Source organism: Xyrauchen texanus, chromosome 18 (assembly GCF_025860055.1).
Source record: "Xyrauchen texanus isolate HMW12.3.18 chromosome 18, RBS_HiC_50CHRs, whole genome shotgun sequence".
In the NCBI taxonomy this organism is placed as follows: Eukaryota; Metazoa; Chordata; class Actinopteri; order Cypriniformes; family Catostomidae; genus Xyrauchen; species Xyrauchen texanus.
The window spans coordinates 32,177,187-32,753,902 of record NC_068293.1 but is presented as its reverse complement, the minus strand read 5'-3'; the positions used below and the strand labels follow the sequence as shown (position 1 = coordinate 32,753,902).

Genomic DNA, 576,716 nt, shown 5'->3' with positions numbered 1-576,716 from the left:
ATTACCAGTTTGTAACCTAAAATTTTTTCCTCGTAAACCACATAAACATGCCCACACACACACACACACACATTCATACTCAAATGAACACTTTCTGACTTTTGTTGCTGTACCCTAATATAGTAATGTTGATTTCATAGATGTTCCCATGCATGAAACACATTTTTAATTTACTTTTTTTTTGTTTTTACCGCTTAATCCATTTTACAGAATAACACCAGATAAAATTATACTACAGATTATGAATTTACTGTTTATATGAACTTTTCTTATTTGCACACACACACGCACACACACACACACACCCATACTCAAATGAACACCATACCACTCTCTTTGCAATTTTTGCACAGGTGTTTCTTAAATGCTGTTAAAACACTGTAAACAAATATTGTATTGACCATCTGGATTATTTTATTTTTATTTTTTTTGCTAACTAGCATGTTATTTTTATATTTTACAGCCTTTATTATTATATTGTAATACCTTTGCACTTTATTCCACACCAGACCTGTGTATTGGTTGGCGCAGTACTGTCCTTTACTGTACCTATTGCCCTGTTTTAGTAATTATTGTGCTGTCTTGTGCTGTTTGCACATGTGCACTTTATGTAGTCTTGTGTAGTGCTGTGTAGTCTCATGAAGATATGTGTTGTTTTTATGTAGCACCATGGACCTGGAGGAAAGTTGCTTTGTTTCACTGTGTACTATACCTGCTGTAAATGGTTGAAATGACAATAAAGCCACGTGACTTGACACTTAATTAACAATTAAATAAAAAAATAGGCATAAGATATTGATTTGAGTAGAAATTATTTTATTATATGAGAAGAAGACCAGAGTCAGTGATAGCCTACATAGCCTACAACAGACATAAGATTAGCACAGATAGAAAATTACTTTTCCAGGACAACATACGATTTTAGAGTGTAGAGGTCATTGTAGAAAAATATTTAACAGCAGAATGCCACAATTGACCAAACAGAAGAATAATATTGGCTTCTATTTCCAGATAGGCTATCAGTAAGATACGTGTAAAATACTATAAAGACCAGGGGCTTCCCTAGTGAAAAAAAAGTATACTTTATTGTATTTGAAATATATTCTATTTTTCCAATTGTATATTGCACATATACTAACCAAAATTGTTCTTTAAATATATTTTAAGTATATTAGCATCATGCTTTTAGCAGTTATCACAATACAACTTTTAACAGACTTTAAAATAATTGTAGCCTACTTTAGTATATTATCTAAAAATATGAAGTGAAAATTCTGTTTAATTTTTGAAAGTGTATTTGTTTGCACTTACTTAAAAAATATATTTTAGGCGAGTGGCCATCAGGCGCAAGTGTACAATGATCATTTCAGCAAGAAAAAAATAACAATGCGTAGTTTGTGTGTGGCCACTGTTCCAATTAGGCCTATTTGTTTTCTTTCTTTCAGCGTTCTTTTAAAGGGTACCCTGATTAGTGCAGCATGTTGGCCTTATAAGATTAAATTGGGCGTCAGCTATAAAAAGGTGATACAAAAAAACTCCAAATGTTTTTGTTTTTATTAAAAAAAGCCGAAAATCTGTTCACTCGTAGGCCGCCATATTTATATACGTCTCAATGCATTCTGGGTAGTGACGTGTATAGGTTGTTGCCTGGTTGTAGCCTAGCCGCTCTAGCAGCTTCGGTTATTCGTTTTCCAACGTACCGGCTAGCTAGCTACGTTTTGACAGGTAGCGAGATGAACACGTCTGCCGTTCAGCCTTTTCAGTTTGAACCCGAGCACACCGTAGGCTTAAATCAGGAGAATAACGCGGAAGACGATAGGCCCACTCAAGATTATCATAGAGTTGAGGAAGCGAGAGTAGGGCAAAACAGATGGTGTCTGTGCGGCTACTGCTTGCCCATGCCAAGCGAGAACGAGAGCGTTTGCTGTAAAGAGCTCCACTTTTTGCCAGCAGCTGTCCTGGGTAGGCTAAGTATAGAGCAGACGATCGTACTATCGGTATAAATAATTTAATAAGTCATCTACCGCCATCGTTTGCTTTATTTTCACCAAGCAGTCACTACGCACAGAAATACCCCCGCCCCCCGAACCAAGTCAACACTGTTCTGCTCATCTACCTCTACATTTTTAATCTTACAATTACAAAATTGTTATTAATAATGAACTGCAGTTATTCATTAATAATTGAATTGCCTTGAACTACATATTTAAAATCTTAAATCTCAGATAATTCTGATTTGCACTATTTTTTCCCTCTCCAATTGTTAGTGTATATTTCTGGTTAACATCCGTCTGCGTTGCTGCATCAACCATACTAGGAGAACACTGTAGGCCTAACGTTACAGTGGATTCATTAACAGCATCTGGTGGATTGTCGGTTACATCCATGATCGGCGTAGTGTCCGATGATTCGTCTTCCGCGACTGCAGGAGCGGGTTGTTTACATCCTAGCAGTAGAGTGTCCAGAGTTGCTTGCCTTTGTCGTTTGTTAGCGCAGCTTTCACTCGCTATGCGCGGACGCTTGCTATGCTTCTTGTGGGGGAAAATTGAAGGCACGGCATTTGGTTTTAGTATTCGCTTGTAACTAGCTGCACCTGTGAGCTCTTTTAGCCGACTAAATGCCTCAAACGCATCAGGGCTGAAGTGACGGAAACACAGCCGTGGGTCTTTAGGGAGTTGTACTCGTCCGCAAGCAACTTCCCACTCTTTTCTTATTTTCTTCTCCTTTGGAAAGGAGTGGAGGCTTACATCACTCTGGAAATTACAACCAAACGCTGCACAATGTGGCATTATATTCACTTTTCGGATGTAGCTACAGTTAAACTTAGCGCCATTAGCTCACCTCTCTCTGTTTTGAACACAACCAACACAACCAATATGCGTCATCGACCCAGAATGCATTGCGCGCGCAAAAATAATGGCTGCCTTCGTAGTTCAAATTCTGTAAACACTTTGAGGATTTTTTAAATAACGAAAATATTTTATGTATTTCTAACTATATATTTTTGTAGGAGAGAACAGTTGTAGCATATTTAGGGCTTTGTGTCTTAATAATCGGGGTTCCTTTTAATTCAAAAGCATGGTTGTTGTAACTGCCTCCCATCAGCAGTTTAAATTATAGCTGTTTATCCTGCTATTTTTGGTATACTATTTTGGAGGCGGAACTATTCTTTGCGGCGCTAGTGTTCAGTGTTGCCAGATTGGGCGGTTTCCCGCCCAATTGGGCGGTTTTGCATTTGATTGTGCGGGTAAAAATTGGTTTGGGCGGGTGGACAAAATTTGGGCGGGTTTGGGATCAGTTTGGCGGTTTTCAAAAAAATGATAGGCTAATTATTTAACACAACTAACACAACCCAAGTGTGCATGTACTCCATCCAATCAGTCATTGTAATGTAACTAAACACACCCACTGCATACTCGGCTGTGTTGGTGATGTTGACAGTTGACGGGCGGCTTGACGCCAACGTTACGAGTCACAACTCAAGAGCCAATCGAATGATAGCAGAAGCTGTGTCAGGACTCAGTCAGCACTGATGTGACATCCTCACATTTTCACCCCTCACATTGACTCAGCAGCACTCAGCGGGAAATACAAATTAAAAAGATGTCGAAGTGGGCAAAATATAAAAAAAGTACCGAAAGGAGTGGGAGAGTGATTCGGACCTAAAGCAATGGATAACGCAGTCTAAATCGGATGATAGCAAAGCTCACTGCAAATTCTGCAACACCGACATAAGGGCTCACTTTAAGGATTTGAAGGACCATGCCGAAACCAAGAAGCACAAGATGCGGTGCCTGCCCACAATTAAGGCTTTCACAGTGAGTAAAGCTAGTTTAAGTAACTCGGCGGCCATCTGTGATGACCAGAAGCGCCGTGAACTGCGGATAGCAACATACGTTGCTTGCCACACGTCAGTTAATGCCGTGGACGACTTATCGGACATACTGGATGAGATCGGAGCATTCCAGATGCACAGAACCAAATGTACGGCTGTCATTAAGTCAGTTCTTGCGCCATATTTTAGACAACAACTTCGACAGGACATTGGTGACTCGCCTTACTCTCTTTACTTGGACGAAACAACCGACATTACCGTAAACAAGTTACTTTGCATATGTGTAAAATATCGTTCTAAGACACTCAATCGGTTTGTGAGCACTTACCTGGGACTTGTCGAACTTTTGGACGCTGGTGCTAATGGGATTGTGGATGCTATCATCTGCTTTCTGCAAGCTAACGCACTGGATGTAGCAAACATGGTTGGCATAGCAACAGATGGAGCAAGCGTAATGGTGGGGAGACATTTAAAGAAAACTGTTCTGCATTTAAAGGTAAGATATCTCGCTCTCTCTTTCACACACACATACACCCGTTTATCAGGAGTAAAATGTAGTAGTACTACTACTAATAATAATTTAAATATATAATATAATTTAAATACATAGCCTATATAATTTATTAAATATAACAAAATAAACATTGGGTATTTAAATTATCGCAAAACATTTTAAATCTACACTGTGAAAGTGCATTGTGTGTGTGGTCGCATTTTAGTCATATTTGCTAATTCTCCTTAATTATTGCCCTGTTTTGATCCGTTTAACCTGGGAAATTTATTTATTTTATATTTTATTTTTTGTTTTTTGTTTTAAGGAGATCTAAATGGTGCTTATCAACCTTGAATGACATGGCAATACAATTATATCACATTATTTTGGCAGTAAAATTTTGGGCGGTTTTTTCTTGGAGTGGGCGGGTTTTGGTGAGCTTTTGGGCTGGAAATCACCATCCCAATCTGGCAACACTGCTAGTGTTCCGCCCGTAACTAATTAAGAAAACACCTGTTGAGCGAAGCGCCATAAAAGACGACAGAAAATAAATCAGCGATAGCTACACGAAGTAATAAACACGTAAGCAGACAAACCTAGAAGAAATAATACGAGGAGAAAAATAAAGGCCCCTCATAAGAGACAGGCAGCCTACGAGGTCTTTTAACCATGACCTCGTGCCTAATGTCTGTCATTGGAGGGAGCTACAGTTGGTATATTTTGTTATGTTTTACAATTATAAAACCATGTGAGATTTAAATAAACACTGTCTGTTATTGAAGTTATATGTTATTTATTGTAATGGCCTTGAAAACAAGTGCATTCAGCATTGGGTAAAAAAGTCCCCTAAGAAATTCAGCCTTCAGTATGTAACACATTTAAAATACTTGTGTAAGACATGTAATGTTAAAAGTATATTGTACAAAGTATAGCTAAGTAATATCAGGTTGTTATTGAAGACAAAGTGTGCAATTTGTAGTATTTGGAATAAGCCAAAGGTGTTACTGAGCTTATACTTTTTACTCAAATATAATACACATGCTATATTGCTTTTATGTTTCGAAGACACTCTCAATTCATTTGTAATATACTTGTAACACAAATAAAGTACACTTTAATATCACTAATCAAGCATGTCATTACCCTACACAGGCATATAAGTATACTATATTTTGAAGTTGTTCCAATTTAGCACACAAAAGTACACTAAATACACTTAAAGTTATGCTTTACTACAATTTAATTACAACTAAAATATACTTAGTACAAAATTAGTTCTTCCAAAATAGCACACTTCAAGTTAACTAATCATTAACACCCTTGAAGCATACTGATAATTAGTCTGGCTTCAAGTATACTATACTTTGCATTTATTTATTTTTTCACCAGGGTTCTTCTGTATTACAACATACTGTGAATCACTACTTAGCAACAGTGGGCATTTTCTACACATGACCTCTCCTAAAGTGAGCTGTGCAACTGCTCTACTAATTCTTGCAAGTGCAGTGAATTATGGTGAATGAATTTGTGATGATACACTCAAAAAATTATTTTAAGGTTTATGCATTTCAATTTCATAGCACAATTCCATAAAATTGAATTGTATAATATTTCAAAATATATATGTATTATTTTATTGTTTTAATGATTAGATAGGCAATTGAAATATGAATATTTTAAATTATTTTATTCAACACAATTCACTGCACGTTCATGAACTGGTAGGCCCTTGCACAGTCCAGGTAATGTGAAGACAGTATGGAAAAGTACTGTATGGTGTCATTTTTATATGGCCAGAACTTGAATTTAAAAACCCTCTGAATCCATTATCTTGAAAAAAAGACTGGGTGTAATTTGATGTTACTTCTGAAAAGTTTTTCTGTTAATTTTAAATATTTGAAAATATTTTGTGTGTATTCACTTCCAAAAAATTCAGGTTGTGAAATTCAAGTTTTTATTGTTCAAGTTGTGGATTTCTGGTCGTAAAATTCAGGTTTCAATATTCAGGTTGTTGAACACGAGTTGAAAAATTCAGATTGTACTCCATCATTCTCTTGGACAATTGTCAAACAATGGAAACAGTTCAAAATTAATTGACAATTGTGACAATAACATTGTGAAAAAAACTAAAAGGTATACTTTAGGGATACTTCTAATGTTTCATTAATGTGTTTTGAAGAAAAGATCAACTTAATAATAAAATTGGATCCTTCACCTAACAGCAAGTTTAATCAAGAACTTTATTTCATAATCATATGGGCAAAGGACATTTATCCATGGAAACTAATAATCAAGCTACCTCATTTTAACTGCAAGTCTGATTTGCAAGTATTTTGATTACTGAAGAGATTACTTTGCATTGTATTGTAATTTTTTTAATCGAATATTTAGTCCTTTCAGATGGAAAACATTTATACATTTAAATGATGCGATCCAAAGTGCATTTGAACAGCGGTGAAACGTTTTCTTATGATGTGTTACATTCATACGACGAAGTAAATTTAAATTAAATTTGGGGCACAAGAAATAGAAATAAACCTTGTGTAAATTGTCAGCTTTACACTAAGCAAAAATGCAATTTCTAACCATTTTACATGCGCATGTTACCAGACACAATCATATTTTGTTATCAAGAAAATTCACATTGGACATAATATCTTTTTCTAGGAAGACCTTTGATATTAGGGCAAAAATCTTATTCTTGATAATAATGTTTGTTTTGTTTTCCTGTAAAATATCAAAAAATTCTTAAAACAAGATACATTTGATTGATCTTGTTTTAGAAACAACACTGCATAAGATATTTACGTTTTTCAGAGAATGTATTTTCAACATGTGTATTTTGTCTTACTGTACTGGCAGAGTTTTTATAGTCAAAACAAGTTAAAAATTTACCAGTGCTGAAGAAGTAATCCAAAGTATTTAGAATACTTTACAGGCCTTGAGTAATCTAACAGAATCCATTTCAAATTACATTTTACAGCATGTAATCTGTAATCTGTAGTGGAATACGTTTCAAAAATAACCCTCCCAACCCTATATATATAATATATATTCTCTTTGCCTTCAGAGAACAACAGAGTGTTTAATCATTACATCCAAGGAAATTTTAATCGGGTAGATATCTACCTCTAGTTGTTACTGTAAATAAGTGAAATAATACTGACCTATGGCTGACACAAAACATACTGATAATAATACAGAGGCCTTTAAAATATTCATTTTCTGTTGCTATTATTAATCAGGTATTATTAATTACATTTCCTATACACTCAATTCCTGCATATACCGTACCAAAAATGATTCACGCTAATGCGTGAGCATATTGACCTGTTACGTGTGACATTACTGTATGATTATGCTGCATTTGTGACCAAAAATCCATTTACTTTCAGACAATGTGCTGCGCATATGTGACAAAAGCCTGCACATTTTTGTTTCTATTTATAAATCTTGATAAAGTGATACTGCTGTTTACCTACCAGAGCCAACATTTAATTTTTCTTTCATTAAAGTTTTATCTTTCAGGGTTTCATTTCACCCAAGTCAAGCAGCGATGAAGGAGGAGAGTAGAGATATAACACTTGTATGTTTCTGTTTATTTAGACATTTCAGTTTTCTTTGTTTCAAATACAGGACATATGTTTATTCATGTATATAAGTTTATTGTCATATATTCCCTGTCTTTTGTCTAGACTTTTATGTTGAAATTCTTGTTTAGTTCCCACTTTCCTGTTTTCTGTTTGTTTTGTAGTCCTTTTGTAGTTTTATTTAATTATTGGTTCTCCCTTATTGTTTCCCCAGGTATTCCTCATTCCCTGATTGTTTCCCCTGGTGTTCCTTGTTTTCCCTGGTGTAATTTAAGCCCTTGTTTTCCCTAGTTGTGTGTCAGTCTTTGCATGTTCTGTCTATGCTCTGTGCATGGTTCCCTGTGTTTTGTGTTTCTTTTAATTGAGTTAGCCTGTTCATTTTTTCAGTTAAATAAAGCTGCATTTAGATCCTCTTTCCTCGCCTGCCTCGTCACAGAAAGCTGTTAGAATTCTCCTCCTCAAGCAAGGGGACCGTCCAGTCCAATTTAGTGCACTACCCAGAGTACTCGTTGGTGGTTTTCTTCAGGGCGGGTCTCAGTAGTGCACTAAAGGAGCTATTGCTTCCAGCGGCTCCTCACTGGATGCTCCTCGAGTTCGTGGAGGAGGCTCTGCAAGTTAGCGGCTCGCCTTTCACTGTGGGTGTGGAGGAAGAGGGCTTTAAAACTCCTCCCACAATGGTTGCCCCCCAGCCTTCCATGACTCGTCCCTCCACGCCTGCCATGGCCAATGCCCACGCCTTCCGCGGCTCCGACCCCAGAGTCTTCCACGGCTCCGCCTTCTGCGGCTCCCACCCCAGAGTCTTCCGCTGCTCCGCCCCCCTCCCCCAGAGACTGCTCCTTCAGCGGTTCCGTTCACCTTACTAGTGACTCCTCCTAAAGCGGCTCCACCGCCTGACCCAGTCACTGTCCTGTGGCTGCCTCCCAAGCCTCCTGACCCAGTCCCTGTCCTACAGCCGCCTCCAAGGACTCACGACCATCTCTCAGCCCTGCGGCCACTTTCCAGGCTGTCTGATACAGTCCCTGTCTTATGGCCACCTCCCAGGCCGCCTGACCCAGTCCCTGTCCTACGGCATCCTCACAGGCCTCCTGACCCGGTCTCAACCCTGCGGGCGCCTCCCAGACCTCCTGATCCAGTCACCACCTTGAGGTCATCCCCTTGGTCTCCTGGCCGTCAGCCGGATTTGCTCAGGTCCCCTAGGTCTGCTGGCCCTCCGCCTGATATGTTCAGGTCCCCTTGGTCTCCTAGACCTCTGCCTGATCTGCTTTGGTCTCCTGGCCGTCCCTCGGATCTGCTCTGGTCTCTTGGCCGCCCGCCTGATCTGCTCTGGTCCCCTTGGTCTACTGGCCCTCTGCCTGATCTGCTTTGGTTGCCTTGGTCTCCTGGCATATATTCCCTGTCTTTTGTCTAGACGTTTATGTTGAAATTCTTGTTTAGTTCCCACTTTCCTGTTTGTTTTGTAGTCCTTTTGTAGTTTTATTTAATGATTGGTTCTCTGTTATTGTTTCCCCAGGTGTTCCTCATTCCCTGATTGTTTCCACATGTGTTCTTTGTTTTCCCTGGTGTATTTAAGCCCTTGTTTTCCCTGGTTGTGTGTCAGTCTTTGCATGTTTTGTCTATGCTCTGTGCTTGGTTCCCTGTGTTTTTCTTTTCTTTTCTTTTCTTTTCTTTTTATTCTGAGTTAGCTTGTTAATTTTTTTTCAGTTAAATAAAGCTGCATTTATATCCTACTGCCTCGTCACATTCATAACACCCAGACTGTGGTACGTCATGATTGTAACACATTATAATAATAGTAACAAAAGCACTATAATGTCAATTTACAGTATATTTTTATGTGTATATACTAACGTTGGTCAATAAACACATAAGATTATGATGCACAGACTTTATTCACACTGCCAGACTACAATGTAAACATTAGTCATAAACACTGCCCTGGTTGCTTTTGCTTTTTGTGTGTTCTTCATGAGTTAAAATCAACTCTTACATTCATACAAACGTGATCACTGACATTTTGTATTTAATCAGACCACAAAACAATACAAAAGTATTTTAAATTCTGAATGAGATGTTTATGTTTGTTTATGTTTATTTAATTTATTTCCCGCCATACAACTCAAAAAGACATGTAAATTAATAAATAAACATAGGTTTATGCAAACTGACCAAATTGATTTTGGAAAAAGTTGTAGGCTGAAGCCTTAGATTATTACACCTACCCTTTATACATTTATTATTTTATGCAGATCTATTTAGAGATATACACATTATAAACATGTATATTTATTTACCCAATAAAATCCAAGAACAAAAATGTACTTGCACACTAGTATTCTTACCACGGTTTTATATTTGTTAATCATCTTGTCTAATCAACATGTTTACGGTGATGTACCACTGGGATTGGCCGGTGTTATGGATCAACTGTGGATGCTGTGTTATCTGATCATGTATGCGTGCACGTTAATACTTTTAATGGCCTTTTCAGAAGATTTGTATAATGTGAATTGCCAAGGAGAAAAGAAAAGATGTTTTGCAAATTATTAAAAATGTAGGCTATATATATTCACTGCTATAAATATATAATATAATGTATATATTCATTAATTCATTTAAAATGACTTTTGCGCTGTTTCCATCGCTTTGCCCAGAGGATGATGGAGTACATTGATACTTGTTTGCTATTCCTTGCATTTCCGGATATCATCCTCGAATTTTGAGGCCTGAATTTCACAAACTGAATTTATTTAGGTGAATTCCCAGTAAACGTTTTCGATAACATCAAATTACACCCAGTCCTTTTTCAAGATCATTAATTCTAAGGATTTTTCTAATTCAAGTTCTGGTGATATGAAAATAACACCATAGCACTGTTTCAATCAGTTCTGCAGACTCTCCATTAACACATATTAACCTTCGGCAGACAATGGTGGAGAGAAGGTGAGCTAAATTCATCCAGATCTTTCTAACTATTAGGGTAGATGTAGACCAATACCAAGTAATTAACAACGTCTTTATCATGCAATAGACCTTATTCTGAGGAGAGCCATGTTTTATATTTGACAGAAATGAAAATTATCCTGTGAGGGATAGACTTACAGTATCTTCTGACAATACTTATCAATCTAAATAACTAGCCTACAAAATAGGGTATTCAGCTTCCATAGCACTTATACATGCAATTAGGGTAGGTTCTGGTTGTGGTTGATGAAGTAACTAAATAATTAATGAATTAGGCAGAATCCAATGGAACAATTCTTATCTTTTACAGAAATAAATCACTCAACAGAGAAGGTTTTTAGAGATGTGTCCTGAACAGTTATGTTGAGGACGTAAACAATAATAATAAAAAAATATTATGAATTTTAGAGGACAGGCTATTTACATCCTGTAATAAGGCTGTTGAGATTTGTCACCATCTACAGGACAATCTCACCCTTTTCGCTCTTCGCAATGAAAACAGAAGTCTACATTTCCCAGCGTACTGTACGATGCATAACAATAAACCCAAGTTCAAAACGTGTCATTTATAACACAAAGACATGTTGCCCTATGTTTAATCTGGACTGGAAAAAATATTAGCTATCAGTAAGGTATGTTCTTGTTATATATTATTTGTATTGTATTTATGATTATTGACCAAAGATGTCTATGGTTGTTATGTAGTCCTGTGCATAAGCACTGATGCTACAACACAATAACACTGGGATATTTTGTATTATCAATATATACATATGGCTCTTGTAATCTAATAACATTACAGCCCACAATGGCACTATCATTGTTGACATAGCTTTGTGAGCTCTGACCTAGCAAGAAGCTAATGGAAACTGGTTCATTGTCGTGTCATAACTCTATATTAGGGGCTTTCATTTGAATTAGAAAGTTCTTATTTATCACTTTTTTTTTAACAGTTATGCTTTCGAAAATTATTTAGACCAGATAGATAGATAGATAGATAGATAGATAGATAGATAGATAGATAGATAGATAGATAGATAGATAGATAGATAGATAGATAGATAGATAGATAGATAGATAGATAGATAGATAAGATAGATACCTACCTACCTTGTGGAGTATGCACTGAGTAGTCAGTGTATTCATCACATCCTATACAATTCTACACCAAGATATGTATTACACATAGATTTATTTCACACCAAAATGAGTATAATTAATTGCACACAATATGCTGTTAGAGGTTGTTAAAGACCAAAAGAAAAGTTGCTAAGTGTTGCACTTGGAATTCCACTGTGTTCTGGTCCTGTTTGTGTGGAAGCACAATGAGCTGTTCATGGTTGTTACGGTTACACCGCAGGGACCTCCGCAGAGCTCTCCTGCCTCTGTTCTGTTTCCCCACCCTGCAAGCTCTCAGCTCTGTTTCAGTCAGCTGCAGCTTGAGGGAGAGCTACCATATCCTGCAGCTGCCTGATGGTGGAGCCAGCAGCCTGGCAGGAGGCTTACCTGCACATGGCCATGCTCAATTATCCATGTTCTGAAGCTCCCATCCTAGACGCAGTTTTATTCTACCACCTAGAGTGGGCCAATTGGGCTGTGCTAGCCCATCTTGCTCTGCAAAGATTGCCTCACAGTACACTCAAACCCAGGAGGAAGAAGTGGAAGGTAAGTTTGAAGGTCATGCCCCTCAACACAGACACTACCTCAGTTTCGAAAGCGTGTGAACAGGCACTCCCAGCCAGCAGCTTCGGCAATACCGGAAGTTCCGCGTAGAACGCACCACCGACAAGGTCCTGGAGTATGGACATAAGGAGATGGAGCTGGCAGCAGCGGAGAGGGAACCATGGTTATCCGGGATGCACTATTGCTTAGTAAGCAGATTAAAATCACCGTCCAAAGGAAGGTGCATTGTGCTGTATTTGCAGATGAACTAGGAAAAGAAAGTGGACAGTTTAAACCTGATTGTGCCTCTGATGAGCAGGCAGATGGTGCATTGTAGCCTGAAAAGAGAGGTGGAGAAATTACAAAAAACTGATAAGCTCATCAGTCAGGAGTAAGAAAGAGAGAATCAAAGAAAGCAAAAAGAGGAGATGGAGACATCAAGAACATCTCAGCACACCAGACACGGTCTTATCACATGGATGCAGAATCTTCTTAAATTAGAGGGTATTGATCTAAAAAATGTGTTGGTAGTTGTGATATTGTACATCAAACCCAAAAGAAAGCAATACATTAAATTAGATAACTTAAGCCCTGTTTTAATACTATTAAGTTTTTTTTTCTGTATTGTGACATTATTTTGACAATTAAGCACATACAGTCAATTTTTGTTATAATTGTTTTTGTAAATCATCCTAAATTAAATGTACTACAATAAATAATACCATGATATACTTTAGAGTAAAGAATTAAAAAAAAAAAAAATATATATATATATATATACACTCACCTAAAGGATTATTAGGAACACCTGTTCTCATTAATGCAATTATCTAATCAACCAATCACATGGCAGTTGCTTCAATGCATTTAGGGGTGTGGTTCTGGTCAAGACAATCTCCTGAACTCCAAACTGAATGTCAGAATGGGAAAGAAAGGTGATTTAAGCAATTTTGAGCGTGGCATGGTTGTTGGTGCCAGATGGGCCAGTCTGAGTATTTCACAATCTGCTCAGTTACTAGGATTTTCACGCACAACTAATTCTAGGGTTTACAAAGAATGGTGTGAAAAGGGAAAAACATCCAGTATGCGGCAGTCCTGTGGGCGACAATGCCTTGTTGATGCTAGAGGTCAGAGGAGAATGGGCTGACTGATTCAAGCTGATAGAAGAGCAACTTTGCCTGAAATAACCACTCGTTACAACCGAGGTATGCAGAAAAGCATTTGTGAAGCCACAACACGCACAACCTTGAGGCGGATGGGCTACAACAGCAGAAGACCCCACCGGGTACCACTCATCTCCACTACAAATAGGAAAAAGAGGCTACAATTTGCAAGAGCTCACCAAAATTGGACAGTTGAAGACTGGAAAAATGTTGCCTGGTCTGATGAGTCTCGATTTCTGTTGAGACATTCAGATGGTAGAGTCAGAATTTGGCATAAACAGAATGAGAACATGGATCCATCATGCCTTGTTACCACTGTGCAGGCTGGTGGTGGTGGTGTAATGGTGTGGGGGATGTTTTCTTGGCAAACTTTAGGCCCCTTAGTGCCAATTGGGCATCGTTTAAATGCCACGGCCTACCTGAGCATTGTTTCTGACCATGTCCATCACTTTATGTCCACCATGTACCCATCCTCTGATGGCTACTTCCAGCAGGATAATGCACCATGTCACAAAGCTCGAATCATTTCAGACTGGTTTCTTGAACATGACAATGAGTTCACTGTACTAAAATGGCCCCAACAGTCACCAGATCTTAACCCAATAGAGCATCTTTGGGATGTGGTGGAATGGGAGCTTTGTGCCCTGGATGTGCATCCCACAAATCTCCATCAACTGCAAGATGCTATCCTATCAATATGGGCCAACATTTCTAAAGAATGCTTTCAGCACCTTGTTGAATCAATGCCACGTAGACTTAAGGCAGTTCTGAAGGCGAAAGGGGTCAAACACAGTATTAGTATGGTGTTCCTAATAATCCTTTAGGTGAGTGTATATATATATATATATATATATATATATATATATATATATATATATATATATATATACACACACACACACATGTACTGAATTGTATTTTAAGACCTACCTTCAAACTCATTGCCTATTTGCTTGACATCATAGAAAAATCAAAAGAAATCAGCCAAGACCTTAGAAAAAAAATCTCCACAAGTTTAAACACCTGAAGGTACCACGTTCATCTGTACAAACAAAATTACTCAAGTATAAACTCCATGTGACCACCATCATACCACTCAGGAAGGAGATGCATTCTGTTTCCTAGAGATAAACATAGTTTGGTCGAAAAGTGCAAAACAATAACAGAACAGCAGCAAATGACCTTGTGAAGATGCTGGAGGAAACATGTAGACAAGTATCTATATCCACAGTAAAACAAGTCATATATCGACATAACCTGAAAGGCTGCTCAGCATGGAAGAAGTCACTGCTCCAAAACCGCCTTAAAAAAGCCAGACTACAGTTTGCAAGTGTAGATGGGGACAACGATCTTGGTGTCCAAGAAAAAGAGAAATGTCCTCTGGTCTAATGAAATAAAGATTGGGGTGCTTTGCGTCAGGAGGGACTGGTGCACTTCGCAAAATAGATGGTATCATGAGGAAGGAAAATGATATGGATATATTGAAGCAATATCTCAAGACATCAGCCAGGAAGTTAATCCTCGGTCACAAATGGGTCTTTCAAATGGACAATGACCCCAAGCACATCTCCAAATTTGTGGCAAAATGGCTTAAAAACAAACTTAAAGAAAATTTGTGGGCACAACTACAAAAGCATGTGCAAGCAAGGAGGCCTTCAAATCTGACTCAGTTACACTAGTTAGGTCTGGAGGAATGTGCCAAAATTCCAGCAACTTATTTTCAGAAGCTTGTAGAAGGCTACCCAAAATGTTTGACCCAAGTTTAACAATTTAAAGACAATTCTACCAAATACTTACAAAGTGTATGTAAACGTCTGACCCACTGGGAATGTGATGAAAGAAAATAAAAGCTGAAATCAATTATTCTCTCTACTATTATATTCTGACATTAAAAATCCTTAAAATAAAGTAGTGATCCTAACTGACCTAAGGCAGGAAAATTTTCTACGATTAAATGTCAGGAATTGTGAAAAACTGAGTTTAATTGTATTTGGCTAATGTGTATGTAAACTTCTGACTTCAACTGTGTGTATATATATTTATACACAAACAACAGTTAGTTCCGGTCCTCAAATCTGATTGGACGAGAGACGTTCCGAGACACCATCAGCACTTGGACGCTTCACTGTGTGTGTGTGTTTGTGTGTGTGAGTATATCACTCTGCTTGGGTTCCTGCCATTATAAACTGAAGTGTAAGAGTAGTGCAAATGTGTTAAGAGTTACTGTATGAGTGTATTTTACATGTATTTGTTTTTATTTGACATAACATATGTTAGCCAGCAGGTGGTGGCAAAAGATAATTTTTGTGTGTAATATGAGCAGTTGGTGTGAAGTGAACCCCTCAGTCATTGTTTACATACAATAGCTCATATTACTACTACTTCACAACTACAGTTAGAAAATAGTTTTAAATTGCTGTAAACGAACAACTTCAGCATTATGGCTCATCACAGCTGAGAGACACAACAGACATATAGATATATCTATGATAAAAGTAATCTATCCGAATCCAGTATAATAATGAATGTCTTTTGAAGCGAAACACAAGGTGTAAGAAATAGATCAATATTTATAACTAAAATATTTTAATAAAAACGTTTGCCTCCGTCCAGCCTGAAGGATAAGCACACACAAGCTGCATTTAGAAAAAGAAACCGATACAAATGAAATCTATAGCAAAACCAATTCAGCTTCTGTATAACATTTCTGATGATAAAAGTAATCTATCCGAATCCAGTAAAATAATGAATGTCTTTTGAAGCGAAACACAAGGTGTAAGAAATAGATCAATATTTAAAACTTTTTTTTACTAAAAACGTTTGCTTCCGTCCTGCAAATGCAAATGCAAATCTATAGCAAAACCAATTCAGCTTCTGTATAACATTTCTCGTCCTCTGTTGTAAACAACATTTGCGCCTCCATATTTTTCGTATTTCATGTATCAGTTCTCATGTAAACTTGCCAGTGGGCTTACGTCATGTGAGAGGCTGCATGACCTCGACCCTCAGCTGACTGGAAGTGAACATTTTTAGTACAAAAAGTTTTTTAAATCTATTTCTTACACCTAGTATTTCACTTTAGAAGACATTAATTAATAAACTGGAGTCATATGGATTACTTGTATGTCGCCACCATCACAGTGGAGTGGTGGTGGCGTAGTGGACTAAAGCACATAACTGGTAATCAGAAGGTAGCTGGTTTGATCCCCACAGCCACCACCATTGTGTCCTTGAGCAAGACACTTAACTCCAGGTTGTTCCAGGGGGATTGTCCATGTAATAAGTGCATTGGATAAAAGCGTCTGCCAAATGCATAAATGTAAATGTTGTATGATGGCTATATGTTATTTTTGGGGCAAAATTTTGGCTTTCATTGTAATGGATCTACAGAGCTGAAATATTCTTCCAAAAATATTCATTTGTGTTCAGCAGAAGAAAGAAAGTCATACGCATCTGGGATGGCATGATGGTGAGTTCATGATGAGAGAATTTTCATTTTTGGGTGAACTATTCCTTTAATAGTTCTAAAAATATGTTTCTTGACAGACATTGTGAGATTCACACTGGCTTGTTCACTTCCTAATGATTTGTCAGTTTATCATGGATTTAGTATAATGGAGGCTTGGCATTTCTGACACTATAATTATATACCTAATATGCCTTAAATCCCTGTGAATAAACATTTATTTTACTGAAATTAAAGTTAACAAATTCTTTTTTTTTTTTATTTTACTTATGCCACAATTGACCACACACTTTCGTTTTCTAGGGAATGCTGGGATGCTTCCTTAATTGAAATGGCAACAGTTTAGGAGTCATAAATCAGTCTATGTCTTGGTTTGTTGGGAAATTATACCAAACTTCTCAAGCTCAAGCCAGTCAAATTCCAATTGAACATGTTCAGTCAGAGAATACAAAGAGTTAAGACTCTGATCCAGAAAACTCAGTTGAGACAAAACTGTAGCATTTACCATACAGACTGTATAGGTGTTCAATAATTTATAATTTATTTTGAACAAGAAAGGCTAATTGCATTATGTGAGTGACAGTTACATTTTAATAATCATCTAACGATTTAATGTAACACAGAAATCATTTATAAACTTAACATAATTGAAATTGAAATTAATGCACTATGTAGAGGTCACTGACAGTAACATTTAGTCTCACTCCTGGTCTTTTCCACTGCACTGTGGAAGGTGTCCAAGAGCAGATGGATTGCTGGTGACTACAGCATATGCTACACTGGCTCAGTCTTTAGATATATACTGATGATATGGATCCTGTGAGTTCTCCACCTTCTTTGAGCGAATGTAGCTGAACATGATGCCAAAGATGCAGAAACTATACAGTCCTACCATCAGACAGATGTAGATCATGCTGTAAACTTTATCTTGGACCGGAGATCCACTCAAATGCACAGGTAGCTGGTGCGGTGACGTATAAGGTGCTGTCCGACTGCCCATGTCTCGTTAAAGTAGTGCTGCAACCAGGATACCAACAGTGCATGCACATTTGTGAAGTTCTGGTCGAGCATTCTTCCCACTGTTGATAAAGAAATGTAACTCTGTATATAAATACAGATACGTGATATATCGTGTTTTACATATACCTTATAGCATATTTGCTTATATAGTCTACATGATGAGTACTTCATTTGTACAGCCAAATACTTCGGTGGCCATGTACTGCAAAACAAAACAACAAATCTAAAAACAAAATGGCAAATTCAAAGACAAAATAACAATTTTTCCTCAGGACTGGTTCTCTGCCCATTTGAGCGATTATTTCAAAATTCACTCCAAATGCTCAATTACGGAAAATTGTGAGTGGTTCGTCAAAACAGTAATTGGACACTTTATAAAACAGAGTGTCTTATATCCCCTGTCTTTTGTCTAGACTTTTATGTTGAAATTCTTTCTAGTTTAGTTCCCAGTTTCCTGTTTGTTTTGTAGTCCTTTTGTAGTTTTATTTCATGATTGGTTCTCCCTTATTGTTTCCCCAAGTGTTCCTCAGTCCCTGATTGTGTCCCCAGGTGTTCCTTGTTTCCCCTGGTGTATTTAATCCCTTGTTTCCCCATGTTATGTCTTTGCATGCTTTGTCTATGCTTGGTTTCCAGTGTTTTGCATTTCTTTTTAATCTGAATTAGTGTGTTTATTTTTCAGTTTAATAAAGCTGCGTTTAGATCCTCATTCCTTGCCTGCCTTGTCACAGAAAACAATAAGGGAGAACCAATCATGAAATAAATCTACAAAAGGACTACAAAACAAACAGGAAACTGGGAACTAAACAAGAATTTCAACTTAAAAGTGTACATAAAAGACAGGGAATATATGACACAGAGAACAAAAACATCAAGAGGGAAAAGATAGTTTAAGGTACTATGTTCATTACCATCTAAAGATTCCAGAAACTGCAATAAAATGCCATTGTCCAAGTGTTCATTCAATTGACTTACATGTATGAACTTAATTTATTATTTAAAAAAAAAAGAATTTTCACATTCTTAAGGTTGCAGTAGACTCACTTTCTACACTTGAAGCCAGCCTGTCCATTTATGAGTACAGTGTTCAATTATTTTAGAAGAACAACATCCTGAAATTTTACAAATATATTATATTCATATTGTAAAGGTTGTAGAAGGCTGCTATTAGATATGCTGACTGACATTGGGTGAGATTTTCCCAAAATGTGGAATTATACATACAACATACATTATTCAATTATTAAAAAACAACAACAAAACAATGTGAGTTAGTCATTCATATCACTGGCAGACCGCTACAACCTTTGTGTAAAAATGACATCTTAATGAATTTTACTGGTGTTTTTTCTAAAATACTTGAAATCTGTATCCATATAATTGCATATATTGGAAAATCTGTCCATTGGCAGCAACCGGAACCCTTATAAAAAAAAAAATAATAATAATTTTTTTAAACAACAGTGTTTTTTTAAGTTAGAACATGCAAGTTGAATGAATGCAGTTTGTGGACTTTAAGATGGTTTCTTACTTACTAGATGAAACATGAGCCCATACAGGTGCGGACTGGCCATTGGGAAGTTCGGGAATTTTCCCGGTGGGCCGACCGCGAAACAGGGCCGAATGGGTCGCAATAAGCTGAAATGGGCCGCCATATTATGACAGCGACCTCCCCCGCTCAACAACTTTTGGGCCGGTTTCTATGTAAAATCCCGGGCCGATTTCTCTTCCCAGTCCACCACTTCAAAAATGTTCCTGTTACTGTTTACCCAAGAGAGAAAACACTCCAAATTATTTAGTTTTTCAGTCAGTGACCTTTTAGTATAGATTTCTATATAATCATTGAACCAATCCTGAAGAAAGGACTAGGACTCATTCACAAACCATCAGCCAACAAGCCCCCAGTTGTGTTACTTCATAGTTTTGGTATTTTAAAATATGTAATAGTAATAAATAATGAGTGGGTGTAAACAAACAATTGACTGGTAGGACAGTAGTAGATCTCTGAATCAGGGTTTGGGGAGTAACAGAATACATGTAACGGGATTACGTATTTAAAATACAAAATATAAGTAACTGTATTCCACTACAGTTACAATTTAAATCATTGGTAATTAGAATACAGTTACATTCAAAAAGCAGTTTGATTACTGAATTTGTATCATTTAATATTTAGTCCTTTCAGATGGAAAACATGATATGTATGCGATCAGATGGATCGCATATAAATGATGCGATACAATGTCCATTTGAACAGCAGTGAAACACTTTCTTATGATGTGTTATATTCATATGAGCAGACATAGAAGTAAGTTTGAAGTAAGTTTGGCGCAGAAGAAATAGAAATAAACCTTGTGTAAATTGTCATTTCTAGCCATTTTACATGCACGTCACCTGGCATGATCATATTTTGTTATCAAGAAAACTCACGTTGGATCATAATTTCTTTATTCTTGTAAGACATTTGATATTAGGGCAAAAATCATATTCTTGATAATTTTTGTATTGTTTTCCTGTAAAAATATAAACATTTCCTTAGAAAAGATACATTTGATTTATCTTGCTTTAGAAACAACACTGCATAAGATATTTAGGTTTTTACCAGTGCTGAAGAAGTGATCCAAAGTATTTAGAATATGTTTCTGGCCTTGAGTAATCTAACAGAATACATTACAAATGATATTTTACAGCATGTATTCTGTAATGGAATACATTTCAAAAGTAACCCTCCCCACCCTACTCTGCATCTAAGTCCAGCTGCTATACAAATGTATATATTTAAGAGCAAGTGATATATAACATAAAATGGACATACCTCAGAGTCTTTGGTGGTAATGGAAACTTTCTTATGACTAGAAATAAATGTCGTTTTAAGGAGGACAGTCCCTCTCGTAGTTCCACCCCGTTATGACCACAGAGACATACTTAACCACAAGGATCCCACCCTATCAAGATGTCAACAGCTTTAATGAATCTTAAACAAGTCAAGGCCATCAGCATCTACAGAGTGAAATGCCTAGCAGCCAGGCAGTCATATGTTTGGTCAGATACGGTTCCAATCACCAACAAAATGTCCGTGTCACAGAATAATTTGAAAGAAAAGAACCTCCATGTATAACATTGAATTAAGGATTGGACAGAATGCTTTTATTATCATGTTATTTACATCGTCACATTGGATGGAATGTTTTCAGTTGTATCTTTTTGACTTCAATGAGCTAGTTTAAAGATGTTATGTTGGCGGAGGTGAGCATGAGTCAAGAGTATCAACAGACTGTATATATTTCTATCCCCTCTGTCAACTTGACCTTGATTGTGAATTACTCCACACTCATGAGGGAACTATGAAGTACATTGAGATCACCTTGAAAAGTCTGCGACTTGCGTCATGATTGCGATACCAGTGTGCTGGATGAACACTGAGTCATCTTTTGAAAATGGCTAAAAGCATAGAACTCAAGAGGCATGTGGGCTAGAAGTCAGAACACTCACAAAAATGACACATCACAACTTTGTGAGAAAAACCTTCAGTTTTAATGTCTAGTTATGGCAGTTATTTATGATTTATTTACAACAGGGTAAACACCCAAGCCATGTCAGTGACATTTTCGAAACCAAAAAAAAAAAAAAAAAAAAGAATATATCATATATAAAGACAAACAATAAAAGGCATCAGAAATACATTATTAAGCTGCATGTAACAAAATTAATTGGTGCTCGTCCTGGTACAGAGTGTAACAGTTCTTCATCAAGACTGACAGGTGTATTACAGTGTTATGGTCCTACATGATGAAAATAACTGAAGTTGATGAATGTGGAGGTCATGCCATCCAGTTAAAAGCATAGAAATTACTTCAAGGGCCAAGATGTCAAATTGATGTTTAAGGCTTTTTTAAATATAGTCCATTTTGTTAAAAACATTGCAATATTGAACACTCATTACCCTAAGAAAACCTTCCCCCAGAAAAATGTAAAATCACAAGCATTTTGACAAAGAAAAGATAGTTGGGAAAAAAAAAATGTAATTCAAAGTTCTGTCAGTCTTATTGTAGCACTTAACTATGATCTGTAATATAGGAACGAGTTGAGGCACCTGGTGGAACAAGACTTACGGTGTATGTCAAAAAGATATTCCCCTCGACATTTACTCTCATTCTCAATTCAATAATCTTGGATTGCTCATGAGTACATAAGAGGGTTGTATTAACAAGTGTCTGAAAGTGTCAAGGAAATGTAAAGGAAATAAAAAATCATATTAAAAACACATCCACTGACTGGGAGACAGCATGCTTCCCAAGATACAAAACACTCTACACAATAGGAGACTCATGTTCCCCTTGGCAACAGATACCAATGAAAGCACTCTCAAAAAAAAAAAGACATTTTACTAGAGATGAGTCACTCTACCAGCGAATGCATGCAATGAACCCCATAGCCATGTGAGATGGTGCTTGATATACACAATATCTCTCTCCACAGAGCTAGCTTCTGTCTTAAGGCATCCTCTAGTGGTGTGGAGGACCAACAGCATGCCATGGCATATCCCCCAGAGGGCCCTGTTATGATAACAAATTATACCACAATGAGTGGTTCCAAAGGCTCACTGCATGACAGAGGAAGTGTATTCTGGTCGACGGGTCTGGATGATTTTTGGACGGGGATGTTGGCCTCCCTCCATATCCTCCTCATTTCCTGCGATGTCTTGGTCACTCTCGCAAACATGTACTACCACACTGGGAGTGGTGGGGGTACCTGGTTGGAGTTCATACTTTTCACCTGCAGAAGAGATAGAATTTAATACTAAAATAAAGTCAATCCTTCATTCTTGTCAAAGCAATGCAGTCAAAAATGTGTAAGTCCTTATGTAACAACTTAAGGGGGCCGTTCACACAGAATGCGTTTTTGTGTCCATTTATGCAGTTTTTCATAATTGTTTTCAATGCATACGTACTTGCAGGCCATATTTGACCATTGCACCATAGTGCACATTTGTAGTGTCGTGTGCAGGAGCCCCATTTTAAGATGCTAGGCAAAGTTAAAAAGAACTTGAGCTTTTAAAAACACACCTTGAGACACCTGCATTTTGTTTAAGTTTTTTGTGCTGTATCAAGCTTTTTTTTTTTTTTACATTCACTCTGAATGTTCCTTATATTTTACAACAGACAGCAGATGTATAACCTTGTGATTTATGTTGTAGAACAAAGCAGGACAGTCCCTTTAAGTAATGTTAACCACAGACCTTATTTTACTTACAAATCAAAAAGCTATTTTAAAAACCCATTGGAAATTCCTAAGGGAACCCATGGTGAATTAGTGACAGCTCTACTTATGTGTGCTTCACAGTTTTTTTAATGATCTTACTTGACTGCAGAAAACTAAGAACTGATTAACAGTCAGTGGGAATGTGAGATGCAAGTTGTGCAGCTACCTGGCCCAAGTCTTGCGATGGCACAGAGAAGGTCATAGTTAATGACAGGTGTGGCATCCTTGGACTGCTCCCAACCCACAGGAGGTGATGGAGGAGGGGAAAGGAGGAACTGCTTATCTGGTTTAGGAGGTTCCAGGTGTGGACTGCCAATGTGCACATACTAGAAAAAAAGCAAGTTGGGAAAAGAAAGACAAGTTGATATGCTTGAAATGAATCATAATTATGCTTAAAGGCTGACTAATACAATTAGGAATTTTATGCTGCACTCGTTCTTCTAACCAGGAGTGACACGATAAATGGTTGAAATAAATAAACAAATAATGGTTGATATTTCCGGTTTGTCAGGTTATGTATCCTTTCCCACAGGGCACTCTAATTGGTCTACCAGCGTGCTCCACACAACTGTATATTGATCATCAACTTTGTTTTTATTAGTTTTTGATTCACTTTCTGTGAAGACTTGACAATTTAATTTGTTATGTCACATCTGCTTATGATATGGTGTTGTATTACAGATGACTAAGTAAGAGCTAATGTACAGTCAGCAGGTCATTAACACAAGTTAAAGGAAGATCTGGACCTGGACACAAAGCAGACAAATATTAATTTCAGTTTAAATTATTGTTTAATCATAATTAATTAAAAGGAAGTTACAATGGAGAGTGATAAAACAAGACCAAGCTCAGCTATTTAGGAATACACTTGAGTGCACGCACGCACGCACGCACGCACGCACACACGCACACACGCACACACACACACACACACACGCTAGGTGACATACCTGGGCAAAATAGAGTCGCACCTCCCTGCCGTTAAAGTCACTTTTGTGAAGTTTTGCTCTTGCCTCCGCAGCTGCCAGAGCATCGGTAAAATTAATCCTCACCCGACGGAAACTCTTAAAAAACTGGAAGGTGACGTTGCTGTCAAAGGCACGAAACAGCTCCTCAAAACTTGCCTGCAGATTAGAAGAAACCATCCCAATTTAATACATTTGGCTATGTACTGTACAGAAATGCAGATATATTTTGCAGGTGACTCAAAGAAAAAAAAAAAAAAGAGTACACCAAGGAGCATTCTCAGACTGGCATCCATTTTAAGTCTAAATAACTAGGCCAATCAGGCATTATTATGCTGAATTAAATTAGCTTGTTTTTCGAGATACTGATAGATTGATATTCAGTAAATGTTTCTATATTAAACCGTACTGACGCACACTGTACTAATCTAATAAACATCCTGAAATGACCACGTCTGTCAGTGCTTGGCAAGATATTGGTTTCCAAGGTAACAGAGAGACTTACTTCAAAATGTGAACACAGACAGATATGACAAAAGGAGTCCTGATGGACTATTTCAGGCTACACAGACTAGTTCAGTAGACACTGCTGTGTCTATTTTTACGGAAGTATATGCAATTCTGTGGAAGAGCTTACGTCAGAGTTGAAAATCCAAAATTGTCCAGCCACATAACTTATTTAGCCCACCCGAAACTCAGTCAATGTTTCCACAGCCTCCTCTTCCATTCTCAAACCTCTAACTATAACCAAACAAGCTAGCTCATTAGATAAATAGGTCACACTTTATTTTATAGTTCCTGTTAATATGTATTTACATAAGCTACTGAGTAATACTAATGAACTACATGTACATGCGCCATACTGTGTAGTAATTTGGAGGGAACCACTTATAATTGCTCATTGTTATGCGAACTATAGAAACATGTATTATGTGCAACAAGAACACTGCAATAACGTACTAATATTCAAATACCAAAGTAGGTCATTAATTCAATGACAAAACAAAGAGAAAGCACAATTCTAATTGCAGTTATCAGAGGTCATATGAGGCTATCAAACACATTACCACACGTCCACAGTAGCTGCCTAATGTCTTTCTATCATCTGTTCATCATTTGTGTTTGACCATTTACTGCATTTGCAGCTGTTCCAAGCATGCCATATTTTTTTAAAGGCTAAAATTAATTAGAGGTTGTGAGGGACCAAATCATAAGATTTAAACAGAGCACTGCATCCATGAAGCCTTACCCTCTCCACAGAGCTGTTAAACATATCTGGATCCTCTAAGGAAGCGATAAGGCAGAAAGGGTTGCACTTCATGGTTTTCAGATGCATGACTGATACCCGTTGACGGATCCTCTGGAGGACTTGAGAGGTTAGAGAATGTAAAGGGCAGGAGGGGCTGAGACGCGTCCGTTTTGCCTTCCCCAGCGTGAGGGCACGAATGAAGCCTGTTTCAGGAAAGAAATGCTTGGAATTCCCCTTCCTGACTGCTAATTTTCTCCCCGTCTCCCTGTACTTTTCAGATTGTCTCAAGCCAAGACTGTGCCAGCAGAGATCCTTGTGCGTTTTCAGGCAGGAAATGGATCAAAGCCAAACTGAGCAATGCAAACGACTGTTGATGAAGGTAAAGTGTCCTCGTATTGTGGTTATGTGATGCTGTTTGGTTGAGAGTGAATAATCTGGAAGCGACTGCACTCCTACAGTACTGATCAAATGTCCTCAAGGCTTTGTAAGACTGCAGCTCACTCTCCCATAGCCTTTTTATATGAAAGCCTCTCTCAATAGCATAGTAGGCTCCGCCCACTTTGGGGGAGGGGGGACTCAGCTAGCAGACTCTGCCCCACTTTCCTCATTCTGGGCCGAAACGGCTGCCTCTGCTGACTAATCACACACTCACACACATACACACACCCTGAGAGTGCAAGTGCCTGGAAAATATGTGCCACTGCTTTTCCATGCAGCTCAGAACCAGTTCGGCCAATCTCTGGTCAATTCTGCCACACCATTTCAAGACATGTACAGTGGTTAAACAATGATCTGTATCACTCATCTCATGGTATGTTCTTTTTCATGCTGCCCCTCCCATCTTGATGGAAAATCTAAATCAGCTGAGCTGGGCAAAAGGGCAGCTGTGTTATCAAAAGTTCCATGCAGCATACTTTCCATGGGTGTTAATTCCCAGTCATCTCTCCCTCTTTCACCATGTCAGTTTTCTCCTTTCTGACTTGAGGGCTAGTGATTTGTATCTTCATTATTATAGAGCAGCTTTTTTTTGCTATCTGTTTAAGTGGCATTCAGTGATAACGTCAGGCTTATTTTGACTCCAGTCTGGATGACATAATTCTCTCCAAGCCTGGCAAGTATTACAAACACTATCTATATTCACAAAGACATGCACAATTATGCTAGATGCAGAAGCTGACAGCTGTACTCCTGATGAATAGAGATACATTGTAATCCTCCATTAAGATAAATATATCTGCTCTGTGCTCTTTCAAAATTTTTAAATGTATAGAGTTGACAACAAAAAAAACCAGTGGCTTTAGACTGCTTGTTTGCAACACTAAAATGGGTCAATGGTTTAATCTAATAGGGTCGTTGGATGCAGGAAAAAAAAACAATGCTAAATGCAAGTGATAAAATAAATATATAAAAAAGTGCAAATATTAAAACTTGACATTTTGAGCAAAATGAAGCCACATCAACAAGTTTCCTATTAATATTATGTGGTTACATTTTTACAAAATTGTCAATTAAGCCTTCTTGTGCAGTCTTTGTCAGGTTAATAAACCCTGATCTCATGACAATTATGTGACTGTGGCCAGAAGTGGGTAGTAACGTGATTCATTTCCTCCGTTACATTTACTTGAGTAACTTTTTTTTGGTAAAAATGTACTTTTATGAGTATGTTTTTTGGTTTGTACTTTTCACACTTAAGTAAATTTCTGATGAATTTTTTTACTTTTACTTCATTACAATTGGTAGTATTCCTGTCATTAAACATAAATGTGTAATTTATTGAGATTTTTGAATAGGAATCTTACGACAGTGGAACTTCACAGTTGCACGCTGTTACTCGATTCGTGTTCAACACTACAGAAGCGCACAATTGCATTGCAGCTCCAACTAAAGAAAACATGGTGAGGTATGTTTTAGAGATTGTGACAATGCGGGCTTGTCTGTGTCATGGTGATACTCATTCATTTACTGTGTGAATCTGTAACTGTGGGCTCTTATGACCTCAGTTTCTAATAGTGATGCACCGAAATGAAAATTCTGGGCCGAAACCGAAAATTCAGGATGCACTTGGCCCAAAACCAAAAATTACTTCTTTTTTTTTTTTTAAATACCTATTTTAAAATATATATTTTTAAATATATTTGTATTAATATTATACTTTTTAATTAATTTCTGGAATTTAATGAATCTGAATTGAAAAACTACAAATCAATAAAATGATCACACTTTTATTGAAAGTAACACACCAAAATTGGACAGAAAATATATTATAACAATATGAAATATATTATTCTTTATTCAGTTCTTTAACAATCAAATTTAACAGATATTTTTCTTTTTACCAATTATCCAATAAATGTAAGGTTCTAGAAAATTATAATGATATGCAAAACAGCAGTCAAGTAATGAACTTAGCAGCTCTAGGCTAGCATCTTTCAAATACAAAAAGTTTAAATATGCTACACAATCATTTTAATGAAAACAACAGGCAGAACACAGAACGGCAGAGGGCCTCTATTCTGTTTATGTAAACGTATTTCCACTTTAATATAAAATGATGTGCAAGGTTGACAGATGCGTGCGGCTTTGTCTTATGGAAAACAAGCTTCCAAACCCAGAGATAAGGTGCAATTTACACTTAGTGCACAGAACTAATTATCTAAATTCTACACTGAAAATGCTGGACTGTCACTGAACTAAATTCACGCTGGATGTAAAAAGCTGTGAAGGAATGAATAAAGGGAATGAACAAAGCATAATTTTGCTGCAGTGTATAATTAAACATTATATATAACTTGGGACTGTGACATTGTTCACGTTTTTCACTGTAATTATTACTAGAAAAACATTTCTAAAATTCTCTTCTTATTGATAGAACTGTCCAAATCTGAGAAGCATCCTTAAAGTGATAGTTCAGCCATTAATTAATATTATATAATCATTTCCCCACCCTCATGTTCCTTCCTACCCCGTGAAACTTTCTGTATTCTGTGGAACACACAAAATGTTAGACCAAATGACAGTCTCAGTCACCATTCCCTTTCAAAATATGGAGGGGGGGGAAAAAAACATGCAGTGAAAAGTACATTTTGATTAAGGTTAGCACACTCTCTAATATCTCCTTATAGGAATAAGTTTTCCAAAATGTTAAATTGCCATTCCAGATGTGTGTCCAGATGGAAAAACAAGATTGTAAAATGTTGCGAGGCAGATTCGAACTTGCATCGCTCAAAAAATGTAGACCTCATCATACTAGATCAAGTGCATTAACCGCTAGGCCACAGCTTCAAATGGCATTTTAACACACTGAACAGGACAGAATTGAGCAACTCTGGGTATTCACATCATAGTCACAGTCACATATATCTATATTAGTTGACAAACGATTTACTCAAATCAAAGTGACACATTTTGAAGTGAATATACAGTACATGATAGCAATTCTTCCTATATCATTCACTCAAACTTTTCACCTCTCTATCTGGTAAAAGCTTTCATGTCTGTGATAAGCACAGAGATGTGTACTCTAGCCATAAGCACCTGTCACTTATGTGTGCAAATGTTTTAGTCCATAAGCTGGGTACAGTGGAACCATGAGGGAATGGAAAAGAAAGAAACATGGAAGGAATCCAGGGTGGAAAATGGTGAGCAGAGCAGCATTATGTTGTGTTGTGGTACTATACGGGTGGAAAGCGTCTGACAGGTATTATTATACATATAACAAACACTCAGTTACTCAGTTCAGTATGTAGTGTACACATAAACATTCAATTTAGTTGAGTTCAGCTGCATTAAATAGTTAGCCAAGGACCCGAATATATAGGTCACAGAACATTATGACTATCAAAGTAACAACAAATTAATTAATCCATTTCAGATCTGACACATCACACCAGGCCACTAGGTGTGAACACAGTGACTATAGGCTGTTTATGGTAAATTCTATATTAATATGCAACTTGGTACATTCAAATAAATATCAACTGATATGTGGTCACAGGTTTGTATATTGGCTATTCTACGACAGCTTAAAATGTGGCTCATACAATCATATTTATAACGTATTACTATTTTCGTAATAATGTGAAGTAGCTATTTTTTTAAATAATCCGATCTTTATTTTTTGGAAGTTCCATTTGAAAAAAAATATATATATAAAATGAGACAAAGTACCTTTTAATTTCTAAATAATTTTATACAAATAGGAACTGTTCCATGGTTATGTAAAACAAAAAATGTTGGGGTGGATTTCCAGCTAAAATATCTTTATTGTGATACAGTTACAGTGATATAAAATTTCTCATACTGTCAGATTTTGGTCATACCGCCTACCCCTAGGTTGATATCACCCACTTGTTCATTGAGTACAAGTGGCACACTTCAAGTTCTGAAGCACCAATTGAGAAAGTGGGTTCCAAGAAAGTTTCTAAATGAGTACAAGTGTTTTGTTTTTAAGACCCTGGCTGCAGTTGTGATATCAGAATGAGCTTGAACAGGGAATTGATTCACTGGACTCATTTAAGAGAACAACTTAAATGTTCCACTGACTAGACACCAAGCTGGGTTTATGACAGTATGAGGGGCTGTGTCGCAAAGTGCAAGTGTCAAAACACCTTCCAGACTTTCCACAGAAAGCAGCAACCTGTGGATTCTTTTATAGACAATCAGCTGACTGAATTAAATCTTTAAAACAAAAGAAGCTCTGAAACATTAAAATCCTCGCATCTAAAAAGATATTAGGCTGTATGCAAAGTTGAATAAAGCATTGGGTATTGGGCTCAGCCTAGACACACTTCAGCCTAAAGCTGAAGTGTGTCTTTTCTGGTATTAAACTACTTTCTCTTAACCCAGCCAAAAAGACAACTATATGTAAACCATTTGTCAGTCTCAAAAAGGATTTTGATGCTCTTTTACTTGCTTATTGATGCTTTTATCAAAAATGGCATATTTTCTCATAGAACATCAAACATTTACCTGAAGTGACTTATCCAGACGTGTTGTTGATACTGCGCATTACGCGAGGGAGGTGATGAAAGTATTTCATAGTTTAGATGCTCACAATTATTTCCTCAACAGAGATCAGATTATTAGATTGTAATCTTTTTGTGTTCCTAATTTGTAAGTCGTTTTGGATAAAAGTGTCTCCTAAATGACAATGTAATCACAAATAACTTGCACACCTTCATTCATTACAATGATTGCAACCTATAGTCACTTTTAGAGCTCTACCTACCTATTAGTTGGCATACATTTTGTTCACCGGTTCCAAGAGATAAGATGTGTGCTACAGTTTTTAGTACTGTACATATCCAGCTTCTTGCTTTACTGCTGCGTTTAATGCGTCCATTTGTTGTGGCTTTTTCAGAGATTTAACACTATAATTTCCTTTATTTCCAGGCATCCATGGAGCATTCAGTCACCGAACAACCTGGTCCACATTTTAACAATGACATTTTATGACAATCGTGTTAATGTTATTAATGTTAACTGTGTTAAAATCAATATGAATAAAGTGTATCCCGCTGTTGTTTTGAACGAGTATAAAAACTAGTAAATGTTCAAGGAACAAAGATGCCACTCCCTTAAACTGAGGCCTAATCCTTAAAATGGTCTATACTTGTGTTATTTGTGTCAATGATGGTATATGTGCAATTACCAATAAGTATTTTGGTGCACATGTACTATATATGCAGTTAGCAAGCAAATAATATTAAATACAAGCAAAAATAGGGCTGCAACTAACGATTATTTTGATAATCGATTAATCTAATGATTATTATCTATTTATTAACTATTATTATATATCTCAGTAACAGACACTTTATCTCTTGGATTAAAATAATCATAGATGATTGTGAATAATGATTTTCTACAATGGTGTCTTCACTACTATCTACTGCATTTGAATGATGCTTCATCCATGCTCTAGGTGTCAATGTTAAGTCCAAGATGATGTGAGCACTCCAAATGAACTCAGACCACACCGTTTCACAGCAAGGACTGCACTCAGAGCAGCTCCTGAAGATTATGTAATGTACATGTGCCACCTGTGGTTCAGCTGAAGTTTAGATATGGATTTTGGTAGTAAACACAAAGTGCTCCATTTCACTTAAATTTAAAATTTGTGTAAGGGCAAATGTCCTTCGTCATTGTGTTAATGACACAAGGTGACATTAGCCGGTTTTCCACTATCGGCCAAGGTCCATAAAATGTTCAGCCGGCGTCAATAGTTGGACCACGAGCCGAAATAATATAATTAAGTGATATATGATAATATGCCACCCTGGTGAAAACATCACACACCCCGCCCATTTCACAAACCAAAACAAGCATGCATGTTATCTAGTTATCTTTCTTGTATGGAAACATTAGCTAGCAAGCAAGATAATTTAATGTTGACAACTCACCGACTTTAACTGCCATGGTGTCCCAAATGATTTCTCCACAAACAGCAGGACAATGTCCCAGCACACGTCCATGATCTCAAACCATGGAAAGTTCTTCCTTTGGGCACCGCTTTGTTGTGCATCTTAAAGGATTTGTAATGTGTCTGCAATTTTATTTTCACTGAGATGCACGTCACGACGTGTGACGTCACACAAATATCTCGGCAACCAGATATCTACAATATTAGTGATAACTTTTATAAAATGACATCAATCAGTGAGTCAAAGTTCCTACATTACAAGATATCACAGCTTGTTTAACAAATGTTTGCAGAGACGGGTGTACAAAACACGGTATATTAAACTTTCTTTTGATGATCTAGCGAAGCGGTATTGTTAATCATTTGGGTTGCTAGGAAACAGTCAAACCCTTGTTAATGGGAGTGTTGCAGTTTTGGTTGTTTAAACGTCATGTTCCAAGTATCTGGCAATGGAATTATTTTATGGTTGTAGTTTGGAGAATTCAAGTAGGAATATCCCACATCCGACTTGAATAAAATGCACCACGAGTGTCTCGTTATACTCCACCTTTGACTGCAACTCAATCCCCAGTTGGCCTTCTTTGGCCTAAGGGTAATCGGTGGGCCAAAGGCCATTGGGCCCGAAAAAGCCAAGAGGAGGCACGATTAAGCCTGGGAAGTGACAGTGGGAATGCAACTGGCCTTGGCACACACAAGCACGCCTTCATTTTGCCCAACAGTGGAAATGCGGCTATTGAGGGGATCCTCTGTTACGGTGGAGAATGGCGGCTGTGCAATTGGATATGGCTCGACTGTGTAAAGCTTTTCAAGCATGTGTTTAACCATTGCCAAACATGGAATAAAGCAATCAGATTACCTCAGGTGGACAATTATGCAGAAAAATTGATGAAATTACACAAAACTACATGCTACCATAAATAATGACAGAAAAAGACTTCAGTAGGAATAAAACAGTAATTCTTCTTTTTAAAATAGCATGTAAACACTTTAGTCTGACTCTAATCATACCAGTCCGATTTCTGCAAAGCCGGTCTAACAGACTTAGATAATGAAATTACAGCACTGCTTCATCCAGCATGTACACGCGTTATTTGGACCACAAATCACCTCAATGTTTTGTGCATGCTCTGAAAGATAGAGGTGACACGTGGTGTGAATTTAAGATTTTCTCAGCTGATGATTGTAACAGTTCAAGGACGGGCAAGGAGGAGGTGGGAACCGGCTGAACGAACAGTGAACGTAAAGTTTAATCAGAAATGTAACTTAAAACAAACATAAACAAACACAGACAAACATGCACCAAGGCCGAGTCTCTCTCTCAAATCGGCATCTCCGGCCGCCCCTTTATCTCACTCTCCTGATGAGAAGCTGATTAAGCGCCGACCATGTTCCATCACGGCCTGGCGACACGCTCCTCCTCGTCACAACGATTTTTCTTGAAATATTTGGTTACGTGACATTTATACAAAACTGCACTGTACTGAAAACTGTCTCTTAACTATGCTAAAACTGTCTATAGCTTGATTATAACTGTGAATGTACATGTAATGAATGTCTATGGTGGTTACAGCTGGAACTATATGTATTGTAATATGTGTCCTAGAGCTTGCTTCCTGTTTCCACATTGCAAAACAATGGAACAGATTTTCCTTTTCTCCATTCTCAACAGCTGACTATTTTCCTATCACTTTTTTGCTCTCATCCCATTTTCAGCTAACTCAAGGTTTCTGCCCTACTTCACAACTTGTTGTCCGACCTCATATGTAACTAACTTGGGCTAATACAAACTTCTTATTTTTGGGTATCAGTGCTTAATTGTGCATGATGCCATCTCATACAGTATGTTTTGCTAACACATACTAATTTATATACATATAGAAGTAGTTTTAGCATGCAGACATCGTCACTAACAAAATCTGAATTGTCCATCACTGTTGTAAATCAATCTCAAGGCTACACTGTATAAAAAATGCAGTTGAAACAACAGGACATTGCTCTACACTGTAATAACAATGTCTACAACTTGACTTAAGGTTGTCTGATGGAGAGGATTTGTTTAACAGCTCAACAAAAGTGACGTCAAGTGGAAAATTTCTTCAGCGATGACAAACACTCCCATTCACCAGTCTGCAATGTCATGATAAACTTGTAGGAAAATGGTACAAACAAATGAGTGCAATATGCTTTGTTCTTTATTGCTTTGTTTGTTCACTCACTCGGTTGCCTCACTTCTATAGCCTTCCAATACTTTGAGCTAATCTTAAGAGACACAGCAAGTATATAATTAAGTTTTCATTTCCTGAAAGCACTTATTCCTACTTTTAAACATCATAAGCTGTCATCATTAAGCAAATTATTATGGATGCATCTGTGATCAGAGGACTTCTTAACCCTAAATGGTTTAAATGTTCTATTTTGTCTAAAGGTTTTTTTAAGACTTTACAGAACTAAAACTAAACATAAACCCTGTATTGAGTCAGACACTTTTACAATGAGAACATTCTTTCCAAGTTCCTGTTTTACATGCTAAATAAAAATAAGAAAGAAATAAGCTGCCATGAAAGTTTCCATTAAAGTTCCAAAAAACTCCATTAGTCAAAAAGTTTATTAGTTGTGACACTTTAATGATTTTAACCAGAACTTAAACAGATAAAACAGCCTGTGATAAAACACACACACACACACACACACACCACTGCGATTAAACAAAATATACAGGTAACAGACATTCATTTCCATCACATTTTTTAAAGATATTGACCAGCCCATGTGGTCTCTAATGAATATCAAAGTTTTACCAGTCACAGCTTGCCATTTCTCTATTGTATAATCATAAAAACGAGCGTTTGCATCATATCATTTGGCAAAGGAAGATATCTGCATTTCAGGCTAATGGCTCTTTAAATATGATTACTGTAAAGATTTTTCTGTAAACCTATCTAATGAACCATTAGCCCATGAAGTAGATTTAGCCTAAATATGAATCTCTGAACAATATTGTAACATGGTTAAGGATGGGAAAGGATGAGGTGGGAACTGGCCGAACAGTCAAAATAATATTTAATTTAAACAAAAAGACACACAACACAAACACACATGGCAGCTGCATGTGGCTCTCTCTCTCTCTCGAACTGCTGTGTTCAGCTGCACTTATCCCTTTCCTTGTCTGATTATCCCATTAGGGGGCCGGGCGTGCATAGTCATGGCCCGGCCCCGTCCTCCTTGTCAAAAAAAGAAGAGAGGGAAAGGGCAAGGCAGTGTGACAGTGAGAGAGAGAGAGAAACTTGATTGCTGGTTTCCCAGACACGCCGTCGCCTCGTCCTCAATCACTCCTCCACCATCTGGCGGACGACAGCCACTCCTCCCCGGGTGGACCGGAGTCAGTCCTCTGACCCCTGGCAGATGGAACGCCCCTCCACATTTTGGCGGCCGGTAGGGAACTCCTCCACCCCTGGCAGTGGCTCCACCACTCCAGGCGGCCGGCAGCGAGCTCCTCCTCCCCTCGAGGAAGGAGCGGCTGCTCCTTTGGGTGGATGGCAGTGGCGAGGACTCCACAAGAGCGCATCCCTCCTCCTTCCTGGGCTTCGGCACCAATGTAACAAAGGTTAAGGATGGGAAAGGAGGAGGCGGGAACAGGCTGAACATAACACAAACACACATGGCAACTGCATGTGCCCCTCTCTCTCCCGAACTGATGCGTTCCGCTGCATTTATCCCTCTCCTCAGCTGATTAGCCCAATTGGGGGCCGGCGTGTGTAGTAATGGCCCGGCCCCGCCCTCCTCCTCGTCACAAATATCTATTTATATGATCTTTATATGCATATACAATATATAGTCTATGTATCCCATACAAAGAATATACACATGTATATTGTAAACATATGCATATACTGTATAAATAGTGTATACATGCGTGTGGTCTTCATATCAATATATAATGACAGTGTGTGTATTTTTATTGATCAGAGGTGAATAGCAAGACTGGTTCAACGTGACAGGAAAGTGATGGTAACTAAAATGACCCTGGATTACAACAGTGCTGTGCAGAAGAGCACTTTGAATGCCCAACATGCCAAACCTTGACACGGATGGGTTATTACAGCAGCAATCACAAAAATTCCATTTATTTTAGCTAAGAACAGGAAACTGAGACTAGACTGGGCACAGGATCACCAAAACTATACAGCAAAATATTGGAAAAACGTGTTCTGTGTAAATCTTGGTTTCTGAAGCTAAATGCAGATGTCAGAGGCAGAATTTACCATAAAAAAAAATGAATCAATGGATAAATTCTACCATGTGTCAATGGTTCAGGGGTGGTGGTGTTATGGTGTGGGGAATGTTTTCTTGGCACATGCTAGGTCCAATTAAGCATCGCTGAAATGCCACAGTAACAGGATTGGGAAGCACTGCAATAGAGCACCTTTTGAATGTTGTGGAATGGCAGATTGCCTGACTGAGCATGACGAATGAGTAGTTGGACAGTCACACTGCATTGAACAGCATTGGATACAAATTATCAAACTAAATGTAATTTGCAAAAATTATAAATAAATTATTATTATTAATAATAATAAAAGCCAGACCATTTTACAGAACTAACTTAAATTTGACTAGCCAATTTTGAATCTTCTTTTAACCAATTGGTCCCAGGTCATTTTTAGGGGATGTATGAACTCAGTTCACCACAAGTTCACACAGGTGTCCTAGCAGAGTAACCACCCGAGTAGTTTTCACATTTATTGACATGTTTCATTAGGTTTTAACAACAACTAGAAACTGCCCAAATCCTGCATTTCTTATATTTTAACAACAGTTTCTTAATTTAAAGCTAAAAAACTTAGATTTTGCTTGAAAACTGTCTATGTATTTGTCCCATCCTGATTTCTTCTGTTTTTGTGTATATCTCATATTAATTTTTTTCAGAAATTCAAAGAAAATCTAACATAAAACTAAGGCAATCTCAGTAAACACAAAATACAGTTTTTAAACAATAATGTTATTTTTTGAAGCAGAAAAGTTATCCAATATCAACTGGGCCTATATATACACACACACACACACACACACACACACACACACACACACACATGTTGTGTTTCCATGTTTTATGGGGACTTTCCATAGACATAATGGTTTTTATACTGTACAAACTTTATATTCTATCCCTAAACCTAACCCTAACCCTAAACCTAACCCTCACAGAAAACTTTCTGCATTTTTACATTTTCAAAAAACATAATTTAGTATGATTTATAAGCTGTTTTCCTCATGGGGACCAACAAAATGTCCCCACAAGGTCAAAAATTTCGGGTTTTACTATCCTTATGGGGACTATCCCCTATTTGGTCCCCACAAAGTGATAAATACACGCTCACACACACACACACAAACACACACACACATATGGTGTCATTTTTATATCACCAGAACATGAATTTGAAAAAGCCTCCAAATTCATGATCTTGAAAATGACCGGTTGTAATTTGATGTTATCGAAAAATATTGCTGTTAATTTGTAATATTTTAAAATATTTTGTGTGAATTCACCCAAAAAAATTAAGGTTGTGAAACTCAAGTTTTTATTTTTCAAGTGGTGGATTTCAAGTCGTGAAATTCAGGTCTCAATATTCAGGTTGTTGAATACGAGTTGAGAAATTCAGGTAGCTAAATTCGAGGATGACATCCGGGAATGCAAGGAAGAGCAAACGAACGTCTATGTAATCCATCTCTATCTTGGACAATCACAAAGCGATGGAAACCGCTCAAAAAAAAGTAATTTTAAATGAATTAATGAATATATACAGTATACATACAGTATATAGTAGTAAATATATAAAGCCTACATTTTTAATAATGTGCAAAAAGTATTTTCTTTGCTACTTGGCAAATCATATTGAACGAATCTGCTGAAAAAGCCATTAAAATTATTCACGTGCATGCATACATGACCAGATAACCCGATCCCCAGTTGATCCATAACACTGACCAATCTCAGCGGTTCATCACAGTAAACATCTCTCATTCAGAAGTTTCAAATGTTTTTGTGGTCTGATTATAATTACAAAACGTTTGTAATCAAACACAAAAAGCAAAAGCAACCAAGGCAGTGTTTATGACTAATGATTACATTGTAGTCTGGCAGGGTGAATAAAGTGTATGCATCATAATATTATGTGTTGTTTATTGACCAACATTAGTATATACACATAAAAATATGTAAACTGTAAATTAACAACTTTTTTTATTGTTAATAAAATGTGTTACAATCATGACATACCATAGTCTGGGTGTTATGAACTTATATATATGAATGAACATGAACATATGTCCTGTATTTGAAACACAGAAAACTGAAACGTCTAAATAAACAGAAACATACAAGTGTTATATCTCTGCTCTCCTCCATTGCTGCTTGACTCGGGTGAAATTAAGCTTGACAGATAAAACTTCTATTAAAAAAAAATTATAATTGTTGGCTCTGGTAAGTAAACAGCAGTAAACTTTCAAGATTTATAAATAGAAACATAATATCTGCTGTGTGCTGCACTGCATCCCACAGTGCAGCACACTATCTGAAATCAAATGGAATTTTGTTTCATCACATACAGTGATGTTACATGTAACAGGTCAAAATGCTCATGCATTACTGAGAATTTTCTTCTTTTTTTTTGGTATATGCACAAATTGCATGTATAGGAAATTAATATAATAATACCTGATTATTAATAGCTACAGGAAATGACAGAATACTTTATAGGCCTCTGTATTATTATTTGTGTGTGTGTGTGTGTGTGTGTGTTAATACTTAAAAGAAAATGTGCGGAAGAAAAAATAAATTTAAGGTTAAATGACTCTTGATCTTTCACGCATGCATTACATGCAAAACAAAAGGAACTATAACGGAATACTGCTGTCTAATTTTAGTAAGGGGTACAATGCAAATGCACATATTACAGAACACTTCTGTAAAGTATAAAGATGGAGCCCAGATTTGTATTATCATGATGGTACGTGGTCTGCCTGAAAATAAACATAATATAGAAGACACTATCAAATCATCAGTAGTCTACATATGTAATACATATGAGGTTAGACTATCCAGAATTTTGATTAAAAATGAATGCACACAAAAAATGTATTTTGCCACCACCTGCTGGCTAACATATGAGAGAGAGAGAGAGAGAGAGAGAGAGAGAGAGAGAGAGAGAGAGAGAGAGAGAGAGAGAGAGAGAGAGAGAGAGAGAGAGAGATTACATCGACGCTCGTTTTATTTTCCATTCCCGGAAATCATCCACAAATTTTGACACCTGAAATTGTCAACCCCTATTCAACAACCTGACTAACACAAACTGAGCTTTTTTTTTTTTTTTTAAGTGAATTCACACAAAATATTTTCAAATATCACAAATTCACAGCAACATTTTTCTTTTTTCAAGATCAATGATATGGAGGATTTTACATTCAAGTTCTGGTGATTTGACAAAAATACGCCATACTAATGTAATAACATTCACACATTTGTGTCAGAAATATTTTTGGGTCCACTGCATCTATTATGGTTTATATATCTATGATCTGAATCTCAGACTTTTGGTTCACTAAATAAGAAAACAATACACAGAGTATGAATAACCATATATGGTCTAAAAATTCAACTTTGGTTTATATACATTTATTATATGCATCAAGCCAATGGACCATTACATAAGAATAATGCGTGGGATACAATCATGGAAATGTAATATTACTCACTCGTAACAGGTTTTCAGAGGCAAAAATATCCACAGGAACTTTGCAGGCCACCAGGGATTCAGGCAGGTCGCTGACGTGCACGTTCACGGTGGCCTCACTGTCCACATTGTTCGACTGTTGCATGATGTAAATATGAAGAAAGTGTAGGAAGCCACTATCCAGTCCGCAAAACGAAATGCTGAGTCGAGTAAAATACGTATAATTCCAACGGAATAATCGTAAGGGTCTAGATCATGTAGTGTGTGATAAACTGATCTTATATGTATGAGAATTTCGCCACCATTGAACTAATCCCACTCACTTAGTGAACGAATATATGTGTCAGCATTGACATGATAGTTCTTCTCATTTTAACTGTAAATTAAGCTTTATATTGGGGTTTTAAGACGGTTGTTACACGAATAAATAAGTTCGACTAAACCTTGCCTTTGCGGAAAAAGAAGACAGCAGCTAAGCTGCATCGACGTAACCGATAACTTCCCGTTTCCTTTTAGAACATATTTAGTGATTACAGCAGGGGGTGCTACAACATCCCCTTTTAATGACACAGTATATAGCATATATATATATATATATATATATATATATATATATATATATATATATTATTAGTTAGCTAGCAGTTTATTACATGTCTCTCAATTGGACCTGCAAAGCAAAAAATTATAAAATGTACAATATAAATATATTTTTTCATGAACTGGTTGAGCTGCATTCAAATCAAGGGACGTTCTTTTGTCTTATTGGTTAAGTTAGTATGTTAAAAAGAGTAATCTTTTAAAGCATACACATGTGACGAATGGCAATTGTCATACAAGTTAAATTACACCCCAGAAATATATAAAATTATTAAACAAAATGGCTTATCCATAATTGCACATCATTGTGATTGGTCTTTCCCAACCAGCGCTGACAAAAGTAACAGATACCACGTCACAGTACTGTCTCCACCCTTCCGCAATAGCGAGTCTGGACAATAACTTAAACCACAATGACATTACACATTTTTTAACAGACATTGAATAATGACACTAAAATTATTTCGATTCTCCCCTTTATTTTTCAATGTTGCATTTTATACAAAGCGTGTGACATTCTATTTCACAATGTGATGGAAAGGATTTAAAAAAAAACAAAAAAAAAACTTTGCATTAAATGCAAGGAATGTGATGCTAGGCTTGTTTCTTAGATGCAAAATAACTTTTTCCATAACAACCTCAAAGTATCCTAAATGGCAATACTCATTCCCACGATAACATCAGTTGTCTAATTAAGGGAACAAAAACAGATGAAAATGAGACTTGATAATACGGTTTTAGTAATACACATCTGCTTCACATTACCATTTGGAAACCTGTTGAAAATATTGATCGAATACCAATTACAGTGCTTCAGTATAATCTGTTTAATTCTGGATTTCATAAAGTGTGGATGTTACAATGCCAAACCTAAGGCAAATATAGTGTGGCACACCCCTTCACATTGAAATGTTCTCTTAAACTGTGTCTACCTCAGAGTGAAAACATTTCTAAAGAGATTTGCAGGAGCCATGTTTTCATCACATTTTTCTTAGATAAATTATGAAAATAATCTCCACACAGTACCACAACAGATGAAGCTAAAAGGACTGACAAAATGCACACATACACATTATACAGTACACCTTACGGTAAATGTGTCTAAATAATAACCTATGTAATGTAAATCTTATGCATTGTAATCACTCCTGTGGCAGAATTTTCTCACTACTCAAAATACAGCAAACCACCCTTCAGTGCTGGGTCAAAAAAAAAAAAATTCATCAATTCATTTTGCAAGATAGAATAGCGTTGTATACCACATAACTGCATTGTGGTCTGTAGAGTAGAAAGGTGTATATTTTATGATTCTCATTGACTGAAAATAAAATAAAAATCCCTCAATGAATGGTATCTTCTGTGATTTATAGATAAAGCGAGACCACAATGTCAGTCACCAGCAAGCAACATGGGAAGGTTCAACCAAATGTATTTAAAAGAAAATCTGTGGTCAGAAATCTTACAACACACAATGCAAACATCATCCATTAAGTCTAGCACTTAAGTACAATTCTGAACCTCAACATTTAATTGCTAAAGTTCACAAACATGTTAAGGAACAAATAACAGAATTCTACTTATCAATGTACTTAAACATGTGATTAACACTTAATGATTTTTAAAAGACAGGCAAAAAATACTCCTAAAACTCACACCACATTAACATAAATTTTAAAGTGTGGTTGAACCAACAGCTCTGACCTGTGATCTCAGATTCACCACAACATCTGTATTTCCTTTTAAAGACATATCTATAATTTGGAGTTAAATCTACCAGACATCCTTCAAGGTATGAAGATGCACCAGATGTAGTGAAGGTGAGAACAATCCTGAAAACTAAACATTTCACTGTTAGCATGTCTGTTTTGAACTTTAACCCCTTTGTTCCACCTTTTGACATACTACTGAACGGTCGAAGGTCCTGTAGCTAGCAGTTGTTGCAACAACTGACAATTTAAAGATAATAGTTGAAATAAACCTTTGAAATCAATGTTTCAAGATGCTCAAGTGTCCAATCCTCTTAGCAAACGAAAGCTTCATTTATATGACAAAAAGCCTCTGGCATAATTCATCCTTTCTCCCAAAAGTGAGCCACAGGTGTCCATTATTAGGATTGTGTACAGAATACAGGAGGACAGAGGGTTACTGCAACACAGTTAATAAAACATAACATAAACAAGAGGTAAATACAAGCAAGGAAGATTGTATTCAAATCTGACAAAAACGTTTTACCATTCCAACATGTTTTAGAAAATAAACTGTACAGTAAGCTTGACCTGAAATGTGATATGCACATATATTTTACATAAATCAAAAGAAATACTTGGATAACCACTCACCCGATTCTCATCATCTTCATCATCAGAAACATGTGGGCGTGCAATACTCATCTCCTCTTTACTCTCTGCAATCTGTTTACACTTCTAAAAAACAAATGATTGGCAAAAATGAGAACTGACAATAAAAGATGTGCGGTTCAAACATTTAGAAATGGATTATTACAGCACGGTATAGATATTCCTCAAACATTTGATTCGCCACAATATTGTAACATACAGATTTCATCATTCAAAATCTAATTAACAATTTTAATATTTTATATTGTATTATTGTCAGCTTCTATTAATTTGCATACTGAATTGTGATAGGTCTAGCATCCGTTTAACCATACAGCAGCAATTACACTGAGGCAGTGTCTCTATGTGTTGATTCTTAATCACAGTTGCAGTAAACAAGAAATGTGCCGAGTGTCATGACAACAAAGCAGCTAGGGTGATGGATTACATTTATACAGAACCAAAGCCTAAAACCTAAGCTTATCCTTAAACAACACCACTATTTTTGTGCTGTCTTGCAAGCACAGGAATGTCCTCCAGCAAATGAAAATCTAGCATAATCCAAGCAACTTGGATCTTAAATCTTGGATGTATACATGTATATAACTAAATTTCACCTCTGTGAACTCTTTGATGCTCATGCTGTTAGCCTGTTGAGCCACTTTCCTCTTCACCTCCTCAATGTTTGCCAGATTAGGTGTGGGTGCGGGAGGTGGCTTGTTCGTAATAGTGGGAAGGGGAGGCATTGCAGGCATAGCTGCCAGGGCACCCATATTAGAGAGGGCAGCGGTCATGGTTGCTGCAGTCATACTTGCCATGGCAGCATTCATTGTCATGTTTGGCATTGCAGGCATGCCTGGTATACCCATGGGCAGATTCATAGGTAAATTGGGCACAGGCAGTGGTAGAGGCAGAGATAAGGGGGTTGGAGCTGGTGTTGGCAGGGGTAGCTGTAGGATTGCCTTCGGCTTGAGACTTTCAGGTATGGGCATTCCAGCTTTTGCACACATTGCAGCGGCATTAGCCTTTGCAATCTCCAACAGTTGATCTTTATCTGAGAGGGAAGGAAATTAAAGAAATAAAGATGTGATATGGACAGATATTTCTTGTTATCAGTTTGAAGTTAAATGACCTTTAACTAACAATTGTATACTTAAAGGAGATGAGTAAGGGCACATTTACCTAGGTCAGTCAGGCGTGGTGGTGTCTTGCTAGAACTGCGCCGAGATCTTGAGGTAGACCTCCTTTTACGGAGAATCAGAATTGGTGAGTGGCTTGGTTCACGTTTCCACCTATCACGTCTATCAAAAGACCTTCCCTGAAATGCTGGTCTCCTCCGGCGTGACACAGAGCGCGATCTTCTGGATCGCGACTGACGAGTTCTTGACCATGATCGAGATCTTCTCTTTCTAGCAGGAGAACGAGACCTGGATCTCTTTTTCCGGGCTGGTGACCTAGACTTTGACCGTTTCCGCTTAGGGGATTTTGAACGTTTGGTCCTTGTGTGAGATTTAGACCTTGACTTCGCCCTACGATTGGTTGATCTTGAACGTGATCTCCTTTTCCGAACAGGTGACCGTGATTTTGTTCTCCTTTTACAACTATGTGAGGGAGACCTGGATTTGCGTTTTCTTGTGGGAGACTTTAACCTCCTCTTTGGGCTGAAAGATTTAGATTTAGATCGCCTCTTCTGGGTGGACGAAGCCGATCTGGAGCGTTTTCTTAAAACAGGAGATTTTCTATTGAAGGATTTTGATTCTTTTTTTGTTGTAATTGGTGAAGGTGATCGTGAACTGTCTGAGCAATCATCTGAACATACAGTACCACGCTGAGGCACTGGTTCTGAGGAGGAGGACCTGGATCGATTTTGTCTTCCTTCACATTCGGAGGGATCTTCAGACTCGTCCTTAATAGATTTACTTTGTAGGTCACATTCTGATGATTTTAAATCCTCATTTGATGTCTTTTGTTCAGATGCACATTCAGTAGACACAGGTTTCCATCCACTTGACCCAGCATTTCCTTTTACATCTAAACTTTCCACACTAGCATCAAGAACATGCGATTTAGTCTCAGATTCCTTTGAAGTCTTATCCCTTACAGAATTTTTTTCTTTAGGAGGAGTAGGAGATTTAGAGGGTGCTTTCTTGACAGGCGACAAACTTACGGATGACTGTCGTTCCCTGGAAATGGATCTTGATGTGTCTCTCTGTGAAACTGATCTTGACCGTATATCTTTTTGCTTTTTAGTTTTTCTTAATTTAGGGGATTCAGACTTTGAATTATGCGAAAACGATCTTGACTTAGATCTTTTGCGTCGCTGCGGAGATACCGATTCTGACTTTGTGCTATGAGGGCTCCTGGACATAGACCTCCTTTTACAGACGGCAGGAGATCTCGATTGAGAGGGTCTGGAGCGTTGAGGGGACCGAGACTTACTTCGACGTCTTGGGCTTCTCGAACTTGATTGATTCCTACCCAAGGATCTTGATCTAGATCTTTTGTTTTTCCTCAAGCGTGATTTTGATTGCGTTGGAATCACAATGGATCTTGAGCGTGTTCGCCTTGCTCTTCTGAGAGATCTGGACCTGGACCGTCTTGTACGAGATACAGGCATCCTTTTGTGGGAGCGAGACCTTGAGCGTCTTCCTCTCCGTATAGATCTGGATCGTGATCTTGAGCGCAGATTCTTCCGCAGAGAAATTGATTGTTTTGATCTCGAGCATGAACGCTTTTGTCTTCCAGCTGACCTAGACCTTGACCTGTGAGCACGCCATGGGGACCTGGTCCTGGATCTTCTATTTCTTGTACGAGATCTTGAGTCAGAGCGATACCCTCTTTTTCCAGAGAGTGACCTAGATCTGCGCCCAGGTTTCCTTATTGCTTTGGATGGTTTACTTCCTGATGGAGATCTTGAGCCTCTTGTTTTTGCTTGATTTTTCCTACCAGAGGCAGACACAGACCTCTCCCTTGAAGAGGATCTGTCATTACGATGTCCTGATTTACCAGATGACTGCTTTGGAGTTCTGGAGCGACTATGTTTAGGTTTTGTACGTTTGGTGTATGAGAGTGATCGTGACCTTGACCTGGAGAGGTTCCCGTTTGCTTCGTTTGAGATATCCTTCTGCCCAGCTTGCTCTTTGTGAACATTCTCTAGTTTAGGGATAATATCAGGAAGCTCTTGAGCTTTACCAAAATTTTCATTTTTGCCAATAGATTCTACCCTCTCACGATCCGTCCCATTATCGGCAATTGGTGCATGTGCACTCTCAGGAGAAACATTTTTTCTCCCTCCAGGTTTCAAGCTTTCTGCTTCACTGTGATCAGGTGACACATTTCTCTTTTTATCTTCCAGTTGGGGTATGCAGTCTTTAAATTTGTCATTAGCTGCAGTGATGGGTGACTTCCTGTCCAACTTTAAGGACTCCACTTTCAACTTTTGTGATTGTTTGAACTCCGGTTCCGATTCTGACCCTGATACTGAAGTACTCTCTGATCTTGAGCGAGATGAAGATTTTTTCCCTTGCTTTTCATCCTCTTTCCGTCTTCTTTTTTTCTTCTTCTTCCCAATGCGATGTTTCTGTTTTTTTACCTTAGCATCACCTTCCCCATCACTAAGATCTGGCAAGAAAAATATCTTTTATGGTTTTTAACATATTAAATCTTCAGATTATGCATTTCATTTACTTATTACATTCAAACAAATGGTATACTAGGGAGGGTAGAGTAACACGAGGTAACCTCCTAGTGGTCGCGACTAAGTGTTTCCCTCTCACAATGAGGCGCGTGGTAAGTTGTGCGTGGATCGCGGAGAGTAGCATGATCCTCCACATGCTGCGAGTCTCCGCGGTGTCATGCACAGCAAGCCACGTGATAAAATGCACAGATTGACAGTCTCAGAAGCGGAGGTAACTGAGACTTGTCCTCCGCCACCCAGATTGAGGTGAATAACCGCACCACTGCGAGGACCTAGAAAGTAATGGGAATCAGGCATTCCAAAATTGTGAGAAAAGGGGATACAAAAATATATATAATTGTGCATCCATGTGTAATAGCAATGTGCCGGGTGACTGAACTGTTAAGCTTTGAAACATTGAGAAATTAAATAAATGTACCTTCTGTACAGTTTTTTGTAGCATTTGCACGATCATCTGCCTCAATGTTTGATGAGCCATCTTTTTTTATGCTGCAATACAAAAGCATACATTTTAAATGAAAATAAATACAGCATCAAAAAATACATGAGTCACAAACTGTTGCTAAGCAACCAAACAAACTCTCACCTAGTTCTTGTTCGAGAATTTCCATCCGACTCTACTCCAGATTCAGAGCTACTCTCTTTTTCACCCTTTCGCTTCTTTCGTTTCTTCTTACTTTTGTGTTTCTTATGTTTCTTAATTTTTTTTCTTGGGGTCTCACTGCCATCCTTAACAGTAATGCCTTCATATGGAACAGCAGTATCAGATGGGTCATCATCTGTGGAGCAATCACACACTTTACAAACATTTAGATGAACAAACACTGCCTACAGTGTGAAGCAACTGTGGTCTACCATTAAAGTTAAGAAATTACAATGAAGACTTCATCTCCTCAAAGGAAATACAACAGGAACATTTGTTCTTAAAGTTTTAAACTTATGTCTGAAATAACATGGCGGTAACATCAATACAGTCATCTGTGAAAGCAATTTGGAACACTCAAACAAGCTACAGGGCAGGTCCATCAATGATTATCTTTTGTGAAAATTAACAATTTGCCCATATTAAGGCATGTTAAACTCCTAGCATTCTTTTCATCACTGTGATTTGTCATAAGCAACCTTCCACATCATTTCTTGATAAAGCACACTGCTAATCATGATTGCATAAAGAGGGAAGCATTACACTGTAACTTACCAGGACCGGTGTTCATGGCACATTCCATTTCAAAAACTGGTACAACCGATTCCCAAACGTAGTTTCAGGTATAAAATTCTGCTGTCCTTGCTCTGCAAATTGGGAGACACAAAATGTGTTGACCCTCAGTTTTCACTCTGTAAAGAAAAACATAAATAAACTTTACTAATCCAATGTATTATAAAATTAACTAATACTTCATCCCATATTCTGAAGGCAAATGAAGTACTGGGAGCCTCTCAAAGTTTGTACAACTTCAACAAGGTTCAATTAAATGCAAAAAAAAAAAAAAACAACGCACAAATAAAGTGTTTTGGGCAGGTTGATGTGACTTTTTGCCCTATAGGGCCCATGCTGCGTTATTGCACTGTTCATTATATCCATTCACTTTCATTTTAAGGATCTGAGCTAAATTATTTTTCTTTTAATGTGTTCTGGTGAAGAAAGAAAGTCATACACACCTGGGATAACATGAGGGTGAGTAAATAATGAGAATTTATATTTTTGTGTGAACTATTCCCTTTATTTATTGTTGTTGTTGTTGTGAATGCTGCTTAGTTAAATAGGTCACAAAGGTAAAAGCTATACATCTATCTGGCTAACATAGATGAGGTTCTGTCAAAAGTAATAATTTGTGAGAGACTGAGGCATCAGTGAGAATGCAGAGCTCGATATTAAAGCTTGTCCCCGGACAAGTAGATTTTTGAATCAAATCACTTTGTCACGCTACCATGTACACAAGTGCAACAGTAGGTGATATTCTTGTGTGCAGTTCCGAGCAACATAGCAGTCATGACAGTGACGAGACATTTACCAATTACAGTAAACAACATACTTCCACAACACAATAATTATATACAATGTACAGTAAATACACACAATATATAGAATACACAATATACAATACAATAAGTAAAGAGTATATGAAATTATATATATATATATATTGTTGGAGAATATGTTGACAGTCCAGTGTGAGATTATAGATTAATAAAGTGCAGTGCTAATTATTGATCAAGTGTTCAACAGTCTGACTGCTTGGGGGAAGAAGCTGTCATGTATTCGGCTGGTGCGGGTCCTGATGCTGCGATACCGCCTGCCTGATGGTAGCAGTGAGAACAGACCATGACTCGGGTGGCTGAAGTCTCTGATGATCCTCCGAGCTTTTTTCACACACCGCCTTGTATATATGTCCTGGAGGGAGGGTAGCTCACCTCCGATGATGTTTCTGGCAGTTCCCACCACCCTTTGTAGGGCTTTGCAGTTGTGGGCGGTGCAATTGCCGTAAAAAAAAGAGATCATTTTACTTGCCCGACCAGACAAGCAGACTGATTAAAATGCCAAAAACAAAACAAAAATAACCAGCCATAATTGTGATAGCCTAGGCCTGTGTCACTTATTAGAAAGTTCATATTCTTATTCTTGCTGTTGAAAGTAATCCAGAGTAGTGTTGTCAAAAATACAAGTACTCCGGTACCAAGTCAGTACACAAACAATTTTTTGTTTTTTTTCGACAAGCAAAGCTGCTGCGGAGTCTCAACTGAATCTTGTTGAAAAGAAAAGTGGAAAACCCCAGGTTTGGAAATTCTTTGTATTTGAGAATGATGAAAAGGGAAACATCATGGATCAGCAAAACCCTATTTGTAAACGGTGCTTTCACAATTTTCTGACGAAGGGAGGAAACACAAACTTAATAAAGCTCCTGAAAGACAGACACCCAGATTTATTCAAGCAAAAAAAACAGTTGAGTTTAAAAGCATATTATCATTTGCATTAGAGCTGAAACGATTAGTCGACAACGTCGAAATAAAACATTTACAAGAAAAATCTTTGTTGTCGAATAGTCATTTGATCTCATTTAACGTAAAATTAAATCATATTAAACTGTAATTATGACGCGAGAGAGCAGCACTGCAGTTCGCGCCTGACTGAGGAGAGAAAGAATTACACAGATCACAGTCCAGATGCACTCTAAACATTCACAGCTTCATTTTATGTAGATCCCAAAGTATTAGGGAATTATAAAAAGAAAGTAAATTCAGAAGCAGTCTCGTTGTGGAATAAGCAGAGCCAGAGCTCTTTAAAGGAAACATCCCGGCGTTACAAATAGTTATATTTAATGTGTTAAAGCTTTATTAAATTTCAAATAATACAGAAGCAGATCATGTTAATAACTATAAACTCAGAAACTGGCATTTCTCTGTGTGGTAAGCACCTCTTCTAGGAGTTGTGCGAATGTCCCAATCTAAGGGGGAGAGATTGAAACTACACCCGGCTGAGAGAGACTCTGCCTCTGGGATGCCGATCCCTCGAGCGTTCACGCTTAATGCAGCTAGATTAGAACGCGATGGCTCGCGACTTATTTAATCATAATATTTGTCACTGTGCATTTCTTATCGTGAAGAAAAATGGCAAATGGCATTCTATTGTATGCTTGTTTATTTGCTTAAAGGGTAACTAAACCCTAAACCAACTTTTTTTAGTTAATGATCTGTAAGCATGGGGCTTTATTAGTACTGGTCATTGATTCAAGTAATTTATTTGACATTTGTGTATAAAGTGTTTTAATTCTACAATATATGGTGTAAAAACGTCTGAGTGCTGCCCTCTTCAGGTTGAACGGTGGCTACTGCAGTTGAATTTTCCTATTGGCTGTTGCGGTACTTCATGACGTAAGCGGTGACAGCTGACGTAAGCAGGTTCCAGCTCACCACGCCAGATTCATGTACATGTCGTCTTGCGACCGTGTGAGGAATAATAATAACATAGAGTCTGACAGCAGCTGTCAATTAATCCGTCACTACGAGTCTAAAGAGAACATAAACAGTCTGTCTAGTGTGTCATTACAATAATTAAACCACCATAACAAGAACACTTGCTGCTCTTGACTTCAGGATTTCTGAACCCTCTGTCCTCAACTATGGAGAACAGCTGGTCATCCAGGGTCATGAATTCCATAATTTTTCTCGTGCTTTAGCTGCTTTAACCTTTTTAGCTTCTTTTTTAAAATGGGCCTTTTCAGCTGGGTGATGTTGTTTTAAATGTCTAATTAGGTTTGTTGTTCCGAAAGTTATTGTGGTGGTTCCCCCGCGGTTTACTTTGGCATTACAATTATTACACATTTCGAACTTTATGTATTCTTCACTCACAGTGAAGATCTTCCACGCCAATGACATGTTTACATGCAGCTGTGACGTTATTGCCTGCGCCGCTGGCAACAAAACGGACCGGCTTGGAATCGGAAAGACGTGAGGCTGACCGGCCGGTCAACGATCCGGCCGAGCATGCGGAAAACCGGCTAATTCCGGTCCCTGGCCGGTCGATCGGTGCATCTCTAATATATATCTCATGATAATTCTGACCAACTCCTCTGTTCTTTATCACATCAGCCTTCGCTTGTCTGTCTAATGAGAAGTCTTTGAAGCTTTTTTACATATTAAATGTACAGTTTTGCCAGGATTGAAAAGTGTATTTTTTTTTTGATAAAAACAAAAAAACAACAAAAACCTGCATGCAGTAAAACATGAGGATAACACTGCATTTTGGTTATAATGGTAAAATACCCATAAGCCTTTGCACTTGAATAAGTATGCATGCTTTGGGAATGCATTGGGGCTACAAACAAACCAAAAAAACATGTACAAATGTTTTTATTCAGACTTAACAGAAGTCTTAGTTGAATTATTATTGTTGTTTTGTTATCAAGTTGTGTTTTGTTTGAAGTCACCATTATGGTGATTAGTGTTCTCGAGCTGGCACCTCAGACCTTCTTTATTATTATATTATGTTCTTCCGGCCAGTCAATTTGTGTTTGAGTAAAACACGAGTTGATGCACTGTGCTAGTTGGAAGACAAAACCTAAGGTCAGACTGAATATCTGATCCTACCAAGCAAATTGCACTAAACGTGTCAATAGTGATGCATTACACATAAAAACATAAACGCAAAAACAGTAAACATATTTCAGCAAATTAAATCAGCAAAATGAGTGTTTGATGTTTTTTTTATGAACTTACAGAATAACAGAAGTTAAGAACAAGACAGACACAGATATCAACTCTGGGCATACAAATCGCAACAATGGTGACAATTAACAAACAAAATTTTACATAAAGTAAAAGCTGAACAATAAAATACAAGTATCCTAGACTGCAAAAAAAAACTATCAAAATAAACCAGCAAATAGTAAAAATGAAAGCAAATTCTTCAATTCTTCAAATTCTCAGTGCATGCTGGGAACAAAGCTATTAATTTCAACAACAGTAGACAGTAAGTAATTTAACAGCAATATGCTGCTAAATTGCAGTTGTTTACTGTAGCTTTCAAAAACAGTATCTTGCTGTTAATTTCAAGAACGGTAACAAACCATATTTTTACAGTATAATGCTGGCAACCACAGCTGCCAGTAGTTTACTGTTTTTTTTTTTACAGGATTTTTTTTTTACAGTGTAGGTACACTATTAGGTTGGGCATCGGTCATAATTTTAGAAGAATATACAACATTTTTTTGACATGTTACTTGAGCATGTAACTTTTTTTCTCTGGAAAAGTAACTTTTTTTTACTCAGACAAGAGAATGAGCAATTTAATTTTCCAGAGGACAAGCACATGACAATGCTTAATGTCAAGCCCTGGAATGGGTTAAAAATTATCACATTACAAAACGCATAAAGCAAAAGCATTTATGACCATTATAACCATATCATTTCCATCTATTTCAGAAAATTAGAAAACTGATTATGAAAAAAACACAGACTAACTCTTTCAAAAATGTACCATGGTAATTACAGTCTGCCCCAAAATGCAATTGCTACAGTGAAATCATAAATCTGGGATCTTGTGAGGCTCTTCCTGCATCTGTTATGAATGAAGAATGACTGTGGTAACAATGCTATTTTGGAGGAAACTATCGTCAACATGGTACATGTGTTCAACCGAAATATGTATGACAATTGTGTTACTACTCTAAGCTGGATATAAACTATCTAGATCAGATATTTAAAAAAATAAATAAATAAATAAATAAAAACACACAAAAATGGAGCCATCACTGACTGAGCCATGCAACTGCCAGTACTGTATAATTGCAAGTACGTAGGAACAACGTACTTACATAACCACGAAAATAACCAGCGTTTTTTTTTTTTTATTATTATTATTATTTGACAAACGACTACCCAGGCACTAACATATAACCCACAAATATTATAATAAACACTAGTACATATTGCAGTAAGCAATAACAGCCAAACCGATTAGCATGATGAAGAGTACGCATGAAACAAAACGCGTGGCCACAAAGCTACCAAATAAGCTCAATAATACACGGTATAATTGTGAGCGCATTTTAATAGACTTCTAACAAAAGTAACTGCGATATAATCCGTGTTCTTGCGTGATTGTTTATACGTTTTTTCATTCAAAATTTAGGAGACGGGCCACGCGCGCGGCTAACTCAACACGCGCATGCTACAAAGGCTAATTCTGCAAGCGTGCCCATCACTTGTGCTGACTACATGCACTTCAGGTACAGTACACTTAATCTGGCCGGTTGGGTTATATTATATAATGTGTGCGTAAAAATAGCAATGCATCGAAAAACACGGTTTGCTGAGTGGTTTCGTGTATCACGCGGACAAAGACTCGATAGCTTATGTTAGCTTAGCAAACCGTTCGCCACATCTTTAAACACAAACAAAACCTCCAGCTCAACTCTTACTAAACTAATTAATAACTTAAGTTTTACTGTTCTTGATAAATATTGTTTTCACATCTCCTGACCTGTGTCCTTGATTCCTGGCTGGAATCAGTTACGAAACCTCGGGAAATTTGCTCGCCGTTGGTCGCCATGACATTCAGACCACAGTCAGTCAGCCAGTCGTATCCCAGAAACACATGGGACCGCAAGATTTCTTCGTTTATCTCTAACAAATACTACAAAGCATATTAGCCGCATCTATTTGGAGGCCCAAACCTGCATAAATAATAAACAAATAAATAAATGTAATAATAAAAATATAAAGGAATAAATGTCTTTATAAAACAAATATAAGTTTTTAATTACATTTATTCCTGAATGTATTATTGTATGACTTTATTCCTTTATTATTTTCTATATTTAATTTTAACTTTATTTTTATTATTTTTAACTTTTAATTATTTATTCATTTATTTTGCATATTTTTTTTTTATTTATGTGTTAATTTATTTTTTATATTTATTTATTTCCATATTTATAATATCCCCATGTATATTTATTTATTTATACATGTATTTATTTTTACTTTTCTGTGTTCAACATGGAAATGAGGGAGGCGGTCCTTGCGTAGCTCCAGTGCATCATTGGTTAAGAGTACATAGAAGCAGATGGACCTCCCACCTTGACTCGCACATATTTTGAATATGCAGGTAATGTTTTGCAGAGAGTTTAACAATCCAGGATGTGTGAATGTGTGAATATGCGACATTCATACCAGCATACAGCTCTCCTAAAACATCAATAAGCACCTCTATTCTAAATGAAACATAGTCATTTGATGCGTGGTTATCGACTTCATGCGCAAGTTGCGCAACTCTCTAGATATATGTGAAGCGTCAGCTATAGATTTTTTTATTTTTATTATAGAACTTATATATCCAGACATACATAAACGATCATAACAACAGAAATCAATAGTATGGATTTGCGGACATCAAAATATGGAGTTATATACACAGAAAAAAAAAAGAAAAGCATAAGGTTAAATCATATAATTTATGAAACTTGCTCATTTTGTGGTTTTGTTGAAGAAACAGCTCCCCATTTATTTTGTGATTGTAGTATAACCAATACATCTTGGATTGACTTAAACTCTTATGTTTTTAGCCCCACAAATAGCAATATTTTACATGATATGGCTATGACCTAACGTCACATCAAAACAAGTCAAGAGTAATCGAGCACATGCTTCAATCTACAATAAGCCAATGGTAAGCAGGACCCGCCCACATCATTATCATACAAGAGACAGAAATGTAAGAATAAATACAAAAATAAATAAATGTGGGAATATTTAAATATAGAAATAAATACATGTGGGAATAAATAAATATAAAAATAAATGAATGCATAAATAAATAATAATAAAACAAAAACAAATGAAAGAATAAAAAAAGTTTTAAAGAATAAAAATAAAAAGAGAAAATAATAAATAAAAAGAAAAAAAATAAATAAAGGGGAAAAAGTCATACAAAAATAAATTCAGGAATAACTTTAATTAAAAACGAATTATATTTGTTTTATCAAGACATTTATTCCTTTATTTATTTTCTTATTATTACATTTATTTATTTATGTATTTATTTATTATATTTGCATGTTTTGTCCTCCATACATCTAGTGTCATCCTAATGAATGCACATTCACAATTTCCCTGGAGAAGAAGCTTTATTGCCTAGTATGGAATGTGTCATGGTGACAGAATCTTCCAGTGCAAAGAAAATGCAACCATAAACATACATACAAACAAAATATACATTTAAACGTAATACATATAGTGACATAAAAATGTAAAAAATTAAGATATACCATCAATAAAAAGAGAAATATACAATAGAGCAATAATATTGTTCGAATATTTTATATACAGTTATGTGCAGGTGATGTAATATATTGAAGATGAGGTAGTATATGTTAAAAAATATAAATTAACTATAGATATAAGTAGGGAAGGATGGATTGATTGAATATTGCAAAATGTTGTGTTGACAAAAAGGAAAGTATTTGTGGGCACTTTAAACTGTTCATGAGGTGGATGGCCTAAGTGGAAAAAAACTGTTCCTGTGCCTGGATGTTCTGGTGCTCAGTGCTCTGTAGTGCCAGAAGACAACAGTTCGAAAAGAAAGTGTGCTGGGTGAATGGCAGAGGCATTTCCAGCATTGAAGGACATCCGGGGCTTAGCCGAGACCATTTTATTTTCACACTAGCAACCACTTCTCTGTAGTCCAAAGCTGGTGAGAGGGTATTCTTTGAGTTCTGCTCTTGCTGGGCCTGTTTCTACAGTTCCTAAATCTTCCACTCTAGTATATCCTCGACTAACTCATTCTCTCTCCTCCCTGAATCATCTGTGATGCAAAAGAACAGATACAGCACATAACGTATTGCAAATCAGCTTCAAACAACTAATTCATCAAGTGCTACATATGTCAAATTGTAGACCAATACCATTGAAGAAAATGTATTGGGAAGAGCAGATCAGTTGGATTGCCCTAAGATCTATCATGATTCTTGAATTTTCATGTGCATTACCATAAAGTCATCACAAAAGAGTTATATTATAGTAAGTAAAGTGAGGTAAAAAAAATATTTAATATAAATAATTTATATTTTTTTACATAAATAGTCAAAATGATGTATAAGATCCTAAGTTAAAGCAATACATGAATTACTTTAGTCTAAGTTCATTGACACACTATGGCATCGAACTGTATATAATTCTCAATGTTCATCTGTCAAAATCCATTCATTAGGATCATTAGGAGCATTGGGATAAACAATGTTTCACTTTTAACTTTCTCTAAAGTAAAGTGACTGATTAATTGTTACCAGTTCCCATGCCTGATTCTGGCACAGCTGCTACTCCTCAGTCTGTAGCTCATCTTTCCTACCCTCTACAAAACCATTTAATCAAATCAAAGTGTATATTCACTTCAAACTAATATCACAAAACAAGTCACACATACATTTTATGTTAATGCTTATTGGTTATCCTTAGAGAAAACAACACCTGATAAACAGTGTTACAATAAATGCAAACTTTAATACAGTGAAAAAGACACTTTATTGTGCAATTAGCACAACATAACATGTAACATGTATATAAATAAATAACAATTTCCTACATTCTTTTGAATGTCCATGTACTAAAATAAAATATTTGATGCCATGAGTGTACCTTCATTTACTATTACTATTATTTTGAATGGCCATGGAAAATGAAGCAATGTGATAATTTTACCTGGTCAGAAAAAGAAGTCCGTTAATTTACCTGATGAACTTTCACCTTTTGCTGACCCTTTATGCTTCGCAGAGCTATAATGTGTGCTTCTAAATCACTTGCACCTTTATTAGCAACTGACACATAAGTGCCATCTTTTCATGTCATACATTCTGCTTCCCACTGATATCCGCCTGGAGGAAAGCATGGGAATTTTTGTGCAAATCTTCTTTAAATTTGCACTTTTCTTTGGGCATTGTTTCCACTCAGCTGTCATTTGCTGCTACTGTCAAGCAACTGTTTAATGCCGAACACAACAGCACTTTGTGCGTTCACGGAGAGATTGACAGGCAGGAATTTGGCCAATAGTTGCTGCAAGCCTCTTATTGGTGGACCAATTGGTGTGCGAGAAGGCGGGACTTACAAAGAGGTGTTACAGCAATGCAAATATGCGCACACTCAAAATAAAATATTAGACCAGATACACATCATAATGCAACTACAGCCGAATCCTGGACATTTTCGCAAATTTAGAAATCCCGGCCGGACGCATTTTTAAGGTCCGAAAAAGAGGACATGTCCGGGAAAAAGAGGATGTATGGTCACCCAACTACTGTGGGTGAAAGCCAGCCAGATGATGATCAGATGATGAAAAATTTTAATTCTTACCCACTGACTTCGGAAAAATCCCCAAAGCCTCATTTGTTTCATTTTTGCTGTCTTTCCTGCTAACTGCTGTTAACTCGCCACTAAGTAACGTTAGTTGATGTAAGCCCCTCCCCTACCTGCTGCATATTCAACAGAGAGGAAGAAACGGAGTAGCCCATAGGCTACCGACATCAAAGAAACTTATTCTATTGGCTAGATTATTTTTAAGACCTATGTCTATTTTTACAGGCTGTATGCAGTATGTGCAAAGCCAAAGCACAGTGAAATAAGGGAACTTATGATTTCGAGGGTTTACATAGGCTATTGTACGGTTTTCATCCGGTTGTCAGTCAACATTTCAAAATACATTCGGGGCTGAAGCCCCGTCAAATTCGACTGACGCCGCGTCTGGTGAATGGGGTCAAGAGTGTTTTTACCAGTGCCGATTTCTGAGGGCCAGCAAAACATTCTCTGCTGGCCTAATATGCCAAATAAATAAATATTTTTCATCCTTTCATTCTCAATCACCTTTTTGCCTATGTATTTTTAATCAATTTCCACTCTTAATTAATCTACAAACAAATATGAAGATGGCGTTCTCATCAGCGTAAGACGTCGTGCAAATCGACCCCCGCTACCCAGTATACTACTGGCAAATGTTCAGTCTCTGGACAACAAGCTCTGAGAGCCCGGATCTTTTTCCAACGAGAGACGAGGGACAGTTGCGTTATCTGCCTTACGGAAACCTGGATGTCTGCGGAGATTCCAGACTCGGTCATCGAACCCGCGGGTTTCTCCGAGGATAGAGCGAAAGACCTCTCAGGTAAAAGCAGAGGTGGTGGTGTATGTTTTATGATCAACAAATCACGGTGTGATCAGAGGAACGCACATTTTATCAAGTCCATTTGCTCTCCTGATCTGGAATTACTCATGCTTCTGTGTCGACCATTCTGGCTACCAAGGGAATTCACAGCGGTCATTATCACTGCAGTGTACATCCCCCCACAAGCCGACACAGACCGGCACTCAAGGAACTGTATGGGAGTGTAAGTGAGCAGGAAACCGTGCACTTTGAGGCCGCGTTCATTGTTACCGGGGACTGTAACAAAGCCAATTTTTAAACAATCGCACTAAATTACCACCAACACATCAGCTTCAACACATGAGGGGACTGTTTTGGATCATTGCTATTCTCCTTTCCGGGATGGCTACAAATCCCTCCCCTGCCCACCATTTGGCAAATCAGACCACTCTTCCGTTCTGCTTCTGCCCGCTTGCAGGCAGAAACTGAAACAGGAAGCACCCACCCTCAGAACGATCCAGTGCTGGTCGGACCAATCAGATTATACTACTAGACTGTTTTGATCATGCAGACTGGGAGATGTTCCGGTATGCCAAATAAATAAATATTTATTTGTTACGAGGAAAATAACACTGCCCTCGCGGAGAAAGCACTTGTGGCCGACGCTACAGAGGATGGTCCACTCTCCGTCTCTTTTGCAGATGTAACGCAATAATGCCTTCTGACGGGTGAACATCCGTAAAGCCGCGGGTCCAGAGGGCATTCCGGGCCACGTCATCAGAGCGTGTGCGAACCAACTGGCTGGTGTTTTTACTGACATTTTCAACCTGTCCCTCTCCCTGTCTGTAGTCCCCACATGCTTCAAAACGTCCACCATTGTACCTGTAATCAAAAATCACTTGTTTAAATGACTGGTGTCCTGTTGCTCGGACCCCCATCATCAGCAAATGCTTTGAGAGGCTAATCAGAGATTACATCTGCCCTGTGCTGCCCACCTCTTTGGACCCATTGCAGTTTGACTACCACAACAACCACTCCACTAGATGCCATTGCATCTACAATACACACTGCTCTCTCCCATCTGGAAAAAAGGAACACATAAGTGTATGTGAGAATGCTGTTTGTAGATTACAGCTCAGAATTCAACACCATAGTGCCCTCCAAGCTTGATGTGAAACTCCAGGCTCTGGGCTTAAACAGCTCGCTGTGCAGCTGGATCCTGGACTTCCTGTCAGGTAGACATCAGGTGGGCAACAACATTTCCTCATCACTGACCCTCAACACTGGAGCCCCGCAGGGCTATGTTCTCAGCCCACTCCTGTATTCCCTATACACACATGACTGTGTGGCAACACACAGCTCCAATGCCATCAAGTTTGCTGACGATGCGACGGTGGTAGGTCTGATCACTGACAATGATGAAACAGCCTACAGAGAGGAGGTGCACACTCTGACACGCTGGTGTCAGAAGCACAACCTCTCCTCAACGTCAGTAAGACCAAGGAGCTTGTAGTGGACTTTAGGAGGAAAGACAGAGAACACAGCCCCATCAACATTAATGGAGCACCAGTGGAGAGAGTCGGCAGCTTCAAGTTCCTCGGTGTCCACATCACTGAGGAACTCACGTGGTCCGTCCACACTGAGGCTGTTGAGAAGAAGGCTCACCAGCGGCTCTTCTTCCTGAGACGGCTGAAGAAGTTTGGAATGAACCACCACATCCACACATGGTCCTAGACCAGCACTGTAGAGAGCATCCTGACTGGCTGCATCACCGCCTGGTACGGCAATAGCACCGCCCACAACCGCAAAGACCTGCAAAGGGTGGTGTGAACTGCCAGAAACATCATTGGCGGTGATCTTCCCTCCCTCCAGGACATATAACAGGCGGTGTGTGAAAAAAGCTCAGAGGATCATCAGAGACTCCAGCCACCAGAGTCATGGGCTGCGCTCACTGCTACCATCAGGCAGGCGGTATCGCAGAATCAGGACCCGCACCAGCCGAATACATGACAGCTTCTTCCCCCAAGCAATCAGACTTCTGAACACTTGATCTCTCATGATCAATATACACCAGCACTGTACTTTATTAATCTTATTATCTCACACTGGACTGTCATAATTATATTTTCCACAATACAACTACAGTATATATATATATATATATATATATATTATATTTTTTTTTTTTCTATTGTGTGTTCATTCTATATTGTGTGTATTGTTTACTGTACATTGTATATTATTATTGTGTTGTGTAATTATGTGTACATTTGATATGTAAATTGTGTTGTGTAAATATGTTGTTTATAGTAAATTGGTATGTGTCTCGTCACTGTCATGACTGCTATGTTGCTCGGAACTGCACACAGTAGGTAAGACTTTCACCTACTCTTGCACTTGTGTATATGGTCGCGTGACAATAAAGTGATTTGATTTGATTTGAAATAGACAAAAACAAAAAGTTTATCCAGTCAGATTTTAATTCCTTGATGCTTACAAGCAAAATGTGACAGCTGTTTCACAAATCCACCCCATCAAGCCTTCATAATTACTACAGAATCCCTAAAGAATGCAAATGAATGGGCAACTATGGTCAGATTGTCAAATTCATCAGCCAATCAGATTGATTTATTTGTTCATGGTGGGTGTGATCTTTAGTATATGTCCCGGTTGAGGCCTTCTAGCTGGCTTTGAGTGATGTAATCAAGTGTTAATTTGAAAGCGAAGAGCGCGACATTGCCATAACAGCTGCTATCACCACTGAGAAAAGAGATCCTTTTGGATTTAAAAACAGGAGATGTTCTGCATGACCGTGTGATTGCTTAATTTAACAGGAAAGGAGGACTGTAAATTAAGTAAATTGATAAGTGCTTTTTGCATTGTTATAGCATAGAGTTTTCTAAATATAAATTAGTCTGCTGAAGCATTCAGTGTCAGATCAAGCTGCTTGATAATGCCATCCTATAATGCTGGGGTGTTCCTCCTAAAGTCCACTATCATCTCCACTGTTTTGTTTTTGTTCAGCTCCAGGTTGTTTTGACTGCACCAGACGGCCAGCTGTTCAACCTTCCTTCTGAATGTATCTTGGCTGGGTCTTGGCAGTGTAGTCATGTGTGTAGAGAGAGAAGAGTAGTGGGGAGAGTACACATCCCTGGTTGGTCCCTCTTTATTAACAGTGAGCCTTTCTACTCGCCGCGGGAGTTTTCCTCGTTTATTCTGGTGTGTGTTTACATTGCTCCAAATGCGTCTGGGAACATAGCGCTACAACAGCTGGCTGATCAAATCACAGATACCGAACAACAATACCCGGCCTCAGTTATTATTATTTTTGGGGATTTGAACAAAGAAAATCTCACACGTGAAAAGCCCAAATACAAACAGCACATTACATGCCCCACCAGAGACAGGAACTGGATCTCTGTTACACAACAATAAAGGATGCATATTGCTCTGTCCCGATGAGTCTGCATACAGAAAGGAGGTTGAACGGCTGGCTCACTGGTGCAATCTTAACAACCTGGAGCTGAACACGCTCAAAACGGTGGAGATGATTGTGGACTTTAGGAGGAACACCCCAACACTGACCCCCTTCACCATTCTAAACAGCACTGTGGCAGCAGTGGAGTCATTCAGGTTCCTGGGCACTACCATCTCACAGAACCTGAAGTGGGAGACACACTTTGACTCCATTGTGAAAAAGGCCCATCAGAGGTTGTACTTCCTTCGCCAGCTGAGGAAGCTCAACCAGCCACAGGCACTGTAGATACAGTTCTACTCAGCAGTCATTCCTCTGCACTTCAATAACTGTCTGGTTTGGTGCAGCTACGAAATCAGACATCAGAAGACTACAAAGGACAGTTTGGACTGCTGAGCGGATTATTGGTTGCCCCCTGCTCCCCATTCAAGAACTATACACTTCCAGAGTGAGGAAAAAGGCTGTAAAAATCACTCTGGATCCCACTCACCCTGCCCATTACCTTTTTGAACTGTTGCCTTCTGGACGGCGCTTCAGAGCTCTGAGCACCAGAACCATCAGGCACAGGAACAGTTTTTTCCCTCAGGGTATCCATCTCATAAACAGTTAAAGCCGCCCCATTGAGCAATAATTATGTGCAATACACAGTTTAAGTCTATTCATATAATCTAACATATCCTCTTCTGCCATTACATACAAGAAAAAAAAAAAGTTTTGTACTGTACATAACATACTGTATTTTTGTACTTTATGTAACGGATTGTTTTTAGATTTGCACTACGTATGTGTGTGTATGTATGAAGGTGTGTGTCTGTGTGCATGTACGTATAAGTATAATTATATATATATTTTTATTTTTTATTATCTATGTCTTGATGCTGTTTTTGTATTGTTGTGCACTGGAAGCTCCTTTCACCAAGACAAATTACTTGTATGTGAAAGCATACTTGGCAATAAAGCTGATTCTGTTTCATACATACTGTCTCTGATTACATGCATTTAAAATATTTTAAATTAAAGATGTATTTTTCTAAAATAAAATGATCTCTGATTACATCTAAATATTCTTTTCAAAAATACATATTTTATGGAAGTGCATACTTGTCCAGTTAAATAATGTCCCTAGTCCCCAAGTACACTCAAGACATCTCAGCTATGAACATATTTTCAAGGTATGAGCATATTTCTTTCAGTTAAAAAAAAAAAAAACAGTTTATAATGTGTTATCTGCAGATTACAGTTAGTCAATTAGCAGATGCTTTTGTCCAAAGCAGCTCTTAGTGTCTTCTATGTATATATTTTATTAGCATGCATACTCCCATTGTAATCAAACCCATACCACCATGGAATTGTTAGCATCAAGTTCTATCAGATAAGCTACTGGAAATATTTTGTGGAGATATTGTGGCAATTTTGTAAATTTAGACAAGAAATGCATGTCTCATTTGTGCTTTGTTGCCTTCTTTATTGATAAACAATATATTTTAATTTATCTTAATCTGTAGGTAAATAAACCTTTATTGGACTTGTAAAAGTAAATGAAATTATGTTTATGCTTTGTAAAAGATTATAAAGAAAAATAAGAAAATCGTAGCAGGTGGAAGAACATCAGACTGTTTTTATATGTTTGATGTTCTTTCCTCAGGACACTTTGAAAGTTTTCTGATATCACAGCATTTGTTGGGTGTATCACTGAAGATAATGAGAGTGACTATAGGGGCTGATCAAGATCTTTGTGGACTGGTGCCATCTGAACTGCCTCCAGCTTAATGCAAGTAAGACTAATGAAATCGTAGTTATTTCTGAAGGAAGACACAACAAACAGTGCTGATAAACATCCAGGGGGTGGACACTGAGATGGTGAAATCATACAAAAACCTGGGTGTCTACTTAAATAATAAACTTGACAGGTCTGATATTATTATTACAGATAATTTGTACAAGAAGGATCAAAGTCATATCCACCTCCTGAGACAATTGAGATCCTTTGGTGTGTATTGTGTATTGCTAAAGTATTTTTTATGATATTGTGGTTGTATCTGTCATTTTGCATGCTGTGGTGTGTTGGGGTGGAAGGATTTTGGAGAGAGACAAAAAGACTGAATAATTGATCAGAAAGTCTAGTTCTATCCTGGGGTGTCATCTGCCCTTCATTGATGAAATAGGACAGATAAGGATGGTCAAGAAGTTGTCTTTTATCATAAATAATAACTCTCACCCCCTACATGAGACAGTGCAGCCTCTGGTCAGCATGTTCAGTGAAAGGGTTATTCATCCACACTGCCCAAAAGAGTGTTATAGAATGTATTTTCTTCCTTCTGCCACAAGACTGTATAATCAATATCACACATGATTGTCTTGACTATTGTGCAATGTTTTTTTATGGTATAGTGCTTAGGTTGGTGCACTATTGTTTGATGGTTTAGTTCTTTTTATATTTGTATCACTTAGGATGTGCTGCTGTAACGTGTGAATTTTCCCTTAAGGGGATCAATAAAGTCAAATCAAGAAAAAACAATTAGCATTTATACACGTGAACGTGTATATGTAGGATTTGTGGAGGAGAATAGGCCTAGTTTTAAATGTACAGTACATACAGTAGGATGTACTAGGATAGTGAGATGTTTTCTATAAATCTCCTGCAGAGGGCAGTCTAGGACCACAAAGATTAAGCAAAGCTAAGTTTACTCACCGTGATGTCAAGTCCATTGATATTTTTATTTATTTTATTTATTCTTTTTTTTAAGAATCTTCACACAGCTCTTTTCCAAGCAATGAAAGTTCATAATAATTATGGCTGTCAAGCTCCAAAAAACAGCATAAAAGAACAGTAGTCCTTGTACGTGTGCTATATTCAAAATCTTCTGAAGCCATATAATAGCTTTGTGTGAGGAACAGACCAAAATGTAGGTTATTATTCACTGATAATCTTCCCCACCACTGCAACTCTCAAATCTAATTTTCCATCCTGCATAGTCAAACTGGCACATTGCAGCCATTTACAACAAATACGAGAACCAGTGGTGTTTTGGTGTCAATGGCATCAAATCTGGCACAGCATGTCGACACTATTTTTTTAATCTAGATGCAATTGCATAAGAGATTTCAGAGCTTCGTTGGAGGGGAAGATTATATAACAACTTTTTTTTTCTTCTTGGAAGTTTGTGAAAGAATTTCATATAATAGACAATCAACAGTGGCATTTTTTCTCATTAGCAGTGGGAATAAATGATACCAATAGGACCTAGTGGTGTAATGGTTCACTCATCTCAAGATTCGGTTCTGTTAATGATACTGAGTTCATGATTCGGTTCAGTTTACAATTCATTCAACTAAGCCTGAATCAAGAAATGTTAAGATTGAAAGTGTATTATTATAATTATAATTATTGCTTTAAAGACATATGCAAAACATTTACAATTTAGAACTTTTATTAAAAGTGCTATATCATCCATCAGAAATACACTGGGATTAATAGTCAGCCTAGAACAGGGCAATGGTGACACCAAATTAGCTAATAATATCTTTGCCGAAAATATATGGAATAATATTAGATGCATGCTGCTTCATTAATTACATGAATTTAAAATATTTTAAATTAAAGCTGTATTTTTCTAAAACATATTCAGCATTATATATAGTAGACTAATACTAATATCATTAAACCTTATGACAACCGCATTGCATTCTATGACCGAACTGACACCCACAAATATTCAGGCCTCAACAACTGAACCGTACTGGACAGCTAGTTGTCATTTACGTCATTTAATGTGAGAGAGCTGCATTGCACATGCATGTTTCTTGTGTGTTTGTAGGGTTTCGATAACACAGAGACGGAGACGTTACACTCAATAATCATGCACTACATGGATGGATTGCACACCTTCTCTGTTTACATCAGCGTCTCCTGCTGAATGAGTGAGTTTTCATGTACTCCTTCCCATTGTTGCCAACTTAGCGACTTTGTCGCTATTTTTAGCGACTTTTCAGACCCCTTTAGCGACATTTTTTCAAAAAAGCGACTAGCGACAAATCTAGCGACTTTTTGGACAAACCTTAGCAACTTTCCAAATTCCAAATATCGCCAGTACTGCAAGCGTGAGGTCTTACTTCCCCGCTGCGTCTGCTCTGTTCAGTGAGCGGCTGAGAGGAGCAGCACATTCCGTTGACTGCACGCCTGCGGACATAGACATGAATGAGCTGCGCATGTGCACGCTGTGTTAGCAGGAACCAATCAGTGATCACATAGCAGTTGCCTTCTCCTTTGTTTTAATTCAAAACATTTAATTTGACCATTTTTTCTTGGCATGCGCTTATATTCACTACTAATCAGAGTTTTAGTTCATTCCGGTTCGGTTTCTGAACGTTCCGACTTCAGATCGTATATTTACAGACTCTATACATTTTACTTATCCAAACACAACAATAAACCCTCTTCAAACTCATAAACATGTAACGTTAACTAAGTTCCTTTCCGTTCCGTTGTCTAACAGAAAATATGTAATTGAGAACCGTTTTACTGGACATTCGGCTATATACTTATATAAAAACAGTATGAGCACGGTTTAGGGGAGATAACCGTTATTATAAACTGAAGTAGGCTACAGTACTGACAAATTAGGCAGAATGCAAATACGACGCGATGACGTCATTAATATGCTAATGACGCATGACGTCATCTGGCGACATTTAGCTACTTTTCGAGCAGGCTTTAGCTACTTTCCATTGAAAATAGTTGGCAACACTGCTCCTTCCTGAGAACGTTGATGGGGGAGAATACGGTGGAGGATGCCGCGGATGGGCCGCGGAGTTCGGGCTCGGGCCCTCCTGCTGCCGTGGGCTTAAAGCCCGGTTAGCCCATGTGTGTATACGGCCTTGAATACAGTTGTCAATCCCAAACACTGACTGTTTGAGTGTAGCCTAATTTTCTCTCCCGCAACCTATATTGTTATAGTCTTTGGTATTACATTTGCTTACATGGTTTCACTTTATGTTCTCGCAGATTCAACTAGTAATCGCAATTTTAGAGCTCGTTATGTGCATCGAAGCGTTTTCTATGTGTATGCCATCATTGCGTAGGCATAGGACGTTGCACGTATTGAATACAGAGGCTTGTAAAATAATAGTAGGCCTAATAATACTAATAAAAACCGTCCAATCTCCACAATGCCTATCTTCAAATTTTTTTAACGATGTATCGTGCCAAGATACACGATACACCCCTAATAGGAACATATCGGTCTGCAAATCAAAAACCATAAATAAAGTGTTGATAAAGTGTATTCAAATCAGAGCAATAAAATAAAGTAATTTTGTTTTTCACAATGAAGCATAACAAAATCATACCGAACTCTCAAGGTAGAGACATGTTCTTATCTTAAAACGAATCTGATAAATATCCCAATTACAGTTATTTATTATACAAATTGTATTAGGCTATAGTAAAAAATGAAAAATGACCTTTTGTTATGTCGGGCTTCAAATATTGCTGTATGGTAATCTGTGAAATTCAATATATTTATTTCTCTCTTTAGAAATTGTCAAATGTTTTTTTCATTTAATTAACTGTGCACAAAGCCCAATTTGTTGAATGTGCAAGGACATCATATTCTTCCAATCAACTGAGGGAGCAGTTGCATCGTGCTGCAACATTAGTTCTTCTCTGAATAAAAACAGCAAGACCACTAGCAGTTATGAGTTTACTGACAAAACTAATCAGAACATAGCTTTTCATTTCTACGATTATTTCAGCAATGAGAAGCCAAGGACAGAGGTTTAGATGGTCAGATGAGTTGTGATGTTAATGGGTTTCACTGAATGGTTAAGGTTGCTGACGTTATCTTATCTCTAAATATTGCAGCAGTTGCCTTGGAAACAGTTTGTGTTTTTCCAATAAGCCCAGGCAAATATTGTAAATGTCTTGGGGATGAAAAATTAAATGCCCCTTTGAATGTCCCATAGCTGAGAAGTGGCAAACAGGTAAAGACCAAATTTACGTTGTCACAGACAGTCATCCATGTAAACTTAACTGCCCAGTGATTTCTGTAAGGACAGTACATGCAGTGGTTGTGATTAATTTTCACACTGTGATTTTGCCAAAATGATTTTAGTCAAGAACTGGTATGTAATAGCTGAATAAATGTTTTCTTCTTGTATGGATGCTCTGTTTTAAAAAAAGATGGATTTCATTGAGGCTTGTATCTGACCTTCATTCAGTAATATTTAATTTAACAGAAGAATGGGGAATCTGATCTTTTACATAGCTTACTGGTTTCTTCAAAATATTATTGAAATAGACACACAGGGTCATGCTGTTATTAAAAGTGACCAGCAGAGAGCATTGGTGATGAATTGTCGGAGATCTAAAAGCAACGTGATCGCTGTGAACTGTTTCATCCAGTTTGTAAAAGGTTGCCCATGTAAAATTCTTATTCTTTGTGCTCATACTCCATTAACACAGCAAATTTAAGATGCATACCATCATGCACCATCAGAAAACTTTAAAAAAAAAATGTAAGAGAAAAACAGTAAAGTCTCCACAAAGCACCTTATTTAAAGTTGTGTACATGCCTCAGAATGAGTATTGAACAAAAGACTAATACCTGGAAGGATTAACTGATGTAATTTCAGTAGCCATCATTGTCCACTTAGTTGATTTTACAGCATTATAAAAGCTTGCAAGAGCTAAATCTGATTCCATTTAGAAATTTTATGTTGTTTTCTACTCAAATAGCATATTAATGAATTGCTTTCAGGACTTCAACACAACATGGAGTCAATTAGAAACTGAACTGAAACTGTTTGTACTGAGTCATATATGCCCTGCACATGGGTTTAATCCAACTGTACTGCAGAGGACTGTCAGTCTGTTCAGTTTAAGCAACTCTCACAGTGCAAATTTGAGTGCAAACTAAAAAACAAACAAACAAACAAACATAAACCTCCCAAATAAACATTACCTCCCAAAACAACTTTGTCTTTTGATTGGTATAAAGCAGTCAATGGAAAAGAGGAGGCGAGAACCGGCTTGACAATATAAATAATAGTTTAATGAGAAACATAAAAGACAAACACACACATGACGGACATGTCCGTAAACTATCTCTCTCTCCCGCACAATCCTCCGCAGTCGGCCCTTATCCTTCTCGGAGGCTTGATTAGCCTGATAAGGGGCCGGGTGTGTATGATCAAGACCCGGCCCCGCCCTCCACCCTACCACATTCCTCCCTCGTTCTCTCAGGCAGGGGAGCCCCCGGCATGACGTACACCCCCCCCGCTTTCCTTGGGGAGGGGCGTGGCTTTTTCCCCCGTCTGCCGGCAGGGCATACCTGTCTACCTGGATAAGGGAGGGGACAAGGGGAGGGAAACAGAAATAATTAAATAGGGGGGGTACTTCCTGTAACAGTGTAGTACCCCCCCAAAAAACACTGTAAAATTTAAACGAGAGGGAAAAGGCCAACGCGGAGCGGCAGTGAGAGTGGGAGAGAGAGAGAGAGAAAAAAAAACGTACTCGCCAGTTCTCCGATACGCCATAGCTTGTTCCTCAGCCACTCCTCCACCCTCTAACAGATGACAGCCACGCCTCTCTGGGCGGATCGGAGGCAGACCTCCAGCTCCTGGCGGACGAAACGCCCCTCCACGTTCTTGGGGAACAGAAGGGGTCTCCCCCGCCCCTGGCAGCGGTTCTCCCGCTCCAGGCGGTCGGCAGCGAGAACCTCCCCGCTCGCGGTCTCAGACCCCGGCGCGTTTCAGCGGCCGGTAGGTGACTCCTCCGCCCCTGGCAGCGGCCCTGACTGCTCAAGGTGGTCGGTTAGGAGCCCCTTCTCCCCTCACGGTCCGCAGCCGTCGTCCGCTTCCAGGTGGCTGGGCTCCTCGTCCCCCGGCAGATGGCCACGGCTGCTCCATTGGGGTGGACGGTAGTGGCGAGAACTCTACTACGGCGTATCCCTCCTCCTTCCTGGATTTCGGGACCTGTGTAAAGCAGTCAATGGAAAGGAGGAGGCGAGAACTGGCTTGACAATATAAATAATAGTTTAATGAGAAACTTAAAAGACAAACACACACATGATGGACATGTCCGTAAACTATCTCTCTCTCCCATACAATCCTCCGCAGTCGGCCTTTATCCCTCTCGGAGGCTTGATTAGCCTGATAAGGGACCGGGTGTGTATGATCACGACCCGGCCCCGCCCTCCGCCCTGCCATAATTGGCCATTGGTTTACGTTGCATTTGTATGTAACATCACAACTGTGTGTTGGACTCTTCATACCTGTGTAGGGGGAAACTACATGTGGATTTTTATACCCAATATGGATATTGAGGTTTAAAAACCCAGAGCCAGGTTTGTAATCAATTGAGTGTTTACTGATTGTTCTCTGGATTTCCAATACGCATCACAAGTCAATGGGATCCAGTAGTTCAGAAAGACACAAAGAGAAAAAGAAGTACACATTTAAAAAAAAAAAAACAATCACAAACAATTATAGTCATATGCAGAGGTTAAATTGGGCCGGAGCGCACCGGAGCGCAGCCGGAGCGCAGCTCCGCCTCCTCAGGTCCACAACACACTCTGACGGAGCTCAGCTCCGTCTCCTTCAGCACCAAATATTGTTATTCCACTTGAATTATTTTTCATCTCCTGACTCCTGGCAAATACATGGCATATGAGACTGAATAATTAGCAAGACTACACAGAGACACCCAGGCTACATGGAATTATCAGACGTCATAAATGCATTAATCGCTGATTCAGCACCCCGCCCACAGCCATCAAGGGAAAACTGTCACAATTCTAAGCGTAACAGCGACGTTACCATGGAAACCCGCTAACGGCTAGAGCGATCGAATATACAGCTCCTGTCTGTAACTTTAACTCAGTGCTTCTCAACTGGTTTTGCTTCAGGACAGATTTTACATCGGAAATCAAGTGTCGACCTGCCATAGATTAAACATAACCTGTATTTAATGTATCCTGGGTTGCATTTCCTTTTATGTTGCATAGATTTGTTCATGGTTTTCCAGTACAAGGACATGTATCAAGTGAAATAAATTTTGTTGTTGATGTCAAAATCTACAGAAACTGTACTTATATGGGCCCATTATTATCTCATTTATTACATAATATTACATATTTATACACATATTACACAGAAGGAAAGGCTCCTCATTACCATGGTTAGGTCAGTGTGCTAGTCTTAAATAATAGTAATAATAATAATAAATTAATGTATTTATGAAAAATAAATACTAGCTGAAACACATCTTGAAACTTTAAACGGCCACTGTTGATGTCTAATAATAATTCTAATAATTCTACCTTTAGATTATTTAATATGAAACTGAAACATTTTACTTTTACTCTTGTAAAATCCTGAAACAAATTTGTAAAGGTGATGTGTGTAATTATTAAGATTTGTAACTATTTTGGTAAAGTGGCCACATCGGGCTTTAAGTAGTGCATGGGGGGCCACAATGTTACTTTTGAGATACAATGTTCTGCATTGATTTGGTTTTTGTAACTTTTAAGGCCAGAAATAGTTGTGTATTAAATTTTCTGAAGTGTATCTGTGACTAATGGGAGTATTCTGCAATTGCCTAAAGTATTTTATTGCTCTCAAAGATTCAAGATAAAAATTATAATAAAATAAGTGAATTGTAAAGTATTTGTCTTTGTTTGAATAACTACTCATCCCTACCTTACACATTAATACTGGAAAAAGAGCCCCTTTGGTGTAAAAACACATTAAGTCATTTTACGGCGGGATTTTGAATGATGACCATTCACCGTAAATAAGGGCTCCCCATCCCTAAAAAAGCCACTTTAACCACTGGTCATATGCAAATTGAATTAGAGGTGTCATGGTACAACACTTTCTGATATGTCACTTCAAACATTTAAGCACTTTACAAATATGATTTGTTTCCATCTTCATGCAAACAACAATTAATTAGCCATAATATTAAACAAGCTCCCATCATTGGTTTTACAGAACGTATGTGCAGATGTCATGGGTTAGCTATCAGTTATGACTACTCTTTCTCTACAATTAAGATCCTTTGAGGTTTTTGACTATGACAAAGTCACATGTTAGAGGGCAACAAGAACAATCCAAACACTGAATGATTTAGACATTGCAACTGGTAGGTGTTATCTCCTTCCCAGGACTGGAGGCTTTCTCCCTAACATTTTTGGAATGCAGGGCTTCACCATCTGTAGAAAATTAGAACAGAGCACATAGAAAGACAAAGAGTACACACAAGGCCTAATACAGCACATAGTCTCCTAATATGACAAAAAAATAAATAATCTATGAATACATGATAGAATCAAATGGTTATAGAATAGTTGATTAATTATGTAATAATTATAACAGATGCATTTTTGTGAATAAATGCAAATTCTCTGGGAGCCGGGCTAAATTAATAATCACTGTTACTTCATTCCTGGCATGGGCCAGACCCTCATTCACCCCTCAGATGACATACATGTTACTTGCACCTTATTGTAAAAGGAGCATAGAACATTGATTAATAGAATAAGAATAAATGAGGATGATAAAAATATGATGTATAACTAGTAAGAGTGAAAGGGAATTAAATATTCTCCCCTTCACCTGAAAAGTAATATGTCATTTCGACTCAGTAAATAGAGACATAAGACACAGTTTCACTGTTTGTTGGCAGAAAATTCATATTATTGTGGTACATGGCACTTATTAGTGCCTTAAATGGTGCTTTTAAACCTCCTCGTATTAAACTGCCAACACTAATAATGTAAAGTGGGACCCTACTCTCAACTGCTGAACAGAGAGTAGAGGTAATGGCTCTGGGAGCTCAGTTCTGAAGACAGTACACCTTGTTGCTTGAGGGAACAGATACACAGGGTAGGCAATTAAAGTTTGAATTACATGCTCACATCATACCATATGAGTCTACTCTCAAAGAGTCAAACTCACTTTCATGATCAGTCATCACTGCCTGCCTGCTAACCTCTTGCCTCTATTTTCAGACACCTCTCAGCAGGACTTTGAAAAAGGGAAAGATATTCATTTGTCAAGGAAAGTTAAATTAATGTTATTGGCATCTTTTGCTTTGCCGTTCTATTTCTAGTGCATATACAGCTAGTTACAGTCAATTACAAACCAACTCAGTGTGTTGAATAACATAAAGTTCTTTGATGTCTAGCATAATACAGTACCAATATCCTTCTCATGATATGGGTGATTGACACTTCCAGTCAAATGTTTGGACACTATTACTCATTATTTGCCATTACTATTTTTCACATTTTAGAATAAATCATCAGCTTATTATTGGAATTATGTAGTGAAATTAAATCTTCTTCAATGTAGCCCCCTTTTGCCTTGGTAACCCCTCAAGTCATTCTGCAACTTCATAAGATGTTGAACCCATGCTTTTTAAACAGAATTGAAGGAGTTCTTATGCATGCTGGGCACTTGCTGACGGTTTTAGCTTTACTATCTGGCCCAACCCATCCAATTCTTTTAAACCAAAATTTGTGAAGAATTCATATGCAGGCACAATTTATATTTGTATACAAAAATTATTTCAAGCATGTAAGCATAATCCTTTAGATAGAATGGTTGTTTTTAAGGTCATAAGAAACATTAATTCAGTAAAATGTATCAAAAACTATGGCTGGCAGATTCATTGTTTATGAGGATCAGACGAGGACAGGTTGACTGTTAATATAGTTGATTCTGTGGTGGTGCAAGCACACTTTAAAGTGTCTCACAGTGGTTTATATTAACTTTTATGGGACACTAACACCCACAAATGGAGACTAATAATGATGAAAATATTTAAATCATTTTGACATCCAATTCAGTGCTTTCTCATTAGAACTTTGTATGTTTTATTGTTGATTTAATTTGATTATACAGTAATACAGGCAGCTGGTGAAAACAAGCGATGCGGCAGTAATTAATTTCAGTTGGACCTTTAAATGGAATATTAGATCTGTTTTCATGTTTAATTTCTTATATTATCTATAACACTAATATTTCATCACTACAATTTCCTTGACTGTGACAGAACACATTTTATCTTGTTTATCATTTTATTACTAGAATAGTTTGTGACCACAAAACATGGTTTGTGATAAACTGCAGCAGTTTGATGGACATTTAATCCAGACGGGTCCAGTGTGAGAACATGACTTTATATTGAATTACACACATCCTCTATGGGCGAGATGCAATTAAGCTATGTAAAAAGAGAGCATGTGTGGTCTTTAGAGGAAGGTCAAGGGGGTTAGTGGTGTATCATTTCTAATCACCGTAATGATGACACCATTTCAGACAATCCCAGCTCCAGTTAGAACTGACAAATCAGACATTATATCAAACAAGCAGCCATTATTGCCATCTGTTTTTTGATGTAAAGCAGTTAATGTTTCGTATATATTAAGAGGCAATTTTTTCTTTCCTCTCTCACATGCATGTACTCTGGACAGAATGTTTCATATTTTGTTGTTTGTTCAGGACAGCAGAGCATGGATGTTATTAAAAATACAATTATGTGTGTTTTTTGGGAACAGGCTCAGTAAAAAAACTATTTGTTGAGTCAACTTAAAAAAACTGTTACCACACTGCCTTAAAAGTTTGAATTAACTTTATGATAAAATTCTTCTTGAATTAACTTACCCTTGAAGTGCTGTCAACATAATAAAAAAAAGGGGGGGGGTGTTCACTGTCCGTTTCTGCATATCGCGGTGCTGTTTTGTGGTCCATTCTGCATAACACAGTGGCTCATTGTTGCTTATCGTGGCCCATTCCGCACGTTTCGTGGACGAACCACTGGCCCGCTCGGTTCTCCTGATGGACATTCCACCCCTGATCGGCCCAAAAGTGACTCGCCCCACCGGGAAAATGTCCGGTATGTCAGATTACCAGTCCAGCCCTGATTGTGTTAACTTAATGATTAAGATGAGAATTGTATTATTTTCTTTCCCATTTTGATTCATTTTGCCAACATTCATCAATCTGCTTTTATATTTACAGAATACAAACATCAAATGTGAAAGGAGGAACCTGTCAAAAGTCCTAAAAAGACACTCAATTTAACATTTGACAATTTGTAAAATAAATCCACAATTGTTTAGAGAAGATAAATCCATGTAACATTCTGTGTCTCCAAATACTTACATTTCCATTCATCACCATGTATCAAATCAAAATCTAAATTTCAATCCTCAATTTGACAAGGATATCAGAACTTTCGATAACTATTAATGCTGCAAAGGTTCCCAAACAGTCCCTATGCCACAATATTTACAATTCTGCCAGTCTTAAAATAAGAATATTTCTCGGGAATGCCTTGGGAGTGAGAACGTGTTGTTTTCACTATACATAACATTTTGACAGACTCTATGGTACGATCATGTTTTGAAGCTCAATTACACTTCTTTCACTTAACTCATGTACATAAGCACTTCGAAGTGCTTGACTCAAGTGCAAAGCATGTGTACAGTGCTATCAAACGTCTAAACATGATCACACCATAGAGACTGCAAAATGTCAAGGTTTATAGTGAAAAAGGAGTTACTTCTTAGTCTCGCCCAAAATCGTATCGCTCAGAAGTCATGGATTAAACCACTCAAATCGTATGGATTACCTTTATGCTGCCTTTATGTCCTTTTTTAAGCCTGAAAGTGTTGGAACCCACTGACTGACATTGTATGGATAATGAAACATCATATCTCCATGGCATTGTATGGATAATTAAACATCATATCTCCATAAAATATCTTTGCTTGAAAAGGACCTAAGGGAGATGAGAGAATCATAATTTTTGGGTAAATTATTTATTTAAGACAACTTTGCACAAACACAAAGCCCAGACGTGCTACTTTTTGTGAAGCAACTTGTTGTGGAGCCCATGAACCTGTGAAGAACAGCTGCTCCAACCAATGTTCATGATGACTTTTTGTAGAACTTCGAAGGTGTATTTCATATGCATGGGGTAGTCAATGTTGACTCTGTACAGGTTCCTCATCCTCCCTGACCTTGCACAGCACCCGTGCAAGTAGGCTCACTGGGAATCTGGGGAAATGCAGATTCCTGTAAAATCAGTTGTCATGGAGTTGGCCCTTATTGAATTTCACCACTTAAATTTTTTACAAGACTCTAAGTTGTCCTAATATTATTATTGGAGGTCACAATGAGCAACCTAGTTTCAATATATTGAAAGTATTAGCATAGAAGTTTGAATCTTCAAAAACATAAATCTTATTAACTCAGAGCTTTTGGATGTTTGTATTTAACCTCCTCTTGTCACAGTTCCTCATGTTCTTCAAGACTCTTATTTTGAAGTTTTCCTCCGGACTACATCTCCAATAGTGCACTGCCCTTATCACTTACATATGATCCTCATCATCCTCACCTGTATTCCATTCCCCCATTTAGCTCCTTGTGTGTATACTCTCTAGTTTTGTTCATTCAATGGTCAGTCCTTGAAGTGTTACGTGATGTTAAGTTTGCATGTTGAGCTTTATTGTTCGTTTATACTCCAGTGATAGTTATTAAAAGTAGTCTCCTCTCTTCCACTCCAAGAACCCAACGTTACACTTCTGCAAGCCATGAAAGTATTTTTAAACACACCTCAAGTGTGTCGGAGGAATTCTTCTGAAGGAAGTGAGACATGTTGAGTAAGACAACATTTCGCTTGTTCTGGTTGGAGTCCTGAAATGGCAATGTGCACACACAAGCATAAAGAGCACTTAGACAATATCGAAATGTAGTATTTTTATGGGTCCAGAAAAAACTAAACATCCTCACAAAATAAAGATAACACTTACATTAGCATCAAGCCTGGATCTTTACAATGTGAGGATATGAATGTCTTCTGTGGAATACAAAAAAATATATTTTGATGGAGATATGACATCTGTTTGTCTGTACAAAGCAAGTTAATTGGGTCCAAAACTCTCAAGCTCCAAAAACGACAAAGGCAGTATAAAGGTAATTCATAAGCCACTAGCAGTTTAACAAATTTCTTCTAAAGCAATATGACATATATCCATCAAAATAATATCTTAATTTGTGTTCCATAGAAAACTCATATGAGTTTGAGATGGCATGAGAGTGATTATAAGAGAGAATGATTTTTAGGTGAACTATTGCTCAACAAATACATTTCATTTTGTGTATGAAAGCATGTTCAAAAAACATGCAGACTACCTGTCTCTGTGAATAATGCTGGTCATCTGGACTGAATATTGTTCATATGGGGCTCATTCTCACTGATCTCTTTTCTCCTCAATGCGTAGGTGCTTGCCATGGCAGCATCAACGAATTTGTTATTAGTGTTCTTTTTTTTCTCATTTCCACCAACAGAGCCTTCCTTTCTTCTTCATGGGAGCTGGTGGTTACCCAATTGGCATATCAGGCAATAAATTAGTTTCCAGTCAACGTAAAGTTTAATTGTATAAATTAACTTAAAACAACATAGAACATAAAACATATGATGAACACATATGCCACTGATTAGCTGATATGGCACCGGCCATGCACCATCATGGCCTGTCCACACCCTCCTCCTCCTCACAATATAAAAAAAAATATATTCTACTAATATAATTTTAGTTTAGCAATAAGCAAAAATAAATAATCACTAAGTCTTTCATTGTGACAGGTAGCCGTTGTGACGGAAACCAAATTACCAATCATGACAAGAAGTAATCTCAGTAGTGACCAATTTACAATGTCCATTTCCTCCAATCCGTTTGTTAACACGTGACGTATTAACCGTCCGATAATACAGTTTCCGTGTCCAAGCCTCTACTGCCGTTGGCTGAGGCTCTCGTCTTTTCAACATGCCGCACTACTGTGTCCCTTGTTGTTTGAACAAATCTGAGTACAAAACAACTATTAAATTGTCATTTTACCACTTTCCTTGCAATGAGAAAGAGAAGAGGAAATGGCCGCAGTTCATAAGGTAAGTTACAATTCTTAAACTGATGAAGAAGAACAAAGTTTGGTGCCAGAGGGTGCTAACATTAGTCAAACCGGCCCTTTGTGGATACCACTGATATAGGCTATGGGTTTTATAGTATTTGTTCTAGCCAAGCAAGAGCACAGCTGATACTACTCTCTACATCCTGTTCTTACCAGTTCTCAATATGCATATACATTAGTGCACAACCTGTCTACATTACAGTTTATCATTATTGTACACATGCTACTATATAATCTTACCACTGTATTATATTATGTTTTTAATATTTTATGCACTATTTTATGTCTTATGATTCTTATTTTTACTTTAACTTGCCTGTTTCTCTTTCCTATACATATCATTTGAGCATTGTTGGAGGGAGCCTGAGATTTGAATTGCCAATGACTGCTTCAAGGTTATTGTTGCGCACATAACTAATAAAGAACTTGAGTAATGATGATATTTATTTATTTATTTTTACAGGCACGAAAACTTCACCCCACACTGCAACTCTTGGGTAGATGGTATTTCCCCAATGGTAAAGCTGCTGGGCCATCATGATTTGCATGGAATGAGGGGAAGATTTGCCTTCGTCAGTTACCTATATGGTGGGAATGCCTCAGACAAGGCAATAACAGCTGACTGTGGACTTCTACATCTACAACCAAGTGATATAGTTATGGCAGACAAGGGCTGCGTTCCATCTCAAAATTTGTATCCCTTTCCCTCGCAAACCTCTCAAGGACTGCTTGCGTTGCATGAACGTCCACTACTGGCGGAAGACGTGCAATGGGTTTAACTGGAACACTCTTAACCCTCGATCACTTGGAGCATGTTGAAGACTGATGTCAATTTGTGGGATTATTTTGTGATTTTGGCTCCTGAGAAAATGATGTTTTTGGAGATCAATTTCAGAGGCTTATGTATAAATCTCATATGTTTATTTTTTTCTCATTAGAATGAATTGAGGGTCTGTCAATAGAAACTTCCCTTGGCTCACTGAACAAAGTGGGATGAACTTCCAAAATGGCGGCGGGAAGTGCTTAGGGGAGTTATTGAGTAGATGTTAAAAGTGAAATGGAATGCAGACAAGGGCTTCACAATATACCTTTTTCACAGACTGTGATGACACCTTTCTGCCTTCATTAACAGCATATATCTCACAATTTTAAATATTGATTATAACATTATGGTTTGTTACCCTGGAATTAGTAAAAAAATAAAATAAAATGACCACAGCTGCAAGGTTGTTTCTATTACAGCTGTTGAGAGAATGACCATAAATTTGGCATCTTCTCTGTCTTAATCCATCGCTCTGGTTTTTTTTTTCTGGAAAGTCAAATGTAATAGTGGGTTTTTACTTTTGGTCTTGGAGCAAATGGGTAAGTGAAAATAATATTTGCTGTGATCTCCCATTCACTTCTGTCAAAGTTTAACCTTCAAACTTTTACTTCGGCTTTCCAAAACCTGGAGTGTGAAAAAGGTCTATTTGGGACATTTGCCAGTGGGATTTTTTGTTGAACATCCAGTCTTTACTTGTCAATGGACAGCTCACACAGGAGGAAGTGAACAATAACAGACTAAACTCCTGTGCTAGGATTCACATGAAGCATTCCAATCAGAGGCTGAAATTGTTTTGCATTTTGGACCACATCCCATACCAGTTCAGAAAAAACATCAACAAGATACTCAAAGTATGTGTGTGTCTTACAAATTTACAAACACCCATTCTTCGTGAAATGTAATTAACTGATTGTCAGTGTGTGTTGAACAACACTGAATTATGCCTTTTTGTTTTGCAGAAAACTTTTATTAAAAATTTAATACCAGATAATTTCTTTTTACCATTTTATTTCCAGAATAATTTTTGTTTGTGTCATAAAACTTTGTGTGAAGTGCCAAAACATCCTTTATTATAACTGTCACAATTAATTCAAAGGACATTAATACAGATCATGAATGCAGTGAAATTACACATGCAGATATTAACTTACAACTATGACAGAATGATTGGTAGGAAATCTTTATAAAATGTTTCCAGAATGTCAGTGTCAACAGCCCATGTTTAGTCTTTGAGCACTGTCAGCATGACAAGATCAAGAGGAGTCCATACAAGTAGGTGACAACTGTTAGCTCTGTACAGGGGTCGGTTACATATACATAGCATTAACTTAAGACTTTGTCTAACAATTAGTCTGATTAGCTAATGACACCATAGAAACCCTGTTGCATAAAACAAGCTCACTGTTGTCTTTAGTAAGACAGTCTAATTGCCACTGAACAGCTTAAATAAAATGGCTGACGTTGGGCACTCAACACAATTGTGTATTAGAAGAATGCAATGCTTCAAAATCAATTGTAATGAAAACATTTTACTTTCCATGGCAACATGGAATGTAAATAAAAGTTACCCTAAGGGTCTGCAGTCTTACATTTTTGTCTTAAATTAGACCTGTTGGATTATACATGCAGAAGAATTGAAACGACATGATTTGAATCTAGAATTTACCCAATCTTAATCCTGGAATTCCACAACGTCACAAATGGAAAAACTTCAGGTCACAGTAAGTCTCACATCTGGCCAATAAAACTAACAAGAGACTTGTCTAGATCCCATATGACTTGAAAAATTATCTGCAAAGAGGCCCTAAGTTCAAAGGTTGAAGCAATAAAAGACAACACACACTCTTAGAGTTCCCTAGAGACTCAGGACACACAAGATTCTGTCCTCCGATATAAACCAGTTTGCTACACCTTGGCTCATCAGATCGCGTGACATCCAACCTCATCATTCCTACAGACAATAACTACCGATCTTACAGAGGTTCAAAACATTGACGGAACAAACTTTCAACCAAGAACCAAGCAACACAAAGAACACAAGGAAACACTACCACACGCAAGAACATCTTCAATATTGTGCTCAAAGTGCTGGTGTATTTACTAAATATTTTGGGTAATCCAATAGCAAATCGATGTAGACTCAAAGAAGGATAAATGGTTTTTAAGGCATTGTCAACAGACTCCATAAAGTTCATTTTCACTGTATCGATCATTTATTTCACATTCTGTCACTCTTTTCACCAACCTGTCTCATGTAGTTATGTGTTAGATTAGATTTATGTTTAGAATAGCAATAAAGTTTGTCTGTAGTCAAAAATGAATGACTGTGGTATATTTTGATAAATAATCTCATCCCTGTTTCTAAAAGATTTCATTCAAAGCTGTACCTAAATACGTGTGATATTATTTTCAATAAGCCATGAAAATAAAATCACTCCAATACGTGAATGAATCATAATTCACTTAAAGCTAATTCCTTTCAGTAGAAATTGTGAGCAGATACGTTGTATTGCGATTTTAATGGTGGAGAATTTATTCAGACAAATAATCTAGTTATTTGTCATTCATCTAATTTATAACGGTTGTCGAACGTGACTAATTCCATTATAAATTTCATTACCTAGTAATGTAGAATCAGGACAGTTTAATTTAGTTCATAGCTCACATATTTCGAGACCGTAAATTCCCTTCTAAATTTAGCATACCAAATACCCTTACATATAATGGTGTGAGAAAGAGGGCACTTTAAAGTTCCTGTCTAAATGTTGCATATCACATATCCTACAGACCGATCTAAGTTTTTATGCAACTGATTGAAAATGTTAAGACCAAATTGCTTGTAAGACTAGTCTAAAATGCAATTGGCCCCTGTGTAGATTACTCAGGATCTGATGCCAGTAGATATGAGTTTGTTGGGGGAACAACGAGTCAGGGAACCAGCCACATCAAACTTAATAAAAAAATGTCCCTACTCTCTGCTGCCTGCAGGATAGTCTTGATTCTGTCTGACAACAGACATTTCACCTCATCAATCCAATCATCAGATACTGTCCCATCTGGAGATCCACAGAGCAGGCCGCTGTCAGACAGGAACATTCCCCTTTCTTGGATAATGACACCAGTGTGCACTGTGTATTGCTGCTTTGCCCTCAGCTTGGGCATAAGCCGTTATAGTCACCAGCCCATCAAACATCCTGATAGGGAAAGTTCAGATTGTACAAAATGATTGTGTGTGGAATGACTTTAAATTAGTGACATTTCATCAAAAATGTATGTAACGTAGTTTAATTGTGATGTTTCTGGTAACATGGGCACATCAAAGTACAAAAGACAGAAGTCTTACCTGAGGTGTTTCTGGACTCAAAATCCACCCCATCCCAGTAAAACACATAAGATGTGACAAGGATGCCAGTGCCCGTTCCTTGTCCTCCTGGGTGACAGGTCTTTTGATTCCAACTGAAATAATAGTATACATTCTGTAATAAAATGAGTAATAGTAATTGAAAAGTGAGAATACTATATCAACTTAACAGCCTTTTATTAGCACTATTCATCTATAGCACATCTTTAATCTAAGCTTTTAAAAACTCTCAGTGTACAATACAGCCTCCAGGCTCACGGTGTCCCAGACACCAATATTTTAATGCTTCAGAAAAGATGAATCACTGTCTGGCCATCTAAGATTTCTGTATGGAGATAAAGCTTAGCATCATGATTTTTCGGTAGTACTACAGCACACTGTGAGTGTATGTTAGCACCGTTTGATAAATACGATTCATCTTCACATAATACAATGGCTTTAAACCAAATAATGTAAGAAATAATTCAAACCATGCAACATCAATTTCAAAATTAATTACTAACCTCATGTTGTTGATGATGTCATCTCAGGCATCATCTTGGCTGCAATTTCATCCGTTTTCATTGTCTGCGCCCTCTTCCACATGCATTCCACCTTGGTGTGGGCAGTGTTAGAATACATATAACAGGATTATGTATTTAAAATACAAAATATAATTAACTGTATTCCATTACTGTTACAATTTCAAACATTGTTAATTAGAATGCAGTTACATTCAAAAGGTATTTTGATTACTGAAGAGATTACTTTGCATTTTATTGTCATTGGTTTAATTTAATATTTAGTCCTTTCAGATGGAAAACATTTATACATATAAATGATGCAATCCAAAGAGCATTTGAACAGAGGTGAAACAATTTCTTATGATGTGTTAAATTCATACAAGCAGACAGAGCAGTAAGTTTGAAATAAGTTTGGATCAGAAGAAATAGAAATAAACCTTGTGTACATTTTTAGCTTTATTGCTAATCTAAAATGTTAATTCTAGCCATTTTACATGCATGTTACCAGTCAAGATAATATGTTTTATCAAGAAAATTAATGTTGGATCATAGTCTCTATTTTTCTTGTATGACCTTTGATACTAGGGCAAAAATCATATTCTTGATAATCATTTTTGTATTGATATCCTGTAAAAATATCAAAAAATCCTTGATCAATTTGATTTATCTTGCTTTAGAAACAACACCGCATAAGATATTTCAGTTTTTCAGAGAATACATTTTTAACATGTGTATTTTGTCTTACAGTACTGGCAGAGTTTATAGTCAAAACAAGTGAAAAAAAAAAAAAAAAAATCTACCAGTGCTGAAGAAGTGATCCAAAGTATTTAAAATACGTTACGGACCTTGAGTAACCTAACGGAATACATTACAAATTACATTTTACAGCATGTATTCAGTAATCTGTAGTGGAATACGTTTAAAAAAAATAACCCTCCCAACCCTGGGTGCGAGACACATTCTAAAATAGCTCACTGATAACTTCAAACTCACCTCAACCTCCTTAATCATCTTTTTCATGGAAGCGTGGACTCTACCTGTTATGAATCAGACGAGGGAAGACAAGGAGTGAGGATCTAAATGCAGCATTTTTAATGAAGGAGCAAAAGGTGAACAAGATAACTAAAAATAACTAAACAACACAGCGAACAAACCAAACATCCACGAGGGGATAACAAAATATAAACATGAGAAACATCGACGAAGGGCACGGCAGGAACACAGTCAAGGACAACCATAACATTCAACGACCGACAACGAATGAACAAACAACAGGGCTTAAATACACAGGGATGATGATTAAATTACAAACAGGTGAGAACAATGACACTGGCAGTGATGAGGGCAGGGGATTATGGGAAGTGTAGTTCAGGACAGGTGACAGGGGAGAAACACAGAGCAGACAACAGGGAATCGTGACATAACCCCCCCTCAAAGGAGCGGATTCTAGACGCTCCTAAAAAAAATGAAAAAACCCACAAAAACAAAAACAAAATCGTCCAAGGAGTGAAGGGGGGGGTCGGGGGGAGCAGGCAGACCAAGGAGGGCACAAGGGTCAAACAGACAGTCCAAAGGGGGCACAAAGGGCAAACAGGCAGTCCAAGGGGGCCACAAGACGGGGACTGTGTCAGGAGGTCTGGGAGGTGGCCACAGGACAGGGACTGGATCAGGAGGCCTGGGAGGTGGCCACAGGACAGGGACTGAGTCAGGAGGCCTAGAAGGTGGCCACAGGACAGGGACTGAGTCAGGAGGACTGGGAGGTGGCCACAGGACAGGGACTGGATCAGGAGGCCTGGGAGGTGGCCACAGGACAGGGACTGAGTCAGGGGGCCTGGGAGGTGGCCACAGGATCGGGACTGGATCAGAGGCCCTGGGAGGTGGCCACAGGACAGGGACTGAGTAAGGAGGCCTGGAAGGTGGCCACAGGACAGGGACTGAGTCAGGAGGTCCGGGAGGTGGCCACAGGGCCACAGCCATGGAGAACTCCGAGGGCGGAGCCGTGGAAGGCGGAGCAATGGAAGATTCAGGTGGCGGAGCTGTGGAAGACTCAGGTGGCAGAGCCATGGAAGGCTCAGGAGGCAGAACCATAGAAGGTTCCGGAGACAGGGCCGTGGTAGGCGGTAGGGGAATCGTGACACTACCCTTGATTATACCACCCAGGAGAACAGCTATACTAATCACTATTAAAATAATTTAGACCATTTTTAACCCACAATGGTGCCTCACTAAAGCTTCCGGCATTGTTGTTTGCTTTTGAGATCTGAATGAAGGAGCGTTTGGACCCGGTAATGCTAATACTAACTGTATTATAACAGTTCTGTCATATGTCGCATGACGTCAGACTTAACAGCCAGATAGTCCCTTTTACTTTAAATGTTTTTGGTATTTTCTGGGTTATGTTGGTCTTATAGTGTCAGAAACTTGTAGGGAAAGTTTTGGATTGCACAGTTCAAATCATCTTATGTGAAATAGCCTCTTTCAATCAAATCAGAAAGATAATCTGAGCTCTGCTGGGACAATTCCCTCAACATCATGCAGAACATCAGGGAGAAAACCAGTCAATTAATGAAAATTGCTCCAGTCTATTTAAAACACAGCTGGCATTTACACCCTCAACATCTCTACTATGACACAAAACATTTCTGTGATCATAAAGTTTAGTTCTGAGTATGAATGATCCACTCTTAACTTCAAAAGTTTGAATGTCCTATTGTCCTTTTGCAAGACAAAACCTACAAATTTGTCAACACTGAAGGACTCTTGGAAACCGGCAAGTGAATGTGCTGCGAGGTTATCTTCCGATACAAAAAGCAACTGTTCCCTGAACGTGTACTCCAAGTCTTTCTATGTATAAACCTTGACTTTCAAGATGTTCAGTGTCTCAAAGAAGTGGTTCTAGAACAGCCGCAAATCCATATGTTTTTAAGTCACTACTGTAACATAACAGTGCAAGATTAATAGATGATAATGATGTCCTATATTTAAGTGTCAGATTATCCAGAACATTACAGACCACAAATCTTGTGTTTTTTCCTTGAAGTGCCTAAAGTGTTACAAATTTCAAAGTCATCTATCTATAACCCCACTGAAATGCACAACACCTTTGCTGAGAAAAACTTTCTCTGTAATACTCCTCATCACGAAATGTATGATAAAATCCAGAGTTTGACCTAGAAACATTTTCCTTATTTAAAACGTTGTCAAGGATATCATCTCTATTTAACAACTCTGTTAAACTTTGCTGGATCCAAAATGTATTCAATAGGCTCGATAACCTTAAAAATTCCCTGAAAAAGGAAGACCTCTTGTGGTCAGTGCCCAATGGACCAGTCCTTGACAAGAATGAAAGAGTAACTGTTTTGTCTAATGTTTCTGCTATCTGTTATGTTCCCTGTTGTCTTTTGTTTTTTGTACTGTTATTGTGAAGTTTTGTTTAGTTCCTGTTTTGGTCTTTGCAGTCCTTTTGTAGTTTCTCTTATGCTGTCATGTTCTCTGTTGTCTTTTGCTTCTGTGCTTTATGTTGAAATTTAGTTTAGTTCCTGTTTCCTGTTTGGTTTTTGTAGTCCATTGTAGTTCTTTTTATGATTGGTTTTCCACTGATTGTTTCTCCTTCCCTGATTGTTCCCCAGGTGTCCCTCATTCCCTTGCTTGTTCCTGTCTGTATTTAAACCCTGGTTCTTTGTTCAGTCTTTGTCAATCGTTAATGTTTGCTCACGTTGAATGTTGAATGTTGAATGTTGAATGTTGAATGTTGAATGTTGAATGTTGAATGTTGAATGTTGAATGTTGAATGTTGAATGTTGAATGTTGAATGTTGAATGTTGAATGTTGAATGTTGAATGTTGAATGTTGAATGTTGAATGTTCTGACCATTTTGTATGTTTCCCCTGCCCGTTGTGGATGTTCCCTGCCTGTTCACTCTTATTTTGTTTGCCCGTCGTGGATGTTCCCTGCCTGTTCACTCTTATTTTGTTTGCCTGTCGTGGATGTTCCCTGCCTGTTCACTCATTTTGTTATCTCGTGTTTAGTTCCTTTTTCCCATCGTGGATCTTTCTTTTGTTCCCAGTTTCTGTTTTCACGTTGTTATTAATAAAACCTGCATTTGGATCCGCACCTCCTGTCTGCATTCCTGCATTCGTTACACTATCAATGTAAATTTTGACAGCTCTACATTAACATTGTGTAATGAAAGAACTCATTTTATCGACTTCTTGCTTAGTTCTCCAGTGAGGACACTGACCTCATAAAACCCATGAATTATTTCTTGAATGGCTGACTTGGAAACATGCAAAAGTGTTTGCATTCACAAAAAAAAAAGGATGCCAGTTTTCGCTGCAAACAAACCTCATCATTATCTTCAACATCAGAAACAGACTCATCCAATTCAACCAAATGTATACTACCTTAAGCTTCTTCCTCATTCAAATTTGGATGGTTCCAACAAATCAATCCTGGTTTTAGGTCCCTTATGCTACCTGAACTATGATAATGACGTTATGTGCTGTAAAAGTGGAGTATACGTTAGAACAGAATAAACATTGCTGATAAGGGCATTTCACAGTTTCCTTATTTGGCTGTTTAAATGTAGCCTCAACAAATAATTTTTCAGGTCAGTTTGCTTTTTGAACGTATAAAGACAATTACTATACAAACAGGGTAAGGGAAAAACCTGGTGTAGTGTCCGTGCCTTAGTGTATAATGTTTTGTTATTGTCCATTGACTCGACATACTAAATGGGCAAATCTTGCAAGTCCACTTCATTAAAATTATGTCACCATACAGTCTGTTGTCTGCGAAAAATATAAACAACATAAATGAACCTTTAAGAAAAACGAAAATCAAGGCACACTTCTAGATCAATAATATAGTAAAATCCGTTATTGTCAATGGCTATAACAATAGTTAAAAACAGTGGAAAAGAGGTCTGATTATGAATGCAGGGAAATTAATAATAATGAACCTATATTTGAAATTTAAAAGTAATCTGCTGCCTAAATAGGCAACAGTAATTTAGGCAATCACACACACATGAGTTTTTACCTAATATTCCAACAAATATGACAGAATATTACAGGGAGGGCAATGTGAACGTATAAAGCTAGTAATACTAAATGAAGATAAACTGTGCAGTTTAAAATTCTCAGTGCACACTGTCAGCTGTTTACAATACAAATAATCTTATAAATCGTTATCTAAACACCAATTTGTAAAAACAACATTCCAATCAAAGTACACAAAAGTGGTTTAACTGAACTTTATTCATTTAGCTGATGTGTTTATCCAATGGGATTTAAAAATTAGGAAAGCACATCAAACAAGTTCATCCAGCACGATTTACTAGCTATCTTGCTGGTCTAGTTTACTAGCACTAAATCTAAAATCTGAAACAGTGAATCACAATGGTCAGTCACTTACTCAAAGAGTAGTTAACAAGTGAACCAGAGTAACAGCTGACTAACATCAGTGGTGGACACATCCTGTACTTGAGCAAAAGTAGGCTATAGATACCCTGATGACGTATTAGTCCAGTAAATGTAAAAATACTTTTAAATGTTATTAGAGTAACAAGTATGTACTTTTTGGCATATAATTCAGTATTAAATGTGCTGGTCTATTAGGACTACCGTTTATTATTTTTGTAATCTGATATTTAATTAAATGACCATTTGTATTTCACCCTTGTAAAATACAGATGTCCTTCTGAACGGAGTTTAAAATACAGTATGTCCTTTCTGTCAACCACAAGCACAAGTTAATTAAGCTAATTTAAAATGTATTACCCTTGGGTTAATAGTGAGTTAAGAAATGTAATTAATCTAATACCACAGTTACTCAGATACAAACTGAAAACTTGGGCTGTGAATTGGCACCATTTTTTTTTAAGCAACAGAAATGCGGCTACCATCTAAAAAATGCAGCCATTTTATTAATTATGATAAATCAAAGAGATTAATTAATATTGCCATTAATAATAGTCATTAAACACTTATTAATTAAAATTGACTTTATGTAGAGATGGCGGAGGATGTCTAGTCATCACCAAGAGGGTGGGAATCAGTCAAGGAGAGACGGTTAATCTTTCAGCCTGCTTCAACCTCACTTGCAGATATCACTATACAAGGAGAAAAATCTAGTGCCTTTGTTTTAACATGCTTACTTTATTTGAGTATAATACAACTATTATACTTGTTTTTTCAAATTACTGGCTAGTAATGAAACTTTAACATTTTAGTAGTCTGGACATTTATAATTCTAAAATTATAATTATGTCTATACAAAAAATAAGCGAAAATAACGAAACCATAAAATATATTTTTTTTACCGTGAGATGTGCTCCGATGTTTAAGGTCATTGTGCCATTGTCTTCTATCACGTTCATCAGACATGGTTCTCCAGACATTTATTTATACAACAAAGCTTCTGACATCCACTATCATTCAAACATTAATTTAAGGAATTTTGTCCACTGAAAGATGACAATCTATAAAAAATGGGTGAATACAAAGAAAACAAATATTATTAGAAAACCACACAGCAGAATAAAAGTGAACCAAGTGACCTCCTGAGATTTGATGTTTGAGTTTGGTTCACATTTAAGGAGTGTTCACATATTGTCAAAATTTATGCAAACAACTCTTAGAGTCCTGAAACAAACTTGGAGTTATACATAATACTTTATTTTCCAGCTACATATAATTATACTATGCATGGAATGTTCCATATTTAAATTCACAGCTGTTCCAACAAAATACAAATGAGTCATCTCATCTATATGTTTTATTACTCTGATAGTTTCACCAGGTTCCCGGTGGAGACCCATGCGATAAGCACCTGCCAATAAGTTTCTCACATCACCTGCAGGTTGTCTCTCTCATACTTGTTTATATGCAATGCTGTAGGCTGTGTATGAAGTCATAAACCTGAGCTTCACTCTACTTCTGAGATCATTGGCAGTGGCAGATGGGCCTGTGTTTATGGCTTCATAAAAACACATCCATTGAGTGCTGACTCTCCCTGTGCTGTCAAAGAGGTGTCTGCCTCATGTTCTCATATAGCACTGCTTATGTTTAGTAGGACACTACTAACACTACTAGATGAAGATATACATAGAGGAAATGACAGAGATTTGTGAACTTGAAAAGTTTGAGCCTTTTTTGGCGTGTAAAAAACTTTAGTTGTGCTAATTCCATTGTATGGAAAGAACTGAATTGAATTGAACTAAACTAAACTGGAGTAGCTAAAATCAGGTCAACTCAGTCCAGCACTGCCCTTTTCCTCGCCTTCAAGGAACTTGAATTACTCTTATGTAGTGCAACTAGTATGCATATTAATCACACAAACATTTAGTTTTTTAGCACAATTTGTGGATTGATGTTTATGGGGCAGCTAAATGTTATGTAAATTGGTCAATTAATTATGCATGCTGAAAGAAAATAGCAACAATCTCACCCATGACCCTTGAGGGTTTATGGAACATTAGGATCTGTTGCAGGACTGGGAAAGTGAGAATTATAAACACTGATAGCTACATGAATATGTAATACAAATAAACATTTTGGTCCAATTTGGGAACCCAGAGGCAATTAATTCATGGTGACAAGGAGGGCAGTTCATTTTGTTTATCAGTACAACACATAACCCTTAACCCTTAGACACTGAAACACACTGCTGAGGGCTTATATCTGATGTTGATAGTTTAATTTTGTGGTCTATGTACAGCCATGTGTGTGTGTGTGTGATTGCATGCATGCATGCGTGCGTGTGTGTGTCTGATTTAGTTTGTATGATTTTTTTTTTAAACAAAATTTTATTCTGTGGACAATTCTGCAGACATGGTAATACTTTACAAAAAGGTGAATTGTATTTTTTTTTTATTAGTGAACAGAATTAATATGAACTAATGTTAATGTATGCATACAACCTTACTGGAATGTGCTAAAACATTTAAGATTCTTTTTACAGAACAAACTTTATCCTCGCTCAGTTTTTGTGTTTTTTATGATTACAGTATTTGTTCTTTAAATATTTACATTTAAACAAATAAAATAAATCAAATAATATAATGTATTTGTCATTTTTTTTTTTTAAGGATACATTCTTTTTTCATATTTTATTCCCATGGCCACTGCAGGAGTGTCTGCTTTCTTTGATGTGCTCACCAGCAATGCCCAGACTTGAAGCTGTGCTCAAGTATCTGAGTTCATGCTGCAGTGACAAGAATAATCAGCAGCTGTATTGGTCCCTTCCAGACTCAGATCTACACTTTATTGATCTGTGATAGGAGATATACAAGAGAAGGATGGAATCAATGAATATCCATGATCGTCATTTATTTTTGTGCAATATCACTGATATATTAAGATCTGTTCTAAATTGTTTCTCTTTGGTATTTAGGAAATGGTCAAGCCTTATCAAAACAGCCTTAAGTTATTTTTTGTACTAAAAGGATAATCCCAAACAAGCTCACATCTGTCTAATTTTCACCATGCCCTTCGTTCTTTTTCCTTTCTGGTTTTTTTCTGACTTATAAGATTGGAAGACCCCCTCTGATTCTATCATAGCAGAATCAACTTATTTTATAAGAGCTTAATCCTCTTTGAAGTCCACAAGAACCCCACAGAGTTCAGAAAACTGCTGAAGTTCACAGCCTTACCCAATTGTAACAATTCTCAAATCGCATTTATAAGATAAATCATCCTATCCATGTTTATTTTTTATTTCAGAGACACTGTCAATATGATAAAAGCATTATCTGATAAAGTAAAGTCTGAGAATATATATAAGTTAATTCTGATACCTCAGAAAGGTGCCTTTTTTTGCCTTCTGGCATCTGTTGCTCCTAATGCCTTGGCACTAAACAAGAGATCTACACCTTTTCAAGGATTTGTCTCATTTTCTTTTAAAGAACTGGTACTGTGTTTGTTACAAACGCAAACAATGTGGTATTGATTAATTGATACAATTTTTTAATTCTGTTTCAAAGTGAGGCATTGCAAGCTTTTAAGAAGGTTGTAATAGTTTTTTTTTTATTTTTATGAATTAGATGTCTTTTTGTATTGTCATCAGTTATCAGTAATCATAACATTGTTCCAAGAACAGCTTCAGTCATTTCCTCTGAGTTCATGAAATATTTAACTAAAATATAGATTTAAAATTCAAGATAAAATTAAAAATGTTAAAATGACTGTTTGTTTATGCCTTTTTCATTGGAGTTTTTGACAGCAGCATATAAACAAGAACTAAGCACCACAGTTTCAATCATCAGAAGTTTGCTTATATTCTGAATTGAACTGAAATGAACTTTGAGTATTGAGTGACTGAAGTTGCACTTTTTAGACAGTTTGGCAACAAGTTTAGCTTCAAAGCTTCAAAAAAGGAAAAGCTTAGAGCATAAGATATGAAGCAAATGGTAATGACATATTTGGTGCAGAGAATCATTAGTTAATGAGGGTCTAATTGTATAACGATTGGACGACTGTAATAAATGTGCGGGGTGACACACAAAAACCAGAGACAAAGGGAGTCTGTAATCATAAATAATTAAGCTAATTTACTGTATAAAACTGGAATATTTGGCATGCCACATACGCCATGGACAATGAGCTAATCATTCACTGTTGTATTGGTATTTAATTAGAAGAATGCAAGGGATGATAAAATATGGTGCTGTGTGTGCATGGATGTCTGGTAATCTGGACAAGTCTAATAGCTCAAATGATTCATTTATTTTCCCACATTGATTAAAGTACTTTTATGTATACTGAATGTCTCAGTTGCAGTGGCTAGTGTCTCTAGTCCCTGGATCTGTTCCAAAGCCTATGTATGCAGCATTTTAAGGCATCATAGGTGCACTCGTAATGCGAAGGCTGTACCAAAAAGTGAGCAGCATGATTGTAAGATACCTTCTTTTTTGTGGATCAATTACGTTTTGAGTGGCACAAATATGTCACAATATAACTTTAAATATACTAAACAAAAAATGAAATAAAGGATTGAAAGAAAACTGAACAGGATTGTAATAGCTTGGACTGCACATTGGAAAGATACAGTATTCATGATAAACAAGACAAATATGTGTTAAGGGATTTAATACGTTATGCAGTTATCAAAGTATACAAACCATGAGTAAAAAGGCCATTGATGTCCTTTGCCAGACAAATGAAACAATGTTGCTGCACAAAAGGCAAATACTGCCAAGGTGTGACACTCACAGTTAGTTCAAGAGCTCTTAATGCTAATCCACCAACCTATGTACAAAGATACATCCAAAACAAAATAGTAGATGGTCCTTTTTCAACTTTAACAAGGGCTATCCATGTTAGCATTGATACCAAGGCTATTAGGTTTAAATAAATTGTGTAGCTTTTCCCAGATTAATTTCAAGTCTCACAATGGTGTGGCTTTTGACTTGCTGAGGTCATAAAATTATTTACTTCTGCCTCTTTGCTTTCTTCCGATATTTTTAATTTGTTTTTGCCCCATATTTTGTTTCATAGAGCACATTCACACAAGATATTTTAGTCAAGAACTGAGATGTTTGGATGTCAGAGTTCAGTTTTTTTGGTTGGAACATATTGATGTTGTATAATCTGAATCTTTGCACGTCACACTTTTTTTACAGCACAATGCATTTCTCAATCTGAATACATTGCATTTTGAGAGCAGCTTGAATTCTTTGCGTTATTTGCAAAGATGGACACAAGTGCTATCTGTGAGTGCAGTTTTTAGTGATTTATCCAAAGTGACAAATCCTTAAACTTCAGAGATACTAATTCTGGTCCTGCAGAAACCAAGAAATGATTATGTTTAACTAATCAGCAATAAGTGCAATCCGGAGGATGCACATTGCAAGGATTACATTTTTTCTCCACAGATTTCTCCATCAGGTTTAGGTTTGGGGATGGTTTATGGTTAATAAAATATGCATTCCTGTTTACTGCATAACATTATTTACAACTAAAACAACACACTTTACAACTATTTTTTTTGGCACCATGCTGTGGTCATTTCAAGTCAAGTCAAGTGGTTTTTATTGTCGTTTCAACCATATACAGTTAGTACAGTACACAGCAAAACGAGACAACGTTCCTCCAGGACCATGGTGCTACATAAAAACAACAAAGGACCAACACAGGACCACATGAGACAACACAACGAAATAAAATACCTATCTAAAATACCTATATATACCTATATAAAGTGCACATTCAAACATGTGCAAAAAGTACGGGACAGTACAACAAATCTCTGACAATGAACAGGACAATAGACAGTGCAGCGCCGACCAGTACAAAGTAGTGCAAAAAGATGACAGTTTCTAAAAACGTAAACATAACATACTATAAGATAGTGTTCCATGCACATAGCAGTTATTTAGGTAGCAGACAGTTATAAAGTGACAGTAATTAAAGTGCAACTCAGGACACGTGTGTGTGTGTGTGTGTCAAACCAGTCTCTGAGTATTGAGGAGTCTGATGGCTTGGGGAAAAAGGCCATTGATGTCCTTTGCCAGACAAATGAAACAATGTTGCTGCACAAAAGGCAAATACTGCCAAGGTGTGACACTCACCTGGAAACTAGAGTTCACGCATTCCCATAAGTTCAACAACACTTCTAGCTTCGGCCACTGGGGCAGTGGTTCAAATATCGGTAAGTACAGACCGATTTCAGCTGAAAATCATTTGACCTTTCATTGCTGAATTCCCAGTGAGATCAGTCTGGGTTAAAAACTGCCACTAGTATGCATGGTGGTATTGGTGGCTGTGGTTCTGACCCTAATAATACATTATAAAAATAGACGTGTGTGGGTAGGTTTATGATTGTGAAATTTAACTCATGTTTGGACCAAGCTTTGGAGCCAAGTTTGAAAACTTTTTTCAAGTAAAATGTTATTTAACACAAAATAGCCTCCATGTGTCCATTGCAGGTATACACCTGCCATCACAGAAAGGAAAACCACTGACTTGCAGCACTACTATAATATATTTATTTATTTGTTGGTGTGTACGTGACACCTTTGCGATGACTTTGCCTGAGGACAGTCCCATTAAGCTGGTGCCATTACCGGCCTCCTGCTTGGGTGCTGCCTGCTGGCCCTGTCACTGGCAATCCCAGCAGGACAAGTCTTGTGACATCTCTAAAGCAGGAGTCTGACCTGACATCCCATCACAGCTCCCCATTACTGCAGCTCATCCTGGTAGTTATGACCAAATTCCTCCACATGGACAAAGAGTAGAAAGGTTTTCCTTTTTCATTGAACCCATCAGATCATGCAGGATGACAACAGAAGGACAGACTGTTCTATCTTTCTTTCGCCACTCAAATAGCCAAAGAGCATCCGTTAGATTACTCAGTCTAAGCCCCTGTCTTGCGCTCCAAGGCCTCAAAGCTATTCTTTCTCCCTTTCTCTTTCTTTCCCTGTTCATTTATTGATCCATGTTCTCCTATGGGCCTGTGAAAAGAGGCTCTCATCTTCAATGCTGCCTGGTTTAGGAATATACTGTGAGGATGCCCTGCTGTATATTGTGATAAAACCTCTCACATTTTCTGAATAAAACTAACATACAGGAATATTGTGCCATGACCCTGAAATCATTATGTCCCCAATAATATGTTTACAAAGGATGGCACATTTTTTAATGGCGTAACACATTCACACATCGCTGCAAAAGGAGAACTGAGACTTGTCTTGCCCTTACAAAAGGGTAATGTGGCTCTAGCATGGTACATTGATGATAACCCCATGGTATTTGGGGTATACAATGTTACTTAATGATCACCATATGCGTAAAACATGGTATTTTGGTAGTTCACCCTTTTTTTTTAAACGCAAACACTCAACATTTACATTTACATTTATGCATTTGGCAGACACTTTTATCCAAAGCGACTTACAGATCCCTTATTACAGGGACAATCCCCCCAGAGCAACCTGGAGTTAAGTGCCTTGCTCAAGGACACAATGGTGGTGGCTGTGTGGATCGAACCAGCAACCATTCCATGTAGTAAAAAATAGTAAAATGCTGTTTGGAAACGCTTTAGATGCAGTGTAAAGCATGTCACACCACAGGACGTCACCTTTGCTAAATAATTTCATGTCAGCCACCCAAGGTACTGAAAAGAATACCATGGTAGCTACTACCATGCCCAAAAACCATGGTTACTTTAAAAGATAATTTTTTTTTTATTAAAATCAAGCAAAGTAATGAACTCCCAAGTTTTTCGATCAAATGATGCAGCCTAAAAACACTATGGTTATTCTAAAAAGAAAGAACAGGAGAAGAATTGAACTATATATATGTTAAGTTTCATAGAAACGGCTGTCTTGAGTAGGTATATATAAACAGCCACATTGCCCAACCAACAATACAGTGGAGAAAAGCAAGTGAAACGGTGTGGGCGGGAATAAATTGTTTTGAAGATTTACATTGGAAGTGTCGGATTCTGAGCCCACTCATTGCTTCAGGACTGCTCTTGTGGTCTTGACCAATATCTTAGCAGAGAACTAAGCATCACAGATTAAATCAATGATCTTATACCATGATCCAGCATTAGATCACATTCTCACAGCTCTGCTGTAACCCTGCAGTAAGAAAGACCCTGAGAGCAACACATTCTTTCACAGATAATAGAGATAACAGATGCTGATTTCCCAGTGTTTACCCAGCAACACCTAGAGTGAAGCAGCATCATAATGTTGTGCTTCTGTTTCACCTAGTGTTCAAAGATTTGATAATCTCCCAATTCATGTGGGAGGCAAATGCTGCTTTTACCTTTACTAGGCCAGATTTGACTGCAAATAGCTGCCAATATTTTTTCATATAATTTCACAAAATGTAGAAATATCATCTCTGTTTCCTCACTACTTTTTCCTTTTGTCTCTTCCCCATATTTCTCTCCTCACCACTGTCCCTTACACAATCATTGATATTCTGAGAAATAGTCTCTTGAGGGAAGCACACATTGTATTTGCTGTAATGCAATCTGGAATTATGCGGATACAATTTTCAATCTTATTTGTGCACAAGCTCATAAGAAAGGCTCTGGCTGGAATCCAATCTCTCTCTTGCAAACCGGAAAATACAGGGTATTAGAGAAGCTATTGGAGTGTGTAGACGCATATGTTGACACACAGGCAAAGGATGTATGTGTGTGCGCGCTGCCTCTTATTGTCGTGATAGATCTCCAAGGTTTGGTAAATCACAATCATTCAGGCACTAGCTTGGATTTATCTACTCAAAGGACCAGCGGTCAGTCCAACACCGGGCTTGCTGTGTGTCAGGCTGACCAATGTTATAATAATAAAGTCCAGAGAGGCAAAATCACTGTACAGGTGTGTTGCTTTTTCACACAGTATTCTGGGTATAAAAACCTGCATCTTATTCCTTAACCATCCACAGTCAAGCTTGTATGTGCACAGAAAAAGCACTGTGCATGAAAATTGTAATGAATGTAGCTTAATAGCACATGTACATTTATGCATTAATAATTTGTGATTTCACCTATATATAGGTATATATACCTGATAATATTTGGATTTCCTTTTCCTCTGTCTCTGCCATGTAGATTTGGGGAGTTTGTACACTTTGCTTCTTCCCAGTATGCATGAGTTTCTCAGCGGTAGGGCACAAGAGTTTGAGTTGTGATTAACTTAGTTATATTTTTCACGTAACTGATTAATTTCCTTTATATTGATTGAGTCTTATTGTGATGTACATACTGTATAATCATTTGTAGATTATTTTTCATTCTTAAATCTGTTTTTTTTTACAATTGTTATTCAATTATGTCTTTACCTTTCTCAGCACCATGCATTGCTGCTGCATGCTGTGCAATTGCTACTAAGAGTCCTCAATTATATATTTATTTTTACCAGATTCAGAAACGAGGACGTGATGGCAACGATTTCAGAGTTTCAGAGAGATACTGGTACAGCTTCTCTGCCTTACACATGTCTTTTTAAAATGTCTTAGGCCTTATTATTCTTAATAGAAGTGAAAAACAAGAATGGTGAGACAGTTTTTTTAACAAGCAATGTTGTCACTAATCCTGCCAGCATGCTTTTAACACTGCAGCATGATTAAAGAGCAAATCAATCCGTCTCTGCACCTCCCTCTCTTAGCTGCCTCTACTTTAATGGACTTTCATGGAAATTCTGAATTTTGTAGTGCTCAAGCTTTTCAGAAAAGCAGCAGGCAGTGCTCAGTTTACTATGCATGGACATATTTTTAATTATTATACTAAATAGCAATTGCATGAATATATTTTGAATTGTTATTACAAACAGCAATTGCCAATGTTGCGCCTCTTCAGTGATGAAACTGACTATTTGAAAATCACATAACGTGCCATGTAAGCCAGCATGCCTGGTATGATCTCTACAGCGTAAATACTATGTGGGCAAATTGCACACAAAGTTAGGAATGTTCATGGAGTGTGTGGGCAGATGTGATGAAACAAAATATGGTGACTTCTAATTGACAATATGAAGTGCTTGTGTATCCATACTGCTGACAAATCTCATTCTAATGCTAATGCACTGATCCATTTGAGCTCTTTCAAAAGCACTCTAGATCACAATGGATGGAGTGATTGAGGAAATAAACACAGCTGCCTTATAGCTGTCACTTTGCCCTTTAAGCTACTAATATAAACCAGTTAAGCAGTTAGGTTGAGATCAGTGGTGTTCAGCCCACACTGAAAAATCTGGGATTCAAAATCTAAATTTAAACATAGACATCATTTCTTATGATTCTGAAAAATTTAAATAAAGAAAAGTTATGTATAAGAATATATAATAAATATAAAAGATTCTGCTAAATTTTTATTTAAAATAAGCAAATTTTTGTCATTGGCCATGACAACTACCTTGTTCACAGAGGTTTTATTGCTTTGCTTCCATTGATGCACACATGATGAATTGTACCAAATACAAAAATTCTGTAAATCATAATATTTTGTATTAAATTTGAAAAAATGCAGGGGTGGGGCCAGGAGTTTTCCAAAAGTGTGGCCATCAGTGGGGGTCATTGTGCCAAAAAAATTACTAAAACCGCAATTGCAAGTGGGCAGGCCAATGGGGTGGCCCCTAGCTCCGCCACTAAAACACAGAGGCGTTCTATTTCTATTTCCCACTGTATCTCTCAGATTATATAATTTTGGGGACATTATGGTAACAGTAACTACACAGCATTTGAACAGACTTACTGTAAATACAACCAAATTAACTTGAAGTGAACAGCAGAATTTAACTAACAGCTGTCACTCTGAGTTAAATTTGTTAAGTTGGTAGTGTCTCTACTTTTAGTTTTGAGCAGTCTTTTTCTCTTTGGTTGATTTGAATTTCAAGGAAAGACTGTATTTGTTCTGTGAGTGTCTTTATTGAGTAGAGCTGGACATTTTGAAATGGAAGCCTTTTAGATGGATGAAAGCTGATGGTACAATGAACTTCTAATGGAAACCAAGTATCCATAATGCCACTGACCTAGCCAGTTTTCAGTCTCCACACCAATAGAGAAGGAGAGACAGAGCCGAGTCAATACTTATGTTTACAGCAGTTTGGGGTCATTAGATTAAAAATGATGGACTGGTGCCTCTCTCTCTCTGTGTTGATAGATGAGTTTGTCTCTATGCACATTTTTGATTGATAGATGTGCTAAACGCTCAATGCCAGTCATACAGTCACTGGGGTGTTTGAGCCAGTGCAGAAATGAACCTCTAAACCAGGACGCAGATTGAGGCATGCTCAACTCCAGCTGTGACAGATTGTTTAAGGGGTTATTTTTGAAGAGAGTTCCTTAGGAGAGCACATTCTCCACTCATTCAAATGTACAGCACACATCCTTGGAGAGCTGGGCCCAGGTGACTCAGGTAGGAGGTCACCTTCTCAGTGTAGGTATTGATCAGTTCCATCTCTCTTAGGACAAGGTCATCTTATTTGGAGCTACAATCAATCACTATGATTGTTTTTGAAAAGATAGAAGGACTAAATCTGTTTAGCCTATGTATGACGACTTCTCTGCTAATTTTACTCTAATAAAATTCAGTTCAGAGAGGAGGTTGAATATCATTTTAGACAATAGTGGGTCAGAATTTTAAAGTTTCAAAGCTTTGATCATATTTTTAAAAGCAGCCTGCAGCAATGTCTGGAGAAGACATCTTAACATTCAGATTTCTGTTTGAGTTTTGGTGGATTCATTGTTGAGGTCCTTTAGGCACTGAGATTTGCAAAAGTAATTGTCAGACCAGCTCTGAAATCAAACTGTTGCAGATGAAATGACAAATTCAGAAGTGATCCTTCAGCCCAGCGTCTGAGAGAAGAGTAATAATTTGGTCCCCTTATTCATATTGCCTGTGGCCAAATGATGTGCATTTGATGAAAACAAAACCACTCCTGTGAAATGAGAATATACAGAACATGAAATGCTGAACCTAATAGACAGACAACTATTTTTGCTCAGAAGTCCACATTACTTCTGTCAATGACTTCAGTGGTCATATGATGCTTTTCCAGATCAGATTCAGATGTGCCTGAGGAGCACAATGGAACTCTAATTTTCCTACGTTAAATGGGTCATATCATGAGAAACCAAATTGTCCGTGATCTTTTGAGATGAAAGGGTTCATTGTGCTTCAAAAACGTATTAGTAGTTTCAAAAATCAAAACACCTCCCTAGTCCAACAAGATCATCTCTTGAAAGTAAGCTGCAAAAACGGCTTGTTCTAAAATATATTTGTTTTTCAGCAGTCTTGCGACAACTCATAATAATTTGTAAAAGAAGTTGAAATCGTAAGATATTGAAAAAATTTGCTTGTAGAAAAAGACAACAACTTTTACAACTTTTCATCACAAAGAGCCACTTAATCACATGGAATGTCAACATGTTATTTCCAACTGTAGATCAGCCACTTTATGCCAACTCAACAACAAGCACAATCTCCCATCAGACATTTTTGCATCTGCTCCAGTGTGTTTACCTTCCCCCTGTGGAGCGATTTGAAGTGCCCATATGCCAAGCAGCACTTACCACTTTGGCCACTGGAGACAGTGTTTCACATTTCCGTAAGTGCAGACCAATTTTAGAAAGTCAACCTACTGTTTCCTATTTCAACAAACTTGAATTTCAAATGAATATAAAACAGGCATTATGTTTTAGCTAGCCTCCTATTCTACTATTTTCAGAAAGGAAACGTCTGTGAACAAATTTGGTCACTAATCCATTTTTATTTATACAGTAAAATTAACTGATGTTTGTCAATAACTTGTAATATGCTTTCCTCATCTAATTTCTAACCCTGATGTTTTCTTTGTTCTGTGCTAAACAAAAGTTATTTTTCTTTTGAAATAATGGGTTTAGGATTTGGATAAGGGGTTAGATTTGATGGGTTGATTTCTGTTAGTGTTTAAACTTAGGAAAAATCGTAATAACTTTGTACGTTTCATCCAGAGCCGGACTTAAGCTGGTGGGCGGGTGGTTCATGGGGATTTACCCGGCAAAACTGAGCCTGTTGTCATCCCCAAGTCGCCTTCATCGCCAGCCGGGTCGTCCTCAAGCCCGTGGGAAGAAGTGGCGTTCACCTTAAAAAAGGAGACGCTGCCATGGTCATGAGTACATGAGCCATCCACAAACGCTGCCACAGTGTGATCGCTGACCAGGCACACGTGGCAGCGTCTGTGACTGTCGGTCTTGGAGAGATATCCAGGAATTACACAGAGGCGAAAAGGCATCTTTGAAAATATTTGTCCTGAAAAGGACGTTCAACTCCTGCTCGTGTATTGCTCTTTTATGAGTGAAAATAAACTCTTTTAGAGAAATCAAAACTCTTTTAGGAGGGCAAACACTCTTTTAGACAGAGAAAGCGCTCTTGAAGTGCCCAGGGGCATGAACTGCACAGCGAGCAGAGAGAGAACGCCGCTGGAAACGTGCCATAGGATCCAACAACATTGCTTCTTGCCAACAGAGGTGAGTGGAACAGTGGTGAAACTTCAGCTTGCTGCTGCACGACCGCTCGCAGTTGAAGACACACGCCTGCTTTCCTTTATACCTGTAAGTCCAGGGGCGGGACATGCAAATTCTGTCTGCCAATTTCTCATTGGCCTTTTCTCATGTTCAGAGGTACATGAGGCTCTCAGAGCTACAAAGGTCACAGCGTGGGCACTCTGGCAGGCGATGGCCACCCTCGTGGTCCAGGAATGCCACCTCTGGCTGAACATGTTTGAGATGCACGAAGTTGACAAGGCATGCTTCCTCAACGCCCCCGTCTTCAAGCTTGGCCTCTTCGGTGACACTGTCGATGACTTCACCCAGCAGTTTTTGGCGGTAAAGAGGCAGATGGAGGTGATATCCCACATCATGCCGTGGCGCCTATCGTCCCGTTAGTGCCCCTTGCACAAAGTCTAAATGCGTGGCTTTCGCTGTCCAAACCGTCGCGCTGGTTGGCCAGGACCATCCAACTCGTCTACACGATTCAATTCTTCAACAATGGCTTCAGACTCGAGTCCCGAGATGGGCATGGCGCTGCGGCACATACCGTGTGTTATTCACCACCTCCTTCTCTCAGTCTTTCAACCCTTGGACAGAACGGAGTCCCCCTACAGCAGGTGCCAGACGTGTCGTGGTTTCTCCCGCTGATTCGGGGCAAGCACGTCTTGATCCATTCAGACAGCACTGCGACAGTACCGTACATAAATCACCAAGGCGGCGTGCGCTCTTGGCATGTGTCACAACTCACTCGCTCGCCACCGAGCCACTCCCATGTGTGGCCTGACAACCCACGTGGTGTATTGACCACATATCACCTCCCCCTAGTATGGGCAGGATGTGGCCTCTGCAGGGTCTTTTCCCCCTGAAAGGATCGGGAAAGGCCGCCTTCTCTGACGCATTTCATAGTGTTAAGATAGCACCAGCCGCTTTACATTCTATGCCAGAATCATAGAGAGAGAAAAGACCGTGGCTGCCAGGCTTGCTCCCATGCTGGTCATGTAGCACCTGTTCCCCCCTCAGGGGTGAAGGGAACCTAAGGTCTGTATATGACACCTTTTATGGGGCCGTTGGGGAGGGTTATGTGTGGCCGATACAGTTGCTTCAAGCACGCAGCAGCCTGCTTGCACCTGTGTCAGCAGTTCAAGTAACATGGTCTAGTGCATGACTCTTTTGAACGGGACCCCTTGTGTCACTTCATTCGACACAACGTCGAGTGAGTGACAGAAGGGGAACTTCACGGTTACTGTTGTAACCTCCGTTCCCTAAGGGAGGGAACGAGACGTTGTGTCCTTTCTGCCACGACACTGGACCTACCACTGTAAATGGCCGTACCTTATTCTTGTCTCCTCAGTGCAAAAATCTGACTGACAGACACACCCCTGCTTCCCTTTATACCCGTATGTCCGGAGGCGGGACATGCAAATTCTGTCTGCCAATTTCTCATTGGCCTTTTCTCAAGTTCAGAGGTACATGAGGCTCCCAAGGAAGACCCATTGTGTCACTTAATTCGACACAACGTCTCGTTCACTCCCTCAGGGAATGCAGGTTACAACAGTAACCGTGACGTTTTTAAAAGGTCCCTAAATATTCCCGTGTTACTTCAGCCACAATGGGTCAGACTGATGTTGGAAAATAGTTATAATTATTAGTTAAAGCTACACTATGTAACTTTTGGCCCTCTAGCGGTAAAAAATAAAACTGCATGCGTCTTGCGGATGAACGTTGTATTATTAATGTCACAAGTTGTGCTTCGGCTCTGCTGCTCTGCAAGGATGAATGTGGTTTGAGGCACCGGTGTACACATGGATACAGGACAGCTTATCAGAGCGAATGGACAAAAAAAATAGCAAATTACAGGAAAAGGATATTCAAAAACATGTCATCTGAGCAGATAAGTGCCATATCTTATGGTGTTGTTTTAACTTATTGGAAACATTGATGTTTTGAAATAAATGACGTTAAAAAAGTTAGACAATGTTTGTTAACATATGCAGGATATTCTTGCCAAATAGACCACGTTAGTTACTAATTTATAGATTGTCATTGTAACGAATGAGTGTTCAACATCATTTCAAGATTATGACTAAAGGATTTATTTATATAAATAATTTTTCTATTATAAATAAAAATACACATGTTCTGCACAAATTACAGAATAATTATTGTATTTCACTATACATTTACTATACATAAATCAAATCAATAAAATATCTTACCTGTTGTGTAAGAAAAAAGACAAAAAAGACTCTGTCGCTGTTCGGGGTTTCTTTGTTCTTACAAGGTTTGCCATTTTGAATGATCCATGGTCATTTTTCTCATTTGTTTTGAAAACAAACTTTCAGCTTTATGCTACTCCCACACAATACACACCCTATAGTAGCTGAAGCTTATTTTCTCTTTGTCCAGGTATGACGTGACACGCACTGGCGAATGACGTATGTATTCAATTTCCTGTAAAATCCATCCCAACAGCTCTAAAATATAAATCATTATTATAGGTTTATCAAAGTGTATTTGGGTAAAGACATGGTTTGGAAGATGGATTATTGTTGCACTCTCTCATTAAAAACATTTTGTTATTTTTCACAAAAACTAAAAAAAGTTACTTAGTGTAGCTTTAAAAAAAGTATATAGAAATTATTAATAATTATTATTATTAAAGAAATTATATATTATGGTTCTTTGGCACAAAAAAAGCTTTGCTAACATTATGTGGACCACAGGGGAAAAAAAATAAATGAAAAATGTATTATATGAACCATTTGACATTTCAATCTGTCATATCACTAATTCATCAGAGGGTCAAGCTTAAAGAAATTAGTTTTTCTTGCTTTCTTCCTGCTGTGGTATTCAGTTTGGTCCACAGTCACCCTTTTGAAGCATCTGTCTAGGAGCCCATTCAAAAAGTCTTTGTAGTCTGTGTTTACAGGCAGGGGCTGACTTATGAGCCACAGAAATGTCCCTGATGCACTTCCAATGAGAGAGGGCATTAAAATAACATCTTGCTCTGAGTTTTAGACTCAGCACAGCATAAACTTGTGTTGACATGGAATGTCTTTTTCAAGATCTGTATTCTTAAAGCCAGAGATTTATTCAGATGACACATGGGCTGTCAATGTTAGCTGACAGAGTCATCTGGCCTTGTGGTCAACACACACACACACACACACACACACACACACACACACACACACACACACACACACACACACACACACACACCTAGACATAGGATAGCAGAATTGCTGATAAAAGGGGTTTTCTCCAGATATCATGCAGTGGAGATTTAGGAATGGGCCGGTGTTATTTGGGAGATGGATGAGGCTGCATTTACAGGTGAGAAAAGTGTCCACCACTCAAGGCATGTAGAAGTCTCAGTCTTACCAGCGCCTCACATCCTTCACCACCTCTATCAGGCACTTCAGTAGCAGGGATGGATGGATTCCTTGGTCTAATTGGAATTTTTTTATTATAGAATTTTTTAAAAAATTATTAGTATTATTATAGGAAAGTAAAGAGAGCAAAAAAGGGAGAGCAAGACTAGGAAAAAAATCGGATTCAAGTGACCCACATATGAGCACCACAATTTGCCTGGAGAAAAAAAAGCATCTTCAAATTGCCAGTTTGCTGGTCTGGAAAGGTTTGTCAAGCTGGTCTTTCAGCCTTGCCGAGCTGGTGCTCAGCTGGTTTAGAAATTTACCTAAAACCAAGACCTAAGCTGATTGTTATATTATTATTATTATACAGGTGAAACTCGAAAAATTAAAATATCGTGCAAAAGTTCATTAATTTCAGTAATTCAACTTAAAAGGTGAACCTAATATATTATATAGACCCATTACAAGCAAAGTAAGATATTTCAAGCTTTTATTTGATATAATTTTGATGATTATGGCTTACAGCTTATGAAAACCCCAAATTCAGAATCTCAGAAAATTTGAATATTACATGAAATCAATAAAAAAAAAAGGATTTTAAATACAGAAATGTCGGCCCTCTGAAAAGTATAATCATGCATATGTACTCAGTACTTGGTTTGGGCCCCTTTTGCATTAATTACTGCCTCAATGCGGCGTGGCATGGATGCTATCAGCCTGTGGCACTGCTGAGGTGTTATGGAAGACCAAGATGCTTCAATAGCGGCCTTCAGCTCTTCTGCATTGTTTGGTCTCATGTCTCTCATCTTTCTCTTAGCAATGCCCCATAGATTCTCTATGGGGTTCAGGTCAAGCGAGTTTGCTGGCCAATCAAGCACAGTAATACCATGGTCATTGAACCAGGTTTTGGTACTTTTGGCAGTGTGGGCAGGTGCCAAGTCCTGCTGGAAAATGAAGTCAGCATCTCCATAAAGCTTGTCTGCTGAAGGAAGCATGAAGTGCTCTAAAATGTCCCGGTAGACGGCTGCGTTGACTCTGGACTTAATAAAGCACAGTGGACCAACACCAGCCGATGACATGGCTCCCCAAACCAACACAGACTGTGGAAACTTCACACTGGACTTCAAGCATCTTGGATTGTGTGCCTCTCCATTCTTCCTCCAGACTCTGGGACCTTGGTTTCCAAATGAGATGCAAAATTTGCTCTCATCAGAAAAGAGGACTTTGGACCACTGAGCAACAGACCAGTTCTTTTTTTCTTTAGCCCAGGTAAGACGTTTGACATTTGAAGCCCAAGTCCAGGACCCGTCTGTGTGTGGTGGCTCTTGATGCAGTAACTCCAGCCTCAGTCCACTCCTTGTGAAGCTCCCCCACACATTTGAATGGCCTTTTCCTGACAATCCTCTCCAGGCTACGGTCATCCCTGCTGCTTGTGCACCTTTTTCTTCCGCACTTTTCCCCTCCACTTAACTTTCTATTAATGTGCTTTGATACAGCACTTTAAGAACTTCCAACTTCTTTTGCAATTACCTTTTGAGGCTTTCCCTCCTTGTGGAGGGTGTCAATGATGGTTTTCTGCACAACTGTCAGGTCAGCAGTCTTCCCCATGATTGTGAATTCAACTGAACAAGACTGAGAGACCATTTAAAGGCTCAGGAACCCTTTGCAGGTGTATAGCTGATTAGAGTGTGACACTTTGAGCCAACAATACTGAACCTTTTCACAATATTCTAATTTTCTGAGATTCTGAATTTGGGGTTTTCATAAGCTGTAAGCCATAATCATCAAAATTATATCAAATAAAGGCTTGAAATATCTTACTTTGCTTGTAATGAGTCTATATAATATATTAGTTTCACCTTTTAAGTTGAATTACTGAAATTAATGAACTTTTGCACGATATTCTAATTTTTCGATTTTCACCTGTATGTTGTTGTTGTTTTCTTTTCTTTCAGCAGAGGTCTACTGCATTCCATCCAAAGTCGGATGTGAGATATTCCTGCATAATACCTCTGAAATCTGAATATATAGGCATTCATTGCTCTATGTTAAGAAGATGACGCATTCATCTCACACCAAATGCACTAATTGATAGAGTAAGTTATTCAAAGATATGTATATTTCACAGAATTATGAATGCAGTGTAAAACAGAAGTAATGAGTATGCAAAACCATCATTTTGAGTAATTTGGTGTCTGCATCTGAGAATGATCAAAGCTATGTGGTGTTAAATTGTGGTAATAATCATAATTTAAGTTAATGAGGCACCAACCTGAAAGCCTAATTTCTAACAGGTTACAAGTATAAACACGTATTCAGATCATTATGAATTTGCATTTCAGAACCTCTAATAAGTCTACCCACATTCATCAAAGTAATGGATGATAAATTCAAGTGGATAAATAAGGAAAAAGAGTAGAGTGTGCCAAATCTTTGAAAATATGCAAACACACACTTAGAACATATATAATCATCCTTACAGAGCCAAATCAGATCAGTGTCCTTGGTCGGCAAACCTCTGACATATTATACTTCATACATATTAGTTCACTTCTTTACGATGAATAGGGTTATACAGACCCATACAGTATTGTAGGGTGCACAGATTGTTTAGATCAGTTTTACAATCAGATATAATTAATAATTGCTTTTGACCAATGACATTTGAGATTGAGTCCATGAGCGGGACTTCCCGTTCGGCTGTGAAGCATTCTGGGAAACCGAGTTCAATATCTCCCCTTCGATCATAGAACAAAGTGCCATGCTGTCTCTGCTGCCATTTTTAGTGGGGCAAGGCCCTACAGTGTATAGTGTTACAAACATAAATATATAATTGGAGTAAGTGTTATATATTCAATCATTCCCGAGGAAGTCAACATACTTGTATGCTTTGTATATGAGCCACTTTTGGCACAAATTTCTGCTCATGAAATTTATCAGCCAAGCCTTTCTGCATCGCTTGAAAAATTAAATAAAAAAATGTCCCCCACATTTTCAATGGGTGCATCCAACGTTTCTGGAAATGTGATTGGCTGCTAATTTAATTGAAGTGTGTTTAAGGTGAGATGCCGCAGCTGTCATTCTCACTTTGCTCAGAGCACAGTGTTTCAGTGTTTGTTCTCTCCGTACAGCCACCCAAGGAAAAAATAGGCTGGGAGGGAGATTGCAACTGAGAGAGAGTGTAAGCTACTGCCTGTACCTTAGACTAGAGGTTTAAAATTCCATTCACATTCCAAACGAAATTGCAAAATAATGACAAATGTTTCCCAATCACTCCCCCCATCTGCCATTGGTATGTCAGACATATAGTCCCACCTAAAACTCTTACCATTGGAAGAACAACTGTTGCTCTGTAGGGGCTGGTCAAGATGCTCAAACAAACAGAGCAATGTTTTGAACCACAGAGTTTATACTCTTCGGTTCTTGCAGTTATTTTTTGCTGGAGTCTAACTATTTTAGACTCCAGCAACTATTTTAACGTTGCAAAAATTGCACACTTTAAATTATGTGCCCTTTAATTAAGCCATTAGTAATGAAGAAGATATTTGAGATATTTAAGATATTTGGCTATTTACTGTAATACAAGGCCGTAACCACAATATGCTTTGAGGGGGGACAAGTCCCCCCCAATAATCAGATATGGTGAGATTGTCATTGATATCCTTAATTGATATCCAATAATTGCTATCCTTGTTGCTGTTCTGCTGCACCGCTCGTCAATGTCATAAGAGATAGTGTGGCAGGCTGGAGGGCTGGGCCGGGTCATGATTCTACACACCCGGTCCCTTATCAGGCTAATCAAGCCTCCGAAAGGGATAAAGGCTGACTGCGGATGATGGTGCGGGAGAGAGAGATCGTTTACGGACATGTCCATCATGTGTGTTTGTGTCTTTTGTTTAAGTTTATCATTAAAACTATTATTTATATCGTCAAGGCGGTTCTCGCCTCCTCCTTGCCTGTTGATATCCCGTTACAGATAGCTAATCAAATCGATGAAGGTGGGACTCAAGTTTAAGCTGCTAAGTGGGAACCTCGTGGATTATCCCAGCTAAGAGTCTACTTTTATAAGAGACCTTTTGTTTGAGTATGTCTTGTCAGGTTTGTGCTCAAAAAAACAAGCCACCAGTTAAAGGAGTAGTTGGAAAATATACATTTACTCACCCTTATGTTGCTGAGTTTTTTCCTGAAACATAAAAATAGATATTTAAAGCAGCTCTATTCCATAGAATAACAGTTTAAGGTGAGCAGGAGCTATCAAGCTAAATGAAGGAAAAATACTATAAAGCACTATTAAAGGTTCAGTATAAAGACATCATAACAGTGGTCCATATGAAAAGTGCACTATATTCCAAGCTTCCTGGGGTCATACAACAACTGTGTGTTGTATGGACTACTTTTATGGTATATTTTATAATTATAATTTTTTCTCTTTGGACCTTGACAGCAGAGGTCAGTATTAACTGTTTTGGTAGGGAAAAGAGCAGCATTTGAAGAAAATATTGTATTAAGATTCTACTGGGAGGAAAAAAACAAACTTGAGGGCAGTAAATAATTTTGTGTCTTTTCTTTTTGCTAGCCAGATGACTCGGTCAAGTAATTTTACAGATACATCAGTGATGAAAAGAAATTCCACCCCCCACACCCAAAATGGTTTGGTCCCCCCAAGACATGGTTATGCCCTTGGTAATATACATAGCTTTTTTTCTTAATAGAGTGCGAATTTCCATATAAACATAAAGAAAATATATTTATTTTGCTAAAAATTGCTATGAGGTAAATTGTGCCAAAGGAAGCAACATTACATTCAAATAAACAAGTCTACATTTTAAAAAGACGAAATATACAACAACCATCTGTGAAGAGGAGCTAGAAGGGAAGAGGGAAGAGGACATATAGCCTCCCTGTCTTTTTTCTGGAATTACCATGATATGGAACAGAAAGTTGAGGGATTTTGCTGACTGATCAGAGCCAATGGAAATTGGTACAGCTCAAAGTCCCAAAACATCAACAAGTCATAGCTAAGCTGCCACCAAATTAAAGTCAGATCTGCTCAGCTTACAAGTGCTTGGGGCTTCAAGATGTACAATCTCATTGCAATAAGAGCAGGTAATGAATATTACAAAATACATTTGTGAAAGCAGCTCAAAGTATATTAGAGCCTTAAGTAGCAGTTTTTTATGGGTATCTTGGGTGAGGCCATTCAGGCAGGTCTGTTATGATCAATAAAGCTGACATGAAATGCTACTGAGGTTTTGAAGATATTTAAAGTTTATATTGTAGTACTACTGTATGGGTGCCCATTCACTCAGCGACAATGACTCTACTTTTAACAGGCACATAATAGTTGTGAGACCACCATCCATTTTGAGGAAGGACTTTGGCTACTTGCTATTATTAAATTACTTGCTGTAGAATGCAGGATTATAACAACATTTGTGAATATAGTCAAGGCATATGATATGTGAATATGATTCTGACATTCATTCTGCCAATTTGCAGAGTGTCTTTTAAATATTTGTTATAATTTGTATGGCTTCTCACAGCTAGTCTAATGTACCTATATAAAGCACAGGGGGCCCAAGATTGAAATTAACTGTAACCCGCTCACACACACACACAAGACGAGACAGTCACAATGTAAATCAAAACTGCTTTTTATTTTAAAGAGCAGGCGAAGGTACAGTGGGGAAAATCCAGAGGGAGAATGGTCGAGATAAGCGTAGGGTCGAGAGTCGGGGAATCAGGATATAAGAATGACGAGACTAGTGGGAGCAAAAGACAGGGGAACAAGGGGAGCTGGCAAGCTAAGAGGAAGACAAGAGGAGTTCAAAACTAGATGAGACTAGCGGGGGGAAAGACACGGGAAACTAAATACAATAACCAACAAGCGGGAGACGAACGTGCTGTGATATTTATAGAGACGAGTGCAGGTGTAAACAATGACAGGTGATAGGGACGAGTGCAGGTGTATACAATGAACAGGAGTGCAGATGACACGAGTGCAGGTGTACATAATGTTCTGTCGATAGAAGTGGGCATGTGAGCCCGAGGGGGGGAGATAGTGTACGAGCATGTGAGCTCGTAGGAGTAAAACGAGCGTGCAAGCTCGAGCGAGCAAAACGAGCGTAGAAGCTTGAGGGGGCAGAGCGAGGGAGCGGGAAGCGAGCGAGTACGCTCGCGGAGTGCATGTGTGTGCTTGGTGAAGCCGAGCGTGCGCGTGAGCTGGATGAAGGGGAGCGCATGTGCGTGCTCGAGGAAGCGGGGATGGGGCAGAGGAGCGGGGTTCGTGACAGTACTCCCCCCTCTATAACGGACGGCTCCTGACGGCCGCGCTCGGTTGTGAGGAGCGCGACCTCTGGGAAGTGGTGCTGGACGATCCCAACAAACAAAAAACCCTGAACAGACAACCCACAAAACACACAAACAAAATTGAGGGCAGTCCAAGGGGCACAGAGGGAAATGAGACAGTCCATGGGGTCAATAGCCAGTTTCAAGGCAAGGTCAGGGTGAACATAGCGGACAGGTCGGGAGATCTAGGGGGCAGCCATAGGGCAGAGACTGGGTCAGGGGGTCTGGAAGGCGACTGGAGGACAGGGACTGGGTCCGGGGGTCTGGAAGGTGACCACCAGACAGGAATAGGGTCCGGAGGCCAGGGAAGAGGCCACCGGACAGGGAGAGTGTCAGGAGGCCACCGGACGGGGTCAGGAAGTCCGGGCTGAGCCGTGAAAGGCGGTGCCGTCAGAGGCAGCACTGTAGGCGGCTCTGGAGGTGGGGTTCTGGAAGGCTCTGGAGGTGGAGCCGAAGGAGGCGTTAGGGGCGAAGGCCTGAAAGGCTCTGGAGGTGGAGCCAATGACGGTGGCGCCGTGGAAGGCTCTAGAGGCGGAGGCCTGAAAGGCTCTGGAGGTGGAGCCGAAGGAGGCTTTAGGGGCGAAGGCCTGGAAGGCTCTGGAGGTGGAGCCGAAGGAGGCTTTAGGGGGGAAGGCCTGGAAGGCTCAGGAGGTGGAGCCAATGGAGGTGGCGCCATGGGAGGTCCCCGAGGCGATGACCTGGCAGGCTCTGTAGTCTCGGGGGGTAGAGCCGTAGGAGGCCCGAGAGGCGGAGCCATAGAAAGCTCGGGAGGCGGAGCCATAGGAGGCTCGGGAGGCAGAGCCCTAGGAAGCTCTGGAGTCTCTGGGATTAGAGCCGTGAGAGGCTCGGGGAAAAAGGTCGTGGAAGACTCGAGAGGCTCTAGAGGTGGGGCCCTGGAAGGCTCGAGAGGCTCGAGGGGGGGAGCCATGAAAGACTCAAGAGACGGAGCCCCGAGAGGCTCGGGAGGAAGAGGAGCCCTGGAAGACTCGAGAGACGAAGCCCCGAGAGGCCGGAGGGGAGGAGGAGCCCTGAGAGACTCGAGGGACGGAACCCTGAGAGGCTCGAGGGGAGGAGGAGCCCTGAAAGACTCGAGAGGAGAAGCCCTGAGAGGCTTGGAAGGAGGTGGAGCCCTGAAAGACTCGAGAGGAGAAGCCCTGAGAGGCTTGAGGGGAGGAGGAGCCCTGAGAGACTCGAGAGTGGAAGCCCTGACAGGCTTGAGAGGGGGAGGAGCCCTGAGAGACTCGAGAGGCGAAGCCGTGAGAGGCTTGAGGGGTGGAGCCATGAAAGACTCGAGGGACGGAGCCCTGAGAGGCTCGAGGGGAGGAGGAGCCTTGAAAGACTCGAGAGGAGAAGCCCTGAGAGGCTTGAGAGGGGGTGGAGCCCTGAGAGACTCGAGAGACGAAGCCCTGAGAGGCTTGGGGGGAGGAGGAGCCCTGAAAGACTCGAGAGGAGAAGCCCTGAGAGGCTTGGAAGGAGGGGGAGCCCTGAAAGACTCGAGAGGAGGAGCCCTGGGAGGCTTGAGAGGCGGAGCCCGGGGGGCTCGAGGGGTAGATCTCTGGGAGGCTCGAGCAACAGAGCCCTGGGAGGCTCCAGAGGAGGAGCCCTGGGAGGCTCGAGAGACTTGAAAGGCAGAGCCCTGGGGGGCTTGGGAGGTAGAGCTCTGGGAGGCTCGAGAAACGGAGCCCTGGGAGGCTCGAGAGGAGGAGCCCTGGGAGGCTCGAGAGGAGGAGCCCTGGGAGGCTTGTGAGGCGGAGGCCGCGAGGGCTCTGAGGGGCGAGCAGAGGCTGGCAGAGCCGTGGAAGACTCTGAGAGCGGAGCAGAGGCTGGCAGAGTCATGGAAGACTCTGAGGGCGGAGCAGAACCCGGCAGAGCCGTGGAAGACTCTGAGGGCAGAGCAGAACCCGGCAGAGCCGTGGAAGACTCTGAGGGCAGAGCAGAACCCGGCAGAGCCGTGGAAGACTCTGAGGGCGGAGCAGAACCCGGCAGAGCCGTGGAAGACTCTGAGGGCAGAGCAGAACCCGGCAGAGCCGTGGAAGACTCTGAGGGCGGAGCAGAACCCGGCAGAGCCGTGGAAGACTCTGAGGGCGGAGCAGAACCCGGCAGAGCCGTGGAAGACTCTGAGGGAACCTCTGCGGTCTTGAGCACAAGACGAGACTGGGGAGAAGGGGCCCTCTTCCTTCTCTTACGTCTTCGGCCAACAGGGGACGTGGCCATGGGGACGGTCGAGGCTACAGGCGCTGGCTCTGGGGCGGTCGAGGCTACAGGCGCTGGCTCGCTGACCGTGGCAGACATGGGCGCTGGCTCGCCGGCCGCGGCAGGCATGGGCGCTGGCTCGTTGGCCGTGGCGGGCATGGGCGCTGGCTCGTTGGCCGTGGCGGGCATGGGCGCTGGCTCTCTGGCCGTGGCAGGCATGGGCGTTGACTCGCTGGCCGTGCCAGGCTTCGAGACTGGGGCTGTGACAGGCTTCGGGACTGGGGCCGTGTCAGGCTTCGGGACTAGGGCCGTGTCAGGCTTCGGGACTGGGGCCGTGACAGGCTTCGGGACTGGGGCCGTGACAGGCATCGGGACTGGGGCCGTGACAGGCCTTGGGACTGGGGCCGTGACAGGCCTCGGGACTGGGGCCATGTCAGGCTTCGGGACTAGGGCCGTGTAAGGCTTCGGGGCTAGGGCCGTGTCAGGCTTCGGGGCTAGGGCCGTCTAAGGCTTCGGGACTAGGGCCGTGTCAGGCTTTGGGACTAGGGCCATGTAAGGCTTCAGGACTAGGGCCTTGGTAGACTTCAAGACGGGGGCCATGGTAGGCTTCAAGACGGGGGCCATGGTAGGCTTCGAGACGGGGGCCGTGGTAGGCTTCGAGACGGGGGCCGTGGTAGGCTTCGAGACTGGGGCCGTGGTGTGGAACGCTGGTTCAGTTTCTGCCTCCCCCACAGTAAACGAGGAACCAGCGTACAGTAGGGCGAGGTCAATAAACTGAGCCAGGTTGAGAGAGCAGCGACCACCAGGCATGAATGATGAGGCTGGCTCATTCAGTCCATATTGAAAAATGTCTTTCAGAGCCACCTCATCAAAAGTCACCTGGTTAGCCAGGGCACAAAAATCCACAACATAAGCCTCCAAGGGTTGGCTCCCCTGGCGCAAAACCAAGAGTCGGGCTGCTGGCTCCATAATGTCAAGGGCGGGGTTATGAGTTACACAACCGCTGCCTTGCATGAAAAACCCTTGGTTAGCGTCAGAAGAGCCATAAAACCTCTCCGGGGATGGAGAGCATACGGCGCTCGCAGATGCATGGAGAGCATCAACAGGCTCAGGGGCAGACACAGGTGAAACAGGGTGAAATAAATCAGACATAGCACATACCTGCTGCCCCTGGGCCGCGAGCGCTTGGTCAAGTGTCCAAACAGTAGCTCCTCGCGCTGAATGTGACGTGTACCTCCGCTCTAGTGAGCTGCGTGAATCCTCAGCGCGGGGCATTGTGACTGTCTATGGTGAGGTTGGTTATTCTGTAACCCGCTCACACACACACAAGACGAGACAGTTACAATGTAAATCAAAACTGCTTTTTATTTTAAAGAGCAGGCGAAGGTACAGTGGGGAAAATCCAGAGGGAGAATGGTCGAGGTAAGCATAGGGTCGAGAGCCGGGGAATCAGGATATAAGAATGACGAGACTAGTGGGAGCAAAAGACAGGGGAACAAGGGGAGCTGGCAAGCTAAGAGGAAGACAAGAGGAGTTCAAAACTAGACGAGACTAGCGGGGGGCAAAGACACGGGAAACTAAATACAATAACCAACAAGCGGGAGACGAATGTGCTGTGATATTTATAGAGACGAGTGCAGGTGTAAACAATGACAGGTGATAGGGACGAGTGCAGGTGTATACAATGAACAGGAGTGCAGATGACGCGAGTGCAGGTGTACATAATGTTCTGTGTGTGCTCGGTGAAGCCGAGCGTGCGCGTGAGCTGGACGAAGGGGAGCGCGTGTGCGTGCTCGAGGAAGCGGGGATGGGGCAGAGGAGCGGGGTTCGTGACATTAACAGCTAGAAACTAATGAATTCTATGAAATCATTTGATTCGCAATAAGTGAAAATAGTCACCTCATGCTATTCACAGTTTGTGCAAATAGCACTTTGCTGTTTTTACTCTGAATAGTCATGAGTGACTGCTATTATGAACTCCAAGATGTGGTCCATATGCTATGCACTGACTCTTTAGGACACCAGAACCTTTCTTTGTTAGAATCTGAGTGTACTTTCACTTTGCCTCCATGGACTTTTTTTGTTTTTTTTATGAATTTTGACCTGTTGATTTAAGTTATTTCAGGCTAATAAATTAGAATGACTTGAATTAGTGCCATAAAGTATCTCAGATATGTATAATGTGTGTGTACATATATATAATCAAAACTAACAGTCAGTATCTGGTGTGGCCACCAGCTGCATTAAGTACTGCAGTGCATCTCCTCCTCAAGGACTGCACCAGATTTGCCAGCTCTTGCTGTGAGATGTTAACCCACTCTTCCAACAAGGCAACAATTCCCAGACATTTCTGGGGGAAAGGCCCTAGCCCTCACCCTCCGATCCAACAGGTCTCAGACGTGCTCAATGGGATTGAGATCCAGTATCTTTGCTGGCTATGGCAGAACACTGACATTCCTGTCTTGGAGGAAATTATGAACAGAACGAGCAGTATGGCTGGTGGCATTGTCATGCTGGAGGGTCATGTCAGGATGAGCCTGCAGGAAGGGTACCACATGAGGGAGGAGGATGTCTTCCCTGTAACGCACAGTATTGAGATTCCCTGCTGTGACTATCATACCGGTGATATCTTGTAAGGACCTGCCTTACAACCGGCCTACAAGCCCTCAGTCCAGACTCTCTCAGCCTATTTAGGACATTCTGAGCACTGATGGAGGGATTGTGCATTCCTGATGTACACGTGGTCTGCCACTGCGACGATGATCAGCTTTTCGTCCTGTCTCCTTGTAGTGCTGTCTTGCAATTTATTGCCCTTGCCACATCTGCAGTCCTCATGCCTCCATGCAACATGCCTAGGCACATTCATGCAGATTAGCAGGGACCCTGGGCATCTTTCATTTGTTGTTTTTTAGAGTCAGAAGAAAGGTCTCTTTAGTGTCCTAAGTTTTTATAACTGTGACCTTAATTGCCTACCGTCTGTAAGCTGTTAGTGTCTCAATGACCGTTCCACAGGTGCATGTTCATTAATTGTTTCTGGTTCATTGATCAAGCATGGAAAACATTGTTTAAACCCCAAATTATCTTTAATATACACTGTCCTGAAAAAGGGATTTCTTTTTTTTGCTGATTATATATATATATATATATATATATATATATGTGGCAACAGCAACTGCCAGACTTATTTCTGGTATGCACAATCCCTCCATCACTGCTCAGAATGTCCAAAATAGGCTGAGAGAGGCTGGATTGAGGGCTTGTAAGCCTGGCATGTTTATTTTCACACTAAGCTAAAATGCTATTTGTAGCCATTTTATATGCAATTGTTACCAGGCACGATCATATTTTGTTATCAAGAAAATTCAGGATGGATCATAATTTCTTTATTCTAGTAAGACCAATGATATTAGGGCTAAAAAATCATATTCTTGATAATAATATTTGATTCATCTTGTTTTAGAAACAACACTGCATACGATATTTAGGTTTTTCAGAGAATGTATGATCAACAAGTGTATGTTGTCTTACTGTTCTGGCAGAGTTTTTATAGTTAAACAAGTGAAAAAATCTACCAGTGCTGAAGAAGTATATAAGTATATAGCATACATTACTGACCTTGGATAATTTAAAGGAATGTGTTACAAATTACATTTTACTTTTGCACAATACTGTATATATATATATATATATATATATATATATATATATATATATATATATATATGCAAATTGACTTCATCACACTACCACATTTCACGAGACGGTCAACTCATAAGTCAACATCATTATTCAGAATTCATTTATTGAGTATTTGGACAAAAGCAGTAGGCCTCAGAGGTTGAATCATACAAGAGATCATTATCTCCAGAAACACTGAGCATATAGTAATTTTTTTCCGGAACAGGGCCTTAAGACATACATACAGTATAGACATACAATATGTCAGTTCTTATTCGGAACAGGGCCTTAAGACATACATATAGACATACAATATTTTCCCATTCAAATATTTTTTTTAACAACTACAAATGTGTATTTCAAAAAACCACAATGGTGACTGCCAGCAAATTCTGGTTGTAGATCAAATCACACAAAAGATAACCAGGCTGGAGTGGTGAATAAAGAGTAAGGAGGTGTGAATGAACATTGAGGACGGTAATGAAGGAGAGAGAGAGAGAGAGAGAGAGAGAGAGGGAGAATGGGAGAAAAGACAGAGATTAGATCAGGTGTATTACTGTGCAGGAGAGTCTGCTCTTAGGCTTCATTATGCTAGGAGCTGAAAATCCATTGGGGGAGTTAATTCAGTTTGAAGCACCATATAAAAGCATCATTTACTGCAGCCTTAGCATCCACTGCTACTGGTCGATAGAGCTCTGGTACCTCAGACAGATCTGCAAGAACTGGTTGAAAAGAAAACTATGGCATATTACAGAAAAGTGGATACAGTACTTGAAACTTATTCGTACATGCCACTTATAAGGATGCTTTCTAAAGTTTTTATGTAGACCCAATTTCTTTTGACTGTGAATTCGGTGACAAGTGGTCGAAAGTTATTCTGCTGAAATTGGTTTGTGCTTACCGAATTTCAAAGTACTGCCACCAAGTGGCTGAAGCTGGATGTGTTGTTGAATGTATGGGCACGTGTGAGCTCCAGTGTTTGAAGTTGTACAGGCATGCATAAATCTGAACCCTAACCCAAAGCACATGCCTGAACCTAACTGTTTCTGGAGTTAAATTATAATTTGAGTGAAAATTCAACCTCTAAATCATGAATTTTTTCTTTTTTGGGGGGGAATATGGTTATTTGTTGATTCCCATGGGAGCAGAACCACGTCAGTAGATCTAGAATGATAGGTAATCGCATCTGAATTGATGCAAAAAAAATGTCATGGTGCTTGTCAGTGATTTGGTAGAACTGGTTAATCTCATTGGTGTTTTCATTTAAAGGAATAGTTCACCCAAAAATGAAAATTTTCTCACCCTTATGCCATCCCAGATGTGTATGACTTTCTTTCATCTGCTGAACTCAAATTAAGATTTTTTGAATTTCTCAGCTCTTTTGATCCATAAAATGCAAGAGAATGAGTGCCAAAATGTGTAAGCTCCAAAAATCACACAAGTCAGTAATAAAGTAATTCATTAGACTCCAGTGGTTAAATCCATATCTACAGAAGTGATATGATAACTGTGAGTGAGAAACAGATCAATATTTAAGTCCTTTTTTAACTCATCCCTGCTCAGTCAATCGACACCTTAACTTTCAATTTCACATTCTTCTTTTTGTGTTTTTGTTTATTCACATTCCTCATGCTTATCACCCCCTACTGGGCAGGGAGAATGAATTCTAGCATAAAAGGACTTAAATATTGATTTGTTTCTCACCCACACCTATCACATCACTTCTGAAAATATGAATTAAAACACTGTCATATGGATTACTTTTCGTATGGATTACTTTGATGATGCCTTTATGTTTCAAAAACTTTGGCATCAATTCCAATGTTTTTTATGGACCTACAGAGCTGAAATATTCTTCTAAAAATCACCATTTGTGTTCTGCAGAAGAAAGAAAGACATACACATCTGGGATGGGATGAGGGTAAGTAAATAATTCGAGAATTTGAACTATCGCTTTAAACTCTGTAATGGTTCGTAGTTGGTATGAAAGAATCTGTAATAACTTGCGAAAGTGAACTTCCATTGTTGAAATATAATGTGCAACTTTGCATGCTCCCTTCACAATCACTATACTTTAACAATTTCTCGTTGCTGTTGTCTTAGAATAAATTGAATTTGGAGACCAGTCTGCATTTTCAGGATTTCGACATTCAACACGTCACTCAAAAACAGTAGGCGTCACCTTTCAAAATAGGATGTCCTTTTCCATAATGACCTTCTCTCACAGAATCAACACCTAAGGCAGGGTGGAGGGCGAGGCCGGGCCGTGATGCTGCACACCCGGTGCCTAATCAGGCTGATCTAGCACATGAGGGATAAAGGCAACCAGAGGTGGCAGTTCGTGAGAGAGAACTACAGGGAGCTGCCCTATATATGTTTGTGTTTGTGTATATGTTTGTGCCTTTTTGTTTAAGTTAATCATTAAATATTATTTATATTGTTAAGCCGGTTCTTGCCTCCTCCTTTCCAAACTTTTATTTTTGTACAATGGTGCCGAAACCTGGGAAGGAGGAGGGATGTGCTGTAATTGAGTCCTCACCTCTACCATCCACCCCAATGGAGCAGCCACGGCTATCTGCCGGGGGATGGAGGAGCCCAGCTGCCTGAAAGCGGAGGAACTGCCGCCTCCGGTCGCCTTTATCCATCTTGAGCTTGATCAGCCTGATTAGGGGCCGGATGTGCAGTATCACGGCCCGGCCCGGCCCTCCACCGTGCCACACAATGTTAAGGTAATTTACAGCATTTAATTCAGCCATCATTTCCCTTACATTCTCTAAAGTTAAAAGTAAGTGACTGTAAAGTTAACATTTTGGTTAGCAACTAAATCTGCAAATCTCTTATTGTACCAAGCTCAGCAATAGTTGCAGTGTAAAAAAAACCATGGCTAAACTCACTTACCAGAAAGTCCAAAGAATTGATGTTAAATGGTCAAATTGTTGTTGACTGACATGCTGATAGCACTAACCCTGAAAATGAAAATGAAAAGAGCTCATGCTTAAATGAATAATCATGAAAAGATTTTTTTCAATTTCCTTAATTATTTAATTAAATTTCACCAACAGACGCTATAAATTTCCTTAATTATTTAAATATGTATTTAATTGTTTCATTTTGAGTAATTTTCCCCTTCATAATTCAGGGTGTGAAAGTTTTAGTGTTACACCTAATGGGACAAAAACATGTATAAGTCTGTGTAGCTGGCCTCTTTTCATCCTGAGGCATAATAGCTACAGTGGTAAACAACTCCCTCTTGTACACATGGTATTACTCATATTAATAATCTCAAACTTACTTAGGTTCATACCCAAAACTACTGTACATGTGAAATGAGACCTGCAAAGGCATAAGGAAGAGAATAGAAAATAAATCGGGTTCAGGTTAAGCAATCAAACTGTATGTGTGAAAACAGATTATGTCTTGCTGTTAAGTTGAGTAAAGAAATCCATTTATTTGTGTATAATGTGAATAAGCTGTTCAACATTAAGATTGAATTGGATTATTAATGCAGGCAGTGCAACAATTTTGTTTTACTTGAGATCACAAGATGATTGCAAGACATATACCAGTTAGAATATTGGTCACAATATTACAAATAAATTAAAAACCTTCTATCTGATTGCTTGGAAGCAGTATGGAGAGCAAATAGTATGGAGAGCACACAGGGTCACCTTGACCGAAACTCTAGCTACAGTCTCTCAGAAGACAGCAAACCCCTGCTGAGTTTGCAGACTTCAGAATGTGTTTGTTTCCTTATTTCCTCTTAACATGGTCACTGACCGTTTTCCAGCCAAACTAGATCTGGCGATCAGAGGATTTAAAAACTCCATTAAATTCAGTGCCTCAATGATTAAATCAAAACATCTCTCTCTCTTTTTTGTGTGTGGCTGTGTCAGGGATGGAGGTAAAATTGGATGTGTCCTTAATCATCTTTGTGGGTCTGTAGAATCTGCTTCTTAGTTTAACACAATCCGGTACCCCAACACATGCAGAGAGTAGGATTATCGGAATACTTCCATGAGGAGTGTGGTACTCATCAGGGCACGAGGTCAGGATTAAGTGGTGAAGGACAGAGGGTAGAGTGTGACAGGCTAACACACCAAATAAAAAGACTACCTTAGAGTGGCATGAATTTTCATGCTGATCCAGGAAGAGTTAGTACTGGTTGGGGGCTGGTCTAGCTGGTAGACAAACGTCTCGGGTTACTTTGCTGTAACTTGTTCCCTGAAAAAGGGGAACAAGATGCTGCGCTTATTCAGCGCTTTGGGAACGTCTTTTAGGAGTGACCAGCTGTGAATATGTGTGCAACACGTCAATAAAATTGACTAGAATTTATAGCCTAAAGAACCTTAGGCAATTAGTCAGGAAGAAGTATACAATATTGCTTTCGGCATCCCTGGGGCAAAGTCTAAGCAGGATGGCAAGAAGCACAGAGCCTGCAAATCCCTAATTCTTTTAAAAGAAGTAATAGCCATGAGAAAAAAAAACATATTTAGAGTCAGGAACTTGTCACACACCGACTCTAGAGGTTCAAAAGGGGTCTCAACCAGACCCCCAAGGACTATAGCTAAGTCCTATGAAGGGATCCTGGTCCTAATGGGAGGCCTCAGTTGCAAAGCTACATGACCAAAGCGAGTAGGCAAAGGATGTTTCCCTAGTGGCACTCCGTCGATCAAGGCATGGCAAGCCAATAGGGCGGACATATAAATCCTGAGAGTGGCGGGGCATGTGCCTGCTGGTAATTTTTCCTGCAGAAAGTGCAGAGCTGAAGCAATCTGTCAGTTAAACAGATCTGCATTATGTGCAGTACACCACCTTTCAAAGACACCGCATTTATTGGCATAAGTTCTTCTAGCACTCAGAATGGTCTCAATAACTTCAGCTGAAAACCCAGTGTACCTCAGTTGGTACCCTTCAGGGGCCAAACACGAATGTTCCACAACTCAGGCCGGGGATGAAATATTGTCCCCTGCGCTTGAGACAGCAGGTCCCTCCTTACCAGTATCACCCAAGGCGGACGGTCAAGTAGAGCTATTATCTCCGAGAACCATACTCTGTTTGGTGAACGCTGTGCCATCAGTAGGAGGCAAGACCCTTGTTGACAAACTCTTGCTAGAACTCCCGGGAGCAGAGAAATCGGAGTGAATCATACAAGCGCATTTTGGGCCATGTATGTGCCATTGCGTCCAGACCCAGGGGTGGCTGGATGACTCAGAGAGAAGTAGATGGGACATTGCGCTGTCTGTTAGGAGGTGAAGAGGTCTACTTCTGCTTCATAAAATCTTAGCTAGATTTGTTTCACTACCTCGGGGTGGAGTTTCCATTCTCCCATCGGTTTGTTTCACTACCTCGGGGTGGAGTTTCCATTCTCCCATCGGTTTGTTTCACTACCTCGGGGTGGAGTTTCCATTCTCCCATCTGTATTTTTTTGTCTGGACAATAAGTCCACTCCCACATTCAGGCATCCAGGGATATATACTGCTCCGAGTGACAGGAGCTTTCCCTGGGCCCAAAGGAGAATATGTAATGTCAGTCTGTTTAACTGGCATGACCGTAGACCTCCTTGATGGTTTATGTAAGAGAACTGCCGCTGTGGGGGTATGTAAGGGTATTGGGTAAAGGGTATGTAGCTTGTGGTGCGTAACCCTTATCTGCCTTCAGGGATTGGCCCTTAGGTGAAATCCTCTGGCTTTGACCCACATCTGAAAGGGACGCATATGCAGATGGCCCATAGGAATCACCAAAAACGCAGCCAGTCGTCTATATAATTCAAAATGCAGATGCCCCGGAGTCATAATGGAACCTGTACTACATCCATGTACTTTGTGAACGTGCGAGGTGATAAGGCTAGGCCAAATGGAAGAACCCAATATTGGAAAGCTTTGCCCCCAAAAGCGAACCTCAGGAACTTCCTGTGTTGTGGCAAAATGAAAATGTGTCTATGAGATCGATCGTGACTAACCAATCGCGATGTTGTATTTGTGACACGACTGTTCTGACAGTTAACATCTTGAACTTGAGTTCCTTGACCAAACAGTTCAAGCCTCGAAGATCTAAGATTGGACGCAATCCCTCATCCTTCTTGGGAACCAGGAAGTATCTGCTGTAGTAACCTGAATCTCTCACTAGAAGGGGAACATGTTCTATGGCCCCTCAGACTAGAGGATATTGCAGCTCTTGTGACAGTAAATGTGTTTGTTCCGGTTTCACGGTAATAGGAACCATGCCATTGAAATGCAATGGACGTCAAACAAATAGAATTCTTTAGGACCCACGTAGAAAAACACGGCAGCAGCTTCCAAGCTGCCAGGTTCTCTGAAATGGGTGCTAATTTTGATACTTGTGGAATGTTGGATGTTCCGCGTCCTGGGTGACAACAGGAAGCAACGGAACACCAAACATTTAGCTGGAAACCTCTAGCTCCAGAAACACTGGAGGTGGCGGGAATAGAGAGGTTCCTTGGGGGTGTTGGGTAGGTGCCAGCATATGTTTTGCGCACCGTGCTAACCAATGCAGCCATTGAACGGCCGATTGTGCGAGCCGTCTTCTTGGTGCATGGAGAGATAAATCTGTGGCTCGACGAAACTCTGAAACCACTTCCTTGTCGATAGTACTCCCCGCACTCAGGTTCTTCAATAGATCAGCCTGGTACGCTTGTAAAACCGCCATGGTGTGTAGATTGGCACCAGCCTGACCTGCAGCTTGATAAGCCTTGCCCACAAGCGTTGAGGTGGTCCTACGCGGCTTTGTGGGGAGAGTTGGTCCTTTTAACGATGATGCTGTACCAGGCGAGAGATAGCCCACAAGCGTCTCTTCTACCCGTGGCATCGTCGTATACCCCCAAGCCTTAGCACCCACGATAATGTAATATGTCGCCGTTGAGGGCACAAAGACACGGGAAGTATAAGGTGTCTTCCTTGAATGAGTAAACTCGTCATGGAGATCATCAAAGAAGGGGAGAGACTGACTTTGAGTTCCCTCTTTCCGGCCACCAGACAGAAATCTATCATCTAATTTTGTTTGTTTGGGGGTCTCTTGTTCATGCGGCCAGTCTAACAATAGTCTGGGCACTGCACGAGTTACTACCTCAAGCAATTCCTTAACTGCTTTATTATTATGCAAGGAATGCACAGAGATTGGCAACTCAAATTCCGCAATCGCAAGAGACTCATCATCCCTCTAATGAACTGAAGAGGCACCAATAGGGATAAACCCATCTCTCACTCCTTAGCCAGATCCATACGTGAGCCCCACGACGAAATGGTGGGGGCTGGCTCTTGGCAATAAGCGAGACCATTGCACAGCATCTTCACTGTGAGCAGCTCACAATGCTCACACCTGCCTCGCTCTAATGAAAGAACAGCATGCTCTTCCCCCAAACAAACAAAACAAAACTGGTGATTCAGCCATATGGTGTAAACAGGGAAAACACACACCGTTTGCTCTGTTTATGACTCATTTTCTCTTTGTCTTTCACACTTAAGTGATAGAACAAAGAAGAAAAATATTTCTGTACACTGCCTGACAAATCTAATTCCTAACAGAGGATAATACAGAGTTTGAGAGGCTTAAGAATCACCACACATCACAGAGAGGTAGACCAAAGTCCTGACTATGCACCTGTGGCACATCTATTTATAGCCCTGCTACTGGTGCATTCTGATGATGTCACCAACAGACGCTATAAATTCTAGTCAATGTTTTTGACGTGTTGCACACATATTCAAAGCTGGTCACTCCTAAAAGACGTTCCCAAAGAGCTGAATCAGCGCAGCATTAAGTGCAGCTTTTGATAAGGGAACATGGTCATGCTGTTGGGCAGCAAATCTTATTTGATGAAGGTGATTAACAAACATGGACTTTTTGGTGAAGCTATTTTAACAAGGTAATTTTGCTGGTTAAGTTAGTTCATTACACATCATAGCAGTCTGGTCTCATGGACAGTCCATAACTGTGGTAACATCTGTGAAAAACTCAATTACATACCTTATTAAATGTTTGGCTGCAGTTTCCCTGTGAAATGTCAAGTGGGGGGCACCAAAAGAGAGAGAAATGTTCAGACAAGTTTTTTAAGGTGATTATTAGATGTTTTAAAGAGCCAAAAGTACCTCCCTAACTTAACATTTTAACCTAAGCCTAACCAATAGTGATCTAAAATCAGATTAGAGGTAGATTCAAAATAAACATCATTAACCTTAACCAGTGTGTAAATCTAATTGATAGTGTCCTTAAAAATTGAGAAATTAAAATAAAAATTTCTGAAGCAACCACATCATCTTGTGTCACGTCTATAACACTCTCATGTCACATGCCAGAATGACTTGTCTCAAAACGCATACTTCAGAGTCCAAAGTCCAACACTCTATCAGGTGAGGTAGTGTGGAAGCTAATCACATTGTAATTTGTGTGTACATTTAGGTGAGTCTGTATAATACAAGCGTTCATATGTATAGTTCTTCAAATGATGCGTGTGGCAGGGTGGAGGGCGGGGCCGGGTCTTAATTCTACACACCCGGTCCCTTATCATGCTAATCAAGCCTCCGAGAGGTATAAAGGCCGACTGCGGAGGATTGTGCGGGAGAGAGAGATAGTTTATGGACATGTCCGTCATGTGTGTTTGTGTCTTTTTAAGTTTATCATTAAAACTATTATTTATATTGCCAAGCCGGTTCTCGCCTCCTCCATTCCATCAACTGCGTTACACTCGTGCCGAAATCCGGGAAGGAGGAGGGATATGCCATAGTGGAGTTCTCGCCACTACCGCCTACCCTAACGGAGCAGCCGGAGCAGACCGCTTCCAGACGGCCGCCGACCGCGAGGGGAGAAGGGGCTCGCTGCCGACCGCCTGGAGCGGGAGAACCGCTGCCAGGGGCGGGGGAGACCCCTTCTGTTCCCCAAGAACGTGGCGGGTCATTCCATTCGCCAGGGACTGGAGGACTGCCTCCGATCTGCCCGGGAGGCGCAGCTGTCATCCATTAGAGGGTGGAGGAGTTGCTGAGGTACAAGCTACAGTGTTTCGGAGAACTGGCGAGTAAGTGGTTTTTTCATCTCTCTCTCTCACTGCCGCTCCGCATTGGCCTTTTCCTTCTCGTTTAAATTTTACATTGTTTTTTGGGGGGTACTACACTGTTACAGGAAGTACCCCCCCATTTTAATTATTTCTGTTTCCCTCCCCTTGTCCCCTCCCTCATCCAGGTGGAAGGGGATGACCTGCCGTGAGATGGGGCTTCGGGCACGCCCTCCCCCAGGGAAAGAGGGAGGGGGGTGTACGTCATGCCGGGGGCTCCCCTGCCTGAGAGAACGAGGGAGGAATGTGGTAGGGCGGAGGTCGGGGCCGTGTTAGTTGAATCTACACACCCGGTCCCTTATCAGGCTAATCAAGTTTCCGAGAGGGATAAAGGCCGACTGCAGAGGATTGTGGGGTAGAAAGAGATGTCCGTCATGTGTGTTTGTGTCTTTTTAAGTTTATCATTAAAACTATTATTTATATTGCCAAGCCGGTTCTCGCCTCCTCCTTTCCATCAACTGCGTTACAATGCGTTATAGTAAAAGTGTTTCAATATCATAATAGTGCAAAAAAAAAAAAAAAAGTGTTTATAAAGTCATAATCAGTCATTATTGTCATAATTTTTGTGAAAATGAATAAAAGCAGCAGAGTAGGCAGGGTACTGGCTGAGTTAGATGCGCCACTCCTCTGGTGCCCTGGCTCGAATTAAATGCGTCACCAGGAATGACAGCATGTGTTGTGGCCAACAGGCCTTCCATCAAATGCCACGGCCTTGGGAACCCAAGGAGGAGAGCACGTGTGTCGTACCCTGCCCACATCCTGGACCATCTCATGAACACTCCCCCTTCCTACACAGAGCCTCATTTCACCGCGATGGTGCCAGATCCACCTTTATATTGACCATTTTTCTCTTTAAACTTTAATTCCCCTTTTTGGACATTTTATGTTGGTTAATATTTTAAAATAAACAATGAGAATATTTTTTTCCTTCACATTTTGTGTCAATTCATTTAATGCAGATTTGTTTGTCCTAAATTATTTAATGTTTTTCATTTTTAAGAACATTATGTCATTTGATAGTTCAAGGCTTATTTCATAGAGTAAATTTAAAAATAGTTTGGGGACACCAGCTCACCAGTATCACATGCTAAGAACCAACATATGCCAGCTATGCCAGTCTTATCAGTGGGCACAAAACTTCAGAACTTCATGTTCTCTTTTCAGCAACACTTAAAACCCAGCATACCATTGTGACCTGAAGTGCAGCCAAAGCTAAGTGGACCAACCCAGCAATTAAGATCTACCCTCAGTAGGCTTTTGCCTGCAGTCATAAAGTCTATATTCATCCCTTTAGAGTGCTACAGTCCTTCATACATGCTTGGCCTGAAAAGTTTTAAATATGGGCAACCTTGTTTCTGTATTCATGCAGAGGAGAAGAGACCTTTGGTGATCCCTCAGAGGCCCCTGATTCTATACAACAGGGACCTTTTTCTGTATCCCAGTTTGACATTAATACAATGGAAAATGCAGAGCACTTTATCATTCATGTCAAACACCATTTATGACCTACACAGTTCCTCATTGCTCATTAGCATGTAAATGATTTCACATTTCCTGTTCAACATCCTTCATTTTAATTTTTGTCTTGCACCTATTGTCATTTTATTTCTTTTTAAAGACACTTTGTACATTTCAGGTGATAAGCAATGTAGGTGGATAATTTAAATGAAATCAAAGTCATAGAAGGACAGCTAAATGCATGATTTTACAGAATTTATTAAAGGGATTGTTCACCCAAAAAAATGCATTCTCTCATTATTTACTCACTCTCATGCCATCCAGATGTGTCTGGATTCGACATTTGCTGCTGAACACTAACTGAGATTTTTAGAAGAATATCACAATGCAAGTGAATGAGTACCAACATTTTGAAGCACCAAAAGCACATAAAGCCATAATGAAATTAATCCATAAAACAGTGGTTAAATTTATATCTTTAGAAGTGATATGATAGGTGTGGGTGAGAAACAGATAAATTTTTTAATTTTCCCAGTAAACAAAAGAAGAAGAATGTGAAAGTGGAGATTGATAGTAAAAAGGACTTAAATATTGATCTATTTCTCACCTACACCTATAATATCGCTTCTGAAGACATGGATTTAACCATTGTCATCATACTGATTACTTTTATGATGCATTTCTGTGCTTTTGAAGCTTCAAGATTTTGCTACCCATCCACTTGCATTGTGAGGACAAACAGAGTTGTGATATTCCTCTAAAAGTTGTGTTTCTTTTCAGCAGAAGAAAGACATATACATCTGGGATGGCATGGTTGAGTAAATGATGAGAGAAATTTCATTTTTGGATGAACAATTCCTTTAACACATGTAGAATATTCTATAATATAAATATAAAATTAATAATATATATTATTAAAGTTATATTATTATTATTATTATATTAATCCCACAATTTAAACTATGAATAAACATCCTGGTTACTTTCGTAACCTCCGTCCCCTGATGGAGGGAACGAGACGTTGTGTCAATGTAGTGACACTAGGGGTCGCCCTTGGGAGACCCAAACACCTCTGATCTTTGAGAAAAGGCCAATAGGAATTGGCAAGTGGAATTTACATACCACTCCCCAGGACTTACGGGTATAAAAGGAGCTGGCTCGCAACCACTCATTCAGGTTTTGAGCTGAGGAGCCGAGATAGGGTCCCAGCCATTTCAGCGGGTAGTTCAGTGTTGTGGCAGTAGGGACACAAAGTCTTGTTCCCTCCATCAGGGAATGGAGGTTACGAAAGTAACCAGGACGTTCCCTATCTGTCACTCACTCTATGTTATGTCGATGTAGTGACACGAGGGGTACCTATACGAAACGCCACAACTAGCTGAACTCTATTACTTGGACTGGTGGATGCGGTGCGAGATGGAAAAACAATTGCATACCTCGTAGCAAGCGCACCCAGCCATCACATATCCTCCCCCAATGTTTACCAACAGGGAAAACATCTCACAGAATATACATCACACAGGGTTACATACAGGCAACCAGCACATGTGGAGCACTTACCCCAGTACAGGGCCTATTTAGCACATGTACTGGGCTGGTATCAAGTTTCTCAGTGAACTCGCATGTCACAGGGCTAAGGTTCCACAATCTTGTGAACGGCTGTTAGGTAAAAAGCACACGTCTCCCCCTTCAGAAGGGGAAAGAAGCTATACACAAGCGGTAGCTGTCCCGCAAACTTACCAGTTTGTACCTGACAACACACGGGCCATACTCCTTGCAGAGGACGTAGACCAAAGGGGGTGGGCGGCACACCCTGGGCGTGATATGCCAAAGTGATGGGGTCAATGACCCTGTGGCGATCCACTGTTTGGAGACAGTACTACCTTTCTGTGTACTACCCCTGTTCTAGATGTAAAGCATAGGCTCAATATAGAAAACTACTCAAAAGTTTGATCGAGGACATCTATCTTTTTTCAGATAAACATCAAGACTGTTTTATAGCCCAGCCCTATTGATAACATTACATTAATCTCTTACAGCAGAACAATAATCTCAGTGATAGATAGTTAAATTACAGGCTACATTATAGACACACAGAATCTAGTTTAGCAGAAATATGAAATTTACCTCAATATGTTTCTTCAAATTAGAGGCATTATTAATGCTGATATCTGGCTTTAGCAAGTTAAACTCACATGACACAATCAAGCAATTGTCCTTTTTCACTGCGAAGGCCCTTTCAGGTGTGGACGGTTATGTTCAGCTCTAAACTGTGCTTGAGGCTTTCTGTACAGTTGGCACCAGATCTGCAGCTGAAATTCAAGTTTTTAAGTGTGATTTAATTTGACAGGAGTCACAAGACTCTCCCTAGCCAATCATGTTGACAGATAAAAATAAAATCGGGACAGGGAAGTAGCGAACAAAGATGGTGGGAAAATAGCACACTAAAAGTAAAGTTACAGCACTTAAAATGTACTCAAGAAAAAGTAAATGTAAACAACTTTTAACTACTTAAAAAAAGCTACATTCTTGGGAAAAAGTAGTTAATTACAGTAACATGAGTATTCATTACTTTACACCACTGTATATATTATGTCATTATATCTTCCCATTAAATCTCCTGAGATTTAAAATATGAATATTGATTGCATTTTTCAGAAAACATTGATTGTGAAAACATGATTAATTCACTGAAAATACTGTTTATAAGACATCCTGATGGAAGCCGTTTTTGCCTTATGAGCATATTATATAAAGCTACATAAAAGATAAATCACAAAGTAGATCTTTTAATATATCAATTGTTTCTCCTAGACAGGATTTAGATGGATTATATGCATTAAATGGAGTGCAAATTAAGACTTTTGCTTAAATCCCCTAATTATCTGAGAAGGATACTCCAGTAATATCATGTGTCACCTCTAGAGTTTCAAAATACGGTAACACTTTAGAATAATGGTCCGTAGTTAACAAGTAGCTATGCAGGAAGTAACAGGTAGTACTGCATTAACACCGAACTTAATACTATTAACTAATATGGAAGCAATATTAACTAAGCAGTAAGTAATAGGTAATTTAGTACAAAGGTAGTTCCTTGGTAGGTATTTGATTATTACTAAAGAAATATATCCTCATTGAGAACTACTTGTGAACTAAGAAATAATAACCAATTAATTACTAATCACAAAAGTAACATGTCTAAAAGTGAACAATTGTGGGGGTATGGTCATCATGGTCATAACATTTCAGAAGCATGTGCCTCAATTGGGTTCTTTGTGGAAACCAGTTTATGAATATTATCTCCCCCAAATACATTAGCTACAGGTTGAGATTGTGACTACTACTCTTGCCAAAGGATGGACGTATGTTCTCTGTTTATTTCAAACTTAAACATAGAATAATACTAATAATGATATATTTTTTTAAATCTTAAATAATTAGGAAGTGATGTTGACACTCTCATGATTGGATTAGTTCACTATCATGAGCTCTATTGAGTGTCAGTTCAATATATCTCAGACTCCAAAGACCTACCTTTATGTTACAGTAGCTGCCTGAGGAGGACTTCTCTTTAGGATATGAATATAAACATTGATGTTCTCTTGTCAAAAACAATTTGCATCTTTAATGAAGAAATTGGCTGCATTTATGTTGCGATAAGCGCAAAACCACATCTTCCAGATTACAGTGTTTGTTATAGTGCCTCACAGAACCTGTACAGTATGAGTCAAATATAAAATTAAATAACTTGGGTAACACTTTAGAATAATGGTCCGTAGTTAACAAGTAGCTATGCAGGAAGTAATAGGTAGTACTGCATTATTCACAAGTAGTTCTCAATGAGGATATATTACTTTAGTAATAATCAAATACCTACCAAGGAACTACCTTTGTACTAAATTACCTATTACTTACTGCTTAGTTAATATTGCTTCCATATTAGTTAATAGTATTAAGTTCGGTGTTAATGCAGTACTACCTATTACTTCCTGCGTAGCTACTTGTTAACTACGGACCATTATTCTAAAGTGTTACCCAAAATACAATACAGTAGGTCAAAGCAATGTCACAAATTATGCTCAGATTTTCCAAGATGCCAAAATCTGCAGTCAAAAGTCTGGGATTTTAATATGAACTCAAACATCTGTTCTCAAATTCTTCTAAGATAAAATTTGTTTTTAATAATTGTATAGCTTTATGTTAATTGTATGTCAACAATAGTTTAATTTGTGTTGATTTTATTTCTCACAATGAAACATCTGAGACCAAGTTAATATTAAAATGTAAAAATGTGTGTGATCTCCATTAAGTCTCCTGAGTTCTAAAAGAGCAACCCGAGCAATATTGATTTCCTTTGGGAAGTTTTTGGATTTGGTACACATTTCTGATGACAGATATTTCAATAAGAGCATGAGCAATTCTCAAAAGAGTTTTCCTCCACATTTACCACACTCTCCCCCCATGATTGATAAAATGCATCATTTCCACACTGAGCTCTTTGAAGTGCCTCCCAGGCATACTTTCCTTTAACAAAGCAGATAGAAAATTGCCTTCATTCTGACAGCAGCAGGTCCGTCTCTCAAGCAGGCTGAGGTAGCAGCACATTCAAATTAAAATCTCTTCATACTTCTGTCTACCTGTGTCAGTAGTTCAGCTTTTCTAAACTGCCAGGGTAACACATAGGCCTCAACTCTTCACTTAATTACAGGTTTTTCATATAAAATGTGAAAAAGTCTAGGCTGATGTCATTAGTATTTCAATTGCAGTTTGAAACTGTCAGCCACCTGCAATATTCACATGTTGGGTTAAGCATAGGCAAGCAGCTTCTGAAATCCACTGTGTTGGCATGCTGCTAAGCTCTAGGATCCCCCGAGAGGACAGCCAGAGATGAGGAAGCCACCAGCCTGAAAGCACTTCATCACTGGTTTATCAAAAAGGTCCTTTGAGGAGCCTTTGATTGTACACTGGATGGCCAATTAGTGCTTCTGTGTGTTTAGCAAAGGTGAACACGAAAAAAACAGCCACAATGGGCAAACAGGAAACTAAACACGATGACATAAAACTGAGAACTCGGGCAGGGAACACATACCAGGCATGACAACATTAATCATTCATCTACATTCAACGATTCACAAAGGGGAGTGAAAACAACCAGGTTAAAATACATGGACAAGGAAACACAGGAGCCAATGAACAAACAGAACTCAAAACAAGATAACAAGGCAATAAACAGAAACCAATGGGAAATTAACAAGGGCAGGTGAAAACAATGAACAGAGAACACGAGGCTAACAAGAAAACTATGGAACTACAAAAGGGACAAAATGAAAACTACGGAACTACGAAAGTGACAAAAATGACAAACAAAGGGCAAATGTGAGACAAGGCAAGGTATACATAACACAATGGTAGGTGAATAGAGAAAATACACTGGATGTAAATAATTCTGAAAAAAATAAAATGTCTTCTTGTGACAGTGGAATTATTCAGCTGTTTTCTTTCTTGAATATTTATGATAAACAGTGAAGGCCATTGAGCATTGCTCAATTCATCATTTACCAGATGTGTTAGTCTCTTGGGAAATTGCACCTTGTCACAATAAAAAAAAAAAAATTAGTTCCATGTATTTTCATTTTGGTGATTTAATGTGAGGAATATTACACAGGTACACAACTCTGATGGTAAATTCTCACCTGGGGTAAAAGAAGTTTGAAGACGTGCAAGTCACGACAGATGTTTTCTTGATCTCTGCTTGTATCACCTCGGTCTAATGGTGGACTACACTCTTGAAATGGAATACATAGTCTATCAATTAATTGCCAACATAACCCTTCACCAGCCAACTAACAAGGACAATTGTATCTATGTGAACTAACACAGTTAATCCAGGATGGACTTCAAAGACATTGGTCATTAATCTTACAGTTCATACAAAATATTTGTTTTAAAACTGACCCTTAACACTTACTTAGTTTAATAATTTTAAACCATGACTTGCACAATACTTAAGAAATATTGGCATTATATTCATGATGTTAGCCAGAGGGGAACTGGCCCCCACAGTGAGTCTGGTTTCTCCCAAGGTTATTTTTCTCCATTAACCAACATCTTACAGAGTTTTGTGTTTCTTGCCACGGTTGCCTTTGGCTTGCTTACTGGGGTTCTAAAGACAATTATTATTGAATTATTTTTAAACACAATTCACAATCATATTTTATCAAACTACACAATGATGTCTCTAAGACCATATAGATGTGACAGTTTAATTTTCTGTTAATGTATGATTTTCTGCAAAGCTGCTTTGTAAGACACTATTGTATGTGCTTCAAAATCAGATATGCACTTCAGGGAATTTTAAAGCACATAACACCAGATGTAAAATATCTAAATAGGTAAAAAGTAAAGGTTCTCAAACTGCTTAACAATATTTTTGAAGTGTCTATTTTGTAAAGTACATTAGTTGTTCTTAAGGTTATTTCATTCTGTGTTAAAATACACTGTACTTACTGTACCTCACAGAAGACAAAAAGTGTTAACAATTTATTTTGGCCTTTTCAAATGCCAGTGGTACATGAGGAATAATGGCTTGGGTAGAGCACATAATGAAATAAGCACCTCCGAGGATTGAACACAAGCTTCTGCCTCACTGAATTACAGCACATTCTCTGAAGAGAAACATAGTAGTAATTTGTATTGAAGAGGTCCTTGACGACCAAACACTTAACATCCTCTTAGTGTAATTGGATTTATCACATGAAAAATATACCAATGCACAGCAATTGACCACATTTCAATGGCACTTCAACAGCTTCAGTGACTTCATGTACAGTATACACAAACAAATATACCAAATGTGATGTGAATTTTAGAGGCAAATGTGTATGCCACCCACTTAAAAGCCATTTCAGCACCAAGGATAGCACCTTAAGTGACTTTAGAAATCTTCAGACCAGGATCCTTAAGTGGGATATAATGAATAGCCAATAAAAATTACTTTATATGAAATTCAGTTCAGATATGTGCCTGCTGCTTTTAGACTGTCTGAACAAATCAAACTGTTTGTGGTACAATAGGCAATTTGGGTCTTAAATATTTTTTGGACCCTTTTGGCTCTTTTAATGTTACGGATACACATGGAGGACAGGAAGTGATGAGGAGATAAATGTGTACACTGCAAAAACAAACAAACAAACAAACAAACAACAAACAAACAAACAAAAACTTCTTAATGAGCATTTGTGTCTTGTCACTTTAATACATGCTTAAATAATTCATAGCATTTTATGCATTTAACACATGCATACTTAAACTCTCACAGTATTTTATGCATTTTTTAACCAGGCTTTAAGGACACGTATTGCTGTTTAAAACAATAGAGATTTTATTACACATGTTCAAATTACACGTTTTCACATTTTACATATATTTGGAAAACACTTATAAATCATTAAATAAGATATGACTAATACCACATTTAAATACCCAGTCATCACATGTGTGCACCAAACATGTTCAGACTTCACATATTCAATCCATGTGCATCCTTCAAAAATAACCCATAACAAACACTTAATTTTAATATATGACTCTTGTGAACACAAACTCTAATTAATGCAATTTATAAGCATCTTGTGTAAAATTGGATATTTACCCAAAGAATAATCAACCGATGAACAAAACCGGGAGCTTACTTGTGCAATCTATGTTCTCACGTTCTAACCAGAACGAGACAGTGCCGGAAAGCAGATGTCACCAAACATTCTACACTTAATCAGCCTTATTAAATGTTCGCCTAGTAGTTGAAGCAGGTATTTGTAATTGTTTGGAGGAAGCTTCTGCTTGGTCTTAAAGCTGTCATGTGATGTGCTCTTAAAAATATTATTATTGTCCAAAAAACATGTGACATATCCTTTCTGTTATAATGCTGTTCTCTTGGCCACACCTCAATGTGTTGTAGAACATAGCTACTAGGCCACGGCTCTGGTATCTCGTATCTTTTCAATGAGTGTTTTGCACCTCTCTGATGAAATGTTTTGCTTGACTTTTTGTTTAGTGGACACTTGATTGACAATAAACTATTGCTGTGCCATTGTAACATCTCAGTTCCTTCAAGTAACAAAGAGAAGTGAAGCAGTTAGATCATTTCAAAGTATATTCTACAGGGGATGAACATGAATATTTTATTATGCGATCACTTAACCAAAGGTTTGTGTGGTTTTGGTGAATACATGTGGATGGATTGTCAACGTGCAGTAAATAAATAGCAACAAAGAGCAAGAAACATGGTCTGGATGAGAAAATCAATGTCCCCAGGCCAGAAGCCAGAATCAGTCTCCTTCCTCTGTGGCAAACCATACCCCACAAGAACTATTCCTCAGAGACATGCAATAACACTTCCTGTAAAATCTGTAGCATCTGTCTCATGGCCTGGTGCATTGAATCAATGATGTATGAGGAGATGGCATCTAGGGAGTTTTACACTGTAGCCATGAAAGATTCATAAATGTCATTCAAATCACCAATAAAGTCTGCAAGCCTTTTGAAGAGAGATGCATTATTAGGAAGAAGAGTCACCTAGAAAGAAGTATTTTGTCAACTATGGATGTGCTTACTTAATAGATTTGTGAAAGGCTTGAATGTAAGCAAGCAACTCAATTCAGTAGGTTTTCTGTGACTGAACCCACAAGCTAAGGAAAAAGGCAGATGTGGTGGACAATTAACCTTTAGATATGGGCTCTAATTGGTTAAATAGTGGCTTGACATTTAAAAATAAGTTTAAAGGGAACAGTAAAGCAGCTGTTTGCTTTTAATACATAAGTAAACACAAAGAGGTCAGGTCTTACCCCAGTGGCTTTACAAAAATCATCAGTATTAATGGCTCATTATGAACTTTGTTTATGATGTGCTGCATACGTTGTCAAAGATATACCACTATGAAGTGTATACAGGCCTAGATTATCATTTTCTAAAAAAATCAAATGTTAGATAACAGAAAAAACTAAACATTTATTCACTATGGGGGCAGTTTTGCTCCAAGCCCTAGTTAATTTCTGACAATGTCGAACAATTATGAATTGTGAATTATTATCTAAAAACAAACTATGCACTTACATTCTATGCGTGTGCAGCATAACAATTTGAGACCCAAGAGGATAAAAACGTATATAACACTGAGAAAGTCCAATGAATATGCAATAATGGATTTTGTGTCAATCTTGATGACATGTATATTAATTTCCAATGATCTCAAAGGAGGAAAGTGAGTGTAATTATGCATGCAGTAACGTGTATGAAAATGTATGTGTAAGCATGTACAAACATCAGAGAAAGAGATGACAGAGAAGAATGCATTTTTCATGCACATGTGGGAAATATTCTGTTAACTTTTTAAAAGCTAAGCAGTGGAGGTTTCGCTCTGTCTGTCTCACTGTGACACTGAGATTCACAGCTGTCTGCCTGCTTATCTCTCCTGTCGAGTTCCTTGCTCAGAGTTGTTCTATAATTCATGGATGAAGAGCTAGCACTGAAAGACCACCTTCTACTAACCTGGGATCAGATGTTGAGTCCCTGTTAGGTCTGCAAATGCAAATAAATGGATGAAATGACTGTAGCTTCGGATCTATCACCTATGACAAACAACAACAAACAGTCTGTCTTCAGAGACTGAGTGAATGAAAGATAGGGAAAGTGGAGGAGAAAGAGTCATTAATGTTATTCAGATCCACTAACATATTAATAAAGAGACCAATATCATGAAATATTTATGCCCCCATCCTGTATCAGGAGAGCTCACTTCTGTTCCTGCAGGTCATAGTTTATGTTTTAATATTGAATAAATGTCTATATCAATATTGGATATAATACTCCTCTCTATGCATCGCAGCAGTGCTGAGTTAAGCTTTTAGGTGCCATTGCTAGGTGAGGAATGGGAATATCACTCCCCCTGACCAAATATTTCCCCGCAGCGCCCGGTGACCTTCACAACATTCAGACAGTCATTAGGTGGAATTAACAGTGGCAATTAACCTTTTACAGATCACAGGAAGTGAGAGTGTCAGGGGGTGTGTTAGGACTGCATGATGTCTGAGCATGTAACCGCGAGTGTTCAGACAGTACAGACAGACAGCTATTACGACCATATTAGGGAACAAATACTTCTTAAAAATGCATGGTCGTAAGCGAACAAAAAGCAGAGCACATATTCACTGTTTCACAAACATATTAAATAGACAGGAAGAGTACAATCATGTTAAAGTCCCAAAAGATGCCAAGTTTTGATGCCAGTTTATGCAGGCACTCACCTCAAATATCACCATTTATCATCAGTGAATCAAGTGCAAGGCACAAAAAGGTGGTATATTTAAAAAAAAAAGTTAAAATACTTTCTACTATCCTAGCTTAATGTGCAGAGTCAAATAAAAGCAAGCCATTTGTAGGATGATTTCACAGAGAGGTGTTGTGGCTTCGAGGCACTATGAAAACATTCAACCTGGTCTTGTAGCGAAAATGTGACTCTATATACATTTTTGTAAAACTTGTTATACGTGTTTCCAGGTACAATTCCCTGCAGTTTCCAGGAGAAATTAACACCAGAGGTGCTACAACAACTTCTGAGTTCAACTGTATATACACCTATTCCAAGGTGACTAGCTTGAGCGGTAGCTCACCTTATAGAGCATTGGACTTAGGATTCGGAGGACTGCAGTTGAAGACCAGTCATGAACTCAAGCTGACACGTAACATGACAGTCATACAAGCAACACGAAATTATGTGGTTGCTTAGGAACATTTTCTTTTCATTTGCTTCTGCATTTTAAAATACTATCTGTTAAGTTTAGGTGTTGCTTAGATAAGGATGTATAGGCAGATGAGGGGAGCACTCAGTTTGAAAAGTGATTATTTTTGCATTTCCGTTTGGTTAAACTTGTCTAAACACCTCAGATACAGATTGAATGACCCTCCCTATCCATGCTGAAAATAGTTGTCAAGATTGCTGGAAATTTTAAATATTAGAACAGGTGTGTGTCTTTTTCAGCCCTGAGGTGTGCAGAATTTCTGGATGTTGTTGAGCCTCCTCAACATCTCAGAGAGTTAGGAGAATTACTTCTTGAGTTGCAGTCAGCCAAATATGAGGGAATTATACCAGGTCTGTCCTTCATAGATACTGCACGTGGCATCAGTCCCGTTCAGGAGAAGCTCCCTATCAGTCTTCAAGAAAAGTGGATGCAACAGCGAACACGTTATAAACAGGAGTATCATTTTAGCTTCCCTCCATTTTCATTCTTCTGTGATTTCATCTGTAGAGAGGCCTACATGAGAAATTATCCAAGTATACATGAGTATGCATGCTGCAGCGCCATCTATTTTTCTTATTCAAGAAAATTTATTCTTATCAAGACCAACAAGAGCTCATATTGCTGTTAACAAAACAGAAATAGATAATGCCACACAAAAGAATGAAACCAACAAAGCAAGTGAGAACCTAAACAGACAATGCCCAATCCATAGAAAGCCACATTCCCACAGAAAGTGTCGAGGTTTCAAAGACAAGATTCTGAAGGAACAGAAAGCCAGAGTTATTTGATGAAAAGACCCATCTAGACCATCCAACAAATTGAATGCAACCTTCTGCCTAAAACAGATTACAACTCCAGAAGCAGCACAACATCATGCTCACTTAACTTTTGTGGCCACTAAGATTCCACGTCTGGATCCTAAAGCTCAGCTCACCCCAAATCTTCTCTGAACAGGTGGGAAGTCAGTGTTCAGATATAAGATTTTTAACTCCTTTGCAATGTCCTCTGGAGTAAATGCCCTAATTACTTCCACCTTATAAGAGGTGATCTTATGAAGATGCAAATTAGACAGAGCAAGCATCTCCTGTGTAGTTTTAAGAAGGTTGATGGCCTTTTCTTCTGTAGGAAGGGAGATGAGGCCATCGTCCACATAGATGTTTCTTTCCACAAATTGCCTTGCCTCTGATACAGTCTTTTTCAACTTCAAGGGCTGCTTTTCTGAGTCCATAAATAGCAACCACTGGGTATGGGCTATCTCCAAAGACATGTACTCTCCATCTGTATTTCAGCACTGTTCCATCAAGATCATTGTTATGGTACCAGAGGAAGCAAAGAAAGTTCCGGTGTTCTTCTTTCACTAAGAAACTATAGAAAAGTTGCTGAATATTAGCCATTACTGCCAGCAGACCTTTACTATACCTCAGCAGTACTCCTATCAGGTTGTTATTGATGTTGGGGCCAGTGAGGAAGACATAATTTAGTGACATTCCATGATGTCTAGCACTGGATTTGAACACCACCCTTATCTGACTAGGTGTTTGTGGATGATGCACCCCAAACTCACCTTGCAGTAAAGATGCCAACTCTGCATGACAATTATGAAATATCTTGCTCATGAGGTAAAAAAAAAAGGCTCTTTAATTTCAGGATTTTTCTTCAGCTTATGAGTCAGTGAAGCGTGCCGATTTCTCGCTTGAACCCTGCTATTAGGGAGGTGTTGCCATGGGCTATAGAATGGAAGTGGAGCAACCCAGCGGTTTGACTCATCCTGATGGTACTCCTTTTCCATTATCTTCTGGAATGCAAGGTCTTCCATTGAGGGAGCTGTTTTGTCGTCATCTTTAGTGTAGCAGAAGACAGATTCATCCGTGGAATGTTCTGTATATGAAGATATGTTTATTTTCCAGGTTACAAACCAGGTGAGACCTTATACCAGACGTGGGGTTCTTTCAACGATCAACAGTTTTTTTGACCAATTTGCTGCACCTGTTATTATTCAGGGAAGACTTTCACCACAGAGTCTTGCGACTGGTCTGTGATGCACCTTTACCAGACAAAAGATTTAAAGACTGGAAAGTATGGAGAAACTCATTAAAAGACCTTGAGTATGTCAAAATTCCACACACCTATGCTACAATCTCTCTCTGTCAAGCAAAAATCAAAGAGATGAGTATCTTTTGTGATGCTTACACAAATGTTGTTACATCTGTTGCTTACATCAGAGTCATCAACACAGCTGACAATGTAGAATTTGGCTTCATGTTTGGCAAAGCTTTCTCCACAACTTGAAATTTCTATTCCCTGACTTGAATTGTGTGCAGCTGTTCTGGCTGTAGAAATTGCATAAACTATTGTGGATGAGATAGACATTAAGCTGGAAGTAGTGACCTTTTATTCTGACAGCAATGTTGTTCTAGGCTACTTTGACAATGAATCCAGAAAGTTTCACCGTGGTCAGCGAATATGTAGATCTACATGCCCTGAGCAGTTGAGGTATGTACCAACCAATCAATACCCTGATGATCATGCCACAAAATCAGTCTTAGCATCTAAGAATTTTGTTCAAAGCCCCTGGCTAACAGAACCAACATTCTTGTCTAAGTCAACAGACACAGAAATTCAGGAAGGTCCCTTCAGTATGATCAACCCTGAAGTAGACATTCAAGTACGTACCCAAATTACTTCCTGTACCACTCACAACTCAAAGAAAGAGTTCAACCAAAAATGGTTTGAGAGATTCTCTAATTGCCGATCACTGACTCATGTAATAGTGATGCTTATGCACATATTTCACACCTTCAGGAGAAACAAGGATCCTAGCTGCAAAAACTGTCACATATGTGACAAACCGTGCTCTGTATAAGATCTTGAAAGACCATGTTTGTTATAATACGATGTGTTCAAGGTGAAGCCTTCTAAGTGGATTAAATGCCTTAAGATAGGCACAGTAATTTCCAAACATCGTCCTCCGGGCAATGAAGGTTACATCACAGACAATCGGGCAGGCAGTGGCCACCCTTGTGGTCCAGGAACATCATCTTTGGCTGAACCTGGTCAATATGTGGGAAGTAGGCAAAGCTCACTTTCTCAACCATTTCTCACATCATGCCCTGCCGCCTCTCCGGTGCAGGAGTGCTCTGTCTGCTCGCCAAGGCCATTATCCTGTGGCTTACAAACATCAGGCAGCTCCGCCTCAACCTGGGCCCAGCTCTCAGCCAAAGCATCAAGCACCCCACAGGAAGTGCACGCACCCCATCTCCTGAACGTCCTCGAGGACCCGGAAGGCTCCCAAGCGTTCCTGAGACGGACGACCCAGTGAACGAGAAGTTTGCTCCGGAGCTGGTAAGCAGACCACTCAGTCCCCTGATAGAAGGCCGGGAGGAGAACCCTTATTTAAATGTACCCCCTTCGGTACCCACATTCTCAATAAAAGAGCAATTTCTTTGTTTCCTGGGTCATCTGGCCCGCAAATGCCGTTCTCACGGCAACCCGATGCCACAGTTCAGCAGTCCCGGCACACCGGAAATGGACCTCTCGCCTCCTGACCCACGTCTAGAGGATGCCTACACGTGACCTCCTCCTCAGTCACTAACCTGCCCCCTGCCGGGTGTGTGGAGGTAGGTAAGTGCTTCGAGTCTTCTCTCAGCACCAAAGCCTCTGGACACGCTTTTGCCTCCCGACATACCTGCTCCACCCCGTTGCGAAGCCTCGCCAGGTACGTAAAAAATTATAGTACCCTTAGTGCCCCTCGCACGGAGCTTGGATGTCTGGCTCTCACTTTCCAACCCATCGTGCTTGCTGGCCAGGACCATCCGACTTGGCTATGCGATTCAGTTTGCCAGGCACCCGCCCCTTTTCGGCGGCATCTGCTTATGTGCGGAGATCGCAACCCTCTTACTAAAAGACTCTATAGACCCTGTCACTCCAGCCCAGATGAAGAAGGGTTTCTACAGCCCTTACTTCATCGTACCCAAGAAAGGCAGCAGCTAAAGACAGATCCTGGACTTGCGAGTTTTAAACCTGGGTCTGCTCCAGCATACCTAAAAACATTTATGCAGAGCTACGTTCCCACCAGAAGCCTGCGGTCGGCTAAGGAATGTCGCCTTGTCGTACCAAAACAAAGAGGCACCAAAACACTTTCCCGGACTTTCAGTTTCATCATACCACGGTGGTGGAATGACCTTCCCAACTCAATCCGGGAAGCTAACTCACTCTCTATCTTCAAAAAACGGCTAAAAACACATCTTTTCCAAAAGCACTTAACCGGTCACTAAAAAAAAAAAAAAAAAAAAAAAAAAAATTATTTACATTTCTTGTTGCACTTAAATCTGTTTGGTGTACTATTCTGATGATAGTGAAATTTGTAATATGGCACTTTTTGTACCACTGTCTCCCTAAGATGATTCGCTGATGTTCTTCCTCTTTTGTAAGTCGCTTTGGATAAAAGCGTCTGCCAAATGAATAAATGTAAATGTAAATGTAAACCGGGCCTTGCACAAACTCCCAGAGCGGACAAAATGCTCACGCAAAGACATATTCTAACTTGCGTCCGGCTACTGAAGGAAAATAGTTTTTCAACTGTGAAAAGAGTTCCCCTACAGGCGGACCCGCGTCTCCCTTTGGCAGTCCCCGCTGCCCCCCGGTCGCCGTGTTTGTTGCAACTTCTCCCTCTCAGCAGGTAGGATCTACCACCGCACCATTTCCACATGTGGCCTGAAAATCCATGTGACCTATTTCGCCAGTCTTTACCTCCCCCCAGCCTGGGCAGGTGGTGGTCTCTGTGAGGTTTGTTCCCCCTGAAAGAATAGGAGTTGGAAAATAACGCCTTCCACGATGCGTTAGATAGCGTTAAGATGGCCCCAGGCGCAGCCTGCTCCCATGCTTGGCACGTTGCTTTGTTCCCCCCTTCGGGATGCCGGGAACCTAAAAAGTTTATGACGATTTTATGGGGCATTGGGGAAGGGTATGTGCAGTCTGACACAGCCTGTCGCTTTGGCATGCAACTGCCTGCACGTACACGGTTCAGCGCATGGCGTGAATGAATAGGGACCCCCTAGTGTCGCTTCAATCAACACAACGTTGATGTGAGTGACAGACAGGGAATGTCTAGGTTACTGTTGTTACATCCATTCCCTGATGGAGGGAACGAGACGTTGAGTCCCCCTGGTCACGACGCTGAACCCTAGCCAATGCAATGGCCGAACCTTATTCTCGGCTCCTCAGTGCAAAACCTGAATGAACAGAGGCAAGATTCCCTCCCTTTATACCCGTATGTCCAGGGGCGGGACATGCAATTTCTGTCTGCCAAATTCTGATTGGCTTTTTCTAAAGTTCAGAGGTAACCGAGGCCTTCAAAAAAGTCCCCTAGTGTCCTCTAATGTCGCTTTACTCGACACAACGTCTCGTTCTCTCCATCAGGGAACAGAGGTTACAACAGTAACCTAGACATTTCTGAATCGTACTGCACGTTAAAAGTTTTTTTGGAAAGTTTAAATTCAAAAATGTGACGCTTATAATTTTATAAAAGCACACATTAATTCTTCTGTTAAAACTCATGTATTATTTGAGCTGTAAAGTTATTTTAGGGTTTGTTTACATTACATCATCATGGCAATGAAGTTGAAAAATTTTATACAATTTACACAGAAAAGGTTAGCAAGTGATTTTATTAAACTAAAATTATGTTTACATGCATTTTGTTTATGTCATGTGGCTATATTTCTGAAAAAGTGAGAATTTTAACACAAAAAAATGGCTCCTCATTCACTTCCATTGTAAATGTATTACTGTAACCCAGATTTTTTTTTTAAAGAAAAGGAGGGGCAATTCAAAATACATTTTTGTGGTAACCAATAAAATGATGTCGGTTGAACTTAACTTGTATTAAACCTAGAATATTCCTTTATATGTTAACAATGTGTCAGCATTTTTCTCTTTTTTTTATTTTGCTGTGGATATCTTGTAGCTGTGCAACTGCCTCTGTTGATGTGCATTCTATTAGTTCAACTGAAGTATTTGGGAAATGGAAAACAACCATTTTTTGTTAAAAACATGTTTCTTTATGTAGTTAGAAAAAAATGCCCCCATAAAGGTAAAACTGGAAATCGATGCCAGGTGGCAAATAATGTCCCTAAATAATAATAAAAATAAAAAAAAACTTAATTTCTGACACAAGCTAGAGCTCCATTAACAGCTATATTTGAGGAAGTCTTTGTTTTTATGAGTGAGAACAAACACACCACATGTTTGCATAAGGATTACCCAGTGTCACCGGGCCTTGGGTGGAACACATCACTTAGCGTACAGATGTTAATCTGCTGTCATGGGGATCAGTCATTTGCTGGATTCTTTGTTTCTCTGAACCTCATATGGTTATCCTGCCGAGCCCTTATCGTAGAGTCTTTGTGCTGTGTCTCACCTTTGTGCCTCTGTGCTCTTATCGCCACACTGGAGTGGAGGATTTAGGCCAGATCTGAAGGCAAAAGCCGCTCACTGCCTTTGAAATCAGAAGCTTTGTGGTAGATCAGCTGGTTTTGTTAAAAAAGGTGCCTTTGAAATTCAGAGGCACAGAAGATGTTGCACCACTCTGACTCACGTTTTTACCATCTCGAGTCAAAGACAAGGAAAAATAGATGGAAGTGTTAAAAGTGATGTGTTAATAATGTTACTGCTTTAAATATAAACATCATCAATTTATATTCAAGGGCAGAGGCCACTCTGGGCGGTAGAGCGAGGCTGGGGGATTCTCCAGAGAGCTACTTATTGTAAGTGCATGTTGGGATGGGTCAGTTAGGCTCTGCTCAAGACGTTGCATTAAAGCAACATTCTTTTTCTCTTCCCGGCTCTCTGTGTTACAGCAGGGGCTGCAACACCAAAAGCAACACACACTGAGTTCTCATGTATATCTGCTGCTTGAGAGAAAGGTTAATTTCTAATGCAGTCTCTCTCCCCCACTCATTTACATTACAGTAGAAAAAAGGGAAATCGTTATGGGAGACGAATAGAGTAAAAACTTTTTTATTTTTTTATTATCACATTTAGTGATATTTTCAGAAAGGACATTACTGCAAATTTTTCCAGGGCATTTTGATTAAACATATAATGTGACAGAGAGCAAGAGAAGGGACAAATAAACAAGTGAGAGCGAGAAAGAGGTCATATCACCAGTGATTCACCACGGTGTGAGCAGTGAACGTACTGCAAGTAAAACTATTTAGTAAATACTTCACCCTTTAGGTGTCCACTGTTGACATAAAATCACAACAAGAGTTCACTGGAAGAAAACAATTCAATCTTCCTTTAAAAAGCAATTAATCATAGGCTCAATCAAAAGCCTAAAGGTCAAACATTGATTGAATGTAATCGTTTAGCAGCGGTGAGACAGATATCCCCTTTGTTTACTTTCAGTTTCTGTGATTGTATGTGCACCTGTACGGTTTCAATTGATCGTCAAATATAAATCACCTAAAGAAAAAGAAATTTCGGAACTTGAACCATCATGAGGTTGGGCAGAGTTGATAGCTTTTTAGTGAAAAGATTGATCTGTGATAGCTTCCAAAGGCACCAATATAATGTGGGATTTGCTGCCCTTACTATACTCATACAGTTTTTATCTGTCAAGCATATTTTTATTAATTCACAAGAATTAGTCCCCCAATATGTGATTATTCAAATTAACTTTTTATATGGTAAAAAGTTGATGCGAATGGGTTGTAAAGGTGGATTGTAAAGAAACAAGACAGGATACAAAAATATTCTGATGGCTGTTTATAAAAAAAAAAAAAAACAGCAGTCGATGGGGCCATATATATATATTTATATAAAAAAAATGGAAATACGGTGCAATAAAATACAAAAAATGAAATATGGAAATGAAATATGGTAGAGGCTAATGTCCAAATCAAAAGCATAACAGGGCATTAGCTTACTCATAGACATTAACACTTACTTAAAACATGCTTAAACATGCTTAAACACTCACACCATTTTATGCATTTAACGCATGCTTAAATCTAAAAGTATTTTGATGTTTTTTTTTTTTAACCAGACTTTAAGGACACGTATAACAGTTGTAAGGGGGTTAAGATGGGCAAGGAGGAGGTGAGAACCGGCTTGTCAATATAAATAATAATTTAATGAAAACTTAAACCAAAAGCACAAACATAAACACACACATGACGGACATGCCCGTAATTCTCTCTCTCTCGAACCGTCGTCACCGGCCGCCTTTATCCCTTGCGCGCCCCATCAGGCCGATTGGGGACCGGGCGTTCGACATTCTAGCCCGGCCCCGCCCACCTCCAGTCCACACTCCTCCCGGCATTACCTTAGGCCGGGGTGCCACCGGCATGACCTACACCCCCCCTATCTCTTTCACTGGGGAGGGGCGTGCTTTGCGCCCAGTCAGGTCATCCCCGCCTTCCTTGACCTGGGAGGAGACAGGAGGGGAAAACAACAACAAAAAAACACTAAATCGGCAAGTGAAAAGGCCAACATGGTGCAAAAGAGAGAGAGAGAGGAGAGAGAGAAAAAAACTCACTCACTGGTTCTCTGATGTACCATCACATGGTCCTCGAACACTCCTCCACACTCCTTGGCGGACGACAGCCGCTCCGCTCCGGGCGAACCAGAGTCAAACCTCTGACCCCCAGTGGACAGAACGCCCCTCTGCTTTTCTGGTGGCACCTGGGGACATTCATCCGCCCCTGGCAGCGGCCCTACCCCTCCAGGCGATCGGGGAGTTACTTCCCCCCTCCCCTCGCGGACGGCGGTCTTCCCTCTGCGTTTCTGGGGGACGGCAGGGCACTCCTCTGCCCCTGGCAGCGGCTCCATCGCTCCAGGAGGTTGGGGAATCCAGTCCCCACTCCCCCCGCGGACGGCGGCCTTTCCCCGCATCCGGGCGGTCGGGCTACTCCGTCACCCGGCAGATGGCAGCGGCGCTCCCCAGGGTGGACGGCAGTGTCGAGGACTTTGCGATGGGCATCCCTCCTCCTTCCTGGGTTTGACACCAATTTAAGGGGGTTAGGATGGGCAATGAGGAGGCAAGAACCGGCTTGTCAATATAAATAATAATTTTATGAAAACTTAAGCACAAACATAAACACACACATGACGGACATACCCGTAATTCTCTCTCTCTCAAACCATCATCACCGGCTGCCTTTATCCCTCGTGCGCCCCATCAGGCCGATTGGGGACTGGGCTTGCGATATTCTAGCAATTTTTATCAGTGTGTGCTTGTCTTTCAAGAGTTTATTGTAAAATGCAGAGTAGTCCAGTCCAAAATTCAGATGTACGAAAAGCATTGTCTTCATGACTGTTACACAGAGTCATGATTTATCCGGTGTCCATACTGCACTCATTAATGAGAACACAAGCTCCACAGATACAGATGTCCCAGGCAGGCATAAAAAAACTCCACGACCTTAGATAAGACTCCGAAATTGATGATCTTGCTCTCCAGCTCACAAAAAACATCTGTCCATCTGTCAGACACGGCCATCTTGTTCATGTTCCGTTCAGTGATATGACGAGTGACTATGTTTTTTGCGCTAACCCACTCATCAAAGAGAGTGGTTTTGTCAATCAAACTGAGAGTGGGGAATTTGGTGTAGAAGTGTTCGAGGCAGCTCTGAATGTCTTTCCACTCTGGGATGTCTCTCATTAGGGCCCACACAAGTTTTTCTGTGTTCTCAAATGAGTGGCTCCAATTTTGGAGATAATCCACCAATGCTGAAAGTTTCTCACTGCACAAAAGAAATCATCTGTTCGCATGTCACCAGCTTCAACCAGGGTATCCATCTGATTTAAATGACAGAGGGTATAAATGATTCCTCTAGCCTGGCCTGCAAAGCTATGGCCGTTCACAACAGAATGTCCTTCACTTGCCTGCAACATGTCCAAGTCAAAACTTTGCTTCACAAAAAAATCGCTAACACTTACAGTACGTGGCAGATTTACTTATAACAGCATCCCTGTTCTTTTTTGTATGAACTTGCTGCGCGATGTCAGTGCACCCTCCATCGGTGAAGAAAAAGCAAACTCCACAAAAATACTGGGAAATACTGGACAAAACAGAATAAGTCGGACACTAGAAAACGTGCTTAAATATGGGACTGTACCAGGAAAAATGGGTTGTCTGGCCACCCTAGCTCTGACTCAAATAACACTCTGCATCATTTTTGCTCTACACATCTGCGTCAGTAAGAGATCCAGGTTATTATCCTGCATCGAATCCAAGAAGAGATCACATTTACATAAATAGCAACAAGCATGATTCAGAGGTCCAATTTTTCATCTAAGTTTACATTTTTACTCCTTTTACTGTATTACATTATTTACAGCTAAAAACCAATTCATTTTACAATTCAATTTTGGCGCCCCAATGTGGGCACCAAAAGCACCCACAGAGGGGCTTTGGTCACAGGTGGCAGTACTTCAGATTTTGAGAAGAACAGACCAAGTTTAACTCATGAAAAGTTAACCTACTGTTACAGTCTAACTGGGAAAACAGATAAAACATTTTGATGACTCATCTTGTACTATACAGATTTTTGTCCAATTAAATATTCTCAAGAATGAGAATGACCCTTCCCCCTATACCACCTAATAACCCACTAGCAAGCAACAAATGAGGTTCATGGCTGTGACACCATAAACCTAAGGTCTTTGGCTGGCAAAAAAAAAATACAAAATGGCCTTCTCCTTTGATATGTCCCAGCCCAACTTTCTGTTTCAATATGAAATGCATCAACACAGGAAAGAAATCTGCACTCATCAAGCTTTGTCATGGGGTTTTTAAAAAGCAGACACTGGGGCAGAAACATTAGGGTGTAGTGTTGTAACTCCTCAAATGTCCATGATATGCAATTGTCCATCAAACAAAATCCATGGTCCAGTCTTGGTTCTGAATATTTTCACAGTGTACCGCCAATAGATACTTTTAAGGACGTAAGGAACGAAGGAACTTGATATTGCACATGTCTGGTCCTGAAGCACATCTGGTAGTGGAGTTTTATATCCCAGTACTGTCAAAATAAAATTAGTTCTCAATGAGGATATATTTCTTTAGTAATAATCAAATACCTACCAAGGAACTACCTTTGTACTAAATTACCTATTACTTACTGCTTAGTTAATATTGCTTCCATATTAGTTAATAGTATTAAGTTCGGTGTTAATGCAGTACTACCTATTACTTCCTGCATAGCTACTTGTTAACTACGGACCATTATTCTAAAGTGTTACCGACTCTTTTAAGAGTCTAGCTAAAATAGAGCAAGCAAGATATGTACAAAACCTGAAAATAAACAATAAGATGTAATTAATGGATTCTTTAAATATGGCAAATGTTCTCAAAGAACATCAAACATTACCTGAATTTACTTTTCCAGACATTCTTTTGAGACTGAGCATGTCTATGCAAGTGAATCATAGTTTAGATGTTCACGACCTCACAACTTTTGTGGAAAGGTCGGGAATATTGGATCACTCCTATTATAATCAATAAAGCTTTTCATGCTTCTAGCATTTGACTAGGTAAGGGTTTTCCTTTTTATTACAATATAATTTTTCTTGTGCATCTCTTCCTTCTGAGGTAACTTCTATACTACTCCAACTAATATGAGAACTTGGCAGTGTAATTCTGCATATATTGTGGATTTTCGTGTGACAAAATACTTTTGTTTCTCATTTGTAAGCACTTTTGATAAAAGCGTCTGCTAAATGAGAATATATATGAAATTCACTTCCACAGCTTCACTCATTATAATGGGAGCGATTTATAGCCACTTTTAGAGCCCATAATTCAGGGCCAAATTGATGCTCTACACGGAGTTGTTTTGGGGGGGCTAGGAGTTTGCGTGATATGAGTGTGAAACGATCATCTGTGTTCCGCAACTGCTTTCGGGTCCTTCAATAATGTATAACGTGTGAGTAAGGGCAGCTGGTGGACTTTCTGGTTTAAAAGTAGAATAGGGTAAGATGGTGCCCCCCTAGGGAGTTGGTGCCCTATGCCGACTGCGTAGTATACGTATAGGGAACGGCGGTACTGCCGCAAATTAATTCTATAACTTAACTAGGAGTTGAAATCTACTTATCAAATGTACTATTAGTTGCCAAAAAAAGTCACCTACCAGAGATAAGCTATATGGTGTATTTTTTTTTTACTCCTCGTCTTCAGCCATGAGCCACCTCACTTCACTGATGTGGTTCTTGCATCCATTTGTGATTGCTTTTTCGGCAATCACAACACTTTATTTTCCATTTAAATTTTATTACATAACATTTTATGTTTTTAAAATTAATCGTGTTAAAGTCACTATGTACCTCCAGGTGTTGTTTTGAATGAGTTTGACAACTAGCAGGAAATGGTCAATTAGGACCAAAGACTTAAACCAATGAATAGTCCTTGAAATTATCTAAAACTAGGGTATGTACTTTAACCGTGGAACAACAGAGATGACCGTGACAATGCTTTTAGCAAGAATGACCAGATGAATGAACAGCGATTCATCATCTGCCTTATTACTTTGAAATTCAATATTTAAGTGTACCTTCTTAAGAGAGCAGCAAATGGGCCTCCTTATTTCAGAGACCAAGAAATGTATTTGCATAAAAGGAGCTGTTTTCACTGATCCATAAAGGAAGCTGGATTGAAAATATCTCAACCGTCAATTTATTGCCACTCATATAGAATCCAGCAATAATTTTCCTCAAGCCTGCAACACGAGTTTGTCTTTTCCATAGACATAACCAAAATTAAATGATTGTTAAGTTGAATACTGCTTAATGGGCAAGTCTCATTCTTATAATGCCAAATGTTCTGGATTGAGTTTATTTTTGTTGTATAGCTTGGAGAATAAAGATCGCTTCGATTACAAATGCGTTTCAATGTCATCGAGACTAAATGTCATTTTGTTTTGATAAACACGCAGCCTTGCCTCACATCTCTTCCCCTGGATGTTTACCACTGATGTGATGATGTCATTGCACACTCAACCAGGCTTTTCCACTCACAAAAGGCACTCTGTCAAAATGAGGATGCTATGAGAAGAGTGATGGCCTTCATATTTGCCAAGCACACCATTAAGGAAATGTTTAGCCCCATAAACAAAATGACATAATGGGCAGCCATAGCCTTTAACAATGCTATAAGGGAAAGGTTATGACATTTGCTTATGCTCAAAAGCAGTGTTTTGAACCCAGAGCCTATAAATCTGGTGATGTCAGTGGAGATTGTGACTTTCATCAATTCCTGTCTCCCTAAGCTATGAAACGTGACGTCACCTTTGGTGTGGCTGTGTGATTTATGAGGATGAGCAAGCACAGCCAACGGGCTGATTTAGAGTAACTCGCTGTGCAAACATCAGTCATGTAAATTTTACAAAAATAATATTGTCAAATGTTGTTTATTCTAAAATCAGACAAGACCATTCGCCCACAGTCCGTTCACTCTGTGTCTGATGCATATTGTGCACAAAACATGCAAGCAAATTCTCGATCTGGAAATACAATTGAGTTTATAAAGTGCTCTTTGTAGGTTGAATACATTTTTCAATTGTGGTCTCTATTTTAGATAAACCTGCCCCTAAATGCTGAGTAAAAAAACTAAATGAAATGTGGTTGGTCACTTAACACTTTACATGATAGATGGTTTCTTCCTATCTATGTGGGCAGATCTAGAACATAACAAGCTGCAATACGGTACAGACTTTATGCTGTTTGCCAACTCCTGCTGTGGTAGACTAGGCTAAGTTTTAAGTAATTTAAGTAGATTTTTAGACTGGTCTTGCATCCTCTAATATAACAGAAATTTAAATCCATTAATTAAATAAATAAGTAATTAAATAAATATTATGTGCAATGGGACATATTGAATGGGATTGAAATCAAAGATGGTGAGGCAATGATCAGGAGATCCTGTGTTAATTGTCACATTATGTATTATTGGAAAGGTTTGACTTCTCTAAGTTTAGCTATAGATTTAGATACCAACCTGGGAATAAAGATGTTTTTAATTACAGGAAAAGTGAGAGCCCTAAAAGGATACTCTAACGAGTCACTTAAGCCACGCACAGGTCAGAAAGTGATAGAAAAGGAGAAGTGAAATATAGTATGTTGAGAGAGAGAAAGATCAAAAGAAACTCATAATAAATAGATCAACATGCTACTTTAAGTTGGAGGTTTGCGAGCTACAATAATCATTATTCATTAAACAGTCAAGGTTCATTGCTGGTGCAGCATCAATGTAGATTTTGCTTGGATTTTGAATGATTCTGCCAATATAACAAAATACTGCAATACAAAAAGTGTGACAACAGTTTGCTTGTTGTTTGAAAAAATGGAAGGGAAGGAAGGATGGATGGATTTAAAGAAAGAAAGAATGTCCTAATATATGTACAACAGGCTTTCAACTACTCATAAAATAAACACAATTTCAAATACTGTAACTGTAGGACAAAGAATCGATATCAGTCTTTACTCTTAATTCCTAGTTTTTTTAATTTATAACTGATTTTGAAGCTCTGAAGTTCTCTTTGTAATTTAGGAAGTAGTCAGCTATTTCAGATACTTCCTTTTTTTTAACATTCTTCTCATCTCAGTTATGTAAGATATTGTTAATCCATTATACTACATTCACTAATGAACAGCACAGTGAATCCTGCTGAGATTTACCTCTGTAATCCCCAGCTACATAACCATCAAAATAGCACATTCTTGGAATATGTTTCACAAGTTTGATTGTATTCACAATATCTTGAATATATCTAAATCCAACAACTGTATATCTATCAGTATAATATCGAGTTAGCCGTCTTCCTGTATAGACCTTATTCACGTTAGTGCAGCGCCATCTTTGGAATGACAATGAGGCTGTGAGGGATAGATGTACAGTCTCCAATGTGTGCCATTGAAGAGATGGTAAGTCTATCCCTCACAGCCTCATAGTCATTCCAATTAAAAAATCAAAGATGGTGTTACCGTGAATAAGGTCTATACTGCCAAAGTCTTTTTCTATGTAAACAAGCGGCATAACAGTGCTGCTCCTCTATACTTATATATACATTTATGTATTTGGCAGATGCTTTTATCCAAAGCGACTTATAGTGCAGGGATTACAGGGTCAACCCTCCTGGAGCACTCAATGATGGTGGCCATGGGGATTGAACCAGCAAACTTCTGATTAACAGTTATGTGCTTTAGTCACTATGCCACCAACACTCTCACTTGTTTCACAACTCTGGTATCATTAATTGTTCTTCTTTAACTCAGATCATGCTAAAAAACTAAATGTTCTCTGTATGTATAGCTAATGCTCTTGTCTGTTCGCGAGCTGAAAGAATCTCTGTATCTAAAAGGTGGTTGACACTATTACCTTTAGAGCAGGACTTCTTTTTCACATCCATTGACCATTGGGCGTTCTAATTTCTCCCATTCATTTTATTAGAAGTGACACATCTCTGCTAAATAATCTCTGATACTGCCTAAAGTTATAGCATCCTAACTGTCGTGGAACCTGACAAATGAACAATCTAGAATGCTTTATAATGGTTGCAACTTTGTGCAGCATTACATTAAGCACGCCTCATGCAAAGTTTATACTAAAGTTTAGCATTAGCATGTTACTGTAATAAGCATACAAATGCACACTCAAACAAAGGCACAGACAAACATGTGTTAAAATAGTAAAATTTTAATTGGATTGAACTATTGTTTTTCAATCATTTTTATAATAAATTATTTAAATACAATTGACAATTTATTTATTAATTCAACCATTCATTCATTCATCTTTGCACTGAACTTGTTTATGATGATTTAAAATCATAAACAAGCTCATTAGGCAGCTCATTAGGTTTTAGAACAAAGACTTAAGAGTTTGAATGTGGATGTCCATGAAGGGATGTCAATCATTCCTTTTCCTTCAAAGTACACTGATTTGTTTTCTTATGTGAAAATCATTGCTTTCAGTGCCAGTGAGGGGTGTGAGACTCTGACAGCTTTAGAAGGCTTGCCAGTGTATCCGGTCGAGAGGGTCAGGGTGCTTATGCTGCCACCAGACTGTCAACTTTACAGTGAGTTTAGGCTGTCAGAAAGATTAGGTCTAATTTAAACACTGTACACTGACAATGTGAATTGTTCAGCATCCCAAACTTCACATCTCAAGGTGAAGGTGACATCCATCCATCCATCCATCCAAGTCAATAATCAAGACGATAATTTCTGAGAAGAATCAACTATAATGATAATGCAAATCATCTGGAATGAGTACATGTTGACGCCAGATCTACATTCTGTATATGTGTGTTATAAGTATGAAGAGCAGCACTTGTGGTTGTTCTTTTCAGGTCACTGAGTGACAGATGAGTTTAATCTAAGGGGCCAGCCTGGCCGTTGAATATTGATGGGGGCAGAGAACTAGTTAACCTTTCAGAAAGCAACATCTACATTTTTCCTGTGTGTGTGTGTGTGTGTGTGTTTGTTTGTTTGTTTGTTTGTGCGCATGCGTGATTAGTTGACATCTAAATTGAAGATGTCATAGATTAACAATTTAACCATTGGTTCGGATATTGAGTTATTAATGGCTTTGACATTTAAGCTGAATGCATACTTTAACCAAAACATAGCATTCTGCATATCATAATTATGATTGCACTGACATTAACTTATCATCATATGATTTCTTGCTAATTTAATACATTTATTTCTAGTTATACACATAGAAAAATAATTTTCTTACACAGTATTTGTCTTGTTTCCCAATAAAATATCTACACATCCTTAACACAAGATACATTTACTTGAGAAGCAAACAAAAGTCTTGTTTCAGATAAATGTAATGACATTTAGTGAGGTTTATGCTTAAAACAAGGAAATGCTCAGCAAAGAGAAAAAAATTACATTTAATTCAAATGGAAAACAAGTGTATTTTTCTTGCCCCATTGACCATACATTTTTTCTTGTTTAAATTTGTTAGATTTCTTTGAAAAACAAGAAAACATGATTGCCATTTTGTATATCGGGTAAATGTTTATTGATTTAAGGGTGCTTACATAAATCTAGTCTTGATTACAGTTTTAATCAAGACTAAAATATTGAGAATATTTTTTTTTTTTTTTTGCAGTGTAGATTTACAGTGTATGGCAATGAAAAAATGACAAACTTTCTTCCCCTTATCTTAGTTATCTGTCTCATATCCCATCTTCCCCCTCAGTGCCACCACTTTCAGCAAACAAATCTTTGTTAAAACATATCTGAGCAGAGAGCTTGTAACAAAAGCTAAGAGCTTGTTTAATAATGTAGGTGGTGACCTGCATGTTATTGGAGACAGTATGATTGGATATTACATTCAGCGGAGGAAATGTCAGGATCTGGGCTTTCTCAGAGAGGTGTGTGCCCTCGGTTATTAGCAACAGCTGCTCTGAAAACCACAAATGTCCCTGGCTGGGGAGTTGGTGAGCTGGTAGCTGGAGAAGAACAGTTAAAGAGGACTGGAAGATACAGCACCACCAATCAAGACGCACCAGATCTGACCTATATTAATGACAGGTCTCACGTGAGTGGCAGGGTGAGGAAGCCATTGGACACTGAATTTATCTTGAGTCTAAGTGTATGTACTACATTTGTGTGTTTGAGAATGTGATGAGCGCTATAAAGAACATCCCATAGAACCACATTACTATTCACTTTTTTCACAGGCAGCGAAATGACCCATTCCCTATCTGTCACTCACTCAATACTGTGTCAATATAGTGACACTAGGAGTCACTCTTGGGAGCTCAAGACACCTTCTGATCTTATATAAAAGGCCAATGGGAATTGGCGAGTGGTATTTGCATGTCTCTCCCCCGGAGTGTGCATACCGCTCATTCAGATTTTGCCAACCTTCTGTGGAAGCATGCGATAGAGCCTGTCCCTCCAGCCGAGATGAAGAAGGGGTTTTACAGCCCCTACTTCATTGTACCGAAAAAAGGCGGTGGGCCAATCTTGGACTTAAGAGTACTGAACCAGGCTTTACACAGACTCCGATTCAAGATGCTGATACTAACGTGCATTCTAGTGAGTGTCCGGCATCAAGATTGGTTTGCAGCGATAGACCTGAAGGACGCGTACTTCCACGTCTCGATTTGACCTCAACACAGACCCTTCCTCTGGTTTGCATTTGAGGGTCGGGCGTACCAGTACAAAGTACTCCCTTTCAGCCTGTCCTTGTCTCCTCGCATCTTCACGAAGGTCGTAGAGGCTGCCCTTGCAAGTGGGCGTTCGCATTCTCAACTACCTCGGCAACTGGCTAATCATAGCTCACTCTCGAGACGCATTGTGTGCGCACAGGGGCCTGGTGCTCGTGCACCTCAGCCAGCTATGGCTTCGGGTCAACTGGGAAAAGAGCAAGCTCCTCCTGGTTCAGAGCATCACTTTTCTCGGCCTGGAGTTGGTCTCGGTCTCGATGACAGCGCGCCTCACAAACGAGCGTGCCCAGTCCGTGCTGACCTGTTTGAATGCATTCAGACAGAAGACCGCGGTTCCATTAAAACTATTTCAGAGGCTCCTGGGGCATATGGCATCCTCGGCGGTGCCCACACCGCTCAGGTTGATGCATTGAGACCGCTTCAGCACTGGCTCTGGACTTGAGTCCCGAGATGGGCATGGCGCCACGGGACACATTGCATGGCCATCACGCCGATCTGACGCCGCCTTTACAGCCCTAGGAACGACCTCGCATTTCTACGGGCAGGTGTTACCCTAGAACAGGTCTTCAGGTGCATTGTGGTTACAACCGACGCCTCCAAGACGGGCTGGGGTGCTGTATGCAACGTGCACACACCCGCCGGCTCCTGGACGGGCCCACGGCTACGTTGACACATCAACTGCCACGAGTTGTTGACAATACTGCTCTCCCTGCGGAGGTTCCGGCAGTTGATCCAGGGCAATTATGTGTTAGTTCGAACAGACAACACTGCTACGGTAGCATATACAGTATCAACCGCCAAGGCGGTTTACACTCCCCTCGTACGTCACAACTTGCCTGCTCTAGTGCTCTCAGCACGCACTTGTTGTGTGAGCGAGAGAGACACACAGACATAGACATGCAGCAAGAGAGAATTCACGTATATTTTCCCGATTTCATTGGGTTTCTTATTGAGGACTTCAATATGAAACCAGCCAAATCCCGGACATTTAGGGAATCTAGAAATCCCGACTGGATGCTTTTAACCTTTTTAAGGTTCTAAAAAGTGGACATGTCTGTGAAAAGAATATGTAGGTTCCATTTAAAAATCTTAAAGATTTGAGGGATGTACCTTTGTATTATTTCTAAATTAACAAGTGCCACCTTCTCACACAGACTGCTGAAAAAACGCTGTCACATACACTCACAGCACAGCATGATGTAGGAAATGCTTAAAGATGATAAAAAATAAATAAATGAGGAGCTTGGTTTAAATGTTCATCATCTTTGTTATCTGCCAAAATGGACAGCATTTGTAATTATCCGTCAATGTTTAAAATAAATAGGCATGTGTTAATTCAACCACTGCAACCTCCAGAGACTCCGCTGCTTGCCATCGTCAGTAACATTATTCTAGCTGATAACAACAATTATGCAGAAGTGCGGAGCATCTAAGAGGATGTCTCTCGCTGTAATGGCACTGCCTAAAGAGAACTCAGAAAAAAGGTGGATAACTGCATTTTTGCTAAATGAGTTTTACTTGCCATGTTTTACATATTGCAGCAGTTTTCTGGTTAAATAAATACTAGAGGTGCTACAACAGCAATAAAGCTTATTCACCTTCACACAAATCACAAGTAAAAAGGCAGATTAACACTTCATAAACACTTATTTTCCCCCTTTGTTACTCACACTATGCTATCTTATGACATTAAAATACTTTTTACTATAATGCACAATTTGAAAACGACATATTTTAATGCTTGCATTACATAACCAACTACATATTACAACATATGCAGTAGCTTAACTGATCGAACGTTGGACTTTGAAAACAGAAGACCGGGGTTCAAGTGTAGCAAAGCAGATGAGACGCAAATATCACAGTAGTGCCACAAAGTGACTCAGTTAATGTGTTTTTCATCTCATATTTGCTTTTTATGACACTGTTGGTTAGGTTTAGGGCTGCAACTAATGATTATTTTAATAATCAACTAATCTAATGATTATTAGAATGATTATTTGACTATTCGGTCAGTTATTGCAAAGATTAATCATTAGCTCTTAACAGACTGTTTGAACCTTGACTTAAAGGTTGTAATAAACATGCTTACTAATAATAAAGAGGACAAAATCATCTTTTAAAAATAGCTCTAAATGGCTTTCATTGAATTAGAGGAAATAAAATACTTTTTATTAAGTTTGTCACAATTGTGGATGAAGGCAGACACAGCACGAGGATCTATCTGCAGCGGCGGTTTATTATACAAACAGGGTAATACAAAAACATGAACAAAGGAAAACATCCACGATGGGAAAAAAGGTAAACAAAAACACGGAAGGCACACAAGGAGTTAACAGGAACACGGATGGCAGACAAGGAGATAACAGAGGCGAACACAACGACGGAAAACATGGGCATCAGGCATCTACATACAACATCTAAAGACCGACAGGGGAATGGAGAAATAAACAGGGTTATATACACAAACACAATGAAGACCAAACGAGACACAGGTGAGAACAATGAAGATTGCAGGCAGTGAGAGAGGCCAGGAATAGTGGGAACTGTAGTTTTACACACGGACAGTGAGACTCAGGGCGGACAACAGGGAAAGCGTGACATGGAACAGGATCGTGATGGGTGAAACGGAAAACACGGAGCAGACAACACGGAAACATGACATAAACGTGATGGGTAAAACAGAGAACATAGGGCAGACAACACAGGAACGTGACATAGCCCGCCCCTCAAAAGGACCGGATTCCAGACGGTCCTAAGAAAAGGAATGGAAAAAATAAACAAAGGTTCAAGGAGAGGGGGGCTGGACAAGGGGGAAAACAGACAGACCAAAGGGGCCACAAGGGACACAAAGACAGACTAAGGAGGCACAAGGGACACAGAGACAGACCAAGGAGGCACAAGGGACACAGAGACAGACCAATGAGGCACAAGGGACACAGAGACAGACCAATGAGGCACAAGGGACACAGAGACAGACCAAGGATGCACAAGGGACAATTAGGCAGTCCAAGGGGGCAAAAAGGGAAATGAGACAGTCCACGGGGGCAGTTAGGCAGTCCACGGGGGCACAAAGGGCAGACAGGCAGACCAGGGAGGCTGAGAGGGCAGACTGGCAGACCAGGGAGGCCGAGAGGGCAGGCAAGTAGTCTCTGGGGGTGTGTGAAGGGAATCGGGTCAGGTGGCCTGGGGGGCGTCCACCGGGTAGGGACAGGTTTAGGAGGCCAGGGAGGTATCGACCGGGCAAGGACAGGTTTAGGTGGTTTGGGAGACGGCCACAATAGGGGGACAGGTTTGGATGGCCCGGGAGCTGGCCCCAAGGCAAGGGCCGATTCTGGGGGCCTGGGAGGTGGCCACAGGACAGAGGCCGGTTTTAGATGGCCCGGGAGCTGGCCACTTGGCAAGGGCCGGTTCAGGGGACCTGGGAGGTGGCCACAGGACAGGGGCTGGTTGAGGTGGCCTAGGAGGTGGCCGTAGGGCAAGGACCGGTTCGGGGTGCCTAGGAGGCGGCCACAAGACAGGGACAGGTCTAGGAGGCCTGGGAGGCGGAACCAAGGAAGGCTCTGGGACCTCAGGAGGCGGAGTCGAGGGAGGCTCAGGAGGTGGAGCCGAGGGAGGTTCAGGAGGCGGAGCCGTGGTTGGCAGAGCTGTGGGAGGCTCAGGGGGCGGAGCCGAGGAATACTCAGGAGGCAGAACTGAGGGAGGCTCAGGAGGCAGAGCAGAGGGAGGCTTAGGAGGCGGAGCCAAGGGAGGCGGAATCATGAAAACTCTGGAGGCTCAGGGGGTGGAGCCCTGGGAGGCTCGAGAGGCAGAGTCCTGGAAGGCTCGAGTGACTTGAGGGGCGGAGCCCTGGAAGACTCGGGAGGCGGAGCCCAGAAAGGCTCGAGAGGCAGAGCCCTGGAAGGCTCGAGAGGCAGAGCCCTGGAAGGCTCGAGAGGCAGAGCCCTGGAAGGCTCGAGAGGCAGAGCCCTGGAAGGCTCGAGTGACTTGAGGGGCGGAGCCCTGGAAGACTCGAGAGGCGGAGCCCAGGAAGGCTAGAGAGGCTTGAGAGGCGGAGCCCTGGAAGGCTCGAGAGGCAGAGCCCTGGAAGGCTCGAGTGACTTGAGGGGCGGAGCCCTGGAAGACTCGAGAGGCGGAGCCCAGGAAGGCTAGAGAGGCTTGAGAGGCAGAGCCCTGGAAGGCCCGAGTGACTTGAGGGGCGGAGCCCTGGAAGGCTCGAGATGCTTGAGGCGGAGCTCTGGAAGGTTCGGGGTGCTTGAGGCGGAGCCCGGGAAGACTCGAGTGACTTGAGGGGCAGAGCCCTGGGAGGCTCGAAAGGAGCCCTGGAAGACTCGAGAGACTGGAGAGGCGGAGCCCTAGGAGGCTCGGGAGGGGAAGCCCTGGAAGGCTCGAGAGACTTGGGAGGCGGAGCCCTGGGAGGCTCGGGAGGAGGAGCCCTGGAAGGCTCGAGAGACTTGAGAGGCGGAGCCCTGGGAGGCTCGGGAGGAGGAGCCCTGGAAGACTTGAGAGACTGGAGAGGCGGAGCTCTGGGAGGCTCGGGAGGTTCGAGAGGCGGAGCCTTGGAAGGCTCGAGGGATGCTGGCTCTTGGACGGTCATGGCTGCTGGCGCTGGCTCTTGGGCGGTCATGGCTGCTGGCGCTGGCTCAGGGACGGTCATGGCTGCTGGCGCTGGCTCAGGGACGGTCATGGCTGCTGGCGCTGGCTCGTTGACCGTGGCAGGCGTGGGCGCTGGCTCGCTGACCGTGGCAGGCGTGGGCGCTGGCTCGCTGACCGTGGCAGGCCTGGGCGCTGGCTCGCTGACCGTGGCAGGCGTGAGCTGGAGAGCAGAGGCTTTCTGTCTCCTCCTCCGAGCGGAAGAAGTTGGCCACGCTGGCTCATCGATCCGGGTAGGCAAGGGCTCAGGCTCGACAGCCGGAATCATGAGGGGTGGTTCCTCGGGCGCGAGTTTCCTCAAAACGAGACTCACGTACTCCCTCCACGGGTGGTCTCCGGGTTCCGGCGCCTCTCCCCGCCGGGATGACGGTAATCCGACCCAGTAGATGTTCTTCAGGGCGTCGTCGTCGAACCCGGTGTGGTCGCGAGTACTCGCGGACGGGAAAGTTCGCGGAAAACCGCTGCTAGATCCATTTGTGGTTCGGTCTTTTTGTCACGATTGTGGATGAAGGCAGACACAGGACGAGGATCTATCTGCATCGGCGGTTTATTATACAAACAGGGTAATACAAAAACATAAACAAAGGAAAACATCCACGATGGGAAAAAAGGTAACAAAAACACGGAAGGCACACAAGGAGTTAACAGGAACACGGATGGCAGACAAGGAGATAACAGAGGCGAACACAACGACAGAAAACATGGGCATCAGGCATCTACATACAACATCTAAAGACCGACAGGGGAATGGAGAAATAAACAGGGTTATATACACAAACACAATGAAGACCAAACGAGACACAGGTGAGAACAATGAAGAGTGCAGGCAGTGAGAGAAGCCAGGAATTGTGGGAATTGTAGTTTTACACACGGACAGTGAGACTCAGGGCGGACAACAGGGAAAGCGTGACATGGAACAGGATCGGTGACGGGTGAAATGGAAAACACGGAGCAGACAACACGGAAACATGACATAAACGTGATGGGTGAAACAGAGAACATAGGGCAGACAACACAGGAACGTGACAAAGTTGAATTCAGTAAAAACAAATTCACTGCAAAAAATCTTATTGTAATCAAGTGTTTTGTCTTGTTTTCCATTTAAAAATATCTAAAACTCTTTAAAACAATATACATTTACCTGAGAAACAATGATACTATATTTAGACTTGTTTTCTTGTATCTTATTTTAAGGATTTTTAGATACATTAAAATATTGAAATATTTAATATTATATTTAACATTTTCACACAACAAATCTCCTTAAGTAAATTAACTTTATTTTAATGAAATTTTAGCCAGTGGCTAATCATCACTGACATTTGTACATGTGCATTTTAGAAGGCTGGGTATAGAATAAAAGAGCGACCTTGGGATATTAAGAATCGACATCTGGATTTTTAAGCAAATAATCTATATATTTGCCCAGCTGTAGTGCCAAAGATTTTTACATTTAGGTTATCACTGTGCAATTCCCTTTTTACAGGCTGGTTCTTAGTACTAGGTTGTGAAGGATGCAACAGACTACCACAATCTTTCATACATCACAGTGACTGTAGCCTACAGCATTGCTGCTTTCCATAAGCATTAATAACATAACAATGACTGCAATTATCACTGAGTTTTGAAATTAAAGGGATAGTTCACCCAAAAATGAAAATTCTCTAATCATTTACTCACCCTCATGATATCCCAGGGTGATTTGATTTTTGAAGCTCCAAAAAAACCAAACGGCCATCAGAATTAACGTCATCCATAAGACACCAGCTGTTAAATGAATGTCTTCCAAAGCAACATTATCGCTTTTGTTGTGAAAAACTATTAATTTTTAAGTACTTATTTATTTTTTTACTCTAAATCATCCTTCTGTTCAGCAGGAGTATGTGCGTGTGACGTAATCGTATTGCACGTGAGACACACAAGAAACGCTGGAAGAGCAGCGCTGTTTAATGCTGTGTAGGAGGAACATTGTACAGGTTGGTTTTGGATTAGGTCTGTATTTATCTACTCGCCGAGGGCATCCCCCTGTGGCGGCGAAAGCCCAGGTGGCTCCACCACAGCCTGAGCCTAGTTCTCAGCCCCAGCTTAGAGCCCCCCGCAGGAAGTGAATGCGTTGTGTTGTCTTCGCCGCAGCCCGTACCCACATCGCCAAAAAAGAGAGGTTTCCACACTCCTTGGCAGAGATGGGTAGTAACTCGTTACATTTACTCGAGTACATTTTTGGGGAAAATGTAACTTTTAGAGTAGGTTTAAACTTTTTTAGAGTAGGTTTACTTTTTACGCTCACGTAAGTAAATTTCTAATGATTTTTTTTACTTCTTTACAATGTGTGGCATTACTGTCGTTACATTACTGGGTTTAATTTGAATTAATGTGTAATCTATTGAGAGATTATTGAATGGAACTTTTACGAGACCAGAAGTTCACAGCTGCTTGCGATGAGACGCTCCCACAGACTGTCACTCAAGTCATCAGTGCAGCAGCATCAAACTCTTCAAAGTGAAGATATACTTTCTTCGCTCCACACAGTGAAAAAAAGAATAGTTCCGTCATGCAATGCCTTCATTTAACACCAAGACAAGCTGATATTTCAAGATTAAATTCACAGCTCCAACTTCTGGCAGCATGCTGAGGTAAATTTTAGCTCTAATTCTAACGTGGGCTTTTCTGTGTAATGTTATGGTCATTTTCAGGGTGATTCTGTACCTGGGCTCTTATGGCATCAGTTTTTAAGTGTAAATTTTTAAATCAGTGCAGAAATATATCAGTGTGCTTTATCCCGCATGTCATAAGCATTATTTATGCACAGTGGTGGACGAAGTACACATACCATGTACTTGAGTTAAAGTAAAGATACTCAAGGTAAAATATTACTCAAGTAAAAGTAGAAGTGCTGCCTTTAAACATTCACTTGAGTAAAAGTACAAAAGTATTTGCCTTCAAATGTACTTAAGTATCCAAGTACTATGATTTTTTTATGGCCATAATGTCCTATTATAATTTGTCACAAGACTCTTGCTTAACTCAGTCTACATGAAGACTAATGTCACTCTTGGCACACCAATCTATTAATAAAATGACATTAATTAGTCAGATGTGTATATAGATATATATATATTTGAATTGAATACATTTTTTGTGTGTTTAATTTTGGAGGGAAGGGGACTGTTCCCATAAGGTATAAATACATTTACAGTATTTACTGTATATATTTTTCTCGAGTGTCTACGGTCATAATTATTAACATCCTAATGTTATGATACATTCACATAAACCTGCACAATGCCATTATATATATATATATATATATATATATATATATATATATATATATATATATATATATATATATATACACACATATATATATATATATATATATATATATATATTCTATGTTATGGGAGCAGCCAATTTCCTCCAAAATTAAACACAAAAACGTATTAATGAAGTGTTTCTGCTACTCCCCAGAAAAAAATGCTATTATATGCAAGTCATTTTAGTGTCAACATAATAAGCAATGTACATTATGCGTCAATATTTACCGATAATTGCTGCAATAATAGCTGCTGCTCTCTGCCCCGCTTAAAATCATTGGCAACGCAATTTGTTTGGAACTATTGAGAGCTACACGAATCACGTGACCGCGCGGCGGCGACATCACTGTCGCAACCATCTATGTTCGCAACTCTCATATTTAACGGCTCTGGGGTGCGTTTCCCGTACAACGACGTAACTTGCTGCTCCACTACCGTAGTACGATGCACTGTTGAAGAAATCAACTTGCTAGCCACGACTGTTTCCCGAAACCATATTGTCACAAATTGGTTGTTCAACCACGTTGGTTAATGATGTCACACATGTGGTGGAGTAAAAACTACTTTTAATGAATCTGTTTGCGATCGAATTAATGCTAGATGTTTTGCTATAAATTACGGACATGTCATCTGAGGACTATCTCATATTTTTCTCAGTTATTTGCTTTATTTCCAGATTCAATCATAGGCTCGTTCTTACGCACTAGAGCACGTTCACACATGCGCACTCTTCAAAAACGGTGCTTTAAATCTATTGACAAACTAAAAGACATAAAGGACATTTGTATGTCTTCTAAATAAAAGATACTGATTGTACTGAATGTCATCTTGCTTATTTGGCTCAAGAAAATAATTTATGAAGCCCACATGTTATAATAACAAGAAACTCTGCTTCTAACCACAGGTCGAGAGCTGTCGTTCCAACCACACAACTCTGCGATGCTGTTTGCGAATGTTCGTTGGAACGATGGTTTCGGGAAACACCGACTCGTTGAACTATGATGATAACGACGGAACTTGCGACCATAGTTGGCTAACGATGCTTTTGGGAAACACACCCCTGGTTCGTTCGCGCTTAGTAGATGCCGCCAAGGCAAGTTCAAAACAAAGCGCGCGCGCTGTACTGTGATTGGTGACTCGTTTGACCAGTTACGTTTTTATCCACTCATAAATAAATAGGTACGACTGATTTTGAAAATGTAGTATAGTAAAAAGTAAGATATTTGACTTTGAAATGTAGTGGAGTTAAAGTAAAAGTCTCCCCAAATTTAAATACTTCAGTAAAGTACAGATACGCAAAAAAGCTACTTAAGTACAGTAACGAATTACATTTACTTCGTTACTGTCCACCACTGTTTATGCATTTACTCCGCGCAATCGAGGGGGTACTAGAAACTATCGCAGCTACTTCAGGTTGATTAACATCAAAGTTAAATGTAAATTACTGCCATTCACCTGATCGACAACTGGAGCACAGACAGCATTTCTGCTCATGCAAAGCAAGATGCGCGGGGCGTCCGTGTGAGATGTGCACAAGGCAACTGTCATGACGAGAGTTGCTGTGTCCACAATCGTTCACCCATTCACTATGTCCTATATAGTGAATGGCAGTTAGTGCACTATATCTCAGCAGTAAGTGTACAAAATGAGTGAATTTGGACGAGAGTGTTGGAGCTCTGGGGCTGGTGCAGAAACCTCACATATTACATTTTTAAATACTTGGGCCTTATTTGTTATTCTTATTAATATATTAATACAATAAAGCTTCATTCTGTTTGTCATTTTTAATATATACTGTGTGTTAATATAAAAAGTAAACACATTTGATCAAATAAAGAGTATATGTTTTTTCTCTCTATGTGTTATTTTAATCCAGTAATGATTTGTCAGAAAGTAATTTACTACATTCAGCATGAAATAAAACATTGCAGGAGTGAAGGAAGCAGTAAACTCCCAGCTTGTACGTCTTCCCCATGGTGGATTGTGGAAAATTAATCGTCATTGAGTGTACTTGAAATGTACACTTGAAATTAGAGTGCATTGTGGTAAGTATGAGTTAACAAAAGAAGGGAATGAATGGTGCACTCAGAATTCAGAGACTCCTACAAAATAGCGAAAACTAGAAATAGTGCACTATATAGTGGATAGGGGGTGGTTTCAGACACAGCTGCGTGCTCTGCATTTAGAGATTGGCAGTACTGCTGTACAGAACTAATGATCTAAATACTAACAACATTGAAAACTGTAACTAAACTGAAATAAGAATCTACAAAGGACTTTAAAAGCTATGATGTAGCAAAAGAAGGCATTATATTTCAGCATTATATATAATGTCCTTGTGGGACATTTTCACAATTTTCACTGTAATAATTACTAGAAATGTTTCCAAACCTCTCTTCTTATTGATAAATTCATCCAGATCTGACAAGAGCCCTTAAAGGGATAGTTCACCTAAAAATTACAATTCTCATTATTTACTCACCCTCATGAAATCCCAGAGGTGTATGACTTTCTTCTGCTGAGTTTAAACGAAGATTTTTAGGTCCATACAATGCAAGTAAATGGGTGGCAACATTTTAAAGCTAAACAAACAAACAGAAGTCAGCATAAAAATAATCCATAAGACTCCAGTGGTTAAGCCAATATCTTCAGAAGTTAATTGATAGGTGTGGTGTGTGATTCACATTCTTATCTGCATATCTCCCCCCTGCTGTCTAGCAAACAAAATTCAAAGATTGATTTGTTTCTCACCCACACCTATCATATCACTTCTGAAGACATGGATTTAACAACTGGAGTCTTATGGATTACTTTTATACTGCCTTAATGTGCTTTTTGGAGCATACAAAATTTGGCCTACAGGGCTAAAATAATTTTTTAAAAATCTGAATTTGAATCTGTAGAAGAAAGGAAGTCATACTCATCTGGGATGGCATGAGGGCAGGTGAATGATGAGAGAATTTTCATTTTTGGGTAAACTATCTCTTTAAAGTGATAGCTCAGTCATAATTTAATATTCTGTCATCATTTCTCTACCCTTATGTTGTTTCAAACCAGTGTGAGGCTTTTTATTATGTGGAAAACAAAATATATTAGACAGAAATTTAGGGACTGACAGTATCAGTCACCATTTACTTTAAAAAAAAAAAAAAAAAAAAAAAAAGCACTACAAGTAAATAGTGACTCAGGCAAACATTCTGTCTAATATCTCCTTGTTGTGTTGCATGGAAGAAAGAAAGTCATACAGGTTTTGAATTTCCATTAATAATAATAATAATAAGGTGGCACGGTGGTGCAGCGGTTAGCACTGTCGCCTCACAGCAAGAAGGTCGTGGGTTCAAACCCTGGTTGCCCTGGCCTTTCTGTGTGGAGTTTGCATGTTCTCCCCGTGTCTGCGTGGGTTCTCTCCGGGTACTCCGGCTTCCTCCCACCATCCAAAAGACATGCAGGCTAGGTTAATTGGTGTCTCCAAAAAAAAAAAAATTGCCGTGAGTGTGAGTGTGAGTGTGAGTGTGAGTGTGAGTGTGAGTATATGTCTGTCTATGTGTGGCCCTGCGATGGACTGGCGACCTGTCCAGGGTGTCCCCTGCCTTTCGCCCAATGTTAGTTGGGATAGGCTCCAGCCCCCCGCGAACCTGTACACAGGATAAGCGGTTGACGATGGATGGATGAATAATAATAATAATTCTGTAATACATGTTCAATTTGTCAATGTTCAATTCAGCTCTCGATCTACCGGTCAATTTTTGTTCCTACCCTCACCTATGGTCATGAAGGTTGGGTCATGACCGAAAGAACTAGGTCGCGAGTACAAGCGGCCGAAATGGGCTTCCTCAGAAGGGTGGCGGGCTTCTCCCTTAGAGATAGGGTGAGGAGCTCAGTCATCCGTGGGGAGCTCGGAGTAGAGCCGCTGCTTAGGTGGTTTGGGCATCTGGTAAGGATGCCCCCTGGCCGCCTCCCTAGGGAGGTGTTTCAGGCACGTCCAGCTGGGAGGAGGCCTCGGGGAAGACCCAGGACTAAGTGGAGAGATTACATCTCCACACTGGCCTGGGAACGCCTCGGGGTCCCCCAGTCAGAGCTGGTTAATGTGGCTCGGGATAGGGAAGTTTGGGGCCCCCTACTGGAGCAGCTGCCCCCGCGACCCGACTTCGGATAAGCGGTTGAAGATGGATGGATGGATGGATGTTCAATTTGTATTATGTAATGGAATATAGGGGAGCTAACTCCTATTATGTAAGTTGTGAAAGTAACGAGTTACTCACTACTTGAGTACTCTTTTAATTGGATACTTTCTTACTCTTACTCAAGTAATTATTTATGTTAGTACTGTTACTTCTACTTGAGTAATTATATTTTTGAAGTAATTGTAATTTTACATGAGTACAGTTTTTGGCTACTCTACCCACCTCTGCTCCTTGGATCACATAATCGGTGTTCATGGCCGCCGTTGTCACGGCCTCCAGACACCGAGCACTTGCAGCCAGGGCAAACATGGCCCCCCTGCCTTCGCGTGCCCGGCTATGCCACACCTATGGCAAACCGGTTGTGACGATGGCCCAAGAGGCCCTCCTCCTCAGTTGCTAACCCGCCCTATGCTGGGTAAGCAGAGCAAGGTAAGTGCTTTGAGGTCCCCCTCAGCACAGCCGCCTCGTATCGAAGCAACGCTCCTCGACGTGACGTTGCCTCTTCCATGTGCGTCTGGTGAGCCCATGTGTCGTATTGCCACATGTTGATCTCCCCTTTTGGGAAGGATGTGGTCTCCGCGGGGTCTTTTCCCCCTAAAAGAATAGGAAAGGAAAAGAACACCTTCTCCGATGTTTATAATAGCGTTAGATCGCCGCAGCCGAATCTAAAATTCTGTGGAGATAAAACATAGAGAGAAAAAGCAGCGGCTGGCACGAACTGCTCCCATGCTAGTTACGTCGGTTCCCCTCCTCAGGGATGTGGGAAAATAAATTATGTCTTTTGGGGTGTTGGGGGAGGTTACGTGCAGTTTGATACACCTGCTATTGCGCAAGCAGCAGCTTGATTGCACCTGCATCGTCAGTTCACGTAACATGGTTCAGCTGTTGTGGTGTTTTTCTATAGGGACCCCTAGTGTCACTACATCGACACAACATCGAGTGAGTGACAGAAGGGGAACGTCTCAGTTACTGTCATAACCTCTGGTCCCTGATGGAGGGAACAAGACGTTGTGTCCCTCTTGCAACAACGCTGTACTAGCCGCTGAAATGGCCGGGACCTTGTCTCAGCTCCTCAGCACAAAACCTGAATGAGAGTGGGCATTCCTTATCCTTTTATACCCGTATATCCGGGGGAGTGGCATGCTAATTCCACTCGCCAATTCCCATTGGCCTTTTCTCAAAGATTGAGGTGTTTCGGGGATCACAAGAAAGACCCCTAGTGTCACTACATTGACACAACATCTCTTTCCCAACATCAGGGAACATAGGTTACAACAGTAACCAAGATGTTTTTCTTCTTAAATACTGCAGGCAAATTTGCCCTGTTACAAAAGAAAAAAACACTACTGGTAAGCCCAACATTTTCTCTTTTACAAGCTCAAATAAACTTAAGTGCTTGGAAAACAACTATAAATTATGTGCTACATGTCACAAAATAATATATGGCTACATAAATGTACTTACATTTGCTTTAACCTGTTATTTTCTAGCAACAGGATATTTCCCAATTCTAAAAGGAACACACTGGTGTATTACTCATCAGAGTGAATAATTCTGCGTGAAAACTGACCATTAGTAGCTGAAATTAAATTGAAATATATTATGCTAGCTCAACAAGAACATATGTTCTGTATCCTGCATTCATCATTTTTTCTTGTCATTTTCTTGTCATCTGATATTAACTCAACTCGACATTGATTTAATAGCAATAGGATATTAACATTACTTTCATTGGTAACACAAAGACAGCTCACATATATTTACGGGGAGCTGAAATGCTGATTAACTTCTTGCTGTGTAATGCCGTCATAAATCTTTCAACAATTTTTTTTTGTATTTGTGTGAGGGGTCAAATGGAGGATACAAGTAGTGAGTAATTTGCAGTAATCTAGTTGAAAGACGTTTTAAGCCCAACAAGGATCTTGGGTGGAGTAGATGATCTTGCATGCAAGGAATCAAATATTATTTGAATAAGGACAGTCTTCATTTGTCCATGTGTCTTTAGTCAGCCATACATTATGTTGGTATTGTGGCACTAAATAGACAAAGCCTGGCCTGAGAACAGAGCTTTTGTGGTTTATGGTGTTTATGTGTGTCTGCAAAAAAGTGATTTAGAAATGATTGCTGTTTGAGTTGATCTTTTATCAGCGTTGAGGAGTAACGGAATACATGTAACTGGATTACGTATTTAAAATACTAAATATTACTAACATTATTCCACTACAGTTATGATTTAAATAGTTGGAAAGCAGAATACAGTTGCATTAAAAAAAATATTTAATTAGTGAAGAGATTACTTTGCATTTTATTGTTATTTGTTTAATTTAATATATTTTGTTCCATTCAGTTGGAATACATTTATCTATATACATTATGCAATTCAGCAGTGAAACCCTTTCTTAAGATTTACATTTATGCATTTGGCAGACTCTTTTTTCCAATGCAATTTACAGTGCACTTATTACGACACTAGGGGTCTCTTGAGAGCCTTTTGCATCTCTGATCTATGAGAAAAGGCCGAAGTGAATGCACATAACTGGTAAACTGGAAATCAGAAAGTCGCTGGTTTGATCCCCACAGCCACCACCATTGTGTCCTTGAGCAAGGCACTTAACTCAGTGCACTGTAAGTCGCTTTGGATAAAAGCGTCTGCCAAATGTATAAAGGGAGGGAAATGCGTCTGTTTCATTCAGAAATGTTCTTCGGAGAAGACTGGTTGTGTATGCTGTGAGTCACACACTGTTCCTCCCATCTTTGAGCGATTGCTGTTGGATCTACGCCGCATATCCTTCGCTGTATGACAGTGCAGCTTTGCCCCTGGGCGCTTCGACAGCGCAGTAAAAGAGTTTATTTCTCTAAAAGAGTTATTTTCTCTAAAAGATAAAAAAAATACACAGCTGGCGTAGAACGTGCTTTTCAGGACGCATCTTTATAAAGATGCACTTCCGCCCCTGTGTAGTTCCTGAAAACCGCTCCTGACAGCCACAGGTGCTGTCTCGTGTGTCTGGTCAGCGATCACACCGAGGCAGCGTTTGTGGATGGCTCATGTTCTCGATTTTATGGGGTGTTGGTGAAGGGTACGTGCAGCCGGGCACAGCTGTTCGCTTTGGCACGTAAAATACCTGCCCGCTCCTGTGTCAGTAGTACACGTACACGGCTCAGCGCATGGCACAGCGATTTAAATTGGACACCTAGTGTCGCTTCTTCGACACAACGTCGAAGTGAGCGACAGATGGGGAACATCTAGGTTACGGATGTAACCTCCGTTCCCTGATGGAGGGAATGAGATGTTGTGTCTTCCCGGCCACGTCGCTGATCCAAGCCACTGTTGCGGCCGAACCTCATTGTCGGCTCCTCAGAAAAATCCAGATTGAAACAGAAGCATTTCCCTCCCTTTATACCCATATGTCCGGGGGCGGGACATGCACATTCTGTCTGCCAATTTCTCATTGGCCTTTTCTCATAGATCAGAGATGCAAAAGGCTCTCAAGAGAGACCCATAGTGTCGCTTCTTCGACACAAAGTCTTGTTCCCTCCATCAGGGAACGGAGTTTACATCCGTAACCTAGATGTTAGTGATCCTGAAATTTTTATTTTTTTTTATAAAAAAATAAACCAGAAATTTTTCAATCCAACCCAATTAAATTATAACATTTTCTCTTTTGTTTTAGATGATAATAGACCATATTCCATTTGTAAGGTTGCATTTTATGCTGCATGATTGTTATTTTTGGATAATGTATTGTAGAAGAATGATTTTGTTCAGGACTGATAAAGATCATGTTTATTAATCATACTTTGGAGTTTTTGTCATATCAGTCCTTATGAATGTGTATTGTTCATAATTTGCAAAACATTATAGGGGTCATGACATGATTTTTTCATTATTTCAATATGTTCTGTGAGATTCACTTATAACATTAGTAAATATATTTAATATTTTTGAAAAACATGATAATTTTTCAGCCTCATTCTAGCCCTCTGTCGTAAATGGTTAGTTTTGGTGCTACTTCCATTTTAAGACTTGACAGTAAATAACACTGTTATTGTTGGCTCTCTGCTCTTGAATGACCTGCGCTCTCCTTGCATCTCACTGCTCATCACTGCTGGGCAGTGAGACGGTAGCAATGAGGCAAAGTAGGAGTTGATGTGTTGTGGAAGTGGTTAGATGCAAATATCCAACACAGTTTGACATCACAATGTGGAGGAAGTAAAGAACAAATCGTTTTGGCAGCTTGGACCTCTTATATGTCAAAAAATATAATAAAATGTTATTCTTCATGTCATGACTCCTTTAAAAAGATAACCTTTGTTACATTATTTCCATAGTGACATTAAGTTGTGGGTTAATTAATATGGATTAATACACAAATGTTATGGTGTAACCTTTTGTGTTCTGGGCAAATGTAATTGTGCTATGAGCTAAAGCTGTTGTGATATCAACTTTTGCTTGCTGTGCACTGCACTTCACACAAATATATGCACAAAACACCATTGATGTTGAGCTAAAATCTGCTGCATTTAAGCCATATTAGAGAGTCCGATCCCCAGCATCAAGATTTTTCTTGATGTCTTTCTGAGTCCAATGAAAGATGCTGGGCTTGAATACTGACAGAGCAACAATATGAAAAAAGGTGGGGTTGAAGCTTTGACCAGGAGGCCTGACTTCAAAGTGCAGATGAAAGAATTTCGGATGTGGACTGCTTCCCAGAGAGGGTTTGCTCAGAACATGTTCTGCACCTCTAAACAATGAAAAGACCCAAAAAGAACCAGACTGAATGTGCTGACAGGCCAAGCTATTACTCTGGAACTGGAGACATAAGACAAGCCTGGATATATAGTGTAATTTTAAAATGTTTTTGGTACAAAGCAAAGCTTAGAGCAGAAGACTGGGACACGTTTTGCAGAAAAGGAAAATCTAGGAGAAGGAAAATCCTTAGATTAATTTACTGTTATATGCTTTAAGCTCTATGAGGACATCCTTCCTTATTCAATATTGAACTTAATATAAAGAAACAGTTCACCCAAAAAAGAAGATTCTGTCTCTCATTTCATTCCAAACCCTTAAGCTATTATCATAACACTTTACAGGTTGTACATGCTAACATTAGTAATTTCATTAAGTATCATGAACAAACAATATCTAGTGCATTTAGGTGCAAATTTAACAGCATTTATTAATTTTGGTTATTGTTAACTTGTGAAAATACAGTTGTGCATTGTTAGTTCATGTTAGTTCATAATGCATTTACTCATGATATTATATACAACGTTTCATTTTAAAATGCATTTATGTTGACATAAACAAGAACCAAGATTAATAAATTCTATAAAAGTATTGTTCCTTTTTAGTTCATGTTAACCAAGGCAGTTAACTAATATTAACAAATACAACCACACATTTTACATAGATATTTCCAACACAATGACATATCATATTGACCACAAACTGTTAAAAGTTTGTGGTCAATATGATATTCTAATAATACAATTCTAACAATAACATTGGTTTTCGTGTCTCATAACCAAACATTATGACGTCAAATCGGCAATGAAGGCACCATATTTTATTCAAGAAATGCAGTGGTCAACTTTATCAGTGAATAATTACTTAAACGTATGGCTTCAGAAGACTCTTCAGAGGGTGAGTAAATGACAGAATATTCACTTTGTTTCTTTAAGGACACTACTGATTATAAGAACAGTGGTTAATGCTAAATAAAGAATATGGAAAATATTTCAATGTATATTTAAATTTTCATTCTTAAGCTCAGACCTTTCACTAAATGGGAACTTCCCTTGTCACACAAAGGTTTATTGACCACGAGCCAGTAACCTTAAACTTTATTAAAACCTTATGTCCATCATATGGTTGATTCTACAGAAATAAACCTGAGAGGGAATATTGAGCAGTTTACCACTTGAATTTACATGGCTGTGGAAAAAAAATTAAGCTGATGGACAAAGAGAGAATATTTGTGAGAGTTATTTGCTTAAATTAGCATGCATAAATAAACAGTGATGAAGCATATCTGCCTGGTTGCTCTTAACACTGTTAGGGGATTTATAACTCTTGAGGCCACCATGTAGATTCTTTCTTCAGTAAAAAAGAAGAGCAGAAAGCCTTCATAAACTGACCATAAGAAATGTCATAATATTTGCTGGCAGAATGATGGAGTGGCCCGGTGGTTAAAGATCCAGGCTAATAACCAAAAGATTGTCAGTTCAAATCCCAGGTTGATCCATCAGACATCACCATTGTGCCCTTGTCCAAGACACTTGACTTCAGGCTGCTCCAAGGGGATTCCCAAAGGAGTTTTTTTTCTCAGATATGTTTCTAATAAGAATACAGTACATTTCGTGTCTGGTGTTCCTCATAAAGTAATAGTTCACTCAAAAAATGAAAGTTCTGTCATTTCTTACTCACCCTTATGTCGTTCCAAGCCTGTTCGATTTCCTTCTTACCTAAAACACTCACACAATTTTTTTAATGCATATCTCAAGTAGTCTTCTCAACACACTGGCATTGGGTAGTGTGTCATTTTAAAGCTTAAAAAAATGACACAAAAGTATCATAAAAGTAGTCCATGTTGCTTTTGCATCATATTCCAAGTCTCCTGAAGACATACAATCCCTTTAGTGATAAACAAAATGAAACTTAAAGGAATGGTTCACCCAAAAATGTTAATTCTTTCATCATACCAAACCAGATGTGTATGAGTTTCTTTCTTAAGCAGAACACGAATTAAGATTTTTATAAGAATATCTAAGCTCTGTTGGTCCATACAATTTTGAAGCTCCAAAAATCACATAAGTCTGTCCAGTGGCTAAATCCATATTTTCTGAAGCAATTTGATAGATGTGGGGGAGAAACAGATACATTTTAAGTCCATTTTTACTATAAATTCTCCTATCTGATCAGTCAATCTCCATTTTCAAACTTTCACATTCTTCAAACAGACACCCACTACTGGGCAGGAAGAAGAATTTCTTGCAAAAATTGACTAAAATATTTGTGCTGTTTCTCACCATCATATCACTTCTGAAGATATAGATTTAACCACTGGAGTCGTATGGATTACTTTATGAAGGTTCTATGCGCTTTTTTAAGCATAAAATATTTTCACCCATTCAGCATTGTATGGATCAATTGACCTGAAAAATTCTTCTAAAAATCTTAATTTGTGTTCAGAAGAAGAAAGTCATACACATCTGGGATGAGGCATGAGGGTGAGTAAATGATGAGATAATTTTCTTTTTTGGGTGAACTATCACTTTAAGTGACTTTATTTACTCTAATATCAAATCAAATATAAAAACGAAAAAAATCTAAATATGGCGGTGTGGCAGCGGGGGCATGGTCGAGCACCCGTCCGGAGAGAGATAAATCGGTAAAAAGGGCACTTGCACCTGAGCTAAATTATGTCTAACACCTGTCTCTAATTCCAGTGAACATGGGGAGAGCGGCATGTAAAAGGCCACGCCACTGCCAGACGAGAGAGAGAGAACGACACGAGTGACCAGTGACTGGCATGTCTTATTGAGTGTTTTATGTTATTGTGAAGCTGAAGACTCAGAGAAGTTTTTTTTGACAAAGTTTGTGTTATACTGATCTGATTAAACTGAGAAAAGCACCAAGAAGTGTGCACAGAGAGTGTTGAAGGCAGAGAAATAAAGAGACCTACTTGACTGTATCACTGCTCTCCGTCTCCTCCCTTCCATCTCCAAGCTTGTACGTGTTACAGGCAGCTATGACTGTAACAGGTTTGATGTTATTGACAAGGCCAATATGCATGAGCCATATCTATAACTTTCACAGTATTATTATTTTTTCCTCCTTTTTCAAGCTTGACCGTCCGGAGTCACAATTCACTTTCATAATTAGGCAAATTAACCCTGTTTAGACTGTTTTTTGTTCAAAGCCTTTTGTGTTCCACTCAAGAAAAAAGTCATAAGGGTTTGCCGCAACATTATGGTAACTAAATAATGACAGAATTTTCATTTTTGGGTTACTATTTGAACTGTTTATTTCAAATAGTAACAATAGAAAAATACAATATGAGTATGGAGCTATAAAATTAATGTGGATAGAAAAGCCCAGATAATATGGTTTTGGAAAAATGTGAAGAGAAACCCACAAGCTAGAACAGCATAAATCAGCATAAACCAGCCTCTAAGTTTGTTTTTTTTCTGCAGGGAGGTGAGAAAAGCAGGTTTTATTTATTTATTCATTATTATTATAATTGTATTATCATTACTATTATATTATTATTATTAAGAAAACCATAGAAGCACTTATAGGACAAAAGTGCTACTCTAATATTCAGCATACAGATGTTAACAGCAATCATCATGCTAATTTATGAAAATCTCTCACTTGATACAATCACTTGATGTGACTTAATCTGTTGTACATTCTGAGTGTCATAAAATGCAATTACATTTTACTGCCCCCAGTGACGCCTGCCCCGGTGTCAGAAATAAGCATATGAAACTGAGTTAAATATGTTGCTGAAAACCTTTAAAACTGCATGGCCAAATGGACCAAAATATAAATATGAGCATGTCAAAAGGATGGAGATGGTGGAACTATTTTCTCTTGAACATAACTGCTTTCTGGAAGCATAAAAAGGCTATTCCCTACTGAATCATGCCTGATATTACAAAAAATCTACTAAAAATGTCTTCATTGTGAGGGTATAACAGTTATTCAAGATGACCATATTAGAGTGCATATTAGATTTGAAAAGCTTTTTGTACTAGTAATAGAAATCTGAAGAAGAATGATTGTGGGAAAAAGCACTCCAGTTAAAATTACTCTTGATTCACACAGAGCTATTAGTCATAGACCCCACAACTTGTGTAAGGTTTTGAAATCAAAAGGCAATGATCAATCAAACTTACACCATATACACTTTGTGACAAGCATCATCTTTTTCTGAGAGCCTAAATGCAAAGGCCAACCCTAAAGACTAAACACAGAGCATGAACTCTGAGCCAAAAGTTCTGGGATGCCCTTGTCTGTAGTGTACAATGGAAAATATTTCTGAATTACATACCAGAAACACCAGGTGATTATTTAAAGTGTATGTTTCGTATAAAATTACCAGTGAATCAAGCCTTAAAACCAAACCTCTAGGAGGGCGATCAACAGAAACATGGCTTACGTTTTTGTTTTATCCTTACATTTACTTGATCTTTTATGTCTTATACTCACTTAATTACTGTACAGCACTTTGGTCAATGGTCTGTTGTTTTTAATTGTGCTTTATAAATAAATTGCCTTGCCTTACTTATAGTTGATTCTACATATTAAGCTGTGAAAAGATTCTATTAACACAGAAAACATTTTAATATATCACTCAAAATCAAGACTATCAATCCTCATCTATTTCAGTCAGGTATATCTTGATATAGCTAGGCTCCCTGTAACTGTTTAGTGATATAAAGAATGTGTTGAGGAACTTGCAGAGTTTTCTAAATATGCGACAAGAAACTAGCTCCAACACTGCTTACAGTACATCAGTGTTTGACGACACAGCAGTTCTACTACTGTTCAGTGGGCGGTAGCAGAAACCCCTCTGACAGCTCATCTCGTTTTAATAGGCAGGACTGTATGGAGAATCCAAACCACATCTTCTACACTCTAAAAAATGCTGGGTTATTTTTTTTCTACCCAAACGCTGGGTTGAGCATTTTTGGTCATTTAATTGGGTTATTTTCTCAGTGTTGGGTAGTTTTTGGGTAGTTTTGTGTAACCCAACCTCTGGGTTAATGGCAGGGTAATTTTCACTGACAGTTGAATCAGTACACCCCTATCCCTACCCCGATGCATCAGCCCAGTTCCTTGGGTCATATCAACTCATCGAGTCAGTGCTGTTTCTTGACTGTTTGAATTCGCCTCAGGTGGAGGCAGTGGTTTTCAGCACAGACAGATTGTTGAATTTATTTGGAGAAACAAGGTTCATAACAATACATTTATATAAAACCATTACTGTACACTAAAAATGCAAATATGTCCAAAAACAGGCCAGCTTACATGACATTAAATGTTAAGTGTACCACTAGCTTAATTAGCTTTGGCTTACTTTAAGCTGAAGGTTTTTTATGGCATGTAAACGTGCATTTGTTTCTTTTCAGATTATTAAAATAAGATTTTTGTCCATAACATACACCACTTAAGTTGCTCTTGCAATACATTTCTGAACACTTTCTTGTGTCCATGTAAACAGTCAAAGTTGCCCATCCCCCACCTCAAGTATTACTGTCATTGTGTCAAAACAACCTAGTTGCTGAGATATCTGTCACAGGCATTTTGGATTGTTTTCAGGAGGGCTCGAGTCAGCACTTCTTAAGCAGATATACTGGAGCATTTATTCTGGTGAAATAAAGGTTTGTATCTCTCTTCTTATTTATCAATCGTTCCCATTTTGCGAAATGTGCCATTCTGAATCTAAAATGTCACTTACACACGATTAATTAAGGTCAAACTGAAGACAGTAGGATTTAATGTAGCTGAGAGACACAGTGATCACATTGATGTGCTGGCTAGAATTAATTATCCCAGTCATTAATTCAACACATAAGGAGATATGGTCTAATAATACTTCATAAATACAAATAAGTTTTTATGTTTCAGGTGGTCTGATAATACATGAATGGGTTGCTTTGTACAGGAGAAGTTGTGTCAAGTGGTTTTTATTGTCGTTTCAACCATATACAGTTAGTACAGTACACAGCAAAACGAGACAACGTTCCTCCAATTGAATGGCAGCTTCCTGAACTTATAAATAGTTTTGAAGGTAAGCTTCCCTGTTGTTTCCTGTCCTATCTCTACTTTCACATCCAATAAAGCCATAAAGGCCATTAAAGAGTCTTAAGCTTGTAAGCTTGGGCGGATATTCTCGAAAACAGTCTTTCAAAGTATACTCTTTTGACCATGAGTTTATTGACATGTTTGATGCGTACTCACTCTGACTGCTTTGTTTATATCTTTTGTGGAAGGGACAGGATTAAAAAATTAGCGACCAATCATTATATTCGGTCCAATTCGGTAATGACAGGATGTCCATCCTGTCTGTCAATCTATATTTGCATACCGCCATGCAATTTGTTCACGCAGACAATCACACGTCATCAGCGTGGGTTCCTTGATGCAGTACAGATTGAGTGCGAGAACGCAAGGCTAAAACTTTAACATTAATTTTTTTTTAAATAACATATGGCATTATTTTATTGTGAAATGTGATGTTTTTACCTTTTTTAAAACATTTTTTTTTTTTAAACAATAATAACCATAAATAATTTGTTTACATTCGTTATTATTGTAATGTTTAAACTGTGAATGAGACATGAGGTAATCTGAAACAGTTGCGATCGATTCCACAAACATGTCTCTCCTAGAGCTTAGACTCTGCTCTGTGTGTGTGTGTTCATGTGTGATAGAGGAGGCGGCTTTGGATACACCTCTGAAGCAATGGCTGGATCTATGCTTTCAAAGCTAGCTTGCTAACTGCTAGCCTCTCTGGATTACACACCCTAGCTTTAAATATCACTGAAATTTGTATTAAATTTGAATATTACAGACATTATTTAAAAGGTACTACATGTAAGAATTTTCATGTATTAATAATTTTTTTATTGCCAATGTGTGAACGGCTTAAAGGGCACCTATTATGGAATTTGGAAAATTACCTTTCATGTAGTGTGTAACATAGATTTAAGTGAACAAAAACATCCTGCAAAGTTTTATATATGAAAGTTCACTGTAAAAAAAGTTATTGTCTCTCAAAAGTAGGAGTCGACTCTGAGTCAATTTAATGAATCGTTTTTCCAATTAGTCATTTTCCTTTTCGTTGTGACGTCAAGACGAAAAATTATCAAATTGGCCACACCCACTCATTGTGCACGCAGACACCAGGGAAAACTTGAAAACATCATGTCGACAACAAGACACTGTGTTCTGAAGTGCATATTAAAAGCGACCTTTTTTCACTGCCCAGGGACGAGCATGTGAAGAATCAGTGGCTAGAATTCATATTTACAACTATACCACACAAGTATAGCCCGAACCTTGTGCTGTGTTCGCGTCATTTTAATGACGATTGCTTTACAAACATGAATGCTTTCAAGTGTGCATTCGCGAGCCGGTTGATACTGAAGGAAGGTTCAGTACCAAGTTTATTTGGATCAGCTTCCTCCTCCGAATCACAACCTGTAAGTATTATTAATAATTGTTGCTTTTATGTGTTTTTTAGCATGCTTAATAAGTATTTGTGTGTGTTGTGTAAGTTACGCTCAGCGCAGCTTCAAGGTCTCCAATGTCAATTTTTTTGAAATATGTGAAATGTTTGTCGATGTTATTGGAGTTGTCATAAAGAATAGAGCAATAACTTGTAGTAATGCAGTGCTTTATCAATATGTTTATGCGTTGGGCTAACGCAAACAATAACTGATTGGGTGTTTACCACCGAACTTTGGCTAACATAAATCAACTCAAATTCCTTCTCTGATTTTGATTTTTTTACTACAAAGCGGTGATGGGCGTTCCGTTTCCGACAATCTTTGCACAGAGTATAGCAATCACAACTGACTGGGTCATCTGACCAATCACCGCAGATTAGCGTCACGCAAAGGAGGGGTTTGGAAAAATGAGTCGTTGAACGAATCATTTGGGAGTCGGTGAGCAAATCAGGTAAACATAAATGCATATTATAAGACAACAAAAGTGTTTTTTGTCATTGCATGCATGTAAAACTGTTGTTGGGGACTCCCAAAACAATATTAGGAACATTTTAAATGCCATAATAGGTGCCCTTTAACACAACTTAAAAAATTTGACCTTCCCCGACTTCCTAGGTAGTCTGTAAACACATTTTTATGTGAAGGCAGCGGGTCGGTTTGCCTGGAAAATCCAAAGAATGTGAGGTTTATGCACGCTCCGCTCTTCTACAGCGAAAAACACTAGCTAACATTAGCTTGGAGATTGAATCCACTAATGTCAACAAACAGCATAAACTCCAACACAAACTCCACGTAAGACCATAAAAGTGTATAAACAAGTACAAGCAACAGATAGCTGGCTGCAGTTTATTAACAGCCACCGGTGTCATTAATAACATGGCTTTTCTGGATCTTACATGCTGATTTCACACAGCCGCCATGTTGAAATTGAAAGCAAGTCACGGAGACAGCCAAACAACACAGAGCAGAGAAGAAACTGACTTGTAGCAGTATCTCTATAGTTTTATAACAGACCTATATTCCTAACTGCTGGCTTGAGGAGGTGGACTAAAAACTAGCATTGCTCATGTAAGTCACCTGATAATATCTTGCATACCAGCCATTTTTTGTATACTCAAGAACAGAAGGAGAATAAAGTCGTCCCTGTAGCTCAACTGGCAGAGTGTAGTGCTGGAAATGCCAAGGTCATGGGTTCAATTCCAAGGGTGTGTGTGTACCTCTTTCCAGTTGCATTTAGTATTCATGTATTGCACCCTAAAGAGACGGTATGAGAAGTGCCACAATACTTTAAATTACACTGTAAAAACAATCCTGCTGTTTAAAAAAAAACAAATTGACAATAATAATGGTCAATTAAAAAAACTGGCAGCAGTGGTTGCCAGAATATTTATGTAAAAAAAAAAGTAAAAATGTAAACAACTTTACAGAACAACTGTCACGAACCCCGCTCCTCTGCCCCATCCCCGCTTCGTCGCACACACACACTCCCTCGACCTCACTCCCTCGCTCCGCCCCCTCAAGCTTTTCACGCTCTTTTTGCTCGCTCGAGCCCTCACGCCCACTTTGCTCCTACTCGCTCACATGCTCGTAGGCAATCTCCCTTCCTCGAGTCCCTCACGCGTTTCCAATCCCCCAGAACATTATGACCACCTGCACTCGCGTCATCTGCACTCCTGCACATTAGTTTCACCTGCACTCGTCTCATCACCTGTCATGGTTTACACCTGCACTCGCCCCTATATATATCACTACCCTTTCGTCTCACGGTTGTTGGTTATTGTATTTAGTTTCCCATGTCTTTGCCCCCGCTAGTCTCGTCTAGTTTTGATTCCCTCTTGATTACCCTCTTAGCTTCCCAGCTCCTCGTTCCCCTAGTACCCCTGACTACTCCCTTTGTAAGTTTACCCGCCTCTCGATCCGGTTTACCCGGCTTTGACCCTCGCTCCCCTCGACTACTCTCCCGGATTTGCCCCCTTTACTCTCTTTGATTCCCCGGCTTTTGACCCTACGCTACCCTGACCATTCTCCCTCTGGATTTTCCGTGCTGTACTTCTGTTTGCCTGCAAATAAACGCAGTTTTGATATACATTGTGACTGTCTCATCTTGTGTGTGTGTGTGTGCGGGTTACAACAACCTGTACATTTTACAGTTTAAAACTGTTGTAATTTACATGACCACGATGACGCTGTATTTATTTTACTGAATATTTTACAATTAATATTTGTTAATCAATTAACGTTTTATTTCTGTAGCATTTTTACACGCTATTACCATTAAAATTAAATAATTTTTTTAGAGGCAAGCAAAAGTACAGGCGCTTCCACTTTTTGCACACTAGTTTTAACAGCTCAGGACAAAACGGTTGGGCGGTCCTTTGGAAAAGAATAGGTAAGATTGCTATATTTACCTCTATGCAACAACTTCCCATTAGTATTTAATTCTTAATTCAAATAACTGAATCATAATACATTTAATAATGCTGAACATATTTTTAAAAGCCATACCATTTAGTATAGACAATATCACAGTGAGTAGCCTATAGAAATATGACTGATTCGTTAAAATACTTATGTGGGCTGCAAAAATTACCCTTCATAATAACTTAAAGGGAACCTCATATTGTGCCAAATCCATATGACTTCCTTCAGTGGAACACAAAACGTTTAAAGTTAGGCATAAAGTTATCCTCAGTCACCATTCTCTGTCGTTGCATTTTTTTCTCCAGAATGAAAGTAAATGGTGATTGGGGCTAACAGTCTGCCTTCTCTATGTGTTCCACAGGAGAATGGGTTTAGAAAGACAAGATGATAATGAATTAAACTGTGACAAAATCGTTTTTTCTTCTTTTTTTGGTGAGTTATCCCTTTTTTATCCCACATTTGCTCACCGTATGCAAAGTTTGATCAAATTGAAGATGTGTTATAAACTTCAAAAAGATGGAGCTGTTCTGTGCAAGTTCAAATGGTTCTCTGACTCAATTAACACTGCAATCGATCAAGGTTCCAAACATATTAACTAATTTTAATAGCTTTCATTTGATTCTCATCCTCCAGATGATGAAAGTATGAATTATGGCTTCATTAACGGTGATCACTATTCAGATTTTCCTGTTCAATCCTGCAGTGTTATTACCTATCTGTTGCCATTGATTATGATGTAGCACACAGCCAATGGCCCAGTACGTTTAATTAGGTCAGCTATTATTTATATGTAAATGTATTTTCATATTGCTGATTTTATCAGCTTATTTCTGGAAATAAACACATAGTGTTTGTGTCTTACATCTGCTTGCAAACATTCACAACGAGACTGGTGATATAATTAAAGCAGGTAATCTTCAAACCGAATAATAACCTTATCTCTGCTATGTGAAATGGCAGCCTAATGGATTTTCTCCCATAAAAATTATTATGTTCATAAAATTTATATTTTAGGTGGGGGAACATTAAGAATTTAATAACATGGAAAAAATTGACCGTTTTGGTTGAGAATGTCTTTATCCTCCATGGAATATATACTGCAATTTTGGCCACCCTGTTTTCTGGCACACTTGGTTCAATTGCTTGGACCGAACCTGAGTTTTTTTCCTCCCCCTAGCCCCGCATCATATTATATGGGTCTGAACCTCGGTCCGATTGTGTAATTAACATGAGTACAAACGGCAGTTGTTTACAACTGTAACTAGGTAACGGCTCAAGAAAACATAAGCTTTGTTGTGTTATTAAAGTATCTCTTTGGAATTACCTTCAAAACTTTACATGCACAGAACGACACTTGTGTTTATCCCCTGCGGATGCATTGAATGTGCAATGATGAAAACAATGTTAGCGTTTGTCTGCTGCAAGCCCGCGAATGCGTTACAAGAGATGTAAAGAATGTGAGCGGCTCTCTGAATGTGATTTATTTGGACACAAGCAGGGATGAGAAATGCATTATATTATAGTAATTGTGATCGGGAGCCTGCAAAGATGCAAATGATACGTTATCACAAGTGGTTCACTTCCGCGATTTGGTATGATTGTGTTCATAACAGCAGCAAACCGTAGGCCTACTGGAGTTTACATGAACTGTATCCCAGACCAAATTTTCAAGCAGATTCAGGTGCGGTTTCCAGGTGAACACCCTTGTTCGGAAAACAGCATTCACATTATCTAAACGAATCAAGCTTTGAAATCATTCAAACAAAAAGTTGTCATGTGCACCAAAAGTGCTAGTGTGAAAGCACCCCAATTGGTCAGGTATTCAAATTAACATATATTTTAAACTCTTCACCATGTGTTTTTAATCTAGTGCAGTTTAACACCCCTTTTAAGGTTAATTATAAATAAAATCACTTAAAATAATAAATACAAATTATTTTAACTATAAAAAAATTACATGATTTATCCATGACTATAAAGATTTTATTAACTTCCAGGATTTTTCCAGGCCTGGAAATCACAATTTCAAAATTCCCTGATATTTCCAGGTTTTCCATTACGGTGGGATCCCTGTTAATAACTAAAAGGAGTGAGAGGTGATTCACAAGGGGGTCTGGCTAATTTCATCAGTGTTCATAACATTGATTAACACTTTAATGAATCTAATAGCTTGTACTCCAGACAGTGTCAACATATGGCAATGATCAGACAGAAATTAATACTTGAGTTATTGTATATTGACACCTATTGTATATTACAGATGAGGCTGCTTAAAAATGCTTATAAACCTCTGTTCATGCTTTACACTGCCCTGTCAAATAAACTTGTCTAGCTTTAACAATTAATTTGTCTGAACACCTTCTGCTTGTGTAAACCGCCTGCCTATTTATATCAGAATTTTATGAGTCTATTTAACTTAAATAAAAAAAGCTTTGGGTGTCCTGCCATATATTTGTATCTTCAGGTATATTGCTTTGATGAGCCAGCTTATGCACTGAATAACTGCATTAAGCAGTTTTAGAAAGGAAAATGGTCACTTGGTTATCTCCAGAGGTGTATTGTAACAAATCACAAATACTAGCAGCTAGATATTTTGAATATCTCTACTTTATTTTTCTATTGACTTCCGCTTAACTAGATTTTGTATATAAAATTTATACTTTTATTAATTTCTCCAGACTGTTGCTACTTTAGCAACAACAAACCACTAAAAATATCATGGTTGCAAATGTAAGCTGCATGTGGTTGATGTCTGATTCACAAACGAATGAACTGACTGAAATCAAATCATTTCACAAAGCAGACAGACTAATTTTTTTCATGAATCATTTTAGTCAATTCTTTTTAATTGTAACGTAGTAGGCAGGAAGACAGAAGCAGATGACAATAATGTCTGAACCCAAGTACTGTTAATGTGAAATAAAACCAAAATTAAAACAAAAGACTAGTCTAAGACCCTGAACATATCAAGAAACAACATTACACAGGGCTCCAGACTGCGACTAAAATGGTCACAAATGCCGCGGGCACCTGCAGGATTTAATCTGAGGAAATGCACTGAAATCTGCCTAGAGGTCTGCACGGGCCTTAAAATGAAACCCAACCCAAACCCAAGACCATGTGAACCGAAAAGATACACGGCCCAAAAGATACTGTCAGATTTTAAGCACGAACCAGACCCCAAAATCACTTACTATCTAATTTATTTTCCTACTATCTTCTCCTAGTATAGCTGTATTTTATGTATAGAGCTATACTAAGCATACATGCAACATTCTTCACAGTACTGAAACAGTAAACATACACAGTTTTAACAAGACACGGCAACCCCTCACACTAGAACAGCAGGGAAAAAAGAATTTCCTTCCCATTTATTTGTTGAAACTTCACTTGGTGCAGAACAATCTGGAATAATATGAAACATAGCATCAGTCCCCTCTATGCAGCCTGAACTTGTTCAGATTGTTGAATCTTTGTGACAACTGCGCTAAAAACAATCTAGATGCAGCGCAAAGAATGAAACAGAGCTCTCAACATGCACTTTTGAAAATTTGAAGTTCTTTTTACTTGACATGGTGTATAATCCATGCCGGTCCTGCATGACATGCTGAAGAAAAAGCGAAACGGTGCAAATGTCAAAGACATCCGTCCAGCAAGTGTTTAACAACGGGAAAACAGAACTAGTGCAAAACAGTCTAGTGCAAAAATACATTTAGTGTGAATGGCCCTTAACCGTTCGCGCGAATGTGAGTGATAGCGCATGTGCGAAACAAGATTGGTAGGCAGGTTTATTATTTCAGTAATTACAAACCTGAATCAGACCCGAAACCTGATGGGTTCTCAGGTCTCTTCGGGCCTGGATCTGGTTACAGACCTCTAAACAACACCAAAGTGTTCAATTCTGGTGACTTTGAGATAAGCATTTATTTATTTTCTCGAGTATGAGTAGCATTCATGTAACTATTGGCTAAAGCGTTTCTTCCAGGAACCATTCAGACAGACATATTTTCGTGTTAAAAAAGCAAAACAAACACAACGATAAGAGCAGAACGCAGGTGATTCAAGACACGTTTTATCAGTTAAAGAAGTTCTTTTTAACTTGACACAGCATCTAAAAATTCAGCGATCCCGTAAGAGATGCTAAAAACACAGTGAAATGTGACACAGTTGTCAAAAGACTAACATCTAGCAAATGTTTACATGGAAAACGATTGAAAAACAGCACAAGCGTTTAGTTTGAACAGCCCCTTGTTCACATGACATAGCACTATCTGAAGTTTCTCAAAGTTACATCTCAAAAAGACAGCCTTTTCTTTCAGCTGACTGTAGGTAAATTTACACTGCATCCAGCGCTGTATTCGTAAATATCCCGAAACTGTTTTACTGTGTGAGGTACAGCTCCAAATGATTCAGTGAGAGAGCGCTCTAAATGAATTGCACTGAATAATAAATTGATTCAGACCATTTTTCAACCTCGTTTGGCCAATTTACTTAAAAGAACCGACTCAAAATAATTATTCATTCGCAAATTGAGGATTGCAAATGACCAAATGTGCTGGGCGAAACCACCACATTTAGCATTTTATAGTTACATCAATATTTTTATAAATTCTTTGCAACCTGTATATCTTACAAAAAATTTAGAAAAATCACACAGTTTAATTGTGCACCCAACGTAAGCCAGCGCCACTCTAGCAGACTCCAAACAACTCGATTTTGGCTGAGGCTGTCACACTTTACAGAAATCTTACATTTTAAATCAATGGTATGAGGGATGACACACTTGCCGATACAAAATGGTGGAGGGTGACACACATAACTACTCACTGCAACTGTCTCTCTCTGGTCCCTATCATGTGGACCTCGCCAAGATAACAACTTAACAAATAAGCTGATAACAATGAGCCTGATAACAAATCGCATGGCAAAAGAGTGATTTAGGGCTATTCAGACCTGCAGCTTGTTTGTTCTGTGCCTAAACAGGAACTAAAATAATTACATTTGAAAAAATAGGTTATATTTTAAAATGAATGAGTAATGATGTGATTAATATTAGCATTTGTCTGCCGCGAGCCCGCAAATGCGTTGCAAGAGATGTGAAGTATTTGAGCTGCTCTCCTTAGGAGGTGTATTTGGACACAAGTGGGTAGGAGAAATGCATTATACCATAATAATTGCGATCAGGAGACTGCAAAGACATCACAAGCTGTTCACTTAAGCGATTTGGTACGATTACATTCATATCAGCAGTGAAACGTACTAGAGTTCACATGATCCGCACCCCAGACCACCTTTACAAGCGGACCTGGGTGCGGTTCGCGGGTGAGCATTATCCAAACAAACCAAACTTTGACATCATTCGACCCCGGGTGCACACCAAAAGTGCAAGTGTGAAAGTACCCTTAGACCAGCTCCAATTTTCTGATTATTCTGATTAGTGCTGGCTAAGTGCTGGCCTAGCTGGTGGACCAGCATAGCCATGTTATTCACCGGCTAAAATGCACAGCATATGGACTGATCTTACATTAGAAGCTGACTAAGCTGAATAAATTAAGAAGTGAGATGGGGACACCGGCATACCATCACCTCTGGTGTGCTGCTTTTCAACAGTAAGGCATCAGGTAATTTCTGATGCATTGCTGTTGAAAAAAAGCATCAAGATATTATTGGTTCAAAATGCAATAGGTTTGGGACTGCAGGGTTATCCTGCTTTAACAACACTCTGTGCATTATTTACACATTGACTGAAGGACAAACACACTCCACAGAGAGATTTTGATTCCATCCACCAAATACACTCATGAATCTAAAGAATTCTGAATCAATGTACACCCCCTCACTCACACTTTCTGCACTGCCAGCAGCAATGCCATGGGCTACTAACCAGGCTTCTGTTACCAGTGCCTTAGGATTCTGTCATAGCCAACTGACACAACCTGAAGAGCTCAGCAAGTATACCGGTAAGCAGAACGTAAAAACTGCCATCACCTGAAGGGTCAGTTTCAAACCTTCCCCTTCAGCAAAGTTCAACAAAAGTGGAGTGTTACATAAGTATATATGATCAATAAGGAAAACAATACTGAAAGATCAGAAAATCATAAAGCCTAAAATACTAATGCCCTGTTGTGGACAAGCCCTGAGAAGAATCTATTTGCTGTGGCCCAGTAGTAGTTTTTGACTTGAGGGGTGGGGGGCTGAGGGATCCTTGTCTTCACATTTTAAGACTAAAGTTATAAATCTTTGTTAATTTATGCTTGTTCATACACTTAAATTATTATAATTACCTCCTTGTTTACCTTTGTGCTGATCAGTCATGCTAATATCAACAGGTATTTTTTAGGTAGGCTACAGTAACATTATATTTGTGAATAATAATAATATTATATAAGAATAATATTTGTGTTCTATTATTGATGAGCATTTCACTCTTTGTTTAGTGATATTTGGCAATTGGGAAAATTACATTGATCTACAACAACAACACATTATCACACTTGGCTGCAGTTTGTTTTTTGCCCTGTTTGCTCTGAGTTTTACAAGGAGGCACTAACATTTTCGAGTGTGAATTGCTCTGCTCTGATTATCACACCATCCACTTCATGGTATATATGGTAAGAGATATATATTAAGAATTATACGTTGAATAATCAGCACTCAGACGCTTCACTGTTTGTATCACTCCGCAGAGCCTGAAATCTGGTGCGGGATTACGGGTATTGGGCACAATTTTAATAATTCCTCAAGATCCACATTACTTGCGTGGAAAATCCATGCACACTTTTATTCAGTTGACAGTGCAGCTGGGAATTATTAAACCAATAGATACAGATGAACAAATCAAATCAAACTATAATTCCAGAAGATGCACTAGTAAATCCACTCTCTCTCCCTCTCTTTCTCGTGCATCTGTCAGCAGTACGTTGAGCACTTGAGCTTAGTGTGAGCGTGCGCAGCGAGGGAGCGCTTTGTTGCATAGCTACTGATCTTAAAATGTTACAGATGTATAAACCTTTCTAAATCTGTTCGTTAGACATGCGCATGACATTATATCGCTTATCCATAAGCGAGCAACGCAATAAAACAATCACTCCTGTTTATAATAAACAAAACTGTTAAAGGGGTCATATAATGCCATTTTTGTACAAGTTAATATGAATCTTTAGGGTCTAAATGAAAACTTTGTAATATACTTGTATAAAAGATTCTCATTAGTATTTTAAGAAAACACTAATTTTACCTGCTCAAAAAAAGCTCTGTTTTCAGCACGCCGTTTCAGTGCATATGACTTTAAATGATAATGAGCTTTGGTCACCCCGCCCCTCCGTTCTGGGGGCGTTTTTGAAACAACGCACGTGGAGTGTTGCCTTTACAACAGTTGAGGGTATATTTTGGAGAGAGAATGGCAGCGGGAGTCTCTGAGGACACATCTGTAGTGCAACCATACCAATTTGAACCGGAGTCGGACCCGGAACAAGATGACGGCCCCGAAGAAGTTCAACAATTAAGGCTCGAACAGGACGTTTCTGAATGGTTGGTTAACATAATGTCACTTTGATCTATTTTTGTATGTACTGGCAGGGTAGAGTAGTGAGATACAAACGCTATGTGTTTAACGTTACTGATGTATGTTCGTTGACAGATTTATGTTGAAAAACTTTTTTTTGTTAAATGTAGGCTTGTCAGTGATGCGTAACGTTATCTCAGTGTTAGGTACAACTATCGTGGCTGAAACTAAACTTAGTGTTACCATGTTAACTGTAACACCTGCGTACACAGTTTTTAATAACACAATAACCATAACGCATTGTTCATTATAAACGTGGGATTATGAATTATATTGAGAACGTCGTAACGTTATGGAAAACATGCCGTAATGTACCCTGAGTGTAAACATTAGCCACATTCATTGTGAAGCGTGCAAGCGATTTGCAAAGATTAATATAAAGGTTAATAAAACGTTACACTTACTTCTTCTGGAGGTGCAGAGGGAATATAATAGTTGGTACCGAATCTTTTTTCAGCAGCAGCTTCTTAGCAAAACCAGCTTTATACTGACCCTCGTTTATAAAGCAGTCTGGTGAAAAATGATTTGCGCAAACATGAACGCATTGACGTTGCTCGTGGGGAATATTCCCATCGTAAACAAAACTCAGCCACTGCGTCTTCGGTGTAATAACGAACACTGCTGTGTTCGTTATTACACCGAAGAACAGAACACCACAATCGCTTAGGCGCCATTCTGCTCCAGTGTATCAACAATGATGACGGACTATGATTGACAGCTCGCTCACGAGCGAGGGCGGGTCTGTGTTGAAACACTGCTGTCAATCAACAATCCTGGGAGGGGCGTCCGACCGTGTGACGTCACACGGTCGAACGGCTCGATTTGAGGCAGGGGAAAATATATAAGGAGATTAAAACAAAAACACTGGATGGATTTTTATCATAAAAGGATGGTTGTGTACAGGCACAGCCAACACACATTTCAGTACAATCAACTTGAAAAAGTGCATGTACCATTATATGACCCCTTTAATATTGCAAGGGCGTGACTTTGGAGCAATCTATAGTTTTGACACCTTTCATATCTTGGTGCTCCTTCATTAGTCATAATGCAATTCATTTGAAAGAAAAGCAGATATAGCAAAAATGCTTTGTGTACCAGCTGCATGTTGAAGAGAGACACTTAAACACCTTTTAAATCTCTCACCTTTATCGCACTAGTGTTCCATATATATGAATCCTATAGATTCAATGGAAGCATATACCACCAATGAACAGACTCATAGCCAGTAGCGGTTTTAACCACCATGCAAACCATGCAATTGCATGGGGTCCCAGACATCGTGGGCCCCCCAGCCCAAGTACAAAAGCTCTGAAAAACCTCTTGAGGGGTGACATGTTGTTCTGGGTACACACGCAAATATGCTGTTGTCTGCGGTCTCAGAGCGGTTCACGAAGCCACCGGGTTCGGGTCAGTAGGAATTTGGTTTCGGGTTTGTAATTTATGAAAAAATATATACAGGCCTTCCGAACTTGGCCCGATCACACTGAATGTGTTTTTGCGTGCGTCTACTCAGTTTTTCCATTGTTTCCTATGTAAACGCACTTTACGAACCTTCTTGACTGCCGTACTGCGTCTCGCTGTTTCTTCAGTGTCTATTGTAGGGCCGGCACATTTTTAGACATTGTATCAAGTTAAAAATAGCTTCGTCGAGACATTGTATCAAGTTAAAAATAGCATGTCGAGACACCTGCGTTCTGTTTTAGTCGTTGCCCTGCGTCTAGACTGTTTTTAGTTCAGGTGTCACAAAGATTTAACCTTCTGAACAAGTTCAGGCTGCAAAAAGGTGACTGTTACAATTTTTAACATTATTCCAGATTATTCTGCACCAAGCAAAGTTTCAGCACTTGATAAATGGCAATGTTGTTGTTTTTCATTTTTTTATGCTCTAGTGTGCTGAGGTGCCACCATGGCTTGTATGTTTACTGTTACAATACTGTAATGATGCTTAGCCTACATAAAATACAGCCTTTTGTATCATGATGAACTATATATACACTGCTGCATTAGAATATAAGTTCAGGTGAAAGTAAATAAGACAGAACTATATTATATTATATACTATTGTGTACAAAAAATCCTCAAAGTAATAATAATAATACTGTATCATATTATAATGACAATCCAGAAAACAATGAATAATTGTTGGGATATAAAATTAATATATACTGTAACAACTGAATTTAAAAAGAAGAAGGTTTTGCAAACCCTGTTCACACATACACACGCACGCACAAAAAGTGTTTAACCCAGTGTTTCCCAACCTTTTTTCTGCCACGGCACACTTTTTACGACAAAATTCTACGGCACACCACTATCCCACATAGGCTAACCATCCTCAATATGTTTTCCTTTTCAAGAACTTGTCCATGTTTTCTGTCCGTCTTAGTAGTGTGTTTACTTGTAATGTTTGAAATTTGGCTATGCAAAAAAATAAAAAAAAACAAGTCACATAGGTATGCTATGCTGTGTGAGGTCACAGGTGGCAAGAGCGTTAAATGGGTAATGAAAAAACAAATTTGCTACTTTTATAATTTGTAGATTTGTTTTTGCAATACCACAACAAATTACAGGGATGCAAACTCATGAGGGGCGAAAAAGACAATCGCTGAACCACGAAAAAAATTTCTGGGGTTATTTGTTTTAAAAACAAGCTAAAAGCACCAATTTCAGCTATTTTAGTGATTCAAGTTTATTCAAGTTTCAAGAATTTGTTACATTTTATTAACTGATTAGTTCAGTGACCCCTTCTGGAAATGTCACTAGGTGATGTCAAATGAGTGTCTTATGTGCTTTGAGTGAGTCGTTCATGACCGGAATCTACAAAGAGACTTTATAGTGTTTAAGCATTAAAAGAACAAAGCAGATCTATATTCTACCTGCAGTCTAAGCATTATTTTTCATCCAAAAAGACAACAATAGTAGTCTAATAATAGTGAGTTTCAATAACGTCCTCACCTTCTCCTTTATTAAAACTTGTATGGCTACAAATCTACTGACTTCAGTATAAGAATTATAAGCAGAAAGCAGATCTATGGTATCATTTTCCTACAGTAGCCTATTTAAACTGATGAACATGGCTTTTGGCAGAAAAGACCACAATAATAGACAAATAATAATCATTTTGAGTTTCTATAATGTTCTTTCATCATTGTAAAGCATATTTCTCATGAGTTCAGTCAAGGCGTCAGCGCTCCGTTCAAAGCCAGTGTCAAGCGCCGCATTGCCCTCTACATGACAAGAGTTGCAGAACGCGTCACAGAGGGGCGATTTTACGAGTTTGCCACATAAAAAAAGTGTGCACAATAAACATTGAAAACATGTATTTGGAAGAGATAAAATAGCAGAAAGTAATAAAAGGACTCATTTATATTTAGGTCATTTTCTTGGTGAATTTAAATTAGTTGAATAACTGGGGTCTCTGATATTCGTAAACGATAAGGTAATATTTAATTAAAAGAAATTATGAGACATTCAATATCTCTTAACAAATTTGGACAGTTTTTAAAAATTTCTTGTTGCTTAATACTCTCAAACACATTATTGGTGAAGCAAAAATGTGTGTGTGAAAAACACTTTGATGTAAATTGGCGTCACTTCACAGATTTCAATGTAGTCTGCAACACTGACGTGAGCCATGTGACCCTTAACGTGTATAAATATCACTCACTTAGCACATTAATCATTTCTCTTCACAATCACAAAAGTGACCAATTATGGTTTCAAAATGGCAAATTTCTCAGAAAGGGACAGTGCTTGCAGGTTCACTACCTGATCCCTGAAATGGGTCATAGGAAAATTGGGCACGTAGCCCAGTCAGGGTTTCAGGATGACGTGAGAATCTCCCAAACAGAACTCAAGGCAAATGTCGCTGACAGAGAATGCTTGAAGGTCCCCAACCCTATTGAAGTGAGCGCAATAAGGAGGGCCTTCTTCAAGGAGAGGCCCTTCAGTTCTACTGACTCTAGCGGCTCAAACGGGGCTCTCTGAAGGCCTGAGAGGACCACAGTAAGATCCCATGAGGGGAATAGCGTGGCCTAGGAGGGATCAACCTCCGGGCGCCTCTAAGGAACCTGATGATCAGGTCGTGCTTCTCTAATGGCTTACCGTCCACCACGTCATGGTGAGACGCTATGGTGGCTACATAAATCTTCAAGGTGGAGGAGGAGAGCCGCCCCTTCAGCCTCTCCTACAGTAATGAGAGCACTGACCGCGCACCTCTGTAGGTCTGCAGATCGGGAAGAACGCCATAAGAGCCACTTTAGGGCATAAAGGTACCAGGTAGAGGGAGCTCTGGATTTAGTGATCATGTCTATGATGGCTGGTGGTAGACAACTTAGATCTTCCACATCCCATCCAAGGGCTAGACGTGGAGGTTCCAGAGGTCTGGGTGCGGATGCCGGAGTGTTCCCCGTCCCTGAGAAAGAAGGTCCTTTTAAGCGTGAGATCCGAGAGCCAAGTCCAAGTGGGCCAGTAATGGGCCACGAGAGTGACTTGTTCCTCATCCTCCTTGACCTTGCACAGGACTTGTGCAAGCAGGCTCACTGGGGGAAATGTGTACTTATGAAGCCACTGGGGCCAGCTGTGTGCTAGCGTGTCTGTGCTGAGGGGGGCTTTCGTCAGTTAGAACTAGAGCGGGCAGTGGGTGGATTCTTGCAAATCAGCTGGACCACCTGAGGGTGGAGACTCCACTCTCCGCTGAGCATTACCTACCATGACAACGCGTCTGCTGTGGTGTTGAGTTTGCCTGGGACATGAGTGGCGCGCAGTGACCTTAGCCGCTGCTGACTACAAAGGAGGAGATGGCAGGCGAGTTGCGACATGTGATGAGAGCAAACACCGTCTTGCTGATTTATATAAGCTGTGCTGTCTGAGCGGATCAATATGTGCTTGCGCAGATCAGCAGCAGGAATCTGCGCAGGGCAAGTAATACAGCCAGCAACTCTAGGCAGGTGATGTGCAAACCCATCCCTGTAACAAGCCCTTCCCGTCCAGGAGCCAGCGGCTGCGTGCCCGTAACTACGACATGTCTGAACACCTGCTGTAGGGGGACTCCTTCCCATAGAAAACAGAGGTCTGTCCAAGGGCTGGATAAGTGATGGCAGGAAAGGGTGAGGGTCACACGGTATGTGCCGCAGAGCCATGTCCATCTCGGTACTCGACTCTGAAGCCAGTGCTGAATCGGTCTCATATGCATCAACCCAAGCAGCACGACCGCCGCTGAGGATGCCATATGCCCCAGGAGCCTTTGAAATTGTTTCAGTGTAACCGCTGTGCCCGGTCTGAACATACTCATGCAGTTCAGCACCGACCGCATGCGCACGCTTGTGAGGTGCACTGTCATTGAGACTGAATCTAACTCCATGCCGAGAAAAGAGATGCTCTGAACCGAGCCAGTTGACCCGAAGCCCTAAACGGCTGAGGTGCCCGAGCACTAGGTCCCTGTGTGCACATAGCAACTGACGAGAGTGTGCTTGGATTAGTCAGTCATCGAGGTAGTTGATTATGCGAATGCCCACTTCTCTTAATGGAGCAAGAGCTGCCTCTGCGACGTTCATGAAGACACGAGGGGACAGGGACAGACCGAAGGGGAGGTTCTTGTAACGATACACCTGGCCGTCAAAAGCGAACCATAGAAAGGGTCTGTGACGGGGTAATATTGAGACGTAAAAGAATGCTTCCTTTAGGTCTACCGCAGCAAACCAATCTTGATGCCGGACGCATGTCAGAATACGTTTCTGCGTCAGCATCTTGAACAGTAGTCTGTGTAAGGCCCAGTTTAGAACTCGCAGGTCCAAAATTGGTCACAACCCATCTCCTTTTATACCATATATCCAGGGGAGGGGCATGCAAATTCTGTTTACCAATTCTCATTGGCATTTTCTCAAAGATAATTATTATTATTGTTTAGAACATCAGTTCATTAAAAGGTAATTAATAAAGATCTATATACAGGCTACTGAAAGTCTACTGAATGTTCGTTGAAACACTGTTTACTTGCTATAGCAAGCCAGTTGATAAGCTGTTATTTTGTTGTTGTTATACAGGCTATTGATAGTCTACTGAATGCTTGTGCAGCAAAAGTGCAGGAGGGATGGATTTTATATATTTATTAGATTAATCAGGTTTGAGTGTACACAAAATATAAAGTAAGCATATGCTTCAGTGTAGTTGATAATAATATGAACAAAAAGAAAATAACTGGATAAACAGCCTTGATGTTAAATAAAATGTTATTAATAATACAATAATAACTTTACATTAACCAATTGTGTATGAACCATATCTCTGACTAATTTTCTTTGTGAAATGTTTATTTATGAATTTGTTTTAAAAGTTCTTTTTTTTTAACCTCCTTATTCCAAATCTGGAGAAATGCTGTCATCTCCTCTGTGTCGGTGCACTTTATGCAAATTTAATAGACAAATTATTTGGAAATATGTAAATGAGAAAAAGTTTTGTTTCAGTAACAATGCACATATGCAATGTACAGATCATGCAATTTTGTAATTATTGAAATGCCATTTTTCAAATAGAATTAATTATAACATAAATGGATTTCAGAAATGAATTTCAGGCCCTGCTCTGCTTGTGTTTGTGATGTTCTAAACTAAAGTGTAAGAGAAGCACAGATGTGTAAAGAGCTATATGTGTCTTTTAATTTTTCAACAAAATACATTTTTATGTGTTATGGGTAGTGTTGGGTTCGAGTCCACCTTGGTCAAATCTGAGTCAAGTCTTTAAACAATTGAGTCCGAGTCAAAAGAAAGCCATAAGAAAAGACCATCTTAAGAGTCAGAAGTCTGTCAGATGCTGACACTAGAGGTTCAAAAGGGGGTCTCAACCAGACCCTCCAGGACTATAGCTAAGTCCTATGAAGGAGTTCTGGTCCTAACAGGAGGCCTCAGTTGCATGGCTCCATGAATGAAGCGAGCGAGTAGAAGATGCCTCCCTAAAGGCACCCCATCCATCAAGGCATGGCAAGCTGAAATGGCGGCCACATAAACACTGAGAGTAGCGGGGCATATGCCTGCTGACAGTTTTTCCTGCAGAATGTCCAGAACTGAAACAGTGGCAGTTAACTGGATCTGCACCATGTGAACTGCACCACTTTTCAAAGACACCCCATTTATTGGTGTAGATTCTTCTGGTAGAGGGAGCCCTAGCACTAAGAATGGTCTCGATAACCTCAGGTGACAGCCCTGTGTCCCTCAGTTGGTACCCTTCAGGGGCCAAACATGAAGTTTCCACAATTTGGGCCAGGGATGAAATGTTGTCCACTGTGCCTGAGACAGAAGGTTCCTCCTGTCCGGAATCGCCCAAGGCGAGCCGTCAAGGAGAGATATTAGCTCTGAGAACCATACCCTGTTCGGCCAGCGTGGCACTATCAGTAAGAGGCAAGACCCTTGCTGGTGAACTCTGGCCAATACTCCCAGAAGCAGAGAAACCGGGGAAAAATGCATACAGACGCATTCAGGGCCATGTATGCGCCATCACGTCCAGACCCATGGGGGGGCTGGGTGACTCAGGGAGAAATAGAAGAGACATTGAGCTGTTCATAGAGGACGAAGAGGTCCTCTTCTACCCTGTAAAATCTCACCCAGATTTGTTCCACTACCTAGGGGTGGAGTTTCCACTCACCCGTCTGTATTTTCTGTCTGGACAGTAAATCCACTCCCGCATACAGGCATCCAAGGATATAAACTGCCCTGAGTGACAGGGACTTGCCCTGGGCCCCAAGGAGAATCCGACGTGCCAGAAATTTTGCTGACATGAACGTGGACCTCCTTGATGGTTTATGTAAGAGACTACTTCTGTATTGCCCACCCGCACCAAGACATGGTAGCCTCTGGATGAAGTATTTCAGGGCCAGAAATACCGCCATCAACTCGAGACAGTTACTGTGACAACCGAGCTGACGACCCTCCCATCCCCTTGAGCTGGACGACCACTTAAGACCGCTACCCAGCCTGTCAGGGAGGCGTCTGTCATTAGCAGCCTGCGATGACGAGACGCACCTAGAGTGCGACCCAAGGTAATAAACCGGGGTCTGAACCACCTAGCAAGGGAACGAAGCACACGGCACGTAACCCTTATTAGCCCTAGGGGACTGGCCCTTGGATGAAATCTCCTGGCTTTTAGCCACAGCTGAAACAGTCTCATATGGAGCAGGCCCAAAGGGATCACCGTGGACGCAGACGCCATGAGACCTAGTATTTGTTGATACTGATGAAGAGTGCAACCTTAACATAACCTGAGATTGCTCAGGGTGTTCTGAATGGACATGATACGAGCGGGAGACAACTGTGCCCGCATCGTGATCGAATTCCATATAACCCCCAGATAGGTGATTCCCCGGGTGGGAGAGAGAACGCTCTGAGTTCTTGGAGCTCCGCTAAGATCAGCCAGTCATCTATGTAATCTAGAATGCGGATGCCCCAGAGTCGCGAAGGAGCCAGTGTTGCATCCATGCATTTCGTGAATGTGCGGGGTGATAGGGCTAGGCCAAATGGAAGAACCCAATACTGGAAGGCTTCGTCCCCAAAAGCGAACCTCAGGAACTTCCTGTGCTGTGGCAGAATTCCAATATGGAAATATGCGTCCATGAGATCGATCGTGTTCAGCCAAACGTAATGTTGGATCTGAGACATGACCGTCTTGACAGTTAGCATCTTGAACTTTAACACCCTGATCGAGCGGTTTAAGCCTCAAAGATCTAAAATCGGATGCCTCCCCCCCCTTCTTGGGGACCAGGAAGTATCTGCTGTAATAGCCTGACTCTTTCTCTGGAAGGGGAACACGTTCATGGCCCCTTTTACCAAGAGATTTTGCTGCTCTTTCCACAGTAGACGTGTCTGCTCCGGTTTCACGGTAGTGAGAACCACGCCGTTGAAATGCGGAGGGCGGCGAGCGAATTCTGTAGCCTCTTTCTATTGTGTTAAGAACCCACATAGAAATGCCTGGCAGAAGTTTCCACGCTCTCTGAGATGGGTATCAATTTCGACACTTCCTGTTGAGGGGATGTCGAGTGTTCCGAGTCCTGGATAAAGGCAGGAAGCAACAGTACACCCAACTCTTTGTTGGAAGCCTCTGTCACCCGAAACACCAAAGGCAGCGGGAGTGAAGAGGTTTCGTGAGGGTATCGGGAGGGCCGAAGTGGATGGTACACACGTCCTGTCCCGAGAGGAACCACCCCCACAATGCTGGGTACAAGACCGTCAGGGTTTCTTTTTTTTAGAAATCACGACCCTGAGGTCCTGCTTCGGGGGCTGCTGAGGGCGACGAGCCTGTCCCCAGTCTTTACGAGGGGGATCACGACTCGCCACGCTCTGCCTAGCAGAGTCGGGGTGGGACTGGGTGGCCGACGGCCCCACCCCGCTGAGTGCGGAGAGGAAAAAACTGCCCGAAGGCTTCCTCGTGGCTTTTTGCCTCCTGAAATCTGGAGATAACCGTATTCATGGCGTCTCTGAAGAGACTGGAAGGCGAAACCGGGGCATCGAGTGGGAAAACTCTGTCCTTATCCTTGATGCCCGAAAGGTTAAGCCATAAATGCCTCTCCGTGCTGACTAAAGTGGACATAGACCTACCAATGGCAAGGGCTGTCTGCTTGGTCGCACGGAGAGATAAATCTGTGGCCCGACGAAGTTCAAAAAAGGCTTCTTCATCGAGCGTTGCACCCGCACTCCCCACTAGCATGGAGGTAGTCCTGCATGGCTTAGTGGGGAGAGCGGGTTTCTTGAGTGATGATGCCGAACCCAGTGAAAGATAGCCCGCAAGCGTCTCTTCGACAACGGCATCATTGAATACCCCCGTGTCTCAGCACCCACGATAGTCGAGTATAAAGACATCGAGGGTACGTGAACATGGGAAGTATATGGGTTCCTCCATGAGTGATAAAGCTCATCATGGAGGTCATTAAAGAAAGGAAGGGACTAATATAGCGTTCCCTTTTTCTTTTTTTCTTATTATATTATTTTTATTTAAAAAAAAATTTGGCCAGAGTTAAAAGGTACTTTGAAAGAGTGTGCGCTGCTGCTTTCAAACAGAATAATCACACGCAAGGACATATAGGTCCATTAGAATTGGACTCGAGTCCGAATTCAAGTACCCCAACTCTAGTTATGAGCCAGTGAATATTGGCAGATACCGATCTGTGGCTGATCGATCAGAGCATCCCTAGTTTCACTCTATTGTAGTCATTATATTAGTCATACTCAGTCAGACTCTGGCTGATTTGGATTTTCATAAAATTCATCTGAAAGACTACACACTATCTCTGTATCCGATTAAAAAGAATTTTGAGGGAAAAACAAAATTATAATGAACTTTATAACACAGATTTGTTATTCAAAATTCCTCTGGAAGAAATAACCAGAGGGGAAAGCAATTACTGCCAGCTAATCCACACACAGACACTCATTAACATGAGTGTAATGATGGTTTATATAATTTCCTAGTGTATATATTTTTTTTTTTCTCCTGCCTATACCAACACTGTTAAGCAAAGATACTGAGTATGTTTGTTTTGATGTTTTGCATTCAGCATATGCAAAAAGAGGGTGTGACAGTTCATCAGAACTTTATAAGCAGAAAGAAATTTGAGTAGGTGTTTGTTGCTGCTCTAACTCTAGATCTTCATCTTTGCCCCGGATGTCCTCATTAGTCCAATAACACAGTCCTGCTCTGATTATGTCATCCTGAATATTTTCACACTGTTTCTGGATAGAGTTTTCTCTTTCTCACAACTTTTTTGCATAACCTTTTTGCTTTATCCATCCTTAGCCATGAGTTCAAGTATAATCTAAAACAGAACAAATGTTCAGTCAACTTGATCACTTTTAGTTGCTTGGTAACCATGGAAATGGCACTCATGGCCATGGAGGCTGTTGCCCAGTCGATGCGCCAGCAATCACGGCCATGGAGGCTGTTCCTCAGTTGTCGCCAGTGCTCACAGCCATGAAGGCTGTTCCCCTGCCAATTCCCTTGACCACGGAGGCCATTTCCCAGTTGCTGCCAGCTCTCACAGCCACTAAGACTGTTTCCCTGCCACTGCCTATGACCACAAATGTCGTTCTCCTGTCTCTACTTGTGTTCACAGCCACCAGGGCTGTTCCCACGCCATTGCCATTGCCATTGCCCACTACCACGGAGGTCGTTCCCCTGTCTTTACCTGTGTTCACAGCCATGAACGCTGTTCCTCTGCCACAGTCAGTGACCAGGAAGCTCAGTCTCCTGTCCCTGCCTTTGTGCCATGAAGGCTGCTCCCATGCCACTGCCAGTGTCCACAACCACAGAGATCATTCCCCTGTCACTGCCTGTTCTCACAGCCATGAAGGCTGTTACCCTGTCACTTCCTATGCTCTCAGCCACGGAGGCTGTTCCCCAGTCACTGTCTGTTCTCCCGGCCACAAAGGCTGTTCCCCTGTCACCGCCAGTGCTTGCAACGATGGAAAACATTCCACAACTGCCAGTGCTCATGGTCACGAAGGCCGTTATTGTGTCCATGCCTGAGCTGCCCACGGCTCTGCGCCCTCATGCCTCCTGCCCAGCAGCGACCGCCCAGTCTTGTGACACCTCCGCCCTAAGGCCTAATCCCAGGTCACATACCCTGCCTCCTCCCAGGCCGACAGACCCTGTCTCTCCCTTTTCCTCGAACTTCCTCTCTGGTGTCTTCCTTCCCTCCCTTTCTTTAATGGTCTTGTCACATTGTCCGGTCACATTGTCAGGTTGTTACAAACTTCAGCTGTGAGTGGCACCTGCCTCTTCTTTGTTTCCCCACTTATTTAAATCCCCTTGTGTGTCATGTTCGAAGTTGGATCATTGTGTGTGTTATTGTGATTGTAAATGTGAATGTTTGGTGCTGTGTTGTTTCAGAAGTGTGGTTACCTACTGCTTCACCTGTGATTGTCACCCAGTTCCTTTGGAGGGGATTCCTCAGTCTCTGCCAGCGTATTGGAGGAGAAACATTTCCTGGGCTTGCTTAGTTTGAAAAGAGAACTTTGTTTTTCACCCGCCTGACACTACCAGTTGAACTACAGAAACCCCTTAATTGTAGTCATATTTTAGTGCCGATACATAATGTATTTTATGATTTTCACATTTCCCTGCTGTATTGTGCAGTGCCATCAGTTTTAGTAGTCAAAAATTTTACAATTAGCCTTTCTAAAACAGCGTGATTTTAAAGGAAATGTGTACCATATTTGTGGATCTCTCTTGATTCATTTTGACAGTGTATTAACACCCCAAATTGCAAAATCTAAGCTGAATTAAATTTAAGGCATATTAATGAGGTGTTAAGTAAAACATTTTAAATTGCAATATTCTTCTGTTCATTCTCATTCTTTTCTAAATTACAATATTCTCCCATTTACATTTTTAAAAATCCAGTTACAATTTGCATTTAGCATTTATTTTAAATATGTGATGAACTATTTTGCATAAAGGATGTCGGACTGGTATGTTTACTAAAAACACAGAAGCTTTTCAAATAATTAATTCAACCCCTCAGTTATAAGTGTATTGTTATATCGAAGGAGGTCACAGGAGCAGGATCTAAATGCAGCTTAAAGTATTTAATAAAATCAACAAAAGAAACATTCACGATGGGAAAAAACACAGGAACGGCAAAAACAGGAAAGGATAGGGAACAGGAGGTCGAAACACATACAGGTACATACAACAACTGACAATGAATGATCAAACAACAGGGCTTAAATACACAAAGGATAATGAAAACACAGGTGAGGACAATGAAGGACAGCTGACAGAGATGAGAGCAGGGAATTATGGGAAGTGTAGTCCGGGAACAGATGACAGGGGAGAAACACAGGCCAGACAACAGTGAATCGTGACATGTATACATCTATACTTTTATACAACAGTTGGTTCTGGTCATCTAATGTGATTAGCATCATTCAAAGAGTGCTGTTATTTAGCACTGGGATGATTTACTGTTTGTATGTGTTTGTTGTGGTATTCCTGTCAGGCTGTCAGTTTGCTTTGGCTTCTTTTGGAACTACTCTCATTAGCACTTGCAGTCATCCTATTTTGTACTGAATACCAGCATGGCTGCATCCTTGAATCACAGTCATGCTGATATTCAGAACAATAGCACTCTTGCATGTGTGATATTGCATAATAACATATAATTTGTCCAGAAAGCGTTCTGATGATGCCAGATTAAATCTTGGAAATAAGCTATTTCGTTTTTATGCACCTAACTCAAGTAGTTATATAAACAAGGAATTTTTCTGCTTTATAGCTTCTAAGCCTAAATGATCAGTCTTGCAGAGGTGAAGTGGCCTATCCCTTCCACTCCCACTGGCAGCTTTGGAGTGGGTGGAAGGAAATCTAAGAGACCATTTTAAATGAGTGTTTCAAATCCATTACACTGCAAACATTTAGATGGGCTGGAGGCAGCACATAAAGCAGAGAAGCTTTCAGGGGTTTTCTGTTGTATTACCAGATAGTTTGTTGCAGCCAGAGAGTAACAGTGAGAAAGAAGAAACCACAAATGGAAGGAATGTAAGCCATGAAATTATATTTAAACAAGACCCTCCACCATACTGTGTTACTCACCAAATGGAAAATATGGAGTAGTGCCAGAATAATTCCCTGCTCAAAAACACATCTTAAACCAGGCTAAGCATGTTTGCTGGTCTTAGTTGTTCTCCCACTAATTCAGTTTGTTGGTTTTAGAGGGGATTTGTGCAGTTGTCAACTGATCGAGCTGGGAGACTATTGGCTGACCAGCCAAACTTGCTGGTGACCAAGCTTGGTCACGCTGGTACTTAGCTAGTTTGGCTGGTCTGCCAACTAGTCCCCAGCTTGATCATTTAGTCTGCTAAAGACTAAATGATCTAGTTTCAGAGACTAGTTGGCCAAACAGTCAAACTAGCAGAGTACTGGTGTGACCAAGCTTGGAAACCAGCTAGACCAGCTTAAACAAGCTAAGAACCTCCAATACCCTAGATAATTTACATGTAGACAATGCTACTATGTTACATGATAATTATAGTATGGAAGAGTTAAAGAGAAAATTTGTGCTATAAATAAATAAATAAATAACTCTTAAACCAGCATAGTTGTTTCTGGTCTTACTGTAGCTGTTCTCCTTGCCTGGTCAAGCTGGTCTGTTTGATTATTTTAGATGGATTGTGGGCACTTGCTTGGCCAGGCACAGGTACCAGCTAGACCAGCTTACACAGGCAAAGACCAGCAAACCAGCTTTGATGTTCATTGTTGAAACATGAATCCAAATGAAACTGAAGGCAAAAGAAAAACATGCACCTGTAGGAATGATGCTAAACAGGAGTCCTCATACCAACCCCTACAAACCCTTTGTCTTATCGTAGCAGATGTCAGCAAACATGTTTGGTAAGAGAAACCATTACCAAAGTCTAGTGATCTTTTGATGGAGGACATACATTAGCAGAGGCACAAACACACCAACCATGGGGCTATTAGGGGCTATATAGGGCAATGGGAGGTCTCTTTCCCTGACCAGCATCTACCACAGTAAAATAGCATCCACAGCTGTGCCATTCCCATTTAAGTGTGTGTGGTAAACTCACATCCCATTACTGGAGCATCTCTTGTCAGACCTCAGCATTAGTGAGCCCCTGTGTCTGTGAGTGTTTGTTAGAGTGTGTATGTGTACCTTATTGCAGTGTGGATCCAAGCAAAGAGATGCTTAAAGTAAAGAGATGTGACATAGTAGCAGATGGAGGACTGATGCTTCTGACTACCCACCAATGTAAAACACTTAATACATCTCTGTTTCTCAGTTTGGCATTTAGGCCCCAGTAAAGTCACAGACTTCAGATAGGCAGCTCAGGCAGTGTCCTCTCAGAAAGTAACTGTTCCAAAAGCTAGTGAGCTGCCTGCAGAGCCAGCATTTTAAGTTATAATAGGCATGCTCTTGGTGCAAAGGCTTTTCTAAAAGGTAGGGCACATTTGACTGCATATTACAACGTAAGGCAGCATCGTATATATATATATATATATATATATATATATATATATATATATATATATATATATATATATATATATATTCTTCCAAAAGAAGGCAATTTAAAAATGCAATGCGACAAACTCAGTGAAAATTAAAATTTTAGATGGCAGATTGCAGAAAAATAATGAAAAACTAACAACAGACAGGTTTCTTTACTAGTCTTCAATTTGACCAGCTGAATTTATGCACTTTATGGGCCCATTCTACAACTTCATCTGTCCCTGTAAATAGAGAAAGTGTAGGTTGTGTGTTTCAAAGTTCACTCTATTTCAATTTAAATAAATAGCTGTGTGAGCACTTTTGAGGAAATATGAGATTTTAGTTAGGTTAACCTTTTGTGTATGTTTTTCAAAGTCATCGTCTGTGAAATTACACAACCGCACTGGCACAGAGAAAAAGAGGTACTAAGTGTAGGCCCAATAATGTCATTACCAAACATTGTGTATCGGTAAATAAGTAAGCAGCCATTCATACATTTAGCAGACATTGCTCTTGGTGGATAAACAGCTGTGGTTGTTGGGTTATTTAATTTTAGATTGGAACCAGTGCCCTTCACAAACTTAAAGTTCAAGTCATAAGTTTACATACACCATAGCCAAATACATTTAAACAAATTTTGGCACATTCCTCCAGATAGAACTGGTGTAACTGAGTCAGGTTTGTAGGCCTCCTTGCTCGCACATGCTTTTTCAATTCAGCACACAAATTTTCTATCGGATTGAGGTCAGGGCTTTGTGACGCAGCTTTCAGTCCTCAAAATGAACGTCACTTCAGCTGCCCCCCGCATCACTCCTTCCCACGGGATTGAGGATTGAGGATGACCTGGCTGGAGGTGACTTGGGGATCGCAAGGAGGGGACTTGGGGATCTCAGTGGGCTCTGTTTTGCCGGGTAAATCCCCACGAACCAACTGACCCCTGGCACGCTTGCTTGCTTCCATCCAGGCTCGGGATGAGAGCAGTTTGCCTTACGGCCAGCCTGTGTTCTCCCTTGAGCCCCTGAAATCGGAGAGCGTTCAGACGTCTGACACAGAGGACTCGACTGGGCTGCCACTTTCGGGTCAGCTCGCAGTCTCAGGCTTATGCGCAGATTCCTCCGCGCATGGCTGGCAGCCACCCCCCAGGTACCTTTCTTCCTGGAGGAACATGACGAGTTGACGAGGTCGTGGAGAGCACCTTTTACTGCCCGAATCCGAACCCCTCACTTGTCCGCTCTCACCTCCCATGACGGCGGGACGGCCCACGGGTACACGGAGCTCACTCAGGTGGATAGAGCGGTTGCAATCCACCTGTGTCCTGAAAATTCCGCCACCTGCCAGGATCGCCCGGTGCTCCCCTCCAAGGCCTGTAGTGTGACGTCGTTGCTGACTTCAAAAGCCTAGAGAGCCACCGGACAGGCCACCTCCACCCTGCACGCCATGGTTCTCCTGCAGGTCCACCAAGCCAAGGCACTCAAAGAACTGCACCTGGGTATTCCCGACCCCGATGTGCTGCAGGAACTGCGCTCTGCAACCGACCCTGCTCTCAGAGATACGAAGGTCACAGCGCGGGCACTCGGGCAGGCGATGGACACCCTCGTGGTCCTGGCTGAACATGGTCGAGATGCGCGACTTTGAAAAGGCACACTTTCTCAACACCCCCATCTCCCAGCTTGGCTACTTTGGAGACACCATCGATGACTTCACTCTGCAGTTTTCGGCAGTAAAGAGGCAGATGGAAGCTATATTCCACATCATGCTGCGGCACCACTCCGGCGCAGCCCACGCTCCATCTACCCACTGTGGGCGTCCGCCTGCACCCAAACAACAGGCATAATACGGGCCCAGCTCTCAGCCACAGCATCTCCAGGACCCCCTCTAGGAAGCTCCTAAGCGCTCCTGAGATGGAAGACCCGGGCAGTCAGATGTTCGCTCCGGAGCTGGTATCAGGACCACTTCATTCCCCGGTGGAGGGCCGGGTGGAAAATCTTACTTTTCCTTATTTTCATTCGCAGCACCCCCTTTGGGCTGTGGTACCCACATTCTCAATAAAAGAGCGATTTCCTCACTCCCTGGGTCACCCAGCTGGTGCGTGCCATTCTCACGGTGCCGTAAATTCGGACATGCAAATTCTGTCTGCCAATTTCTCATTGGCTTTTTCTCAAGTTCAGAGGTATGCGAGGCTCCCAAGGAAGACCCCTTGTGTCACTTCATTCAACACAACGTCTCATTCCTTCCCTCAGGGAATGGAGGCTACAAAAGTAACCGTGATGTTTGCTCAGATGTTTGCTGAGGAGAGGTTAAAAAACCCAAGTGTATGTAAACTTCTGACATCAAGTGTATATCTACAGCTTTTGATTATATGTACATTTACAAAAACAATAACTTTAAATGCATCACTGTGCATGTATTAAGATTAAGAATAATAATATTTTGCGAGATCTATCAATCTATCACATACATTTATGAACAAGCACTCATTTTGAAATTAATTTGCTAACACTGTCAAATTGTGATACAATCTCTCATGTGTTGCTTGAAATGTAGCACATCACCCAGTTCTCGTTACTTCTGCTCCCTCTTGACTGTCTCTTCTCTTTTTTGGGCTCCAACATTTTCTTTATTAAGTAAAGTAATGTCACATTTAGGCAAAAATCTAATTTGAACAATTTCCACCCTGTCAAGACTATTCACCTATTCATTATGCTTCTCATTTCACTTATTTAATTGATGAAAGATTTTCTCACATTTGATAATACTCTTCATATAAGGTTATATAAATCCAGACCTACTCTTTCATACATTATTGCCAAATGAATGTGTGAATGGCACTACCATACTGACAATTATTTCTGGAGGTCAAGTTTGAAATATTATAATTTGTTTTCATAATAAAAATAAAAGGACAAGGAAAGAAGAGAAATTTGGCAATTATTTTTTTTCTTCACAAATGCAATTTTCACTGGGCCTACAGGTCAAGATGCAGTAGTCCTTCTAATTTTTGAACATTACTTTGCGTAGTGAGGGTAAAATATATGAATCAATCAATTAACAAATTTAACATATGCATTCTGCTTTTGCTAATGTCGTATTTTGCACAAGTGAGACATATGTGGAATCTTTATTAGTGTGTGATGTGTGATATTTTAATAATGCATGTGATAATTGTGGTTAATGCATTAATTGTATTTTGCATGTTTGATTTAGCCACTTATCATACAGTCCACTTAAAGGTGTTATAAGAAGTGTGTGTAACTTAAGGGATCAGATGATACAATTAATTAGCTAAGCCCATCTTCACATCTGTTATGAAGTTTTTCAAATGTAAGCTCTAGTCACACCAATTTCATGTCACAAAGTATCAGTTTCTCTACCATCTTCAAATAGCATATTGAAGAAAATAATATACAAATATGTTGGATTATACATACAGAAGAATTGAAATGACATGATTTGAATCCAGGAAAAACCCAACCTTTTTAATCCTGGAATTCCTCAGCATAATAAATTAATGGACCAAGCATCAACTTCCTACTGAAGTCCTGTCTTGGACAATAAAATGGTAAAGACACTCTAAACAACTTAATTTAAAGCAAAAAGGGTCATTGGCCAGAAAGGCCAATTGTGAACTTTCACACAGAGTTAAAGCAGACTTTTCTTTGAAAGGTTTCCAAAAGACCTCGCAGCATTGCATTGCAGATTTGCATGACTCGAATACTAACACATTTCATCTTAATCCAGGAACATTCTTCACACAGTCACAGTACTTTACAGATTTAACCTTCTAAAATGTACAGAATGCATTTAAATTCACGATTTATACAATACCTATGCTTGCTAGGTAATTCTGACAATTGATTTGAACTGTGGTAACTTGTATAACTGACAAATTAATGATTATAGCCTCATATACCTCTTTAAAATGTGTGTAATGTTTTATCCATGTTGTAAAACCAATGAATTAACCAGAATGATTTGTAACCAGATATTTTCATGTTTTGTTACCTAAACTTATAATATTCATGAAAGAAGTTCATGCTTGGTATGCAACGGTATGCTTGGTTACATATAGAAAGCTAATGTCTCTTGTACCATTTTCAAGATATAAAGTTAGTGATTAAACATGCACTATTTTGAGCGAAAATGTTGTAAAAGAATCTGAAACAAAGGACCATAAAATCAGCTGTCGGAAAAGGCAGCCCAGTTGCCCATGTGACTCTTAAAAGTCACATCTGATTGGCGCGTGACACTTTTGGGGATGCGGCCAATTTCAGTTAAAATGTTTCCAAACAGGAAGAACTCTTCTCTTGTCATCTTCCCTCTCTGCTCGGCTCATCTGCTCTTCAGACTGTTCAGATTTCGCTCTGACTCTTCCCACGTGGTCTTCTCTGGATCTCGTCAGAACCAGATCCATGCCATGTGAGGTTCACACACCCATGAGAAGGCCTCGCTTCAAAGCCAGCCTCATCATTCATACAGACAATAACTATCCGATCTTACAGAGGTCCAAAATATCGACGGAACGAACTTTCGACCAAGAGCCAAGAACCAAGCAAAACAAAGAATACAAGGAAACACCACTACATGCAAGTACATCTCCAATATTGTGCTCAGTATTTGTTAAATACTTTGGGTAATCCGGCAGCAAATCGATGTAGACTCAAATAAGGTTAAATGGTTCTTCAGGCATTGTCAACAGACTCCATAAAGTTAATTTTCACTATATTAATAATTTATTTCACATTCTGTCACTCTTTTCACCAACCTGTCTCATGTATATATGTGTTAGATTAGATTTATGTTTAGAATAACAAAAAAGTTTGTCTGTATTCAAAGATGATTTGAACTGTGTTATATTTTGATAAATAATCTCATCTCTGTTTCTAAAAGATTTCGCATCAAAGCTGTACCTAAATGCGTGTGATATTATTTTCAATAAGCCATGAGAATAATATCACTCCAATGAGTAAATAAATCTTTATTCACTAATTAAAGCTAATTCCTTACAGTAGAAATTGTGAGTGGATACGAGACGTTGTATTACAATTTTAATGGTGGAGAATAATCTAGTTATTTGTCATTTATGTAATTTATAATGGTTGTCGAACACGACTAATTCCATTATAGATTTCATTACATAATAATATAAAATAAGGAGTTTAATTTAGTTCATAGCTCACATATTTCAAGACCCCAAATTCCCTTACTTATATTGGTGTTAGAAGATGGCACGTTAATGGTTCCCGTCTAAATTCATCAGTACCAAATACCCTTACATATAATGGTGTGAGAATGAGGACACTAACGGTTCCCTTCTAAATTCATCAGTACCAAATATCCAACAAATTTAAAAAAACTTGTCCCTTTCTGAAATCAAAACAAAGCAAAGACAGTTGGGAATACCTTTTGAGGGCAAAAGCTGTGTTAACTAGGCTCAGCTATGTTCACATACCACGGTATTACAAAAAAATATCTTAAGCATCATATGAGAAGTTGAGTTGCTGAATTAGCACACAGTTTGAGAATGAAACCATTTAATGAAAAATGTATGTAGCCTACATGACCAGCTGAAACATCTTGACTTATCATGGCTGGGTGCTAATTGGTGGTAAACAGCGGAGGAGGGAACACTCTTAAAAGGCTAATTATCAACCTTTAAAGGCAGCTGTTTGAGAGCATTCAGAAGTTGTGTTCAATTCTGGAACAATGGTAGCACTTTGGAGTTTCTTGGGATTTATGGTTCGTTATACCACTAGTAGCTTGTATGCTGCATATTAATTAGCACAAATCAGTTAGCTTTTCATTGACCTTGGCAGCAATCTCAAGAGTTTTGGGGCCAAGCAGCCACCACCTCAGGCAGACCCTTTTCAGAAGTGTAACAGATTTTGAAAAGGTGCAGTGTGAAGAGCCTGTATTTACTTCTGCAAATTCTGAAGTTATAAACTGTTGTATTGATAAACAACAGCGATATTATAGGAAAATGGGAAAGTCTTAAATGTTGCTACTGTCATTATTTCCTGTCTCTACTTGTAGATGGGACACTCACATTTTCTTGCTAGTGATGGTCCAGTGTATAAGAGATGCAACCGTTCCAAGTCTAAGCTTGGACTCTACTCTTTTGGGAGGAAGAGATCCTCCTTGCGGTCCTGTTGGCACCACTGGAGCTTTTGCCATTTACCAGTTCCCTGTCACTGCTTGTGGCACCACAGTCATGGTTTGTATGTAAAACCTAACAATCCTATTGTCTTTAAGGAACTACACCCTCTTGTCCTAAAAGGGGAAAAATTACTGAGTGCATCTTAAGTTTTACTCCTAAAGAAATTAATTGTAATTTTGAAATTCAGTTGAAGTTATGATCACCCCTCATGAGATGAGGACTCTAGTCATATCAGTAACCTTATAAAATTGGTTTTATTCTACATGGGAGAGGGGTGCCATCATGGGGGCTGCCAACATAGAGTCCCAACTGTCTAGTTATTGAACACTTTCACTCTTTGATTAAATCACTAATGGTTGATTGTGAATAATTAATTTCTACAATGGTGTCTGTAACAGAGCTATTGATTTTGAATGCTGCATTGACACCACTAGGTGTCACTCCACCCACCCCACCATACATTTTAATGGACTTGTTAAATACTAAATTCTGAGGATGAAAAATATCTCCTCTTGCATTTATTTCAATTATTTTTGGTGTGTCATTATCTTAACTGTATTAGACATCTCTATTGCCTTTTATCAGCAGTCGAAATGGGCTCATTTTGAATGTCCTTTTTTAAAAACCTATTTCTTCCCACAAATGTCAAACAATTTGTCCCATTTTACCCATTGCAGCACCTAATGATTTCAGAGAACATATGTAATGGGTCCTACATTTGAAGCGGGGGGTCATTGTGACAGTGCTGTGAAAGATTTTTTTTTTTTATCGTACTAAATTGATAAAAAGAAATTACATAGAACAAAAGGCAATCTGAGTAAACACAAAATTTTTCTTTTTCAATTATTGAAGACAAAATGTTATCCAATACTGACTAGATATGCATGAAAAAGTATTTCCCTCCTTAGTTACTAAATTCTCAAATCTATGAAACGGCATTCATAATGGGGTTCAGCTGGACTAGACCCACCCAGCCCTGATTACTGCCTATCCTGTTCAATCAAATCAACACCTACATATAGCTTTTTCAGCTGTATGAAGTTGGCTAAAATGTGTCACAGTTGAATGAAATTCCAGAAATGAGGGGAAACATTTTATTGAAATGCATCATTCTAGAAAGGGTTGCAAAGCTTTTTCAAAGGCTCTGGGACAACAAAGAACCACAGTGAGCGCCATTAACTCCAAATGGACAACACTTGGCATAGTAGTGAACCTCCTCAGAAGCCATCCTTCCAAAAATCCTATAAGAGCACAGCGATGATTCATCCAGCAAGTCATAAAAGATCCAAGGACAGCATCCAAGGAACTTTAGGCCTCTCTCATATCAATAAAGGTCACTGATCATGACTCAACTATCAGAATGACACTGGCCAGGCAAGAACCATACATTAAGACTCGTCTGAATTTTGCCAAAACACACCTTGATGATCCTCAAACCTTTTGGGAGAATGTTCTGTGGACTGATGAGTTGAAAGTGGAATTGTTGGGAAGACAGGGGTCCCCTTACATCTGACGTAAATCAAACACAGAATCCCACAAAAAGAACATCATACCTATAGTAAAGCATGGTAGTGGTAATGTGAAGGTGTGGGGATGTGTTGCTGTTTCAGGGCCAGTATGACTTGTAATAATTGAGGGAAACATGAATTCTGCTCTCTACCAGAAAATCTGAAAGGTCATCTGTCATCAGTTGAAGCTCAAGCGTAACCAGATTATGCAGCAAGACAATGATCCAAAGAATAGGAGTAAGTCCACCTCTTAATGGCTCAAAAGAAGCAAAATTAAAATTTTTGTGTGGATTAGTCAAAGTCCGGCGCGAATGTCATGGCGCGGTCTCTAAGGCGGACGATGTCCACTTTGTTGATCCAGGAATGCCCCCTATGGCTCAACCTGGTCGAGATGTGAAAGGCCGAAAAAGGCACGATTCTTGAATGCACCCATTTCCCAGGCTGGCCTATTCGGCGACATCATCATGGACTTTGCCCAGCAGTTTTCGGTGGTGAAGCAGCAGACGGAGGCCATTCAACATATCCTGCCCCGGCATGGCTCAATATCCCGTACCCCATCTGCGTGTCGCCAAGGGCCTCACCGGTTACACCTCGGCCTGCCATCGTGATGTCTCACGAACGCGCGTGCCCTGATGGTGCTGACCGGTTAGAAGGCATTCAGACAGAAGACAGCGATTCCACTGAAACTGTTTCATAGGCTCCTGGGGCATATGGCATCCTCAGTGGTGGCCAAACCGCTTGGATCGATGCATATGAAACCACTTCAGCACTAGCTCCACACTCAATTTGGGCGGGCACAGGTAGACTTGTTCGCCTCCCCAGAATCCTCCCACTTCCCGTTTTGTTACGCCCTGACCGAGGCAAACCTCGGTATAGACATGCTGGCACACAGATGGCCTCCTGGACTGCGCAAATATGTGGTTCCCCCAGTGAGCCTACTTGCACAGACCCTGTGCAAGGTCAGGGAGGATGAGTAACAGGTCATCCCAGACCCCCAGAAATGTGCAGTCAGTTTGGTGCTTTCCTTCCTGTATGTGCCGCCTCCTGCAGGGCTACAAGCCCATTCCACCAGGAGCATGGCAGCCTCCTGGACCCTGACCAGGTTGAGCTGGTTTTGTCTTGTGTCTTAACAGGAACAAACTGGTAAGTCCAGGACAGTCGGCCGGGTGAATCACTTGCATATAGCGCCTTTCACCTCACTGAGCTGAAGACGTGCGCTCTTGACTCCCAGTAGTGTTCACAAAATGTGTTCCCTGGATGACTTCCTCCTAGCCCCGTGGCAGATGAGTTTACGGAGAAGCTTGCTGCTGGCTCAGTACATGTGCTATCTAAGCACTGTATGGGGTAGGTGCTTCGCATGTGCTGGTTCACTGTAGGTAACCTCTTGCGAAGTATATCTTCCGCTGAAACGTTTCCCTGTTGGTAAACTGTGTCATTCTTGGGCAGAGGCCCCTCTGCCCCAGTCACCATGTTTGTAGAGTCACCTACCCCATTGGGTATTAACTACCATGGGACTTCTCCACATGACATATCTCTGGCTATGCTCGGCAAGACCATGTGATGTATCTATACTCAAAATGCCCCCCCCCCCTCTCTCTGGTTGGGGTGTGGTGTCCGCGATGTCTTCCCCTTGTAACCTCCCCCAATGCTGCTGTTAGCGTCGAACGGCCCTTCGGGGACAAGTCGACTGCCCAAAAGTGAATGTCTCATTCCCTCCGTCTGGGAACGGAGGTTACGGAAGTAACCAAGACGTTTTTCTTACTTGCCTGGCTGATTGGTAAGAAGTGACTTTATTGTCCCTGAAGGGAAATATAGGTTAATAATGGTTAATAAAGAATAAGGTCTTATCCAAATGGTGTGGGGCATTAAATGTGGGCTCTGCTTTTTTCAAACTGAACTGAACATGCACTGTGGGATGTTAAGCTATTTTGTTTTTTTCCCTATCACTACATTTCTACAAGATCTGAACTTTTCTAACATAATCCTTGCTAATAGCTGTAATGTAGTTTTATTTAGAAGGGTCAGAACATGGTAAATACTTGCAAGTGGGTCCCCCCTTAAATTTTATAATCCCCTTTATTCCATGGGATTAATGTATCCGTTTTTGTGCAACAAGGTGTTTTGAAGAAATGTAACCAGAAATTGCACATGGACATTGCAGAATCAATGCCTAATTGTGGCTGTGAAGGTGGTCTTCTGAATCTTGCCAGTTACTGTACAATGAGCTATGCTGGCTCTGCACATCAATTTAAGATGTATTGCTTCAGATACTGTAGTTGGAATCTCACTGTTTGTTTCTGCATCCTCATCACATCCATGAGGACCTTGAAAACTTTGTGAACCCAAAAGTGCTAAAACTAAAGCACCAGTATGCACAATCACAGTGAATAATGAGATCATTCCCTTTCAAGCTAATTACGCACTGCAATATCAAATGGCTAATTATAACATTACATTGACAATAAGCAAATGGGAATTGTTCACAGAACTGAGAACAGATCAGGATGTCTTCTGTAGACTCCTGTGATTGAATACAGGCAGAGTTTTTAACCATTTCACTGAGCCATTATAACCTTATTACTAAGAATGCATCAGTGGTGTAGTCGGGGCCATACGCACGTATATGCCATATGCTTTGTTTTTTCCCAGGGCTGTTTTCGTATAATGACATCTAAGGATCAGTATTTGCGTACACCCTCGGTATACCGACTTGTTTTGCTGCTTCAGATGTCCATAATCTACAGTTGTTATCACCGAATTCTACCGTTCCCCGCCCCTAACAACCACTGTCATTGCCATTGTCAACTGAGGGAATTCATGCCATTGAGTGGAGAGAGTCACGGTCTTAACACATATGGTGTTAGTCATATGTGGTCAAGCATAACATATAAACCCTGTTATAGGAAGATATATGGGAAATTAATCTAATTTAATAATGTCAATATACAATATTTATGTTAACAGAAATAAAACCATAAATATTAGTTTACAAATATATTTCCTAGAAATCAATCACAGACCATGTAGTGGCTCATTTAGCCACTGAATGTCCATCCTATTATTGTCCACACTGATGCTGCCCATTTAACTGGATGGACATTGTTTTAGTAATTTAACTTGACTAGTATGACTAATACAATCTTTAATATGTCGCTGTAATGATGAAACATGAAGAAACTTGTAAAAGTATGTTTTATTTTTATTTTATAAAAGTTGGAATGTCACTGAATTGTAGAAATGACCCATTTACGATGTGTACAGAGTCTCAGTTCTGCAGCTCTCTATACACAGAATATGCAGTTTACAGTAACAGTAAATTGCAGTTTATTGTAACAGACAATTCGGTGATTGCATGTATGTCGCTTCTTCGTTGTGTCAAAGAAGCGGCACTAGGGGTCCTGCCCCCGGACATACAGGTATAAAGGCAGGGAAATGCATCTGTTTCATTCAGAAATTCTTGCAGATGGTGTCAGCCTCAACCTTCGGGCCAGCACGCCCAGGCTGAGGCTGACACCAAGATGGACTGGAACCCTCTGTCCTCCCCACAGCCATTGCGGCTGGATGAAATGCCATTCTCACGGCACTCTGCTGCCAGACCTTGACAGTCCCCTGGACGCAGACCCCCCGCCTCCAGCTAAGCCACGACTGTCCCCCTGCCGGCCGGTTCTGTCGAGTCTAGAGGAGGCCGACGCTGGACCTCCTGCTCAGTCACTAACCCGCCCCCTGCTGGTTGTGTGGAGCAAGGTAAGTGCTTTGAGTCTTTTCTCAGGACCAGAGCCTCTCGACGCCGTACTACCTGCTCTGGTAGCCCTGCCGGGTATGTCAAAAATAATCGTCCCTTTAGTGCCCCTAGCACGGAGCTTGGATGCATGGCTTTCACTTCCCAACCCATCTCCCTGGCTGGCCAGGACCATCTGACTCAGTTACGCAATTCAGTTTGCAAGGTCCCCGCCCCGCTTCGCGGCCGTCCGCTTTTCCACAGTACACGGCGAACATGCCAAGTCCCTGTGCATGGAAATCATGACCCTTTAGCTCAAAGAGATGAAGAAGGGTCTCTACAGTCCTTACTTCATCGTAACCAAGAAACATGTGATCACAAGCGATCCTAAGACCGCGGCCGGGCTACGTGCCCAAGGTTCCTACCACGCCCTTCAGAGACCAGGTAGTGGACCTGCAATCGCTGCCCCGGGAGGAGGCAGACCCAGCTCCTTCTTTGCTATGTCAGTTCCCACTGACCCCCGGTCGCCGTGTCTGTAGCAACTCCTCCCTCCGAAGAGGCGGGCTCTACCACCGCGCCACTTCCCACATGTGACCTAAAAGCCCATGTGGTGTATTTCACCACTTTTACCTCCCCCTCTCTGGGCGGGTGTGGTCTCCGCAGGGTCTTTTCCCCCGAAAGAATAAGAAACTGGGTAAGACCCCCTTCCCACGATGCATGTAAGGGCCCCAGCCGTTTTGCTCTATCCGAGAAACATAGAGAGAAAAGAGGCCCGGCTAGGCTCGGCCCGCTCCCAGGTTGGCAAGCATCGCCTTGTTCCCCTGTCTAGGGTAACTATAAGGTTCCGACGACTTTGTGGGGCATTGGGGAAGGGTACGTGCAGTCTGGCACAGCTGGTCATTTTGGCACATTAAGTACCTGCCCGCTCCTGTGTCAGCATTACACGTACACGGTGTGAGCATTTTGAGCTGCTCACAGTGAAGATGCTGCGCACTCATCTCGCTTATTTCTAGCCAGCACCCACCATTTCATCGTGGGGGTCACGTATGGATCTGGAAGAGGAGAAAGAGACGTGTTCGTCCCTATCACTCGTGCTCTCTCCAGTTCCAACCGGCCACTCCCATGATCTCGAAGCGCGCCTCGGCGCCTCTTCAGTTCATGAGACGGACGATTAATCTCTTGAGTCCGCGGAATCTGAGTGGCCAACCTCTGAGCATTCCTCGCGTGATGACAAAACGGTTGAGGAATTGCTCGAGGTGGTTACTTGTGCGGTTGCCAGATTACAATTAGACTGGCCACATGAACAAGAGACTCACCAAACTTTCAAAATTAGAAGACAGATTTCTGTCTGGTGGCCGGGGAAAGGGAACTCAAAATCAGTCTCTCCCCTTCTTTGATGACCTCCATGACGTGTTGACTCGTTCATGGGGGAAACCTTATACTTCTCGTATCTTTGTGCCCTCGACGTCGACACATTCGACAATCATGGGTGTTAAGGCTCGGGGGTACGCTCGCGAGCTATCTCTCGCCTGGTTCGGCATCATCATTAAAAGGACCAACCTCAACGCTTGTGTGGAAGGCTTATCAGGCAGCAGGTCAGGCTGGTGCTACCCTACACACCATGGCAGTATTACAGGTGTACCAGGCTGATTTAATGAATGACCTGAGTGGGGGGAGTACTATCGACGAGGAAGCATTCTCAGAGCTTCGTCAAGCCACAGATTTATCTCTCTGTGTGACCAGGCAGATGGCTTGCTCTATCGGCCATTCAATGGCTGCTTTGGTCAGCATGGAGAGGCATCTGTGCCTAAATCTTTCAGGCATTAAGGATAACGACAAAGTGTTCCTTCTTGATGCCCGATCTCATCTCATTTGGTGACTTAATTAATACAATCATTACCAGGTTTCAGGAGGTAAAAAGAAATGAGAAAGCCTTTGTGCAATTCCTTCCTCTCCGCACTCAGAGGGAGGGGCTGCTGGCCACCCAGCCTCTCCCGGTCCTTCTAGAAAGGAGGTCCAAAAACAGAGTGCGGCGAGTCGCACTCCCCCTCGCAAAGAGGGGGGAACGGCTCGTTACCCTCAGCAGCCTCCAAAGCAAGACCTCTGGACCATTATTTCTAGAAAGAGAAAGTCCTGACGGTCTTGCACCCAGCCTTGTGGGGGTAGCCCCTCTCGGGACGGGGCATAAAAAATATTTGCCAGTACCTTCCCGACACCCCCACGGAACCTCTCTTTTCCTGCTGCCTCTGGTGTTTCGGGAGCTACCGTTTTCCAGCTAAATATTGGGTGCTACGTTTCTTCCTGTTGTCGCCCAGGACGTGGAACATACTACATTCCCTCAACAATAAGTATCAAAATTGGTACCCATTTCAGAGAACCTTGCAGCATGGAAACTACTGCCGGGTATTTCTATGTTGGTCCTAAAGATAGTATTGAAATAATTTATTCGTCATCCTCCGCATTTCAACGGCAAGGTTTCCACTACCGGGAAACCGGAACAAGCAGATTTACTGTCACAAGAACTGTAAAATCTCCTAGTCATAGGGGCCATATAACATGTTCCCCTTCTAGGGAGAGAGTCAGGTTACTACAGCAGATACTTCCTGGTTCCCAAGAAGGATGGGGGATTGCGTCCGAACTTAGATCTTTAAGGCTTGAACTGCATGGTAAAGGCGCTCAATTCAAGATGTTAACTGTCAGAATGGTTGTGTCAAAAATCCAACATCGCGATTGGATAGTCACGATTGATCTGATGGACGCATATTTTCATATAGAATTCTGCAACAACACAGGAAGTTCCTGAAGTTCGCTTTCGGGGGCAAAGCTTTCCAACATCGGGTTCTTCCATGCAGCCTAGCCTTATCACCTCGCTCATTCACAAAGTGCTGGATGCAGTACTGGCTCCATTATGACTCCAGGGCATCTTTATTTTGAATTATATAGACGACTGTCTGATACTAGCAGAGTTGCAAGAACTGGCATTACAGCACAGGAATATTGTCTTAGCTCACCTGGATTCGTTGGGGTTGAGAGTCAACGCCAAGAAAAGCATTCTCTCTCCACCCTGAGCATGATGTATTTAGGGATCATATGGAATTCGATCATGATTTGGACACAGCTGTCTCCTGCTCGAATCGAGGCCATTCAGTATACCCTGAGCAAAGTCAGGCTAGGCCAAGATTGTACTGTTCTTCAGTATAACTGGATGTTATGTCTCATGGCATTTGCATTCACGGTGATTCCTATGGGCTTTCTGCATAAGAGACCATTTCGGTTGTGGCTCAAAGCCAGGGGATTTCACACAAGTGCCAATACCCGAAAGCAGATAAGGGTTACGCGCCGCAGGCTATGTACCCTCTCTATGTGGCTCAGAACCGGGTTCCACGCTTTGGGTCCCACTCTAGGTGTGTCTTGCCATCGCAGATTGCTAACAACAGATGCCTCCCTGTCAGACTGGGGAGCTCAAGGGGAATGGGAGGCCCATCAGCTCAATTGGCTCATCAACTATCTCGAGTTGATGGCTGTATTTCTGGCCCTGAAATACTTCCTCCAGCATTTAAGAGGCTGCCATGTCCTGGTGCGGGTGGACAACACAGCGGCAGTCTCTTACATAAACCATCAAGCACGTCTATGATCACGCCAGCTAAACAGACTGGCATGGCAGATTCTCCTTTGGGCCCAGGGCAAGCTCTTGTCAATAAGAGCAGTATATATACCTTGATGCCTGAATGTGGGAGCGGACTTACTGTCCAGACAAAAAATACAGATGGGAGAATGGAAACTCCACCCTGAGGTAGTGAAACAAATCTGGCTAAGATTTTACATAGCAGAGGTGGACCTCTTCACCTCCCAACAAATAGCGCAATGTCCCCTCTACTTCCCTCTGAGTCACCCAGCCCCCCGGATCTGGATGTGATGGCACATACATGGCCCAAAATGCGTCTGTATGCAACCTCTTTACTGTATGCATTCCCTCCCGGGAGTTCTAGTCAGGGTTTGCCAACAAGGATCTTACCTCTTATTGATAGTGCCACGTTGGCTGAACAGAGTATGGTTCTCTGAGATGAGAGCTCTCCGCGACGGCTCGCCATGGGCGATACCGCAGAGGAGGGACATTCTGTCTCTAGTGCAGGGGACAATATTTCATCCACGGCCCGAGTAGTGGAACCTTCATGTTTGGCCCCTGAAGGGTACTTCAGGTGAAGTTATTGAGACCATTCTGAGAGCTAGTGCTCCTTCAACTAGAAGAAGTTATGCCAATAAATGTGGTGTCTTTCAAAGGTGGTGCGCTGCACGTAATGTAGATCATGTTAACTGCAAGATTACTTCAGTTCTGGACATTCTGCAGGAACAATTATCAGCAGGCACATGCCTCGCCACTCTCAGGGTTTAAGTGGCAGCTCTATCGGCTTGCCACGCCTTGGTTGACGGGGTGGCACTGGGGAAACATCCTTTGTAAACAGACAGCCGGTCTACGTCAGTGGCATGAGCGCGGTGGCCGCAGCAGGAATGGCGCGGTCCTCCTCGGTCCGTCCGCCGCTTCCCAGCCGGCCCCGAGAAATGCAGCATTCCTGGTTACGTGGGCCCAGGGCCACACCCCCTCATGAACAGCCCTAGGACGGTCCGCTTTCACACCCCTATGAATGGAGCTATGTGACTGAGGCCACCCGTTAGGACCAGGATCTCGTCATGGGACCTAGCTATGGTCCTTGATGGTCAGGTTGAGACCCCTTTTGAACCTCTAGAGTCCGTGTCTGACAAGCTTCTGACTCTGAAGATGGATTTTCTTATGGCTATTACTTCTTTAAAAAGAATTAGGGATTTGCAGGCTCTGTCTGTCTTGCCAACATGCTTAAACTTTGCCCCAGGAATGTCGAAAGCAATACAGCATCCTCATCCTGACTACCTGCCTAAGGTTCCTTTCTCGACTGTACATCCGGTCACACTTGAAGCCTTCTGTCCTCCGTGTTTATAATGCCGGATCAGGAGAAATTTCACAGACGGTGTCCAGTCCGTGCTCTTCAGGCCTATGTCCACCGCACTAGACAGTGGTGTACATCAGGGCAACATTTTGTCTGCCATGGGGAATGTAACAGGGGGGCGGCTACCACAAAACAGACAATGTAACATTGGGTGAGGGATGCTATTGCCCTGGCCTATGAGGCACGCATTCAAGCTTAGCCAGCAGGCATCAGGTCTCATTCTACCAAGGGGGTCACTTCTTCTAAAGCTCTGGCTGGGGGTATCCCTCTACAGCATGTTTGTGATGCGGCAGGCTGGTCCTCTCCGCATACATTCATAAGATTTCATAGTTTGGATGTTCATGCCACTCCAGGCTCTAACGTCGTTGAGTCAACATCACAAGCTCATGTCTGAGAGCTCGCGTCCACTTGTGAGCACACACTACACAACCGTAAGGGGTCCAGACACCCACAGTGTGGCAGCGTGTATATTTTCATTCCCAAAGTGCTGAATCAAGTGCAGCATTTAGTGCAGCTTTTGATAAGGGAAATCTCGGGTTACTGTGCTGTAACCCTTGTACCCTGAAAAAGCGGAACGAGATGCTGCGCTTGATTGCCACACTGAGGATGTCCCAGAACTGCTCTTCAAACAAAATACCTGATGATGCCCCTGTGGCACATCTATTTATAGCCCCGGTACTGGCGCATTCTGATGATTTCATCAACAGAGGCTATAAATTCTAGTCAATTTCATTGACGTGTTGCACACATATTCACAGCTGGTCACTTCTAAAATGTAGGGCTCACAAGTTTTGGAGCGGGTGTGCTTATTAGCAATAATTAATAATTATCATAGACAACCATCAATCATTAATTAATAGAACATTGATTAGAATCAATGTTACACGGGCACCAATTTATGTAGGCTCACAGGTTGGTTAGATCAGTTTTACTATCAAATATAAATTAATTTATATTAATTATTAATTAATAATTAAATTCAATAATAGAATTTAGTTCGTTAAATTCTATCCTCGGGGCACCACTCTTTGACAAGAGAAAAATGATAGTAAGTGACTGATCAAGTCTCATAAAATTCTACCCTGCAGATTGAGTATTTTGATTGAGAATCAAAATAATCAAAAGGGGAAGTAGTTAGTCAAATGGTTGCCATATGAACCCAACATTAATCTGGTTACAGATGACGTGGCAGAGGCTGGCTTCAACACAATATTCAAACAAACAAACCAGGAATACTTATTATAATATACAAGATTTATTATAATCAAACAGTAATGAACACTGCCAATACTAAATGAAAATAACACAAAAACATAAGGTGGAAATCCTAACTAAATGGTGGAGCTATATGCTAGTGAATGTGTGTGTGTCTCGAGTCGGTAACCAAGACACAAAATGGCGGACTAAACTCCTCGTGAGGAACTAGTCAAAATGGAGGGCTAGGCCGGAAAGGGTGGAGCCAACGATTACGTGAAGGTGTAGGGAAAACAAGATGGCTGGATCAGATCCAGCACAATAGAGCTAATACCACGTGCGGGTGGTAATGAGCAGACACACAAAGGAACTGAACGAAACAGGCGGGAGAATTTGAAAAACACAAGCCTGATTCATTCATAAACCGCGGTGCTGTTCGCTCCGTGAATTTCAGTATGTGAGAGAGAGAGGGAGAGAGAGAACGAACAAACAGGGGTTCATGCAATTTAACAGAGACACGCTGGGAACAGCGCGATTGAATCGTTGATTCAGATCACTCAATAAATAAACATTTCCCCAAAAATGACGCTCTCATAACTCCAAACAGCAATCAATGATCGTAGTTAAATGTACAGTTGTAAACAAAACATTAACTTTCAACGATCGCAGTTAACATGTAAATGAAAACAAAAACATCAAAACATTCAGCAATCAAATATATATGATTTAGATTTATAAGAAAAGTCACAGTTTCTACACTAAATCTGCCCAGATATCAAGTCTTACTTGTGAAATCCAGTGTGATTTCAGCAGGGTTGTCTGTTGGATTCCTGTTGCATTGAGCGGTCAGGAGAAACAGTCTGGGTTCGGTCCTTGGTCTCACGCTCGTCAGCGAAAAGATGCATCTCTGCATTGGTTCTCGGGTCCGGTGATCGCGAGAAACGCGAGAGGTGGTCAACGTTGTGAGAAAACGATTGAGAAGGGAAGCTGGTCGCCTTTCCGTTTCCTAATACATTCACTGTTGTTTAACAGTGAAGATTAAATGAACCGGTTGTACACTACACGACTGGAACAAAGCTAAGTTAATCTTGCTCTACCTTGGCCAAATGGTGGGGTTTAGAAAAACGTGGTCTTCTTTGTCCAGAAGGAGGGAAATTCCTTTGTGTAGATATGTCTCTTTAGAGCGCAGCGAATCTGTAGGTGTTAACAGTCAAGCTGAATGCAGAGAGAGCAAGTCTCAAATGTGCGCGCTGGATTTGTTAAGAGGATGACGTCATCGGTCATCGGCCACTTTTGACCAATGACGTCTGAGATGGAGTCCATGGGCGGGACTTCCGTCCGGTTGCGATGCATTCTGGGAAATGGAGTTCAAAGTCTCAACTTTGATCATAGAACAAAGGCTATGCTGTCTCTGCTGCCATTTTCAGTGGGGCAAGGCCCTACAAAAAGATGTTCCCAAAGCGCTGCATCTCGTTCCGCTTTTTCAGGGAACAAGGGTTACAGCAAAGTAACCCGAGACGTTCTGTCTCATTCAAGATCATAGGTCTGCTCAAAGGTGTAAATGCGATTCAATAACTGGCTTACCCAGAAAGGCCAGGTATTAGAAAATGTTGATGGCACTCCTGTGTTAGAAACACTAGCTATTTAGAGCATCAGGGGAGCTGAGGCTGCCAGTTCATGTCCTGTATATTTTAACACAAACAATAATGCACCATTGAAACTGAAACCAATAAAAAACTATTAGCTCGCTTGCCAGCACTAGTTGTGTTGCAACTATTTTTGTGATGTGCCGACAGTGTAATATTGTACACTGAGGAAATTACTAGCAATTAACTGAAGGCAAACACAACCAGCCTTTCAGCTCATGATATGTCATGCAATTTTGTGTGATCTTTGTATAGACGATTCTTAGATATCCCAACAGCTCACTAAAAAGTAGACTAGGCTGTAACAGATGTTCAAACTGAGTGACATGAATGTGTGGGATGGAATATGACTTGCCATTGAATGATATGGTGGCAATAAAAGACAGGACCTCAGCAGCTATAATGACTGGGAAAAATGCCCTGTCTTCTTTCTGGCTCTTTAAAATAAATGTCTTGAATATTGTACAGAGAAGTCTGCTTTTCACCTGCTCATCACACCAACCCATCAACAAGTGTTTCTCGACACTAAAATGAAACCATTTGTATTGGATTTTTGGAGAATAGCTGTTTGAGTTTGAGTAACAACAACAAAGGCACAAAGTCAGGCTTTTCACAAAAAGATTTGTTTGCATTATATCAGTGACATGCTGTTGTTTGCCTCAAACAGAATTTTGATATTTGCATCAGATGTAGCAAGGCTCCTGTGGGCTATTCTGGGAATTTTGACAGCAAATTACTTTTAATAGCTTTCAAATGTCGCTTTTTCAAAACTATAAAGCTTAAACTTTTGTGAGATGAATATATGAATAGAAACTATTAATTAAACCATTTGTAGAAAAGGTAGTACAAAAGAGGTCATCGGTAATTTTTATCTCTTTTAATTGCTCATTGTCCTCTTGTCTTTGGATTGGTCTTACCTCTGGTTTAGAGAATAGAAGTTTATTTTATTCAGCAGCATATCTACCAATTCAAATTGCTAATCTGACTCTCTCACTGGTATTTATAAAATGCATCTGTAACACTCTTCTCCACGGAGGGAAGGACGACACAGGAAACAGGGCTTTAAACTGCACCGGTAAGGCTTTTAATTTATGCACCCTTACCAGATACAACTTTACAATAATTGTTCACTGGAACACACACACAATTTGACAAGCTACTCAGTAGGGCTTTGTCTCTGGATTCGAACGCTGAGTTCGCTGTCGATCTCCCCCTGCACTGCGGCTGCTGGCCTTTTATCCGCTCTCCTCGCTCTACTGCAATTAGAGACAGGTGTTAGACATAATTTTAGCCCAGGTGTGAGCGCCCTTACCGCTCTTCTCTCCCGGACGGGCGCTTGACCACGCCCCCGCTGCCACATACCCCCACCGCCCGACTCAGGCCGGGGCGTCATCCGGCCTGCCTACCACTCCCCCCCCCATTTCTGGAGAGGAAGTCGGCGGCAGCCATCTGCACCCCTGGTCTGTGGACCACCTTGAACTTAAAAGGCTGGAGGGCCAGATACCAACGGATGATCCAGGCGTTAGTATCTTTCATGCGGTGGAGCCACTGCAGTGGGGCATGATCCGAGCAGAGGGTGAAGGCCCGCCCCAGCAGGTAGTACCGGAGGGTGAGGACCGCCCACTTGATGGCCAGACACTCCTTCTCCACGGTGCTGTACTTAGTCTCCCTTAAGAAGAGCTTTCGGCTAATGTACAGCACCGGGCGCTCCTCTCCCTCCACCAGCTGCGAGAGTACGGCCCCCAGCCCTCTGTCTGAAGCGTCCGTCTGCAATACAAAAGGGAGAGAGAAGTCAGGTGCATGCAAAAGCGGCCCCCCACAAAGTGCAGCTTTAATCTGCGTAAACGCCTGTTGGCACTGCTCTGACCATTGGACCGGATCTGGAGCCCCCTTTTTAGTGAGGTCAGTCAGCGGGCTGGTGACGTCCGAATAATTAGGCACAAATCTTCTGTAATAGCCAGCCAGCCCCAGGAACTGCCTCACCCCCTTTTTGGTCTTAGGTCTAGGGCAAGTCGCAATCGCCGCGGTCTTATCAATTTGGGGACGCACCTGGCCATGACCCAAGTGGAACCCCAGATACCGTACCTCCACCCGCCCAACCGCGCACTTCTTGGGGTTTGCTGTGAGCCCCGCCCGCCGCAGCGATCTCAGGACGGCCCTCAGATGTTGCATGTGCCGCTGCCAATCATTGCTATAAATGATAATGTCATCTAAATAGGCAGCGGCGTACGCGGTGTGCGGTCTGAGGATCCGATCCATGAGTCGCTGAAACGTGGCTGGTGCCCCAAACAAACCGAATGGAAGCGTCACAAATTGGTGTAATCCAAACGGCGTGGTGAAGGCTGTTTTCTCACGGGACATTGGTGTCAAGGGGATCTGCCAATAACCCTTTGTTAAGTCCAAGGTCGAATAAAATCGAGCAGTACCTAACCGATCGAGCAGTTCATCAACACGGGGCATTGGGTACGCGTCAAATTTAGACACCGCGTTGACTTTTCTGTAATCCACACAGAATCGAACAGACCCATCACTCTTGGGAACAAGAACAACCGGGCTGGACCAATCACTGTGGGATTCCTCTATTACGCCCATATCCAGCATCGCATCTAATTCTTCCCGATGCGATTTTCTTTTTATGTTCGGGTAAGCGATAGGCGGCAACGCACCACCGCGCCCGGCTCGGTCTCGATGTGGTGCTGTATGAGGTTTGTACGGCCCGGTAGAGGGAAAATACGTCCGCAAATTCCTTCTGTAATTCAGAAACCTCTGTGAGCTGCCGCGGCAGAGTTGGTCCCCACAAGTAACCGGAGTGCTGGGATTGTAGTTTTGTTTATCTCCGGTCCGAGATCCGCCCTCTCTGGAACTACCGTGGCCAACGTCACAGAGGCCGCCTCCTCCCTCCATAATTTCAGGAGGTTGAGGTGATAAATTTGACGCGCCCCTCTATCGGTACGTTTAACCTCATAATCGAGATCCCCACTGGTCGTGTGACCTCAAAGGGTCCTTGCCACTTGGCGAGTAATTTAGAGCTCGATGTTGGGAGTAATACGAGTACCTTGTCTCCGGTGCAAATTCCGTAGCCGAGCACCCCTGTTATACAGCCGGCGTTGGCGTTCTTGAGCTTGGAGCAAATTCTCCTGTGTTAGTCAGCCCCAGTGTGTGGAGTTTTGCTCGAAGATCGAGAACGAACTGAATTTCATTTTTACTATTAGAAGGTCCCTCCTCCCACGCCGCGGATGACGCCAAGGACACCGCGGGGCGTCGCCCGTACAGCAGCTCAAACGGGAGAACCCGGTGGAGGCTTGCGGGACCTCTCGTACTGCAAACAACAGGGGTCTAGCCACTTATCCCAATTTCTAGCGTCATCGTGGTACGCAATTTACTGAATCATGTTCTTGAGCGTTTTATTAAATCGTTCCACTAGGCCATCTGTCTGAGGATGGTAAACGCTAGTGCTGAATCGATTTGATGCCCAAGAGCTCGTAAAGTTCGCGAAGTGTCCGTGACATAAAAGTCGTGCCTTGATCGGTGAGGATTTCTTTCGAATCCCCACCGGAGATTATCTTGAAGAGTGCCCCTGCAACACTACGTGCGGAGATGTTGCTCAGAGGCACTGCTTCCGGATATCGCGTCGCGTAATCCACCAGGACTAACACGAAGTGATGTCCGTGTGCTGACCGTTCTAATGGCCCGACGAGGTCCATCCCAATTCTTTCGAAGGGGACCTCGATTAATGGTAGAGGGCGCAACGGCGCTTTTGGGGTGGCCGGTGGGTTTACCAGCTGACATTCACGGCACGCCGCACACCACCTGCGGACGTCACCGCCAATGCCCGGCCAATAGAAACAGGCTGCCCACTGGTCTTGGGGCCACCCCCAAATTTCCGCCGTTCGCTCAAACAAGTCGATGAACGCTTCTGGGTCATCTGCCGCCCCCATCTTCTGTAACGCGGGTGGGGGCAATGTGGCGCGGGTGTCCGGGGTCGCGGCTGCGGCTGGAGCGGCCTCCTGGCTGAGGAGGCTCCGGATGGCGTGCCGGTCCTCTGCTTGAGCCCGCATGATTTCGAAGAAGCGACGATCCTGGTCTTGCCGGAGCTCAAGCAGGGATTGTTGGTGGCTCTGATGGAGTGTAGCGAGGGACTGGAGGACTTCCGCCAGCTGGGAGGACTCTACGGGGCGATTTCCTTCCATGACTTGGATAATTCTTCCCGGGTTTCGGTACCAGTGTAACACTCTTCTCCACGGAGGGAAGGACGACACAGGAAACAGGGCTTTAAACTGCACCGGTAAGGCTTTTAATTTATGCACCCTTACCAGATACAACTTTACAATAATTGTTCACTGGAACACACACACAATTTGACAAGCTACTCAGTAGGGCTTTGTCTCTGGATTCGAACGCTGAGTTCGCTGTCGATCTCCCCCTGCTCTGCGGCTGCTGGCCTTTTATCCGCTCTCCTCGCTCTACTGCAATTAGAGACAGGTGTTAGACATAATTTTAGCCCAGGTGTGAGCGCCCTTACCGCTCTTCTCTCCCGGACGGGCGCTTGACCACGCCCCCGCTGCCACAGCATCATAAAATGTTTTGGATGAATGACTAAGCTCCTAATGGTGGACAGGCCACCTCAGATTCAGATTTCACTTTTTAAAACATATTCTGTGTGACACCTTGGGGCTAATGGTGACCTAGAAGTCACAATGGAAGGTCTGACATTCTAATTCTGAAAATTGCAGGTGGTAACTGGGAACCTGAAGGCAGCACATCATTTTCATCTTGTCTAATTTCATTCTAATAGAATCCTTCTTTATTTTACTCTTTGTAGTCTTTTTATTAAAAATAGAGAGGGTACAAGGAATTATTTGGGAGTGTTACATTCAGTAACATGATGTTGTACAGGACATCTAGGTTACTGTTGTAATTTCCGTTCCCTGATAGAAGGAACGAGACGTTGTGTCAAATGAAGCGACACTAGGGGACTTTCTTGAAGGCCTTAGTTACCTCTGAACTTGAGAAAAGGCCAATGAGAATTTGGCAGACAGAATTTGCATGTCCCTCCCCCGGACATACAGGTATAAAGGGAGAGAATCATGCCTCTGTTCATTCAGGTTTTGGACTGAGGAGCCGAAAATAACGTTGATTTATTGCAGTGGCTCGGCTCAGCGTCATGGCCAGGGGGACAAAACGTCTGGTTCCCATCTCAAAGGGGGGAACAAAGTGACGTGCCAAACATGGGAGCAGGTCACGCCTTTTCTCTCTCTATGCTTTTTGCATAGAGTTAAAGCAGCTGGGGTCATCTCAATGCTATCACATTCATCGGGGAAGGCTTTCTTTCCCAACTCCTATTCTTTCAGGGGGAAAAGACCCCACGGAGACCACCACCAGCCCAGGCTGGGGGGAGGTAAGGAATGCCGAAATACATCATATGGGTTTTCAAGCCACATGTGGAAATGGCATGGTGGTAGATCCTACCTGCTGGGGGGGAGGAGTTGCTACAAACACGGCGACCGAGGAGCAGCGGGTACTGCCCAAGGGAGACACGGTCCGCCCGTAGGGGGAACGTACCTTGGAAAATACACACAGGGGGATTAATCCACAAGGGCCCATCCAGTGGAGCACCTATTCCAGTACAGAGTAATTTTAGTACCCGTAGTGGGTCTGGTCAGGGAATTCCTCTGCTGAATTCGCCGACCAGAGGACTAGGGAGAAAGAACATCCAGGGAGCATGAATGTAGTAGACTCTCCTGGGGGAAAAGAGCACGCATGATCACCTCAGTGGAGGGGAAGGGCACTATGTGCAAGCGGAAAACCGGTCAGACATTCCGCATTCACGAATTCTACATACTCAGACCTGCGAGTGCCTGCAAATTCTCATTGGCCTTTTATCAAGTTCAGAGGTAACTAAGGCCTTCAAGAAAGTACCCTAGTGTTGCTTCACTCGACACAACGTCAAAGTGAGTGACAGACGGGAAATGGGTGTTTCTTCAACTTCTGGCTCTTTTAGAAAGTAAAATCTCATGAAAAAAATGTACACTCTATTTTTATTTAATTTGCATTATTTGTCTTAATGTCCAACAGTCATGGATCACAGGAGATTATTATTATTATTATTTCTAAATGTCAAGAAAATTCCCACCACATTGTAATTTCCACCACATCTCAAATCCTGCATTGTGTTTAATATAATTCCGTGGTGGAAATTACTCTGCTGGAAATGACATTTTTATGTATTTTTTTTAAATGAGGCTGACCTCCTTTTCATGCTATGGCTAATTTAATAGCTGACACTAGGGCTGCACAATTATAGCTAATGCCCTTGATATTGTAAACGTGATTATTAATGTCAATTCAAATATTAAATTACCATGACGTCACAAAGTAAGCAAATGTGTGATTCTTCAGTGTAGCAGATTTCAATGATGGATATGAGCTGCACTCCAGTTCCTTTTAAGCATATCTTAAGCATTATATTGCATATTGTAATAAAGTTTAAGGTAAGACAAATACAAATTATTTTAAATGGATATCTATGGTGTAGAATAAATTAAATGATTGCTAAATTACTACATAAATTATTAGTCCACGTACAGTAAATAATATGGCATATTTAATATTCAAACTTATTAACAGCTTATTTAAATCGACCAAGTTACTGTGTTCAGTAAGCTCAGTAATTAGATTTTTAACGGTAATCTTGTTCATGTAAGATCATCGTTAGATCATTTTTGGTCTCAGTGGTTGCACTTTGGAAATTAAAAACAGTCATTTGCTATCAGAGTTTGTGCGATTTAATGAAAATTTTTAATCTACCAATACCAGCTTCGTGGCAAATGGGTCTTATTAGAGCAGTCACGATAACAATGACGGTGATTCCTGAAATATGCTATTTGTGTCATATTCTTTATGTTGACTACACATGTGTTGAAAACACACTTAGGGGCTTTCACACTTGGTTCGATTGCCTGTTCCGAACCCGAGTTCGATTGCTCCCCCCTCCCCCCTGCCCCCGATGGACTGTGTTCACATTATATATTTGTATCCGAACAGCGGTACGCTTGCGTCATCAAGCTGCAGCTGGTGCGTAATCGTGTTGCTTGATAACCGCGAAATGAAAAGGCGTCAAAATTCAATGAATAGACTTGCTCGGTTCACATTTGTTCTTCTTTTTTTTTAACCTTTGGTTTTGTTTTCAACATCAAGATACAGAAACACACTTGCATCTGTCTGCCGCAAAAATACTGAAATCGTTCAAAAGACAGCGGGCTGTCCGCCGAAGACAATTTTTGCGAAGGCAAGCAGAAATCATCTCTCTGCTTGCAGTGCGTGTGCGTCAATCCCGCTTTTCGTCAAGGTAAGTGTATACACACGCACGCACGCACGAAAGTAAACCCTTTCCGCTCATTTTGAAAGCGACGCGTGTGAGACTGACGACCACATTATACGTCATCAATAGTGGTTCACTTCCACGGTTTGGTTCGATTGCGTTCATATCAGCAGCGAACCGTACTGGAGTTCACATGAACCGTACCCCAGACCACCTTTTTAAGCGGACTCGAGTACGGTTCGCGGGTGCGCACCCGAGTTCGGAAGACAGCGTTCACATCATCCAAATGAACCGAACTCTGACGTCATTCGAACCGGGGTGCGCACCAAAAGTGCTAGTGTGAAAGCCCCGTTAGAACAGTTTTTTACTTTTTTCTATTTTGTCTATTTTTCACATTAGCCTACTTATTATCATGACAAAACAAAACTGTTATTAAATTTTTAATAAATTGTATACAGAAATCGAGCAACGCAACAAACTCTTCCATTACAATGACTGCTGTCATTCACTGCAGGTTTACACTGTTTGAGATCTGTATTTCGACGCAAGCTCAGTGACTCTCCGTACAATGTTCTGCACTCTCAGGAATGCTCTCATTAAGAACAAAGCTGTCTAATCAGCATAATAAATCAATTATTTTCACCGCGTCTGTGCCTTGATTAGAACGGGAGCATTTTAGTTTTGCCGTGTTGCTCATTTGCAGTGTATTTAACGTCTACGTTCAAAGCGAGCCGTGCAATATGCAATGAATCCAAAATAATAAAAAAGTGCTTTTCGCTTGTTCTACTTTTCAAGTGTCAGGTGATGTTTCTTCAGAATTCAGAATTTTCGTGTGCTGCTCGAACAGATCTAGAACATAAACCAAGTATCTGGATATTCAGACAGGTTAAAGCATGTGCATTAGGATCAGTTATCTTTACTGATAGGATGGAGGACTAATCTAAGCGGGCTTAAAGCGGCCCTGATTGGCCATTTCCGTTTCATTGCTCAACGGACATGTTAGTGATTGGTTAGAATAATCAACCACTGCATAAACACGTTGTAAATAGAAACCATTAATGCAACAGGTGCAAACTTATATTGAATGCTGTAATCGTCAGTTTTCACGATTACATAATTGTGACAGACGTAATCGTAATCATGATTAGTTTTTCGATTAATTGTGCATCCCTAGCTGACACATTTTATGTATTCTAAATACTCACAATTGTATATTTTTGTAATTTACAAAATTACAGCTTGATTGGAAATGACCCCAATAATTCTGCTCTCTATTTACAACAGCATTGTCTTGTTATCATGTTCATTAGTATGTTCTTCTCATTGGTTTATTAGTCTTGTTATCTTGTTATCAGTTCTGTTATTAGTTCTGGTCTGTGATTGGTTGTCTTGTTAACTTGTTACCAATGCCTGTGTATATATAGTAGAGCCCGGCATTTCAGACCGAGCCCGATGGGCCCCGACTTATTTACGCCCCTAGGGCCGGGCTTCAGGACAATTTTCACATCATAGTTCACACGCAGGCCGGCCATCGGGCCTGTTTTAGGCTCCACCTCCTTTTTATATTTTAGACATTCATTAATTGAAAGAAACAATAAAATGTTGATGATGGTAAAACAAACATAGAAAGATGTTTTCACACTGACACACACGCACATGTTTCCCACAGACCCACGAATCACAATGGAGAACATAAAGAGAAAAATCGCCAGTGGCCTCTAAATTAATGTATTAATCATAGCTGCCTTGGCCTAACTAATAATTATAATTATGATTCATGTACCTGCGTTCATGACTGTGCCTGCACCTGTTGCAGCGGCCACACAGCAAAGAAGAGAGTGCTGGCTGAGTTTGAGGAAGAGTGGAAAAACATTGTGGAGCAGGAGGAGGATAACGATGAAGTACAGCATTACCTGCGCTTCAATCCCAACATGGAAGGTGATGGAAGAGATGTGCTGCGCTGGTGGAAACAACACGAGACCATGCTAATGTGACTGTCAAGACTGGCTTACACAGTGTTTAGTGTCCCCTCCAGCAGCAGTACCAGTGAGCGTGCCTTCAGCGCAGCTGGAAGAGTCATAGAAGAAAGGAGGACTGGATTGAAACCTTCCACTGTGGAGCTGTGCTTTTTCTCCACGATGCTCTGTAAGAGACTGTTCTTCTGCCTGTAGCCATGTTAAGATAAGACTTATTTTCATTAGTCTAACTGTTGGAGACTATTGGAAATAAGAATGGCCATGTTCTGTGGTGAAGCCTTGATTTTTGCGGTATTCTGCACGCCGTTGCGAGCAGCAGAACAGCCAGCCTCATCTTGTCAAAAATGCCTTTTTACTGTGGTGGTGATAATACACATTTAAACTAACATTTTGTGATATGCTTGAAGTGTTTTATATCTATGGATTTTATTGTAGGCATGTCAATTGTTGATTTGAGAGGTTAAATTGATCAAATGTGATCAACTTACTGTCGGCCGCTAGCCGCTTGGTCGTCATTTTAAACATCTAAAACTTTAACTTGAAAATACTTCAAACACTTTTCTAAATTAACTTAATAAAGAAATGAAAAGAAATATAATTACTTTGCCATTAAAAACAAAACTGCAACAGTAGTTTATGCTGTGTAAAGGGGAGGGGAGGTTGACAGAGTCGGGCTGAGAATTCTGATAAGCTGTCGGACAAGGGCCGGACTAGGGCCTGAGGATTTTGGGCCAGGGCCGGACTAGGGCCTTGATTTGAGGCCTGTGCAGGGCTTCAATATATAGCTCTCATGTTCTTTAGTCCTTTGCCCTGCATTGTTCATTGTAATGAACTCGTAATGTTATTTTCATGGTCTTGTTATTCCACATTTCGTTTCATTTTAGTTGATATCCATATGTTAGAACATCTTTAAAAAGACGCGTCCTGAAAATGACGTTCAACTCCTGCTGTGTATTGCTCTTTGTGTAAAACTCTATTAGAGAAACAAACTCTTTTAGGAGGAAACAATCAGAGAAGTGCTGTCGAAGCGCTCAGGGGCGTGGACTGCACAGTGTGTAGAGAAGGAGAAAACCGCTGGTGATGCGCCGTAGATCCAACAGCAATGCTTCGCCAACAGAGGTGAGTAGAACAGTAGTGAGACTCAGCTTGCTGCTGCACAACTGCTCGGCTCCGAAGAAAAGATCTGACTAGCAGACGCACGCCCGCTTCCCTTTATACCCGTTTGTCCAGGGGCGGGACATGCAAATTAAGTCTGCCAATTTCTCATTGGCCTTTCTCAAGTTCAGAGGTACGCAAGGCTCTCAAGAAAGACCCCTTGTGTCACTATATTTGACACAACGTCGAGTGAGTGACAGAAGAGGAACTGTACTTAACACTAGAAGCGCCGAGCCACTCTAACCTACGAAAAGCGCAAATTCAGCAGTCAGATGACCACTTAGTCTTCAGACAGGGACACTGCTACTGACACATAATGATCGCTAGATGGCTGATCGTTGAATTCTCGACATCTTCACATGTATTTACATGGAAATAAGCTCAAATAAAAGCTTTCTTTTCGGTGCATGTGTTTACACGTTCCAACATCCCAACCCCCTCTCCGACACGCACACACAATGGAATGCTAATTTGGGCATTCATATTCCTGGGCACTACCATCTCACAGGACCTGAAGTGGAAGACACTCTTTGACTCCATTGTGAAAATGGCGCATGGTGTATAAGTGTTGTTGTTTTGAGTGTGTAGTTTACAATAAAGACATGAGAGAGGCTGCATTTTTACCATCATTCAGACTACATGAGGACATCTCTCGTCTGATTTTATTCATTTTGCCAACAATGGTGGTTTTGTTCTCCAAAAGATTGTTTGCCAGTTTCAACAAGGTGAAGAAATTGCCCGTTGTTACATTTCCTCCCTTTCCCAGGAAAGGGCCGACCAGACGCATGACAACATTGTCCGATAACAGCTAACTAGCCGGCCTACTGTTGTCTTTCCCTAGATAGGATGTGTTCAGCATGTACATTTTGTTTCAACATCAGTGGCCACCCAGAATTTTATGACAAATTTGTCTGATTTATTGTCCATGTACTGTGTGAAATGACAGCATGCCTTGGTAGGGAACAGTTGTTCATCAACTGTTATGTTCTCACCGGGCATGTATGAAGCAAGGCTGTTTTTCACACATTTGTCAAATATCTCGGATATAATGGCAAATCTATCTGTCACAAGGCGGGCAGCTCTCGTGTTCTTGTCATCAAAGCGCAGCGCATTTATGTCACGACATTGTCTCTTTGAAAAAAGAGTGTCCAAATTCGTTAGACCAAAAGTCATCCAATCTCATGCTTTTTCCTCCCGTAACACCTCTCAAATAAACGAGAACTACACAGTGAGCTTCACGCAATCTGTGGCTACTCTATAGCTCTCGATACATAATAGATCATAATAGCGCTACCCACTTATCAGCTTACTAGTCAATTACCCTCAAATAATTTTTTATGCTTCATATTGAATAGGTGAAATTTGCATGCATATTTATCACCTTAGAATGTTTGCAAATTTATCTCATATTTTGATTTGTGGTTCATTATTATGCCTTGTGTGTGTGTGTGTGTGTGTGTGTGTGTGTGTTTGTGTGTGTGTGTGTGTGTGTGTGTGTATATATGCACTATATGCATTTATGAGCCAACTTTTTTTAATAAACACGAAATCTGTTCATGAACAAACTGGAAATAATTGTGCACACACAAAAAAAATTATTATCATCCTTCTTATATCATAATAATAATATTAAGATAATAATAATGGCTTCTTAAATATTCTGAAATTGTTACGCAAACAGAATACATCTGGATGTAAAGAATTACATTTATTCGATGAAAATATTTTTTTAAAGACTAAAAATACTTTTTAATAACAAATTAATTGATAACAAAAATGTATGAATAAATACACAATATATTTACAATACTTGCACGTATTTAGTTATAAAATAATACAATTTACAGGTATATATATATATATATATATATATATATAAGGGGAGACCAGGGATGAAAGTAACACATTGTTTGTGCTAGGTCTCTCAAACTTGGATACATACTACCCATATCTGTCTTACAAATATAACTCACTTGGACATCTACTACACCATCACAGATTATGTGAGTTAGTGTCAAATACAAAGAGTTCCGTTGTTACAACTGACCCCACAACTGGTGTGAGTTGTAACACTAGCTGGGGATGGATGTAACAATGAGAGGTTGTTTGCTAAAATAAGATCCACACTATACAATTTATACAAGAACTTTATTGAAGAATAAAGAAGACATTGTTTTAAATAAGATGAACAATTTAAAGTGACAAAAACACGTATTTCTATTTTTTTTTACTTTAAATGAAAAAATATTTCTGTGTGTGTTTGTTTGAGTGTGCGTGTGTGTGGACTGTATTCCTGAATGTGCATGTGTCACAGGTTCAATCACTGTCACAATTGTGGCAAATATAGACTGCTGCCCCTGGAGTGCAGGCTTTGTGGGCCCAGAACTGACAGTTTACACACCCATATTTATTTTGGCCTCGAGTTTGCAAAGTGTTCCATGCACACAATGCAGAAATTCTCATCATCTGAGGTTTCAGAATCCTCTTGATCATTGGGCTTGTGCCTTTTGCTGGTTTGCTTTGCTTTCTTCTTTTGCCCCTTTCTAGATGGCAGGGTTATTCTTTTTTTTTTTTTTTTTTTTTGACTTTTTTAATGGTCCTCTTTCTTGCTTCCTCTCCAAGTGTCTGTTTCACAGCTGTATCTGTCATGATTTCCTCTTTCTCTTCCCACTGGCAGTCTTCCTTGGTCCTGCTTTGGGAAATGGATGGAGAGCAGATATTCTGAATCCTTTTTGAGCAGCTTGAGTTGAGAGGTCCGGCTGAGTCTGAGAAAAGGCTTGACCTGCCTGGTCAACTGGAAAAGAGGCTTGGGCTGGCTAAGCTGATGTGGAGGCTTGGGCTGGCTAAGCTGATGTGGAGGCTTGGGCTGGCTAAGCTGATGTGGAGGCTTGGGCTGGCTAAGCTGAGGTGGAGGCTTGGGCTGGCCCTGAGTATTGCTCTTGGGCTGGCCCAGCTGAGGTGGAGACCAGGGAGGCAGGTGGTTCAGGGCGATCTGTGACCTGTGATGGTGTCTAATCACACTCCTCGAAAATGTTTGGATTGAAAGGCCAGATGCCTGTACATCTAAAACCAGCTTGTACGTTGTTTGGCGTAGCAGCATTGGGGAATGCAGTCTCGACAAGTCTTGGGATGTCATAGACTGTCATTGTTTTAGTAGGATTGATTCTCATCCATGCATCACTGGCTTTGTTGATCAACTCCTTGAATGGACCATAGACACTATGATCAAGGGCCAGTAGCTTATGAGAAGAGTGGGGTTGGGAAAGCTCTATCCCATTTTCTTTGCAGTAAGTGACTGCCTTCATCAAAAGGGGATGGTTGTAACATATTTTATGAACTGTTACAACAATCCCCACAACAACCAGTCATTAAATAGCTAACTGTTTAAGGTATGTGGGTTTGAAGCTTCTAGAGCGTGTGTATATGTGCGGTGATAGGTATGGCTGTTTAAAGCTGAAAGCTTTTAGCCACAAAAAATTAGCAACACTAACCATGGAACATTCTAAAAGGAAACCCTCTGGGGAATTGCCCATTTTCAAAATAAAGAAACCTCGAAAAGAGAACAGTATGCAAGCAAAAAGGGAAGTGACAGAGCCCGTAATAATAAAACATGAAAAAATATCGGCTTGGCTTTTTCAGAGGTGGCGACAACTCAGAAATCTGAAAGGATTTTAAACTGACCTAGAGAGGGCTTTTTCTTTTTTGTTTTGCCTGACAGGAAAGCTATTTGTTTAGACTGATAATTAGCCAGGAAGCTCACTTAGCACTGTATTTTGTTAGATAGCATTAGCCATTCTAATGGGGCATTTTATTATGGATTGTAGTACTGCAGTGCTTGATTTCATTTTTGAGCAAAGACAATGGGGAAATTAAAAACATTATGCTGGTAACAATGCCAGTCTCTATACCAGTTAGTACCTTGGTCTATTTGCCTGCTAGCTAAGATATAATAGTTTCCACCGTTTGATATGATATGACTAGCAATCGTTAGATCTAATGTCATCATTGCCTAACTTTTGCAACATTATTTATTTTGAAACAATTGTTTGCAGTAAGTCAAAACAACATTGAAAGATACGATACTTACCTGCCAATAAGACATATTTTTTTGGATACCAGTCTTTTTCTTCCTTCCTTTCTCTCTTCTTCAGATTAATCCTGCAGGTGAGCAGAGCCAAAGACAAAGCCAAAGCCAAACTGACATAATTACCATAACAGTGTTCCTCTGCAAGTAACGTGCAGTTCTATGCTTCAACCGCTAAAGGGACAAAAGTTGTATAGTGTAGCATTAAACAATATTGATAATTGCAACATGTTAAAAACACATATAGAACAATTTAATACATGATACATCAATCTGGATTGATGCCACTTTAAGAAAGCAGTTTTTGTCTGTGAGTCTTGTGACAAATTTAGACGTACATGCTCTGTACTCAAAATTATTTATTTTTTTGTCCTATAAATGCTTCCAGAGGCTTGATCTATTACATCTATCTTATACCTGTTGTCACCTCTGGAATGTGGTGGGCATGTACAGTATGATAGAGGTGTTGTCTCTGTAACTATTTTCTAATTGGTTAAACCGATGGTGTTACAACTCACGCACTGTTACATCATTTCTATTCTCCCCTATAATACTATACAGACAATAATGGAAGTGATAGCAGCAGTGTGTTATGCAGCAGGCTCTCTTCCCCACTTATTGTAAACTGTCTTAGAATGACCTCCAGCCTAGACAAGTCTCTGTCACAGTTTACTGCTGATGAGCTCAGGGGAGCCTTGATCAGGAGAAAGCCAGGATCAGTCCCTTCTGCCTTGGGCTTCACACATCTTATCACACTAGAATTTGGCTAGGGTTTGTCTATGGATCAAGTCGAACACTATCTTCATGCCTTGCCTCTTGAGATTTACTCTGTACCAGCTGTCAGAGCTGACAGCATACTAACATGCAATGCATACTGAGGAACCCACTGCAGTGCCTACTTATAATACTAAAACACATCCTTATTTGGCTTTAATAGTTGTTCTGTCATTACAACCCCTGGCAAAAAATGATGGAATCACCACACTTAGAGGATTTTCACCCAGGTTTTTTACTTCTTAGCAAATAAACAAATTACAGTTATGACACAAAACAATTTTCGTTTAATAGCTAAACATACAGGCTTTGTGAAGAAAAAAAACATTCCTCAAACAAATTCAATTACATAATTTTAATGAATGTCTTTTTTTTTTTTTTTTTTTTGATTGGTAAGGTAAAACAGACAACAGAAACTCGGATATCTTAGTGGGCGTTTCCTTTCCGACATGCACTATAAGCTGTAGACCAATCTGAAAGGACGAGTTTAGAATGAATCCTTTAGAACGGATCATTGAAGGAGTCGTTTTTGACTCTGGGGAAAAAAAGGTAATGCTGCAATTTAAATTATGAGCAAAATAAAATGTTTTTTTGACCTTGGATGAAGGTAAATCTATTGTATGAGTCCTTTAAAACAACATTAGGCACGTTTAAAAAACATAATAGGTGCACTTTAATGCACACCTAGTCGTGGGTTATTCCTTACATGTTAGCTTAAAATGCATTAATTAATGTGAATGTATACAACCCTTAAATTTAAAATGTAGTAGTATATGTTGAAATTAATAGTGAGCAATATTAATGAATTCTGTACAAATATTGCTCATGCTAACTCATGTAGTTAATTCAAATAACCTTATTTTAAAGTGTTTCTATTTATTTATTTATGGATCTGATTAACAATGTTGTTGCTTCCCAATTTTATTCTTAAAAGTAGAACTGCACATTCTACACCCTAGTATTATACTTTCTGTATGTTCCGATACAATGAGCTTCTCTGATGAAAAGGATGAAATTAAAAATATTATTTGGTTGCTTATGAGATTTAAAGTTAGAATTGTTGGTGCTTTTTATCTGTTTTCACATCATTCTAAATTATGTTAGTATTGATGTTAGATTAGTACTGCTCAAAATTCTGAACATTTAGCAGAAAAGTATATTGTCTTGTTGAGAGCCATGTACCAAAGAATTGCCATGCCAACCTTTTAAAGCTTGACCTGATACATCTAAAATAAAGATAGTCGAATGGCCCTGCCTGGACTAATGCATGAATGTCTCACTATTGATAAAGATATTATAAATTTCAACTGTCAGTTTATGCTTCGCATTTACATTTTCAAATTTACACTTTAGCAAGATGTTGTCATGGAGACATTTTACATTTTGTGCAATCTTTTTTAATCTCTATGCCTCTTCTTGTGGAAAATGGAGACATCTGAAATGTTCTGAAGGTTGAACTAAAAGGAATGAATTGTGCCTTATTTGAAGTCATGACAGCAACAAAGCACTCATGATGAACATCTTATTGTTTCACATCATATTCTTTTGTGTCTTCAGGTAAGAACTTTGATCAAAAGGTCTTTTCTTCTGACAAATGTGGTTCTGTGTTTAGTCTCTAAACCATCGCAGGAAATTGGAAGCTTTAGCAACAGTGCAAAGGGGTTACACAGGCTAGAAATGTAATTACCCTATTGGGCTCACTGTTATTGCATCTACACTGTATGAGAGTGTGTGGGTACTGTAAAAAGCAGTCTCCCTCCCTCCTACCCATGTCATTTACTGTATATAGGTTAATTAGAGATGTTATTTTTGTCCAACCTCTAAAAAAATGCCAAATCCAAGATAATCCTTTAAAAGAAAAGTTAATAAAGGTATCTTGTGCACTGTATTCCTTTGGAACAGATCCAAATTGAAGTTGGTTTTCACTGAACATTTTGTCATCCACCCCTAGCACCTCAGTAGTAGCTCACTATAAGCATGGCCAGGTCTATGGAATAGGACTTGGAATTCAGCACATTAGTCCTGGATCCAAGATGGCAGCGCGGTAGCACGCATTTAAAAATAAAAAGCCAGACTTTTGCAGCACATGGACATCGGAGCAACCAGTGTTCATGTCTACCATCGCCAGACACTACTGAAATATAAGACTCATGCAAAAAACAAGCTGCCTGATGACCTGCAGGAGGCGCTACGCGTACACGGCTTGCTGCAGAGACCAGGCCTCCAGGCCTCGGCGTCGCCTGATGCCGGTGGCTGGGGAGAGTACGTCTTAAGCGTTGTGCGAGAAAGCGGAAGCGCGGCAAGAGGGCAGGGATCCATGCTAGGCTAAAAACAAACCCAAGCTGGCCGGCTCTCCCGTCTATCCTGCTCTCAAATGTTTGCTCCCTGGACAATAAACTGGACAATATCCGACTCCAGCAGGCTATGCAGTGTGAGTTTAGAGACTGCTGCATCTTTGTTTTCATGGAGACGTGGCTCAGCGACAGAGTTCTGGATGCCGCCATTCAGATAGATGGGCTCGCCTCGTTTCATGCCGACAGAAATACAGCTCTCTCCGGTAAGACTCGCGGTGGTGGCTTGTGTGTTTACATCAACACGGAATGGTGCAAGAACTCTATGCTAGTCTCTAGTTACTGTTCATCGCTGTTGGAGCTTGTGACTGTTAGATGCAGACCTTTTTATTTACCATGGGAATTCACCACTGTTTGCATAACCGGAGTTTACATTCCTCCCAGCGCTAACGCTAAGGAAGCACTCTGTGAACTGTATGGGCCTATGAGTTGTATGGGGCTATGAGTTGCTGTATGGGGCTATGAGTTGCAGAACGCTCACCCCGAAGGACTGTTTATTGTCGCCAGAGATTTCAAACATGCGAATCTCAAGACAGTGCTCCCTAAATTCCATCAGTATGTGGACTTTGCAACGAGAGGGGGCGAACGCGCTTGATCTTGTTTACACAAACATCCCAGGCGCCACCTCGGCTACTCAGACCACATCTCTGTTATGTTAATTCCAGCATACAGACCGCTCGTCAGACGCACAAAACCGCTTCAGAAGCAGTTGAAAACCTGGCCAGCAGGAGCCATCTCTGCTCTTCAGGACTGTTTTGAGTGTACTGATTGGCACATGTTCAGGGAGGCTGCAACATATGGCGATTCTACCAACTTGGAGGAATACACAGCATCAGTGACCAGCTACTTCAGCAAGTGCATTGATGATGTCACTTTCTCCAAGACCATCATCACACACTCCAACCGGAAGCCGTGGATGACTGCGGAGGTGCACACGCTCCTAAGGACCTGAGACTCTGCCTTCAGACCAGGCGATAAGGCAGCCCCACAGTCACTTCCAGGACAGCGGTGACACGCAGCGCATGTGGCAGGGCATCCAGGCCATCACCAACTACAGGACAACATCAGTTGCCTGTGACAAAGATGCCTCCCTTCCAGATGCGCTGAACGACTTCTATGCTCGGTTTGAAGTGCAGAACGACGTGGTGGCGAGGAAGACCACCCCTCATCCCAACGACCAGGTGCTCTGTCTTACCACGCCAGATGTGAGGAAAACTCTACGTAGAGTCAACCCACGGAAGGCTGCTGGACCAGACAGCATTCCTGGCAGAGTGCTCAGAGGATGTGCAGACCAGCTAGCAGATGTTCTTACTGATATCTTCAACATCTCTCTGAGCATCTCAAGGCCACCACCATCATCCCCATGCCAAAGAAGTCTTCAGTGTCCTGCCTCAACAACTACCGTCCTGTCACACTTACACCCATCATCATGAAGTGCTTCGAAAGGCTCGTCATGAGGTACATTAAAGCTCCAGCTGCCCCCTCACTAGACCCACTGCAGTTTGCGTATTGTCCAAAACGTTCAATGGACGACGCCATCGCCACAACCCTCCATCTGGCCCTCACCCACCTAGACAATAAGGACTCATACGTTCGAATGCTGTTCATAGATTTCAGCTCAGCATTCAACACGATAATTCCTCAGCACCTGATTGGAAAGCTGAACCTGCTGGGCCTGGACACCTCCCTCTGCAACTGGATACTTGACTTCCTGACTGGGCGACCTCAGTCAGTCCGGATCGGGAACAGCATCTCCACCACCACCACACTGAGCACAGGGTGTGCTCAGTCCACTGCTGTTCACTCTGCTGACTCACGACTGTGTAGCAATGCACAGCTCGAACCACATTGTCAAGTTCGCAGATGACATGACCGTGGTGGGTCTCGTCAGCAAGAACGACGAGTCAGCATACAGAGAGGAGGTGCAGCGGCTAACGGACTGGTGTAGAGCCAACAACCTGTCCCTGAATGTCGACAAAACAAAAGAGATGGTTGTTGACTTTAGGAGAGCACAAGGTGAACACTCTCCGCTGAACATCGATGGCTCCTCTGTGGAGATCGTCAAGAGCACCAAATTCCTTGGTGTTCACCTGGCGGAGAACCTCACCTGGTCCCTCAACACCAGCTCTATTACCAAGAAAGCCCAGCAGCGTCTCTACTTTCTTTGAAGGCTGAGGAAATCACATCTCCCACCCCCCATCCTCACTACATTCTATAGAGGGACTATTGAGAGCATCCTGAGCAGCTGCATCACTGCCTGGTTTGGGACTTGCACCGTTTCAGACCGCAAAGCCCTGCAGAGGACAGTGAGGACAGCTGAGAAGATCATCGGGGTCTCTCTTCCCTCCATCAAAGACATTTATAAAAAACACTGTATCCGCAAAGCAACCAGCATTGTGGACGACCCCACTCACCCCTCACACAAACTCTGTGTACTGGTCGGCACTGCACTGTCTCTCACTGTGCCTATTGTCCTGTTCATTGTCAGAAATTTCTTGTACTATCTCGTACTTTTTGCACGTTTGCACGTGCACTTTATATAGGTATATAGGTATATATAGGTATTTTATAAAAGTATTTTATTTAGTTGTGTAGTCTCATATGGTCCTGTGTTTGTCCTATGTTGTTTTTATGTAGCATCATGGTCCTGGAGGAACTTTGTCTCGTTTCGCTGTGTACTGTACTAACTGTATATGGTTGAAACGACAATAAAAACCACTTGACTTGACTTGACTAGTCATATTGACTATTTTATTATACTTTAGAATGACACTAGGGTCAGTAAATTATTTAAAATTTTGGTTGATCTACATTATATAATATACCATGGTCTGTTCTAATACTTGATTCTGATTGAATGCATGCTGTTCAAACCGTTGAATGCACAAGTAGTTCCGGTCAACTTTAATCATTGTTCGATATTAATGCACTGCTTGTAACCATAGCAACAAAATATTACAGAGTAATATAATGGTCTTCAGCTTGTTTTGCATGGAGGGTGAGTGACTGAAATCAGGACATATTAAATGTGACTTTCGCTGTCCAGCATGGCGACTTTACTGTAATGTGTTGTTTAATGTTGTGTTGCTGTGCCGAAGTGATGCATATAGCCACTAGAGGCGCCCTCATGCTCACACATCTCTGACTCAAATGCTGAAGGAAAAGCACAGTTTGTTTGCGGTGAAGTGCTACAGTGCAAGGACAAATTGCGATTTCATTTCTTCAGTCAATCGTGCAGCCTTGATGGATACCACACCGATGTCTCAGAGGTCCAAATCCATAGGTTCCAGAGTGTTCTGAATGGTTTTCCTTTTATTATAAAGTAAAAGTGCTACTTTTACTGTCACTGTCACATTTATAACGTTAGTTTTTCCACATTAAAGGTGCACTCAGTGATTCCTGAGAAACACTGTTGATATCCGAACTCAGCTGCCAAAACAAACACACCCCTCCCTTCAGTGCTCCTTTGGAAGCTCCGCCCTTGACCTCTCATAATCCTTAATTTTTTGTTTATATTCATCTGACCCTTTTCTCTTGAGCTGTCTCTCAGCCATTTGTCCCTGCTCTTCAAATGTATTTCCCTCTCGCTCTGCCCCTATCCCCCATCCTGTGCATGCGCAAGACACACCCCTCTTGCTGATTGGCTGGAGTAGTTTTGTGTGCATCAGTCTGATCCACTTTGTTTTTTTCCCATTTACAGAGCCATGGCTGTTTATACATACTAGATTTAGTTTCAGCCCACCCACAGAACAGACAGCTAGCAGACAGTGAGGAGATATTTGCAGAATTTAACAAAAAGTGTATTGGATTAAAATTTCCGAGTGCATCTTTAATGTGAAAATGGAAATTAATAAAAATTCAATTATACATATTCTCTGAAGTGCCAACCCCTCTACATAATGTGGATAATATTTATGGATTGCGCATTTAAATTCACAGTTTTGAACAAGTGTGTGGTTGCTCTATTTTTTCCTCTATGTCTTAATTAAAACATGCAGAGCTGTAGATTTAATGGCCATTAGATAAAATTATATTCTTCCAGTCAAAATTTGTGCTATATATATAAGTGCAGACTATTTACCATATATTGCATACACTATCACATTATATAATGTATATTAAATATATATTGCAGCAGTAACTAATCAATTCTGGCAAGTGACCATGTCATAAGTGGGATAGTCAATGGCTAGGTGTGCTTTAAACAATTTTAAATGCACTTTGCGGAGGCAACCACATCAACTCCACATCATTCATTTAAAATAATTTAACGCACACCTAGCTGTGGATTATCCATTACATATACTATTTTCATAATATTATGAAGAAAATGTTAGCACTTTGTTGTGTTATGGAATAACCTGGATAACTTATTCAACATATATCCGTGATTTGTTTTCCATTGCATGCAAATTATGTCTTTCTACCTATAATAGTTTAGGATCAATTATATTTTCTGTGTCGTAATTTTGACTTGGTTTTCAATCATTTATGAGGGTGAATATTATCAATCAAGTCATTATGGACGCAATCAATAATCACACTAAACTTGCTCTCTCATCTCCTCCCTCATCTACTTTCCTTTGCCTCACTTGTATGCCTGTAACTGAGTTATTAATAGAGATTTAGAAGGGTACTTGTGGGAGATATTACCATACATAATGTACAGTATTAGCAAAGAGGAGACTGAACTCCATATTTCATATTATTATAGGGCAGTTAAAGAAAAGCTGTCATTTCACCCTGTACTACTCTACAGTTGCTCTCTCCAGTAGAAAATTGCACTTTATCTAAAATCTAAACACAAGGTGTGTCCCAAACCGCACACTTCAGCACTGTCATTTTGAAGTTTAAGTAGTGTGAGTAGTATGTTTACACTGACAAGGCAACAAAAAGGTGTGCACTACGAGTACCCGGATGATGCACTTTTTCAACTGTCAAAACGTAATGTGGAATTTTGTACACTTCATGCACTTAGCGCATGCGGCTTGCTGTACATAGTGGAAGGGGTGGAGTTACTTGGCATCAAGGGTGATCTGGCAAAACAATTGTAAATAATGGAGAATATGACAACTAGCAAAACGTCAGTGAAGACGAAACCATACAAAAGTTAGTTAAACGCTTTAACATCATACCATGCTGTATGAATCTCCTTTTCATGAGTAGGGTCTAAATTCCTCTTCAGTGCCCCTGGAGTAAGATATTTTTGCACATGACACTGCACAGCCTGCAGAGGGGGGCAGAGTATAGACAAGTATTTTTTTATTTGTTTTTTTATTTATCATAAATCATAATCATAAAAAAAACTGTATATAATATAGTAAACGTGAACAAATGGGTTATGTTTGATTTTATTTGCTGTAAAAAACAAAAAAAATTATATCAGTTGTCTGGTTTGCCTATGCACTGTTTGACATCTCAGATATTGTGCGTGTGTGTGTGGGTGTGTGAGATAAGCTCTAATATGAACAGACCGGTAATCACGCTCGATCAGCGTGTTTTCACTGCGAGTATACAAGTTTTAAACTGTTATTGTGGTGCTTTTGTGATAGTCTGTTTGCGACTGTCTGTTTCAGAAAACAAATATATTGCATGCTATTTAAAATCAATCAAATCAAAAATCAAATCACTTTATTGTCACACTACCATGTACGCAAGTGCAACAGTAGGTGAAATTCTTGTGTGCAGTTCCGAGCAACATAGCAGTCATGACAGTGACGAGACATTTACCAATTACAGTAAACAACATACTTACACAAAACAATTTACAAATGAAATGTACACATGCTTACACAACACAATAATTATATAAAATGTACAGTAAACAATATACAATACAATAAGTAAGGAGTATATGAAATATATATATATATATATATATATATATATATATATATATATATATATATATATATATATATATATATGAAGTAGTATATTGAGGAGAATATGTTGACAGTCCATTGTGAGATTATAGATGAATAAAGTGCAGTGCTAATTACTGATCGTGATAGATCAAGTGTTCAACATTCTGACTGCTTGGGGAAAGAAGCTGTCATGTAGTCGGCTGGTGCGGGCCTTGATGCTGCGATATCGCCTGCCTGATGGTAGCAGTGAGAACAGCCCATGACTCGGGTGGCTGGAGTCTCTGATGATCCTCCGAGCTTTTTTCACAGACCGCCTAGTGTATATGTCCTGGAGGGAGGGAAGTTCACCTCCGATGATATTTCTGGCAGTTCGCACCACCCTTTGCAGGGCTTTGCAGTTGTGGGCGGTGCTATTGCCGTACCAGGCAGTGATGCAGCCAGTCAGGTTCTCTCTACAGTGCTGGTGTAGAACCGTGTGAGGATGTGTTGGTTCATTCCAAAATCCTCAGCCGTCTCAGGAAGAAGAGGCGCTGGTGAGCCTTCTTCACAACGGCCTCAGTGTGGACGGACCATGTGAGTTCTTCAGTGATGTGGACACCGAGGAACTTGAAACTACAGACTCTCTCTACCGGTGCTCCATTGATGGTGATGGGGCTGTGTTCTCTGTCTTTCCTCCTGAAATCCACCACAAGCTCCTTGGTTTTACTGACGCTGAGGGAGAGGTTGTGCTCCTGACACCAGCGTGTCAGAGTGTGCACCTCCTCTCTGTAGGCTCTTTCATCATTGTCAGTGATCAGACCTACCACCGTCGTATCGTCAGCAAACTTAATGATGGCATTGGAGCTATGTGTTGCCACACAGTCATGTGTGTACAGTGAATACAGTAGGGGGCTGAGAACACAGCCCTGCGGGGCTCCAGTGTTGAGGGTCAGTGATGAGGAGATGTTGCTGCCCATTCTAACCACCTGACGTCTGCCTGACAGGAAATCCAGGATCCAGCTGCACAGCGAGCTGTTTAAGCCCAGAGCCCGGAGTTTCATATCAAGCTTGGAGGGCACTATGGTGTTGAATGCTGAGCTGTAGTCAACAAACAGCATTCTCACATATGTGTTCCTTTTTTCCAGATGGGAGAGAGCAGTGTGTATTGTAGATGCAATGGCATTATCAGTGGAACGGTTGTTGCGGTAGGCAAACTGCAATGGGTCCAAAGAGGGGGGCAGAACAGAACAGATGTAATCTCTGATTAACCTCTCAAAGCATTTGCTGATGATGGGGGTCAGAGCAACAGGACGCCAGTCATTTAAGCAAGTGGTTGTGGCTTGCTTCGGTACAGGCACAATGGTTGATGTTTTGAAGCATGTGGGGACTACAGACAGGGAGAGGGACAGATTGAAAATGTCCGTAAAAACACCAGCCAGTTGATTCGCGCAGGCTCTGATGACGCGGCCCAGAATGCCATCTGGACCCGCGGCTTTACGGATGTTCACCCGTCGGAAGGATCGGGTTACATCCACAACAGAGGCGGAGAGTGAATCAACCTCTGTAGCGTCAGCCACGAGTGCTCTCTCCGCGAGGGCGGTGGTGTTGTCCTCGAAATGAGCATAAAATGTATTAAGTTTGTCTGGGAGAGATGCAGCGATGTTCACAGCGGAGTATTTATTCCGTTTGTAGTCCGTGATGGTGTTAATTCCCTGCCACATACTTCTGGAGTCAGTGGTGTTGAACTGACCTTCAAGTTTGTGCCTGTACTGGCATTTGGCTTCACTGATAGTGTTACGGAGGGCATAACTGGCTTGTTTACGCTCCTCCGTGTTAGAAGAATTAAAAGTGGAGGACCGCGCAAACCTCGCCGTTAACCCATGGTTTCTGGTTGGGGTATATCCGTATTGTTTTGGTCGGAACAACATCCTCTACGCACTTCCTGATGAAACACGTTACACTGTCAGCGTAAACCTTGATGTCGTCATCAGAGGCGGACCGGAACATCTCCCAGTCCGCGTGATCAAAACAGTCTTGTAGCGCAGAGTCTGATTGGTCCGACCAGCACTGGATCGTTCTGAGGGTGGGTGCTTCCCGTTTCAGCTTCTGCTTGTAAGCGGGCAAAAGCAGAACGGACGAGTGGTCCGATTTGCCAAATGGGGGGCAGGGGAGGAATTTGTAGCCATCCCGGAAAGGAGAGTAACAATGATCTAAAACCCGGTCCCCTTGTGTGTTGAACTTTATGTGTTGGTGGTATTTTGGAGCGATTGTTTTGAAGTTGGCTTTGTTAAAGTCCCCGGTAACAATGAACGCAGCCTCAGGGTGCGCGGTTTCCTGCTCACTTATACACCCATACAGTTCCCTGAGTGCCCGGTCTATGTCGGCTTGTGGGGGGATGTACACAGCTGTGATGATGACCGCTGTGAATTCCCTCGGTAGCCAGAATGGTCGACACAGAAGCATGAGATATTCCAGATCAGGAGAGCAGAAAGACTTGATGAAATGTACGTTCCTCTGATCACACCATGATTTGTTGATCATAAAACATACACCACCACCTCTGCTTTTACCGGAGAGGTCTTTCGCTCTGTCCGCTCGGTGCACGGAGAAGCCCGTGATTTCGATGGCCGAGTCTGGAATCTCCGCAGCCAGACAAGTTTCTGTAAGGCAGATAACACAGCAATCTCTTATCTCTCGTTGGAAAGAGATCCGCGCTCTCAGCTCGCAGAGCTTGTTGTCCAGTGACTGAACATTTGCCAGTAGTATACTGGGTAGCGGGGGTCGATTTGCACGACGTCTTACTCTGATGAGAACGCCGGCTCGTTTTCCTCTTTTCCTTCTGCGTTTCCGCGGCCGGGCAGCCCAGACAAAGGGCTCCGCCGGCGTGTTTGTAAACAGCGGGTCGGCATTAAGGAATTTGAAGTCCGGTTTTCGATGTGAAATTGTAGAACCAATGTAAAAAAGCGTTTGGCTGTTGTAAACAATAAGGCAGACAACATCCAAGACAAAAAAACAAAGAACTGTAAACAAAACAAACAATAAACCGCAGTGTTGTAACGGAGCTCGCAACGCAGCAGCCATACTCGGCGCCATCTTGAGTCAAGAGGGCTGTATAAGTTGCTGTTTTTGTGAAAACTGGTCTTTGATGATGATTTGGATGTATGTATATAAAATATACTTATTCTGTGGTTTAAAATACTTTATTAGTAACTGTTTGAGAGAATATAAATAACAGACACTTGACCAGTGCAGCCTGTTTTGGTGTGCAAACCGATTTGAATCTGGCAGCTTGTAACATAATTGGCTGTTGCAGATATACATATGTGTGATGCTACTCTGAGGGGCCCAGTTATTAACCATCACATACTGTATGTGTGACGGTATGTACTGTATGAAAGTGATATTTATATTATTGAGATATACAGTAAGTGTTGAAATGAGGGTCGATAGTACACTAAAGCTAACAGCAACACAACGCTTAGGTTGAAACATCACTTCCATCAGCTGTTAAATGGCAAACACTTCCATGTAGTAAAAATCCATTAATTATTCCATTTGGGATGATATTATACTTTGAAAATTCATGCACTACATGGCTGAGTGCATAGTATATTTTGTAAGTGCATAGTGTATAGTGTGTCTTTTGGGACACAGCTATAGTTGCTTCCGAGGTCTTCTAAATAGGAAGAAGTATAAAATGATTATGTGTTCATGTGCAACTAGCTGCAATTTTTATGACAATTTTAGTTCACAGCTTCTCATTAACATAAGTTTGATTAGAAAAAAATTCTATAAGACTTCAACATGTACAAAGAATTAAATGGTGGATAGATTTAATTTGCAAATGATACATTCAAGTCATCACAATGTATAGTCAGGACATTAGTGATGGAAAAATGGCATTAGATTAAATCTAGATTTCCAGCAGCCATCACTCCAACACCTTATCCTTGAGTAATCGTGCTAAATTGCTAATTTGGTACAAGAAAATCACTTGCCATTATATAAAAAACTGTTGAAATCGATTTGGTTCATTAAATGAAGCTTAACATTGTCTTTGTGTTTGTTTTATACTTGCCACAGTATTCAATAGACTTGCATGTCTTAAGGTCAATATTAGGTCAAAAATGGAAAAAAAGAAACAGCTTTCTCTAGAAACTCATCAGTCAATCAATGTTTTGAAGAATGAAGGCTATGCAATGGTTGAAATTGCCAAAACTGAAGATTTCATACAAAGGTGTACAATACAGTTTTCAAAGACAAAGGACAACTAGCTCTAACAAGGACAGAAAGATATGTGGAAGGCCAGATGTACAACTAAACAAGAGGATAAGTACATCAGAGTCCCTAAATTGAGAAATTGATGCCTCACATGTCCTTGGCTTCATTGAATTCTACTTGCTCAACACCAGTTTCATGTACAACAGTAAAGAGATGACGCAGAGGTGCAGGCCTTATGGGAAGAATTGCAAAGAAAAAGCCACTTTTGAAACAGAAAAAAAAAAATTTGCGTGGGGAATGAAACACAGATATTACACAACAGACAACTGGAAAACTGTGTTATGGATCGTAACCCATTGAGATTTTGTGGGATCAGCTAGAATATATGGTGCGTGAGAAGTGCCCGACAAGACAGCCACATCAATGGCAAGTGCTACAGGAAGCGTGGAGTGAAATGTCACCTGAGTATCTGGACAAACTGACAGCAAGAATACCAAGGCTCTGCAAAGCTGTCATTGCTGCACGTAGAGGATTTTTTGATGAGAACTCTAAAGTAGTTTAAGAAATTCGTAATTTTTTTTCAAATTGTAATAATAATTTTTCACGTATTAATATCCTAACTGTACATTGTGATCAATCGAATGACACTTTGGTGAATAAAATACCAATTTCTTTCCATAAGAGGAAATTCTGTACATTATTCCAAATGTTTGGTCGCCTGAGTGTGTGCATAATTAGCCTAATACGGGACCGGGTGCGTAGGATCACGACCCGGCCCCGCCCTCCGCCCTGCCACAATATATACACTCACCTAAAGGATTATTAGGAACACCATACTAATACTGTGTTTGACCTCCTTTCGCCTTCAGAACTGCCGTAATTCTACGTGGCATTGATTCAACAAGGTGCTGAAAGCATTCTTTAGAAATGTTGGCCCATATTGATAGGATAGCATCTTGCAGTTGATGGAGATTTGTGGGATGCACATCCAGGGCACGAAGCTCCCGTTCCACCACATCCCAAAGATGCTCTATTGGGTTGAGATCTGGTGACTGTGGGGGCCATTTTAGTACAGTGAAGTCATTGTCATGTTCAAGAAATCAATTTGAAATGATTCATGCTTTGTGACATGGTGCATTATCCTGCTGGAAGTAGCCATCAGAGGATGGGTACATGGTTGCCATAAAGGGATGGACATGGTCAGAAACAATGCTCAGGTAGGCCGTGGCATTTAAACGATGGCACTAAGGGGCCTAAAGTGTGCCAAGAAAACATCCCCCACACCATTACACCACCACCACCACCAGCCTGCACAGTGGTAACAAGGCATGATGGATCCATGTTCTCATTCTGTTTACGCCAAATTCTGACTCTACCATCTGAATGTCTCAACGGAAATCCAGACTCATCAGACCAGGCAACATTTTTCCAGTCTTCAACTGGAAAAAAGCAACTCTTTTTCCTATTTGTAGTGGAGATGAGTGGTACCCGGTGGGGTCTTCTGCTGTTGTAGCCCATCCGCCTCAAGGTTGTGCGTGTTGTGGCTTCACAAATGCTTTGCTGCATACCTCGGTTGTAACGAGTGGTAATTTCAGGCTTGAAAATCAGCTTGAATCAGTCGGCCCATTCTCCTCTGAACTCTAGCATCAACAAGGCATTTTCGCCCACAGGACTGCCGCATACTGGATGTTTTTCCCTTTTCACACCATTCTTTGTAAACCCTAGAAATGGTTGTGCGTGAAAATCCCAGTAACTGAGCAGATTGTGAAATACTCAGACCGGCCCGTCTGACACCAACAACCATGCCACGCTCAAAATTGCTTAAATCACCTTTCTTTCCCATTCTGACATTCAGTTTGGAGTTCAGGAGATTGTCTTGACCAGGACCACACCCCTAAATGCATTGAAGCAACTGCCATGTGATTGGTTGATTAGATAATTGCATTAATGAGAAATTGAACAGGTGTTCCTAATAATCCTTTAGGTGAGTGTGTATATATATATATATATATATATATATATATGTGTATATACATACACACACACACAATACACATTTTTTTAGGTATTCATGAGCTTCAGACTTTTAGTACATCAACATGTATGAAGCTATTAAAAATTGAGAAGTACATTACATTTACAAGAGTCACACGGTTCACGCAGGGGCCATAGAAGATTGAGCAAATATTTGCCTTTCATCTGTGTGTTATAGGGATGGGCGATACCACTCATTTTCTTTTCGATACACCTTCAAGGTGGAGGGGGACAGCCTCCCCTCCAGCCTCTCTTGCAGGATTGAAAGCACTGACCAAACTGCGCATCTCTGCGTGTCTTCAGCTCGGAAAGAACACCAATTTGCGAACAAGCACCACTTCAGGGCGCAAAGATGCCTGGTGGAGAGAGCTCTGGCTTGGTTGATTGTGTCTATGACTGCAGGTGGTAGATCAATCAGATCTTCCGCGTCCCGTCCAGGGGCCAGACATGGACGTTCCAGAGCTCTGGGCATAGGTGCCAGAGGGTCCCCGTCCCTGAGAGAGAAGGTCCTTCCTCAGGAGGATTTTCCTGGGAGGTGCTGTCGTGATGAGCGTGAGATCCGAGAACCAAGTCCGGGTGTGTCCAATAAGGAGCCACCAAGGTGACCTGTTCCTCGTGCTCCCTGATTTTGCACAGCACCAGTGCAAGAAGGCTCACAGGGGTAAATGCATACTTGCGCAGCCCCTGGGGCCAGCTGTGTGCCAACGCGTCTGTCTCGAGAGGGACTTCTGTCAGGGAGTACCAGAGCGGGCAATGAGTGTTGTCCTGGGAGGCAAAGAGATCTACCTGTGCTATGCCGAATCAGCCCCAAATTAACTGGACCACCTGGGGGTGAAGCTTCCACTCTCCGCTGGGCGAAACCTGTCGCGACAGCACGTCCTCTGTCGTGTTGCGAATGCCAGGGATATGAGTGGTGCGCAGCGACCAGAGTCCAAAGGAGGAGATGGCAGGGGAGTTTTGACATATGACTACAGCGTATGCTGCCTTGGTGATTTATGTATGCTACCATCACCATGCTGTCTGAATGGATCAAGACGTGCCTGCCCAGAATCAGCGGGAGAAACCACCGCAGGAAAAGGAATACAGCTATCAACTCTAGGCAGTTGATGTGCCAATGCAGCTGGGGCCCTGTCCAGGAGCCAGCGGCAGCGTGCCCGTTGCACGCGGCACCCCAACCCAATTCAGAGGCGTTAGTGGTGACCACAACACGTCTGGACAACTGCTGTAGGGGGACTCCTGTCTACAAAAAACAGAGGTCTGACCATGGGTTGAAAGTATGACAGCTTAAGTCAGTGCAGCTGAGGATGCAATATTCCCCAGGAGCCTCTGGAATTTGTGCCGGGCTCGAAGAGAGCGAGGCACCTGAGCACTGACTGTGTGTGCTCGTTGGTGAGGCGCGCTGTCATCGAGAAAAGAGATGCTTTGAACCGAGGCGAGCTTGCTCTTTTCCCAGTTGACCCTAGGTGACTGAGGTGCCTGAGCACCTGGTCCCTGTGAGTGCATAGTAACTCTCGAGTGTGAGCCAGAATGAGCCTGTCATTGAGCTAATTGAGTATGCGGATGCCCACTTCCCCACATGTCCAAGCTTGGTCGCAACCCACCGCCTTTCTTGGGTACGATGAAGTAAGCACTGTAGAAACCATTCTTTATCTCGGCTGGAGGGACAGGCTCTATCGCATCCTTGAGAAGCAGAGTTGTGATCTCTGCCCGTAAAGTGGGGCAGTGGTGGCTCAGTGGTTGAGGCTCAGGGTTACTGACCAGAAGGTCGGGGGTTCAAGTCCCAGCACCACCAAGATGCCACTGTTGGGCCCTTGAGCAAGGCACTTAACTCCAGGTTGCTCTGCGGGGATTGTCCCTGTAATAAGTGCACTGTAAGTCGCTTTGGATAAAAGCGTCTGCCAAATGCATAAATGTAAATGTAAATGTAAATGTAAAGTGTTGACTTTTTCGTCGCGTACAGAGGTGGAGCGAATACAACTGAAATGAGGCAGGAGCCGGGCCAATTGAATCGCGTAGCCAAGTCGGATGGTCCTGGCAAACCAACACAACGGGTTGGACAGCAAAAGCCACGCGTCCAGACTCCGTGCGAGGGGCACTACAGGGACAATCGCTTTTGATGTACCGGATGGGGCTTCATGGCGGGGGGAGCCAGTAATGATGAGTCTTGAGGCAGAAGAGCGTCCCAAGGCTTGGGTGCTGAGAAAAGACTCAAAGCACTTACCTTGCTCCACGCTCCCGTCAGGGGGCGGGTTCGAGACTGTGGAAGAGGTCCTTGAAAGGCACCTTCGGAACTCGTCAGCTCTGGCCTGCTGGGGCTGAGCAGTCGTGGGTTCGGGGCGAGGTGACTGAGTCTGGAGATCCGGGACTGAAGGATTTTGGAGCCGAGGCACCGTGAGAATGGCACGCACCGGCTAGATGACCCAGGGAGTGAGGAAATCGCACTTTTATTGAGAATGTGGGTACCGCAGCACGAAGGCGGTGCGGCAAAGGAAAATAAGGGAAACAAGGATTCTCCTCCTGGCCCTCCACCGGGGGATGGAGTGGTCTTGGTACCAGCTCTGGAATGAAAGTCTGACTGCCCGTGTTGTCCATCTCAGGAGCACTTAGGAGCTTTCCTGGTCCTGGAAGGGGTCCTGGAGACGGTCGGCGTGCGCCACCTGCGAGATGCTCAATGCTGCGGCTGAGAGCTGTGCCCGGGTTGAGGCGGAGCTGCCTGTTGTTTGACTGCAGGGGGACGCCCTTAGCAGGAAGGCGGGCACGGGGTGTGCTGGTTTAGCAAAACCATGGAATGATGTGAGAAATCACCTCCATCTGCCTTTTCACCGCCGAAAACTGCTGGATGAAGTCGTCGACGGTGTCGCTGAAGATGCCAAGCTGGGAGACGGGGGCATTGAGAAAGCATGTCTTGTCAATGATTCGCATCTTTATAATGTTCAGCCAGAGGTTGCGCTCCAGATGGCTGGATGCTCTCAGATGCAGCGTGATGTCGTCATCCAATTCAGGGGCTCAAGGGAGAATGCCGGCTGGCCACGAGGCGAGCCGCACTCATCCCGAGCTCGGATGGAAGCAAGCGAGCATGCCAGGGAATTTACTCGGCGAAACCGAGCACATCGTCATCCCCAAATCTCCTTCATCACCAGCCGGATCATCCTCAATCCCGTTGGAAGAAGGAGCGACACGGGGGGAAGCTGAAGTGGCGTTCACCTTAAGGAAGGAGTGCCGTGACCACAACACTGCAATGGTCATGTTCTCACAGTGAATGCATGAACCATCCACAAACTCTACCTCAGTGTGATCGCTGCCCAGGCACATGAGCTAGCGTATGTGGCCGTCAGCCTTGGAGAGATATCGACCTGATCCAGGAACTACACAGGGGTGAAAGGGCTTCTTTAAAATGACACCTCCTGAAAAGGACATTCAACGCCTGTCTGTGTATTGCTCTTTTATGAGTGAAAACTCAAACTCTTTTAAAAAAAATACAAACCCTTTTAAGGAGGTGAAAACACTTTTTCAGGCAGTGAAAGGGCTGTCGAAGCGCCTAGGAGCATGGACCGCACAGCGTGCAGAGAGAGAGAACACCACTGTAAATGTGCCGTAAGATCCAACAGCAGTGCTTCCAACAGAGGTGAGTGGAACAGTGGTGAACTTCAGCTTGCTGTTGCACAACTGCTCGGCTCCGAAGAAAGAAATCTAATTGACAGACGCATGTCCGCTTCCATTTATACCCATATGTCCGGGGCAGGGACATGCAAATTCTGTCTGCCAATTTCTCATTGGCCTTTTCTCAAGTTCAGGAGGTACACGAGGCTCCCAAGGAAGACCCCTTGTGTCACTTCATTCGACACAACTTCGAGTGAGTGACAGAAGGGAAACCTTGGTTACTGCCAAAAAGTGTGAGACCAGAGATCAGGATCTAATTGCAGCTTTAGTTAAATCCACAATCAAAGACGAGAATACATAGAAGACGATGAAGATAATGGTTACAAAATATAACAGTCATCTGTAGTGAAATTCACACATGTAACAACGATCAAGAACTGAAAAAGAGGGAACAAAACTAGAGGGTATTTACAAAAACAGGTGCTGATGAGGGAATGGAGAACAGGAGAGGAAGATGGGGAACAGATGGCTGATGAGGGCAGTGCGTCATGAGATACGGGGGCAGGGATAGGGTCGGGAGGCCAGAGAGGTGACTACAGGGCAGGGATAGGGTCAGGAGGCATGGGAAGCAGCCACAGGGCATGGATAGTGTCAGGTAGGCCTGGGAGGCGGCCACAGAGCAGGGACAGGGTCAAAAGGTTTGGCCGTAAGGGGTGGAAACTTAGAGGGTGAAGCCGAGGGAGGTTCGATGAAGGCAGGCATAGCCAAGGGAGGTGGAGCTGTGAGTGATTCGGGGGAAGAGCCATGGAAGGTGGAGCCGTGAGAGACTCGAGAGGCGGACTGGAGAACTTAGTGCCCGGAGAGCAGCTGAAGGCTCGAAGGACCAGGGTGAATCCGGAGGCTCGGAGGACCAAGGCAGCACCGGAGGCTCGGAGGACCAAGGCAATCCAGTGAGGATCCGGCAGAGGTATCCATGCCCTTAGTGCACTATTAAGACCAACTCTGAAATAAATCGCCAGTGAGTGGTCATCATAGTGCACTAAGTTAGCCATTTCGGAAAGTCGCGGACGTGATCCTCAACTGGCCAGTCTCCTTGCGTAAGGAGGAGAAATTTTGTTACATTTGTAACATTTGACGGATTCAGTGCATCATGGGAAATGTAGTTTATGGCAAACTGATGACAAGACAAAAAACCACATCAAAATAAGAGTCCTTGAGAACATAACATTGACACTGACAAATACAATATTACTACAGTAAATCCATAGGTTGTTTTCATGAGGGTATCATTTATTAATAAGAATTACAGATCATTATCAATGTTTTAACAACTCTGAATTTAAATAAGCCTGTAAAAATGGTCACACAAGCCTATTATAATACATATCACATGTCATTACTTCAGGAAAGCACTACTCCCTCTCTGAACGAGCACAATGACTGAAAGGGTGAGCACTGTCTGACTGCTAGTGCATTTTAGCATTTCTGCACATGAAGATGAGCAGAAAAAAAAATTATTCCAGTGCCATGCAACAATTATAATATAATAATTTTTCTTCCACTTTGAAGCTTATGAGATGCATCAATATTCATGTTATCTAAATAATAAGATCACTAGTTAAAAACAACTTCAGAATCAATATTTTTATGTGAGGATCGATATTCTTGATACCACATCAGTATCGGAAGTAGGCCTATCGATACTTTAGTATCAATCCACCCATCCCTGGTATGTTACAGATTTGATTAAAATGTCATATCCCTGAGAGGTATAATGGTGCACAGCAATGTTAACTTGAAAGGTCTGACACCTCAGTATGTGAAGCTTTAGTTTAGACAGAGCGTCTGGATGTCACCCCATTTACACTGTCCTCACACTTCTGTAATGCTACACAACACAGGCATGCACTTCTATTTAAAATCCTCTATATGTTTAATATGGAAAAGCTTTCATGTCAGCTATAGTCAGCCCTGGATCCTCAAGAAAGAAAGCAGTCCTTCTCTTTTGGATCTCTACAATGAAGACCTACTTACTAAGGGGTCAAGATTTGGCTTGTTAGCATGGGCAGTTAGCCCCTGCTGGTAGGTGTTGTACTTGCATCATGTTGCAAAAAGCAACAAAATATTGTTTTTACAAGCAAAATTTAGGGGAGATCAGGGCTAATTGCCAGTCGTGGACACCTATATCTCACCTATAACACCTATATATCTGTAAAAGTAAGGTTTTAAATCATATACCCTGTAGCCAAGTGGAGAAAGTTCATGTAATTTAACTCTAGTAATTAAGTGGACATGGCCCCTTTAAGAACTCCTTGCATGCTGGTTAAAAATGTGAAAACAGACCTTGTGCAATTCAGCTCCTGGTTTTGTTCATAGGTTGATAATTCTTTTGTAAATATAAAATTTGACACAAATGCTCATAAAGTGCATTAAATATGTGTTCAGAAGATTCTTGTGTTAAAATTTAGTGTTTGTTTTGGGTTATTTTTGAAGGATGCATAAGAATTGACAAAATATGCTTCAGCCAGATGTATTTCACACAAAACCTACCCTACCAGCAGAGTTGAATAACAGAAAATTAACACAACATAACTCGATTAAAATTATGTACAAAATATTGTAGTTGTAAGTGTATTATGACAGGATTTATGTGCTTGTTTTAATGTTGTTTTGACAGACATAATCTTTCCAGGAGCACAGTGTAATTAAATAGCTCTGGTCATGTGACTATTTAAACTACTCATGCAAAAAAGTCTGCACTGTCATTTACAATTGACAACTCTGTGCAAAATACATAATAACCTCCTTTTAGACCCTGGTCACAACTGCAACCGGTGGCATTAAATGGTGACAGTGCAGATTACCTGCAGGGTTCCAGCAATGTCTCCAACGTCTGCATATGCTAGTGCACTATCAAACAGATACTGTGACAGAACCTTGTAGAAAGCAGCAGGATTTCCGTTAGCCGGTAATCAGTACCACCGCTCCCTATACGCAGTCTGCATAGGGCACCAACTCGCTAAGGGGGAACCAGAAACTCCACCAGCTGCCTTTACTGGCATTATTATTCAAGGACCCGACAACAGTCGTGGAACACAGACGATCGCCTTGCGATCACTCTTTCACTTCAAGCTCACACTGTACCTCGCAACTCGCCTTGTGCTCATACCACGCCTCGCAGTGCAAGGCAGGTGTTTAAATGGCAGCTGTTAACATTAATCATGTTACAAAGTTCCAAGCTCTATCTGTGTTTTTAGGGCATGTTCATTCTACTGCTGTGCTACATTGATTAAATGCTTGGCGCAGGCATCAATATAATGTCTCCCGCCATCTGTTTTACCGACGGTCAATGCATGTGACATTAGCAGCATTTGCACGAATTTACTTGCTTCTCATGAAATACAGTTTATTCAAAGGGTCATATTAGGCGTTAACAGCGTTTAAAAAATTGTTGCGTTAATTCATTTAAAATTTTCCCTCATTTTCTTTTATACTAAACGGCCCCATCGACTGCTAGATAAAACCCCCCAAATCCAGTGTTGTTATTTGTAGCCCACTGGCTACAATCTAAATACACATATGTGTGTTTTCTACAGCTGTGGTTCTGTACTGGCTGTCGGTGTCAAACACCTAGTTCAAAATCTTGAATTCTCTAAACAAAAATTCTAATAAAAATATATTCATAATTGCCTTAATTGACAAATGGAAAGCACAATAATACAGATCTCTCCATATTTTAATCTCTGATAAAGCCATTGGTAGCCTGTTGTGGTCCTGAGATAGACTGAGATAAATTTACATAAACTGGTATAAATACATATTAGGCTGTTAGTATATCCTGCTATTATGCACATTGCTTTCAACATTTTCTAAAGTATTTTTAAGACAAGCAAACATTTGTAATAGCGATAAGCATTTTACCATTCTCATTTTTCTTGTACTGCTACCATTTATTTATGTATTTATTTTCTGTACAGTCTGATTCCGAAAGGCAGTATGTCACTGAAGTATTTGGGGACCTGGATTAGTTAGGCTTTATTAAAAGCTGTCAAATGGAAGGGAAGGTCAGAAATCAGTCACCTCCATCCCCCGGCTCTCCTGTCCTCCCGCATCCTGTCCCTCCCTGCAGCACTAGACACTCATCCGAGGAGGTCTAGTCTTATCACTGCACCACGTTCCTCTGCTGGAGTGGAGAGCTCTAGACATTAAAGTGTGATTTATTCCACTAATATCCTCAGGTCAGTGGAACTATGGCAAGGTCAGTCTATAACAGCACTGCCTGCTGGGTCTTTTCTGAAACTCTGAGTCTCTGAAAAGAGGGTGAAGCCCACAATACAATACAAATCAAATGTTTTCTTTCTATAAACTTTGATGTCCAACAGTTGCGTACATTTAATAATGGTACTTCCTAATGGTGGAATTTCAAATCATGGGAGGAAAGGCCATGATATACGCTTACTCTGGGCCATTTCTAGGCCTAGGCAAATTAGGCGTTCACCGGGGGTGCCACCTGCTGGGGATGTGCCAAAGAGGGAACCCAAAAACCCCCCTCACCACCCACCTCCTTGATGGGGCACTAAAAATCATTACAACATTATCTGCTTTGTGGAAACAACCCTCACATTCTTTAAAACAACATAGCAACTCATTAAAATGTCATAACCTCGTTTTGTCATCAATAAATTGTCCCCTGTTAACCTCAAATGGAAGCCAAAAGGCATTATACACTTATAGCATCTCTTTATAGATAACAGCATCATTAAATGCCCCATCAACTAACACAGTAATTTGATTTAGGCAAAGAGCAACATTTCTTCAAATCAAAAGCTCTATTAAAGTCAACATTGTTACAGGAGTGACAGAAACATAAACAACACTTTTTAAATCAGTAATTCTGACTGAATCCAGATGTTTCAAGAAACAAATGGGCATCACTTTTAGGTATAAAACTCTGAATGGTGCAAGCTGCTAGGTTCTTTGAACGTATCTGTTAGCCATTCAGCTCGCTCACATGTAATATGTTAAGTCAATCTGCTCACATGATGTAAGCTGATAGGTCATTTACATTTACGCATTTAGCAGACACTTTTATCCAAAGCGACTTACAGTGCACTTATTACATTAACAATCCCCCCAGAGCAACCTGGAGTTAAGTGCCTTGCTCAAGGACACAATGGTGGTGGCTGTGGGGATCAAACCAGCAACCTTCTGCTTAACAGTTATGTTCTTTAGCCCACTAAACAACCACCACTCCTTAAATGTGTAGTTGGGCCAACTTGCGTTCTCTCTCTTTGTCCAACATTTAAGTTTAATCAGTGTGCAAGTTATCCAGGTTCACTGCAGCGCACTGAAAGAGTTTACAGGTACACCTCTAATTTACTTCAATTAGCCAATTAGCATATCAGAAGCTAAATGACATAACATCTGAAATACATTATTCTCTCTACTATTATTCTGACATTTCACATTCTTAAAATAAAGTCGTGATCCTAGCGTAGCTAAGACAGGGAATTTTTTCTACAATTAAATTAAAAATGAAAAAAACTGAGCTTAAACGTATTTGGCTAAGGTGTATGTAAACTTCTGACTTCAACTGTAGCTGTCTTTAGTCATTAGTCTAAGTAAATCCACACCGGCTAAGTCAATAGTTAAATTAGCTTGATCTTGCAGGTTTAGATACACATTATGTTTAAATAGTGATGCCATTAAATATTATTACATTGATTATTGATTGGCACGTTATTTTCTAGATAAAATTTTAAGGCACTGATATATTAATATTAGCCTACATTTAAATTAGAAGCCTAATTTGTGTGATTTCCAATTCACTGTTAGTTGGCCTTCCGTTTTATGTAGTCTGTCATTGTAGCTTTGGGAGACCACATGGGGGTGATATAACATGTACTTAATACTGAAGCTGGAAGAGAATTTAAAATATATTGTGTTTGTTATATGAAAGATACACAGGGGTGCATTAAGGTACCTCTGGGCCCATTGGGTCGCCGTTCCACATGGCCTCCCCACCAGTTATCAAGTGGGTTCTATGAACTTATATTCGTGTTCATGTTCTATGAACATGCGCTACATGGATGGCTTTTGCGGTTGCGCAACTCCTTCATGTTTAAATTCCATGATCATCTGCCAGACAATCTTTTTATGAAAAAGGCATCGATCCCAAATCTATGTTTAAGCCATTTGGACAGCAGGCTCAGTCACACATAGAGATTTAGTTAATCAGTGTTCTGCCATTCGGCCAAGCAGGCCAAAACCCACCCATTTTGTTAGGGGATTATTTATGTCTAACTGTGTGGCAGCATGTCATACATGCTGATGCAGCATGTCTTGTGTTTTTTGCAATTGTGCAGCAACATGTCCACATAATACACTTAGTATGTCTTTGTATGTTTTAGCAGTAGCAAGTCTCTGTACTTGCTCTGCAGCAGCAGATCTAGTCCACTTAGACCAATATCATATCAACATGTCTGTAAAGGATCTTAGTTCATGGGTAATGGAGGAGTCAGGAGACAATGAAGCAGGTTCAAGTGCAACGCCAGATACTTAACTTCCACCCACCCAATTGCACAATTCTTCGGGTTGGCCATGAGATCTGCCTGTCTCAGCAATCTCAGGACAGCCCGCAGGTGTTGCATATGCCACTGCCAAACATTACTATAAATGTCCATAAGGTGCTGAAATGTGGCCGGGCTCTGAACAAACTAAACGGAAGTGTCACAAATTGGTGTAATCTGAATGGTGTGGAAAAAGCTATCTTTTCTCGGGATATTGGAGTTAAGGTTATCTGCCAGTAACCCTTTGTTAAGTCCATTGTCGAGTAAAATTGAGCCTCACACAACCAATCAAGTAACTCGTCAATTCGGCATTGGATAAGCGCAAGTTTGGACACTAAGTTCACTTTCCGTAGGTCAACACAGAACTGGACCGAGCCATCGCTCTTCGGTGCCAGACCTACAGGGCTGGCACAATCGCTGTGCAAATCCTGTATTACGCCCATTTCAATCATTGCCTCTAAATCTTCCTGAACAATCTTTTTCTTGCATTCAGGAAGACCATAAGGTGGCTACTGACCTCCCATGGGGTGGTCTCGATTTGGTGCTCTATGAGGTTTGAGCGACTGGGTAGGGGTGAAAAAAACATTTGCGAATTCTGCTTGGAACCTGGCAATGTCTGTAAGCTGCGAGAGTGAGTGGTGGTCTCTGCAAGGGACCGGAGTGAATGAAATTGATTTGGGAGATACCTTCAGCCTGAGCTCTGCCCTCCCCGGAGCTACTTTGCCAAGGCAACAGGCACCACCTCCTTCCATGGATTGAGGAGGTTGCAGTGGTAGATTTGACGTGCCCCTCTCCTATCCATTTGCCTAACCTCATAATCAAGATTTCCAACTCCTTTTATGCTTCACCACGGGAAGTGGAAGGAACCAACTCCTGGCAGTGGGCAGGGGGACTCTGAACTACAAAATCCTTAACAACACAGCAGCATGTGGATAATTTGTTTGGGTTAGATTAATATTTGGTTTTGGTAGTTTTGTTTGATTAGTAATTTCTTATGGTTAGTTGTTGGGTTTATTTTGGGTCTTGGTAATTGTAGTAAGTCAAGTTGTCTCCCCTTTGTGTTTGGTGTAGGCTAGCCTTTGTGTATATATACCCCTCCTTCTGTGCCATTCGGGAGGTCAGGTTTGTTATGTTAAGATGTATATTGTAGTCTTGTTATGTTGACCTCAGTTTTGTTAAAAGACCCACTTTAAGTACTTTATGTTTAAACTTTAATTGACATAGTTACATTTACATTTATGCATTTGGCAGACGCTTTTATCCAAAGCGACTTACAGTCCACTTATTACAGGGACAATCACCCCACAGCAACCTGGAGTTAAGTGCCTTGCTCAAGGGCCCAACAGTAGCATCTTGGTGGTGCTGGGGCTTGAACCCCCAACCTTCTGGTTAGTAACCCTGAGCCTCAACCACTGAGCCACCACACCAAATAAAGCCAAAACTTTCTTAACAACAACCGTTTGTCCTTTACTGCTTGGTCCCTGACATTATCCAATGCCCCACCTTGCACCAAGAATTGGTGGATAGAGGTTTGAGAACAACCTGTATCCACCAAAGCTTGATTTGTATCCATTTTACTCTTACCAGTATCCAATATGCCCCTGCCTGATCGGGGGCAGCCTGTGGAGCGTCGGAGATCCTGACTGGTTTTGGAAGTTGGGAGACGAACTGTTCCAGCACCACCAGAATGACGACTTCCATGACGCCGCAGGTTCCCTCCACAGAAACCATTTCTTGCAGGCGTCACGGAGCTGCTACGCAAAAGCAAAAGGGCGGCCGTGCTTCCCGAAGCTCAGAGACCGGAAAAGCTGCCGACTCTGCTCCGTTGTCTGACCGACCCATTGCAGGATGGCTTTCTTCAGGTGGCTGAAATCAAGGAGGCTGTTAAAGGTGTTCAAGATAATTACGACCTAGGTGATAAGGCTAACTGCTCTCCCTCTCCCACAGACTGACACATGACCACGAGCCCCATGCCACAATGTCATACCCACATTTACAAGCTAAATCTTTCTAAGAGTTTTCATGACTGAAATGTACCTATTTCATTCAATTCTGATAAATGTTAATAAAAACTGTTATCTTGCAAGAGTTGGGCATCTTTGACTGTTGTGCAGCTGTCACTGTTTTTTCAGTGTCTTGTGCAGGAGCTTCGCAATTTTAGATGTTGTGACAATTTAAAAGAACTTCAACTTTTAAAAAACGTGTCACGAGACACCTGCGTTCTGTTCCTTTTATTTAAGAACACATTCGATGTGAACGGCCCCTTAGAAGGCTGCTGCCAGTAGACAGTAAACATTTCACTATGTTTTGGAACAGAGAGTATTTCTATCTCTATGTAATGGTCTATTGTATGCATGTTGCATAAAAAAGAGACACCGTATGACTAAAAGAAGACAAAATTGACAAGAAAACAAACCTAGGAACTTTTTGCTCCTGATAATGTACCTCGGTGGTGTTCACTTCTGTGAGTTCACAAACACATAGTAATCAATATTTCCATCACAAGCAGGTCAGTCTCTTCTCGTTGCCAGTTCTGGCTGGCATAGAGAGAAGCTCCTAGAGATGAGATAAATCGCTACCTTTCTTCTTCTTGGCAGGGGGTCCTCGCTAAAATGCATATAATTAAGCTGTATAGAACAAAGAACCATTATTTAGATGTCAGAATATAATTTTGATGTCTGTAAAATAAAGAGAAAGTAAAGGAGAGAGGGAGATTGAGAGAGAGAGAGAGAGAGAGAGAGAGAGAGAGAGAGAGAGAGCAGGAGAGATGATTAACTCTATTCTCTCGTCTTGATATGTAGTATCACAGGAGCTGGCTGGAGTTTAAATCAATGCTCAGCTTTTATTCACTCTGCCTCACTCTCCTACATTCACATATATTTACAAAAAACACTCTCACATAAATACATAGAAAAATTCTCAGTCTCATTGCATTCCAGTTTGAAGATTCATGCAGAAATTAACCAGGGCTTCATGCAAAAATATAGGAGCAAAATATACCCCCGAAGTGATTTTTTTCTTCTTCTATTATCTAATTCTAACAGTAGATTAAAATGCTCTAAAATTTTTGAATTTTATTTATTTTATAATATTTCTAGAAATAGAAAAATTCTCCTGAAAATCATTCCGGGTGGCAAATCATATTTTAGTAAACATTTTTGATAAATACATTTCAGACAAATTAAATTCTGCAAACACACATTCACTTTGGAATTTAAAACAGGCTAAAATATTAATACTGTACTCTTTTGTGAAGAACAATTTTGTAAAATATTTTTTGAGATAGAGTTAAACGATTAAAAAGTACAAACAGTAATGTTTGCAGTTTCTAACAGCAATTATCTTCAGTCAGTGTAATTCCCCAAAACAGTGGTCATGAATAAACCAGGGGGGATTATTGTAAACCAACTCTGACAATCCTATTAGCAAGTCTTTAATTATTTATCCAGGTTTGTGCAGATTAGCTACTCTGGGAAAATCTTTAAAGTTAACAGGCACTTTGGAATATGATGTTATGATACATCTTTTCATGGGCTTACAGATAAAAAGAGTGTTACATTTTTTTTCATAATTAGGCCTTGATTCCTTTTGGATTATCACAGCAATTGACACACAATTGTTGTCTGAGAGCAAATGGCTGGAGTCGACAGTGAAATCAAAAGAATCTCTCATGATTATCATGCAGGAAAACTGTTTTTAATTCACAATGGTGTCCTTACATTGAGATTTGAATGTTTACTTGTAGCAAGAAAACATATAAACATTACTTTAATGCACAAAAGTAATCTGTGATGGTTTGATATTTTTCTTAATAATGCAACACAAAACAGCTGTTAGAGATAATTTCCCACAAGTGTCAACCCTTACCACTCTTCCTCTCCCAGCCTCGCTCACCACAGACGTCGTCCGGCCATGCCCCCATCTCCACAGCAAGTAACCGAGACGTTCCCTTTCAAGAAGGTTACTTGGACACTCCGTCATAATCTGATTCTATTGGAGCCATATACAATAATGCTGTAGCACTGATCTGCAATGCCTACTAGTCATTATAGGGTAGTTAAAAGCATTGATGTAGCCACTTCTTAATATTGAGAAATCGGAAGGTAGGTGGGAACAAGAAACCAACAGCTCGATGCCAAGACAGGTACACTAACCACATTTCTCAACATCTATATCTGGAACAGTGGGAATAAGGGGAGAAGAGCAATTGCCTGGCCAAGGGTTTTGGCACAGTGACACTAGCCAACAGAATAGTGAAACACTGGCTTTGGCACAATGACACCAGCCAACAGGGTTGGATATTTGGATATTTGACGCATAATTTACACATGGTAAACATATTATGTTTAGTGCAAGTGTAAATTATGTTAGTACCGACTAACTTTTTGAAAATACAAAAACTTTCTTGAATCCGAAAATGTATGTCAGACTGGCTTTACGAACGATTTACATAAAAAATCGTTCTGCTTGTGTATCATGAATGAGGCTCAATATGTTTAAAAATATCAGCTAATTGGGCTGGGTAGCTCAGTGAGTAAAGACTCTTGACTACCACCCCTGGAGTCATGAGATCGAATCCACGGTTAAATGTGTTTTTGTTCATGTCTTCCATTTTTAATGTCTTGTTTTCATTGGTTTATTGTCTTGTTAACTCATTATCAGTCTTGTCATGTTATTGGTTCATGTTTTAGTATTTAGTTATCTTGTTATTAGTTAAGTCTCATCATTGGTTGTTTATCAACATGTGGTTACCCACGTCCTTGTATTTAAACCCTTATGTTTGCCATGGTCCTGGGTCAGATATGGTTAATGTGTTGTTGATTGGTCAAGCTAAGTCAAGCTGTTTATGTTTGTTTTGTATTCACATTTTTGCATTTCACTGTTCATGCAAATAAACATAGCAATTGCCAGCTATGTTGGAGCTATGAAATCTTTTTCTTCTTTTTCTGTCCTTTGTTCAATTCCTTCCTTCAAAGCCAGGGGATTTCACCCAAGGGCCAATACCCGAAGGCAGATAAGGGTTACGCACCGGTGGCTATGTACCCTCTCTCTGTGGCTCAGACCGCGGTTCCTCGATTTCGGTCCCACTCTTCGCAGATTGCTAACAACAGACACCTCCCTGTCGGGCTGGGGAGCGGTCTTAAGTGGTCGTCTAGCTCAAGGGGAATGGGAGGCCCATCAGAGAATAGTATGTATGAAGTATGAAGCCTGTGCCTCTGTGGTAATGGGCTCAACAAGCCACGTGATAAGATGCATGGATTGATTGTCTCAGGTATGGAGGCAACTGAGATTCATCCTCTGCCACCCAGATTGAGGCGAGTCACTACGCCACCAAGAGGAATTAGAGTGCATTGGGAATTGGGCATTCCAAATTGGGAAGAAAAGAGGAGGAAAAAAATGCCTGCTAATATTACAGTTCATTTTTTACACTGGAAATTGAAGGTCAAGTCAAGCAGAGTGCATTGTGGGCAACAGTGCTCTATTATACTGTTCATTTTTGCAATTGAAGTAGATCATCCGGACATACCATCCACACAGAAAATTTGCATAGAGTGCACATTATGCATACTGATGAAATGGTAAGAGTAGTATGTTAGTATGCTATTCTGATTATAGCCATGAAAGATTTCAAGACATGGCAAACAGAATGATTGCAAATCCCACACAACATGCATTGCCCATAAGTGAACATGGCAATTTCAAAGTAAAGTACACTGTGTAAAACACAAACACACACAAAACACCCAATAAATCCCCACCGACTAGACCTATCTGAAATAAAACAGAAGAATGGAGCAGAAAATCTTTTTTGTCACCCTGCAGCTGATGGCCTCATTAAAATAGGCTTTCTTTACTTCCAATTTTACTCGACAGCCTCCATGGGCTTTCTGTTGAGTGTTGTGCAGCTTAAACTAGATGAGAAATCCTGATAATGCTTTGCTAAGTGCATTGTGTATTACAAGAACTTCTAGTGTACACTTTACACAGTAAGTCAAGAACATCAAATGCCTTTGTCTCTTCAGACTATGATCTACTTTGTGCATAAAAGTATAATTTATGTCACAGACTTTCATTCAAAATCTTCTGTTATGAAAATGTGATAGTAAGGAGACATTTAAGCATCCAAGAAATACATTAAACTTACAAAGGACAGATCTTTAAACAAACTGTTTAAAAACAAAACAAAAAAGTTGGTCATAATTTACTTACCGTAATTTCATTCCAAACCCAAAATCTTTTAGGTTTGTAACAAGGTTTGTCAAGATTTTACTGATAAATGACTGAAATTTCAGATTGTTTCTCACCAAAAATATAATATGCCATCATATGAATATGATGCAGAAGACTACTTTTATAATAGTATTGGGTCCTTTTATAATCTTTACATTGACACATTATCTACTGAAACTGTATAAACAAAGACAGTCTGTGATTTAAAACATTCTGTTCTACCTATAAAATGAAGTAATACAGGTTTGGATCATCAGTTTTGTTGAGTAAACTATTCTTTTAAAAGACATTTTAACCATTTAAGGTGTGATGCTTCACATAAGCCACAATGGATGTTACCTTTAATCCTTTCTCAAAATTATGTACAGTATGACCCCTGTCCTTTTTATTTATTATTGTTGTGGCCCGAAATCAATATGCACCTAAAACAGTGACATCTGTTTCTCCCTTGGGACACCTCCTCTCCCCATCTTCACATTCCAAAGACATTATCTCTTAGCTCAGCAGACCGCATGGATTCCACTCTCATGGTTTTCAGACAACGGTCTCAAAATTGCTGTCAATAAGTTGTATTAATCAGCAGTAGTTGCCTTAGATATATCTTATGTATCATGTATGTTTTATATAACCTGTGATTTATTTTATTATTGACAACTTACTGATTATAGCCTGATGCACCTTTTAAAATATGTGTAGTGATTTGTAATCACTTGACAAATCGATGATTATAATCTTTAATCTTGTATGATTCATCTCATTCTACTAAGAATGGTAACTATTCAGCTTGATAATATACATCAACAATCAGGTTTCTCATAACGTGTAATGTTGCAAAACCAATTAATTAACCAGTATGATTTGTAACCAGAGATTTTCATGTTTTATTACTTACACATGTAATATTCACGAAAGCATTTAGTATGTAAATGCTTGCTTTTTTACGTAGAGAATGTTGACGACAATGAATGTCATGTCTCTAGCACTGCTCTCAAGATATAAAAGTTCAAAACATGCACTATTTTGAGTGGGAGCTGAAAGAATCCTCCACACAAAGGATTGTAAATTAACTTTAAAAAGGACAGACCAGTCGACAATGTGACTCTGAAAAGCCATTTTTGATTGTCTCAGGACATCTTTTGGGTGCGGCCAATTTCAGTTCAAAATTGTCCTACAAAGAAAGAACTCTCTTTAATTGTTCTGCTCTTCTCTCTTGCAACGCTTTCTTGGAACCGTCACTTGGTTTCCTCTCTTCTGCTCTCTTGCTTCTTCTTAATCCTCCATGCCATGTAGTCCAAGGAAAACTCAGGACACAAAAGTCCTGAGGAAGCCGCTCACCTCTGCTATATGGTTCACACACCCAATTGGAGTTGCGAGTCTTCCTTGCAGAAGGTGTCGCTTCAAAGCCAAATGTATCAGCCATCTAGAAAATAACTATCCACGATCATAACAGAGTCCAAGACAACAACGGAATGAACTTTCTTCAAATGCCAAAGAATCAAGTAACACAAGGAAACGCAATGCAAGGAAACACAATGACACGCAAGTGCATCTCCAGACTTTTGCTCAAAAGTGCTGGTGTATTAATTTAATACTTTGAGTCTAAATCGATTTGCAATCCGATTACCCAAAAAAGGATCAATGGTTCTTTAGGTGTTGTCAACAGACTCCGTAAAGTTCATTTTAGCCGTGTTGATCATTTACTTCACATTCTGTCACTTTGCTCACCAATCTGTTTCATGTTTTATGTTTTAGATTAGTTTATGTTTAGGATAGCAATACAGTTTGTCTGAATTTGAGGATAATTTGACTGTGGTATCTTTTTATAAATAATCTCATCCCTGTTTATAAAAGATTTTGCTTCAATGCTGTACCTAAATATGTGTAATATTATTTTCGATAAACCATGAGAAAAATATCTCAGTGAATTAATCATATTCCCTTATTAAAGCTAATTCCTAACAATGGAAATTGTGAGTGGATACAACGAGACATTGTATTACGATTTTAATGGTGGAGAATTTTATTCAGACAAATAATCTAGTTATTTGTCATTAATCTAATATATAATGGTTGTTGAATGCAACTAATTCCATTGTACATTTCCTTACATAATAATGTAGAATAAGGACAGTTTAATTTAATTCCTAGCTCACACATACTGTTTCCTACATATAATGGTGGGGGGGTAGGCGGGCACTTTAATCCGTACCATGTACATTTACTTCAACTGAAATTTGTTACACAACAGGGCAATAACATTGTGAATATTATTATTATTATTTTATTTATTTATGTATTATTTATTATCCTTTTGTGATTTAATAATTAATGCATCAGATGGTTAATGACATCCTGGAACAACAAGAACATTGACGTAAGAGATGATTTGTGTTCTTGTATACCTCTCCCATCCAGTTTGTTACCAGTGAGGCAAAATGAAACACAAAGTTTTATTTATTTATTTTTATTTATTAGTATACTTGGAGGGGAATAAAGCAAAGATGGGCAAATGGCATCATCTCATGCTCCCAAGCGAAATTACAGTTAAGCAGGCAAAAGATATGTCATACATTTTTAATGTGCTGGTAGCCAGCTGAATGGCAGCCAGCCAATTTTAAGTCACTTCTGTGAATATGGTGGGCAGTCATTATGGGTTATGTCACCACTATTGTAAAGCACAGCACAGTCATAAAAGTGCATACTGGAGCTTGGCACCAGTAGGAAAATGATGACCACTTTACTAATATGAACCCTGTATCGTGTGTGTGTCATGCAACACATCACTGGGCTTCACTGTGAACGAGTCTCTCCACAGAAATGCAGATCTTAATAGTTCACCCAGGATTAAAATGATCATTATGTTCTCATCCCATAGCATCCAACTCCATATTATGTTCTTTCTTCTATAAAACACAAAAGGACAGAATGTCCAAGATTCTGTTTTCCACACAAGGAAATATCTCAAATCCCATTCAAACTAGTGTTTGATAAAAAAAAGTCACCTTTAAATGCAATGCACCAGATCATTGATGCTAAACATAATTGGTTCTCACATGAAGTTTGCAAAACATAACCATAAATACATTGTTAGAGCTTTGACAAAAGGTCAGATTCAAGGTTGGAATGTCATGAGGATGAGTAAATGGTGACTACACATTCATTTTGGGATGAACTATTCTTTTAAGACTAATTTATGCCTTAGCTTACTGTGATGGTTTGAAGCTGTTGCCAGACAAGTGATTTTATGCATAATTCACCCTCATTGTGGAAACATTTGTTGTTAATGATTACTGACAGCTTGAGAAGTGTTGAGGATGACCCACAGCTCAGTAGCTTGATATGATAGAACTTCTTTCTGTGGGGAAGTAGCTGTGAATGTGGTGGTTAAATCCTGGAATGGGTCACAAAAACCCAGTCAGCACTGCTACCGTTCCTCTTTCTATCTGTTGTTGTTTACTTTTTTGTGACTAAGGAAGATCGATTCCAGCCTCCGGCTCTCCTAAGCCCATTGTTTCTTCCTTTCATTGCTCAATAGTCATCCATCACAAACAGAGATGACAATAAGGATTATAAAAAGGCCATATAACAATGCTACTGCACCAAGTAGTTTCACACAAATATAAGCAATCCATTCTGAATGATGTCACCAGTCTCTCATTGTGTTTGGATAACATAATCCCACAGTGCCCACACTTAAGAGATAGTGAGATATTGGTGAGATGAGTCTTCCCAATAAAATGGTTGAAATCAGGTTGATGTGTCTATAAGCAGTTGAAAGGCTGTTGTGGTAGGATAACAGCCTAGTCAGAGGGACGTTAAATCAGTATGAATGAAAATGGCACATGGACTTTAAAAACACTTAACAGATAGTATTATATTTTGCATGTTTTTGGAATGACAAATTTGCACATGTGCACTCCTTTTACTAGAGCTATGCGGTATGACAGTATATAGTCAAGTATCTTTTAATAACATATTTTAAAGAAATGTAGAGATAGAGATTTTTCTATCTAGTTTATACCACTATAGATATATGCTTTTTATATTAATTCATTTTTGGTCATAATGTGAAGCATTGTTTAACTGCCAAGAAACATCTGCACTTGCCACAATAATAAATAAGTGATTCAGAATACTGAGTCAGAACTATCTATTTACAGAAGTTACCATTCCGTTTCACTTCATATGTTTTAGTTATTTTTAATTTGATTTTACAATGAAAGTGAATGGTGACAGGAGAACACATTCTTCCTAACATCTCCTTTTGTGTTCCATATAGGGAAGAAATTCATCCAGGTTTAAGAAACATAAGGGGTAATAGATGATGACAGTATTGTCATTTTAGGGTGGACTATCCCTTTAAATATACAATGTTATTAAAATGTGAATATTAGCCCCATCCATAATTTCAGCCTTGGTTTTAGAGGTGAGTGGCTACTTCAGAATGGTTACAGATACACACTAGTAAGCACAGGCTATCTCCTCAAAAACAATGCGAGTAAAGGCAGCTTTGTTTTGAACACAATTTGTTTTCATTAATTGGCTGCTCATCTCCTACCACTCCTTCTCTGAAAATCCAAAATCCCTCACCTTAATTAGTTAGACGTGTGACAGCTAGACAGGAGTGCAGTTCTGAGGCAAGGGGCTACATTTCAGACGCATTCAGAGCAGTACAACGGAAGCGTGCTGTTAGTGCCATTAGCATTGTTTCAGACACGGCAAGGGTTGCATGCTAAGAGAGATCTCCAGCGTTGTGGTGGCTGGTGCTGAAAGGAATGATCAATCACTTTGAGCATCCATTGCCTACAGACACTGAGCACCCACAATGCATCTGGCCTGTCCGTCAATAAAGACCTCAGTGAATAATAATATAAAACAGGTCTTTTGATGGTATATGGCTCAAAAATAACGTCTAGGTTACAATTGTAACCTCCATTCCCTGATGGAGGGAATGAGACGCTGTGTCGAAGAAGTGACACTAGGGGTCTCTCTTGAGAGACTCACTCATCTCTGAACTTGAGAAAAGGCCAATGAGAAATTGGCTGACAGAATTTGCATGTCCTGCCCCCGGACATACGGGTATAAAGGGAGGGAAATGCGTCTGTCCATTCAGGATTTTGCCCTAAGGAGCAAAGCGTCGTGGCTGGGAGGACACAACGTCTCATTCCCTCCATCAGGACTTTCCCCGTCTGTCACTCACTTCAACGTTGTGTCGAAGAAGCGACATTAGGGTCCATATTTAATCACGCCATGCACTAAACCGTGTTGGTGCGCTGCTGAGGCAGGTGTGGGCAGGCAGTTGTGTGCCAAAGTGACAGGCCGCGTCAGACTGCACGTACGCTTCTCCAACGCCCCATAAAATCGTCATAAACCTTTTAGGTTCCCGGCATCCCGAAGGGGGGAACAAGGCAACATGCCAAGCATGGGAGCAGGCCGCTATCACACGCATCTGGGAAGGCGTTCTTTTCCAACTCCTATTCTTTCAGGGGAAAAGACCAAATGGAGACCACCACCTGCCCAGGCTGGGGGGAGGTGAAGAGTGGCGGAGTACATCACATGGGTTTTCAGGCCACATGTGGAAATGGCGTGGTGGTAGATCCTACCTGCTGGGAGGGAGGAATTAATACAAACACAGCGACCGGGGGGCAGTGGGGACTGCCCAAGGGAGACGCAGGCCTGCTCACAAGGGGACCGTACCGTGGAAAATGCACACAGGGGGATTAATCCACATGGGGGCCCGTCCTGTGGAGCACCTATTCCAGTACAGAATATTTTCAGTACTCGTAGAGGGTCTGGTCGGGGAATTCCTCCACTGAATTCGTGGACCAGAGGGCTAGGGAGGAGTCATCCAGGGAGCCAAGTTAGTGGAATCTCCTGGGGAAGGGCACTAGGTGCAAGCGGTAAAACAGGTCAGTTGTTATGCGTTACCGAGTTCTACCGGCTCGGACCTGAGAAAACACAGGATGAGACCGACTCAGCCCTGAGATTGTCAAATCTTGTAAATGTATTGGGTGTTGCTCAGCCCGCTGCTCTGCATATGTCTGCTATAGAGATGCCATTGGCCAGTGCCCACTAGGATGCCACGCTTCTCGTAGAGTGTGCTCGAACCCGCAAGGGGGCAGGCACAGCCTGGGTGTGATAGGCCAATGCTATGGCATCAACGACCCAGTGGGAAAACCTCTGTTTGGAGACAGGGTTCCCTTTCCGCTGTCCACCAAAGCAGACAAAGAGCTGCTCAGAACATTTAAAGCTCTGCGTGCGGTCCACATAAGTACGCAAAGCCCGCACCAGACACAGCGACGAAAAGGCTGGTTCTGCCTCCTCGCGGGGCAGCTTCGCTTGCAGGTTCACTACTTGGTCCCTGAAGGGGGTCGAAGGAACCTTGGGCACGAAGACCGGTCACGGTCTAAAGATGACATGGGTGTCTGCCGCACCAAACTCCAGGCAGGTGTCGCTGACAGAGAACGCTTGCAGGTCCCCAACCCTCTTGATGGAGGCGAGCATAATCAGGAGGGCCATCTTCAATGAGAGGACCTCGAGCTCAACTGAGTCAAGCGGCTCGAAGGGGGGTCTCTGAAGGCCCGATATGACCACTGAGAGATCCCAAGGGGGGAACATGCTTTGCCTGAGAGGATTCAACCTCCGGGCACCTCTAAGGAACCTGATAATCAAGTCGTGCTTACCCAAGGACTTTCCGTCCACTGCGTCGTGGTGGGCCAAGATAGCGGCTACATACAACTTCAAGGTGGAGCGGTACAGCCTCCCCTCCAACCTCTTTTGCAGGGATGAGCATACTGACCGATTTGCGCATCTCTGCAGATCATCTGTCCGGGAAGAACACCAATTTGCAAACAAGCGCCACTTCAGGGCGTAAAGTTTCCTGGTAGAGGGAGCTTTGGCTTGGTCGACCCGTACAAATAGGCTCACTGGAAGAAATGCATATTTGCTGCTGGCTCCAAAGGAGGAGATGGCGGGCGAGTTGTGACATGTGGCGGGAGCGCACGCCACCTTGGCCATTTATGTACACTACCATCGCGGTGCTGTCTGAATGGATCAAGATGTGCTTGCCCTGAATTAGTGGGAGAAACCTCTGTAGGGCAAGAAATACAGCCAGCAACTCTAGGCTGTTGATGTGCCAATGCAGTGGGGGCCCTTTCCAGGAGCCAGCAGCTGTGTTCCCTTTGCACACTGCGCCTGAACCCTGTTTGGAGGCGTCTGTGGTGACCAGAACGCGTCGGGACACCTGCTGTAGGGGGACTCATGTCCGCAGAAAACAGAGGTGCGAGGGGACAGGGACATGCTGAATAGGAGGACCTTGTATTGATATGCCTGGCCGTCGAATGCAAACCATAGAAAGGGTTGGTGTCGAGGCAAGATAGAGATGTGGAAGTACGTGTCCTTCATGTCTACCGCTGCAAACCAATCTTGATCCCGGACACATGTTAGAATTTGTCTTTTCGTGAGCATTTTGAACAGGAGTTTGTGCAAGGCCCGGTTGAAAACTCGCAAGTCCAAGATTGGTTGTAAGCCACCGCCTTTCTTGGGTACGAACTCTCGGTTGGAGGGACAGGCTCTATCACTTCTTTGAGTAAAAGGGTCGCGATCTCCGCACACAGGGTGTTGGCGTCTTCGGTGTGCACTGAGGTAAAGTGGATGCCGCCAAAAGGAGGCGGGGCCTGGCAAACTGAATCGCGTACCTGAGTCGGATGGTCCAGGCCAAGCAGCACGACGGGTTGGGAAGTGAAAGCCATGCGTCCAAGCTCCTTGTGAGGGGCACTAAGGGTACAATCGTTTACGACGTACCTGGCGAGGCCTTGCAGCGGGCGGAGCAGGTAGTGTGGCGTCTGGGGGCAAAAGCTTGTCCGAGGCTCTGGTGCTGAGAAAAGACTGAAAGCACTTACTTCCCTTCTCACACCCGGCAGGGGGCGAGTTAGTGACTGAGGAGGAGGTCCCGTGTAGGCGTCCTCTGGACTCGTCAGAACCAGCCAGCCGGGGGGCAGCATCCGTGGGTCCGGAGACGGGAGGTCAGGGCATGATGTGAGAAATGGCCTCCGTCTGTTCCTTCACTGCAGAGAACTGTTGGGTGAAGTCCTCCATGGTGTCGCTGAAGCCACTGATATGCGCCATAGATCCAACAGCATACGCTCTATAGAGATAAGTGGAACAGTAAGTGACTGCAGCTCGCAGATAACTCAACCGCTCAGCTCGGAAGAAAATTTTTTATCAGGGTAACGAATAACAAGAGGGTAAATGAGGGTAAAAATTTCGACTAAAATGTTGCAAAGTAAAAGATTCAACAAATTTAGCACAAAATAATTTATTTTTGAATAAAGCTATTTAAGTACAGTAATAAAGTATTTGTATTTAGTTACTTTATACCTTTGGTGGCAACTAGCCTCAGTCTCCACTATAAAGAGAATATGTGTCTGTCTTGGCCTTTTTAAGGTAGGCCTATATTAGATTCAAACATTACTAATACTAGGGAGCTATTTACTTTTTTCCCTGAAATTTCTGTATATAGATTTGATTGTGAGCAATTATGATTTTTGTTACATTTCACCTCATTCACCTCATTATTTTGTAGTGTTTAGGTTGCTATTCCTGGAAAGTCATATTATTTTCTCTTATTCTAAAATATCATTTTATGGGGCACTTTTGGGAACCATGAACAGACATTTTCTTTTCCTTTTTCTTGACTTTAGCAGTTCTTTCTGATAAGTGAAAAGTCGTTAGGCGGAGGTAAGATGTCATGAAGAGCCATCATCGTAATGGTAGATTCAGAGATGAGGACATAATTGCAAGAAGTCAATGAAGAGCTATAATTGCAAAATGCTGTGACTAATTGAAAGAAAAGGAGTGATGTTTTCCCTCCATGCAACTGCTAGTCTGACTGTGTGTGGGAAGAGAGTGTGGTTTAGCTAGTCACTATATGAATTGTTGTTGAATACAGCATTCATGAAAACCTAAAAAATGACAGTGGACTGTAGTGGACTCATCACTTAATATGTGCCATACATCTAACTTAATATGCAAGAAAATGCAGACCATTTACAATTCAGAATTCAAATATTATTACAATGTTATTGCATGGTTAGATTTTGAACAGTCTTTCAAATGTGTAAGACGTTGGTAAATTTGGGAAATAATGTGAAATCTATTGAAAAGTTTATTGAACACTTTACATTGTGTCCCTGGTACATTGTAATTAAGTACAGAGTACTAAATATTGCAATAACAGTAAACAAAATGTACTTAATATGTAATTAAGATATGGAACAACATGTACTTTCACATTGTAATTATTTATTTGTTAAAGACAAGTATCATGACATATGTGTTACAGGCCAGTCTTTTTACATACCTATTTGTGTAATAGGAAGATCACTAGTCACGAGTAACTAGATCACTAGTATTTGGTTGAAAAGCAGTGCTGGTCTGAGACTGGTTAGTATTAGTAGTGGAGTGGTGGTGGCGTAGTGGGCTAAAGCACTAAACTGTTAAGCAGAAGGTTGCTGGTTCGATCCCCACAGCCACCACCATTGTGTCCTTGAGCAAGGCACTTAACTCCAAGTTGCTCTGGGAGGATTGTCCCTGTAATAAGTGCACTGTAAGTCGCTTTGGATAAAAGCATCTGCCAAATGCATAAATGTAAATATAGTAGTGTTAACTTGGTTAGTGAGTCTCAGAACCAGCTGACTGAGGAGAATTTTTTCAGGGTTCAGTTCTTGGGTTTGTAGCACTTTAAAATGTAGCAATTTTTCGCGTTCCAGCTTTATATCCTAAAGATGTAAGTATCGCACATTATATTTTGTGAATGTTTGCAAATCAATGTTTCCCACGGCTAATGCAGCTTAAGTTACCATTGTCTCTGATTGTATTCAAGGGGACCAGAGCTATGTAGGGGGCAGGGAGCAGCAGCTCATTTGCATTTAAAGAGGCACACACCAAAACAGAATCTTTTTGATTCCACCCAAAAAGAGGCATTTACAACATGGTATAATAAATTATCTGTGGGGTATTTTGAGATGAAACTTCACAGACACATTCTGGGGACACCTTACACTTATAGGGGCATAAAAGGTCTCCTTTAAATCATCTCACTAGTACCCAGCTCAATAGATGCTAATACAATATTTAAGTGTATTTTCCCATCCAACTGGACATTAATGAACAAGATGACTCAGATATGACTCTGGCCCCCTTTTCAATATAAGTCTATGGGATTAATTAGAAATGAAATTGTGGTAAAATTGTGATCTACTGTTCAGCCATTTTATGGTTCTAACATTTACAGTGCAGTACAGTAAATTAAGTTTGACCCCAAGCCACAGTAAATCATCTTCTGTCCGGAAGGGGTCAAGAACCAACCACACTTTGTTAAGCCATGACCATGTGCAGTGTTTTATTGATCTATCTGACCACGTCCTCAAAAACCCATTTGCATAAAGAGAGTTTCAGGTTAACATAAATTCGAGAGCAGTGCTTTTTTATTGCACAGCATGGATGAGGCCCACTGGCAAGTACACAGTTGTTCTTAGCAGAGCCCGGACATTAATGAGTATGAGTTCATATTTCAGGAGATGCTGTAAAGCAATCAGGGTAACTTAGCAAATCACATCTCCTGTCTCATGAAGCGAGATGAGAAGGGAATGTGAAGTCATAATTCAGCTTTGTGAATTAAACGCAATCTTATGTATTCTGTAGACTCAATGGATCTATGGTGCTAGCATAACCAAATAGAACTGAAATAAATAAATAAAATAGCTGTGTTCCAAATGACCCACTTACACTATAAACTATGCACTCGGCCATGTAATGTATGGATATTCATATGGTAGTACAGTTGAACCAGCTTTGTTTTGTTCATCTGATTGGGATACAGAAGAATGTTTTTAAAGTAACAGAGCCACAGTGTTTACACATTTAGAGTAAATTCTTTTTCAGACTAACTTTCAGATTGTTGTGTCTGTAGATTAAGCTGGGATAGGAAAAAGCACACACTTAAAAGGTGGACCTTTTAACTTCCATTATAACTGGTGTGGTATGACTTTATGCAGTATATGACAGTGTAGAGCAGAGGAGGCCGGGACCAGGCCACGTCGTTCCAGCCCGGCCCCGCCCTCCTATGCTCTACAGACAGATTGCAGTAAAGTACAAAAAATATAGGTTGGGAAATGCTTAATTCAAATTCCACATTCTGAGAGCAGGTTGACACTGACTCGAGTGTTTCCTGCTGGATTTAGAAATTTTTTAATTGCCCTCTACTTGGTTGAACTGGGACTGCTGAGTACAGGAAAAGAAATATGGATATCTCACACTGGGGTAACAGGTGTTTGTGCCTTGGCAAGGATACTGGATAGGGAAACAATGATTCTGCACACTCGCTCTGTTTTGCCCTCTGCATCCAGCATATAGCATCAATAATAGCACCTTATTTCTGTCATGTCAAAACATGAAAGTGTGTCAAGAGGAGATTGATGACTGTCATAAATCAATGTTCGCAAGTGTGCATGCTCGATTGGAGGGGAAATAAATAGTATAAACTCACTCATACAGTACACACACACACGCGCACATACACAAACACACACAGCACTGCATACTTAAAAATGACTAATACCTAAAGATAGATGCAATCTTTGTTGAGAATCTCCACTTTGAAGTTCTCACTCTAAAGTTTACATTAATCGAATTCTGCTCTTAGCAACTCTTAAAAGCCATTTAATGTGGGCAATTTTAGACAGCTACACATCATTCTTTACAGATCCTTCTGCTTTTCAAGACTAGCACAATGGCTCTACATGTACATCCATTCAAAATCTCACTCAGAAAAATGGTATTTATGTCAGCAGGATGGCGAGAGATGCTAGTGTGTTTCAAAAACCTCCTCTACCACACTATCTCTCTGACTCTGTTCCAAAACCTATTGAGCTGCCTACCTTGACTGCATGTTAAGGCATCATCATAACACTCATGAGTCATGATGCAAAGATTGCTCTAAAACATAGGCAGCAAAATTAGATACCTAATTTTTCCCAGATTCTAAGAATGCACAACAAAGATCTCAATGAAGATGGTGAGCAGAGTCGAGAAATGCAAATATGAAAATACTTCATATTTCATTCAGCGTTGAAAAGTATGGCTAAAAACAATTCTAAATATGAACAATTTCAATATGTTTTTGTTTTACAATTCACTGATATCACTACGTTTACACCTCATCCACACTGGAACACTTTCAATAACTATATAGTTTGGAAATTGATGACTTAATAAACTGAAAATAGAGTTCTCAAACTTAAACTGATTAATGTGGAAGTAGCCTAAAGCATTCCATTTCAGTCACTTATGCGGTTCCATTTTGGTTAGGATGCTACCTTAGCAAGGTATTTTAGAAGGCCCCTTAAAGAAAATCTAAAATTGCCACTAACATGTTGCAAACTTACTGCAAATTTGCCACTCATTAATTGTTACATGCGATTGAGCTTTGCAGCAACTCTTCAATGTCTCCAAAGGTTTGCTGCAGGTTCAACACTAACGGTGAAGTGCTGCAAATTCTGGCAAACATTTGCAGTGAATAGCAAGCTCATTTGCATGTGAAAATAATGAGTGATTAATTTGCGGCAAGTTTACATAATTTTTGCCACAACTCTTCTAATTTTTCATAAGCGGAAGCATAATTATGCTGTGTCTTGGAACAGCCTTTTACATCATAAGTGCACTTGTGATGCCTTTAAATGCTGTCTAAGTAGGCAGCTCACTAGATTTTGAAACAGAGCTGCTCTTTTCTCACCTTTTTATCTATAATTTCAATCTTTCTTACTGGTCTGTATGCAAGAGATAAGATATCTTCCATATGAGCATACAGCTAGGGCCATAAAAGGTCAACCTTACCAGAGCCCAAGACCAAAATACACAGTGATGAAGGTCACCCAGATTGAAATGGCGACTATTTTCATGGAGTGACATCTCAGTGTGACATCTCAGCTCTTAATTTCCTGAATTAAAATAGCATCCTTTCATTTTTAATGCAGAACACAGAGAATAGTCTTTAAAAGGATAAAATAAATAACCCCATTTGAAGATTTGAGACTTGTAAATGGGGCCTCCTACAGGCAGAATAAATGTGCGCCTTTGGCTTTTTGTTCTGATATATTTATAGAATATTTTAACCTTCAAAATTGGTCACATTGGCTTTAACTTCAATGTTTTGACATTTACAGACTTTTTACAGGGGTTTACAGAAAATACATGAAACCCAATGCTTCAAGCTCAAATCCTGCTACTTTTTTCTCTGCTATAGTCATGCTGTCTTGGCAAAAATATATGTGGGAAAAACTACTTTAGAGATTTCTTAAATCAGAGCTAAAAGAATAAACAGCATTTCAAACCAAGTTCATCCACATGTCTTTCTCAGTAAAGAAGTTATAATAGAAATGGGTTTTATTTAGCAAGAACAAAAATTTAATGGAACGTTGCCCTCAACAGCTCCCCAAACTCTACCAGTCTTCCATTTTCTATATCTTTTTTATAAGTCTGGAGAAGAGACAGCAGATTATGTCAGGGTTGAACCAGTCTTTCAAAACATCAAGGATAATAAACAATTAACAGCAGCAGTCGGTGACCTGTGAAAGGTTGAACGCAGCAGGGCTACAGAAGAGAAACGGAAAAGTACGGGGCCTGCAGCACTGCCTCTGGCAAGTCATTCCAATCTTTAGCGAAAACTGGCCATAAACTAGACAGTCTGACCACCATTACTGATGACTCTCTGCTCATTTGATATAACTGGAATCCAGTGTATTGAACAAATGCTAGAGTAAAATTTTAGGGTGTGTGTGTGTGAGTGTGTGTGTGTTCAAATGTGTTCAAAGTTATTATCTGAAAACCCAGACTTCATCTTTATAGGGGAGCACATTAAAGGCGAGCATTGATATTATGAACACTTGTGAGAAACAATGAGTAACTTGATTTGCCAAATTTGACCAGGTTTGTTGTATAAAATTAGATATTCCGAGTTTTGTTTGGGGCATTTAGAAGCAAATAAGCTGGATATGCTCGAGCAGAATTGTATATTCTGCTTAGTTTTTTCTCTATTAAATAGTAAAAAGTAAATTTTGCTCTTGGACAAACAGTAATTCTGATTTTCTTACAATGTCTACACGCATTTCTATAATTATGTATTTTCTGCAATAGCATTTGCAAAGACTGCCATGGCATATTTATTGTTTGTTTTTACCACATCGTTCTATTATTGTGGTAGTATGCATTTCAGATTTACCTGCCCCTAAATGGCAGATGAAATAAACTGTGATTGCTGGATTTGAATGTTGGTCAGACAGTCTTGTCCTGTCTAAGTGGGCTGTTCTTGTCCAGAATAAGCTGCAATATGGACCAGACTTTATGCTGCAAGTCAAAAGTCTGCCTAGGCCATAAATAGTGTGCCAGTTATGATTTATTTCTGCCATCAACATCCCCTAAAATACATTTGACCAAAGATTACAACATCGACAGTCTCTTTGAATTTCCTTCGATATGACTGACATTCGAAGCAAGACATGCTTAAAGCTACACTGCCTGCCCTCTATCTACATCTCACATAGAGGGTTTAGGCTGATTTGCCTAATGCTGTGGGCTTGTAGGACCTCTCACCCTTTAAACTCTGAATATGAATGTAGTGGAAAGACATTGCTGGGCAAAAATTAAGAGCATAAGCAAATTCAGAAAGGACTAGGTCATGACCCTCAACAACAGATGGACTGAGAGAAACATTTCTAGCTTCTTCAGTCTATGCAAAGGAATTAGCCTGGGTCTCCGGAAGCATCTTTTTGACACCCTTAATTTTGTAAATCCTACTTAAGAACATTAATTCCATGCATTTAAGATGGCAACATCTGGTTCTGTGTTAATTACACATCACAGGGATCAAACAATTAAATGGCTGATGGATGAGCTGGTTGGTAGGACAGGATCCTGTTATCAAGGAACTCAAGAAGATAAAAAAATGAATATCAACTGCTTGTGTGCCCTTTTATGGCAAATCATCATTACGTTGGCATGAAAGAGGAACGTTTTTCACAATAAAGGATGGTCATGCTTGTTTCGATAGCTCTACCCTAAATTATTTTTAAAACAGCACATGCTGGAAGCTCTAACTTCACTGAATAAGGACAAGAAGATAAATATGGATACAAACAGTACTTTGGAAATAAAAGCTTTTTTAGATAAGACAAATTACTCCCTGTCCCACTTTTTCTTAGAAATGTTCTGAATTATATGTTTTCATCTTGTTAGGCTCTCTTTGTTTTACTCTGTGGTACCAGTCGTAACTGCTAGTATTGTTTAAGAGAATTGCTTCATTTAAATTAACATGGCACTATGGAAAAGAAGAAGATCTGTTGAGATATGTCATGTTCTTAGTACAGTGTGACTAGGTCACAAGCAATGGATTAAATGGTCAAGAGGATCTGTCATCTCTCTGCCCTTTGACCTTAAGACTTAACATTATTTTATTGGAGGGATCATGAAATTATTGTCACGAACCCCGCTCCCTCGCTCCGCCCCCTCGAGCTTCCACGCTCGTTCCGCCCCCTCGAGCTCCCACGCTCTTTTTGCTCGCTCAAGCCCTCACGCCCACTTTGCTCCTACTCGCTCACATGCTCGTAGGCAATCTCCCTTCCTCGAGTTTCTCATGCGTTTCCAATCCCCCAGAACATTATGACCACCTGCACTCAGCGTCATCTGCACTCCTGCACATTAGTTTCACCTGCACTCGTCTCATCACCTGTCATGGTTTACACCTGCACTCGCCCCTATATATATCACTACCCTTTCGCCTCACGGTTGTTGGTTATTGTATTTAGTTTCCGTGTCTTTGCCCCCGCTAGTCTCGTCTAGTTTTGATCTCCTCTTGCACTCCTCTTGATTACCCCCTTAGCTTGCCAGCTCCTCGTTCCCCTAGTACCCCTGTCTACTCCCTTTGTTAGTTTACCCGCCTCTCGATCCTGTTTACCCTGGCTTTGACCCTCGCTCCCCTCGACTACTCTCCCGGATTTGCCCCCTTTACTCTCTTTGATTCCCCGGCTTTTGACCCTACGCTTCCCTCGACAACTCTTCACTGGATTTGCCCGTTTGTACTTTTGCCTGCTTTTATTGTTAACAATAAAAGCAGTTTTTGACTTACATTGTGACTGTCTCATCTTGTGTGTGTGTGTTCGGGTTACAATTATTATTTACACTGGCTCTACTAAATAAGGGATTATTTACTAATGTTTTAACATTAGGGATAGACATAAGGGATGTTTTAACTCTAATGTCAATCATTTTGAAAAATGCATTATTGAAAATATCTGGAGTTTTATTTATTCAAATAGTGCAGTAGCACCCAATAATGGATTGTAAAACTATGTGACAAAAATACACAAGGAAAAAAAAACAGACTACAATTAATATTGATATTAAAATCGATTAATTTGTATAAACATAGCTTATGCCAATTATAATGTGTTTTGAATTATTGCCTGCCGAATGCATGACACCATGAAAATTCAAGACACATTTAGAAACCAAAAATTGAATTTTCCTATTCATGAATATGTCAGGTTACAAATGTTGCATATTGTGGGCATGTGCAGCTCATTGTAATTTTGATACATTTTAATACTTGATTTTAATGACATTTTTGTTTATTTTTTGTAATAGAATGAAAAGTTTTGGTACTGTGTTGGGTCTTCACTTGATGTCCAATGTAACCACTGCTTTAGTGTATATCTTGCTCTATGGCATTGTTTCATATTCTCTGTAATTATAAGAGGTTGAATAAATTAAGGAGTGAAAAGGCACAGTATGTGTAAAGTGCAGTAGCAATTAACTTCATGTAACCTACATTTTCAGACTTATTTTATTGTGTCTGGGAATCCTGCATATGCATTTTGTATGATTGTGGGAATATAGCTTTGATTACATCTTTAAAAAAGGCAGGTGGCTTTGACAGCTGTATGAAATCTAAACAAAAAAGCCATTTAGTAGTGCCTACACAATAAACCATTCTTGCTGGGTATGTGTTGAATGTGACCTTCAGAGTGATAAACGGATTGTTCTGCGCTATGTCAGTGAACATTGGATTTCTGTGTTATTTTAGAGACAATGCTGGATTTATCTGGCATTTGAACACGTGCAGGCTATTTCTGTGGCATTTCTGAAGCATGGACCCCCTTGTATTTCACTATAGAAAATATAGGTAGACTTCCCTTTCACATGATATTAGAGAAGCTAATGCATGTGAAGATTTGTCCCATGGGATGAATAAGAATATGACCATAAAGATAGATTCGAGATGTTCTGCCTACACTATGGTTAACAGCATATTCCAGTATAAGCTACAGCAGAATCATAACAGAATTCATTTTCTGTAGAAATGTTTGTGATCTATACGTTGGGAGGAAATACTAACCTGTCCAGCTGTCAACATCTTCACTACTATAAATTGTTCATTGACAAAGATGGTCCTGAATCTTAACTGTAATTCAGTAGGCATAAAATTGTCGGTTATTCAGTCATTTTAATTTAAGATAAGCCTTTGAATCTTCTATAGTGCTGACTTTGCTCAAAGTCTATTTTAATCACCTCATTAACATTAAAACATGTCTAGATTAAACATTCAGTTTAGCTCTCAAATCTCATTCACACATGCTCATTTTCAGTCTTTCTGCCAATGGCGAGTCGTGCCAGGTTTGAACATCGATGACATGAACTGCGACTGGTCTCACAATTCTCAAGACTGATTGCCAAGTTTAAATGTGTATAATATGAGAACTACGGAGCAGAAGATGATCACAGATTGACAACTTAAATTTAGGTCTTTTCATCACAATAAATACAAAATAATTCAGCATATAGCTTCAGAAAAACTTGGAATATTGCATAATATTTGTATGATGAACTTTTATGATGAACATTTGTTCGATGCAAAAGAACAGCTGATATCTCCTTAGGTGAAGATGCAGGAAATCACAGGTTTTGATCACTATGAGGGTGAGTATATGATGAAAGCATTTACATTTTTTGGGTGAATAAACCCTTTAAAGGGATAGTTTCAAAAATGAAAATTCTCTCATCATTTACTCACCATCATGACATCCCAGATGTGTATGATTTTCTTCTTTTGCCGAACACAAACAAAGTTTTTTAGAAGAATATTTCAGCTCTGTAGATCCTCACAATACAAGTGAATAGGTACTGCAATTTTGAAGCTTCAAAATGCACATAAAAGTACTCCATACGATTCCAGTGGTCAAATCCATATCTTCAGAAGCGATATGGAAAGATGTGGGTGAGAAACAGATACATTTTTGCTTTTTATTACTATTAATTCTCCTCCCTGCCAAGTAGGTGGTGATTTGCATGAAGAATGCAAATTGCAAAAACAAAAGAAGAAAGTGAAAGTGGAGGTTGATCGTTAAAAAGTACTTAAATATTGATGTGTTTCTCACCCACACTTACTGTATCATATCACTTCTGAAGAGCTGGACTTAACCTCTTCAATTCTGAGGAGCCGCTGGCGGGTCCAAAAGGGGGCGCTATGTTGTGAAAAAAGTTTATGCTTAAAATTTTCAAGTTTTAGAATACATAAGTCAGGCATATGTGGTATCATTTGAAAGCTTATAATGTGAACTTTTCAGAGATAACCATCACTTCTGCATGTATACTACTTAAAATAACAAAATAAGAACTAATCAGCGCCACCTAGAAGTAATGTGGTAGAAATATTGATATTAAGTTTTTCAAAAAGCTCTTAAATAGACAAATCATATATCAAATTAAAGCTCTCATTATCAGGAACGTGACAGTTCAAAAGCTTTTCAAAAGAATCAAAAGTGAAATATGATTTCTGTAAGACAAATATCTCTTCTTCTTTTACTCGTCTGTGAGCTTGTTTTTGTGCTTTCTAATGGCATATAGATTGAGTTTCTAGTCCACTCTGAGGCCGAGATAATCTATGAAACAATGGGGGTGGTGCACAGATTGAAAATTAGAACGTCTATACACCAGCATATCTGTGACAGCTAAAATGTGTTAGAGTGCCACGTACATTCCAGATCTGTATTTTGTGACTGAAGGTGATAAGAGTAAAAAAAAAATATATATTATAGTTCTTGCTGCTATCTAGTGGAATAAAATAAGACTTTTTGTGGGGAGATGGAGTGAACAGAAGCATAATTACATGCTAACAAATTAGGACAACAACAAAAAGATAAAAGAACATTCTATATAATATAAGATTGTCAACATGTACATTATTTTTGAACGATTGGAATATTTTTTTTATTATTGTTTGTTGGGGTTTTTGAAAACATTACACCATTTTTTGCAATTAGTCCACAGTCTGTGCAAATGGTGAACTTTTAAAACTGAGTGTGAAAAATTGCAAGTGGCAGCCCAAAAATGCTCCAGAGTTGAAAAGGTTAAACTCTGGAGTTATATGGATTACTTTTACGCTGCCTTTATGTGCTTTGGGAGCTTCAAAATTATGGTACCCATTCACTTCCATTGTATGGACCTACACAGCTGAAACATTCTTCTAAAAAGCTTGATTTGTGTTCATCAGAAGATAGAAAGCCATACATATCTAAGATGGTATGAGGGTGAGCAAATGATGAGAGATTTTACATTTTTGTCTGAACTATCCCTCAAAATCTTTCAAAACAAGTTGATAACAGCACCAGAGTGACATTTTGGGACACAAATGAAAGTCCGTAAAGTGAAATTTCCTTATGAGACTGAGAATTTAAACTGCTGAATAATAACAAAGACCTGACAGCAGGCAAAACTCAAGTTCCAAAAATTGTTAACTGGATTATTTATGAAACTTGAGTTATTCTTACAAGATCCTAAGTAGGTATTAAAATTTCAACATGTAATTGTAAACATGTAAACACTGTAAGTAATTAATAATCATTATAAAGTAATGAATATAAAATGTTTCAGTCACTACTATTGTAGCGATAACAATCGCTCCCCCATGCATTAAAATTAGGAGCATTTTAGACATATTAAAGGTATTGTAAGCAAATTTTGGATATGCTATGCATTACATTTCCCTATTATCTAGCAGATATCAGTGAAATAGGTGTCCTGAGAAAACACATCTGTCTGTGTAACAGCAAGGTTTTACTGTGCAAAGCAAACAAACTGTGCAGTTTGATCTATCCAAATATAGATTCATTATCAGCACAAGGACTGATGTTAAAATGTATTCATCTGAAATAATAAACTAAACTGAGGTGTGAAAAATTATTGGGCCACAGAGATGGGTATATCTGTAAGAGCTTGTATTCGGCTGCAGAATCTCTCCAGTGCTATATGAGAAGAGAAACTGGTGAGTGACAAGAGTGATAAGAGTCTGTGGAAATGCTCCATTGAAAATTAAACATTTTTTACTGATAAAATGTTTTCCTTTTGCTGCAATGATTTTGTTTCTGTAAGGTAAAGCAAAGAGCATAATAACTAAATGCAATCTCTGTGAGGGACAAAATGTCATCATAAGTGTTGTGTTAGACTGCCAAAATCTTATTATTTGCCCCTCATAGTTAATTAGGTATTATGTATGGTAAAATGTAACTTTTAAATTATACTTTTAAGCCTGAAACATCAGCACTCCACAGAATAAATACATCAACAGTGTCAAAAGGCACTCTTAAAAGTAATATTTGTTCTGAAGCTGGTTTGCATATATGTGTGCGATGTGTGAACACATTTTTGGATGTGTATATCCAAAATATTAGTTGGTGCATAGTTTTACCACCTCTTTGATGCCTAAGATGGTCTTGAAAATATATAAATAGCATCTTCATGTTCTATATGAAAGCTATGTCGTACTACATGTGTCATATTCTTTGTCACAGACAGACTTTTCAGGATTTAAAAAAAATAAAAAATTTCACATTACAATGGGCTGTTTTTTCCTTGCATAAATTTGTGACAAACAGTGCAGGTAACTGAATCATTTGAGCATTATACAAGTATGTCTGTGAAACTGCACCTGTCACAAAAAGTGAAGATGCATTGCGAATTTGTCACATTTTCATTTTAGTTACATTTTAATATTATGAATATTCCACATGTTGGCACATGGAGAAGATGAACAAGTTGCAACAGATATTTAGTAGGTGTTCTGTATGTCTTCAAATCTCTTACTGTGGCCAGACTATCATACTTACAATTTGATTTAACCTTAACCGCATCCATATGTGTAGACATTGTATTTTGGTTTGCTGCACATTGTATTCTAAATTCATTTAAACTGACTGAATACTGTTCAGTCACACTGTACACAACACTCTACACTGTCATGTAATGGTTAATCTTCTGGCACACCACGTCACGTGACACAGCAGCATGGCATCGATTTCAATGAAGCTTTTATATGGGCGCAGCGCCAACAGAAGTGCCTCTGGTAAGAAACATCTTTACGTATTTTCATTGAAAGCTGGTTGGCTGTAAAGAGCAGCATCTCTAGTTTCGTTTTATGTGCCGCTTAAAACATTTATTCATTTTTCACGCATCATTGTGCTGATTAACATGATGTCCACATATGTGGAAATTGGGACCTTAGTCCTTCAAAAGTTGAAAAAACATGTTAGTTATTTAGAATAACTTTCAACATTAACACATCTGTGGGTCGTTTCATTTTAATATAAGTTTTCTTATATTTCCTTTTGTAATTACAATACGGTTCTATTCATTAACATTAGTAAATTAATTCATATTTACTTTCTGTGCATTTTTCATCGAGAATAAATGTGTTTATCCAAAAGCTGAACAATTTTGCTTTCAGTAGCTTTATATGGAGTTCGGATGAAAATAAGTTGCAGATAGACTAGTGCAGATAGACAGCACACTGAAGGTTAAGTCTTTTACTAAATAGGGAGCAAGGGAACATCCTGTAGCTTTCTATGCATCTAAGTGCATTCACTCCTAAAATCTGAACAAAAGTTAGATAAAAGTTAGATAATGTTTCAACCACTCAACATGTATATTAGGTTCTACTAGTTACAAATTAAAAGGGAAATAAAAAATGCACTCAGCAGTCAAGCTCAGGTCTCAGGAGGTTAAAGTTGTTGCAGTTCTAAAAAGTTATTGGCTAACTAACTAATTTACTTACCAAAGCCAATTTTTACTTGCACTTGCACTTGGTGAGTGTTCATTTTGGACCCTGTTTTTATCAGTTTTAATTAGCTGAATTGTAAAAGTGTAATCAGTTCACATCATCTGCCAAAATGTTTCATGCATAATTCCTATTATTAAAATGATTATGTTAAAAGCCAAATCCTGTTCAATTGTTGTACACAAATTATTAGAAAATGATTTTACCCTCTCACAAACCTCCTGCAAAGCTCATTGCCCCTCATCTGCTGGCCCACCCTTTTGGCCAATCACCACCTCTGTGGCTCGGTGACGGTGTAACTGATGTTGGGTCAATGTTTCTGTTCGGCTAACACATGCTAGGATCAATGGACAGACAGCGAATGAGGATGAATGAAGGAGCTTGGGTTGCAGATACTCACTGCAGGCTTGCTGATGGCTTATCACTTAATGTTTCTCCTCTTCGGTCTCAGCTCTCTGTCTCTGAGCGCAGGCCATTAGGACCCAACGCTGTTGACGTCAGATGTGCTGGGAATGAGCTCAGAATTTGATTGAAGCAATGCAGTGTGAAATGAAGCAACAAAAGTTCAGAGGGAAGCTTGCAAATCCTGGAGTAGAAACCATGACAAGAAAGACTTAGATGTCATGGATTACGGTGATGTTGGTGGACAGAAACATCATTAAAGAATGTTGTTTTTGCTTTGAAATAGGACAAAAACAGATGGACTGCCTCTGGTGGCATTCCTTTGAAGTCAGTGTTGCTGTATGCCAACCATAACAACTAAGTCTTCTGTGAGAATGTAACAGAGTTATTCTTCAATTAGGCATTTTTATCATGTTTAAATCTTGAAAAATCATACTTCATCAAACTACAGTAGGTGTCACTGATTTATTATTTATATGTGTCCTGGAATAAACATCTTATCATGGCCTTGATCAACTAATGTGTGATGGTGTGGATTTTTGATATCATGTGAGATGATAATGAACTCGGAAGGTAATTAAATTTTTCACTTTTTGAGAGTAAGTTGGATAATGCCTTGGATAACTGCAGCACACAAAATTCAAAGTCAATTCACTTTGAACTGGAAAGAAATGTATTGTTTGTTTTTTTAATAAAATGCGCCACAATTGTCTGATGTGGTAATTATACTTTCACATTAGGGAATGAGTTAAAAAAAATCTCTTTTTTTCTCTGGCATCCTGTTTAAAGCATGTTTATGTGCAAACTGAATGTGTTTATAGAAGTATTATTTACACATATTATCATTCATAATGTTTTCCTTTTCACCGTGGAGCTTTTGTAGGCATAAAAACCTTATTTGGAAAACAACTGCTGAATCCACTATGCCCTAATCTGCACTGCCATGCAAAATCAAAAGGCAGTAACTGCACATTTTTGTCAAAACTGAGTTATGATCTGTCTGGTGACAGATGAGCTTGGCTCAAAAATGAGTGAGTCTATTTTATAATCATAATTAGGCTGGACAATCAAAAAATTGCTGATGTCAGAGAGCCTAAGGCTTCTGATTTGTTTTTAATCTTTAAGACTGACACTCTGCACTAAAATCGGACCCATTTGTGCAGCAGAATATACATCGCAAGGGGTTGCCTGTGGGGAACCAGTACATGTGGAGCACCTGTCCCAGTACGGGGCTTAGTTAGCACAAGTTCTGGGCTGGCAGTGAGTTTCTCCCCGCAAACTCATCTGCCGCAGGGCTAGGAGGAAATCAACCAGGGAACACATTTGTGAACACTACTGGGAATCAAGAACACACATCTTCAGCTCAGGGGAGGTGAAATGTGCTAGGCGCAATCGATATACCCGGCCGGTTGACCCGGACTTACTCATTCATTCTTGCTAAGACACGGTACGAGACTGGCTCAACCCCTCCACCTTCAAGGTAGAGGGGGACAGTCATCTCTCCAACCTCTAATACAGAAAGAAAAGCACTGAGCCAACTGCGCATCTCTGGGTGTCTTCATATCAGGAAGAACACCACTTCGCGAACAGACACCAATTCAAGGCATCTTAGAGAGGCCAGTCCAGGGGCCAGTCATGGAGGTTCCAGAGGTCTGGTCGTGGGTGCCAGATGGTGCCACATCCCTGAAAAAGAAGGTCCTTCCTCAGGGGAATTTGCCAGGTAGTGGCTGACGCGAGGAGAGGGAGGTCCAATCTGGGTGGGCCAGTAGGGAGCCACTAGGATGACCTGCTCCTCATCCTCCCAGACCTTCCACAGGGTCTGTGCAAACAGGCCCACTGGGGGGAATGCATACTTGCATAGTCCAGGTGGCCAGCTGTGTGCCAATGCATCTATACTGAGTGGAGCCTTGGTCAGGGTGTACCAGAGCGGGCAATGGGAGGATTCCGGGAAGGCGAACAGGTATACCTATGCCTGTCCGTATCGAAATAGATTAGCTGAACCACCTGAGGGTGGAGTCTCCACTCTCCCTTGCGGGTGACCTGTCATGACAGCGTGTCTGGCGTGGTGTTGAGGTCTCTCATGATGTGAGTGGCTCGCAGCGACTTGAGGTGCTGGTGACTCCAGAGGAGGAGATAGCGGGCGAGTTGTGATATGCGAGGGGAGCATAACCCGCCTTTGTGGTTGATATATGCTACCGTCGCCGTGTTGTCTGTTCGAACTAACACATGCTTGCCCTGGATCAATGGCCGGAACCTCCGCAGGGCAAGCAGTATTGCCAACAACTTGAGGCAGTTGATGTGCCAACGTAGCCGTGGGCCCATCCATCATTCCAAGGGCTGAACAGGTGGCTACAGATTAGCATGATAGCCACGCGATGTGTCCCGCGCCGCCATGCCCATCTCGGGACTCAAGTCTGGGGCCAATGCTGAAGTGGTCTCATATGCATCAAACCGTGGTGTCTGGCCACTGCCGAGGATGCCATATGCCCCAAGAGCCTCTGAAATAGTTTCAGTGGGACTGCGGTCTTCTGTCTGAACGCCTTCAAACAGGTCAGCACTGACTGGGCGCACTCGTTCATGAGGCGTCCCAACTACAAACAGATAAAAGAGATGCTCTGAACCGGGAGGAGCTTGCTCTTTTCCCAGTTGACCCAGGTGGGAAGGTGCCTCCCACAAACTCGTCAGCTCCTCATGCACTTCTGGGAAGAAAGGCACTGGGGCGGGGTGTGGCTGTGAGTGGCACTGCGAGCCCATATACCAATACGAGGATTCAGTGGAGAGAGGAGGGTTCCAATCTAGCCTGACGCTCACGGCGGCCTGAGAATGCATGTCCATCATCTCAGTGTCTGCCTGTGACTGGGCAATCACACCCGAAGGGGGAAGCCCAGCAGAGGTTTCTGCATCAGAAAGGACGAGCCCACTCTCCAAAGCTGCACTCGAGAGCTCATAACCTTCACGGGCACCGAATAAGAGGTTGAACTCACCCTGGGATGAACTGGCGCCCTCATCCAAATGCCTAATCCGAGCAAACGAGTGTGCTAGGGAATGGGAAGTCCGCAGGGATTTACCCCGCGGAGGTGGTCCCATTGTGGTCTCCAAATCGCACCCAGTGCTCACCGCGCTGGCCTCATACCGTAGGAAGAAGGACTGAGGCAGGGAGCCGCTGGGGTGGCTTGCTTTCTTACGAATGCGCCATGCAAATACCACTAACCAATTCCCATTGGCCTTTTATGAAAGATCAGAGGTGTCTAGGGCTCTCAAGAGTGCCCTGTCAAGACTACATCAACACAATGTCGAGTAAGTGACAGATAGGCAACCCTAACTACAAACATGAATTAAACATAAAGTTGACATAACATAAACTTGGCATTAACTAGACTAGACATGAACTTAACCTAACAATCAAAGTTACATTCAACAATCAATACCTTACAATCCACAATGGCAAGCATAAGGGCTTAAATACAAGGACATGGGTAACAGGTAAACAAGACAACCAATCACAAGATTAAACTATAAACAAAATAGCAAGACTAAATGAGCTTTAACCAATGAAAAGATAAGACTGATAAGAAAGTAATAAAACAACAAACCAATGAAAACAAGACACATGAACAGGGGAAACACATGACAAGATCACACGAGGGAACAGGATATCATGTGACATGACACCACATGACATGAACAGGAACAGGAACTAAACTTTAAAATAAAAGACATGAAAACAAGAACAAAATGTGTTCGAACATAAACGTAACAGAGTGAAAATGCTGCTTGAAATGCTACCTGTTTATATATATTCTGTTTATCTCCCATGTGTTTATGTTCTAAACATATCAAGAAAAAAAATATATGAAACAGAATAAGGAGCTGAACATAGATTTGTTTGAGATGCCTTAAACCTTTAAGATCCAAGAAGTAACATGGTTATTCAGCTGACTGAACAAGTCAGACACCAATAGCCCTGAGGACATGTTTCACATATTATTACAGGGTCAAAGTCTTATCAGTTCAAAGTCTTATCATACACCAGTGAAGGTGTATGAATACACCTTCACTGTAAAAAAATGAATCGTTGAGCAAACTTAAAAATTCAGTGCAACATGATGCAGTAAGATTTTTGGGTTCTTTCAAAAGCTTTGAAAGAACTTTTTCTTCAGTAATATTGCTTTGTTTAGTCAATATATATTTGTTTGTTAACTAAATGCAAAACATATTTTTGAGAACTACTAATTTCTAGTTCAGCCAACTGACAATTCACAATGTAAGATCTTTAATTTTGTCACTATTTAAAGTATTTTTATATGAAGTTAGCAGCAATCTTTGCCTCTGAAGCAAGTTTAAAACACTTTGTTCATGTTTCAATGCACCAGCATGCATTGAAACATGAATAAATTATTTATAAACCAAATAATTTATTCATGTTTCAATGCATGCTGGTAACTCACACATCAGCAACACTGTTCAACATTAAATTGTTCATTCAGACAACTCTGTTTGACTATTTGGGACAACATTTGGGGGACTATTGTTGGTCTAACATGTTTTTATAAAGATGCAATTTACATTTTGAGTTTCTGTCACAAAAAAAAAAAAACATAAGCTGGATAAAATGCAATTTCATTTTTTACAGTGTTTGTTATCACAGTTTTAGGTGATTGTTTGCAATCATTGACTTCTTTTATTATTATTATTATTATTATTATTATTATTATTATTATGATCTTCCTTCACCTTAAAGCACTGTTGGAGTGTCATAAGGAATTTGCTTTTAAAAAAGAAATAAACAATAAAAAAGAATACAAAACTTGCACTTTTCATGAGTGTGTAGTTTTATAAATAAAAAAGAATAGATCACCCAAACATTTTTATTCTGTTATTATTTACTCTCCCTTATGATTTTCAAACACTTATGACATTCTTTCTTCCATGTAACTAGGGTTGCCACCCATCCCGTAAAATACGGGATTGTCCCGTATTTAAAGATAAAATGATGCGTCCCATATTGAATCAATACGGGATGCGATTTGTCCCGTATTTATGCTGGTCAGATGGCTTCACTGTGAAATCGTTCCAGATTACCAATTTAACATTGATATAAGCAGCGTTGGGAGGGATACTTTTGAAATGTATTCCACTACAGATTACGGAATAAATGCTGTAAAATGTCATTTGTAACGTATTCCATAAGATTACTCAAGGTTAGTAAAGTATTCTAAATACTTTGGATTACTTCTTCAGCACTGGTAGATTTTTTTCACTTGTTTTGACTATAAAAACTCTGCCAGTACAGTTAGACAAAATACACATGTTGAAAATACATTCTCTGACAAACCTATATATCTTACGGTGTTGTTTCTTAAAGGGTAAGTAAACCCTAAACCAACTTTTTTTAGTTAATGATCTGTAAGAATGTGGCTTTATTAGTACTGGTCATTGATTCAAGTAATTTTTTTAACATTTGTGTATAAAGTGTTTTAATTCTACAATATATGGTGTAAAAACGTCTGAGTGCTGCCCTCTTCAGGTTGAACGGTGGCTACTGCAGTTGAATTTTCCTATTGGCTGTTTGCGGTACTTCGTGACGTAACCGGTGACAGCTGACGTAAGCAGGTTCCAGCTCACCACGCCCTTGGTACGAGCTACTACGCCCATGGCAGTATAAAAACCATCTCGTTTCGTCAAAACCACTGTAGCGAGTCAGGAGTTGGAATTGCGAGTATTGAAAACGATCAGGATAGAGTATTTTAGAATCTATTTAGCATAGCATTTATATAGTTATTTAGATTATTTAGTGTAGTCTAGGTAGTTAATTAGCATATCTGTTAGTGTAGTATTGTTAGAAGCATAGTTAGTTAGTAGCATAGTATTGCGTCAGTTAGGATAGCTTCAAGTTAGCGTAGATTATCTGTATTTAGTACAGTGGTCAGGATGGTACGTAGGTGTAGTGTTGCTGGTTGCAACAGCACTGCTGGACTGTATAGCTTTCCAGCAGACTTGGAAATTAGGCGCCAGTGGTTGCATGTCCTTGGCCTGGAAGACCGCGAGTTCCCGCCTAGAGCTGTAGGAGTGTGCAAACTGCATTTTACGTTGGATTGCTTCTCCAACGCAATGGAGGTGGAAATGGGCTTCTCCAAACGGCTTGCGCTGAAAAGCGACACAGTGCCAAACGCTGCTCCTCCTGCATGGACTCCACCACCGCAGCAGCATCTTGAGGTGAGTGATCATATATATTTGAATCACAATTTATGGTTAGGCTAAAGTTAAACCTTCTGGGGTCGACAAACGCGCCGGCAAAATATGAATATGCCTACAGAGCGCGCGCTATTGACATCAACTCGATAAAACTCATCAGATTCATGTACATGTCGTCTTGCGACCGTGTGAGGAATAATAATAACATAATAGTAATACTCCTGGAGAAAATTACCACTCCAGTCAATTTTAGAGTCTGACAGCAGCTGTCAATTAATCCGTCACTACGGGTCTCAGGTGCACGCCCCCCCGCTCAGCCCCGCCCTCGTTTCGTCCCCTCTATCCCCACTGGTGTCTGCCCACTTTTCCAGCATTTTTCAAATATTGCTAGTGGGTGGAGTCAGACTCTGAGCAGGGGTTTAGTTACCCTTTAATCAAGATAAATCAAATCGCTCTTGTTTTAAGGATTTTTAGATATGTTTACAGGAAAACAATAAACAAATTATTATCAAGAATTTGATTTCCCCTTCTGTCACACACTCGACTTTGTGTCGATGTCACTCTTGAGAGCCCCAAACACCTCTATTCTTTTGAGAAAAGGCCAATGAGAATTGGCGAGTGGAATATGCATGCCACTACCCCGGACATACTGGTATAAAAGGAAAAGGAATGCCCACACTCATTCAGATTTTTTCATAGGAGTTGAGCGGTTATACTATCAGTGAGCTGAATACTACTGCTGTTCCATTCGCCTCTTAAGAAGCGTATGCTGTTGGATATAATGCTCATTTCGAGTGGCTTTCTCTCCTTCTGCACAATGAGTGCAGATTTCGCCCCTGGGCTTTTCGACAGAGATAAAAGAGTGTATATTCCTGATAAAGAGTATATTTTCTCTATTAAAGCACACACATTGATGTTGTACATCTTTTTAAAGACGCATCTTTATAAAGATCCCTTTCCGTCTTTGTCTGATTCCATGATGCGGTTGTTATCTCTCCACCTCCGAAGGTCACGGGTGCTGCCTCACGTGTCTGGGCAGCGATCATACTGAAGCAGCATTTGTGGGTGGTTCATGTTCTCAATGCGAGAATATGACCATGACAAAGTTGCGGTTGTGGCTTTCCATCTTCCGAAGCAGGAAAGCCACTCTAGCCGCCCCCCCCGTGCTGCGCCTTCTACCCACAAGTATGAGGCCAGCCCGACTGGTGCTGAAGGCGATTTGGGGAGTTCAATAGATGTGGTCTCGCCAGGTAATTCCCAGTGGACCTCCCATTCCCAGCATGCTCGTTTGCTCCCATCCTATTCCGAAATGAAACCAGCCCACCTCATGGCCAGCTTGACGTCTCTTTCTGGTCTGGCGAGCAGGATGATTCTTTGATCGCTGCATCAGAGAGTGCACTGGCGATGTTAGATGCTGAGGATTCAACTGGGCTGCCACCTTCAGGTCTGCCCGCCCAGCCTGAGGCTGACGCAGAGCTGTGCTCTGCACAGCCTCTGCCATGCTTGCCCGGGCCACCGTGAGTATCAGGGTTTGACTGGAACCCTCCACCATCATCTGAGTGCTCGCGGCTTGATGATTATTTCCTAGGTTCGGGGCACCGCTCACGCCGAGCCCAGCATAGAGCCCCCCCACAGGAAGTTGACACCCCCCCGTCTCATGGGCCGGCATGAGGACCCAGAAGGCTTCACATACCCTGTGCAATGTCAGGGATGACGAGGAACGAGTCACCCTCGTGGCCCCATATTGGCCCATCTAGACTTGGTTCTTGGACCTCACGCTCCTCACAACAGCACCTCCCTGGCAGATTCCCCTGAGGAAGGACCTTCTTTCTCAGGAATGGGGCACAATCTGGCACCTGCACCCAGACCTCTTGAACCTCCACATCTGGCGCTTGGATGGGATGTGGAAGACCTAAGTGGCCTACCACCAGCAGTGGTAGACTCGATCACTCAGGCCAGAGCTCACTCTGAAGTGGCGCTTGTTTGCGAAATGGTGTTCTTCCCGAGCCGAAGGCCCCCAGAGATGTGTAGATGTGTCACTGCTTTACTTCCTGCATGAGAGGCTGGAGGGGCGGCTGTCCCCTCCACCTTGAAGGTATATGTAGTGGTAAGTCTCTATGGAAGCACGACCTGATCATCAGGTTCATCTGAGGCACCCGGAGGCTGAATCCTCCCAGGCCATGCCTCTTCACCACATGGGATCTCTCCGTGGTCCTCCTGGGCCTTCGGGGAACCCCCTTTGAGCCACTGGAGTCAGTCGAGCTGAAAGCCCTCTCCTTGAAGACGGACCTCCTGATTGCGCTCACCTCCATCAAGAGGGTTGTGGACCTGCAACTTAAGAAATACGAGCACACTCTACTAGGGGTGTGGCCCATGGCACCTCTCTAGCAGACATCTGAAGAGCAGTGGTCTGGGCTACACCCAATACCTTTGCGAGATTTTACAATATCCGGGTTGAGCAGGTTTCATTTCGTGTTTTGTCAGGTACGAACAGGTTGAGTTTGGTAAAACGGAACAACTGGCTAGGTGTATCACTTGCATAAAGCGCCCTTCCCCTCCCCTGAGGCAAAAGCATGTGCTTTTACCCCCAGTCGAGTTCACGAAGTCATGGACACTGGATGTCCTTCCTCCCTAAACCTCTGGCTCGCGAATTCGGCATAGAGGTTCTCAGCTAGACTCACTATGGGTACTATTATGCCCTGTACTGGGAAAGGTGCTCCACAGGTGCCGATTACTCAGGTAACCCCTTGTGATGTATTTTCTGTGGTGCGGTCTCCCTGTCGGAAGACCCGCGTATCCCTTGGGCAAAGCCCTCTCTGCCCCCGGCTGCTGTACAGTATTTGTAGATCTCCTCCCCTTCGAGGCATGACATACCACTGTGCCCCTTCCATGTGTGGCTGGTGAGCCCACATGTCGTATTGCCACATTTTGACCTTTTGGGCAGGATGTGGTCTCCGTGGGATTCCCTGTCTTTTTTGAAAGGATAGGAATGAAAAAAGAACACCTTCCCCGATGCATATAATAGCATTAGATGGCCCCAGCCGGCTATAATACTCTGAAGAGAGAACATAGAGAGAAAAGGCCGCGGCTGGCATGGCCTGCTCCCATGCTAGTTACGTCGCTTCCCCCCTCAGGGGTTTGGGGAACTACATGACGTCTTTTTGGGGCATTGGGGGAGGTTACGTGCAGACTGATGCACCTGCTATTATGCACACAGCAGCTTGCTTGCACCTGCATCAGCAGTTCATGTAACATGGTTCAGCTGTTGTGGCACTACAGCGCTACTACAAAGACACAACGTAGAGTGACTGATAGAAGGGGAACGTCTTGGTTACTTTCGTAACCTCCATTCCCGGATGGAGGGAACAAGACATTGTGTCCCTCTTGCCACAATGCTGTACTATCCACTGAAATGGCCGGGACCTTGTCTCGGCTCCTCAGAACTAAACCTGAATGAGAGTGGGCATTCCTTCTCCTTTTATACCCGTATGTCCGGGGGAGTGGCATGCAAATTCCACTCCCCAATTCTCATTGGCCTTTTCTAAAAAGAATATAGGTGTTCGGGGCCCTCAAGAGCGACCCCTAGTGTCACTACATCGACACAACGTCTTATTCCCTCCATCAGGGAACGGAGGTTACGACAGTAACCAAGACGTTTTGCTTTATATCAAAGGTCTTACTAGATAAAATTAATTATGATCCAACATGAATTTTCTTGATAAAAAATATGATCGTGCCTGGTAACATGTGCATGTAAAATGGCTAGAAATAGCATTTTAGCTTAGCGTAAAGCTGACAATTTACACAAGGTTTATTTCTATTTCTTCTGCTCCAAACTTACTTCAAACTTACTTCTCTGTCTGCTCATATGAATGTAACACATCATCAGAAAGTGTTTCACTGCTGTTCAAATTCACTTTGGATAGTATCATTTATATGTATAAATGTTTTTCATCTGAAAGGAATAAATATTAAATGAAAAAAAAAATACAATAAAATGCAAAGTAATCTCTTCAGTAATCAAAATACTTTTCTAATGTAACTGTATTCTAATTACCAATGATTTAAATTGTAACTGTAGTGCAATATTTTGTATTTTAAATACGTAATCCCTTTACATGTATTCCGTTACTCCCCAACCCTGGACATAAGTTGAAAAATTAGCCTAGCGGGTAAGGGACCATCTGAAAAGTCAGATGTCACACATTGTGCAAAAATGTGCTAGAACTGTGGAGAGAGGAGGGAGTGAAGTAACAGTCTGAAAAGAGTGTTTTTCTATATAAATGTTCAATAAGGTAAAACAATGTTTGAATACAATCATGAAGACAAGTACGGGTGAAGGAAACAAATTAACTAAACATTTTAAACAAATTAAAACATATGTATAAACCATCCAATACGTATACATAATCAAGGTAAAGAAGACAAATAATTGAAAAAATTAAAATAAATATATTTTTAACATATAAATGATGTATTTTATTTTAGAAGTCATCGGTCATGGGTCACACTGAAAGTGAATGATGAATGAGATTAGCATACAGCCAAATTATGTTGTGAAAGATATAAAAAAGAATGTTGTATGGGTTTGGAACAAAATGTATGCAAACTGTTCCTTTAAAATCCATTGTGATTCACCCTTTTGTGAAATTTTGACAGATTTTAAGCCCTCAGACCAATCCTGCTCTCTCCAGAGTTGAATAAAGAGGCCAGTTGCCATGGCTCTGTTCCACCCAGCATTAATGCAATAGCCACTTTCCATGACAATGCTTGCAACATCTCCTTAGATAAACAAACATCACTAAGCTCCAGTAAACAGAACCATAGCCATACTTTACCTAAACACACATTAAGACTCTGTGCAGCATCTCTTCCTCTCTGCAGAGGATGTGCTACAGTATCTCACGGTGGAAATTAAAGTATTTGAAAACCATGTTAATTATGTAAATATATGAGAAGTGTTCAAAGAGCTTATTAAAAAAAAAAATGGAATAGAAACATATTTTAATATACAGTCCAGTCCTGGTGGTCAAATAGCATTTTTACATTAGTGAGTTAAAGTTATTCCAGTATCATATTCTGCACCATGCAAAGTTATGATTCATACCTGTCCATGGAGACAACTAAAGGAGTGTTCTCTAATATGCTATTATAAAATAAGACTTATCTTTTTTTCCCTCCACAGAGTGGACCTTTAGGGGACAGGCTTTTGAATGTAGTTTTAAGTAATGGTCCAACTGGATTAGGGTCTTTGGAGGGTTTTAAGTTACCTTACGTTTCCATCTGGAATGCTTGGACCCTGTGCTACAATGAATTCAAGATAAACAACCCAAAGGCATGGGAAATGGCTCAGGGATTAAAACTCTTGGGAAAAAAAAAATAAATAAAATAAACCATTTTAATAATCACTCCACTCTTGAGAAATCTTATACTCAACATGCACGGCAAACACAATTAGAAGATTGATCACTCCGCCATCCTCACCTGCATGTGATACAATTGCTCAAATTTCCTATCAACCAACAATAGCCACAGCCATAACCCTAGCTCTAACACTAACAGATTTTAAATTAAACTAGCATGGGAGAATTTTATTTGATTTTTTTTATGAGTGGGCACCCCTCCCCTGTGCCCAACTAGATTATACCATAGGGGACCTTATGGGCCACCTTGCCAATGATAGCCCTGCACTACAACTCCTAAAATGAGAGGGCAATGAGTGTTTGATAAGAATGTTGTTCCTAGAACAACAAAATATATAATTCCAGAATTAGGGGAAACCACAGTAGAAATGTAAATAGAAAGTAGATTTTTCTTTAGCTAAAATCAGTCTGTGCTTATCGAAATTTAAACACTGCCCCCAGTGGCCAAAGCGCTAAGTGTTGTTGGCCATATGGACGTGTGAATGCATGTTTTATAAACTGTATTCCAAACCCAAAGCCCAAACCTAAACCTAACCATCTGTAGAGTAAAAATGTGATGTGAAGGTGAAAAATGCAACCTCAGAATTGCTCTCATCAATGATTATACAAAGACAATTACTTCCTGGTTTCAACACAGGATCCAAACCCAGATCTCCCACACTGCTGACCCAACACACTTCCAAACATACAGGGAAGGTAAACATGCTTCAGCCACTGCAAAAATGTCTGATGGGAGTTCAGTCAGTGAGTCGGTGCTTGAATTGATTCCAGTTTTATGAGGGGTCCCCACGCCTCATGGTTGTTATAGGGTGGGTGGGGTGGGTTGGGTGGTATAGCGGTCTTGTGACATTGGGGCGTTTACATTTTTACTTGTCATTATTATCTTTATTAAACTATAATAATATTTAGGGACCCCCTAAAGTCAATTTTTTATTTCTTAAGGGTCCCTAATGCCTTATGGGGGGTTCCGGATCCCCTCAGCCATTTTTAGTTATAAGTATAGCCTTTAGGTAAACAAGGGAAGATAATCAATCATTCATTCAGACCAGGGGCAACTATACAATAAAGACAATAATTAAAGAGTGTGGAGTGGTGGTGGTGAAGTGGTCTAAACCACATAACTGGTAAACTGGTAATCAGAAGGTTGCTGGTTTGATCCCCACAGCCACCACCATTGTGTCCTTGAGCAAGGCACTTAACTCCAGGTTGCTCTGGGGGGATTGTCCCTGTAATAAGGTCTCTGTAAGTCGCTTTGGATAAAAGCATCTGCCAAATGCGTAAATGTAAAGAGAGGCAGGTTCCATTCTGTCAACTAACCCATATATTGTGTCAACATGCCTCACTATTGGGTCAAGGTGTGCTCAATTAACTGTATAGTTTGTTCTGGGGCAATAGGATGAAAATGCTCAATAGATTTTGTGTAGCCATGAGGTAGTGGCAATGCAGATAATGACTTAATTGATAAATATTCACTGGAATAAATATTGTGACAACAAACCCTGGTCTCTTTATCCTACAGTTTTTATCTACATTAGTTCAGAAATGCTATATTTGGGGCTCTGAGTTCTCAACAAACAATACCGATGACTGAACTGATGGGCATTGGTTTCTACCTGCCGCGATGTACTGCTTGCTGGTAGGTTGGGCTGGTTCGGCGCATTTGAAAGAGTGCTGCATTGAGGCAGCTGCTTACTGCTCCTCAACAGATCTCGTCTGTGGCAGGCAGTGAGAAGGCGAGCAGTAGAGAGAGCGTGTGTGCGCCAGCCACTGACACGCACGGAGAGAGAGACCGGGCACGAGTGCTTCTTTTCTTCTAACCGTCGTCCGTTCAACTCACTTCGACCATTGCCCGCTGTCCATCAGGACCTGCTGAAAATGATTCGGACCTTCTTCTGTTTCCTCGGATTGCTCGTCGGCGGCAGTCAAGGTATGACCGAATGATTCTGATCATGGGAATGAGAAGAGTGAGAAAATAGTCTTGCGTTTGAAGGGGTCTTTCTGAATGAGGGGGATGTAGGAGGAGTACTGTGTGGTGCTTTGCAGTTTTGGCACGTCCTTTTGTAGAAAAAAAATATTTTGATGATTAAGCGAAGCTTTTATTAAGAGTGTAAAGCTATTCTCTATTTGCACTTGTTATCCTTGACTCATATGGGGCTTGTGAAAGTTTTGCAGGCGAATCTAGAGCACTGGATGAGAGCTAGATTTTACTAGACATTAAGTAATGTAGTGCATTGATCATAAACAAGTAACTTTTTTAATAATATAGCCACTATGTGTAGCCTTAATGGTCCACTCTTTAATGCAATTTAGTTGTCTGAAATAAAATCTACGAATTAGTTATATTTGTAACAAGTTACATTTTTATTTGTAAAATGTTCTTTGAAGTCAATGTGTCAGCAAATACATATTCGATTTATTGTTATTTTATTAATTTGCTGATATTCGAAAGTAGACTATTCTGCACAACCAGTACTATTTTCTTGTGATAAACGTTCAGTTTGTGGAGGGCGTCAGCGCAAAACTAACATCACCAGTGCAGGTGTTAAACTTAAACACAAGTCCAAAATAAACGGCAAAAGTCTGACGCGCATTTTTTAAGTTGATCGTCAGCTTCGAAAGTCTCACTTGCGAGGTTCGCTCAGGGCAGTGAATGAGTCTGCGCGTACAGAGGCTGGTACTTCCCACTTGACGGCAGGTGGGAGTAGTGCGCTGTGTATTTATCCAGTAAGACCACTACCAACAGGGAATGACGATGTTTGCGAGAAGATCACAGGATTTCGTTTCGTGGAAAATCATTGAATCGATTGCTGTGCTGTCCTCGGATCTAAACGACGGTTTGCAATCTCAGAGACCCTATTTGTTTTTGTTTACATTGTGCAGGTCTGAGTCAGAACGAGACTAGTTCATTAGCTAGTCAACTAAACAATTCAATTCCTCATTGCTCTTACAAAAATGACAACAAACGTGTATTTTCAGAGATAACTTGGTATTAGTCAACCACTATAATTAAACATTCAGGAAATTAAACCAAATGACACGATTATTAAATTTCTGACACAGTTGGAAGGAAATCTAATATTAATATTGGGTTAATACAGTTAAGATTTAAGTTAATCCAAAACTACTATAGTATGGAATAACATTGATGTAACCATTTGTGTCATATTTAAATAAACTCATTGTTATTTCTTTAGTAGGCCAAATAGATTTGTTCAAAATGGGCTCAACTTGACTGATCCAATAACAATTGCTATTTAATTTGTTTATAAAATACTTGAGATGTTATGAAATGGCAGATGGGATAGCAATGAACAGAAAATGTTCAACCCTTTTCTAAAGTGTTGAATTTTTAATAAGCATAATCTTCATTATTTACTCAAAAAAAGTATCTTGCTGTCTCAATCGGATTAATAAATTGTCCAATTTTGCCCTATAACTGTTGTCCCTGTATACACAATATCACTATAACCCCCCTGGGGGCCTTTTACATCGTGTGGGATAAAAGGCTCCCTCCACACCTTATGTATTTGTGTGTGTGTGTGATATTTGTAATATATACAGTACTGTGCAAAAGTTTTATTCACTTATGAAAAATGTTGCATAGTGAGGATGTCTTCAGAAATACCCCTGGACACAGTTTTTCTTGGTTGTTGGCAGATAGCATGTTCCAAGCTTCTTGGAGAATTCACCACCGTTCTTCTATCTATTTAGGCTGTCTCAATTGCTTCTGTCTCTATATGTAATCTCAGACAGACACAATGTTCAGTGGGGGGCTTTGTGGGAGCCATGGCATCTGTTGCAGGGCTCCCTGTTCTTCTATTCTAAACTTTTCTATGAGCTAAAGTAATGTTTGGGATTCTAATATTTATAGTTCCTATTGACACACTAAAGCTGAAGATATAAATAACCATCTTAAGACAAATCCTTTTGTGAAACATCTTATATGCTTAAGACATTTGCACAGTACTGTATATATTTATAGCCAGGGTTGGGGAGTAACGGAATACATGTAATGGGATTACGTATTTAAAATTCTAAATATAAGTATCTGTATTCCACTACAGTTATAATTTAAATAATTGGTAATTAGAATACAGTTACATTCAAAAAGTATTTTGATTACTGAAGAGGTTACTCTGCATTTTATTGTCATTTGTTTCATTTAATATTTAGTTTTTTCAGATGGAAAACTTTTATATAAATTATGCGATCCAAAGTCCATTTGAACAGTGGTGAAACGCTTTCTTATGATGTGTTACATTCATATGAGCAGACAGAGAAGTAAGTTTGAATAAGGTTTGGAGCAGAAGAAACCTTGTGTAAATTGTCAGCTTTATGCTAAGCTAATATGCTATTTCTAGCCATTTTACATGCACATGTTACCAGGCACGATCATATTTTTTATCAAGAAAATTCACATTAGATCATAATTAATTTTTTATAGTAAGATGTTTGATATTAGGTAAAACATATTCTTGATAATAATGTTTGTATTGTTTTCCTGTAAAAATATAGATATTTTTGCATAAGATATTTAAGTTTTTCAGAGAACGTATTGTTAACATGTGTATTTTGTCTTACTGTACTGGCAGAGTTTTTATAGTCAAAACAAGTGAAAAAATCTACCAGTGCTGAAGAAGTAATCCAAAGTATTTAGAATACGTTACTGACCTTGAGTAATCTAATGAAATACGTTACAAATTACATTATACAGCATGTAATCTGTAGTGGAATACATTTAAAAAGTAACCCTCACAACCCTTTATATTGCAATTGCTAATTTATTCAAAACAACTTTCGTTTATTCTTTATTTTTCACACAATATTTTGCTCCATCAATATTTAATTAATTTTATTTTTTTCAAACTTGATACAATATTTGACCATGCAAAAAAGCAAATTTTCCTTAAAGTGTGCCTTTAGCTCCATTGTACCATATCAGAAAGAGTCCCACTGTACCTGTATATGTATATAAATTGTGGCAACTATGGTATTTTTAGAGAAATGATGAGTATACATGTAAATGTGGTTGAAATTCACAACAAATATCTTGTTCCACAGAGTGAACACCTTATGAAGTTATGAATATTGTTTTTAGGGCAGCATCGACCCGCAGCAGCTTCAGTGTGATAGATATACTTCATAAAAAATCTGTACTTCAACTGCATGTAATATGAGCCAAATGGTTTCATAAGCAGTCATACTGTATGATAAAGTCAGCCTTGTGCAGAGTAACCACATCCCACTGAGAAGCCTTTGTTAATTAGTGCTTCTCTGGTTGTCTTTGGAAGTGTCTTTGTGACTGACAGTTACAGTGATCCATGGCCTGTTCATTAGTTTATCATCAGTGAAATCTCTCGATGATATAGGCTTGTTAGAGTGAGTGTGTGATGACAGTTAAAATCCCAATTTACCTTTTAAATGTGCTGTCCTGGTCTGTTGTGTGCGGTTTATCTGTGCATGTTATTCTAAGATGATGAAACGTTTGTCTCTGTAATCTTTTATCAAATTGTAATAATTTTCTTCACCAACTTTTCACAATCCAATCAATTCCTGATTGATAACATCCAAGTCCAACACTAAATTTTGTTCTCATTGAATATTCTGTTCCAATCAGAATTGCTTCAGATTACAGAAGTGAATTGGATTGCAAACGACGTTTCATGTTGACTTGAAACAAGTGTAGGTTGGTGTTCCCTCATTTCAGCACTGTGCTTTATGTGTTGTGCTTGGAATGATCTGCAGCTTGGAGGAAGTATTAACCTCTGTAGTCTCAAAAAGGGTTGGCTGATTTAGCTGTCTTTGGAATTTTTTGGATTACAGAATCCTTGGATTATCTACACACACACACACACACACACACACACACACACACACACAAAGAAAGAAAAAGAGAGAGAGAGAGAGAGGCAATTTGTTGTGCTGAAACCAATTAGTACTCTACCACTTGGCTCACATGTCTTTGATATTGAAGGTTGGCTCATATAACTGTTTGTGGTAGAGTGTGTGTGTGTCTAGTTTCAATGAAGCTCCTTGGTGATAAATTGTGTGCAGCACTGGTCTCATTAGACATAGTCTTTCGAGGTGTTAAGTGCTATAATGAAGGGATTCCTCCAAATCTCCCAATGAATGCTAACACTGGAGCATTAATAGATTTATGCCCTGGATTTCCATGCTGTCTGTGCAATGGCTTGATTAAAACGCTTTAACATCCTCTCTGAGGATATATCTGTGTGATGTGGTGGGAAATGAGTGGCATACAAATGTGTGTGTGTTAAGAAGAGAAAGGAGAGTGGCCCTTAGATGATTTATCCATAGCAAACCATAGTGAATTTAAGATGTTAACAAGTGATGTTACCTTTTCTCATATATACAGTAAGTGTCCCAGTGTTCACTGCTTTGAAATCTCAATAGCAGTTCTGGGTGTCATGACTCATGACTAATGCTAACACGATTCTAGTCTGGCTTAAACCAAGCAACCTCTCTACGTGTGCAAGATATATTTTTCTATATAAGACAAGAACGTCTTTGCTCACTCACGCGTCACTTAAGAACACATTTTTGTTCAGCTGCTGTACTTCATGCCTGTTTGCCATTATGTTGTTGAAACTTGATTAATTGACATTTTCATAACAAGAAATAATAATTAAAGATGCACTGCTAAAGTATGTCACAATTATGGTTTATTTAAACCACAAAGGTGAATATGAATGAAAACTGTTGTGTGAGATATACTGTAAAGTGCGAGGAGAATTCATGTGTGCATATGGTGCTTCGACCAAACAGTCTTCCGCATTGGATGATCCTAAGCTCCCTCGCTCATGCGTCCTCGGGAAGCTTCCTCCATCCTTGGTACTTGCCTCCTCATGGTTTATTTGGAGAATTGATACATCCTTTGTGATGGCGGATGTGATCGGTTTCTGGGTCATGTGATGGAGGATCGAAAAAACGAGGATGCACAAATTAAGAAATGAGAAGGTCATTTTATGCTTCGTTGAGTTAATACAGTATGGTAACCATTTGACATTTTTTTTGTAACATTTTGTAAATTTAGACATCTGAAGAACCAATAGGAAAACCTCCATGTTGAAAAGACCTGCAGATGTTGTGTTTTGGAAGCTGGGCCCCACCATGGGCTGTTGGTGTCCCCACCTGGCTTCATAACTAGATTAACCAGCATAAATTTCTTGATCAATTTAAGAAATGTGAAGCTTCACATAAAGGACCTAATGGTTAACCAGCATTTATTGGTTATGCTGGTCCACCAGCAAGACCAGCATCAGACCAGCACCAACAAGCATAAACTAGTCTGGACAGGCATGAAAATCATGCTGGCCTAAGCTGGTCCTTTCAGCATAGCTAACATCTGAATCTGTTTTTTAACTTCTCTCTTGATATTCTTACACTATCAATAACTGAATGACTGCTGGGAATTCTTAAGACATGCCTGCTTTTAATTCCATTTGTATAGATTCTCTTCTTGTTCACTCTCAAAGGCAATTACAGGGTGCTACCATTTCTTATATCACCAGCTCTGGGAAAACTTGTAAAACTCCAGTATTACTCTCAGCCCTCCTGTGGCTCCAGGGATGAGATATCAAAAACTCTTAATATTTTTCAAGCCATGTTTTCAGTGATTTTACACTACGTAATAGAACTTGGAGTGTGCTATAAAAAGGCTAAATCTCTAAGCCATCCTAATGAGAAAATGCTGATGTGTGACTTCTCTCGGTGAAGAAATTGATTGTATTATGTGATTAATTGAGTGAATAGAGTACCACACAAGCCCCCCGCCACCCTTCCACCCCACGCGAGAGTTCTATATGAAAATCAATTTAAAAAGTATTAAGAGTCAGTATGCCACTCCATAGAATAGAGAGCAATTTCTCAGTTAGTGAAATGATGATCCTTTTATTGGGTATTCTTTCTCGATTGTTCTAAAGATTCCCACTACTACTCAATTTTAGTAATACTGGGCAAATAGTAATTCTCTTTACAAATTTTATTTCTTCATTTTATCATCTTATACAACTTGAAAGCGTGTTTCTGATAGTTTAAACATGCAGCATGGTTGAAATTTGCTGACCTGGTAAGGTTTTGCCTTTTGTCCACTATATAATTTATTCCAATACTGCTGGCTGAAGTTTTGTATGTGAACATGCTACATCTTATTCCAAATCAGTCCAGTTGTTAAAATGAATTAATTCTACCGAGGTAGTTTGCTTCAGATTAAATATTCATTCAGAGTGAGCTTATGAATATGATATTTGAAATGCCATACCAATTCTTTCTTTTTTTTGCAGGTATGTGTGCTGTATAGTCTCAGATTACAGATCTGGAAGGCCAGTGATTGTTGTATTTTCTAGCAACAATATTATGGACATATGTTGAAATACTGTAGTTTTATTCAATGGTTAGTCTGACACTGGGTGAATCTTTATCTGAGACCACAAACAAATTTAAGAAATGGCTTTGTTCTCAGACTGGGATGTTTTGGAGATACAGTAATTGGCTGTATTGGTCAGATATGACCCCCTTCAGAAGTGTACACGACTTTTAGATTAGAGGACAGTGATGAATAGAGCCATAAAGAGTTAGATACCGTAATTTCCTGACTATTGAGCGCACCTGAATATAAGCCGCACCCACTGATTTTTAAAAAAAATATTATTTTGAACATAAATAAGCCGCACCTGTCTATAAGCTGCAGGTGCCTACCAGGATAAATTGAAACAAATTAACTTTACACAGGCTTTAACGAAACACGGCTTGTAACAAAAATAAATAGGCTTTAACGAAACACGGTGTGGCAGCGGGGGCGTGGTCAAGCGCCCGTCCGGGAGAGAAAAGCGGTAAGCAGCTTACATCTGAGCTAAATTATGTCTAACACCGGTGTCTAATTTCAGTAAGCATGGGGAGAGCGGCATAAAAGGCTGCAGCCACAGAGCTGAGAAAGTGACACACGTCAGTCTAGTGTTGGCGCATAGAAGAATTGAGAAACTTTATAAAATTGATTGTAAACATTGCTGTGGCCATTAAAAGCCTTACCTGGAACGTCAAGTGCCCTGCTGAAAACTGTCACACTGGTGCCCGTGTGACAGTTTTCCCAAGAAGGACACGTGAAGCAGGGCACTTGAAACACACGGCTTGTAATAAAACATTTGCAGTAAACAGTAGCCTACCAAGAAAGTCATTGGTCACTATCTTCCTCGTCCTGTGCACTGAAACCACTGAAGTCATCTCCTTCGATTGTCGGAGTTGAATAGCCTCAGAATAGCCTCAGATTTAGTTGTCTTTTGCACTGAGTCAATTCCTCACGCTGCTGTTTCCAACGTCTCCCGTGCAGCAGCTCTATTTCCTTTCCAACAGCCAGATCAATCGCCTTCAACTTGAAAGCAGCATCATATGCGTTTCTCCATGTCTTTGCCATGGTGAGGGTGACAAAATGACTACCGTAATCAGAATGATGGGAAGTTTGAGCGCTTCGATTTAATCTAAACAGTAAACAAAAAAGTTGTTTGACCTTAACCCGTTCGGCAATTTCATTGGTCTAATGAAAGCTTCACGCCGCCAAAAAACTGAGCACGTCACAGAAATTATTATTTATTTTTTTTTATAAAATCTGAAAGCGGGAAAAATCCATATATTAGCCGCGTCATTGTATAAGCCGCGAGGTTCAAAGTGTCGGAAAAAGTTGCGGCTTATAGTCCGGAAATTACGGTAATAAACACTGAGCATAGTCTGTGTGAGGCTGTAGGGCTTGAAAATTACACTATGTGACCGTTATACTAATTCAAACAGCATGCAGTACTTATATTAGAAACATGAATAAAGACAAGTTTGTAAAGAAATTGTGTTGTCGAATCAATCTATTTTTAGTCTGTAAATCAGTCAACAAATATTATTTATTAATCACTGAATTCTTTTGAGAGGCAATTGACAGTATTGGGTCTACAGTTAACTGTCAAAACATTTTGTGGTAAATGAAGCAATTTTCACCAGTTTCACGATTTCTGTGTTGAATCAAATTTAAAACATGATAACACAACTTTTGAACACATGTTAACAAATAAATTACAATTAATGCCTTTTTGAGCATGTAAGGAGTAGGAGCAGCATCTCAGACAAGCATGCAGTATTATTTTGTAGTGCTTTGTGCAGACATTTAAGCACATTGAAAATATAATAAGTAAGCCTGGCCTCCACCCACATGTTTGATTTGTGCCTGTATCATGTTAGCATTAATTTTCTGAAAATAAAAAAATGCAATTGTGGCAAGTGCGTTTAGTAATCAGCTTGCATTATCCCCCTGAAGCTCAAAAGCACTGCTTGACCTTTTAAAGAGATGTCGACTATCTATATCCTGGAAAAGTGTGCGAGAGAGACAAGTAGAATTCAGTGAAAAAATGTGTTAGTTATGAAATATGTCTTCTGAAATGTAGAACAATGAGACTGCAGGTAACTTGGGACTCTGTGTGGCTGCTATAGCCTGTGCCTGCAAACAATAGCAGTAATGAGGACAGTAGGGAGGATTTTTAGCAGCTCATAAATAAACCCACAACCACTGCTTATTGCTAAACTTAATACCGCCTTTAATTTCTGTGAATGATGCGTATCTATTATCTTGCATGGTTTGAGAATTTTTAACAGCACTCAGTCATACGTAATCACACAAAAAATGTTGCCCCTTAAAAACAAACAATTTTGATGAGGAACAATTCAGTACATTTAAGGCCTATTTACTCTTAGTCACTTCATGGATCTTTATTGATGGGGTTGCTATTTGATTGTAAATGCTATTCCATTTACACTTGGCCATAAATGTGTCTCTGTAAAACAGATATAAATCTGAACCTGTTCTATCAGATTTGATACTATTCCTGCAATATATACAAATATACAAATGGAGTTCACTTCTGTGATGATGCCAATGCTGGACTGCAAAACTTTGCAACTTTGTTTTTCATAAATTATTTTGTTCACTAAGTTTGAGAGAGTTGTTGTTGAAAGCTTTGCCCATATGACAATTATTGTTTGAGTTTCATGGTGATTCGTTGCTTATGTGTGAATTGCTGCTCCCAAACTTCTGAAGGCTGACATAGTTCTGTTTGCAAGGAGTGAAGTTTACAAATGTAGCCTGAACAAACAGATACATTTACACTTGGCTGAGTCTCTTCTTCAATGTGTCTCAAATAACCTCCCGTGGGCATTTACGCTGAGTCTTTTCATGATTAGATTGGTAAAAAATGGATGAAGTGACTTAAGTGTAAGTACACTTTTAGGGACAATAATGTTTAAACCACTAAAATACACCCTGTCTACACCGGACGCATGGCTAATCGTTAATTGATAATCAATGGTGCTGTCTACACAGGAAGTGCCCATTGCTGCACATTGCATCACGCCGACAGTCAACGGGTGTCCAGTTCCATTTTGCACTGCGCGTGCTGGCGCTACTACTGCCAACAATGCAAATAAATGAATTAGAATGTTCGTGTCGACATATTAAGTCAGTGTAGACAGTCTCAAGCTGCTGATTTACAATGTGTCAATGAACACACCCAGTTTACATAGGGTATTACCCTAGCTTCAAATGCTTCAGATGGGCAGTAGAGATCATCAAGGCTATTTTAACCCCCTCAATGTAATTATAACTAGAGCCAGGTCTACCTGCACATCCGTGTTAATGATATTTGACATTGGAAAGTGACCTCTAAACATATTTGTGTGGCCTTGTATTGAAGAACTGCTGCAATGACATGTGAGCCGAACATCAATTCTGCTTTTAAGCAGTAAATATGATATGCATTTCCAGAGAAGTAAATTAATGATTAAAGCTCTATTTGGCCCTGGTGCCACAGTAAAACTGGAGTACATTTCATCACTTTGATGAAAGCTTTTATGACCAGCCACAGTTTGTGGAGGAACCAAAGCAGCGACGCACTTTTATGATCATTATTTAAAAGACAGAAAAGTTGTATCATGTGAAAATTGATGCTTTAATGATTAATATCATCGATGTCTATGGGAATAGGCATGCTTTTCCTATAATGTTGGATATGTTTCCTTTTGTGTCTCTGGCATTATGGAAAGCCTGACAATGTTTATCTCATGGTCTCTTTTGATAGTAGCTTTGATTCTCGCACTTTCCTCAGTGCTGTACTTTGTTGCTACTTTTACAGCTTTTTACACTATGATTTACAATGTGATTTAGGGAATCACTACACTCTCACACAATTCATAAAGTCACAATTTGTGTGAAATAGGATGATTTTGATCATGAACGGACAGATATCGATTGTATGGATGGATGTCAATTGTTCTAAAAATACAACTTTCCATTGGACAAAAAAAATCTGGTTGTAAAAATTAGACCTGACCTAAGGTATTTAGATTATATAAACTTGTGAATGGACTGAATCCCTCACAGCCTAATTTTTATTGTTATCAATTTGAATATGGTGTAAACACTGAATTAGGTCTAAGTTAATTAACATGGAGGTTTTTTTATATGTTTGCATTGTGTGTGTGTGTCCACATGGACTGAAAGTTTAGCAGAAGAATTCTCCTCATTAACAATGGATCTGGACAGACCTGGTAAATTACACAGGCTGTTTAAAAAATAAGAGGTACTGTATATTCTATCTGTCTTGTTCTCTCTTGCTTTTCTGTTTGTTTTATCTCCTTGAGTGCATATGCCTCAAGGGAAACAATGCCAATATATCCCTCTTCAATTAAATCTACAAAGTGGTCAACATGATAATATCTGCCTCATTTCATGTAGCAGCACCTCAAAGAACCAGTCCTTCAAAACTCTCTACGACAGAGCTTGTGTAATCTTTCAGAGTTGCTTTGTGTCTGTGACATATGCCAAACTCAGCGGAAAACTAGCAATGTTTCTCATGTGGCCAAACCTGATGGCTCAATTTAAAGTCAGCTGCAGTAAGTGATTTATGGCTTGATTTTAATCAGCTGGCTGAATATGCAATTAGACAGGGTTCCCACCATGTGCAAATGAGCTGTCCCAAAGCCACTTGGGGCTCGGGTAATGCACACTGTTAATTAGCCGGGTAGGGCACCTGTTAGCGCTCTGTGCTGGCCAGTGCAGAGAAGATACAAGGGTCTTGCAGCCACAGGGAATGGGAGAAGTGTTCACCAGTGGGTGGGAGAATGCACAAGGGTAGGGCACTTGTTAGTGAACTAGGCTGGATCGTGGGGGAGGAATACATCACCTCTGGAATAAAGTGGTTGATGTGGAAGGAAAGGGCACTGGTAGGATCGTTGCTTGAGATATCAGTGACGGAAGACATGGAGTGGCAGAAATAAATTGGAGAGCTTGTGATCTTTAAGTGCAGGAGGGTGCTTGTTAGTGAGCCACAGGAGGCCTTGCTGTTGGAACAGATCAAAACATCACTGAAGGGCTAGAGGCAGATGAGCAGGTGTCGAATGTGTGCGAGAAGGTCTATAGGAAATTGGAAGTTTGTTGATAGTAAGGTGAATAAAAGTTAGAAAGATGTGTGAATGAGATGCATGGTGTTGGAGCACTAAGGTGGAAAATGTGTGATCATCAATGTAAACTAAATAAAAATAAGCTAAAGCACAATTTGTTGTGTGCATGCCTTTCTTTGTCAATAATGTGTTAATTAAGCAATGGCTTATGTTCAGTACTTGGAGGAGAGTCCACAGTTCACTGTGTAAAGGACTTTGATTGTAGTGTCAGAAAAGCACTATATAAATGTACTGTTCAGTCGTGTAACGTTCAGTACTGATATTGATATTGAAGTGAATATCATCACGGCTGTGTTTTGGACGTATGTAGTCCGTATAACAGCATGAAAATCAAGTAACTTGCATTTCAGACACAATATGGCCAGTTATTTTGTCAATTTGTGCTCCGCTCAAAAGAATTGTTCCAAACAAAGACATGGCAGGATCAACCATTGTGTTTCAGAGCAATGCACAAACATACAGCCTGCCTTGAACCTTGAAACCCAATCCAAATAGTGAAGCATCCCATTGCTGTTAAACTATATGTTAGAACTCATGGAACCCCTCTTGTCCAAGTGGATTACTGGACCAGAACTAACTGTTTTATTGACTCAACATTGGAGATCGCTGAGCTCTGTATTTGCAGTGTGACTCCAGGTGTATCTTCCTTTATAAGACCTGTCTAGTGATGCAGTCAGTAACCAGATTATATCATTTTTACTGTACTGTTTTTTTTTTTTTGTCTGGATGACAACATCATGCTTCTAAACTGCACATTCCCTGAGAACAAAGGAGAGAATAGAGGTAATAGAGATATACAAGCAAGCAAGTGGTGAATGCCAAATGTAGTAATGTTTGTCAGACTTGCATAACTGAGGAATAAAACTTTTTTTCTCTTATTTAGATTATTCAGATCACTGTTGTGAGTTATAAAACTCCAAGATGAATCCATTTAGCTTGTTTGCCACATTCTGAGCTTTCTCTAGTTAAAATGGTATACTATTAAACATTCAGTAGGGACTAATGGGAGAACTCTAATTAGCTTTCTGCAATGCTGAGATCATAACACAATGTGTGTTAAATGGGCTTGCTATGTAATGGATGGATGGATGGATAACAGTGACCTAAATAAGAGACAGTCTGAGGATGTTACTAACTTTGGCCCACACCACTTGCTTGCTTGTATATCTCTCTCATTCTGCCTATATTCCCTACTTTGTTCTCATTAGGGAATGTGTAGTTAAGAAGCATGGATGGATGGATGAATTGATGAATGGATAGATTAGACAGATACATGGATTTGTAAACGAATGAATGGATGGATGGATGGATGGATGGATGGGTAGATAGGTAGGCAGAAAGATCGATAGCAAGACAGACAGACATATACATGGATTGGTAAACGGATGAATGGATGGATGGGTAGATAGGTAGACAGATAGATGGATTGCTAGACAGACAGACAGATACTATGGATGGATGGATGAACAGATTGACAGATGGATGTTTGAACAGATCATTCTAACATTGTGCTGATATGTATTACAAGCCACATCTAACGGCTAAGCGTGTGCATTGTTATAATCAAATTGAGCTGGGGCCTGAAGACGGAAGCGTAATTTCACTCAATATGTCCAGAGCTTGTGTTTGACTTGGGGCATATTGCTGCAGCTCATCTTGCTGACACTGACACAACGCCACCACACAGCCTCTGAGCTTCACCAGACTGAGCACCCGAATGCCATCAAATCCACAGCTGCTTAGCCTCACTCCCTCAGCCTGTTCCCATATGCTGTTCTTTTGTGTAGGTTTGTGTGTGTGTGTGTGTGTGTGTGCTTGCGTGTGTGTGTGACTTTACTGCACAACTTAGATGATTCTCTCCTGCTGTTGGAATTGCTGATGGATTTTTATCCTGCTTTCACTTGTTTGCTTGTTTTCTGAAGTGTAGTCTCCACTCCTGAAACAGCTGAGTGAAGAGTTTCATACAGTAGTGTGAGAGAAGTTTATGACTAGTTTAGCTGTAATTATTCCTGTCAAAAGTACACTATATGGCAAAATGTATGTGGACATCCAGACATCACACATATATGTGCATGTTGAGCATTTAAATTTAAAAAACATTGGAGTTGGTCCTTTCTAACAGCTTCTCCTCTTCTTTGATAGCTTCAACATGGCTTTGGGGGTTTATGTCCATTCTAGGGATGTGCACGGATAGTCGACATAGGTGCAACTATTCAAATACCAAAATCACTTTCTGGTTATTCTACACGTTCAAAAGAGGTCTTCAACCGGAATTCAGCGAGTTCTGACAAACTGTCATGTTTGTCAAGTATAGAGCGAGTCAGGGGCTGTTCAAACATGCTTTTGTGTGCATCTGCGCTATATTGCTAAATACTTTTAACATGCGCTGGACGGAAGTCTTTAACTATTGAGCTCGATCTCACTGTTCGCTGTATTTTGAGACACCAAGTTAGAAAGAACTTTATTTTTATAAATGCATTCAGGAACTTCTAGGTTACTTTTGTAACCTCCGTTCCCTGAAGGAGGAAACAAGATGCTGTGTCAAATGAGGCATCACTAGGGGGTCTTTCTTGAAGGCCTGGTTACCTCTGAACTTGAGAAAAGGTCAATGAGAAATTGGCAGACAGAATTTGGTTTAAAAGGAGGGAATCGTGCATATGTCCATTCAGGTTTTGCACAAAGGAGCCGAGAATAAGTTTCGGCCATTACAGTGGCTCGGTACAGCGTCATGGCCAGAGGAACACAACGTCTCGTTCCCTCCATCAGGCAATGGAGGTTACAACAGTAATCTAGACGTTCCCCGTCTGTTGCTCACTGGAAGTTGTGTCGAATTAAGCAACACTAGGGGTCCCTATTCAATCAAGCCATGCACTGAATTTATGTATTTGAGCTGCTGATGTAGGTGCGGGCAGGGAGTTGTGTGTCAAAGCAGCAGGCTGCTTCAGAATGAACATACCCTTCCCCAACACCCAATAAATACATCATACACTTTTTTTAGGTTCCCGGCATACCCAAAGGGGGGGAAAAAGCCACGTGCCAAGCATGGGAGCAGGCCGTGCCAGCCACGCCTTTTCTCTCTCTATGGTTCTCCCATAGATTTAAAGAGACGCGCCTGTCAAACTGGATTGCATAGCCAAGTCGGATGGTCCTGGCCAACCAACGCGATGAGTTGGGAAATGAAAGCCATGCGTTCAAGCTCTGTGTGAGTGGCACTAAGGGGACGATGGTTTTCGACATACCTGGCGAGGCGGAGCAGTGATGGAGGAGGGGGTCCTGTGTAGGTGTCCTCTGGACTCATCAGAACCGGCCGGCTGGGGAACAGCAATCGTGGGTCCAGAAGCGAGGGGTCCGCATCCGGGGAGCCAGGACTGCCGATATTTGGCGCCGGGTTGCCGTGAGAATGTCATTTGTGGGCCAGAGACCCAGGGAACGAGGAAATATCTCTTTTATTGAGAATGTGGGTACCTCAGCCCGAAGGGTGTGCAGCAAAGGAAATAAAGGTAAATATAAAGGTTTCTCATCCCGGCCCTCCACCAGGGGACGAAGTGGTCTGTTTACCAGCTCCAGAGCAAAATTCTCGTTCCCTGGGTCGTCCCTTGCATCTAGTCTCTCCAACCTGAAAAAAAGGAACACATATGTGAGAATGCTGTTTGTTGACTACAGCTCAGCATTCAACACCATAGTGCCCTCCAAGCTTGATGTGAAACTCCGGGCTCTGGGCTTAAACAGCTTGCTGTTCAGCTAGATACTGGACTTCCTGTCAGGCAGAGGTCAGGTGGTTAGAATGGGCAGCAACATCTCCTCATCACTGACCCTCAACACTGGAGTCCCACAGGGCTGTGTTCTCAGCCCACTCCTGTATTCACTGTACACACGACTGTGTGGCAACACATAGCTCCAATGCCATCATTAAGTTTGCTGATGATACGACGGTGGTAGGTCTGATCACTGACAATGATGAAACAGCCTACAGAGAAGAGGTGCACACACTGACATGCTGGTGTCAGGAACACAACCTCTCCCTCAACGTCAGTAAAACCACGGAGCTTGTAGTGGACTTCAGGAAGAAAGACAGAGAACACAGCCCCATCACCATTAATGGAGCACCGGTGGAGCACAGCTGCTTCATGTTCCTCGGTGTCCACATTACTGAGGAACTCACATGGTCCGTCCACACTGAGGCGTTGTGAAGAAGGCTCACCAGTGCCTCTTCTACCTGAGATGGCTGAGGATGTTTGGAATGAACCACCACATCCTCACACGGTTCTACACCAGCACTGTAGAGAGCATCCTGTTAACCGGATGTTAAAAACTATAACCTTGCACATCCTTAGTACATTCATATCAGCATCAATGAGGTCAGGTTCTTGCAGTCACTATTTCCAAATCCTTATAAAGGTGTTCAGTTTGGAGCATGTCTGTGCTTTGTGCTAGCTAGTCAAGTTTTTTTTATACCAGCCTCAGTAAACAAATTCTTTATGGACCTTGCTTTGTACAGTGAAAGCATTGTAATGCTGAAAACAGAAAAGGACCTTCTCCAAACTGTTGCCTCAAAGTTAAAAACACAAAAGATGTTGTGTGTGGATGCAATAAGATTTTCTTCTCTGGCGTTAAGGACAAAATGTTTATTTCAATGAGGTTTACTCATGTATTTGAGTTAGCCAACTAATCGCTCCTAAATCCTTAGTGCACAGCCACTCCTGCTAATTTATGTTCTTTCCCCATTCTCCCTGGCTTGCTCATCTTCTTCTTTTTTTTTTTTTTTTTTTTTGATAAGACCAGAATGACATTAGTTCTCACTTTCACACATTAAAATCAGCTTGTGTGGTGAAAAAGGGGGAGTGCAGTGAGGCTCTATCTGTGACTTGTGTGTGAGCATGGATATCAGTGTGGGTGTGTGCTAGTCACATTGCACCAATACTGAAAATATTTATTTGTTTTTTGTTGATCTTTTGACATTCTTGGAGCTTGAAATCCCTCTTTTCATTTTTTTTGGGAGGATAGAACATTTTGGGGATAAAAAATTACATTATCAGGGAATGATGCAAACAAGACTCAAACTCTCATATTATGCATGCACACCAAGGCCCAATGTGTCAAAACACAAGTTCTTGTTTTGTATTTTCTTTTATATGCATAGTTGAGGTGATATTGTTCTACTCTGTCATGGTATATATTGCAGTATTTAGGATGTAGAAGGGATTACAGAATGCCTGAGAAGTGAGAGCAGCTAACAGCTCAGTGAGAGAGCCGTTTTCTAGTCCCTATTAGTAAACATTGCTCTCTCTCCCTGTGATCCACTTTGCCTCTGATTAAAGCGTTCACTCAAATCTCAGGGCTCTGCCCTCCAACAGAGATTTCTGTTCATTAATTAAAGCCTTAATGCAATTAATTACCACCTAAATGAGAAATCCGGTCTTGTTTGTTAAAATCGAAATGCGGAAAGATTTCTGCTTGTTTAATGGTGCTTCAGTAGGAAGGCAATGACGTGGCTACTTAAAGCTTAGTCTTTCTTTATAGTGCTTACTACAATACATTCCCTGATGCTTGGTCTGATGAGCAAATTAGAATACTCCTGAATGGTATATTGATGCTATCATATAAAACACAACTCAGCAAACCGAATTACAAAAATAATGATTACCATAATGAATGTTTTCAAAGAGGTTTCCCGATACCTCAATCTATTTACCAAACAAATAGAATTACCCAAAGCAACACCACTGGTTGAGCAAATTTACTAATTTGGGCTATTCAGGATGCTCAAACAAACAAAACAATGTTTTTAAAAGTGCTAAAGTGTTAACAGTTTTCAGGGAAATCAACCAACGATGATTAATTAAAGCCATTTACTAACCTTATCTGTGTAAAGTTATATCCAATTCTACAATTTACAGTTGTCATGACAATGTTACACAGGTAAGTAAACCCTGTAATCTGGTAAACAGCATAGTGCTGTTAAATCCTTTATTTTATCACTAAAATAATGTTAACACACAAGGTTTTCATCTTTTTGCTCTAATTTTGAAACAGTGTGCAGTTTAATGTTTATTGACTGGCCCCATTCACTTCCATTGTAAGTGCCATACAAGTGCCATTAATGTATAACTGAAATTGTTGACATTACTTTTGTAAATGAACAGGGGATGAGTCAAAATAGTTTGTGATAATCAAAATGATGCCACATGCTGTGGATTGAGGTAAAATTTTATTGAACCTGGAACATCCCTTTAAGATGGGATATTAAACTGTATTTTAATATGAAAAGAAAAAACTGCTTTAAAGCTAAAGTGTCTATCTTTTTCAGCGTTAAAATACTTTCTCCTATCCTATCTTAATAAGTAGAGACAACAATATGCAAGCCATTCATAGGCATTAATCATTTTCTTGAAAACTTTTAACAGTGTCACTGTGGCGTTATGAAAATTAATTTGTTTGCTTTGAGCGACCATTCTCATGAGACACAACAACATTGCCTCGAACAACAATGTGAGTTGGGGGCTGGACTCTCTGTTTGATAGGCGAGAGACGGGGGCGTATTCAAAAAGCGGGTTTGAAAACAATGTTTAGTTTTGCAGTTCCTTTTAGTGGCACAAGTGGCACAGAAATCACATTTGTTTCCCTGCTGGCAATAATGAAATAAGTCTTAGCTTAAACATTTGATGGTAATCGCAAGAAGTGTGTCAGAAAACACATCAAAATAGATTCAAAACCTGGTCATAGCAAGGGTTCAGACAACATGAGCTGTAATGTTGTCAAACAAGTTCAGGATTGTGGTTTGCTTTGCTTGGAATAGACAGAAAGGTTTGAGAGATGTGTGGTTGCTGAGACTTATTTCATTATTGCCAGCAGGGAAACAAATGTGATTCATCAATCTCTTCATCAGCTTTCGGTGATAGTAGCACCAGCATTCACTGCTGCTCTATTGGGTCTTTATTTGGCACTGTGCGTGCAAATAGTTTTGAGCTGCTGGGGTGCATAAAACAGCAGAGGCAGGTGGGATTGTATCTGAACATCAGAGATGTCACACCTGTCAAACATCTCACTGAGACAGAGGTAAAAAAGCACCCATATTCACCCATATTCACTCTTCATTACATTTATTGTAGTCATGAACAGTGTTCCCTCTAAGCTGCATGCATATGTGGTGGCACAGAAGTCAGACTCAAAAGTGTGTAAAACAAATTTTGTGTGATCATATTCAGCGCTGATTAATTTGTGATAAAAAAGGACCAGAATTTTACATTTCATTTCAAAAATAATGAAAAATAAATAAATAAATTAATTTCAATTATAAACACAATTAAAGAAGGGGTCTACCAAAATGTGATAAACACAGCCTAATAAAGAAACAAACTGTTCTGCAGGAGATTTTTTTTTCTGTAGTTGCAAAGAGAGACATTGAACAAGGGTCAGGAACATATGCTGTTTCTGCTCAGGTTGTGGAAGGTTCTGCCCAATAGAAATATGTTGGTAATTTGGTTAAACAGATTTATTTTTGTGTGTTAATTTTTTTTCTTATATCACAACTTCAAATGCAGAGTCAATTGTTAGCAATCATTTTAGGTTGATTTCACCTAAAGTGTAACACTGTGGCACTATCTGTGGTCTGTATGTTTGAATGGCTGGTCCAGCCAAGCACAGCAACATTAAGTCAATCAATAGTGTGAGTTTGGGATGGACTATCTGTTTGTATAACCAATGGATGATGGGCTTCGATCTCGAAAACAGTTTGAAAACAATCATTATTTTTGCTGATTCGTTTGGTAACGCTAGTGGCACAGAAATTACACACTTCAGCGGCACAAAAATATACTTTTGTGTTGACTAACTCTGAAAATGTTGTGATTGATATTATTAGGTAAGATGCCAAACCCCTTTATCTCTCCATGGTTTGTGGATGTCTAAAAATACTCATGAATCTTCTGGGGCCATTAGCCCCTCACAAGCAATTATTTTCTCATTTATGCTATGTACAATATGCACTTGAATCTTTGATGTCAATCAATTTATGCATCAAAGGCGAACTTACACACATTAGACTGTGTTTAAGACCTGCACATCAGAAATACAGCCTGAATTTTCACTAGAGGCAGTAAGGTGACTCTGCTGTGTAGGGGTTGTTGAGCGTTGTGCTCCACATGGATATGTTAATGTAGAAAAGACATCACCTGCCTGTCACAATATTATATTTGTTTGTATTTATTTGTTTATTTATTCATGTGCTTATTATCCTGTGGTATTTAAGGTTAAGGTTGTGAAATCTCTGGAAGTGGGTTAAATGTGGGTGGCTTCCTGTCAATCAAAGTGCAGAGCAAATGTTTGTGTGAGTCAGAGACTCACAAACTCAGAGGTATTTTTTTAATGCATAATGTCAGGTCGAATTGTGGCAAGAAAATGGTAAACTGAGATTGTTGATGGCTGAGCTGCTTGACAGTTTTCACAATTTTATGCAAGTCTCTTGCAAACTAGTATCTTGAAATTCACTGGTAGGCATCCAGATAAGGGGAAATTACACAATACAAGCAGTCGCTAAAGTATTAGTATTTATGGAGAGCAGGGCGTGGCTGAGCAACAAGGATGGACGGCTGGGGGAGAATTATTGATCTGCCATGCGCTGCCCACCGCTGTATTTTATTTGTACTTCAGAAATAACCATTGACATTAAAGCTTGAAATCTTCTTGGAATTATAATATGTAAAATAGTTAAAATAGTTACATTCCTGATAAACTTTAAAGCTGAAGTGTCATCAAACGGAATTAGAAAAATCATATTATTAAAGTCATTAATTAATTTATTGTTTGTACAAAATATTGCTTAAATAAAATAAAATTGTATTAAAATTAAATGCTGCACAACAGAGCTTCACAGTATTAATGAAAACAAATCTGATTACCTGTGGCACAAGGCTGCTTCCATTTGTGATATTGCTTACAGATCATATTAATAATAATAATAATACAACCATTTAATATTACATAATTTTTAAACTGTCTTCAATTTCAGGGATCCATTTGAATAGAGCTATCATGTTAGACTTTTATTTTGACAGACCTTTGAGTTCTTCTTGTTTTTGGGGGTAGTTATATCAGAGAGCGTTGGGTTTACGATTTCTGAGGCCCAAAGCAACCGACCAACCCAGGCCCCATTTAAAACCTTACTATAATTTAAACAATAAATTATTATAATTTTAAATCCATCCTATCAGCCGTTGTAGCCAAGTACATTCAAAATGTTTAATTGAATTAAATTCTAGTTCAAAATAATTAAAGTATGTTTCCCAGTTTTTTAGACAATTCAGTGATCAAAAAGCAATATTTACCTACATATTGTCACAGTTATTCACCGTTCTGTTCCATGGACTCTTACTTTGAACAGTATTTGAAGGTAACATTCTCTGCTGTCAGAATGCATTCCCCCATGCATAAGCCTAAGCCTAACCATTCTCTGCACTACCCTACCATATCCTAACTCCCCTAACCCTAACCTACACTACCCTACCTATCCTAACCATAACCCCATACCCTATCGGTGCTAGGGGGTAAAAAATTCCGATGGGGAATTCAAATCGATACAACACCAGTCTTGCGTGAGACCCTGAAGTTACAGTGAGATTTCGTGCAACAATCAAAGACATTCGTCCAAAGTGTGTTTATATAGTTAATATAGTGGGCGAAACAAGTTCGGAAGTCCTGTATATTTTTTTTTTGTTAAATTACAAGCTTGATCCCAAAGTCTTACTTGAAAAACTGCCCCAAACCGGGTGGACCTCTACCTAGAACTGCTCTAAGAGCGCTAACAACAGCGTGCTTGCCCGTGTACCCAGAACATCATGACACCCTTCAAGTGGGTTTTTGCGGAGCTTTCCTACCAGGGTGGGGTGGTATTAATGCTAAAGGCCTACAAATGAGAGTACATTTTCAAACACAGCTATTCTCCAAAGCTCATCCTCATGTTCTTGTTGTAGGGGGCTTCTCAAGCTCTCTCTGCAGGGGACACGGCTATGAATGAGGTGCTCTGTCTATCCGGTTTATGTGCACACCATCTCCTCTCTTTCTCTTAGGTTATTTTCTCTGTTATAGCTCACTTTACAGAGTGGGTCATTATCAAAAAGTGCTTTTGGATCCATTACATTCATATTTTCTTGCCCTTTTCTTGCCTTCATAGTTTCTTATTTCCTCTCACTATTTCCTCTCTTTCACTCACTTAACTGCATTTAAATGAATACCTTTCTTTTTTTTATTTTATTTGTTCTGCACGGATATCACAAGGATACAGTACAAGGAGGGGAGCGAAACCCACTTGGGTTTATACAAAGTTCCACTCCACTTACATGAATAAACAACAAAACAAAAAAACAAAATAATAAAGTAATAAACTGTTCAAACTTTCAAACTGTTAACCTAAATATTACCCTTGCATGCTTAAAGGGTGATAACATGCTTCAGTCATACTTGTTAAATTTTTTAAATGTTGTGAATTTGCTGGTTAGTGGGGTGAGATAGTATTGATTGAAGGAGGGGCGGGTGCGATGTTTATAGGAAGTGAGAATTTGCTGAGAGAAATCTGATTGAATGAGAGATGTTTTCAAAGCGGTTGTAAAATGCAAATAAATGCACACCAGTAACTCCACATTCTATATCAATTGCAACCATTAACTGCCTAACAGGTTAATGAACTATATTTCTTGATGAAAGAATTGTTCATTCTGATTAGTATTTGTAATACATGTAATTGTGTATTGAGGTTTGGTGTCATATAACTGTTGCTGCTTTTTATAAAAGCATTAAACCATTCGAGGTAGTGCTTTACAATAAAATATCTTATACCATGATTTAGTGAGTTTAAGGCTATCCACATCATAATTGGGCCTTAAGAACACCCCTTACCTATTGTAAATTCACTGTAATGTATAGCCTCAAGTAGATTAATGCTTTAGCAACATATTTAGCATATGTACATTTGTTGAAGAGAGCTGTGGATTAGTGCACATGCTCTTGACATGTTGTGCCATGGTGTTTGATTCTAGCCTGTGCCATGTCCCGACTCCTGACCCCATTGCCTCCTCTCTTTACCAATAATTTACTGGCGCTCTCCAATGTATCTGTCTAATAAAGAGCTAAAAACCCAGCATTTTAAATTGAAAGACATTTCTTTCATGTTTCTGTATAATTAGAATATTGCCTTCTCTCTTCTAATGAATTGCTATTGTACATGCTTTTCTGATTTCCTTAATTTAACTTCTTTTCAACCCCAATCTAATCTCCATAGCTTTTGTGCTTTACAACAAAGTCTGAGTTCCTCTTTTAAAATATTCTCCAATCAAGAGACTTCTTAGAGGACATCTATGTGACTACCAAGATAAAAGCAGCATTGAAGAGAAAGGTGTACTTTGAATACAATATGGATAAAAATTCTAAGACTGATGCAAAACTGAACTTTGTGAATCAGAATGCCCTTTAGCAGTTACTCTGAGTTTGTTGAAGTTAAACTGGATGAAATAGTGGCCCAGATGACAGTAAGGTGTTTTCACAGATCAGTGTTTCCCACTGGATTTTGTGAGACTGTGGTGGTTGGCCTTTTTTTTAAAGTTTAATACATCAAACTGATGCACTTTGAGAGCAAATTTAAGAGGTTAAATCAGGGGTCTGCAACCTATGCTAGTATTGGCATGAAAAGGTTTAATCACTGGCATACCAGCAATGGTGAGAGATGAGTAGACTACAGTATTTTAATTATGTAAATTCCTCACCTGCATTCCAATCTACATCTTGATGTAATCCTTCCTCATGATCATGCAGCGTGTTTTCAGGAGCTGAATTGGAGGCTAAACAAAAAATATAAATGTGATGAGACTGCAGGATACCCAACAGACTCGTTAAGCACGTGCAAGCTATTCGTGCATCATGAGGTGGCAGCGCTTCACTATCGGTTAATTGCTCGAGTCAACACGCCAGCTTTACTTCGGTCAGGCTGCGCTGATGACAGCTTGCATTCATTGTTTAGCTTTTTTATTGCTTTCAGACACGTGATGTAATAAGGAAAACACCACTATTAATCCTTGAGATTTCCAACTCAGCATACAGGTACACCCTTCTTAAACCATGGTCACACTCAAAATTACATGAAATGGTTAAAAGAGAAAACATAAACCCACATCGTGAGTCTATCAAAATATTAATTAATCCTGGAAATAAAGTTTTAGGATTTTGCAGGTGTGCTTCATCGAAAAGGGCTAAATATTTGATCGACTTGTGATGCATGAATGGCAGTGGGGAGTCTCGTCAAATTTTTATAGTGTTTAGCCTCCCATTCAGCAGATGAAAACATGCTGCGTGATCATGAGGAAGGATTACATCAATATGTATACTGGAATGCATGTCAGGAGCGAAAAACTTCATATAAATAAAATGGCCTGCCCCTCTCTCGCTGTTGCTTGCATGCTAGTGATTACCCCTTTGCATAATTTTGAAAAATGTATGACATAATAAAAGAAATATATAAGATTCCACACAATTTTGTGATCAGTAATCAAATAAGCATATTTGTGACATTAACTGCGTTACTCATTTTTTTTACAAAAGGATAGGTTTTCTGTCATTAAACAAGATTCACATAAAAATTCACATGCAGGATCATGATTATATCATCAAATTGTGCATATGTTTTTACTCAAACTGTTATGCTGATAACATCATTTAAATAGCTAACGTTATGGTAACTTCTGCAATAATGTTATCTGTTTGCTGTCGTACATTGAAAATGATAAAACATTTTTGTGTTTGCTGGGATTCAAAGAAATCTGCTGGCCAATTTACAGTTTTAGTCGTACATATTCAATTGAGCAGGGGTGTGCAATTATTTTGGTACAGGGGCCACATCAGCCATTAAATAGAACATGGAAGAGAGAATATAATAAGTTCTGCATAGTTGTATCTGACTGACTGGAAGTGAGAGATTATTTGCCAAAGCAACGGCGCAAAACACAACATTAGAGATCTTTAATGAGAAGTGTAAAAATATTTTCGGTTCATTATGAAACATTATGCGGGCCGCCACAGTCTAAACACTGCAAATAGGCATTTTACTGGGATTTTTTTGACATGTCCATAAGGAAAGGCAATGGAAGGTTTCATGTAGATCTTTGTTTAGTTCCAAAAGATTCACATATAAAAGCTTTTCCTCTAGGAGGACATCAAAGGCAGAAATATAGTTGGTGATTGATGTGTCTGATCAGTGTGAAATTGTTCTGTTCTGTTAATGCCCATGATCAGCACACATGTCAGTGCAATTATCATCATCATCATTCAATCACCATGTTACCATGACAATCTGATAAAATGATTAAAGCAGCTTCAAAGGCTCCCCCTATTAGACTAAGGCAAATCTGTGGTACACAGAGGATTCCAAAGGTAAGGGACATGTTGACATAAAGTCATAATGCAAAGTTGAAATACCTTTTCTTATATACACAGATCAGCCACAACATTAAAACCATCTACCTAATATTGTGTACCGCCTCGTGCTGCCAAAACAGTGCCAACCCACATTTTTCTCACCACAATTGTACAAAGCAGTTATCTGAGTTACCATAGACTTTGTCATTTTGAACCAGTCTGGCCATGCTCTATTGACCTCTCTCATCAACAAGGCATTTCTGTCCACAGAACTGCCGCTCACTGGATGTTTTGGTTTTTGGCATTCTGAGTAAATTCTAATGATTGTTGTTTGTGAAAATCCGAGATCAGCAGTTACAGAAATAGTAAACCAGCCCATCTGGCACCAAAAATCATCCATATCTAATCAAGCAATCATTTGTCAGCAGTGCATAATATCATGCAGATATGGGTCAGGAGCTTCAGTTAATGTTCACATCAACCATCAGAACGGGGGAAAAAATGTGACCTCACTGATTTGGACCGTGGCTTGATTGTTGATGCAAGATGGGATTTCTGTAACTGCTGATCTCCTGGGATTTTCATGCACAACAGTCTCTAGAGTTAAAACAGAATGGTGACAAAAACAAAAAACATCCAGTGAGCGGCAGTTCTGTGGACAGAAATGCCTTGTTGATGTTTTGTTTGTTTTTAATTTATTGTCTGTTCAGATTTCCTGGACAGAAATTAATCTTGGACACTGGCATAAAAAATACATCTTATAAGGCAATACTTGTACATCCACATACATACCACATAATGAAACACATGAAACACACATTTGTCCCCATTAAAAACATAAATAAAACTAGTTAATACAATACATATACAAAAATATACACACCTACCCATGTAAATATATGAGAGTGGTCAACAGAGAATGGCCAAATGACAAAGTTTCCGTTAACTTGGATAACTGCTCTGTGCAATTGTGGTGAGAAGAATATAATCTCATCAGGTTGGTGCTCTATTGGCAGTACACAGGGGACCTACACAATATTAGGCAGGATGTTTTAATGTTGTGGCTGATCAATGTGTATATATACAAACAAAGTTAAGGAACAAAATATAGTAATTTAGCAGTTATTTATCCGAAGTGACTGATATTAGTGATTGGAGACATATTTGCATCATGCAATAATCTGTCAAACTACTTTCAACAGTGGTGCTTAATGCTTTCTTAGCTGCTTTGTGTTGTTCACAAAGCATGTTATTAGCAAACCACATAGTGAACTTCTGTGATGTCTAAGTACATTTGGAGTGTTTACGTACAAGCCAAAATTCTAACGTACAGAACAGAGGTAAAGTCATTCTAGCAAGTTGGTCCACTGTCGGCCATCTTTGGAACACTCTCCGGAGGCTATTCCTGTCATGTTAGTGCAGCTCTAATTGAATGGAGAAATACCAAAATCTCAAAAACGGTTGATCAAGATTACGATCAAATAACTTTTTGTCAAATCAGCAATATAGCTATATAGCTAATGCACATGCATGTTCTAGAGTTGAGTGACAGGCTTCCTTTCTACATCTGTTGACCATTGGGTGCTCAGAGCTCCTTGTTTGATCGTTCCAATTTCTCCCATTCATTTTAATAGAAGTGGCCCATCTATGCTAAATAATATCTAATAGAGGCTTTAAGTGAAATGTAATAATTTTTTTACACCAATCATGACAATGCATGAAACCTTAGTTTGTTAATGGAAATTTGCATGCTTTCCAAAAAGTACACTTTGGCTTACTTGGCTAGTAAAATGTTTTGTTTTGCAAGCCCTAAGAAATTATGAGGAATTTTGCATGGCTAGTTAATAGCATATGTTTGTTTGGATGCTGGTCACCAGCCTGGAATGCTGGTGTCCCCACCATGCTTCTTAACTAGCATAATATGCAAGACTGCCTTAGTCAACCAGCTTCACCAGAAAGACCATGTGGGTTGACCAGCATTTTTGCTGGTGAATTGCTACACCATTTCAATAGCTAAACCAGCACCACATCAGTTCCATCCTGCATAAATCAGCCTGAAACAGCATGGAAATCCATGCTGATCTTAGCTGGTCTTTTCAGCATGGTAAGTTGCTATGTAGTGGAAGAGTCTGAATTCAGTCAATGGTAGTTATGATATATGATGTAGCTTTATACAGTATGGATGGAAATTGCACTGCTTGTAATTCATTTATCAATTTTAATTTAAACACTCACACAATCACATAAACTGACATATATTTACTGACTGGTCCTTGTGGCACAGATGTTTTCCCTGTCTTAAACTCATCCTCACTCCCACCCTCCATATGTCCATTACCTGTGCTCATAAACTCATGCCCTCATCTGCTCTGCACAGACAGGTGCTGTCCATGCTGCTGCCTAATTAGAGAGTGAAAGAGATGAAGGAAGAAAAACACAGCGGCTGGAGGTTTCCCTGCTCGCTTGGTTCACTCATTTCACTGAGCTACTTAGTGAGAGGAAAAGCTATATGAACAAACAGGATTAATAATGTAGGATAGAATGAGCTCTTTCCCTGTATGTCTGCCACAGCAGGCCTGCTAACACCCTTTACAAATATGATTTAGAGTCTGGAGAATACTGGAGAAGAGAGAGAGAGAGAGATGTACCCAATTCATGGGTACAAGTAAATTGCAGATGTTACTGTGGCACTCAAGGTGAGTTGGCACCTGAAAACCAGTAATGAAGTGGGGAAAGAATGAATCAGAATGTACCGGTAGTTAAAAGAAGATTTATTTATTCGCCTTCATTGTCGTTCCAACCTTGTATTATTATTATTATTATTATTATTATTATTATTATTATTCAGTACAACACAAAAGTTTAGGCAGAATGGGAAGGTGCCACCTGAGCATGAGCAAATGATGACCAAATTTCCTTTTTTGGGTGAATTATTCCTTTAAGACAGTAATGGTGATGTCAAGGTCATGGTTCAGTGGTAGTGTTTGTGCTTTTGACACATAAGGGCTGTAGTGCTTCTGCAGGGACGCAGGTTCGACTCCAGACTGACTAATATTCTGAACTCGTTCCGCCTCTCTCTTCTCAGTATTTGTCTTATCATACTTCGCTGTCAAATTAGCTAATAAAAAAGGCAAAAAAGCCCAAAACAGGAACAGTGACAGGAGTCTGGTGAGGTGCATTGTACAGGGGAGGAAATTGGAAAGAGATGTAGGACATCCATCATGTTAAACTGAAATTCATTGTCATGAGCATTGCTTATGGACAAAAAGAGTAAGTCAAAACTAATCAAACATCAAAGCTGCATTGATCTTGCCAGCACAACATTGTGCATGGTATTGGGTTTGAGATTGCTTTTGGAATCCGAGGATTCTAGACCTTCCATCTCCAATACTGTCATTCTCATTAGGACAGAAGGATGCAATGGTCTGTTTAATTATTGGGCTCAGTGATTCTAAGAGCCAACCTGTGCCTGTTCATTTAAAGTCCTGCTCCTTCAAACCACATATCACCTGGCAAGAGATGGGATTTACTGACACGAGAGAATTATAAAAACGTAATAAATGCCACCCAGAACTTCAATTGGTATTTTAAGCCCAGCAGACCCAACCTCTTCTGTTTCATTTCCAAGGCAGCATGCAGTAAAAAAACATAATGCTTCTTGAAGTCAGTTAATGGGAACTTAAGGGGAGGTTCCTATTTCACTGCAGAGGAATTAAATGCTGTTCTGTTTTCTATGACTGCTGACAAAGAAGGATGAAAGGCTATGATCATAACTCTCGGCATGAATTAATGTTGGTCTGAGTGTTGTCAGGAAGCATATGTTTGAATGTCATTCTAGAGAAAGGTATAGCCTGAATTGTTAATGTGGCACTTAAAAACAGGCATTAAAGCAAAGTTTGCAGTGTGAAAAAATCATAATGTTACAGCACTTATCTTGCATTATTCAATAATTTATGTCACACACCAAAACTGGTTTTCCAAATGGTTGCATTTGAGATTAAAAAGGTGTTTTTAAAGGGGGTCATAACATGAAAAATCGAATTTTCATTGATTTTATTTATTTGTATTAATTAAAGATTTTGATGTACTATGAAAACATATTGTAACTTTTGCCTAAGTGGCACCTACATCTGGACGGCTGTTTGCACTGTGTGTACCATGAGTGCTCTGGCTGACCTGAGAAACATTTTACCTGAGAATATTTCAGCAATCGTGACGTGTGTCGGCTGTTTAAAATTAGAACTGGCAATGCTAGATTTGTGAATGAAAGATTATTTTGAGTTGGTTATTTTCAGTGTATTTTGGGAAAGGGATTATATGAATTGAATTTAGATATATCCAAAAAAAAAAATGACAAACCATATAGAAGCAAAAGAACTGGCAAGTCTCTGAGATGCATGTTGAGCACTTAAAGTGAAAGTACCATTTTAGCGTTTGTAATACAAAGTAACAGGAATCTATGCCCCAAATAAAAACAAGCAAGTACAATGTACCTAAATTCTTTCTAGCAAGTCAGTCCACTGTGGGCCATATTTGGAATGCTCTTGGGAGACTATTTCCAGTCATGCCAGTGCAGCTCCTGTCTACTTGAATGGAGAAAGACAAAAATAAAAAAAATGGTTTGTCAGGATTATGATCAAAGAACATATTTCAAATCAGCAATACAATCTGGTAATACTGGAATCATAAATTGTGATTTTTTTTACCTCATATTACGCAAAAATTGCCATTTTCTGAGCATGTATATCTATAGCTAAATGTTTTTTAAGGCTTATTTGTTTGAGATTATTTCTTATAGAGAAAGGTATATGATATGCTCTTTATTATATTGTGCATTAAAGGACTTTATTTTGATGAGAAATTATTATATGCATTTGTTCGGACCGCACATCCATCAAATTTTTTTTTATCAGTATAATAATATAGGGAAACCTAAGAACACAGAATAAATCATATCAAAGAAAAGACTACTTTTTTGAGAGGTAACTTTGAGAAACCAGTTGCTGTGTCCTGTGAATAAGGTTCACACCCTGCTTGAGCATCTGCTCATGCTGTTTTTATTGTTTTCCTATGTAAATATACGTTTGATGTTTTTTTACCACTACGTCACTGTGTTTTTGAGCTTCTCTCACGGGAGCACTGCATTTTTTATACGTCTTCTCTATTTATTGCCCTGCGTCTTGCTTGTTTAGTGCAAAAATTAGCTTTGCCTCTAAGTATTTTTTTACATTTGCTTTAGACAATGGTTTATTAATGCTACACATACTGACAAAATGCTTTCTCAAAGTCGCCAGAATTGAAGGCTTTGGTGTTGTTTTTGCATGTAATTTCTACCAGAGGAACATCCCCTGGACCTCCCTTCACAAAAAGAAAAACCTCTTGGTCAGTTTTTTGTGTGAACCCTAAGATCAAATCCTAGAGGCACCCCTGAATTTCAGACTTTGAAAATTCCTACCCAGTCCAAAAAGACTAATTTTAGACTTCCGCAACATTTTGTTCTGAGACATACAGTACTGTATAAACACATTAAAAAGTTATTAGAAACTAAAAAGACTGTTCCAATTATATTGGACCTGACAGCAAATTCCCAATACATAAGTGCTGTTAACATCCAGTTAAATTCTAAGGTTAGGGTAAGACTGAAAATAACCCTTTAAATTCCAATAACTCTTTAAATTAAAGAGTAAAACTAAAACTAAATTATGACTGTTTTTGGTACATAAAAATAAAACTTCGACTAGCATTATAAGTGCAAATTAAAATAAATGATTAAAAATGGCATGATACATATATGATACAACCCCTTTAATTTATAAGAAAGAAGTATAGAAAGAAATCCAGATTTTATTGCAGCCCCCCTAACCTGAGTATTCCAATAGCAATTAAAAGCTGATTAATTGGATTTAACACTGATGAGACACCTGACCCATGCAGGATTCTGACCCAAATGAACTCCAATGTGAAAAAGCAGATGTGAGATCTTGTGTGGCATTTCAATAGCGATGAGTGCAGTAAACACAACCTTATAATCTTCAATTTGGGCCATGATTCACCATCATGGATATCTCTTGTATGGAGAGTTAATTGTTTCCTGCTCATTACCTGTTTGTCTAGTTAGAGTGAGATTACATGCTGTGATAAAACTGCTGTGGATGTGGGGTATTTAAGTGCTTGAGAGTCAAAATGTCTCACTAAGTAGATTAAAAATAAAAGCACACATTAACAAATGGAAACAAGCGTGGCAGGGATGATTGGATATTATTTGTGTGATTTAGCTGAAGAGAGGTCAAACCGGGGATAGCAGATGGGGAATAAAGAGCTGACAGGTAGAAGTGGCAAGAAAAGCCAGCAATGCAGTGCAGTTAGTCCACACAATATAAGCCAGTATGAAGATAGACAGAAATAGGTGAAACGTTGTGAATCTTTTTTTGGGGTTCAATGGTTCAAAGTATAGGCAAGTTATAGCTGGTCAGGGCAGTCTGTGGCCAGCATGCTCTGTCTTGGGAGTCATTAGCTCTAGTCTCAGGCCCTTGTCATCGTAGATCTCTGGTGGTCACAAGTATACAGCCAAGACAGATCACTATTTACTCCTGGTAATAACATGCGTCTCAAATGTATCCCCTGTAACCACTTGATATACTCATACTATGATATAAACATAGTATGTCATTGTTATATTATATGTTGATAAAGTGCAAAAAAACGTGTGTACTGATTACTGCTAAATATACTTGACGAACACATATAATGTAATACCACAGATAACTTAGAGTGCGGGTGCTTCATACAGGGTTCTATTATATCAGTGATGCGGAAAACACGGATGGAAGTGTGGAATCCAGCCATAAAAATGGCATGAACTATAAAATTTGGAATTTCACAGAATGTGACATATTTGAGATAAATTAAATGTATGAATGCACAATTATTCAAAGTAAATTCATGAAATGATCTAGTATGATGATCAAACAACAACAGTCTGCATGTGCTGCGCACTTCAAATTGAATGTGTGAGGTCGGCAGCTCATACACTGATAACACTGCATTATAAACATCACGTATGTTCTGTGTGTGTAAATGACAAAGAACAAAGCACTTGTTCACTGTAAAGAATACAGTACATGCAGACTATATATTTATGTAATTAAATGGTAGCCTTGCGGTTTAAAAAGCACATTAAGCCATATACTGTAGCAAACTACTAATACGGAAGTGAGAAAACATCAAAAACATACAAACTAAAAGTGCTTAATTCGTTTTAATATAATAATAATAATAATAATAATAATAAACCAATAATAATTCAATTATATTTAAGCAATTTCTCACAAGCATGAGTGGTTTCATTAAATACTGTCATGCTTAGCTGTGCCACACTGTATTTGACACTAAAAAATTTTTTTTGGAATGTGCTGTGAAGATCTGCAAGCCCTTCATTTCATACAAAAAGTTCTGTTTTCATTAGAGTTTTTATGATAAAATTGAATTTAACTATAAATGTGCACTCAGTAATTTTTTGTATGTTGAAGTATAGTTTACACTGACACCTAGTGGCCTGGATGTTGCAAAATTCAAACACAGCAGTTTTCAATTGCCAATGACATTGTAGAAATTCACTATGCACAGTAAGCCAGGATTAATATAATCAATGAGTGAAAGTGTCCAATAACAGGTCATTAAATGAGATTAAGCAAGTAGTATTTAGCTGGTTGTGTGATTCTGACATGGCTATCCACATGAGGCAACCCTGCTGTAGCCTTTATCCACCTTGTTAGCTCGCCCGCCTCCCATGCCAGCTGACGCCGGGTCAAATCCTGCTTGGAGCAGGTCAAGCAGGACCGGTTACATTCGCATGAGTGAGAAAGCAACTTGTACTCAGGTCCACACTTGTTCGGGAAGTAAAATAACTTGTGTGTGCGTTTTTTTTTTAATTTATTTTTTTTATTTAAGCATGATGACATCATAAGTTGGACAAAAACAAACACATGTGCACATGAATCATATGGGAACATTTTGGGACACACACAAGGTGAGGTGCCTTTTATATACGTGCATGAGTGAGAGTGCAACCAGCTGTGTCCTTAAAAAAGATTGTTTGTGAGCATCAGATTTAGTCACTTTCTGGACATGTACAATGTACATGTACACAAGTGTAGATTGCTCTGGTGTACATAATGACACCAAATTTATAATAAAAAAAAACAAATATATAACTCACGTTGTTTTCTCCATCATGTGCACATTTGTGATGACACAAGTTGATGACAGAAAAGCACCAGGGTTTGACAGATTCATATGTGGGTCTGAAACCAGACCAATGCTGCAGGGGGGTGCCAGGAACAATTGCACTCAGAGTCAAACCCCAGGAAACATGTCCAGTATGAAAACCACCTAAGTACCAGTCATTAACAGGGACAAAGTCTTTGATTTATATTGCTGCTGAATGCTTTCACTCAGTATAAGCATGCAAGTGTTAGCATGTCCCATTCAGAACTAGGGGCAGAATGGCATACTCTTTGTCAGGGAAGTGAGCATCTGCTGGGGTGTTTCTTTTTCTGTGAAAGTTGTATCCTCATGTAAAACATAGTTTGAGGGATAATAACGATCACAAATGCGAAGAGATCCGTATTCACATCATTCCTTCAAAAGTATTTGATGAGACAAGACAACACAGAGTCCAAGTGTTTTACTTCTTGCCCAATACACACATTTTTGGGTTCATTAAAAGAGTCACACAACACAGCCTTCATTTTGAGAGTGCAAATGAAAATATTCTTTATTCCTATTGCCCCATTTTCTGCATTGGCTGATGTGTTTTCAGCTGAAGTCCAGTTCTGTGTTTGATAGAGCAGTACATTGGGCTATTGAGGAGCCATTCCTCGGCTGGTAATGGGCATGAATGGCTTTCATTGTTTTTTAACTCCTGCCATCATTTGTCTGGCAGTTGACAGCCTTTGCGTGGAAGCTCACTCTGCCAGCTGTAATTATGGCCAATCACTGGTAGAGTGATGAGGAATGTCAAATGCCACTTTTTTCTGTCTGCTTTGTCCCGATAACTTCTTTCTTGGCATTTGAATTGCCTTCTCGCTTTTGTTCTGTGGCTCTGCCTCTATATTCATCTGTCTTTGTCATTTAATTTTTTCTTCCACTCTTTCTGTTCCTTTTGTGTTTCATTGCCCCATTTGTGAGAAGCAAATGGATTATGACCCTGTCTTGATTGCTTGTAACCTGACAGAAAGGGAATATTGTAACGTTTGTCCACAGGGCTCAATGGAAAGACTTGAAAGATACTGATAAGTGTAATAGTTGACGTATACCTGTAAGGTGGCCAGGTTTCATTTGACTTGCACAGCATCAATGATGGCTTTGCCATTGAATCTTCACTCTTTTACTGATGGAGGCTTCTTAAACAATCTTTATGGATGACTAAAAATGTTCAAAAGAAACGGATATTGAAAGCAGATAAATTGATGCCATTGACATATGAGCTAAGTGACTGACAATTCATACTTTTCGTATACTTGTTTATTGACATACTGTATATAGGCTATATACTGTGTATACTTGGGGCTGGGCAATATATTGAATATTTACACTGCATTTAGTATTTCATATTTTTTGGGCAAAATTAAACAACATTTTGAACTCGCTTTCGAGCTGTCCATTTAAATTGATTAAATGTCACTGGATCTGTGCATATGTGCCAGTGCATTTGTAGTATAATTGATTTTCTACAAATGTTAAACTAAACCTCAGATTCAACGATTCCTTTGTGTCATCACTCAGTATGTTAAGTCCATAATGTTCATGGAAGTCCCTGTGTGGCTTTTTAGTGTGTTGCATTGTTGTAGTAAAAATATATGTGGAGGTAAATATTCCTGTTTACTATGGATTGTTATTTTTGTGCAAATAAATACAATCCGGTAAAAAAATATTTTGTATGTTTATAATTGTTTTTTTTTATAATAAATTATTATCTATTATTACTTTACTACTTGCTTTAATCATTTTGAGCAATGCTATCAAAATAATGTTAAAATATGTTTTAATTTAACAGTTATACTGTATATATACAGTCTATATATATACACAGTATAAAACTATGTATGACATTTCAGAGAAATTGCATAAATATCTGGATATATATTGAAAAAAGTCTTGGCTTGATTTCTCATGCCTGCAGTATATATAATGTAAACAATGATTTTTAAAAATAATAATAATTTAAAATACATTTTTGTCTGTTAACTGAAGCATTAAAAGGTGCTGTGCTTGTTGTATGTATATATATATATATATATATATATATATATATATATATATATATATATATATATATATATATATACAACATATATCTATGTATATAATAATTTTTTTTTTTTTTTTACATACTAGTATAGGTAGTAATTTTAGTATGCTATTCCTAGTGGCATAGAATTTTTCTTTAAGTATTTTGAACTGAGACATTATCCTCTTTGAATGAAACATCACACAAAAAATAATGTCTTTTTTTCTGAATGCCTTTACTTTTATACTACTATTAAATTGGATTTCCCTTACAAACCTCACATTTTAGAAGCATTTTTAGTCTATCTGAAGTCTTTCCAACATGGCTTAGTCTTTCTACCTGTGTTAGGCTAATAATTGGATTTGTTTGATTTCAGTGGGTTGTGTGTATCTGAGGGAGCTAAGAGTTGAAGCCAGGCTCAAAGAAAGAGAAAAGAGAAAAAAATAAATAAATAACATGCCCTGTGGGAATACAAGAGTGTTACACTTGAGAAATGTGAAAGATAACATAGTAAGTGTGTGTGTGTGTGTGTGTGTGTGTGTGTGTGTGTGTGTGTGTGTGTGTGTGTGTGTGTTTCTTCTTTCTTTTGCACTCTAGTACACTGTGATGTGAAAGGGAAAGAAAGATGCCCCAGGGGGGTTGCAGACACCCCCGTACTATATGTTGGCCTCTGAAGTGAAGTGTTTCTGTACTAGAGCAGGCTTTGTGCAAGTTTATTTTTCTCTGAAAGGACTAGGTCCATAATTTCCATTTGGCATTTGCTTTGAGCAAGTTCATATATAAAAAAAAAAGTATTGAATATTTTCTTGGATATTTGTTTCACTACCAGTTCAGATTCAATCTGTTATAATGTAATATGCTCGATACTGCAAATTGCAATGATACTAAGGCACTTTTCCACTGTATGTTACGGTTCAACCCGTCTCAACTCTACTCGCTTTACTTTTATGAGCTTGCATTTCACTGCAGTTTAGTGCCCCTCAACGTGAGTGGGATTATAGGATGATCGTCATAGTTGCGCCGCCTCTACTGCTGTGACATCATCTTAAACACGACACAAACTGACCAAAACAATAACACAACCACTAGCTGTTAGCTACTTGCTCATTGTGCTGCATAAAGCAGTTATTGCTTGATGATTTTACAGAAGTGTACAGTTAAATTGGCCTGGCTGTTTTAGAAGCAAGCTTGCAGTTGCTGGACAACTAAATAAAGTGAAGCTTTCAAGCAGAGTATAGAGTTAACCTAATAAAATGTACCATCATCCATCATGGCTGATTCCAGGGCACTCTCCCTCCCATTGCTCGCCGGTTTAGATAGCGTCCATTTGGTCAAACCACTTCCACTTTTCCTTGATGGTTCTGTAGTCACTTTTAAGTTTTAACTTTTCTCTACACTGTTGGTTGTAACGATAACGATACTGTTATCACTGTTACTAACTTTAAAACTAGTGGGTTGATGTTACATGTTGGAAATCCAGTGATGCTGGTAGTGACGATTCTTCCTGACCAATCAGTGATCTGCAGGGTTTTGACATCACATTTACTATCGGCTCGGCTTGCTTGGAACGTCAACCGAGGTGGTACTAAAAACATTATCAGGTACCAGGTACTATCCACAGTGGAAAACCCCAAAAAAGCAAGCAGAGTCGAGTTGAGTCGGGTTGTACCGTGCGGTGGAAAAGCCCCACTATAGTATATGTGGATGGTACCATATTCAAAGCATTTAAAATGAAATTACCTTTAGTATTGCTGTTTTTACTTGCTATCCACAACAGAGGTTACCCACCCTTGGTTATCTGCATAGTTTCTGTATGAATCATTTGTTAGCCAAAAAAATATGTTATATCCATAATGCATGCTCGAAATTTTTTTTATGGTGTTTCAAATGTTTGAGTTTGTCCACTCTATTATCAGATCGATTCTTCATCTGAATCTACAGAACTTTCTCTGGGACATTTGAAAAACGGTGCTGCTGCTTCTCTGCCCTTTTATTTACAACACTGTGCAGATGTCCACAGCGTGAGAGGGGCTGGAGTTTACAGCAGGAAGCAGAGCAGGTATTATGTCAGGGGATCATGGAACTCACAGATCTTTCCTCTGATGGATTAACACAAGCAGTGAAATAGTGAGGGAGTGTGAAGCTATTGAAAGTGTTAAGTGTGAAGAGGTATTGTCGCTCATAGAATTGTCAGTGTTACCCTGCGTCCTCAGAAGCTTCATGGACATAATGTATGAAACCTGCTCAAGCCTCCATTACCATCCGCTGCAGATTTACACTGCTCAACACCCTGTGCCTTTCTGCTCTAAACTTGTCTGCTGCTAGCCCTCTATGTGCAGAGAATTGTGGGAGTGACTGATGGATGAGCTGACCCTGATGAAGGACCAAATCAACAATTCCTAGTGAAGCCCTTCATCATAATTGTCAGCAGAAAAGGATAAAGCCGGGAAGAGTTATAGGTAAAAAGACATGGCTGTGAATCATCAGTGTTTGTGCCATTGAAAGGGTGTCGGTGAACCTGATAGGCCTCTGAAATTGCACTTACATGACCAGGCGTGATTGGTTCAAGGGCTCACAAGGGTTGGAAGTATATGGTGTCACTGTGGCTGTTATAAATCACCTTCTGTAGTGAAATCTCTCCTTCTCAAAATGCACAATTACAAACTGCTTAATCTATGCAGTTAATGGAATAGTTCACCCAAAATAAAATCCTATTTTTACTGACTTATCCTCAGGTGTAAAATAATGTTTTGTGTGAACTGTTAGCTGTTGTACTTGTGTAAGAAATGTAGCTATTGTACGTAAAATCCTCAAATACTGCTCATTTGCCACCAATAAATTTTCATTGTTCAATCTGGAGGTTTTTGAGATAGTTTCACCAAGTTTGCCCTCTTTGAAATGGTTCCTCCCGTAGATTTTGTCACTCTGTGCTAATGCTACATAAACGTTATCAGTGCTCTTAGGATGCTGTTGCTAAATTATATCTGGTTTATAAGATCCCCTTGCCTCTCACCATCCATGTTGCTCAGATATAGAAAGAAGACGGACAGTTCAAGCACAGTGTGAAGTCTGACTGCTACACCATTTGGAATGGACCTCCTCTGAATCTGTCATTACCGTTCTGTAAAAGCAAGCAAACAAAAACTGAATTTTGACAGGCACTCATGTTTGATCACAGAGCTCCAGGTATGGAATGCAATCTGGCCAGAACTTATCTGGGCTTGTAAAGATGCAGTTGAGGTTCCAGACAAGCTTAGCGGTACACTTATCATCCTCCCTTTAATCCTGGCACTAGACACCAGATCAGAGGAGCATGAACATTAATAAAGATTAAACTTCCAATAGAATAAATCAATAATTTAGTCCAGGTACAAAACTGGACCAGAGTGTGGGACACAAGTTTAAAGAAGTAAATGACTACACTTGAGTGTTTGTTTCAACCTGGGCTCAGCCAATGAGATGTAAATAGATTTAAGTGGTTAAAGCACCGCAAATTGACGAGTATTTAAATGAAGGGGCTTCATTTAAAATGCTAATCAGAGAGCCATCCATATTTTGTTGAAAGAGCTTGTTCAAGGTCATTGGAGAGCACAGGGAAACTGCATTATGGCTATGTAATTAGATATGCGTCAGAGTTTAAATTGTTGCTCATTCCATGGTGTTCAGGAGAAAAAGAGCTCATTACTGAAATTAACTATTTTACCAGCGTAGCTCTGCTGTCTGCTATGTGGCCATACATTTGTAGCCGGAAGCATTAACATGTTGCTTCACATATTGCAGCTGTTAAGCATGGGTTTTTTTGAGCCTGAAGGACCAATGTGTTTCTTATCTAGAGTGATAAGAGTGGACATGAAATCAAAATTGACCCCATTTAAATCTCAATAATCCTGGTCTTATTATGAATGATTCATCTGTATGTTATTCTTAAAGCTAAAGTGGTTATTACCAACATACTGCATATGATTTGATTTGCAATGGTACAGAAAGCTGCTATTAAAGCTAACTAGTTAAATAAACATTGTTATAGAACCATTTTAAAGTGAGATTTTGAGATATAACAGTCATTTAGGAGCCGCACGAGGCTTGTGACCCATGGGATGAGTATAAGGTTGTAGAATGGTGGGGCTTAGCTTTGCAGATGTTGCACCTTTAAAATATTCAAGGAACGGTAGTGCTAATACCTAATGAGTGTAGATATGGTTGTTCAAAGGTACCCTTAATATGAAGTGAGGTGTCGTAATGATTCATTTCTGAGCTTAATTGAGTAGGTGATATTTCAAAAGACATGTATGAGTAGGTTCATTATGCTTTCCTTTGTCTTGATTTTTTCATACAGTGAATCCAATTTTAATTTTGAGTTTTTTTACTCGTGAGTAAGCAAACTAAGACTTAAATGGTTCTTTTGTATATATCCTGATTTTTAAACAAAAAAAAAAACTCACCATTGATCACGGAGGAAATGGACAAAGGCACATTTTATATGGCCCCTCTAATTCAGTAATTGAAAGACTGTTCCAGCTAAATGAGGCTCCCACTCAGGTGAAACACTGATAATGGCTCCTAACTGCTTCCTGGACTCTGGCCCATTTCAGGACTTAAATATTAGTTCAGCAATTCCCTGTAAAAGCTCATAGCTAATCAAGTGTGCAACCACATGCTGCTAATTTATGAACTAAACCACAGTGCAAGACTGAAGATTTGGGCTGTGGTGCTTAACCAGGAAAGTTAAGGAGAAAATGTTATTATCAAACCTGCATTAGGAAGCAGAGTAGAAAATGTTGGAGAAGCTAATAGTCTTCTGTTCTAAAGAACTCAGTTTTTACATTCTTTGTCCAATTTTCCACAGCTGCTTTACTAATCTTTCTGGTTCCAACAGCCTAAATGTATCTTTATTTTTCAAATCTAGCCATAATCCAGTTAAAATCCAGGGGCTTTGTGGGGGACATGACATCTGTTGGAGGGCTCCCTGTTCTTCTTTTCTGTTTGCAAAAGTAATGTTTTGGATTCTAACATGTATATTTCCTGATAAAACACTAAAGTTGAAGATATAAATAACCATCTTAAGACAAATGCTTCTTTGAAACATCTTATGTGCCTAAGACTTTTGCACAGTACTGTATTTTGGTCTGTTCTCTCACATAACCGATTGTATCACTTCAGAAGAGTCGTATGGATTAGTTTTATGATGCCTTTACGTGATACTTAGACCTACAGAGTTCTGGCCACCATTCACTTGCATTGTATTGAACTACAGAGCTAAAATATTCTCCAGAAGTCTAACCAAAAGGATGTGAGTGTTCATGTGTCATCTCTAAAGGTTATTAAAAAATTGCAATGCCTTTCTTTAAAAGAAATCACAACTAAACACATGCAATGTTTTATTTGATACTCCCTAATCCCAGCTGTGCAAGATTTTAAATAGCAAACTAGATAGCATAGTTGGCTGCAGTAAACATTTGTTTATAATATATTGTAGGTGATTTTCTGGAGGAGAGCTCACCAGTTTTATTGATGTGGTTAATTAAACTGGTCCAATGTGATGAACTAGTCTAATTTGGCATAAGCTAAGATAAAAGTCTTCTGCAGTGCCTCCTTAATTATTTTTATCTTTTTTTCCTGGTGTGTTTATTTCACTGAGATATGCCTGAATGGACGGCAAGCTGTTACCAGCCCCTTGGGCCTCTGGTGGTGGTAAATTGATCATCAATTGCAGTTTTTCTCCAGACCTCCTGGGGGAGTTTGACATCTAATTAGTAGTGGTAATAGTAGTGAGAAGTTTTACCTTGGCCTTATGGTCATATTGCAGACACCCAACACTGCAGACTCCAAACAAAGGCAACATAGATTAGCAGAAAACAGGGACACCTTTGGACATAAAGGACAGCGACTGATCACCCCATAAAACAAAATGTCCTCATTTCACTTGACACTTTAATACTTTATTTGAACGGCTGGCACCCATAATTTTATTGCCTGCAGTGCATTGGTGGGGCAAAATTTACTGGCTCTGAGGTAGTCTGCATGATGGGAGTCAGAAAGGTTACCTTTTATCCCCAAAGATTGCCCATTAAAGGGGCTAAGTGGCTTTTTTATGGCCTCCTCTTCACAGTTGTCCAGGTCTGAACTGGTTGGAGAAGTTAAAGACTTCTTACCGTAAAGGGGGTTGTTGGAAGAGGATCAGGGAGAATGATGGCTCTCTTCAAAGTTATCAGCCCCCCATATCTGATGAGTTGCTCACCTTTTAGCATCTCTTTATCCAGGCTTTATGGAGAGATAAAACACCAGTGCTATCGTAAGAGAAGCCCTGATTTGATCTGTGATGTCAACATTAGTGGTAGAGAGAAGATATTAAAGTCTTCCTGCCTTGCTTGCGCTCTTTGTCTGAGTGCAGATTGGATGGACTTCATCTTTTGCTTTTTTTTTTTTGGTCATGAGGTTGTTTGGATGACATGGAGTCAGCTATAGCATTTTAAGGGCTTCACTGAACAAAGCTTGGTTCTATGAGTTAACACTGAAATGTTAACTGGATTGTTTGCCAAAGACTTGTTATTAGAATAATACTGAAAGAACAGATAGTGTGATGGCCTTACTCATAGCACCATAGCTTTTTGTGTAGTAACTAAATGGTGTTTGTAGTGCAGCCAAATGGTGTTTTTGCTCTTTAACTCCAGCTGGTGTTCAGCATTCAAAAGTCTGAATCCAAACATATCTAGGATTTCAGGATTTGAAAATATTTCAAAGAGACTTTATTATGTAAAATTAATAAGAAATATTTAAGATTCTGCATTATTTCACTTCTGCACTAATCAAACAAGCAAATTTGTTTTATTAACCATGTTAACACTTGTACAAAAGGTCAGATTTCCTTGCTTTCTAGGGACGTGTCCAGGGCCACCCATAATATTTGTTTGGCCACCCCATGTGCCACCCCAAATTCGAAATTATGATTAGTAATTTCCTGTGTCGGAGACGGGCCTTCAATAAAACCGGTTTAAATCGGCATGGAATGCAGTGTCATGAAATGACAGTTATTTGAGGGGACCTGGGGGAAATACTTCTACGTATATACATATAGATAGTTCAGCATGTCACACCCGTAAAGTGGGCTTCACGAAATAAGGCGAGGGGCCATTTCACAATACTGTAAACAACGGTTCTGTTCACTGCAAACGCTGTATGGTATTTCAACACGCACTATGATTATTCATCCCACAAATGCTTGAAGTGAACAGACCATTTCTCTCATCAACAAGACAATGGGCAAATTCCAATTGAGAGTGATCATCCCTATGCCCTACTCACTTCAAAGGACAGATCTCTTGATGTGGGCACTTTGAAGGGAGCATGAAAGTACTGTATGAATGTACCCATTTGGAACGACCTTTCGCGTGATGTCCCCTTTTTCGCAGTGCCCTTCAAGGGTACAAAACTGTCTTTTGGAAAACGCCCAAAAACTGTAAAGCTGTAATCTTCTGCATATTTCAGCATCTCTTGCTGGCCAAGAACCACTCTTTCAGACATGAAATGTCTGACTGACATTTTAAGCCATGTCACTCTTTACTTTCTTACTTATTTTGGGATGTGAATAAATCAGTGTGCTTCATAAGTAGTTTGTCAAATATGGGATATCCATTATGGGATATCTCGTTGTCTTCCAAGTATCTGCCTCAAACAAAGTTTTTAAATATCTTAAAAAGATACAATGCCACAAACCGTGTAAACTTCAGCAGGTTCTTTATCATAATCATGTTTTGGAGTTAACAAAGTTAATAGGCCTATCAATTTTGAATTTGAAGAAATTTGCTTCTTCATAAAGCCTGTATTTATTTCCTTTCCTAATGTAATGCATTCAGTCTTAATTCATCTAGCCCAGTACATATTTTAGTTTTTTATTTTATCCCATTTTCTCCCCAATTTGGCATGCCCTATTCCCACTACTTACTAGGTCAATCTGGGTGGCGGAGGACACGTCTCATTTGCTTCCACTTCTGAGACAGTCAATCTGCGCATCTTATCACGTGGCTCGCTGTGCATGACACCGCAGAGACTCACAGCATATGGAGGCTCATGCTATTCTCCGCGATCCACCAGGAGACCTGGCTGGAGTCACTCAGCACACCCTGGATTCAAACTCGACTCCAGGCCCCTGCCTAGTACATCTCTTAAAAAAGAAGCTAAATAAAATGGAGATCAGGTAAATCAAATTCAGTAAATAATTTTAATTTATTCATTTACATATTTTTTAAGTAATGTTTTATAAAATAATCAAATTATCTTTTGCAGTCCCGATGCAGTATGGCTATATTAAGTACACAAAAATTAAATGCATTCCCATTATTTATGTGTAGGCCTATTATAAGTCAAATTAAATTATTGTCTCAAAATAAAACAATAGTCAACTTGATAGTATTATGTAAAGATTACACACACACAGTAAGATCTGCCTTACACTTCTCATAGTGGAGTATTGTGCCACTGCCAGCCATAGCAGCGACCAGATGAATGGATAAGTTACTGTAAAACTCCCTGCTGGCAGACGGTCGTGCCAGGCTCTCAAGCGAATTTCGTAGAAAACCTCTGCCAGTCAGCAAAGTGATTCTTACGTTGCCAAGGCAAATCACTATTTCCTCTCTAATTCCTGCAGGATGATCTCCCTTTAAACATGTGCCTTCTGTGCTGGAGGACTGCAAACACATATTTGCACAAATATACTGTTCCTGACTGTCATTGTGAAACAAAACAATCCATGCTAAAGTGTACTGCACAAACCTTTAAAGCATTCTAAAAACATTATTTCACCTTAGTTACTTATCCTTATGTTGTTCCAAACCCAAAGCACTCTTTTAATTTGTGGAAGAAAACTAAATGCATGATGTCACCTTTCACTTTCACAGATTCTGTGTAACATCTTTATTTGTGTTCCATGGATAAAAGAAAGGCATATGGGTTTGGAACATCATGATGGTGAGAACCTAACATAAGAATGTTAATTTCTGGGTAATCCTTTTATGTTTTCATAGTACACCAGCTGTAATTTCAAAAGACCAAGGAAAACTCTCCTTCTCTGATGCTTAAACTGTATAATATATTGGCCATGCCAGCAAAACAGCTTGTTTGTTAGTTGTTGATGAACATATGGTTGATACTTCAATCCATAATTTACATATGAATTTGATGAGCTGTGACCTTTCCTCTGTTTTTTTATTTTATTTTATATGTTTTGTTTGTTTTCGGTTTTTTGTCCCATGCGTTGTTCTTTCAGCATCTTTTAGTTAAGCTGCTTTGGACTTGCTGACTCTACAGCAAAGACAGAGCCTCTCCAGACCTCCCTTGCTCCTTAAACCAGCAAAAATCTGGTCCCGAATTAACAACAGACGGTGTATGAATTTCTGCTGTATGTTAATGCTGCAGAGGTATGCACAGTCACAGACCAGCTTTGCCTGTGTGTATGCGTAATCTCTCTGCATGTTTGGGAATGTTTGAGCGTGTGCCTCCACTTGCAGGTGGAATCACACAGTGCCTATTTAAACAATGTTCCATCTGCTTTATTTTAACACCATCTTAACGCCTTGGTGTGTGAATCAGTGTGTGTGTGTGTGTGTGTGTGTGTGTGTGTGTGTGTGTGTGTGTGTGTGTGTGTGTGTGTGTGATTAATACTTAAGCCTAAGCGTGTTTCCATCTCTTTTTGTGTTTTGATTACAGCCTAGATATTAATAATCTCAACCAAGTGCATTAATTCTGTCATTTTCCCTGTAAATACTAAACATATATGTAAACATACAGGATATATTTGCATGTGTAATCTGTACTTGTACGAGTAGGAGGTTTTGTTAATATAAGGCTTTATCTTTGTGATCAGTTATCGGTGATAAAATATTTGTATTCCCTTTTTTAAACTAGAGGGCAATATTTGCCCTCACTGCAAAAAATGATTTTCTAGACAAGTATTTTTGTCTTGTATTCCTGTCAAATTATCTAAACTTTCTTAAAACACGATTTATTTACTTGTCAAGCAAAATGGGATAAGATATTAAGTCTTGTTTTAAGATAAATCTAACTAAATTTAGTGAACTTTAGACTCAAAACAAGAAAAAAAATCTGCCAATGGGATAAGCAAAATAAACTTGTTTTCCTTTTAAATTAAGTTTATTTTGCTTACCACATTGGCAGATTTTTTTCTTGTTTTGAGTCTAAAGTTCACTAAATTTAGTCAGATTTATCTTAAAACAAGACTTAATATCTTATCCCATTTTGCTTGACAAGTAAATAAATCGTGTTTTAAGAAAGTTTAGATAATTTGACAGGAATACAAGACAAAAATACTTGTCAAGAAAATCATTTTTTGCAGTGCTCTGAATTGATTTTCAGGGGCTGTTTTGTTTTAACTTGATTAGGGCATATTTTTTTCTAGCCAAATAAAAAATGCATCCATCCAGTTAGTTCAGGTGGATTTCATTTAAGTTAAATAAATTCTTACTCCAATTATGGCTGTTACCTATAAAATCAATTCAGCAGGGACGTTCGTTCAGGGGATGCAGGAGAGGCAAAGACTCCAATGAAAATAACTGTTATGAAAAGTAAAAAAAGATATTATAAAATTAAATAAATTTTATGATTTTTCTACTGATTTTTGTTATAAATGTAATTTCTGTATAATTCCAATAATTTTTTATTGTCAAAATCTCCAAATTTGTGGAGCACTGTTGCAATTACAGGGGGAGACGATAGATGAGGCAGTGACGAGCTCAGCCTCCCCTCTGATTGTGCAACCCCTCAGCAAATGGATGGAGCAAAGGCAAAAAATGTGTGCTTGTTACTATCTCTCTTTAAGTCACCAATGTAATGTTTGTAGACCCCTTTATTACATGACCTCACCTTCCATAGTCCAGGTAACTTATTTAATGTATATGTAAAATAAATTTAAGCTCACTGGTCTCATCATAAAACTGCAATGAAAAAGCACCAAGGGAGGCAACCATAAACAATGGAAGACCAATGCCTGACTTATCAAACAGAATACAGAACGATTTAATCAAAGCTCTCGGTGATGTAATTAGAAATGATACCAAAGAGGAGATTAATGCAGCCCCATTTGTTGCAGTCGAAGTAAATGAGACAACGGATATCACAAACAAAGCCCAGGTCTCTAATTTTGCATTATGTGGCTTAAAGTAAGATGACTTGTGAGGTGAAGGAGGCCTTCTTGGGATTTGATGACGTGAGTGATGACAGATGAGCACCGGCTATTGCTGATGATGTTTCGGGAGTGTTGAGGAAATACAATTGCATTGAAAAGCTGGTAGCTCAGACTTATGACAGAGCCTCTGTGATGGCATCAGATCTTAATGGGGTGCAGGCCAAGATTAAAGAAAATGTACCTGAAGCTATTTGTTAAGCCCATTGTTAGGAACACAAATTGAACCTGGTGCTCTCACATTCAGCGAAATGAATGCCTGAGTGTAAAATGTTTTTCTTAAAACAGTTGAGGGACTTGCAACGTTTTTAAATAAGTAAACCAAGCGCACTCACCTACTGGACGATGTTGTGACGCAACGTTTACCAAGAGCAGTGCCCACGAGATAGAGCTTAAATTAATGCCGATAGAAACTAGTGCAGACGATCAGCATTTATTAATCTGATCTGCTTGCTGTGTTCCAGATTATGAGTGAAAATCCAGATGGTTGGGATAATGACACCCTGATTATAGCCGCCTGATATGATCTCTGGCTGTCAAAAGCACCAACCTGCTTCTTCATAATGGCATATGAGGGCATTTTCAATGAAAACGATGCACTCTTTCATGTGCTGCAGAATAAAATAATAGACATTGGATTCTGCTGTGTACGAATCCGTGACACAACAGGTTGTGGAATGCCAAAGACAAGAGTTTGACAGTATATATGATCGATTTTTAGCAGAAATGCATCACACTTGGCCTGACAGACAATGCACAAAGTAAACAGCCGATCAGAGATGAGAGGAAGAGAATGGTTTCTAACATTCTGGACAATGTCAGTGTTCAAATTAAAGCTAGGTTTGATCATTTCGGTGAGCTGTCCTTGGTTTGGTCGATTGCACTACATTTTATGAAATGTCACACCATTTTGATGAGACCAAACTGCAGAGCCTATCAATATATGCAAGGTACTTTGACTTTGTTAGACTAAACGCTGATCTTTTCGGATTGTATAGTTCACTAATGGTGTGGACTGAATGCAAATCACCCGGACAGCTCCTCTGCTTTTTGGCCCAGAATGATCAGATACAGACGGTTCCCAAGGCGACAAAGTTACTCCAGCTGGTGCTCACTATACCAGCTACAACAGCGTTCATTAAAAGGTCGTTCTCAGCTTTGAAATGACTCAAAACATACAGTCGGAATCGGACTGACAAAGGACTACTTTCATCCCTGGCAATCATCTCTATAGAGACGGAGAGACTTTTAAAACTAAAATAATACATCTCTGACGTCTTTATCTTGAAGGATAGGCGAATGGACTTCATTTACAAGTAAAGCTAAGACCATGCAATATATATTTTCATTTGTATTGAATGAGTATATAAACAGTGAAACTGCATTCACTTATACAGTATATCAAGAATCAAATACGTAACTTACCTGTATGCGTGTGTTGTAAAGAACGCTGATATGAAATATAAAAAAAGGGTAGCCTATCCAATAGTCATTGTGCAACCTGCCAATTGAATGGTGATTTTAAGGTACCTCTATCGGATTCATATGTGTGTAAATCTGGCTCTTATACCAGTCAGTGCCTCCCCAGCCATTGACCTCACCGCACATCCCTGCAATTCAGCATTCAAAACAAATAAAAAATCTGCTTTATATAAAGTGCAACATACTTTCTCTTGAACACAAAGGCTCTGCTAGAGTACATTTTAAACAAATGGCCTTTCCCTACTGTATATTATAATTAATGCTCGCTACTGTCTACCACACAGTAGAATTTGATGTATTCACTATTTCAATGTTGTTGGGAGTTTTTCTTTTTCTTTTTTTTTTCTGTTTTGAAAGGTGTTCAAATGTGAGATAACAGATTGTAACAAAAGTGATTTTCATTACAGGATATTTTACCTCCACACTTTAAATATCTGGGGCAATATTTTATTTATTTATTTTTCCCCATGATCTGGTTAATTTCTGATTCTAGGTGTTATTCACTGTGTGTATTACTGACATGTATCATGAGTAATAGTGAGCCTGTATTCTTGTCTCAAAGCATAAATTGAGACAAGCTTTTGATTTAACCCCATGAGGATTTATATCTTTAAATTGAGTAAATCCCTCAGCACATAGCATATTAAGTATGGCTTTTATGTTTAAGAGGTTTAATCTTTATAATACAAATTGTTTGGCTTATGTTGGCACTCTCAGGAATTGTGGAGAGCACAGTAGTTGTTCCAGTTTAAGCTTGTGCAGTGCCTTCAGAAAGTACTCACCCTACATGTATCATTTCTTGTTGCAAAGTCAAAAGAAAGCATCAATGGGAATCTTCAATGGGATTGTTTTTCTCCTGTGGAAATGATGATATGTTACTTAAAACATATCAGAAACTATATAGGTGTCTTCAGAATTATAGTAAATATAACTCAATATATTGATAAGTATTCACAAGAGTGTTCAATTCATACCCATCTGTTCAAATCTGAAAGAGCAAATCATATCAATCCTATTCTCAAGAAGACCATTGAACATTTAAATTAAGTTCTGAAGTAGGAATTAAAGTTGTTAAACTGGACTTAACTGGTTTTATCTGGTGTCCCAGACTGGGCAACCTCATGGTAAATTGGCTTAGTTGGTTGGTCAGCTATTCCTCAGCCAGCCCAGTTAACAAGTGCCCAAAACCCCTTTAAAACCATCTGTCTGACCATTTTGGCTAGGCCTGAAGACCAGCTACCCACCTTCGGCTGGTTTAAAAACCCAGGCAATCCACAAAATCAGAAAGACACTTTTGAGAAAGGCTAACATTTAGTTATGCATTGAGTTTCATTATTTGGAATTAAATCCAGTTGAAAATTTGAGAGTTTGGCCTGAACATTTCTGTTCAGTGTTGTTTAATGAAGAAAATGTTATGTGCAAAGCTCATACAGACATAACCAAGCCTGTAATTATTGCTAAAATAGACAAAGTATTGACTTGGGGAAAGAGGTAAGTATTTAAAATAGAATTAACAGAGTAATATAATTGACAGTTTTTGGGACCCATTTCCACTTGCTACTTTACTTCCATTCGTATCTCCTTGAATGTTTTTAGTATAACTGTTCAATGTTCACAATAAAGCAATCTAGGCAATCTCTCTCACTGCTTGAAAAGGAAGTTTGTGTGGATCTCTGCTCTCTGCTGGATGCTAATCATGACACTGCGTGGGTAATTGCTATTTCCAGTTAGCTTGAGGGCAGAAAGTACACTTTGTTATTTTCTTCTCTTTGTTGGCTGCCTGTCACAAGTTTAGTAGTTGATCACATCCCCCGTTCTTCCTTGACTAGTAATGCTGTTGTCTTGTATGGGCTTACTCTCTTCCGTCTGTCTGCTAATGACCTTCTTAAGACTCTTAAGGGAGTGATTTCTGCTCTGTAGCCAGCCACACACTTCTATGACTAGGGTCACTATTAATAAAAAGATAAAAGATAAAAAACTAGGTTCACTAGTGAAATTAGGCTTTGTGGTGGAAGTCTCTGTTGAGGCCAGCCAAGGAGATGGCTTTAAATGTGCAAGGCCACCTTCCTATCCTCAACTTTTAAATGAGAAACATTCTGGCAGTTGTAAAATCCAAGAAAAAGGCCTTCCATATCAGTACGGGCCACATCAAACCTCTCTCAGGGCTGAAGATTTCAGCATTGCTAGCCATGCTGCACACCATCAGTTTCTCACTCCATCAAGAAAATGGCTCTTGAACTAGGGCAAGTCTGCCCATAGAGACTAGGGGTTGTGTGCAGGAAGATGCTCTTTGACATGCTGAAATAAAGTACGAGAGCATGTCGACATCCATCGTCTTCTAGGTCGCCCTCCTTCCTGCCTTTCTCAGCGCGCTAAAGCCTTGTTGACATTTTCATCGGTGTCACCTGCAATTTATGTATGGTTAGTCTTGTGGCTGAGCACACTCCAGAACCATGTAAATGCAAGCAGGAAGAAAAAGAACAAATTGCTTTTTTAAATTGCCCGGACAAGTATCCTGCTTTTAGCCAATAAAGACAAAGTACACAGCTCAGCCCGAGGTGCGTTACTGAGCAAGAGTTATCCCAGTCACGTAGTGTACGTGAGGAGACAAATTATTTTCCCAACAACAGACTGATATGATAATGACATGAGGTTTAAACTGCCTCTCATATTTCTTCATATGAGGAAACTGGAGTGGTAACATAAATCAAGAGCTGTTGTTATGAGAAACTGAGACAAGTAACAGTGTGACTTAATTTACAATAAACTGGGCGTTGATGGGTGGATGATGTCGAGAGTAAACCAGTGGACCCAGATGGAGCTTAGACTCTTTTGACTAAGACTCTTTGACTATTGACTATTGGCATTAAGCAGGAGTCTTCAACCTTTTTCATGCCAAGGACTCCTTGATAGATGATGACGACATACACACTGCAGCTAAATACGGTTGTCAGTTCACCTTTGAATGCTTAAAACTGTTTTGTACAGACATGGTTCGGTAATTTATGGAAGTGAAAACCACAATCTACAACTGAATTAATTCCAGAAAATTTCAATAAGTGACAACCGCATTTTCAGAAATTCCTTGTGGTGTATGGAACCAAACAAATAATGACAATATCTATAGCATGTGAGAGATTTATCCATTTTCTCCTTGAAAAATATAATTCAAATGTAGGCGATTCACTGATAGACACCATCAGCAAAACTTGTAGTGTGTATGTGGCCATACAGATGGAGAAGGGGCCCCTGTTACATACAGTATTTTATTAAACTGAGTGTTGCATTTATGCCTGGCCTATGATAAATGTATATAAGTATAGTTGCATACTTTTGTATTTGCATACTTTGATATGTTTGTAATGGCATTAATATAATCATTATTTTGTACAGACAGTCAGTTCACCTCGGATAGCAGTCCCTGGGCATTCAGTTTTAGGCTGAGGCTTTATTCATTGGCTTGGGTTGTTTTTTTACTGACAGCTCTGTTACTGAAATTTTTTAAATATTTGTTTTGGTTCAAAAGAGTTTGGAGATGTGCAGAAATAGAATGTGTCATTATGCCTATGACATGTTTTATGTACAGTAAATGTTATTATATAATTGAAATTCAGACCTTCTTTTATATTTCAAAGGTAAGGTTTAATGGTGGGCTTGACCTTGGTGAAAACCAGGTATTTAAGTACTTAATCTCAGTAGCTGCTGACATTTGTTAAGAATCAACCTTTTGTTAATATGTCTTGTTTGCCATATTAAATACCTACCATCACATCTTTATTTTTTATATTTTTTTATTTTTTTGTTCAAAAATCATGAACTCTATCCTTTGTGTTTCTTGCCAACTGTCTGAATATTTTTAGAGACCTATAATTAGGGGTCCAAGCTGTGAAGCTCTGCCACAAGGTGGCACTGTAATGGTAAAATAAACTGTGTTTTTACTTGAATCTCACAAATTGAATGGGTTTACTTAAATTCTTCTTGTCAATGGATCTTTGAGCATGCCTGAAGATAGATGAACACATGCTGTTTATATATATATATATATATATATATATATATATATATATATATATATATATATATATATATTTAGTTTTCATTCAATTCAAAATATAATATTTGTCAAATAATTTGGAAGGTTTTTTTTTTTCTTTCTTTTTTTTTGGCCCTTATTCTAATTGGCCTATATTTTCTGACCACAATAATGAATTGTGCCAACCTCAGACTTTTAAATAAGATCTCTTAAGGTTTTTGAACTGTAGGTTTTATGGATTTTCTGTATTTGTTATTGTGCTTAAATGTTTTGGTACTTGAATTTTTTTACATTATGTTGTTTTGTTAGTATTTTTATTACTATTTATGTTGTGTTGTATGTTTTATGTGTTGCTCTCTACTAGCTGCTGTGTATGGAGTCCAAGACAAATTTTCCTACATGGAGCAACAAAGTATATTCAATTCATTTAAATTCAAAATATCCTAAATTAACAACATTTGGTTCACATAGACACTAAGACAATGTGAGGTAACATATATAACATATAAACATAGAATAAAATTCATACATTTCTGATGTTTGGGGGCAATGTAAGAAAATCTTTAAATCTGTACAACTGTGATAAAGAAAGCTACAATTTAAGACCAAAACAACAAAATGTGGCTGCTTTGGTCATGTTCTTCCCCAATAATTGCATCCCAAGAATTGCTGCTTGCAGCTATGTTTTAATCTGTTATAATTTTATGCAGACACAAACTATTATGCATTAGGCTGCTCGTTAGTCCTTTATCCTTGTGTTTACAGATATACTGAATGTGTTTTTCTTGAAATGCTCTCTGAATATTGTCAGGCAAATACACGTGTGTAAACATGCATTTAAGTATCTATACCAACTATAATGGGCATACATGGCCCTGTTCCATGTCCAGAGCTTCAACTTTTTCTCAATATATCAATGGTATATTCATTGCCTGCATTACACTTGTCCTCTGTGCTTCACTGCTGAGCTTTAGAACAATAGCAGCTAAACAATTTAGCATAATTGAATCAGTTATCATTTCGTGTGGACACAAAATTATATGCATTAGCTTATAATATATTGTAAGTCCTTTCCCATGCGTTTACAAAGATCATGAACCATGTATTGCTGAATATTGTCAGACAAACACAGGATAATCCGTGTATCAATTAATCACTCTGAAATTCCCTGTATGGCAGTAAAATCTGTGTCTGGTTGTATGTTTGCATTGTTTCGTTTTTTTGCATGCGGTAAGCTGTGAGCATAGGACTGGGATTGCTGGTAAGGTGGTGTCCCCACCAGGCTTCTAACTAGCTTAACAATCAACCCTACCTTAGTCAGCTAGCTTTATTAGAAATATGTTGGGTGGTGAACAACATGGCTATGCTGATCCACCAGCTAGATCAGCACTAACCAGCAAAAACGTTACTGTTGTAACCTCCGTTCCCTGAAGGGAGGGAACAAGACGTTGTGTCAAATAAAGTGATACAAGGGGTCTTCCTTGGGAGCCTCACATACCTCTGTACTTGAGAAAAGGCCAATGAGAAATTGGCAGACAGAATTTGCATGTCCCGCCCCGGACATATGGGTATAAAGGGAAGTGGGCGTGCATCTGTCAGAAAAGTTTTTGCACTGAGGAGCCAAGAATAAGGTACAGCCGTTTACAGTGGTAGATCTAGTGCTGTAGCAGAAGGGACACAACGTCTCGTTCCCTCCCTCAGGGAACGGAGGTTACAACAGTAACCGTGACGTTCCTCTTCTGTCACTCACTCAACGTTGTGTCGAATGAAGTGACACAAGGGGTCCCGTTCAAAAGCACCATGCACTAGACCGTGTTACGTGAACTGCTGACACAGGTGCAAGCAGGCTGCTGCGTGCTAGAAGCGAATGTATTTGAAGTTGTCCTGATGGAAAATTAATGAATGTCTCTGGAAAAGACGGTGCTGTCTGGCAGTATATGTTGCTCCAAATTTGTATATATCTGTCTATATTCATGGTGTTCTCACAGATGTGCAAGTTACCCATGCCATGGGCACTTACACACACCTGACCCATACAGACACTGGCTTTTAGACCTGGCGCTAATAACAGCTTGGATGGTCCTTTTCCTCTTTGGCCTGGATAACAAAACAGATTTGTTTTTCAAAAACGTTTTGAAATGTCTGTCTTTGAACCAAAAAACACAGTTCCACTGTTCTACTTTCCATCAAAGATGAGACCGAGCTCAGAGAATTTGGCAGCGCTTCTGGACAGTGTTGATGTAGGGCTTCTGCTTTGCACAGTAAAGTCTTAAGTTGCATCTTTGGATGCAGCCAAAAACTTTAGGGTTTCTAAAGTTATCCCAAGCCCATGTTCATGATATCCATTACAGATAAATGCCGAGATTAGACCTGATTCCTTAAATCTTTTAACTATATTGTGCAATGTACAGTAGAGGGTGAAATGTCCAAAAATTTTCTCAAAGTGCTGGGTTATTTGCTGAAGCATCTGTTGGCAAATTGACAAGTCCTGAATGATCCTTGCTCTTGTAAGACTAGGCTGTTTTTGGAGGCTCCCAATATACTATGACACGATTGCCTCACCTGTTTAACATCTCCTGTCTCACATCGCCTTGTTATTTCAACTCGTCATAATGTTTTTAGTCTTAAATTGCCCCTGTCTCAACCTTTTGGGAGTGTGTTGCAATCATCTGATTTGAAATTACTGTACATTTTCAAAAAAACAATTAAATTCTTAATGAATAAATATAATATTATGTGTAGTTGTAGTGCTTTCAGAATAGAAAATGGTGAATATAATTTACAAATCACTCCTTTTTTACTTTATTAGCATTTTTAATACTGTCCTAACTTTTTCGGAATAGGGGTTGAAGTTAAATGGCATTTTCTAATGTAGACTGCTGTCAATCCAAAATCAGCAGAGAACCAGCCATCTTTTCAAACATCTGTTTGTTTCCTGTGGTGTGAGGTCTCTCCAGAGCTTCTGTTCTACACCTGGCTTTAACACCACATGCTTTTTTATAAACATATTAAGTCACTAGATAAGCAAGCAAGAAAACATCTATCAAGACGAAGTAAATGTAAAAAATAAATGCTTCAGCAATGCAATTTGCATTTGATATCTCTGATAAAATTTACTAGACTATATTGACAGATTTATACTTCAAACACTCCCACTCCTCCTTATTGAGGTGTTGATCTTCATTGTATTGGTTCTTGATTTCAAGCCTTCTTCACACCCACACGGACAGGAATAAATGTCAAATATTTTTCATGTACAGTAGCATTTACACAGACAGTTTTTTTTACCAATGAAACTGTGCAAAAATATAAAATCCATTGTGATTAAACCATCAAACCTGTGTTTATACACGTGAAGTGTGATTTCTATGCCACTAGCATCACCAAACGGAATTACAACAATAATGACTTTTTTTGAACAGGTTCCCTTCCGAGGGAACTCGCACTGCGTCGTTGAAAACGACTCTTTGGGGAACGCTCCTTAGCATGCGCCTCTGAATTATGAATGAAACTATTCCAATCTTGATTGGTGTTGCGTCATGACGTAACATGTGACGGCATAACCGGATGCATAAAAGTGACGCCGGTACACACACACATTAGCTTTAGCTCTTCAGCAAAGCTCTATGTTGAAATTGTTTGTCTTATTTGGTGTTGTTTGTCTGATTGAAAAATATTATGGCCACCGAACAGTTCAAGAAGTGCGTGCACCCCTGCCCTCGTTTCATTACGTGTAGGGACACGCACGCTTTATGTGTGAACTGTTTGGGAGCGCACTGCCGCACAGGCAGCTCTCGAGGGATCTGCCTGTGAAAGTTGTGAAGCACTACCCATGAGAGTGCTGCGCTCCCTGTTGGCGTGCTTTGATGAGCACGGTCAGGCTCGCGTTCCCCACGGTTTTGGTCCCGCGTCTGTTGAGGCAGCGCGGCGATTGAAATTGCGGGGTTCGCGAGCGGATTTTGCAGATGAGAATGAGACTGCTGCGGCACATTCTCATTCTTCGTTTGAGGATCCCGAGCCTACTGTGAGTGGTGCAGAAGCCAGCGTCGCGGCTTCTTCTGCCCATGATCAGGTCCCGTTGCTTGAGCTCACTGCTTCCGAGGAAGTGGATATGCTCAGCATCGATCGCGGATCGACCGTGAGCCAAGCACGGCAGTTTTTGGCCAAGCTTATGAGGAGCTGATTGAGGTTGTGATGCGTGCGTGGCCAGACTGAATATCAGCTGGCCACAAAATGAGCAGGGAACGCAAGTTGAAAGCAAATTAGGCGTGCGTTTCCTGCGACACAGATCACAACCTCAGCGCCGGGGTTTGCCGTTTTCCCCAATCTCCACAAAGATATCTAAAACGAGATCGTGGGGTAAACCGCATTCGTCCCGTATCTCCAGCCCCAGTGTTTGATTACAGACGATGTTTTGGGGGCACGGGATATGGGCTAAAACCCGGCGCTGCTTAGTAAGCCCTGCAGAGATACATCTGCTTTAATAAGTAGGGCTTACATGGCGCACACAATCGGTGTTGGTTTCCCGCCGTCTCTGACGCTTCGGGCCACATCAATTTCCAGCGAACTCACACCGTGCCGTTCGTGTCAAAAAAAATAAATAAAAAATAAATAAATAATAATAAAAAAAAAAAAAACCCAACAAGCATCAATTGTGGTCACAAGAACCGTATCGACTAAATCCTGCCGGTTTCCCGCTTCAGGAAGTCGGGAACAGTGCTCGAAAAACACCCGAGACCAGCCTCGAGAGGAAAAAGGCTTCGGGAAAGAGGTCCTACCGAGGTGGTAGAACCTCGGAGGGCTGTCCATACTGCAGAGCTACCGAGGTGTCCTTCCCGAGGAGTCCTCAGGAAATCGGTGTCGGTTCCCGCCGTCTCTGACGCTTCGGGCCACATCAATTTCCAGCGAACACACACCGTGCCGTTCGCGTCAAAAAATAAAAAACACACATCAATTGTGGTCACAAGGACTTTATCGACTAAATCCTGCCGGTATCTCGCTTCAGGAAGTCGAGAACAGTGCTCGAAAAACACCCGAGTAGATTTTGTAGAGGCATGGAATCATCTTCCCAACATATCTGCATGGGTCCTGCATATAATAAAATCAGGGTACAGACTGCAGTTCAGGCGGTGCAGACTACAGTGGTTCCGGAGCAGGCTCAGGTGATGGAACAAGAAGTGCAATCTCTGCTGCTGAAGGAGGCCATAGAACGTGTTCCTCATTCAGACAGGGAGTCCGGTCTTTACAGCCGGTACTTTATAGTTCCAAAAAAGGATGGGGGGTTGAGGCTGATTTTAGATCTCAGAGTTTTGAACCGGCCTTTGAGGAGGTTCAGGTTCAAAATGCTTACCATTCCTGTCATCGTGAGTCAGATCAGATCCGAGGACTGGTTTGTCATGATAGATCTAAAAGATGCCTATTTTCATGTACCCATCCTTCCATGTCACAGGAGGTTCCTGAGGTTACGCTTTGGTGAAGCTTACCAATATCGGGTTCTTCCGTTCGGCCTAGCACTCTCTCCCCGCACATTCACCAAATGTATGGATGCAGCTCCTGCTCCTCTGAGACTTCAGGGCATCCGCATACTGAATTTTATCGATGACTGGCTCATTCTGGCCCAGTCTCGAGAAATGGCGATTCGGCATCGAGATGTCGTCCTTGGCCATATTCGAAGTTTGGGGTTGAGACTCAACACAAAAAGAGTGTGTTACAACCATCCCAGTGCACAACGTTTCTGGGTGTTGTGTGGGACTCGGTTACGATGCAGGCACGCATGTCTCCTGCACGTGTCGAGTCCGTTCTGGCGATGGTGTCCGGGTTAAAACTAGGCCAGGCCATCACTGTAAAGCAGTTTCAAAGACTGCTGGGCCTCATGGCAGCGGCATCCAACATTATACCTTTGGGCCTTCTACACATGAGGCCCCTCCAGTGGTGGCTGAAAGCCAAGGGGTTTTCCCCAAGTGGAATCCATTTCAGTATAATCAGAGTAACGCGCAGATGCCTTCGTTCTCTGCTAATATGGAAGAAACCTTGGTTCCTGTCCCTAGGGCCAGTGTTGGGAGCGTCATGTCGCCGGAAAACCGTTTCGACAGACGCCTCCCTCACTGGCTGGGGCGCTGGTCATGGACGGCCGCTTTGCCAGGGGTCTGTGGCAGGACCATCATCATTCTTGGCACATAAACTGTCTAGAGATGTTGGCTGTGTTCAGGGCTCTGAGGAGCTTCCTTCCAGACATCTAAGGTTACCATGTCCTAGTACGTTCGGACACTACATCAGTGGTAGCTTATCTGAACCAACAAGGGGGACTCGGATCGCGCCCTCTGTGCAGACTGGCGCATCAGATAATTCTTTGGTCCCAAGGGAAAATACTGTCTATCAGAGCAATGTATGTTCCGGGGGTTCAGAATCAGGGAGCAGACATCCTGTCGAGGCAGGGGCTGAGGCCCGGGGAATGGAGACTTCATCCAGAGGTGGTGAAGTCGATAGGGGACAAATTTGGACCATCGGAAGTGGATCTATCCGCGTCTCGAGGGACGTCCCACTGTCCACTTTGGTTCTTCCTCTCACATCCAGCCCAACTGGGGTTGGATGCCATGGTACAGGCCTGGCCGAGGCCTCACCTGTACGCATTTCCCCGATCGCTCTGCTCCGGGAGTCCTGGAAAGGGTCCGCCAAGAGGGCATCAGTCTACTTTTGGTTGCTCCGATGTGGCCGGCCCGAGTATGGTTCTCAGACATAATTTCACTCCTGATAGCTCCGCCACGGCAGATTCCTCTGAGGAGGGATCTGTTGTCTCAGGCAGGGGCACAGTTTTCCACCCTCGTCCAGAGCTGTGGAAACTGTGGGTCTGGCCCCTGAGGGGGTTCAGTACCTAAATGCTGGTCTATCAGCGGGGTGGTTGAAACCATGCTTGGCTCTAGGGCTCCGGTCCACTAGGAGATTATATGGCCTCAAGTGGAATGTGTTCTCCACTTGGTGTAGAGAACATGAATTAGATCCAGTTAACTGCCCGGTGGCTTCAGTTCTGGAGTTTCTTCAAAATCGTTTCTCTGCTGGTCTCTCCCTTCCACACTTAAGGTGTACGTGGCTGCCATTTCGGCTTTCCATGCACCACTGAGTGATGGGCCTCTGGGGAGGCACCAGCTGGTCATTCATTTTCTCCGTGGTACATGGAGGATGAGACCGACAACCAGGTCCAGGGTTCCTGCCTGGGACCTGGCGATGGTTCTCGAAGGGTTATCCCTGGCCCCCTTCGGACCCCTTCAGTCGGCTTCGCCCAAGGACCTGACGTTCAAGATGGCTTTTCTCTTAGCTATTACCTCTCTAAAGAGGGTGGGAGATCTTCAAGCCCTGGCAGTAACACCAGCTTGCTTGGAGTTTGACCCTGGCGGAGTTAAAGCCATTCTGCACCCGAGACCTGGCTATGTGCCTAAGGTGCCTTCTAACGCGCACGGTCCCACGGTCCTGCAGGCTTTTCATCCTCCACCTCATGTGTCGGCAGAAGAAGAGAGGCTCCATTTGCTCTGCCCTGTCAGAACTTTGGGCATTTACCTCGAGAGGTCCTCTTCTTGGAGGAGGTCGGACCAACTGTTAGTGTGTTTTGGGTCACCTAAGAAGGGGCTCCTGCCTTGAAACAAACCATTAGTAATTGGATTGTTCAGGCTATTATCTCGGCCTACAGGTGCTAATTTGCCTTCACCTTTGGCCATAAGGGCTCATTCAACTAGAGGCATGGCGTCCTCTAGGGCTCTCTTATCGGGAGTGCCCCTCCAGGAGATCTGTGAGGCAGCCGGTTGGGCTACCCCGCACACTTTCATCAGGTTTTATAGTCTGCACCTCCCTAGTACGCCTGGCGACGTGTGCTCTCGTCCTAGTTGAGTGCCTGAGTTCAGTTTCACTCTAGGGCAGGCCTTTTTTCGGTGTGTGGCCTAGTGGGCATTCGTTCCCCAAAGAGTCGCTTTCAATGACGCAGTCGCGAAGTTCCCTCGGAAGGAACGTCTCGGGTTATGACTATAACTCTTGTTCCCTGAGAAGGGAACGAGAAACTGCGTCGTCCTGCCACGCCCCTCAATGCCTGAGAGCGGCTTGCTTCATCGCTAGGCTAATGTGTGTGTGTACCGGCGTCACTTTTATGCATCCGGTTATGCCGTCACATGTTACGTCATGACGCAACACCAATCAAGATTGGAATAGTTTCATTCATAATTCAGAGGCGCACGCTAAGGAGCGTTCCCCAAAGAGTCGTTTTCAACGACGCAGTGTCTCGTTCCCTTCTCAGGGAACAAGGGTTATAGTCATAACCCGAGACGTTTTCCAAACACTCTCCCCATCTAGCATTGGTCGAACAAACCGGTAGTCGCGCCCCAACTCATGTCATTGGTGAGCTGTTTATGTTATGTCGGGCTGATCAGGATGCTCAAGCAAATACAGCAACATTAAGATCCACAGTCTTTACATTTTGGAGAGAATCATCTCACAAATGACTTAATTATAGTTGTCTCTGCATATGAAGCTGGTATAGAAGTATTTTAACATTGAAAAAATTACACTCTTCACCTTTAAAGGGATAGTTGACCCAAAATGTAAAACCTTCTCATCATTTACTCACCCTCATGCCATCCTAGATTTGGCTGACTTTCTTTCTAATAATTAAGATTTTTAGCAGAATATCTGAGCTCTTTAGTCCATACAATACAAGTAAATGTTGACCAGAACTTTGAAGGTCCAAATCTGACATAAAGGAGGCATAAAAGTTCCATATGACTCCAGTAGTTAAATCCATATCTTCCAAACAATATGATAGGTGAGGGAGTGAAACAGATCAATATTTAAGTCCTTTTTTATATGAATTTCCATCTTTGACAAGCCCCAAACAGTTGGCTGAATTTAAAAGTGAAAGTTACTTCCACACCAGAATGTGGAAGTGAACTTGTAGATTTACAATGAAAAAATAACTTACTTATTGATCTGTGTGGTGATGTGTGTGTGGCCGAGCAACGTCTGTGGAGAGCAAGGCTGGGAGAGGAAGAACGGTAAGGATTGACAACTGTGGGAAATTATCTCTAATAGCTGTTCTCTATTACAGTGAGAGCTGAGAGGGATAAAAAGGGAGTCCAGACCTCCAGAGGAGAGAGAGCAACTCAAGAAGCTATGTGTGTGTGTATGTGTGTGTATGTGTGTGCGTGCATTTATGTTGAGCTGAAAAGCTACCAGTCTGTGTTATACTGAAAAGTATTAAAAATAAAAGACTTACATTGGATTGCTCATCCGGCCCAGAGCTAATGATCTGTCACAATCAAAGTTTCTCTCCCACACCTATTATCTTGCTTCAGAAGATATGGATTTAACCACTGGAGTCTTATGGATTACTTTTATGCTGCCTTTTGGACTTTCAAAGTTCTGGTCACCATTCACTAGAATTGTGAGGACCAACAGAACTGAAATATTCTTTTAAAAATCTTTGTTTGTGTTTTCCAGAAGAAATAAAGTCATACGCATCTGAGATGGCATTAAGGTGAGTTTATGATGAGAGATTTTTCATTTTTGGGTGAACTATCCATTTAAAAGTAAAATTACTTCTTAATCTCATTCATCTGTGGTGGCCTATGCCAATGACAAACCACCACACCTAAGCCTCAACATTTCATCACACTCAGTGAACATCAGCACAATGCCCTTTATATTTCAAGGAGATTCCATGCACAGTCAGAAACTCTCGACAATGGTGGCAGATTTTGTCTGTGCGCTTGTCATTATGGCACATTATCTTCCATCAGCTGTACACACATGCCTGGCATTGAGATGAAAGCCTCAAAAAACGTGCTTTTTTCATCTGCGCTAACCAGCTTATATAAAGTGACTGTTTTGTGTGTGTGGTTCAGTGGTGTGTCGGTATGCAGCGCCTGCTGCTATCGGAGGTGAACGGGAGGTTGTTGTCTGGATGGTTGTGGTCCACTGCTTAAGGGACCTGTCAAATCCTTTCAGTGTCAAATAGAGGCTTTCACTCAGGTTGTCTCTTTGTCAGACTTACTTAACAATAAACTAATTCCTTTAAAAATTCTTTCCTGCCTTTCCCCTAACTTTTATGCCCTTCCACTGCATGCAAAGAGTTTTATTTTAAACTCCTCTAAAAACAGCTGAATTTTGGAATTTTCTGGGAATTTACTGGACGGAAATGTAAAATTCCCTCTGTCCATATACTGTACATCCTTAAAGGGATAGTTTGCCCAAAGATGGAAATTCTGTCATTATCTACTCACTGGCATGTGTTTATAAACCTGTAAGACTTTCTGCTTCCGTTGAACACAAATGGAGATGTTGGGCAGAATGAAAGCCTTTTTAACCATTTACTTTTATGTATGGAGGGAAAAAAATATGAAATTTGAATTTTAAGTGATGTTTAAGAGTTTGTAATTGTATTAAGATTTTACAGTATCTGAATTTGTATTAAATATAGCATTTTGGAAGAAACTGTGGTTACCGTGGTGCTATTGTATTGTCGTAACATACTGGCAAAATATATTGTATACTTTCAATGCAGTGTAAGTAAAATTGCATTCAAAACATTCTGCCAAATGTAAAAAAAAGTAAATGTCCTTCTGGGTGAATTGTATGCCTTTTATGTATTTCTCTCTCCATCTATGTCTACACCATTTGTCTCTTTATCTCTGAGTTATTTTTAATTGTTTTGTCATTTTTGTCCAGCAGTAATACTGTTACAGTTGTGATAGCTAGAGACAATCCATTCTCTTTTTAGTGCTGTGAATGTGTGTGTGTGCGTGTCCTTCACCACTCGGCCAGAAATATGACAGCCGCAACCAGGCTGATAGTTCTTCCAAATCATGCTGTTTTGCCCTGACAGCTTCAATCTCCTCTCTCTTCCCCTCCTTCTCCCCCTGCCCACAGAACAAGAGAGAATGATCTGCCCACTCTGTTTCTTATTTAAATGAAAATATTATTACATTATGCCATGTTTTATTTATCTTGTGATAGAATCTCACAGAAATCATCTATCCTTCATTGCTCAATCTCTCTCTCTCTCTCTCTCTCTCTCTCTCTCTCTCTCTCTCTCTCTCACTCTCTCTGCCTTTTGACTGTTACTACAGTCATAAAAAGATTTTATTTTGGGTGGATCACTTACATTAGAAGTTATAGGGCTCATTAATCCACTTCTTGTATTTTAATGTCTTTATCTGACTATCTGTTTTAGGTTGTTTCCTCAACTACATGTCCCTGTGATTGATTTTTATTAAGACTAGCTGATTTGAACTTATTTTGGAAATGTTTTATCATGTATTCATATATATATATATATATATATATATATATATATATAAATTAGTATACATAACTTAGCTGGTAGCTAAAACTTAGTCTTAGCTGGTTTAAGCCAGTCCTAGCTGGTCTGAGCTGGTCACATAGCTGAAAATGACATAAAACCAGCCAACAGACTTTTTTTATTATTTATATATTTATTTCTTTATTTTTGCAGGGTTGAATTTATTGTTTTACCCTTTTCCTAGACATAGACTTTTAATCTTAGAATTAAGGCTGCGATTAATTATATACATATAAAAAATAACAATGTATTATGTGCCCGGGCCGTAATAAGGAACATTCTTACCATCTGAGCAATTCAAGCTTGAAGTACTGCCTGTTTTCTCCTGGGGGCAGTAAAACGAACTCCAGCTGAATAGGCAGCATGCATCTTATACAGAGAACAAACCACACTTACCTGCAGAAAACTGCACTAGATGAGTCATGTTCTTGCATTCAAACACAGCTTGATCAAAGAACGCAGGGATCTCAAGACATGTTTTTCTAAGTTTTAAACAATGTTTAACTTGACACAGCAAACGGTATGTTAATGACGCAGAGCCGGCCCTGCTTAATAAGCAATGTATACCGCTGCAACATATGCCCCCACTGAAACCAAGGGCCCCCCTACTACTGTTTCAGTATAGCCATATTATTATTTTCAATAAGTGAAACTAGCACTGGGCCCACAGACCAGCTATGTGCATGCCAATCGTCAGATAGAACCTGTCAAAACTATTAAAAATATAGCATTTGCTTAAGAAAAGACATGGAGAGATAAGTAGGGTATGTGAATTTGACCTCTCTATGTCTTTTGTGGACAACAAATTCAGCTTCATCTGGTAAGAAAAAATAAATAATATATATTTCTTTTAAATAATAGTTGTTTATTGTTATTATTATTATTATTATTATTATTATTATTGAACTATTATTATGAAAAGGCATATACAAGGCATATTTTATTAATAGAAACTTTAAATGTAAGAGTAACATTTGCAAATGCATTTAATTTTGTTTCAACACAATTCCAGTTTAAGCCCTACCCACAACCAGTTCTATCTGGATACAGAGACAGATCATTTTGTAGCAATGCAGACACAGTGCTTGTCTAGTAAACTTAAAAAACATGTATAATTTAAAACAACTAATTATTAAAATTTGGGCATTGAAAGCCTTTAGATCATACAACTAAACCATGTTTGTGACAATGTGCTTTTTTTCCTTCTAAAATTTGCTTTAATAATCAGCATGTTTCAAGATTTTCACTAACAGATTATATTTGTTGAAAATTAATCAAATATCATCTCTTGCATAAATGGCAAGGAAAAACAATTAAGATTTTTATTTATTCTTAAATATATATATATATATAAAAAAACACAACATATATACACTAAATCAATATTTTACATTTAACCCCCTTCCCAATCACCAAACCCACGACTAACCCCAATGAACACCCCTGTAGTCACAAATACACACACACACACACACACAAAAACATAATTATTATAATTAAAACAAAACATCTCTCTCCCCAGCCCTTCCCAGAGAGTCCCCCCAAAAAGTAATTACCCCACTTCCTGTCGAACAACTTCTGAATCCCCAGCCTTCTGCTTGACATCCCTTTAAAAGCAGACACTCTGGAAATGTGGGTGCCCTATCTGACTTCAGTCCTTACAAAATAATTTGCCTGCCCACCATAATGCTTGTCAGAACCCAGTTTTTTATGTGTTTATGTCCAAAATGCAGAGTCTGGGGCAGAGTGAAATTGGAACATCACACAAGAAACTGTCAACCAAAATTTGTGGAGCTTAAAACACAACAAAAATGTGGGTTGTGTCTCCATATTCTGAATAGCATCGCCAGCAGGTGGGTGTGCCTTTAAGACCAAGCCTATACAATCTAGATGGGGTCCAATAGAATCTATGTAAAATGTTAAATTGCTTATGGTGCACCCTTGCATCTCTAGAGGCAGACTTTAAATTTTTTTAGTCCTAGCCCACACTCCCTCCTCCAAAACAAAATTTAAATCTTTCTCCCATAATCTCTTGAGAGAAGTTGAAGCTCCGTCCCCCAGACTCTGAATTAATTAATAGCAGGTTAACAGAGCAGTTGGTGCAGCTGTAAATACCTAAACAAATGAGATCTGGGAATCCCAAAATGTTGAATAAAATTTTCAAACGATCTCAACACTCAACTCTCATATAGGTAACCAAGTGTATTAACCGCCCTCACAATCCAGTCTGTCCAGCAGAAAGGGGACTTATTAATACATAATTGAAGGTTTAGTCACATGCTTGAGGCAACATTTAAATAAATGTCTGAATTGAACACTCTTGACTTTTTTATCCATCCCGAGTGCAAATGCGAGATAACGGGGCGTGACTTAACTTCTCCGGATAGTATGATAGAAAGGGTTTGCAATGGCAAAATAGGAGCAAGAACATCCTGTTCAATACAAAACCAGGGAGGAGCTCTCTCAGGTGGAAGCGACCAGTGAGCCAAATCTCTAAGATCGAATGCATAATAATAAAACAAAATCTTGGGTAGGCCTAGCCTACCTTTGTCAATCGGTCTATGTAACTCATTAAAATGTAATCTAGGACGCTTACCATTCCAAATGAAGGACTTTGCTATGCTATCAAATTGCTTGAAGAGAGGGGGACATCTATAGGGAGAGATTGTTGCAGGTAGTTCAATTTAGATAAAGATAAATGTAATGACCTGCCAACATCGCTCGAAATCCTGTTTATTAAGGTGTCAAAATTAACTCTAACTAAATCAGACAAATTTGCTTGGAATAAAATGACCAAATACTTAATGCCCTGTTTGAGCCATGGGAAGGTGCCCGGCTTTAAAACCGTCACTGGGCAGTACACTGTCACAGCCAAAGCTTCAGATTTAGACCAATTAACTCTGTTTCCTAAACTTAGAATAGTAATTAATAATTCTGTGGATGCAAGGAATAAATCAAATAGGGTCTGAGATGAATAATAAAATATAATCTGCGTAAAGGAAACACCTCCCGCCAACTCCCCTGGAAAATCATAATGGTTCCAGCGCAAGACTATAATGGCGAAAGAGGGCAACCCTCTTGTATGTAAATATTTTGCAGCCATCCTTAGAATCTATTCCCTGTTTGGCCGGGAACATCATAGCAAAAGTGATCTTCCGTTGATGTAAGAGTTTCTTGTATTCCTTAAATCTATTACGTTTCTCTTGTGTCAAATTCGCAAAGTCTGGGAACAAGAAAATGCAGTGATTCTTCCAAGAAAGCTTTCCTTTGCTTGTTGTTGGTAGATTTTCATTTTAAGGAAAATATCAAAATGGTCCATTCAGACTTTTACATTTTCAAAATATTATCTCAGGGGATACCCCTGAACCTCCAAACAATACATTTCCTTAATAGTCACTAGGCCTCCTATGTTCAAACACAAAAACTGGACTGTTGTTATTCAGCTTCAAAATTAACAGATTATTTTATCTTTAAACATGTATAACAATGTGCTCTCAATTGAACTCATTGAAATATTTACTGCCAACAGGAAATGTACAATTAGGCCTACTATTTAAAAAAAAAAGAAAAAAGGAGTTCCTGGTGTCATTTCATAGCTTTGCTGACTACTAACACCATGTAAGTTACTGTCCGGACCTTTAATGTGAAAGAAATCTAGATACTGGACCTCTTGGAACTTTAATTGAATACCCCTGATATAGTGGTATGATCATTATTTTTCATATTATGTGATATGACTGTGATTATGTTTAGGATGAATTCTCGACCTTGTTACTTTAGATATTTCTGTGTAACGATGGAGAGAAAAAGAGAGGTGTGAGGCACGGTGGGGGTGAGTGGTAGAAAATGAGAGAGACTGAGAAAGAGAGATTCATCCATAATTACAAAAACACTCATTAGTGTTTTTAATTAGCTTTCTGATTTAAACTCAGGAATAATTTCTATTTTATACTCTCTTCAATCACAAGCTCTTAAACTAATGAGGTCTTCCTTGCTTTATTTCATTCCATTTAATGCCTTTCTAATTGTGCACATTTAATAAGGATTCAGAGCAAAGCAATAAATGTGTGTATTACAGAACGTGGAAACACGCACACACACACACAGAGTTGATCATTAATCAGTTAAAAAGCTCTGTGCAGTGGCAACTACTGCTCTATTAGCATGGCAATGAACACTGCAGTACATGTGCTGGAATATTAAAGGAACAGTTTACCTAAAATTAAAATTCAGTCATTATATACTCACTCATATTGTTCCAAACCGGTATGCTGTTGTTTTCTGTGGAACACACACTCAAAAACAAGTATTTAGCTGAACTTAATTCAATTAATAAAAAAGTTTACACAAAATGAAAATGTTTGTGGATTAATGTTCAAAACAATTGTTGCATTGGCTTATTAATATTAAGTTTAATAGAAAAAAAACATGTTTTTTTTCTTTGACTGCAAAATATTTTTTTAAGAAGATCTAGGTATTTTTCATATAACAACAGTTGGCCACAGATATCAAGCTCCAAAAATGACCACAAAACAGTAGTCAATATGACTCTATATTCCTATTTACTAAAGCATGATATTCTGTGTTTTCTGAAGTCATTCAATAGCTTTGTTTTAGGAAGAGCCCAACATGTATGCAATTATACATGGACAACAGTTATGCAGCTCTTAAATCTAATTTTTCTTCCAGCATATTCGAATTGGGATGTTGCGGCAGTCAGTCATGTAAAAATTGGCACTACCCATAACTGTCAATGTATGGAAAAGAGCTGCGTAAAGATTCTTTAAAATGTCTCCCTTTTTTATCCATGGAATATAAAATAAAATAATTTGTGTTTGGAACAACATGCAATAACAGAATTATTCCTTGAATTGCATAGAAACTGTACTGTATGCTTACTAACTGCTATCAAACAGATATCTGCTTGCTTGTTTGTTTGTGTTTCTGTGCATACAAAAGTATAGAGTATGCATGTATTTTCTTTGGAAGCTATATTTTCAAAGCTGTAAAGTAGCGACTAGCACATCTTAGCACATATGCTGGTTTTTGTTGATGCAGAATGACAATGTGGCAGATGAGAGCTGTAATGCAGAGTGCAGGCTCGGGTCACCAGAGGTGTCAGGCCCCATAGTGTCATGTCATTGGAGCCCTGTTTGCCGCAGCGACTCTAGCAGAACAGGCTGTTAGCTTCACCCTTCGCTGAAATGCGCTTGCAATATCTGTACCCAAAACACACAGGCAGGGAGTGTGTGGCATTCAAAACAAGCCATGTCTGTGATCAGGGAAATGAATATCACAGTACGGCACCTGTGCACCACAAGCCTGTTTATACAGTAACTGAATGTGATATAGAACTCATTGTGAGAGTTGTGGCAGTGTTACAGGAAGACTAGATATTTGTTCCAAACCCATGCAACTTATTTTCTTCCATGGAACACAAATGGAGATGTTAGGCAGAATGTTAGCCTCAGTCACCATTCACTATCATTGCATAAGATGTGTTCTTGCGTTCAAAAACAGTTTGATGGAGCACAACGAAATGGAACGGAACAGAATCTCAAGATGAGTTTTTGAAGGTTTGAAATACATTTATATTGACACAACATCTAAAACATTTTGTTGTGGGACACTCTAAAAACAAGATGCAATGCAATGGCCAAAACCATCTGTCTGAAAGTGTTTGGCTGTAGCACCTGTGCTTTAAAATGGAGACTTTTCCGAGAGGGTTTGCTATTGCAATCTGTCAAAGCACAGCACTGTAAAAAACACCATCGCTAAAAATCTCACAAATTAACTAGTCAGTTGTTGGATGACTAGTCAAGTAGTCAACCAAACTGAACCATCCCTAGTTTCATTACTTTTCCATTGCTTTGTTCCTTATGTATAGTACCACCGCTCCCTAAAAGCAGACTACGCAGTCTGCGTAGGGCACCAAGTCCCTAGGGGGGTACCATCTTACCCTAGGAGGTCACCAGAAAGTCGACTGGCTGCCCTTACTCGCACGTTATACGTTATTCAAGGACCCGAAAGCAGTTGCGGAACACAGACGATCACTTCACGTACATATCACCCGAAAGCACAACCTCGCCCCATTGGCAAGTTTTACTCTGTCGAAAAATAATGGGCTTACTCACTGTTGTGCTGTTTACTTTGCATCTACATCCATTGTGGTGTTAATCAGGTCTGCATTGGTGTATTGCAAGGAAAATGGGTTTAGAGTTGTCCTCACACAGACAGACAGACATGAAAAAAGGATACAGACAGACTGGGTGCACTCATACCTGCCATGCTCCCTTCAACCGACTCTCTAATGGGAATAAGCTGAGACAGGCAAGACAGGAGGGCACAGATAAGTTTGGCTGGATGACAGCCATGCCGACAGAAAGACAGCCCTGGAGCTGTAATAAAAGGGGGAGAGAGAAGCCAACATAAATGAATGAAGCACAGGAGAGGTGGAAGTACATAAAGGGATGTTGCATAACCTTAGACATGTCTCAAAAGTCACCTTTTAAGCTGCAGCTTCAGGATCACTTTTATCCACCTAGGCCTGTGTTCAAAAGGATGGTGTTTTAAAGACTTCAGACTGCACCAGCGGACCTTACTTAAGCCTGGTTTATACTTTGGAAGAAGCTGAACTTATTTCTCCTGGACGAACTAAATCACCCTAAGCGAACGAAGCCGGCGTTTATACTACTCGCAACGTTGTTTTAACATTTTCACTTTTTACGTACTATTCCAGCCACAAGTAAAGCCAATAATGCAGGTTTTCCTCTCTGTAAACCACCGCTTTTAGCACTGTGTTACTTATTTGCTTTATTCAACTGGTCACGGCCCCTTCCACATTTAAAAACTCCAATCTCTCTCTACTCATTTGTTGTGGCTCCACTGTCTTTGGAAAGTTTGTGTTGCAAATCATATACAAAAAGTATTCTTCCGCACAGTGGTGTAGTAGTGTCTGAAGAGGTGGGCATACTGTGAATTTATGAAATATATATTTATGTTTAGCAGGGAGTTAAATTTACAATGCAATTTATGGTTAATCCAGAGATGCTTGTGCATCAGACGCTGGAAATATCCCGCCCCTTACTGAAATGGAAAATATTAGTGGTTAGCAAATATCCAATCATGTCTGAAATGAATGTTCTGATTGGTGGATCAGCTTAGTCGGACTGTCTGAGAAATCTCAACAAACAAACAGCTTGGCAGAACAAAATGTCATTGCATTTCGTCATCATTTGTAGGCAAACTAAGTGAAGCCTGTTCGCCCAGTAATTATAAATTAGCATTTAGACTAGACGCCATATTTAGTTTGACAGGAACTGTGAGGGATAGATGTACAGTAGATTCAAGGGGTTTGGACACAGGCAAGACATCACAACCCATAGAACTGACTGGACTTCCCTGACAGCCTCATTTTCATTTGCATCAATTCAATATAGGGTCTTATTTCTGTAATTTTAAAGGGGCACGACAAAATCATATAGAACTATCTTCACATCTCCACATAAAAATCAGAGACATTCTATCAGACATTTAAGAGATGTTGTTCGGACCGGAATCCTTCAATTGGAAAGCCTCCCTGATCATGAGAAATCAATAGGCCTATATAGAAGACATTACCTTCAACACTTTTGTTGAATTCTCATGGTCCTTCTCATAGTGACTGCTTTTAAAACTGGATATGTGCTATTTATTTATTTGTCTCATTTCAACTATATCTGGATGTGCGAAGCTGAACGAATGGTAAAAGCTTTTAGAGTAAATGGCAGATGCTGCTGAAGACATGCAAATAACCACAGAGATCCTCCATCATCACCAACTTTAAAAGGCATATTGTGTCTGTACTGTTTCATAAAGTCTGTACTTTAAGTAAAGTACAAGTCTTTACTTAAAACCAATTCAGTATGCATTTAAAAGAACAGATGGCATTCCAATCACATCATCAGCATGTTTCACAGTTACATTTAATAAAATTTCATAGCTTTATTTCTTTACATTGATTCTTGTCACTTTCCATGTTGTTACAGACTAATCCCATATGCTGTGTGCATGTGTCATTTGTACAGTTAACTCAGGTTAACGTCTTAGAAGTACTCATAGATATTTTGAAAATGATAAACACAGTTCAACGTCTTGCCTTGTGTGTGTTGGACCCGTACAGTATCTCCTTTCCTTGAAAGAAATGTTCAAAGAATGTTTTTGAGAGTCACAATAAATTGTACTGAGGGCAAGAGAGAACTATTATTAATTTATTTATTTATTTTACCATCGGCTGCATTTTCACACCCAAATACATTTTGCAGTGTGGTTATCTATGTGACTCTTGGCTTGGTTTATGAGCCAGCTTTGGTGGGCTTGATAAGGGTCCTCAGGCCTTTTTCCCTGGTAGTTCGTCCATCAGACTAAATCAAGCAACCAGAAAATTTTTTTTTCTCATTTATCTCTCTCACTGTAAAGATACACAAGGTACACAATGATGATTCTATGACATTATAGATATTACAGTTTTATCTTCTGTTAATGCCTGATCTTCTTTAAACCTGCTTTAAAATGATGTGTGTTGTGAAAGGCGCTATACAAATAAAAATTACTTGACTTGAAAGAAGAAACACAAATGAGATCTCTTCAATATCACAATTGTTTTTCATAGACAGCATTGAGATTGAATGCAGAGCAAGACTCCTCTGGTTTTGCTTCTGAGAAATACGAATGAAAAGATACTATATAATTTGGCCCCATCCTACAGTTCAGGGCTCCAATGCTTGTTTGGACCTTCAGATCCTGATGGATGCAATGATGCAGGGGAGCAGAGCTTGGTGGAGATGATGTCGGGGGTGAAAAAAAGAGGACGCTGTATTGTGATTGGATGAGATGTCTGATAGAATGTATCATGGGATCTTCCTGCTGGAACTACACTTAAACTTGCATTACTTGTGGTTTTGGACTTTATACTTGTCATGGATACTGGATGTTAATTTATTAAATGCTGCCACTTCACAACGAATATGTTTTATTATCTTCTGTTTTGCTACTTTTCGTCTGTGTTTTTAACCATCTCATAGTACCCACCCCCATAAATGCATATTCTTGTATTCAATCCAAACTAATTGTCACTCGTTGTTATGCTCTGGACTGTGATTGTGCAGCCGTGGCTCATGAACTCTTTGCCACCTGAACACCGCCGTGTTCGCGCTGGACGTTTGATGTCAAAAATGGCCAAAAAAAAAGTTGTCAAAAATGCATGTGACCATGTCACATTTGAGGTGAAACACGTTTCCATCATGAATGCATCCAGAACAGCAGCAATGCACCATTTCTTACCTGTCAGTCAACTGCTGCGCTACAGCAAGAGTTTAAACTGCTGATTATGAGTGGTTTTAAAAGAAATGATCAACCAATTCGAAAATAAAATAAAAAAACTCATATATACAAGCAAGAGAACTTAACAGATCTTATTCAGTGTGTTTGAAATCAACATGCAGTGATACAGATGAGAAGCACACACATTTAAAGTTCTGCTAACACAGGTACTCCTCTTCTAAAACAATGAATAATATTTCTCTAAATGTTGTGTTTTTGCTTAAATATTTCAATTAAATATGACCTGCATCTGGTAGAAACAGCGCACCTGTTTTGTTCATGCTTCCCTTGTCTTTTCTGACTTTTTTGTTGTTGGTTATCATGCACAAGACGCCCCCCTCGAAATCTGAACAGAAGTAGCCACAGGAAACTCATTTAAGGGGGTATTTACCAGGGCTGCAATGGTACACAAATTTCAGGGTTCAGTACATACCTCGATTTTGGGGTTACGGTTAGGTACTTAATTTCAAGTTCAATATCGTCGATACAGATTCCAATACCGATACTTCTATTAGATACATTTTTTTGTGATTTACTGGGATAAAATGGGTAATTAAATATATTATTTTTAGTCATAATTCAAGTCATTATTTTTATTTTTTTATTTGTGAGCTTAAACAGAAAATTTGTGGATTTCTGTTTTGTTTACCTTTACAAAAATTAACCATGGTTTCACTGCAGTAACTATAGTTTAACCATGGTATTTATCTAAACCATAATTACCACACAATTAATCATGGTTACCGCTACAAAATGACTTTAGTAAAACAATGGTTAACTGTTTTTTAATTACTTATTAACATTTAATTAATAAGTGCGCTCGCACGTTCTCACTGCGCCTCGTGCTCACACTTTCTCACTGCGCCTTTCCAAATGCTCCCAAACAACAGATTTTAGAGACTGCGGTGAGTCTTCAATCTCTAGCTTATTTAACTCTGACATATTTATATTTTGTTTAGTTCCATCACAGTTGGGAAAAATAGCAAGCTAGCTAGTATAAACTTCACATGCATTTATTTGATCCACAGTTTCTAGTGTACCATCTGGCACTCTCTTCTGTTAAAATTTGGTTCAGCGTGGTCCAATGTTGCTCCACAATAATTTTTTATTTAAGTTCTACATGGTTTGTGTAGTTCGTTTTATGTTGTTTAAATAATAATTTCACACATGCTAAGATATACTGTATAATCATTAGTGTGACTGCATGTACCATACCGAAGGCTCTGTATCCGTTCGGTTCGGTGTGGATACATGTACCATTGCAGCACTAGTATTTACACTTGGTCACTTCATGCATTTTTGCTGATCGGATTGCCATTCTATCATGAAAAGACCAAGTGTAAATGCCCTCAGAGACAGATCCGAAATGGACATAAATCTGATCACTCAAACCATCTCCTGAGGTTTAAGAGAAATTCCAGACAAAACTCGGTCAAGTGTAAATGCATTTGGCTGTTTAAGCCACACATATTTACTTTATTCTGCTCAAACAGAGCTATATCAACATAGGGAAAATGTGAAACATAACAGCTGCTACCAAGTATTTGAGTAGGGTTCACATGGTGCAATAAATTATACCAAATTAAGAAATGGATCAGATTTGTATTCCTCTAAACTGTTGTCATAGAAACACTTCACTTATTTTTGCAAATGATGATGATTTTATGTGGCTCGCTATATGTATTACGGCAGTTTCCTGGTGAAGTGAACTCTAGACATGCTACAACAATTACTTTATTCCCTTTCACACAATCAGATAAAAGATTGTTCTTATGATACTATTGGTAATGTTCAGGTTTAATGTTGAGGGTAGGGAAGTAGGTTTTGTTGATTTAAAACTCAATAGAACATGAAATAAAAAAAAAACTCATTTGTTTTTGTCTCACGTGTGCTTTTTATGACACTGTTGGTTAGGTTTAGGTTTTAGATTTAGAGTAGGGTTTTTTAAGTTAGGTTTTGTTGATTTAAACCTCAATAGAGCATTAACCTTAAAAACATAATCTCTTTTGGAAAACTCTCTTTTAGCACCACTCAGTGAACATTTCACCTTAGAACTGCCACGATACGTGTAATAAACCATGTAATATCATGTTGCCTCAGAATCAGAGCAAGCTTGATTCACCAATATTTCATTAAGTTGATTCTGTAAATTAAATGTAATTGAGAACTCCACTTATCCGTTCCATTAATTCTCCTGAGCTTTGAAAGAGCAACCTCTGTATGTTAAAATTTTTATTTGGGTTACTATTTAGATCCCAATATGTAAAAAATAAAAAAAAATAAAAAATAAAACAGAACTTCATAAAAGCCCAATGCTATAGGCTTGCTCTAATCTAAATCATAGGTGTAAAAGCATTCTGTGTAATCTGTGATGTTACCTATGAGTGCGCTCTTTTCTGAGTGTAATCTAATGGTCAGACTGGCACTGATGTGCCATTTACTGGGCTCAGTTGACTTTAATGAAACATGAGAGAGTCTGCACCACTCTGGCTCAGAAGGCTAATTAAACCAGGCTTTTATTTAAGCCTGTCATTTGATTTGTTGCAATTAAACCTGTGCTCAGCATAGCCGACATCAGCAGCACCTGGACACACTGGCTTGCTTCTTCATAAAAATAAAAAAACACATTTATAAATATGTCAGTGTGGTCTAATGAATCCAGTAAACAGTACTCAGAGAAATCAATGTTCAATAATTATTTCAAGAACATGCCTGGAAACTATAATATAAAATACATCAAAAATACATTATATAGTGCTTTTAATTGATTACATCTTGAATGGAAATAATCAATATTTGCTTAGAAAAGCTCCCAAATAACTTAACATCCTTAAGGTAAGATTTTTTATTGGACCGATATTTAGCCAGGAAGCTCTCTTAGCATGGTAGTTCCTTGGATGGATTAGGGGGCTAGATTAAATGTGTTATTTTTTAAACACTGTTTGTTTTAATATTGATTAAATAACTAACTAATGAAATAAAGTAAAATAAAATTGTTCTGCATATTCATAGTTTTGTTAGCAATCATATAACCATTAATTGTGTCGTTGATGCAATTGTTCTCTGGCTTTTTGTCTCAAACTGGTTTTGGTTTCTTGCTGGTCAGTGAATTTTGAGGAAGAGTCAATATTGCAGAGGCTGGTTTTCCCCTTGGACAATAAATCTATCTTTGCATGTAGATTTTTTTCACTCTCACTAACAAATTTGTCCATTCTATTGCAATTAATCAGATCAAGGTCTGTACTCTGGAACTCCATGAGTTGATCATTTGAGTCTCAAATCTTATTTTTGTTCTTTTTTCATAACTACACTTTATCATACAACGATATCAGTCTGCTATAAGTAATAAAAATGTATCCTGCCCTGTGCTGCCTGACTGAAATTGAACGGCAGAGTTAGAGTGATGTGTGCAGTCTTTCCTCACTAAGCAAACTCATTTGGAAATTTCTATTTCACTGACAGCATGCTTCCTGACATTTCTCTTCTCAAAACAAATCAATGTTGACATTTTCCACACGCCTCCTGACCGTTAGCCTTAAGACTGGGAAGCCTTTGAATGAAGGAATATATTTGTATTTCCATTCCTCACACCCATTTTCTTAATCCATACTTCAACATTCTCACTTGACTTGTGTTCGCATCTGTTCTCAAAGCTGTGGAAGGAAACACCCTACTGCGCAAGATGTTGGGTTGAATCTATTGCCTTTTAAACTTGTACTCAAATGGATAGGGGAGAGGAAAAAGCAGACAACAGTGGAATGGGCAGAACGTTAGACTTTCGTCAAGCACTTTCCTCAAAAATAAATGAAAGTAATGATGGAATAAAAATTTTGGGGTGAACTGTCCTTAAAGGAATTGATATCTCACAAAGCCCAATGCATTTTTATGCATGCTTCACTGCAAAAAGCTGAGACAAATGGAAGCAAAAAAGAAAGGATTGATAACAAGGAGAGAATGACAGGTGTGAGACATATAGCCACAGGTAGAAATCAAAGATGAGATGATGGTGAGTCTGGTGTTTTGCAACCAAGAAGATCTATAATACAAGAACAGCTATCCTTGAGCATTCTTATTCATCTCAATGTCAGTTGACATTGCAGAGTATACGTTTTGTGGCTTGTATTTTTTTATTTCATCACAATAAATGGCTACTTTTGAATGGTGTAATTGAGACATCTACCAGCAGGGGCCAACAGGGCCATGCTAACAACCCAAACCATGTTTGTAGCTCTGTAGAAAAAGGAAGACTAAAAAGCCATGGAAGCTGATTGTATTGAAAAAGACAGCAACAAACTTTCCTCATGTGATACAGTGGAGAGCAGATGCTACAGAGAAACATTTTAAGTGTGTTCGTGCACACAAATTCCTGTGTCTGTCCTGTTTTCATGAACAAGAAAGGATTGAGGACATGGCAGGGGTGCACTCAAATTATCAATGACTTTGCGCATGCAGGCAGTGCTGCCCTGTGGAGGCTTTTACCAAATTGAGGGTTTACTTCAGCATCTTTCCACATGCATCATGAGTCATCAATATTTTTCAATAAGTTAATGTGATCTTTAATGTTTATTTCTTCATTCAGGTTAAGTTCATATGTATGATTCTTTTGCCTGCATACGTTTCTTGTTGAGACCTGGTTTGGGATATACACTTGAATCAGGCACAGAATTGAGATTTGCCTGAATCTGACTGACCATTTATCTCAAACTCTGTCTCGGTATGATAGCAATCTTGCCCCATCAGTCTTCCTCTGCTCTATCTGACTGAACGTTGAACTTGTGCCAGATGTAAGAATGCAATCCATGTCTACCGTCCCTGAGCCTCTTCGTCTGATTCGATCTGGTCCTTTTCCTCTCCTCTGGGCTCAATCCTCGTTGTTTGCCTTCTTGTTTTTCTGTCTCTTCCTCCCTCCCTCCATTCGCGCTCCATCAGTAGTTGAGTTGATGATCAGGCACAGAACAGATGCTCCCTGCCCAAGTGGCCATCTCCTTTGACTACACATCAGGCTGCTGAAATGGGAAACTCGGCCTCCATGTGTGAAGAGCTATGAGAATAATACACTCCATACCCATTACCATTCCTGCCCGACCTGCCTCAGTCAGACACCACCATGTGCTCCCATTCCAAGCGCACTGAGTGCAGACTGCACTAGATGAAGCACGCCCAATGCCCTCTGCCACCCATGAACGGTTTCAGAATGTTGCCTGTAAATTCATTGAAGAGAAGGGGCATAAAATAAGAGAGAGCATGGTGGCTTTGTAGTTGCTGAATTATTCTTTGACTTTGATTAGAGAGGCTAGAAAGAGAATCAAATAAATGCTAAATTTGACGATCCAGCATTTTTATTATTATTATTTTTTTCTATTTTGTGGTATTGAGGTCTGTTTGTTGGAATGTCTTTTCTTTCATGGTCATGGAGGCCCTAGGCTGAACAGAAATTAATTTACTCACATTCATGTCAAATGACTTTCTTTCTTCTAGAGATTACAAAATGAGATGTTTGGCAGAATGTTAGCCTAAGTTACCATTTCCTTTCCTCTTTTTTTTTATATTCAATGCTGGCTGATATTCTGCCTAATATCTCCTTTTCAGTTTCCTAGAAGAAAGTTAGTTGAAAGAACATGTGGGTGATTGAAGGGATAGTTCACCCAAAAATGTCTCATGCCATCCCAGATATGTATGACTTTCTTTCTTCTGCAGAACACAAATGAAGATTTTTAGAAGAAACCCTCAGCTCGGACGAGTCACACAATGCATTAAAATGGTGTCCAGAACTTTGAATCTTCAAAATCACATAAAATCACCATAAATGTAATCCATAAAACTCCAGTGGTTTAATCCATGTCTTCAGAAGCAATATAATAGTTTTGGGTGAGAAACAGTTCAATATTTATTCCTTTTTACTACAAATGTCCACTTTCACTTCCACATTCTTCTTTAGTATTTTGGTAATTAGCATTCCTCATGTATATCACCACCTATTGGCTGGGATGGTGGTCAAAGGTGGAGATTTAAAGTAAAAGGACATCTGTCATATCACTTCTGATTCATGGATTTACCCTCTGGAGTCGTATAGTATGTATTACTTTTATGCTGACTTTGTGATTTTTGGAGATTCAAAGTTCTGGCCACCATTCACTTGCACTGTTTGGACCTACAGAGCTGATATATTCTTCTAAAATATGTATCTGTGTTCTACTGAAGAAATAAAGTTATGATCTGTTGCAATATGGCATGAGTTTGAGTAAATGATGAGAACATTTTCATTTTGGGGTGAACTATGCCTTTAAGTGCTCCAATTCCGCCTGCTGCCTTTGTTTTTGAATGGATGCTCTCAATTTGTGGTGTCCTGTTTACTGCTAGGCAATGTGTATGTATAATGTTTCTTTTGCCAAATCTTTCCAGACACATAAAGATGTCTTTTTCTTTCCAACTACTGCATATGTCATGGTCAAATCAAATATGGCACCTGCATGGCAACAGAAAGGCAGACTCAGTCAAACAGCAAATCAGAGAACTGCATTCTCTTAAAAGGCATCTTGATAGAGAATCATTTCCCAATTTAAATGTGCTGATGGATGTCTTGTTGATCCAGCACAAGCGCACATTGAGCTTGCTGTTAGAATGAAAAATGCAGCTAAAATGTGTGGCTTCCACTTTTATTACAATGCTTTCCATTTTAAAAGAACAGAACATCTTATCTCCACCAAAAATGCATCTTGTATCTAATCTAAAGCTGGTCTCTGTCCAGAGAAAAATATATTGTTCTGAGCTTGCTCTTTCTTAACCCTTTCATACGTACCATCACAAATAAGTGATGGAAAATAACTGGGCCCCGCAGAGGAGCACACTTATATGTTGCTGCAACAGCCAGTTACATTACAAGCTGCCAGATTAAAATCGGCTTTCGTGCTGTCACAGTCTGCGCTGGTCAAGTGTCTGTAATTTATATTCGCTCAAGCAGTTACTCATAGAGTCTTTTAAACAACAGAATAATATATTTTATGTGCATACATCCAACTCGTCACCTAAATAACACGAAAAAGGTTTACAGCTCTTATACGCAGTCAATACATCAAAAGTGATCTTCCTCCGATGTGTGCTTCCATCACAGCTTGTATATACACAGCCATAATATCTAAACATCGATATTCCCATGCACCCAGTCACTTCTACTTATTAGGTGCAGATGCGGTTTTCATTCACAAAAACACCAACTCAAACAGTCTTTTAAGGCATATAATATTTTTTTTTTCTGAACCAGACAGCTAAACTATCACAAAAGCGCCACTATAACAGTTTAAAACTTCTATACTCAGAGTAACTTTGTTTCCTTCCAAGGGTTTTTTTGAGACAAAAAGTGTAACAAAGTGTCGACTTAATATTTTTCCGTTTAACTCTAGCGCATAAACTCTATGTTGATACTTCAAATGCTGCAAAAAACTGGTTTGGAAACTCAGTTTTTCACAATTCCTGAAATTTTATCATAGAAAACATTCCCTGTCTTAGGTCAGTTAGGATCACTACTTTATTTAAGAATGTGAAATGTCAGGATAATAGTAGAGATAATTATTTATTTCAGCTTTATTTTCTTTTATCACATTCCCAGTGGGTCAGAAGTTTACATACACTTGTTAGTATTTGGTAGCATTGGCTTAAATTGTTTAACTTGGGTCAAATGTTTTGGGTAGCCTTCCACAAGCTTCTCACAATAAGTTGCTGGAATTTTGACCCATTCCTCAGACAGAACTGGTCTGGTCAGGTTTGTAGGCCTCCTTGCTCACACATGCTTTTTCAGTTCTGCTGACATCCAACCTAAGTGTATGTAAACTTCTAACTTCAACTGACAACATCAATGGATGGTCCTTATACTAAGACCTTATCACTGCAAATCTGACCACAGTTTGTGACATTAAGATCTGGAACTCAAGAGGATAAATGCAAGATTGCTTCTCAGGAAAGGACAAAAGTGTCCATTTGCTCTCCATTTCATTGCTGTCTAGGAGGCAAACAAGGAGATATTACAGATATCATATGTGTTTTTCCATTCCTATGGGAGTTATTAAATGGCAAAGTCTGAAAACATATGGGCATATTTTTAATGGAACTCTAAGAGAAGTTTGCAAGATCGTCAGTATGATTTAATGCATGAGTTTGTATTGTTTTCTGCATGAGTGAGGTTTTGAAAGAAAAATGCTTCAGTAGTTGATACATATCACTCTTGTTCCATTCTTGTTTCAATCCTCTCCTCTCTGAAGTTTTTCCCTAGTTTGTCTTCATTGTCTCTCAGATGTGACTGAGCCATTCATGGTAAATTAATGAAGACATTATAGCAGGAGGCAATAGCTTACTTGAGTATTCATTTGAGCTTGATTTGATTGCTCCCTAATTTCACAGATACAGAGGGGGATTTTTTTTACAAATCAAGTGAATTTCATTTTGTCTGCTAAAATGGTAGTTAAAGTGATTAAAGTCATATTACAGACTCCAGAGGGAAAGACTGATGTGCTATATGAATTACTTGGGCGACTTGCGATGCTCTGACTTCATTAGAGAACCATTTGCGTGTTTTGGTATAAACATTTCCATATGGGTCTTTATAAAGGAAGACTAAAACATCGGTCTATGAAGACATTTGGGAAGGTGAAACAAAATAAAAGATGTTACTTTCATTACATTACAGACTGTTCAAGATATGGATGCTGATTAAATCAAGGATGCATGGAGAAAAAAAAGTTTACTACATTCAGCCCTATGCATAATAGTTTTTCATATACAGCTTTCTTAAAACTTGGTTGAAAACAGGTTTTAAGACAACCTGGTGCTGTACAGACCTGAAGCTTTGGTGGCGATTTGGTTGGCAGGTGAGGATACGACTGATAATGTAAGTTAGTGGTGGCTCAGATGGGCCGTTTTAAGATTGTGAGATGATCTTACACTGATTACTGCTCTGTCATTAATGCCATTTCACTCTAAGATCACATAGAGGTAAATGGATTAGAGAATGTCTTAAGAACAAAAATGAAAAGTCTGTCATCATTTACTGAATATAATGTTGTTCCAAACAGACATTCTTTCCTCCATGGAACACAAAAGGAGAAGTTATGCAGAATGTTAGCCTCAGTCACCATTCACTTTTTTCCAAACAATGAAAGAGAATGATGACTTTAGGCTATTCTTCCAAACATCTTCATTTGTGTTCCAGATCTAATTAGATCTAAGATCTAATAAGGGAATTTGTTTTCCCACCCTTTTGAGTTGTCATCAGGTTAATCTGTCCCCTGAAAATAAGTATTTGAAATAGGCATCATTTGGCCAGTTTTTTTCTCAAGTATCTCCTTTTCAACTAAAGGACACTTTTATGCCAGAGTGTTTCAACTAAGCATCTGTGCGATTGCCCTACGGGAGAACTTGATCCTCTGAGGAGGCCAGGCGGGATGGGAGACCTCACGCAAAGATTGGAAGTGATTAGGTGTGAGTCTGGATGTGAGGAACGACCCCTTGTGAGAGGTTACTGTGTAGGTGAGTGATGGGAGCAGGCCAGTTCCGCCTGCATAAGGACTGGTAACAGGATCAGTGTGTTGGTGTGAAGTAGGCCACCTGCTTTTGGATCTCATTCAAGTTTGTAGGGCCTGCTTTGGAGAGCGTGGCCCTCAGCCAATGTTTTGCTATTAGTGTGAGTTTTTTAATCAGATAACATATTGTTATAGCTGTGTTTTTCTGCATATTGACTTGGATAAGAACAAGGGCTTTTACAAAAACATCAGCCATTTTTCTGTTATCATTTGAGTGGCCCTCTGGAGTAGATGTGCTTAGTAATTTTCTTGGCCTTTACCTTGCAGTGTTTAGTCTAAAGCTAAGCCTGTTGTGTGGGTGGATAAGTTGTTATGAAAGGCCAGAGTCATCCAAAAATCATTGAGTCAACCAGCTTGCCCTCAATGTGGCCGAACCACTGCAAAGAGACAAGCTCATTTTGGAAAAAGTAGATCGATTTAAGGCTCTCAGCTGTTTTAGCCAAACCCGGTCTCGATGCAGCTGTTGCTAAGTGTAATCTGGAGAGCATCTGAACTGGTTAGAGAGCAGATAGTAATTTTTAAGTGCATCTGTGACACTGCTGACCTGGAGAAGAAAGGTTCATAGTGATGAGTGCTGGCTTTTTACACTCTCAGGTGTGGGTGACCCTGACGTGGGTGGTAGTGTTGTGGGGTCTGTGTGTGGGAGAGAGAAGGGCTGCCAAGTCCCAGCTGCTAACTGGTCCCTCAAGGGATAGAGGAAGGGATGCAGTATAGAGAAATGAGAGCTTTGATACAAAGAAAAGAAAAAACAAGCCATACAGTGCATTCAAAAAGTATTTTGACCCCTTCATTTTTTTCACATTTTGTTATGTTGCAGCCTTATTCTAAAATGCTTTTTTATTTTTTTTTCACATCAATCTACACTCCATACCCCATAATGGCAAAGCAAAAAACATATTTTTGATAACTTTGCAAATGTATTCAAAAGAAAAAACTGAAATATCACATTGATATGCTGTAAGTATTCAGACCCTTTGCTCTGACTCTTGAAATTTTGCTCAGGAGCATCCAATTTCTCTGGATCATCTTTGATATGTTTCTACACTTTGGTTGGAGTCCACATGTGGCAAATGAAATTGATTGGAGATGATTTGGAAAGGCACACACTTGTCTATATAAGGTTTCATAGCTGAAATGAATATCAGAGCAAAAACCAAGACATGAGGTCAAAGGAATTGCCTGCAGAGCTCAGAGACTGGATCGTTTCAAGGCACAGATCTGAGGAAGGCTAAAAAAATGTGTTTCCTGTATTGAGGGTTCCCAAGAGCACATTGACTTCCGTAATTCTTAAATGGAAGAAGTTTGGAACAACCAGGACTCTTCCTAGAGCCGGCCACCTGGCTAAACTGAGCAATCAGAGGAGAAGGGCCTTGGTAAGAGAGGTGACCAAGAACCCAATGGTCACTCTGGTTTAGCTCCAAAGATCATGTGTGCAGATGGGATAAAGTTGTAGAAGGACAATCATCACAGTAACACTCCACCGATCGGGGCTGTATGACAAATTAGCCAGATGGAAGCATCTCCTCAGTGCAAGACACATAAAAACCTGCTTGGAATTTGCAAAAAAGCACCTAAAGGACTCTCAGTCTGTGAGAAACAATATTGTCAGGTCTAATGAAACGAAGATTGAACTGTTTGGCCTTAATTCCAAGCAACATGTCTAGAGGAAACTAGGCACTGCTCATCACCTGAGCAATACCATCCCAACAGTGAAGCATGCTGGTGTTTTTCAGAGGCACGGCCTGGGGGACTGGTCAGGGTTGAAGGAAAGCTGAACGCAGTAAAATACAGAGATATCCTTAATAAAAACCTGGTGCAGAGTGCTCAGGACCTTAGACTGGGCCGAAGGTTCACTTTCCAACAGGACAATGATCCTAAGCACATAGCCAAACCAACACAAGAGTGGCTTAGGAACAACTCTGTTAATGTCCTTGAGTGGCCCAGCCAGAGCCTTGACTTGAACCCAATCAAACATCTCTGGAGAGACCTAAAAATGGCTGTCCACTGATGGTCCCCATCAAATCTAACAGAGCTTGAGAGGATCTGTAGAGAAGAATGACAGAAAATCCTTAAATTTAGGCATGCAAAGCTTGTTGCATCATACCCAAAAAGTCTTGAGGCTGTAATCGCTGCCAATGGTGCTTCAACTAAGTACTGAGTTAATGGTCTATATACTTATGTGATATTTCAGTTTTATGTAGTTTTTGTTTAAATGTGCAAAGTTATCAAAAATTATTTTTTTGTTTTGTCGTTATGGGGTATGGGGTATTGATGTGATTTTTTTAATGCATTTTAGCATAACTGCAACATAACAAACTGTGAAAAAAGGGGGCTGAATACTTTCTGTACTGTATAATGTACTGTATATTGCTGGAATCAAAATCTAGAAATCTTAAAGCAAATTAATGCATACAGAATGCAGTTGCATATTTCGAGTTTTAAAGTTTGTAATAGCATATTTAGTGTTTTTATTTTTGTAAACTACACTTTTAAAGAAATGTAATATTGAATTATATACAGTAAATCTCACACTTAAATTAATAGTCATTCAATTGTATTATTACATTCTAAATCTAGCCAATTGTATTGCTTTTTGACCATTTCAAGCATGTCAACAATAACAAGGAATTTGAACGCAACTTTTCTGAAGCACTTCTGTATTATTAATGGATCCTTTAAATAGGGCTCTGAGTTAACATTTTCCTCAAATAACATCAAACGTTTACCGGAAGTGACTTATCCAGACCTGTTGTTGATACTGAGCAGCTGCAACGAGAGAGCAGATTAAATTATATCGTAGTTTAGATGTTCATAATTATTTTCTCTGCGGAGAGCTTGGGAATGTCTTTTTTAGCAAGTCAGGTCACTCAGCGGCCATCCCTGGAATGCACTTGGCCAGCTATTTTCTATGTAAACAAGCGGCTTCTAGTTGAATGAGAAAAGACCAAAATTCCCAAAACGTGTGGTCAAGTTAACAATCAGAGAACATATTTCAAATTAACAGTAAAGTCTGATTACACTGGTATCATAGATTGTGCTTCTTTACCTCAGATTATATAGCTAATGTGCATGCGCATTCTCAAACTGATTGACAGATAATGTCTGTATCTAAAAGGTGATTGGATCTTTTACCTGTAAGGCGAGACTTCCTTTCTACATCTGTTGACTGTTGGGCGTTCCAATTTCCCCCATTCATTTTAATAGAAGTGACCTGTTTCTACTAAATAGTCTCTGGCTGTAATCAATGAATGCGTTCACGCTGTCAGTGTGACCTGCGGTTAAGGTAAGGATTTCTTTTTTATTTACTAAAATACTTTTATTGTCTCTGTTCTGGATAAAAGCATCTGCTAAATGACAAAATGTAAAGTAAATGTCTTTCGGAGGAGCTTTTTAATCTTGTTAAAGTCACTTTGAATGAAGTGCCTCATGGTGTTGTTTTGAATGAGGGTGCAATCTATTTAGAAGTAGTCAACCCTTTGCACTTCAAAGACTTTAACATTCACTGTGAGAGATTTGAAAGGCTAAAAGGTATGGGGCTCAAATATACGGGTCATGAACTCACTTGTCAATTAATTTTCATTGGAAATGCTGTTTGAAGCAATCTTACAGCATGACTATCATTACTGTTCTCCCTTCAAAGTGCCCTTCAAAGGGTGATTTATCTCATTTGGAATGCATTCTGAGCAGGAAATGTTAAAGGAACAAAAAGACGTCACTTCCTTAAACTGTCTTGAAATGGTCTATAGCCTTCTTTACTCTGCACAGTGACTGAGTAATGTGGTTATTGTCATGCACAGCCGAATGAAAACAAGAAGTGTGCAGAATGTCATGACATTATTAAGGTGGCTAAAACTCAAACTAACCTAAAACATATACACTATTCTTTTGCTGCTTTGCAAGCCCTGCTATTTCCTTAAGGAAATGCAAAAATCTAGTTTCTGGTCTTGACATTTTTGTTTAGAAACTGATAGCTACCCAAACTGTTTGAGTGTGAATTTTCACACTAAGCATATTCAGCTCAGCCTTGTGCAGCGAGTTATCCCTGAACCTCTGACCTTTGCTTCTATCCTTCTTTTGCTACCCACTCGTTTCACAAGCCGTTGGACTGTTTCACTCTGTTAACTCCATAATTCATGCATTTTACAGCAGGCTCATTGTATTTCCCTGCTGCCCTTTTCTCATTTATCAGTACATGTCTACTTCTCTTTTTCACACATGGTCTCAATGCATTCCCTGATTTGTATTTGGGCCATGATCCCTTTGATTTATGACATTATGCATTCTGTTTCCCGTATACTCTTCTTTTTGCCCCTGCAAGGCTGTATTACTGGAGATTAGAAAATAGAAGACTTTTCTCAGCTCTAATGTATCAATTCCCTCAAGCCATTACGTCAAGGTCATGTTCGCTGGTACACCGGTGCTTATGATAACTCCCTAGAACTCTGAAGAGTGCTTGTCAGGTGTACGTGTGCGTAAGCGTATGCATTCCTATCCTCTCTAAGCAAATGGACCACCATGGGCCACAGCCGGTCGCACACAGTCACACATGGAGCCATTCATCCACTGTGTACTTCTAATCTTCTGCGCTCCCATGCTGTTCAGATGCTTAAGGGGTGGGGGTGACTGCTGGCGCTGCATGCCTCCATTGAAGGGGAATGCATCATTGACTTCATTTCTATCTCCCCTTTTAAGGCCAGTGTGGCCTGTCTATCTAGGAGCTCATTTGTGACTCTCTCTTTGGAATATCAGAATAAACAAGCACCCAGTAGAGAGAGGGGATGAGAGAAGTATTAATTAAAAATGCATCTGGCTTACATTTACATTTACTCCTTTGGCAGACGCTTTTATCCAAATCAACTTACAAAAGAGGAAAACATTAGCGTATCATCTTAAGGAGACAGTGGTATGAAAAGTGCCATATTACAAAGTTTCACTAGCATCAGATTAGTAGCATTCAAAGCAGATTAAAGTGAAACAAGATTTTTTTTTTGTGACTAGTTAAGTGCTCATGGAAAATAAGTGTTTTTAGCCATTTTCTGAAGATAGAAAGTGAGTCAGCTTTACGGATGGAGTTGGGAAGGTCATTCCACCAACGTGGTATGATGAAGCCGAAAGTCTCAGAAACACCAAATGTGTTTTGGTGCCTCTTTGTGTTGGTACAACAAGGCAAAGATCCTTAGCCGACCGCAGACTTCCAGTGGGCACGTAGCTCTGCAGAAATGATTTTAGGTATGCTGGAGCAGACCCAATGACTGTTCTGTATGCCAGCTTCCGAGCCTTGAATTTTATACTTGCATCAACCGGCAGCCAGTGAAGAGAGACAAGGAGTGGTGTAACATGCACTCTCTTTGGTTAATTAAATACCAGACGTACTGCTCCATTCTAGATCATTTGCAGGGGTCTATTTGCACATGTAGGGACGCCTGCAATGAGAGTGTTACAGTAGTCAAGTCTAGGTATGACAAGTGACTGAACAAGAAGTTGTGTGCCATGTTCAGAGAATAAGGGTCTTATCGTTCTGATATTGTAGAGAGTAAATCTACATGATCTTGTAGTCTTTGAGATGTATTCTGTGAAATTTAGTTTGACATCTATGGTTATCCCTAGGTTTCTGACCATTTTGGAAGTCGTTGCTATAGTTGTACCCAGCTGCACGGTGATGTTGTGTTCAACAGCAGGGTTGGCTGGAAATACAAGGAGTCCGGCCTTGGCTGGGTTAAGTTGCAGGTGGTGTTCCTTCATCCAGGCTGAGATATCTGCCTTGCAGGCAGAGATTCGAGCAGTCACTTTGTTGTCGTTGGGCTGTAAAGACAAGTTGAGTTGCATGTCATCAGCGTAGCAGTGGCAAGAGAAACCATGTGCCTAAATGATGGGTCCCAATGATGTTGTGTATATAGAGAAGCACTGAACCCTGAGGTACCCCAGTAAGTAGCTGATCTGGCTTAGACACCTCACCTCTCCAGGCTACCTTGAAGGGCCTAAAACAGTCATAGTGAATTGAATAGAGATAGGAATTAAAACAGTCAAGTGCATGCAGTTCCTGTGATGCCCAGCGAAGAGAGTGTGGGGAGTAAGATCTGATGGTTGACTGTGTCAAAGGCTGCAGAAAGGTCCAGCATAATCAGGAAGGATGATCTGGATTCAGCTTTCACCTGTCTCAGTGACACAGTGACAGACAGCAGGGCAGTCTCTTGGAGTGTCCACCTTTGAAGCTTGACTGATTGTCATTCAGCAGCTTGTTCTGTGAGAGATATGCAGAGATTTTATTGAAAACTGCCCTTTCAAGCGATTTGCCATGAATGGGATTGAGACTGGTCTGAAGTTTTCTACTTGTGTGGGGTTAAGTGTGGGTTTCTTCTGCAGCGGGGTTACTCGAGCCTGCTTAAATGTAGTGGGAAAAGAGTCTGTAAGTAGAGATGTGTTAATTATGAATGTGAGTGCAGGTAGGATGGACGTAGAGATGGCTTGGAGATGGTAAAAAGGAATGGGGTCAAGGGAACAGGTGGTGGGGTAGTTGGAGAGGAGGAGTATAGAGACCTCAGTGTCAGTCAGAGGAGAGAATCTAGAGACAGAAGAGTTGCATACAGAAGACGGGTGTTTGACAGGGTGTGGTGCTGAGAATGCATTGCTGATGGTTGTAACCTTATTAGCGAAAACATCTGCTGTCAGTGATGTGTCAGGCTTTGGGGACTGGAGGTTGGCCAAGAAACTCCTGGAATATTGGCTGTTAGAGAGCTTTAAGAAACAGAATGGGAATTGTAATTGTACTGTAAATCAAAAGCTGAAATTGCTTGGTTTTTAAGTATACAATGCCATGGGAAGTAAGGGTTTCTGAGGGTGCTGCGGGAAATCTTAGATTTGCATAATGTGCACAAAGGTATAGTTAAACTGTTGGTTAGAATGGAGGCAATTAAATCAGTGTCAGAATCTTAAAAAATTACATGCATCAATTCACATATAGAGTAAACATATGCTCGATCAAGATCCACATATGTAAACCTCCCTCAAATACTTAAAATATATACAAATACATACACTGATTTGTGAGCTCACAATATAATATATAAATATATGGAACTTTGTATATGGCCAATTTTATACACAAATGATCTCTAACCCCTTTGCATTTGATACTGTTTGAGACAGGGACAGAGTACTAATGCAAACAGATCACATATATTTGTGCCTTTCAGATTTCACAGTTTTCATGACAAGCATTGGTAGTAACACATTAGTTTGGGGATCAGAAATTAGACAGTAATTTGCGATTAATAATTGCACTTGTAAGTGACTAGTTATGGACTTGTTTGGCATTATAAAGTATTTATTAAGCCTTTATTGGCTGGTAACTTGTTCTTGCTTTATAGCTCATTTATATATGCTTTTGTCATGACAATTAATTTATTAGCTAAAAACAAAGCATATCAATAGCTAGTATGATGCAAAATGCATTCTTTTTAGGTTCTCATTACTCGTATGTGCGTATGTGTGGCTTATAAGTATGAATATATGTAGAATGCATACTGTATAGTATTTCAACAAAGCTGGGAAAATCAGGGTTAGGTTTAGGGTAAGGGTTGGTGTAAGGTGTTTGTGGGACTCTAAATAAACACAATAAACATGCTGCAGTGATGCCTCTGTATGGTAGCATTTAATTAGGGGTGCAAATAGCATCTAACACTATTTGCCCTCAGTGCAAAGAGGATGCTTTTTGTTGCCATTTACTCAAAGCAACAAAATCTCTGCCATCTATATTTATTTTATACTTATATGTTGCACCTTCACATAGGGTAATGATAACAAATGAAGGATGTATTTTGCAGCTTACAAGCTATTGGTATCTTTTGATTTAACTTATAAGTTAATTGTTAAGATAAACAAATGTAAAGAGGCTATTAGGCAAGGGTAAGAAATCAACAAACAAAGGCTTAATAAATACCTTATAATTCCAAACAAGTCAGTAAATAGTCCCTTACAAGTCAAATTGTTAGTCATAAATTACTGTCTAATTTCATAAAGTGTTACCAAATGAGTTTAGTACATTTACACATACAGTAGTAACCTAAATTCCTATTAGGCTACTTGTAAATTAAGAATTAGATATTGAGCTTGATCTCATGAAAGAAAAAAGCATGATGTGGCTCTTTACATACAGTGCATCCAGAAAGTATTCACAGGACTTTTTCCTTATTTTGTTATGTTACAGCCTTATTCCAAAATTGATTAAATAATTTTTTTTTTCATCAAAATTCTACAAACAATACCCCATAATGACAACATGAAAGAAGTTTGTTTGAAATCTTTTCAAATTTATTAAAACAAATTTAAAAAAATAATCACATGTACATAAGTATTCACAGCATTTGCTCAATACTTTGTTGAAGCACCTTTGGCACCAATTACAGACTCAAGTCTTTTTGTGTATGATGATACAAGCTTGGCACACCTATTTTTGTGCAGTTTCTCCCATTCTTATTTGCAAGACCTCTCAAGCTCCATCAGGTTGGATGGGGAGCTTCGGTGCACAGACATTATCAGATCTCTCCAGAGATGTTCAATCGGGTTTAAGTCTGGGCTCGTAAACACTCCTTTGTTATCTTGGCTGTGTGCTTAGGGTCGTTGTCCTGTTGGAAGATGAACCTTCGCCCCAGTCTGAGGTCCAGAGCGCTCTGCAGCAGGTTTCTTCAAGGATGCCTCTGTACATGGCTGCATTCATCTTTCCCTCAATCCTGACTAGTCTCCCAGTTCCTGCCGCTGAAACACATCTCCATAGCATGATGCTGCCACCACCATGCTTCACTGTAGGGATGGTATTGGCCAGGTGATGAGTGGTGCCGTCGGGAGCACTGGGCGTTTTCCCAGTTGGCCGCTGGATAATTTGGGCCGGCCCGTTGCTGCGTAAGTACCGGCCTGTCCTACAGGTGATATAGGCAGATGTGCTTGGCTCCAACATACTCATGAGGACCCCATTATAGATTTAATTTAAAAAAAACTAGGGATGGATGGATCTATACTAAAGTATCTATAATTCCGATAGTGATGTGGTATCAATAATATCGATCCTCACATAAAAATAGTGATCTTGTTTACATGAATATTAATGCATCTCATAAGCTTCGAAGTGGAAAAAAAAAGAATTATATGAGCATATTGTTGCTTGGCACTAGTACTACTATTTTCTTCCGCTCATCTTGATGTGCAGAAATGATAAAATACACATGCAGTCACAGACAGCACTCACCCTTTCAGTCATAGTGCTTGTTCAAAGAGGGAGCATTGCTTTACTGAGGTAATGACAGAAAAACAGCATCTGGAGTTATTCATTATAAGTAATGACAAACCTAGATGTAACATGTATAATAATTGGCTTGTGTGACAATTTTTACATGTTTATTTAAATTCAGAGTTGTTAAAAAAAGTATAATGATCTTTAATCCTCGTTAGTAAATGATACCATTATGAAAACTACCCATGGATTTCCTGTAGTAATATTGCATTAGCCACGACTGTTGTAACTATATTTTTCTTTTCTTTTTGGCATTAACCAAGGTTTTGATACTTAACCATGGTTTTACTACAACATTACTGTAGTATCCATACGGTAACTTGGTTTTAGAAAATAGTAGCATATAATAATGTCTATGGTTCATTTTGAGGTTTTATATGTGGTTTATACTTACTACTTTAAAGGGTAAACAAAGCAGACTAATAATCTTCTGTTTATGCCCATATATGTACATATATATATATATATAAATATATAATATGTAATAATAAAGTGAAAAAATTTGTATAATTCAATTTAATAGAGATATCATTATTGATGGCCCAAAAGTACTTGGTATTATATCGAAAAGAAAATAAGTGGTATCACCCATCCCTACAAAAAACTCTGTAAGGTAAAGCTAATATAATGCCTTTTTTTTATTATTACTTTCACATCGTAGTGCATTGCTTCATGTGCACAATAACTCCATACCACGCGTGGTGCTCATTATTTGACTTACAGATCGGAGTAATGGTGACAACCAATGGGAGGGGGAGAATAGAGAGAGAGAGAGGAGGAAGCAGAGAGAGGAGAGAGAGACTGGCTCGCCGGTCCCGGACACGCCGTCAACTGGCCCTCAGCTCGCTGTACTGCTTCCGTCCACGATGCCAGGCGATGGCACTGGACCCCTTAGCCATCCCTTTCGGTTGCCGGTTGATGCAGAGTTCCAGCGCCACCGGAACGCAATACTCAGTCAGCGGCGAGGACTCCTTGATTGCGCATCCTTCCTCCTTTCCAGGTTTCGGCACCAGTGTAGCAATTCAAAGATGGCAAAGGAGGAAGCTGTGACTGGCTTGACCAACATGTAGACATTGAATAAACACTTTCAGTGTTTAACTAAATAAAATCACACAGTTTTTTAGCCAGCTACGTCTGAACATAAAAAGACACACACAAACAGGCTTCGTGCATCTCTCGCTCTCCTCTGCCACTGTCTCATCTCCTTAAATACTCCCATCGCCCCTCTCTGGAACGCAAGACCGGTGTGACACACAGGTGGACCTCATTCACCACTTGACTTCCCGGCCTCACTCGGCTCAGATGCTGCTCGGCCCTTCCTGCTCACCACAGTTATGTAATGCAAACGTTATAATGTATCACCTTATATGCGCTATAGTAAAAGTGTTTAGATGTGATAAGATATAGCATTGCATGAGGATCAGGGTGAAAAGTGTTTATGAACTGATAATATACCCCTTTTATGTGTGATTTGTATGAAAGGGAAAAAAGTAATTGATTTATTAGCATCTCTAGTGTTCATTTTACCAGAAAACTGCATAGACACTGTACATACAATAAGCCACGTAAAAGCCATTAAGCAATGTATGTATAGTAATATGATTTTATGAGATCAGGTAGGAGGTAATTATTTGAAAGATTTTCAGATTTTCAGAAGTATGATTCTCAAATTTTAGGCATTTTGTGCATGTTTTGCATTCTGATGAGTTTGCAAGTCATAATTATGTTGTTATGTGCATCATTTTGAGAAAAGACCATAACTGATTATTAAGGAACTAAACAGATAAACGTTTTACTACAGTGTTTAGTCTCAAGATATGCCGATATGGCTGAACTTATCTTGTTCTCTCTGTAAGTCTCTGCATTTTCATGCCTCTGAATCCATCATTTAGAATATAACTTTGGAATTTATTCTCAGCACAGCCCTGCTTGACTGAGTTGTACCCTTTATCTAAATGACCCTTTAAACTCCCCATGAAGGAGTTCAAGCTTTTCATGAGAAACAGATTAAATCTCACTCATGCCCTAAAACAATTTATCAGTGATCGGCTGAGATGGCTAATTAACCCCCACTGTTTCTAGAGAGAAGCTCTTCATTTGTTAACAAGTGCATACCCACCCACCTGAACGTGGACAGTGATCGTCACTGAAGCTTTGCCTTTACATGCTGTTATACTTGGAATGTTCCCTGGTCTACCTTACAAGAAGTGTTCGCTGCACTCCTGCTGAGCTGTACGTGTGTTTTTGTGTCTGCACTGTTCTGCACTGTGATGTGTGTGTCAGTGTCTACGTCTCTAATCTCCGTGGGTTTCCATGGCTCACTGGGTGATAAATAGAAGTAGTTAATGGATATATTTTTTGGCCTTGTCACCAGATCCATCTCTGCTTCATTTATCCCCTACCTTCCACCCAGCAGGCACATACACTTCAAATGCCATGGAGAGAGAGAGAGAGAGAGAGAGAGAGAGAGAGAGAGAGAGAGAGAGAGAGAGAGAGAGTGTGCATGTTACACTTGTCTTGTTTAGTCTAACACTTCAATGCACACTTACATGTGCAGTTAGATAAAGCACAAACACATGGAGCTGTATCGGTGTGCAATGCTCTCGGTAACCAGTGTTGAGAGCACCGATATAAATGCAAAAAGCAAAAGTAAACAGATATATTCATATACAGCAATAGATCCTCAAGGATGTGTGCAACCGAAATGTTAAATGGTCTGCATTATATAGTGCCTTTTAAACCTTTTACCAAAGCGCTTTACACTGTGTCTCATTCACCCATTCACACACACATTCACAGTCACATTCACATACCAATGGGGGCAGAGCTGCCATGCAAGGCACTAGTCTGCCATTTGGAGCAACTTGGGGTTCAGTGTCTTGCCCAAGGACACTTTGGCATGTGGAGTCATGTGGGCCAGGAATCAAACCACCAACCCTGCGATTAGTGGCCGACCCGCTCTACCACCTGAGTCACAGCCGCCCTATGATATTCCAACACTAACGTTAAAACTTGTGAGTGAGTGAGTGAGTGAGTGAGTGAGTGAGTGAGTGAGTGAGTGAGTGGGTGGAAGGGTTGGTGTGATCATCTATCTATCCAATACATCATTTGCCAATCCACTGCACAGAATGCATTCTGGACACATAAGCACTAAAACAAGCAACAACAGGCAACAACCATTTGAAAGTGTCTTTAACACAGAATATGGTTAAAGCAATCAACATGCAATCCAAACAAAGTTTTGTCTGGTATTTCATGTTATTTTGAGAATCATTTCTGCCTGCTGTGCGAAACACATTGTGGGCTATAATCTTTTGACGTGTCTTATTGATGTGCAATTTTACAGACAACCTTTATTGACATGCCACAACAATTTGACAAACTGATCTGTTAAACTATACCTTTTGTGACAGCTATAATATCAGTGCCTCTGCCAGATGACATGCCTTCCTGCTGGGCTGCTATAGTACCATTGTAATATCATGCTTTAGACGTTTTAGATGATTATTTCAGTTGGTTCTCTGTCATTGTACAATTGAAAATATTAGCCGTGCATGTCAATTTACAAATCATAATTTTGATTATAAGTTTGACATTGCATTGATTATTTCCCCTAGTTATGCAGTGATGCCGTTCTTCAGTGGTGGTCCTTCTTAAGGCTAGGATAAGATGATTGGATTTAAATATTGATCCTGACTTCTGGACCTAAATGTGCTTTTTGTTTGCCGCAAATGATAGTAGTATGACTCTCATAAAGGGATAAAAGCAGGGCAAACTCCACAAATCATAGTTCCCTTTCTTGATTAGGCTTCATATTCTTGTGTGCAGAGGTCAAATCCTCAAACAACCCTTTGTTAAAAAAAGAGGATGATAACCCAGCTATATGGACCATAAAGGACAATTGAAAAGTGTATTATTAAACATCTCTGAATCCGTTGTTGTCCTCAATGAACATTTTAAATAGACCTTGGATATTTGCTGGGAACACACCATAAATGCTATCGGTTATGCCTGCTTCACGCTTCTTGCTGGATTTTCTGCAATGCTCTTTAAACATTAATATCCCCAAATGTCAGGCCTCCCACCCTTCCATCTTCTTGTGTGTTTGGATTCTCCGCAGTGCTTAATCCTGTTACTGGATTACAACTGGTTTTATTCCTCTCCATTTCTTCTCTTCCATTTCCCATACACCCCAAACACCCCAGTGTGTTAGGAGGACAGTTTGAGGATTAGCATTAACATTACTGAGGTGTGAAACCATACTGTTTTGAAACAGCCACGTTTCCACTGTGCGAATGAACCTCAGAAGATTTTGGAATCCTTAGTGCAGCAGTATTGTATTTTAAGGGTGTGTTACAAGTGTGTTGTTGTTCTTAAAGGAATAGTTTGAGGGTATTCTCAATTTAAGGGCTTTTCCGACCATATCTGTGGAATGTTGTTGTTATCATAGACAATGTGAAACTTGCAAAAATGAAAAAATCAATCATTTTGTAATATTAAGTCAAAATAATTATTTCAAGTTGGGACAACTTTTCAAGGTGGAGTAATTTAAGGTTATGTGTTATATAATGGCCAAATCTAATTGGCTGTTATTGGCTGCATGTCAGTTTCATATTTAGTGTGAATAGACACAACTTGTTGGTGGAAATTTATAGTAACTTTGGACCTACTTTTGAAAGATTGTGACACAAAACTTGACTTGAAAGAATTGCATATTTAAATGTTTATTTACTGTGCTACTAGCTTGTCAACTTTGGCTTGTTCACTTATTCATGATTTACAATCATTATTCGTTTAAAATAGTACAATGCAGACTTTAATACATTACAGACATTCCAGCATAAGTTTCTGTTATAGCATAAGTTTCTGTAAAGCTGCTTTGAAATTATTTGTGTTAAGAAAAACTCTATGCTAACAAAAATGACTTGACTTGGCTTGTCTACTATGCTTCCATTGTATGTGTATTTACTGTAAATACATTTCTGGTTAATTTTATACAAACTGAAGGACAAGTAAAAAAAATTCTGTTTCTCCAGAATTGGCAGGATTACTCCAAAATGGGGTTGCACCAACTCCAAAAGGGGGCGACACCTCCACAGATAGTCAGGGTTAGCGAAAGGGTTAGGTGTTGGGATCCTTATATCTTTGCTGGCAGTTTGGAGCTTCTGTCCCTTTTTGGAGCTCTGTCTGCAGCTAAACCCATCTCACGACAAGTGGTTGGTAGGCAGGGCTTGCTGATGTCATAAGAAGAGGACATTCATTGCAGAGGTGAAGCAGGTTATTACTATTATTATTATTTGTGGGTTTTGTCTCACTCTCTGACCACATATTATCCTTATCTATTTTCTACCATTTTTCAAATCCTTAGAGAGACCGTAACATTAGTGATTGACAGCAAAGTATAGTGAAGTGTATGAAGTGGAAACTTATGTGAAATGTGTCAGTGGTTTGCATGACAATACAGGTTAACCAATTCTGTTTGTAAAATTTCAGGTCACCGGCTCTTTTATCGAAAGCAGTTTTCATTGTATATCACAAACGGACTGTGTACAATCTTAAATGTAATTAGCATTCCAAACAGAACTGACAATCGTATTCTGCTGCTGCGTGAATGTAGCCATTTTTGTAGCAATCTGTCTGTTACACGTAAATTGAGCTCAAAGAGAAAGAACACACAGCCCTATACTTCCTCATATGTTGCAATTTGTTCCCTCCTCTAGTCTTGTCCATCTCTTTGTTATCACTCTTTTTTTCTATTTGTTGGTCTCATTTCTCACTGCATTTCTCTTCTTTCCTCCTTTAATCTATTTTGTGTGGTTTTCCATTGCATTCTTTGCAGCCTGAGAGAGAGACTGCTGTTCATTTGTGAGTGACGATGTTCTCTCATTCTGGCTCAACGAAAAGAGCTAATCTGAGTGGGTTCCGAAAGCAACAATATTGATCTATTTGGCTTGTGGCTTTATAAGATATTTGTAGCCCTATAAAGACACCAAGCCTATTCTCTGGAACTATGAAGAGCACCTGACACCAAGCCGTTCAGTGTGTGCAGGGATCTCTTAGGAAGGTGTAACCCGATTGTGTCTGTGAGTTGTCTTATTTTGATATAGGGCCCACTTATTTAAAGGAAAAGTTCAACCAAAAATTACAGTTCTCTCATAATTTATACCTTATGCAATCTCAAACTCATATGACTTTCTTTCTTATGCGGAACACAAACAAAGATATTTTGATTGAGATATGACGTGAATATACCTATACAATGCAATTCAATGTGGTCCAACATTTCCAAGCTCCAAAAAGGAAATAAAGGCAGCGCAGGTAATCCATACAGCTCATGTGGTTTAATGCAGTCCATCTTCTGGCATAAGATTACCGGAACTAACTGTTGTATAATCAAACATACAGAATCAATACTGAATTGAACAACATTTACATTGTCAAAACAATTTCATGACAAAAGTAATTAGCCTATGGCCATACCCAGACAAAATCTGCTGGCTTTTTTCACATTTCCTGCACTAATTTTGTAAAATTTTGTTTAATAAAGAAGCACATTTGGTAAACGAACATGCAAAATGGTGCAGGATATGTAGAACTTTGAATGGCCAATGTTCAAATTCTGCAGAATTCTGTGTTGCTAGCCAATGGTCCACAACTTGGCTAGCAACTTCATTCTACTTCTGTTCATAATTGTGTTTGCTATGTATTAGGAATTCACCAATTAATAGAATTTGTCTTTATGTATTTAACCCTCATTCTGGAATACACTTCAACCAATGGCTTCAGTCTTTTACGATGGATTTCAGAGGATGAACTGATGCCAACTCCAACTGTAAGACATGGGATACTTCATATGCCACTGCCTGAACCTTGGGATGGACCCCACCGAACCTAACCGAAATGACCTGCCGGTTGAACTGTGATGCATCGCATTGATCTCTGCCTGCATCACCTTTGTCTATTTATGACATTTATACTACACTCTTGAAATAGAATACATAGACCATCATTTAATTGCCAACAAAAGCCTTCATCAGCAAACTAACAAAGGACAATTCATCTATGTGATCTTCTGTAGTTAATCCAGGATGTACTTCAAAAACATTAGTCATTAATCTTACAGTTCATAAAATAAACCCCATTTTAAACACTGGACATTTAACGATATCTCTCTCCCGCACGATCCCCTGCAGTTGACCTTTATTCCTCACGGAGGCATAAATAGCCTAATACCCGACCGGATGTGTAGGATCACAACCCGGCCCCGCCCTCCGCCCGGCCACAAGGGGGTTTTGGTCTGGCAGTGAATGCACTAAAAGAGAAACTAGAAGAGCATTCTATGCTATTAAGGGCAAATTTACCCAAGTTGACATTCCTGTAACAATCTGGTGTAAGATCTTTGATAGTATTATAATGCCTATTGCTCTGTATGGAAGTGAGGTTTGGGGTCCACTCTGTCTGGCAGATTACCCAAACAGAACATATAATCTGGCAGAATATCTGCACACTGTAAGAGATCCAAAACAGAGATGGATCCTCACCAAATACAGACTCAGTGATCACAGTCTGGCCATAGAAAAAGGCCTACACAGACAAACATGGCTTCCAAAGGAAGAAAGAGTCTGTGCTCACTGTGACACGGGTGAGGTCGAGACAGAGACACACTTTCTCCTTCACTCTGAGAAATTTACAGAGTTGATAGAGTGATACGTCCACAAACACTCAAACCTCATGCCACAGTTTTCCAGTTTGGCAGAAACCAATCAGATGCTGGTGTTACTGGGGGAGGACCATCATGCATCAGTTGCAGCTAAATTTATTTTTGAGCTGCACACCCTCAGAAACCAATCACTGCCTCAATGTACTTCATTCACAGTACTTTTATTTTCTTATATTCATAATGTCATGTTAAATGCATATTTCATTTATATTGTATAGTGTATATTGTTATTATAGTTTTTTATTTGATTTGATTCATTACCTGGCACCTTATTTTAATTCTATCTTATCATTATTATTTGTCTTGTCATTATCTGTTTTGTGTATTAATGCTTTGGCAATATTGTATGTAAACACAAGCATGCCAATAAAGTACTTTTAAATTGAAAAAAAAAAAAAAATAGAAATTTAAGAAAAGGCGTGGCCTGCTCCCATACTAAATGCGTTGGGGGAGGCTACGTCCAGTCCGAGTGTATCTGCTTTTATGCACGCAGTAGCCTGCTTGCACCTGCATCGGCAATTCAGGTAACATTGTTCAGCTGTTGTGACGCTTTGTATAGGAACCCCTAGTGTCACTAAATCGACACAACGTCAAGTGAGTGACAGAATGGGAATGTGTCAGTTACTCTCATAACCTCCGTTCCCTGATGGAGGGAATTAGACGTTGTGTCCCTCTTGCCATAATGCTGTACTACCTGCTGAAATGTCCGGGACCTTGTCTCGGCTCCTCAGCACAAAATCTGAATGAGTGGATACATTCCAGCTCCTTTTATACCCATATGTCCTGGGGAGTGGCATGGAAATTCCACTCACCAATTCTCATTGGCATTTTCTCAAAGATCTGAGATGTTTGGGGCCCCCAAGAGCGACCCCTAGTGTCACTACATCGACACAACTTCTCATTCCCCCCATCAGGGAAAGGAGCGTTTTCCAGACTCTGAAGGATTAAATACTTTCAAATGGACCATGGACTGAATTGCTAAGTGAAGAAATTACATTGATGAAAGAGTGATTGTGATGTTGTTTGAACCTTTTTCTTTTAATAAAAGAGCTGCACCAATTACAGGCAGATTGGGTAAAAAAATGGGTAGGAAGACTTGATGCTGCTGGCTTGTAAGTGTTTGTGAGTGTGTGAACCGTCTGTGAAATCATAACACTTGTGATGGCGTGGGTTTCTGCTTTAAAGCATTGTGTTAAGGGTTCGCTGTTCAGTAAGTGTTTTGGCACTGCTTTGTTATATCATGACCTCTAATGGTCTTGTGTCACATATTACAGGGACTACTGAGTCTCTGTGCGCCCATGTTCACGTTTAAAGTCAGTTCAATTAATTCAATTTTGGCTTCATTACTATTTTGTCATAGTCTTTTAACAAAATGTAATAACTTGTTCTGCCTCTGAAACAACTTTGCTTTTCGGCTGACGTCACAAATCCCTTTGCCTCTAATGAACAGGCTTCATATAATTTGACTTTTCACAAACCGTTCAAATACTAATGGATAAAATCAAGCCAACAATGCATTTTTCTAATTAGTATTATCTTCTCATTGAATAACCTGTTTCAAATGGCAGTTTACAGAAGTGAATGTTTGGAGAGTTTGGAGCAGAAGTTTTCTTGCCTGAGATATTTACAAGAAAATATGCAAAGTTTTTTCTTCATTTTAAACACTTTCTTCAACTCTTGCATGCCTCTGTCCTTCATTCTATGTCTTCTTCTAAATATTTTCTAATTTACATTAGCTGAGCAGGCAGATGCATTGCTCTACTTGTTACTGAATATATGCTGAATTCCCACAATTCTACCCTGTTGTATATTCTTGTTGGCTGATAATAGCAGGAGGGCCAGTGGAGATGAATGCACATTACACAGATGTATCTGCATATTATAGAGATGTATCTTTGTACAACATAGTCAGTCCCATTTAATCTTGTGGATCATTTGTCAAAGTGATGCAGATTAAAATCCTGCTATGGGGAAAATTAAATATTAAACACTCTGAACTGGTACAGTTCCATTTAAAGGACAACAGGGTCTTTTCATTAAAGCTCATTAGTTACATTACAGGCCAAGCGTGGGATTTACATAACTTCTCATCTCCTTTGGGGAAGAAGGTACAGTACATGTGGGTACGAGTCTGTGGGTATGTAAGCAGATTTCAAAGTTTCACAATTTATTTTTTACCTCACAACTATGTACCAATAATCTAATACTAAAAATGCATATTTTAATTCAATTAATTCACATTAATACTTTAGGGGAAAAGAGATTGACCACCACTCAGTGTAAGTGTTAAAGAATGTGAAGCTAAAGCCCAGTTCACACCGCCAGTGAAAATATTGCTTGATGTCTCTATTTTTTTTACTCTGAAGTTGCTAGTGGGTGTTAATACTTTTTTCAGGGTGAAATGTCCACAGAGCGCTGCCAAAAGGAAAGTTGTTTTAGTTGTAAATTATGTAATAAAGTCAACAGGAATGCATATTTTATTAACTCTAACTCCTAATTCAAACCTCAACCCTAAACCTAACCGTCTGTGGTGTAAACTTTTAATTTTAGAGTGCTAATATAACCTCAGAATTGTGCTGACCATTGTTTATGTAAACGCGATTATTTCCTGGTTTCCATAAGACCATAACACATGTCTTGGAGGTTGCTCACACAATGTACTATCATTAGCACCATGAGACAAATAAATAATGGCAAAAATAATGGGGTGGTATTTGTCAGTAATTCAGCAAAATTGGATTAATTCTTGGTACTTGAACATTTTGTAGCAACATGTCAAATTCCAGTGTGATCAAGTTGGCAAAGCACCGAAGTCCAGTGAATATGAATGAGAAACAACTGAGTAATAGATTATAGTATTTCAAAGTTTTTAAATGCAATACTCTAAATATAAAGAATCACAATAAAAAAATATTTTATCGTAATAGGCCTATTATTTATATTACATTGCAAACCCCTATATCGATATAATATTGTAATGGCCCCTGCTGATTCCCACCCCTAATATTTTTTATAAATTTTTTTCAGACAGATGCCCTGTGGTATTAAAGTTTTGTCTTTCCCACATGAAGGTGTCTGATAGCTGACTGTAACTGTTCAAGGTCGAACAAACCCAGATACACATACAACGCGGCTGCGTGTGTCTCTCTCTCTCTCACTTGCACCTCCGGATCCCCTTTATCTTCCTCTCCTGCTGATCAGCTGATTCAGTGCCAGTCTTGCATCATCACGGCCTGGACATGCCCTCCTCCTCATCACACTCCTCCCCCACCTGATTCAGGCCGGGATGCCATCAGTCTGACCAACTGCTGTCTGGAGGGGAGACGCTGATGTTCCGGCCATTCTGTCAGCCGGTGGTCCACCCTGCCTCCTGTGAACCTGGGGTAGAGGTGAACAGAGGCATGGGGAGAAGGAAAGGGTGAGCGGAGACAAACACAGATAGAGAGAGGAGAGAGAGAGAAGAACTTGCTCGCCGGCTCCCGGATGTGCTGTCGCCCAGTCCTCAACCGCGTCTCTGCCCTCTGGCGGATGCCAGCTCGCTCCTCCCCCGGCAGACGGCAGCGAGTCCTCTGGCCCCAGGTAGAAGTAAACATAAAGTTTTTATGTCAAACTTAACTTAAAACAAACACAATGCAGCTCTCCCGCTGATCAGCTGATACAGCGCCAGCCGTGCATCATCACAGCCCAGCCATGCCCTACTCCTCGTCACACTGTATTATTTACTGCTAAACGTCTGTGCTGCCAAATCGGCTTGGAAGGCAATCAAACCCTCACAAAGGCACACATCCCCTCTCTCGCTGACCCAATCACTTAAGCGGGGGTCCATAATCACACTTATTTCCTGCTTCCAGAAATAAAATTACACCTGTGGCTTTGCCCTTTTAAACCAGGCCTGATCCTCACACAAATCACACATAACTGAATTTAACTAAATGAATCTAATTTATCTACCACACAAGGCAATGGGATTACACTCTGATGACCAGTCTCCCAATGATGTTAGGATTCTTATGAAAATAACTTGTAGCTCAAATGTTGTTCATGAAACTGAACAACTAAACACAAGTGTTTGTGTGTGTGTGTGTGTGTGTGTGTGTGTGTGTGTGTGTGTGTGTGTGTGTGTGTGTGTGTTTGTGTGTGTGTGTGTGTGTGTGTGTGTGTGTGTGTGTGTGTGTGTGTGTGTGTGTGAGCGTGTATTTATCACTTTGTGGGGACCAAATGACCCCATAAGGATAGTAAAACCCCAAAAAGTTTACCTTTACCATTTGGAAAACAGCTTATAAATCATACTAAATTATGTTTTTTGAAAATGTAAACATGCAGAAAGTTTTTTGTAAGGGTTAGTTTGTACAGTATAAAAACCATTATGTCTATGGAAAGTCCCCATAAAACGTCTCGGGTTACATGTGTAACCCTTGTTCCCTGAAAAAAGCGGAACGAGATGCTGCGCTTTTGCTAAGCGCTACAGGGAACAGCTCTAGCTGTGAACCAAGCTGAATAATGTGTGTAACACTCAATGAACATTGACCGGAATTTATAGCCTCGGCTGATGTAATCATTAGATGCACCTGCGGCCAGGCTGTCACCAGGTGTCGTCAGATACTTCTATTTGAAGAGCAGTCCTGGGACGTCCCAGTGCGGCAAAGAAGCGCAGCATCTCGTTCCGCTTTTTTCAGGGAACAAGGGTTACACATGTAACCCGAGACGTTCCCTTTACAAAAAGCTTCACTTTGATGCTGCGCTTTTGCTAAGCACTACGGGGAACGCAATACCCACGCCACCGCACTTCCTGTCCGGACCGGCTGTCCGGACCCCTACGGTTGTGCAGTGTACTCACAAAAACACGAGAGGTCTCAGACATGAGCTTGAGATGTCGACTCAAGGGCATAAGAGCCCGGAGTAGCATAAACATCTAAACCATTCAATTTGATGAATGTGTGCGGAGAGGACCAGCCTGCCACATCACAAACTTGTTCAGGCATGAGCTGAGATGTCGACTCAAGGGCATAAGAGCCCAGAGTAGCAAAGCATCTAACCCATAAAGTTTGATGAATGTGTGCGAAGAGAACCCTATCGCAACACAAACTTGTCATAAAAACTGATGAATGTGAGCGGAGAGGACCAGCCTGCCGCATCACAAACTTGTTCAGGCATGAGCTGAGATGTCGACTCAAGGGCATAAGAGCCCAGAGTAGCAAAGCATCTAACCCATAAAGTTCGATGAATGTGTGCGAAGAGAACCCTATCGCAACACAAACTTGTCATAAAAACTGATGAATGTGAGCGGAGAAGACCAGCCTGCCGCATCACAAACTTGTTTAGGCATGGGCTGAGATGTCGACTCAAGGACATAAGAGTCCGGAGTAGCAAAGCATCTAAACCATAAAATTTGATTAATGGTGCGGAGAGTACCAACCTGCCGCACCACAAACTTGTTCAGTGTCAACTCAAGGGCGTAAGATCCCAGAGTGGCAATAACATCCAAACTATAAAAGTTTAATGAATGTGCGCGGAGAGGACCAACCTGCCGCACCACAAACTTGCTGCAGAGGGAGACCTCTAGCCAAGGCTTTAGAGGAAGAGAGCCCTCTGGTAGAGTGCGCCCTAAAACCTACTGGCGAAGCTTGACCGCGCGCCTTGTAGGCCTTGGCAGTAAGGTCCCTCACCCAAAGTGACAACCCGGTCACGGCTTCAAAGTGAAGAACTGCTGCCCAAAGTGAAGCCCTGTGTCCCTCAGTTGGTACCCTTAGGGGCCAAACATGAAAGATTCCACAATTCGGGGCAGGGATGAAATATTGCCCTGTGCCTGAGATAGAAGACCTTCCTGTTCGGAATCGCCCAAGGCGAGCCATCGAGGGAAGAGATTAGCTCCGAGAACCAAGCCCTGTTCGGCCAGCGCAGTGCTATCAGTAAGAGGCAAAAACCCTTGCTGGCGAACTCTGGGCAACTACTACCTTAGGGTGGAGTTCCTAACTCCCCCGTTGGTATTTTCTGTCTGGACCATAAATCTGCTCCCGTATACGGGCATCCAGGGATATAACTGACCTGAGTGACAGGAGCTTACCCTGGGCCCTAAGGAGAATCCGACGTGTCAGAAATACAGCTGACAAGAACGTGGGTCTCCTTGATGATTTATGTAAGAGGCTACTGCTGTATTGTCCACCTGCACCAAGACATGGCAGTCTCAGGAGGAGGTATTTCAGGGCCAGAAATACAGCCATCAACCCGAGACAGTGACTGTGACAACCGAACTGATGACCCTCCTATCCCCTTAAGCTGGACGACCACTTAAGGCCGCTACCCTGCCCGTCAGGGAGGCGTCTGTCGTTAGCAGTCTGCGACAACAAGGCGCACCTAGAGTGGGACCCAAGGCAGAAAACCGGGGTCTGAACCACATAGAAAGGGAATGAAGCCTGAGGCGCGTAACCCTATTTAGCCCAGGGGTTTTGGCCCTTGGAAGAAATCCCCTGGCTTTTGGCCACAACAAAAACGGTCTCATGAGCAGAAGGTCCAGAGGGATCACCGTGGATGCGTTGCCCTGAGACCTGGAAATCGTTGATACTGATAACAGTGCAACCTTGACCTAGCCTGACTTTGCTCAGGGTGATCTGAATGGACTCAATACTAGCAGGAGACAGTTGTGTGGGCACATTGTGATTGAACTCCATACGATGCCCCGATTGACAGTGTTCTGAGTGGGAGAGAGGACACTTTTCTTGGCTTTGAGCCTCAACCCCAGAGAAACAGATGAGCTAAGACGATGTCCCTGTGCTGAACTGCCAGTTCCTGGAACTGCGCTAGGATCAGCCAGTCGTCTACATAATTCAGAATGCAGATGCCCCGGAGTCGCAAGGAGCCGGCGCTACATCATGCATTGTGAATGTGCGGGTAAAAAGGGCTAGGCTGGGTGAAAGAACCTGACCCTGGAAGGCTTCGCCCCCGGAAGTGAACCTCAGGAACTTTCCATGTTGTGGCAGAACTTCTAAATGAAGTATAGAAGTGCGTCATAAGATTGATGGTGACCAGCCAAACGAGTTGTAGGGCTTGAGATATGACCGTCTTGACAGGCATCATCTTGGACTTGAACACCCAAGCCAGACGCCACCCCTCACCCTCCATGGGTAATGGGAAGTATTTAGTGTAATAACCTAACTCTCTCTCTGGAAGGGGAACACATACCATGGCCCCTTTAACCAGGAGATTGAGTCTTTTGTTTTTACAAAAAAAGAAATCCGGTTTACGGTAGTGAGAACACGCCGTTGAAACACGGAAAAGCGGCGAGTGAATTAAATCCTGACGCCCTTATAAGATCCACAAAAAAGAATATATCCGGCAGGAGTATCCACGCTGCCAGGATCTCTGAGATGGGTATTATATTTTAACACTTCCTGTTGAGGGGTTGTCGGTGTTTCGCGTCCTGAATAAAATGCAGGAACAGCGAAAACACCCAATTTTGATGGAAGCCTCTGCAACCTGAAACACCAAGAGGTGGCGGGAATGGAGGGGCTTCGAGGGGGTACCGGGAGGGGTGAAGTGAAGCACGCGCCCCGTCCCGAGGGGAGCTACCCCCTAATCTAGGTGCAAGACCGTCAGGGTTTTCTCTTGGGTCTTGCTTTGGGGGCTGGCAAGGGCGGCGAGACTGTCCCCAATCCCTGGGAGGAGGAGCACGACTCGCCACACTTTGCTTTTGAGCCTCCCTTCAGTCAGGACCGAGGCGGGTCTGCAGCTTGCTCGTCAAGCGCAGAACCCACACTCAGGTTGTCCAGGGGGTCAGCCTGGTACACCTGTAAGACAGCATAGTGTGCAGAGCAGCACCAGCCTGACCTGCTGCTTGATAAGCCCTTCCCACTAAAGTGGAGGTTGTCCTACAAGGCTTTGAGGGGAGAGAGGGCTTCTTAAGTGACGATGCCGAGCCCGGCGAGAGATAGCCCGCAAGTGTCTCTTCGACCGGCGGCATCACTAAATACCGCCGTGCCTCAACACCCACGATAGTCGAATATAATGACGTCGAGGGTATGCGAACACGGGAAGAAAAAAATATATATATATATATATATATAATATTTTTATTTATTTATTTATTTTATTTTTTTAGGGGTTCTCCATGAGCGAAAAAGCTCTTCATTGAGGTTATCAAAGACGGGATTGGACCCATGAGCGTTCCCTTTCTTAGACAGGAAGATAAAATATATCCCCTAATTTGGAGCGTTTGGGGGTCTCTTTTTCGTGTGGCCAGTCTAATCTGGCATGAGTAACAACATCGAGCAATTCCTCCGTAGATTTTCTATCGCGGACGGAAAGCTCGGAGGTGGGAAGAGAATCACGATCCACCTCTTGATCCGTAGAAGCGTCGAGATCATGTGTGAAGGACCAGCTGGGTTTGGGGAGAGAGTGAGAGAAAGGGATCAACCCGTCTCTTGCTCCTCAGCCAAATCCATGCAAGAGCACCACGAACGATTTTTTTTTTTTTCATGAGTGCTCCCGGACTCCCGGAAGCAAGCGAGGCGAGCACGACGTACTCTGCCTGTTAAAGCAAATCGCAGTGCTCGCACCCGCCCTGCTGCAACGCGAGAGCAGCGTGCTCTTACCCCCAAACAAACAGAGCAAAAACTGATGTGTGTCCTCTTCAGCTATAGAGCGAGAAGAGGGGAACAAGCACCGTTTGCGGCTTTCAGTCATTCTCTCTTTTTCTAAACAGAAGAGAACAACATTCACTGCACACTGCCTAACTGATTCTAACTTCTAACAGAGGAAAGAAAGTTTTGACAGGGTTTGTGAAACACACAGAAACAGAATCGCTCTGAAAAAAGAGTTTCTGACGACACCTGGTGACGTATCCATTTATAGCCTGGCCGCAGGTGCATCTAATGATTACATCAGCCGAGGCTATAAATTCCGGTCAATGTTCATTGAGTGTTACACACATTATTCAGCTTGGTTCACAGCTAGAGCTGTTCCCCGTAGCGCTTAGCAAAAGCGCAGCATCAAAGTGAAGCTTTTTGTAAACGGAACATGGAAACACAACATTTCGGTCTGTTCTTCACATAAATGTGAATGGCTTCAGAACGTTTAGAATATAGTGCACAAATCGTATGGTCTACTTTTACACACTTGTATGTCGTTTTGGAGACACAATCACCATCATCTCATATCATATGTATCTTTGTATTCAACTGAAGAAAAAGTATTGCTGTTTCATCTTATTTATTTTTAGATTTAAAAAAGCCTTTGGCATTTTCTAGAATTAATATGTTTTGTGTATGTTTGTAATACATAAATATATAAATGTCAAATAACAGAGCATAAAGAAAATAATTTAAAAAATGCAATCAATGTATACAGAAAATAACAGGACAGTATTAGCTTAGTGACAAAATTCATTCAGTTTAATCTTTAATAAAGAATACATTTTTTCATTATTCAACAAAACAGTGAAAACAGATAGAACGTTTTTTATTGTTTTGTTTTCAATAACATGTCAAACCTGAGAAATTTTTTCACAGTTGTTTTTCCAATGAAAACATTTTTATCCATTATTCATCAGCAGTATGTGGCAACATTTTGAACCAATAATGGCTAGAATTCATAGAAAGTTTATTGGATTTGTATGGAGTGGAGGCACAATGTTTTATACTTTTAATACTTTAATAACATTAACACAATGTTATTTTTTAAAAATGTAAGTCATTTTTATTTGTATAGCGCTTTTTAAAACACACATCGTTTCAAAGCAGCTTTACAGAAAATCATGGTTTAACTGAAATTTAAATGTAATATCTACAAAGTCTTAGAGTCATCATTGTGTAGTTTAATTCAAATTTGATTGTAAATTGTGAAAAAAAAAATATATTAAGTAAAAAAATAAGTAAATAATAATTAGATTTAGAACCCCAAAGAGCAAGCCGAACGCAACTGTGTCAAAGAACACAAAACTCCATAAGATGCTGGTTAATGGAGAATAATAACCTTGGGAGAAACCAGGCTCACTGTGGGGGCCAGTTCCCTTTTGGTTAAACAACATAAATATAATGCAAATATTAGTTTTTTTGTGTGTGTAGTGAAAGTCATGGTTTAAAATTAGTAAACTAAGTAAGTGTTTAAACAAAGATTTTGTATGAACTGTAAGATTAATGACTAATGTCTTTGAAGTCCATCCTTGATTAACTTAAGAAGTTCACATAGATACTTTGTCCTTTGTTAGTTGGCCGATGAAGGCTTTTGTTGGAAATTCATTGATAGTCTATGTATTCCTTTATAAGAGTGTAGTGCATCATTAGACCAAGGTGATGCAGGCAGAGATCAGTGATGTGCACCGTAGTGCACGTAGGCAGTTCATTTCTGTGTGGTTCGATGAGGTCCATCCTAAGTCCAAGGTTCAGGCAGTGGCACATGAAGTATTCCATGTCTTACAGTTGGAGTTTGCATCAGTTAATCCTCTGAAGTCTATCATATTAGACTGAATTGATGTCTGTCTGCACAAGCTGCAGTTAGTCTTCATCACTCAGCGACACGTAGCAGTGGAGTCCGACACCAAGCAGGAATGGAGCTGGATCTGGTCAGCTCTGGTAACCTTGGGATATGAATTCAGACAGGGAAACAAATAGAATAATATTAGTGTATATGCCATTCAATTTATTGCAGTTATAGATTATGAGAAGTGTTTCCGGTTCCGGCAGACCTAATTAAAGCAGCCTAAATATGAGTTGATGGATAAATTAGGTGTATGCCTGTCTGAATAGAGGAGTCTTTAGTCTAGACTTAAACTGAGTCCCGAACAGTGTTAGGAAGACTATTCCATAGTTTAGGAGCCAAAGAGGAAACCAATCTACCTCCTTTTGTGGATTTTGATATTCGAGGTACTATTAACAGGCCAGAATGAAAGTAATGGTCTCCAATGCTGATATAATAGTGTTCTATATGCAGCTCAGTTCAAGACAATTAACATGTTTAAAATGGCGGTTATCTGTTTTAGAATCCTAGATTTTTGTTCACTATTGTTTACTATACATCTTAGATATATAAATGCAATTCTAGAAATATATATATTTTTTAGTTGTACTGTTATAACATCAATGCATCTGGCTCTGGTACTCATAGGTGGAGAAGGTCCAATGGTACAGGAATAGGTGGCCTGAATGAGTGATACAGTAAGGGATTTATGGCAACGCTGGAGATGCGCAATAAGTACCAGGTGCACCCCCACCAATTAATGCCTGTAATTTTGCATTTGAACATACCTCCTCTCTGGCACATGGTGCTGTGGTGAGGCTGTACTGACCTGAATGACCACATAAAGGTGGCTGAATCCAAATTAGCATATTATCCCCCCTATATTGAATAAAAGATTATCTGTAATGTATCCCAAATTGTACATTGAGAATATATCCCAAAATTGTCTGAATGGTATACTATGCTTTTTGTGTTTATTGTGTCCTCAACTGCTATCTCTGCTGTTCTCTTTCGACTTTTATGTTTTAAATAAATGCAGAGGAATTGAAGACAGCTGCTGCCTCAGCAACTTTTGAAACTTTTTTAAACCTAAAAGTTAAAGAAATAGTTCACCTAAAAATTATAATTCTTTTATAATTTACTGACCCTCATGCCACCTCAAACTCATATGACTTTTTCTTCTTCTGAACAAAACAGAATATATGGTAGTTTAAAGGATGTATAAGGTGTTTTTGTCCAATTTAGGTCAGTGGGGTCAAAACATTTTAAGCTCCAAAAATGCAGCATAAAAGTATTACCAGCAGATAAGCAATGCTGGTCTTTTTAACAGGTAAATTCTGACTTGGTAGAAGGAAAGAAGAATGGGATAGAGAAAATGAGATAATGTCTGAGAGAACCATCTATGGCAAGAAAGAATGAGTGGAGGAGGTATGTCAGAGGACAGGTTGGACATAACTCTGCATGCGGTTTGGGATATAAACTGTCCTGCAAGCAGGTTCCTGGGGGCTTGAAGGATGAGAGGAGAGCTTGTTTTCTGATAGGATCTGATAACCACCGTATATTAACAACCCGTGGATCAATACTACAGCTCATACAAACACCCATTGCACCCACATCCACATACACACCATAAAATATTGAAGAGAGTAAATTCCAGCCAGTTACCAATCTCACAAGTCTATCTATGACGTGAAGAAACAGTACCACCCAATACCTCAAAGCAATCTATTTATACCACGTTTCGAATTGTCCATAGAATTTCTTAAATCCATAGTCAAATATTTCCTTAACCAAAGGTATGTGTGCCTTGTGATAAATCATAATCTTGTTGTCAGGAAATGGCACAGTTAAGGCAAGGGTAGATTAAAAGCCCTAAATATATCTCCCTTAGGGTAGAGAATAAACCTTGGAAGGAACGAAAGCTTAAGGACAAACCCTTTTTTTTTTTTTTGTCTGGAACATGTAGTTCTTAGTTAGTATAGGGCAGATTGGAATGGAATTGAATTCTAGTATACTACTTACTGAATACTGCATGCATTTTTCCAGTATTTTCTGCTTATTGAAATGCTGCTTCCCAATGTCCCTGGACCTTACAATCAACCTCATTCTGCTGAATTACTGACTAGCACCATTGTCTTTCTAGCAAATTACTGACAAGCGGCATCCCCCATCAGACATTTGTGCATAAATTCAAATGTTTTCACCTTTTTCTGTGGCACTACTGATAGTGCAAGCAATCTCCAAGACACAGGTTCTCATCCAATGGAAAACAGGATGTAATCGTATGCACATAAACAATGGTGAGCATGATTACGTTAACATTTTGCAAATTTTTACAACTTAGATCTTTTGGTGCCACCCTGTGGACATTTCAACCAGAAACTGGTCAACAACACTTCCAACTTCAGTGGTTAGAATGTCTGTGCTTATAAGATTTGACCTCCTGTCACCAAATTTACAGTGTGATCCGTGTGGTCATTAGGAGTAATCAAAATGCTTTAAGTACACCAACACTAAAACTAAGAAAGTAGCTTTGAATTTTGTTTTTGTTTTTAATATAAATGTATTTGTTACTTCTGTATTTACACTCCGTTTTCTCTGAATCTGAGCATAGTTGTATCAAACCCATCAGTCACAGGACAAATCAATGTCTAACGGACCCAATTTCAGTCATAACAAAATGTGTTGTTGCTGCATTTACACTTTGCACAGTCAAATAACGGAGGAGCAGTGTCGTAATTTTTGTTAACAAAGTGGAACTCTTGAGTTTCAGAAGATCCTGCCTTTTTGTCACTGGAAGACAAAACAACAGCTGGCAGGATATATAAAAACAGAGTACAGTATACCCCTACTGGTTAATGTTTTGTTCGCTGTGCTAATCTAGATTGTTTACCACACCTGCAAATACTGTGTGTCCATTCTGACAATGGAAATGTGCTGGATACAGGGACAGAGAGAGAGAGACCCAGGAAACCGAGCTGTAATGGGAAGCCCTCTGTGCTTAATTGCCTGGAGGAAAAGGGAGAGCAGAGGGAAATAACAGTGTTCCTTTATGCGGCCCATACTTGGTAGACGTGTAGCTGTCAAGAACCAGTGAGGTGTGTGTGATGCTACACTGACGGACTGCCTCGCTGACAGCCTAATCTCCATCAGCTTGTCTGTCTACTGTCACACCTCCAATGGAGCTCTTTTTCTCTTTCTCTTTTTCTCACATTTTTCCCAGCTTTCTTACTGATGCTCTGGCTTTTTACCCACACATCACACTGTATCTCGCAAACTCTCTTTGCATTTTGATGCTTGTGGGCTTTTTAGTTTACATTCTTGGCAAGTTTTGCACATTTACAAAACCTTCTGATGTATTTTTTTTTTTCACTTTCACCAGCCCACAGCCCCAAAAGAACAAACTATCTTTGTTTATTAACAAGGTAGTTCCCCCAAAAAGTAAAGTTCTGTCACCATTAACCCACCCTTATATTTTTATATAATATACCGGTCCTGCTCGACCTACTCCGAGTGGGATTCAACCAGCATCAGCTGGCATGTGAGACGGGCACTAATGAGGAGACCAAAGGCTACAGCCTTTAGCATCAGTCGCTAGTGCTCCTTTTGAGGCCAGGGGAGTGAAGTTTACACATACCGCACAGCTATAATGTACCAGTCCTGCTCTAATCTGCTCCGAGTGGTATTCAAACTGGCATCATCCTGCATGCTAGGAAGGCATGCTAACGAGGAAGCTAAAGGCAACAGTCTCTGGTGTCACTCACAAGTGCACCTCTTGAGGCCAGGGTGTGAGATTTACACATACTGTACAGCTATCACGTACCAGTTTTGTGTTCATTGCCACAGTCGCCTTCGGCTTGTTCACTGGGGTTCAAAATACAATTATTATTTAATTATTTTCTTATTTATTTGTATACACAACTTACAATCATATTTAATCAAAATACACAATAATGATTCTAAGATTTTATATATATTAGTTTCATTTTCTGTTAAAGCATGATTTTCTGTAAAGCTACTTTGAAACTATGTGTGTTGTCAAAAGCACTCCACAAATAAATATGATGATTAAAAACACACAAAAAAAATCACCCAAAAAGTAGTCCATATGAAAGTTCAACTTTATTGCTAGTATTCTGAAGCCATATTATAGCTTTGTGTATAGAGCAGACTGAGTTTATACACAGTGATTGTTCACTGAAAATCGTCTCAGTTTACTTAACTGTAACCCTTGTTCCCGGAATAAGATGCTGTGCTTGATTCAGCACTTTGGGGATGTCTTTGGAGTGACCAGCTGTGAATATGTTTGCAACACGTCAATGCCACAGGTGCATCATCAGTTATATTTGTCTGAAGATCAGTCCTGGGACATCCTCAGTGCGGCAATGAAGCTCAGCACCTCGTTCCGCTTCTTCAGGGAACAAGGGTTACAGTTAAGTAACATGAGACATTCCCTGTCAAAAGCTACACTTAATGCTGCGCTTGATTCAGCGCTTTGGGAATGAGAATACCCACGCCGCCGCACTGTTGGTGTCTGGACCCCTTATGGTTGTGAAGTTGCCGAACGAAGTGAGAAAGCAAGAGATGTTTCCCCCAGTGGCACCTCGTCAATCAAAGTGTGGCAAGCGGACAGGGTGGCCACATAAAACCCTGAGAGTGGCAGGGCCTGTGCCTGCTGATAATTCTCCTGCAGGACGTCCAGAACTGAAGCAGTCTGGGAGTTAACTGGATCTGCATTACGTGCAGTGCACCACCTCTCAAAGACACCCCATTTATTGACATAACTTTTCCTAGTGGAAGGAGCCCTAGCACTCAGAATGGTCTCAATTACTTTAGGTGAAAACCCAGAGTCCCTCAGTTGGTATCCTTCAGGGGCCAAACATGAAGGTTCCACAGCTTGGCCCGGGGATGAAATATTGTCCCCTGGACTCAAGACAGAAGGTACTTCCTCCCCAGTATCGCACAAGGTGAAGGGTCAAGGAGAAATATTATCTCTGAGAACCATATTCTGTTTGACCAACTCGGCGCTATCAGTAATAGGCAAGATCCTTGTTGGCAAATTCTGGCTAGAACTCCTGGAAGCAGAGAAATTGGAGGAAATGCATACAGGCACATTTTGGGCCGTGTATGCACTATTGCGTGGAGAAAGTACGATCTTGGCCTAGCCTGAATTTGCTCAGGGTATTCTGAATGGTCTCGATTAGAGCGGGAGACAGCTGTGCCCGCATTGTGATCGAATAAAAATGTCGTCCTCTGGGCAGGAGAGAGAACGTTTTTCTCATCGTTGAACCTCAACCCAGAGAAACCAGATGAGCTAAGACAATATTTCTGTGCTGTAATGCCAGTTCTTGCGACTGTGCTAATATCGGCCAGTCATCTAAATAATTACAAATGCAGATGCCCTGGAGTCACAATGGAGTCAGTGCTGCATCCATGCACTTTATGGATGTGCAAGGTGATAAGGGTAGGCTGAATGTAAGAACCCGATATTGGTAAGCTTCGCCCCTGAAAGCAAACCTCATTAACTTCCTGTGTTGTGGCAGTATTTCTATATGAAATTATGCATCCATGAGATCGATCGTGACTAACCAATCGCGATGTTGAATTTGTGACAAGATCATCTTGACAGTTAGGATCTCAGTGGTTCAAGCCTCGAAGATCTAAAATCGGACGCAATCTCCCATTCTTCTTGGGAACCAGGAAGTACCTGCTGTAGTAACCTGACTCTCTGTCTAGAAGGGGAACATGTCCTATGGCCCCTCTGACCAGAGGATATTGCAGCTCTTGTGACAGTAAATGTGATTGTTCCGGTTTCACGGTAGTGGGAACCATGCCGTTGAATCGTGGAGGATGGCAAATTAATTTAATTCTGTAGCCCTTTTCTACTGTCTTTAGGACCCACATAGAAATACTCTGCGGCAGCTTTCAAGCTGCCAGGTTCTCTGAAATGGGTATCAATTTTGATACTTCCCGTTTAGGGGATGCCGGGTGTTCCGTGTCCTGGGGGACAACAGGAAGCAACTGAACGCCCAACATTTTGCTGGAAACCACTGCCTTCTGAAACAACAAAGGTGGTGGAGAAGGAGAGGTTTTGTAGGGGTGTCAGGAAGGAGCAGGTAGATATTTTGCACACCACGTCCCGAGGGGTGCTACCCCACAAGGTTGGGTGCAAGACCATCAGAATGTCCTCTTTTTGGAAATAATGATCCTGAGGTTTTGCTTTGGAGGCTGCTGAGGGCGACAAAGTGATCCCCAATCTTTACAAGGGGGAGGACAACTCGCCACAATTAGATTTTTAGCCTTCCTTCTAGAAGGACCGGGGCGAGGCTGGGTGGCCGACAGCCCTCCCACTGAGTGCGACGAGGAAGGACAAAGCACAAAAGGCTTCCTCGTGTTTTTTCTCCTCTTGACACCTGGTGACAACCATATTCACTGAATTGCCGAACAAGCCGGAAGGTGAGACTGGGGCATCAAGTAGGAATACTCTGTCCTTATCCTTGATGCCCAAGAGATTTAGTCACAGATGCCTCTCCATGCTGACCAAAGCAGCCAATGAATCGGCCGACAGCGCGAGCCGCCTGCTTGTTAACACAGAGAGATAAATCTGTGGCTCGACGAAGCTCTGAGAATGCTCCCTCATCGATTGTACCACCCACACTCAAGTCCTTCAACAGATCAGCCTGGTATGCCTGTATCACCACGATGGTCTGTAGCGCAGAACCAGCCTGATCTGCTGCTTGATAAACGTTCTCCACAAGCGTTGAGGTGGTTCTACACGGCTTTGTGGGGAGAATTGGTCTCTTTGCTGATGATGCCGAACCAGGCTAAAGATTAGTACCCGCGATAGTCGAATATGTCAACATCGAAGGTACAAAGATACGGGAAGTATAAGGTTTCCTCCATGAATGAATTAACTCGTCAAGGAGTTCTTCAAAGAAGGGGAGAGACTGGTTCTGTTTTCCCTTCCCCTGACCACCAGACAGAAAGCTGTCTTCTAGTTTCGACCCTTTGGGGGTCTCTTGTTCACATGGCCAGTCTAGCTGTAATCTGGCCACCGCACGAGTAATCACCTCAAGTAATTCCTCAAACGCTTTATCATTACGTGAGGAACATTCAGAGGTCGGCAACTCAAAGTCCGCAGACCCAAGTGATTCATCGTCCCCCTCGTGATGTGAAGAGGCGCCAGGGAGCACTTTTGCGATCCCCACGAAGGAATGGTGGGTGCTGGCTCTTTGAACTGTGAACAGCACTGTGAACAGCTCACAATGCTCACACTCGCCTCACTCCAACACAAGAGCAGCGTGCTCTTCCCCCAAACAAACAAAGCAAAACTGGTGTTTGTCCGATTCAGCCATAGGTTGTAAGCATGTTATCACACACCTTTGCTTTGTTGATTGCTCATTATTTAATTTTTTCAAACAGAATGACAGAAAAATAAAAGATTTCTGCACACTGCCTGACAAATCTAACTCCTATCAGAATAGAAAAGAGAGCTTGAGAAGCACAAACACAGCACGGAGTGGTCTGAAGACAAAAGACCTGACGATGCACCTGTGGCACATCTATTTATAGCCTTGGTACTGGCGCATTCTGATGATGTCAGCAACAGAGGCTATAAAGGTTCTAGTCAATTTCATCAACGTGTTGCACACATATTCACAGCTGGTCACTCCAAAGACGTTCCCAATGCACTGAATTAAGTGCAGCATTAAGTGTAGCTTTTGACAGGGAACTTGCTTGACAGCCATGGTCACATATATCAGTTTGGACATCCTGCCATAAATAACTTATTTTGTGTTCCATGGAAGAATTAATTGTTTGGAATGACATGTTGGTAAATCATTTTAGAATTTGTATTTTTAGGTGAATAGTTTCTTTAAGAATATGATATCTCTGATTCCCCTATTCAAGATAAAGTGCTCTGTCCACGGTTGAACTTTACTGAAATTAAATATTGATTTGCATTGTATAAACAGGGACAAATTTTACTGTTGTATATAGTCACTATAATGCACTTAACTAAGCTGACTGATGGACACTAATTGTGTTGGATATGAACTGGTCACAGGATAGATTTAGAACATGATTAATATTTCTAATTGCAATGATAAAGACATCTGTTTATACAAAATGCTTTAGCACAATTAGGATGGGCTACTTTTATGCCATTTTGGGATAGTAATTGCTTTGTTTAAATTTATTTTCTCCATTGAGACAGTGGCTTCCAAGAGGGTAAAATGAAATGCTGTTATTCATTTCTAGGGGCTCTAATTTGTTTAGTAAATAAAATCTTTGGAATAGCTAGACAGGGCAAGATTTATTGAGAAAATTGTTGTTTTACATTTTGGTCTTTGACATTTTGTGATAACTCTGTGTGTTAATATACTTTAGAATACAAATTAAACCATTGTTTCCCCTTGTCTTTTCCATGCTTGTGGTTGATGTGTGAAAAGTGCTGACTTTTTCTAAAACATTACATTTGTTCTTTGGCATCAAAGAACGAGATCAGTTATACATTGTAGATTTTTATGGTTCAGATTAAGGCTTTGAAGTTGGAAAAAGCATTTTTATCTGCATAACCACCTGTAAAATTGAATACAAATTCTTCTGTTGCAGTTGTATTTAGCCATGCAATAGTGTAGGTGGATATCATGCTTTGCAAACCCATATCTCACTTTTCCAAAATGATAAATTGACTGCATTTTGGAACAATAAATGCAAATCCTGGAGGGCAAGAGTAGCAAGCCAACATAATAATCATTCATATAATTCTGTACCCTGCAGTATAAATTACTGTCTTTTTACTTAAGAATATCTTTAGACTTACAGTTCTGGAAAAATTAATGCAAATGTTTTTCAAGAGATTTAGGCATTTCTATATTTTATGGAACAAGTGTGGCAACTGTGGCATATTGTAGAGAACTGCTCATAGATTTCATGCAGATTATATTGTGTGGTGTGCTGTAGTATTCCATTGTAACAAAGTATAATGGCTGAATATAAGCTAATTAAATTTCCGTTCTTTCTCTGTTTCTGAGCTTTTTTGTCTTAATTCCAAGGTATTAAGAGAGATATTTATCTTGCTTTGCTGATTCTAGACTGATATTTAAATTAATCTCTTTAAAGCCAGCAAATTGAATAAACTTCAACTAAAACCAATCACAAGTTTAATGGCCTGTTATAGTCTTTGCCAAATGCTATATTGCATGGTAAGACATTTATTGCATTGCCAGCTGGCCACACTTCACTTGCCAGAGAGTTAGACTTAGCGGGGTCTGTCTTGCAATAACATTTGTGTAAAGATTATTATAATATATAGTTGATCAGCTGATCAAATCATAGGTACAATATTATTTATTCTGCTCATTAAATGTGTAGTTCAACCCCAAATGAAAATTCTACACTCATATTTATTTAAACACGTATGACATTCTTTCTGCCATTATTCACAAAAGGAGATGTTAGGCAGAATTACAGTCAACTTGTGCCTTCGCTGCCCAAATGCTTGTGTTATAAATATAAATGGTAATGTTACATAGCCAAGTTTGGATGACGATGGGTAAATGATGAGAGAATTGTCAGTTATGGGTGAACTATCCCTTTAACTATCATCTAAAAGCCAAACACATGGTACATGTCACTGACGAGGGACTGCTGCGGTCAACTAGCTTGTTGGAGTTCTCACATGGAAGGCCTGTCAGTGTCAACAGTCACATGCACAGCTAACTAAAGCCAAATTTACATGGCACACTGATGTGTAGCAAAACGCTTCCCCGAAACCACGTTGCACTTCCATCTTATAATAATAATAATAATAAAACCTTTATTTAACCAGGTAAGCACATTGAGAACACTTTCTCATTTACAATGGCGACCTGGCCAAAAAAGCGTCGAGGTACAAAAACATAAGTTACACATATAATTACAAGACAAAGTAGTACTCAATAAACATAGATGATTAATATACTGATCCGTAAATCATGTACACAGATCAGGTTAGCATGTACAGTGGTCCGACAATAAATTTGCTAACAATAATTTAAAAGTGATTAACGGGACAATGGATTCAAGCTTCAAAGATTTTTGAAGTGTATTCCAATCATTAGCAGCAGAGAACTGGAAGGAGAGGCGTCCAAAAGAAGTACGAGCTTTAGTAGCCACCAAGGTGACATACCTGCTTGAACGAAGGTTAATAGAGGGGATTGTTGTGGAAATTAATGATCTTAGATAGGGTGGGGTGTTACACAATAAGCATTTATAAATAAAAAGACTGGCTTGACTTTGGAAAACATAGACATTGGGAAACATTTAATGTTACTTGAAATGGTGCTATTTTAGTGCATTTATATTTTTGTAATGTGGAATGCTTTTTTTTGGAAATGTTCATAAATCTTTATTGTGACATATTGTTTTGTTTTTTGAGTTGTTGTTATTTTTCTAAGAAGGAACCAAATGCATTTTCACAGCAAAAGAAGTATATATATTATGGAGATTCACATTTCAGCGCCTTCAAAATCAGCGATTATATGTGATTAGCTATGAAAAATCCATTGATTTTAATTAATTAATATTTAATTATTTAAATATATTCTCAAATATAATGAAAATATTTCATATATACAACAGGTCAACTGGCTAAAATCAATAAATAAATCTTGGTCTTGTGCGTGGACACACTGATTATGCGTAATTGGGGTAGAAGTGGAACTAAGACAGACTGATAACATGTTGGCTGGTACAGGAGAAGCAAACTAATAACAATGCTATTTTGTAGAGCAGAGGTGTCAAACTTATTTTAAGTCACTTGCCTGTTTGAACTAAATGTCAACTACCTGTAATATGGGACAAATATTTAATCTGAATCCGAGCATTATCAAAACTAAGAACAGTATTAAAAAATGAAAAAATAAGAAGAAAACAATTATTAATAACAGTATTTAATCACGTGTCTGTTTCTCAGTCAAATTTGACAGCATTACGTCTGTAATAATGCACTATATAATAATAACAGTAATTCAGTGAAGAGTTAGAAAAAACTGAGATGTTTCCTTGTATCTGTCCTTGTTGTCACTCACATTCACAAATCCAGTGTCCAATAAAAAGCATGAATTTGGTTGTGTGTTTGACACCACTTAAGTACAACCCACTAAGTGAAGTTATGTTTCTGCAGCGATTAGTGGTGTGTCACACGATATTGTGCTGTGGGAGCTTAACACCAAGAAGCCCAACGTGACTATTATGAAAAACAAACCGCAACCTGTGACTGCCCATAATATTTGTGAATATATAAATATTATAAAATAAATAAATAAACAATCCCAAACTCACTTATAATAAGCAGACTGCATCAGACTAATAATAAAATAATATAAAAATGTCTGGTTAAATTATGCTCAAAATAGGCCAGACCATCTGGAACTCTCCTGGTGCTCACAAAAGTAAATCTGGGCCTGAGTACAAGCAATACAATTTCTTCCATTTAAAGATTAGTTTTTTAATGGGTAGCCCTGCACACAGTAAAATCTCATTTGTCCAAAATTCTGCTTCACATAACTGAATATGAAACTTAAAAAATTTTCAATTGGCTGCTATTATGTTACATCACATATTTTAGCCTTCAGACAAATTACTTCACTTGCAGTGTCCATGTTAGCTTCTTTCAACAAATTAGATGTGTATAACATCTAAATCCTTGAGGTGAAAATCAGTGGTACAAATCACTTCAAGTCAGTTATTATCTACAGATTGCTACATAAAATGTATGTCTGAGTGACTTTGTGAGAGGCACTAAATGAAACAAAGCCAGAAAGAGAGAGATATAGAGGGAGAGATGTTTATGAGGTACATGGGCTCTGTGGTTACTGCCTTGGCCCACTTACCATTCGAGCAGTTCCATCTATATGCCAGCATGAGTACCATTTCCCGGAGCCCTGAGAGGGCTTAGGTGATTTTACACTTCAGAAACTATGGGAACTCTCATTGTACACATGTTTAGTCAACTCAACCAGACTGCTGCACAGGTCATGTTTTCCATCAGGACATTAACGGTGCTCTGCGACACCATGACCCTGAGATTCACAGAGATTGTAGAGAGGTTATGAAGCAAGAGCTGAGCACTCATAAGCATATTTCTGAGAGGAGCAGCAGGGTCACTGTGAAATCAGGGATGTTTTGGAGTGGATTCTCTGGTCAAAACTCCCAACGCTCTGTGCTTTTTCAAAAACCTTCGAGTGCTGAACTTAACCCTATTCACGATAAGCTCCAAGCAGGTGATTTAAATTTTTTTGTGTAACTTCACTGGATGTATTCTGAAGCACTATCGGATGGGATTTTAACTTGTGACTACATGTAACTAGAGTTACATGTATTAACATCCTCAAAAATCTAACAAAAAAAAAATACGATTTATGCATTTCAATTTCATAACTAAATTCCAGCAAATTGAATTGAGTAATCATAAATAAAATAATTTAATTTAATAAAATACGTTTTAATAATGTAATTTTGTTAAACATTGCATAATTCAATTTAATGGAATTTTGTTATGAAACTGAAATGCATAAATCTTAAAAATAGGCTAGAATAGCTGCTATTTTGTTTTACAGATGTAATTTTAATCCCAATCTGAAACAGACATCCATGTTTTTTTCTCAAACACCCATACAAATTATGTAACAAATTTCCTAAATTTTTTCAACTAAAGAGGGACAATGAGAACATTTAGAAAGATACTGTTTCATAGACATACTTGGTTATTTTAATCCCATTCAAATCGCACCTCTCTTTCTTACACGTCATTTTCTCCATGATTTTTACAGAGGTAGTGTAAAACAAAGACTTGATTGATTGTATTAAACTCACACAGTATGTCTGTGAAACACATATTTGCCTGATCTCCTCAGGGAAAACTAGTCCCGCCCAAATAGACCAATACACCAGAGTGAGTAAATCCTATTCCAAAAAGCTGTGGGATCTTCAGAGGATGCAAACGCTTTCAGGCTGTTTTCACAGTTGCTTCGATCACTTGGTTGGACCTAGGGCTGCACGATTTGGGGAAAATGTCATATTGCGATTATTGAAGCTAATATTGCGATTGCGATATAATAAACAAATGGTAACGTGAGTCAACTTGCTTGGTTATCAAGGAAAATGCACAAATAGATTACTGATAATGCTGAAATGTGTATTTCTCAACTCAAACATACAAACTCGCAACAACAACAACTATAAATGCACAGTGTTTTCAAATTAAAATAATATTTTTACAAAATTAAATAATAATATCTTTGCATTACTGCAAACTTGTTATTTTCTCAATATTACACCTAAATAAAATGGAACAATAAATAAGAACATACAAATTTTCATGAAAATAAGATTGTCCAAACAAACAGGGACATTTAATCAGGATGTAACATGTACTTTCTATAAACTCTTTTGAAAAGGAAACTGGGAGAATGGGTTGTCACGTCCACACATGCATTAATATAATCGCAGCATTTTGCCATCATATAATCGCACAGGCTGACATCGCGATTGTGATTGCGATATGATTTATCCTGCAGCACTAGTTGGACCCCAGATTTGAGTCTACCCCTCTCCTGCCTCTGCATGTCCCTTGCTCTATTCTAATTTGGGATTGAATCATGTAGCCTACGCCAAAAATTTAAGGTGTTGTCTGAATACATATTTTCACCCATTTTTTAGTATCTTTGATTTTACTACCAAAAGTTTACAGCACTTGCATCACTGTTGCATTTTACTGTGCTGCTTGCCAAATGCAATTTCTGTGGACACAAGCAGCATTAAGCAAATTATAGGTTTTCAATATTGTTACACTTTCACAAATAATGCCAGATTGCTTTCACACCAAATGCGAACCATACTGAAACTCACATGCACTTTACCAGAGGCATCCATTTTAAAGCATACTAATTCACTGTTTTTTTATTCACAACCTAAAAGTTAATAAAGCAACTTTCATACCAACCAAATCAACCAAACTCAGATGTCAAACGCTTTAGTGTGAAAACACCCTTAAAGGAACACAAAATGTATGCAACCTGATGAGTAATGGCACAAAAGTCATCTATGATCACAGAGCAATCAGATTTTTACTATTAAAAATGAGTTAAACTTGGTTATTTGCCCATTAGAAGATATTTTTATTAAAGGTTAAGTATTCTCCTAAACACTTCCACTGTAAGATAAATAAATAGTCCCACCTCAACCTTGCACCATCAGGTCATCCAGTGTTGCTACTCAATAATACATTTTTGTTAATTGTAATAAAAACAATCTTACATAGTGCACATTTCAAGTGATTTAAAGTATACAAACTGGACAGTTTATCAACTATCCCACTGGAATAGTAATATGAGAACTTAGTTTTTGAGTTACCCAGTGGGTTAGCTAGACTATCACCCAATCTTGTCCCACTACACTCGGTTTAGTTTAGTGCACGAAAGTGAGGTTATACAATTCATGACTCTGAGCAGCATTAGTTGACCAAATGTGGCTCCAATCTTTGAAATCAGTCTGCAAAACTTGATCATATGTAGTTAAAAAATACAACATTGTTTTACCCTGCTGAAATGACCAATTCCGGCCAACATGCATTTCAATATTGGTTCAGGGTTGTATTGATGGTTAATGCTGGTTTGATGCTGATCTAGTTGGTAGAGTAAGATAGCCACCCTGTCACAAAATATAGCTTGTTAGGCTGGTGTACCTATATAGGTAATTAATCGAGTTGAGAAGCCTGTTGGGGACACCCACACTGGTGACCAGCATCCAAAACACAACTTAGACTTCTAAGCAGGGCTGTAGTGTCTTGGTAGGCAATTTTCTTGATCGGTTAATGAACACATTACTAAAAATAATTTTAAAGAAAACATATAGTGATTGCTTTAAGTGATATAATGTATTGCAACAACCATCACTATAGCAACAACCAAGCACTAAAGTGGTAGTGCAGGTTGAACATGTATAAAGCAGAGGAGAGTGTTTGCTGTGACCCTGGCTCTTATCTGTGCAACTGAGATTGTGGTTAACAGGGTGGGTAAAAACCACACTGGTTTGTCCTCTCAATTAAGTTTCAGGGATCATTGAGGCTTTCTCTTGAGAGGCCATTAGCAGTGTGAATGAAAGTGGTGATGGCTATAAGAGAATGTTTCACTTCTATCTGGCCATAGTTTGGAAATCCCTTGGAATCTTATTCCCCACCCCTAACTAATTTATCTTCGGTTTACTCCTTCTACCAGCCCTCTGTCTATTTCTAGCCATCTATACAAATTGTATATACAGTATATTGAATATTTCTATCTATACAGACCATCCATCTGTCTGTCTGTCTGTTTAAACCACATTCCTGGTGTTATTGTACACTAATCACAAATGCATGTATTCCAAATTAAAATGCTTATCTGCACAAACTTTTATCAATGTAATAACTTCTTCTTTCTCTAAACAATCCTAAACCTCATTTTTGTATGACGTCATGAATCCCTCTTTTTAACCTGTTCCCTCCAACCACCTAGCTCCATTTTGGCTTGTAACACCCACTTTTTACCATCCAATCAGTTCCCTATGGATCTGATTTAAAAATCTCCTCTTACATTTTTCTCATTGAGGGATTTCACTAAACAGTTGTGCCACTTTTGCATGGTTTGCATGGTATTTCAGCGCAAAATGCTGCATCTTATCCACTAACCATCCGCAAACCAAAGTCTAGTTTAAGCAGGCAGTATCAGCGTTGAAAACGCTCCGCATCTTGAGTACTTAAATTAAGTATTTGTAAATTATGCTAATTGTAGATTGCACTTCATTTACAAAAGTTCCTGGGGTAATTTACATCATGCTTTTACTGCCAGATGAAAGCAGCAGGAATTTGTATTTATTTATTTATTTGATTGTGTACACTTTCTATTAATATTTTTAGCAGTAATTAATCAAATAATTATAAAATGATGGAGAAGAGCATTAAAACCTGGATTAAATGCAGATGCGCAGTGTAGTCATGTGCACTTTTGCCATGTTTAAGAGAGGACTCCGGTGTCTGGATTATAGTGATGTTCAGTCCCCGCAGGGTATGTCAGATAACGTTGATTTAGTGCATCTTCTGTTGAATAATATAACGACTTAGCTTGCGAGATCGGAATTATACATGCAAATTGTGTTCAGCAGCTAATTTTGTGGGGCACATTTGCACTGTTGCCTGATCTGCATTATTTCTTTAGTGCATCAGGCACTAGACCAGCGCAGACAGCATGTGCAATTAACCAGCGCTTTTACCGGGCACAATTTATTTTTTATTAATTCCCCCTTAAAGGTCATGTTTCACTAAAATATGGCAGATTACTGAAGTTTTCAGGGTTGCTAATAGCGTTTCACATTGACTATGATAGTGTGCCCCAATTTGAACTTCATTTAAAAAAGGCTTCCCCTAGGACACTACAAACTGTTAGCAAAACAATAGCGTGATTACAGAGACAAATATAGCACTGAAAAATGCTGACACAAATCTCTGTTTGATGTATTACATAAAATTATATTACATTTATCAAGTGTATTTGCTGGAGTAACACAATGATGTGCTAAAGAATAGAACAAACTTTATTAAGCTGTTTCTTCTGAATAGAGGTTTTATTCAGGGATTTGAGCAATAATTGTTGTTTAGAGACAAAGCAAAACAGCTGTAATGGCACATCTCTGTACACGTACAGTGATTTATCAGAAGAATAGGCTTACAGAAGTGCTCCAGAGAGACAAATGCAATGAGGCCACTGTCAGAAGGACAAATGAGAGCTTTCTTTCAATAAGATTAATCTGCATGCACACTCAACAAATCTCCATCAGCTGAGAAATAGGGCAGTTATAAAAAGTAGAAACATGCCACACCTGACGAATCGTAAAAATATTGATCTCATTTTCTGACTTTGACGCAAGTCTGTTTTCTTTGTATGACAATGTGTTTTCTGTTTTTCCAAAACTTTGTCATGTAGCATACCGCCTCTTTGTGTGTGTTTTTATCGTACTACATGATTAACAGTGTTGGGGAGTAACTAACTGAAAACTAGCAACACTAGTAACCTGGGCTGCTAATTACAGCTAGTTACAGTACTGTTTATTACGTCCCATAATTGTATTGCTAGCTGAGGTAATAATCAAATGTACTCTCTTTTCTCTCATTCACTCTCATATGTAGTGTTGAAAAGTCTGATTCTTTTTAGTGATTTGTTTCATTTGAACAGTTTGTTCATTTGTTGTTTGTGTAAATGAACCGGATCAAAAACAAAGGATTCAAAGATTGAGTCTCTACTCAGCATCAAGTCTCTGTCTGCATTTTGTGTCTTTTTTATAGCAGAATATTTAAGTAAATAATGCTGTTTATTACTGTTTTTGAGTATATCAGATGTATAATTTATTATGCTTGCAGCTTTTAAGTGTGCATTTATCTGTCCAGGTTTAATGCTCTCTTCGTAGGCTAATCAACATTCATTCAATTAAGTAAATACATTTTTAACAAATACTGCACTGATAAAATTTTAAGCTCAACTATAAACTCTATATACTGTAAAAAGTATATATTAATCCCCAGAAACATATACGTTTATGACTGGGATCTTTGGAGAAGGCAAATATGTATGAATGAAATGATTGAATTTTTTTGAAGTTATGACATCATTCATTCTGAACTGATGAGTTACCGAGATCTGCTATAATCAGTAATCATTGCACACATGCATGGCAATTTGCTGCAGAAGGACTGATCCTGTAATTAGTATACTGTAATTAGATACATAAAAAATAATACTAGTGACAATTTGTTTGACTTTTTGTAACCAGACAAGCAGCACACAAGAAATATCTGACATCCATTTGGTGTAATGATTTACACAGGACCAGTTAACTAGCTCTTTATTTATGAAGTGAATGAGAGGTGGAAAGATATACATAGACACAGTGAATAAGACAGCAAGAGACCAAGAGATACAAGGCGCACTTGCATGGAGTGGAATATCAAATGGGCAAAGGAGGGTGATTGAGTATTCTGCTCAAGCTTTTGCTTCGTGAGACTGGCAGCAGAGGTTTTTGATTGGTGATCAGAGATACGCCAGAGTCCATGATCAAAGCATCCAAACCTGACACACAGATGAAGAATTAGAATTTTGAGACTCATAGATTACATCCTTGAACTCCAATGATATCAAAACTGGAGTTTTTTTGGCTTTTAGTTTTGTGGTTTGTGGTTTTTAAAGGGTTAGTTCACCCACATATGAAAATGTCTCATTATTTACTCACCCTCATATTACAGTATATAGGGTTGTAACTGTTCTCTGTAAAAAAAAAAATAATAAAAAAACATATGGTTCGCCACCCACGGCTCGGTAAGCATTGGCACCACGGTTCACCTTAAGTTTAATGACGTATCAGGAGCACAAGGTTTTGTGAAGAAAATAAAGTATCAAATAGACTCTCACAGTTACAACCTCTGCTAATGCACCTGAATGGATGTGTAAATGGATACGCGCTGCTTGTTTCACGTGGGTCAACTTGATGACATCACTGTTCTGCAAGCGTTGTGTGTAGTTGAAAATGGAAAGCGCCAAGTGGGGAAACGAACCTTGAAAGAGAAGCCCCCTGCAATATTCAAGTCTCCTGTTGGGGAACATTTTATTTTTGCAGTCAATTACTATAGCGATACTATAGCCAAAACAGGCATTGTTTGCAGACATTGTTTGATGCGAATGCCGTATACTAGTAATATATTGATATAGGATTAATCATGTACGACAATATCACCTGGAGAAAGACGGGTACTGCAGGTGAGCCGAAACTGTACACACTCCCATACGTTTTTAAGCAGGCACTCAGTGTTAATTCAGACATACATGACACAATAACTAAACTGCTTGTGCTGTTCATTGCCATGAAGTTATGTTGCCATACTCCGTTGATGAAGATGTGGTATTTCAGCGTATGATTAAAACTCTCAAGCCATGACATCCCGGACCCTTCTCGCATCCACATTATTAGCAAGGTTCCTTCTATAGTGATATACAGCTTCTGAATGTTGAGTTTAGTTTGGAATGCACTTTATGTTGATGCTTGTTGTTGTATATTAAGTGTAGAAGAATGAACAATTGCTATGCAAAATGACAGGAAAACCCAACATTATAACCATGGAATTCCTCAAAGCCATAAAACTAAGAGACTGCCAAAGATGGTGCCTATAAGCACACCAGGCAGAAAAATAAAGAAATTAATCCAAACCTGGGATATCATGAGGGTGTGTAATTTTTGGGTGAACTGTCAATTTAATGGGTTCCTGTAGCTCAACTGGTTAAGCCTGGCGCTAGCAATGCGAGGGTCATGGGTTGGATTCCCAGGGAACACACAACTTAATACAATGTATACCTTGAATGCAACATAAGTCCCATGGATAAAAGTGTCCACAAAATGCATAGATGCAAATGTAGTCCTAAATTCAAACAACTGCCCCCCCAGTGGCCAAAGCAGTCAAGTGTTGAGCAGTCAAGTGTTCTAGTGTTGTTGAATGTGAAGGCACATGCATGCTCTATTTTCCACATGAAATGTCTACAAAGAGGTTCTAAAAGCGTGTTTTTAAAATTGTTGTTGTAAAAGTTCCATCAACTTGTGCTGCACCGAAGGCTTTCGCTGTTGAGGGCTGTCTCCGTGTTTGTATCTGTATCTCCCTCTGAATTTGCTTAGATGCATTATACAACATGTCTTATGTTTTGGGTACAATAACTTTCGGAAGCTACATGTCTATTTCCTCTATGATCTATCCATGAATAAGATTCAGTCACTATTTTTCTAATTCTGTTTAGTGCAACTGATGGTACAAAAATTACACACTTAACCTTTAAAACATTACTATATGCCTGCATCTTTCACATTGGAACACCTTATTATGCAAGCATAAAACACATAATTTTTCCTCAACGGATTGTTTGTGTTTATGGGACAGGTGGAGGCGTGAAATGAGGTAAAAATAATTGCTGGTTCCATTCTTTTCTCCTTTCACCACCCTACATTCACCTCCTTCTGGCAGGCTCTGATATCGCAATAGCAACAGTGAATGGATTTGGCGCATTTACGTTGCATCAGATAAATTGGATTTCATGCAAATGCGAGTTGACATGGGGGCGGGGGTGTACAATCGACATGTAAATTTGGTGAAGGCACAACCGGGCTTATTTCACACTGGGAGACTCAGATTAGCTGTATATTAATAATCCCCCTTTTTGGACAGAAATGAATGCAAAGTGAGATAATGGAGGTGAAGCAGAGGTAGACTATCCCCACATTGATATTTGCATCTGAATCTGCTCTTGACATTGAAAAGCCAGCATGCTCATAATAGCCCAATCCAGTGTGAGAAAAACAATTGAACGAGCTAATGAAATGACAGTAGTACCGCCTTTTCTGTGAGATGTAGCGTTAACCCATCAGCTGGCTTGTTTATGTTGCTGGTGTTGTTTGGTGGCTGAATGGTGTTTTATGACATTGAGAACTCCCAGTGGTTCCTAAAATGAGTTTTGATGTATGGGTCACACCACAGAGAGACACGGTTCCTACATTTTTGGACATGGTCCCTACTGTAAGTAACATCACATTATTATTTGAAAAAGCCTGGAGAGTAATGTAAATACCATGGTATATGAATATTAATATATCTTACTGAACCACGGTGGGGCATTGCCATTTTGTTGCAAGGAAAGAAAGGACAAAAAATGGGGAGAAGGCAAGGCACAACGCAGGCTTGATTCAAACCCATGTCTCTGAAATGAGCACCTCAGCTCAGTCTGTCTTGAACATGTGTTAACTGATGCTCTAATATGTGGGATGCTGTTTATTTCAAGGCCTCTCTTCATCAGATGCTGTACAGCTGTGCAGGAGTGAACCAGAGACCACTCTTTCTGTACACACCCAAGGACTTTCCTTGCATTTCAGTATGCGTGTGTGTGCGTTTGCGTGTGTGTGTGCATTGGAAGGTTAAGCAATGGCTCTTGAGCACTGTGTGTGTGCCCAGGCTTTGAAACAAGCTTTAATAGAATGAGAAGGTAATGCATGCCTCTGTTGATCTTGCACATTGTTTTATAACAACAGTTGCTGTCTGAATAACAAATACAGGCAGTTGAGGGCAATAGAACTGCACATCCATTATAGTGACGAATACCACACACAGGCACAGTCATATATAGATCCATGTCAGGGGTTCTTAACCTCTCTTTTGAGAAAATACCTGTTTACTTAATACTCCCCCTTCTCTCTCAAAATATATTTGCATCTCTTTCTCTCTGCCTCTTACCTCTCTGTCTTTTACACACACACATACACACACACACACACACACACACACACACACACTCACACACACACACACACACACACACACACACACACACACACACACACACACACACACACACACACACACACGTGCCAAGGTGGAGACTTTGCATTGACCACCATTGTTTTTATATTGAGCTAATGATATGTTTTATTCCCTAGCCTTACCCTAAACCGTCACACAAACATTTGTAAATTGTCATTAAGTTTATTTAGCATGTTTGTTAAGCTGTCATCATTGCAGGGACTATTGGCTGATTGGCACAATGATGGTGAAGTTTTATTAGTAAAAATCACATTAATTTTGTTAATTAGGGAATTGATTTCATATGCTTCTACTAAACCGTCAATCCGCCATAAAATAAAAATCCACCAATCAGAGAATCACGAAAAACAAAGTGCAGCAAACAAGCCTGGTAGCAACCCTCCGCTCCCAAGATGCACTTTGAATGACGCAATCATCTTTCACTTTCAAACTACTTATTTACATAAATATGTCTGAATATTTGACAATATATTTTACATGTATTAGTTTTTGAACACATAATTAACTAGCTTAAAGTTTTATATTTTTCCGTTATTTTTATTTGACTGTCATTCACCATGCTTAATGCGATTGTAGTTCATTCCCTTATTAAAGAGGGTAAATACAAAGTATTGTCTTTATGTTTGATTTTCAAATACTGCTTTGCTTAAATTCAAAGTTTGTAACCTTGTGATTTACCTTGGAGCTGGTTGGTTTGTTAGAATTCTTTTATGAAGGAATAAAAATAATGGAAAAATACTTCCGGAACCAGAACACCTAAACAAGTGGGGTGGCACTGTTACACTTTATAGGTACGTAAAATAGACATCTATAGGTTTTTTATTTATTATTAATTTAATAATAATAAAAAAAAGGAAAACGTTTTACTTTTTTAGAATAAAACAAATAAAATTTACTTAATAAAGTGTATTGCCCCAGGAATGGCTAAAGCAGTATTGCACCCTCATCCTGACTACCTGCCTAAGGTTCCTTTCTCCGAGGGGCGGCTGAAGTGGCTTTCCCTCGGAGGAAGGAAAGCCATGACCGCAACATTGCCATGGTCATGTACACAGGGATGCTGGGAACCTAAAATGTATATGACTTCTTATGGGGCGTTGGGGAAGGTTACGTGCAGCCTGATGTGGTCTGCTCCTTTGGCAGGCAACAGCTTGCTTGCACCTACATCAGCAGTTCACGTAACATGGTTCAGTGTTCTGTTGAGTGAGTGACAGAAGGGTTACTGTTGTTACCCCGTTCCCTAATGGACTGAGGCTCTCAAGAGAGACCTCTAGTGTCACTACATCGACACAATGTCTCGTTACCTCCATCAGGGAACGGGGGTTACAACAGTAACCTAGACGTTATACACCTGACCATTAACAGAGAGCTGGGTTGCTGTATCTTCCTAACTTTCTTTCTGCCTCTGATTAGTAAAGCTCATCGGAAGGCCGTCTGTCCTCCACAAGGCCATCAACCACATCTATCACACGTGGAATGGCTTTCTGCACACTTTAGGAAGCATTTTACAAGTTAAATTGTTATAGACTGAGGAAAACTCAGTCTATAACAATTGTAATATTGTGAGAAAAGAATGAACCGGCTTGATTTCCTGCAGTTTTTTCCTGCCCTGCTTAAAAGACACACTTAGAACTTTACATTTGAAGGAAATTACAAGACATATCGAACCACTATTTTGAAATTGTCAACCAGCATTTCTATTACTAGTCATATATTTAATCTTTACCCAGCCTTGTATATCTGTCTCTGTCACACAATGTCGGAGAAATAACAAGTTGATCCTTCCTTATAGTCAAACTTCACAGAGGGTGCAGTTAAGCACACAGACAACTAAACCTCTTAGTGTCCTCACAACCAACCAAGCCTGATGCTGGCACTGTTGATGCAGTCAAGCTTGTGGCCAGACAGCGAATCTGTGGCACAGACCTTTTCAAATAGGCACATGTTATGATATCTATGCCAATGGCTGCTTCCAGGGAGGCCTGACAGAATAATTTGAGACCAGGTTTGGACCACTGAAGAGAGTAATTAGTTAATGTAATGTAATGTAATTTTTACTTTATTTAGGATAATTCAAATGGCATTTTAGAATCTCTGGGCTTGGATAGGTCATGCTGCTCTCAAATATAGGCAAAATTAATATTAAAACCTTTACATTTCTATTACTTCAGTAATTACTAATTATGGCTTGTGGTTTCTATATTTATCTGTTTATTTCATATGGTTTGTGGCTTAATATTATTCCTAATGTGTATACCAATTCATCCATTCCTTTTAAAAAGCAGCTCACCATAATTGCAGTAAAACAGTGTAAGTAAATCAGGTCAACGTTCTGGAGGGTTTAAAAGCAGAAATGTGAAGCTTGTATTTTTTTTTTTAGAGCACTCATGAATTATTCAGTAAAAACCTGTTTATTATTTGAGTTGTAAAGTTGTCTGGTATCCTCCTTGTTATGTGAAAGTTACCATATTTACCGCCGTTACATATTAATTGATGTTAAAAGGTTGGATTTAACTTAACACAGATGAGCGGCCCGTTCTTCGTGTAGTGCATAATACATCCGAGATTATATGTTGTATACCAGATCTTCTAATTGTGATAATTCCACTCTAGCTAAATTGCTTCAAATGCACACACAGATTTGATAGAATATCTGAATTGAGTTGTCTTGAGGTACAGTAATTGCATTTATGTGTTTAATAAAAGGTCACACTTATCAATGCTGATCATAGTTTTAGTAATTTAGTAATTGGCTGGTGACAAAACAGAACAATGTGATGATGTCATAGTGTACAATAACCAGTACAACAGCACAATTGTGGGTATGATATTGATCTAAAAAGTTCTATAAACAATAAGTTAGTATTGAGTTACTTACATTTTAGACACAATATGGTCAGTTAATTCTGCTCCACAATCGAAAGTAGTTACAAAAGAAGTCAAAGCAGTTCATCTGTTGTTTGTTGCAAAGCAACACGCACATGCACAACTGTCAGCGACTAATCATGGACAAGCGAAGTAATACAAAGAGCATAGCATCCTAGTGCTGTTGGAGTGCTGCTAGTCCAATCAAATTATAAGACTGGAACGTACTGTTGTATAAATTAGTTTAATTGTAGCTGTAAATGTTCATTTCTTGGGCATTGAAAGTTCAGTGCCAGTAAACTCCACTTTGAATGGAGTCATTATAAACGAGTGCCCAGAAACTGTCACTACAAAGTTACACAATCTCCGTCACCACAGGGTCAGAACCTTCAATCACTATTCAATAATAGGGCAAGAAAACCTGCAATTCTAAAGTGTTTGGGAGGGCTGAGCAGTGTGACGAGGTTACAAGAGTGCAAACTGGACTGATTAAGATGCAGCTGATCAGTGAAAGCGTTGCATTCACATCCTTACCCTCTTGCTGGCCCTTCAGCTGCTTTATAATCCAGGGGCCTAATGGAGAGAGAGCAACTGATGGAGAGGGCAAGAAGTTCAAACATTATCAAAATACGGATTCAAAGGCATGTCAGAACATCAGAGTAATTGTGGACCATGGATCTGACACCGTTGCCTTTAAACACCCACTTATTAATTTGATTTGACCAGATCTTTGTTTAGGGATTTTCCATAGAAGGCTTGGAGACACTCGGTTTTAATGTTTGTTTATTTTGTTTGTTTATTTATTTGTTTATTATAATATTTTATAATATTATGCTTAAATATCAGATTCCTTTGGTAAAATGATTCCTATAATCCACAAAAGAGCAGGAGATTAATTTAGAATGCTTTTGCATTGTAATCAACACACTTAATTTGCATAAACCCCTGCAGGGTCCACAGATCATTTGGAGATTGGGAGGAAATGCTTAGACAGATAGTGCTTTGTGTATAAAGATAAAAGTACTGTAAGTGTAGTTCATAATATGAGCACCAGTAAATTTAAACAGTTACATTTAGATGGACATGGACAACTCTCAGCTTTCCTTGCTAAAGACTTCCTAGCCTCTGGACTGGCAATTCATGTTGTTCAGTGACAGTTTGTTAACCGCTGAGATATCGATAGTAAACCAGCTATCCTTCTGGGATAGTGAGGCGTGCTGGGATGCATGCATTGTATGATGGGAGGAATCTGTGTAATAGGACTCAGCAGACATACTGCCTCTGGAAAAAACAGTTAGAATTTCCTGATGGAGTTGAATGGAAGTGGCATAACTGCCACTTATGCTACCGGTTGGAAGAGGATTCTGCTTGCTCTCTCCATTTTACACAGCTACATTATTTTCCCCTTTGCACAGTGGCTAAGCAAAACAACTATTTTGAAATAAAATATGTACAGTATATTTAATATAATCCCTTTTATAAAGTGGTTGATGAAATTCTCATTCATTTTTTTTCATATGCAAATTTGTAATGGTTGCAACACCCCTGGTTCTTCATATGTTCTTCATAATAACTTCTTGCAAAAATTCTGCTACTTCAGAATACAAGAATGACAAGCTGCCACTTGCACACAAAAAAAAACAGCTCTCACTATTGTCAATACTGGCATACCTTTTTACAAGTGTCTTTGGAGGAAGTTTTACACTTCCATTTTTTCCCACACATTTTACTTTCTCTTGTTTTGTGCCCTGAGCAACTCTTCAGCTGCAATAAAAATTCAGAGGCAGTGTGACTCTTCTTCCTAATGGCAGCTGTGAATCATATTACAACTGTCATTTTGTTATGTCATTGACACCCCGTCATCTCACATTCGCCATGAGCATATGTAACAGGAGCCAGCTGGGACATGATTGCTGTAAGGTACGTGTAAACCTCACTCCCCTGGCCTCAAGAGGTACACTACCGACTGACGCTAGAGGCTGTAGCCTTTTGCTTCTTTGTTATCGCGCCTGATCCCATGCCGGCTGATGCTGGTTTGAAACCTGTCCGAAGCGGTTCAAGCAGGACCACTTACAGAAGAACACTTACAGTGGTGCCATGACCCAGATGGGAGTGAGGTTTAGGGGGGTGAGTGTAACGGGAACCTGCTGGGATGTGATAGCTGTGCGGTATGTGTAAACCTCACTCCCCTGGCTTCAAGAGGCACACTAGCGACTTACACTAGAGGCTGTAGCATTTAGCCTCCTCGTTAGAGTGCCTGGCTCCCATGCCGGCTGACGCCGGTTCAATTCCCACTTGGAGCATGTCGAGCTGGACCGGTTACACACATTCACTTTAGCTCACCTGCACTGTCAAGCCCCGTTCACACTGACAGCAACTTTCAGCGACAAAGCGACCAGTTGTCATTCATTTTTAATGATTGTTGGCTATTTCTGAAGACAGTAACAGAAACTGTTGGTGATGGAATGTGGCATGTCCAACGACTGAAAGTTTACTTCAGGCAAATAAACAGCAACGCAATGTGGTGACTACCTATGGAAGTGAAGACAATGGAGCTTACATGATCTGTGGTCTTTGAGATATAGTAATCAAGTGTATAGGCAAGATGAAAGAGACGTTCATGTTTACTGTGAGTAGTTTCACTCTTCAATATGATTTGACTTGCATATAAGGATATAATAAAAACTATTTATGATAATCATGGAAAGTGAAATTGTTGCCATTTTAAGTGAGTTTGATTCATGTGTTGATAATCATTCATCTTGTTTATGATATGATGGTGTATGCACTGTTGCACTTTATATATTGCACTTTATTTATTTTTTTACAAATGCTTTCCTCTTCTCTATGTTTAGCGGCAAGTTAATTGATTCATTTAAAAAATCTATGATCTTATTTTGCCATTGTCTTATTCAGCAATATATCTTATTTGTGATCATATTTTTTAACCAATACTAAGTAAACTAGTGGTGACCAGTGTAAACAGGGCTATAGATGTTAAAAGGGCTGGCACAAGTTACACATGGAGGTACACCAAGTATTCTATTATGGAGGACCTGATTTTTTATCAGTGATAAAACTCAACGTTGTGTATCATAAGGTTGATTACTACTTTTCTGAGTCTGACTCAGCAGTTTAGTGTCTTCTGTCGGCCAATCTTGGTGCAGCTATTCGTTAACATAACACACATTACAGCCACAGGGAAATCTGTGCTTATTGTACTGGCCCAGACTTGGCACAGCTCTGCTGATAAGGCACATTTTTACATTAAATTCAAAATCGATTCAGTTATTATTAAACCCCTTTTCATTTATTCTCCCACATTTCTCAATACACCTGGCAGAGCACATCCCATTCCCATGGAGATCAATGAGTTTTGGGTAGGGAGTGTAGTCACAGAAGGGCACCGCAAGTTAACAGCCTCAAATTATGGAAGTAAATGCTGGCATTTACAGGGGTTGTAGTTTTAGGTGCCAATTGCCTATTTATTGTAAATGTCTGGGTTGTAATAAGGTTATGTTTCTGTTCTAAAGCATGGTTCATGGAGAATAGCAGACTTGCAGAGAATGTCATTGATTCAGAGGAGCATGCAGGGAGATCTCAAAATAGAGGATTGGCATGAATATTTGAGCCCTATGCTGTTAAAAGCCTGTGGAAGTTGTGCTTATTAAACATGATGTGTTGTAAGCAAGAGGCCTGCATTTAGGTTGTATTCAAAAATGTATTCCTTTGTTTTGTTTTTTTTGCCAAGCGGGTTAGGTAAAGTCTGAAACTTTCAATATTGTTGAGCCCGTGCTTGGCATTTTAGACAACCTTCTATAAAACTATGGCTTGCCTGTCACAGAGGATATTTGCCTTTCGGCTCACCCGTTAAGATAAATATTTTTTCTTAACCTTAAGAACATGACCTTTCTCTCTCTCTCTCTCTCTCTCTCTCTCTCAATGTGTAGGCTACTAAAGGCTAAATGTAATTTATATATATTGAAATATAATTTGTAAATATTGATAATTTTTCATGTTTTTCATCAATAACAACAAAAACAAAACCCGACCAAATGAGCTGTGAAATTCTCGATTAGAACAGATGTGTGCTGTTAATTTTACAGGGAAGGGGAACTTCTGACCTGGTACATTGGGAAATATGAATTTTACATAATTAAATTTTTCATTTGTTTTTCAAAATTTTGTTCATTTTGGTAGACAGTATATTAAAATATTTAAATGTATAAATGCATGTTTGTTTACATGCACAATTTGTCCTGTTTACAAGTATTTACACTGATATTGTCATGAATCCCACCTTTGTTGTTCCTCCCGCTCACCACAAGAGGGCTTCATCAGGGATTGACTTTAACTCTCTGGACTCCATTTCCCATAATCCCTGTACCTGTCAATCAAGTGTGCCGCACAAGCCCTCAAAAGTGAAGCCAAAACGTCTCGATCGCCCCCCGGTGACTGGTCCTAGTATAGGTCATAAACCCCGCCTCCCCATGTTATTCAACGGGACGTGAGACCAACTAAACAATTAAATTACACTTCACATAACTTTTTTCCAAAGATAGTAAATTCTGTAATTTACTGTAGTTTCTATCACGTTGATGTATTGTCAAGTGTTTGTTTTCAAAATAAGTTTGTTTTTAGCTGTGATTGACAGGTTCTCTGAGCGCAGTAGTCACTGAAGCACCAATGGACTTTTTTTCGGGATCTTCGGAGGACTGAGGAGATTGGAGCTTTAAATTTAATATCTAAATTTCTATAATTAATTATTTCACACCGTTATAAGTCAAAAGTGCAGGGGCGTGTGCTTGCGATTGATTCAGCGAGAGTGAGGGCGGGGCCTTGATTTCGCGGCTTTACTTCCTGCTCACTACTGCGCAGGTCTGGTCCCGAAATCGCAACTGCGCAGACTCAAGTCCCAAGATGTCAGCGCCATATCGGGACACTGGCGGCTTCAGTTCTCACCAATGTAAAAGAGCGAAGGGGCGTCGTCCATCTTTTTTTACAGTCTATGCTGTCAATGATTACCTGTTCACCTGTTTCCAATCCACTCAGCTATTTAAGACTCCCACTCACTCTCTCTCATTGCAAAGACTTGTTTTGCCCAGGCTGACATTTCTGAGTGTTTTCTGAGTTTGTTGAATTACCTGTGTATTATCCTGGACTGTTTACCCTGTTTTTGATCTGTTGCTGCCAGCTTACTATGACTGCCTTGTTTACCTGGATAAAACCTGTGATTGTCTACCACCTGCCCTGACCTCTTGTCTGTTTATTGAATAATCATCTGGACTGCCTTTAACATTACTGCTGCTGGTGATTTACCCCTGCCTGTCTGTATTACTACATTTATTGTTATTAAAAGCTGCACATGTATCTCAGCTTCGTTGACTCATTACAGAAGACTTCGCTACAAACCGATCCAGCTGCTTTTTTCAACTAACCAGCGAGGTCTCAACTCCCTCATCAAACCCAGCGGCACACCCGGCCTCATTTAGAACAATGGTTACAAGTTGGCTCCACACCCATATGGACAGGGTCACACCCACACCTGAGTCTGCTCCATGCCATGTCACAGCCAAAACTCAACCTGCTCCTCACCATTTCACATTCATGTCTGATTCTGCACCATGCCATGTCACAGCCACGTCTGAGTCTGCTCCACACCATCTCATAGCCAAACCTCAGCCTGCTCCATGCCATGTCACAGCAACACCTCAGCCTGCTCCATGCCATGTTACAGCCAAACCCCAACCTGCTCCACGCCATGTCACAGTCCAGCCTTCCGTGACTCATTGTGCCCACACCTGGCACGACCACTGAGTCTCAGTCCATGCCCATGACCACAGAGGTAGTAACCGAGTCTCAGTCCATGCCCACGACCACAGAGGTCGTACCCGAGTCTCAGTCCATGCCCACGACCAAAGAGGTCGTACCCGAGACTCAGTCCATGCCCACAGAAGTCGTACCTGAGTCTCAGTCCATGCCCATGACCACAGAGGTAGTAACCGAGTCTCAGTCCATGCCCACGACCACAGAGGTCGTACCCGAGTCTCAGTCCATGCCCACGACCAAAGAGGTCGTACCCGAGACTCAGTCCATGCCCACAGAAGTCGTACCTGAGTCTCAGTCCATGCCCACGACCACAGAGGTTGCTCCCGAGAGTCTGTTTATGTCCATGACCACAGAGGTCGCTCCCAAGACTCCGTTCATGTTTTTGACCACTGAGGTAATTTCCCAGTCATCCTGGATACTTAGCCTCTAGCCTGCCATGGCTCTGCCTTCTACACCTTTGCCCCTTGAGCCTGCAATGGCTCTGCCTTTAATGGCACCGCTCCTCGAACTTCCCATGGCTCTGCCTTCTACAGCTTCGCTCCTCGAGCCTGTCATGGTTCTGTCTTCTATGGCTTCGCCCCCGAGCCTGTTATGGCTCCGTCTTCTAGGGCTTCACCCCTCAAGCCTCCCATGGCTCCACCAGCCATGGCTTTACCCTCGAGCCTGCAACGGCTCCGCCATCCATGGCATCATCCCTCGAGTCTCCCTTGGCTCTGCCTTCTTCGGCTCCAGTCTCTAATCTGTAGTCACCACCCAGGCCTCCTGACCCTGTTTCAGCTCTGTGGTCATCAACCAGGTCTTCAGATACAGTCCCTACCCTGAGATGGCCCCCTGGGTCTCCTGTACAAATGCCTGATCCACTCTGGTCTTTTGGGTCTCCTGGTCGTCCACCTGATCTGCTTTGGTCTTCTGAATCTCCTGACCATTTTCCTGATCTGCTCTAGTCTTCTGAGTCTCCTGACCATCTTCCTGATCTACTCTGGTCTCCTGGGACTTCTGGCCATCTGCCTGACCTACTCTGGTATCCCTTGGTCTCCTGGCCGTCCACCTGACCTACTCTGGTATCCCTCGTCTCATGGCCATCCGCCTGGTCTGCTCTGGCTCCCTTGGTCTCCCGGTTATCTTCCTGATCTGCTATGGTTTCCTTGATTTCCCCGGTCATCTACCTGATCTGCTGTGGTTTCTTTGGACCCGGCGTCGCCTGCTTCCTCACTTCAGGAGCAGCTTGTGGGTCCTTTATTGTTCTCCCGCTCACCACCAGAGGGCTCCATTATCTGGGGATTGACTTTAACTCTCTGGACACCATTTCCCATAATCTCCGTACCTGACAATGACCTGTTAACCTGTTTCCACTCAGCTATTTAAGACCAGGGGTGTCGGACTGGGGGGGTAAAGGGTACCGAGTACCCAGGGCCCGAGGCAGGGGGGGCCCCTTAGAAGTCAGTTTTCTATACATACATATTTGGTACGGGGGCCCAGCAAGATGGTTTGTACCCAGGGCCCAAAATTTGGTGCTACGCCCCTGTTTAAGACTCCCACTAACTCGCTCTCATTGCGAAGTGTTGTTTTGTCCAGGCTGACATTTCTGAGCGTTTTCTGAGTTTGTTGACTTTTTACCCTGTTTTTGGTCCATTGCTGCCTGCTTACTTTGACTGCCTTGTTTATCTGGATATAACCTGTGATTGTCTGCCACCTGCCCTGACCTCTTGCCAGTTTATTGAATACCCTTCTGGACTGCCTTTGACATTACTGCTGCTGGTGATTTACTCCTGCTTGTCTGTATTACATTTATTGTTATTTAAAGCTGCACATGTATCTCAACTCTGTTGTCTCCTCATTACAGATATAAAGAACAAATGCTAAAATGGTAGGCTATTCTCTTTAAGAAAAGTGGCATTTTTGCAGTTCTGGCAGTTCTGTTTTGTTTGAGCAAATTTTAACAAGAGTGCAGTGGCTTCTCTTAATATATATTGTAAAAATACAATGCATGTCTCTAGCAGTTAAATTACTGAGTGCACCTTTAAGTCCAGAGTTTTATATTGTACCAACATTATTTGAGAAATTTTCAAATAAATTTTGGCCCAGAATCAAAAGCTTTAATGTTGTGAATTCTTTTTGGAGTTTGGTGGTTTGGTTCATGACTTAAAACTGTTTACATTTTTTTCCTATGGAGGAAATAAATGGGACAGTTATTGTTGCACTCTATTCGTTCACGGTTCACTCATCTTCTGTCATTCACTTCAATTTCATTGTTCATCACTTTGATTCATGTAAATTTTAGATTCTTGCTTTCCATACACAATATCCCACTGGCTGTGATACATAATTCAGAGTGATAGAGAGGGACATGGGTTTCCACAGGGAATATGTCTGTTGTCATTATTAATTGCCCATTGGTGAAAAAAGTTAGTTTCACAGCTCATAATTATTAGCCAGGGACACTACGGGGTGTAATTATGCCATAAACATGAGGTCTTATCAATATTATTCTCACACTGTGCTTTATATTCCCCTGCCAGGCATTGTATTAATGTTCTGTCACTGCTTGCTTATTTGTGTAGCTTACATAAATGTTTGCATAAAGCTTAGGGAATGTTGCGGTGGAACCACAAGGGGTATGTGTATATTAGTGTGACTGTGTAATGTATTCATGTATGTACCGTAAGTAGAATGTTTGTCTGTTTGCCATTTATTTGCACAAGGTAAACATCATAGCACTACATATCATACAGTGCTTCTATTCACATGGTCTGCAGGGCTAAACAACGATTTTTATGTTCTAGCTCAGTCTAGCCAGTAGTTCAGATTTGACAATATTTTTACTGCCCCCCAAAAATGCTACATTTTGTTTTATCAAAATATTGTATATGTATCAGTGAGTGAGAGAGAGAGAGAGAGAGAGAGAGAGAAATGAATTTGAATTAAAAAAATGAATTAACTTGTACAGATTCACATTAGCTAAATCTAATAGGGCGAAACTATTAGACTTTTATTACAACTGTGAATGTTTTAGTTAAAGGGTTATACATTTCGCTATTAGTACTTATGAAACAAAATAAATACTGTAGTTTATTTTGTAGAAAAGACTGTCAACATTAACCTAACCACAGTAAAATGATGCTACCAACGATCTTACCTGTGTTAATGGCCTTATCAAATATTACACAATGCTAGAAAAATTTTACATTTAATAAAGGGTTTCAAACTTTCATGAATAATAGACAAAGTACCAGCCTGTTATACAATATGTTTGTTCTGACTATTCATGTTTGCCTCTAGATATCCTAAAGGTGACTTAAATCATTAGGCCTTTGTCCTGCTAAACTAATATAATTCTCGTTCAAATAAAATGCCCAAACAAATGCATGCAGATACAGTCTTCAGTTATATCTATCACTTTTTGTAAGGTGGGGGATTTTGGCTAGTGAAAATGCTGAGTGGCTAGATACCTTGGAAAGTACTAGCCACAGTGGTGTCTGTGTTGTTTTTTGGCTGGTGAGCAAAAAAGTTAGTTTCAAACCCTATATATACCCTATATTTTTTTGCTCACCAGCCAAAAAAAAAAAAACAGACACCACTGTAGCTTTGAAACTATCTCACATAACATCCTCCTAGACAGACTATTCGGCCTGATTACGGGCACCCCTCTTTCTTGGTTAAATCATATCTTTCTGGTGGCACTCCAGTCGTACAACTCAAAAAAAAAAATTATATAAGTCATCACTGCCAGCTATCACTGGCATTCCACAAGGCTCAGTTTTGGGCCCTCTTCAATTTATTATTTATTTACTGCCCCTTGGTCATATATTTAGGAAACATGGTATCCATTTTCACTGCTATACCGACGACAGCTCTGCCTATCTTCCAAGCCCACTTCTTCCCTTCTTCTGCCCACTCTGTCCAGCTGTTTGGCTGAAAAAAAAAATATTCTCATCTAATTCTCTCATTAATTAAATTATGGTAAAACCGAAATCCTCCTTGTAGGCACCAAATCAAATTTGGCAAAAAAAGGACAGTTTTTCTGTGACTATCGATCAGTCCACTGATTCTCCTTCTTCGCAGGTTAAGAGTCTGGGTGTCATCCTTGATAGCACCTTATCCTGTGAAGCCCATGTGAATAACATAGCTCCCTCTGCATACTTTCATTTACGTAACATTAATCGTCTTTGTCCCTCTCTTACATTGAACAGCACTGCCATTCTCATTCATGCACTGGTTACATCCCGTATTGACTACTGCAATGCTCTCCTCTCTGGTGTTTCTTCCAAAATTCTTCATAAACTTCAGCAGGTCCATTAGCTGCACTAATAATTTCTAGAACACTCTCTATGAACACATTTCACCTGTTTTCAACATTTGCATTGGGCTTCCGGTTAAGTAACAATTTGATTTTAAAATCTTGCTTCTTACCTACAAGGCCTTAAATAATCTTACTCTTTCATACCTCTCTGATCTTTTTCATATCTATAGACCTACACATACCCTCAGATCTTGCCTGAACACTATGGGGTCTAGAGCCTTTAATTATACTTCCCTCACTTATAGAATTCCCTTCCTGTGGATATTCGTTACAATGGTAGTCTTCAAACTTTTAAATCTCGTCTTAAAACTCACCTATTTGAACAGACCTTTTTATGACTGTGCATGCATTGAGTTCATACTTTGTATCTTCCAATGTCTTATTGTATATCATAGTATTGTTTGCTTAATGTTGTTATTGTTGATGCTTTCAAGGATTACTTTTTTGTCTTTTTTTGTAAGGTGAGCTTGAATGTTGTGAAAGATGCCTATAAAAGATTTGTCTAAATTGTGAACATGAATTGTGATAGTCGTGAGTGTTAGTTAGAAAGGGTTAAAAAAAAATTATATATAGATAGATAGATAGATAGATAGATAGATAGATAGATAGATAGATAGATAGATAGATAGATAGATAGATAGATAGATAGATAGATAGATAGATAGATAGATAGATAGATTATAATATACTAAACCCCATATTATTCTATATTTACCATTATTACATTATTTGCAATAAGAACTAGAACCTATATTGTGTAATTCAGTGACAGTAATACATATATATATATATATATATATATATTAACCCTTTCTAACTAACACTCAGGATTATTACAATTCATGTTCACAATTTAGACAAATCCTTACCTTTGTTAGCCACCTACGTAGTGCTACTTTGGCATCTGCAATATATTTAAATTAGCTGAATTCTCCACCACATTAAAAAAAAATTACATGGCATAAATTAAAACGCCGCTGCCTTCCTACATGACATAAAAACACATCACCATTGGGCCATCCTTATTGTTGTACCCTGGTCTGTTGCCACTGCATTACTGCTTGTCTTTCATGCAGCTGGAATACTGGATCCATTTGATTCATGACTCCTGACTTCTCTTGCGCATTCCCCCTTTATTAAATCAACACACCTGTTCCGAAGAGGTTCAGAGCGAGGTTCAATTTCCCACGGGGCATTTTATAAATAGATTTCTTTCAGAAAGCCATATCTGATGGTGTGAAGATCTGCAGAAGCTCTCAGTGACTCACTCCTACTTTGTTTCCACACATGCTTTTTCCCTGCTTCAGGGCCAACCGGTGGATTGATATAACTGTCAGGGGTGAGATCTGCCTGTCTGCCTCCTGATTCAGTGCAACCTGGGCCCTCTGCTCTGCCTCGTCCTATGAGACAGTGTGGACTGAGGGATGGTAAATAAAAGAGGTGATATCATACTGAAGATAACGTAGGTTTACTACTAATATCCTTCTAAGGGAGCGAGGCTGGATTGGTTAATAAAACAGAGAAATTATATTGTCATGGTATCTCAATGCTGTGGGTGAGTCTGCTGCTATTTGCTTCCAGTTTTGATACTCATTTGAAAAAAAAAAAAAAAACTTGATCTGCGGAGCAGCCTAAGGAAAATGTCTTTGCACTTGTCAAATCCATTGAAAACAACAAGAAGAATTCCTGCAGGATGTGAAAGTGCATGCATCCTATGCATGTGTGATTTGTGCATGCATACTGTACATGCACATGTGCCAGGACTGGTTTTTATGCCCCTCCTGTAGTTTCTGCTTTGTTTGTTCATAGATCCTTTTAAAGGTGAACCCCATTTTTTTCGTAAATATATGTATATACATTTAAATGAAACTGATGCAATTAAACTTGTGAAAGTACTGCATGTTATTGCACCCCTGACTTTTTTTTGCCCTTTACTGTTGTCCGTGGTGCCTTTTTCTCATGATATCAAATAAGTTACATTTATATTTCTAAGTAGGACAACAATTTCTCTCTACACAGAAAAGCACATTATAGTACACAAATAAATAAAAAAAAAACCATTAATATTTATGGCTATACAGTATATGGTAATACAATATAACGTTAACATTACTACACTCATATTAATGCTTAACAGTTTATTTCGTATAATTGTGTGTAATTGTTGTTAATAAGTAATTAAAAAAATTATTAACCATGGTTTTACTAGAGTAATATTGTATTAGTAACCATGGTTAATTGTGAGGTAACTATGGTAAATACCATGGTTAATCTATAGTTACAGTAGTGAAATGGTTAATTTTTGTAAGGGTAAACAAAACAGAAGTTTAATCATTTTAAGCTAAAAAAACTTGAATAATGACTAAAATTATTATTTTAATTTCACATTTTATCTTTTAATATTTTTGAGGAGGTTATTTTATATTTAAGTAATCACAAAAACATTAATTTTTACAGAAGTATCGGTATTGGTATCGGTATCGTATCGGTATCAACGATATTGGACTTGAAATTATTGTTATCAGATCGAAAAGAAAATAAGTGGTATCGCCCATCCCTAGAAAGCAGGCAGTGGACCAATCTACTGTGGTGCAATGGGACTCAAAATTTTTCTGAACTAAAAATCTTTTTTTGGCCCATTTGTATGGTTTTACTACTTACAGTTATTGTATCATTATATTATCATTATATTTTTTACAATACACAGTGTGGTTTTTAATACCCCAGCAAGTTTTTGTTGTTGCTCACTCTTTTTCTGCAGATACTCTGAGCTCTTTAATATTCTTTATCCTAGCTGAAGAACCTTTGTTTCAATATATATAGATAATCAGCCTATGTTGTAGTTTCAAGTTAATAATATTAATATTGACAAAGGTGAGAGTTTTATGTTTATTTGACATTTCTTGTTTGTATGAAGGCTAAGTGCAAATAAAAGGTGAACATTAATTTATTTGTACAGTTTTTATTTCTTAAATATTATGTTGTTTTATAGGAGGTTTCATAGACTTGGCAAATGAAGTTTGTAGGTATACAGACATCCGTTGTGGGCATTCTTGACAGTTTTTCTGAGGCTTTTATATTGTTCATAATGATATCGGGATTATATCATATCGACCGAAATTAAGAAATATGTTGTGATATAAATTCTGGCCATATCGTCCAGCCCTACTCACTGCAGGTTTACACTGATTGAGGCCTGCATTTCGACGCAAGCCCACGACGCTCCGCACAATGTTCTGCACTTTCACGAATGCTCTCATTAAAAACAGAGCTGTCTAATCAGCATAATAAATAAATTATTTACACAAGTCTGTGCCTTGATTAGAACAGGATAATTTAGTTGTGTCGTGTTGCTCATTTTCAGTGTATTTAACATCTATACGTTCAAAGCTAGCGGTGCAATATGCAATGAATCCAAAATATTTACAAAGTGCTTTTCGTTCTTGTTCTACAGCTTCTTTTCAAGTGTCAGGTGATGTTTCTTCAGTATTTATATTTGTGTGCTGCGTGAAAAGAGTAAGAACATAAAGCAAGCATCTGGGCATTGAGATGGTTTAAAACTTGCGCATTAGGATCAGTTGTCTTTATTAATTTAAGCAGCTCTGATTGGCCATTGCCATTTCATTTCTTAATGGACATGTTAGTGATTGGTTAGAATACTCAACCGCTGCTAAAACATGTTGTAAATAGAAACCATTGACGCAAAAGGAGCAGACTTAAATTGAATGCTGTAATTGTCAGTTTTCACAATTACATAATCGTGGCAGCTGTAATCGTAATTGCGATTTAGTTTTTCGATTAATTGTGCAGCCCTAGGTTAAACAGTTATTTTGTTACATTGATAGTTAAACATCATGATTTCTATGTAAAGGAGAGGAACAGTATGGTGCATTACTTTGTCAAGAAGACCTTTAGAACAATAAGTGACACTTATGCTGGTTATGCTGGTGTGTTTAAGAGACATTTTATGGCTTTGAAGGTAATGAGTGTATTGATGCAATAGCATGGGAACATTTGTCTTCTCCATAGCTCAATTTCACCATGCTCCATAAGAGGAATTTTGACCTCCTAGTGTGTTTGTCTGCTAGTCTCTGTCTACCAGTGCACTTCAAATTACCGTACCACTGTTGTCTTTGGTTAGCTCATTGGTTGTACGGCACTATTTCTTTAAAGCTGTTTTAGAATGGTAGATTTTAGAACTATTTATTGTTGGAAAAAAGCATTCTTTATTCTTTGAACTGAAAATGTTTCTCAAATCTAAAATAATGGGTAAAATTATGTTGAAAGCTGTCAGCTTAATACAAATTCACTCGTATTATTTGGTATAATCTCTATTACTAATTTGTACTAATTATTACGATTTGTCATGAGATCGGTTTGGGATATTTATATGGCAGATAAACCACTTACGGCTCCGCCTCCAGAGCCTCCCGAGCCTTCTAGGGCTCCGCCTTCCGAGCTTCCTACGGCCCCGCCTCCCGAGCCTCCTACGGCTCCGCCTCCCGAGCCTCCTATGGCTCTATGCCCAGAGACTCCAGAGCCTTATAGGGCTCCGCCTCTAGAGCATCCTATGGCTCTGCCACCTGAACCTCCCCCGGCTCCGCCTCCAGTGGCTCCCTCAGCTCCGCCTTCTGAGCCTCTTAAGCCATCGCCTCCCTCGGCTCCATCTCCCAGGCCTCCTGACCCGGCCCCTGTCCTGTGACCTCCTCCCAGGCCTCCTGACCCAGTCCCTGTCCTGTGGCCCCCTTGGACTTCCTGCCTGCCCTTAGTGCCCCCTTGGACTTCCTGCCTGCCCTTAGTGCCCCCTTGGACTTCCTGCCTGCCCCTTGTGCCCCCCTTGGACTTCCTGCCTGCCCTCTGTGCCCCCCTTTGACTTCCTGCCTGCCCTCTGTGCCCCCTTGGACTTCCTGCCTGCCCATTGTGCCCCCTTGGACTTCCTGCCTGCCCTTTGTGCCCCCATTGGACTGCCTGTCTGCCCCTTGTGCCTCCTTGATCTGTCGGTTTGCCCCTTGTGCTCCCTTGATCTGTTGGTTTGCCCCTTGTGCTCCCTTGGTCTGTCTGTTTGCACCCCCCAACCCCCCTCCTTGGATGCTTTATTTTTATTTTTTTATTAAAAAACTACACTTCCCAGTATCCACCTGTCATCATCACTGCCATTTTGTTCATTGTTCTCACCTGTGTCCCATTTAGTCATCACTCCCTGTGTATTTAAGCCCTGCTTCTTGTTCTCTCCTTGTCTGTCGTTGTATGTTGTCAAGCCTGGAATGTTTCCCCTGTAATTTCACAGTAATGTCATTTGTTATGAAAATTGTCATTCTTGTTCATACTCAAAAAAGGTAAATAATAATAAAAAAGCCTATCACAGGATCATAAGCCTATCATTATCACAGCCTTTCAACCACATAATAGTTTCAAATTACTGCATATACTTAGAAAGAATTGAAATAGATAACTGAGTAAATTCTGGTGGTATAACTCATTTCCAGTATGTTTTGTCACACATTAAAACACTTATATTAAAACAGAAAAAAAGAAAAGAAAGAAATTTCTCTTTCAAAACAAGTTTTGCTTCAACCATGTTACATTCAAATTGTTTTTGAGATAAACATCAGTGAAAATATTTAATAACAGCCTTAGATTGCAAATATATACACTCACCTAAAGGATTATTAGGAACACCATACTAATACTGTGTTTGACCCCCTTTCGCCTTCAGAACTGCCTTAATTCTACGTGGCATTGATTCAACAAGGTGCTGAAAGCATTCTTTAGAACTGTTGGCCCATATTGATAGGATAGCATCTTGCAGTTGATGGAGATTTGTGGGATGCACATCCAGGGCACGAAGCTCCCGTTCCACCACATCCCAAAGATGCTCTATTGGGTTGAGATCTGGTGACTGTGGGGGCCATTTTAGTACAGTGAACTCATTGTCATGTTCAAGAATCCAATTTGAAATGATTCGAGCTTTGTGACATGGTGCATTATCCTGCTGGAAGTAGCCATCAGAGGATGGGTACATGGTGGCCATAAAGGGATGGACATGGTCAGAAACAATGCTCAGGTAGGTCGTGACATTTAAACGATGCCCAATTGGCACTAAGGGGCCTAAAGTGTGCCAAGAAAACATCCCCCACACCATTACACCACCACCAGCCTGCATAGTGGTAACAAGGCATGATGGATCCATGTTCTCATTCTGTATATGCCAAATTCTGACTCTACCATCTGAATGTCTCAACAGAAATCGAGACTCATCAGACCAGGTAACATTTTTCCAGTCTTCAACTGTCCAATTTTGGTGAGCTCTTGCAAATTGTAGCCTCTTTTTCCTATTTGTTTTGGAGATGAGTGGTACCCGGTGGGGTCTGCTGTTGTAGCCCATCCGCCTCAAGGTTGTGCGTGTTGTGGCTTCACAAATGCTTTGCTGCATACCTCGGTTGTAACGAATGGTTATTTCAGGCAAAGTTGCTCTTCTATCAGCTTGAATCAGTCGGCCCATTCTCCTCTGACCTCTAGCATCAACAAGGCATTTTCGCCCACAGGACTGCCGCATACTGGATGTTTTTCCCTTTTCACACCATTCTTTGTAAACCCTAGAAAGGGTTGTGCGTGAAAATCCCAGTAACTGAGCAAATTGTGAAATACTCAGACCGGCCCGTCTGGCACCAACAACCATGCCACGCTCAAAATTGCTTAAATCACCTTTCTTTCCCATTCTGACATTCAGTTTGGAGTTCAGGAGATTGTCTTGACCAGGACCACACCCCTAAATGCATTGAAGCAACTGCCATGTGATTGGTTGATTAGATAATTGCATTAATGAGAAATTGAACAGGTGTTCCTAATAATCGTTTAGGTGAGTGTATATATATATTAGGGCTGTCGATTTAACGCGTAAATAACATGCGATTCATTTTACAAAAAATAACGAGTTAAACAAATTAACGCATTTAATCGCAATGCTTTCCTGAGAGATTCAAGCATGTAGTATGACCTGTTTACTCCAGAGGGCAGTAAGTTAAATTTCAGCTGTGTGAGCAACACACAGTTTATTATAGTGAACAAAACATTAACAACACTTCAGCGGACACACAACATAAACTTGCGAATCAAGGGATCTCAAGATGTGTTTAGAGATTGAGTATTAAACTATATTTAACTCGACACAGTGACATAAACATTTTATTTTTATGAGGCAACACACCCGAGACGCGACACAAGCATGTCTGACGCAGGTCGTATGGTCTTTACCTCACAAATATTGAATTACCAACAAGGTTAAGGAGGTGTCCTTTAAACTGTTACACCGTTTTTACCCAGTCAATCTTTATTTAAGAAACATGCTCACTGAAATAGATCCACTTTGCTCCTTCAGTAATGCTGTAGATTAATCTGCCCCTCACATATTTTGGGAAAATTAGAAAATTTTAATTTAAATATTCTGATTAATCTGTTTATTTTTCTTGCCAAGTCTTTTTATACATAAGTGTAAATGTATGTCTATTTGCACTTTTTTGTAAAGACTTAAAATATTATTTAAATACTCTTTGTACCTCCAACAACTCCAAAGCATTGAAAACCATTGCAATATGTAATGAATATAATGTCTTGGCATTATTGTAAAATATATCTGTAGTATTGTGTACTATGTGTACCCCTGGCTTGTTAAAAAAATAAAAAATAAATAAATAAATAAAAAAAAATCTGACGCAGGTGTACATTGACGGGTCCTTAAACAAGCCCTCATAATAAATCTCCAACTGATTGACAAATTCACTTGTGAAATGGATTGCTGTGAACCGTATGCCAATTATTGACTTATGATCAATAATATGGTAGTAAACAATACATTGTATTCTAAAGCTGCTGTTTGTATTGTCTTACTAATGATGAACTCTTCTGCCACAAGAATGTAATGCATTTTAATTATCTGAATATTTTTTTTATTTATATATATATATATATATATATATATATATATATATATATATATATATATATATATATATATATATATCATTTTACAATATTTAAAGATAACTATGTATAAATATTTCATCATTATATATTGAATTATTGTTATATGAGGGGCTTTCTCAGCAAATATTTGTATATGCAATTAATCATGATTAATTAATCGGACACTATGTAATTCATTCGATTAAAAATTGTAATCGATTGACAGCCCTAATATATATATATATATATATATATATATATATATATATATATATATATATATATATATATATATATATATATATATATATATATATATATATATGTATGCCTGTCCATACTGAGTGTCTGAATATCTGTACAGAGACATTCTCATTCATATGTTCTCCAAGTTGTCATCTGCTTTGAGATGAGTCGGACCCTATTGTCTCATCTTGCAGCAAATGTACCAGAAGAGCAAACACAAACCCCATCTCTCGCCATCTGGACCCTTTTCCAGTAAGAAAACACTGTGTGTGTATGCTGTAATCAGATCCCATCACCCCCCTGCTGCTTCAGACAAGTAATACAAGGGTTTCGTCTGTTATACACTGGGTCTAAATGGGCCTCCGAAACTCATTATGCTGTGTAGTGGAAATTCTTGCAATACAACTGATATCCAGCAGTTTTGGCTAAGGGATCAATATCATACTGTTTTCTTTTGATTCCACTTTATGCATTTGGCAAGTTGAAAAAACAGCTGTTGAACTTTCGACTTCATTAAAAACTTAATTGATACTGAAATAACACACTTATCTAGTGTTCCATGTCTAAGCGGTTTTGATGATCCCATCTCTGTTTATGACCCTTCCTTACGTAGCTCCAGGGGTTCTGAAGTGTATACCCTCTCTGATTGGTTTACTGTTTGCACTGAAATCAAACTGTGGCAATCAGCGTAGACAAAAACAAACATGCCACGTAACCCAAGCCTGTACCACAGGGCCAGTTTATGTTCCATCCAATCAGTGTCCAGGATGATTGGCACATCACTCATTCCCAGAGAGGCTTCCTTCATGAGTCCCTGCCCCACAAATCACATGACGACAGTCAGGATCGCACAGCCTGTATAAGGGCACACTCAATCAGCATCATTATCCTCCCCTTGCTCAGAAGAGGGCGGCTATTTTAACTGCACTGATTATGCTAATCTGGTGACTGGACCACCCCGGTTGATGTAGTGGCTTATTAATATTTACTGACAGTGTCCCAGCATGTGACATTGCAATGGATCTGTTGGGACTGCCAGCACACTCCCAGTGTGTTTACATCCTTTCATTTTTGACATTCTACAAACTGTTAAATTACCATTTCAAAGAAGAAAACACTTAATATTTAGCCATAATGCTGATTGTAGGGTGGGGTTGATTCAAAAATACTGGCTTTGGTACAACACCAGCCTCTGGCATCTTGGTAACAATACTAAAGGAGTAACTTAATATCAGTAACATGTCAGAAATCTCATACTCAGGGGTGTTTATGAGCATATGGCGGGCCTAACGAAATCATACTTGGAGGCCCACCCTAAGAATGACACAGTAATACAGTCTTCAACTAATTAGAATATATTAACCTAAAATTGGAATATAGAAATGCAAAAAATAAAAAAATACATAAATAACTACAACAATTAATGACTATGAATAACATTAAATAACTATTTACAATGGAAATAGCACCTTCAACATACAACAATTGAACAGCTTGAGTGCATTATTGCTCAACAGAATTTCTCCCTTTTCTCTCTGGCCACAAGGGGAACAGCTGCCTGAGTCTTACTTGAAGCTCTTAGTATATTTAAAAAAATAATAATAATAATAAAAAAGAACTTGATTTGCGGAGCCCCTGGTGACTCGGGGGCCCTACGTTTATTGCTAGAAATGGCCCTGCTCTTACTTTTAGTTTAAGGAATAGTTTGCCCAAGAAATAAAATAAATAAATCTGTCATTTACTCACGCTCATGTTGTTCCCAATGCATATGACTTTCTTCCTTCTATGCAACACAAAAGGAGATGTCATTCTTTTTCACTCTATTAATTTCTCCTCTTGTTTTCATGGTGAAAAGTAAGCCCTATTGGTTTGGAATAACATGAAGGTAAGTAAATGACTAAATTTTAAATTTTAAATTGTGTGATCTAACCCTTTAATGTGTTAACAATTCCTTTTTAATGACAGAAGACAGAAATGTTTTTGGTTTGACTATCCATTTGGATTACACAGGTAATATAGTAGATGCACATTTAAATTAAGACATGGGACAAAGATGTTTTTGCCACTGTTGTCTGACGGTATCTCACAAATATGTTATAGTTCGCAATTGATTAGGTTCAATGAGCTTTGAATACAATTTCACCACAAATAGTGCAAATTATCCTGATTTGATTTATAGAGAAATTACAGAAAGTAAGAGTTTTAGTAAAATAGTTATAGTGTCAAATATTGTAAATGCTTTTAAAAACATAAACTATTTAATGAATCTCACTCGTGAAGTCACATTGACTGCCGAACTGTGGAGAATATCAGCACACTGTCATCCAGGTTAAGTACCGAAAAGTGCAAAATGATTATAATGAACCAAAGTAAATATTTGGTACCTCTCTACTTCGTTTAGTACCGGGTCTTTACAGGCCTTCTGTGTGTACATTGAAATGCGTTGTGCCCTGAATTTGAAGAGGATAAAGGAATACATCGTGGTGACAGGTTTCATTTTTGAGGAGGGCTGAAACAATAGACCGCCAGTGGGGTGCGAGAAAGAAGATTGATGAGTGGAGAGAGAAATGTGTTTATTTGTGTCAGTGCAACACAAGTGTAGTGAGCATTCTTCACAGTTTGTTTGGGGCTGACAAATAGCACAATCCTCCTAGCGCAGACTGATTGACAGTACTGAAGACCGAATGAGAGATCAACAGCGTATCTACAGAGGAGACGGCTTGAGTCAATCTGTCCTCAGCTCTGTAATAAGGAAACAGTGCAAATAACTACTTTGACTGTCCATTTCATCTGTAAAAGTGAAAGGAATAGAGGTTTTCAACCCTTAACATATTAACTTTAACATGAACAGCACTGTAGATGACATTGCTTGCACTTTTCAGCATTTTATTTGTTTCCCCCCTGACATCCACTATAATGTTAGTCAATGTTTGATGCACCCAAAACCGGTTTGTTTTTCCACACTGTCCACACTGTCATTTTGCAGGTAATTGTAATGGTTCTATTTGCTTAGTCAGTGTAGTAACTAGCCAGTATATATTTACATCAGTTGCCATAGTATGACTTAATGCAAGCTTTAAAATTTAACAGGCTGATTTTGCTAAGTGTACAGTACTTTAAAGACTTCTGTATGCAAATGACCTCATATGTAAATGGACACCATATTTGCAAGTAAAATGAGTAACAATGTTTACTTACTGTATGAATTGCAGGTTTACTGTCTGGTTCAGTACATCTTACACTGCCTCATATCTCAATGACAGCCTCTTAGCAAAGCCTGCATAACATTGTGATGGGTTCACAAAACAATTTCTGCTGAAATGTGCTGCTCAGTCTGTTAAGGTCTGACTCAAATTATCATGGACATTGGTAACATCAGAAGGGTTCCTTTAGGAATTCCCCTTGAAATAATTTTCAGTTTTTACTTTCATCCTATTCCTGTTCATTGTTTTGGTTACTGTCGTTACCTCCATTCCCTGATATAGGGAATGAGATGTTGTGTCGAAGTAGTGACACTATGGGTTGCTCTTGGGAGCCCTAAACACCTCTGATCTTTGAGAAAAGTCCAATGGGAATTGGCAAGTGGAATTTGCATGCCACTCCCCCAGATATACGGGTATAAAAGGAGCTGGCTCGCAACCACTCATTCAGGTTTTGTACTGAGGAGCCGAGACAGGGTCCTGGACATTTCAGCAGGTAGTACAGCATTGTGGCAAGAGGGACACAATGTCTCATTCCCTCCATCAGGGAACAGAGGTTACAGTTACCATGATGTTCCCCTTCTGTCACTCACTCAACGTTGTGTTGATGTAGGAAGAGACGTATCTTGTATGGGAGCAGGTCGCACCAGCCGTGCCCTTTTCTCTCTAAGTTTTCTCTCGACAGAGTATTTCGATTTTCGGCGGGGGCCTTTTAATGCTTTTTATTCACATTGGGGAAGGTGTTCTTTTCCTTTTCTAGTCTTTCAGGAGGAAAAGACACCACAGAGACCACATCCTGCCCAAAGGGGAGGTTAACTTGTGGCAAATACGTCACATGTGCTCAACTGCCACACATCGAAGAGGCGCAGTGGTAGGTCCTGCCAGAAAGGAGCTCTACAAACACAGTGACCGGAGGCAAAGAGAGCTCTGCCCAAGGAGGATGCGGTTCTACCGATAGGGAAACCGTACCGTAGAATATACATCAAAGGGGGGTGCTCCAGTACTGGGCATGCTAGCACACGTACTGGGTCCGCTACGGATTCCTCCACTGAATTTGCAAGCCATAGGTCTACGGAGGAATGACATCCATGGACCCGTGAACTTGCATGGGAAAATAAAGCGCACATCTTCGACTCACGGATTGGAAAGGTGCTGTACGCAAGTGGTATACCCGGCCAGCTGTCCTGTAAACTTACCTGTTCGTACCTGGCAACGCACGAACTGGCTCAACATGGATATCATAAAATCTCACTAATGTATTGGTTGCTGCCCAGCACGCTGCCCTGCAGATGTCTGCTAGAGAGGTGCCATTGGCAAGTGCCCAAGATGATGCAACACTCCACAGAGTGTACTCTTAATCCCAAAGGATTAATATTTGCGATTTTTATGTTGCTTGCAATACATTTTATTTTGTCAGGGTGCATGGATATGCTGCGCTCCATTCAAGTTTGATTTGGGATATTCCTACTTGATATCTCTGACAATTAATGCATTCCATTCCACGATATTCGGAACTGCAACACTCCCATTAGCTTAGCAGGGGTTTGACTCTGATTAGAGATGTCTCCTAGCAACCCAACTGATAAACAATGCTACAGCACTAACATTTCTCAATGGCGATAGCGGCAGTGATGACAGCCAACTCCTCAGCAATATCTTGCACTCTTCGCTTTGAAATGACATACATCACTAAAAGCAATTGCGCCACTCAAGGCCAGCTAGAAGGCCTCTGCCAGGACATATCCTAAAGATCACAACCACCAAGAAAAAATAAATCTGTTTGGCTGGTGAATCTGACACTCTGACTTTACAGACTCATGCACTGCTTCATGCTTCGGTCATGCGATTGTGAAACAGCTGTCACGCTTTGCTTGTAAGCATAAAGGAATAAATTCTGACTGGATAAACTTTTTTGTTTGTCTGTATTTGTTAGAAGATTAATTAAGAGTGGAAAGCAATTAAAAACGAATAGGCTAAAAGGTGATTGATAATGAAAGGATGAAAAGCTGACCCTGAGATTTTGCCACTGTTACCAACATAGTTCAATGATTTGGTGTTTCCAGAAAAAATTGTTCCAACGAACAGTCACAAACAGCATCGCAAATTTTTGTGGTTGGAACAACAGCTCTTTATGGAAGAAAACAAATTATTCCGGGTATTTGCAGAAAGCGGCGTTCTGAAACATCTGAAAAAAAGTGCGTTATTACAAACAATTTCTGTCGGAGAACACACTTTTATGTGTTTATGTTTAATAAGTGGCATTATTATGTTTTTGAAGTGTGCATGTGCATAAATTCTCAAGTGTATCTGCTGTACAGGGAAACCACAATATTGCAGCAATGCTTCTGTTCCTGCCTTTTTTTGTCTTCTGCAGCTTTCTTGCACTAAATGGCTTTCTGGTGTACGTATAAATGAGCTGTTGTAATTTATTATTTGTGGAAGTTATTACTCCACACCCTGAGTAACATCGTTAATGACAGCTCTTTGTTGTTGAACCAACGTAGTTTCGAACAATGGATGTGCATCATAGTTACTATGGTCCTTTGGTAATTATATTCTTATAGTTGCCTCTTCATATTACAGTAAATAGGGATAGGAGAAGGATTTCAACATCGAAAAGGTACATACTTAAATCCCAAAATATTTTATAATTACGCCTGGCAAAACTACCAATACGGTGGCACAAATGGAAAAATAATGGATTTGCCATCATGGATATTCTGAAAAGCACATTTGGTCACAGTTATCTCCATTGTGGATGGATTGGCCTCATTGAACAGCATCAGCTCATTCCACTAAAGAAAATCATTAACTATGCATTCAGAACTTGATTGGCTGTGGTATGAACATCAATCCTGCATTCAGGCATCCAGCCACAGAGTTAGCATAGATTAGACTTGTCCCCCCTCCATACAGCAATCGTGCTTGCTGCATTGTCTGCCAGAAGAGTTGAGTTCAACTCATTCACGTCTCCTTTATTTAAGCAGGTCAGACGGTGTCAATTCAATTTTGCCATGATAATAAATTCTCACAGACTAGACAGAGAGCCTGATTCAATTTCTGCACAATGAAATCTTAACCTCCAAACCCCTGCAGGTTCCTCCAAGAGATGATGTTCGTGCACAATTCAACTTTGGCTCTATTTATGAGAGTTCCTTAAGAGCTTGACCTCTTCCTTCGATGCTTAAATCTATTTTGGTGACTTTCAGAGCTGGTTTGAAATTAAATTAGATAGCACTTTGGGAATATGCTCATCCCAAGCCAATTTCTGGGTTGGTGTGGTTTGGAAGAAGTTTAATTTGAATGGTTCCTGGATATTCTTACTGCATGTATAGCAAGCAGCGTGGCCTTTGGTTATCAGTCTCTAGTCACCTTAGTCACTTCTGTTTCCTTCCATAGAGATGTAAGCAGGCAAAAAGGGCAGAAAAAGATCACTCAGTAGTCGTTTACTGTGACATTTTGGATACAGGGAATACACAGAATGAGACTCTAGCACTTAATTTAGCACTGTGGTAGAATTCATTCTTGTCTCAGCTCCATATACCATCCAGTAAGTGTACAGGTCCAGACTCCGGAAGAAAAAGTGACCACTTAAAGAGGAAGTCCTGCACTGAGAAAAGGAAACTGCAAACCACATACTGTACCTATATATTTCTTCCTATGTGTGTGAGAGATCATAAAAGTGAGTTAATGTTGCTGTCAGCAGAATGTATAAGCTAAACGGCTTTCAAATAGTGCGTTTGGTCTGAGTTCACTGACAACGTTAAGCCTTGGGAAGCCTTTTTTTTTTTTTGCGATGCAACAGTATTTCAGTAGAACACAGTGGATTCCAGCAGTCTGAGACCATTAATGAAACTGCTTCTATATAGATTTTGATTTTTTTTTTATTGAATGCAAAATGTTTCAATAAAAATATTTTGTCTTGAACATTTAAAGCAATTTGTTTAGTGAAGATTCTGACTTTTGTTTATTATTATTATTATTATTATTATTATTATTGTGCATCATAACATTTATTTCTTTGTTTAATATGTTTGGGCCTACCCATATTAGACCCAGGGCAATAATATTAGAGATTATTCTTTGACTTCAAATATAAATGTCTAAAATAATTTAAAACATTTATAAATTCTGATTTCTGAAATTGTGAAAGAACTGTTTGAATGCTGTGGTTTTCTGTTGCTAAGGACAATTTGGTAATAGAAAATTTGGCTGAAAAAATTGGCCAATCCATTTTTATTGAGGCGCACCCAAAAGTAATTTCCTGGCTATGCCTTTGCTCCCACATTAACCAAAATATATTTTTCCCAAACAAACAGGTCACAAATTACACAACCATGTCCATTCTTATTTTCAGTTGTCATATCAGCCCTTTAACATGCATTCATAACCTTAGACAGTACAGTATTGTTGTACTTCAGTTTGATTGACTCATCGAAAGCAAAAAATTCTAAATATTTTTTTGTTTGTGAATTATTAGTGGCTATGAGGAAACCTAGAGCTCCTCGGTGGAGTGTTAATAACTGGAGTGGAGAAACTCAGCCTGGGGGCTTTGCACTGCTGCCTGCTTAATTACCAATAACCCTCTTCTTCCACACAGCACACTTGTTCAGAATAGAAACACACAGAATTACAGTAAAGCAGAGAGTTATTTCTGCGCCATAAGCATCCATTGATTCAGTGTTTTTTTGTTTTTTTGGCCTGTGTGTAAGTAGATATTATGAGGTGGACCATACTCTTTGCATCACAGATTTAGTAATATATTTACATTTACATTTATGCATTTGGCAGACGCTTTTATCCAAAGCGACTTACAGTGCACTTATTACAGGGACAATCCCCCCAGAGCAACCTGAAGTTAAGTACCTTGCTCAAGGGCCCAACAGTGGCATCTTGGTGATGCTGGGGCTTGAACCACCAACCTGCTGGTCAGTAACTCTGAGCCTCAACCACTGAGCCACCACTGCCCCATAATTCTGCAATAAATAATTATATTGAAAAATATTGATCTTTTTTGGCATTGCTTATTTATGTTAGCACAGCCTATATATTTGTCACTGACTCTGCATTTGTACATCTAATTGCTTTGGCACCTATGTGCAATCCTTTGATCTTTCCGCTTTGCGCTACCATTGTTTTGCGACAAACTTGTTGTGAAATAGATCTGTGTAATAACAGAACATATGAATCTTCCCTATTTGTGCTCGGAGGTGTCACCGGTGTCCTTTTTTGTTTTTCTGTTCATTATCTCAGCTGCTAAATTTCAGTGTGGCAAAAAAAACTGGTGCTCTTTATTTTTGCTCTAGTGACTACTGATTCATATCAGTTTAATTAGATTATTTGGCTGACAGACAGTTAGGTTTAATAATAGAGCTGACTCTTGTGTGAGTGTGAAGTAATTAATTGCTTTAATTGCATTTAGTTCCAGTCCTAGCTCAGAGGAAACTTTTCAAAGATAACAAACACCATATCAGAGCTCAAACTAGGAGATCTCAGCACAAGATAAAAGAGGCAGGTGAGAGTATATCAGAATAACCAGTTGCCAAGAGTACTGTATGTTACTGAGTGTGTGTGTGCGTGTGTGTGTGTGTGTGTGTGTGAGCATGTATTTATCACTTTGTGGGGACCAAATGTCCCCATAAGGATAGTAAAACCCGAAATTTTTGACCTTGTGGGGACATTTTGTCGGTCCCCATGAGGAAAACAGCTTATAAATCATACTAAATTATGTTTTTTGAAAATGTAAAAATGCAGAAAGTTTTCTGTGAGGGTTAGGTTTAGGGGTAGGGTTAGGTTTAGGGGATAGAATATAAAGTTTGTACAGTATAAAAACCATTATGTCTATGGAAAGTCCCCATAAAACATGGAAACACAACTGTGTGTGTGTGTGTGTGTGTGTGTGTGTGTGTGTGTGTGTGTGTGTGTGTGTGTTTATGTGGTTTATGAGGCAAATGTTTAGTGGGTTGTGTTAGGTTTAGGGTATAAAATCTATAGTTTGTACAGTATAAAAATCATTATGTCTATGGAAATTCCTCATAATGATAGGAAGACCAACATGAACTGTCCCTTTAAAACTATTAGGCAATCAAACAGATATACTTGAGATGCAAAACTACATTTGTCAAAACCAGTTTCAGGTTAATCTTCCCTCAATTGGACATGTTTCATTTGGGGCATATACATAATGTGACATGTTCTAATGTGTTTACAAACAGCTGGATACAGCATAAAAGAATGGAACAGAATGCAGAGGTCCAGAAGCAGGGGCGTGTCTAGGGGGAGGCTGGGGGAGGCAGTGCCTCCCCTAGGATAAGCTCTGCCTCCCATGAGAATTTGAGAAATAATCTGTCCATCTGTTGTTTTGAGTGTAGCCCCGAATGTATTTTGAATAGTTGACTGACAAATATGAAACCGGACAAAAGCCTATGTAAACCCCCGAAATCATAAGTTGCCTTATTTCATTTTGCTTTGGCTTTGCACATACTGCATACAGCCTGTAAAAATAGACATAGGCATAATCTAGCCTATAGAATAAGTTCCTTTGCTGTCGGTAGCCTATGGGCGACTCCGTTTCTTCCTCTCTGTTGAATATGCAGCAGGTAGAGGAGGAGCTTGCACAGTCGTTGACATCAACTAACGTTACTTAGTGGCGAGTTAACAGCAGTTAGCAGGAAAGACAGCAAAAATTAAGCAAATGAGGCTTTGGGGATTTTTCCGAAAGAAGTCAGTGGGTAAGAATTCACATTTGTTTTTGTCCTTAAAGTCTTAAGATCATCATCTAGCTGGCTTTCACCCACAGTAGGCTAAACCTCAAGAGCAATCCCACTGATCTGCTCTTCCCAATACATTTTCTTCAATGGTATTGGTCCACAATTTGACATATGTAGCACTTGATGAATTAGTTGTTTGAAGCTGATTTGCAATAAGTTATGTGCTTTTCTGTTCTTTTGCATCACAGATGATTCAGGGAGGAGAGAGGATGTTGAGGATAGTACTAGAGTGGAAGATTTAGGAACTGTAGAAACAGGCCCAGCCAGAGCAAAACTCAAAGAATACCCTCTCACCAGCTTTGGACTACAGGGAAGTGGTTGCTTGTGTGAAAATAAAATTGTCTGGGCTAAGCCCCGGATGTCCTTCAATGCTGGAAACGCCTCTGCATCTGATGATAAATTACAATTTAAAAGTGGATTGTTTTGTGCATATTTTTCCATCGCTAGCAGATGAGTGAGGTCTGACACAACAAAAATCCAGTTTAAGCCCTATAGTCTAATAGGGGCCCTGTGCCTATCTCTGGGTTCCTGGCTTAGAAAAAGATATGCACTAAAACAGATTGTGTGTCGATTTTTTCAATTGTTTATGTTGCCCCCCCCCAAACAAGCCAAATGCCCCCCCCAAACATGATATCCTGGTAACCCCTCTGTCCAGAAGCATTTTTAAAAAATGTACTATTTTTGGCTTGACACGTTATAATTTCCCGCTCAAAAAGAAAAGTGAGAGAACTGATTTTAAAGTCTTTTCTGAGGTTATTTTACTTAGTAAAATAAAAGCTAAATGATAGCTTGCTGTAAGCGTCATAATTAACTGCTATTACAAAACAATCTTGATGAACTAGTTACCCACACTAATAAACTAGTCAGTTGTTGGATGAACCCTACTAAACGGAAATAGATGTGGATGACAAGAACACATCTACTCCTCTGCCATTTCTTGAGTGGATTGTTATATTTTGAGCTTATTTGTATTGTCAATATGTATGTTAGAAGTGGATGTACAAGACCAATGTTTATATTCATGAATCATGCATATTCTTTGACACACTGAAATGTTGTGAGGTTGATTTTGCCTGAGGAAAAATCAAACACAGGTACATTTGTGGTCTCTATGAGTAAAAAGTCTCTGTAAGTATATCACATGCAGTTTGATTAATGTAGGCCTTTTTTGTGAACCAAATATTCAAACACTTTGATAACAGGTAGTAAAATGGTAAACACAAATTTTACTATAGAACATTTCATGCATTCAAGACACCTGGATAATTCTTGCCAGTTTGTGCAATTTTAACACAGAAATTATACACATGACTGTGTAATTATTGTAATAGTTGAATAAAACACACTATATCAGATATCTATATCATTATATCATATATCACTATATCATTTCATGCATTAGCTTATGACCAAATGTGTATTTTTTGAACAGTAGTGTAAGTGAGATTGGAAAAAAAAAACTTAATTAGAAGGCTTGTTTGCTTTTGTTTTTATTTTTTATTTTTAGGTAGTCTTGGGGAGTAATTATTTTCTGGTTGCTATGGGCAGCAGCTCACATACACTCAGACTTGTCTCCATCCAGCTGACTAGCTCCAGCCCCACTGTGCTGTAATTAATCATTACTCCAGGTGCCAGTGCTTCCCCCATGAGCTCTGTCAGTGTGTGTTTCTCTCTCTCTCTCTTTCTCTCTCTCTCTCTGTGTGTGTGTGTGTGTGTGTGTGTGTGTTCTTTTGGAAATCTGAAATGTATGTCTGTGTGACCAGTTTGCTCTTGACTCTTGCATGCCGATAAAGGAAAATCATAAATTAACTTCAAACAGTCACTCTCAGATGAACGTTAAGACCTCCAGCTGTCCTCTGTCTTACACATTCATGTTTCATTCGGATGCATTCGATTTCTCATTCATATGCGGTCTGCCGCACTGTCCTCTTCCTGAGCAACAAACTAACTGGCTGCTTTTAACGAGGAATCCCAGTAGACCTCCTATTGTCTTCTCCATATGATTGGCTCTGCAGGTAGAGAAACATGGTGTTTTCATCTGTGACTGAGCAGTTTTAATGCATCTGTGCAGAACTGAATATTTTAAGCCTTGATGATCGAGTGATAGTTTGTGTTGAGTAGACACTAAATAAGGGAATTCTATTCACTACCAATTAATTGTTCTCACTGAAAGCATTGATTATTTGCGCATGCTGTCTACACTGTTTTAGCGCTCAATTCACTAAAGAAAGAATGCAAAATCTGTGCTGAACGCAAAAAAATCCATACTTTTGGGTCTACAGTATGTTATACTCATCTGGGACTGTACTGCAATGCTCTTCCACTGTGATCCAGGCATTTGAATTGGCTTTTTAAAGTGCACTTGTCTACACCGCACGTCTGGATATATGCCTGGTTATAATGCTCTTCTCCATCATTTGATGAGTTACTGTTGCCATGATCAATAGAGAATGTGCACAAACATCTCTATCCCTTTCATACGTAACATCACACATATGTGACTGTTAATAACTGGGCCACGCAGAGTAGCATCACACATATGTGTTTCTTCAACAGCCAGTTACATTACAAGCTGCCAGATTCAAATTGGCTTTTGTGCTGACACAGGCTGCTCTGGTCAAGCATTTGTTATTTATATTCACTCAAACAGTTACTCATACAGTCTTTTAAACCACAGAATAAGTTTATTTTATATGCATTTATTCACCTCATCACCAAAGTACCACAATAAAAAAGTTTAGATTTCTTATACGCAGAGTCAACACATCAAGTCAAGTCAAGTGGTTTTTATTGTCGTTTCAACCATATACAGTTAGTACAGTACACAGCAAAACGAGACAACGTTCCTCCAGGACCATGATGCTACATAAAAACAACAAAGGACCAACATAGGACCACATGAGACTACACAACGAAATAAAATACCTATATAAACTACCTATATATACCTATATAAAGTGCACGTGCAAACATGTGCAAAAAGTACAGGACAGTACAACAAATTACTGACAATGAACAGGACAATAGACAGTGCAGCGCCGACCAGTACTCAGTAGTGCAAAAAGATGACAGTTTCTAAAAATGTAAACATAACATACTATGAGATAATGTTCTATGCACATAGCAGTTATTGAGGTAGCAGACAGTTATAAAGTGACAGTTATTAAAGTGCAACTCAGGACACGTGTGTGTGTCAAACCAGTCTCTGAGTATTGAGAAGTCTGATGGAATCAAACGTGGTCTCCTCCAATGCGTGAATTAAATGTTTGTTTACATTAGTAGAGGTTGTCATTCGTCAAACAAACAGCAACTCAGAGTCCTTTCAAGCACATAATATGTTTATTTTATGTAACATAAAGCCAAATTTTCACCAAAGTACCACGATAACAGTTCACAGCTTGTATATGCTCAGCCATCATATCTAAACGTGATCATCCCATGCATGCAGCCACGTCTGCTTAGGTGCAGATGCAGTTTTCATTCACACAAACAGCAACTCAAACAGTCATTTCAGACATATAATCCATTTGTTTTCTGAAACAGACAGCCAAACTATCACAAAAGTATCACGATAACAGTGTAAAACTTATATACTCAGAGTGAGTACATGCTGAGTGCGATAATCAGATGCATGCAGTCACGTCTACATTAGTGCTTGTCACATGCACGCACGCAAGCACACACACACACAAACACAATGTCTAAGATGTCAAACAGTGCATAGACAAACCAGACCCCTGACATATTTGTTCATTTATTTTTTTATAGCTATATATAAATGAAATAAATAAAACAAATACAGTACAGCAGACATACATCTTTTCACATATTCACTATATTATATACAGGGTTTTATTTTTAATGACAAGATATAAAAAAAATACCTGTCTACACTCTGCCCCCTCTACCGGCAGTGCAGTGTCACATGCAAAAATAACTCACTCCAGGGGGCACTGCAGGGTAATTTAGACCCTACTCATGAAAAGCTTAAATGACAAATTGTATACTGCCTGCTTTCCATGGACAGTAATAACATAATGTTAATTGCACCAGTCAAATAGTACTGAGTATTGTGAATACAATGCAATCTATAATAAGCGCAACTGACGGAGAAAGTAGGCATGTTTGCTTTTCGATTTAAATATGGAATGTGGGTGGTTAGTAAATAACACACAGATTTTTGCACTGAAACAATGTGTGCAGAAGTAGTGTTAACTGTTTAGTGAATTAAGTCACCCTGAACATTTCAAGTCCTAATGATCAAGTCAAGTTCTGAACTGACTAGACACAGAGTGAAATACAATGCAAGAGCAGCCCAAGTACACATGAAAAAAGGAATAAAGATCAAAGCTTCATCTGTCTTGTTTTCTTTCTTTTTCATACTTTTTGTGTGTGTGTGTGTCTGTGTGTCTCGGGTGCTGGATGTTCCTGGCTGGCTAGTCTGATTGAAGTGATTGGGAGGGGGCTTATAGAAGTCTCCCTGTACTGTCTCATCTCTACTGCTTGCAAAGATGTTTTTTTTTTTTGCCTGTGGTTTGGTGTGATTTCTGCAGAAGGAATGTGTGAAGCACTCTTGTTGTACCTGCAGTCCGTGTACTGAATGTCTGATTGCCACCTTTCTTATTTTGATCTTTCTCTCCCTCTCTTTTTCTAGGTGTCCTCCAAGTGTCAATCTCGCTAAAAAAGGTGGAGCTGAGCGTTGGAGAGTCCAAGTTCTTCACATGCACAGGTCAGATCTCTCGCTGTGCTGCCTGCTCGTGTCTTGAGAAATGTGTTGGTGTGACACTGATTTATATGTTTATATGATAAAATAAATCTGTGTTCAAGTAACTGTCCTTGCCGTAGCACTGTTCATTACGGTAAGCCTACTGTAGTGATTTATATTTTTAGCTGTCAGGTCAGATTTCGCACAAAATAGCATTGGCTTACGTCCTCGTCCTTGCATGTTTACATCATGTCTGTAAGCACAGAAAATATGTTCCGGCTACTATGTTGCTTGTGTATCGGCTGGGAAAGTTGCAGCAGGATATCTGTTGTTGAATGGATGTTAACTGTTTGGTTAAATTCTTTACTTGCTACTGTATAGTGCTTGGATATGTTTTCTGGTAGGGTTGTTGATGCTTATGTTGTTTGTCATGCTTTAATGAATCGAATGAATCATTGTCCTTTTCTGCATATCGTTGCCCCCTTCCGCATATCGCGGCGCCATTTTGTGGCCTGTTCTGAAAAACGCTGCGGCCCATTTCAGCCCGTTGGGAAAATTCTCCCGATGGCCAGTCCCTACCTGTGCCGTGGCCTTTACTTTGACCAGCCATTTGGGAAAACTCTCGATTTTCCTGACGGCCAGTCCGACACTGATTGTGAGTTATCACAGGTGAAGTCCGGGTAACTTCAAACCATGCAGAAGAGCAGTGCTGAAACCACTCATATAAAATGTTCCTTAACAAGTTATTTGTATTTTTAGGATTCAACCACAGATGTTGCTAGAGAGCACAATGTTTCTTATTGCAGCTTAAAGGGTTAGTTCACCCAAAAATGAAAATTATCCCATAATTTACTCACCCTCAAGCCATACTAGTTGTATATGACTTTCTTCTTTCAGCCAAACACAATCTGAGTTCAATTAAAAAATATCCTGGCTCTTCCAAGCTTAATAATTGGAATGAATGGTACCTTTGGACCGTATGGTCCAAAAAAGTGCATCCATCCATCAAAAAAGTTACCGGAAGCCAGTTATTATAGTTTATATAGTTATAAATATGGATATTGTTCTTACAAAAATGAATCTCTTTGCTTTAGAAGGCCTTTTTTACCCCCTGGAGCCATATGGATTACTTTTTTTGATGGATCGATCCGCTTTTTTGGGCTTCAAAATCTAAGGTACCATACACTCCCATTATAAAGCATGGAAGAGCCAAGATATTTTTAAATATAACTCTTATTGTGTTTGGCTGAAAGTAGAAAGTCATATACGCCTATGATGTCTTGAGGGTGAGTAAATTATTGGATAATTTTCATTCTTGGGTGAACTAACCCTTCAAATTAAATTTTTCTAGAATTATTCTGCATGCAGTGTCCTTATATGAATTAAGGTACTACATGGAATATTCCTACTTTTACAGATGACTTTGTCACATTGAAGGACCATTTAAAATGTACTTGTGAATGCAAAAAGGTAATTTTAAATTGTGGAAAACTTAAAAGAAATAGTGACCTACATACATGAATGTACATTTTATCCAAAAAAGTTTATAGACATTGTATATGTCAACAGCAATGCACATGTGATATAATTATGAGAACCATTTTTGCATATCTGTTTTAACAAAAATATGCTAAAAGATCTTGCTATAAGATTGGCACATAATCTACACACGCCAATCCCTTGCTCACAATTACTTCTCATTTAATACCAGTCAAGTATTTTCTGTAAACCGCAGCTACTTACATTAAGTCATTTTCACCTTGCACACTGCAAGCAAGGTTGAGCGTGGACAGAGTACTGAAAGAAATTAGTATAGATATCTATTTTGTGGAGGGAAAATTATGTTGGTCTGGCTTTTTGGTGAAGCTGGCTGTTGTTGTTGTTTTTTTGGTTTTGTTTTTTCTCCACATGGTTGAGCTGCTGTAGACAGGCACCCGAGTTCTGCTGCGTGAGCTCTTGGCGCTACCTGACAGCATGCCTTAAACAGGGTGATGCATGCTGACCTCTGCTGGATGGCTGCCAGATTGCGGGTGATTAGCACACCTGGTATTTGGCTGGTGAATTGGTGCATACATGCCCTACAGACATTCAGGTCAACTACCTGAAGCAACACATGGCAAACTGCATGGTCACCTTCTAAAACAGCTTCAAAAATAGCTTCAGGGGTGTGTGAGTGGAATTACAAATGTTCAAATCTCTTCTTGTAGTTTTATATCTGATATAAAATTTCTGTGTAATTTCTGTGCCCAAATATCACCAAATGGGATTGCAAAAAATATGTATTGTTTTCAAGCAGGTTTCTCAAACATGTTGCCATGTTAGGTGCTCAAAACAAACAAAATAATGTTATTATAGTGCAACTATGAACCTACAAATTGCTTGCTCATTAATATTTCTACATATTAAGATGAGATAGGGATAGAAAGTATTTAACATTAAAATAATTGCATACTTTCCCTATAAACATCCTTTGGTGAATTCTTTCAACTTCTGCCTAAGACTACAGTCGTTCACTTGGTTAATTGTTTAATCATGTCATTAAAAGGCCTGTAAATGCCCTGTAAAGAATGACTCTGTTTTTAGTAATATATTTTATTAGAGCTGTCTAATAACACTACAGTCCACAGCAGTCCATTTCGCAGTCTGAGGTAGATTTAGGGTCCACTTTTTTAATTCTTGGTGCATTTATACATGCACAATGGCTGTGAGCATCACATTGATGTCACTTTTTTACATGCACCCTCATGGTCATGCAGATGTGTCAAGTATAAACTAGGGTTTACCCCTTCAGGGAGTCCTCAGTGGTGCAGTATCTGCTGAGCAGGCTAAGATGAGGCTGCTGTGTCCTTTCCTTGAACTTCCTACATCAGCCCAGTATCTTCACTGATAACCCTCTGCCTGCACTCAGCATATCTCCCCTGGTGGAGCTGCATCACAAGGCCTGTTGCTTCCTCAGGCATGCCCATCTGCCTGGCTTCGCAGTCTCTTGCTCCCCTGTAGTGCTGCCAAAGTTTCCCCTTGTGCAACTGATTGATAACTTGAAAAGAGAAGTGCTGCACCATGCTGATGCGTTTTATGACCTTCCAGCAGAACAGGATTTACAGCACCAAGCACCTTGGCACTATGTGTGAGTTCGGGCAGCCTCTTGCTTCAGGGCAAAGCACATGTGTGTGCTTGAGAGAAAGAGAGAATTTATGTTTCAACCAGAAGCTGAAGAGATACATTTTGGCATAATTTCTGCACAACTAACGTCACAAAATGAAACTGCATTCTTGTTTGTTTCACCAACCCTACTGGGCTGGAAAAAACAACATTGGCACAACCAATAGCATGGGTTTGGGCACAGGACTACCTGTTTGATGAAACAATGATAGATGAGGGGAGTGTTTAAAAATTGTTATAAGGGTTGTTGACATTTTTGTTGTCTTGAGTGTGACATGGCGACCTTCTCCCCTGACGTCAACGATGCACCGTCCTTTGGATTAGCCGCCCCTCCTAGGCTCCCAAGAGTGGTGGGAAAGATAGAGGAGGGCCACAGTGACCTTTACCCATTTGGCAGCACGTGATGGGGCGCACCTGAAGTCAATAAAGAGCCTCATTGCTGAGCACACCTCTCCTCATGGAACTGGTCTCTTTATGCTGGTGTCCTCGCAGGTCCAGCAATGGAGTGGAGCTGGAACAAGCATTGGATTCCGGGACGCTATTCCCCTCATACACCACGCCCCAGGGAAGCTGAGCTGCTTAGATAATGCCACCGCGCATCGTAGCCGAAAATCAAATGAAGTAAACATAGAAGTAATCCATAAGACTTCAGTCATTATATTCATATCTTCAGAAGCTATATAATAGGTGTGGCTGAGAAACAGAAAAATATTTAAGTACTTGTTTACTCTAAATCTCCACTTTCACTTTTACATTTTAAAGTCACATGTGGTGCCTGTTTAGTTTCACTTTCACATCTAAAAGTGGAAGTTAAATTGGCGATTTAGAGTAAAAAAAGACTTAAATATTGTTCTCCTTCTCAACAACACTCATTATATTGCTTCTGAAGATATGGATTTAAACACTGGAGTCATATGGATTACTACATATAGAGCTGAGATAAGTGTTATATATACACATCTGGGATGGCATGAGGTGGAGTAAATAATGAGAGAAGTTTCATTTCTGGGTGAACTATCCCTTTAAACAAATTCCTCTTTAAAGCCTGATGCCACATCCATTATGTCTGTCTTACTCACCCTGCCACACCTAGATTATTAAACTTAGAAATCATATAAAAATCTACTTTAAAACACATGTATCAAGGTTGTAGAAATGTTATATTTGAGGTTTATAATACATTCTATAGGTTTCTTAATTTCTTTTTAAATTTCAACATTTTCAAAAAAAAAACTAAAACAAACAAACAATGATTTAATGACTTAGTAGTAAAATACTTTCTTTGCACCTTGAATACACATGAATGTACACAACTTGATTCTAAATAAATATATATACAAATAATAATATAAAAATACAAAATAAAAGTTTTTTAAAATAATAGCATTTTAAAACAAAATTGTTTCACTGCTTTCTTTTTTATGAAATTATAATAAGGTTTCTTCATTAACTGCAAGCAATTTAGCTTGAATATGTCCTTCTTTATTTTTGTTCAAAAAGGGAGATTTTTAACAGGTTAAACACACCTGTGACCAAACAATCTACATTAATACACCAAGTTAATGAACGACAGTCTACAGATAATGAACTAGCAAGAAGAATTGGTTATCCTGATTGGTTATCCTGATTGGTAGTAATATTAAAATGTACTATTTATTGACCATTGGTGTCTTTTATCAGATTGCTCATGTTGTGCCTAAACACCCCTTATCCATAGTAAAATCACTATACCTCACAACCTGAGTGGCTTATTTGAAAATCAGCCATTATTTGTGAATTCTGTTTGGTTCCACTAGAGGTACAGAAATTACACACTTCACCTTCATTTATCAATTCAGGTAGCGAAAGGCTTATCAAAGAGTTTGTTTACATTTGGATCGTAGCCAGCATAGATAAGTGCAATATTCTCAGGTTGTCCTCTAAATTAAATTTGGTATGCAGAACTACACAATGACCATAACTGTGTGTGTGTGTGTGTGTGTGTGTGTGTGTGTGTGTGTGTGTGTGTGTGTGTGTGTGTGTGTGTGTGTGTAGTGATTGGGGAGCCTGTGAGTCTGGACTGGTATAACCCACAGAGGGAACGGATGGTCTCATCTCAACGGGTGGCCCTGCACAATGAAGGTGTTCGCTCCAGACTTACCCTCTATAATGCCAAAATAGAAGATGCTGGCATCTACCGTTGCCAGGCCAGCGACGCACAGGGACAGACACAGGAGGCCACTGTGGTGCTGGAGATCTACCGTGAGTATCACACCCACAAATACATGCACAACTTCTTATAAACACTATATTATAATCCCAGTCTTTAAACTGATGCATATGAAATATGCTCAGAAATTAATTGGAGCTTGCAACAAAAATGCTCCCTAATGAATTCCTCTAGTTACATGTTATTTAGTACTTGTTATATATTTAGTGTATTCTTTCTTGGCATAACTACAGTGTATGTATAAAGGAATCTGCAGATACAACAGTTATCTGTAACTGCCAGATTAGTTAAGCAATTGATGTCTCTGAGGCAAGTATTGACTCTTGTAGTTAACATGGTATATTTGGTTATACAAATGTAAATCAGCTCAGAAAACACTGAATGCAAAGAAAACACTCCAACATCTCCAAAACATAACTTTAATTATACAGATATGGTAGACAGTATAGATCTATATTATATAACAGAGGAACTGTCTAATATTGCATGTCTTAGGGACTGTTCACACAGAAAATATACTTATGTTTAAAACAGCCAGCTAAGTCTCGAGACCTGTTTTTCAAAAAGTTCTTGGAACTTGTCACAGTATCTTAAAAATGTGGTGCTCATGTGCGAGATGCAGGGCAACTGTCAAAGACATCAATCTAGTGCATGCTGAAAAATGTGTCTATGATTTTAAGAACTTTCATTCCTTCTGTTTTTGAACAAGGTCAATTTGCACAGGTCAATTCATGTGCATTGTTCACATGCATACTTCTCTTTTTAAAGCTGCCGTGTTTGTGTTGCTTGTGGAGGCACAGCCAGTTAGTTCATACAAATGTAAAATTTTTGGATTTTAGATGCTAAATCTCCTGTGTAAGACAAAACTGGTTGCCTCTTCAGTATTAAAGCAGGCAGCTTTGCTCCCTATGCTACACAGTACTCTGCATACAGAATCCACCTAGGGGATTCGAGGCTTCCCAGCAAGCCAGAAGTCTCTGAGCTGTGGGGATGCTGTCCTGTCACTGCCAGAGCAAAGACTCTCACATCTGTGCTGGGAGGCCAGTCAGTTACAAAGATGCTCCCATAGCGACCATGCCTGGCTCTGCAAACACTTGGAAATGCCTAGATAATTGTCTTCTTTTGCTCAATTTTACAAATCAGCCCTTTAGAGCAGAGAAAATAATAAGCAGACTTTTCATGAGGGCCAATCAAGCTGTGGCTCTGAGGTTTGCATTTCAGTCACCCATTTTCTTTGAATTGATAGCAGCATGTGTTCACTTGAAGTAAAATGTGTCATCAATGCTACAAAGACACACACACATGCTAATCCGAATTTTTTTTGTCTCCAATGACAAACACTATTCCAATTTCAGCTGTTGCTGGCATCAAAAAAGAGGTAACAAAAAGAATTATATTTCAAGATTCATGTAAATGAATGAGGGTAACCTCTGTCTGTCTCTGCACTCCCTTGTTCTTCAAAGTATCATACATTTACATTGTGATTTATCCTGCATATTACAAGGAAGCATGCTGTTACATGTCCTGGCTATAAAAGTAATTCGAGAGTACTGTATATTGATGCAAATTATAAAGGAACAACATCTTGGCACAACTATTTGGAAATCCACTATAGAGCAAAATACATTATGTGCACTCGCACTAAAAAAAACACCTACCATTGGCTTGCATTGGAAATGGTGCCATTGAAATAGTTGTTTTGATTTTCTTTTTGAATAGATGTCATCCAAAATCTTTCAGTAAGAGAGCAGCACAATGAAGAGAATATGGACGTATTCCATTCGAAGATGTTTGACAAATCTGTTGATGTAAAGCTGAATGTAATTCCCCCAACAAGGAGACAGCTGCTGACACATGACGGGGAGAGAACCTGCACGAACAAGAGAGAGAAGATGAGTGAGAGAAACAGACAGACCCTGTGTCCGAATATGTGTTCAGCCCTGCTACACAATATTCTAAAAGCAGTACATCATATGAGTAGGATGTCCAAATACTCAATATTTCATAATATAGTAGGCAAAGAATACAAAGTGACAATGTATCCACTGAGAATTTGAAATGTGCAAACAGTGGCCACTTTGCTACTCCATATGGATCGTGGAAGATTTAACAAGTTTGGGAAAACTTTAAAGTATAAGTGCTATATGTATCTAGAAAGTTATTCCTACTGGTTAAATTATCCTTGTTTAAAAACACAAAAGTAAATTGTTTTTGCCAGTGTTGTTAGTACATCACAGTGAGTTTAAAGATCCTAGAATAGGTGATTTAAAAGCCTATCAGCAGCATTCTAAACTACACTCACCGCACACTTTATTAGGAACAATGAGTCTGGAGCGAACACCTTTATTGTGCAGAGCCACCCGCTGAGATGAGATCATCCGTTCCCTCTGTGGGTTATACCAGTCCAGACTCACAGGCTCCCCAATCACTACACACACACACACACACTCACACACACACATGGTCTTCTGCTGTTGTAGCCCTTCTGCCTCAAGTTTCAACGTGTTGTGCATTCTGAGATACTATTCTGCTCACTACAATGGTACAGAGTGGTTATCTGAGATACCATAGCCTTTCTGTTAGCTAAAAATGAGTCCGGCCAGTCAGAGACCTCTCTCATCAACAAGGCATTTCCATCTGCAGAACTGCCTCTCATTTCAAAACCAGCCAGTTTGGCACCAAAAATCATACCACGGAATTGTGGTTAATAATATTAAATATTGATTGTTAATGTGAACATTAAGTGAAGCTCCAGATCCGTATATGCATTGCCCTATTGCCACATGATTGGGTGATTAGATAATCACATGTGTGCATACAGGTGTTCCTAATAAAGTGCTTGGTGAGTGTTGATGCAAGAAAGACAGAGAAGGCTGACTAAGTACAACCCATCGCATTAGTCAATACAGGGTCATCTTCATGTTAATAGTCAATAGTCACCCTCATGTTTTTCGAAATCCGTATGACTTTCTTTCTTCCACGGAACACAACATTAGATGCCTCAGTCCCCATTCTTTTTCACTGTATGGAAAAAAGCAGCATTTACATTCTTTAAAATGTCCCCTCTCCTGTTCATTGGTAAAAAGTGATTGATGTGATTGAAATGATTTTGGAAAAACATGAAGGGGTAATTGATGAATTGAAGGAATATAATTTTTTTGGGGTGAACTATCCATTTAAGGTTGCACTGAGACCCAATGAAATAAATGCAACACAACTACCAGAATCTACTATGTCAAAGAAAGCACAGGACAATGTCAACGTGATGAAAGCATTATGTCCGGGAATGCACAGTATTTCTACTTCAAACCTATATACCTAAGGAACATACTTCATCAATATTTGAGAAGAATGTTTTTATTGAATTCAACATACATTGAAAGTACATTCAGATGTAGCCAGATATTCCAGATTTCTGGAGAGAGGTAAGAAAGTGTGAATTATTGTGTCACAACTAAATCGAATGCGCCTTACAGTGGTACATTAATCTTGAAACAGATCTAAGCTCATTCCTTTGCGAAACTTTGTGAAATTAATGGGGAAGAGATGATGAAAGGTGAGAAAGTATAACAGTGAAAACGAGGGATGCCAGACATAGACAAAGTTAAGAAGAAAGGACAAGGTGCAAGGGTGAGGAAATCACTCTCTTTAAAAGCACTGGGTTCAAAGGCATGTAAAAGAGCTCTCAACTTGAAGCACAAAGGTAAAGCGAGGCTATATGAAATGTTCAACAGCTTCTGTGTGTTTCTTTTTTTTATATGATATTTTAATCCTCAGTGTGTATAATCAGTGGATCTCATGAAACATCAGGAGATATTTCGTAAGTGTGCTTATCTCTGCATGACTTTGTACCAGGCTTGGCATTTGCCTATGTTCCATTAGAAGTTGCATTTAGAGCAGTGGGAGCCGTGTGCAAACAGGCATGACTCACAGATCAATATGCAAAGCTGCTGTGCTGATGAGGGTGTGTAGGATCTTCCAGCCCTCTGAAGACATCTCTTCTTCTACTGCAGTGCAGCATCTGTTTACACCAGCTTCCTACACAAACAGAATCTGGTTTGGGTGTGACAGAATGCCATCTGACATATTATTTCTATTAATTCTCTGTAGTGCAACACAGAATAATCAGAGACGATTTGGAAGCACACTTGATTTACGATGAGTGTTCCTTGTTGTTATTGATTTTTCTGTGGATAATTCTTTGCAAGAGGTCTGAACTAGGGCTCCAAAGCCCTCATGTTATCTCTTTTCATCTTCATTCCACATGGATTCCTTCTTGAGCAATAAACAGGGTTCCCACACTTGTTTTGACCAATAAATTACCATGACTTTTCCATTACCTTTTGTATGTGATTTCTGGATTTTTTATTTTTTATTTGAATCATTTCAAATCAAAGAGATGTGTTAATGAATTATTTATAGATAATCATTCTTTGAAAATAATGATTAGCTCACCAATCAGACATCACTATGGCTTGTGAGTAGGTTTTGCTCTACTTAAGATCTACACATGAACAACATCTACTCAAAAGCCAAATAATTTGTGTTGATTATCTTATAAACAAATTTTTTAATAATCTTTTTAACTAATAATCTTACTTAGATTTAAGCATTGTAGTTGAATATTTGCTTGGTTATCACTGAAATTATTGAATATGTTCTGGATTTAGGTGTTGCATTACTGCATGGTGCCTTAGAAGCCAGTTTTAAACCACATTCCTTACAAAGTACCTTTATTTCAAATTGCTTATTCCTTTCCTCCATGATCCACAGAGAAGCTGACGTTCATGGACGTGAGGTCTCCTCAGGAGTTTCGACAGGATGATGTTGCTGAAGTGGTCTGTGATGTCTCCAGCTCACCCGTGCCTGTAGTCGCCTGGTTTTTTAACAACGTGGAGATCACTGAAGATAGTCAGAGTAAGTAATGTCCCCTTCCACTTATCTGCTATATTGTTTGACCAGTACAAGATAATACTAAATAATGACAAGAACATGTGTTCAAAATTCTCTGGAGATGAATGGGTTATTTCTGAGGTGGCATTCTGAGGTGTTTCTGACTTTGAAGCAATTGGAGTTCTGCTAAGTTTGATTATGAATGCTTACATTTTTCTGTATATAATGTGTTTTATTGCAGTTATTAATTAATTTGACTTAAAATCTGGAAATTTGTGTTTCTGATGTTGTAAAGAACATCTGTTTATATTAGTTTTTCTACTTAGGTTACCATTTCATATATATCTCTATTTAGCAAATAAGCAGAACTGTGGTCCAATACAATTTCACAGTGCATGGTGCTTCCCTAAGCCACACCACAGAAACAGAAACCAAGGAATTTACAAAACGTCCTGTCACTTGATGTCATCACAGCTGGTTAGGTTATAAATTCTGATATACATGGAGTTTTTTTATTGCTTGTCTTTTTATCCCATCACATCTGGTGAAGGCTTTTTAGGCCATTTATTTGGCTGTAAGATTTTTTTCAAATGTGTCATATCACACAGCAAGTGTCACAAACTGATTGTGTTACTCCATTTCACAGCACAGCAAATGTGTTAACAAGCGAGTTTTCTCAAAATCAGAAATGTATTTTATGTTAATGTGATTTCATTAACATCATCAAATAAAATGTTTGGCTCTCCAGAGTTTCAGCTCCTACAAAACAACAATCTGCAAATCCAGAGAGTGACTAAAGCAGATGAAGGAGTGTATCGCTGTGAGGCCAGAGTCGAGGCCAGGGGAGAGATCGACTTCCGGGACATCATCCTGGTGGTTAACGGTGAGTATGAAAGCTATGAAACCCTTATGCGATATAAGACATCACAATTTAACTTGAATACCCAATACCGAAGACCCAGTGACCACCATGTATTTCTGTTGAATGAACAAGCACAGCATTTACATTTTAATGCATCTTAAACACCAAAGATACAAATTGGAATCTGCATTCAAATTCTGAGTGGACACATCTGAATGGGCATGACAATGCTGTATTTTGGATGCTGATTTGAACTAGATGAACCAGCTGAACCAGCATGACCACCTTAGTCAACCACCATCACCAGAATGAAGTTTTCTTGGTGAACAACACAGCTTTGCTAGTCCACCATCTAGACCAGCACCAAATTAGTATAAACCAGCTGGATCAGCATCATGGTGTATAAGCTTGTCTTTACACAATGTTTAATAACTCTTCATGCTATTGATTACACATAAAGATAACATAAGACATTGGAATGAACTCATGGTTGAGATAAAAACAACAGAATATTCTGTATGACAGAACTTCAGTTATTGACCAGCCCTGTCCTTCACATGAAAGCTGCATATATCTCATTATCTCAATGACATTAGCACTGTGTTGTCTGATGGAAGGAAACAGCATAATGACATCACTCCAACTGCGTGTCCTTGTCTCATGTGGTGATAGTGAACATATACGGATGTCTCCACAGTTTACTTCTGACATTTTCCTTGCTGATCTAATCACAGTGCTCAGTGAGGCATGACCGATAATCCAGTCGACATGACAACACATATCACAGTCCAACATTAAACAAATGTCACTCTGTGGGGCCTCTTCAAAGCCCTTGTCCACTAGTGTTAGATAGCGAATGCAAAATTAATATCTTTGTCCTCTAGGATGCACCAGCTATACGTAAGTTACAACTTAGCCTAGTTGTGGCGTAAATGGGAACTAAATTGCAATTTATGCACTACTAAATATTTGAGCGTTGCACCATTAAACTTAGGTAGAACGTAACCCTACATATAAACAAAATATTTATGGAAGCATCTGACCAGGGGTAAAGGTTGGAATAAAAAGAAGACTGATATCTTATGCCATCAATGAGCTCATGTTTTGCATGACAGGCTTAAATCCTTTCATCATACATTATGATGTTGACATTTACACTTGTTTACATTTATGAGAGAGAAAAAAAAAATGTACTTTTAAGTGGTTCTTCAGCATGAACCTGTTCTAATTGTGCAGTATTCAGGGTGCGTTGCACGGTATCTAGTTTCAACACATTCAAAATATCTGGGCTCAGGAGGCTGCCACACTCCTAGTAGAGTGGGCTCGTAGCCCCAAGGTGGGGGAGCACATCCTGGGCGTGATATGCCATAGCAATGGCATCAATGACCCAGTGGGCGATCCTCTGTTTGGAGACAGTGCTCCTTTTCGGGGTCTCAGGATCACATGAGAGTATCCCGGACAAACTCCAGGCACGTTTCACTGACAGAGAACATCTGCAGGTCCCCCACCCTCTTGATTAAAAACCATTAATGAAATAACATTTCAAATAAATTAAATACAAATATAAGAAAAAAGAAAATATCAACATAATACAAAGTGTCATCAGACAGAAAATAAAAGCATAATTGTACTAATTGTGAAAACAAGTTACGAATAAGCCTGAGAAAGAAAGTATGTTTTAAGAGATGATTTAAATGTAGATAGAGTAGGGGATGATCTAATAAAAAGAGGTAGGGTGTTCCAAAGCTTTGTAGCCCTAACTGAAAAGGCCCTATCACCTTTGTATTTTAAGCATGACTTTGGAACAGTCAATAGAAGCTGACAGGAGGATCTGAGCATTCTCTGAGAAGAGTAGGGACGAAGAAGATCCAAAATTTAAGCAGGAGCAAGTCCATGCAGTGCTTTAAATACAAATACTAAAATCGTAAACTCTGAATTGAATAGGTAACCATTGAAGTGATGTTAACACAGGCGTAATATGCTCCCTCTTTTTTGTCCTCTTTTTTGATGGTCTCCAATCATTAAAAGTTAGAAACGTTTTAAGCTTGTGAAGCCCCTTAAGCTGAAAAAAACTGGTTCTGACTACAGAATGTATTTGTTTATCAAATTTTAATTCAGCATAAAATATAACCCCCAGGTTTCTAACGTAGTCAAGAGTATTTTCTTGAAAGGGACCCAGGGAAGGGCTAAATTTTAAAAACTCAACTGGAGGGAATTATCATCCATCCAGCCTTTTAATGTCCTTTAAACATGCTAACATAGAGGAGACTAAATCTGAACCCGATTTTAGAGGAAAATAAACCTGGGTATTGTCAGCATAGCTATGATAGCATAGATATGATGTTGGACCCAGAATAGAGCCCTGAGGCACCCCACAGGTAATGGGAGCTGTACTCGATGAAAAGTCACTGATATCCACCTAAAAACTCCTATTAGTGAAATAAGACAGAAACCACTCTAATGCAGCCTAACGGAAAACAACCTCAAGATTTAACCTATTTAGAAGAATACGATGATCCACAGTATCAAAGGCTTCACTTAAATCCAGCAATACCAGGATGGCACAGTTGCCAGAGTCTACAGGTAGTAGTAAAAGGTAATTTACTACTCTTAGAAAAGGATCCAGAGTATCATTTGAAAGTAAATAAGGAGATAGCTGGTTTAAAACAACCCTCTCCAATACTTTAGACAAAAATGGCAATTTTGAGATGGGTCTATAGTTGTTGGGGTCAGAAGTATCAAGATTAGGTTTTTTGAGTAAAGGCTGGACCATAGCATGTTTAAAGCAGGATGGAAAAATACTTTTATGTAAGGAGCCGTTAATAATAGAGAGCACAGTAGGTGCAACAGAATCCAGGACGATCTTGAGCAACTTTGTCGGAATAACGTCAAGAGAACAGGTGGTTGATTTCATGCTGGAAATAATGCCCAAGAGTGCGTTATAGAGTGAAAATTTGAAAAGCAGCAGGAAGTGGAAATTCTGGGGAAACTTAGAAGAAATCTTGGATTTAATGCCAGTGATTTTATTTATAAAGAAGCTACAAAACTTCACACATGACTCTAAACTTGGATCTGGACCAGCTGCACTTGTAGGATTTAACACAGATTTTAAAGTAGAAAACAGAATTTTGGGGCTGTGTGAATTTTTTTAGATGAAATTGGAGAGATCATTTGCCCTTTGCAAAGAAACAGCTTCCTGGAATTGAGACAGAGTATTTAGCAGAAGTTGATGTGAAATTTGTTATTTATCCTTTTTCCATTTTCTTCTGCCCTTCAGCATTCCTTCCGTAAAGCTCGAACGTCGAAAAACAAAGGATAAATAGTCTGAAAACTCCTTTAAAAAGTAATTGTTTGATTTCGGCGGTATGTATATCAGAGCACAAGGACTAGTTAGTTCGAAATTACATAATAAAACAGCAACTGGCAAGAGCCTACATAGAGCCTACAAGAGCCTTCAGAAAAAGTCCAGGTTGTTTGATGTGAAGAAATCGTGTAATAAAAAAGTTTTGTTTGATACTGATCTTGCATTTATCAAAGCCGTTTTAATTTCCACCAGATTGTTTTCTCTTAGTGCAGAGCTGAGCAGGGACATCTTTGGTAGCAACCGTAGAAAATTCTAATTTGCGCTGATGGCTCAGTGGACCATATAACAGGAATATGATCTGATAAAGCAGTGGTAGTTGACCGTGAAGAGGGAGCTCCTCTGTGAACATATCGTGAGCGACGGAGAATCCTCACCATGTATAATTGTCTGAAAACAGGTGCAACTCTGACTGATGGTTCAGCTGCTAAATTTCTGGGAATGTAAAAGTAATTGCCATACTACTAGAGGCAGGTGAGGAGAAAACATAGGAGGAGTATCGTTCACTATTCCAAGAGACAATAGTTACCAGAACGGTCAAAAGAGGCCAGCAGACAGAGTACAAAGTCATAGTCTAAATTCTTTGGAGAACCAGGTCGAGAGGATTTGTATTTATTTTTTTTACTTAAAAAAAAAGACTTAAGTCTTCTGCGTCCTGTCCAAGGGCCAGACATGGAGGTTCCAGAGGTCTGGTAACAGGTGCCAGATGGTGCCCCGTCCCTGAGAAAGAAGGTCCTTCCTAACGGGAATTCGCCAGGTGGGCTATCGCGAGGAGCGTGAGGTCTGAGAACGAAGCCTGGGTGAGCCAGTATGGTGTTACTAGGATGACCTGCTCTTTGTCCTTCCTGACCTCGCACAATGTCTGTACAAGTACTCTCACTGGGGGGACTGTATACTTGTGTAGCCCCCGGGGCCAGCTGTGTTCCAGCACGTCTGTGCCGAGGGGAGCCTCGGTCAGGGCATACCAGAGCGGGCAGTGGGATGATGCCCTGGAAGCGAACAGGTCCACCTGTGCTTGACTGAATCTACTGGACCAAATCAGCTGGACCACCTGGGGGTATAGTCTCCACTTAACCCTGAGCATGACCTGCCGCAAAAGTGTGTCTGCTGTGCTGTTGAGGTTGCCCGAGATGTGATTGGCTGCTAACGACTTGAGTCGCTGCTGACGCCAGAGAAGGAGACAGCGGGCGGGTTGCGATATTCGCCGAGAGTGCATGCCGCCTTGGCGGTTGATGTATGATACCGTCGCAGTGTTGACCGTCCGGACCAGCACGTGCTTGTCCTGGATCAACGGCAAAAGCCTCCACAAGGCGAGCAATACTACCAGCAACTCGAGGCAGTTGATGTGCCAACCCAGTTGCGGACCAGTCCAAGTCCCGGCAGCTGCACACCCGTTGCACACGGCTCCCCAGCCACGCTTGGAAGCATCCATCATAACCACGACATGCCTGGAGACCTACTCTATGGGAACCCCTGCCCACTGAAATGCCAGGTTGGCCAAAGGGCTGAACAGATTGAGGCAGACTGACAGTCTGAAGCCAGTGCTGAAGCGATCTCATGTGCATCAACCTGAGCTTTGTGACCACAGCTGTGGATGCGATATGCCTCAGGAGCCTCTGAAATAATTTCAGTGGGACTGACATTTTCCACCTGAATGCTCTCAGACAGTTCAGCACCAACTGTGCAATCTTGAGGCGCATCATCATTTAGACTGAGTCTAACTCCACGCCGAGAAAAGAGATGCTCTGAACCGGGGAGAGCTCGCTCTTTTCCCAGTTGACCCGAAGTCCCAGCCAGCTGAGGTGCCTGAGCACCAGGTCCCTGTGAGCACACAACAAGTCCGGCAAGTGAACTAGAATCAGCCAGTCATCGAGATAGTTGAGAATGTGGATGCCCAATTTTCCTTAACGGGGCAAGGGCTGCCTCTGCAACCTTCGTGAAGGCGCAAGGTGACAGGGACAGGCCGAAGGGGAGGGCCTTGTACCGGTACACCTGGCCCTCGGAAGAAAACCGCAGGAAGGGTCTGTGTCGAGGTAGAACCGAGACATGGAATGATGATCAGCATTTGAAAGGGAGTCTGTGCAAGGCCCGGTTTAGCACTCACAATTCCAAGATTGGCCGCAATCCACCGGCTCTTTTGGGTATGATGAATCAGGGGCTGTAAAACTCCATCTTCATCTCGGCTAGAGGAACAGGCTCCACTTGCAAGGCAGCGGCATTCTCGTCTTTCACCAAAATTAATCGGACGCCGTTGTACCTGGGTGGGTGCCTCATGAACTGAATCGCGTAGCCGAGTCAGAAGGTCCTGATCATCCACCGCGAAGGGTTGGGAAGTCAAGTAATTTTTATTTGCATAGCCTCTCACAACACACATCATTTCAAAGCAGCTTTACAGAAGATCAGGCATTAACAGAAGATAAAACTGTAACGTCTACAATGTCTATGATTCATAATTGTGTAATTAGATAAAAATATTTGTTTAAAAAATAAGTAATTAAATAATTATTGTGTTTATAACCCCAGTAAGCAAGCCGAAGGCGACTGTGGCAAGGAACACAAAACTCCATAAGATGTTGGTTAATGGGAGAAAAATAACCTCACTGTGGGGGCCAGATTCCCTCTGGCTAACATCATGAATATAATGCCAATATTACTTAAGTATAGTGAAAGTCATGGTTTAAAATGATTAAACTAAGTAAGTGTTAAGGGACAGTGTTTAAACAAAGATTTTGTATGAACTGTAAGATGAATTACTAATGTCTTTGAAGTCCAGTGTAGTCCATCAATAGACCTAAGTGATACAGGCAGAGATCAGTGAGGTGCATCGCAGTTCAACCTGGCTGGTAATTTCAGTGAGGTTTGGTGTGGTCCATCCTAAGTCCAAGGTTCAGACAATGGAATATGAAGTATCCCATGTCTTATGGTTGGAGTTGGCATCAGTTCATCCTCTGAAGTCCATTGTAGTAGACTAAAGTGATGTTTGGCTCGCTCTGGCTGCATTTAGTCATCATCAAACAGTGACACGTAGCAGTGGAGTACAACACGAAGCAGGAATGGAACTAGATCCAGCCGGTTCTGGTGACCTCAGGATAGGAGTCCCGAGGTTGAGACAGGGAAACAAATAAAATAAAATGAGCATAGATGCAATTCAGTTTATTGCAGAGATCAATGATCAATGCAGATTAATGCAGATCATGATACATTTTTCTGGTTCAAGCAGACCTAACTAAAGCAGTGGGTTGATGGGTAAATTAAGTGTATGTCTGGCTAAATAGATGAGTCTTTAGTCTCATTTAGACTTAAACTGATGGAGTCTGTCTGCATCTCGAACAGTGTTAGGGAGACTATTCCATTATTTAGGAGCCAAGTATGAAAAGGATATCTCCGATACTGCTATCGACAACACTTCCTCTTTGCGAGCGCCGAACGAGGCCATGAACCCGCCCTGAGACAAATCCGCGGCCTCATCCCAGAACTCGCCCGGAGCATACGAGCGTGCTGGGGAATGGGAGGTTCGTGAGGGGTTTCCCGGCAGAGAGGTGACCCCTAAGGTCACTACATAGACACAACATCGAGAGAGTGACAGAAGGGGAACTAGTTTCCCACAACCTGGCACTGCACAACATCTTGACATCTTTGTGGCCATCGTGACACCTCCTGTTGCTCTAAAAATAATCTCACCACTCTACTCTAACCACAAGACCGGTGGGCAGGCCTAAGCAGTGTTGACGATAAAGTAGGCATTGATCTGTTTATGCAGAGGCTGGCCTGTATAAAGTATAAATCTCAAATCGGGGATTAAACGCTTGTGGGGGCACGTTAGGTCCCGTTGCAAGATAACTGCAATATGCAATGAAAAAAAAAGCCATGCTTTTAGGATAAATGAGCCGGGGGCCACATTAAGCCATGTGGAGGTCCAGATCCGGCCAGCAATGCCTCTCTGATATCTGTGATGGTTTGATGGATACAAACCCCTTATTAATGCCCAAGTTTCAAGTTTTTGTAATCAAATGTTCAACAAGCTCATATGGATGTTCTGTTTGGGTGTCCACATACTTTTGGCCATTTAGTCTGTTTTGATTCATCAGTGACATTTTATGCCAGATGGAAATTGTATTGCTCAAAGGTTGCACTTTCATTGCTCGCTTAAGACTTAATAGATTTCTCACATATGTCTCATTGCTACGTGTCCTACAATAATAGTTTAGGTATAAAATGTATGTGAATCAAATAGCATAGATAATTTGGTGTTTGGAATTTGAGAATTTTTAGCAGTTTGAAGATATTTTGAAATCTTTTAATTAAATTGTAGATTTGGTTTCTTGGCAAATATAAGCACAAATGTAGCCGTTATTGAGATCTCTTCTGAAACACTTGAGAAGCCACCTGTTAGGGTCTTTTTCTCTGGAGAAAAACATTAGAAGCAGGAAATTAAATCAAAAGTCTACAGTCACAGAGGAACAATTGACATTTAAATATATATCATATGTGATTTTTCTTTCAGTGCATGTTTCTTTTTGTGGTTTGTTTTGCTTGTTTTGTTTTTTCAGTCTGTGACTCATATTCTTTCTTTCACAAGAAATTAGAAGCAAAAGAACTGTTTTATTTTCATTACTCCGGTTTGTACCAGAAGGATTTATCCTTTGAAAGCTTGCAGGCGTTGATGCTAAAAGTCAATTCAGTCTATGCCAGATGTTTAGCTGACCTGATTTGATGTCTTAATGCCCAATTGTGTCTCTCATTAGCAGGGCAGTTTCAGTTGGGTATGCGTTTCTGGGAACAGGTTGAATTAGATTACTGCCTTTGGAAAATAGGCATCGATTGGCAAGAAAGTCAATGATAATCTTGTTGGAACCATTTCAGTGCATGACAACCCAGTGCTCTGCTGTGTGTGTGTGGTTCAGTTAAGGTTCTCTTTTGAAAAAGTAGTCAGCTAAACATCAACTACCTAAATTGAAATTATACAACCAGGTGTTATCTAAAACATAACATTTTAAAGTAAAATACAACTCGTAAAAATTATCAGATTATAAACTGTAGTTTATAATACTTTATAATTAATTTATAATATGCAGTACAGTATTCATTTAACATGCAAAGAATAAAGGTTTTTGAATAAAAATTGTTGCAGGCAAAGCATTAAGCTTGAACAGATAACTTTATACTAAAATTACACTAATACTTTTAATATAATGAAAACATACTTACTATCTGTAACGTTGAGTAGGCAGGAACAGAAGGAGAACAAAGACGTACATGAAAAGAATGAAAATAAAGTGCAGTTTATTAAAAAATATCCAAATGTGAATCCAAATAAGCATGAAAGTACAAAAGAAAACCATGAACCAAAACAAAACAAGAAATATTAACTTAAATATGAAATATGACCAGGACTTGACAAGAATAAACAGGCTAAGTTACCAAAATGTAACAACAATGCTACAGGTTTAAAAAACACTACAAAGGAGAATGGCAAACATGAGGGCTTAAATACACAGACAAAAGATATAAAAACAACCAATGACAAGACTGAAATGATAACAAAACAACAAATGACAGGACATAACTAATGAACAAGATAACAAGACTCACAAACATGAACCAATGAAAACACAGAACTTATAAACATGGTGAAACACAAGGGTCACATAACAAGACAAGAAAAACACATGACTATACACATGTTAGGAAACTGGGACAAGGAAGTGAACTACACTTAAAATAAAAAGTCATGATTAAAAAACATGAACAAAAATATACATGACTGCGACATATCCTCCCTCAACAGGCAGCTCCTGACTCCCAAAAATCAACAAAAACAGGAGCTGGGTGGGCCTGGGGGTAATGGTGGACCTGGACCTTGGGGCAGGGGCGGACATGGGCTGTGAGGCAGAGACACCAGGGGACCAGATGGGGCTAGAGACCACAGGGGACCAGAGGGTTCTGGAGATTACGGTGGACCAGAGGGCGCTGGAGACCAGGACAGAGCAGGCGGACCAGGAGACCAGGGTGGATGGTCCAGAGACCAGGGCGGTCCAGGCGAGGCAGCAGGAAACCATAGTGGATCTGGCAGATGGCCAGGAGATCATGGAGTTCCAGGCAAGGTGGCAGAAGTTCATGGTGAATCCTGCAGGTGTGGAGCATGGCCTGGCGGGACAGGACATGGAGCATGGCAGACATTGGCTGTGGAGCAGGGCCTGACGAGACAAACTTGGACTGTGGAGCAGGGCCTGATGAGATGGCGTGGCATGCTGTACTCTCAGAGATCAGTCGCTGGAGGTGGAGCAATTTGAGGCAGAGTCCCAGGAGTTAAGGCGGCCTGGCATATTGGGTCAGACATGGCAGCTTGGCATGGCAGGTCAAACGTGGCAGTCTAACATGGCGAGACAACATGGCTTGGCATGACAGGCTTGGCATGACAGTGTGACTTGACAAGGTTTCAGGCACTAGATATGGGATGGTTAAGGATTCAGGCGCTAGCTCTGGGATGGTTAAGGCTTCAGGCGCTAGCTCTGAGACGGACAAGGCTTCAAGGGCTAGCTCTGGGACATGATAGATGGGGCCGCTGGCTCATAGTCCGTGGCAGGCGTGGGTACTGGCTCGTGGTCTGTGGCAGGTGTGAGCAAGTTCTTTCTCTCTCTCTCTCTCTCTCTCTCTCTCTCACTGTGTGTGTCTCTGCTCGCCCTTTCCCTCTCCACACGCCTTCCCTTGTCTCTTCCCCAGGTTCGCAGGAGGTGGGGTGGACTACTGGCTGACAGAACGGTTGGAAGAGCTGCGTCTTCCCTCCAGAGATGGGGGGAATTAGTCAGACTGGTGTTGCCCGGACTGAATCGGGCAAGGGAGGAGTGTGACAAGGAGGAGGGCATGGCCAGGGCGTGATGGAGCATGGCCGATGCTGAATCAGATGATCAGCGGGAGAGCGAGATAAAGGACAGTCAATAAGGGCAGCCTGGAACAATTTTGCTTTGATTCGGTCTGCAGAAAACATGCCAAATGTGAAAGCCACCTTAATTCATATAATTGTAATGAATATGAATATGTGTATCTGTTGAGACCTCTTGAAAATTAAGTGAAATCCACCATGAGATTTCACACTGATCAAGGTTGAGAAATTAAAAATGATAAGTTAAAAAAGTTGGGAATATTTGCATAATTTAGAAATGACAGAAACATTTACAGTAATTTTTATTTATTCTCTTAAACAGTTCCACCAGTAGTGTCTGTGCCACAGCAGTCCTTCAATGCCACTGCAGACTATGGAGAATCAGTGACCTTCACCTGCCGGGCCTATGGCTCACCTGAGCCCGATGTTACCTGGCACAGGTATGACAAATGTATTACCATCACCATCACCACCTACTTAGATTATGCAAAACCCTGACAAAAACTCTGCCATTGGAATCCATGCAGATTCCAATGAATTTGGCCTTTCCTCAGACATGTCCAAATGTTTGAGACATTTTATGGCCTCACTAAAAATTTTGAATAAAGTTGAAGCTCTATTTTTGCTTATAGATTGAGTGCTGACATCCCTCCTTTGCACATCTGATCTGGAATTTATTTTTCCATTTAAACCTAGAAATAAACAAAATGTTTTAGAATACTGAACCATCAAAACAGAATTTAAAACAGAGGTAAAATGAATAATAATAATTTAAGCTTCTGTACTATTTCATGGTCACTAATTAAATGTAAGCCAATTTGTGACTGATGTTCACACCTTTTTACATGAGGTCAGATTTCCTTGCTTCCTTTGAACCATGCAAGATGCTCTTTGGAACATTCTCAAATAATTCTGGATTAACATGAATCATCAGGTTTTGCACAAACTTGCAGAATACATGCTGGAATGAAAACAAAATGGGTACATACCAAACAATTCAATGTAATTTTATTTGTTGAAATGCAATGCAAAATATTGTGTTAAATTAGTAAAGAATGCATGTCATCATGAAAGCAAAATGGGATGCACCAAATATTAAGAAATTCTAAAATTCATGTGAATTTTCCAATTACATTTTTCACTCAAATTGTTACTTTTTTCAAGAGAACCATTTTGTTGTCTAGCGATCTCTGTTGTGACAGGGTGAGCAAGATACAGACACAGTGGGTGTAAAGTCAAGTCAAGTCAAGTGGTTTTTATTGATGTTTCAACCATATACAGTTAGTACAGTACACAGCGAAACGAGACAACGTTCCTCCAGGACCATGGTGCTACATAAAAACAACATGGGACAAACACAGGACCACAAGAGACTACACAACTAAACAAAATAACATATATAAATTGTCTATATACGGGACAGTACAAGAAATTTGTAACAATAAACAGGAGAATAGGCACAGTGAGAGACAGTGCAGGTGTGGCGTCATCCCTTGGAGAGATATTTATTAGAAATTATAATAAACATAAAATGTTCATAAAGGGGAATAAAGTGTCCATGGGGAAATTAGTGTCCAAAAGTAAAGGGAAATCTGGCGTCCTCGCTGTGAATCGGGGCTGTATATGCAGGGGAAGTGTCGATAGGATGGTCCAGGACGTGGGCTGGGTCCGATGTGCTCCCCTCCTTTTGGCACACAAGAGGCGGTGGCTTCTCTGGTGGCCTGTCTTCACACGTGCTGCAGCATGTGAGGGGAAGGGCAGCCCGGCATCTTAGCCTGTTGGCGGAAATGCATGTAGTCTACCCAGCAACACATCAACCATGCGTTCAGACCAGAGGCGGCGAGAGCTTAAAAATTTGCTCTGGCTGCCCTGCCAACAATGCTATCGAAAATTCGTGGACGCTCTGACGTACTTGAATTAGGCGGCAACGTTCGCTGAGAACATCCAGAGATGTCGACTGGTATCTTTTTGACGACATATCACAAGTAGCGTATAGCCTCAAGAAATGTTTTAATATATTATTATATAATATTATATAAACCATAATATCCACTTCATCAACTCACCTGCCACACTAACAATTTCAGACACCTTTGTCCACTCATAGTTTTTTAATTTGATTTATATCCCTATAAGCAAACAGGGACAGATCAAATATTACGGGAAAACCCGCCACGGCAGTAATCAGTTTCTCCTCCATTTTGTCTTCGGAACTAATGTTTGGTGGGAACCAAAGCCTACACTGTTGTGCTCTCTAGACTTCACTAGAGCGGAGCACTTCTATATTCCAATAGGTTGCCGCCGAACCGCGTCAAAGCTCATTAACATAATGTTGGCTGCACTTGAACTTGCTGATTCTCGCCGCCGAGAGACACTGGCTGTCATAGAAAATGAATGACTTCCGGTCGATTTGACGCTCTCGACACCTCTGGTCTGAACGCACGGTAACTCATCCTGGTGGTTCGGGGAGCGAATCCGGCAATGCACCAAACTCCACCAGGATCCTACCCACTCTGCTCCTGTACCTGAGGATGACAGTGTTTGCTGTGCACACAAGGAGATAGCAGCCGGCTCCCCAAGGAGTGGCGCACTCTGCGTTTTAATGCCAGCGTTGATGAGGCTCCACTCACATCAGGTGCGCCTCATCATCCACTGCCCAAACAAGGCTCATTAAGTTGCACCTCTCCTCTCTCTAGCCCACTTTTGCTGTGAGCATGGCTGAAGGACGGCCCTAGAGGTATAACGATGATGACTAAGGGAGGGGCATTCTGATACACTATCTAGAGATATCAGACTTTTGGACTCCACTGTATTATAGTTGATAGGGGTTTTATTTAGTTCAGTACCCACTAAGGGATTTGTAATCAGGTACATAATTTTTTCATCCCATAGTCTGTAAAATGAATAAACAGACTGTGCAAACATAAATAATTTTTCCATTAAAAGAGGACAGTGACACCGCTTTATGCAAGTACAAACCATCTTAATAGAAAACAGGAAAATCGACCTTAGCTTACTCAAATCTACAGTAAGTTTATCCTGCTCTTCTCTCTTGAAGCGCCAAGGCACAAAAAATACACTGAAATGTAAAGCAAACAAAATTTATTCTTCCCACAGATTTATTGTGAAGGGAGTGAAGATGCCATGTCAGAACAGTGGAACAGAAGGCCAGTGAAGCAGAGAAAGAGCTCTGATGACAGAGAACTGATATATTTATTCTATTCTTAATGCGTGTACTTTGACTGACAGCAGCCCAATGTGTTGATTACAAGCTCTCAATCACTGTAATTACCTCTGGCCCAGATGAGAATGAACAAGATGAAATCGATCCCTGCCAAGTATTCTGGCACGTTGACCTTTAATGAATGAGCCTAACCAAACCACTCACTGATACACTCACTGGGACATGACAATAGAGCCACCATTTACACTACGCCTGCTAAAACCCTGATAGATAATTTATTTATTTTGAATTACTGGTGCCAAAAAGGATCGTGAAGTGATGCCATAATTGTATATGAGTAGGGCTAAAGAACTATGTCTACATACAAAAATGCTACTTTGGCATTGCTTTACTCTTAAATGCATGCTTTGGGAAGAGTGAGGAATGTTGCTGGCAATTTCATATTTGGACTGTTGACATGACATGTTGCCTTCACATGCAATTAAAGTGAATGGTAGGTAATTATTCATTTTTGGAAATACAGCTTGTTAGTTGCTGCAGTTTCTGTCATACACATGTATCTGTAACTGTTTGTTGCATATTGAAATTTTTGACACAGAGAAGAGTATTTATTGTAAAAAAAAAAAAAGAAAATCCATTATTGTCAGCAAATTTCCTATTCCCATGACTCCTATGACCACTATGCACTTGAATGTGACATAATCATAATCACGATTTCAGAAGTGGGAAGTAGGATCTTCCAACAATCAAGTTGAGGCAGCATAATTCCAAGTGAGAACAACACAGAGACTGGAAAGTTACTGTGACCACAAACCTGCTCTTTTACTGTTGTGCCCTTGAGCTGTGCACTTAGTTGCACCTACAATTAGTGTCACTGCAATTTGTGTGATGTAATGCCCTTTGGCTTTAAAAACATCTGCTCAAAATGTAACCGTTTTGTTGTAGCTTTCAAAATGGAACATCTGTCTATTTCTCTCTCTCTCTCTCTCTCTCTCTCTCTCTCTCTCCCTCCCTCTCTCTCTCTCTCTGTCTCATATGTTGACTGTCTTTATGGTCGCAGAGACTGTAATTTGATTACCTTCTTTCCATTTCTTGTAACCGCACAGGTCTCTCTGCTTTAAATAGATTTCATTTCCACTCATTCTTCTCTCAACATTATGGCAGCCTGAAGCTCCACTGTAATCTTCTCCATAAATATTACATTATTCTGTCTGCACCTAAACTGCATACCTTTGCATATCTATATCATTGGCTATACTGTATGTATATTGAATATAGCAGAATATTCTTGAAATATGATAAACAATTTCAGACAGTTCTTTGCCTCCTGTACCTGATTATGTACAGCATTTTTGATTGGTTTCAGAAGTTTGCATGTTGCAATGTGAAGAGTACCAATATATTGAGACTTTCGGCTTTGTTGAGTTGACAAGAGATGTATTTGTGTGGTTTGTCAGGAAGGGAGTGCAGCTTCAAGAGTCGGAGCGGTACATAATGAGAGCTCGGGGTACGACGCTCACCATTCGAAACATTCAACAGGATGACGGAGGCTCCTACACTTGCAAGGCCTCTAACAAGGCAGGAGAAGTTCAGCACGAACTCTTCCTCAAAGTTTTTGGTAAGAAATCCTTTTTATCGGCTTACACAACTCGTTCTTCAAGCGGGATGTTACCTGGCAAAATAAGTCCAGTGTGTGTATCGTTCTGTCAAATTGGTTGAAGGATTTTGAAATGAGGGGGAAAAGGTTGTTGCCTAAGTAGATTTACGCAGGTGATTATATGAAAATTAATTATCTCAACAAGCAACAGAATATATAATGATAGGGAAAATCCAAGCTTTGTCAGAATGATTACTGTGCATTATAGCAAGAGTTGAGTTTAGGCTCGTAGAATGTCAGGGTGTAGAAATCATTACAATTTGGAGGACATTTTCCCTCCACATTTATACATTTCTAGTGTAAATTTCTGTATGTTACACTTTATTTTATAGGTCAAATTAATATTAATGAACTACATGTATGTGTCGTTCATTAATATGTGTAATATACGTAACTGTTTAGGTATAATGCATTATGAACTAACAAGAACAATGAAAATTAATAATTTGATGAATTAGCATTAACCAAGGTTAATATTGTAAATCATTGTTCGTTCATAATACCTAATGCATTAACTAATGGTAATTAAAGAACCTTAATGTAAAGTGGAGATGCACCGATTGCAATTTTCTTGGCCGATTCCGATTTCCCATTTTTTTGTTAGTGTGACCTGCCAATACCGATTTTTCCCAATTCCAATTTTTTTTTCTAAGATCTATAATTGACAGCATATACAAACAAAAATCTACTTTTCTTCAATGCAAAATTTAATTTTCATAATAAAATTAATTATTAAACATTACAAATTCCCCCAAACAAAGTTACAGGATCTTCTCTGACTTAAACAACTCTCAAAATAAAGTGCTCTTTGACTGGAAAGAGGAAGAAATAACAATTAACTGAAAATGAGTTGCTTTATATAACAAAAAACTGTTATTTTCCACTATTTTTATAAATTGACCTTTTTCTCTTTTTTACTCGTCTAACAAAACAATTCCAAAGATTACAAGCCCATGACAAAACTGAAGTGTCGAATATGCTCAACATTGACATTAAGCATACGTTAGATGTCCAAATATCAGTTGTAAAACTGATTGCTGCTTCGGGATCGGCATGTAATAGGCTGCGTGTGACATGACACGAGATTAAACAACTTGGGCAACGCAACATCGGAAAAGTACCACCTACTCAGTATTGTGTATTTTGGGCTGAGGAAATGTATTTAAACTCACAGTGAAGAACTTCCACGCCAACAACATGTTTACATGCGGCTGTGACGTTATTGCCTGTGCTGCTGACAACAAAACGGACCGGCTCGGAATCGGAAAGATGTAAGACTGACTGAAATGAGGAAAATCATCTGATTCTAGTCCCTGGCCAGTCGATTGGTGATCTCTAATGTAAAGTGTTATCAAAAACAACTTTATGAGCAAGCAGTAGCCAAACTGTTGTGCTGGAATACTGTTGCACAAGTTCAGTCTCTTATCTTTCAGCAAATCAGGTAGGATTTCAGGAAGGATGAATGGGTGATAATCATGTAACTGAATTAATATTCATGAGCCAAGCTTGTAGGTTTTAAAACCCCAACATTTCCTACCTCCCTGGTAAAATCAAGTCAAATTTAATACAATTATAATTAAATACAACCTTTTGGTCTCCTCTGTGCCCCAGTAATACTGAGTAGTACTACAGTGGTACATCATGTTCCCTATTCTTCCCTATCTCTCTTCATAGTACAGAGCACAGCCACTACAACACAGCCCCTAAATTACATGAGAATGGTTGACTCATTCTTTATGGCAAAGAATTTAGATTTAGATTTTCATGAAGCTGCCCACATTTTCCTCGATTATTCAGATAGCGCCTTGTCTCCTTATGTAAATGTATGTAGATTTATTCTGTAGTCATCAGAATCTGTTCCATGTGCAAGCAAAGGGTATTCTTCAAAGCACTCATTTAAATGTGCCCCTTTTATTTGATGGGAGTTTTGTTTTGCAAAGCGTGGTGGGAATCAGAGTTGTAACTTTACTTTATGACCCCTGACAGCTGACAGAGTCAGAGAGCTGCTGGGGTTTCCACTCGTCTAGGCACATGTCTGCATTTTCTGCACACTCTTAAAATTTGTTTTGGGCTTTACTGAATGGCATCCTAAGGTTCAAGTGCTGGATTATCTCGTCACGCTTTATATCAAAGCTGTTTGCTGATATGTTTGTGCATTTTCCCCTGTGATGATTTAAGTAATCCTTCTTAAATAAAGATTATTGTTTAAAGTGTGTAATGAAACTCAACCAAAAAATTTAAATTCTCGCATCATTTACTCACCCTACTACCATCCTAGATGTGTATGACTTTCTTCTGCTGAACACAAAGAACAATTTTTAGAAGAATATCTCACCTCTGTGGGTACACATAATGAAAGTGAATGGTGATCAGACCTTTATAGCTCCAAAATTAACATATAGGAAACAGAATTAATCGATAGTATTCCAGTTTGGGTAAGAAACAGATACGCATTTAAGTACTTTTTTACCCTAAATCTCCACTTTGACTTTCGGTTTTACATTCGAAAGTCACATGTGGTGACTCTTTAGTTTCAATTTTACATTTTAAAGTGTAAGTGAACGTGGAGATTATTGTTCTGTTTCTCATTTACAACTATTATATTGCTTCTGAAGACATGTATTTATCCATTGGTATCATATGGATTACTTTTAATGCTTCCTTTATTTGATTTTTGGAGCTACAAAGGTCTGATCACCATTCACTTGCATTGTATGGACCTACAATGCTGAGATATTCTTCTAAAAATCTTAATTTGTGTTCTGCCGAGGAAAAAAAGAGAGAGAATTTTCATATTTGGGTGAACTGTCCCTTTAAGCATTCCAATGACAGACATAGAAACATTGCCTCAACCAATACTCCAAAATAGTTTTGCAACAATTTGTTGTTATTTTACCAATAGTAAATTGGGGAGTTTTTGGGAAACCAGTCTGAAATGAATCATTATTTTTAAAGTTCATTTGGTTACCCTAGTGGTGCAGAAATTACGCACTTCTCTCTTAAGCACCAGTTTACATTTAAATGAATCCCACAAACCTTAATGAAGTACAGTATTTCCACATGCAAACTTGCCATGTGTCATTAGGATTTTCCTTATGTATGAGATTTATTGTCAGTTTGAACAATGCATGATCTTACTGTCAACATAGCAAGAAGAAGAGATTAATATTCCCTAAAATGATTGTATGGCTTGAAAGCTGTTTATTAGATTGATCCGTGGTAACTATTTAACTGTTTTTAAACTCTTTTATTTATCTGCTATTGTTGTGCACCCTGCAGCCCAGTATTGTCTAATGTAATTTAATCAGGTTAAAAGCGGTGGTGTCAACTATTTTCCTGAAGGCGGCCACCCTTGTACATCAGTTACTCTGCTAATGAGCACTGCCACACAAGACAAGCCTCATCATAGATTTATGATGAGAATTTTAAGTATTCTTATGCTGCACAACCCCTACTGTTTGCTATTGTTTATTTACAAGTGGGAGCCTGTTAGAATCACAAAACAAATACTGCTCATCAATGTGTTGTTGTTCTTATTTTCTTAAACTCCAGACAGACAGCAAAATGTCAACCTGTCTGCAATAATATGTTGTTTTCTCAACAGTTCTCTATCCAGTCGGGTGTCAGACTAGAATGAGTTTGTTGACACAAAGTTCAGTTGGATATTTGCTTAAGCAAATTATTCTATGCAAAATATGTATTCTAAAAATGAAAACTTTATTGGCAGTAGATTCTATTTCCAAAGTCTAAGAGTGTCCAGTGGAAAAAACACTTACAGTATTTTATCCAAAACCTAATTTTCTTTGTTGAAGTCTTATAAAGAGAGCACTAGGACTACTTTTATATAATGAAAATGAGTGGCCAGGATATTCTTTTATTTTTTTCTCCCCCTTTCTCCCCCGTTTGGAATGCCCAATTCCCAATGTTCTTTAAGTCCTTGTGGTGGCGTAGTGACTTGCCTCAATCCGGGGTGGCGTAGGACGAATCTCCTCCACGTCTGAGATGTCAATCCACGTATCTTATCAAGTGGATTGTTGAGCGTGTTACCACGAAGACACCGCGCGTGTGGAGGCATCACGATATTCTACACATACTCGCACAACTCACCCTGCGCACCACCTAGAGCGAGAACCACATTATAGCGACCACGAGGAGGTTACCCCATGTGACTCTACCCTCCCTAGCAACTGGGCCAATTTGGTTGCTTAGGAGACCTGGCTGAAGTCACTCAGCATGCCCTGGATTCAAACTTGCTACTCCAGGGGTGGTAGTCAGAGTCTTTACTTGCTGAGCTACCCAGGCCCCGGCCAGGGTATTTATTTTTTTTTTTTTGTGATCCAATTAAGAAAGTCATACAGGTTTGGAAATATATGAGGCTGACCTTATAATAACGCAATTTTCATTTTTGGGTAAACAATTCCCAAAGCTGCACTACGGAATATTTTTTGGTTAAAACTAAATGCCATTATTGATTGAGTATATAAAAAACAGTTTTCAAAACAATGTCTTCACCTTACCCTGATTCACTACATTAAGCCTACAAAAATTATTTGTATTTGATGATTTGAGCTGTCAGGTTGGATTTGGTGCGATATTACAGGCTTATATCATACATCCTTATGTCATTACGTCATATCCGTAAACACAGAGAAGAAGTACCGGTTGTCACATGTTCTGGCTGGGGAAACTATGCTGTTCAGTTCATTCAGTCAGTCAAGCAATTCAAGCATATATACTTCTTAAGTTAATGAAAGATTATTATTGCCCCTCATATCAATAATCTTTTGAGACTGTCTACGTTTTTACATTATTTTTAAAGACAGTTATTACCTTTGTTAGTTAACTCCTTAGTGTGAAATAAACCTCAATTATCTAATTATCTACAGAATGTTGTGGTAAAGGAAAGATTAGAATAGTTTTTGATGATCTAATTTAGCATGTCCATGAATACTGTATTTGAAGGACTCGTTTTGTTTCCAAGCAAGTCAACGTCATGGTTTACTCCGAATCCACAACAAGCGCTGTGCCAAGCTACTAAACGAATGAAGATCAAATCAAATCAAATCAAATCACTTTATTGTCACACTACCATGTACACAAGTGCAACAGTAGGTGAAATTCTTGTGTGCAGTTCCGAGCAACATAGCAGTCATGACAGTGACGAGACATATACCAATTACAATAAACAACATACTTACACAAAACAATTTACATATCAAATGTACACATACTTACACAAAACAATTTACAAATCAGATGTACACATACTTACACAACACAATAATTATATACAATGCAGAATATAGAACAGAATATACAATACAATAAGTGGGAGTATATGAAATATATATGTGTATATATATATATATAGCAGTTGTATTGAGGAGAATATGTTGACAGTCCAGTGTGAGATTATAGCTGAATAAAGTGCAGTGCTAATTATTGATCCTGATAGATCAAGAGTTCAACAGTCTGATTGCTTGGGGAAAAAGCTATCATGTAGTCGGCTGGTGCGGGTCCTGATGCTGCGATACCGCCTGCCTGATGGTAGCAGTGAGAACAGCCCATGACTTGGGTGACTGGAGTCTCTGATGATCCTCCGAGCTTTTTTCACACACCGCCTGGTGTATATGTCCTGGAGGGAGGGAAGCTCACCTCCGATGATGTTCCTGGCAGTTCGCACCACCCTTTGCAGGGCTTTGCAGTTGTGCGCGGTGCTATTGCCATACCAGGCGGTGATGCAGCCAGTCAGGATGCTCTCTACAGTGCTGGTGTAGATGGATGCCATTTCATAGAGGTGGAGGTAGATGACCCCCCCCCCCTCCTCCTTACTAAAACTGTGATAACAAAGAAAATAAAATTACATGTTGCTTTCCGGTTGCATTTGTAAACACAGCTGAAAACTGTCCATTACTAACATACGTTGACTACACACGAAATGTAACAAAAATTCAGAGGGAAACTTGTATGAGTTTTCTGTAAATTCCACTGATAGGAGTGGCCTAAACAATTAATAATTTCTTACCTTTCCAACAAAAAAGAAGCAACATCATTACTACTGGGGCATTACTAATTTCCGTCATTAAATCTTTCCACCTTGTGTATGCCGTACCGATGTTTACTCTAGTTTTTTGCCTTTGCTGGTCTTACTGTCTTCTTGCTTCTGACCTTTTTTGCTTCTTCAGCAGTACAGCTACTGAATCTCCTGTTGTCTCCACTTATGGAAGCATGATAATAATTATATTCCATTGTATTCTTTTTGCTCTTCGCATCACCAAACAACACTGCAGTAAGCATAGAAACATGTATCTATGCTGAACATGCCAACTTTCAGCTGCGAGCGGCACCTTCTCCTTGTTTGTTCATGGCTATATTAATCCCCTTGTGTGTCATATCCTTTGCGGGATTGTTAAATGTTCTGTGTTGCTCGGTGTTGACTGAGTGTTTGAAGCATTGTTGTTTGATGTTAAGTACTAACCTCACACTCTCAGCCTAGTTGGTCCTGTCTCGTGTATCTGTTGGTTGCCCGTGTGTCGGGTGTGTGGTTGCCTTCCAGTTTGCTGCATGTCAGCTGGGCTTCCAAGGAGGACACCTCGTCTCTGCCCATGTGTCGGGTGTGTGGTTGCCTTCCATTTTGCTGTGTATCAGCTAAGCTTCTAGGAGGATTGCACCATTCCATTCCTGACTTCTAGAACACACAGAGACTATTATTTTTTGTTAATAAATTCTCTGAACTTTTTCCTCTGCTCTTGGGTCTGTTTGTGCTTGCTATCGCTCGTTACAGCTGTACAATATAATACAAAATTAATAAGTAAATAAATATCACAAATTTCATCCCTTAACCCTTGTGCGTCAATAAAAAAAAGTTACTCCGAGGTACTTCGAGGATCAAAATGTCCACGTCAAAAAACTGCCATAATAATATTATATATTAATATATTTTTTCCACTTTCAATTAGTAAATTATTTTAATCAATGTCAGTTCTGATCATAACTACCAAATATTCATTCATTTTCAGGATGTTATACCTTTAAATGCCAGTTTGTCTAAATAATGCTGCTGTTGTTGTTGTTTTTTTATGAAAAGAAACACAATTAATTATTTTCCATATACAAAATGCTGAGGGGAATTTGTATTGGGTCGCACAAGGGTTAAACTGGTAAGTGAAGTACAATACAAACATTAATAGTAGATAAAACACTTGATTAATCATATTAAAATATGCTGGTAACTGCTGGTGATTGAGTATAGTCTCCTGTTCTCTACGTATGTAAAACCGCTTTGAGTGTATTGTCAGAAAAGCATTTAGTATACAATGTATTAATTCAAAATAAGTAAATACAAGTGTTGTTTATCTGTATCAAAGTAAGTTATATTCCAGTTTTAAATGTTTAATAGAATACAGTGCCAAAATACAACACACATAAAGTTTTTGGAGTGGTGGTGGCGTAGTGGGCTAAAGCACTAAGCTGTTAAGCAGAAGGTTGTCGGTTCAATCCCCACAGCCACCACCATTGTGTCCTTGAGCAAGGCACTTAACTCCAGGTTGCTCTGGGGGAATTGTGCCCGTAATAAGGGCTCTGTAAGTCATTTTGGATAAAAGCGTCTGCCTAATGCATATATGTAAATGTAAAGTGTTCTTCTGCAAATTGCTTTCAATTTTAAATTTCAACCAAGAGAGCACAAAGTTCCATAGTGCAGCTTTAAATGCTTTTTTCTTGTCTGACTAAATAGCCCCACTCTGTAGATTTCTGTGTCCCTTGTTTGTCTCATTATTGTGTCCCTTTCTTGCAGTCCAGCCTCACATTACTAAGCTAAGGAATGTGACTGCTGTGGAGGGAAACGCTGCTATGATCTCCTGCAAGGCTGAAGGTGAACCTTTACCAGAAATCTCCTGGAGGAGAGCAAGTGATGGGCACAGCTTTTCAGATGGAGACAAGGTAACCTATGCAAGGGGTGTTCATCAGAACTCACACAATAGAAAGAAGAAAAAAAAAAGAGCAAAAACAGCACCAAATTCTAGTAACTTTAGGAGCAGAAATAATTTCTTGAGTGCTATTGTGTATAATTGAAGGATTGAAGTTCACCCAAATATGAAAATTCTCTCCTCATTTGCTCACCCTCATGCATTCCCAGATGTGTATGCCCTTTTTGTTCTGCAGAACACAAATACACACAAAAAGATTTTTAAAAGAATACCTCAGTTCTAAAGGTCCATTCAGTGCAAGTGAATGATGACCAGAACTTTGAAGATCCAAAAAGGACATAAAGGCTTATCCATACGAATCCAGTGGTTAAATCCATCTTCTGAAGCGATATGATAGGTGTGGGTGAGAAACAGATCAACATTTAAATCCTTTTTTACTGTAAATCTTTCACATACTTTTATTTTTGCCAATTCACATTCTTCATGCATATTGCAACCTACTGGTTAGGGAGGAGAATTTGTAGTTAAAAAGGACCTTAATATGTATCCGCTTCTCATTGACACCTATCATTTTACTTCAGAAGACATGGATTAAACCACTGGACTTGTATGAATTACTTTTATGCTGCCTTTATGTACTTTTTAACTTAAAAATTCTGGCAACCATTTGCTTGCATTAAATTGACAAACTGAGCTGAGATATTCTTCTTAAAATCTTTGTTTGTGTTCAGCTGAACAAAACACATCCAGGATGGCATGAGGGTGAGAAAATTATAATTTTTCTATCAGCAATAGTTTTTTGGTTAAACTATCCCTTTAAGGCAACTATCCCGTCATACAAAAATAAAACAATAACTATTTTGTCAACTTTTGTTTTGACAAATCAGTTTCATTGTTGGCTCGGTGACTTCATATGTCTTTGTAGGGCACTGGGAGCTACAGATGTTCAATTTCAGTTACAGAATCTGCAAAAATGTAACCTAAACATATTTTTACTAGCTAACATTCAACTTAGTGACCCAGCAAATGGACGTAAACTACCTTACATTTAAAGTGCTACAGATTAGCTGAACTGTATCCATCCCATTACTTACAGAACATTCACAGTGTATTTAGCAACCTATGGCCTCCTAAACTTAAATGCAAACATATAATTTACCAATCATGTTGTTATTGGTGGATATGATCACATCAAGCTAGTATGGATCATAGGTATCAAATCTGTACTGTAAAGGCACAACTGCATATCCATGAACAAGTCATTCCACTTAACATGGATTGCTATGGAATAAATTATTTAAATAGCTACTCATTGAAACATCAGCAAGCTTTTGCTCCAGAAAAAAAGAGTCTAGCAACAACACTGCCCTACACTTATCAAACCTAGGGCATTTGCATTGCACATGCAAATGTCCATACACGTGTGTGTAATGTATTTTGCGAGGCATGTATTTCTAACCCCATTTCCTCTCAGTCAGTAAACAGTGTAGCATTTTACCAGCACATTAACTGCCAGATATGTGTGACGTTCAATCTTTGCTCATGCCTACTGTACTAGTCATGGACATTAGACAGTATAATAGACTAGCAAGCAGAGACACAGCCCTGAGGCACACTCAGTCTGTTTACCAGTTGAGGACTGAAGAAGGCTTTGTGTGCTCCAATAATGCTCCACAGTTCATACCGGCGCAGCCTGTGTCTGCTCTGAATGCGAATGTGGCCTGCAGAATGGCAAATGCGTTTGGAGCAACCAGCTGGGAAAGATGATGGCAACAGAAACTGTCAAAGATCATTAGAATGCTGTGAAAAGCGGTTTGTTGCCGTGAACAATAGAGGCAAACGGAGCCTCATCCCAGGGAGAAACTGTGAAAAGACTCCCCATCACAGTTAATCTAGCGAGAGCTACTCGGGTAACGATTTGAATAGCCTGCATGGCTTGGAAAGGAAAGAGGATTCATACAAATAGTTGTTGTAGAGCAGCAATGCTTGCCCGCCACTCAATATGAACAAAATTAGTTTGATTCAAGCAGCTTTTTCAGAGGTGCGGAGATGTGGAGGTGTGGCAGGGGAGAGTTAATCTGCTACTGTGACACAGGGGGTGCAACAGAACCTGTGCTCTGAATTCAGAAGTTACAAACAATTGATCTGGGAGCCACTTCCCTCCACTCCGTTTTACTCCTAATGCTTAAAGTAAGTGTTCAAAATGGACACCAATTCACTGCTTAGTTAAATTGTCAGAGCTTTCCGGTGTTGACTTATTCAGCGTTTTTTGTTTATAGCAGCTTACAGGGGCCACTTAACAACCTGTCTCAATATGTATCACTTCGAAAAAATAATAAGAAAACAGATGTTTATAGGACACGAAGGGTAACTAAAACCAGCTTAAAGTGGTATGTGGTCTTAAATGGTTTACTAGCTAGTCCAAGTTGGTCATTTAATAGCTTAAACTAGCCTAAGGTGGTTTGCTAGTCTTAGTCGGTTTAAGCTGGTCCAGGTCTGGCCAAGCTATTTGGTCTTCCAGCCTGACTGTCTTACAAGAGCTCAAAACCCAAAATCAGACTGGCCAGACCAGGCTAGGAGACCAGCTAAAGGTTCTCAAAGTGTTCTGCCACGCGGTGGGTGGGGGGCATGGAGGTATTGCAAGGGGGGTGTGGAAGACTGACCCTTCCTCAAATTTCGTTACACATTTACACATTCAACAAAAATAGTGAAATAGCACATAAGAACTGATGTGCGCAATTTATTTTTCTCTGCCTTTTCTCTTGCCTTGTTTAAACTTTCGCCATACACTGCAGCACATCCTGCTCGCCCAGCTCTTGATATCCCAAAGCATTGATATCAAATGCGCTCATTTAAACAAGGTCATTCTTGCATGCGCCTCAGTTTCAAATGAGTGACGAGGTGAATTAACAATTAAATTTGGGTCTGTATCATGGATATGCAGTCTGTTCACAAAACATATGGCTTCACAAGAATTGAAATCAAAGGCACGAGTATTATGGACTCTTTTATTTGTGATTTCGGAGCTTGGATGTGGAAGTTTATCCGTATCATTAATCAGGTGCAAATTATTTTCCAGAGGTCATGGCTGCTACCGAAACAGAGCATAGACGGCGCTGACATATGATACTTTTTACTTTTTTCAGCGCTGCCTAGGATGCAACAACGGCTGTGTCTCGTTTAGAAGGTTGCATGCTAGGTAGGACGTGTCCTTTGTAGGCTGCAGTATATAAGAGTGTCCTCTTTAAACAAGTATCGTTTAAACGAGACGGCCTTCATAGAACAAACGAAAACGGAAAGAAACATGGTTGCTATGACAGCACGCCACTCATTAACAAGCACGAGCACTTTGAGTGAGAAGGGAACAAAGTCCCTCTGGAAGGGAATGTATGAGGTACATTTTTGCAAAGAAAATTGATTTTACAGGTTTACCTTTAGTCTAATACTTTATTTTAATGATATATTAATATAATTATACATATTATATACTCTGCACCCATCTACTGAGCTACTTCAACTTGGGAATAAACATTCCTTACGTTTGAACATAATATTCACATGCAAATTGGTGTCATTTTTTTAGACATTTCCGTTGAAGCAAAGAATCGTGGGTTATGAGTGCCCACGAAGGATACACCTCATGCATCCTCCGAATTCCCATGAAAGAGGGCTGCATTTGAAGGCTGCATTCGAATTGTCTTACTCGCTTTTCTGAAATGCGACTGCCTCGATGACGTATGCGGCCGACAAATGCGACCTCCGGAGGACTCATCCTTCCAAACGAGACACAGCCAACCGCAGTCATTTATTATTACGAATGATTAGAAGATTTTTTTTTTTTAAATGTGAAAGTTTTTCTTGTTTCAAAGAGAGATGTGTCCCGAAAAATTGAGAAGCACTGAGCTAGTATAAAATAGTAGTTTTTGCAGGATTGCTTAATACATCAATTGCTTTTGAGGATGAAATAATCACTGAATTTGCCAAAATTCACCAGATTATTGAATATCACATTTTTCAAATATTTTAAATCTTGAATAAGTTTTGATAATGGCATGTAGTAGCAAGTGAAGCATATATCCATGAGTATAACTTCATATTCTGATTTATTCACTTAGTTACTTAGTTTACGGTTATGTCTGTGAGATAGTCTGTACTGAGGTTTTCTGTTCTGTACCTAAACTAGCTGTGCTATTTTATTTTATTTTTTCAGTCACATGTGGAGACTGCCACAATAAATCAATTATTTTCCCTTGCTGGTCTTTTAATATGGTATGGTATATCTCCTAAACACATCATGACAATACCAACTGTCATTGATCGCTTTACATTTCAGTTAGAATGCTCTTAAAGTCTAAGTGGGTGGTTTTTGGCCAATATAATCTGCAATACAGTGCAGACTAAACTTGGGCCTGAAAGAAAAAACAGCTACCGTATACCACAAACAAGCTTGATCACCTTAAGTTGGTATGACCTGGTTTTTCCAGCAGGGAGTGGCTGTAAATGGGTCTGGCTGCTGTAATGCATGTGTCAGTGTGGAGATTAGTGACTGACTGAAGACAATTTTGGTCAGATGGGATGATGAGTGGGGTGCTGAGACAGGAAGACAGCCCTCAAAACTGTCATCACGCTCTGCCTCTCATTAACCACACTACTGCTCACTCTCACTAATCAAAACTGGCACTGCCACACATCCCTCTACTGCTTATTATGCATTGTATGCTTCAGAGGGCAGTGAGGAAAACCGAAGAGTTGATTTACATCTGAGCTATGCTGTGTGCTGCTGAAACAGGGATCTGTGTGATGTCGGCTGGAGTTGTTTGCCTTTAAGATGGTTAAACAGTCTGAGATCCATGTTTGTACGAGCCTCCAACTGTTTACGTCCCTTTGGGACCTGCAGTGTGGTCAGTGCTAATAATCTAGTCTGGAACCAGACAACAACTGATTCACATTTCTTTTGCCAATGGCTAAAAAATATAAAAACAAAAATAAAATAAAAAACATTATAAAACAGATAGTTTAGACTATAAAATCTTATTGGATTAGCCATGTTGTACTTTATGCTGTGGTAAATTAGCCGATATATGCACACTTTTAGACATCAATGGAATTCTATATTAATTCAGCAAATCTGTATATCTAAAATGTCACTTGCTGTTATGTTATGGACTATATAACATGGCAGTAATATTATTTATTATAGATATCATTGTTATTTTTAAAGGGATAGCTCACCCAAAAATTTAAAATAAATTATCATAATTTACTCACCCTTATGCCATCCCAGATGTGCATGACTTCTTCTGCTGGACTCAAATGAAGATATTTAGTGGAATATGTCAGCTCTCTGGGTCCATTTAATGCAAGTGAATGGGTGCCAGAATTTTGAAGCTCCAAAATGCACATTAACACAAAATGATGTGATGGGTTCATCACATCTGAAATGGCATGATTTTAATTAAGTGAACTATCTCTTTAATGGTAAATGTCACTTTATTGTCTGATTGTGTTTAAATAACTGTGGCTTACTGGTTTATTATTATGTTGTTATTTTTTATCTTTTTTTTTTTTGTCTTTTTGCCTTTCATCAAACAGGAAAGTGTAGGGCGACTGAAAGTTATTGGCGAAAGACATGAGCTAATGGGACCAATACATGATGCAGTCGTGTAATGCTTACAGTTTTATAGTTTCTCTAAAGCATTTTTTTCTCTGGCACTTTGAAAGTTCCTGTGTTTGTTTAGAATGACACACTAAGACCCGCCCCAACAACATTGCTCAACCAATGAGTTGGGGGTCGGACTATCTCTTTTTTTTTTTTTACCAACGGCAGACGGAGGGCATATTCAGAAATCTGTTTTGAAAACAAAGGTTGGTTTTGTAATTCCGTTAGGTGGCACTAGTGGCTTAGAAATTACATACTTCAGCTTTAATTAAACACTTGACCAATTTTTGTATCATCGAGAACCTTGATATACAAAATGATTAGACAAAAGACGTAAAAGAGACAAGTCCTGTGCCAACTAATGAGTAAATAGAGAACCAAAATCCCAAGTCTTAATTCAAAGGTCAGACAGAAGTGTGGGGGAGGTTAGATGTTGTTCTCTACCTGTTTATCGTGACAAATCTAATCATGGATGAAAAGTTTAGATGAAACACTTGAGGTGTGTTAAGAGTCTAAACCTGTCTGTGCACTATTCCTCCCAATGAGGCCTTTATAAACCTGTCTATCTTCATGTCTTAAATGTTAAATCCCTACTTACTGCTATTAGGCAATTTTTATACTACAACATTCACTCTCTGATTTTCCAGTTTGTGTGCTTTTCAAATATCTGGAGTGTGTGTGTGTGCGCGTGTGTGTGTGCGTGCGTGTGTGCATGTGTGTTATGTCCTTTGTAGAGTTCAGATGGCCGTGTGGAGGTGCGAGGGCGTTATGGTGAATCCATGCTGACTATTGTGGGAGTCAGACTGTCCGACTGGGGACGCTTTGACTGTGAGGCTCTCAGCAGGATCGGAGGACATCAGAAGAGCATGTTCCTAGACATTGAGTGTGAGTGGTGTAAATTAGTGGTTCTTAACAGGTTGTGCTTCAGAACCCAGTCTTTACATTGGACATGATGTAGGAACCCAACAAAGATCGTAAAGCAAACAAAAATGTCCTGAAAATTAAACACTGAGATTAATTATACATTGAAATATAACCATAAACTACATAGGCCCAGCAATATGCATAATTATTAATGTGACATTAATATGTCTCTTTAATTTTCAATCAAATTCAGTAAATTTCCAATGTTGTCAATGTGCTTATTCACCTCACAAAAACAAATGTGTTTATGCTTTTTGTGTGCTGCAATTGAATCACAAAAGGATATTTATTGTGTTGCTAATGAGCCTGTATTAAACATATTCTGTTTTATCTACACTACATTACAGTTTTTGTTGAAGGATCAAGGGCATGTCACACTGCCTGTTTTACATGTTCGCATCTCCCTTATTTGGCCAGTTTCTGCCAAGTGACAGATTAATTTGTCCCAAAATACTGTAGAGTTACGTTGAATGCACAGTATTTGGCATCAAAAACATTCAAATGCACAGTCTTTGGCATAAAAAAACACAAACCAGCAGTTAAGAACCACTGGAGTAATCGTGATGAAGAAAATTCTCATTACGTCACAATCTGTGACCTTTGATTTCATTTGCTATCATATCAAACCACTCATCTGCGATGCAATATCAGATCAGACCTTTAGCATATGGGGAGGTGTGGCATCGGTGCATTGTGGTGGAGTTGGAGGGGGGTGATTGAGTTAGGACCACTTGCAGCAGCAGGGTAGATGTGTACCTCATTATGGGGGTGCGCTGAAATGGACCATCTAGCAGTGTTGCTAATATACCCATTCATTCAGTCTCCATCCATCACAATGTGACACTGTGGGGCTGCATCCATCTCTTTAATGGAAAAATGGGTGTGTTTGTGTATGCTGGTCTGTCAGTGTGTACTTATGTGTGTATGATGATGTGTGTGGGTGTAAGACTGAGAAATCACTTATAATGCAGCATTTCCCCATACCAGGCTCACTCTCCCTCACTGCATCTCTCTTACATACCGCCAAATGAAATCTACCACCACCCACTGTGTTTGCAATGGGAGAAGGGGGCTGTGGTTTGCGAAGGTTGTTTTGCAAAATTAAGAGGAAACCTGTGAGAAGTGCGCATACCTAAGATTCTGTTTGATTAAGAGCCCATGTTTACCCAGGTGCAAACACTCCATGATTAAACTTTTGGTTTGCGTGTATGTGTGTGCATGGAAACTCATACCTGGTTGGTATGTGCCAGGATTTAATTTAGGCTTTGGACAGCTAATCTTGATTGAGTTTATGTAATGGATGACTGCTAGCTGAGCCAACATTCACACTAAAAGCTTTTGGGAGTGACAACCACATTTTAATGCAAGATTGAATCACCTCAACTATCTTCCAGTAAATGTACGCAATACAGAAGTCACTCCAGAAATTGGAATAATTGACATAAATATAGCATCACTTTTGCAACTGGTGGCTGTGAACATGAAACATAGATGCAACAGTTAAACATGTCTGGTGTACGCTATTTTTTATTAAAGTAATATAAGAAAATTAATATGTATTATTATTAGGGCTGTCGATTTAACGCATTAATTCAGTGCGATTAATTTGACTAAAAATAACATGTTAAAAAAATTTGCGCCATCAATCGCAATCCCCCTGGACCATAATATGGAAGATTCCTGACAAATGCAGGCTTGTAGTACCACCTGTTTACTCCAGAGGGCAGTAATTGAAATTTCAGCTGTGTGTCAATGCACACAAACATGCGGTACGTTCTTGCGCTCAAAACACTTGATGGAGTGCAAATCCGAACGAAGGGATCTCAAGATGTGTTTAAAGATTGAGTATTAAACTATATTTAACTTGACCTAAAATAGTTATGTTTATGACTCAACGCACCCAAGACGCAACACAAGCATGTCTGACGCAGATGTTCATTGACGGGTCCTTAAACAAGCCCTCATAATAAATCTCCAACTGATTGACAAATTCACTTGTGAAATAGATTGCTGTGAACTGTGTGCCAATGATTGACTTATGATCAATAATATGGTAGTAAACAATACATTGTATTCTAAAGCTGCTTTTTGTATGGTCTTATTAATGATGAACTCTTCTGCCACAAGAATGTAATGCATTTTAATTATCATTTTAATATATATATCATTTTTAAATATTTAAAGATAACTATGTGTAATTATTTCATCAATATAGTATATTGAATTATTGTTATATGAGGGGCTTTCTCAACAAATATTTGTATATGCGATTAATCGCGATTAATTAATCGGGACACCATGTAATTAATTTGATAAAAACAATGAATCGATTGAGAGCCCTAATTATTATCTGGCAATTTTTTGTTAATCTGCTAAAGACAGAGACGTTAACATTGTTTAATTTCTCAGGACCGTCTTGTGTTCTGGCTATCTAGTGGCCTTTTCATGTTTAATGAAGGTGAATTGTAAAGTTTTGAAATTTTATAATATACTCTGTATCAGCAATTACAATATAGTTATCACATTTGTTTATGATAAAAAATTTTATCAGGATAATTGACTGAAGCTTACTTTCAGTTTTTCCAATTATGCTTTTTTTATTTTATTTAATATAACAAAAATGAATTTAGTTTTTGTTTTAGTTTTCATCAGCAATACTCATATGAGAAGTGACGGATACATATAGCTGCAGTGAATTAGTATTTATTTAGCACTCTTTCACAGATGCTCCGAAGTTCCAGACCAACCATACCATATTTTTCTCATGGGAGGGGAACCCAGTCAACATCAGCTGTGATGTTATGTCTAACCCTCCAGCCACAATGCTGTGGAGACGAGACAAACTGACCATCTCCAGTGAGGGTGCTGGAAATATGCGTGTGCACAGTGCACCTGGGAGATCGCTGCTTGAGGTAACCCACACACTGCTCATTTAAATAACACCCAAGGAGGTACGTTTCTACTATTACTGATGCATTTGTCATTAATTTTTTAATAGCCATCCACCTTAGAAATAAATGTCAAATGACAGATTATTCTGCATCTGAAATCCTTGCATTAGATGCAAATAATTTTTTTTAAGTGTCCTTAAAAAAATGTATCACTGGTGAAACATATTATAGTAATAACAAAAACATGCTTTATGCTTACCTCAGCAAAATGAAAAATAAAAATACTAAAAACACATTCTGAGCACTATAGAATACACAAAAGAAAAACAGGTCCTATCATACTTGGAATCCAAAAGTCTGAACTCACATTGGAAATTGGGGATTCTGGAAAGTTTTAGGATTTTGAAAAATTTTACATCAACATTTTTGATGAAAATCAAAATCAAAATAAAAATCCTAAAACTTTTCAGAATCCCCAATTCATATTCAAGTAATATTGGTAACAATTTACAATAAGATTTTATTCATTAATATAAGTTTATGCATTAGGTATCATTAACGAACAATGAACAAAATATGTTTTACAGCATTTATTCATCTTTGTTAATGTTAGTTAATAGCAGTATAATTGTTGATTGTTACTACATGTTAGTTCACAGTGCATTAACTAATGTTAACATATACAACTTGATTTGTATATGTTGAAATTAACATTAACCAAGAATAATACGGTAACACTTTACAATAAGGTTCCATTTGTTAACTTTAACATTAGTTAACATAAACAAAAAATGAACATTACTTTTTCAGCATTTATTAATATTGGTTAATGTTAATTTCCACATATACTAGTACATTTAAATCAAAAGTTGTATTTGTTAACATTAGTTAATGCACTATGAACTAACAATGAACAATTGTATTTTTTATGTATTAACATTAACAAAGATTAATGAATGCTTTAAAAATATATATTGTTCACTGTTAGTTCATGATAGCTAATTCATTAACTAATGTTAACAAATGAAACCTTGTTGTAAAGTGTTTCCAAAATATTTAAGATTTTGCAGTATACCTAGGTCAGTTATCAAGTAAGCACATTTCCTTGCATCCATTGAAGCACACAAGATCCTCTTTGGAACATTCTCAAATCATGTTCTCTCAGCAAGGATCATCACATTTTGCACAAACTTGTGGATTCCATGCCATCTCAAGTGCATGCTGTCATTAAAGCAAAAGGGGGCATACCAAATAATTGTAAATGTAAATTTTTCAATTACAATTTTCACTTAAATTGTTATGCTTATAATATAATTTAATACTGTCTAAAAAATGTGTAAAGAAAAGCATATGAGAAACAGGCAAATAGCATGGTCACCCAAACACAACCTTGTGTGCCAACAGGTCACCCCCATGTCAGACAGAGATTTTGGCCGTTACAACTGTACAGCCAGGAACAACATTGGGATGCGCTTTCAGGAGTTTATCCTGGCACAGGCAGGTGAGTGTTTGCCTCAGGTGTCTTATTCAACTAATCTGTCTCACCTATGTGTTAGTTAGAACATTGATTGCGACATGATATAGCAACAAATGACAGTTATGACAGGCTTGGATTGAGTGGTGCTATATTGTTGATGGAAATCCATTATATTATTTCCATTGTAATGCTTGAGGCTGTATTCCACAAGTGACTCTACTTGCTCTAAAGTGACAATAAGAATACAGATCTGGTTTAAAGGTAATATGTGTTTTTACTTTTATTAAATGTTTATTGTGCTTCTTTATATTTTTTGATGGCTGTGAGTTCCAGTCCTCATTCACTGAAATAGCATGGAATCAAAAAAATATAAAGAAGCACAATAAACATTTCATAAAAGTAATCCATATGACTTCCCTTACAAAACTCAAATTTGCTGCATGTTGTTTTCACAAGTTTTTCAAGTTTGCCAGAAGTTTACACCTCTTCACCGGTAGTGGTGAACCTCCGGCAAACCTTTGTCAACAATGGACAATTTGCCGCAAATTTGCAGCAAAGTTTATTTGCATGTGAAAATTATCTGTGGCGAATTTGCCGCAAGTTTGCAGTGAACTCTCCATTTTTGTAAGGGTTGTGGAAACCTGTTTGAAAACAAGTATTATTTTTTCCAATGTCACTTGGTGCCATAGAAGTTAAACATCTCACCTTTAAAGCCATGCATAGATTTTAGCTACATCAGAAATTCCAGCCAGTCTTGATCTTGTCAAAGCTTGTCCAGGTACACATAATCTCCTCACAAATCTGAGCTCCTCGCAGATAACAATGACTTTAATATCAGACTGAATGCTATGACAGTGTTTAAGGAAACATGCATACCTTTCAAGCAGCCAGCAAAAATTAAACTCACATTTTTGATAGGGTTTACAACTAAGATTGCTCACATAATTCTGTCAGGATTGTTGTCCACTATTGTTATATTGTTTGTGTCTTTACGCGATGTCACTTGCTAATATTCAATGATGACAGAAATGTAGTGGATTCTTTATGTCTTGATGTGATTGTAACAAGGTTACTAGCTTCATGGGAAAAGAGGTGGCGGGAGCCGGCTGAACCATCAAAATAATGGTTTAATGAAAACTTTAACAAAAAGACACAGAACATAAACGCACACACTGCAGCTGCGTGTGGCTCTCTCTCTCTCCCGAACTGCCGCATACCGCTGCACTTATCCCTCTCCTCGGCTGATCAGCCTGATTGGGGGCTGGACGTGCATAGTCACGGCCTGGCCCCGCCCTTCTCCTCATCACATTGATGTTATCTCTCTTTCATATCTCATGCTAACAGACAAAGGTGAAATTGGATTATTATTATGTGGCAGCACTTCCCTTATCTGTCCGCTCGTTTCCCCTTCTATATCTCTTACTCTGTCTCACCCACTAATTGTCTCTCTTTCTCTGGCACTGTCCATGATACTCTATAACACACCTTAACTGTTCCAAAACATACAGTAGTGAGCTGCCCCATTGCCTACTGCCTATGTAGGCAGCTGCCTTCTAAGGCAGTATCCTAAATAACAGAGATGGTGTCAAAGGTGGCTGAACTTTAGCCATTGTTCACTTTCATCTTTTTCTGTACAATGACAGTGAATGGTGATTAGACTGAACATTCTGCCTAACATCTCCTTTTGTGTTCCATGGAAGAAAGAAAGTAATGACATACAGGTTTATAACAACATGAGGGAGAACTATTTTTGGGTGAACTATCCATTTAAAATGCTGTCTACATAAGTGTTGTTACAGAGGCCAAATTTGGAATGGCATACTACAATACTACTCTTACTATTTCTGCCATAGACTGATATGGCAGAGGTAGGATGAGTAGTATGCGGTAGTATGCCATTCTGAACTTAGCAAGAGCTACAGCCTTTCCCCTTCACTTCCTCTTCATGATCCTCTATAATGCTCACCTAATATGTTTCTTTGTCTTCCTGCTGCCTCTCCCTTTTTCACTGACTATTACTCCTCTCCAGCTGTCTTGGCTCTCCCATGGTCTCTCGTTTTTCTCTTCTTCTCTTGCTTGAAGAGCCAGATGCTTGTTATTCAGGGCAGGGTGTGTTCTCTCATGCCTGGCATGGTAAAAAAATAAAAAAAATAAAGAAGGAAAGATAAGAAAAGGCAAGAAAAATACGAAACCTGCCTTGGTTCCTCCATTTAGGATACCATTTGTGGACACAGTGCAACATGTTTTTGTATCAGATTGGCATTGACAACAGGCTAGTATTATTGGTACTCTTTGTGCCTGCATGGAATCTGAACCTACAGAAGCTCCATACATTTCAAATGCCCATCATTTATAATATTCAACAGGTCCTTAAACAGCACCTTGTGTGATAGATTCTTAAAAGGATAGTTCACCAAAAAATTTAAATTCTTCTGCCATTTTCTCACTTTTCATTTACTCATGTGAACATATTGGAGGATATACAGGACTTTGCAAATTGTATTTGCAATTGCGTTTTCTATTTGTGGAAGCATAAATTGAGACAAAGTCTGCCAAATTTCATTTGGAAAAGCAAAGTCCATTTGCAATTGCATCTTACGAGTTATGACCGTGTCATATTGAAAAAGTTATATTAATTACCCCGTTTGGAGCCTGCCAAAATCTCAATTCCCTTTTGCACTTGCATTTCCGATGCCTAACATAGACACCTGTCAATCAGTTTTGAGGGTGGGAGTCTATACTGTGGGACATGTTTGTATTTGGAAGTGATGTCAGAAAAAAATACACGCTAGTGATATTACAGTTTCAAGACAGCTTCAAGGTGTGTATCGGTTAAGCAGTGCAATTTCCAATGAAGCTCCATATCGAAGCATGGATTGGATTAAATTGTGAGCTGTATCCTTCAAAAAATGGTGCATTCAGCATCATAATGCATCTTCTCCATATCCATTCAAAAAGAACTCCTCTTGTCTCCTCACCAGTGTACCACCCATAGAATGTATATGGGACCGCCATGTTATGCTATTCTAAGCTGACCATGTACGCTCCCCTTTTAGAAGGGCTCTGGTCTGACAGTGCTGTCACGTGAGTGCTTCAAATTTAAGTCTAATTAGAAACGGCTTTCATATTACATTATCATATATCCTGTCTTACAAATAGTACAAAAACCACAAACTAATTAGAACACACTATTTAATTGCCTCAGACAACTTGGTTAGTCTTATTTATGTATTATTATTATTATTACTTTGAATCATATTCATTCTTATTGAAATATTTGCCACACTTTAATGTGTGAATCATATTATCAGAAGCTTAAAATGGACTAGCATTGAAAGGCTTTTATTTGTGCATAATGGGTCAAAACTTTAACAGGCGCTCCATCCAACAGATTTGCGAACCCCGGTTCATGACTGCTTTATATTTGACCAACCACCGGATGGATTTCGACACTCCACAAATTTTTCCTGAAACACTCAGCAGAAATCATCAGAGCTTCACTCAGCTTAATTTCCCATCCTTAGTGGAATGTTTAAACAATGTACACAAATGCACATCTCCTTCTTGGCCATCAACAGTAAGGAGGCAGGTGCTCTAAAATGCAGTCGATTGTGAATGACATCACTTCCAATTACAAACACGCCCCACCCCCATTTTCATGTGTCTGTCTGTGGGAGAGGGAAGCAGTAAGGCTCGTCACCTGGGCTGTAATTACTCTAACACCTGTCTCTCCCGCAGACAGACACATGACCATGCCACAAACCTGGATAACTTTCTTCTGTGGAACACCATCAGAGAAGTTCAGCACAATATCTGAGCTGTTTGCTTCCATAAAATGACATAAAATGCAATTTAAAAAAAACATTCCATTCATTTATTTAAGTACAGTAATCTTTAATAAAAAAAGTAAATAAACAACTTTTTAATATTGTATCTAAAGTTCTTAAAAAATATTTTAGGTTTTATTCATTTAAATTTGTTAAAGATTACCAATTCAATTTGATGAATTATTGTTATGAAATTTAAGTGTGTAAATCTTCAAAATAGGCAAAAGTGTTTTTTTTTTTTTTGGATGGTTCACAATGAAAGTGAATGAGGACAAAGGGCTGTCAAGCTGAAAAAAAGGACAAAAAAGCACCATCATGTTTAATAGACAAGGTCACTTTAATATAATGGAAGAGAAGAGCAACTTGGAACTCCTTTTGTATACCAAAAATAAATACAAATGTAATCATATGGGTTTCAAAAGACACAAGGGTGAATAAATAATGACATATATAATTTGTTTTATTATTCCATTAAATATTTAAGCAAATTTGATAAAGCTGTCAGCTACCAATAAGAGTGTTGTACTGTTACAGTAGTTCTGAGTGAGTGTGTTTGTGGGCTTAAAAGCCTGAGAGAATTTGGTTTGCAAGGTGCTGAAAGCAGCTGTATAACTGTGTTCCACCACTCACACAGACACACGTGCAGCCCCTTTTATATTCTCAGATACTGTGGCATTTGTTACTCTCTCTACCCCGACCCATAATTTCTCTGTCACAGATGTTCCCTCAAACCCCTACTCTGTGCGCCTGAGCTCTGTGGCCCAGCGCGTGGCGACGGTTACCTTCACGAAGCCAGACTCCCACGGCGGCGTACCCATCAATCACTACCTGGTCAAATACAAAGACATCAGTTTACAAGACTGGAAGGATGTGAAATCACAGGGGACACAGAGTAAGTACAGAGGTTGTCTATTGTTGAAGTTTGTTTGATCAATGTCTCTGCTAAACCATTGAATGAATAGTAGATAAAAAGTTTTCTTCTTCAATTCCTGAATAGCTCATTTTTAGAATATTTATAGAGCATTAAATGATTAAATACCTCAAAACCACAATAAGGCTCTCAGGTTCAAAGTAATTGGTTCATAAATAATTATCCATCAATTTTAAAGTTGAAGCAAATGCATTCTTTTGGTTTTTCATTTTCATTTAAATCATGAAGTGGCAAATTCGAATTTTCAATGAATGGTAACAAAAGTAATCAATTAAATTATGTTTTTAAGAGTTTTGAGAGTTTTTAAGTGCTGGTTTGGGTGCTTGGATTACAGAATTGACAGATTGTGGTAGTCTGCTGCATCCTCCACAACCTAGCACTCAGAATTTACCCACAAGATCTGGCATGTGCTGTACAAATTGTGTTAATAAGGGTATTCTTTATGCATTATAATGTATGCATAATGGCTAATAATAAACCTTATAATATGTTGTATTTTCTCATAAATGATTGTGAAATTGTAAGAGTATACTGCATTATAACACATGATCAACACCACTTTTTATTCATATTTAATTTAGGTTATAATGTATTAAAAGTTTAACATAGTTAATTTAAGATAAAAACCTGCATAATATCTTCCTACAATTTATGAGTGGTTTTTACCGCTTTAAGTCAAATGGCAAATGCAATGTCTTCTTGTGAACATCCAAAAGGCTTTTTCAAGTTTTCTGGGATTATTACTTCAATGTCTGCCTCTAACTAAAAAAAGAGCTTCAGTCAAACCCAGGGGACACAGGGAACAACAATTATTTTCCCAATATTTATTGAAGATTTTCAGAATTTTAGTTCCCAGGTTTCATTCGTTCGTCTACGTAATAAGACTTTTGTTCATTTGATTGACATAATGTTTGTTTGTCAGTCAGATAGACAAATAGTTCATTTTAGTTTGATAAGTTTGACAATTAGATTGATAACCTTAAAGGAGACCGACTATGCAAAATTCACTTTTGTACATAAATGTGTGTCGGCAGTGTGTGTACAATGTTGAAAGTCCACCCACTCCTCTTTCTTATTGTATATTTCTATTCATCAAAAACTGTGGTCGAAATGAATGGTTTTCGTTTCTGCTCTGAAGTGACATCACGTTAGAGCAGGCCTCGCCAACGACTGGTGACGGACTCCACCCTATAGATCCTCCCCTGAGTGATCTACACCCAGTCCGCCATTTTTCTGCGCTGGAGCAGATAAAGTGAGAAGAATAATGTCTCAGCTTCGTAAGCATCATAAGTGTTCTGTTGTTAGCTGCAAAAGTTAACATAAGAGTCTTCATGTACTCCCGGCATCAGAGCCACTGAAGATGCAGAGGACAAGTTTTGTTTTTGAAGGAAATGTGCCCCAAAACATAAAAAAATTTGTTTGTTTGTGCAAATAATTTTACACCGGACTGCTTTGTGAATGAGTGTCAATATAAAGCAGGATTTTCGAAAATATTTGAAGATGTAAGTATCGCACATTATATTTTGTGAATGTTTGCAATCGCCTTTCTGAATGTGCTTGTTAGCTGTTTCCATGGCTAATGCAGCTAAAGTTACCATTGTCTCTGATTGTATTCATGGAAATCAGATCTATGTCATTATTTAAAAAAAAATGTTTAACCCAAAAACGCTTATTGTCAGTTACCATTGTCTTTGATTGTATTCATACATATATGGCTGAACTCCGGTATTTACAATGGTAGTCACATTGGTTCTTATTTGTTGTTGCTGTAGTATCCGAAGCACAAGCTGTAAAGGCACAGCTCTCATCCGGAAAGGGAGCGGGGAGCAGCAGCTCATTTGCATTTAAAGATACATACATGAAATGAGCATGTTTTTGATTCCACCCAAAAAGAGGCATTAATAACATGGTATAATAAATGATCCTTGGGGTATTTTTCTGTCACTCTCTGCTTTTTATCCGTCAGTCGGCTCCTTGCACTTTGTTAACCTTGTGCATTCATTCCATTAATACTTCTTTGTAGTTACTCTTACCAGTATTTTAATCAAAGTCATTCGAATCCATGTTTTCACTTCACAGTGTGGTCATAATAATTTATTAGTGGTCTTTGTCTGCTTTAAATAAAGTAATAAAAGCTACAGTAGATCTTCTTTTAAACAGCCATAAGATATTATGAAGTGTTTATAAAGCACATTTGCTTTGAACATTTTTATTGTAATTCTTAAAAAATGTAATATTTAATAAAATCAACAAAACCACATAACATTATTTCAGATGTAAAATAGTTGTCAGCTTAAATTTTCTTATATTAAAATGAACATTGGCCTCAGAGGAAACACAAAAAAATGAACAAAGTAACAGCTCTCTTAAAGGCTAGGCACTGGTACTGTAAATTTTGGATTTTTTTACTCATTTGCGTCCTGAGAATGTACGAAGTCACAAGAATGTTTATTATAAGGCATTATGCATACATTACAATGTGTTAAGAATACCCTTATAATGCTCTAAATACAGGCTTCATTGTGTGTTGTAATGCACCGTAATCTTAAAAGTTATAACCACAAATAGGTAAGTCATATTATTACTGTTGTTACCATTATTTATGAGACAATACAAAATATTATAAGGCTTATTATAAGGATTATGCATGCATTATAAATACATGCTTCATTGAAAGTCTTACCATTATTTTTTGTTGTGCTGTGTAACCCTTGCCCAGACTTTAAGTCTACAGCAGTCTTTAAGGGCCAAAAATGAAACGTGAAGAGAAACTCAATTGCAGTGCAACCTAAATGTACATTGCTGTAAATGTTTCTTAACCCACAACACCAAGAATTGTTAGTGAGAACTTTAAGGACAGATTAGATAAACAGATGCGTAAGTCTGACAACTTAAAGGACTCAGAGCTAATATAAATAATGCTGAAAAGGCTTGTGGCCAAGAGTATTATTCGACAGCAATAATTTGAAACATAGTATATGATTTAGGTGACCAGATGGTACTTAGTATGTTATATATTAGAACAAGTTCCATCACTCTCTTTCTTTCCCACAGCATTCGTGTTGCTCACTAACCTTGAGCCCAACACGACCTACGAGGTGCGAGTAGCCGCGGTGAACGGAAAAGGTCATGGGGAGTTCAGTCGCACAGAGAGCTTTCAGACTTTGCCCATACGTGAGTGTCCTCTGCTCTGACCATTAAAGACAAAGTTCACCCAAAAATTAAAAAGCTTTAAAAAGTAATTATTTACTACCCTTATGTCATTTAAAACATGAAAGACATGATTTTGTTCAGTAAAACACAAAAGACAAGAATCTTAACACAGCTCTTTTCAATTCCATACAACAAGCTGTCGATAGCTTTATGTGAAAAACAGTTTAAAATTTGTGTTTTTTATTCACTGATAATCTTCCCCTCTCCTGCAACTCTGAAATCTTAGGCTTGGAATATAGCGCACAAATCATATTGACTACTTCTTGACCTCTGTGGTCACTATAAACTGACGTTGTTTGGAAAAGGGTTGATTAAGATTTCTTTTTTTGTTCCAGTGTGAAAAAAACCTAAACAGGTTTAGAACGACATGATGTTGAGTAATTAATTAAATAATTTTCATTTTTGGATGACATTTTTTGGTAACACTTTATAATAAGGTTCCGTTCGTTAACATATGTTAATGCATTAGGTACAGTATCATGAACAAACAATAAACAGGGTATTTTTTAAATCTTTGTTAATGCTAGTTAATAAAAATACATTTGTTCATTGTTAGTTCATAGTGCATTAACTAATATTAACATTTAACTAATATTTAAAATTTAACAACGCATTAGAAAATATTGAAATTAACATTAAATAAGATTAACAAATTCTGTAAAAGTGGTGTTCATTTTTAGTTTATGTTAACTAATTTTGTTTTCTAATATTAACAAATGGAACTGTTACCAGTTTTAATTTTAATGCTGTTGGAAGACCACTCGCTAGCAGAACATCCAATTTTAATAATAACATTTAATATGTGTGTGGGTTATTTATCAGTTGTTCTGTCTCTTTTGATATTTAGGAGAGCCTAGTCCCCCGTCCGTTCAAGGGCAGCGAGGGGTGGGGAAGGCTTACCGACTGGGCTTGGTCAAGCAGGACGATGGAGGAATGCCCATCCTGGAATATATTGTCAAATACAAAACAGTGAGTTATCTGCTGTTGAAGCCTCTACTGAACCAGTGCATTCTCACTAGGGAAATATCTGAGCAGTATCTGTATCTGTTTTCACATCACTTCTGAAGGGTGTTGTCAAGCTTCTGTGATCTTTGAATATACACTGGGGTTCTGAGATTCTGAGACCACGTTGAAAATATATATATTTTGTTCATATAAACCTTGAAATAAACAGATGATTTTAGGATTTTAGGATTTTGATGATAAATGATGACGTATGAAAAATAAATGTTGCACTATTTCTAGGTGACAAATCAAATGCTTGCACATTTGTGACATCGATCATTGATCACATTTCCCTGCCTCCTTTGAAATCCACATGATGCTAGTTGGATCATTTTCAAATTATGTTGGGATAACATGGATCATCAGGATTTACACGAAATATAATGAAGAAAACTAATTCTTGTTAGTTTTTCAATTAAAAGTTTTGCTCAAATTTGTAATTAAAAATGTTGAATTCAGTTAGAAAAATGCAAATTGGACACCACTGTATAAATTGGCATTACAGTTATAGAATAAGAGATTTGAAGATAACCAAAGCTTTATAAGATATTTTAGAACAAAGTGTATCCAGGGTGACTTTTTTGTGGTACAAAGATAAACATACAGATGTTTTCATGTGAGGGTGTGTTAATTAAACAATACATATTTAGCAATAGCAACGCATCTATTTATGCATTTACCAAATGTCAGGCATGATTTATTCCTGCTTTTTATCATGACTTCACTTGAAAAGGTAAAAATAATCATTTAGTTTGTGTCCAGCACAACAAATTGTAAAGTACTTATTGAACCACATCCTGCAGTTTTGTTGTTCATAAGAGCAGAGGATGAGATTGTGCTAGAATGCAGAGGATGTTATTCCAGTAAACACGCAGTGAAGAGATGAGTGGGCGATAGATTTGGTGATGAGCAGTGAAAATACATATCTATCTTTTGAGCCCCTGCCCCTTGAATTATTATTTTTTTCACCAGCACAAACTGCATCATGCATATAAATGTGCTTACCTAATTCCTACATGAGATGCTCTCACTTTTCTGCTGTTCTAGGGTTGTCTCATTGAAAAGACCAGTGTGCATTGAAGTATTCTGTTGAACTCTATTAGAAAGACAGATATTGTGTGCGTATGTGTGTGTGCGTATGTATGTGTATATATATATATATATATATATATATATATATATATATATATATATATATATATATATATATATATTATATTATATTAGGGCTGTCAATCGATTACATTTTTAAATCAAATTAATAACATAACCTATTACATGACCAAACAACATGGCTGCATGGTCCCATGGTGTTTATACTTGAGTAGGGCCTACTATGGTTTGTACAGATTAACGTGGTACCTTCAGGCATTTGGAAATCTTTTATTTTCCCATTATGTCAAGCGAATTTGATGGTAGACCTTAAAATACATCCACAGGTACACCTTCAATTCAGTACACCTTTTATAACAAGCTAATTGTCTAAAGGCTTGACATAATTTTCTGGAATTTCCCAAGCTGCTTAAAGGCACAGTTAACTTAGTGTATGTAAACTTCTGACCCACTGGAATTGTGATATAGTCAATTAAAAGTCAAACAATCTGCTGTAAACTATTTTTTTAAATATTACTCATATCATGCACAAAGTAGATGTCCTAAACGACTTGCCAAAACTATAGTTTGCAAATATTGAATCTGTGGAAATTTTTTTTAATGACTTTCAGGAAGGCATCAGGAAGCAGGTCCAACACATTTTACTCTAACAGGGATAACACAACAATTTCACAAACAATAAATAAACTTCTAAGCATTTTACAATAAATAACAAACAATCTTAAATAGAAAATCATGGAATATTCCAAACAATGTCATTCTTAAGTTTTCAATAAGTCATCAACAAAACAATGATACCAATAATAGTAATCTTCCCCTGTAAAAATCCCTTAGTTACACAGATCCTAAATTACCCACAATTAATAGTGCAAGTATAAATAATGTGATAAGAAGCTTGCGCACTCTCTTATTTTAACAACCCACTGAACCATGCTGTAGCCATATATTTTAGGCACAACAAGAGATGAGAAATCTAATCCGTCAAACTGTATTTTAATAAATGAAAAATGTATTGTATTCCTCTTCCTTTGCTAGTGTGCACTCCTAGACAAAGAATGTTAGATAACCTATTATTTTCTGCTTTACCTCATACCATGCATGTAAAGTGACAACAATTAAGTTATTTAAGGACAAGTTTTAACCACACAACACACGTCAATAAATAAGATGATGATAATTGTACATTCTTTTGGTCATATACATGTAAACATACATCAGTGAATGTTACAAAAACACACACAAACAGTATTTAAATGGCACACTCAAGGAAAACCATCAAATGTGGGCAATGCATTAAAATCATGTGCATGCATATGGCATCAACACAACATAATTGTGGCAGAGGAGTTAAGCCTTGATAAGACAATACAAAAAGCAGCTTCAAAATCCAATGTATTGTTTATTTGCATATTATTATTGTTATTATATATTATTGAACAATATATTATAAAAACTTGACAAAAACAAACATAGACTAAAGTAAGTGAAATTGTGTTAGTCATTGCAAACTGGGTTATTATTGTTTCAAATTTTTATTTAGTTTTTATTTCTACTACATTTGAATTTGTCCTTTCAATTTAGCTTAGTTTTATCTATAATTATCACTATCTAAAGGAATAATAGTCAATGCTGACATTTCTTTCTTAGTCTCTATCTGCCGTCTGGTTTGGGAAAACACATACCAAATGAGTCAACACAGTCATAATTAACTCTCACTGAGAAGTAACATCTCATGATTTGACTGCAAATGTTACATCCAAAAACACTGGGAAAGCCCACTGCTAATATTAGGGCCATGAAAAAACATGAAAAATAATAATATTGAGTCTTAAATGTAACAGAATTGTCCTTCAAAAGTGTCAAAGATATAGGCTAAAAACAATATGTCCATAAGTTACCCGGTGGTAAAAAATAAAATAAAAACGTAATAAAAAACGTATTAATAAAAATAGAAATGTAATAACCTACTAAATTCAACTCGTTACATGAAGTAGCTTCATACACAAACACTGCCATTAAATAATACATTTTATAATGTATGCTTTTAATGCTTTGAAAATAGTAAATCAATAATAATTAGGAGCTGTTTATCTGTTTATCTGAGCTGCTTTCTGGTTTAGCAATAATTTATTTTATTTTTAGTTAATTCATCAAGCTATTATGGACCATTTCAAGCTTACAACACTGCGTGGACCATAAGAGACTACGGAAGCCTACATATGTGGATACATTATGCCTTAAGAAACAATATTAAAACTATTTTTCAGAATTTTTATTTCAGAATATTGTTTTTAGTAAACTGTCATGATGTGTGTGACTCAGTAAAGTTCCTGATTTGAAGTTCCTAATCATGATGAAACCGCAATGCGAGCACATTCTTGGTTGCACAAATGGCATGTGCAATTTTACCAACTGTCAGGTTCCGTGCCTTGCGAAACTGCCTTGTTTATAGTACATTGGCTACATACCTGTCTTTATGTTTTCGTCATGCCAGGCACCTCGGTAATCTATGTTAAACGGTAGTATCCGTAGTAACATTTAAGCATATTGGTTGACTGATGAGTGTGTGTGTGTGTGTGTGTGTGTGTGTGTGTGTGTGTGTGCGCGCGTGTTTTTGTGATTTACGAGGACAATTTTGTAAGTTACAAATTAGTAATTACAAGGGTATTATGCTATAAATGTGATTTATGAGGACATTTCTAGTGTCCCCATAATTCAAATCGCTTAAAAATCATACTAAACAATGATTTATTGAAAATGTAAAAATGCAGAAGGTTTTCTGTGAGGGTTAGGTTTAGGGGTTGTGTTAGGTTTAGAGGATAGAATCTATAGTTTGTACAGTATAAAAGTCATTATGTCTATGGAAAGTCCTCATAATGATAGGTAGACCAACGTGTGTGTGTGTGTGTGTGTGTGTGTGTGTGTGTGTGTCCGAACTCGAGTACCCCAACTCCATTCTGGTCATCGTTCACTTATATCCATATTTTATGGACCTGAGAGAAAAAAAAAAATTGTGTTATGTATTTTTAGGTGAACTATTCCTTCAATGCTATTTCATTAATTGTTTGCAGTCAATATTTGCTTATAGCATAAAATTAGACTGTTCAACAACAAGACTTTGATTAAATCTCTCTTGGAGTGAACACTGATCCCCTTGAGGGTATCAGGGGCCTAAAAAGCCCTGTGTAATGCAACAGGCTTTGTTCCGTGTGTGTCTGGAGTTTGCCATGGCACACAGCTTGTTTACAGAATGCTGGATGTTGTCAAGCTCTGCCTCTCTAGCACATCCATAGATTCACCACAGCCCTGCTGAGCATCTGGGCTGTTCAGTCTTTCCCACAATCCCTCTGTTTGTTTTCCTCCTTATGGGCTTGAGCATTTCCTCATTTACTTGGTCAAATCTGACTGTCTCACTCTGTTTGTTGATGCCCCGCTTCCTTAATAGTGTCCGCTGGCATCTTTTCACTCTCTTCTATTTGTACGCTTCCCTCTTTCCTTTTTATCTCTCACTCTCTCGTTTACTCTCTCTCTCTCTCTCTCTCCCTCCTCTCTCTCTCTCTCTCTCTCTCTGATTCCCTGTGCATATCGAGGTGAGAACAGAGGAAATGGAGATGTCAAAGCCTGGGGAGACAGCACTCCTAAGGACTGTCAGCATGTGCAAGGCAATTTCAACCATTTAGCTCTTAAAGAGCTGAGGCATTTTGAAAATGTCAAAATATAAAAGCAATGAGTTTTTGAAGGCAGCATGTGTAGGCTTGGTTTCAAAATTTTAGCCGGTGGAACAACATAAACTGCACACACACACACACACACACACACACACACACACACACACACACACACACTTTATATTAAACACACTCATTCTCAGACGCTCTGCAGGCGAAGACTCAAAGGGTGTAATGGATGTGTTGAAGTATTTGTGCTGTCTATGTGTGGGAAAGGTTTGAGAATTAGAGAAAAGCATCTCTTTCTTGTCTCTTGCTCTAAGGAAGAAGAAGCAGATGGCCTGTCAAGCCACTTTCAGCTGCAATTCTATTATTTACTCTCTTCCTGTGACAATTTTGAAAGATTTGGCTGAGAAAAGGCAAGCATTGGTTTATGCTGTGACTTTATACAGAGGCTTGCTGATGCATGTAGAATCAGTAGACAATATGATAATTTTATAAATATAAATATTGGATTTAATTAAAATTATTTGAAAGATTATTTGGTGAAAAGGGCACAGAATTTCTTCAGAACAGGGCACAGGTTTGTCAGAGACAGAGAGAGCTAGAGTATATGAAACATAATAGGTTGTACAGCATTTGCATGTAGATGTGTCTGACTAAAATAAATACTGGCTGCTTAGAGTGAAATTGTATTATTAATGCCCCACCTGCCGGCAGGTCATCCCTGCCTCTTCGGACCTGGGAGGGAGACTAGGGGAGGGAAAAACAACAAAAACAACAACAACAAAAATGAGAGGTAAAAGCCAACACGGAGTGACAGTGGGAGAGAGAGAGAGAGGAGAGAAAAATGTTCTCGCCAGTTCTCCGATATGCTGTAGCCTGGTCCTCGGCCACTCCTCCACCCTCTAGTGGATGACAGCCACGCCTCCCTGGGCGGATCGGAGGCAGTCCTCCACCCCTGGCAGACGGAACACCCCACCGCATTTTCAGTGGACGGTTGGGGTCTCCTCTGCCCCTGGCAGCAGCCCTGACCGCTCCAGGCATTCGGCTAGGAGCCCCTCCTCCCCTCACGGTCGGCGGCCGTTCCTCCGCACTCAGGCGGCCATGCTCCTCCATCCCCTGTCAGATGGCCACGGCTGCTCCATTGGGGTGGATGGTAGTGGTGAGGACCACTAGTGTAACAAAGTTCAGTGAAAAGGAGGAGGCGAGAACCGGCTTAACAATATAAATAAGCTTTTAATAAAACAAAAAGACACAAACAATAACACATTCTGGGCAGCTGCCCGTAACTCTCTCTCGCACTGCCCCCTCCAGTAGCCTTTATCCCTATCGAGGGCTTGATTAGCCTGATTAAGGGCCGGGTGTGCAGCATCACGACCCGGCCCCGCCCTCCTCCCTAAAACAGCTACATCTTAATATTGCAGGAAATTACTTGTACTGAATCTGGATTGCACAAGCATGAAAGGTCATGGATATTTATACTGAGAGACATGCCAGTGCCTTTGAAAATCAATCTCAACATTTCACAAACACCAAGTATATCTTGTAATATGTCACATTCACCATTTGATCTGAACCCATGAACATTCTCATACAACAACTTCTGCTTCAAGTTATACCAACATGTCATTCACAGATGACAGTCTAATGAGAATTGTTGAAATTAGTTATACGTGCCCCAAAGAAAAGTCAGTTGTATATTGTTTGCACATACAGTATACATTTTCTTAAACACTTGTGGTTTTGTGCAGGATAAGGAAGAACAGTGGATGACAAAACTGGTTCCAGGTGTTAATGATTTTGTGCTGCTTCAACCGCTCCAGTGGAATACGCAGTATGAAGTGGAGATCACTGCCCGTAACGTCAAAGGCCTGTCTGAACCCACATTTGTGAAGTTCTCCATGCCGCAGAAGCCCGATATCACAGGTACATGCACTTCCACAACACATCCAAAGTATTAAATCTCTTAGCAAAGTAAGTTCAGTCTGATTCCCTGCTGCACTTCATCATCCACTCACAATATCTATAGCTGAACTTAGATATCTCCTCTTTTAATTATGTGCTTGTTACAGTTCAGCACACTTGCACGCCACCCACGCTTGATAGTGCTCATGTACTGCTCATGCATCTGAGATGAAACGTGCGGTGTAACCAACACACTGTAACTTTTCTATGTCATACTCAGTGGCATTTTGTCTGAGGACACAAAAGAGCCAGTGCTTCCTCAAAATACAATGGGATGAGAATACAATTGACATTAGAAAAACAGAACACAACAATTATTAATTAATTAATATTAATGAGCTAAATTAGTTTGCAAACCACTCATCTTTCTAAAATAATAAAGTCCAACAGATATTGGTTAACATGCCCCTTCTTCACACAACTCATTTGAAGGGATAATGACAGAATATTATGTTCGCAATTGGTTTGCAAATCATCTTGGTCCAACAGGTGGAATCGGTCAAACTACTGTAAATACTAAGTTCACGACTCATTCACTCATTTAGGGATCCTCACTTTTTTTTGTCTAAATTAACCAAAAGCCTGTTTGGGAGCTGGTTTTAATAGTGATAACTCTGTTAATTTAAATAGAGGCTGAATGGTTGTTGTCAGGGGGCCAGTTGATGGCCACTTTGCTTGAATTAAAGCTGCATCTCAGTGTTAATGGAGGATTTGCTGATTATTAGAGAAAAACAAGGCTACTTCTAATCATAATACAGCCAATCAACAGCAAGTAGTAATTATTGTGTATTTTATTTAATAGCAGTGTAAAAAAAATTACCGAAAATTACTAGAATTTGAGAGTTTAGTGTGTCTTTTTAATTGACTGGTTGTATGACAAAATGTAATTAAAGTCATGCATTAACAACAGATTTTTTAAACATTCTATCACAAAAAAGAATACTATTTAAAACAAATAAAACAAAAATAGTATTGATTCATGTTCCATTTGCCTTGAAACCTTAAACTGTGTAAAAGTATAACCCCATATAGGGTAAGTCTGCAACAAAAGGTGGTTCTATGGAGGATTACGGATAAGTCAGACATGACTTTGCTGCTCCCTGTGCAAGACTGTAACATTCTGAAATGTTGTTGGATTTTGTGGAGGATTCTGCAAGAATTTGCCCCTGTTGTGTCTCCTCTTACTGACATCACAATTCCCCAAACACAGAAAGGTGTCATGGCCTCCTCATTTCACACTCCACTGGTCCAAATAGACACATGACCATGCAATTAACCTGTTAACACTTATGAATAAAAACTTGTGAAATTATATACCAAAACTACCTCTTTGGAATACAGGCACAATTGTGGTCTCTTTAGAAAGAGGACATGCTTTTAGAAGAATGCTTCTAATGAGTTTCTGGGTCTCAAGAGCTCATCTGTGGTGATTGATGAAAGCAGCTAAGTTCAACAACCAATCAGAGACTATATATAGCCAGTTGGGAGAATGATTGGCCCTGCCATTAGCTACATCAAGGACAGTGTGCTGGACACCCATAGCAATGTGGATCACTAAGGAAAGTGACTGAGGGCATCAGCTACAGGAGAACTGAGCATGACAGCTCAATAGAGTGCTTTGAAAACCACTTGTCATGATCATTTTTAAACATACGATTCTGAGGGTGAACACATTTTAAGGAGCTTGGCTGATTGCATGTCAACTTTCATTACCACAGTGTTTGTGGATGGATAGCTTTCATTTTCCAGCCTCAGATCTTGCTTTTGTTATCGGCTTAAAATAACGCTTAAATTACAGACACCTCAGTCACTGCGACAGCAAACAAAAAACTAAAAATGTTTGTCTGTTTCTCTTAGCTTCTGTTCAAACAAATAGCCAAAGGACATTGTAAGGTGTTTTAAGTTGCCTCAAAAAAAAAAATTCCACATGATGGGAGAGTTGTTTTAACTGTGAGCACAATTTGATGTACCGTAAAATGCATAGCGAAAACAATTTAGAGAGAACTTTCACACTGGCCTGGCATTGGATTAATTTTATGATTCCCTGATAGTTTACATATTACTGTTATTATGCTGAAATTTTTAATTTGGTTTTATTTGTAAATTTGGATCATTCTGATATGCTTGTTACAGTTGTATGTCCTTGCAGAAGATGTACCCCACCAACTTGCCATTTAGATATAGTTTGATAAAGAGTCTGGTACAATATCAGACCTTTTGTTTTTATAAGTCAATTTTAAATCTGTTAGATTTACTGATCCACATTGGGATTTAAGTGGAGCATTTGCTCATGTCCATGTAAAAACTAGAATGTCAACAATTTATTTTTAACATTATGATTAGAAATAAAATGTACGAACGTAACTAATTTTTGGGTACAGTGGTTCTTTTCGATCAGTTCATGCACTCAAATTAACTTATTTTATGCTGTAACTTCATATGCTACTGATGGCCCAGGAATTTTATAATTTGTAGATAGACACTTGTACCACAGAATACATTGAAACATGTTCCTGATGGTCTGGAAGTAAGATCCTTGATTTGAGATTGAGCGTTCCTGCGTACAAACTCACAATAATAATTTTAAGTTAATTATGTAAATTAAAGTTAATTATTGTCTATGTATATGAGAACCTTGGTTCCATAGAAAACCATCTACAGAATGTGATTCATAGATATATACTGTATATATACACTACCTGTTAAAACTTTTGAAACACTTGACTGAAATGTTTCTCATGATCTTAAAAATCTTTTGATCTGAAGGTGTATGCTTAAATGTTTGAAATTAGTTTTGTAGACAAAAATATAATTGTGCCACCATATTAATTTATTTAATCATAAAACTAAAATTAATTAAAAAATATATATATATTTGAAATTGATGACTTGGACCAATTAATAAAGAAAAGAAGCCAATAAATGCCCAACATAGATGGGAACTCCTTTAATACTGTTTAAAAGCATCCCAGGGTGATACCTCAAGAAGTTGGTTGAGAAAATGTCACGAGTGCATGTCTGCAAATTCTAGGCAAAGGGTGACTATGAAGATGCCAAAATATAACACAGTTTTGATTTTGTTTAGTCACAACATAATTCCCATAGTTCCATTTATGTTATTCCATAGTTTTGATGACTTTACTATTATTCTAAAATGTGGAAGAAATAAAAATCAATTATAATAAAGAATGATTGAGTGTTAAGTGTTGCTTCATGCTTTTTGGTCCATTTCAATAAACAAGATTGTCTCCATGCTTGCTTACTGGCCAAAAGGGCTGTGCTGAAAATGGCATGATATTGACAGATGATATTTAAATTTCATCCGGATGTGCCCAATTAGATGTGATATATTCATAGAAGCTGTGTCAGCACATGCATACAGTACATTTGCATCTGATTGTGTGTGTGTGTGTGTGTGTGTGTGTGTGTGTGTGTGTGTGTGTGTGTGTGTGTGTGTGTGCGTGTTTTTGTGATTTACGAGGACAATTTTGTAAGTTACAAACTGGTAATTACAAGGTTATTATGCTATAAATGTGATTTATGAGGACATTTCTAGTGTCCCCATAATTCAAATCGCTTAAAAATCATACTAAACAATGTTTTATTGAAAATGTAAAAATGCAGAAGGTTTTCTGTGAGGGTTAGGTTTAGGGGTTGTGTTAGGTTTAGAGGATAGAATCTATAGTTTGTACAGTATAAAAGTCATTATGTCTATGGAAAGTCCTCATAATGATAGGTAGACCAACATGTGTGTGTGTGTGTGTGTGTGTGTGTGTGTGTGTGTGTGTGTGTGTGTGTAATGTGACAGTGCTGCTCCTCGGCAGTTTGAATTTGCACCGTTAATCAGGTGTCATTTGTACGTTCTCTCCCACATTTTCCTCATCCTTTCCTACTTTTCTCCCCATCTCTACCTGCACCCCTCCATCCCCACTTGCCCCCTTTCTTATTTGTGCTTCGTCTCTATTGTTTCACTCTAAACAATCCTGCTCTCCAATTCCCATCTAATGAATTATGCAACACATTCTGGGACACAACGCAAATCGCTGGGCTTTTTGTTTTGCAATGAACTGCCATCTAACACCCCCCCCCCCACACACACACACACACACACAAACACACACACTCTTTTCAATCATAACAAACCTACTTTACACGGATACTGGTTTGGATGGCTCGCTCACTCCTAATAATTGTTTCATTCTCCCACGCATCAACATTACTCTCACATTCACACATTTATTTTCTGGACTGCACCGCAATAACATGTTTATCTAATTTTCTCTCCTACACTCATCTTTTCCATTTTGCCACTGCTCTGTCGTTGTGAATAAACTGACATTGTGTAACCTTCCATGTGGTTAATCATTACTGCCCTAATCCTGCAACCTTTGCTGGCTCTGCACACCTACTGTATGTCTTTCCCTCTTCCCACCCACTCCCTCCCCCTTCCATCTCATTGCAGATCAGTGTTGCAAGCCCCCTCCAACTGGATGTGGACATCCCCTTGTGCAGCCTGTTCATACAGTGACTGTCTTCGGAGCTGCTCTTTCACTATTGCTGTGCTTGTGTCTGTGTTGACATTGCTCCACCTTGCCCGGAATGAGCCCAAACGACTGAGCCAGGGACTTCCCCCAGTTCCAGTTTCCATGCAGTGGGGGCAGTTCACTGATGGTTTATTGTTCCTGAAACCCATTGGACATTGACCAAATCCCTGTGCTTCTGAGCTGATCTCTCCATATCCGGCTGATTTCCATGTAAAAACTGGCCTGCTATTTTGTCTAAAAGGTTTTGCACATTACTGAAAACAAAAACGGATCTCATTAATTTATAATTTCGTATAGGCATTCCTAAGGATGTTTGCAGAAATTTCCAGCAAAATATTAGCCGGATTCACAACAGGTGCATGCACATTTAAATTTGTTCTAACCCTTGTTCTAATGTTGATGAATCCGGAGTATTCAAAATGAGGAGTGTACCTGCAGTTAGTAATTAGCATAATACATGCCCAAACCAGCTATTGGACAGTCATTGGTCACTCACAACAAACATATCATTACGCTCTCTAAAGATGCACTTTTGCTTGAGAGCTTGCATCAGACCCTCTGCTTTATGCTTAATGAGCTCCTTTTTGCTGGTCTTTACAAAGACACAGTATGTGAGGACTTTTCCATTTTCTGTGTATCCACAGGCTCTTTTGTTTTGGTCTATTATGACTTTGGGAAATGTCAGCAGTTGCATCGCTTGAGAGAATGCATTTAATGATGTTGCTGATACGCACACACAGAAATATACAACACAGCACTCATTAAATGGAGTCAAGTAGGATTTCAAATTGATGTGACTTTTAAACGCTGGTATCATAAATCAAGCAGTAATAGTTCCTGTTGCCTGTTATGTGAGAAAAATAAAACATGGTTTCTGCCTCCCACGGAATGAAAATATAATGCACATTAGTTTTCATTCGCTCTGGCAGAAGATTCTTCACTTTATTTTGTTTGCAGTATTGATGAGAAAAGAAGAATGTTTGTGTAGATTTCTGTTGAATGTTGTTGCCAATAAGGTGGTTTAGTATATGATTACAGTGAATTAAGTCATTTTTTTAACATGTCATTGTACAGTACTAAAATCATCTGAATTGTACAGTATGTTAACCTGTAAAATAGTAAGAATGGACACACTTCTGTGTTTTACATAATGGTACAGTATTAAAATCAGATTTCATGAAGATACCCAACTTATACGTTGGAGCTTTCTATGTATCATCAGACCTGAAATGAGTGTCAGATAAGGGAGACATAAAAAAAATATATTTTGGGGGGCTTCCTGGAACAGGGTTGGGGAACACGGCTGTAGTCTAAACAAGTGAAGCTTATTTATTTTTGTTGTCTGCATAGTGTAATGTGAGATCCATGAAATGTGAACTGCATAAATATAGATTGCGCTGTCCTGATGCAACATAAACATGTTTGAATCAATCTATCAAATACAAGTTCATGTTAAAATCGGTGTAGAATTTGTCAGAATTTTGAAAATGAATAGCATACACTAATGCAATAACTACAGCCTATGAGCCCCAGTTCTTAATATAAAGCATGACTTATCAACGCCACTCAAGGGTGTACCAATTTATCAAGTCATGTAGGTCACTGAAGTAAAAGCAAGATAAGGTCATTTGTCTTCAAGTCATCAAATAAAAAAGCATTTGATTTACTGAATCATTATACTATGCAATACTATAAGTAACTAGGATGTAATTAAAGGCCTGTAAAGCAATAATCAAGAAAAGATTGGCTAAATAAACCTTTATTTATATTGAACAGCTATTTAGCAGGCCTGGTAATAAATGGTTCACTAAAGCAATGATTTTAAACTTTACAGAGTGATCACAATTTTAAATAAAGTATATAAAATCGATAGAAAGATATCATACTTTCATCTTCTTATGCTTGGAAAGTTCACCAAGCGCCATCCCTGTCAACTGTTCTTCACACGAAATACAAATTAAAGCACTTTTCATGTTTTTTTTTTTTCTTCCTTCAAGAGAAAAATGTGTTAAGCTTGCAGCAAAGGGAAGCAGAGCTATCGCAAACATCTCTTTAGTGCGGTGTGTTAAATTTCAGTTAGGTAAAAGAGAAACATTTTCAAAATTGACTGCACAGAATCACAAAATATTATGATTTCGCACTGCTTTACAGTTTTGAGTTTTAAATAGTTCATTTCTATTCAAATTATAAGACATTTTACAAACATACATGACTTAATTAAAACAATCACTGATTTTTGACTTCACTACCCCTTTAATCTGAAATCTGTTAAAAAATATGTTACAGTATTGTCGATGGAGATGTATAATTGTGATCAGCTCTATTTGCTGCCCCCGCCATTCTCTCATTACACCTTAATAGAGCATTGCTTTTCATTTATGAGCATGTCAAATACCTCAGTATTGTTCTGTTTTAAAGAAAGCTAGTCCATTTGGGCCTTTTTTTCCCTAATGTGGCTTGACTTCTTACAAGATTAGAATGGCTCTTTGTGGACAACTCCAGCTGGGAAAGATTTCTGCAAATGAAAATGGACCTGTTGTTTTACTGCTGTCCATTACAGCTGATCACAAGGCTCATAAAAAAAGCTTTTATTTTTCGAGAAGGGAAATAAGCTAAATCTATCTAGCTGGCCAGAGTATCCATTCACAGAGTATACATGCATTCTAAAGCTAGGTTTATGAGGTCATGAATCACAGAAGGGTTGCAAAATTTCTTTACAGAATAAAAGCAGCAATCTGCCTCAACTGGAAAATTTGGAAAGAAAATACAGCAACATTGCACAGATGGTAATCTTCTGTACTGTACACAGGCATCGCAGGTATTCTAAAGATGGCAAATATATATGATAAATACACCAAATTAATTTTTTTGAGATTTTGCTGCAAGTTACTGACATCGCTGGTCTGTTTTCACTAAATCTGATTTTGAAGTTATATGACAAACATTCTAATGTTTTTCCAAAAAGGACTGTAATATATGTTGTAGGCATGATTTACCTCCAAAATCATTGGGCTATTTTGTTTATTGACAGTTATAGAATGAAATGCTATCATTGGTGTATGAGTGTGAGTATGTGTGGGAATGGGTGAATGGGACACAATGTAAAGCACTTTGGTAACCACTAAGGTTAAAAAAGGCGCTATATATGTGCAGACCATTTGCCATAGCTCTGACACTGAATTCTGATGGGATGAGCCATGTTCAAAGCCGTTGCAAAATTATTATTAATGCACATCTATGACTGCTCAATATATTAATGTGTGAAGTTGCATGGAAACCTGATACTACATGGTGGAAGAAACTTTTATTACAATTATTATTAATAAGAAATGTAACTTTTTAACACTGCTGTCTTTTGACATGCTGCTGTTGCTACTGTAGCAATAAAGATCTATATCAGCATTTGATTTTTAGATATAAATAGGTCTAGTCGTTGCACAATAGTCTTTGTCTTTTCAAACATATTTCTGAACACAACTTTAGTAAAGTGTGAGCGGCAGGCTCTGGTTTACTTTCCTCTAAAATGTTTTGGAAAAATGGACTCCCCCATGTTACGGGGCTGTATATCACCTGCTATAAACTTAGCTACACAATTTGTTAGCTTCTTGGCCTGTGTGACGAATCAATTGATAATTTTTGCAAAGGGTTCAAAGCTTCCACAATATTAGGTTGTAAATGTTTGATGCCATTTGCATGATATCTCTTCATATAGGATAGTGACCAGCTCCATCAACACAGAATCCAATATGACTCCAAACTTCGCTTCTTTTGCCCTTTCCCCAAAACTCTCCAATTTGTTTATACCCAATTTCATAACATTGTTCCCTAAGAAACATTAATCGAAACACCAGCTGCACAAATTTAGGAGTGACAGAGATGGTGATAACTAAGTATTAAGTACAGTAAATGTTATAAAATACCCTTTTGGTCTCCCAAAGCTATTACGCCAGATTACATTAAATGAAAGGCCAACTGCCTGTGAATGGGAAAGCATAAAGATTAGGCTTCCAATTTAAATGTCGGCTAATGTTGATGCCTCAAAAACGTATCAAGAAAATAATGTGCCAATCTATTATCGATGTATCAATATATTATGACAATTCTAGCAAGCCAATGTAGTCTGTGCGTAACAGTGATTTTACCCCAGGTAAAGGGGTGTCCTTAGGCACAATGCAAATAATTAAGATCAAAATTAGTTTAGATCATCAACTTGAATATGAAATGTATACAAATTTGAAACATTTGTAAGTTCGTTTTCACAAGTCATGAAATGGTAATTTATATTTTTGTTTTCCTGGATTACAGATGCCAAAAGCAAATTCTTCTACGAACAGGGAAATAATTGTAGTCTAATCTTCAAAATGTTTGGAAATGTGCTGTCTAATTGGTGCCACTTTACACCCATTTAATTCATTCTGACCTATCAGTCCAACCCCATGCAGCACAAAGACATCTTTGCCACTGATAATGGCTATCCTGTTGACAATCCGTCTATTAATCGTCTAATGGCCAGAGGGTCCCTTCAGCTCGCCGAGCATAGCATCTTAATGATCGTCAGAGTCTTTAAAACCATCATTATGGTGTCATGCTTCACTTGTGCCCTCTGCGTAGGTAGTTCAGGGGTTTCTGGGCCAGCACAGGGAAAGGGGAGGAGGAATCTTAAAAACCTAGGACATATTTCCATAATGGCCAATGCTTTAAATGACCTCAATACCCCAGCAGGAAATCATTCATGCTGGAAATAGATGACTGTCTAATTTTATAAAGTGTTCTATAGGTTTTATGGGTTAATAAGAACAAAGGAGCAAATGGTCACTGGTCAACTCAATGTATCCTTTTAATACAACCAGGAAAGCTGTAATAGTGATTGCTGAGGTGGGCTAAGCCAGTTATTCCCAACCAGGGCTACGCATAACCCAGAAGCGTACCTAGATCTTGCTAGTTAAATCTATAAAATGAGAATTAGACTAATACTATGACTTTCAATTGGCTTTTTATTTAAGTACTTGTTAAGATTTTTTCAGTATATAAAGAAAATAAAAACACAGTTAGGTGGTTACTTTGGCCATTTAATATCTTCTTATAAAACACTGTGAGAGAAAAAAAAATCCAAAAACAAAATCTAACAACTGTGAGAGAGAGTCATACTTGATGTTCTTTCGTAAAACACATAAAATGCATTTGTCTCAAGGCAAAACGTATTGAAGGGCTTTTGGCGATTTAAGGTTATAATTTCCATGGTTTTTGTCTGAAGCCTGCTTGGAATAGATTCATAGTCTCATTTCAATGAATTCCATTTTAAGTCCTCTTTTTGTCCTGAAACTTTCTCAGGTTTCAGTATTTATTGCCATTCATGGTACAAAAGTAAGTGTGTGAATGATTCATCACAACTAAGGCTGGGGAACATATTTCAACTTTGAAGAGAGTGCATTAACAGGGTTTCAAATCTTTCTGTTGCTTGTGCTTTCTAGTATACATTTTCACATACAATGGTGTTTCCATACCAAAACATTGAATCGGTTTAAGCCCTACTTAGTCATGTATCAGCATGACATAGCTATTAAATCCCACACATGATTATAAGCTTCATTACCCTGTCAATCATCTGCTGGGAGCCCACCCCCAGACCTCCCCACAGAGTGTGGGTGCATTCCAGACACAATCAATCGAGCTTGAATTATTGCTGCTCATTGCTGAGTCTGAATCACCGCTTAGACCTAATTAATTGAGTGCGCTGAACTCCGATGCGGATGGATCACGCCCATTTGTGAAACTTCAGGTTAAGTGATATTAACGAGATGCTAAATTGAGCTTCTAATGATGTTATAAATCAGCAACAAATCATCTATAGAAGCCAGAGACATTTCTCAGGGAGAGCAGATTGCCAAAAAACAGATAAGTTGGCCAATAAGTCACAGTGGAGGTGGCCATTTGCTCCATGCATCCAAAGTAAAACCATCCTGTAGGTCTTACTATAAATCTGAGGTCTTTGAGTGTGTATCATGTTAGTGTTGCTAGTACAATTATAAAATGATCAATAGACACATTAGAATTGAACAAAAACTAAAGTTCTAAAGTTTTGTAGAAGTGGATGTTAAACATTACTTTTTATAAATCACATTGGCCAAGTACACAATGCAACTAAAAACAGTTGTCACTTCTCTTGTGAGGGCTAAGTACCAAGCAGTAGTAGTGACAACCGCATTCAACAGTAAAGTTCATTCCTGAAAAATGAGGTAGTAACATCCGAAGTTTCATTAAATCTGTGTAGTTTGTATGAAACCAATCTAAACAACTAGTTGTTTATACAGTGGTCTCTTTTGGACACTGGCAGTTTGTTCTTCTGGTAAGAATCTAGGAAAATCATAGAAACGGATGTAGGTGTCTTAACAGATTTGCAGTTTTTGATAGAATTGTCTCTCTCCACCATTATTGTTTCAAGTAGTTTTTATTTGTATAGCGCTTTTCACAATAGGCCTACACATCATTTCAAAGAAGTTTTACAGAAATTATGATGTAACAGAAAATTAAGCTGTAATGTCTTAAAGTCTTTATTGTGTGGTTTTATAAAACAAAATGGTAGATTATGCCTTAAATATACAGTGTATATATACATACAGTATATACACACATCATTTTTGTCTTTAGGCCCCCAGTGATCAAGCCAAAAGCAACTGTGTCAAGGAACACAGAACTCCATAAGATGTATTTAATGGTATAATTCACCCAGAAATTAAAATGATCTCATCATTTATTCACCCTCATCCCATCCAAGATGTGTATGACTTTCTTTCTTCTGCAAATGAAGACTTTTATAAGGTCTCAGCTCTGTAGGTCCTTACAATGCAAGTGAATGGTGGCCAGAACTCTGAAGGTTCAGAAATCACATAAAGGAATCATAAAATCTATACGACTCCAATCGGTTTTGTGTGAGAATTGTATAAGTGATGTATTTTCTTTTTCACTATAAATCTTGACAGCAGTCTCCTTAGCGTTCATGATGACAGCGGCATCAAGCGCTCTGAATATGCGTCAAGCACTAGGAAGTGTAATCGAGCTTGAAATCATGATTGTGCCCAGAGACTGTAATGGCAAGATGTATTGTTAAAAATTAGTTATGTTTTGGTCTGTTCTCACCCAAAACCATTTGGATCACTTCAGAAGTCATTGATTAAACCACTGTAGTTTTATGGATGACTTTTATGATGCCTTCGTTATATTTTGACCTTTAGAGTTCTGGCCACTATTTACTTGCATTGTGAGGACTAATAGGGCTGAGATATTCTTCTAAAAATCTTAATTTGTGTTTTGCAGAAGAAAAAATGTCATACACATCTGAGATGAAATGAGGTTGAGTAAATGTTTTTAATTTTTGGGTGAACTATTCCTTTAATGGAGAAAAAAAAATCATAGGTAGTAACCAGGCTTACAGGGGGGCTAGTTCCCCTCTGAAGTTCCAGTTCCCTTCTGAAGTTCCAGTTCCTCCCTCTTAGTTTCCACCATTCAGAAACATTACGCTGTTTCAAAGCAGCAGCTTTACCTGTTAAAATATGAATGATCCCCTTGTTTGGAACCCCTTCCTAAAATAAAAAGGCAGATATAAATATTTGTATTTATTAAAATATGTATTAATTTAAATAAATACATTTATTTTATTTATTAATTTGTTCTTTGTGGTTTACTAAAAATAACTTGCAGGGTGATCTGGATCTTCTGATGCTTATTTTACTTAAAAAAAAAAAACAGTAAACTGGTGTAGGTGTTGTTGTGCATGTTTCTTGTTTACTGCCACATGATTCCAACATGGTGCAATGGTTATCACTGTGTCTACCCTCATAGGTTCAAGACTGACTACTGTATAACCATACACACAAAAATTATGATTTAGGGGATTCACTCCCATTTTTAAATGCAACTGCCACTCTCAAAACTTTTCTGTGTGGACGTTTCATTTTTAGATCTAAAATGTATTGAATTGCTCAATGGAATCTTCTGTTTAGTATGCCTGTCCTTCCTCCCATCTAAAACATATCTCTTTCCCACTCCGATCTCCTGTCACTATGTCCAGATCAAACCACATCTTCTGGGATGCTTTGTTAATGGCAGTGCTACACTCAATAGCTTGTGTGATTGATGTGTTTATGGCAACGCCATTCCCGAGAATGGATGTTTCTCTCTGAATGGCTTGCCAGACAGCCTCATTTCCCCATGCAAAGTCTCAGCCATCAAAGTTGAAACTAGGTCACCAAAGTTGCATCACCTTTTATTTCTTAATGCAAACTTAACCAGCACATGGTAGTATTTAATGTATTCTTGTTATTAGGTTGTTAAAAAGCGGCAAGTCATCTTTCATGAATGCTTGAATTGATTTCGCCTTCTCTCTTCTGATCATTTAAAATGTTCAGTCAAACAAAGGCTTTCGGCAATCACAAAACATTAACAAGATTCTAGTAATTAGGGCCCCTATATCAAAGAACAGAACTTTTGCTTTACTGAAGTTGTCCCATTAATTAGAGCCTTAGGGGGTTCTTTGTGTGTTTATTGGTTCATAAAGGTGATGTTTATAATTAATTTTAAGTTTGAAATCTGAAAGATCCCACGAATAGATGGATGTTAGTAACTTGGTGGTGGGACTTGTGTTTAAGCATGCATTTAAGGAATGCTACTATATATGATCTATTCTGGAATCCCTCAAATTTGGTCTAAAAGAGCTATACAAAAATGTATTGATTGTGATATTTATAACTCTATGTATTTCTTGCCTTTTTTTTTTTTTTTTAAATGTAATAGATTTAAAAATAAAAAAAAGTTAAATGTTGCTAACATTATCCCCCATTTTCAGTATATTTTAAGTGCAATATTTGCCTTGTATATCCTGTTGAACAAAAACTGCTTTAAGGGATAGTTCACCCAAAAATTATAATTCACTCATTATTTATTCACCCTTATGGCATCTCAAATTCATATGGCTTTCTGATATATGACGGGTTTTTTTTCCCCCATACAAGCTCCAAAAATTTCACAAAGGCAGAATAAAGGAAATCCATACAACTCAAGTGGTTTAATCCATGTCTTCTGAAGTGATACAATCGGTTTTGGGTGACAAAGACCGAAACTTAACTTCTTTTTTTTATAGTTTTGTAACCCATTGGCTGGAAATTGCATGGACAAAATTATCATATATCCTTTAAAAAATCTTAATTTGTGTTCTGCTGAAAAAAAGAAAGTAATGCCAGTTTGAGGACAACATTTTTGGTAAAACTATTGTGTTTAGCTGGTATAGCCTAGCCAAGTTGGTTAGGTTGTTCTGTTTTGATGGTTTTAGAGGGGTTTGGGGCACTTTTCAGCTGGTGACCTGCTGGTCAGCCAGCTAAGCATTAGCTTGGCCTTAGCTTAGCTAAGCTAGGAGACCAGATAGACATCTTAAACAAGCTAAGACACAAAAAAAACCACCCTAAGCTGGTTTAAGCTATTCATGTTTTTGTTGTTGTTTCAGAAGTGTGTTGACATGTCCCCAATAAAGGACATCATAAATGAGTTAATGCAATGGCGGGGGCCCATCAGTGATGGTTATTTGTGCATCCTGTCTCAGCAGATTCGCTGTTCAATGGCCTCGGTCTGGGTGCAGTGGTAGGGCTGGGATTAGCTTGCCTGCTGCTGCTGCTCGTGCTTGTGGACATCAGCTGCTTCTTTCTACGGCAGTGCGGTCTGCTCATGTGCATCACCCGCAAGCTCTGCAGCAAAAAGACAGCCACAAGCGGCAAGAGCAAAGAGTTAGAGGAGGGCAAGGCTGCCTACCTGTGAGTATCACTTCAGTTAGCATGGTTATTTCATTTCCATATATTCATTTAGCAGACACTTTTATCCAAAGTGATTTATAAAAGGGGAATTATATAACACAAGTGATTCATCATAAGGAGACAGTAACATTAGAAGTGCCACAATGCTGAGTCCACAAGTTGGCCAGAAAGTTACAGACTAGTTCAGAGATGTGGGTCAAGCAGGCTTATTATGGTTTTAAATGTTTTAATTTACTTTTCATTACTAATTTATTTTTTATTTGTCCTTTTCAATTTAGTTTTGTTTTCATTAGTTTTTATTCTGTTCATTTCATTTGGTTTTAGTTTTTCAGAGTTTTCTAGTTTCTGCCTAGTTTTGGTTCTTCAGTATATCTAGTTTTTAATTTTACAATTGTTTTAATTGTATGGCCTCTGAGGTTAATTAATTAACTCAAATTATTCTAATATGTTTAACAATGTAAAATTTCTCAGGGCCAAAATTTCTTTTTATTTTCTCCCTTTTTCTCCCCAATTTGGAATGCCCAATTCCCAGTGTGCTCTAGGTTCTTGTGGTAGCATAGTGATTTGCCTCAATCTGGGTGGTGGAGGATGAATCTCAGTTGCTTCCACGTCTGAGACGTCAATCCGCGCATTTAACACGTGGCTTGTTAAACGCTTTACCGTGGAGACAGAGTGCGTGTAGAGGCTTCACGCTATTCACCACGTGCCCCACGGAGAGAGAACCATATTACAGCGACCACAAAGAGGTTACCCCATGTGACTCTACCCTCCCTAGCTACCGGGCCAATTTGGTTGCTTAGGAGACCTGGCTGGAGTCACTCAGCACTCCCTAAATTTGTACTCTCGACTCCAGGGGTCCATTTTTAATCGCTGAGCTACCCAGGCCCCTATCTTGTGGTATTTTCATCTTTAATGAAGGTTTAAAAATGTATCATGTAGTTTACATTTTTTTAGAATGTAAATGTAAAACAATAGAAATGTTTTAAATTTATAATATTATAATATACTGTGTATATAAATCTAAATTGTATTTAAATTTTATTTTGTACTTATTAGTTTAGTTTCAGATGTTTCAGTTAAAGGAATTCTTCACCCAAAAATGAAAATTCTCTCATCATTTACTCACCCACATGCCATTCCAGATTCATGACTTTCTTTCATCTGCTGAACACAAATACATTTTAAGAAGAATATTTGAGCTCTGTAGGTTCTCACAATGCAAGTGAATGGGTGTCCATTCTTTTTTATTTTGAATCCATATCTTCAGGAGCTATATGATGGGTGTGGGTGAGAAACAGTTCAATATTTAAGTCCTTTCTACTATAAATTATATAATTTCCTGCTCAGTAAACCTCCACTTCACTTTCACTTTGATATTTCTTCTGGTTTTGTTGATTGACAGTATTCCTGCATATCACCCCCTACTGGGCAGGGAGGAGAGTTTATCATAATAAAGGACTTAAATGGATTACTTTTATGTTCCCTTTCTGTGGATTTTGGAGCTTCAAAATTTCAAAAGAGCTGAGATATTCCTTTAAAAACCTTAATTTGTGTTCTGCAGAGGAAAGAAATTCATGCACATCTGAGATGCCAGTAGGGTGAGTAAATCATGAGAGAATTTTCATTTTTGGGTCAACTATCCCTTTAACATTTTCATTAGGTGCAAATTAGCCTACAGACAGGACAAGCCACACTTCATAGACAAACTTACATTCATTTGTAAACATACACACTTTAAACACAGTGTACATTTCTGGTAAGAATATGCTGAGTGGCAAGGTGCACTACAGTGAAAGTCTGGCAAGTAATTTAATTCACAAAGTGATAAAAATGGTTGTAGTTGTGATTGTGCTATTTATCAAAGAGATGGTCGCCTTGGTAGCAAAAACTACGTGTAAATGTCAATAACTACATTTCCATACAAGGATTTTTTTGAGACAAAAAGTGTAGCACATTTATCTCTTCCATTTATCTCTAGTGCATAAACTCGTCGATACTTCAAATGAAGCGCAAAACTGGTTTTGAACTGGTTTTTTTTGGTCAAGAAAATTGGCATTAACGCAAAAATATAGTGTCTAATGACAGAATTTACCCCAATCGTTAGCCTGTGTTAATCATGATGACAAGGTATACACCTTTGAAAGCCAATTCATTGTACATGAAGCATTACTTGCACTGTTATGGATTGGTCTTAACGGAATACCTGCACAGATCCAATGCTGCAAACACATCTGCGTTAAGTTACTAACATCTGCGTATCATGGAGAACAAATGAATGGCCACTCTTTGTGATTCATTTAATTGCAGTAGATATCCGTTTCTTTTCCACACTATTCAAAATAAAAACACTAACATATAGCCCAATTCTATAAAATAATTGTTTAGCTTACTTTTGAAAAAAAAATTGTCAAAATTCCCTGTAGTAAATTAAATAAATTACTAAACGAATAAAGCATTAAATTAGAAAAATAAATTACCAAACAAAAAAATAATATTGTTAGGCCTATATAATTGCCTTTTCTTTATGCAAACTTAAATAAGCCTACCCTGTTTTGTAGATGAAAAAAGTGGCTGAATGACATTCTCAGAATGTTCTACACTTTTTTCAAGACTCTAAACAGTAAATCTGAACTATTTGTCCAATGCTGAGTTCACTTTCAGAAAACTAGCATTTGAAAATATTTATACTTTTAAATATTTAAAATCTAACCCTCTTTATCTCTGGTAGCATTTGCTGAGCTTCTTCAGAAAATGTAAATTGCATCATGACGCTAAAATGTATTTGAGATGACAATAAAGTTCAGTTGGTTGTTAAAAGTTTCTGGAGAAATATGCGGGACATAATGCAGCAGTTGCAATGCTTTAGATTAGATGATTGTTCAAAATAGCCTATTGAATATCAGGAATGTATCATATGTAAACCCTGGTATTAAACCGCATCAGTTTTTCTTTACTAGCTGTGCACATAGATGGATGCTCCTTTTACTAAGTTTCCCCACTACTTGGTGCAGGTTGCCAGCTTGAATAGGGCCATGATGATTCGCTTTTGTGTCGGTGGCAACCTGTGATAGGCGCATCATCAGGACCTAACAGAACTACAGTACTAACAGAAGTACTAACAGAAGGGCAACAGCTCCCTTTTGATTGCATTTATTTATGGAAATAAAATGACAGTAAGCTGGCTAATAAAAGACTTCGGGGGGGGGATTAGGGGCTTCTGGGAGGCGAAAGGTAAACAATTAGCGATTTATTTTTTTTTGCGCCCTTGACTTTTCCTGAATTAGTTCCTGTTCAGACTTTGTACCTTGACTTGATTCTTACTTATGCACAACCAGTTTTGGTCTTTCTCAGCTGAAAATACTTAAATCCTGTCAGGTGTCCTTGGCTCAGAGTTCAAAGAGATTATCGGCCAAGATTGCCTTTAGCCCCGATAACCAGCAGCATGGCTTCATAAGACTCTTTTGATGTTCTAACACACCGACTATGGCATCTGATATGCTCCCCATACCTTCACAATGGCCCCGGCCGAGACTCTAAATATAACCTTAATAAAATGATACTGTCCCAGGGAACTAAGGCTGCTTCCTTACCAATGCCAGGCTGTGTGATGAAGAGCCACTCGGGGCTTTGATATAATATACAGTCAGATGTGTCAGGCTATCACAGATCCTACACTATGTGTACCCAGGAGGGTCATACAAACACTTTAGAATATCATTTATAAACCTAGTGTGATTTGCAACCGATTTTACTTCCATAATTTGACGTATTTCTGAGTTTAACAGGATATTCAACGAGAAAAAAGTGGAGGGCAATACTTGACACATCAGGAATTGATTGGATTGTGAAACAAGGTCTCTATGACAGATGGTTGGAGGGGAAGAGTTGAAAAAGTAAGGGTGATTTCACACTTGGTTTGATTGCTTAGACCGAACCCAAGTTCGTTTCCTCCCCCCTCTCCCTGCTGCCGTTGGTCTCTGTTCACATATTTTCATTTGCGGTCTGAATGCGTCATCAATGTGAGTACAAGCCAGCAGCTTTTGACTAACGTAACTAGGTAACAACTCAAAAAGACATCAGCTTCACTGTGTTGTTAAAGTATTCCTTTCTTTGGATTTACCACCAAAACTTTACATCCACAGAATCACAGACTGTTTATCTGCCAAGGATGTAGTAGTGTATGTGCAATGTTTGAATAATATTAGCGTTTGTCTGATGCGATCCAGCGGATGCGTTGCAAGAGATGTGAAGAATGTGTGTTTCTGAAAGAGGCTTATGTGGAGACAAGCAGGTATCAGAAATGCATGGTAACACTTTATTTTAGTTATATCAGAAATTAGACTGTAATTAATGACTAATTATTGGACTTTTAAGGGACTATTTTCAGACTTGTTTGGAATTATAAGGTATTTATTAGGCTTTTGTTCGTTGAATTCTTATCTTTGCCCAATAGCCTCTATAAATGTTGTTTTTTCCTAACAATTAACTTACTAGCCATTGGTATCTTTTGTTTTTACCTATATAGGTTCTCATTACACTATGAGAATGTGCAACTTATAAGTATAAAATAAATATAGAAGGCAGAGACTTTTGTTGCTTAGTGTAAATAGCAATAAAAAGCATCCTTTTTGCACTGAGGGCAAATATTGTTAGATGCTTGTAAAGGGATTCAATGGGAAGGAGGAGGCGAGAACTGGCTTGGCAATATAAATAATATTTTAATGAATAACTTTAACCAAAAGACAAACACACACACGACGGACATGTCCATAAACTATCTCTCTCTCCCGCACAATCCTCCGCAGTTGGCCCTTATCCCTCTCGGTGGCTTGATTAGCCTGATAAGTGACCGGGTGTGTATAATCACGACCCGGCCCTGCCCTCCGCCCTGCCACAATGCTATTTTCACCCCTAATTTAAATACTACCATACAGTTGAGGGGCATCACTGCAGCATGTTTATTGTGTTTATTTAGAGTACCACTTACACCTTACACCAACCCCTACCCTAAACCTAACCCTGACCTTCCCTGCTTTGTTGAAATACTATATGCATTCTATATATCTTTCATACTTATAAGCTGCACATTCACACAGAGTTCTGAGAATATATAAAGGAAGCATTTTGCATCATATTAGCTATTTATATGTTTTGTATTTAGCTAAGAAATTCCTTGTTATGACTAAAGCAAAAATAAGGGTCTATAAAGTAAAAATAAGAAATCAGCCAATAAAGGCTTAATAAATACTTTATAATGCCAAACAAGTCCATAGCTAGTCACTTACAAGTGATGAGCCATGAATTACTGTCTAATTTCTGATACCTAAACTAAAGTGTTACCAAAGTCATTGTACCATATTATTTGCAATTGTGAGCCTGCAGAGACACAAATTAAATGTCATTACAAGTGGTTAACTTTCACGATTTTGTACAATTGCATTCATATCAGCAGCAAACCAGAGTTCACATAAACTGAATAGATCACCTTTTCAAGTGGACTCGGGGGCGGTTCGCAGGTGCGCACCTGAGTTCGGAAGACAATGTTTACACCATCCCAAACAAACCGAACTTTGACGTCATTCGAAATCAGGTGTGCACCAAAAGTGCTAGTGTGAAAGCACCCTAAGAGGGATTGGTGACACAGTCATTTTAATTGTGGAGCAAGTTAAAGATAAAGACTTTTTTTTTAATTAATCATTAACAATAACATCACCCTGTGTATGCTGATGAACAGCATGTGTATGCCAGTGTGCCCACAATTTTTGACCCATTCTTTTTCATAATATATTCATGATTTTTCGTTGACTTTTCCAGTATTTATAAGTATAAGGATATTTAAAAATGATTTATATAGAGCTTGAAAAAAATTCGCTTGAATTCGCTATAGAAATGTTCCTGACTTATTTCCAAGCATGGAAATAAATCACTGTTTTAAATTTCCTTGATATTTTCAGGTTTCCCATGACCGTGGGAAACCATGCTGACCTGCACTATAACATTGACCATATAAACCAGCCTCTACCAGCATGAAAATTCATGGTGCTCTAGCTAATCATGTCAATGGGACAGGAAGAAAATAAAGAGGGTTGATTTTTATTTAATATTAATTTATTTATTTATTTAAGTCTCCATCTGGTCAGCACAACAAAGGGGGCCCACGATATCCTACACCAGTTGTCAATTTAATTGCATGGAAAATGTGGTTTTGAACTAAATGAGTACTCATGTAAGTACAGCATTTACCTCCCCTCTGTTCCCGCCCCACAGGAAATTGCCACTGAAAGAGGAAAATGGCAAGGAGACGATGAAGCCGGACACAATCGAGATCAAAGTTCATGGTGACAACAGCCTACACATGACGCAGGCAGACAGCAAAGCATAATGGGGGCCCTGCTGTACACTAAAAGAACATGCAAAGTGAGCCACCAACAGCAAGCAAACTAATGCGAACACAAGCAAGAACATGCCAACCTATTGTAAGATCCCTTGTTTAAGGCTCCTTGTCAAGGATTCAGAAGAGGCCACATGATTACTGCTTTGCGAAACATTTTTTGGAGGTTGCCGCTCGTCAGAGAGGCTCTTGTTTATTTGTGCTTGCTCTCGCTTGGTTGTGTGTGTGTTTTTTTGTTTGTTTTTTTGTTTTTTTAAGGCTTTGCTGTTGCTTTGCGTCTGATTCTTTGTTACTTGAAGAGGTTGAGTCTATGCTGTAAGCTTCACTCTTTCTCTCTCTCTCTGTTTTTTTGTCTCTTTCTTACACTTTCTTTCGGTATCCAGCTGTTGCACTTTTCCAGTGTGGTTGTGCATACACATAGCTTTTAAAGCAAAAAGACAGAATGTGTCATATCACAGTCAAAATTGTATGCGTGGGCATCCCCCACCTCTTTTGCGGTCTGTGTGTTGTAGTTTTGGGTAACTGTAATGTGTTTATGTTCTTGCCCCTTTGCCACTGTCTTTGTTACCCAAACGTGACAGTCCAATAAATTACAGAATGCTCATCCAAGAGAGGATCAGCCACACTTGACCTCAAACTGAGTATGATATATGGGTGGTCCTGGTATTGAGTACTAACGCAGGTCCAAGTCTTTAGACTTTAACTCAACAAATTTCTCATTGATTACAAGTGGGGTTTTGTTTGTATGACAATATGTGTGTTGACAAAATATACTTTGTTTCTGACACTTTCGTTTCATCACAATCAAAGGAATGTAGTATGTACTGTACTGTACTTTCATGTTGAGATATTACGGGGGAAATTGAAAGTTTGTCACACTGAGTCTGGCCTTGAGGATGTTGTTTTTGAGTGTGTATATGAATGTGCGTGCTAGCAAGCATGGAGTACAGAGTGACACGTAAAGACAGTAGAGGATGCCAATGTCTTAATTTAAATAAAGGATTATGATATATGAGAAATACGTATTCAAGTGCACCAGTGTAAATAAATATACTTAATTCTTTGGAACATTTCAAAAGATAAAAAAAATAATGAATCATTGAAGGTCCTGTCTTTGTTTCACACATGACTGAATACAAGTTGTGTTTATCCAGAACAAAAATAGGCCGTTTTTCAAAAAATCTATGTAAAGATGTTCTGTATAACTGATGAATCGCCAAGAGATACTGTAAAGAAAGGCATGCATGCTTTTCCAAAGGTGGGCTCAGATGCATCACAGAGATGTTAGCTATCAAATTAGATATGTGTTTTGGTAATCAAATCTGACCCATTTTGTTATCACTGGGGTGGAAGCTTCATATATTGTATAAAAGATCAGGGTTCCACAATCGTTCAAAACAAATGATTTTAGTGTTACAAAAAAGATGGAAATGGTATAAAGATTAGAAGCATGCCCCAGTCAAAGTTTGAGTAAGAAGTCTTGACACCATGTTGTTTATGTTTACCATATCATTGTCACTTTGGTTTGGACCAACACATTTCTCCAAACAACTCTAAAGGTGTTGCATTATTTCAGCATTGTATTTCATAGACATCAGGCTCGCCACACTCAGTGCAATAGAACTTTGTGGAATGTTGCCCACTTCTTTTCAACAATCCAAAAGGGAGCACTCCATCAGCCAAACTGTAATTGTGGAATTCTTGTAAACCAGTGTAATTTTTCTTCTGTAAATAAAAGTGTCCTAATATAAAAGTTTATGCCATTTGTAATCTGCCTTTTTAAAGCATAGCACACATTTGAGCTAAAAATCACATAATAAATGAGTTGCCTATCTAGGAAGCATTTTAAGGCACAATAGGCACACTCCTGACACGCTGTTCCAAAAGGTGTGCAACATAATGGTGCTGGATAATGATACTACCTTCTAAACTGCCTTCTTCTGGCAAAATTCTAAGGCAGCTTTGCATAGACCATTGTGGAGAATGTAATCCCATAATACATAGTGACAAGCATTTTCGCATTGCAAAAAGTATCAAATATAAAAAATAAGGCTATCAATTGATTTAAAATTAATCACATATCAATGCTGGGAAATAAAGATAATTTAGTAGGTAATAATTAAAATGAATATACTTATAATACATTATACATTACATTGGTAGGGGAGCACTCAAGTAAAGTATTGATTAGACTATACAAAAGTGGCTTTAGACAATACAAAAGTGGCTTTTAAGTGGTGTTTATTGTTTATTTTATTTCCATATCACTGAACATAAGCGTATTATTGGCCTACTATAGACAGCATTCCATTTTTTAATCTCGCATAGGGTGTGTTCCATCTGCATCAGACATACACTTGAAGCATCTCACTTTGGTTGCATTGCCTCTCAGTGGTTTTCAGCATCTTGTGCTCTAAATGTTGTTTTTAGGGTGCTGCATCAAGTTAAACATAGTTTAAAGCTTGTTCCGAGATCCCTGCATTCTATTGTGTTCAGCCCAGATGTATTTGAGCACAATAGCTCTTCATCTGTGAAAGGCTGTACTGCCTGCTCGACAGAGCCTCATCTTTGTTGCTCGTTGATTTATTGAGGCATGTTGCCAGTACACCCCCAAGCTGAGGTTGCGTTGACTGCCTCCTACTACACTGGATTTGTGAAATCATCAATGCGGCATTTCAAGCTTGAATTGCTCCAATGGCAGGAGAATTCCTTGTTACGAAAAATACCTACAGTATGAGGGCATGATTAATTGCGTACATTTTTTACATGTTGTTTTTCATTTAATTAAATCACACTCAATTAACACATTAAAATCCACAGCCCTAATAAGAGGTGTATAATAAAAAATGTATTATTTTACCCAATATTTGTATAGGCTACAGTTATGCTTATTAGAAAATAATATCATTAGATTAGCAACATGCTAACTCCAAACTCTATTGAAATCAATTGTGAGCCAAATCTCCCATGTGCTTTGCATGAGTAGCACTGTTTGCCAGTTGCTGTCTATATAGTGAAGAGCATTTCAAATCGGGCTCTTGTGAAGTTTCAGAAAGGATGTCTATGTAGGTAATAGACAACAAGGCAGCTCACTAGAATTTAGGCACAGGCGTAACATTAGGTTAGGGTTAGGGTTAGGAACTAATTACAACTACACTTGTTACAGTACTTGAGTACATTTTTCTACTTTTTAAGTATAAATAAATAATAGTACATTTACTTTTACTTGAGTTGATAAAAAATGTATACTCAACTTCGCTACAGTTATTTTTCAACACAATTACAAAGTACAAAAAAATACATCATATTTCAGAATTTTTGTGAAGAAGAAATTTAGAGAAAAAGCGCTAAAACTGTTTATAAACTAAAATGCGCTGTGTGCAGAATGACATCACGATCACAGCAGCCTGCGTAAACTGCCGCCGGTGTCCTCTTGTCTATAACTTCTTCAAGACTTTCTGCCCTGTCACTATACAAGAACTGTAATACTGTGATTTTCTGCATGTTTCATTTAATTCTGGAAAGGAGCCGTTCATACAGGTATGAGGGAACCATCTTAACACGTTTAACAACTGATCAAACTTCACTTGTTTTTTAAGGTAGGCAATGTTTAAACTGTGTCAAACATTAACACAATGTAGTTTGACATAAATATGGGGATATCTTGTTTCTTTGCTACTATACACCGATCAGCCACAACATTAAAACCACCTGCCTAATATTGTGCAGGTTGCCCTCATGCTGCCAAATCAGCACCAACCCGCATCTCAGAACAGTATTCTGAGATGTTATTCTTCTCAACTCAATCGTACAGAGCCGTTATCTGAGTTACCGTAGACTTTGTCTGTTCGAACCAGTCTGGCAATTTCTCTGTTGACCTCTCTCATCAACAAGGCATTTCAGTCCACAGAACTGCCGCTCACTGGATGTTTCTGTTTTCAGCACCATTCAGAGTAAATTCTAGACTGTTGGGCATGAAAATCCCAAGGGGATCAGCAGTTAAAGAAATACTCAAACCAGCCCATCTGGCACCAACAATCATGCCATGGTCCAAATCACTGAGATCACATTTTTCCCCATTATGATGGTTGATGTGAACATGAACTGAAGCTCATGACCCGTATCTGCATGACATTATGCACTGCACTGCTGACGCACGATTGACTGATTAGATAATCACATGGATGATTGTTGGTGCTAGACGGGCTGGTTTGAGTATTTCTGTAACTGCTGATCTCCTGGGATTTTCACACACAACAGTCTCTAGAATTTACTCAGCATGGTGCCAAAAACAAAAAACATCCAGTGAGTTCTGTGGACAGAAATGCCTTGTTCAACAGAGAATGGCCAGACTTTTTCGAACTGACAAAGTCTACGGTAACTCAAATAACTGCTATGTACAATTGTGGTGAGACGAATATAATCTCAGAATGCTATTTTTAGATGAGGGTTGGCACTGTTTTGGCATGAGGGGGACCTACAAAATATTAGGCAGGTGGTTTTAATTTTGTGGCTGATCAGTGTATGTATAAAACACATTTAAATGCCTTAGAATGATACAATGCCAATAGTGTTGGAAATTAACGTGGACGTGGAAAAATGCCACCGAAAATAACAAAAATATCCCCATAATTCAAAATATGGAGCCAAAAATGCCTACATTTCTGTAACATAGCTGATGGTGCTAACAATGTTGAAGACGATGACGATGGAATGAAGATGAACCCAAGTCCAATTTATTAATACAAAAGTGAAATCCAATAAAAACTCTAACTATAAACTTGAAACATAACCATGAACTTGACTAGATGTAAACATGAACTTGACATAAACTTGACCTGACATTAACAGCGTACCAAATATATACAATACTTCACAAAGGACAATGGAAAACATGAGGGTTTAAATACATGGACATGCGAGAACAAACCAATGAACAAACAGAACTCTAAACAAGATAATTAAACAATAAACCAATGAAAACAAGGCACATGAACATGGAGAGAACAGGAATCACAGGACATGAAACAGGAACTAAACCTTTCAAAATAAAAGATATGAAAAACATGAATCAACAAAATACACATGACAGTAACGATTTCATGTGTTTATTAATAATATCTGATACAATTACATGCATAGCAATCTTCTTTTGACGTTTCACTGAAAAAAAAAATTTCCCTCACCATCTGGCTCCCATTCTATCAATCTGCATCAGTTTGGTATTGTGTTCCTGTGTTAAATTCCATAACCGTTCGCCCCTCTTGTTCAAAATAACCTGCTATAAGCAGGTAACACGCCCACTCACAGTGCTGTACTGTACTTCCTTGGTCTGTGCTTCTGTTCATCTATCTGAAAAGTCTCACCTGCAAGTGGCCAAAATGAAGCAAGTGGTAGATGTTATATAAATAAGGTATGAGAAATCATAAAACATAATTAGGGCTGTCAATCAATAAAAAAAAAAAAATCTAATTAATTACATGGTGTCCTGATTAATTAATCGTGATTAATTGCATATACAAATATTTGCCGAGAAAGCCCCTCATATAACAATAATTCAATATATAAAGATTATACATATTTATATCAATATATATTTACACATAGTTATCTTTAAATATTATATATATCTATAAAAAAAAATCTGATAATTAAAATGCTTTACATTGCTGTAGCAGAAGAGTTAATCATTGATAAGACCATACAAAAATCAGCTTTAGAATACAATGTATTGTTTACTACCATATTATTGATCATAAGTCAATCATTGGCACACAGTTCACAGCAATCCATTTCACAAGTGACTTTGTCAATCAGTTCGAGATTTATTATGATGGCTTGTTTAAGGGCTCGTCAATTTACACCTACGTCAGACGAGACGTCTGTGATGTGGGTGTGTTGCGTCATAAACATAAAATGTTTAGGTCACTGTGTCAAGTTAAATATAGTTGAATACTCAATCTTTGAACACATCTTGATATACTTTAGATCGCATTTGCGCTCCCTCGAGTGTTTTGAACGCAAGAACGTAACGCATGTTTGTGTTGTTCTGCCCATGGACATAATAAATACATAGACGCCCTATTGGCCGCTGGAGCGTACGTCAACGGGCCACCATATTGCGGAGGGCAACAGTCCCATTTCTCTCATAACGGGAGTTGAGGAAAAATGCCTGCCTCATGTGCTGCTTGGGGCTGTACAAATCGCCGCACTATTGAAAACAGGTCTCGGGGAATTACTTTTCACAAGTAAGACTGAACATTTGTTTTTGGTTGTATTTGGTCGTTATATAATTAGTAACAGTAACGTTAGTTGGCCACAAGAGTTAGTCAGACTAAAATAGCTTGTTTGCGAGCTGTGAAAGTTGAGACATGAGTTGACATGATTTATAGTATAGTTTTATCTTATTTTTTATATTATAAAGTACATTTCCTGAAAATCTAAATATTTTCTTAAAACCGACTTTTATGACAAGTACTCGTTACACCATGTACGAACCACTGAAATCGGTTGATAAATGTAAACGTTATTTTTGTTTTTATCCAGAAAAACCGCAACTCACCCGTTTACTTGCATTTGATTACAGCGCAGTCTTGCCCTCCGCAAAATGGCGGACGCGTTGACGTATCGCAGCAACGTTCCAAAGCGGCCAATAGGACGTCTATGTATTTATTATGTCTATGGTTCTGCCTACTGAAGTTTTTTCTTCACTGTATAAACTGCGCATTGCTCATACAGCTGAAATTTCACTTACTGCCCTCTGGAGTAAACAGGTGGTACTACAAGCTTGCATTTCTCAGGAATCTTCCTTATTATGGTTCGTGGGACCAACAACTTTAAAATGGCATACAAGTTCTGTGAGAATTCTGACTAAGTCGTATTCTTAAAAATGCTTGCAAATTCCTCAGCTTCCTTTATCCGTGGATAAAGTGGGATCCAGAAGTCTGACCAAAGAATGCATTTTTAATTCTGGGATTCAAAATCTATTTAAACCTGTAAATATATGTTTTTGGATTTAAATGTTTTTTAAACGCGTTATTTTTTGTCAAATTAATCACACCGAATTAACACGTTAAATCGACAGCCCTAAACATAATGTAACCAAATTCTACAATTGACTTAATAATAATATCTCAATATATTAAATAACCATAATGTTAATTTATACTTTATTATTAAAACTTTAATGCAATAATACATACACTGAACAACCACTTTTAGTTGTTTGAATCAATCATATCTCTACTAAACACTGTGTGAAATTTTTATTTTTGCCTTATTTTATACAGTTGGCATTGAGGAGTTGATAACAGTTTGCTTAATAATATCTATAATCATATCTGGATAATTGCTGCAATATCGTAGAGGATAAATATTCTCTATGATATTGCATTATATTAGTTTTGTACATTATGTTAATTAATAGCCAAAATACTTGGACATACATGAATGAGAATAAACCTGAAATATGTTTCAGTCACAATCCACATGTTGTAGTTTAGAGATGATTTAGAGACATTTAGAATGTTGCAAATTACTTTTTCTATTTAAATACATTTTGTATTCTTAAAATGTTCAGTGTGTCCAAGAATCCCCTTGCAGCAATGCAGGTCTTTGGCATTTAGAAGCTGCTGGTTTAGCACGCGTGAGGAGTCTGTTTCTCAAACTAGAGACTCTGATTTAATTTTTGTTGTGTATCTGGGCCATCCACTTCCCTCTCTATCCTGGTTAGAGATTCTTTTTTCAAACCAGTAATGCATGGAATAGCCTTCATCTCTTTAAAGCAATAGACTTTAGGAGAAAATAAAATTTTCTTGAAAAATTATCTTTTTGCATATTTTTAAAACCAAAATTTGACTTGCAAGTGTAAAGCAACTTGTAAGAACTCAATACCTCAACAAATGGGGGGCTTTATAGTGAATTCCGCATGGTAGTCATTTGTTATAATAATATGAACATTTTCTTGGGGCCTGGGTAGCTTAGTGAGTATTGACGCTGACTACCACACCTGGAGTCACAAGTTCGAATCTAGGCCATGCTGAGCGACTCAAACCAGGTCTCCTAAGCAACATAATTGGCCCAGTTGCTAGGGAGGATAGAGTCACATGGGGTAACCTCCTCGTGGTCGCTATAATGCAGTGTGTGGTGAGTTGTGCGTGGATGTCTCGGAGAATAGTGTTGGCGTCCACATACGCTATGTCTCCGTGGTAACATGCTCAACAAGCCATGTGATAAGAGGTGCGGATTGATGTCTCAAGACTCAAGACTTGTCCTCCGCCACCCGGAATTGGGCATTGACATAAGGAGAGAATAAATTTTTTTTATTAATATCTTGAGTACCAAATTAGCACTTTAGAATGCTTTTGTAAGGAATAGGTGATACTGTATGTTTGCCATAACAGGTAAAGACATTTTTTTTCTTAAAACAATAATTTCAAATCGTAATAATAATTTGCAATTAATGATTTTGGCAGTATTTTTGTGATCTAAAAATGGAAGCGTATATACTATATATAATATAATTTTCATAAAGTAACTTGTAATTACTTGAGTAGTTTTAAAGCAAACTACATATTTATCTTACTTGAGTCAAAATATTGATACTGAACACACATGGTCTGTGATTAGGGTTAAGGGAAAACACAGAAGGACTGCTCAACTTGGAATAGTTTCTGAATGCACTTTCCACACCCCTCCCGGCGTTCCTTAATGGGTCTGGTTTGAGAAAGATTTGTAGTAAATTAAGTTCTGACCAAAGTACCTTAAATATACAACAAACACTATGCAAGTGTCTGTTTGACACTTTATGGTTTATTTTTTTATCTTTACTTTATATTGTCAGATTTCTAGAGGGGCAATCCCCAATCAGATTTAGAATTTTTTTTTATGTTTGGAAATATTCTGCCATTGTTGTGCTTCAGTTGCGCAATCAGGCAACCATGAGTAAGCAAGCTCTCTCTACACTGTTTTGAAAACACCAGTGAAAAGGTATGTTAGAGATTAGCCATGGCTTGACTTGTCCTTCCCAGTTTTCACATAAAACTCACACCACGGAATGTAATGCAAGTTTTCAGCAGTTTTGTGCACCTTCAAAAATGGTCAAGAGAACAGTTAAAGGAAATATTTTTACTTGCTTTTAAAAAGAAGAGAACAGAAGGTAAGGTATTGCTATGACTACTTCACACTTATAACATCAACATGTTTTTAACTATTTAAAAAAAATCAGGTTTTCACCCATAATACACTTTTGTGTGTATAACTACTTTCTTTCACTGTTTAAGTTTCCTTTTATATAATTGTTATCCCTTTTTTCTCCCCAATTTGGAATGCCCAATTTCCACTACTTAGTAGGTCCTTGTGGTGGTGTGGTTACTCACCTCAATCCAGGTGGTGGAGGACAAGTTTCAGTTGCCTCCGCTTCTGAGACAGTCAATCCATGCATCTTATCGCGCAACTTACCAGGCACTCCATTGAGAGAAAGAACCACTTAATTGCAACCACGAGGAGGTTACCCCATGTGACTCTACCCTCCCTATAGCAACAGGGCCAATTTGGTTGCTTGGGAGACCTGTCTGGAGTCACTCAGCACACCCTGGATTCGAACTCACGACTCCAGTGGTGGTAGTCAGCGTCAATACTAGCTGAGCTACCCAGGCCCCCTCTGTTTAAGCGTCCTTCATAGAAACAGCCTAAACATCTGTTACTAGTTTGGTTATTAGAATAGAAAAGATGCGTGTGTGTGAGAGTGAGCAAGCGATTGAGAGAAATACATTTTCATGACCTTGACAAAAAATGTGTTCTCAAAATTCATCATAAAATACAATAACAGAGGCATAGAATGATAGAATGTAAGCATTACAAATTACACATAATCTACTGCATACAGTATATAAACTTTCAATCATTATCAAGTGGTTACATAAATTACTTTTACTGATCTCATGTGGATTCTATTTACAGAATTAGGCAGAAAGCAGATTATTTATTTGCAGCAAGGACCACATGACGGCTACAGTTTTATTTCTTTAATTCATGTTCCTTCAGTCAGTACGATATAGTTATGCTTTATGTGGAAGTAACAAGAAGAATACAGCATGGTATGTGGAAATCCCTGTAGCTATTACATTTACATAAAAACTGGTGAAGCTGGAGTGCACCTTTCTAATGATGTATGTGTTTTCATGATTAAATTAGAATTGTGTGGCAATAACATGCATTAAATGCCATTTTTTCCTCCAAACAGATCTTATCATTTCAGATGGGGGTAGACAGACTCACAATAACATAATTTGGAATACTTTAAAAAGGTTTCTCTGGTCGAAAAGAATTCTGTTGCTTAGTTATTTTCTACAGTATGTGTAAACTACCCTGAAATAGTTTCTGTTCATTTCAAGACAACTGTCAAGATTTCTCCATTCTATTTCGTCAGCTCTCTGTGGCAGCAGGGGTATAAGAGTAAGATTACAACGTTTATTTTGATTGTGTTTCTCTTTAGCTGAAGCTGTCATTATTGCTTCAGTTGTTAATGTATTTCAACCGCAGGCATGCCTTAAGGGTGTTATTGATAACAGCCTGGACATAGGGCTGAGTAAATGCTATATGGCTACCACAATTTGGTCTGCTTTTACTGCTGTTTTAAATGTGTTTGCTGTTGTTCTAATTACACTACTGCCTGGTGTAATTAGCCAAATAAGAAACAAACAGATACATTTCTAATTGATTGTTTAAAGCCATTAAGAACATTGTAATTTTGATTTATATTTTATATATTAATATATTGTTTTAAACAACTTTGGTGTTGTGTTGCCAAAGGTGGCAATTAAGATATTTTAGCATTTAAATGAATGCTTTGAAATGCAGCACAATGCCCCATTTCCATGGCAGTATGATAGAAAGATTTATTACTGTCATTGGGAATCAGGGGGAATGACTAAGCATAATGATGGATGATAGCAATAATGATAAAACCGCTGTGGGCTCACTGGTTAGAAGCCAGTTCATCACCTCTATTGTATTTTTATTATTTATTAGGAACCGTAAAATATATGAATGTGATTTAACAATAACCTTTCTTGATCCGGCATTTACTTAATTTATTCTTCACCTACCGAAAACATAAATCATGTTAATATGGCCAGATTTTATCAAGTTATGGTAACATTGTTTGTTCAATTGATCAGTTTGAAAAGATTCAAGGGAATATTCAATTTAATTTGTTACTCGGAAACTTCAGAGTAAATTATATATTATGAACATGCATGCGTGTTTTATTTTTCTTGTAGTCTTTCTTAAAAAATAAATAAAAAAAGCTCAAACACTCATATTAATAGAACATTTTGACATTGAATGCTAGACTGAAGTTTCATGCTTGCTGAACAAATCCCTGGTTGAGCCTGAGGAGTGAAGAAACCCTTCCGTAATCTGTGCACAACCAGAATGTTTCTGTGAAGTCAGACACCATTTGGGGTATCCCACTTCTGATAATAAAACAACTTTAAAATGGCATACAAGTTCTGTGAGTATTCTGACTAAGTAGTATTCTTAAAAATGCTTGCAAACTCCTCAGCTTCCTTTATCGGTGGATACAGTGGGATCCAGAAATCTGACCAAAGACTGCATTTAAATTCTGGGATTCAAAATCTATTTATACCTGTAAATATATGTTTTTGTATTTTAAAAACTTAAATTAAATAAATAATATGTAAAATGCATAATAATAATAATAATAAGCAAATGTGTTACATTGACCATGGTAACTCATTTGTCCAAAAAGTCAGATTACTTTCATTCCATTGAGGCACACAAGATTCTCTTTGGAATATTTTTAAATAATGCTGGATAATATGGATTATCAGGCACAAATATTTGGAGTCTGTGCCAGATCGAGTCCATGCTGTGATTAGCAAATAAAAGGGGGGCTCACCAAACACGAAGACATTTTTTAATTTTTGTTAATTTTTATGCTGGTAATATAATATAATATAATATAATATAATATAGAAAAAATGTAATTCAAAAAAGGTAAAAGACAAGCTTTGCACAAGTGGTTTCAGACTTTTGGGCCCCACTGTATACAGTATGTTTGAAATTTAACAAACTTGCCTGCTTGCATACTCTGAAAGCAGCAAATGTGTAAAGTGTCACAAGAGTCCTTGCAGTCTCCAGTGAGCAAATTCCACAGTTAGCCTGCTGGCAGGTGCTCCTCCTCCTCCTTAACCTGCCCACTCTCAGAATCTCCCACTATGCAGTGGGTTGTTTGGTGCACCTTCTCAAATGTGATAAGGTGCCTGAGGAACATACTGAGATAAATGCCTAATAATTAAAGAGATGGAGAGGCATGTCAAGGGCTCTATGCAGTTAATGCCTCACAGGCTGAGAGGATGAGCGCCTTAGCCACGGCAAGTACACCACTCTCTCAAACAGATGGGATAGTCTCTTCTGCAGTGTTGGGTAAAGCTACTTTTAAAAATAACTTGTTAGAATATTGCATTACTTCTTAAAAAAATAAAAAAGTGCTTAATTAATTAAAAAAAAAGTTCATTGTTATGAAATTACAGTAACGTTAGGTTACTTTTGCATGATTTTTCTAGTCTGGATATTTTTGCATATTTTTCCTGTGCTCCAGCCATTACCATCACCTCCATTCTCCGGATTATTCACCTCTGTTTCCCTCTGCTCCAGTCACCGCCACCTTACACCTTGTAGAGGTAATATATATTACCTCTACACTCTCCTCGCTGCAGCTGCTACCATCAGAGTCCTCCACCTTCATCTTTTCCAATCTCGTCTCTGGACTGTTCCATTGTTTGTGGGGTATGGCAGTGTGTGATCAGAAACATCCCTGTTCCTCCTCGTTCCAGTCATTTTTAGCAAGCTACTGAAGGTCTTCGACCATTTGGTGCATGGCAGAGAGGCTGCCCAAGTATTAGCGGAACTACGACAAGGTACTTTATCTGTCTCTGATTACTCCATAGAGTTTTGCGCATTGGCAGCCAGCTGTAACTGGAATGAGGAGGCACAGTGGGACTAATTCCTGAATGGGTTGCCTGATCACATCAAGGATGAAATTTACGCTCCGGACCTAGATCTTCAATGAGTTGGTCAACCTCGACATTTGCGTGGACTCACATCTTCAATGTCGCTCATGCTTGGCACTAGCTTGTCGTCCAGAGCACACTCCCAGCGTCTCTCTGCCACCATCTGTCTTCATAGAGCGATCAGCCAGTCATCAGAAGGAGAACCCATGCAGGTGGGCAGAGCTCTATTGACCCGGGAGGAGAGGGATCGACGACGCACTCAAGGTCTCTGCCTGTATTGTGGATCTGGTTATCATATGTTACGTTTCTGCCCATTAAGACAGAACCCACCAGTATTCCAGAGGTTACTGGTGGGTGGATCTTCTCTACGTAAACCCTCTACATCTACTCTCCTCCTGGTATGACTGCATTGAGATAAACTTCATATTCATGTCACACCCTGGTTGACTCCGGAGCAGAATTCAACCTCATCGATGCATCCCTGGTCAAAACCCTCAAGATTCCTACCTCTACACTTGAGCACAAATTCTGGTCAACACCCTCTGTAACACCCAACTAACCAAAATCACCCAAGTCACCACCACCATCAGAGTCATCGTTTCCGGTAGCCACTCTTAACTCTCCTCATTCTATGTCATTGACTCTCCTGGCTCAAGTCGTCTTAGGTCACTCCTGGTTATTCTCACACAATCCCCACATCGACCGGTCCAGAATTGACTTATAGCACTTATTGTCATTCTGCTTGTCTTTTGTCTGCTCCTTCCCCTGTGTCTTGTTCTTTGTTGCAGGATGATCTGGTAGATGTTTCTCATGTTCCTGTGGAGTACCATGACCTGAGAGAGGTTTTCAGTAAGTACCATGCTGCTTCTTTTCCTCCGCAGCGTCCCTATGATTGCGTTATTAAGCTCAAGTCAGGTACTTATCCCCCTAAGTGTGGTTTATACTCGCTCTCAGATCCTGGTTGGATCTCTGCAAAGCCTAACCTTTGGTCTGCATAAGGGAGAGCAATAAGTGAAAGAATGCTTTTAACACCCCTAGGGGGCACTTTGACTACTTGGTAAAGCCTTTTGTTCTAGCCAACACCCCCGCAGGCTCTTGTTAATGATGTGCTGGTTGATATGATATGGATGATATGGTTGATCAGTTTATTTTTGTCTACCTGGATGACATTTAGATTTTTTCCCATTCTCTCCAGGAACATGTTCAGCACGTCAGGTGAGTGCGCCAATGGCTGCTAGAGAATGGGCTGTATGTCAAGGCTGAGAAGTGCAAGTTCCACTCCCGATTGGTACATTTTCTGGGATTCATTGTGTCACTAGAGGGAATTCAGGTATATCCATCTAAGGTTAGGCTGTGGTGGATTGGCCAACCCCGGATTCTCGCAAGGCAGATTCCTGAGGGTTGAAGGAGATTCCTATGGGGTTTCCTGGGTTATTTGCAATTACAGCCAACTAGCCACACCCCTGACTTTTCTCACCTCTGACCAAGGTCACAGGAGGCCAAATTAGACTGAAAAGGAGGCCAAATTAGACTTTGTTGTTTCTGCCCCAATTCTAATCAACCCTGATCCTTCTTTTCAGTTTGTTGTAGAGGTTGACACGTCGGATGTGGGGGTAGGTGGAGTACTCTCCTAACAATGTCCCTCTGATGACAAAATGCATCCATACACCTTTTACTCCCATCGTCTTTCTCCCACTGAACAAAATTATGATATTGGCAATCGTGAGCTGCTGGCTATCAAGTTAGCCTTGGAGGAATGGTGCCATTGTTTAGAGGGGTCTGGGGTACCTTTCATCATCTGGACCGATCATAAAACCTTGAATACATCCATTCTGCTAAACGTCTGATTTCCAGGTAGTCTAGGTGGGCTCTTTTTTTCGGTCATTTTGACTTTGCCATCTCTTACCGTCCAGGTTCCAAGAACATACAATTTTGATAGTTCCAAGCGACCAACCTCCCCAGATTCCATTGTTCCTACCAAAATGGTGGTAGTGGTGGTTTATTGGGAGATCGAGTCGAAGGTCCACACAGCCTTACAAGGGGTAACACCCCGTCTAAAACCCCACCTAGTTGGTTGTTTGTGCCAGAATCAGTTCGCTCAGACATTATCCATTGGGGTCATTCATCCAAGTTAGCCTGCCATCCTGGAGGCGTACCCTGGCTCTAGTCAAGCAGAGGTTTTGGTGGCCATCCACGGCCCGTGATGTTCGCCTATTTGTTGTTTCCTGCTCTGTCTGTGCTGTTTCCAAGTCTTCCTTTACCCCTCCAGCTGAACTCCTTCAACCGCTGTCAGTAACTTTGAGAACCTGAGAACCACATAGCCCTTGATTTTGTTACAGCCCTCTCCACCTCGCAGGGGTTCAAGGTCATATTGACCGTGGTGGACCGTGCTACAGTTAGTCTTACTTCTGGTTTTCATCCCCAAAGCAACGGACAGTCCGAGTGGACTAACCTAAATCTTGAGAGAGCTTTATGGTGTGTGGCCTCCAGGGGTGTAAAGTAACGAATTGCAAATACTCACGTTACTGTAATTAACTACTTTTTCCCAAGAATTGTCCTTTAAGTAGTTTAAAAATGTTATACTTTTACTTTTACTTGAGTATATTTTAAGTGCTGTAACAACTTTTACTGCGCTATATTCCCACCATCTGTGTTCACTAATTCCCTGTCCTGATAAAATGTTTATCCATCAACATGATTGGTTAGGGAGAGTCTCATGACTCCCGTCATATCAAATCTCATGTAAAAAACTTGAACGGCAGCTGCAGATCTGGTACCAACTGTTATGGATCTGGAGAATGCCTCAAGCATATTTTACAGCTGAACAAATCGGCCGCACATGGAAGGGCTCTTCGCAGTGAAAAAGGCCAATTGCATGATCGTGTCATGTGAGTTTAACTTGCTCAAGCCAGATATCAGCATTAATCCTGCCTCTAATTTGAAGAAATATATCAAGGTCAATTTCATATTTCTGCTTTCTAGATTCTGTGTGTCTATAATGTAGCCTGTAATTTAACTATCTATCACTAAGATTATTGGGCTGCTGTTAGAGATTAATGCAATTTCATCAATAGGGCTGGGCAATAAAATGATCTAGATGTTTGTTGGAAAAAGTGAGATGTCCTCGATCAAACTTTTGGGTAGTATGTTGTAGTATATCTAGAGGGGTGTTCATTACATCAATCGCAATAGTAAGAGCACCACTGGTTGGTTGATCTAAATGAAATATAAAAGATTTACTTTTATTTCCTGACATCTGTAGCTGCGTGCTGTTTGATTGACAGCTACATGAAACCGAATTGAGCACTGTCTATTAAGCTATGTCATATAAAGGCTATTAATCAAACAACATTATTAAGGAAATGAGAATACCAATTAATACCTGGCTGAATAGCTTTAGTAGCTTTAAAAGTATTAATTAAATAGAATAAATCAGTGACAATTTTAATAATAATATGTTTTGAAAATATTGTTCGTTTTTAATAATACTGACCCCTGATGTTAGTGTTAGATGTTAGTTAGTGTTAGAGTGTGTTAATTTGAATAATAAATTACCAGGAAGGTAGAGATGATGAAATAATTTATAGTTATGCTTAGCCTTTATAAAGATAGAAAAGTATCAACCTTTTGTGGAGCAATACTTCAGCAGAACATTCCACAAGTCACAAACATCAGAAAATTATGCATCAGAATGAGAATACAACTATTTCTTGGCTTAAAAGATACAATAACTAAATCATTGTGGAACATTGTATCTCAAAAGGAGGACAATGTGTCACAAATAATTCACACAAAATTTGAAAATGATCTCATCATTTACTCACCCTCATGACATCGGTCTATGACTTTCTTTCTTCAGAACACAAATTAAGATTTTTATAAGAATATTTCAGCTCTGTAGGTCCATTCAATGTAAGTAAATGGGTGCCAAAATGTTGACGCTCCAAAAAGCACATAAAAGCAGCATAAAAGTAATATATTCAACACCAGTGGTTTAATCCATGACTTCAGAATTGATTTGACAGGTGTGGGTGAGAAATAAATCAATGTTTAAGTCCGTTTTTGCTAGAAATTCTTCTCTCTGCTCTGTAGGTGGCAATATGCATGAAGAATGTGAATCACCATAAGCACAAGAAGAAAGTGAAAGTTAAAGTGGAGATTGACTGAGCAGGGAGAATTAGTAAAAGGGATTTAAAATGTATCTTTTTCTGAAGACATGGATTAAATCAATGGATTCACATGGATTAGACTACTTTTATGCTGATTTATGTGATTTGTGGAGCTTCAAAATTTTAGCACCAGACCAAAAGAGCAGAGATATTCTATTAAAAATCTTAATTTGTGTTCTGCAGAAGAAGGAATAACATACACATCCAGGATGGTATGAAGGTGAGTAAATGATGAGAAAATATACATTTTTGGGTGATGTCGCCCTTGTACCAAAATGTCCCATGCCTGCTCAAACTCCTTTATTGTGCAGGACATGATGTGCCAAGTGATCCTGCTTATTCAGCATTTTTTTGCATTCCTTGTATAGTTTGAACATGTTTTATGCACAAAAATAATGCTCCGTCGGCATTAAGGGAAATTTAGACCCTACTGATTTCAATATAATTGTTTCATACATTACGATTTAAAAAGGTGATCAGTATATTGACAATAACTTTTTAATCTTTTAATTTCTATTATCATGTCTCCCTTTTATTTTTTGGAATCAGATTCATGTAGCTACTTTCACTCTACTCACACAAAAGTTTTTGGGAAGTAACAGTACTTCTTCTTGAGTATGATTTTTCAGTACTCTTTCCACCCCTGATGGCCACACACAACCCTATGTCTTGGAGCCAGCAGTTCACGTGGGTGGAGTACGCACACAACTCATTGCCAGTATCATCCACGGGCCTTTCTCCATGTCAGATAAGTTTAGGCTACCAACCACCTTTGTTTTCAACTCTGGAACCTGATGTCGTACTGTTTTACTCTGTTTCCGCACATCCGTTCATCCAGAAGTGTCGTCGCCCTTGGATCAGAGCCAGATGGACTCTCATCCAGGTGGGACTATGCACTAAGGCATAAGCCGATCGCCACCGGTTGAAGCCTCCCATTTACGTGTTAGGTCAAAAAGTGTGGCTTTCTTCTAAGGATATTCCTATGCATTAAGTGTTCAATAAACTCGCTCCCAAATTTATTGGCCATTTTACTGTTACCAAGATCATTAGCCTGGTAACAGTTCTTCTCAATTTACCACCTGCATACAAAAGGATTCACCCCACGTTCCACGTTTCCAAAATTAAAGCAGTTATTCATTCTCCCATTAATCTACCTGCCCCTGTTCCCCCACCGCTGCGTCTCGTAGATGGGGAATCCGCTTATTCGGTCAAACGTTTGCTGGATTCTAGACGAAGGGATTGCGGTTTCCAGTACCTGGTGGATTGGGAAAGTTACAGTCCAGAGGAGAGGAATTGGGTCCCAGCCCAGGACATACTTGATCATTCTCTCATTGACAGCTTCCATCAGCAACAGGTCACCCGTCCTGAGCGTGCCGAGAGGCGCACGTATGGGGGAGGTACTGTCATGGGAGGATTCATTCTGCCAGTTTGTTTCTGTGTGTCTCCCTCGTGTTGTTGCTGGTGCGGAGTTTATCATGCGGCAGCACTGCCCAGCAACACTCATTACCAGCCACTGCTTGATTAGCTCGGCACCTGCACACTATCTGCTCTTTCCCTTATAAGCAGCCCTTTTGTGTGAGTTCAGTATCGGACCGTTGTCTTGTTGTGTGCTTTGTTTACTTTGTTTCTCACGCTTTCCTCTGTATTTTTCTAGTCTGGATATTTTTGCCTATTTTTCCTGTGCTCCAGCCATCACCATCACGTCCATTCTCCGGATTAGTCACTTCTGTTTCCCTCTGCTCCAGTCCCCGCCACCTTACACCTTGGAATTACTTCTACTCTCTCCTCGCTGCAGCTGTTACCGTCAGAGTCCTTCACCTTCATCTTCTCCCATCTCCTCTCTGGATTGTTTGTACAATCAACGTGTTACTTTATGTAAATAGTAACTCCGATATTATGGTCTAAAATAAACTAATATATTTCGCTTACTTGAATCGTTTCTCGAAAAAAGTAATCTGATTATGTAAAGTGCATTACTTGTAACATGTTACCCCCCAACAGTGCCCTCTGCCTCTTTTTCTCCCTCTCTGTGTATCCATCAATCTCTCTCTATGTATATCTTAATTACCTCTTGGCCATGTATCAATAAACCGTGAGTATATACAATTTAGAAGGGCCCACTCGTGGTAACAAGAAAGCTCCGACTATTAACATTGGGTTACTGGCCAAAAGGATAAATGAAAGGAATTTTATGTAAATTAGATATATTTTTTTGTGATCATAGCAGCATAATTGCTCAAATGTTGATAAAATGATGGAGAATAGAGTTATAACCTGCATATATCCAGATATGGGGTGTAATCGAGCATAATTTGGGCATTTTAAAGTGCTGATTCAGGTGCTTGGATCACAGTGGTGGAGTGAGTCTGTGCAGTCCCTGGAAAGTATGCCAGATCGCCATAGTTTTCTGCAGTTTCCATGACCTAGCACTAAGAAATAACCTGCAAGATCTGGAACACTTATTTTGTGCTTGTGTTAATGCCATTACCTGATTTGCATAATTCCTGTAGTGAATTGGGCCCCAAACAATTCAGACTGGTGTTGTTAGTGGGTAAAGTCAATTTTTTTGTATTCATTCTCAGGTGAAATTGCCCCCAGAGAATTTTCAAGTGTGCTGGCATAAGAGAGTTGTAACCCAGTGGTCTTTGAACCATTACATGCTGGATGTGTTAAAAGGTCAAACCTCAAAGAGAACATGTTTCATCTGAAAATATCTAAAACACTGTTATCTTTTTCACTGAGGCCTGGAAGGTACCCTCTAAATTTCAGTAAGTAAGTGTCCATTAAACACAAACCCAGAGTGTACCGCTAATGAAGTGTATGATTGAAGTAAGCTGTCTGTCAGGAGCTAATGCATTCAGAAGCTCAGTGTGATCTCATCAACATGAAGGACATGAAATAATGAAAGTCTCTCCCACTTAATCAGAGCAAGCAATCACATTTATGTCAAACATGTTCATCTGTTTATTTATGTAATAATCTTTTTTGCTGTTGTTCACCCAATTTGCTTGCACCAGGACTTCTGTAGTCTAATCAGAATGACCGATGTGCAAAAATGATTGGATTTTTATTAACACGGTTTAAGATGCAAGAAAATGCAAGAGAGCTTCATCGAGGAAGCCTCCAGGGTCACATAAAACAATACATTTGATAAAGACTGGAAATGCCACCTAACTTTCCCTCTGGTATTTCAGAACCAATTATTTTTTTAGAACAATGATTATTCAAACATAGACTACAGTAAATGTTGAGAGTTTGATAGCACTTCACACCCCTGCTGGAAATGCCAGCTTAAAGGAATAGTTCAAACAAGAATGAAAATTATCTCATCATTTACTCACCCTCATGCCATTACAGGTGTGTATAACTTTCTTTATTCTGCAGAACACAAACAAATATTTTTAGTAGAATATTTCAGTTCTGTGGGTCCATACAGTGTATAAATAAAATTGCATTTTATTCAGCTAATTGGGGTTTTTGAATTACAGAAACTCCAAAAGTTAATTACTTTACATATATATAAAAACACATGTTAAACCAACAATATTCTGCCAAATGTTGTCCCAACTAGTCTATAAGAGTTGTCTGAACAAATAATTTTATATTGAACAATGTTTCTGATTTTTGATTTCCCGGCATGCATTGCTACATCTGGTAAGGAAATCTGCTTTCTGTCTGCACCTTCTAAGACAGGTGCAGACAGAAAGCACAGTGGCGGTTCACTAAATAGGGAGCAAGGGAGAATCCTATAGCTTTCCTAGAGAACTAAAAAATTGTATTGCATCATATTGCATTGGATTTTT

General features: G+C 39.6%; 3 protein-coding genes and 1 pseudogene across 7 annotated transcripts; 2 read left to right on the top strand and 2 right to left on the bottom strand.

Moving 5' to 3' along the window:
- Positions 1-12,204: 12,204 nt before the first annotated feature.
- LOC127658824 (dnaJ homolog subfamily C member 28-like) lies at positions 12,205-12,878 on the top strand (annotated as a pseudogene).
- Positions 12,879-21,704: 8,826 nt separating this feature from the next.
- LOC127658777 (calcipressin-1-like) lies at positions 21,705-40,321 on the bottom strand. Of its 2 annotated transcripts, none has more exons than XM_052148280.1 (4): positions 39,840-40,321; positions 24,400-24,573; positions 23,616-23,775; positions 21,705-22,963 (listed from the first exon to the last, which is right to left on the bottom strand). In XM_052148280.1, the coding sequence occupies exons 1-4, from the start codon at positions 39,960-39,962 to the stop codon at positions 22,788-22,790; spliced, it is 633 nt and encodes a 210-aa protein (XP_052004240.1). In that variant the 5' UTR covers positions 39,963-40,321; the 3' UTR covers positions 21,705-22,787. The 2 variants fall into 2 exon arrangements, with proteins under 2 accessions (XP_052004240.1, XP_052004241.1); XM_052148281.1 differs by lacking the exon at positions 39,840-40,321 and adding an exon at positions 25,664-26,176.
- A 564-nt stretch (positions 40,322-40,885) lies between these two features.
- On the bottom strand, positions 40,886-53,541 carry LOC127658765 (serine/arginine repetitive matrix protein 2-like). Of its 2 annotated transcripts, none has more exons than XM_052148257.1 (8): positions 53,430-53,541; positions 47,649-47,785; positions 47,037-47,229; positions 46,869-46,939; positions 43,936-46,374; positions 43,371-43,807; positions 42,757-42,840; positions 40,886-42,562 (listed from the first exon to the last, which is right to left on the bottom strand). In XM_052148257.1, exons 2-8 carry the CDS (start codon positions 47,674-47,676, stop codon positions 42,560-42,562), a joined length of 3,255 nt encoding a protein of 1,084 aa, XP_052004217.1. In that variant the 5' UTR covers positions 47,677-47,785; positions 53,430-53,541; the 3' UTR covers positions 40,886-42,559. The 2 variants fall into 2 exon arrangements, with proteins under 2 accessions (XP_052004217.1, XP_052004218.1); XM_052148258.1 differs by having other exon boundaries at positions 47,649-47,740; positions 53,430-53,524.
- A 253,411-nt stretch (positions 53,542-306,952) lies between these two features.
- LOC127658766 (neural cell adhesion molecule 2-like) lies at positions 306,953-557,444 on the top strand. 3 transcript variants are annotated; one of them, XM_052148260.1, is made up of 17 exons: positions 306,953-307,154; positions 474,107-474,181; positions 479,354-479,560; positions 484,302-484,445; positions 485,170-485,304; positions 495,850-495,967; positions 500,169-500,329; positions 508,164-508,309; positions 514,690-514,840; positions 517,604-517,791; positions 519,175-519,271; positions 523,793-523,966; positions 527,060-527,179; positions 528,066-528,187; positions 534,759-534,933; positions 549,112-549,316; positions 555,584-557,444. In XM_052148260.1, exons 1-17 carry the CDS (start codon positions 307,103-307,105, stop codon positions 555,696-555,698), a joined length of 2,385 nt encoding a protein of 794 aa, XP_052004220.1. In that variant the 5' UTR covers positions 306,953-307,102; the 3' UTR covers positions 555,699-557,444. The 3 variants fall into 3 exon arrangements, with proteins under 3 accessions (XP_052004220.1, XP_052004219.1, XP_052004221.1); XM_052148259.1 differs by having other exon boundaries at positions 549,109-549,316; XM_052148261.1 differs by lacking the exons at positions 549,112-549,316; positions 555,584-557,444 and adding an exon at positions 539,435-541,278.
- Positions 557,445-576,716: the final 19,272 nt, after the last annotated feature.

Bases quoted from the DNA above. Each gene is read 5' to 3' on its own strand.
- LOC127658777 (XM_052148280.1), bottom strand. From the start codon at position 39,962: ATGCAACAGTCGAACAATGTGGACAGTGAGGCCACCGTGAACGTGCAC. The intron at 24,574-39,839 runs GTGAGTAATATT...TCTAATCTGCAG, and splicing joins CCTCTGAAAACCTGTTACGA to GCAAGTTTTGAGGAGCTGTT. The intron at 23,776-24,399 runs GTATGTCACCTA...CTTTTTTTCTAG, and splicing joins TGCGACTCTATTTTGCCCAG to TATGTGCACATTGGCAGTCC.
- LOC127658765 (XM_052148257.1), bottom strand. From the start codon at position 47,676: ATGGAATGTGCCATGAACACCGGTCCTG. The intron at 47,230-47,648 runs GTAAGTTACAGT...ATTGCTCCACAG, and splicing joins TGCCATGAACACCGGTCCTG to ATGATGACCCATCTGATACT. The intron at 46,940-47,036 runs GTGAGAGTTTGT...TTTGTATTGCAG, and splicing joins AATTCTCGAACAAGAACTAG to CATAAAAAAAGATGGCTCAT.
- LOC127658766 (XM_052148259.1), top strand. From the start codon at position 307,103: ATGATTCGGACCTTCTTCTGTTTCCTCGGATTGCTCGTCGGCGGCAGT. The intron at 500,330-508,163 runs GTAAGAAATCCT...CCTTTCTTGCAG, and splicing joins ACTCTTCCTCAAAGTTTTTG to TCCAGCCTCACATTACTAAG. The intron at 523,967-527,059 runs GTAAGTACAGAG...TCTTTCCCACAG, and splicing joins GAAATCACAGGGGACACAGA to CATTCGTGTTGCTCACTAAC.